Genomic DNA, 576,716 nt, shown 5'->3' on the forward strand with positions numbered 1-576,716 from the left:
ACAGCTGAATTTGGAGAGCACCTCTGAAGATCACCTAGTCCAACCCCGCTGCTCAGAGTGGTGTCACCTATAGCAGGTTGCTTAGAGCTGCATTGAGTCAAGTTTTGAATATCCGCAAGAACAGAAAGTCCACATCCCTCCCTGAGCAACCTGATCCAATGTTCAATCACCATCACAGAAGAAAAAACAAAACAAACACAACAAACCTTCATACATTGAAGTGGAATTTCAATTTGTGCTCACTGCTTCTTGTCCTTTCACTGGGCACCACTGAGAAGGGTGTGGCTTCATCATCTTTACTCCCTCTCATCATCAGGCATTGATAAGATTTCCCCTGAATTTTCTCTTCTCCAGGATAAGGGAGGTGATTCTACCCCTCTACTCTGCTCTGGTGAGACCATACCTGGAATAACGCATCCAACTCTGGAGCCCTCAGCACAGGAAAGACATGAATCTGTTGGAGCAAGTCCAGAAGAGGGCCACAAAAATGATCAAAGGCCAGGAACACCTCCCTTATGAAGAGAGGCTGAGAGAGTTGGGGTTGTTCAACTTGGAGAAGACTCCAAGATCTTACTGCAGCTTTTCAGTACTAAAAGGGGGCTTATAAGAAAGATGGGGGAAAACTTTTTAGCAGGGCCTGTAGCAATAGGAAAGGGGCAATGGTTTTAAACTAAAAGAGAAGTTCAGACTAGATATTAGGAAGATTTTTTTTTATGCTGAGGGTGGTGAAACACTAGAACAGGTTATCCAGAGAGGCAATGGATGCCCCATCCCTGGAAACATTCAAGGTCAGGTTGGATGGGGCTCTGAGCAACCTGATCTAGTTTAAGACATCCCTGCTCACTGCAGGGAGGTTGGACTAGATGACCTGTAATGGTCCCTTCCAACACAAACTGTTCTATGATCCTATGATAAACAATGTCAGCGCTCTCAATCTCTCCTGGTACCTCTGATGCTTCAAGCCCTCAGTCATCTTGGTGGCTCTTTGCTGGACTCTATACCAGTACGTCCATGTGTTTATTGTACTGGGGAGCCCAGCACTCCAGATGTTTCTCACCAGTGCTGAGTAGAGGGGAAGGATCACCTCGCTCAACCTGCTGGCAACACTCCTCTTAATGCAGCCCAGGTTGTCATCAGCCTTCTTTGCCACAAGGGCTTATTGCTGGCTCATGGTCATGCTGTTGTTTACCAGGACTCCCAGGATCTTTCTCTACAAAGCTGCTTTCTAGCCAGTTGGCTCACAGCATTTACTGGTGCCTGGAGTTATTCCACCCTAGGTGCAGGATTTTGCATTTCCTCTTATTGAAATCCATGACTTTCCTGTTGGCTCCTATCTTCAGTCTGTTAAGATCCCTTTGAATAGTGGCACAACCAACTGGTTTATCACCCACTTCTACCAATTTTGTATAATCTGTAAACTTGCTGAGCGTGCACTCTGCCTCATCATCTAGGTCATTAATGAAGATGTTAAACAGAATTGGTTCCAGTATCAGAGTGAGGCTGTATCTCATGTTCAAGCAAGGGCAAAGTATTAAATGAATAAATCAAAGTGGTATAAAGCTAGCCTTTGATCAGGTCCTCTACTATACGTCTTCTTTATACACATTAACCGATACAGCTGGTTGGTCAGGACAAACTTAAAATACAAGTTTCGATTTCTGTGGTCTGGTGTTCTGCGACTTTGACTTACTCCTACAAGCCTTCATACTCTTAGGTAGAATCCTAAACATGCATTGGACAGTCTCGAATTCTTTAGCATCCAAGAATAGAGGTATTCATCCCAGTATGACTAAATAATGCATCCAAGGATAGAAGACTGAAAAGGCAAAAAAGGCCACCCAACACTTATGTAGCCGACTACATATCCCCCAAAAGAACCCCAATTAATTATAAGCTAATTAACTAACAAAATATTTTTTCAACATAAAGAAATGTCTTATAGAAGCCATGGCACGTGCTTTTGGCACCACTGTAAGCTCCCTAAAGTAGCAGTTACATGTGTTGTGAAAAAGGAGTGAATCTAATATGAAAAAAGAAAATTTATACCACTTCCTGGAGTTTTTCTTGAGTGAGGGAAACTGGAGATTATATCAGAAGATATGTGATTTAGTTATACAGAGTTCTTAATCAACTTCATTCTTCTATTACCATTTTATGGAGAAAAATATTTATTAAGAACTGAAAATAAAGTATCTTGTTTCAACTCAGTTCTTTTCAGTTTTAGAAACCCCAAATCTACCTACTGTGTGTCATATTACTGAAACCAATGCCCATACTTGCTCCTGTAATGAGACTTTACTAATGTTACAAAAAACTTTGAAGATATGAGCCATCTACAATTCACAGAGGCCAATTAAGAAAAAGGAAAACAGTCTTTTCTGAACTAATAACATTCAACTTCTCAGTTTCCATTACACTAACAGGTCTTTGCTGATGCCACCTTTTCAACACCAAAGTATTCTGTCACTGATATGAACTGTACCTGACATGTAATTAAGTGCTTGACTTCTATTTAATCTAGAATGAAAACAACCACTAACAAAAATACCTTAAGTTTGTTTTATGTCACAATTTTCTTTTCTTCAGAAAGCTGTATATGATTCTTACAAAAAAGATTTCCAGGCCAGAGAAAAATCAAGTTTGACTCTTTTTTTTGGAAACAGACTATACACATCTTCAGAGCTCAGGAAATATTTTCTGCTAGAAAGTTTGTTTAAATGGTTGACTCTGCAAACTCAAATGCAGTTGCTAAAGTTGCATACATCATTTTTTTCCTGAGCTTGCACTACAGGATTCTGCTGAGGCAGCTACAACAGGGGTACATGGAGTCTCTAAGTTGCAGGATCCTTCCTGGACAAAAGAAATTGATCAACAAAACTCTACTGTTAGCAGAGATGTTTATTTCATTCATAGGATGAAGACTCCACAGACTGTATAGACTGAAACTGTATCTTTCCCGCTTAGATCATTTATATGGGAAACCACATTTACATTTCATTACAGACAGACAACATACACTCATATTTGTTAGGGAAAAAAAGTAGCATTAGTCATACATTTCCCAGTACCTCTTTCAGTTTCAAGAACTGATGGTGATCCAATAGGCTTACCATAGGAAAACCAAAAGTCTGTGTCCCTCCATCAGTACCAGTGTAATCTATAGGGCCTTCCTTCAGCACATATATACATAATAGGAACTAAAGAAGCAAAAGTTGCAAAGTAGGTCACACAGCACAAATTGCTTCCTGCACATCATGAGTTAATGCAGCTGTCTTTTCTCATTGAACTTGGGTATAGACTGATTATCTGCAAATATACCAATAGAGCTATTAAGATGTCTCTATTTCAGCATCAGGCCTCTGACAATGTATTTAAGGCTAAGTAAAATCAGTAAACCTGTTGGCAATGAAAAAATTGCCAGATTGACCTGGCACTATAATTAATTACAAGAGCTTGCAAATTATCTTTACAGATGTAAGACTAGCTTTAAATCAAGTAAATAACTCATTACCTGTTAAGAAAAAGAGATCTGAATGACCAATAGCACGTTTGAAACAAAATAAAGTAATTAAAGTAATTATTACTAACACAATAGAGAAAGAAATTAATGCAAGGATGACAGACATTGGGAACATGGAAAAAGAAATCTTAAATAATAAAATAGCAGACACATATGTTAGTATTTTAATTTTCAGATTATATTATTTTTTTTTTTTATTTCTCACAATAGAGCAAGCTGGCCACTGTGGGTTCTATGAAATGAAGAATTCCCACCTGGGGCCAGAGAGTGTAAAACATTGTTTTGCAATTTTGTATGCCCTATAATAAATACAGGTTCCACACAATCCAAGATGTAACTAACTGGGCAAACCCATCATTCTTGCAGAAGTAGTTCCCCCCTAAAATCATGGCTGTAGAAATTCATCTGTGTAAGGCTCTGCATCTTATATTTCTCAATGGCTGTAAATCACATTTGTTTAAAGCACAAGTTGGTTTTATTACTTCCAAAATCATGGGCAGAAGGCTTCCCTTGGGATAAGAAACTTTTGCTGTGTTCCTTTTGGCTTGCACATCATCCTCAGAAAGATGATCCATTTGAATCATTGTTTCATTGAGTATGATATGGGAGCCAAAAGGAAAGTAGCAGAAGTTTCTTGTAATACTGACTACTTGCAGAAATCTTTAGATATGGTGCAATGACTCAGAGCTGACTCTGAACAGTAGTGCCTTGAACTGTACAGCATGTACCTAAAAATTACTAAAGCCTCCTTTGATGTAGAGAATCTACTACCAAATTTCAGATATATAATAAACTTGCAATAGTATGAAGTATGCCACTGTTTCATGTTAATAACCAATGAATATTTAATCTCCTGATTCAATGAGATACTACCAAGAACAATCTGCAATTGCATTGGGCAGCGTTTCCTCTCTGGGGTTCTTTTTAGCTAGCTCGGATGTTAACTACCATATGCTTCTGACTGCAAGTTCTGAGGACTGGAAGGAAATGTTTTAAACAGCCACAAGTCCATCCTCTGAAATGAGAAAACAATATCAGTAACTAAAACTACTAGACTATGTACTGTTCAAATTTCAACCTGAAAGCACCTTTTATCCTCAAAAATGAATCAAAGTTGATAACCAGCTTTTCTGAAGCCTAATTGAAGTCACTACCTGAATAAAGAGCAATGGCTGTAACACGATTTAGGCACGTCTGGAAGAAGCACACAACCAGCTGAAGACTTGTCTCCTCAAATAGCTGTGTTGACAGGTATTAGCCCTCCTCCTTACCTTTAATTTTTCAGTACTATTGAGCCACAAAAAAACATTTCACACACACAAAATCAATTTGTATCTGAACAAAATAGTTAATGCCTTTCAACACAGAATGAATACATAGGGCCACATTCCTCTTGTGTGTAAACAGTGACAGTGCATACAAAATAAGTATACCCTAGTTTCTGTATTACAGATGAGGATGTTGGGCTACAATCCACACAGAAGCATAAGAAAAATGCTTATATCAGCTTTAATTTTGCCTGTTGCACTGCTGCCACAAATGAAGACTGAATTTTGGCTATATAAGCACAAGTTTGCTGACAGATCTTGTGCTAGTTTACAACAGGAGACAGAAGGGAGTGCAGCCCAGCCTGCTGGCACTGTAATGTTAAGTGCAAGAGATAGCAAAGATACTTGTCAGTAGAATGAATGGAAGACACCCACATGCATGCAGAAATAACACTGCCCGAGGAAAGAACCAGCAATTTTACTTAAGCATTTTCCAGCAAGAAGGACACTGTATTACCTAAGACATTTTATTGCCTTTTTCTTCTCCATTCCTTTGTGTCCTTCTCTTTATCCATTTCTTTTGTTTAGAGGAACAATTTCATGAGCTTCACTTCTCCTAAAGCTCCTTGTACAAAGACTGCTCTACAACTTCCATGTCAGAATAAGGCTCTGTATTAATGACAAAGAAGCAGTGGCTGCAACTTGTGACACAGGCCATTGGATCCAAACTTGTTCAGATGAAGTGGCTAGTGTTGGGCCAGCAGGAAGGGTGGGCACAGATAGTGATACTGCGATCATACAATAATTTATGTTGGAAGTGACCTCTGAGGCCCATGCATTAAAACACCTTGCTTAAAACAGGTCTGATTTATTCAGTTTGCTCAGGGCCATGCCCAGCTGAGTCTTAAACACCTTCAAGGATGGAGAGAATTAATCGGTGTATATCACTGGCAGGGACAGTAAGTTCTGTAGCTGGGCATTAGATTGAGGCAAAAAGGTGGTTGCCGGGGTGGAGGAAGCCAAGGAAACCCAGGAGGGAGTGAGGGGTGGGCAGCTCCTGACTCCCAGAAGTGGCAACTGCCCTGAGGCAGCTGACGAGGGGGTGATGGTCCTGGAAGCAGCCGGGAGAGATTTAAACGGACCCCAGGGAGCGCAGCAACTGGAGTACTGCAAACAGGAGCATGGTGCATCAGAAAAGCGGGGTACAGTAGTTCGAGCAGGGAGGACACAGGGAGGGCACTGGAGCTCATCCAGAAGGACCAGAGAACCATGGTGGCAACTCGGCAGAAAATTAAGGCTGCTCCAAGCTCTGTACCAGCTGTGACTGATGCAGCCTCCCAGACAGAGCCCCAGTGGGTGCATGCTGCCATGCAGATGCCGGGCAGCAGGGTGTGTCCCCCTCTTGCACTGGTATCAGACACCAGTGGGGAATTCACTTGTGGGAGCTGTGCTTGGATGGAGGAACTTCTCCACTTGGTGACAGAACTCAGGGAGGAGGTGAGCAGGCTGAGGACCATCAGAGAGTGTGAGAGGGAGACTGACCACTGGAATAACACTCTATGTATGCTCTCTGTCTCAGACCCAACAGGCAGGCATGCCTTGTATGACAGAGGCTCTCCATTCAGCTGAGGAGGGAAATTTAGGAGATGGAGGGGAATGGCAGCAGGTTCCTGCCTGGCACAGCAAGTGTGTCTCCCTTGTGCCAATCTCAGCCTCCCAGGTTCCCTTGCACAGCAGATATGAAGCTCTGCAAGTGGAACCAAACCTCAATGAGGATGATGGGTCTCACAGCCTAGAAATATTCCCTAGGCTAAGACACACTAAGACATCCATTAAAATGGTCTCTGTTAAGAAGAAGAGGTGGGTTATTGTCATAGGGGACTCCCTTCTGAAGGGAACTGAAGGCCTGATCTGCAGACCGGACCCATTACATTGGGAAGTCTGCTGCCTACCTGGGGTCTCGGTTAGAGATGTAGAAAGAAAACTTCCAACTCTGGTCAGGCCCACGGATTATTATTCACTATTGATTTTCCAGATAGGCAGTAATGAAATCCCAACAAGCAATCTAAGGGCAATTAAGAGGGACTTCAGGGCCTTGGGACATATGGTGAAGGGATCAGGGGCACAAGTAGTGTTCTCTGTCATTCTACTACAGGGAATGATGACAGAATGAATAGGAGGGGCCAAGAAATAAATACCTGGCTCCAGAACTGGTGGGAGGAGCAAAACTTTGGGTTCTTTGATCGTGGGTTGACCTGCACATCACCAGGCTTGCTGTCCAAGGATGGGGTACACTTGTCCCCAAGGAGCAAAAGGATACTTACCAAGAAGTTAGCAGGGCTCATTAATAGAGCTTTAAACTGGATGTGGAGGGGGACAAAACCAGGCTTGATGGAAAAAAGCCTGGGAATGACACTCCAGTGGTTTGCTGGCCAGGACCCTTGGTCTGCCACCTCAGAGGAAGTGGGGGATAGCAACGCAAATGGCAGCACAGATGTAAAGATTACTGATGGGTTAGAAAATTCAGTGAGTAATCACTTAGGAATTAAGACTATTCCCCTCAGGAGTGTAGCAGGATCAACAGGCACCTGAAGTGTATCTACACCAATGCATGCAGCATGGGCAGTAAACAAGAGGAACTTGAAGTAATTGTAACGCAAGAAGACTATGATATAATTGCCATCACGGAAATGTGGTGGGATGACTCACATAACTGGAGTGCTGCTATGGCTGACTACAAATGCTTCAGGTGGGATAGGTAAAGAAGGAGAGGTGGTGAGGTTGCCCTCTATGTGTTTTGATGGCCTTGAGCTTAATGATGATGATGATATGGCTGAGTGTCTATGGGTAAAAATCAGCAGAGCACCTTAAAAGGCAGATATCATGGTTGGAGTCTGCTATAGACCACCCAGCCAGGAAGAAGAGGATGATGAGTTATTCTATAAGCAACTGGGAGAAGTCTCATGATCGCTAGCCCTTGTCCTTATGGGAGACTTCAACTTACCAGATGTCTGCTGGAAGTATAAACAGCAGAAAGGAAACAGTCTAGGAGGTTCCGGGATTGTGTGGAAGACAACTTCCTGACACAACTGGTGAGTGAACTGTCTAGGAAAGGTGCCCCGCTGGACCTGTTGTTTGTGAACAGAGAAGGCCTTGTGGGAGATGTGACGGTTGGAGGATGCCTGAGGCACAGCAATCATGAGATGATAGAATTCTCAGTTCTAGCAGAAGTAAGGAGGGGGGTCATCAGAACGGCCACCTTGGACTTCTGGAGGGCAGACTTTGGACTGTTCAGAAGGCTGGTTGGTAAAGTTCCATGGGAGATAGTCCTTAAGGGCAAAGGAGCCCATGAGGACTGATTGCTCTTTAAGGAAATCCTGGTGGCACAAGAGCAGGCCGTCCCTGTGTGCTGGAAAATGAGTGAGTGGGGAAGAAAACCAGCTTGGCTGAGCAGAGAGATCTGAGTGGCTATCAGAAAAAAGAGGAAAGTATGTGAGCTTTGGAAGAAGGTGCAGCCATCTCGGGAGGACTACAGGGGATGAAGTGAGATCATGTAGAGAGAAGATCAGAAGGGCTAAAGCCCATCTAGAACTTAAATTGGCCAAATGTGTGAAAGATAATAAAAAAATGTTTCTACAAATATATCAACAACAAAAGGAGGGCCAAGGAGAATTTCCATCCTTTACTGGATGCATGGGGGACAATAGTGACAAAGAAAGAGGATAAGGCTGATGTACTTAATGCCTTCTTTGCCTCAGTCTTTAACAGTAAGGTAAGATGTTCTCTGGGTACTCAGCCTCCTGAGCCAGATGACAGGGAGGAAGAGCAGAACAAAGCTCCCATGATCCATGAGGAAATGGTTAGAGACCTGCTCAGCCAATTAGACATTCACAAGTCTATGGGGTTGGATGGGATCCAGCTGAGGCTGGCAGATGTTACATCCATTTACAAGAAGGGCTGGAGGGAGGATCTGGGAAACTACAGGCCTGTCAGTCTGACCTCGGTGCCAGAGAAGATCATGGAGCAGATCATCTTGAGTGCTATCACACAGCACACACAAGACAGCCAGGTGATCAGGCCCAGTCAGCATGGGTTTACGAAAGATCCTGCCAACTTAACCTGTTCGCCTTTTATGATAAGGTGACCCGCTTATTGGATGAGGAAAAGGCTCTGACTATAGTGTACTGCAGTAAAGCTTTTGACACAGTTTCTCACAGTATTCTACTTGAGAAACTAGCTGCCACTGGCCTGGACAGGCGCACCCTTTGCTGGGTTGAAAATTGGCTGGATGGCTGGGCCCAAAGAGTTGTGGTAAATGGAGTTTAAATATAGCTGGAGGCCAGTCACAAGTGGTGTCCCCAGGGCTCAGTGCTGGGTCCAGTTCTGTTCAATGTCTTTGTTTACGGCCTGGATGATGGATTGAGTGTACCCTTAGTAAGTTCGTGGATGACACTAAACTGGGAGGAAGTGTCGATCTGCTAGAGGGTAGGGAGGCCCTACAGAGGGATCTGAATAAGCTGGTTTGATGGGCTGAGGCCAACAGCATGAGATTTAACAAGGCCAAGTGCAGAGTCCTGCACTTGGGACACAATAACCCTGTGCAGTGCTACAGGCTTGGGGAAGAGTGTCTAGAAAGCTTCCTGACAGAAAAGGACCTGGGGGCATTGGTTGACAGCTGACTGAACATGAGCCAGCAGTGTGCGCAGGTGGCCAAGAAGGCAAACGGCATCTTGGCTTGTATTAGAAACAGTGTGACCAGCAGGATCAGAGAAGTGATTGTGCCCCTGTACTCAGCACTGGTGAGGCTGTACCTCAAATACTGTGTTGACTTTTGGGCCTCTCACTACAAGAAAGACATTGAGGTCCTGTAGCATGTCCAGAGAAGAGCAACAAAGCTGGTGAAGGGGGTGGAAAACAAGTCTTATGAGGACTGGCTTAGGGAACTAGGATTGTTTAGCTTAGAGAAAAGGAGGCTGAGGGGAGACCTTATCACTGCCTACAGCCACCTGAAAGGAGGTTGTAGAGCGGTGGGTGTTGGTCTCTTCTCCCAAGTGATAGGTGATAGGATGAGAGTGAATGGCTTCAAGCTGCACCAGGAGAAGTTCAGATTAGACATTAGGAAAAATTTCTTCACTGAAAGTGTTATCAAGCACTGAAACAGGCTGCCCAGGGAGGTGGTTGAGTCCCCATCCCTGGAGGTATTTAAAAGATGGGTAGATGAAGTGGTTAGGGATATGATTCAGTAGTGGACAAGTACGGTTGGACTTGATGATCTCAAAGGTCTTTTCCAAACTAGTGATTCTATGATTCTATCATCCTACAGCCTCACTGAGCTCCTGTTCCAGTGTTTGTCTATCCTATTAGTAAAAAAAGTTCCCTTTATGTCTAATTGAAATTTTGTATGTTCATCACTTCTTGATCTATTGCTGTGCAACAGCAAGAAGAGTCTGAGTTCACCTCATCTGTATCCTCTGATCAGGTATTCATAGACAGCCATAAGGTCTCCCCAAGCTGCCCCACCCCCAACTTAAAGCTAAACAAGTCTAGTTCTCTCAGCCTCTCCTTGTACCACACTTGCTCCAGCCCCCTGGATATCTTGCTGATCCTTTGCTGGAATCACTCCAGTTGGTCAATGTCTTCATTGTACTGGGGGGCCCAAAACTGGACACAATACTCCTGATTTAGTCTCACAAATTTTTAATTGAGGGGAAGGATCACTTCCCTCCACCCACTGGCTGCTGCTTTGCTAATACACCCGGCATGCTCTTTGCCACCTTTACTACTAGCGCACAGCCTTGGCTCATGTTCACCTTGTAGTTCACAGGACCTCCAGCCATCCCACAGCCTGTAATGTTGAATAGGGTTATTACATACCAGATTCAAGACTTTGCACTTTCTTTCATTGACCTTATAAGACCAATGTCAGCCCATTTCTCCAGCCTGTTAAGGGCTCATTGAAGACAATTGTTCTTCAGCGTATTGATCACTCCCACTCCCCCATCCTCCTCTGTCAATTGGGGCTGTTGGAAAACTTGCACACTGTCCCACCATTGTTAATGAAGATGTTAAATGGTATCGACCTGAGTAGTGATCCCAGAGGGTCACTGGTAGTTACTGATCACTAGCTGGACGTTTCACTAGTCCCACAACCCATGTAATGAGCATATGCACCATTTAAATAGCCTTAAGAGGCAGGTAATCACTGTAAATGGCCTGTGTTTGTCCTGGAAAGGAGAGTGAAAATCCAAGCTGAACTTGAGAAGACTACAAAAAAGGCTAGTGAATAAGCTACTAAATGAATAAATCTGTGCAGAACTGATGCACCAAAGTTAAGGGCTAGTACTGCAGTGAGACTGTGGGAGTAGAGCTGAAAAATTTTTATTCATAGTGCCTGGTAGAGAGTGAGATTTCTTTATTCCAGCCCTTAAAGAAAGCCCTCTGCTTAGTTCATTTGAGTCAGGAGGGTTTGTTGCATTTAAACACTATTCTTTAGTGTCAACAGGAAATATAAGAAACAAAGGTAATCATGAAAATTTACCTATACTGATAGAATTTTAATTTTAGTATGTGGTATAATCTTAGCACTTAGTATAAATGAGGGTTCTAGATACCACTTGCTGAATAAAAACTAAAACAAAATTTCTAAAATATTATATTTAATATTTCAATACCTTATAACACCTTAAGAATAGCAAATACTTATGAATAAAATATTTCCCTGCACTTGAATTTTGGAAGCAATAGTTTTGATTCCCAGCATTTTTCTGCAGGCTGAAAAACTGTCTTCTGACTGAGAATGGTATTGTGCCCACTTAGCAATGGCGGGACATCACAGATGATTGTAACAAAGTTAATATCCAATGTATATTTTATGCATTCAAGATGTAGAAGGCTGGGCTGCACTGCTGTCTGTATAAAAGCCCATGAAGGAGATTTAGATATATGTATATAACTGAATATGTTTCAGTTTTGTTAAATTCATTACCTTTTAGTTTAATTTTTTTCTCTGTACATTACTGGATAGCTTTCCATCATTTTGCTGTACAGACATAGCTTTAAAGTGCTAGTGCAAGCAAACATTTAAGAAATTTACATGATGTTTATTGGGATAAGATGTTCCATCACAAAATGCAATTTGTCTGAGTGCTCTTCTTTTGATTACTTTTGGACTTCTCTCTGCAACCTGATCACTGTTGATCTGCATAACCAATAGCGGGTAATAATCAGAGGGCTGTACCAGAGCAGGGAGTTTCCTAGTAGCATCTCTAACCCAGGCCCCAGGGAGGCAGCAGATCTCCCTGTGGGAAGGGTCTGGTCATCATATTGAGCCCTCATTTTCCCTCAGAAGGGAATCCCCGATGACAATTATCCTCCTTTTTCTCTTAACAGAGACAGTCATAAGTACCTGCTTCCCTTTTGTGCACAGGCATATTTGGACTGATTGTAGACTTGGCATTCAGCATTTTACCTTCTCTTTTGGTCTGTGGTTCTACTCGATCCAAATTTGCCACTGACCTTTCAGGAAGAATTAACTCAGTGTTGCAGATTGTCTTCAAAGCAGAATGTAGGATACTACAAATCTGACATGTAAAACTGGAGAATAGTAAGAAATTTAGTATCATTTGCAAGCAGGTGAAATAAGATCACATATCTGGAACAATTTCAAGTCAAGCTTTAAATTAGACTTGGTGGGGGACGGAGATAATATCAGCCTCACCTGTGACAAGCTGTGGGATAACGCACCAAGGTTAAAAGGGTGGAGTGTTAGCGAGGGCCCTCAGCCTGTTGCTCTGAGATGTGCTGGCTACACTGCAGCACACTTGAAGTCTTACAGACATGAGCCAGGGGCTCCTGAGGTGGTAGGAAGCAACAGGGAAGAACCAGTGAAATACCTCAAAGGAATTAAGGGGTTTTCCTCTAAGAAGGTGACATGGCTGACAGCCCAGCTGAAGTGTCTCTACATCAATGCACACAGCATGAGCAACAAACAGGAGGAGCTGGAAGCCACCGCGCTGCTAGAAAGCTAACAACCTGGTTCTGTGTTGCTAGAAAGCTACAACCTGGTTGCCATTACTGAAAATTGTTGGGACAAATCCCATGACTGGAGTGCAGCTATCAATGGCTACAGGTTGTTCAGAAGGGACGGGAAAGGAAGGAGGGGTTGCCCTCTACATCAAGAAATGGATAGAGTGTGAAGAGACACCTCTGAAAAATAACCATGAGCAAGTTGAAAGCATGTGGATAAGAATCAGAGACTGAGGTGACAAAGGAAATCTTGTGGTTGGTGCCTACTACAGGTGACCTGATCAAGGGGAGCCTATTGATGAAACCTTCTTCCTCCAGCTATAGGAGGCATCAGGCTCACAGCCTCTCATCCTGCTGGGGAATTTCAACCACCCTGACATCTGCTGGAAAAGTAGCACAGCGAGCTGTAGGCAATCCAGGAGACTCCTGGAATGCATTGAGGATAACTTCTTAGTCCAGGTAATAGGCAGCCCTACTAGAGGGGATGCAACACTGAACCTGATGGTCACCAACGCAAACAGTGACGTCAAGATTGGAGGCAGCCTGAGTTGCAGTGATCCCACACTAGTGGAATCTGCCATCCTGAGGGATATGGGTCAAGTGAAGAGTAAAGTCAGGATCTTGAATTTAAGGAAAGCAGACTTCCAGCTGTTCAAGGAGGTAGTCAGTAGGACCCCATGGGATATGGCCCTCAGGGACAAAGGAGCAGAATGGAGCTTGCAGATCTTTAAGGACGCTTTCCATAGAGTGCAAGAGCTCTTGATCTCCAGGTGTAAAAAATCAGGAAAGGGAGGCAAGAGACTGTCATAGCTGTTTTGAGACCTGCTGGTTAAACTAAAGGTCAAGAAGGAAAAGCACAGGCAGTGGAGGCAGGGTCAGGTATCCTGGGAAGAATATAGGAACATTGCCTGGTTATATAGGGATGGGCTTAGGAAGGCCAAAGCGTGGCTGGAGCTGAACTTGGCAAGGGATGCAAAGAATAATATGAAGGGCTTCTACAGATATGTCAACCAGAAAAGGGAGATCAATGAAAGTGTCCCCCCACTGATGAATATGATTGGCAAACTGATAACAACGGACGAGAAGGCTGAGGTATTCAACAACTTTTTTACCTCAGTCTTCACTGGCAACTTTTCCTCCCACACTGCTTGAGTTGATGGGCCTGAAGTGCCAGGGCCTGATCGACAGGCCTGAAATGATATGTATGTCCCATGGATGATTCGTATTCCATTGCTATGAGCATTGCTCAGTTTGTAACTTTCCACATCGCTATCATCAATAAAGTTTGACTGTGCTATTTCTAATACATGAGTGTGTGAAAGTGTTTCATTATCAGTAGAACTGTGCTGTGTGAAAGAGAGGAGCTGAGCAGGAATGTTGTGTTTCCACAGCCCCTTAGCTAAAGATAAGAAATATCTGTCTCCTCTCCTCTCCTCTCCTCTCCTCTCCTCTCCTCTCCTCTCCTCTCCTCTCCTCTCCTCTCCTCTCCTCTCCTCTCCTCTCCTCTCCTCTCCTCTCCTCTCCTCTCCTCGTTCTAGGAGGGGGGGGTGGGGGGTGGAGGTAAGCAGCTCAAGCCAGATTCTGCTTTTTGGGGTGATGTAATTTGTTTGTTCAATGGTATGAAGGCTAAACCCCTCAGCCAGGGTTGGGAGATGCACTGCATGGGCTTCCCAATTGCCTCTCTCAAAATCCTCGCTGCAAAAAAGAACCACCTCTGCCCCAGCGACTGTGGATCTGGATGATGATAAAGCAATTAGTAATGTGTTTTTCTTAATCACTGTACTAATTCTCTTATGGCAATGATTAGATACATTGCCTTTACAAGCTGTAACTGTTAACTTATGGTTGATTGCTACCAATCATTTGTTGTCTTGCTGTAATTACTTGAGTAAAACTTGATTTCACTGAATTTGGGCCTTTATGATGATTTTTTGCTAAAGGCCCTCTCTCTTTGTGGTAAAACAGGTCCACAAGGCAGGAACTGGGGGAGCAAAGTCCCTCCCACTGTAAGAGAAGATCAAGTTTGAGACCACCTGAGGAACCTGAACATATATGTCTGTGGGACCTGATGAGATGCGTCCCAGAGTCCTGAGATAATTGGCTGATGTAGTTGACGAGCCACTCTCTGTGACATTTTAAAAGTCATGGCAGTCAAGTGAAGTCCCCAGTCCCCAGGAGCGAACCTTCCAGAACTAATTATAATACGAAGCGGGAAAAAGTTACGAATGAATATGTAGTAGGCACTTATAACTATGCATGTCTTTACACTATAAGTAGCTGCTTGTTAAGTTATATGGTGTGCAAGCTAGGAGGAGAACCCCCTTGCACCCCAGCGCTGGAAATAAACATACCTGCTTTATAACTCATTTTGGGTTATAGGGTTTGATTCCGCAAAACAATTTGGCACCCCAGATAGGACACCCTCTCTGCCCAGCTGCAGGACTGGTGGGGAGTGGGACATTCTAAGGTGCACCTCGGACTGCTTCTCCAGAGAATCTCCCATCCCTACCCGATTGCTGCAGGGGGAGAGACAGCCCATCAGTGGGCGGACCAGGTATGTGATTTGGTAATACCTGCAGGGGAAAGAGGGGAACAGTCCATAAGCAGTGCATGGGATGCCTCACACAATGACGAGGGGTAGGATAGCTTACCAAGACCCTGTCAGTCGTAAGGGGGGATATAAATCCCCTTCTTGCTTGTGGTGAGGGAGTGATAGTTCCTGCCCCTGGGAAAGTAGTGAATTCGCGAGTATGGTATGGTATGGTTTGGTATGGTATGGTATGGAAACTTGGGCACTCCTCGCTGGGATAGCTGGAGCACTCTGTATGGTAGCTAGCACCATATATTTGCACTAGAAGATTTCTGTCCCGGTATCGTGCATATTCTGACATCACTAAGAGCTCGTTTTAAACTTCTCATATGTTGTGGAGTGCTTGTATGTGAGTGCGTGGTAGCGTGAGATGCGCAATTGAGCGCAAAGTGAGTGCGGAGTTCCGATTCACGGTTCTGCTCTCCTGCAAAGGAAGCAGACAGAGACCAATGAAGCGAGAGATCACTTTTATATGTTGTGTGTTTTATGTCATAAGTGTACTCTGTGAATTGTTTGATGTATAATAGAGTACCAGTGGAATTGAGAGGGATAGCTTACCGGGGGACGTTATTCCTCCATAGACAGGGGGGCCAGAGACAGACGAAGTGCTCAAAATTGTTGAAAGACTTGCAAATTGTTTAGATGCCCTGCTTGTCTTGATCCTAGGAATGCACCTATGAAGCCTTTCAGTTCCAAACATTCATTGAGCCGACAAATGGGTATATTTACCTTGGACCTTTGGAATGGAAGGCTGCAGAGGGTGAAGTTTTAAAATATCTAGAAGAAAGAAAAAAGGGAGAAGAATGGGAGAAGCGGCTGAGAGTGCCCCTCCTTCACCCCCTTCCTGGAATGTGAGTTAACCCTCTCCCGGAATATGAGTTAAGTGCTTTGTGTGAAAGGAAGAATAAACTGAAAGCGTAAAAGCAAAAAGGTTTGCATTGACAGGGGGGCAAGAATTCTGCAGGCTGCGGGAACAGATCAGGTTTCGGTGTTCAGACTGTCATAAAATTTATTGTGCTGTTCAGCCAGGTTGGGATCACTCTATTGTCCTGAGTGTTTATAATCTGTGGACGGGAATTGTTGTTGCTAGTCTTGTGGGAAGTCCCTGAGAACTTAGAGACAAGGCATCTCTAAGTGTTTAAACGGTTTGTGTGGAAGTTGGAGAAAGGTAGAGTCAGAAGGTAGTATAATGGGGCAAAATCAAGCAAGAATTTCCTTGGGCAAGCCCATTAGGATGCAAATTACAGCACTGGAAGGAACTGGCAGGAGGAACCGGGGGCTCAATGAGTAAGAAGAGGATTGTAGTACCCTTTTGGAACTGGTGTTGTTTTTTAAGGAGAGAATGAAAGTGGAATGAAGTGTTTTTCACCCTCCAAAACCATCCAGAGTGGCAAAGGGACTGTGGGATTGCGCTGCCACAGGACCCTATGGTACTCGCCCTTGAGCGGGAAAATAACAAAGAATTTAAAGGTAAACCGAGGCGGTGTTGCGTGATGTGCAGTATTGGGCAAAGGTGTACTAGAATAAATAAAATTCACCAGACACTAGAATAAGATTTACCTGATTTACTTAAGCCTCCTCCTCAATCACGAGAATGGGATACGGACTTGGACGGGACCCCTACCTGCCAGATAGCCCAGTATCTTCCTGCATAATGGAAAGGTCTGCTTTGACAGTTTTACAGGCACTTCTCCAAAAAGACTGAGAGGAAAGCAAACAAACAAAAAAAAAAACAAACCCCAAACCCCAAACTGATTTTAAAACTGTAGGGGATTTGGAAAGAGTATTTTCCCCTCCAAGACCCAATATGGGATCCAGTCAGATCTAAACATGTAGAAAAATTACAGGTATATCAGGAGTGAATCTCGAAGGGAATGAAAAGAGACATTCCCAAACAAGTAAACAAGGTCCCTCTAAATCACCATCTGAATTCCTAAATCGACTGAGGGATATAATGTGCCGCAACACACTGCTGGATCCTGGGTCAAGGGTAGGAATACAACAACTAGGTTTTTGTTTTGGGCTAGTCTAAAAGAGGAATAGTGGCTCATGTGAAGGAAGTCTTACGGGGAACTGAGGAATCCACCCTAGCGGATGCACTGGTTATAATGAAGCCAGGGAGAGAAGAGAAAAAGGTAGAATTTTAGTTGACACAGAGGCAACGTATTCAGTTTTGAACCAAGGTTTGATGTCCCTAGGAAATGAATACATCATGGTAAAAGAGGCAACTGGCCAAAGTGAAAAGGCGTATTTTTGTGAACTTGTAAGATATAAACTGGGAATATAATGGGGCATCCACAGATTCTTGTATATGCCCAACTCCCCAAGGCACTTCTGGGGAGAGATTTATTAGAACAATTGGGTGCAATAATCAAATTTGAAAAAGGGAGAGATTACTCTGGAGGTAAATGACCAGCAGTATATGCAAATAATGGGTTTATCCTTAGCCAGTGTTCCCACAGAAGGAAAAATCAGCAAAGAAATCATGAATCATGTATACCCCGAGGTATGGGCCAGCGATGGTCCCGGGACTTACGGGCTGTAAATAAAATAACCAAAAAACCTTTACCCGGTGGTGGCAAATCCATATACCCTGTTAACTGTATTAATACCTGAACTAACCTGGCTTACTGTTTTAGACCTGAAGGATGCTTACTTTTGCCTCCATCTCCATGAAACCAGCCATAAAATATTTGCAATTAAATGGGAAAACCCTGAAAGAGGCTGCAGTGCTCAACTCACCTGGATATTTGGTAATCAACTTGCAAAGGATCTTGAGGCCTGGAAGCCCCACCTGAGGAAGGCAGACTGTTGCAGTATGTAGATGATACCCTGATTGCCACCAAGACAACGCTTGCATAACCTGGATGGTAAGTCTGTTAAACTTTTTGGGGCTCCAGGGATACCAGGCATCTAAAAGAAGGCCCAAATAATGCAATGCGAGGTGTTCTATTTGGGCTATGAAATCAGCGCTGGACAAAGAACTTCGGGACAGGCCTGAAAAGAAGCAATATACCAAACCCCGAGACTGTAAACAGTGAAGGTTTTACAGACTTTCTTGGGAATGAATGACTGGGTGTTGTTGGATATGGATCTATAACTATGGACTGCTTGTTAAACCCCTGTATGCACTAACGACTGTGACGGGCGAGGGAAGCAAGCAGTCGACTCAATGTGAGTGATAAAGCAAGCTTCAACTTTATTGATTACAGTTGCAGTTTATATACCTTTTACTACATTTTGCTTAGTCATTCCCTAAACTTGATTGGTTTGGTTATACATTTGTCAAACAATCATTGGCTACTACTACATTCATTTAATCTTATTCTCTCTAACTTGCGGATACAGTGGGGGGCCCACGATACTCTCCTGCTTCCTTGAAGTTGTTTGTTCGGCATATCTTCTAGGTCCGCCTGACCTTTACTCACTTCCTTATCAGTATGTTTTAACATACCTCTGGTACATCTTCATTGCAGCTGATAAGTTTCCACTGAGATACTCATGCTAAACAAAAGCCTCATGATAACTGTGTCTCGCACAGTTTCTCCATAGATCCATGGCCTTGTTCAGTTAGCCATTCATGCATCCATTCTCCAACAGTTCCCCCTTTTTCTTTTTGAGCAAGCAAAGCATTTTGATTTTTCATTATATTGCGCATAATACAATTGTAACCTATCTTACATACAACTACGAGCAATAATATCAGCCCAAACCAGCGCAATGCTTCCTTAATTATCGATAGGAGCCAAGGGGATAGGGATCCAAAGATTGATTGTAACCAGCTATCGATTCCCCATCCTTCTTCTTGCGTAAGGCGGTGAAGGCCTTGTTGCAATTCTTTTATTTTAGCATGGATGGATGTAGAATGATCGGAAAAGTTCATGCAACACATACCTTCAAATTCCTCACACCCCTGTCCTTGCGCTAAGAGCAAAAAGTCTATAGCAGCTCTATTTTGAAGCACCGCGTGATTAACACTTTGCACATCTGTAGTAAGCATATCTAAAATATCTGATGTCTTATTTAATTCGTCCTTTGCCCAACACCCCAATTGTTTTGCTAAATTCATTGCCTTATTAGCTGCAGCTCCAGGGAGGACAGTCGCAATTGCTACCTGTTTGAATTTACTCCAAAATGTAGGGTCTCCTATCTGATCGCAGTCTAGCTCATGTACACTGCGTTTTACTCTGCTTGCATTTTCGTTTTGACTCCATTGCATCAGTAGGGATATATTGGGGTGAAATAATGATAACTTTCCCAAATAACAAGGTCCTCCCTGTGGTTTTGCCGGTATACCATTCCAAGCTCTATCCCCGCAAATCAAAAATATCTGGGCCGTAATGTTGGCACTGTTACATTTGGAGTAAAGCTGGTGATACACTGTCCCTGATTCCAGGGATGAGTCTAGGGTGGCCCAATATTTGCGATTCTTGTTAAAGTCATTTAGGTTCAGTGGCTAAAAACTGAGCCAACCCCCCTGTCTGGCATTGGATAAACTGGCATTTGCACTTCCAAAGAGATCTAATTCCTCTGGGGGAGAATTCAGGGTGGTATTCAAGGACAATATGATATTACATTGGTGGCAGCCATCATCCTGTGATGGTGTGCTTCCATACATTGACATGTTACAACTTATTGACTGTCCACATAGGGTACTATTACTTATAAGACTACAAAATTCCCCTGGAGACCAAACAGGCAAACCTACCAAACAAGTTCGAAAAGGATTAGTAACCCCTCCTAAACTTAGGCAAAGCGACGACTGATTAGTTTGGCTTGCTAATGTTACCCAGATGTTATCTCTTGGCTGATTAAAGCGTGTGATTCCTACTGTGCTGGCTATCACAGCACCAAGCAATATATTACAACTAAACCTCATTTTTCTTCTCCTCTCTTTCTTCTCTTATTTCTTTTAAATCTTACTGTTCCTAATCGTTGCAGTTTTAACTCCTACAATTTACTTAAATACTGATCCAATTCTTTGTCAGGATGTTAGTCCCTCAGAAGTCTGGCAGTGCTTTAACGTCCTGTCGATAGCTTTTGAGTATCCTTTCAATTGTGCCAGCAACGGTCGCAGAATCAGTGGCAGCTTTTCTTCTATTCTTCTCTTGTCTTCCTCTGTCAGGATGTTGTGCAACCGTTGCATAGATATTTATTCAAATTTCTGCTTACTCTCGAGCGGTTTCCTCCTGATCAACAGTATTATCAATGCCGGGGCCAGATGGGGTATCAGGAGTTATAGAAGCTTTAGTCCAACAACTGGGAATCCATTTTGGTCCTGTGGGGGTAAGCACACACATATAACCCCTTCCCATATATCTAACTTCTGCTGGCCCCATCCAGGTTCCCTTTGTTAGATCTCTGTACATAACAAACATTGGTGGATTCTTTTGCTCATCACTATCATGACTATGGATCCATGCTGCTGGTTCTTTCTGATCTCCAAATATACATAAATGGTTTAAAACAAAGAGAGTCTTTGCTAATTGTTCTTGAACATCAGATAGATCCATAAATTTTTGAAGATATTGCTTTAGGGTTTGATGAGCCCTTTCAATAATAGCTTGACCTGTGGGGGAGTGTGGAATACCAGTAGTATGCCGTACTCCCCATGTTTGTAAAAATCGTCGAACCCTCATGCTAGTATATGCTGGGCCATTATCCGTTTTTATCACCGGAGGCACTCCCATAATGGCAAAACATTGTGTTAAATGTCTTATAACATGGAGTGCCTTTTCACCTGTTCGCGCAGAGGCCCATATATATTTGCTATAAGTGTCTATGGTGACATGTACATATTTCCATCTGCCGAATGCAGCAAAATGGTCACGTCCATTTGCCATAATTCTTGAGATCTGAGACCTCTTGGATTTACACCTAACCCTAAACCAGGTCCATGATGAGTGCATGTGGGGCAAGTGCGGACAATTCCTTTTGCTTCCTCCATTGTAATGTTGAATTGTCGATGTAGTCCTCGTGCATTTTGGTGACAGGCATTATGCGCTTCTCGTGCTTTCACAAAATCGCTCAGTGGTGCGGCCAAAGATACAAGTTGATCTGCTCCATAATTTCCTTCTCCAAGTCCTTCTGCCCACATATGACTTCTAGTATGTACTATGCAAAAAGGGCACGTTCGTTGTCGAATAGCTGATTGTAGTTGTCGAATTGCTGATTGTAGTTGTCGAATTAAATCAAACAACCGTTGATTGTGTATTTCTTTTATCCGAGCATCTTCTACATGATTTGCTATATTGGCAACATACATGGAGTCCGTTACTACATTCAGATCATGATGCATCCACTGAGAAAAGGTCCAGACAACAGCTGTCAGTTCAAGGGTCTGTAAGGAATCCTCTGGAACTGCAGTCAATATTTTATGCTTCCATGTCTTTCCCTCATACCAAGTGGTTGCAGCTCATCGTGACTTCTTTCCTGCATCAGTATAAACAGTAATTGCATGTTCCAAGGGTCGTTCACTATGTTTCGGGTGTTCCACCCAATTATTATTGCTTATCCATTTCAATACAGGCGATTTTAATGATTCAGCTGTGATGGATTACAATAGGAGGACTAGTTCTATTTCCAGTTAAATGTAAAAAGTTCAAAAGTTCAACACATAAGTCGCCTTTGCAATTCTTTCACTAGGAGGTAACATTTCTCCCTTTTTTTTTTTTTTTTTTTCTTTTTTTATTCCCCAGTTTGAGGAGCTTTACTTTTAAAAGGTACTAATTGTGCTATTAGACCAAATGCTTGACACAGAATAACAAAAACATACATATTGGATGACCATCAAGTCGTCTGTGGGCTTTTCTCTGAGTAATGGCTTTTTCAATCTTGCCCAAAGTTTGTTGTGCATCACTCATAAAAGTAGGAGGTGCTGTTAAAGCCATGTCCTCCCTTAAGAAGATCAAATAATAGACTTAGTTCTGCATTAGTTATACCCAAATAAGGTTTAACTCGATTGATTGTTCCTAGGAGCTTTTGTAAATTGTTTTAACTACTATTTGCAATTTGGCTTGCTGGGGTTCAATTGTGGCATTCAAAATTTTCCACTCAAAATATTTCCAGGTTTGAATTTTTTCCAGGTGCGACTTGAAGGCCTATTTTCTCTAATACAATCTTTGAAATGGTATTAATTGAGCAACACAACTGCTTTGGGTGATATACACAGGTGGGAAAGGAATATAAACCATAGCTTGTATTTGTCCAGTAAAAGCAGAATTGATAACACCAGGTTACACAAAAAGACTTTGCAAAGTGACACTCGAATGACCTACTAACCAAAACACTTAAACCGTTACCAATAGGACCAAAAGCTTGGAGTGCACGCTGGGTTGCTGGTTTCCTTGGTTCTTTAATGTTAACGGTTTACCCTCTGGCTTCTTTTGTCTGTTTTTACCTGTATGGGAATTCTCAAGGGTGCAAACGCATTAACTTTTCTATTCCTTTGCAGTTTTTTACTCTCAGAGGATACTCCTTTTGGACTCTTAAATCATGTCTTCATTAGTATCTGGCTAAAATTCCCTTTACAGTTGTCTGCACTAGGACCCAGCAGCTGCTGATCTGATAAGGGACACTGGAATGCAGAGTGTTCTTCATCAATTGTTACTCCCCTAGAGAGAGATAAGGACTCCCAAGACACAGCCACAGGGCTGGGTGGTTTTTTTTTTTTGTTTTTTTTTTTTTTTTTTTTTTTTCCATTTTCTTCTTCTATTTTCTATGGGGGTTTTTTCTATTTTTTTTTTCTTTTTCCGTTTTCTTTTCTGTTTTTCTTTCTGTATTTCATATTTTCTTTCTTTTTTCTATTTTTTTTCTATGTATTTTAAAATCTTGTCATCTGCAGCCTTTCACTTCAAAGGTCCCAGGTAAATCTACCTGTTTGCCGGCTTAATGGACGTTTGAGATTGAAAGGTTTCAGAGTTGCATTTTAAAGATTAATCAAAACAGAGGCTCAATATAACCAAAACCCAATTTGCAAGTCTTACAAACGTTTAAAGCACTTTAAACACACACACGCATACACACACACAGAACCACTCTTTTGAGAGCTGGATTAATATACCTATACAATATTGTTTACGACCAGTCAATAAGAATAGCACGATGGTATGAATATTTAAACTATACACGGTACCGAACACATACAACACTTACAATATGCACATATATTATAAGATAAGGTTTGTATCAATTGTTTAACAGGTAACAGTCCTTGGTTGTTACAGCATTTTCGTGGCATCTTCTTCCTCCTCTGATTCCTCGCTATTATTTTCTGGTGTTGGATTTCAATATCTAACTGTTTTTCTACCTTGTAACGTTTTATACAATTTGTAATCTCTCTCCAAGCTTTCGTTAGTTTCTTTGCAGTTTTATCATCATCTGTAAGTGCCTCCCATGGGATGTTCCCAAATTTGCACCATTCACTTTCCTCAAATATCTCATCCGGATCCTTAAAACATCCCTTAGTTTTTCCTAAGGCAATGAGGCCCGCAAGTTGTTTGAGATATTGTGAGTCAAGTCCTTGCTTCTCTAAGAAGCTTTGTAATATTTCATAAGCCACTTCTTTATCCATTTCTGGTCAGAGAAAAAACCCCTTATAAATTTATAAAGTCTTACGTGCAGCCCTGTTCCGTCTTTTCTCTCCAAAGCCTTATGATGTCAGGTGGCGGATCCCTTTTGGATGATCCAGGCGTTCGGACTAGAGTGCAACGATCCCTAACGAAATCATAAGCTCTTAGTCTTCACCCTCTGGTCGCTGCATCCCGGCGCTTTTCCCGACTTTTACAAACAATATCCATAATTTCTCCACTCGTCTATTAAGTCCTTAATCGGACCTGCTCCCCGCTTTTCTAAAAAGCGTTGTAAAAATTTCAAATGCTACCTCTCTTTCCATTGTGCACTTCTCTGTGACCCTCTTTCGTTATCCGGTCATATAAGATGCAGCCTTTCACTCTGCGCGTCTGGGTAGTCTTCTTACTCGGCCGGCGAACCCCTTCTTTTCTTATCCGGGTTCAGGCGCAGATCGTAAGTACTGATTCAGTGTTGCCGATCTTCCGCCCTCTGGTCGCTGCTACCAGTGCTTTGCCGAGCTCGCCGTCCGGTGGAAACAGGGATTGGGTGTCCCTGTTCGGGCGCCACTTGCGACAGGCGAGGGAAGCAAGCAGTCGACTCAATGTGAGTGATAAAGCAAGCTTCAACTTTATTGATTACAGTTGCAGTTTATATACCTTTTACTACATTTTGCTTAGTCATTCCCTAAACTTGATTGGTTTGGTTATACATTTGTCAAACAATCATTGGCTACTACTACATTCATTTAATCTTATTCTCTCTAACTTGCGGATACAGTGGGGGGCCCACGATACTCTCCTGCTTCCTTGAAGTTGTTTGTTCGGCATATCTTCTAGGTCCGCCTGACCTTTACTCACTTCCTTATCAGTATGTTTTAACATACCTCTGGTACATCTTCATTGCAGCTGATAAGTTTCCACTGAGATACTCATGCTAAACAAAAGCCTCATGATAACTGTGTCTCGCACAGTTTCTCCATAGATCCATGGCCTTGTTCAGTTAGCCATTCATGCATCCATTCTCCAACAAACGACCACCAAACAGAAATACCTCCAACAGAGCAAAGAGGCTGTGCAAGCCTTTGAGCAGCTGAAGAAAGCCCTGATGTTGACCTCGGCCTTAGGACTTCCAGATATGAGTAAGCCATTTTTCCTTTTCTCTCATGAGAAGCAAGGGATTGCCCTAGGGCCTGGCTGTTTATGAGCGGTTGCAGCTGTCATGCCAAACATCCAGGAGGCACGAAGATTTACCCTGGGCCAGAAAATGACTGTGTTAGTGCCTGGAAGCAAAAGGTGGGCACTGGCTTTCTCCATAAAGGTTCTAAATTACCAAGCTATAATGTTGGAACATGATAATGTGGGAATTGTGTTTACTACCATCATCAACTCAGCTTCTTTTCTCAGTGTAAATACAGGAGAACCAGTGCACCAGGACTGCTTAGAGACCATCAAGGCCACCTACTTGAGCCGTTTGGACCTGAAAGACAGTCCCACAGAAGACGTGGAGAGCTGGTTCACGGATGGAAGCAGCTATGTCTTAAGGAATAAAAGACATGCCAGGGCAAAAACATCAAGCATGCACAGGGATCTTGACACTGCTGGAAGCAGTCCAGCTACCTGAGAAAGCAACAACCATGCACATCAAGGCGCACTAGAAAGTGAATTTGCAATTGGGGAGAGGAAATGAGCTCGCGGGCTGAAAGGCAAAATTGGCAGTCAAAGGCGAGGTAAAAACAGAAGGGGCTTTGATTCCTGACACAAATCTCCTAGAAGATAAGCCAGAATATACCAAGGAAGATCAGATAATCAGAAACTTATCATAGACTTGGAAGGGTCATATAATAAAGAGGGGTGGGTCCTCACCCCACAAGGGAAACTAATCACTCCCTTTTATTTAGCATGGTCTTTGATGAGAGAGGAACACAGGAAGAGACATGGAGGGGCAGAACCTTTATAGAAACACCTAATTAAAGGGATTGCAGGTAGAAATTTATACACCACTGTGAGACAAGTGACTCAGCAGTGTGACCTTTGCCTCCAGACTAATGGTCCAAATTGGAAGAGGCAACGGGCCTGGGCAACAATGACAGAATGATTTTTCGGAAATCCCAAGAAAAAGAGGGGTACTGATTCTTATTGGTATTAACTGGTACCTTTTCAGATTGGCCAGAGGCATTGCCTACTAGAACAGGCAAGGCTCAGGAGATAACCAGAACATCGATACAGGAGATAATACCATGCTTTAGGGTTCCAGCAACTATGTCTCCTGATAGGAGACCACATTTTATCTCCAAAGTAGTACAACAGATCAGTCACTATTTGCGTATGAAATCATGACCTCCTACATGGTGGCATCGGACAAACAACTCCAAAAAGATTGAAAAACATGAGACTGAGATGTGAAGTAGGGGTTTGGATGGACCTGTGCATAACATATGACCTGGAGATTATGTATATGTAAAGTCTCTTGCAGAGACAACTCTGGAACTGCAGTGAGAAGGACCATTCCAGATGCTCCTTACCTCCTTCACAGCAATCAAAATCAAGGAGCAGAGTGCATGGATCCATCGCACTCAAGTGAAAAAGGCACATAAACCTCCATGGAGGGTCACGCAAGTCCAACCAGGAAAATATTTTTTTAAGATTATAATTATAATCCAGGGAGGGAAAGGCACCTCTAGCCAGAAGAATACTGAGTTGCCTTGGTCTCAAGCTTTTATTTGGTATTCTGGAGCCCTGGGAAATATTCTGATCGAAAGGGTTTAAATCTAATTACTGTGGTTATGCATGGAAATCAAATATAAGTGAGGCAAGAATGGAATACGGATAGAGAACAGGGGATTCATCAACTTCAGGGGACTTCAGGAGGAGAAATCAAAGCAGGATGCCGAATGTTTAATAGGACTATCCATAGAAAGGCATCCCAAATTACTATCTCAACTACTCCTACATACAAGGACACAGAGATCTGTATTTCAAATGAATTAGACTGTTGGCATGATTTTACATTAGTACAGACCGTTAAGGTGGTTTGTCTCTAGTCCTATGATACCATTGGGCTCTCATTGAAACTTAAAATAAATACTACAGCTAAGCCTGTTAGAACCCAGAATTTATGAGATTGGTCCGTATATAATCAGGAATACAGGCCAACAGCAAATGCTGTTCAACCCAGAATGGTCTCTTAAATGTGTTGAACTGCAAATGCAAACTGATATTTCTGAAATTCAACCGGCATGCTCTCATTTCCTGAAGATACCCTTTGAGGGATGGACAACTTGGCTGTGAAAACAAGTGCTCTTCGAGGGCAGAACTCAAATGGGCCTAACCGGAGGGTTAGAAACAGGATTGGGGGTCCTAAATGGAATTGACTCAGAAATACTAATGAAGAAATTGGTCACCACAACTACTGATTTAACAAAATCAAAACAACCTTTACAGTCTTCTCTATTAGCTTTAGGAACTAATCAGTTATCAGAAGTGTTACCAAAGTGGGAAAAGGTGGAGGAACAGGACCATGAATTAATAGTAAATGGACTTGGTGTGATCCAAGATAAAGTTTCTTTGGCCCTTAGTTGTATACAGGAACAATTATGGATGAAATCAGTGGCTGCCTTAATTATAAGGGAAGGTGGTGAAAGTACTTTCCCCACCGAAATCCAGAAAGTGGTTTGGGACAGTGCCGCTGGCTTAGAGAGGAAGCTTCAATCCTAGTAGACTCTGGTAAATTTTACCTATGACCCCATCACTAATACAGCCATAGCCTTTGCGTTGACCATACGTAATGCTTCAATACATGTAGTCCACCCTATCATTGCATTAGGATTAAACCATGATAAAACTGTGCTCTGTCCTTCCATAGAACACGGGCACGAATGGTGAACGGGAAATGGCAAACTGTAAATTAAGAATCTTTCATTACACGAGAACAACAAGGATTCATTTGTGAAAGTAATACAATCGATGCTCAAGACATCTGCCTCGACACTGAGCCAAGCATCTGTCACTTTGAGATCCATCCAGACACTAATCAGAGGACCATACTTGTATGTGTGGGACAGGGTTGTGTGCGTTTGAGAACTGCTTGTACTTCTATAGTAATAGATGAGATAATTATGGGTAGTAAGAATCACTCTGATTTCTAATTTCTGTATTTGTAATCTTATTAAGATTGTTGGGTGTGACTTTTTCTTATTTAGCACCAGTCATATCCCATCAGCTGATAAAATCCAATTATACAGTATTTCACAAATTATCACCTATACCTATTGGAATGAATCTTACATTGGTGAAACAATTAATGAAACTGTTAATGAAACATCAGGACTTGATAAAAATTCTGGATGAGTTCCAAGAAAGTGGGAAAAAGACCCTGTTAACAGTCCACCACAACACAGAGGAAAAAACAGGGTCCTCAAAAGGGTAAAAGGGGATGTGAACCATCATTGGTCGGCCATGCTTTTTGGATGGTCCCCTACCCAATTGGCATTCTAAATAAATTGTGTCACCCCATTATTGTCCTTCTGATGCTAATTTTAGTTAGTTTTGTTTTCTCTTCTAAGGGGAAGGGTTAACTCACACACACAGCACCTAACTCACATAACTCACATAACTCGCATAACTTGCATACCAGGAAGGGGGGGAAAGGGAGGGGCACTCTCAGCAGCTTCTCAGCTTCTCCCGTTTTTTTTCTCCCTTTTTTTTTTTTTCCTTCTTCTATACTAGGTATTTTCTATACTAGGTATTTTAAAATTTCTTCTATACTAGGTATTTTAAAATTTCACCCTTTGCAGCCTTCCATTCCAAAGGTCCGAGGTAAATATACCCATTTGCCGGCTAAATGGGCTTTTGGAATTAAAAGGCTTCGTAGGTGCATTCCTAGGATCAAGACACACAGGGATTCTAAACAATTTGCAAGTCTTTCAACATTTTGAGCTCAGTCCACCTCTGGCCCCTGTCTATGGAGGAATAACGTCCCCTGGTAAGCCATCCCTCTCAATTCCATTGGTACTCTGTTATATGTCAAACAATTCACAGAGTATAATTATGACACAAAACACACAGCATATAACAGTGATGACTCGCTTTGTTTGTTTCCGGCTGGTTCCTTCACAGGAGAGGAGAACCCTGAATCAGAACTCCGCACTCACTTCACAATCAATTGCGTGTCTCATGCTACCATGCACCTGTTAGCGTAGAGACAAACACATAACCATTCCAGGAAGGTTATATGTGGTGCTTTATTTCAAGGCCCCGGGAACCAAGGGTATGCACACCCAAATCAGGTTCCAAGATGATCCCAGCGCGTCCGCAATTTAACCCTTAAGTGTTTCGCAATCTAATGTATATTCAACAGATTACATCATTTCTTCATGCATATGTATTTGAAGATTGTCTCATCATTTGTGTGGACACCAGCATTTCCTTATCTTCACTTGACTGCCCTTGGTATGCTTCTGGCCTTCACAAATGTAGACTGTGTTCAGATAAGGTTGTTAGTAAAAGCGTAGGCTCTGCTCGGATAAGGTTGTTAGTACATACTTTCTAAGCACTCCCTAATACCATACTTGTGAAGGTTATATGTGGTTTGTGAGAAAACTGTCACTGTCTACAGAGACAGACACAAAGTCTGCACATACTTAACTATAAAGATCAACAAAATTAAATGCTAAACACAATATATATCAAATGCTAAATACAATATACATAACCTATAATTTTCGTCTTATTTTAATTGAGCCCTGATTCTTCAGCTAAATTAACGTTTTCCAACACACCCACATACACACAATCCACAACATATAAGAAATTAAAAATGAGCTCTTAGTGATCTTAAAATATACACAGTACCAGTAGTGAAGATTTGCAACAGATGTAGAAGATAGCTATCACTCCGACTTTCTCAGCATTTTATCTTTTGTCCTGTGTAGATTTCGTATTGTAAACACAGCACTTCAGACAAGATTAGTACTGGACTTTACTACCAATATTATTTAAGCACGCATTACCTAGATTTGGAATACATTTCCAGAGAGTCTTGCAAGAAAAATTATATGAGTTTGAAAATACTTGAAAATGTAAATTAATGCAGTGAGTGTTCACAATAGGCAAAATACTAAACCAGCTCTATTAAATATTTGAAACCTGTACACATGTATTTAATTTCTTTACTCTTGCTATATTAATGAAAACAAGTTTTCTTCCAAACCAGAATAAAAAAATTTTTATGCATAGCTGCGTTTCAAACCCAGTGTCAATAATGATGATCAGAGTGCACTTGTCTTGACCAAAGACCATATATTTTGTCTAGTATGTCCTATTAGAGAGGTTCAGAATGTCTGGATACACAACAGCAAACTTCACACATCCTTTTTTGATAAACTGCAATATCATTCTGCCTTTCACTTAAATACTGCTGGCCTGCTTTTCTGACTGTAAGCAGATCTCTGTAACGTCAGTGTGCATCATCAGTGCTAGCAGTGCCCATATTGTGAGGAAAAAAAGAGCCCTACTGCAAAGGATTAATTCACTTCAAAAAGCATGGAGTTTGTGAGTGATGAGAGACTTCAGCTCTTCCCAGCATTATAGATGTCATCTGTAAACTATTTATGTAGGAAAATGTCATCCACTGTTCATGAAGGGCTTCTACAGGTACGTTAATCAGGAAAGGAAGGTTAAAGAGAACATACCCCCACTGATGGTTGAAAATGGTGACCTTGTATCAACAGATGAGGAGAAGGCTGAGGGACTCAACAACTTTTTTTGCCTCAGTCTTCACTGACAACCGCTCTCCTCGCTCCTCCTGGGTCATGGGACAGCAAGATGGTGACCAGAGGGGTAGACCCCCTCCCACAGTACAGAAGGATCAGGTTCGTGAGCACCTGAGGAACCTGAACATATTTAGGTCTATGGGACCTGATGAGATGCATCCCAGAGTCCTGAGGGAATTGACTGATGTACTTGCCAAGCCACTCTCTGTGACATTTTAAAAGTCATGGCAGTCAGGAGAAGTCCCTGGTGACTGGAAGAAGGGTAACACTGTGCTCATTTTTAAAATGTGTAGAAAAGACAACCCTTAGAACTACCAACCTGTCAGCCTCATGATCATGGAAGATCTCAGAAGATCATGGAACAGATCCTCCTAGAAGCAATGTTAAAGTACATGGAGGACATGGAGGTGATTAGTGGCAGCCAGCATGGCTTCACCAGAGGCATATCCTGTATGACCTACTTAGTGGCTTTCTATGATGGGGTAGCTACAGCAGTGGACACAGGAAAACTGATGGATGTGATCTATCTAGACTTCTGTAAAGCCTTTGATGTGGTCCCCCACAACATCCTTCTCTCTAAATTGGAGAGATATGGATTTGATGGGTGGAAGGTACAGTGGATAAGAAACTGTTTGGATAGTCGTATTCAGAGAGTAGTGGTCAATGGTCCAAAGTCCAGATGGAGATCCATGACAAGTGATGTCCCTCAGGGGTCCATACTGAGACCATTGCTGTTAATATCTTCATCAGTGATCTTGACAGCAAGATTGAGTGCACCCTCAGCAAGTTTGCAGATGACACCAAGCTGAGTGGTGTAGTTGCCACACCAGAAGGATGGGATGTCATCCAGAGGGACCTGGACAGGCTGGAGAAGTGTGGCTGTACAAACTTCATGAAGTTCAACAAGGCCAAGTGCAAGGTCCTACACCTTGGTCGGGGCAATCCTTGATTTCAGTACACGATGGGAGATGATGTGATTAAGAGCAGCCCTGAAGAGAAGGACTTGAGTGTGCTGGTCTATGAGAAGCTCGACATGAGCCAGCAATGTGTGCTCGCAGCCCAGAAGGCCAACCGTATCCTGGGCCGCATCAAAGGAAGCGTGGCCAGCAGGTCGAGGGAGGTGATTCTGCCCCTCTATTCCTCTCTTGTGAGACCTCATCTGGAATATTGTGTCCAGTTCTGGAATCCTCAGCATAAGAAGGATATGGAGCTGTTGGAATGGGTCTAGAGGAGGGCTACAAGGATGATCAGAGGGCTGGAGCACCTTCCCTATGAGGACAGACTGAGAGAGTTGGGGTTGTTCAGCCTGGAGAAGAGAAGGCTCAGAGGAAACCTTATAGCGACCTTCCAGTACCTGAAAGGGGCCTACAAGAAATCTGAGGAGGGACTGTTTACAAAGGCATGTAGTGATAGGACTAGGGGCTATGGTTATAAACTACAGCTGGGCAGATTTAGACTAGACATAAGGAGGAATTTCTTCACCATGAGAGTGGTGAGGTGGATGCCCCATCCCTGGAGGTGTTCAAGGCCAGGCTGAATGGGGCCTTGGGCAGACTGATCTAGTGGGAGGTGTCCCTGCCCATGGCCGGGGGGTTGGAACTAGATGATCTTTGAGGTCCCTTCCAACCCAAACTATTCTATGAATCTACGAAACTGCAATAAACCCTATGAGTGCTGAGGGCAGCAAAAGAAATAGATGTGATTCAGAATTAAATTATGATAAAAAGTATACAAAATAATCCTCAGAGGAGTATGAGAGCTTTCTAAAATGCAAAGGTTTTTATTATTTAAAAGTGAGCTTGCAAAATTTCTTGTTTGGACACGTCTTATTTTTACATCAACAGGACATTTACTGCACTGTATCAGAAATCAAGCTTTTAGGAAGGATTTAATCTGGACCTTTTATCCTTTAACTCAAGGAAAAGAAAAGGTACAAAGGTTTTAAGTATTCCAAATACGGAAAAAAAATTACCTGTCATGTCAAGTCTATCAGTTGCCACCATTTCAAAGGCCCTTCTCATCATGGAGTACCCTTCCAGAACCTCGTTGAAGTTGTCTACTGAGAGGGAATACAGGCTACAATATGTATCTGCTTGTACACTGGCAATTCGACATCCCTTGGTTAAAAGGCAAATCTCTAGGAAGAGAAAAATTGAACACACAGGAAACAAAGAAATTAATGAACAGTGTGAAACTTAAAAGCTGCAAATTGACTTAGTGCTAACAGTAGTCAGCAGCAATTTTTCTATTGCTGTTTACGCAAGGTTGCAGGGACAATTCTGAAGGCGTTTCATTCTATTTTTGCTACTCTGAAAAAAGCAACTACTCTGCTTTAAGAGCCCTTCTTATAGGTTTACTCAGTCTAGGCTCTGATTTTACCAGGTCTTTTTTTAAAAAAAGTCTTTATTTGTAAGAAAAGATCCATCAGCTGTCAAGCACAACTTGCTGACTCAATTAACTCAAGTTATTCTATTGATTTTTTTGGAAATATTCAACTGACATAATCATTTACCATGTTTACTAAACTACTTGAACACGATACAATGATATTTGAATATGAGAACTGCTTTAAGAAAAAAATGCTTCTAGCATGAAAACGCCCTCTGTTTCCTTGGATTTTATGTCCTAGGTATTTTGGGAGAGTAAACTTATGATTTTAGACTTTTTTCCTCCTTGGGCTAAACAACAGAACCCTTTTAACATCTGCTTACTCCATTTGATTAGTCTAGTAGACTTTCTCTGCAAGTGCCTCCAACAGGAATTCATCATTCTGGAACAGAGGAGACCAAAACCATGCAGAGAGTCCCAAGAAACAGCCCAAATCTTGCAACTGGTGACTTCTGAACCCACAGAAAGAGGGTTACTAGATAAAGGCCAAAGTCAACGCTCGAGGCTTATAACAGCAAAACATATGGGGTAGAATAATAGAGATGCATAAATCCATTTTAGGGAAATTTCCCATTAGAAATCTTCAATATTCAGACATGATATATAAGTCCTCATATGTTTGTAAAGTTGTCAAACTCAAAATATTGCTGATATTCCAATTTTAAATGCACATGACAATTCTTTTCTGCATCCTTGTCCCTCTTTTCAATGAAGATTTACATTAGAAAAGTGAAGCTCAGTATTACTTAAAATAAAAGAATATTTAACACAGTATTACATAAAGTAGAATAAGTTAGAATTATTTTTCATTATATATTCCAGTTAGTTAAAAGTGAAACTCTTTGCATGAGATATCAAAATTCAAAACAATTTGAAGCTTCTTTCAAATTGTCTATCCATTCTTACCTATCTGTCTGTATTCCCTAAAAGGCAAAAATAAAATATGCTTTCTTTCAGACCACAATTGGTATTTATTAAAACATTCAAGTAAATTTATATTAAAATACAAAAAAAAAAGTCAGTTGCAAAAAGAAGTGTTTGAGTTTATACCATTTTCAAGTTTGGGAATAAGAACACACATAGAAATAGAAACAATTTATGGGCTCAGGCAGGGTGGGAGATTATTTCCTTTTCCTACACAGTTCTAGCAGTTAAGAGCAGTGAGTTCATATTTATTCATATTTAAGTGCTAGCAGTGGTGTAGGAAACTGTCTCCTACCTTGCTTGTATGTTTATCACAAACTATCATTCTTAATGAATTGTGGAAATACAAATATTCTTCATTAAGAAAAATAAAAAATTCTGCAGGCTTTACTTCAGACGTATAATGTGCTTTCATAGTTCTTTCTTGGTTTGTATGTCTTTAACAAAATGCATTTTTTATTAATCTAGAATGTAAGGAACCTTGGTGGTTTTCAGTCTCATACTTCTTGTTGAGGAATTTCCACATGCCACCTAACTCTGAAGGCTTAGGGGTTAAGACGCTTAATAATAGTGGATAAATTGAAGTACATTAATGTGAAATCAGTGCAAGTATTGAATGTATTTAAACCTAAACAGCTTTGGGAGAATTTATAGAAACTAATGATTATTGCAAGAGTCTTGACCTCATGTCTCTTATAAAACCCAATGCCCATGAAATAATAAGTTTCCTGTAATAAAGAGACAGACAGGTCAAAGAGAAGTCAGTCCTTTCCTCTTCTATCCCCTAGCTCAGCCTGACCCTTCTTTGACATAACCCACTGTATTTTAGTCACAAGGGCATTTTTCCCAAATGGAGCAGTTAATGCAGCAACTGACTGCTTCATTTCCTGTTTTACAATACATGATTGAATTTATAGATAACAACTGGCTGGAAAATCTGTGAGACTAATGATCACCTCTTGATTTTCAGCTTTCTTAACTTAAATAGACAATACTGAAGACATAAGGAGGTGTCTTCTGCTGGACTCAAAAAAATGGATGGACTCAAGTCTGAAAACATCATATGCCCAAAACAAATATTCACTTATGGATTCCAAGCATTCCGAACAGTGCAAAAAACAGTGGAGAGAGTACTGTTTTCATCATTATTAATCTAGAATGCTGTATTTTAGATTATTTTAATTAGAAGGATAGGAAGAGACCATAAGAAATAAAGCTAGATTTCATCACAGGACAATGAGACCATGGAATTGATGGATGTTACTGCAATAAATATAACTACTTTTCCCCCTTCTTTCCTCTTCCATTGTTCTTGGCAAGTAAGGAGAGTGGAAAGAATAACTATGTAAACTATACATCATATTCTGCAAACCTTGTCAGTCCACAACTTAAGGTTGAAGTGTATCTTTTTGGAAGGCTCTTAATAATCATAACAGGCTTCTGATTAGATAAGACAGTAAAGAATGGGTCGGAAAAGATGTGAGAAATGTCCCAGGGCCTAGAAACTGATGAAGGAGTCCCACTGTGGAGCCTGACTGCTCAGGAAGTAGTAAAAGCAGTAAAAGCTTCATGTTCTCAGCTCTAGTTGAATAGTCTCATTCAAAAGATGAACTACATGCTTCTGACAGAAAAAATACCATAGATGAACTCTATGTTCTAGTACCTTAGAACTCGCTCTAACAGATCCATGTCCTTCCTGTGCTGAGGACTCCAGAACTGAACACAGTACTCCAGGTGAGGCCTCACAAGAGCAGAATACAGGGGCAGAATCACCTCCCTTGACCTGCTGGCCACGCTTCTTTTGATGCAGCCCAGGATACGGTTGGCTTTCTGGGCTGCAAGTGCATGTTGCTGGCTCGTGTCGAGCTCCTCATCCACCAGCATCTCCAAGTCCTTCTCTTCAGGGCTGCTCTCAATCCGTTCTCCTCCCAGCCTGTATTTGTGCTTGGGATTGCCCCAATCCAGGTGCAGGACCTTGCACGTGGCCTTGTTGAACTTCATGAGATTTGCACAGGCCCACTTCTCTAGCCTGTCAAGATCCCTCTGGATGGAATCCTTTCCCTCCAGTGTGTTGACCATGCCACACAGCTTGGCATCATTGGCAAACTTGCTGAGGGTGCCCTCAATCCCACTGTCCATGCCTGTGACAAATATGTTAAACAATATTGGACCCAATAACGACCCCTGCAGAATGCCACTCGTCACCGGTTTCCACTTGGACACTGAGACATTGACCACAACTCTTTGAGTGCGACCATCCAGGCAATTCCTTATCCACTAAGCGGACCACCCATCAAATCCACGTCTCCTCAGTTTATTGTGTGGGAGAGTGTCAAATGCTTTGCACAAATCCAGGTAGATGATGTCAGCTACTCTTCCCTTATCCCCCAGTGTGATAGCCCTACTGTACAAGGCCACCAAAATTGTCAGGCATGATTTGCCCTTAGTGAAGCCATGTTGACTGTCAATAATCACCTCCTTATTTTCCATGTGCTGTTCCAGGAAGATCTCCTCTGTGATCTTGCTGGGCACAGAGGTGAGACTGACCAGCCTGTAGTTCCCCAGGTCTTCCCGTTTTCCTTTTATAAAAATGGGAATTGTGTTTCCCCTTTTCCAGTCAGTAGGAACTTCACCAGGCTGCCACAGCTTCTCAGATATGATGGACAGATGGCCTGCAGATGCATCTCTTCAGGTCCCATGAACTTGTGTACTTTCAGTTTCCTTAGATGGTCTCAAAGCTAATCTTCTCCTATAGTGGGTGGTTTTTCAATCTCCCAGTTCCTGCCTTTGCCTTCTGTGACTTGGGCAGTCTGGCTTGAGCCCTTGTAGGTGAAGACTGAAGCAAAAAAGTTTCTGAATGCCTCAGTCTTCTCCATATCCTAGGCAACCAGGACTCCTGTTTCCTTCCGGAGAGGGCCCCCGCTCTCCCTGGTCTTCCTCTTAGCACAGACATACCTATAGAAGTTTTTCTTGTTGTCCTTGACATCCTTGGCCAGATTTAATTTTATCAGGGCTATAGCTTTCCTAACCTGATCCCTGGCTGCTCAGACAATTTTTCTGTATTCCTCCCAGGCTACCTGCCCTTGCTTCCACCCTCTGTAAGCTTCTTTTTTGTGTTTAAGTTTGTCCAGGAGCTCCTTGTTCATGCAGGCCTTCTGGCATTTTTGCCTGACTTCCTCTTTGTCAGGATGCATCACTCCTGACCTTGAAGGAGGTGATGCTCGAATATTAGCCAGCTTTTATTTTTGCGCACTTAACAAGGATTTTACATTTTCAGTATTGTAATCTGAAAATACTCAAAACCATGGACCAAATGACAAAAAAAAAAAAAAAAAATTAGCCATCACAACATCTTCAAAGTAAAATTTTCATCTGCCTCCCAGTTCTTCTCTGTCCCAGGAGTACTGAATTCAAGTGTGTTCATATCGAGCTTACAATCCAACTTAGCTGTAAACACACATACAGTTGTTTCCCTACTTGCTGTTCAAAAGGGATACATATAAGCGCCTTCTTGCTCCCTTTCCAGCTTCTGAAGGTTGCTCTAGGCTTGTATACACGTTCTCTTGTCCCTTGCATTTCCTTCCCTTTGCCATCAATCTCATGCCCATGATGTTTCCCTGCACTCACAGTTTTTCTGTCTCATATTTCTTTGCACCACTCACAACCTGACTCCTACCCACACAGTCCTCTCTCCATTGACCTCCATCTTGTTCTCCACACTCTTCTGATCTCCCCTATGGGTTTGTCCTATGTTAACATAGTTTACCTTCTCCTGACCATCCACTTCTGAAATTCTTCATTCACATTTTACTCTCCCTGCCCGTCCTACAGAAGCAGGTAGAAGAAGGATATAATTTTCACTGAAGGCAACCTTTTTTCCCCTTATATCAAAACTGTCAGTCACAGTGGGAGAAGTTCCATTTTCTTTTATTTGTAAAGAGGAAAGACATATTTATTGCTTTGCTGAAAGTCTTCAGACCTCCAGCTATTTCCTCTCTTTATTATGGCAACTTTTGGTTTTCCAGGCTCTCACTCACCAAACAGTCTCCATTCAAGCCTCTCCCAAATACTGATTACACTGCTTTGGCTCTTGTTAAATCATGGCTTTCACACCAACCTGCAGTTCAACAACTCCAGGGTGTCAGAAGTTTTCTATTAATACAATGTTGTCAATATTCAAACATTTTAAATATTGTAGGTTTGATAAATGTTTTCCAAATCCAAGGTGGGATGTCAGTGAAATCCTCCATGAGTTCTCGAGGCAAGCCTGCATCTCCAGGGACTCCTCCTGAATCTTCCCAGAGCCAGGGCCTCTATGACCCAAACTCTGGGGCATACTGGACATCCAGCAGTTAGTATCTCTGAGCTGAGACTGTGAACTTCAAATTCATAAGTTGTTTAAAAATTTAAAAAAGATCCATTTAGGTATGATACACCCCTCCCACCTATGTGTCCTTCCCTTGCTTGTGAGAGCACAAGTGTCGATATTGATTTATTGCGTCACAACTGGGAGCTATACAGTCGAAGTTGAAGTTATAAGCTGCAGCTTCTTAAATGGTATCTCAGCCTCACATTTTGCATGTATCCATTAGACAAAAAAGGGGTTATTAGTCTTAGGATTTGAACACAGGCTTATTCTTCCAGCTTATTATTATTCCACCGTGCAGTATGTCTTGTGTCTGCTTTGGTCAGGAAGCTTTACTCAGATTCTTTTAGTGAAAGAACGTCTCCAGAGAGAAGAGAATATTAGAAATTTCTATCCTGCTTTGACAAACCAAACCTTTTCAGTTCACAGTTATCTGACATGCACCTTTTTTCCTCTCTTTTCAGCTGCAGTCAAATAGCTATTTCTTCTCTAGGGTCTGAAATCCACTTCTGGGAATTCACAATGCTATATGGTATTCTGTTAAAATAGACCTGAATCACAACACTTTGAATCTCGAGGTACTTCCTTCTCGGGTTCTTCCTTCCTGTGTCCTATCCTGTCCTCTTCTTGTTACATCAAGCAGCAGCTATTAACTCCCATTTGCTCAAGCATCTGTTAGGGTTTGGATGCATTTGCCCCTATATTTGCACCTCTTGTCTCATCTCAGCTACAGTTTGGATAAACAAAACTGTTTTGGTATGTGGTGTGATAAGTTCTTTTGGTTCCTGGATATTGCAAAAAGCTTAATTTTTGTCTTCATTCCTGCTAAGAATGATAGTAGATGAACAAGATGAGCTAAGTAGCTGTTTGCACTGCAACAATAGGCTGAAATTTATGTAAAATACTTTCATGTGCAATCTCCTCTGATCCTCTGCTGATTCAGAGGAGTATTATGGTCAGATTCAGCACACAGGCTCTTGCAAGCTCATTTTCATAAACTAGAGCACTGCTAAACATAGAGAAGACCATGACCAAGGTTGCTCTGTTTCTTCATCTTCAGCATTTACCTTTTCTTTCTCCTTATTCTCTAGTCTTCAGCACCTTCAGTTTAAGCCCGTGGGATAAACACAAGACTTATTTACTGAAACACTTCTACAAATACTAGTACAAATACCTTTGCAGAAGCTACTGTAGAGTGACAAGGCCTGAATCTGTTCCAGGGGAGGTTCAGACTGGACATCAGAAAAAAATTTTTCACCAAAAGGCTCATTGGGCACTGGAACAGACTGCCCAGGGAGGTGGTTGAGTCACCATCCCTGGAGGTATTTAAAAGACAGGTAGATGAGGTGCTTGGGGACATGGTTTAGTGGCAGATAAGAATGGTTGGACTCGATGATCTAAGAGGTCTTTTCAACCTAGTGATTCTATGATTCATGGGATTCAACAGAAAATTAATACAATAAGCAACTAACCGTCATGGGCAGCAGTAGTACACACAAATATTCAGTCATCTTCTGGAAATCATCCTTGCCACTACTCACAGAAGGAGACACTTATTCTGTTGCACAAAGGCAATTAACAGTCACAAGGAACCACATTTTCATACCCATCAATTATTATATGTAAAAAAAAAAAAAGATTGTTTTAATCCAAATATAAAAATGCAGATGCCTAAATCTAAATAAAAACCTATTTTTCATTAGGATCACCATATAAACCTAATTTGGATTAAAATTCGTGGGTTTTTTTTATTAATATACACCTGTTAGAGAGCTAGCTAGTCAAATACGGAGCCCAGTTTCTCATAGCATGTACTGGAAGGATAAACATTGCAGTGTGCTAAAATTAATTTTAAAAGCACTAATAACAGCCTGAAATATTCATGAAGAATACCAAAATATCCCATAGAAATAATGGTCTTTTATCCACTGTCTAATTTTGCAATTCTTACAGGGATTTTTACCTTTTAGAAGTACTTTAGATTTATGACTCAGAATTTGTATCCCTTTTAAAAGAAGAGGAAGCCTGCTTATTTTACCTTTAAATAACTATGAAATTACTGTGCAGATTGCTATATTTTTATTGAAATACTGTCTGTTAAACAGCAGTGTTCAATTCAAACTAACTTCAAAATTCAGTAAGGTCATTCTGTATCTTCAATAGCTATCCTTGCAACAGTAAGCAGAATATGAATGTCTTATTGAGAAGTATTTTGTGCACTATTCGCTACAATTGGAATTGTCTAGGCAAAAGACACTCAGTAGACCTATTCTGATGTCTCCATATGTCTGATATCTGAACATGTTTTTTTTCTAGTGCATTCACTCCAATGTTATATTTTTTTCCTACTCACTCCCAAAGTAAGAGCCATCTGTCAGCTTCAGCTCCTTGTTGGATTTGGTGATGACACCAGCAACACCATGCTGAATGAAATACATCCTTTTTTCCCACAACCCCTTCTTGGATAATATAACTTTTGAGGTTGGAACGCCTCAAATCGTAGTTTGCTTAGCATGGCAGTCACAAAAAGAGGCATTGTAGATACCAATTTCCGACAACTGAAGTTGACAATCTTCTAAATAAGAAGGAAACATAATGATAATAATGATCAACAAATACATACATTATGATGAGCATTGAGAAAAGACTTTCTGTTTCTGCACAAAGAATTTCTTTATGCTCTCACTGGACTTTTCTGTGTTTCTTTCTGTGCCTAATTTTTTAATCTTTTCATTAAATTTTCGTTTCTTTCTACTGAAGTAATTGAAACAAGAGTGCAATACTGATTTGGATTACTGAGGTCAAAAGTTGTCTTCTTCAGGTGATTTTCACATTATTTTTTTCCTTTTCTTTTAAGGGAAAAAAGGTGAAAGATAAAAATTAAATAGGAATTACACTGGCTGACAATAAGATTAGCTGCTGCAATAACTGTATTAAGTGATAAAAGTTATGCAAGCAGAAAATTTAGCCCCATGTTTTCAAATATTACACTATTAACATCTTTTTGATTGGAATAGATGCAGTGGCAATATAAATGTACATTATAGTTAGCTGCAGGTCTGGCTGAAATCAGCAGGAAAATTTCCTTCCCAGAATTTAATTCATTTTATAGACACTAAGGCATACATTCCTGCCCTTCAAAAAAATGCATATACAGTAGACCCTTATATGCAGAAAGCACTACTATTTTCCTAAGAATGCTACAGTCCTTAAGGGCATTTCCCACCGAGAATATTTATATTTACAGAAACAACTATGAGCACATCTACATGAAAGAGTTAGTACCAAAAAAGCTATAAATGTCTTACTTTCTTAAAATAAAAAAATGAACAATTACTGAAAGAATTTCAAAAATTTCAAATTGTTTCAAGCTAATTCTTGCAGACCTTACTTTGTCTTAAGAAAATGAACATGGGCAGTTGTTATACAGATTTAATCATGTATTGAAGAACTCGGGCAGGCAACATCTACTGAGTTAGCAACCGAAACATGACAGGAAGAGCATATATGATCATCTGTGCACAGAATGTGCACAGAGAAGAAATAAAAGAAAAAATACAACCAGCAGTCACCTAACTGCTTTGGAAAGCTACATATTATTTTGGTGTCAGAGGAGTATCTCTAGCATTTTTGATACAAAGACAACCCTTTGTGACTGATGTAAAGGAGACATCCCACCTACCAGTGCTCTCACCTCCTTGACTGAGGACCCTTGCACTCCTGCTGGTTGTTGCTCTTTCAACCTTCCATGCATCTGCTGTCTCATACCTGTATATCTCATATACTCCATGCAGTCTGCTCTCTTTGCAGCAAGTTCAAATATGCTTGTTCAGACAATTTCCTTCCTTCACCCCCTGTCTGCACCATCTGATATCCTGCTTGCAGACATGATGGGAAAGTTCACCTAATTCCACAGTGTAAGCATCAAAACCATAATGGGTTCTTCATATCAGTCCCCTTGCATCAGGGAAGGAGGTGGGAATCTCCCTTTGAAGGGAAGCCATAGGCTACTGAGGCAATTAAGAGGCATGGGCATGAAGTGAAGAAACAATTCCCAGAGAGATTGCATCCTTTTAAAATAGTAGAACTTGGAAAAATAATGTGAAGCAAAATGTCTCACCAGGTGCCTGGGAAGCAGAAATCTGTTATCTCCAGTAATGTCTTATTTTCCATTAAAAAAAAAAAAAGAAAAAAAAAGGCAAAATTACTTTCTTGTGTTTCTCCTAGGATCACTTATGATATCTTCTGACAGTCCCACAGGAAAGTGTCATTATATAATGGCAAGGTGGAAACAGAAGTGTCTGTAAGCAGAACAGAACATTGACGCTTAACAAAGAGCAGTACAGTGATTCTCTTTAACCTTGGTCTCAATAGCATCATATCTCTATACTTAGATAAATATAATATGTTTTTTCCTCTGGAATAAACCAAGAAGATGCAAAAATTATATCATTTAAAGTAATTATAATTTTATACAGATTTAACTTCAGAATTATTTGGTTAAAGATAAAATGAATGAAGCGTATGATGGTACATCTTTGAATTCAATCACTAAACTCCAGTTTAATTCAGTGGGGATATGATGCCATCAAGAATATTTTATCTGAGAATTATTTATAAGCTATGGAGATAGAATAACATGCCCCTTTCATTGCTTTTCACTGTACTGCCTCACTCTCCCTCATCCTCCAATTGCCATACTTCCCCTTCTTATGAGTGTTTTAGCATGCCTAAAACTGCACCATGTACAGGCTCCATAGCTAACCATAAATGGGCTGGATTAAGACAGAAGGAGATCAATCTGAGATCAGGAACAGACTTCTTCATGGTTGCATAAAACTTGAAATGTACAGGAATACATCGGGAATGGAAACCAGAAAAGACGTGAGGAAAAGAGCACTGAGATTTGTAATGACTGGGAGACTCCTACTTATAGAAAGGAGGAGCTGTCTGGCTATGACTCCCACACAGAGCAGGCATGGGTGCTACTGGTGCAATACTATGGGACAATATTATCTTCTCACATGACATCAGAATCAAAGTTTAGATCCCCCCTTCTCCAACTAGTCTTGCTTGTAAAAACCTATGGAATATTTGATGCAAGACATGGTGCTGTTTGCCTGAATCCAAAAATTATCTCAAGCAACAGCACTTCAAGGTGTGAACTACCAGATAAAAGTCATTGACATTCAACATCAGGGAATCCTGCTGAGTCATTAAATCAAGAGAAGTAATTCCAGGCTACCCAGGTGTGGAAACATCCTTAGAAGCTGGAGGCCACGATGTTTTTAAAGGACCTTGAATGGCGAGATAAGAGAGAGTTGGAGGGAGGAATGAGAAGAATTGGCAGCACGCCCAGAGTAGAAGAAAGAAAACAAGGCTTAAGAAAATACAAGTTATGATGACAATGTAGTAGAGCATGTAAATATGCGCAGTCAGTTAACCAATTAAGTGTTTCAAATAGGTGCGTGAACAGTAGTAATTAACCAATAAGATTGTAAGCTTGAGCATGTGGACAGTCAAGAAAACATATATAAACTTAGCCTTCTGATTAATAAATGGTCTTCGATATCCCCTTGGAGTCCGTTATCTTCAATCTCCTCACCCAGGTACATTCTATATGAGACAATAAATATTACAAAAGAGATTCCAGCTGACTATCTTTTGAAAGAATGAGGAAAAGCCCATTTTCTTTCTTGTCTAAATTGATAACAAGGAACTTTATTTCTCAGTAAAGCTTCAACCACCACTTCCCTTCCAAGACAAAGTTATTCTCTGCTCCCACTACTTGCAGTACAGTGGCATCATGCAAGGACTCCCAGACTGCATTCTCAGCTCTGTATGAGACTCTGTTACTGCAGTCTCAGCTGATGCTGGAAAGTTGGCAACAGCCGTTATTTGTCATGCCTTGTTCAGGGACTTTTCAGTAGATACTGTTTGTTTTCTGTTTCCAAAAGTGAATAACTCTTGTTTTACATGTCCAGGAGGCAGAGAAAGGAAATTACAAAAGGATGCAAAAATTGACTGGAAATTATATAGACGCTGGTGGGGAAGCACAAAAAAAGGCTGGGGGAGTGAAAAGTTCAACTCCAGTCACAGTCAAGAAGAAAGAGAAAGATAGATCTAGGTGGGGTATTAAGAAAGAGAAAAATAAATAAAAAAAAAAGAAGAAACACAAAGGAACTAGAAAAAAAGAGGAAAAGAAGAGGCAGGAAGGCTGACTTCCAAAAACATCAAGAAACTGAAATTCCTGAAAAAGTGATAGCATGGGAGCACAGAACCTGGTGAAAAGGTGTCTGGAGTTAGAGTTAAGTGGGGCAGATGAAGTAAGCAAAAAGGGAATTGGAAAAAAAAGACAAGTGATCAGTAACATATCTTAATAGCTTCATAGGCAAGCATGATCTAGAAAGAGGGGAGGATTCAGATCAGCATGATTCCTCTGCACAGAGCCAATCCAGTCCAACTGGAAAGGAATTAATCTCATCTTGTAAAACTCAACAAATCACAACTTTGTCACAGGAATTTCACCCATGGAATCTCATGTCCTCTTATGGCTCCACCTTCTGCCCACCTTTCTCTCTTGATATAAAATCTGTATTTGGATATACTCATGTATACAGACACCTTAACTGCTCAGTCTGAGTTGTCTAATGAAGGTACCTACAAAACCATCCTGTTCTGGTGTGGTGGGTTTACTTTGGCTGGATGCCAAGTGCCCACCAAGCTGCTCTATATCACCCCCTCTGAACCTGGATGTGAGAGAGAAAATATAACAAAGGGCTCCTGTGTCAAGATAAGGAGAGAGACATCACTTTGAGGGGTTTGTCACCCCCATCCACAAGAAAGGCTCTAAGGAGGACCCGACCGATTATAGACCATCACTTCAATCCCTGGGAAGGTTATGGAGTGACTGTCAGAAATCAACTGAAGCATGTGATTGGGAAAATCCAACATGGATTCAAAGATGGTGCCTGACAAACCTGATCATATTCTACGACAAAATGACCCAATTGATTGATGCAGGATGAGCAGTGGACATCGTCTACCTGGACTTCTCCAAAGCTTTTGACAGAGTTCCTCAAAGCCTCCTGCTAGAGAAAATGACAAGCTATGACCTAGGTCTTGTAAGGTCTTGTATCTGGGAATCCTGGAGTGCAGCTCAGACTGGGTTCCACCTGGCTGGAAAGCAGCTCTGTGGAGAAGGATGTGGGGGTCTTGGTGGACAACAAGCTCAACATGAGTAAATAGTGTGCTGCAACAGCAAAGGTGGCCAACAGGATGCTGGGGTACATCAAGAAGGGCATCACCAGCAGAGATAAAGAAGTCATTATCCCACTCCACTCGGCACTTGTTAGGCCGCACCTGGAGTACTGCATCCAGTTTTGGTCCCTGCTATACAAAAAAGATGTGGACGGGCTGGAGAGGGTCCAGAGAGGGCCACTAAGATGATCAGAGGCCTAGGAAACCTACAATACAAAGTAAGGTTTTGAGAACTGGGTTTGTTCAGCTTTGAAAGGAGAAGGCATAGGGGAGACCTTACTACCATGTACCAGTACAGAGAGGGCATCTACCAAGAGGATGGAGACCCCTCATTTTTACAAGGAGTCACATGGAAAAGACAAGGGGTAATGGGTATAAGTTGCTCCTGGGGAGATTCTGAGTGGATTCCAGAAGAAAAATTTTCACCATGAGAACAGTTAAACATTGGAATAATCTCTCCAGGGAAGCGGTAGATTCCTCTACATTGGACACTTTTAAAGCTCAGCTTGACAGGGTGCTGGGCCATCTTATTTAAACTGTATATCACCTAAAAAGGTTGGACTAGACAATCCCTGAGGTCCCTTCCAACCTGACATTCTATGATTCTATGATTCACTCGCCAATTACCATCACAGGCAAAACAGACCCAGCTTGGGCAAATTAATTTAATATATTGCCAAATAACACCAGAGTAGGATAATGGGAAATAAGAATAAATCTTAAAACATCTTCGCTGCACCCCTCCCTTCTTCCTAGGCTCAACTTCACTCCCTATTTTCTCTACCTCCTCCACTTGAACAGCACAGGGTGACAGGGAATGGGGGTTGTGGTCAGTTCATCACATGCTGTCTTTGCCACTCCTTCCTCCTCACACTCTTCCCCTGCTCCAGTGTAGGATGCCACTCACAGGAGACAGTCCCTGACAAACTTCTCTGACCTAGATCCTTCCCACGGACTGTAGTTCTTCATGAATCACTCCAGCATGGGTCCTTTCCATGGGGTGCAATCCTTCAGGAATAGACTGCTCCAGCATGGGTCCCTTGTGGGTTCATAGGTCCCCTGTGGAGTGACAGGTCCTGCCAGGAGCCTGTTCCAGCATGGGCTCTCCATTAGGTAACAACCTCCTTTAGGCGCATCCACCTGCTCTGGCGTAGGGTCCTCCACAGGGAGGGGAATCTCTGCTCTGGTGCCTGGAGCACCTCCTCCCCCTCCTTCTTCACTGACCTTTGTCTCTGCATAGTTGTTTCTCTCACATATTCTCATTCCTCTTTTCTGGCTGCAGTTATGCATCATTTTTTCCTCCCCTTTTTGAATATGTTATGCTAGAGGTGCTACTGCCATCGCTGATTGTCTCAGTCTTGGTCAGTGGTGGGTCTGTCTTGGAGCGGCTGGCACTGGCTCTATAGGACATGTTTTGGCGACCCAGATGGGACCTCGTGGGCATTGTTGAGGCAGCTGGCACATCGATCTCGCTCCAGCCCGCACCGAGTGATTCTCGGGGAGCCATCGACTGCAACCAACCTCCGCTGCCCCTGACGGACCAGGGATATTGGTAAGACACGGTGCTTTATCAGGAATGGTACCATATTTTTTGGTCTTGTGCCTAATCGGGAATAGTACCAAATTTTTTTTTCTCGTCTTGTGCCTTACCGGGAATACTACCAAATTTTTCTGGTCTTGTGCCTAATCGGGAATGGTATTATATTTTCTGGTCTGGTAAAAGCCTGCCTGTTAGACACGGCGAAAGCTACACTTGGTTGGGCTATGGAGCTCCAGAGGGAAGCCTAGGCACTGTCCGTAAGACAGTAGCGAAAGCTCTGCAGGTTCGGCATCAGTGGTCTGGTTTTGTATTTTCGGTAATCTGTATTATTCGTTTTGCAGGTTCAGCAACTGTATTCTGGTCTTGTATTTTCGCTAATCTGTATTTTTCGTTACGTGAAATTTTGTTTAGTTTTTGTTGTTTGGTGTTGGTCTGGACTGTTAAAAAAAATGCCGCCGATACCCAGGTCATCACCGTTAGGGTGTATTTTTATGCATTGGAAAGAGGGGTGGTTTGGGCAAGACATGCAAAAAAAGAAATTGGTTGAGTATTGTAATGTATGGTGGACACAGTATAATGTAGAGGATCAGGTTCGTTGGCCAGAAAATGGAACTTTAGACTATAATACCATCCTACAATTGCTGTTATTTTGTAAGCGCAAGGGCAAATGGGATGAAGTACCATATATAGAATTGTTTTTTATTTTAAGAGGGAAAGAGGAATGGAAAAAGGCGTGTGGGATAATGGTTGTTAGCACAAAATCGGATCAGCAATGTGAGGGATGTGTGACTGAGAAGAAATGTATGAAATGTCTGGCAGTGGAAAATTCTTTGCAGCATAAGGAAGATGATGATTTTGATTTATTAGTGGCTCCGTTGGCCCCACCAGCCCCCAGAGATACTGGAGTAAGAGGTGATGGGGAGGATGAGGTAGAAATAGATAGAAAATATGAATGCAAAGAGGAACAGGAATATCCCACTACCCCAATATCCCACCAAACACGGCAACGGGATATTCAAGTTAGACAGCAGACACCCAGTGCAATATTAGCACTGCTTCAGCAAGGGGTTGGGGCAGAAGGACCCGTATATGTTAAAGTATCTTTCACTCCAGGAGATCTGATGCTCTGGAAACAATCTGCTGGAACTTATCGGGAGAACCCGAGTAAAGTGGCATGAGTTGTAAAGATGATTCCGAAAACTCAGAATCCTGATTGGGATGATATACAGGTGTTACTGGACACCCTAATGGACTCTACAGAGAAGGAAATGGTGTTGAGAACTGCGCGTGAGCGAGTTAGAGAAGACATTAGGCAGGGGATTGTCACAGGGACAGTTGATCAGAATTTTCTGACTGAAGATCCCATGTGGGATTATAATACTGCAAGAGGAATGGGAAATCTGAGGAGATACCAGGAGTGGATAGTTGTTGGAGTACAAAATGCTATGCCAAAAACAATCAATTGGTCAAAACTGTATAATGTCAGGCAAGAGAAAACAGAATCCCTGTCTGCATTTTTGGAGCGGCTTAAAGAGGTGGCTAGGAAATACACAGATTTAGACGTAGAAACAGAGCAAGCTAAGGTGCAGCTGGCCCTGATTTTCTTAGGGCAGTCGCAGGATGATATTAGAAAGAAACTGCAGAAACTGGAGGGCACAGAGCTGCGTAATCTGGATAGGCTATTAGAGACTGCTTGGAAAGTATAAAACAACCGTGAGAGGGAGAGTTCTCAAAGACAACAGCGACATCTGCTGGCGGTGATGCAGGACAGAGGCCAGAACAATCCTGGAGGTCGAGGTAGAGGAAGGGGCTTGATACGTGGACGAGGAAGGGGGTTTGGATTTAATTACTTGTCTAATGAGTTAGGATCAAGGTTGAATAAATTAGACATTAACCAATGTGCATATTGCAAGCAGGAAGGACATTGGAAGAATGCGTGCCCGCAGAGAATGAGGCAGAATTTGCAGTCAGGAATCCCATTCGGAAACACTGAGGTGGCCAAGGCAATGGTTTTGGGAGAGTATGGGAATCAGAGCTGACTAGAATCAGGAAAGGATGAACCCCTAGTGAAAGTAAGGCTAGGGGGGAAAGAAGTGCAATTTTTAATAGATACTGGTGCAACATACTCGGTTTTAAATGATTTATGTGGACAGATGGGGAAAAGGACAACCACAATAGTGGGAGCCACAGGGAAAGAGGAAACCTGGCCATTCATGCAACCCCTGGATCTATGATTTGGAGGAAAGGAAATATGGCATGAATTCTTGTATATGCCCGATTGTCCAATCTCCCTGTTGGGACGGGATTTATTATCTAAATTAAATGCAAGAATTGTCTTTGAGGATGGAGAATTAATTATGCAAGTTCCAGAATCAAAGTCAGGACAGATACTAGTGTTGAAGGAAAATCCAAAAGTTCAAGTACCCAGAGAGGTAGTGATCCCTACAGTATGGGAAACTGATATACCAGGGAAATTGAAAATGGCTCAACCGCTAGTAGTAGAATTGAAGGAAGGAACGAAACCGGTACAGATAAAACAATATCCCATAAAATTAGAGGCCCGATATGGAATAGAGAAAATTATTGAAAAGTTCTTAAAGTTTGGAATATTAGAAGAATGTGAATCAGAATATAATACCCCAATTTTTCCAGTAAAGAAACCAAATGGAGAATATAGATTGGTACAGGACTTAAGGGCTATTAATGAAATCACGAAAGATATACATCCGGTAGTAGCTAACCCATGAAGGAGAAATACAAATGGTTTACAGTAATTGATTTAAAAGATGCCTTCTTCTGTATTCCCCTCGACAAAGATAGTAGGAAATTCTTCGCTTTCGAATGGGAGAACCCGCACGATGGACGAAAAATGCAGTTGACATGGACCAGGCTTCCACAAGGATTCAAGAACAGTCCAACTATTTTTGGGAACCAGCTGGCAAAAGAATTGGAATCATGGACAATGCAGGAGAAAGTTCAGGTACCGCGATCACAATATCTTCTGCTACAATATGTGGATGATATTTTCATTGCAACAGAGCACAAATCAGTATGTATCCAAGTGACAACTGAAATTTTAAACCAATTAGGTCACTTTCCCTGGAGGTGTTTAAGGAACGGGTGGATGAAGTGCTTAGGGACATGGTTTAGGGAGTGTTAGGAATGGTTGGATTTGATGATCCAATGGGTCCTTTCCAACCTTGTGATTCTGTGATTCTGTGATTCAATGGGTACAAAATCTCAAAAGAGAAAGCTCAAATTGCCTGTACAATTGTATTATATTTAGGTTGCAAAATAACACAGGGACAACGACGACTAGGAATGGATCATGTTAGAGCAATCTGTGCGATTCCAGAGCCTCAAAACTTACATGAATTAAGGACATTTTTGGGTATGGCAGGCTGGTGTAGGTTGTGGATATTGGATTATGGACTCATAGCAAAACTTCTATATGAGGCACAGAAGTCACCGACTCTCATCTGGGAAGGACACCAGAGGGAGGCCTTTAAGAAATTAAAAGAAGCCCTGACTAAGGTGCCAGCCTTAGGCCTGCCGGATTTGACTAAGGACTTCCAGTTTTTATGTCCATGAAAGGCTGGCACTAGGGCTCTTAACGCAGAAGTTGGGAAGCTGGAAACGACCAGTAGGATACTTTTCTAAACAGTTAGACCCTGTGAGTGCTGGCTGGCCATCATGTTTGAGAGTGGTAGCAGCGACAGTGATTTTGATACAAGAAGCCAGAAAATCGACTTTGGGAAAGTGTATTGAGGTATATGTACCTCATATGGTGTTAACTGTCTTAGAACAAAAAGGGGGGCATTGGCTTTCCCCTAGCAGGATGATGAAATTCCAGGCGGTACTGACCGAACAAGATGATGTAAGCTTAAAAACAACTAATCTGTTAAATCCAGCAGCCTTCTTAGGAGCACCTGTGGAAGACGGCCCTTTGGAACATGATTGTGTGGAAGTTATTGAACACACTCATGCAACAAGGGCTGACCTGAAAGACACCCCACTTGAACAGCCTGATCAAGAACTTTTTACAGATGGAAGTAGTTATGTAGAAAACTGGACACGATATGCCGGGTATGCGGTAACCACACAAAATAGGGTAATAAAAGCAGAGGCTCTTCCTGTAGGAACTTCAGCACAACGAGCAGAAATAATAGCTCTCACGAGAGCCTTGGAATTGAGCAGGGATCAACGAGTAAATATATGGACGGACTCAAAATATGCATTTGTGGTTCATATACATGGAGCACTGTGGAAAGAATGAGGACTCCTATCTTCACAAGGTACGAATATGAAATACCAAAAAGAAATTCTGAATTTGATAACTGCTGTACAGTTACCCAAACAGGTGGCGATCATGCACTGTAAAGCACATCAAGGAGGAGATTCCAAAATAGCTGAAGGGAACACGTTGGCGGACCGGACAGCTCGACGGATTGCACGACAGGTATCAAATATGATGGCCTTAATACCCACGAAGGTAAGCCCTTTACAAAATTATTTAACGCAGAAGCCAAAGTACTTGAAGGAAGACGAGAAATTAGCTAGACTAATGAAGGCCCAGTTGGGTTCAGATGGGTGGTACCTAACTGCAACTGGACAAGTGATTGTACCACCTACCATCATGCGGACAGTTTTACAGACGGAACATCAGAAATGTCACTGGGGAGCAGAAGCTTTAGTGGCGTATTTAAAGCGCAGCATAATCTCGACACAGATGTTAACAATGGCAAAGTCAATAAATTTGAAATGTGAAATCTGTTTGAAGAACAATCCGGTGGTTAGAAAAAGAATAGAAATGGGACATATCAAAGTAGGTATGGAACCAGGTGATTATTGGCAGATTGATTTTGTAGAATTGCCTAAAAGTCAAGGATACAGGTATTTATTAGTCGGGGTTGACACTTTTTCTGGATGACCGGAAGCCTTTCCTTGTCGCACCAACCAAGCTAAGGAAACACTGAAATGGCTGCTGTGAGAGATTATTCCAAGATTTGGGGTACCTCTAGGCCTATAGTCAGATAAGGGACCACATTTCGTAGCAGCTATAGTTCAAGAGGTAAGCAAGATGTTAGGAATCTCTTGGAACCTCCACACACCGTGGAGACCATAGTCAAGTGGACAAATAGAAAAGATGAATCAGACAATTAAGTGGCAAATCAGTAAAATATGTCAGGAGGCTAAAATTCAATGGCCATAGGCATTACCAATAGCACTCCTAAGGATAAGAATTAAGCCAAGGAGTGAGATGACAGTAAGCCCTTATGAAATCCTTTTGGGAAACCATATGAGGCGCCGCAATCAAATCCAAATGTACATATCAAAGGGAATCAAGATGTATATAACTATGTACTGTCTCTCAGTAGAACTCTGACGCGGCTACGAAGTGCCCTGATCTGGAACCGTCCATTATCATTAGAAAATCCAGTACACGAAATTGAGCCAGGAGACCAAGTCTACGTTCAAGATTGGAATGAAGAACCACTGAAGGAACGGTGGAATGGACCGTACTTAGTGCTACTAACAACATTTACTGCAGTAAAAGTAGAAGGAATAGACTCTTGGATTCATTATACCTGAGTGAAAAAGGTTCCTAGAAATTGGGAAGTAGAAGCTCTTGGACCAACAAAACTGAGACTGAAAAGCAGATAAATGTTGAATTTTGTATATAATACCTTAATTGCAATCTGATCCTTGACACCCCTAACGGTTATCACTTTTGTAGAGGTTCCACAGAAAAAGGAAGTGATGAAATATGTTACTGGACAAAATGCCACTCCGTTTTGCAAGTTCAGAAACACTGTCCCGAGGAACTTGGAATCAAACAGGTATGGATGGGAATTGCAGGGAAAATGGAAATCTAGAGGCAAGGTGTTAAATAAATTCTGTTTACAAAACCCCCTTCAGGATCATGGGATAAAGGCAGGACAAGCATATTATCAGGTTCCTCTGGACAGTGATATACTTATCTACTGCCTATTAGACGATCCACGACCTAGGGAGTTTGGATGGACAAGGAATGGGAAGAAAATCCCAAATGATGGCAGGCATCTAACAGAATTAAGATTAGGAGGAATGTTAGTTCAGATTATTAGACGAATAGGTGAATTAGATATGGGAACATACAGATGCCAATACCAGAATGAAACTTCTTTCAGATACAGTGAAATAAACATTACTAGAATTAAAGTAAAACGAGCAATAGAATCAACCCAACTGTCCCAGGTAATAAATATACCTCAGGGTGATCCTGAAGAAAACCTGATAATTGGCCTAGTTAAAGATTTTGCAAAGGTGCAGAATACAAGTAAAATTACAGCATGCTTACCCGTACCGAAAACAGCTGGAGAGCCTATAAACTGGGGAATAATAACTTTCCCCTTTCCGAAGACAGAGGGTAATAAAACAGAATGTGGAACAAAACCACCGGAGTGGGAATCAATCTGGTCAACAAGTATTTTACAGAAATTTCATTATGGAGGTGAAACACCCTGGTGCTTTAAATGGACAGGAAAACAAAATGCAGCACAAGATATGAAAATATTAGCAGCTAACCGAGTTAGTAGAGATTCTGTTAAGAGTGTCCCTGGTGGAATTGTTCCAAAGCCCTAAATTGCGATCTGAATCCTGAGGAAATTACAATGCCCCCGGTCAGGGTAGCATCAGTAATGGGATGTGCTTGTCGAGGATTCAGAGTAGGAGGAAAGGTGATTCCAGCTAACAGTACAGATTGCAGATATTTGACAATACATAGTATGGGCAACTTTGTGTGGGCAGCTAATGATGGAACCTGGACTACTCACCTCCCAATGACAGGACCAGTGCAGGAAATAACTTTGGGCTTACCTACCCTATGCCCGATTTGGAAGCGATCCCCTTTCAAAGGTAAATTGGAAACCTTGCAGATTCAAACTAGGAGAGATATAAATGATGATATTAAAGATATAGATGACACTTGGCAAGAACCTTCAACTGGGGTTAAAATAGGCTGGGCACTGGAATCTCTTTTTGCTCAGGTAGCTGCATATCGTAATAGGGAAATGATTTACAATTTAACTGGAAAAACTGAAAGGTTAGCTAGAGTAACCAAGAAGGGATTCAGAGATCTAAATTTGCAATTGCAGGCAACAACAAAGATGACCTTGCAGAACAGAATGGCATTAGATATATTGCTATTAAAAGAACATGGGGTATGTGGGTACCTTAAAGGCCGTACTGATCATTGCTGTGTACATATACCAAATGTAACTGCAGACATAGAATATGATATGTCACAATTGGGGAAAATAGAAAGGGAGGCTGAAAGAGAAAAGGAGATAATTGGTCACAATTGGATTGGGGAACTGTTTAATGGATTAGGAATCCATCTTACTGGCTGGATTCAATCCCTGGTCAAAACACTATTCACCTTCTTGCTTATCTTTCTTGCAATTTGTCTGGTATACCTGTGTATCCAAAAGGAAATTGTTCGTAAAAACAATTGGACGCACAGAATCATTGGAGCCATCACACGAGAATACCCACAACACCCAACACCCCCACCGATTTACCAGGAAACAGTTATGTAAATGAAAATACTTGCAGAAAAATGAAGTATTTTCAAAGGGGAGAAATGTTGGAAAATGTTAATTAAACTGAAGAATTAGGGCTCAATTAAAAGAAGATTAAAATTATAGGTTATGTATATTGTATTTATCATTTGATATATATATTGTGTTTAGCATTTAATTTTGTTGATCTTTATAGTTAAGTATGTGCAGACTTTGTGTCTGTCTCTGTAGACAGTGACAGTTTTCTCACAAACCACATATAACCTTCACAAGTATGGTATTAGGGAGTGCTTAGAAAGAATGTACTAACAACCTTATCCCAGCAGAGCCTACGCTTTTACTAACAACCTTATCTGAACACAGTCTACATTTGTGAAGGCCAGAAGCATACCAAGGGTAGTCAGGTGAAGATAAGGAAATGCTGGTGTCCAGACAAATGATGAGACAATCCTCAAATACATATGCATGAAGAAATGATGTAATCTGTTGAATATACATTAGATTGTGAAACACTTAAGGGTTAAATTGCGGATGCGCCGGGATGGTCTTGGAACCTGATTTGGGTGTGCATACCCCTGGTTCCCGGGGCCTTGAAATAAAGCACCACATATAACCTTCCTGGAATGGTTATGTGTTTGTCTCTACGCTAACAGGTGCATGGTAGCATGAGACACGCAATTGATTGTGAAGTGAGTGCGGAGTTCTGATTCAGGGTTCTCCTCTCCTGTGAAGGAACCAGCCGGAAACAAACAAAGCGAGTCATCACTGTTATATGCTGTGTGTTTTGTGTCATAATTATACTCTGTGAATTGTTTGACATATAACAGAGTACCAATGGAATTGAGAGGGATGGCTTACCAGGGGACGTTATTCCTCCATAGACAGGGGCCAGAGGTGGACTGAGCTCAAAATGTTGAAAGACTTGCAAATTGTTTAGAATCCCTGTGTGTCTTGATCCTAGGAATGCACCTACGAAGCCTTTTAATTCCAAAAGTCCATTTAGCCGGCAAATGGGTATATTTACCTCGGACCTTTGGAATGGAAGGCTGCAAAGGGTGAAATTTTAAAATACCTAGTATAGAAGAAATTTTAAAATACCTAGTATAGAAAATACCTAGTATAGAAGAAGGAAAAAAAAAAAGGAGAAAAAAACCGGGAGAAGCTGAGAAGCTGCTGAGAGTGCCCCTCCCTTTCCCCCCCTTCCTGGTATGCAAGTTATGTGAGTTATGTGAGTTAGGTGCTGTGTGTGTGAGTTAACCCTTCCCCTTAGAAGAGAAAACAAAACTAACCCGGGGCCTCGAAATAAAAGCACCACATATAACCTTCCTGGAATGGTTATGTGTTTGTCTCTATGCTAACAGTTGAGCATCTTCTCAAATAAACCACCTCTGTAGCCCCACCACTACCCAAACCTTGTCACGCAACCCCAATACATATGGTAATTTCAGCCATTATATCCTAGTAATTTTTCTGTGAAAGTTTATACTAAAGTTTATACTAAGTATAAAGTATAAACTTTCCTCATTTTAGACATTAGAAGGTGAAAAATTACCAAGAGAGAAAATGTGCTTTATTTTTCTTTAAAGTGTTTTTTTATTTAAATATGAGATCATTCAGAGCAATAAAATCCCTTTCCCTCAGTCTTAATCACAGGCAGCACTGCAATTTCAGATTCTTGTGTATTACTTTAAAAATCATCTTAGGGAGAAAGAAACAGTAAAGGTTATGAAAGAGTTTCCTGTTGTTTTACGTAACTTGGAAAGTACTAGGAGAAATAGTTCGTATTTTAAAATAAAGGTAACAAAAGAACAAACTGACAAATCAAAAGCTGACGTTTGGCACAAAGAAAAATCTTTCACTCATATTTTCTTTGTGTTAATTCTTTGGAGCCAAACTGGAACCGGATTATGCTGTCTAATATGATATCTTAATTAGAAGAAACAGTAATGATTTTGTGTCACCTCTACACCAAGAAAATACCAAGTAAAGCCTTAGGAAAGGTTTAGGAGTGTATTAAATGGCTAAAGTGGTTAAAGGGCATGAATGATTCAGATCTACATGGAGCAAGTGTTGATGTAGTTCAAGTGTTGATCTCTGTTACACAAGAACTAAGTTGGAAGTGAAACAGTCTGCTTTATATAAAAGATTGATTAGGTAGTTACACTGGCTCCTGCTCCTTTATATTGTACCAAGTTTAGCACTCATCTTGGCCTTCCTGGCTATTTTTTCAAATTGATATTAAATCATCAGATATTATAATTTTGCATGGGTTCAGTATTTCTGGATGACTACTCTGATGCATCTCAAGATGTCATATTCACAGAAGCAGCTGCAAGGCTTTCCTAGCTGTGATTGGGGCATGATGGTGACCCAGAGTGTGCATCTTCTATGTTTTCTGCAGAAGATTTTTAGATAAAGGCGGTGCTTTTAGCTAGACTAGCTGGAAAAAGATGTTAGAAAAAAAGCAGGCAAAGTTCTTGAAAGATCTGTTTGCTTTTTCCCACTAATTTGATTATACTAATAAAAGGTACTATTTTAATCTACAAATTCTGTCCTTATGTGTAGGCCACTGAAATATGTTTATGGCTAAATCAAACAATTGCTTAGCTTCATTAGGTCACTTCTACATTCTGTTGTAAGAATCTAGTGCATAACTTTAACAATGCATTTTTTTCCTGCATGTCCCTCCTCTACGTGCTGCTTTCAAAGGATGAGAAACTAAGACAGCCTTAATTTCATGGTCATTGAATGGAAGAAATCACCTTGTTAAAAAAAGCTATTTTTTCTCTTAGAAATAACTCACAAAAGGAAAATTACTGAGCTGATGATTAAAACAGAACTACAGGAAAAAGTATGATATTTAGTAATTTGGGGTTATATGAGCAGGTTAAATATATTTAAGCTGGGTTTTAAGGAGTCATATTCTGTATGTGCTCATGACATCCTGTAATTTTTTAACCTATTGGTCCATTATAGTCAAGTTTGGCAGAAAGGACACATCTCACAGATGCTAAATTCTCACAGTTTTTAAAACAGCAGGCAATCTGGAGGATTAGGATTAGTATTCCACTGAGGGAATGACTACATCATTAGCTCGCAACTTGTTTAATGCCAGAAAATCTACATGTGGCAATGGGATGCAGTATTCTTTATTTCTGGTGCACCTGAAATATTGCAAATTGTTTTGACACATTGTGTTTAATCATCTGTACAGAAGATATCACTTAAAAATAAATTTTACTCAGAGGCTTTCATATGAGTAATAATGACTACATACATTTTCTCTTTGAATGGGATTTCCATGTTTTTTTCCATTTTTCAATTGCATTGAACGCTTATCACAGAGACTCTGCTTAAATTTTACTTACAACTCTTGGATACCATCATTTATGTCGAGAACTACATTGGGAAACACAACTCTCTTTTCATCAGAACTTTTATATTTTGCCATTCTGTTAACATAGCTGGATATTATGGGGATATAGTCTTTAGAAAACCTTGCTCTTTAGCCCTTTGGCTATATATTATAAAGCCCGAGAATGCTGAGATAACCTATGTGTTTGACTAACAGACAAAGCACAAAATCTGAAAAAACTCTGATCTCTAGGACAAAGAGAGTCCGCATGATCTTAGTTGCCTTGAAAACTAATGGACAGCCTGTGTATTTACACTTTCAATGTCCTCAGGTCCCCAGGTATGGGAGAAAGCATGTATGGGTTTGATCTTGATGAGACAAGACTGAGTCCCTGAATTAGTATGGGCAAAAAAGATTCCACTGCCGCACGTATGCCAACGCAAGTGGCTGATGCCTTGGCATGCCTGCAATATCTGCAGCAAGCACAGAGCAAGCAGCCATTGCCCTGAAGCTTGCTATTGAGTTTAAGACCTTGGAATCGCTAACAGGGCCCATGGGATACTAGAAAGGAATGTGTAAGTCGAAGGAGCAGAGAAGGGAAACATGAAGATAAGGACCACATCTGCAACACTAGTCATTGCTCTTTATCTTTGTAGTCCTGGAAACCGTAGCACTGGAATTTTACCGGGGTAGCTGTTAACAAGGCAGATAAGGGTATATAAGCTTTTACTTGCACACAATAAACCGATTACGTTTGCACCATGAATGGAGTCCGTGCCCTTAATTGCCACACCCAAGACCTCCAGTGTACCTGCATAGCAGTTGCCCAGATGCAGAAAATTTTCCAGCCAGCTGTGAGATGAGACAGGCAAAAGAAGGTAGGCAAAAGGAAGGAAGGAAGGGAAGAATAAATGTGCTTTCCAGCCTGGAAGCAGGTTCTTTTTTTTTATTTTTTTTTTTTTTCCTGTCTTGCTCTGTTCACCTCATTTCAAGATAAGTCAGTCTTAAAGAGTGCATATGCTAGCTAGTATCACTGCCTCCTAAAAGAAAGATAGATTTGACCAATTATGTTTTCTGGGCTTCATTGATTAAATGTTTGCCTTCTGCATACTTTTCTATCATTCCCTAGTTGGTATAGAATATTCTATTCAACTCCTTATATGCATTTTTTAGGCTTCAGAATTATTACTGCATTAAATTCAAATGCAGACAGGACAATCCTTTTAAGAATATACGGTTCAACCAAACCTCCAGTAAATTCAGTCTGATGAAGAATATCCATCTTTTCCCAGTTTGTTAATTGATTTAATGGAGCTTAAGGGAGACTGATGCAAGTAGTTACAATTGCAAAAGTGGAATGTTCTGGTTTGAGCTAAAGTATAATCAGTTTTTCTAACTTCAGCTAAGTCTTGTCTAAGTAACTTCATTTCCTGAAAATTGGCTGTGTGTATTCTAGACAGCATATTTTTCAGACTGTGTGTTTTTCAGCTAGTATTCTCTCTAGAAATGATAACACCTTGTGTGAGGTATAATATGTGCTGAGTAGATGCTGTATGTTGTGTTTTCTGTAATAATTTCTGTTTGTTTATAGTTTCTACTAAGGAATACATAGTTGAATAGAAAAAGGAAGTTTTGTATTTTAGAACTGATACAAATCAATAGAGATCTGGCTGTTGTGAAGCTCATAATAATATTAAAATTAGTTGTGGGAAGTAAAAGAATATGCATGCATTTTTCTGGGAAACATTATACATATGCACGTAGATGGTGTTTTGCGGAATCAAACCCTATAACCCAAATTGAGTTATAAAGCAGGTATGTTTATTTCCAGTGCTGGGGTGCAAGGGAGTTCTCCTCCATGCTTGCACACCATATAACTAAACAAGCAGCTACTTATAGTGTAAAGATATGCATAGTTATAAGTGCCTACTACATATTCATAATCTTTCCCCGCTTCGTATTATAATTAGTTCTGGAAGGTTCACTCCAGTCTTGCGCCTGCGTAGTGCCTCCTGGTGGTCATGGGCTGGGGTCTTAGGGATGAAGTAAGGAGTCTTCCTCAGGATGAAAAAAGATTTTCCCCTTGAACTGTGTATAGATGGTGTCTCCTCTGGTTTTCCAGCTTTCTGCATTCCAACGCCCACTTATCAGTAAAATTCTGCTACCTGGCTCCTTCATTATCAACTTACAAGGTGTTCAAGGCGAGCAGCAGTGAACATTTTCAACCCCCCATGTCTGCTTTCGCTCATCAATTCCCCACTGTATTTTAAAGTTAGCAAATTTATTTGCCAAACATATGACCTATTTCCCGAATGGGAATTAAATGATATTTTGTTAGAAAATTACCCTTTTAATGCATTCACATGAGTACTAGCCATGGAAATCAAAATTGTTAGTCGTTGTAGCAGTCTCCAATTCCAAATAAATAACATAGCAGAGAAAACAAAGCTAACTAAAACTAGCATCAGAAGGATAATAATGGGGTGACACAGCTTATTTAGAATGCCCGTCGCGGTAGGGGACCATCCAAACAACACGCCCCACCAATGATGGTTCACATTCCTTTTACCCTTTTTAGGACCCCCTTTCTTTCCTCTGTGTTGTGGTAGACTGCTATCAGGGCCTTGTTCCCGTTTTCCTGGACCTTGTCCAGGATTATAATCAAGTCCCAATGTTTCATTAACTGTTTCATTAATAATTTTACCAATGCAAGATTCATTCCAATAGGTATGATGATAATTTGTGAAACATTGTATAATTGTATTTTATCAGCTGATGGGATATGACTGGTGCTAAATAAGAAAAGTCACATCCAACAATCTTAACAAGATTACAAATACAGAAATTAGAAATTAAAGTGATTCTTACTATCCATAATTATCTCATCTATAACTACAGAGGTACAAGCAGTTCTCAAACACACACAACCCTGGCCCATATATACAAGTACAGTCCTGTGATTAGCATCTGGATGGATCTCAAAGTGACAGATGTTTTGCTCAGTGTTGAGGCAGAGGTCTTGAGCATTGATTGCATTATTTAGCAAATGAATCCTTGTTGTTCCCATGCAATGCAAGATTCTAAATTTACAGTTTGCCATTTCCAGTCACCATTTGGGCCGATGTTCTATGTTCAGAAGGATAGAGCACAGTTTTATCATGGCTTAATCCTAATGCAATGATGGGGAGGACTACATGTATCGAAGCGTTACGTATGGTCAACACAAAGGCTGTGGCTGTATTAGTGATGGGGTCATAGGTAAAAATTTACCTGAGTCTACCAGGATTGAAGCTTCCTCTCTAAGCCAGTGGCACTGTCCCAAACCACTTTCCAGATTTCGATGAGTAAGTACTGTCACCGCCTTCTCTTATAATAAAGGCGGCCACTGATTGCATCCATAATTGTTCCTGTATACAACTGAGGGCCAAAGAAACTTGTTCTTGGATCACACTGAGTGCATTTCCTATTAATTCATGGTTTTGTTCCTCCACTTTTTCCCACTTTGGTAACACTTCTGATAATGGATTAGTTCCTAAAGCTAATAGAGAAGACGGTAAAGGTTGTCTTAATTTTGTTAAATCAGTAGTTGTGGTGGCCAATTTATTCATTAGCATTTCTGAGTCAATTCCATTTAGGACCCCTTTGTTATCTGCGCCTGAAGGGCACTTGTTTTCACAGCCAGGTTGTCCAGCCCTCAAAGGATGTTTTTAGGAAATGAGAGCATGCTGGTTGAATTTCAGAAATATCAGTTTGCATTAGCAGTTCAACACGTTTAAGAGACCATTCTGGGTTGAACAGGCTTAGTGATAATATTTATTTTAAATTTGAATGAGAACCCAATGGTATCATAGGCCCAGAGACAAACCACCTTAACAGTCTTTACTAATGTAAAATAAAGCCAACAGTCTAATTCATTTGAAATACAGGTCTTTCTATTCTTATCTTGTGGAGAGTTTATGTAGAGACATGGCTTGAGGAGAAGGGACGTGAGAAAATGCAGCTGGTGAAATAATAGCAGCCTCGTACAAGGCCACAGTCTCCTTGAGCAAGAAGTTAGGCGATAACAGGAGATAAAAACAGGAGCTAGAAAAACCACAAACATCCTAGGAATGTAGCAATAGAGGCAGGGCTGACACTCTGTATCAGACCAATGATGAGCCTTACTTTTGCAATATGTATGAGCCTTATTACTGCTATTATAAAAGCATGCCTATCATATCAATAAATTGAGACTTGTTGATCATCATCGGATGTGTTTGTCTCCCGTAGACTCCGTCAAATGGTGACCCCGACCGACCGGACACCACGGACAACTTCGTCAAATGGTGATCCCCGATATGTCGGAGCAAAATGCAGGCATTGAACCACGGACGAGCGACGACAGGGTAACAGGTTCGGGTCCCGAAGTAGCTGGGACGGCAATAAGTGTGAATAAAAGTAAGGTGACAGTATAGACGAGCCTGAGGACGCGCCGTGCTCTGGGTGACCGTATAGACGGGCCCGGCCGATATGTGCTGCCAAGACCTTGAGGGGCTGCAACAGCGCTGATAAATTAGGTATGGAAAGGCAAGCAGCATATAATTTATTTACCGCTTTCCTGGAAAAGCAGCAGGTTAAGGGAATAGATTTGCAGAAGGAGTTAACGAGTCTTTTAATATATGGGCATGCTAAAGGCTTATTCATAAATCCGCATACCGTACATGAGCTGACAGAGTGGTGAAAGTTCGGAGATGTATTGTGGGAGGCTACATTACAGGATGATAAAACGGCAAAAAAGTTGGGAAAGCTATGGAGGGTGGTACATAACGAGCTTTTACAGCATCAGGCAGAAAAGAAAGCAGCTGAGCAAGCATCTGCTGCTCACACAAAAAATAGAAACTATGAAAGAGAATGGTCCCAAACTACTCCTTTGCCCCCTACGGTCACGCAGGTAGCTTTACCTCCCCCGCCGCCACCGCCTTCTGGCTCTGCCTCAGAGGCAGCTTCTGAGCCGTCCACACCCCCCGAAGAGCAGGGGCCGCAGCCGGCCGTTCTCCCTCTGGGCAATGAGCCAACTCCTGGGGCGGAAAGCGAGCTAGCGGAGGTCATTGCCAGGGAGCGGAGAGAAGCTTGGGCTGCGCTTGCAAAAGACGGCTTGGAAAGGGGAGATCACTGTGCGGTTAATGCAGCAGCACAGCTAGCATGCCCGGTGACCTTCCAGGCTCAGGCAGGTGGAGGACTGATGGCAACAATTACTGCCCTCGATTGGAAATTGCTGTCACAGTTGTGATCTACAGTCAGCCAGTTCGGGGTGACAAGTGAGCCAGTAAAGCAGATGTTAGACTACATATGGGGCACTCAAGTGCTTCTGCCCACTGATTGTAGAGGAATAGCAAAGTTAATATTTACACAGCATCAACAGCTTTTATTTAATGCACATTGGCAAGCGATTGTTAACGAATGCGTGGCAGTACAGAGGCAGCCAGCAGATCCTCTTCATGGAGTGACAGCTGATGAGCTTATGGGGCTGGGAGCGTTTCTCCGCACGGAAGCTCAGGCTATGGTGGGACCAGACAAGTGCCGAGAGGCTATGAGATTGGTCAGATTGGCTATAGATAAGGTAAAAGAACCTGGAGGAGTACCCGTATATATAGGAATCAAGCAGGGTTGGGAAGAACCGTTTGGTGCATTTATAGATAAGGCTGCTGCCGCAATAGAAAAAGCAGGGGTACCCGAATACATGCGAGGGGCACTGCTAAAACAGTGCGCTCTTCAAAATTGCAATCAGGCAACACGGAGTGTGATTAACACCTTGGGTGCAAATTGGACCATAGAGGAGGCATTAGAAAGGATGGCTCAAATGCCGTTAGGATCACAAGCATTTTTAGTAGATGCTATTAAGCAGCTGGGGCTGGGATTACAGGAACAGGCAAAGGCTTCACAAAATCAGGTGTTAGCTGCTCTCGCACCCCTTCAAGCATCAGCTGCAGCTGATTCGGCTCCATCGGGAACCCGTACGCGATGCTACAGATGCGGAGGCATGGGTCACATGCGCCGAGAATGCCAGGCTACAGGGATATGGTGCCGAAAGTGCCGTTCGGATACTCACACTACGGGCGCTTGTTGGCAGAGGTCGGGAAACTCCGGCAGGAGCGCGAATTGCAGTGGCCGCGCTCAGACACAAGTCGCCGCTGTAGCTCAACCGACCTTCCCTGCCTCCAGCCTGCCACCACAGGGAGCCTCGGGCTGGACTTGGCAGCAGCAGTAGAAATCACGCTAATGACATCGCACCCACAAAAGATCCCAACAGGAATTAAAGGACCTATTGTTATACAAGGTCTAGCGGTGGGTGCACTGCTATTAGGACGATCGTCTGCCTCTATGATTGGATTATTTGTGTTACCTGGTGTTATTGATGCGGACTTTACTGGGGAAATTATGATCATGGTGCATACTCCTTTTCCACCCGTTCAAATTAATAAGGGACAGAGAATTGCTCAATTGGTACCGTTGGAGCAAATGACAAAAGAGATAAAGCCTATAAGGGAACAAGAGAGGGGAGAAAAAGGTTTCAGATCCACTGGCGGCCTGACCTTGCTGACTTTAAATCTTAATGAAAGGCCCAAGAAAACCGTGGAGGTGGAATATCAAGGACAAAAGAGGTCATTTTCAGGCCTTTTGGACACTGGGGCTGATTCCAGCATTATTAGCCCTAATTGCTGGCCTCCACATTGGCCTTTACAACCGGCTGCCACCACAGTGACCGGGGTTGGGGGTTTAACCCTGGCCAGTCGTTCCCCTCCTATCAAGGTGAACATCGATGGAAAACAATTAACAGCTACTTTCTCGGTAGTCCAATTGCCACCTACTGTGCAGTGCCTTATAGGGCGGGACATTCTGGCCCAATTGGGAGTGATGCTAACCAGTGAGCACCCTTTGGGGTAGTGGCCGTTGCCTGGACTTTCCTGATACCCATTACCTGGAAAACCAGCTCTCCGGTGTGGGTTAAGCAATGGCCTTTAAAATGGGAGAGTCTCCAGCGTGCTCATGATCTAGTGAAGGAGCAATAGGAACAGGGGCATCTGCGACTATCCACAAGCCCCTGGAACACTCCAATTTTTGTGATCAAAAAGAAATCAGGAAAGTTTCGTTTGTTACATGATTTGCGTACTGTCAATGCCCAAATGGAACCCATGGGGGCTTTACAACCAGGATTACCTAATCCCACAATGATTCCTAAGGACTGGCCACTACTAGTTATTGATCTTAAAGACTGCTTTTTTACTATTGCCCTTCATCCACAAGACATGATGTGATTTGCATTTACATTGCCTGCACTTAACAGGGAGGGGCCGGACGAAAGATTTGAATGGACGGTACTCCCGCAGGGAATGCGCAATAGTCCTACTTTATGCCAAATTTATGTTGACTCTGCATTACAGCCCCTGAGAAAGAGATGGCCAAATGTAGTGATTTATCATTATATGGATGATATATTGTTTGCCCAACCAAAACCTTTTACTGAACAGCAAATTCAGGAGATACGGACTGCCTTGGCACAATTTTCCCTTGTTATAGCCCCTGAGAAAATTCAAACAACAGCTCCGTGGAAATATTTGGGATGGACAATGTCGGAACAAATAGTTAAACCCCAGAAGCTACAACTGCAAACAAAACTCACAACTCTGAATGAGGCTCAGAAGTTACTGGGCGATCTTCAATGGTTAAAACCGATTGTTAGAATACCGAACAAACTGCTGGACGAATTACGCCCACTTCTCAAAGGCACGGACCCAGCAAGTCCGATCCATGTTACTCCAGAACAACAGCACACTCTTCAGAAAATAATGGACTGCGTTACACAGGGGCAAGTCCATCGGCGAGATCCAGAATTATCCATAGACCTGACGATCTGGAACGGTCCCAAATACCTCCTTGGGGCACTGACTCAATTGCAAAAGAAAACGGGGGAGATAAGGGTATTGGAGTGGATTTCCCCCGCGTTACAACAAACCAAAACTCTGTTTCAAAAGGTCGAAATGCTAGCGGATATAATAAAGAAAGGCAAGGAGAGAATGCTACAAGTAGCTGGAACCGAGCCAGCAGTAATCAGGATGCCAATTAAAAAGGATACCTTGGACTGGTACTTGTGTAATAGCAAGGAGCTGCAGGAGGCACTTTTAGGTGCAAGCTGCCCCATTGAAACAGAAAAGCTCCGGCAGGTGCCATTTCAATGGATTGGGGAATGGAATTGGATCACTCGGCCAAAACGAGAAAATTCCCCTATCGCAGATGCTCTTACGGCATTCACGGATGCTGGCAGAAAATCCAGAACTGCTGCAATAACATGGCAAGAAAAGGGACTATGGAAACATCAGATTTTACAAGCAGAAGCCGCAGACAGTCTACAGACTATGGAACTTTTAGCGGTAGTATGGGCAATATCACAGCTAAGAGGACCACTGAACATCGTAACAGACTCTTTGTATGTTGCTGGGGTCGTAGCTAGAATCGAAGACGCCTCTATAAAAGAGGTGCAAAACCAGAGGCTGTATGAGTTGTTGGTTCAGTTAAAAAAGGCTACAAGGTTAAGGGAGCACGCTTATGCTGTGATTCATATTAGAAGCCATAAATGGGAAGTTGGCTTGGGTGAGGGTAATGCTAGAGCAGACAGACTAGTGTCTGTGGCTCAGGGCACTCCACTGCCAGGCCAGCTGCTAGCCAGAGAAGCTCACTCTATATTTCACCAAAATGCAAAGGGCTTGCACCGAGAGTTCAAAATCACATTGGCAGAGGCGAAGGCCATAGTTAGGGCCTGCCCGATTTGCAGCCATCACAATGGAGGTGGTGGTCTAGGCCTAGGGGTAAACCCACGGGGACTACAATCAAATGAGTTATGGCAAATGGATGTTACGCATGTCCCTAACTTTGGTAGATTGAAGTATGTGCATGTATCTATTGACACCTATAGTAAGTTCATTTGGGCAACAGCACAGGCAGGAGAAAAGGCTATCCACGTGGAAAGGCACCTATATAGCTGTTTTGCAGTAATGGGGACACCAAAAAGGATTAAACCGGATAATGGGCCTGCTTACATTAGCAAGAGAATAGAAGGGTTCTTAAAGAGTTGGGGAATTGAGCATATCACAGGCATTCTAAACTCCCCAACAGGACAAGCTATCATCGAAAGGGCTAATGGCACTCTGAAAAGGTACTTGGCAAAGCATGAAAAGATTGCTGACCCCCAGGCAAGGCTATTGAAGAGCTTATTTGTGATCAATCACTTATGCATATTTGGGGACGCAGAGTACCCTCCAGCAGAATTACATCATCGGCCAAATGAAAGCAGAAAAAGGACATGTGGGTGAAATACAGAGACCCTAAGACAGGGTTGTGGAAAGGCCCTGCTAAGGTTATGTTTTGGGGAAGGGGATATCTTTGTGTCTCTACCCCTACAGGACCGGTATGGGTGCCTGCAAGGTGGACTATACCTGTTCTTGATGCAACAACTGCCAAGCAATCTGACGGAGGAAGACAGGAGAATAGAGGAGAAGCTGCCACTGATCCTACGACTGCTGCTGTCACAGTTGAAAGGATACTCGAAAGCCATCGACAGGGTTTTGAAGCACTGCCAGACCTTTGAAGGACTAATTACAACTATTGGATGGTTATCGGAAGTATTGCATACGGGGCCAGCGGGTCAAAATTGTCTTGATTGTAATAATCCGTGTTGTGCTGCTTGGGTAGCTTTGTATTGCAGGGGTTGCGATAAGATCTTTTGGATAGAACAGTCCCTAGTATGTGACTTATGGTATAACAGGTGTGCATTTAACTGTAACTTTAACAGCTGGCAGAGAGAGCTGCAAGAGCAAGCAAGGCTAGCAACAACCACGGCCTTAGCATTTTTTGAAGCACCTGAACAGAAAATATTGGCTTACTACCGTTGGGAATTGGAGAATATTGTTAAAAGGGGTATAGTTCAAGGTAGATCTCATATTATCTCTGCAAGGTGTAGGAAATTGGTACCCATAACACAGCATTACATGGTAGGGCCCATAAGAGGAGATCCTGACAGGGAATTGGATCAGTGCTTGAGCAAGTTACAGGAGTTAAAACTGCAACGGCTAGGAACAGTAAGGGCTAAAAGAAATAAGGGGAGAAAGGATAGAAGAGAAAAATGAAGCCTGTTTCTGCTGTATTGCTTAGTGCTGTAATAGCCAGCGTAGCAGGAGTTACACGCTTTACACGCTTTAATCAGCCAAGAGATAACATCTGGTTAACATTGGCAAACCAAACTAGTCAATCCTCGCTTTGCCTTAGCTTAGGAGGGGTTACTAATCCTTTCCGAAATTGCCTGATAGGTTTGCCTGTTTGGTCCCCAGGGGAATTTTGTGGTTTTGTGAATGAAAGCAGCCTGTGCAAAAACTTATCGAGCGCTGAGGGCTGTAGCCAGCTGCACCAGTGGGGAGGTAACCCTCAGATTGAGGATGGCTGCCAACAATGTGAGATCATACTGTCCTTGAACATCACCCTGCACTCTCCCCCAGAGGAATTAGATCTCTTTGGAAGCGCAAATGCCAGTTTATCCAATGTCAAACAGGGGGGTTGGTTCGGTTTTGAGCCACTGAACCTAAATGACTTTAACAAGAATCGCAAAATTGTGCCAGCCTAGACTCATCCCTGGAATCAGGAATAGTGAATAGCCAGCTTTACTCCCGATGTAACGGTGCCAACATTACAGCCCCGAAGAAACTGCCCCCCGAGATATTTTTAATTTGTGGAGACACAGCTTGGAATGGTATACCGGCAAAGCCACAGGAAGGACCTTGCTATTTGAGGGAATTTATCGTTGTTCCATCCTAATGTATCCTTATTAGTGCAATGGAGTCAGAGAAAAGCGCAGTGTGCACGAGCTAGACTGTGGTCAGATAGGGGAACCCACATTTTGGAGTCAGACGAATCTTCTTTCTCAGAAAGAAAACGGGGGAAATGTGGAGAGTTTTTGTAGAGACATGGCTTGACGAGAAGGGACGTGAGAAAATACAGCTGGTGAAATAATAGCAGCCTCATACAAGGCCACAGTCTCCTTGAGCAAGAAGTTAGGCGATAACAGGAGATAAAAACAGGAGCTAGAAAAACCACAAACATCCTAGGAATGTAGCAATAGAGGCAGGGCTGACACTCTGTATCGGACCAATGATGAGCCTTACTTTTGCAATATGTATGAGCCTTATTACTGCTATTATAAAAGCATGCGTCTCGTATCAATAAATTGAGACTTGTTGATCATCATTGGATGTGCTTGTCTCCCGTCAACACCGTCATTATCTGTAGGCATATTTGAGATAGTAATTTGGGATGCCTTTCTATGGATAGTCCTATTAAACATTCGGCATCCTGCTTTGATTTCTCCTACTACACTCCCCTGAAGTTGCTGAATCCCCTGTTATCTATCCACATTTCATTCTTGCCTCACATATACTTGATTTTCATGCATAACCACAGTTGATGGATTTAAACCCTTTTGATCAGAATATTTCCCAGGGCTCCAGTATACCCAGTAAAAGCTTGAGATCAAGGCCACCCAGTATTCTTCTGGCTAGAGGTACCTTTCCCTCCGTGGATTATAATAATAATGATGAGAAAAATAATTTTCCTGGTTGGACTTGCGTGACCCTCCATGGAGATTTATGTGCCTTTTTCTCTCAAGTGTGATGGATCCATGCACTCTGCTCCTTGATTTTGATTGCTGTGAAGGAGGTAAGGAGCATCTGGAATGGTCCTTCTCACTGCAGTTCCAGAGTTGTCTCTGCAAGAGACTTTACATATACATAATCTCCAGGTCGTATGTTATGCACAGGTTCATCCAAACCCCTACTTCACATCTCAGCCTCATGTTTTTCAGTCTTTTGGAGCTGTTTGTCCAATGCCACCTTGTAGGAGGTCATGAATTCATACGCAAATAGTGACTGATCTGTTGTACTACTTCTGAGATAAAATGTGGTCCCCTATCAGGAGAAATAGTTGCTGGAATCTCAAAGCATAGTATTATCTCCTGTATTAGTGTTCTGGTTATCTCCTTGTTCTAGAAGGGAATGCCTCTGGCCAATCTGAAAATGTACCAGTGAATACCAATAAGTATCTACATCCCCCCCTTTTCTTGGGAGTTCCGAAAAATCATTCTGTCATTGTTGCCCAGGCCCGTTGCCTTTTCCAATTTAGCCCATTTCTGGTTTGGGGTAATTTTGAGATTAGTCTGGATGCAAAGGTCACACTGCGGAGTCACTTGTCTCACAGTGGTGTATAAATTTCTAGCTGCAATCCCTTTAATTAGGTGCTTATATAAAGCTTGTGCCCCTCCATGTCTCTTCCTGTGTTCCTCTCTCATCAAAGACCATGTTAAATAAAAGGGAATGATTAGTTTCCCTTGTGGAGTGAGGACCTACCCCTCTTTATTATATGACCCTTCCAGGTCTGTAACAAGTTTCTGATTATCTGATCTTCCTTGGTATATTCTGGCTTACCTTCTAGGAGATTCGCCTGTCAGAGATCAAAGGCCCTTCTGTTTTTACCTTGCCTTTGGCTGCCAGTTTTGCCTCTCTGTCTGCCAGCTCATTTCCTCTCCCCAATTGCGAATTCATTTTCTGGTGTGCCTTGATGTGCATGACTGTCGCTTTCTCAGGTAGCTGGACTGGTTCCAGCAGTCTCAGGATCCCTATGCATAATTGATGGTTTTCACAGAATCACAGAATCACCAGGTTGGAAAGGACCCACTGGATCATCGAGTCCAACCATTCCTAACACTCCCTAAACCATGTCCCTAAGCACTTCATCCACCCGTTCCTTAAACACCTCCAGGGAAGGCAACTCGACCACCTCCCTGGGCAGCCTGTTCCAGTGCCCAATGACTCTTTCTGTGAAGAATTTTTTTCTGATATCCAACCTGAACCTCCCCTGGCTGAGCTTCAGGCCATTCCCTCTTGTCCTGTCCCCTGTCACTTGGGAGAAGAGGCCAGCTCCCTCCTCTCCACAACTTCCTTTCAGGTAATTGTAGAGAGCAAGAAGGTCTCCCCTCAGCCTCCTCTTCTCCAGGCTAAACAACCCCAGCTCTCTCAGCTGCTCCTCATAAGACTTGTTCTCAAGCCCCTTCACCAGCTTTGTTGCTCTTCTCTGGACACACTCCAGAGCCTCAACATCCTTCTTGTGGTGAGGGGCCCAGAACTGAACACAGTATTCGAGGTGCGGTCTCACCAGTGCCGAGTACAGAGGAGAAAAACCTCCCTGGACCTTCTGGTCACACCGTTTCTGATACAAGCCAAGATGCCATTGGCCTTCTTGGCCACCTGGGCACACTGCTGGCTCATGTTCAGTCGGCTGTCAACCAACACCCCCAAGTCCTTCTCTTCCGTGCAGCTCTCCAGCCACTCTTCCCCCAGTCTGTAGCACTGCATAGGGTTGTTGTGCCCCAAGTGCAGGACCCGGCATTTGGCCTTGTTAAACCTCATGCCATTGGTCTCAGCCCAGCGGTCCAGCCTGTTCAGATCCCTTTGCAGAGCCTCCCTACCCTCCAGCAGATCCACACTTCCTCCCAGCTTAGTGTCCGCTGCAAACTTGCTGAGGGTGCACTCAATGCCTTCATCCAGGTCATTGATAAAGACATTGAACAGAGCTGGACCCAGTACTGAGCCCTGAGGAACTCCACTTGTGACTGGCCTCCAGCTGGAGTTAACTCCATTGACCACCACTCTCTGGGCCCGGCCATCCAACCAGTTTTCAACCCAGGAGAGTGTGCGTCTGTCCAGGCCAGAGGCTGACAGTTTCTGAAGCAGAATGCTGTGAGAAACTGTGTCAAAGGCTTTACTGAAGTCCAAGAAGACTACATCCACAGCCTTTCCCCCATCCAGTAATCGAGTGATTTTGTCATAGAAGGTGATCAGGTTAGTTTCGCAAGATCTGCCCTTTGTAAACCCATGTTGACTGGGCCTGATCACCCGGTTTTCTTGCATGTGCTTCATGATAGCACTCAAGATTACCTGTTCCATGACTTTCCCTGGCACTGAGGTGAGACTGACAGGACTTTTGCCCTCGCAAAAAGTCTTAGCTGTTTCTGTCCATGAACCAGTTCTCCGCGCCTTCCATGACAGTGTCTTTCAGGTCCGAATGGCTCAAGTATGTGGCCTCGATGGTCTCTAAGCAGTCCTGGTGCACTGGTTCTCCTGTATTTACACTGAGAAAAGAAGCTGGGTTGATGATGTTAGTAACCACAATTCCCATATCATCATGTTCCACCATTCCAGCCTGGTATTTTAGGAACCTTTGTGGCGAAAGCCAGTGCCCACCTTTTGCTTCCAGACACTAACACAGTCATTTTCTGGCCCAGGGTAAATCTTCGTGCCTCCTGGATGTTTAGCGCGACGGCCGCAACCGCTCGTAAACAGCCAGGCCCTAGGGCAATCCCTTGCTTCTCATGAGAGAAAAGGAAAAATGGCTTGCTCACATCTGGAAGTCCTAAGGCCGAAGTCAACATCAGGGCTTTCTTCAGCTGCTCAAAGGCTTGCACAGCCTCTTTGCTCTGTTGGAGGTATTTCTGTTTGGTGGTCGTTAGTGCATACAGGGGTTTAACAAGCAGTCCATAGTTATAGATCCATATCCAACAACACCCAGTCATTCATTCCCAAGAAAGTCTGTAAAACCTTCACTGTTTACAGTCTCGGGGTTTGGTATATTGCTTCTTTTCAGGCCTGTCCCGAAGTTCTTTGTCCAGCGCTGATTTCATAGCCCAAATAGAACACCTCGCATTGCATTATTTGGGCCTTCTTTTAGATGCCTGGTATCCCTGGAGCCCCAAAAAGTTTAACAGACTTACCATCCAGGTTATGCAAGCGTTGTCTTGGTGGCAATCAGGGTATCATCTACATACTGCAACAGTCTGCCTTCCTCAGGTGGGGCTTCCAGGCCTCAAGATCCTTTGCAAGTTGATTACCAAATATCCAGGTGAGTTGAGCTCTGCACCTGCTTTCAGGCTTTTCCCATTCAAATGCAAATATTTTCTGGCTTGCCGCGATGGAGAGACGGGACTCGGCTTGATGCAAGCAGGTGTTCCACTTTATTGTGCAGCTAACATATATTTAAACTACTTGTTACAGTTAATTAAGGTTCATACATATTGCAAAAAGTGAGCTCATTATTGGTTACATCGTTAAAGGACAACTCCTCCTTAAGATACATTCTTGTGATTCTTTGTACCTCTTTATCTAAATCCTACTGTTCTATAACAACTATGTTCAAGGGCGAAACTAATGAGAGACTAGAGACTGCCTACGCATCCAGGTTCTTATCTCACTCCTTCCCAGGGCCTGTGGCCGACAAGTTCCAGCACATCCCCCTTAAACAATCTTTCTGTACTTTTGGTTTTTTCACTGCCTGTCAGGCCCTGTGCTACACTGGCTGGCTTCATGGAGAGGGAGGCAAATGTAGACATCCTTCAGGTCTAAAACAGTAAGCCAGGTTAGTTCAGGTATTAATACAGTTAATAGGGTATATGGATTTGCCACCACCGGGTAAAGGTTTTTTGGTTATTTTTTTTACAGCCCGTAAGTCCTGGGCACATCAGTGGCCCATACCTCAGGGTATACTTGCTTTGTGATTTCTTCACTGATTTTTCCTTCTGTGGGAACAGTGACTAAGGATAAACCCATTATTTGCATATACTGCTGGTCATTTACCTCCAGAGTAATCTCTCCCTTTTCAAATTTGATTATTGCATCCAATTCTTCTAATAAATCTCTCCCAAAAAGTGCCTTGGGGAGTTGGGCATATACAAGAATCTGTAGATGCCCCATTGTTTTCCCAGTTTATATCTTACAAGTTCACAAAAATACGCCTTTTCACTTCGGCCAGTTGCCCCTTTTACCATGATGTATTCATTTCCTAGGGACATCAAAGCTTGATTCAAAACTGAATACGTTGCCTCTGTGTCAACTAAAATTCTACTTTCTTCTCCTCTTTCCCTGGCTTCATTATAACCAGTGCATCCGCTAGGGTGGATTCCTCAGTTCCCCATAAGACTTCCTTCACATGAGCCACTATTCCTCTTTTAGACTAGCCCAAACCCAAAACCCCTAGTTGTATTCCTACCCTTGACCCAGGATCCATCGGTGTGTTGCGGCACATTATATCCCTCAGTCGATTTAGGAATTCAGATGGTGATTTAGAGGGACCTTGTTTACTTGTTTGGGAATGTCTCTTTTCATTCCCTTTGAAATTCACTCCTGATATACCTGTAATTTTTCTACATATTTAGATCTGACTGGATCCCACATTGGGTCTTGGAGGGGAAAATACTCTTTCAAAATCCCCTGCAGTTTTAAAATCAGTTTTGGTTTTGGGTTTTTTTTGGTTTTTTTTTTTTTTTTTTTTTTCCGTCTTCCCTGGGATGTGCCTGTAAAACTGTCAAAGCAGACCTTTCCATTATGCAGGAAGATACTGGGCTATCTGGTGGGTAGGGGTCCCATCCAAGTCCATATCACATTCCTGTGATTGAGGGGGAGGCATAAGCAAATCAGGTAAATCTTATTCTGGTGTCTGGTGAATTTTATTTATTCTAGTGCACCTTTGCTCAATACTGCATGCCAAGCAACATGGCCTCAGTTTACCTTCAAATTCTTTGTTATTTTCCTGCTCAGGTGTGAGTACCATAGAATCCTGTTGCGGCAAAATCCCACAGTCCCTTTGTCTCTTCGAATGATTTTGGAGGGTGAAAAATACTTCATTCCACTTTCCCTCTCTCCTTAAAAACAACATCAGTTGCAAAACAGTACTGCAATCTTACCAAACTTACTCATTGAGCCCCTGGCTCCTCCCACCAATTCCTTCCAGTGCTGTAATATGCATACTAATGGGCTTGCCTGAGGAAATTCTTGTTCGATTTTTCCCCCATTATGCTACCTTCCGACTCTACCTTTCTCTAACTTCCGCAAACTATTTAAACACTTACAAATGACTCGTCCCTAAGTTCTCAGGGACTTCCCAACAATTCCGGTCTACAGATTATAGACACTCAGGACAATAGAGTGATCCCAACCTAGCTGAATAGCACAATAAAACCTTATGATAGTCTGAATACCAAATCTGATCCATTCCCACAGTCTGCAGAATTCTGCCTCCCCTGTCCACACAATCCCTTTTGCTTTTACACTTTCAAATTATATTTTTTTCTCCCACAGAGAACACTTAACTCACATTCCAGGATGGGGAGGGTTAACTCACACACACAGCACCTAACTCACATTCCAGGAAGGGGGAAAGGGAGGGGCACATTCAGCCGCTTCTCCCATTTTTCTCTTCCCCCCCCCTTCTTCTATGCTAGATATTTTTAAATTTCACCCTTTGCAGCCTTCCATTCCAAAGGTCCGAGGTAAATATACCCATTTGCCGGCTCAATGAACATTTGGAATTAAAAGGCTTCATAGTTGCATTCCTAGGATCAAGACAAACAGGGCTTCTAGACAATTCACAAGTCTTTCAACATTTTGAGCTCAGTCTGCCTCTGGCTCCTGTCTACGGAGGAAGAACATCCCCCCGGTAAGCTATCCCTCTCAATTCCGCTGGTACTCTGTTATACATCAAACAATTCACAGAGTATACTTATGACACAAAACACACAGCGTATAACAGTGATCACTCGCTTCGCTCATCTCCGGCTGCTTCCTTCACAGGAGAGCAGAACCGCGGATCGGAACTCCGCACTCGCTTTGCACTCACATACAAACACTCCACAACATATGAGAAATTTAAAATGAGCTCTTAGCGATGGTAAAATATACATGGTACTGATGCAAAAGATTTGCAACAGATGTAGAAGATGGTAACTATCCCATATACGACACTCCTGCTTCCTCAATAATATTATAATACTATAATAATATCTATAATACCATAATCCCTCACTCCGTGTCAAGCATCTCATGAGAAACTTGGAATTATATTTTACCTGGTGCTTTGCTATCAGAGCAGGGAGCACCCATCCCATCCCATACCATCGAATTCAATGTTTTCCCCAGGATACGGGCAGTATCACCTCCTCACCCAGCGCAAGAAGGGGATTTATATACCCTCCTATGGGCTTACAGGATCTTGGCAAAGTGATCCTCACCCTTTGTCACCACATGAGGCGTCCCATGCACTACTTACCGACTCTTTCCCTAATTCCCCTGCAGGTACATCCAAATTATCATACCATATCATACATAAATCACATACCTGGTCCGCCCGCTGATGGACTGTCTGTCCCCCGCAGCGATCAGGTAAAGATGGGAGATTCTCCGGGGAAACAGGCGCGTCTTAGAGTGTCCCTCTCCCCACCAATCCTGCAGCTGGGCAGAGAGAGTATCCCATCTGGGGTGCCAAATTGTTGTGCGGAATCAAACAGGTATGTTTATTGCCAGCGCTGGGGTGTAAGGGGGTTTTCCTCCTAGTTTGCACACTGTATAACTAAACAAGCAGGAACTTATAGTGTAAAGACATGCACAGTTATAAGCACCTACTACGTATTCATTTATAACTTTTCCCCACTTTGTATTATAATTAGTTCTGGAAGGTTCGCTCCAGTCTTGCACCTGCGTAGTGCCTCCTGGTGGTTGTGGGCCGGGATCTTAGAAATGAAGTAAGGAGTCTTCCTCAGGATGAAAAAAGTTTTTTTCCCTTGAACTTTGTATAGACGGTGTCTCTTCTGGTTGTTTTCCAGCTTTCTGCATTCCAATGCCCACTTATCAGTAAGCATCTGCTACCTGGCTCCTTTGTTATCAACTTCCAAGGTCTTCAAGATGAGCAGCAGTGAACATTTTCAACGCGCCCCTGTCTGCTTTCGCTCATCAATGGGAAATATATTCTGTAACCACTTTTCATCCCATTATGCACTCTAGGTGGAGTTATTCCCTGTGCGTTCAACGCTGTAATAAAGGATGCCTGTTTTCTAAAACTCCAAAATGTGTCTTAAAGAATCATAGAATCATAGAATCACTAGATTGGAAAGGACCTACTGGATCATCGACTCCAACCATTCAATCCCTAAACCATGCCCCTCAGCACCTCATCCACCCGTCCCTTAAACACCTCCAGGGAAGGTGACTCGACCACCTCCCTGGGCAGCCTGTTCCAGTGCCCAATGATCCTTTCCTTGAAATTTTTTTTCCTTATGTCCAGTCTGAACCTCCCCTGGTGGAGCTTCAGGCCATTCCCCTTTGTCCTGTCCTCTACCACTTGGGAGAAAAGGCCAGCTCCCTCCTCTCCACAACTTCCTTTCAGGTAATTGTAGAGAGCAAGAAGGTCTCCCCTCAGCCTCCTCTTCTCCAGGCTAAACAACCCCAGCCACTCCTCACAAGACTTGTTCTCCAGCCCCCTCATCAGCTTCGTTGCTCTTCTCTGGACACGCTCCAGAGCCTCAACATCCTTCTTGTGGTGAGGGGCCCAGAAATGAACACAGTACTCAAGGTGTGGTCTCACCAGTGCCGAGTACAGAGGGAGAATAACCTCCCTGGACCTGCTGGCCATGCTGTTTCTGATACAAGCCAAGATGCCGTTGGCCTTCTTGGCCACCTGGGCACATTGCTGGCTCATGTTCAGTTGGCTGTCAACCAACACCCCCAGGTCCTTCTCCTCCGTGCAGCTCTCCAGCCACTCTTCCCCTAGTCTGTAGCACTGCATAGGGTTGTTGTGCCCCAAGTGCAGGACGCAACATTTGGCCTTGTTAAACCTCATGCCATTGGTCTCAGTCCAGTGGTCCAGCCTGTTCAGGTCCCTTTGCAGAGCCTTCCTACCCTCCAGCAGATCCACACTTCCACCCAGCTTAGTGTCATCTGCAAACTTGCTGAGGGTGCACTCAATGCCTTCATCCAGGTCATTGATAAAGACACTGAACAGGGCTGACCCAGTACCGAGCCCTGGGGGACCCCACTTGTAACTGGCCTCCAGCTGGAGTTAACTCCATTTACCACCACTCTCTGGGCCTTGACATCTAACCAGTAAGAGTTTATTTGCCAGAATTTTGAGTATCAAGACTAGTTCTGTGCCTCTCATGCTTCTCTTCTTTGGATCTTCCATTATATTTAGAATATTAAACAAGAGCAAAAGAAAGAAGGAAAGAAAGAAATTAGGCACTATCTATTCACCCTTTCATCCACCCAGCTCTTCATCCATGCTTAAACTGGGCTATTTTTTAAGGGAATTTAGCTTTGATCTTCTTTAGCATCCTGAAATGTTCTACATCTCTTCAATTTTGGTTTCCATCTGGGAAAGACATGAGAGGCACCAAAATGAGAACAAAGATACAGGCAATATTTTAAGGATGTCTAAATGAGAGATAGCCAGTCTAATTTCAAAAGGCTAAGAAGTTCTGAAAACTCAGATAAGTACTTCTTAAAGGTTGTGCCAGCTGACCAACCTCTGTTTCTTGTAGGTTTTCCCATCTGAGCTGCACTGCTGAAGAAATTTCCTGAATGATCTTAGAAAGAGCCCACTCACAGTTTATCATAAAAGATAATATGGAACTAGTGCTGTACAATACAGCAATTGCTATAGAGACTGTTGCCTTTTATTAACTGAATAAATGAATTGCAATTTTCAAATGTATTTAACAATCAGTATTTCAGTTTTCTGTCCCCGAGTAACCAAATATCTTTTTTCCCGTTTGTATGTGTGTGTTATACTCATTAATACTAGCATATTATAGAGGGTAGATTTAGATTAGATATTAGGAAGAATTTATTTACTGTGAGGGTGGTGAGACACTGGAACAGGTTGTTCAGAGAAGCTGTGGATTCCTCCTCCCTGGAAGTGTTCAAGTCCAGGTTGGCTGGTGCTTTGAGCAACCTGATCTAGTGGGAGATGTTCCTGCCCATGGCAGAGGGGTTGGAACTAGATGATCTTTAAGGTTCCTTCCAACTCAAACCATTCTATGATTCCATGATTCTATTTACTAAATACTACGTTGGGCAGGTGACACTTAAAAGTGAAGTCTTGGTTTAGTAAGACATTTTAAATATTGAAATTGTCCCATTATGTCAATGACACTACAGATTTAAACATAGGTATTGTCAAATTGTAACAGGAAGGTGAATCCTAAGAGATGTGAAGTTTACAAAATCTTACTGGTATCTATATCAGAAACTTGTGGCATGAATTAGTCATCATGTTTGTTGTAAAAATGAATGAAACAAAATTCATGTTTTTCTAAAACAGCAATTAAGGAACAAGAGAAAGTTGGTTTTGCTAATAATTACAAAACTTTGTCCAGTCTGCTTCCTTACATATACTGTGGCATTGCTTTTTCAATGTCTTTGGGGCATCCAGTCACCTCCTCTATCTAGTAATCTGATGTAACTTGTGGATGAAGGCAAGGAGAAAAAGATCTGTGTTTGAAGCTAGCAGGGGACTGACTGAGGGCTAAAACAAAATACTGAAGCAAAGACCCAGGTGGTAGAAAAAAATTCAACATGCCTTAGGAGAAATAGAAAGCTATGGCTTGGATATAAAGATTTGTGTTAACTTATTTCTTATTTACATTTGCTTGACCAAGATCAGAACCTGAATCTAGGAATACTTCCACAGAGAGTTTATTATGAGCTCTGCAACAGGCAAGAAATTCCTTCAGTCATCTTATCCCTCCCTCTTTGTCCCCTCCTCCCTTCTCCAGTCCCCTGTGTACTGCAACCGAAATGGTCAAACCAAATGAGTCAGCAAGGAGATAGTTCTCAAGAGAATATGCTTTATCTACACCCTATGTATAAAGTTTAGCTGACACAGTAACAACTGCCAGGAAAATCAGTGGTGATTTGTTCACTGTGTTATTTTAAAGCTCCTCAAGAGCTCTGGATCAGAAATACTGTTATCTTGTTAATTGCTAGGTTAACACTTATGTAGGACAAGGTCTGACAGGCAGTGGAAAAACCCAAAGTACAGAACGATTGTTTAAGGGGGATGTGTTGGATAAGCTCAGCCACAGACTCTGGATAAGCTAAAAACAAGAACTCCCCTCAAGAAAAGAAGAACAAGGAGTAACAGCTATGTGGGCTACGTGCAAATGGCATAGCAACCACTTAGATAGGAGGAAACATTGTTACTGTCTAAAGAAGCTAATGACCTGCAAAAAGAGTAGATATCTGTAGCTATGCAGCAATGCCAAATATTAGCTCATACAGCAATGGACTATAACCAATCAGCATGAAACGCGTTGCTTGTAAGTCACTTATAACTAGTATAAATATATGTTAAGATTACAATAAAATCGACATCTTGCTTGCATCAGGCTGTGTCCCATCTCTCAATCACGGCAAATTGGTGACCCTGACGTGATCAATACGTGATCGATACCAGGGCCTATGATCCACCTATTTGAGTGGCATGCTGTGAGTCCCACAGAGCTTTGAATGAGCTGCTGCAAGGAAGCGGGAATTGACCGGTCTCTCTAATCCCTCCACGGAAGAGAGGTGAGCTGTGGGAAACATGGGAAACCAGGTGTCTTCCCCTGAAAGAGACGTATATGAACTCATGAAAGCCCTTCTTAAGAAACAAGGGAAAAATATTTCTGGGCATGATCTTAAAGTAATACTTAAATGGGTACAGGCAAAAATACCCACTGTAACTGAGTCTACTATTTTTACACAGGAACTTTGGGATGATGTGGGGGTTAAACTGTGGGATGCAGCAAGCACAGGGAATGCTGAAGCACAGCGTATGCTCCCGTGGTGGAAGAGTATTTTTTAGACTTTAAAAGTACAAGAAAAGAGCCCCAAAGACAAGGTGAAAGGGCAGGTGGACTCTCCAATTATCCCTCCGCTATCACCAGTAAAGGATGGACCCGCCACGGTACCAGAACTGTGCACCGTTGGCTATTCTCCTGAGGAGGATCCCTTTGATCCAGGACCGGTGAACCCTGAAAAGGAGCCAGACCTTTATCCACCTGATCCACATGATATATGGTGCCAAGCCTTACAAGAAGGAGAATTAGAAATCGCGAAAACCATAGTAGCCCCCGTTATTTACCAAGGGCGGGGGGCTCAGTGGGAGGCTCTTTCATTTTTGGTAGTTAAGGAGTTGCGCCGTACGTTAAAGGAACATGGTCTCTCTTCGCCGTATTTTACGAGTCTATTGTCCTCTGTTTTTGATATGTATGTCATGACCCCCCATGAAACAGCACCACCTCATGTCTTCGCCCAGCAACAACAGGTAGTGCCGGACTGGACCTGGCAACCTCACACACAGTAACATTATTAGATTCTACGGTTCACTTATTATCGACAGATGTCTCAGGACCTTTACCCCCCAGGGACTCAAGCATTATTGTTGGGAAGATCATCTACAACCTTAACGGGACTTTTTGTGTTACCAGGTGTCATTGACTCTGATAGCGTTGGTGAAATTAAGATCATGGCATGGACCCCATTTCCCCCTTGTACAGTGCCGAAAGGTAGCTGTATAGCACAATTGGTATTAATTCCCAGGGGGACGGACACCCCTGATTCTCACCAACCCTATCAAAGGAGGGGAGGGTTCGGATCTACAGGGGATCCACAAATCTTGTGGGTGCAGTCTATCTCCCAAAAGCGACCTCTATGTCAATGTACCCTCATTCGCAGGAAACAACAAATAGTGCTTAACAGGATTATTGACACTGGAGCTGATGTTACTGTAATATCTCAGGCCAAATGGCCACCACAATGGCCTTTAGCCAATGTTTCCCAAACATTAGCTGGAATCGGAGGGACTGGTAGCAGTCACCAAAATCTGCAATTAATCCAAATTCGAGGTCCAGAGGGACACATAGCCTCCATTAAGCCTTTTGTATTGCCCGTTCTGATGATCTTGTGGGGGCGAGATGTGTTGTCCCAGTGGGGGATGTCTATTCAGACCCATTTTTAGATGGGGCCATTGAAGTGCGCGACACCCTGAAAATAACCTGGAGGACTGAGACCCCCATTTGGGTTGATCAATGGCCCCTTCCACTGGAAAAACCCTCCAAGAATTAGTTGCCGAACAATTGCTGAAAGGACATATTGTGCCTTCTACCAGTCCTTGGAATTCACCTATTTTTGTTATCAAAAAACAGTCCATGACCTTAGAAAAATTAATGGTGGTATGGAAGATATGGGGGCCCTACAACCTGGCCTCCCATCCCCTACTATGATCCCTCGAGACTGACATTTGACTGTAATCGATCTCAAAGATTGTTTTTTCAATATCCCTTTGTATCCATATGATGCTCCTAAATTCGCTTTTTCTGTTCCAAGCATTAACATGCAAGCTGGTGAGGGGGCTGGAGAACAAGTCGTATGAGGAGCGGCTGAGAGAGCTGGGGTTGTTTAGCCTGGAGAAGAGGAGGCTGAGGGGAGACCTTATTACTCTCTACAACTACCTGAAAGGAGGTTGTGGAGAGGAGGGAGCTGGCCTCTTCTCCCAAGTGACAGGGGACAGGACAAGAGGGAATGGCCTGAAGCTCCGTCAGGGGAGGTTCAGGTTGGATATCAGAAAAAAATTCTTCACAGTAAGAGTCATTGGGTACTGGAACAGACTGCCCAGGGAGGTGGTCGAGTCGCCTTCCCTGGAGGTGTTTAAGGAACGGGTGGATGAAGTGCTGAGGGACATGGTTTAGGGAGTGTTAGGAACTTGATGATCCAATGGGTCCTTTCCAACCTTGTGATTCTGTGATTCTGTGACTTGTGTGACCCTTCATGGAGATCTATGTGCCTTTTTCACTCAGGTGCGATAGATCCATGCGCTCTGCTTGATTTTGATTGCTGTGAAGGAGGCAAGGAACATCTGGAATGGTCCTTCTCCCTGTGGTTCCGGTGTCCTCTCTGCAAGAGACTTTACATATACATAATCTCCAGGTCGTATGTTATACATAGGTTCATCCAAACCCCTACTTCACGTCTCATCCTCATGTTTTTCAGTCTTTTGGAGCTGTTTGTCCAATGCCACCATGTAGGAGGTCATGATTTCATACGCAAATAGTGACTGATCTGTTGTACTACTTCTGAGATAAAATGTGGTCCCCTATCAGGAGACATAGTTGCTGGAACCCCAAAGCGTGGTATTATTTCCTGTATTAATGTTCTGGTTATCTCCCTGTTCTAGTAGGAAATGCCTCTGGCCAATTTGAAAAGGTACCAGTTAATACCAATAAGTATCAACATCCCCCCTGTCTTGGGAGTTCCGAAAAATCAATCTGCCATTATTCTCCAGGTACGTTGTCTCTTCCAATCTGGCCCATTTCTGGTTTGGGGTAATTTTGGGATTAGTCTGGAGGCAAAGGTCACACTGCTGAGTCACTTGTCTCACAGTGGTGTATAAATTTCTAGCTGCAATCCCTTTAATTAGGTGCTTATATAAAGCTTCTGCCCTCCCATGTCTCTTCTGTGTTCTTCCCTCATCAAAAGCCATGTTAAATAAGGCGGAATGATTAATTTCCCTTATGGAGTGAGGACTCACCCCTCTTTACTATATGACACTCCCAGGTCTATAATAAGTTTCTGATTATCTGATCTTCCTTGGTATATTCTGGCTTACCTTCTACCGAGATTCACCTGTCAGGGATCAAAGCCCCTTTTGTTTTTACCTCGCCTTTGGCTGCCAGTTTTGCCTCTCTGTCTGCCAGCTCATTTCCTCTCCCCAATTCCAAATTCAATTTCTGGTGTGTATTGATGTGCATGATTGTCACTTTCTCAGGTAGCTGGATTGCTTCCAGCCGTGTCAGAATCCCGCTGCATGCTTGATGTTTTTGCCCTGGCATGTCTTTTATTGCTTAAGACATAGCTGTTTCCATCCATGAACCAGCCCTCAGTGTCTTCCATGGGACTGTCCTTCAGGTCCGAATGGCTCAAGTATGTGGCCTCGATGGTCTCTAAGCAGTCCTGGTGCACTGGTTCTCCTGTATTTCCACTGAGAAAAGAAGCTGGGTTGATGATGGTAGTAACCACAATTCCCATATTATGTTCCACCATTATAGCTTGGTATTTTAGAAACCTTTGTGGCGAAAGCCAGTGCCCACCTTTTGCTTCCAGACACTAACACAGTCATTTTCTGGCCCAGGGTAAATCTTCGTGCCTCCTGGATGTTTAGCACGACGGCCGCAACCGCTCGTAAGCAGCCAGGCCCTAGGGCAATCCCTTGGTTCTCATGAGAGAAGAAGAGAAATGGCTTATTCACATATTGAAGTCCTAAGGCCGGGGCAGACATCAGGGCTTTCTTCAGCTGTTCTAAGGCTCGCACAGCCTCTTTGCGGTGGTAATTAGTGCATACAGGGGTTTAACAAGCAGTCCATAGTTATAAATCCATAGCTGACACCACGCAGTCATCCCCAAGAAAGTTCATAACTCCTCCACTGTTTACAGTCTCAGGGATTAGTATATTGCCTCTTTTCAGGCCTGTCCCAAAGTTCTTTGTCCAGCAATGATTTCATAGCCCAAGTAGATTGCATTATTTGGGCCTTCTTTTAGATAGCCGGTATCCCTGGAGCCCCAAGAAGTTTAACAGACTCACCATCCAGGTCATGCAAGCGTTGTCTTGGTGGCAATCAGGGTATCATCTACATACTGCAACAATCTCCCTTGCTTAGGTGGGGCTTCCAGGCCTCAAGATCCTTTGCAAGTTGCTTATCCAGGTGAGTTGAGCTCTGCACCTGCTTTCAGGGTTTTCCATTCAAATGCAAGCATTTTCTGGCTGGCTTCATGTAGAGGGAGGCAAAAGTAGGCATCCTTCAGGTCTAAAACAGTAAGCCAGGTTAGTTCAGGTATTAATACAGTTAACAGGGTATATGGATTTGCCACCACCAGGTAAAGGTTTTTTGTTATTTTATTTACAGCCCGTAAGTCCTGGGCACATCGATGGCCCATACCTCGGGGTATACATGGTTCGTGATTTCTTCTCTGGGGCTGATTTCTTCTCTTCTTCCCTTCTGTGGGAACACTGGCTAAGGATAAACCCATTCTTTGCATATACTGCTGGTCATTTACCTCCAGAGTAATCTCTCCCTTTTCAAATTTGATTATTGCACCCAATTGTTCCAATAAATCTCTCCCAAAAAGTGCCTTGGGGAGTTGGGCATGTACAAGAATCTGTGGATGCCCCATTATATTCCCAGTTTATATCTTAGAAGTTCACAAAAATACGCCTTTTTACTTTGGCCAGTTGCCCCTTTTACCATGACGTCATTTCCTAGGGACATCAAAACTTAGTTCAAATCCAAATACGTTGCCTCTGTGTCAACTAAAATTCTACTTCCTTCTCCTCTTTCCCTGGCTTCATTATAACTAGTGGATTCGCTAGGGTGGATTCCCCAGGTCCCTTTCAGTCTTCCTTCACATGAGCCGCTATACCTCTTTTAGACTGGCCCAAAGCAAAAACCTAGTTATTGTATTCCTACCCTTGACCCAGGATCCAGCAGTGTTGCAGCACATTATATCCCTCAGTTGATTTAGGAATTCAGATGGTGATTTAGAGGGACCTTGTTTACTTGTTTGGGAATGGCTCTTTTCATTCCCTTTGAAATTCACTCCTGATATACCTGTAATTTTTCTACATGTTTAGATCTCTCTGGATCCCACATTGGGTCTTGGATGGGAAATACTCTTTCCAAATCCCGTACAGTTTTAAAAACAGTTTTGTTTCTTCTTGTTGGTTTTTTTTTTTTGTTGTTGTTTTTTGTTTGTTTTGGTTTTGGTTTTGTTTCTTTCTTTTTTTTTTTTTTCTTTTTCATCTCGTTCTTCCCAGATAGGTGCCTGTAAAACTCTCAAAGCAGACCTTTCCCTGATGCAGGAAGATACCGGGCTATTTGCGGGACCTGTCCAAGCCCATATCCCATTCCTGTGATCAAGAGGGAGGCTTATGCAAATCAGATAAATCTTGTTCTGTTCTGCTGTCCAGTGAATCTTATTTATACTAGTGCACCCTTGCTCAATACTGCACGTCACGTAACATTGCCTCAGTTTAACTTTAAATTGTTATTTTCCCGCCTAAGGGTGAGTACCATAGGGTCCTGCGGTGACAAAATCCCACTGTCCCTTTGCCACTCTAGATGGTTTTGGAGGGTGAAAAACACTTCATTCCACTTTCCCTCTCTTTACAAAAAAACATTAGTTGCAAACCAGTACTATAATCATTTTCTTACTCATTGAGCCTCCGTCTCCCCCCTGCCAATTCCTTCCAGTGTTGTAATATGCATCCTAATGGGCTTGCCCGAGGAAATTCTTGCTCAGTTTTGCCCCCATTATACTACCTTCCGACTCTACCTTTCTCCAACTACCACAAACCATTTAAATGCTTACCAGTGTCTCTAAGTTCTCAGGGACTTCCCACAAGACTAGTAACAACAATTCCCATCTACAGATTACAGACGCTCAGGACAATAGAGTGATCCCAACCTAGCTGAATAGCACAATAAAACTTTATGATAGTCCAAAGACCAAATCTGATCCATTCCTGCAGCCTGCAGAATTCTGGCCCCCTTGTCTACGCAAACCTTTTGCTTTTACACTTTCAAATGATTCTTTTCTGTCACACAGAACACTTAACTCACATTCCAGGAGGGGAAGGGTTAACTCACACACACAGCACCTAACTCATATAACTCGCATACAAGGAAGGGGGGAAAAGGGAGGGGCACTCTCAGCCACTTCTCGCTTCTCCTGTTTTTATTCTTTTTTTTTTCTTCTTTTTCTATGCTAGGTATTTTAAAATTTCATCCTTTGCAGCCTTCCATTCCAAAGGTCCGAGGTAAATATACCCATTTGCCAGCTCAATGAACGTTTGGAATTAAAAGGCTTCGTAGGTGCATTCCTAGGATCAAGACAAACAGGGCTTCTAAACAATTCACAAGTCTTTCAACATGTTGAGCTCAGTCCATGTCTGGCTCCCATGCAGATGCTGCCAGTGCAGACAGGATGACACCATTAATTAGGGGACTGCCTGATGCACTGAAAATATATGCAGTGTAGATCCAGGACTGATTGCGAGCTGCGGCAGCAGGAGGACCTCAGGCTGGCCCAGGTCTCACTTGGGGAGAGGAATCAAGGGATTTGTTGAATTACGGATGCTGTGTGGGGTTTTGGATAAAGGATAGAAAGAACCAGGCTGTAGTTAGACAAATGGAAGCACCAAGAATGGGTAACTCCCATTACTTTTGTGGTAGATACTGGGGCACAAATCTCAGCTTTGAATATGAATATGACCGCCCATAGTGGGATAGTGCCAGACAAAAAGAAAATCCTAATCACATATGCTTTTGGTTATTCCCAGCATCAGCCAGTGGCACGAGTAAAGTGTTGGCTCCCAGGAGACAATCACCCAACAGACACAGTCATGGTATGGGGCACCCTTCCAACCAACCTCTTGGGGCTGGACCTGTTGAAAGGAAAGTCATGGACCGACTCCAAGGGCAGAGAGTGGAAATTTGAGTCCCCTACTGTGACAGTGAGGCTCTTACAAGTTGCCCCATTCCTCCCTCCAAAGCTGTAAACATAAAACCATTAGGAGCCAAAGAGGGCATTACCCCAGTAATACAGGAGCTAAAGGAACAGGGGAATGATTATACAAACCCATCCCTCCTACAGTACTCCGGTATGGCCAGTTCATAAACCGAACAGCAAATGGAGGCTCACCATTGACTATTGAAAGCTGAATGCCAGCACTGGCCCACTAACAGCTGCTGTGCCCAGTACAGCTGAATTGATCTCCACTGTACAAAGAGCAGTCCCACAAAATTTTAGACACCATTGATGTGAAAGATATATTTTTTTATGGTTCCATTACAGAAGGCAGATCAGGACAAGTTTGCTTTCATATAGAAGGGAATCCAATATACGTTCACCCATTTACCACAAGGGTATTGGCACTCGCCTATGGTGGCACACATGCTCGGACGAAGGAGTCAAGTTGTATCAGTATATTGATGATGTACTGATAGGTGAACCAGCTGTCACTGCAGTGGGGCAAACTCAGACAAAGGTGATTGCTCACTTAGAACGTCTGAGGCTCCAAATTTCACCAGAAAAGATACAACTTCAATCTCCGGAAGTGAAGTTTCTGAGCATATGGTGGAAAGGGGGAGTGGCATGCATTACTCCTGAAACTTTAACAGCTTTGGAAGTGGTAAAAATACCTGAGAATAAGAAAGAGTTACAATTCATTCTAGGTCTGTTAACTTTCTGGAGGAGACACATACCAGACTTTTCCATTATAGCCCGTCCCCCATATGATCTCACTTGAAAAGGAGTCCTGTGGGATTGGACTCACTTTCATGAGGAAGTCTTCAAGTTACTAACTTTTAGGTGGAGATACATCAAGCTCTGGCTCCGATTCACCCAACTGATCCACTCCACATTGAATGGGGCTTTGTGGCACATGGTGCATCCATTCACGTGTGGCAACGTGGTCCAGAGGGTCTGATTCAGCCTGTGGATTTCCACTCTCATAGCTTTGAGGACACTGAGAAACAATACTCAGCATGGGAGAAAGGTCTTTTTGTGGTTGCTCTAGCCTTACAGGAGGCAGAAAAGACCATCAAGTGACAGAAAATCGTTCTGTGGGAATCTTTTAAGGTGTTGAGGCTGGTACTGGCTGGTACCCCTCTCCCTGCACGGGTGGCACAGCAAGATACCGCAAGAAAGTGGTACACACAGTTAGAACCCTTCTGCCGTATTTATAAAATAGAGAAAGGAACCCCCAAGTTATTGTCAATCCAAGATGAATCCTCTATCTCCCCAGAGAAAGGGACTCCTCCTAGTGAAATCAAGGAAGCCCCTTATTTTGACCTCCATATGAAGAATGTGGTTCACTGATGCTTCTTCCCAATGGGAAGGAAAGAAATGGAAATTTTGAGCAGTGAACGTGACAGCATTCATAGTCCTTGAAACAAAAATCTAGTGACTCATTGTATCACTCATTGCTAGACATTGTATTAACACTTGAGTATTTATATAAACACCAGTTTTCATAATCATCCATATTTCACCAAGAATTGCCTCACATCAGTAGGGGTTGTAAATAAAATAGTTCATGCTTTTTAGCATCTGGCACAAAATAGATTTGCCACAGAGCGGTAGAGAAATGCTGTCAATATTATGTGTGAATGGCTTAATATATAACAAACAAAAGTAATTAAGAGGCAATGACTTTCCGGCACACACATACAAACATGTGTCTTAAGATGTGTGTGTGAGAAAAAAATACTATATAATACTCTGTCAATACCTTTGCATGGTATTGTGTAAGTACATACACTGCATGATGTACTCTAATATGGTCTCTAAGTTTCTCACTGTTACAGTAAATCTCAACAAATATTTCCTATGCCACTAGTCTATGTTTATAATACATTACCTTACAATGAACTGTAATAACAAGGGCTTTAAGGGCTATCTTGTAATATAAAATCAATATAGATAAATTTATTGATAAATATAGATATTAATATAGTTTTAAGATAATTTCAAAATATTTCTGAATAAATTATAGGAACATATTTCTAATGGAAATAATCTTCAGCCTATATTTGATTCATAAAGTAATGTGCTTATACTTAAATGCTATTAATTCTTAAATAAATTTAAAACTTTGGGCAAGCAGATAAACTGAAATTGTTTTATATGCACCTGCATCCTGTGGCTGCCAAGTCTCATACACAGATGCTAATGGCAGTTCTGAGAGCCCTGCTGTCATCAGACCCCTTGCTTTTAGTACATGTAGCCCTGGAAAGAAAGCACAGGCACAAATATTTAAGGCTTTAGTGACTGTATGCAGAGAGCAAGCACAGCAAAATTATTAAATGTAGATGACAGAAAGCTGCAAGTATCTCCTCTGGCTTCTTGGATGTATTATGTACATGACCACTTCCTTTTCATGCTCCTTAGAACAAAAATTTTCAGAATCTACAAATGCTGAGGATGTCCCATGCATCCTTGATCTGTCAAGTCTTGACTATGATTTGGCTCCTAGTTGTAATGTGACTCTTTCTTTGTTACTCTGATATAATGTACTCTCTTTTATCTTGTTTATATTTGTCCTAGTTTGGGGTGAGATAGAGTTAATTGTCTTTCTAGTAGCTGGTATTGTGCTATGTTTTGGATTTAGTATGACAATAATGTTGATAACACACTGATGTTTTTAGTTATTGCTAAGTAGAGCTTGTACTAAGTCAAGGACTTTTCAGCTTCCCATGCTCTGCCAGCAAGTAGGTACACAAGAAGCTGGGAGAGAGCACAGCCAGGACAGCTGACCCAAACTGGCCAAAGGGATATTCCATACTGTATGTCATCATGCTCAGTATATAAACTGGGGAGATGGCTGGGGAAGGAGTGATTGCTGCTTGAGGATGGGCTGGGCATTGATAGTGAGCACTTGTATTGTGCATCACTTGTATTTTAATAATAATAATAACAATAATAATAACTGTAATCATAATTATCATTATTATCATCTCTCCCTTTTGCTGTCCTATTAAACTGCAAAGGACAAAGGGAGTGAGCAGCTATACACAAACGGTTCAAATGCTGGCCTAAAATTCCTTCAAGTTGTATTTCCTAAAGGCCTTATTTTTTTAACTTCTGATTTAGGGTATTATTTCACTATGGTACCTGTTCTACAGTTGATGATATCTCCAAATTAAATATCTTTTTTTCAGGGCAAATTGGCCATCCCAAGATCTGCCATTTGATGCGTGTCTGCCTACTGGATGTTTAAAGAGTCTGATGCATTACTTCAGCTGTCGTTACTAATCCACATAGGTTTAGTCTAATACTGCCAGTTTGTCTTCTCTTTCCTCCACGTGATCTGTTATAAAGGCTGTTCTTGTTGTCACCATGCCTACTTGCACTCCTCAGAATTTCTTACACTATTTACATGTCCTGTGCCATTTATGCATCTCTTTCCCCTGCAGCTATCAATATTAGTCAAAGTGGCATTCTTGAGTAAATTGTATCTTTGGGGCTGTCTGGCTGTCACTTCAGACACTTCGTCTTCATTTTTACCATCTGATGATCTCTCTTCTGGAGCCAGCTCTCCATGTCTCATCCTTTCATTTGTAAATGAGCAGCATCCTCATGCTTCACTGTAAAACTGGGCTCCAGAATCTGCACTTTCAGTATTTTTCTACATCTATATGCTTGTGCACCAGCACAGTGGCCTGAATGTGGGATATGAGTTCCTTATACTCCTGTTGCAAGTTGCTACACACAACATAACATCACTGAGCCCTTGTTCCTGATCCTACTCCAGCTCCCTTTTCAGTAGTTTCATTTAGAACACAAATTCAAATGGTCTCATAATTAGCTTGTCCCAGTCACATAGAAAAGCAGTCACAAAGACTGATTCAGAATTAGAAAGGGATTGTGCATCCTCCTTACCTTTCTTTTTATATCCTTCTGTTATATATAGACGTGTACATATGTAGCTAACATTGTAAATATTCTAATACAGACACAGAGAGGTGTTCAGGGTTCTGTCACACATTTGTCTAAGAAATCTAAATAAGCATTTTGATTGTTTATAAATGCTCTTTTCCCCTACTTTAAGATGCTGAATATACATAATGTAGCAATGTTTAGATTTTGTGTGTTAGATTAAGTTAGGAGTTTGCTGTTTATCCAATATCATAATATAGTATGGGCCTTCATTGAATAGTTACAAATCAAGTCAGATGCAAACAGAAAAATGTAATTAAAAATTCTAAATATAACTTCAGCGTGGATATTGCAAACTCCGATAACTGGGATTTATCCAGTATAATCAGTAAGATTTAATTTAAGTCACTTAATAATTTTATTAAATTTATCAGACTTTGAACCAATGGGCTTTTAATTCATACTAAGAAGTAAGTGTGCCGCGATTGAGAGATGGGACACAGCCTGATGCAAGCAAGATGTCGATTTTATTGTAATCTTAACATATATTTATACTAGTTATAAGTGACTTACAAGCGACGCGTTTCATGCTGATTGGTTATAGTCCATTGCTGTATGAGCTAATATTTGGCATTGCTGCATAGCTACAGATATCTACTCTTTTTGCAGGTCATTAGCTTCTTTAGACAGTAACAATGTTTCCTCCTATCTAGGTGGTTGCTATGCCATTTGCACATAGCCCATGTAGCTGTTACTCCTTGTTCTTCTTTTCTTGAGGGGAGTTCTTGTTTTTAGCTTATCCAAGGTCTGTGGCCGAGCTTATCCAACACATCCCCCTTAAACAATCGTTCTGTACTTTGGGTTTTTCCACTGCCTGTCAGACCTTGTCCTACATCTCCCCCTTCCTGTTGCACGACAAGGATCCTTTTTAAAGAACATGCCATTAATCCTTGCAGGCATTGCAATAAGCATGGTAAAAAAAGTAATAAAAGAATAAAGACAGCCAAAGCATACACAATCATTTTTACAAGACTCCTTAACCATCCTGACAGCCCCCATCTTTCAAAAAGTTTATCGAACCAATCCAAACTGTCACTTTGTTGAAGTTTGGGGACTCCCATCCTGAGCTGCTGAATGCTCGCATAAATAGATTCCGAGTGATCAGAAAGATTCATACAACACATACCTTCAAAATCCTCACAACCATGTCCCTGAGCCAAAAGCAAAAAATCTATTGCAGCTCTATTTTGAAGGGTAGCATGTCGCACACTGTCTACATCTAATAAAAGTCCAGAAAGTGCATTGCTAGTAGCGTTCATTTGTTTTGCAAGCCAACAGCCAAGTTTATCCAGAGTTGCTAATGCTTTTGCGGCCGCACCTCCAGGTAATAGGAGAGAGGCAGCGAAACGCTAGCCATAAGACCAAAATTTTACATTGTCATCGCACTCAGAGGTGTATGCATGAATTCCTCATCTTACTCTGTGGGAAAGGTGATGTTGTAAGATCATAGATGTATTGGGGGTTAGGACAGTTAGACGTCCAAGGCTACACGGTCCTCCTTTTACATGAGAAGGGATCATGGGCCAAGCTCTATCCCCACAAATAAAAATATTCTTGATGGCAACAAAAGGGGAACATTACTAGATTTGGATAACTTTATGGCTGTATAATGACACCAAACAGTAGCATTTCTAAAAACGGGATGAATGGGAGAAACATCCCATACTTTGGATTGATTTTTTCGCACATAATTAAACCTGACCCCCAGAGAGCCCTCAGAAATAAATATGAAAAGCTGCAGGTAGAACCTATTCCCCAGGAAGAAGCAGTGGAAGAAGGAGATGGTCCCCACAGCCTGGAAACATTCCCTAGGCTCCAGCATCCTCGGAGGGCCCTAAAAACATCCTCTGTCAAGAAAAAGAGGAGAGTGATCATCTTAGGGGATTCCCTTCTTAAAGGAATGGAGGGTCCCATCTGCAGACCGGACCCTCTCCACAGGGAGGTCTGCTGCTTGCCGGGGGCTTCAGTGAGGGATATCAATAGAAAACTCCCTTCCTTGGTGAAGGAAAAGGATTACTATCCCCTGTTAGTATTTCAAATAGGTAATGATGACTTACAGCGCAGAAAGCTGAAAGCCATCAAAAGAGACTTCAGGGCTTTAGGGAAGATGATTGAGGGCTCTGGAGCGCAAGTGGTGTTTAGCTCCATCCCAATACTAAGGAATATGGAACAGGAGGTCAGGAACGTACAGATGATTAATGCCTGGCTCCGAGCCTGGTGTGAGGAGAGAGGCTTTGGCTTCTTTGATCATGGGGTCACCCACCCACCCCCAGGTTTTCTTACTAGGGATGGGTCATACTTGTCTCCAAGGGGGACTAAAGTTATCTCTAAAAATCTAGTTAGGCTCTTAAATAGAGCTTTAAACTAGATGTGAAGGGGGAAGGGGAGGAGACCAGGCTAGTTGGGAATGAGCCTGGAAGTGGGAAACCGGCGGCTGAGAAATGGTATGCTGGAGAGGACCACCAGTACACCACCACAGGGCAAGTGAGGGCGAGTACAAGTGGGGACAAGTAAGGATGAAACTGGGTCTGTGGAATTAGTTATTCCAAGGACCAGTCAATCGAGAATAAACTCTCTTCCCTTTACGAGGGCTGAAGGTTCATCAGCCCAGCTGAAGTGCATTTACACCAATGCACGCAGCATGGGCAATAAGAAGGATGAGCTGGAAGCTGTTGTAGGGCAAGGTGACTATGATGTCATTGCCATCACAGAAACGTGGTGGGATGACTCACATAACTGGACTACAGCTATGTTGGGATATAAACTCTTCAGGCGGGACAGGAAGGGTAGGAAAGGAGGCGGGGTAGCCCTCTATGTCAAAGAGTGCTTTGATACTCTTGAACTAGATTACGGTGAGGACGGGATCGAGTGCCTATGGGTTAAAATCAGAGGAGCCCACAAGAAAGGGGACTTTGTGATAGGAGTCTGTTACAGACCACCCAGCCAAGAAGAAGTTGCTGATGAGCTCTTCTATAAACAGCTGGGGACAGTCTCTAAATCTCTGCCTCTTGTCCTTGTGGGAGACTTTAACTTTCCGGATGTCTGCTGGGAGTACAATACAGCAGAAAGGAAACAGTCTAGGAGGTTCCTGGAGTGCATCGAAGACAACTTCCTTGCACAACTGGTTAGTGAACCAACAAGGGAGGGTGCCTTCCTAGACCTGCTGTTTGTGAATAGAGAAGGTCTTGTTGGGGATTTGACGGTTGGAGGACGCCTGGGATTAAGTGATCATGAGATGATAGGGTTTTCAGTTCTAGGTGGGATTAAGAAAGGGGTTAGCAAAACAGTCACATTAAACTTCCAGAGGGCAGACTTTGGCCTGTTCAGAAGGTTGATTAGCAAAGTCCCGTGGGAAGCAGTCCTTCAGGGCAAGGGACCCCATGAGGGTTGGGCGCTCTTGAAAAATGAAATCCTAGCAGCTCAAGAGCAGGCCATCCCTGTGTTCCGGAAAAGGAGCCGGCGGGGGGAAAAGCCAGCTTGGTGGAGCAGGGAGATCTCAAGAGGTGTCAATAAGAAGAAGAAGCTCTATGTGCTCTGGAGGAAAGGACAGGCATCTTGGGTGGACTACAGGGACGAAGTGAGATCGTGCAGGGAAAAAATCAGGAGGGCCAAGGCCCAACTAGAATTAAAACTCGCTAAGTCTGTGAAAGACAACAAAAAGTCTTTCTACAAGTACATTAACAGGAAAAGGAGGACGAGGGAGAATATCCAGTCTCCCTCATCATAGTGGATGCAGAAGGAATAACAGTGACAGGGGATAAGGACAAGGCTGAGGTACTTAATGCCTTCTTCGCCTCAGTCTTTAATAGCAAAGAAAGTTGTTCCTTCTGTTTACAAATCCAAGAGTTAGAGGGGCAGATTGAGGCTCCCGTGATCCAAGAGGAGGCGGTTAGAGACTTGCTTGCCCAGCTAGACGCCCACAAGTCTATGGGGCTGGATGGGATCCACCCAAGAGTATTGAAGGAGCTGGCGGATGTCCTTTCCAAACCCCTATCCATCATCTTCCAGAGGTCCTGGCTGACTGGGGAAGTTCCACTAGACTGGAGGCTGGCTGATGTTGTGCCCATATACAAGAAGGGTTGCAGAGAGGATCCGGGGAACTACAGGCCTGTCAGTCTCACCTCAGTGCCAGGGAAAGTCATGGAACAGGTAATCTTGAGTGCTATCATGAAGCACATGCAAGAGAACCGGGTGATCAGGCCCAGTCAACATGGGTTTACAAAAGGCAGATCTTGCCAAACTAACCTGATCACCTTCTATGACAAAATCACTCGACTACTGGATGGGGGAAAGGCTGTGGATGTAGTCTTCTTGGACTTCAGTAAAGCCTTTGACACAGTTTCTCACAGCATTCTGCTGCAGAAACTGTCAGCCTCTGGCCTGGACAGGTGCACACTCTCCTGGGTTGAAAACTGGTTGGATGGCCGAGCCCAGAGAGTGGTGGTCAACGGAGTTAACTCCAGCTGGAGGCCAGTCACAAGTGGAGTTCCTCAGGGCTCAGTACTGGGTCCAGCTCTGTTCAATGTCTTTATCAATGACCTGGATGAAGGCATCGAGCGATGAAGGCATTGTTGTGCCCCAAGTGCAGGACCCGGCATTTGGCCTTGTTAAACCTCATCCCATTGGTCTCGGCCCAGCAGTCCAGCCTGTTCAGATCCCTTTGCAGAGCCTCCCTACCCTCCAGCAGATCGACACTTCCTCCCAGCTTAGTGTCATCTGCAAACTTGCTAAGGGTGCACTCGATGCCTTCATCCAGGTCATTGATAAAGACATTGAACAGAGCTGGACCCAGTACTGAGCCCTGAGGAACTCCACTTTTACTAGTGCAGGTATTGCCCGATCGCATAGCACAAGCTAAACTTAGCCATTCCTTTTTTCACCAGAATGCGTGAGGCCTTAAAAGACAGTTTGGCCTCACCTCTCAGCAAGCATCTAATATCATCGCTGTATGCCCAGATTGCCAAAGACATTCTTTCCCGTCGATAGCAGGAGGTGTTAATCCCAGAGGACTGCAAAGTTTACAATTATGGCAAACAGATGTAACTCACTATTCGGAGTTTGGTAAACTGAAGTATATTCACTCTTCTATAGATACCTTCTCCGGTGCCTTGTTCGCTTCTTGTCACACAGGAGAAAAGGCACGTGATGTCCGCAAACATTTGATGCATGCCTTCGCTACTTTGGGTATACCCTCTCAAATAAAAACAGATAATGGACCTGCATACATCTCAACCGCAACGAAGGCGTTCTTTGACTCTTGGGGCATAACCCATATTACCGGTATCCCTCATTCTCCCACAGGTCAATCTTTGATTGAACGCTCTCACTAATCACTGAAACGCCTGTTGCAACAACAAAAAGAGGGAATAGGAACCGTTACTCCTGAGGAGCGCTTACAGAAAGCTTTGTATGTTTTTAATTTTTTTAATTGTTCATTATAGATAACAACCCTCCAATTGTTCAACATTTTAATACAGCTGTGTCACTTGAGGCACGAGTCAAAGCCCCGGTATTGGTTCGCGACCCAGAAACAGGTAAGGTCATGGGACCATATCCTCTTGTTACATGAGGCAGAGGTTATGCTTGTATCTTCACAGAGAATGGCCCCCAATGGATCCCGGCAAAGAATGTGCGACCCTTCCATGAATCCTTACAACAATCATCTGGTGAAAACCTCAATCATCCTCGGGACCAGTTCCCCGAACAACAATTTGACGAATCCACGGAGGAAGATTGGGATGACAGGGGCTGAACATGGGAAGCGTGAAAAAACTGTATGAACCAGGGCAGAAAAACACCCGTCGCTGGAATCACTTGCGTCTTATGCATATCTTGTAAACCTTGGGTTTTGTGTATATGTTATACCTGTGAGAAGGAGTGGTGGCACTGAGCAACTCTCGCAAGGCGATGGTGTGAGGACTGTTTAGAAAAAGAGATTGATGTGGTAAGACTTTTGCTCCCCACAGGACATGAATTATCAGGGAATGATCGATATGTAGGAGAGTGTATAAATTGGGCTAATTTAGTAGAAAAAAGGGCACGAGAGGCTATTATTTGTAATATAGAGTGCAGTAGAATAAATTTAGTACCCGCTATATGGGCTGTCCTTAAACAGGACTGGACTCAAACAAAAGAACGATTCAAGAAATGGTTTGCATGGAAACTCGAAAAGGGACGAAAGGCATTTTTCAATTAGTAATTCTTATTATGATCATGTCAGGAAGCACGTGGAGCTACCCTTTTTTGACTGCTCTACCTAAAGTTAATATATGGGTGACACTAGCAAATCTCACAGGACAAGACACGTTGTGCCTTGCCACTGCTTCTCCCAGTAATCCATTTTCTACATGTCTGGTGGGATTACCACTGGATAAGTGGCCAACACCTGAAAGTCTCTTGAAAACCCTTTTTCAAAACGGCATATCTAAACAAGTTGCTGACCTTTGGGATGCATAGACCCCATATCTTCCTCCTAAAGCCCTAGAGCCACAGGAAATTGAACTCCTTGGATCAGTGAAAATGGATTTTTCACAGAATCACAGAATCACAAGGTTGGAAAGGACCCATTGGATCATCAAGTCCAACCATTCCTAACACTCCCTAAATCATGTCCCTAAGCACTTCATCCACCCGTTCCTTAAACACCTCCAGGGAAGGCGACTCGACCACCTCCCTGGGCAGTCTGTTCCAGTACCCAATGACTCTTACTGTGAAGAATTTTTTTCTAATATCCAACCTGAACCTCCCCTGACGGAGCTTCAGGCCATTCCCTCTTGTCCTGTCCCCTGTCACCTGGGAGAAGAGGCCAGCTCCCTCCTCTCCACAACCTCCTTTCAGGTAGTTGTAGAGAGTAATAAGGTCTCCCCTCAGCCTCCTCTTCTCCAGGCTAAACAACCCCAGCTCTCTCAGCCGCTCCTCATAAGACTTGTTCTCCAGCCCCCTCACCAGCTTTGTTGCTCTTCTCTGGACACGCTCCAGAGCCTCAACATCCTTCTTGTGGTGAGGGGTCCAGAACTGAACACAGTACTCAAGGTGCGGTCTCACCAGTGCCGAGTACAGAGGGAGAATCACCTCCCTGGACCTGCTGGTGACCCCATTTCTGATACAAGCCAAAATGCCGTTGGCCTTCTTGGCCACCTGGGCACATTGCTGGCTCATGTTCAGTCGGCTGTCAACCAGCACCCCCAGGTCCTTCTCTTCCGTGCAGCTCTCCAGCCATTCTTCCCCCAGTCTGTAGCGCTGCATAGGGTTGTTGTGCCCCAAGTGCAGGACCCGGCATTTGGCCTTGTTAAACCTCATCCCATTGGTCTCGGCCCAGCAGTCCAGCCTGTTCAGATCCCTTTGCAGAGCCTCCCTACCCTCCAGCAGATCGACACTTCCTCCCAGCTTAGTGTCATCTGCAAACTTGCTAAGGGTGCACTCGATGCCTTCATCCAGGTCATTGATAAAGACATTGAACAGAGCTGGACCCAGTACTGAGCCCTGAGGAACTCCACTTTTGACTGGCCTCCAGCTGGAGTTAACTCCGTTGACCACCACTCTCTGGGCTCGGCCATCCAACCAGTTTTCAACCCAGGAGAGTGTGCACCTGTCCAGGCCAGAGGCTGACAGTTTCTGCAGCAGAATGCTGTGAGAAACTGTGTCAAAGGCTTTACTGAAGTCCAAGAAGACTACATCCACAGCCTTTCCCCCATCCAGTAGTCGAGTGATTTTGTCATAGAAGGTGATCAGGTTAGTTTGGCAAGATCTGCCTTTTGTAAACCCATGTTGACTGGGCCTGATCACCCGGTTCTCTTGCATGTGCTTCATGATAGCACTCAAGATTACCTGTTCCATGACTTTCCCTGGCACTGAGGTGAGACTGACAGGCCTGTAGTTCCCCGGATCCTCTCTGCAACCCTTCTTGTATATGGGCACAACATCAGCCAGCCTCCAGTCTAGTGGAAAATTATAATCCAGGGAGGGAAAGGCACCTCTAGCCTAAAGAATACTGAGTGGCCTTGCTCTCAAACTTTTATTTGGTATACTGGAGCCCTGGTAAATATTCTGAATCGAAAGGGTTTAAATCTGTCAACTGTGCTTATGCATGAAAATCAGGTATATGTGAGGCAAGAATGGAATGTGGATAGAGAACAGGGGATTCAGCAACTTCAGGGGACTGTAGGAGGAGAAATCAAAGTAGGATGCAGAATGGTTAATAGGACTATCCATAAAAAGACATCTCAAATTACTATCTCAACTACACCTACAGGTAAGAATACAAAGACCTGTATTTCCAATGAATTAGACTGTTGGCATAATTTTACATTAGTACAGACCGTTAAGATGGTTTGTCTCTGGGCCTATGATACCATTGGGCTCTCATTCAAATTTAAAAAATATTATAGCTAAGCCTGTTACAACCCAGAATTTATGAGATTTGTCTATATAATCAGGAATACAGGCCAACAGCAAATCCTGTTCAACCCAGAATGGTCTCTTAAACGTGTTGAACTGCTAATGCAAACTGATATTTCTGAAATTCAACCAGCATACTTTCATTTCCTAAAAACATCCTTTGAGGGCTGGATAATCTGCCTGTAAAAGCAAGTGCCCTTCAGGGGCAGAACACAAAGGGGCCTAACCAGAGTTTTAGAGACAGGATTGGAGGTCCTAAATGGAATTCCTAAATGGAATTGACTATCAGAAACATTACCAAAGTGGGAAAAGATGAAGGAACAAGACCATGAATTAACAGGAAATGCACACGATGTGATCCAAGAAAATGTTTATTTGGCCATTTGTTGTATACAGGCACAATTATGGATGCAATCAGTGGCCGCCTTTATTATAAGAGAAGGCAGTGAGGGTACTTACTCATCGAAATCCGGAAAGTGGTTTGGGACAGTGCCACTGGCTTAGAGAGGAAGCTTCAGTCCTGGTAGACTCTGGTAAATTTCACCTATGACCCCATCACTGATACAGCCACAGCCTTTGTGTTTACCATAAGTAACTCGGCAATATGTGTAATCCACCCCATCATTGCATTAGGATTAAGCCATGATAAAACTGTGCTCTGTCCTTCTGAACATAGAACATGGACACAAATAGTGAACGGGAAATGGCAAACTGTAAATTTAGAATCTTGCATTACACGAGAAGAAGAATTCATTTGCTAAATAATGCAATCGATGCTCAAGACATCTGCCTCAACACTGAGCAAAGCATCTGTCACTTTGAGATCCATCTAGATGCTAATCAAAGGACTGTACTTGTATATGTGGGCCAGGGTTGTGTGTGTTTGAGAACTGCTTGTACCTCTGTAGTAATAGATGAGATAATTATGGATAGTAAGAATCACTTTAATTTCTAATTTCTGTATTTGTAAGCTTGTTAAGATTGTTGGGTGTGACTTTTCTTATTTAGCACCAGTCGTATCCCATCAGCTGATAAATCCAATTTTACAATATTTAACAAATTATCACTTGTACCTATTGGAATGAATCTTACATTGGTAAAATTATTAATGAAACAGTTAATGAAACATCAGGACTTGATTATAATTCTGGATGAGGTCCAGGAAAGCGGGACAAGACCCTGATAACAGTCCACCACAACTGGAAAGAAAGGGGGTCCTAAAAGGGTAAAAGAAAATTTAAACCATCATTGGAAGGACATGTTGTTCAGATGGTCCCCTTACTGCGACTGGCGTTCTAAATAAGTTGTGTCACCCCATTATTGCCCTTCTGATGCTAGTTTTAATTAGGTTTATTTTCTCTGCTATGTTATTTATTTGGATTTGGAGAATGCTATAACAACTAACAATTTTGACTTCTATGTCTAGTGCCCATGAGAATGCATTGAAAATATAATTTTCCAACAAAATATTATATAATTCCCCCTTGAGGGATAAATTACAGAGTTGGCAAATGAATTTGCCCATGTTAAAAAATACAGGGGGGAATTGATGTGCGAAAGCAGACAAGGGGGGCTGGGAGCATTCATTAGAGCTTGGCGTTGTTCGCCTTGAAGACCTTTGAAGTTGATAATGAAGGAGCCAGCTAGCAGAAGTTTACTGATAAGTAGGCATTGGAATGCAGAAAGCTGGCTGCATTTGGTTCAGGAGTTTGAAAATAGCCAGAGGAGACTGAGTCTGCGCAAAGTTCAAAAAGAAATATATTCATCCCAAGGAAGACTTCCTACTTCATCCCTAAGACACCAGACCACGACCATCAGGAGGCACTACGCAAGCGCAAGACTGGAGTGAACTTTCCAGATCTAATTATAATATGAAGCGGGGATAGGGTATGAATACGTAGTAGGCGCTTATAACTATGCATGTCTTTACACTGTAAGTAGCTGCTTATTAAGATATACGGTGTGCAAGCTAGGAGGAGAACTCCCTTGCACCCCAGCGCTGGAAATAAACATACCTGCTTTATAACTCATTTTGGGTTATAGGGTTTGATTCCGCAAAACAGTGTCTGTTAAGACTAATAGATATCTATAACCCCCTTTTCTTGGCAATTCCGAAAAATCAATTTGCCACTGTTGACCAAGGTAATTTCCATTTCCTGTTTTTCCTAATGGGGCCCTTGGAGTTGTTCTAGGATTGTTTCATAAGCATATTTCACATTGTCGAGTGTCGGAGTGGGAGGCGGACCCGGAGTAACGATGGAGTCTCAATATGAGTATGATTGTTCTCATTTATTCATACACCTTACACTTCTTATATACTTATCCTAATAATGCACGCGCTAACAAAACAAATCCTAATTGGTTATGTCCCACTGTTCACGCGCCTTGTGCTGTCACGCAACTGGCCAGACACTCTTGAGCATGCGAAAGGGGCAGATACAAAGTTCTCATCAGGACTCTTCGGGACTTTCCCGCGCTGGATTCCACATTCTTGTATTCTACTCCCTTTTATCTTATCTCAAGGTCAGGCCTAGCTACAGACAGCAAACCCTGGATTGTTCACTGCTATTAAATCATGAGCCATTCTTCCACAATTCCCCCTTTTTGTTTTGAACAGGCCAGGGTTCATTTGTTATTCGCGATAGCATTTTTCTTAGACATAACCTTACACAACTGAAAAGAACTATTTCTACAAGTATAACTATCAACAACATTAATCCCATTTTTAATGCGCTCCTAAGCCAAACAGTCAATCCTAACCAGTTGGATAATCCATCCAAACCAAAGAAAAGAAAAAAAAAGAAACCTAGGTCAAAATCGTCACAGCCATGACCATGTGCCAATAACAAAAAAAAAAGGAAGAAAAAATTTATTGCTGCTCTGTTCTGTGAAACAGTATGCTGCACTGTAGACATGTCATCAGCCAGTTCAGACAAAATTCGACTTGTCATGTTGGCTTGTTTCACTACCCAGCAAAATAATTGTTCTAAGTTTTTATGCACTTTTGCGGCTGCAACTCTTGACACCAAAAGAAATGCAAAAATCTTTCCCAAAAATTCCATAATTCAGGTCTCTTTTCCACCTTGTGGGATGAGTTTGATTTGGATGATGATATGGTACACCCAAACTGGGCTGACCAATGGTACATGGTCCACCCTTCGGGTTAGAGGGCATGCCTGTCCATGCTCGATTACCATAGATCAAAAATATCCTGGTGGTAATCGTCTTGGTAATGTGCCAGGAGCGGAGTGAGTTTTATTTCGTATTGTAATGTTGCACCATTTCCGCTCCCAATCTCTGCTGTTCCCCATGGGATTAATTATTGTTTGTGCTGCTTGGTCCACTAATCTCCTTTCCTTCCTTTTCTTTTCTTCAATACGTAGCATTCAATGAATCCGCAAGTTCAAGTTCTTGTGGTTCGGGTCCAATTGGAAGTTTGTCATCCCAATTATCATATTTGTCGAATGCTTCGCTCTTGTTTTCCCATCAAAAGGGTAGGTTACTAGTGATGTTAAACTGTGACTTCAACTCTTGCATTGTTTGATTAAAGTTCAAAAAAAAAATTTTTTTTTTTTTTTTTTTTTTTACGGGAAGTCCTATAAGACAAGTCAGAAATGGTAAGCTTGGGGTCACCAAACTGGCACAAAACTAGTAATGTTCAAGACTTGTGCAAGAGTAACCCATACATTTTGTCGCAGATCAAACAATGCGAGGTGGTAGACTGCAATGACTAGTTTTAAACATACTAAACACAGCCAAAACTGCCTCATTTTCGATACCGTTTCCATTTACAAGAATGCCTACAGTTTTCTTTTACTTTCTTCCAATCTTGATCCTTAATAGTCCATATTACAGGGCCACTGATTATTATCACAGTCACCACAGTTATGCAACACCCAGGGATCACAATTCCCACAATTACAGCTTTCTTCATTCATTCCTGTGCAGGATTTTCTTGTGTAGGCCGTTGATCACGTTCTGATGAAGTCTGTAGATAGGGTCGAATGCTTTTCGCTGGTATCCACCTAGGACCACCTTCCGTGGAAACACACATATATCCTCGACCATTAAATATTACAGCAACAGGTCCTTTCCATATTCCCGTTACTGGATCTCTATATAATACTCGAAAGCTGGGGATAATTGTCTTTTCATTCAACCTTATACTTTGATGATGTATTATCACCGGTGGCTCTTCTCTATCACTCATTAAAGACAAATAGTTTAATGTGAAGAAAACCTTGTTCAATCTCATTTGCACATCCATTTCAGTGTCTTTTTGTCTTTGTAAATAATCTTTCAACACTTGATGAGTTCGCTCCACCAAAGCCTGCCCAGTGGGAGAGTGCAGGATTCCTGTGATATGTTGTACTCCCCACTTGGACAAAAAGACCCTCGTCTTTTGACTAGTATAGGCAGGCCCATTATCCGTTTTTATGGTCTCAGGCACCCCCATTACAGCAAAGCAGGACAACAGGTGTTTACACACGTTGTGCTTTCTCACCAGGTAATGTGGTTGCCCATACAAATTTCAAAAAGGTATCGATTGTCACGTGAACATATTTTAGTCTTCCAAATTCCCCAATGTGGGTGACATCCATTTGCCAAAGCTCTGAGGATTTTAGTCCTTTAGGGTTAACTCCGATCCCTATTCCTGGACCATGATTTCCACATCTTGGACAGGCTTGTACAATACTACGGGCTTCATTCTCTGTTAAGCCATACTGTCGTTTTAATCCTTTGGCATTCTGGTGAAATTGGTCGTGACTCTGTCTTGCTACACAAAATTTATCCATAGGGGGCATATGCTGAGCTGGACTAATGAAGCTATCTGCTATCTGATTACCCCTTCCTAGTCCCACGTCAAGTTGATGACTTCGCACATGAATAACACAACAAGGCTCTGTGCGTTGTTGAAGCATGGAGCGTAACTGCACAAACAATGCTCCTAATCTTGGGTTAGTTGTCTGTCTTAAAAGAGCATCCTCTAATCTTGGGACTACTCCTGCTACATACAATGTGTCTGTTACAACATTAAGAGGGGTGGTTAGCCAATTCAACAGGGCCCAACCAACAGCAGTTAATTCTAAGGTCTGTAAAGAATCTTGGGGCTGTCCTTCCAAAATATGCTTGTGCCATTCAGCACGTTCGTGTCATACACAAACAGCACGATGCAGTCGTTTTCCGGCGTCAGTATATACAGTAAGGCCATCCACCAGTGGTTGCATACTGACTTTTGTTCTCTCCAGCTACTGATTTCGTGACAATATCTGCCACTTTTTCCCTTGCGGCTGCTGTGAATGTATTTGTCCTTCAAATCCTAATAGGGCTTCCTGAAGTGGTATTACATTTCGTAACCACCACTCTAGGTCTTGTGCAACAACACAGTCAAGGGAGCAATATCAGAGTTGGAAATACCCACACAACGGTGGACCCATTGAATATTCCCTAACAATGTTTGAACATCTTTAACAGTTCATAAACTGGTCGTCAGTTCAATTTTCTGTGGTGGGATTTGGGCATCAGAAATGCACCAGCCCAAATACTTCCACAGAGCTGACCTTTGTACTTTTTCAGGTGCAACCACAAGTCCTTTATCTCTCAGCATATCCTTCAATGTCTGCAGTGCCAGTTTATCAAATGGTTCTTATAAGGGACACTGGAATGCAGAGTGTTCTTCATAAATTGTTACTCCCCTAGAGAGAGATAAGGACTGCCAAGCTGAAACAAAACAAAAAACTTTCACATATCAGGAGTAAGGGCGGGGAGGAATGGGGGGGAAAAAAGCCCTCACACACAGCCACAGGGCTGGGGGGGGAAATAGGGTCGGGGGGGAAACTCGCACACAGCCATAGGGCTGGGGTTTTTTCCATTTTCTTTTTCTATTGTCTATGTTCTTTTTGTACTATTTTTTTTCAGTTTGAAATTGTGTCCTTTGCAGCCTTTCACTCCAAAGGTCCCAGGTAAATCTACCTGTTTGCCGGCTTAGTGGACGTTTGAGATTGAAAGGTCTCAGAGTTGCATTTTTAAGATTAATCGAAACAAACAGAGGCTCAAGTTCCTATAACCAAAACCCAATTTGCAAATCTTACAAACGTTTAAAGTGCTTTAAACACACACAAGCATACACACACAGAACCACTCTTTTGAGAGCTGGCTTAATATACCTATACAATATTGTTTATGACCAGTCAATAAGAAGAGCACGATGGTATGAATATTTAAACTATACACGGTACCGAACACATACAACACTTACAATATGCACATATATTATAAAATAAGGTTTGTATCAATTGTTTAACAGGTAACAGTCCTTGGTTGTTACAGCATTTTCATGGCATCTTCTTCCTCCTCTGATTCCTCGCTAGCCCGACAGCTTCGTCCGCCCCGCACTTCATCAGCGCAGCCGGCTACTGTGGGCACTTCCGGTTTCTGTGTCATTGCACTTCCGCCCTCTGATGGGTGAACATCGGGCGCCTCCGGTGCACTGGGGCCGTTTATGTCCTCAGACGCATTCCCCCTTTTTACAGCCGGATTTAAGAGCTCGCAGATGCTGGTACAAACTTTCCCAGTCATTCTTTTCATTGGGTAATTCTGGCTCACCCCAAAGAAAGCACTCATACGACTCGTCGTGGTGCGATGAGTTTCAGCCGGGGGATTGGGGGAGGCTATGGCGCGCACAGCAGCAGCGGCAACTTTTGACTCCGCCTTCAGCGCTTGTAAACTATTAACGACAGTTCGCCAAGTTTCCCCACAGCCCCCAAAAGGCTCTTTGCCCTTTTTCGTGATCGTGCAGTCCCCCCGAACAGCTTTAACTTCCTTTTCATCCTTGTCTGTTCCTGATATAGTCTTTTGCCACAACGTTTCTCCATAACCTCACCACTCCGTAACAAAAAACATCGTGTGCAGATTAGTAAAGTGTCCCCATTTTCTACCTAAATGTAGAAGTTTTATCAGCAGTTTTGTGGGCAGTTCATGCCCTCTCTTAGAGAGGATTCCCACAAGTAGCGTTGCCGTTCCCACAAGTAGCGTTGCCGCAGCTTCTGTTTCCAGCAGTTTTGCGGGGAGTTCATGCCCTCTCTTAGAGGGGATTCTCGCAAGTAGCTTTGCCACAACTTCTGTTTCCATAATTATCCCTAAGGGGGGAGGAGCGACCTCACACCAGCTGTCTACCTTGACTATGCACAGGCAGCGCTTCCCTTAGCCGCAGTTTCCTACTCCCCTCCTCTAGCTGCTTACCGCAGTCTCGGAGAAGTTAAAGGTGTCCTGTGACCATCCTCTGCTACCAGATGTCAGAGTGGGAGGCAGACCCGGAGTAACGATGGAGTCTCAATATGAGTATGATCGCTCTCATTTATTCATACACCTTACACTTCTTATATACTTATCCTAATAATGCATGCGCTAACAAAACAAATCTTAATTGGTTATGTCCCACTGTTCACGCGCCTTATGCTGTCACGCAACTGGCCAGATGCTCTTGAGCACGTGAAAGGGGCAGATACAAAGTTCTCATCACAACTCTTCAGGACTTTCCCGTGTTGGATTCCACATTCTTGTATTCTACACCCTTTTATCTTATCTCAAGGTCAGGCCTAGCTACAGACAGCAAACCCTGGATTGTTCACTGCTATTAAATCATGAGCCATTCTTCCACAGTCGAGTGACTTGTCTAACAGTGGAATTCAAATTGCCAGCTCTAATTCTCTGGCTTAGGTAGTTACATAAGGTTTCAGCTCCCCAATGAGTTTTCTTATGTTCTGCCATTATTACTGCCCATAATAGGACAAAGGGCACTATTATTTTCCCTTGTGGGGTCTTTACCCACTTACCCTTTTCTATTTTCCCTCCCAAGTCTTCAATCAGTTTTTGATCCTCTTTTGAATATCTAGGTTCCCAACCTTCCTGATCAATTTTTATTTTACCATGTGGGACCAATGACTGTACCGCTACTGGACCACTCTCTGCCACCCTTTTCGCCTCTTGATCTACCACTGAGTTTCTTGTCTCCGGGTCAGTAGTTCCTTTCTGGTGAGCCTTGCAGTACATGATGGCTACTTTATCTGGAAGTTGTACTGCCTCTAATCGCTTAAGAATTTCTTCAGTGTGTTTTATACTCCTTCCTTGAGTAGATAAGAGTCCTCTTTCCTTTCAGATTGCATCATGGACATGGACTACTCCAAAGGCATATTTAGAATCAGTCCATATATTGATCTTTTTCCCTTTCGCTAGTTCCAGCGCCCGTGTCAATTCAATAATTTCTACCTTTTGTTCTGAGGTGTTTGGAGGTAGAGCTTTAGATTCTATTACCTGATCTGTAGTGGTTACCGCATATCCCACTCTTTGTATACCTTGCTGAACAAAGCTACTTCCATCAGTATACCAGGAATCCTCAGCGTCCTTTAGTGGTGTTTCAGGTCTGGTCAACTGGAATACACTGTCTCAATTGTTTCCAGACAATCGTGGGATACCGACTCTTCTGAAGTCCCACTAAGAAAAGATGCTGGATTGTCAATATTGATAACTACTATTTCCACATCGTCTTGTTCTACTATGATAGCCTGATATCTCAAAAATCTCTGTGGTGACAGCCAATGGCCCCCTTTTACTTCCAACACCACAGACACAGCATGGGACACTAAAACGGTGATTTTCTGACCCAGTGTTAATTTACAGGCCTCCTGGATATTGATCACAACTGCTGCAATTGCTCTTAAGCAGCTTGGCCATCCTTTACTGACCTCATCCAGTTGTTTCGAGAATTATGCCACCATCCTCCGATAAGGCCCCAAAGTTTGGGCTAGGATTCCCAAGGCTATTCCTTGTCTCTCATGGGAGAATAACCAGAAGGGCTTAGTATTATCTGGCAACCCCAAAGCAGGTGTTCTCATTAGTTCTTGTTTCAGTTTGTGGAAGGCCTTGTTTGCTTCCCTATTCCACACAAGTTCCTTAGGGTTAGTTTTTAAAAGTTCATAGAGAGGTCTTACCAGGAGCCCATAGTTGTAGATCCACAGGCGGCACCACTCCATCATACCCAGAAATGTATGAAGTTCCTTAACGGTTTGAGGTCTAGGAGTCTGGTAGATAGCTTCTTTCCTTGCAGTACCTAAGGTTCATTGTCCAGTGGTAATTTCATATCCAAGGTAAGTTACTTGTTGCTGGGCTACTTGGGCCTTCTGTCGAGAGACTCGATAGCCATTTAGTCCAAGAAAATTCAATAAGCTGATAGTCCATATTATACAGGTCTCCTTTGTTTCTGTTGCTACCAATAGGTCATCTACATACTGTAATACTACTCCCTTTTCAGGAGGTCCTTCCCATTGTTCTAGATCCTTTGCCAACTGATTTCCAAACAAGGTAGGACTATTCTTAAATCCCAGCAGTAGCACTGTCCATGTTAGTTGTACCTTTCTGCCTGAATCTGTGTTTTCCCACTCAAAGGCAAATAATGACTGACTCTCCTGGCTTAAAGGTAAGCAGGAAAATGCATCTTTTAGGTCCAGGATGGTAAACCAAATCAATTCTGGTGACAATTTAATCAATATTGTGTATGGATTAGCCACTACAGGGTGCAGGTCCTCAATTATTTTATTAATAGCTCTAAGATCCTGTACTATCCTATAGCCCCCATCTGGTTTCCTTACCAGGTGTATTGTATTTTGACTCACACTCCATCAATAAGCCATACTTGATAAATCAATCAATTATCGGATGAAAGCCTTCCCTGTCTTCCATTCTCAATGGGTATTGTTAAATTCTGACTGGATTGGCCCCTTGTTTGATTCTTATTACAATAGGAGAGGAGGTTTTCACTCTTCCCGGCATTTCTGATACCTATACTCCCGGTATATATACCTGATTCTTAATTTCCTCGAATATTCCCGCCTTAATAGGGGTTTCAATAAGGGCCAAACTTAAAACTTTGATTAACTGTTGGTCCTTCACTTTAAACTCTACCTTCCTTTTTTCAAACTTTATTTCTGCTTCCAATTGTTCCAACAAATCCCTCCCCAATAAGGATTTTGGTGAATTTGGCATATATAAAATTTATGTACTCCTAATTGTTTGCCTAATTAAGAGGCAAAAAAATTAAGAGGCTTCAAAAAGTATGCCTTTTCTCTCTGGCCAGTGGCTCCCTTTACCATTACAAAGTCATTATCTACAGATGTCAAAGTTTGACTTAAAACCGAGTAGGTTGCTCTTGTATCTACCAAAAATTCCAGTTCTCGTTGTCCTTTCCCCAGCTTTATTATAACCAGTGGATCTACTAGGGTAGATTCCTCAGGTCCCCATCAGTTATCTTGGACAGAGGCTTGTACTCTATTTACCTTTCCCCTTCGCATTTCTGGGCATTCATTTTTCCAATGTCCCTGTCGTTTACACAATGCATATTGACTTCTTCCCAAAGGCCTTCTGGACCCTGGTCCCTGTCTAGGTCCTCTGACCTCACAAGCTTCTTGCAGTGCTGCTACCAGGAACCGTTTGTCCCTTCTTTTTATTTCTTCTTCCCAATTACTATACACCCTCCATGCCTCATCAAGCAATTTCTCTAGGTTCCTACTTTCGTCTGGTTTTAGTTTTTGTAACTTTCTCCGGATATCTGGGGCTGATTGTCCTAAAAATAAGGAGACTAGCCATTGTATCCCTACTTCTGACCCTGGATCAAGGGGGGTATGTTTCCACATGGTATTTCACAACTTGTCCAAAAACTCTAATGGAGTTTCCTTTAGGTCCTGTCTAACCGCATGCAAAGCTGACCAGTTGATTCTTTTGGGAATGGCCCTCTCCATCCCTTTTACAATCCAATCCCTGTATGCAGTCAGCAGGGCACTATGAGCTCTTCTATTAGGGTCCCAATGTGGGTCCTGTAATGGGAAATAATCTTTCATCTGCCCTTCATCTTTAATTTGGTCACTGGCTAAACTTTTAGCTGTTCTGAGGATAAGCTGCTTTTCTGTTTCTGTCATGTGTTCCAATAACAACTGTATATCATTCCAGTTCGGAATATGCTGTTAAATTAGGAACTGGAAATGTTTAGATACCCCTATTGGATCATCTCGGTAGGTCTTTACTACGCTCTTCCATGTTTCCAGATCAAAGGACAAGAATGGGACTTTTATTAAAATCGGACCTCCATCTGGTCCTACTGCTTCTCGCAATGGTGCTTGCAGCACTGCCTGTCCTTTTCCTTTTCGAGTGCAGGACGACACTGGGCTATCAGAAGAGATTTCAGGATCAGTGTCCCCACTTACCCTTTTTGTTGCCTCTACCAGTGCTAAATAATGCTCAAGTAATTCTTCCCCCCCCACCCCGGGATCTCTTATTTTCCCTGGTTTAGTACGTCACTGCCCAATGCTACATGCCAAACACCACTTCTTCATGTTCCCTTTTCTTTCTCTTCTGTTTTCTCTCTCTAATGCAAGCACCATCGAATCCTGCAGCACTGCAAGTCCCCAATCATTTTGATACTCAGGATGATTGCGGAGAGTAAAAAACATATTCACATATGAAGTTTCGTCTCATTTTCCTTCTCTCAGAAGGGACAACATTAATTGTAGTAAAGTATTATAGTTCAGGGTGCCATTAATCAGCCACTTTTCCTCATCATCCAGCTTATACAGGGGCCACCACTGATTACAATACTTGATTAAAGTGTTCTTATTCACACTCCCACCCTCCGGTCCTCCAATGTCCCTCCAGTGAGCTAAAATTCACGCAAGAGGGCTCTTCTTCAATACTCCACAATACTTTTTCGGTGACATCCAGCGGCATGACGGTGAGTACTGCAGTACTGCGGTGGGGTGGCCATCTGAGGCAGTGGGGCACTTCCCTGAGACGGGAAAAGCCTAGGAAAACCCAAGCAGGAGCGGGGCGGGTGGCGCTCGGCTCCTGACACGCGGCAGTGGATGGTCCCATGCGGTGCCTGACGGGAGGAGGCGGTCCCGGTGGCTATCGCGGGAGATTTAAAACAGTCCCTTGGGAGCACAGTGAAGAGGAGTGTGGCATGTTAGTATAAAGGGGCAGTTTGAGCAGCAGTTCGAGTGGGCGGGGTGAGCAGGAAGAGCTCAGGGAGAGGCTGGTGGCTGGTAAGACAGGGCCGTGGATCATGGTGGCTACCAGGCAGAAGATTAAAACTACTCCGGGTGCCGCAGCGAACAGGATGGATGTTGCCACCCAGACAGAGCCTCGGTGGGTACATGCAGCTACACAGACCCTGGGCTGTAGGCAGTGCCCCCCTGCCACACCAGCTCATGCCTCTGGTACCAGCTACACTTGTGGGAGTTGTGCTCTCATGGGGGAACTCCTTCACATGGTGGCAGAGCTGAGGGAGGAAGTAAATAGGTTAAGGACAATCAGGGAATGTGAGAGGGAAATAGATCGTTGGAGAAGTGCCCTCTCACAAACTCAGCAGGCTGCTGGAGCCAGTGTGGCTAAGCAGCTCCCACCTACAAACTGTAAGGCTGGGGGAACAAGAGATGGGGAATGGCAGCAAGTTCCTGCCCGGCACAGGAAACCTGCTCCCCTCACCCAGACAACAAACCCCCAAATCACCCTCAAAAATAAATAAGAAGCGCCGCAGGTGGAACCTATCCCCAAGGAAGAAGAAGATGGCTCCCACAGCCTAGAAACATTCCCTAAGCTCCAGCATCCTCAGAGGACATTAAAAACATCCTCTGTTAATAAAAAGAGGAGAGTGATTGTCCTAGGGGATTCCCTTCTAAAAGGAGTGGAGGGACCCATCTGCAGACTGGACCTGCTCCACAGGGAGGTCTGCTGCTTACCGGGGGCATCAGTGAAAGATGTCACTAGAAAACTTCCTTCCTTGGTGAAGGAAAAGGATTATTACCCCCTGCTAGTATTTCAAATAGGCCATGATGACTTGCAGCACAGAAAGCTGAAAGCCATCAAAAGAGACTTCAGGGCTCTAGGGAGAATGATGGAGGGCTCTGGGGCACAAGTGGTGTTTAGTTCCATTCCAACGCTAAGGAATATGGAACAGGAGGTCAAGGACAAACAGCTGATTAATGCCTGGCTCCGAGCCTGGTGTGAGGCTTTGGATTCTTTGATCATGGTATGACCCACGCACCCCCAGGCTTTCTTACTAGGGATGGGACACGCTTGTCTCCAAGGGGGACTAAAGTACTTTCTAAAAATCTAGTTAGGCTCTTAAATAGAGCTTTAAACTAGAAGGGGGGGGGAGACGAGGCTAGTTGGGAATGAGCCCAGAAGTGGGACTCCAGCGACTGAGATATGGTGTGCTGGAGTGGACCACCAGTACACCACCACAGAGCAAGTGGTGGGATGAGGGAAAGGCTGTGGATGTAGTCTTCTTGGACTTCAGTAAAGCCTTTGACACAGTTTCTCATAGCATTCTGCTTCAGAAACTGTCAGCCTCTGGCCTGGACGGGCGCACACTCTCCTGGGTTGAAAGCTGGTTGGATGGCCGGGCCCAGAGAGTGGTGGTAAATGGAGTTAACTCCAGCTGGAGGCCAGTTACAAGTGCGGTTCCTCAAGGCTCGGTACTGGGTCCAGCCCTGTTCAATGTCTTTATCAGTGACCTGGATGAAGGCATTGAGTGCACCCTCAGCAAGTTTGCAGATGACACTAAGCTGGGTGGAAGCGTGGATCTGCTGGAGGATAGGGAGGCTCTGCAAAGGGATCTGAACAGGCTGGACCGCTGGGCTGAGGCCAATGGCATGAGGCATAACAAGGCCAAATGCCGGGTCCTGCACTTGGGGCACAACAACCCTATGCAGTGCTACAGACTAGGGGAAGAGTGGCTGGAGAGCTGCACGGAGGAGAAGGACCTGGGGGTGTTGGTTGACAGCCGACTGAACATGAGCCAGCAGTGTGCCCAGGTGGCGAAGAAGGCCAACGGCATCTTGGCTTGTATCAGAAATGGGGTCACCAGCAGGTCCAGGGAGGTTATTCTCCCTCTGTACTCGGCACTGGTGAGACCACACCTTGAGTACTGTGTTCAGTTCTGGGCCCCTCACCACAAGAAGGATGTTGAGGCTTTGGAGTGTTTCCAGAGAAGAGCAACGAAGCTGGTGAGGGTGCTGGAGAACAAGTCTTACAAGTAGCGGCTGAGAGAGCTGGGGTTGTTTAGCCTGGAGAAGAGGAGGCTGAGGGGAGACCTTATTACTCACTACAACTACCTGAAAGGAGGTTGTGGAGAGGAGGGAGCTGGCCTCTTCTCCCAAGTGACTGAGGACAAGACAAGGGGGAATGGCCTGAAGTTCCGCCAGGGGAGGTTCAGGCTGGATATCAGAAAAAAATTCTTCACGGAAATAGTCATCGGGCACTGGAACAGTCCGCCCAGGGAGGTGGTTGAGTCGCCTTCCCTGGAGGCATTTAAGGAACAGGTGGATGAAGTGCTTAGGGACAAGGTTTAAGGGAGTGTTAGGAATGGTTGGACTTGATGATCCAGTGGGTCCTTTCCAACCTGGTGATTCTATGACTCTATGATTCCAGCACTCTGTTTGTTTCCCGTATTACAAGTGAATTTCTTTAGCCAAGAAATGTGGTCTGATTATACCTACAACAACAATATCTGACCCGTCATCTAAACGGGTGCTCTCCCCACAACAGAGGCACTTAGACAGAATCATAGAATAGTTAGGGTTGGAGGGGACCTTAATGATCATCTAGTTCCAACCCCCTGCCATGGGCAGGAACATCCCACTAGATCAGGCTGTCCAAGGCCCCATCCAACCTGGCCTTGAACACCTTCAGAGATGGAGCATCCACAACTTCCATTGACGACCTGTTCCAGTTTTATTACTCTTACGGTGAAGAAATTCTTCCTAATGTCTAGTCTAAATCTGCCCCTCTCCAGTTTATACACATTCCCCCTCGTCCTATCACCACAAGCCTTTGTGAATAGCCTCTCTCCAGCTTTCCTGTAGGTCCCGTTCAGGTACTGGAAAGTTGCGATAAGATCTCCTTGGAGCCTTCTCTTCTCCACGCTGAACTAGTCCAACTCTTTCAACCTGTCCTCATATGGGAGGTGCTCCAGACCTCTGATTGTTGGGAGAGGGGAGCCCCGGAGTCATAAATGAGTCCTCGCAGAGGTGTGAATCATTGCTCATTTATTGTAACATCTGAGGGTCTATTCATACAGATAATCAGAGTGCGTGTTTCCATGGAATCAGAATATTTACAATATATTCTAATTGTAAAGTCACACTGTTAAACTACGCACCCGGTTCCCATACCTGGTTCTGACTTTATCAAGCCAGCCTCCTCATTCTCATGAGATAGCAAAACTCTCAGAAAACATCACAACCTTGAAGCCTTATACTAAGGCTTTGTATCTAAGAACTGACTATAGGCCTTTGTGTCTAAACATTGATACTTTAGCACATTCCTTTCTACTGATCATCATAGGCAGGGTTGTGCAAGTAGGCTTCTAGGATTACAGCATGTCCAGTTTGTTCCAATATATTTCCTACATCTGATAATCTTTGTAGCCCTCCTCTGGACCCGTTCCAACAGTCCAATATCCTTCTTATGTTGAGGATTCCAGAACTGGACACAGTATTCCAGATGAGGTCTGACAAGAGCGGAATAGAGGGGCAGAATAACCTCCCTCGACCTGCTGGCCATGCTTCTTTTGATGCAGCCCAGGGTACGGTTGGCCTTCTGGGCTGCGAGCACACATTGCTGGCTCATGTTGAGCTTCTCATTGACCAGCATCCCCCAACTCCTTCTCTGCAGGGCAGCTCTCAATCACATCATCCCCCATCGTGTACTGAAAACAGGGATTGCCCCGACCGAGGTGTAGGACCTTGCACTTGGCCTTGTTGAACATCATGAGGTTCTCAGAGGCCCACTTCTCCAGTCTGTCCAGGTCCCTCTGGATGACATCCTGTCCTTCCCATGTGGCAACTACACCACTCAGCTTGGTGTCATCTGCAAACTTGCTGAGAGTGCACTCAATCTCCCTGTCAATATCATTGATGAAGATATTGAACAGCACCGGTCCCAGTACAGACCCCTGAGGGACACCACTTGTCACGGATCTCCATCTGGACGTTGAACCATTGACCACTGCTCTTTGCATATGACCATCCAACCAGTTTCTTATCCACCGTACCATCCATCCATCAAATCCATATCTCTCCAATTTAGAGAGAAGGATGTTTTAGGGGGCAGTGTCAAAAGCTTTACAGAAGTCTAGATAAATCACATCCATTGGTTTATCCATGTCTACTGCTGCAGTTACCCCATCATAGAAAGCCACTAAGTTGGTCATACAGGACTTGCTCCTGGTGAATCCATGCTGACTGCACTTAACCACCTCCCTGTTCTCCATGGACTATCTAAGTGTTCTTGTGTCCTCTCCTGGCAGCTAGGATTTAAACTTTTTTAAACTTACTTCCGAGAGAGTAACAGACTAATAAAATTTAACTATCACTCCCAGATCACAACAGTTATCATGTTGTTAGTGTAGAGACAAACACATAACCATTCCAGGAAGGTTATATGTGGTGCTTTATTTCGAGGCCCCGGGAACCAGGGATATTCAAACCCAAATCAGGTTCCAAGACGATCCGTGAGCGTCCGCAATTTAACCCTTAAGTGTTTCGCAATCTAATGTATATTCAACAGATTACATCATTTCTTCATGCATATGTATTTGAGGATTGTCTCATCATTTGTGTGGACACCAGCATTTCCTTATCTTCACTTGACTGCCCTTGGTATGCTTCTGGCCTTCACAAATGTAGACTGTGTTCAGATAAGGTTGTTAGTAAAAGCGTAGGCTCTGCTCGGATAAGGTTGTTAGTACATTCTTTCTTAGCACTCCCTAATACCATACTTGTGAAGGTTATATGTGGTTTGTGAGAAAACCATCACTGTCTACAGAGACAGACAAAGTCTGCACAAACTTAACTACAAAGATCAAAAAAATTAAATGCTAAATACAATATATATCAAATGCTAAACACAACATACATAACCTATAATTTTAATCTTATTCTAATTGAGTCCTAACTCTTCAGCTAAATTAACGTTTTTCCAACAATGTGAGCATAAGTATACTGAAGGATTGTTTCCTGAAATAACTTTCTCAATACTTCCAACTCCAGCACCTCCCCCTCAACTACTTTCAAATAAGAATACTGACCAACTAGTTCTGCTACAATAAAACCATACCCTGAGTGTGAGATGTAACAGCATACTTTTCTGCGGTTTTTCCACAATGAATACACCTGAAATCTAAACAATATCTCAGTTTAACTTCTTATTTCCCCTGGTGTGTGTGTGATAGGTTTATGACAATGCTGGGACTTAACATGTACAAACAAATTACAACGATGACAAATCACACACAAACACAGGTAAATACTTTCGCTTTGTTCATCTCCTGCCGTGCCCTTCGTGGGACTATGGAACCACGGATGGGAATTCCACATTCGCTTCACAACAATGTCGTGTCTCAAGCACACAAATCATTCACAACATTGGATCCAAAGTATCTGATGTTGCGCTGGTTCTTTAAAATATACATGGTATAGAACACTTACAACAAATGGCCGTAACCATGATGACACCACATACCACTCCCGCCACTCTGGCTAGGAGAACCCAGGTTACCATACCACTCCTACCACCCCAAGCTAGGTGGAGGAGAACTCAAATTACCGGTAATACCACCCTACAAGTGCACTTTTCCTTAAGGGGTGAGTGACTACGCTCTTCCCCAGGGGTGAGAGACCGCTCTCTTTTCCTTGGATGGAGTGTCCTCTGGCGACTTACAAGGTACTATCCCCTTTACCTTATATTAACATACCTGGTCCACTCAAAGACAGTCCTTGTCTGCCCCTGTGGTGATCTGAGTAAGTGAAGGGAGTCCTCCTGAGAAATCTAAGGAGCACCCAGAGGAGTCCCCATCCTCAGCAGGTCCCACAGCCGGACAGAGAGGGTCCCATCTGGGGTGCCAAAATTCATGCGTGGAATCTAGTTTCACATCTCAGGAGAGTTATAAAGCAGGTATGCTTTAGCAGTTTAGCTAACTCCATGGCTGAGTAGGGTATGTCCTTTACACAAACAGTTGGAGGTGGTCGGGCATTCTGGTCCCCATCACCTTCGCCTTCTGGCTCATGGGTTATCTCTTTTTTAACCAGGAGGCGCAGTTTGGGTGTGTCCATGACTGCAGGTACTGCCTCATATCCCCTTTGGGATTCCCATAGATCATCCCAGGTATAGAGAGAACTATCCTCCTTAACCATATGATCCTCCTCCTTTAATATCACCAAGTGCCCTGACTTGCTCTCATTATCCTGCCACAACTGTAATCTCAGCTGCCTTTCCCTATCAAAGGTGTCTTGCAAACTGCCTTGTAACTTTCCATTAATCTGCCTCTCATCTGCCAGTGCCTTCTCTGAATGCTGCCTCCTTGCTCGTTCAACTTCTATTTCCTCTCACAAGCATGCCTGCTCTCCTTCCAGCTCAGCTCGGGCAGAGCGCTCTGCCTCCAGCTCCACCCAGAGGGAGGACCACTCCACCTCCATCTCCGCCTCCCTTTGTGCCCGTTCGTGTCATTCCTTTTGAACAGCCATGAGGACGGATGCTACTAGCACTGCACAAACACACCCTTTTCCTTTGTCTGGCTTGCTCCGAATCTGCCTTGCAGAGTCTAATCTGTTCTGCCACCGCAACCGGTAACTTCCAGTGTTTCTCTGCCCAGCTGCACCCCACTGGGTCGGGATATGCTTTCAAAACAATTTCTAATGGGGAACAGTTAAATATAAACATCCAGATCACCATGCTCCACTATTGGGGCACAACCTGATCTGAGCAGGTGAGCAACATTCCCTTTTGCAGTTCCAAAACCTGCTTATCCCAGAATTACACAGCCCCCCTCGCCATTTCTCACCAGGACCCTGCCAATTTAAAAGATGTCACAACCCACTTTTATAAAGGTGAGCTCTTTATCCTTGCACGGTGCCAGAGTGATCCAAAATCACTCATAAGGAGGGTGTAAACGATACTTCTTACTAAACAAGGTGCATGCCCTTAAAACACTGGATTCAAATGATCAAACAACCCATACACGACAGAGCACCAACAGAAAAATCGCAGCAGCTGAAGTTACTGGAACAGCCCCTCACTCCGCGCGCAGCTGAAGTTACTGGAACAGCCCCTCACTCCGCAACGATTGGCAACATTTTAACAATCTGCTTAACTGAAACCACAAAAACAGCACGGAGAGTCCTAATGCTGCCAGGGTCAAAACTGAAATCAAACCAAAACCACCAGCTACAGCCCACTGCAGCCTCACGTGTTGCAAAGAGAAAAGGGAAAGAGAGAAAAGGGAGAAAAGAGAGGAAAGGAGAAAAGAGAGAAATATTTACAAGATAAATAGAAAGATGAGAAATAGTCACCACCTTAGGGACTCCGCATTTTGCAACATGTGCTTCTTGTCCAGCGGGTCCAGAAGATGGTGGGTGTCCACACACAACACAACACAACACAACAAGACACACCACACAACACATGAGGTTGCAGGCTTTCATGGGAATTTTTTAAGCTCTCTGTCCCTCCCTGGATCAGGTGGGAGGACAGGTAACATGCCCAAGCATGCCTCCATGAGACAGGTTCCAGATGTGCTCTCCAGCGTTTGCTCTTGCCACTGGGGGCTGGGAGGCATTGCCTGCTTTGAGCTATTAACCCACGCCATGTTGGGTCCATACAGATGCCTATACTAGCCACTGTGTTTCCCAAATAAACCGTTGTCCAATTCCCACAGCGTAATGCTCTCATCAGCTGTATTTTTCAAATGATTCTAAGTAGTTCTACTCTTTTCTTACTTTTTTAATATACACAAATGCATCTTTGCTTCCTGATTTTCAATTTAGTATAAGAAAAAATTCCTCACTGTGAAAGAAACTTATTTTTAATACATCTATTTTTAATCTACAAAATAGTTTAGTCTTCTAGCAAGGAACCATCCATTGCTTCAAATGTACTACAGTGATCAGAATGCACAAACGTGCAATGATCAGTTCATAAAACTTGCAACTGTATATGCTTCAAGCACCTTATTCGTATCCTCTCTGCCAACCAGAGTTTTCACTTTTCACCAAGGAGGGAAAAGAAAAATGGATTTATAAACAAGAAAATTAACATAGACTCCACAGAACAAGCTAGGAGATAAAAATCCTCTTAGAAAAACTCCTTGTCAGTCAGTGCTCTACTCCTACAGAGGCTGGCTAAGAATCCAGTGCCACCACTGAGCAGGACTGTTTGTGAAGGTATCACGAAAGAGATGGTGACAACAGATAAAAAACATTACTTTGAACTCAGCCTAGGAGCTAATGGGAAGTCTGTACCTGTACTCATTGTCATACTCCACATTTTGCACTACCTTTTAACTCCACTCATCTCTAAACAGTCTTGTATCACAGTAGTTTAGTTCCAAGATGGGGAAGACTCTTATTAATCACTAAAAAACATCAAACACTAAGTTCCTTCAGTGTTAGACACATCTTTAACTTAAATAAGTGTAATTCAACACTTTGTGCATCCATATCTAAGCTAAATTTCATTATCTCTCCATTTATAAGTAATTTCTAGCACTAATATTGGACACAGACAAGCCCACTGGAAAGCAAAGATGTACTTTTAGAACAGCTTATGAATAAACAAAACTACCTTTTTTGCAGTTCCCATTCCATTTAATCTCTTACATAAAGACTCTTCATCAAAAGAGGGTTTTATATGAACATTACATTTTTTAAAGTTTATTTTGCAACTGAGGAGGAGAATCCCAATTTGTCAGGCAGTTAGACATCAGAAAAAAAAATCAGTATTCCACCTTTGACTTGCCTGCAAGACAATTTTTTTAGATAAAATATTATAAGCATTTGCTTATTGCATTTGCTAGGTAACAGCAACAGTCCAAAACTAATTTAGACATATTTTTGTGCTGCTTTCAAAAATAGGTACTTTTTTTGTTGTTGTTCAAGTGGCACTAGGAAAAAAACAAAACAATGATTCATTGTTGCCATGATGTACAGAGTCTGAGTATCTCCCACAGCTTTAACAAGATTTACTTTCTTAATTCACCAATGTACTAACTGGAAATTAAGTCCCATATCTATGCATTCAGAACACATTTTATGCTGTTTGGTTTTCGTTCTCCTTTTCTTGCCTTTAGCATCGTATCCTTTTAAAAGGCAACTCCAAATTTATGCATGGGAAATGTTGTGTACCCTTCTGCATGTTGTTACTACTATTCCTAGTGTGCAAATGAGCACATAAAAATAGGCACATGCATTTGCTTCTGCATCAGACAGTTCATGAAATACTTATCTTCTCTTGCTAGTGGTGAGTCACAACACTAATCTTTATTTGTGATGACTTTATTTTGTGATGACACTGGCATGTTTAAGGGGTGACCACACAACACAGAAACTTTTGTATTAAATGACTCTCAAAGCACTTTGACTAATTTCAAACAAATATGCTTCAAAAGACTTTGGACTTCTGGATCCAGAATCTAAATTCCACAGTGAAAACTGAAGAAAAATAAGTTCCTTCTCACCTCCAAGGAGGAAATTTACAGAAAAGAGACATGGGCACATCCATACCATGCATCCCTGTCTTGTCTGCACCAGTGTTTCTACTGGGATCAGGGCTGCATCCTCCCCTCTGCTTCCTTTCTTCCCCTTCCTACACTCCTCTTATTCAAGTGCCATGATTTTTTACTGCAGAAGCCCATGAGTGGAAAATGGAGAATCCTGACAGATACCAGAGTGCTTCCCTGTAGCCAGATCCTGCATCTCCTAATCTTGAATTAAACCAGGCCACGTACTTTCCAACCCCACATCAAGAATTTTCATTTATTTATTTTTCATTTTTCTTCAATTATTCTCTAAAGGGTTCAGAGGAACACGTTAACTTTTGCTGTTTTAATGTAAGGGGATAAAGGCAAAGGATTTTACTTTTAGCTGAGAAAACCAAAACATTCCAAATCTTATTAGAGAGAACATCAGCAAAATCAAAGCAAATAGAGGCTTAAAAGAATGAGTTTACATAAGGAAAACTAACTCAGAAGTCATCTGAAGTAATGTAATTATTTTTAACCTCCTAAAAATCAGCAACTTCATTTATGATTGCAATAGTATATTCAGACCTAATAGGAATGAGTATGCTGTGGTAAGCATTGTCTAATCTGTATTAACTTTTCCTGGCTTTCAACAAAAGCTACATAAAAGAAAAAATAAAAATGCCTGACTCTTTCCATCTGCTGCTCCTAACACTACCTGGGTATCAGCTAGCTGATGAACAATCCTTCACTCCATTAAAAATTGAGACATGACAGACAGTTGGAAGCATGGTCTGAACAGCCTGAATGAGGCAGTGGTGTGAAATTCTCCTGTACTCCTGTTGCATTAGCTGCTATTCTCTCAATGCACCAGACCTGGTGCCCAAGAAAGCCTTTCAGATTCTGTTCTTCAGATGCTTGAATAACAGTTCAGACAGAAGCAGACACAGAATGGACTTATTCTTCTATAGTGGGCTTTGACATCTCTCATAGCATTTAGTTGGCATGTAAATAGTCTGGTATTTTTCTCAAAGAACTTACTGTTTTATGAAAGAAAACCTCTGCACTAAGATTTGAAGATTTTATTTGTATTAGTATACTTGAAGAGCTCGTGAAAGAACTATCATGTCTAAAATATTTATTGAACAATTATGATGAAGGAATCTCGTAGGTGCAAGACTGCTGGAAATCACAATTACTATGAATAGCTGGTGTATTATTATCTATATAACTGGAAGCAGTTAAATTTTTGATTTGCCAAAGTATGTCTCAGCTCAGGATGAATTTGCATGTCAAACAGAAGGGACCATGATAAAAGTTTCTGGAATATGTGCAAGTGATGAAAGTGGTCACCAATGTAAAAGCTGTATCTTAAAAATCGAAGAGCAAACACACTCCCTGTAGTTCAGGAAATTAAACTACATTGTCTTAGGGCCCTGGGAAACAGGTTTGAGTGTGCACAGTTTGTTTCTGTGTCACACAGTCAGTGGGGTTGAACATCTTAAAACACAACAATCCAATCATATGGTGACTCTGCCCATTTCCAAAATTAAAATGTCCCTTTTCTTGCTATTTTTTATTTTTAAAACTTAATTATAGTCCTTTCTAGGAGGTTTTCAGGTCTTTGCTTAGGATTGTATATTTAGACTACTATTTGGACATGCTTTACACAGATCTTTGAAAAACAACAATACTTTCTTTTTCAGCATTTCTCAAATAATAACATTGTGGTATAACAACATTTATTCCATTTATTCTGCAAGACTGATGTGTTGCATAATTCATTCATGACTTTAGTACTCCAGAATGCAAACTAAAGTTATGTTTTATCTGTGCCTGTGTGAAAGAATTTTTAATGAACTAGATAAAGGGGTATTCACTCTGACAAAATAGCTATACTGAGATACTTACAGGAGTACGTGTATGACCACATCTGTAATTTTGATGCATTTACCCTAGTTACACTTCATGCCAAAGTTAATTGCATATAAAAACGCACAGTGGATTATAATGAAACAATTACCGCGGCATCTTTTATGACCCTAAATTTCTGGACATAAGTTTTTATGGAGGTAAAATATTTGGAACCTCCAGTAGAATCATAGAATAGTTAGAATTGGAAGGGACCTTAAAGATCATTTAGTTCCAACCACCCTGACATTGGCAGGGACATGCCACTAAATCAGGCTGCCCAAGGCCCCATCCAACCTGGCCTTGAAAACCTCCAGGGATGGGGCATCCACAACCACCTTGGGTGATCTGTTCCAGTGTCTTACTATTCTTATGGTGAAGAAATTCTTCCTAATGTCTAGTCTAAATCTGCCCGTCTCCGGTTCGTACCCATTCCCCCTCGTCCTATCACCACAAAGCCTTTGTGAATAGCCTCTATCCAGCTTTCCTGTAGGCCCCCTTCAGGTACTGGAAGGTCACTATAAGATCTCCTCTTAGCCTTCTCTTCTCCAGGCTGAACAAACCCAACTCTATCAGCTCATGTTGAACTTCTCATCGACCAGCATCCCCAAGTCCTTCTCTGCAGGACTGCTCTCAGACACATCATCCCCATCGCGTACTGAAATTGGGGATTGCCCCAACCCAGGTGTAGGACCTTGCACTTGGCCTTGTTGAACATCATGAGATTCTCAGAGGCCCACTTCTCCAGCTTGTCCAGGTCCCTCTGGATGACATCCCGTCCTTCCGGTGTGGCAACTACACCACTCAGCTTGGTGTCATCTGCAAACTTGCTGAGAGTGCACTCAATCTCCCTGTCAATATCATTGATGAAGATATTGAACAGCACCGGTCCCAGTACGGACCCCTGAGGGACACCACTCATCATGGATCTCCATCTGGGACGTTGAGCCATTGATCACTACTCTTTGAATACAACCATCCAACCAGTTCCTTATCCACCATACTGTCCACCCATCGAATCCATATCTCTCCATTTTAGAGAGAAGGATGTTGTGGGGGACTGTGTCAAAAGCTTTACAGAAGTCCAGATAGATCACATTCGTTGGTTTACCCGAGTCCACTGCTGTGGTTACCCCATCATAGAAAGCCACTAAGTTGGTCATACAGGATTTGTCCCTGGTGAAGCCATGCTGGTTGCCATTGGGTTGTGCCACCTTAATTGTAGCTTCTCAAGTATACAAGATTAGAAAAGGAAAACCATCAACACTCTGGTTGACCAATTAGCACGAGCATGGATGCTGTGTGAAAAAGAGAGTAGCTGTGCAGGAATGTGGCATCTCTACAGCCCCTTCACTTAAAGATAAGAGATGTCTGGCTGCTTTCTCCTCTCCTCTCCTCTCCTCTCCTCTCCTCTCCTCTCCTCTCCTCTCCTCTCCTCTCCTCTCCTCTCCTCTCCTCTCCTCTCCTCTCCTCTCCTCTCCTCTCCTCTCCTCTCCTCTCCTCTCCTCTCCTCTGATCTTGGCTCCATTCTTGGAGGAGGGGTGGATTAGCTGGGGCCAGACTCTGCTTTTTGGAGTGATGCAAGCTGTTTATTCAGTGGTATAAAAGCTAGCCCTGTCATGGCAACCTTTGGGAGACCCCACCTGTGACTGGACACACTGTGTGAGAGACTGGAAAGCAGCCCTGCAGAAAGGGATCTGGGCGTTCTGATCAATGAACATAAACATGAAGTTGAACATGAACCAACAGTGTGCCCTGGCAGCCAAGATGGCCAATCATGTCCTGGGGTGCATCAAGCACTGCATTGCTAGCTGGTCAAGGGAGACAATTGTCCCACTCTGCTCCACACTGGTGTGGCCCCACCTCGAGCACTGTTTGCAGTTTGGGGCGTCATAGTATAAAAATGCTATAAAGCTACTGGAGAGTGTCCAGAGGAGGGCCACAAAGTTGGTGAAGAGTTTAGAGAGGAAGCTGTATGAGAAGTGGCTAAAGTCACTTGGTCTGTTCAGCCTGGAGAAGAGGAGACTGAGGGGAGAGCTCATCACAGTTTACTACTTCCTCACAAGGGAAGGAGAAGGAACAACCAACCAATGTCTGGACTGGAGGGAATGGCAGGAAGATGTGCCAGGGGAGTTTTAAGCTGGATATTAGGAAAAGGTTCTTCACTCAGAGGGTGGTGGAGCACTGGAACAGGCTCCCCAGGGAAGCAGCCATGGCGACAAGCCTGACAATATTCAAGAAGCATTTGGACAATGCCTTCAGACACATAGTGTGAATGTTGGAGTTGTCCTATGCAGGGACAGGAGTTGGACTCGATGATTCTTGTGGATCCATTCCAACTCAGAACTTCCTATGATTTTATGAACTGTTTTTATCTCAACCCATGAATTTTCTCAATTTTATCCTTCTGATTCTTTCCTCCGTCCTGCTGGGCAGAGGGGGAGTGAACGAGCAGCTGCGTGGTGCTTAGTTGCCAGCTGGGGTTAAAACATGACACAGAGGGACCCTGATTATTAACTCATATTTGATGCAGAACTTTTATAGAGCTACAGATAGGCTAGATGAATCCAATTCTGCATGGCCTGGCAGAAGTAATTTAAAATTTTCCATCTCTACAGAAAACGTAACTGCCAGGAGTCTCTTGACTATCTGATTCTCAAGAAGGCTGGACAGTTATTATCAGAGAAGTGTACCTGTGAAAAAGGGCATATGTTTTTCAGTAAAAGTGAAATTTCAGAATTTAATTAAAAAAACCATTTGATTCATAACTTTCATCAGAAAGGACATTTCCTTATGAGCAGGTAGAAGCATGCCACCTATGGTAACATGTTTAATTCAGTTTGAGCATATAGACTAATATACCCAATCTTACAACTAATTTAATCAGGGAGAAGATGAGAATTGTAAGTCCCATTTTCTATAAGTGTCTACCTTAGTTCCCAGCCATTGATGGGAATCTCTTTATTAATATAAGCTTATCCTTAAATGATACAAGTCAGCTACCACTTGGTTTACCAGTTGCTTTACTCAGCTATGAAGCACTTAAAAAGCTTTGTAAAATTTAGAAATGTTCAGCATCCGTTTTTCATTTTCAGTATGAAGTCCCAGTTAATTCCCCACAATAAACATGACTATTTTCTGCTACCCAATAGGTAGCCACTCACAAACATTCATCAACCCTTTTCTTCGCTTTTCATTATTCACCACATCCAATCTACTATGAATATCCCATATAAAATTTTTGGATGCTAAGTTAAATGAACATCCATCCTTTTTTAGCAAAAATTTCTTATATCTATGTAAAGCATTTACAGCTTTATTAGTATTTATCATTTAAGAATTAATTTTACACCAGATTTCTACTATTAATACTATGACTGTTTTGCAGAAACAAACCCTTTAACCCAAAATGAGTTATAAAGCAGGTATGTTTATTTCCAGTGCTGGGGTGCAAGGGGGTTCTCCTCCTAGCTTGCACACCATATAACTTAACAAGCAGTTACTTATGGTGTAAAGACATGCATAGTTATAGGTGCCTACTACATATTCATAGTTCTGGAAAGTTCACTCCAGTCTTGCACCTACATAGTGCCTCCTGGTGGTCGTGGGCGGGGGGGCTTAGGGATGAAGTAAGAAGTCCCTTTTAACATGGGCAAATTTATTTGCCAACTGTGTAATTTATCTCTCGAAAGGGAATTGGATGATATTTTGTTGGAAAATTATCCTTTTAATGCATTCTCATGGGCACTAGACATAGAAGTCAAAATTGTTAGTCATTGTAGCATTCTCCAATTCCAAATAAATAACGTAGCAGAGAAAACAAAGCTAACTAACACTAGCATCAAAAGGACAATAGTGGAGTGACACAACTTATTTAGAATGCCAGTCATGGTAGTGGACCATCCAAACAACACATGGTACCAATGATGATTCGCATCTCCTTTTACACTATTTAGGACCCCCTTTCTTTCCTCTGTGTCGTGGTGGACTGTTATCAGGGTCTTTTCCTGCTTTCCTGGACCTTGTCCAGAATTATAATCAAGTCCTGATGTTTCATTAACTGTTTCATTAATTATTTCACCAATGTAAGATTGATTCTAATACGTATAGGTGATAATTTGTGAAATATTCTATAACTGGATTTTATCAGCTGATGGGATATGACTGGTGCTAAATAAGAAAAGTCACACCCAACAATCGTAATAAGATTACAAATAAAGAAATTAGAATTATTCTTACTATCCATAATTATCTCGTCTATTACTACAGAGCAATTCTCAGACACAGCCCTGGCCCATATATACAAGTACAGTCCTCTGATTAGTGTCTGGATGGATCTCAAAGTGACAGATGCTTTGCTCAGTGTCGAGGCAGATGTCTCGAGCATCGATTGCATTATTTAGCAAATGAATCCTTGTTCTTCTAGTGTAATTCAAGATTCTTAATTTACAGTTTGCCATTTCCCATTCACTATTTGTGCCCATGTTCTATGTTTGGAAGGATAGAGCACAGTTTTATCATGGCTTATTCCTAATGCAATGATGGGGTAGATAACATATATTGAAGCGTTATGTATGGAAAACACAAAGGCTGTGGCTCTATTAGTGATCGGGTCATGGGTGAAATTTACCAGAGTCTACCAGGACTGAAGCTTCCTCTCTAAGTCAGTGACACTGTCCCAAACCACTTTCTGGATTTCGGTGGGAAAGTACCCTCACTGCCTTCTCTTATGATTAAAGCAGTCACTGATTGTATCCATAATTGTTCCTGTATACAACTGACGGCCAAAGAAACGTTATCTTGGATCACACCGAGTGCATTTCCCATTAATTCATGGTCTTGTTCCTTCATCTTTTCCCACTTTGGTAATGTTTCTGATAGTCAATTCCATTTAGGACTCCCAATCCTGTCTGTAACACTCCAGTTAGGCCCCTTTGTGTTCTGCCCCTGAAGGGCACTTGTTTTCACAGACAGGTTGTCCAGTCCTTGAAGGATGTTTTTAGGAAATGAGAGCATGCTGGTTGAATTTCAGAAATATCAGTTTGCATTAGCAGTTCAATACGTTTAAGAGACCATTCTGGGTTGAACAGGATTTGCTGTTGGCCTGTATTCCTGATTATATACGGACCAATCTCATAAATTCTGGGTTCTAACAGGCTTAGTGATAATATTTATTTTAAATTTGAATGAGAGCCCAATGGTATCATAGGCCCATAGACAAACTATCTGAACAGTCTGTACTATTGTGAAATTATGCCAACAGTCTAATTCATTGGAAATACAGGTCTTTGTATTCTTAACTGTAGACGTAGTTGAGGTAGTAATTTCGAATGCCCTTTTATGGATAGTCCTATTAACCATTCGGCATCCTACTTTGATTTCTCCTCCTACAGTCTCCTGCTGAATTCCCTGTTCTCTATGCACATTCCATTCGTGCCTCACATATAATTGATTTTCATGCCTAACCACAGCTGATAGATTTAAACCCTTTCAATCAGAATATTTCCCAGGGCTCCAGTATTGGATAATAAAAGCTTGAAACCAAGGCCACTCATTATTCTTTTGGCTAGAGGTGCCTTTTCCTCCCTGGATTATAATTATAATCATAAGAAAAATAATTTTCCTGTTTGGACTTGCATGACCCTCCATGGAGATATATGTACCTTTTTCACTCAGGTGCAATGGATCCAAACACTCTGCTCCTTGATTTTGATTGCTGTGTTTTTCAACCTTTTGGAGTTTTTTGTTCAGCGCCACATTGTAGGAGTTCATGATTTCCTGTGCAGTTAGTGACTGATCCGTTGTACTGCTTCTGAGATAAAATGTGGTCCCCTATCAGGAGGCATAGCTGCTGGAACCCCAAAGCGCAGTATTATCTCCTGTATTAATTTTATGGTTATGAACTTGTTCTAGTAGGGAATACCTCTGGCCAACCTGAAAAGGTACCAGTTAATACCAATAAGTATCAACATCCCCCCCTGTCTTGGGAGTTCTGAAAAATCAATCTGCCATAGTTGCCAAGGCCCGTTGCCTCTTCCAATTTGGTCCATTTCTGGTTTGGGGTAATTTTGGGATTAGTCTGGAGGCAAAGGTCACACTGCTGAGTCACTTCTCTCACAGTGGTGTATAAATTTCTAGCTGCAATCCCTTTAATTAGGTGTTTATACAAAGCTTTATTCCCCCATGTCTCTTCCTGTGTTCTTCACTCATCTAAGGCCATGTTAAATAAAAGGGAATGATTAGTTTCCCTTGTGGAGTGAGGACCTACCCCTCTTTATTATATGACCCTTCCAGGTCTGTAATAAGTTTCTGATTATCTGATCTTCCTTGGTATATTCTGGCTTACCTTCTACCGAGATTTGCCTGTCAGGGATCAAAGCCCCTTTTGGTTTTACCTCGCCTTTGGCTGCCAGTTTTGCCTCTCTGTCCGCCAGCTCATTTCCTCTCCCCAATCCCAAATTCACTTTCTGGTGCACCTTGATGCGCATGATTGTCACTCTCTCAGGTAGCTGGACTGCTTCCAGCAGTGTCAGGATCCCTCTGCATGCTTGATGTTTTTGCCCTGGCATGTCTTTTATTGCTTAAGACATAGCTGTTTCCATCCATGAACCAGCCCTCAGCGTCTTCCATGGGACTGTCTTTCAGGTCCGAACGGCTCAAGTATGTGGCCTTGATGGTCTCTAAGCAGTCCTGGTGCACTGGTTCTCCTGTATTTCCACTGAGAAAAGAAGCTGGGTTGATGATGTTAGTAACCACAATTTCCATATCATCATGTTCCACCATTCCAGCCTGGTATTTTAGGAACCTTTGTGGAGAAAGGTTCACTTTCACTTCCAGACACTAACAGAGTCATTTCCTGGCCCAAGGTAAATCTTCATGCCTCCTGGATGTTTCGCATGACGGTCGCAGCCATTCATAAACAGTTAGGCCCTAGGGTAATCCCTCGCTTCTCATGAGAGAAAAGGAAAAATGGCTTGCTCGCATCCTGAAGTCCTAAGACCAGGGCTGACAGCAGGGCTTCCTTTGGCTGTTCAAAGGCTTGCACAGCCTCTTTGCTCCATTGGAGGTATTTCTGTTTGGCAGTGGTTAGTGCATACAGGGGTTTAACAAGCAGTCCATAGTTATAGATCCATAGCCGACACCACCCAGTCATCCCCAAGAAAGTTCCTAACTCCTCCACTGTTTACAGTCTCAGGGTTTGGCATATTGCCTCTTCTCAGGTATATTGCCTCTTCTCTTCCCAAAGTTCTTTGTCCAGCACTGATTTCATAGCCCAAATAGATCACCTCGTGTTGCATTATTTGGGCCTTCTTTTAGATACCCGGTATCCCTGGAGCCCCCAAAAGTTTAACAGACTCACCATCCAGGTCATGCAAGCATTGTCTTGGTGGCAATCAGGGTATCATCTACATAGTGCAACAATCTCCCTTCCTCAGATGGGGCTTCCAGGCCTCAAGATCCTTTGCAAGTTGATTACCAAATATCCAGGTGAGTTGAGCTCTGCACCCACTTTCAGGCTTTTCCCATTCAAATGCAAATATTTTCTGGTTGGCTTCATGGAGAGGGAGGCAAAAGTAGGCATCCTTCAGGTCTAAAACAGTAAGCCAGTTTAGTTCAGCTATTAATAGAGTTAACAGGGTATATGGATTTGCCACCTCTGGGTAAATGGTTTTGGTTATTTTATTTACAGCCGATAAGTCCTGGGCACATCAGTGGCCCATACCTCAGGGTATACCTGGTTCATGATTTCTTCGCTGATTTTTCCTTTTGTGGAATTGCTAGCTAGGGATAAACTCATTTTTTGCATATACCGCTGGTCATTTACCTCCAGAGTAATCTCTCCCTTTACAAATTTAATTATTGCATCCAATTGTTCTAATAAATCTCTCCCCAAAAGTGTCTTGGGGAGTTGGACATGTACAAGAATCTGTGGATGCCCCATTATATTCCCAGTTTATATCTTAGAAGTTCACAAAAATACACCTTTTCACTTTGGCCAGTTGCCCCTTTTACCATGATGTCATTTCCTGGGGACATCAAAACTTGGTTCAAATCCAAATACGTTGCCTCTGTGTCAACTAAAATTCTACTTTCTTCTCCTCTTTCCCTGGCTTCATTATAACTAGTGGATCCACTATGGTGGATTCCCCAGGTCCCTGTCAGTCTTCCTTCACATGAGCCACTATTCCTCTTTTAGACTAGCACAAAATAAAAAACCTAGTTGTTGTATTCCTGTCCTTGACCCAGGATCCAGCAGTGTGTTGGTTTTTTGTTTTTCGTCTTGGTCTTGGTCTTCCCGGAGAGGTGCCTGATGCAGGAAGATACCGGGCTAGAGTGTGTGTGTGTGTGTGTGTGTGTGTGTGTGTGTGTGTGTTCCATCCGAGCCCATTTCCCATTCCTGTGATTGAGGGGGAGGCTTATCTTGTTCTGGTGTCCTGTGAATTTTATTTATTCTAGTTCACCCTTGCTCAATACTGCTCGTCACACAACACCACTTCAGTTTACCTTTAAATTCTTTGCTATTTTCTTACTCAAGGGTGAGTTTTTGCAGTGGCAAAATCCCACAACCCTTTTGCCACTCCAGATGGTTTTGGAGGGTGAAAAACACTTCATAACAGTTTCCCTCTCTCCTTAAAAACAACATCAGTTGCAAAACTATACTGCAATCCTCTTCTTACTCATTGAGCCCCCAGTTCCCTCCGCCAATTCCTTCCAGTGCTGTAATATGCATCCTAAGGGGCTTGCCCAAGGAAATTCTTGCTCCATTATACTACCTTCCGACTCTACCTTTCTCTAACTTACACACATACCGTTTAAATATTTACAAATGACTTGCCTCTAAGTTCTCAGGGATGTCCCACAAGACTAGCAACAACAATTCCCATCTACAGATTACAGACACTCAGAACAATAAAGTGATCCCAACCTAGCTGAATAGCATGATAAAACCTTATGATAGTCTGAACACCAAATCTGATCCATTCCTGCAGCCTGCAGAATTCTGGCCCCTCTGTCCATGCAAACCTTTTTGCTTTTACACTATAAAATTATTTTTTTCTCTCACAGAGAACACATTAGTCACATTCCCGGAGGGGAAGGGTTAACTCACACACACAGCCCATAACTTGCATAACTCGCATACCAGGAAGGGGGAAAGGGAGGGGCACATTCAGCCACTTTTCCCATTTTTTCTCCTTTTTTTTCCCTTCTTCTTCTATGCTAGGTATTTTAAAATTTCATCCTTTGCAGCCTTCCATTCCAAAAGTCCGAGGTAAATATTCCCATTTGCCGGTTCGATGGACGTTTGGAATTAAAAGGTTTTGTAGGTGCATTCCTAGAAACAAGACAAGCAGGGCTTCTAAACAATTTGCAAGTCTTTCAGTATTTTGAGCTCAGTCCGCCTCTGGCTCCTGTCTATGGAGGAAGAATGTCCCCTGGTAAGCTATCCCTCTCAATTCCATTAGTACTCTGTTATACATCAAGCAATTCACAGAGTATAATTATGACACAAAATACACAGCATATAACAGTGATCTCTTGCTTCGTTCATCTCCAGCTGCTTCCTTCACAGGAGAGCAGAACTACAGATTGGAACTCCGCACTCGCTTTGCGCTCAATTGCGCGTCTCACGCTACCACGCACTCACATACAAACACTCCACAACATATGAGAAATTTAAAATGAGCTCTTAACGATGTTAAAATATACACGGTACCGATACTGAAGATTTGCAACAGGCGTAGAAGATGATAGCTATCTCATATGCAGCACTCCTGCTTCCTCAGCAAGGTGTACCCAATTCACAATAATACTATAATAATATATTTTATCTATAATACCATAATCCCTCACGCTGCATCTACAGTCTTATAAGAATCTTGGGATTATATTTTACCTGGTGTTTTGCTATCACAGCAGGGAGCACCCATACCATACCACAACAGCAAATTTGCTATTTTACCCAGGTGTGGGCAGTGCCACCTCCTCACCCAGCGCAAGTAGGGGATTCATATCCCCCCTCACGGGTTTACAGGATCTCGGCAAAGCAACCCTAACCCTTTGTCATCGCATGAGGCGTCCCAAACACGATTTACAGACTCGTCCCCTAATTCCCCTGCAAGTAGATCCAAATTACCATACCATATCATACATAAATCACATACCTGGTCTGCCCACTGATGGGCCATCACTCCCGCTGCAGCAATCGGGTAGAGATGGGAGATTCTCCAGAGAAATGGCTTACTGGGACTCGGCTTAGAATGTCCCACTCCCCACCAATCCTGCAGCCAGGCAGAGAGGGTGTCCCATCTGGGGTGCCAAATTGTTTTGCGGAAACAAACCCTATGACCCAAAATGAGTTATAAAGCAAGTATGTTTATTTCCAGCACTGGGGTGCAAGAGGGTTCTCCTCCTAGCTTGCACACTGTATAACTTAACAAGCAGCTACTTATAGTGTAAAGACATGCATAGTTATAAGTGCCTACTACATATTCATACCCTATCCCTGCTTTGTATTATAATTAGATCTGGAAAGTTCACTCCAGTCTTGCACCTGCGTAGTGCCTCCTGATGGTCGTGGGCCGGGGCCTTAGATATAAAGTAAGAAGTTTTCCTCAGGATGAAAAAAGTATTTTTTTCCTTGAACTGTGCACAAGCACAGTCTCTTCTGGTTGTTTTCCAGCTTTCTGCATTCCAATGCCTACTTATCAGTAAACTTCTGCTAGCTGGCTCCTTCCTTATCCACTTCCAAGGTCTTCAAGGCGAACAACGCCAAGCTCTAACAAACACTCCCAACCCCCCTTGTCTGCTTTCGCTCATCATGACCTTTAGCTTCTTTTAACAGTTGAATGGTCATATTTATACTATGCATAATTAATTTTCTACTAAAAAATATGTAAACCAAATTTTTAAAACATGGACCAAAAAAAGGTCATCACTCATAAAGAGAGCCTAGCTGTGGAAAATTTCAGCCCATACAGTAAACTTGAATATCTGAGAACAAGGAGAACTGAAAACATTGCAACTTTTTCTATAGCATTTGATGATATTCATCCTATAATTATGCAGCAGTTTGTATAGCTTCTTTTGTTCTGCCTCCTGTAAGTGAGGAAATAATGGTTTCAGTTGAATGTCTTCATCAAAAGCTACTTTTATCAGGCTAAATACCCTGTGGAGACTCTGAACATTTAATTCATACCCTACACTAAACTCAGGCATAATAAAATGCAGGATTCATTTTAGAAAAATGCAGTAAGTATTTATTCTTGAATGAAGCAGCTAGGATATCTGTGTTATTACCTGGACGTTATAGCCTTGTGCAGTTACTGGCATGTAAAATGGTTATATCCTGTCCAATATAAGAACAATTGTGTTCTACCTTTAAAACAGTCTAATTTGCTATCCATTATTAACACCAAACAGTCACTATCTGTGCATACTGAATAAGTAAACATGCAAATAGTGTTTTCAGGGCACAGTGCATGAGCTGCAGCCAGAATTTGGACAGATTCATTGGGAAACCTGTTCTGGGGTTGCCACTGTCCAGTTCTTACTTTTTTTTTTTAAAAAAATCTTTTTCTGAAACGACTACTGTGTTGTCATCAGGGCAGTGTGCAAGCTGATTGTAGCTCCTGAGGAATGCACTCTACTGAGTAAATATTTTTTTATATATAATGCAGAGAACAAAGAAAACATGCTAAGTACAGCATGATCATAGCAAAACCAGAAGCCAGTGAAATTCTATTCTTATGTCATGTTTTCAGTGGCTCATTAATTTTTAAAGTTTTTCTTGATTGATCTCTCCCCAGCAGTGTTTTTTGGGTTTTATGCTAGACCAAATTTGCCTTGATGCTTTTAAGCAATGAGAAAAAATGAGGAGGAGGGGAGGGAAGAAGAAAAGAAGGAGAGAGGAGAGAGGAAAAGACAGATGATTTGGGTATTTTTCAGTATAAGGATATTAGGCTTCATTTATGAAGAAAAGCTTTCCTTAAAAGCAGAAATAAATGAAACTTTCTGATGTCCGATGGTTTATTTAGAAAAGAGATGTCATTCACAATGTTCTACATTCACAAAAGCACCTCAGATGCTTTTATTGCATCTGTGTGAAATAAATTTTGAGCCACAAGTTCCCTCTGACTTCAATTCTTTCTTTTCCTTTTGTTTTCTTATGTCACACAAGAAGCATCGGACTACGTTCAGACTATACATGACTGTTAAAACTCTCTTTTTTAAACTAAAATTTCCTTTCCATCTTTGCTCCTGCCCAGCACCAAGAAACGTGAGATTTTCCGGAGAAGACAATATAGTAAGGGACTCCACGTGTACATATTAAAAGGGATACCAGAGGCCTCAAAAGCCACAGTAGTGAGGTGTTGTGGTTTGAGTTAAAGTAGAATCATAGAATCATAGAATAGTATGAGTTGGAAGGGATCTTAAAGATCATCTAGTTCCAACTCCACTGCCATGGGTAGAGACACATCCCACTAGATCAGGCTGCCCAAGGCCCCATCCAACCTGGCCTTGAACACCTCTAGAGATGGGGCATCCACAATTTCCCTGGCAACCTGTTCCAGTGGCTCACCACCCACATTGTGGAGAAATTCCTCCTTATGTCTAGTTTAAATCTGCCCCTCTGCAATTTATAGCCATTCCCCCTAGTCCTATCACTACAAGCCTTTGTAAAAAGTCCCTCCACTGCTTCCTTGTACACCCCCTTCAAGTACTGGAAGGTTGCTATAAGGTCTCCTCAGAGCCTTCTCTTCTCCATGCTGAACAAGCCAAACTCTCTCAGCTTGTCCTTGTATGGGAGGTGCTACAGCCCTCTGATCATCCTTGTAGCCCTCCTCTGGATCCGTTACATGTCCTTCTTATGTTGAGGATTCCAGAACTGGACACAATACTGCAGATGAGGTCTCACAAGAGCAGAGTAGAGGTGCAGAATCACCTCCCTCAACCTGCTGGCCACACTTCTTTTGATGCAGCTCGTTGACCACTACTCTCTGAATAAGAACATCCAACCAAATCCATCAAATCCATATCTCTCCAATTTAGAGAGAAAGATGTTGTGGGGGACCGTGTCAAAGGCTTTACAGAAGTCTAGATAGATCATATCCATCGGTTTACCCAAGTCCGCTGCTGTGGTTACCCCATCATAGAAATCCAGTAAGTTGGTCATACAGGATTTGCCCCTGGTGAAGCCATGCTGGCTGCCACTAATTACCTCCATGTCCTCCATGTGCTTTAGAATAGTTTCTAGGAGGATCTGTTCCATGATCTTCCCAGGCACAGAGGTGAGGCTGACAGGACAGTAGTTCTCAGGGTCATCTTTTCTACCCCTTTTAAAAATGGCCATGTTACCCTTCTTCCAGTTTCCAGGGACTTCTCCTTACTGCCATGACTTTTCAAATAGTATGGAAAGTGGCTTGGCAACTACATCAGCCAATTCCCTCAGGACTCTGGGATGCATCTCATCAGGCCCAATAGACTTATATATGTTCAGGTTCCTCAGGTGATCATGAACCTCGTCTTCCTCTACAGTGGGACGAGGTTTACCCCTTGATCACCATCTTGTTGTCCCATGACCCAGGAGGGATGAAGAGAGTGGTTGTCAGTAAGGACCGAGGCAAAAAAAGTTGAGTACCTCAGCCTTCTCCTCGTCTGTTAGTACGAGGTCACCATTTTCATCCCTCAGTGGGGGTACGTTCTCTTTAACCTTCCTTTTCTGATTTATGTACCTGTAGAAGCCGTTCTTGTTAGTCTTCACTTCCCTTGCGAAGTTCAGCTCCAGCTGCACCTTGGCCTTCCTGACCCCATCCCTACACAACCGGGCAGCGTTCCTATACTCTTCTCAGGTTCCCTGTCCCTGCTTGCACTGCCTGTGCAGTTCCCTCTTGTTCTTGAGTTTGACCGGGGGGGGGTCTCGACTTAGCCACGCTGGTCTCTTCCCTTCCCTGTCTGATCAGTTTCTAACTTCAGCTAAGTCACATCTAAGTAACTTCATTTTCTGAAAGTTAACTGCATTTTTTTCAGACAGTGTTCCTTTCTAGAAGAGATAACACAGGGCATTGGTATGCAGGAAGGACATTGCTTATACTTATTCCTATAGAAAGCAAAGACAGGTGACCCAAAACTGACCAACAGACTATTGCACCCCACATACATCACATTCAGTATAAAACTGAGGGATCACAAGGATCAAGCTCTCTTCTTTGATGGCCAACGTCCAGTGAGGATGTCATCTGTCTGTTTGCCCCTGATCCTTGATCTGTGAGTTCCTGAATCCAGTTCCTGAGTCCAGCTCCCTCCTAGCCACAGATCAGGGCACAATCTCATATATTTGTATATATTTTATTACTTTCTATTATTTTCTTCATCATCACTGTTGTTGTTGCTGCTATTATTATTATTTCATTAAAACTGTCATTTTAGTTTCCAGCCCATAAGGTGTTTTCCCTCTCATTTTCCTTTCTCCTTTCCCTGGGGTAGGCGGGGAGGGATTTGGGAGTCCAACTGCTCTGTTTTAGCTGCTGAAATTGGCCAGGCCAGGGCTAAACCGTGACATGAGGAGACAAAGAAAAGGCATTCAGGCTCTTCAGTAGAGAGTAAAATTCTGTGTAAAGACCAGATTATCGCTTCAATTTAAATACACTATTTTGAATGAAAATATTATATATTTTAAAGCACCCACTGTTTTGCGGAATCAAACCCTATAACCCATAATGAGTTATAAAGCAGGTATGTTTATTACACTGGTGGGTGCAAGGGAGATAGCTCTGCCCAAATTCACACACCCTATGGCTTAACATATCTCTGTTTTCTTATCTGTAGGAATAGTTGAGATAGTAATTTAGGATGCATTCTTATGAATGGTGCCATTAATTATCTGGCATCCTACTTTGATTTCTTCCCCCATGCTCCCCTGAAGTTGATGAACCCTTTCTTTTTTATCCCAATTCCACTCTTTTCTTGTGGTGGTCCACAGCTGGCTGGGGAGCCCTGCTGACTGTACCCGGAAGGAGATCATGGGACAGGAAGTGGGCAGACAATATAGGACCGTGCACGAAAGTAGTCCCATCCATTCACAGATTGTTTATGTATAAGCTAATCAAATCTTGCGGAGATGCATGTGTAATAAAGGGTATAAGAAGCACGTGTAAGATCAAGTGCGCGCCGGCCAGTCATGTAACTTCAATAAAGAAACCTGCTTCCACATCACTGTGTCGTGTCTCAACAGCAACATTTTCTGAGTTACATCTGATTTCCATGTATAACCACAGTAGACAGACTTAGGCCCTCTTGAGCAGAATTTATACCCATGGATCTGGTGTACCTAACATAAGCTTGAGACCAAGGCAACTTAGTATTGTTTTGGCTAGAAGCACCCTCCCATTCCTGAATTATAATTAAGATCGTGAGAAAGTCAATTTTCCTGGTTGGACTTGCGTGACCTTCCATGAAGACTTAGGTGCCTTTTTCATTCTGGTGTGATGTATCCATGATGCCTGTTCCCGTATCTTAACTGCTGTATGCATCATCAGTAGAACCTGGAATGGTCCTTCCCATTTCGGTTTCAAAGGTGAGTCTGAAAGAGATCTGACATATACATAATCACCTGGTTCTATATTATGTATTGGCCCATCCAGGCCATGAGCACGAGTTCCTGAAAACAGCTTTTCTATTTTTCTGAGTTGTTTTTGTAAGCTGTTAGCACTTCAGTACCAACTTGTGTTGATGTTCCTGCTTGAACCAAATAGGGCCTTCCATATAACATTTCAAAGGGACTCAATCCTTCCTTGGCCCTTGGTTTAGTTCTTATTCTCAACAAGGCTAGGGGTAGTGACTGAGGCCAAGCTAGTCCAGCTTCTTGACCCAATTTTACAATCAGTAATTTAAGAAGGTGATTCATCTTCTCCACCTGGCCACTTGCTTGGGGCCTATATGGAGTATGTAATTACCAGTCTATCCCCAGAACCTGACTGACTTGTTGTGTCACTTTGGCCACAAAATGAGGGCCTCTGAAGATATTTTTGCTGGGACCCCAAACCTGGGTATTATTTCATGCAGCAAAGCCTTAGTTACCTCCCTAGCCTTGTTTGTTCTGCAAGGGAACACTTCTGGCCATCCTGAAAAGGTATCGGTTAATACAAGCAAATATCAAAATCCCCCTTTTCTCGGAAGTTCTGAAAAGTCAATTTGCCACCATTGTCCGGGGAGATTACCCTTCCCTGTTTGCCCTAGCTCCAACTTCCGGCTTACATGTGGGTTATTTTGCAAACAAATGTCACATTGTCATGTCACTTGTTTGATAGTTGTGTACAAGTTGCGAGCGACAATGCATTTGTTTAGATATTTATACAAGGCCTCAACTCCCCAATGAGTCTTTTTATGTTCATTCATGATTATAGCCCAGGGTAATGTGCTAGGCACCACTATTTTCCATTGTGGTGTTTTAACCCAATCATTTTCTTCTGTTTTTCCCCCTAAATCTCTACTGAGTTTTTGGTCCTCTTTCGAATAATTAGGAATTTGATCATTTTGGATTTTACCGTCTGGAATTAAGGGCTGTATTTCTGCCATACCCTCTTCAGCCGCTCTCTTTGCTTCCCGGTCCACTACAGAATTGCCTATCTCTTGTGCTGTTGTTCCCTTCTGGTGAGCTTTACAATGCATAATTGCTACTTTCTCTGGTAGTTGTACAGCCTCCAAAAGTTTAAGGATTTCTTTTGCATGTTTTATGTGCTTTCCTTGGGTGGACAGTAGTTCTCGTTCTTTCCAGACAGCTCCATGGGCGTGAAGTACTCCAAAAGCATATTTAGAGTCCGTCCAGATGTTGATTTTTCTGTCTTTAGTGAGTTCTAATGCTTGAGTTAAAGCTATTATTTCTGCCTTTTGCACAGAAGTGTCTGAGCCAAGGGCCCCCGACTCTATTACCTTGTTCGCAGTGGTCACTGCATATCCTGCTTTGCGTTGACCATTTTTGATGAAGCTGCTGCCGTCTGTATACCATGTGTCCTCAGCATCCTCCAGCAGTTGTTCCTTCAGGTTCAGTTGACTAGAGTAGACTGCTTCAATGGTTTCCAGGCAATCATGAGTCACTGGTTCCCTTGTCACCCACTAAGGAATGATACTAAGTTGACAATGTTAGCTACTGTTACTTGGATATCATCTTGCTCCACCATAATGTCCTGATATTTGAGGAATCTTTGTGGGGATAGCCAGTGCCCCCCTTTCGCTTCCAGTATGGTGGACACTGTATGAGACACTAGCACAGTTATCTTTTGGCTCATTGTGAATTTTCGAGCTTCCTGGATGTTAAGCACTATTGCTGCCACCGCTCTCAGGCAGCTGGGCCATCCTTTATTTACTTCATCCAATTGTTTGGAGAAGTATGCCACTGCCCTTCAGTCCGGGCCAAGGTTTTGAGCCAATATTCCTAGCGCAACTCCTTGCTTCTCATGGGAGAATAACCAAAAGGGTTTTGTGGGGTCTGGTAAACCTAAAGCCGGTGCCTGCATTAACTCTTGCTTCAATTTGTGGAAAGCCTGAACAGCTTCTCCAGTCCAAGCGAGATTCTTTGAGTCACTCTTTAAAAGTTCATAAAGTGGTTTCACTTTTCACTGTTGTAATTATAAATCCATAACCAGCACCAACCTGTCATTCCCAGGAAAGTACAAAGTTCCTTAACTGTTTGTGGTTTTGGAGTCTGACAGATGGCCTCTTTTCGTGCTGCTCCCAAGGTCCGCTCACCAGCTGTGACCTCATATCCCAGATATGTCACCTTTTGTCAGGCTCTTTGAGCCTTCTGTGGAGAAACTCCATAACCATTTAGTCCAAGAAAATTCAACAAGCTTACAGTTCATATTATATTTTGCTCCTCCATTTCAGTGGCCACCAAGAGGTCATCCACATACTGCAGCACTGTTCCAGCTCCAGATGGCCGCTCCCATTGCTCTAAATCTTTAGCCAGCTGGTTGCCAAAGAGGGTAGGGCTATTGTTAAAGCCTTGTGGGAGTACGGTCCATGTAAGTTGTGTTCTTCTCCCTGTCTCTGGATTTTCCCACTCAAAGGGAACAGCAACTGACTTTCAGGGCTCAAAGGTAGGCAGAAGAAAGCATCTTTTAAATCCAGTATGGTAAACCAAGCCAATTCAGATTTCAGTTTTGTCAACAAAATATATGGATTGACCACTACAGGGTATAAATCCTCAGTTATCTTGTTTATGGCCCTGAGGTCCTGAACTATTCTATATTTTCCATCTGGTTTTCTTATCGGTAATATGGGAGTATTGTATTCAGATTCACATTCTACTAGCAATTCATATTTTAAAAATCGCTCTATGATTGGAAAAATTCCTCTTCTATCTTCTAATCTCAAAGGATATTGTTTTATTCTTACCGTTTTGGCTCCTGGTTTAATTTTAACTGTTATGGGTAAGGCTGTTTTTGCCCTGCCAGGCATCTCAGTGGCCCACACCCCAGGGAACACCTGATCCTCCACCTCCTTTGGTACTTTCATCTCTTTGGAGGGACTTATCAGGGCCAAACTTAAAAGTTCAATTAATTGATCACCTCCCACCTTAAATTCTACTCCGTCTTTTCCAAATTTTACTTCCAGTTTTTCTAATAAGTCTCGTCCTAATAGTGGCTTGGGTGAGTTTGGCATGTAAAGAAACTTGTGAATCCCCAACTGTTTTCACAATTTAAACCTTAAAGCTTGGAGGAAACATGCCTTTTCACTTTGGCCAGTAGCTCCCTTTACCATTACAAAATCATCATCTACAGGTGTCAAAGCTTGATTCAATACTGAAAACGTTGCACCAGTATCTACTAAAAATTCAACCCCTTGTTGTTGTTCCCCTAGCTTCATTATAACCAGCGGATCTGCTAGGGTGGAACCCCTAGGTCCCTGTCAGTCGTCCTGTTCTATCAGGGCTTGGGTTATGGGGACACTTACACTCCTTCTAATTCCCGGTCTCCCTCGGGGACAGTCTTTCTTCCAGTGTCCCATACGCCTGCACCATGCACACCGATTGTCTAAGAGAGGGGGCCCTGAGAAATCTCTGTTTCCAGAGGTCCCAGCTTCTCTTTTCATTAGGACCCCGCCCTGCTGTAAAGCTGCTAACAGAGCCCTACTATCTGAAAACTTGAATGAAAAACTTGTGGGTCAAGATAAAGGCAGTCTAATAAAGTAAAAACAAAAGCCATGTGCAGAAACAAGGAGAAAAAAATAATTCTCTATGTCCCATCAACAGGTGATGTCCAGAAGTTTCCTGGGAAGTAGGGCTTCAGTAAGCACAATGGTTGCTCTGGAAGACCTGGTCTTTAATTACAAATTGTCCTTAATAACGAATGCTCCCCTCCCCTCCTCCTTTCTCTTGGCTTTTATTGCTGGGCACAAGGGTCATATGGTATGGAATATCCCTTTGGTCAGTTTGGGTCAGCTGTCCTGGCTATATCTTGATATTGTGCTGCTCAGCAGTAGCCAAAACACTGGTGTGTTATCAACACCTTTCTAGCTACAAATACAAAACACAGCACTATGAGGGCTGCTATGGGGAAAGTTAACTCCATCCCAGCCAGACCCAATACATATGCTCAGTTTGAGGGTAGGACTTTAAGGAATAAAAATGTTCAGAATGTTCTCCCTAGAGTGCTCTTCTCTTTTGTCCTGGTACTTCATTATTGTATTTCAGCTTCTCATTACAATCAATCTTGCTGGGGTAATTTGGCTCGGTATTTTTGCCTTGCATCTCTAAATAGGCAATTGGTTTATCCCAGTAGCAGGTACTGTGCAAGCCAAGTGCTATCCACCCGGCTGCATCATACCTTTGCCAAACTATATAAAACAAAATATTAAAAAAAATGTAGAACACGTTGCTAAACACTAAATATTTACTAAAAGCATAATGAAAGCAGATATTTTCATTAAAATGCACAATGCTATGAGTTAGCATGGCACTGTTTGGGGTTAGGAAAATGTCAGTTTCACATAAGTATCTACACAATTGCCTTCTAGAAAAAAATATTTGTTCATCAGCTGCTTTTTTATTATGGGGAGCTCTGGATGCCTATATATATTCAGGCAGAGCTGACTGAACATATTTCTTTAGTGGAGAATTTGATGTAAATGTAAAAATAACAAGTTTTGAAGAAAACATTGACCAATTCATAAATGAAAAGTGAAGGCAAGTCTTTGGGTGTTTCTTATTATACATTTGATAGAAGCTGGTAACATAAGTTAAATGGAGTTAATTCCCCTAACTAAGATACCTCCCTATCCTTTTTCAACTTTACATTTTCTGGCACAGGTCTCCTGACTTTGTAGAGAATTTAAGCAAGTAAGAGGAGAAGGAGATCACCTGGCAGAAGGGTCTAGCTCTCCTTGTTGCTGCTTCACTCCTGCACAGCATCAGGAGTTTTTCAGTCCTCATTTGGGCAGTGTCAGGGCAGCATCAGAAAATGGACATGGGCCTCGCCTCAGCCAGGAGTACCACTGACACCAGAGGCAGCCCAAAAGGCTAGTGTGAAAGAAAATTGAGGCAGAGAGCCCAAAGAGATGATCAATCACTATAACAGAGGAAGGCACCTGTGACTTTTTCCTATGGTATACCTGCAAGAAAGAGAGCAACTGGAAGTAACAGGAGCCAAAGGATATGTGAGGTGGGAGACAGGGAGGGATGAAGACGGGAAAGAACTGGGACTGCACTGGGGGAAAAGGCTGTCGGCTTCTTTTAAACAGAAGAAGAGTGACAGACATAGGAGCTTATAATGGAGGATTTGTTGATGGCCTTTGAATTCATCTGCTGAGAAGAGTCTCTGGTTGGGCAGTACATGACCTCATCTGGAAGAAATTCAGAAATGATTTGTTGTGTCTAGAGCACGTGTCTCTTCAAGACTGAAAAATGGCCTAGTGATCTATTATTTATCTATTGCATCCTTAAATCAAGCCCCCTTCAAAACAATAAGAAACAAGTTCTTTTAAACAAAACCAACCACTGCATTGCCCACCTGGAAGGACCCTCCTCAGTGCGGCTTTGCAGGTGGCAGGTTGGTTTCACATGGGTTTCCACACTGGAGCCTTTCAATACAATGCTATTATCGTTGCTGGCAATGGTGTTTAGAGTACTAGTTCAAAATAAAAATGGGCTTAGATTATCAATTTCACATGTGAAACAATAGCCATTGGAGGCTATAATACTTACAGCCAGTGGTACTATAGTGCAAATTGCTTCTCTTGCCATGGAAACAAAGGCTTCTTGGAAGAAGGGGAAAAAAGTATTTCATGTGGGCAGGATGCTATCTCCCAAGCAACAAGTGATAGGACAAGAGGAAGTGGCTTCAAGTTGTGCCAGGGGAGGTTAAGATTGGATATTAGGAAAAATTTCTTTACAGAAGGAGTGATAAGAGCATTGGAACAGGCTTCCCAGGGAAGTAGTGTGGTCTCCTCCCAGGAGGTGCTAAAAAAATGTGTACACATGGCACTTTGGGACATGGTTTAATAGGCATAGTGGTGTTGAGCTGACAATTGGACTTCATGATCTTAGAGGTCTTTTCCAACCTCAATGATTCTGTGATTCTAACAATTAAACATGCCCATTGTAACACATGCTGAATTTAGCATTATGCATTGTTTCTGTATTGCGGAATCAATGAGGTGTAGCCAATGTCATAAGAAACCACTGCTCCCGATAGGCAGATCCAACATGCATTTCTGAAAATAAATAAATAAATAAATTCAAATGAAAGTAGGAAATTACATTTGTCACCCTGTGTTCAGAGTCAGCATCAAATGTAGCTTGGAAGGTAGTATAATGGGGGCAAAAGTGAGCAAAGAATTTCCTCAAGCAAGCCCCTTGGGGTGTATATTGAGACATTGGAAGGAATTGGCTGGGAGCCCAGGAGGTTCAATGAGTAAGAAGAAGTTAATGTTTTGCAGTCAGTGGTGGCCCCTCTACATATTGGACGATCAGGAAAAGTGGCCAGTAAATGGCACCCTGGAATATAACACCCTGTTACAATTAGCATTATTTTTAAGAAGAGAAAGGAAGTGGGAAGAATATTCATATGCTGATCTGTTCTTTACCCTCCAAAATCATCCGGAATATCAAAGGGATTGTGGTCTTAACCCACTGCAAGACCCTATGGTGATGGCCTTGGAAAGAGAAAATTTAAAAGAGAGAAAAGGCAAGTTGAAGAGGTGTTGTTCTGCATGTAGTATAGGGCAGAGGTGTGTGAATCCTGAAAAGGTGTGGAAAGCACAAAATAAAGGGTTACCGGAGCATGAAAGACCACTGCCAGCAAGGGCACAGGAAAATTCTGAAGAATCTGAACTTGGTAGTGCCACGGGTGCTAGTAGTGCCCCGGAAACCCCTGTTGCATGCCGCACAAGGGCAAAGGAGGGGCTGAAAATGGAACTTATTAAGGCACCGTTACGGGAGGCAGTAGGATCAGATGGAAATGCAGTATTGATTAGGGTGCCATACACATCATTGAGCTTAGAATCATGGGAAAGAAAGGCAAGAAGCTATAGATTAGATCCTGTAGGTGTGGCAAAACTTTTTCAGTATTTAGTAAGGCAGCATAACCCTGATTGGAGGGATGTCCAGCTAATGCTAGACAGTGTGAACGAAACCGAAAATTTTTCATGCAGTCCAGGATATTGTGGGCTTTCTGTGTTGCAAGTGCACATTTTTGGCTCATGTCCAGCTTTTCACCCAACAATACCCCTAAGTCCTTCTCAGCAGGGCCCCCATCCTGTATTGATAACGGGGGTTGCCCAAACCCAAGTGCAGGACCTTGCATTTGACTTTCCTGAATCTCATGAGATTCACATGGGCCAACTTCTCAAGCTTGTCCAGATAAGCTTGACCCCTCCTCACTTTTGTACAGTGAAGGGCAGTGCATTGGAATCAGGCTGTGAAAATTTCAACCTCTCATGTTGAAACAAAGTTAGTGTTGCTCCTGCCAAATACTTAGGTTATACAACACAAGTAGAAAAATAATTAAATAATAATAATAATAATTTCATACAGTTACATTGGTAGTAGCGTACATGATTTATAGAGTTTGACATAAGAATAAATGTTCTTTTAAGGTGGTTTCTATATTTGGTATAAACCTGTGAAAAACACGTGTAACTGTACTGAAATTTGTACCCTCCACAATGGTATTTGTTAAGCATCATCTTCAAATAAATCCCCATAGAAACTAAACAGACCAACAAAATCTTTAAACAAATCCAAGTTGAATTTAAATGTTTTGTCAGGCTATTTCACCAGATCATTTTTCTTTTTGTTAAACTCTTTCTACCCAGCTCCTCAGGACCATCCATTCACAAATGTCTGAAATGCGTCTATATTATAACAAGGTCTATGATAAGCTAATTAGTAATATCTGATGCTGCTTATATAACAAAATGGCCATTTGAGATGGCCTTGATGTCCAGTCTGGAGTCAGATGTAATCAGAACTCAGATGTTGGATCCTACTTTGGTGTGGATATATAGTTATACTCAGCTTGGTGTCAGCTGCAAACTTGCTGAGGGTGCATTCAATCTCATGCTCTCTCACTCTCCTTTGTGCCCAGGTGGCCAAGAAGGCCAATAGCATCCTGGCTTTTATCAGAAATAGTGTTGCCAGCTGGACTAGGGAACTGATCATCCCCCTTTACTCAGCACTGGGAAGCCACACCTCTAATTCAGTGTTCAGTTTTGTGCCCCTCAGTACAACACACACTGAGGTGCTGGAGCATGTGCAAAGAAGAGCAATAAAGCTGCCGAAGGGTCTGGAGAAGTCTTCCAAGGAGCAGCTGAAGGAACTGAGATTGTTTAGTCCTGAAAAGGAGGCTGAGGGAAGACCTTATTGCTCTCTATAATTACTTGAAAGGAGGTTGTAGTGAGGCAGGTCTCAGTCTCTTCTCCCAAGTGAGAGGTGATAGGATGAGAGGAAATGGCCTCAAGTTGTGCCAGTGGAGTGGTTAAGTCACCATCCCTGGAGGTATTTAAAAGATGTGTAGATGTGGCACTTAGGGACATGGTTTAGTGGTGGACTTGGCAATGTTATGTTTATGGTTGGACTCAATGATCTTAAGGATCTTTTCCAACCTAAATGATTCTATGATTCTACGCCTGAATGTAATTATTTTGATTTAAGTAAAAATCAGAGGAGAGAAATACATAATTGCAAAGAAACACCATTAAACAAATACTTCCCAATAGCTAAAGGAGTCGTCTCATCCTTTCCTGTCCTACACTGTATACAGTAAGTGGTTGCCTTTGTACAATGCTTGCATATTCGTGCTGGTTTTTTTCAAGAGAACTGTTAGGCACTGCCATAAAAGGAATCAAAAGTCATGATAAAAAGTCTACTTTGGTTTTGAGCTTAGATCTTCTCCCTGATCTGCTTTACAGTGACCTGACAAACACCCACACTGGCACAATCAAAGGGGTGATTTCAGGTAAAAGAGATCAAGACAGGCACTTCAAACTAATTTTTCTTAATGAAGTATATTCTCTGAGCTACACCATCAGGTACAGCTTTTGAGAACGAGTCCTTCCATAATCCAGGTGTATAGGCTGTGCTCTTTGTCTCCATGCCTGTTACATTCCTTACTGATGGATTAAAATTAATTTTATAGCACTGATCAGTTTTCTTTCAAGATCAAGTTTTATGAGCAAAAGTTTTATATCTTCATTCAAATTACTGACAAATACATGAAGGAGCAATGGGTAAAGAACAGATTCTCTAATACCCTGATAGCTTCCTGAGTTACATCAGTATTTTTCTTAATTTTCAGTGTGTATTTAATATGTTTATCTCCATTACCCCTGGTTTCTTTAGCCCTTATCAGTTCCCAGCTATTTCACTTGACAATTTCATTCAATGCCTTCCTTTTCTCCTTTCATTTTTCATACTTATTGCACCACTGATTTCATATCTCCTTTTGATCTGGATATTTTTTGACCAGTTCAGGTCTGAATAAAATGTGTATCCATAGCTTTCTGGGCATTCAGGAAGATGTCCTTGAACAGGTTTTTTTTTGTTAAGACTTAGTCTAACTTAAGGGCATAGTCCCGCTCAGTATATTGACAGAAGCATTTTGGAAGATTAGTTGCATTGTCGAGTCCGGTTTTAAATATCTCTAAAAATTAAGAGGCCTCTCTGGGCAACCTAACCTATTGAGTATAGGTTAACACCATTGATTAATATATTCTATTTACTCTAGAGTAGCCTACTGAAGCAGGGATTAATAGATTACTGCATTATGAATCTCTGTAGCACCCACTTGTACATAGAGCCTTCCATTTTTATTGCTGAGAATGAGATAGAATACATTTATTTTCTCATAGACTTCAATTTGTTATTTTGATGAGGAAAGTATAAAGCAGCTCTTCAGGAACAAAAACCCAACAAAAAAATCTCTAGTATTTTAGAGGTTTCTAAACCCTAAGAGAATGTGGAATTTGAGTCCAGCCACCATCAACCTATGTGAGGTGGATCAGATGAATCAGAGTAAAACTTTGGCTGGGAATGCAAAGACAAGCTTTTGCTCCTCTGAACTTATGAATTGCCATCACAACCACAGTTCTGAAAAATAACTCAAACCTACCTACTCAGTTCAGCAGGTGATAAGCTTTGGTAGGTGAACTGGAATTGCAATTGACTTTGTAAGAATAAAGATCTAGATGGACTTCAGTGTTGAACATGTTTAGTTAGGGTGTTCAAGCTTAATGCTCTGTACCCTCAACCATCCAGAACAGGTAATAATGAAATATGGGGTTTTTTTCTCTACAAGGCTTAAAAAAAAAATAAATAAATCACTGTTTATTTTCCATTAGAACAAGCAACTGAAATCGCCTTACTTAAAAGCGTAACTAGGCTTGCTAACTGTTCTTTGTTAAAAGAATATTAATATTTATTTGTTCTCTCAGTAATGAGGAAAGATTAAGACTGATTGCTAAAGGACACTCCTTTTGCTCAGATAGAATGATTCTCTGCTGCAACATACATTATTGACAATTATATTTTCTTTTGGTACCATTGAGTAAATAAAAAACTATTGAGAAAGTTGGCTGCTACAGATTTAAGCTGTAACAAAAGTCTCTTCAGGCTTACTCTGAAAAGATTGCTAACAGCTGTTTGTTTTTTAGATTTCAAATGGAAAAACCGTAAAGCAGACAAAATTTAATGTAGAGACTTCCTAAATTTGTGGTTTCCCCATGTTTTTTCCCCAAGTTCACTATATAAAGTCACTATTCAAGGGATGGCATATAAAACTATGAAGCAGGTGATGTTGCTAGAAGAGAGACTGCAAGGAAGAAAAAGCAATTACCAAATCAAGAACGATGACATTGTTATGAGTTTAATTCCCCTTTGGCATTTCTTCTCACATTTAATTAGTCTCTCCCAAGGTTCTCAGTATAGTGTTCTTTCTATGCAAAGAAAACTTGCTTGCCAAGGAAAATATGTCCAAAACTCTCCCAACTCTGCATCAGTGAAACTGAATTCTATAAACAAAGCCCGTGAAATCCATCACATTTTCAGCCTGCAAAGTCAAATTATTAAACCTTACATCTCTATTATATCCAGTTATGGCACAATTCCTCTTTTCTATCAGTGATCTGCTACTTTACCTTGCAGAAAACAGAAATGCAACAGCTGTGGATGGCTAGCATTTCCTACTAGAGACAAAGGAATTCTATGAACTTTGATTTAACAGATCTAACACATTGTGTAAAAGTATCCTGGACTTTACTAACTCTAGATTTTCAGCACAACAGGCTTTGTTTTAACAAGAGGATAGATGTTTTTCTAAAAAAACTCAGAGTTTAAATTTGATTATATTATTAATAATGCTAGATTCTACTGTATCAGTTTATGGTCACAAAGTCATGAGTCTAATGATTCCTGCCCTTTTAAGCCTCATATCCGAATGGCATACCCTGGAAGTGTCTAATCTTTAGAGTCTCATTTTCTACAGGGGTTAGGAAAACCTTGAAAAATACTACTCTCAGAGGCTCCAAATTTAAACGCAACCATTTTTTCTTAAAGGCAATACCACAATCTTTGAGGGACACAACTCCTGAATTTTGAAATCCTGGCAATACTTCTGGTATGTTGGGTCACAGTTTCCATTAGATACTTTCATTCAGATTTATAAACTCAGTCGACGATGACAAACCTCTAAGACAGAAAGAGTGAAATATAGACCAGTTATTACTGACCCTAATGTTCTCAGTTTTAGGCATGGTAGCCAGCTATAAAGCTTTGTTGCTGCTTCTAAAATCAGGATGCTGCTTTGATCATATTACCATATCCAGCTGTCTTGTCTCCTTTAAGACCTGTTTATTTGCAATAATTTTTCAATGCATTTTCACTTCTGTTCACCAGTCTATAAATAGAGCTATGTTACCAAACCTTTTTGTCCTGCATTCTTCTGTGCTTTACACTTTCCAATATGGTGTTTACTTTCTTTCTCACTTTCCCTCCATGAAGAATGTATAACAGTGCTCAGCAGAAGCAACAATGAAAAAATGAGCTCTCAAATGGATTTTTTTTCTCTTTAAGTCTACCTTAAAGAAACGGAAGAGCAATAATCAGTTTTTCTATTTCACTTCTGCAAAAGAACAGACTATAATATCTGACACCAAACCAGAAATGGAAGAGTCTGCATCATTTAATGATCTCATATAGCTATGTCCTGAGCATCAGAAGGCTTCCAAGTATTTTGTACTAAGCACTCCAATGAACACTGTTCAATGTTCAGTTCCTCAGTATTTCTATATATTGACAAATACAAGCATTTCAAAAATATATTCAGTCAAATTGTTACCAACATGTAGAGAAAAAATATTTGTTTTAAATACATAAGCCCACATTGAAGGAACAATGACCTGCTTTCTGAAATGACCTTGGCTTACTGTCCTAGCATTGTACACACTGAAGTAACTGTTTGTCCTGTTCTATAGCATAGAAAGAAATTTCAGACTTAAGTAGCCAGATTCTCTTATAGAGAATAGGAACTTTTGACTGAAATTAAAGTTTAAAACTTTCATCTTTAATCTTCCCTGGTTTTACCCTCCATGTTGCTCACTTTCTCCAGGAGACTTTGACCTAGAATCCCAAGTCTATAAAAGCTATACTACAATGTACAGATCAGCACAAAGCTTAGCCAGACATAAAAACGACTGTTTTGGCCCCTGTGTCAGAAAAAAGGTTGGGGGTTTTGTTTTGTTTGTTTATTTTTTCAAATCAACTGCACCTCTTCTATCTCTGCTGATTGACAAGAAGCTCAATATGAGCCGGCAATGTGCGCTCGCAGCCCAGAAGGCCAACCGTATCCTGGGCTGCATCAAAAGAAGCGTGACCAGCAGGTCAAGGAAGGTGATTCTGCCCCTCTATTCCTCTCTTGTGAGACCTCATCTGGAGTATTGTGCCCAGTTCTGGAATCCTCAACATAAGAAGGATATGGAACTGTTGGAAGGGGTCCGGCGGAGGGCTACAAAGATGATTAGAGGGCTGGAGCACATTCCCTATGAGGACAGGCTGAGAACATTGGGCTTGTTCAGCCTGGAGAAGAGAAGGCTCTAAGGAGATGTTATAGTGACCTTCCAGTACCTGAAGGGGATGTACAAGAAAGCTGGGGAGGGACTTTTTGCAAAGGCAAAGACTCATAAGAGTTTCTGTTGCCCTTGCCACCCCCTCTTGTTTTTTAATAACCATTTTATACTTTCAACTTTGACATAGATTTCTTTCATCCTCACTTTTCAAATTCTGTCAGTGACAGTCCCATTTGGCTAACTTCTCTTTCCTATACTAGTACTAGGTTTATTTCAAAATTAACCACTCCACAAGTTAATTTGAATAAGAGTCCTTTGAATCTTTCAAATTTCTGCTTTAAATGGCTACACTGCCAACTCCTTTCATTATGTTTTTGGAGATGAAAATAGTGTAGTTCACTGAGAAGGAATGACTGATCAGTAAATTCCTGGTCTTTAAATATTTGTATTCAAAATACACAAAAGTTTAGAACTCTGAGAAATTTGCTTGCTTGAAGCAGGATGAAGACAGTATACAAGACATAAAAATTTAATAGCAAAAGATCTATATGCTAAGCAATATGCAAGTTAAAAATGAACATTAGAAAACCCACAAACAAAAAAAAACCCCACACCAACACATACAAGGCATACCCCCAATACAACAAAAGAAACACACAAAAACCTCCTAATCCTCAGTGGAAATATATCCATCATAATATCACACAAGCACAGCTACAGCATTTTCTAAAGGATTTTGAATCTGTATTGGAATGCATTCCAACAATAGCTAAAGTTTCACATAATTCTGTTGTAGAACAGTTTTTATCATTAAAATATCAAGTCATTTGATTCTCACCAAAATTCTCAACTAACAAAAATATTATACTAGTAATTCTTGACTTCTACAAATAGTCTTTAAAGATTATTAATTTCAAATCAGTTAAGTTTTTTAAAATGCTTTTCAATTTCCTTCCTGTAAATAACCAAACCAATATCCTGTCACCACATATGTACTGTGCTCAGAACAAACTCTAGGTAATGTGAACTGACAGGGCGTGATCAACAGGCCTGAAATGGTCTAGGTGACCCATGGATGATTTGTATTTGGACCAATTAGATGATTTTTATATCACACACAGATTGTGAATGAATGAATTATTCAGGACATGAATCCTCCATGGGTCAGAGGACCGAATGAAGTAACAGGGCCTGATTGATAGGCCTAAAACAATATAGGTGACCCATGGATGATTCGTATTGCATTGCTATGTGCACTGTTCAATTTGTAACTTCTCACATTGCTGTTATCAGTAGAGTTGTTCTGTGCTATTCTTAATACATAAGAGTGTGAGAAAGTGTTTTATTATCAATGTGATTGTGCTGCGCTATTTTTGGTGCAAGGAAGCATGAGAAAGAGAGGCAGCAAGCAGCTGGGGCCAGAGACTCTGCGTTTTTGGGGTGATGTAAGTTGTTCAATGGTATAAAAGCTAAGCCACTCACAGCAATGGTCGAAGACCACACCTACGACTGGATACACTGCATAGTCCCTCCTAATTGTCCAGAGACAGGCGTTCCAAATCCTCACTGTGAAAAAGGGGCTCCCCGGCAACTGTGGATCTGGATGATGGTGATGATGGTGATGATGATGATGATAAAGGGACAATTGGTGATGTATCTTTCTTAATTACTATACTTATTCCCTTGTAGCAATGATTAGACACATTGCCTTTTAAAGCTGTTATTGTTAACTTGTTGTTGATAACTACTAATAATTTGTTATCTTCCTTGCTGTACTAACTTGAGTAAAACTTGATTTCACAGAGTGAGAGTTTGGGCTTTTATGATGATTGTGCTTTATGCTAAAAGTCCTCTGTTAAAACAGTATGACAACTGTAAAGCTTGAGAGACAAATGCTGACTTAAACTTGATTTAAATTGGTCAGCAGGGTCAAAAAAAAATCCATCCTAACTCCCATTGTTCCAAACTTTATATTTTTTAGAGTCTAAAATAAGGATTTGAACATAACTGACAGGAATCATTCAGTTTTTCTTTCCTCAGGGCATACATAATTTCTAATTCCTGCATAATTTATTGTTGGGTAAACAACAGATAAACAAATAGTTGACATTAGGAAGAAGGAATGTGAATATTATTTTTGTAAAAACTTATTAGAATTGCTAGACTACAGTGTTTGACAACAAACCAGCATTTTATCCAAGCGCCAACTGTTCAAAATGCTTCAATAAATACTGCTTAAAATGAATCCATACCAGTGCCAGAGGTTGCAAGTACTACAGCTAAGCAGACAGTTACTACAAAAACTCCTGCTCAATCTGTACTGGTGCCAGTTGTCCCTGCGAGGATGAGGAAATGCAACAAACCTCAGGAGAGGGGAAGAAACACACCAAAATGTCAACTTGCAAAGAGAAAGATGAGAGTGAAGAAGAAATAGCTCCTCTTCCAGTGCAGGAGGAAGACAAAGGAGAGGGCAGTTCACAGCAATCAAAGAGTTCTTCACAATCGCCAAGTCCTTTACAATCAGAAAGTTCTTCAGAACCACAGATATCCTCACCGCAACACTGTCCTTTGAAACCAGTGCCGTTGCAGGATCAGGAGGAGGATGATTCAGGACAATCAGAACCAGAGGTAGTTATCAAATCCTTATCCATGAAGGAGTTGTGACATTTAAGAAAAGACTTTAGCTTTCAAGAGGATGAGTCAATTATTTCCTGGTTGCTCCAGTGCTGGAACAATGGATCCAAGACCATAGATTTAGATGGTAAAGAAGCCAAGTAGATGGGATCCCTGGCCAGAAACAGAAGCATTGACAAGGCACTTGGGAAACAGACAAAGATTCTTAGCCCCTGGAGGTGACTCTTGGCAGTTGTAAGGGGCAGGTATCCCTATAAAGATGACATCGAATGCCACCCAAGCAAATGGAATGCCATGGAGAAAGATATTAAGTACCTGAGAGAACTGTCTGTGCGAGAGTTGGTCTATACAAAATGGCAGGCAATTATAGACCCTGATGAATTACCATGCTATCAAGCTATGTTGCAGAAGTTTGTGCAGAGTGCCCCACTGATGTATTCCCACACATTGTCAACAATGGTTTGGGGAGAAACAGCTGGTACTTCAACAGTGGGTGAAGCGGTTGACAAATTCCGACAGCATGAAGACAGTCTCTCTCAGCCTTTACAGGCCTGCATCTCGGCTCAAAAAATTGTCTGAAAAACTGTTTGATAAACTGTCCTATATGGAGGATAGATCCTACCTCTCACAGGTCCACATCTCAGCCATTAAGAAAAGACCTTCTCCTATGGAACCAACTTGAGACAGTCAGCAAACACCACGACACATCCTGAAACTTTTCCTGCATGATCACAGAGAGGACATGAGGAGACGGGATGGAAAACCTACTGCTGCCCTAGAGTCATGAGTTCATGAGTTAGAAGGGAAGTCAAATAAGGTTTCTTAAAAGAGAAGTGTTGCTCCAGTCTCCAGTGGATGGGAATCCAATTTGTACTTACAAGGCATGGGTAAGCAGGAAAAGTTTCAACCCTCTGTGATCCAAACAAACCCATTCCTTGATAGGTACTACGTTCCAAATTAGAGGGGCCCTGCCTCCAGCTAAGTGGAGGAGAGGGACAACCGAGTTTATTGGGCTGTGTGGATTTGATGGCCTGGCACAAGAGAACCACAAAAGTATAAAGCCCTTGTAGATACTGGTGCCCAGTGCGCCCTATTGCCATGGAAACAGAAAGGGACAGAATCTGTTGCTATTTATGGAGTGATGGGGCATCTCAAGAACTGATTGTAGTGGAGGCCGAAGAGAGCATAAGCAGAAATAAATGGGAAAGGCACTCACATGTAACTGGTCATAATGTACTGTAGATCCTTGGCCTCTTAAAAGAGAATACTTTAAAGACCCAAAAGGGTATAAGTGGGCCTCTGGTACAGCAGCTGTAGAGACTGAGTATATTAAACTTGCCTGGTACTACAGAGGACCCTTCTGCTGTGGGATTGCTGCAGGATGAGGACCAACAGGTACTAATTACTAACACCATGGTGCATCGACGACAATATCGTACCAACCGAGACTCTATGATTCCCATACACAAGCTGGTTCGACAACTGGAAAATCAAGGAGTCATCAGCAAAACTCATTCACCCTTTAACAATCCTATATGGCCTGTGTGAATGACTAGTAACGAATGGAGATTAACAGTAAACTATTGTGGCCTAAATGAGGTTACACCACCACTCAGTGCTGCTGTACCAGACATGTTAGAACTACAATATGAACTGGAATCACAGGCAGCCAAGTGGTCTGCCACAACTGATATTGCTAATGCATTTTTCTCTATTCCTTTGGCAACAGAGTGCAGGCCACAGTTTGCTTTTTCTTGGAGGGTTATCCAATACACCTGGAATGGACGGCCCCAGGGGTGGAAACATAGCCCTGACATTTGCCCTGGACTGATCCAGACTGCACTGGAGAAGGGCGGAGCTCCAGAACACCTGCAATAAATTGATGACATCATCATGTGCGGTAACATAGCAGAGGAAGTTGTTGAGAAAGGGGAGAAGATAATCCAAATTCTTTTGATGGTCAGTTTTGCTATAAAGAGAAGCAAGGTCAAGGGACCTGCATGAGAGATCCAGTTTTTAGGAATTAAATGGCGAGATGGGTGTTGCCAAATCCCATTAGATGTGATCAACAAAATAACAGCTATGTCCCCACCAACTAACAAAAAGGAAACACAAAAACCTTCTTAGGAGTTGTGGGTTTCTGGAGAATGCATATTCCTGGTTACGGTCAGCTTGTGAGACCTCTCTATGAAGTGACCTGAAAGAAAAACAGTTTTAACTGGGGTCCTGAACAGCAACAAGCCTTTGAAGAAATTAGACAAGACATTGTGCATGCAGTAGTCCTGGGACCGAGAATACAAAGGCTCTGAAGCCAACTATACTCCAACTGAAAAAGAACACTTAGCAGCATATGGAGGAGCTAGAACTGCTTCAAAAGTGACTAAGACCAAAGGACAGCTCCTCCTAGTGCTCTGATTACCAGTACTGGGCTGGATGTTCAAGGGTAAAGTCTCTTCTACTCATCGTGCCACCGATGCTATATGGAGTAAGTGGATCACATTAATCACACAGCAAGCCCGCATAGGAAGCCCTAATCATCCAGGAATATTACAAGTGATTATGGACTGACCAGAAAGCAAAGGCTTTGTAATGCCATGAGAGGAGGTGGTGACACATGCTGAAGAAGCCCCATCATATAATCAGCTATCAGAAAATGAAAACCAGTATGGTCTGTTCACTGATGGATCCTGTTGTCTTGTCTGAAAACACCAAGGATGGGAAGCTGCTGTACAGAGTCCTATATGATGAATTACAGAAGAAAGAAAAGGTGAACGGAGCCAATTTGCAGAAATGAAAGCTATACAGATGGCTTTAGACATTGCAGAACAAGAAAAGTGGCCAGTACTTTATCTCTATACTGACTCATGGATGGTGACAAATGTCTTATGGGGGTGGTTAAAGCAATGAAAATGGAACAACTGGCAGTGTAGAGGTAAACCCACTTGGGCTGCCACATTTTGATGAGATATTGCTGCCCAGCTGGAAAAAATAGTCATAAAGGTACATCATGTAGATGCCCGCGTACCAAGGAGCGGAGCCACTGAGGAACATCAAAACAACCAGCAAGTGGACAAGGCTGCTGAAGTGTTCCAAACAGATTTGGACTGGCAACATAAAGGTGAATTTTTTCTAGCTCAGCGGGACCATGACACTTCAAGTCATCAAGGAAGGGATGCAACATAACAGATGGGTGCATGACCAGGTGGATTCAACCATGGATGCTATTGTGCAGGTTATCCACGATTGTGAAACATGCACCACAATGAAGTAAGCTAAATGGTTAAAACCTTTGTGGCATTGGGGGACAACAGTTGAAATATAAATATGAGGAGGCCTGGCAAACTGACTACATAACACTCCCAAGAACCATCCAGGATAAACGTTATATACTCACAATGGTGGAAAGAGACACCAGATGGCTGGAAACACATCCTGCACCCCATACTACTGCCCATAACACTGTCCTGGGCCTTGAAAAGCAAGTTTTGTGGAGGCATGGCACTCCAGAAAGAACTGAGTTGGACAATAGTACTCATTTCAAAACCCAGACACCTGGACCAAAGAACATGGTATCAAATGGATAGATCATATTCCCTATCATGCAACAGCCTCAGGAAAAACTGAACAATATAACGAACTATTGAAAACTACCATGAGAGCAATGGGGCGCAGCACATTTAACAACTGAGACAAGCATTTCACAGAAGCCACCTTGTTAGTTGACACCAGGGGATCTACCAACTGAGCTGGTCCTGCTCAATTACACCTTCTACATATGGTGGAAGGAGATAAAGTTCCTGTGGTGGATGGAAGGAATTTATTGGGAAAAATTGTCTGGTTTTCTCCTGCTTCCGGCAAAGGCAAACCCATTTGCTTTTTTGCTCAAGGGCCTGGACATACTTGGTGGGTAAAGCTGAAGGATGGTGCAGTTCAATGTGTACCTCAAGGCAATCTGACATTGGGTGAGAATGTTCAATCTTAAGCTGCATTGCTAACAGTGTTTACCAAGTGTTCTTCAGGATAATGAGCTAGCTTCATCATGTGGTGTCCAGTAACCTCCCTGAGGTTGACATCTCTAACCTGCAGCCTGTGGGCATGATCCACAATGAATCCTCACACTATTCCTCTTGCCCTGAGACACTGCTATAATGGATGGACATCCACAATAATGAACTTAATGAACTTTTGTGTAGATATAGATTATTAATCCATTATTTGTGTGTGTGTGTATTTATATTTGAAGATACAAGTAGCAGTGACCTGAGCATGACGTAAATGATATGGAATAAGGGGTGGAATATTCTGGTTTGAGCTAAAGTAGAATCTGTTTTCTAGCTTCAGCTAAGCCTCGTCTGAATAACTTCATTTTCTGAAATTTAACTGCATGTTTTTCAGACAGTATTTCTGTCTAGAAGTGATAATACGGGTTATTACACTGTTATGCAGAAAGGCCATTGTTTATATTTATTCCTATAGTAACCAAGACCATCCTTGAGCTGGTGAAGACCTCATCTGTCTTTTTGTCTCCTGATCCCAGATCCATAAGTCCCTGAATCTAGTTCCTGAGTCCAGCTCCCTCCTGCCACTGGGTCCAGACTGGGATCTTTTCCCCATGCCTCCTCTGCAGCATTTGTGCATTATCTTTTCCTGGAGAATCAAAACTAAAAGAATAACTGTTCAGTAATTAATCTTTTACTTCATGAGCACTGATACCATAATCATTCTCCATTTCTAAGCACAGTGCAATATATTTATGTGGGTTTTTTTAAATAAACAGAGCTTTTCAGATGAAGTAAAAGCTTCATATTAGGTAAGAAAATACTGAACTGATTTCAGTGATTATAGTATATGCATGCATCTATTACAGGTATGAAAAGCTGATTCTCTAATTGCAGTCCCATCTCAAAACTGCAGTGCTTTGATGTTTAGATATTTCCTTCAACTGTCAACTTGAAGTGCTATTTCGGATTTCAAAAAATATTCAATTTAAAATGGTCAAAGTAGCCTCAGGATGCTTCAAGACTGTTATACTATAATTGAAAAAAAAAAAACAACAGAATTTATTTTAGAAAAGCATGCAATGTATAAGCTAAAAATCTGCAATACTGAAGTGCAATAAAAAAATATGAAAGAATAAAAATTAACAGAGAGAAAGCAGTAGAAATAATGTCTCTAAAACAACTAACATTTATTTTTTCCTCTCAAATATTATTGGATGAAGAATGACAATGGAATAACACTTGAAAACAGTTTCTAAAAATGTATTATACATATTATTCAATTTTTTAAAAAATAATTTTAAAAATATTTTTTAAATTAAATATTTTAAAATATTTTTTTATTTTAAATTATTTTAAAAATAATTTAAAAATAAAAATAATATTCCCTTGATTTCAGATCATTTTCATATTCTCCATTTTTCTATATCTGGATCAGTATCTCATAGTTGCTATCATAATTAAGCTTAAATTCTATTATGATTAGCATTGAGTTAGTGTGGTTGAAAATTATCTTAAAGAATGAACCCTGTATAGAATTTCATAACACAACTTTAGCAGATCTGCAGTTTGCTGCAGAAAACCTAAATTCCAAGGATCTTTACTTCCATAAAACATTGTGTCATCATAGTTAAGAAATGCTGAGCCACAAGCTGATCAAATGAGGCATTGATGGAAGAAGGGTACCTTTCTCTGATATACAATATCTTGCTATAAAAAGGACATCGATGCTTATGCTAAGGATGCTTAGACGCACTCAGTGAATGCAAGGTAATTCATAATTGCTATGACTTGTGTAAGATGGAAAAATACAAGATGGGGAAATAAGAGAGAGGGCAGAGAAGCTGCCAACAGAGGGTTACAATTGCATATCTGTTTGAACAGCTGAAACTAACAACAAAGACACAATATTAAAATATTTTAGAAAAGCATGAGTTCAAAATATACTGAACGAGCACAAATTAAAGAGCAAAGATATGAATGGGTTGGTTTCTCTTTTTCTGCACCCAACCTTTATAAAGAATATTAACAACTTCAAACAGAAGCTTGAAATCTGGAGAAAGAAAATGCACTCAGGTGGTAAAAACCTTTTCTTCACTAATGAACGTTTATTTAATTGACGCATTTTGAGGGGTTTTTTTTTGTAGCCTGTCAAAATGACATTAACAGTGCCACAACAGTCATTTCTCTCAAGTGACACTACTCCATAACGTAACAGAACATAATTTTATAAGCTATTGCATACTAGTAAGCCCAACCTTTCTACACAAAAGAAGTGGGAAGTGTGAGAGCAATGCCAAGTATATGAAATATTAATTGGAACTAAGATAAAGCACAAGAGTGTAGAATGGACAAAACCAAAACCATCCTGTTTGTCTGAAGGTCAGAAAACCAAGGAATTGTATAAAGATCTGCCTGAATAGGAGAAGCCAGGGGAGAAGCAGTAGTAGTACTTTCTTAATGTGATTTCCGTATGCTGTGCTGATTAAAAGACTATGCTTAAAGAAATCTGTGAGGTCTGCGGCTCCTTCATCGCTGCAGAATGGTGCCCCATGTGAACCTCTTCTGGGTGAATGCACGATCCAACGTGCGAGTTTGTTCATTTTTTTCAGGATTTTTGTGGCCACAGCCCTTAAGAAAGTGTACAGTAGCGCCCGTTGAACAGGAAAGCTATGGGATTGTATAGCAATGGGACAAACACTTTCGCAAGAGCACAGGTTTTTTACTGCAACAAGTATTGCATGCCATCAGCTGTAGAGAAACTGAAAAACATTTAAAAGAATTATTACTACTGGTAAAAGAGCATTGTGAATGGTTTCCAACAGACGGTTCTTTTGATAGTACTATTTGGGAGCAAGTCAGGGAATGCTTACAGGCATGTAAACCATCAGGTGCTCAAATCCCTGATTCTGGTTTTGTGACATGGCAATTCTTATATTCTGTATTAGCACAGCTCAAACCATCAGAGGCTGTTGTTAAAAATGTTAGAGATGAAAGCCAAAATATACATGATCGGTTTAAAAAAGCTCCAAATGGCTCTGAGGCTGAGGACCCTTTTATTCCTGGGACAGTTAACTCAGAGAATGACTCAGACTTATACCCTTCTGCTTTGTTGAAAACCTCAGCTCCACTGCCATTAACTCCTACCCTGCCCACAGTTCCTACTAATCCCTTTACAGAGGAGTCGACAGAAGTAAAATCAGTAATGCAAAAGTGTAAAGAAGAAGCTATGAAACAGGGTGATTTTAGTTCTGCCTTCCCTGTTATACATGATCCAAACCAGCCTCCAGTTTATGAAACTTTGCCCTACCAAGTTTTCAAAGAGCTTAAAACAAATCTATTACGGACAATGGAGTACAAAATGCATTCACTGCAGGAATAATAGGGGGAGTAGCTACAGCATATATAATGATTCCATGGGACTGGAAAATATTAACGAAAACAGTATTATCCTCAGTGCAATATGCCATTTGGCAATTAGAATATAATGATTTAGTAACAGAGCAAGTGACGGACAATTTGACTGTGGGAATACCAATCCATCAGGATATGCTAACAGGTACAGGATAATATATACCTATACAAACACAAATTGCCCTTGATAGGTGAGTTTTTGAACAAGTCTCACATATTGCTGTAGCCGCATGGAAACGAGTACCTGACTCTCAACAACCTACAGGGTCTTTTGTGACAATAAGAGCCCTTACTTCTCAGGAGCCCTATACGACCTTTATAGATAGATTGCAAGGAGCAATTACAAGGCAAGTAGGTAACCCTGAAGCTGCTAAAACCTTGTTATTTCAATTAGCTTTTGAAAATGCAAACACTGACTGTCAAACAGCACTATTACCACTGAAAGGAAAAGTGACTGACCTCAGAGAATATATTAAAGGATGTCAACGTGTTGGAACCTAAACTCTCAGAGCGTCAGTTCTCGCTGCTGCATTAGGTCAATTGCAAATTAATCAGGACACTCTTAAATGTTTTAATTGTGGAACACAAGGACACCTCAATGGTTTCTGGCACAATATATTAAGCCCTACCATGAGCTGCAAAAACGTGACCCAGTATCAGATGCCTCAGATGGAGAAGTTGAACCTGAATGAAGATAAAAGACCATGAAAATGAAAGAAAATAACATAAGATGATCCTATCACCTGGAAAAACTGAAACAGCTATAATAAAGTGCAAGTACCATGATAGTAGCTGAGGGTGTACCACCTACCCCAGCAAACATCTTTCTGTCATGCTCAGCTATCGTCATCAAAACCAGCACAATAAGAATGTTAAAATGCTAAGGCAGAAGCTAAAAAGATCTTAATAACTGTACATTATGATGGAAAATTTATAAAGCAGGTAATGGAATGAATTAAGAGAGTGGGAGAACACCATCGGTGGGAAACTTTCTTTAGTTAGTCCCCCACAGTCACTGGCATCTTCAGTGCAGTTCTGCACCCTGTGGTAGTTCTGCTAATGCTCATCTGCTTGTGCTTTTCCATGATAGTGATTTGTCACAGGATGAGGCAGGTGAAATGCTGCATTGAAAAAGGTGAAAAGACTGGGGCTGGCTAAGCACCTCCTACCATAGTCAAGGGCAAGACTGGGTTGGCCTCTGTGTTTGCCACCAAGAAGAACTTTTAGCTCTGCTGCTGGCTGCAGCCCAGTAGGCACTGAGCGGTGGAGACACATGCCATACCAGACCTTGATGTGAGGGATGGCCTTCTCTGTTGTAAGAGAGTCATCCAGGAGCGGAAGGCAGGCCAAGCAGCCTGTGGTTCACACACTGGTGTGGCCCCACCTCAAGTACTGTGTGCAGTTTTGGGTGCCGCAGTATAAAAAGGATATCAAGCTACTGGACAGTAGCTTTCTGTGTCCAGAAGAGGGCCACAAAGCTGGAGAAGGGTTTAGAGGGGAAGTTGTATGAGTAGTGGCTAAACTCACTTGGTCTGTTCAGCCTGGAGAAGAGGAGACTGGGGGAGATCTCATTGCAGTTTACTACTTCCTCACAAGGGAAGGAGGAGGAGCAGGCGCTGATCTCTTCTATCTGGGGACCAATGATAAGACCTGAGGGAATGGCAGGAAGATGTGCCAGGGAAGGTTTAAGTTGGATATTAAGAAAAGGTTCTTCACCCAGAGGGTGGTGGAGCACTGGAGAAGGCTCCCCAGGGAAGTAGTCATGGCGCCAAGCCTGACAATATTCAAGAAGCATTTGGACAATACCTTCAGACAAATGGTGTGAATGTTGAAGTTGTCCTATGCAGGGATAGGAGTTGGACTCAATGATCCTTGTGGGTTGCTTCCAACTCAGGACATTCTATGATTCTATGGATCTATGAATACGAAGTTTAGCAGAGTAGATGGAGAATCAGGTTTCTGCTTGCATAAACAACTTAGAAAGAAAAGTAAAACTGTCAGGGAAATGGAGTCAAAACGGTGTAAAAGATGGGAATAATCCTGTTCCTGAAAACCTGGGTGCCCTCAGGTAGTGCCAATAGTTTTCACTGCACAGACTGCCTGTTTTCCCTCAACTGTCTCGTGACATTCTTGCAATAACTTCCTCGGCACCACAGCCTGCGTGCCTTCAGGGTGCAATGCTGCAGCAAGAGAAGCACGGATTATGATAGCATCCCTCTAAGAACGGTCCTCAAATAGAGCCTTGGAAAGGAGGTGTCAGCATGGGGATACTGGAAGCAGTTTTTATTCTGTTCACGTTTTCAAAACCTAAAGTGGTTCTGAAAAGATTAGTGAATTGACTACAATAATGTAGTGTCACAGGGATTAAAAAGACAAGTACAAATGAATGGCTGTAGGAAGAATATTGAGTCTATAAGCAGGTGAATATTGACAAATAATTTCAGGGAATATTAACATTGCTTTTCCATCAAATCCATTGCACTTCTATTCACAGCTATCTCTCTGCATTGCAGGAATAATTTGCCAAAGCAAGACATTTTAAATTCATACTAGAGAGCATTAGAAAACAGAATTGTTATTTATAGCTGGGAATACTCATACTAGAAAAGAGACTGATTTTTTTTTTTTTTTTTTGGCCAGGGAACACAAGAACATGTGACCTGCTTATTCAGTCAAAATCAGCTGAAATTTGAAGACCAGTTTCACTTTCCATTCTAGCAGATGAATAAATGCTTTCAGAAATAATCCAGTGAACAGTTTCTACTCAATAAATTTGGGAAAAAAGCTATGTAAGTAGTGAATAGGAAAACTGAGTTTTGACGGCTAAATTTTAATTTAAAGGAAAAATCAACTAAGCTCTATGCCATAATCATTAAAAAAGCAGGAATGCTTACAATGTAACAAGATTGTTCTTCCAATAGCAGCAGTTCTCATGTCATCTATTAGTTATATATCTCAGTAACTCCAATTTTGCACTGTAGTGGTGTAACTAAGCACAGTCAGGCATTAAATAAGGAAAGTAGCATTTCTGGAATTATTTATAAATGTGGAAATTAGCATTCCTTGAATCAGTTAAATTTACTAGAGGAAGCAATAAAGAACCCATGAATTATTCCACATTGAAAGAGAGTTTATAATAAAATGTATCTGAGGTAGTAACAGAATAAAATATAACAACACAACAGTAGGGGTGAAAAGTAATTTATATTTCTGCAAATTGGAAATTTATGCCGCTGTTACTAAGGCGCAGTGAATGCAGTAAGTATGGATGAAGAAGAGGAGCTTTGACTTGATTCAGGCAAAGAAAATCAGATAGTCACCCCAGTAGGCTCTTTCTAAATCTTGCACAGCTTTTCCCCATGATACATATAAGCATATTCCTTGTCTTTTTTAATGATAAACCCAGCATTATTTAGAAAATTACCTATGGCTACTTTCAAAATAATAAAGACATTTCTCGGAATAGCATAGTGCACATTTTAGTTATATATTGGTTGTTCAAAAACTTTGCAAGTAGTAAGCTCAAAATAAACACCAATAGTGTAAGTTCAGATGTGATTTGAAATATATTAATTAATAAAAGTAAACTCAGAGCATACACTGCAAAACAAGTGAGAATCTTCAGTAACTTCTGAGATAAAATTTATGCATTTATGTATTATAAATGAAGTATATACTATTTGAATAGTTACAAAAAATAACAGCAGCTTAATTTGATACATTCTAATGTGTCATAGATTAGACATATGTTGGATAGACTAACAAAACTATTTTGCCTAAAGAATGATACTTACTTTTCCCTTTTCCTCTCTTTTTCTCAGAAAACCACAGTAGTTCCTGGACTGAAAATAAGTGGACAGTCACAGTCATATTCCTTATGTTTCTTTTGTTGCTTGTCTATAAAAATAGAAGTCTAATTTCTTTCTGACGTGTTAGTGGAGCATTAAATAGAATATTGGTGGAAAAAATAACTCACACAGAGTAAATTTCTGGCCCTGCTTCTTCAAAGCTGTTGCCAGAACCTGATCTTGCATCTCGTATTCCCTATTAAAAATGTGCATACAATTGATATATAATTTCTCTTTTTTCACTGAAAGGTGGTAAGCCTTATATGTGCCATTCCATTGACTTTACAAGTAAAATTATCAGGAAGCATGCATTTCAGCTGCTGGTAGACTGGGATATGTTTTCTGTTAATTGTACTGCTTTATAATTATGCTTGGTTTTTTTAGTTTTGCCTCTATTTAACAATTTTTAATAGACCTGATACGTTCAGTCTAGCTTGTAATATTGTATATAAATAGAAATATAAATATATTAGGAGAAAATTTGTATGCATTAAAAAAATCCTTTACGGTTAACTAAATAGGCCAATAGATTACCCTCCATTTGCTTCTCTAGCAGCTAACAACCTTGGGCAGACTCCTGCGGCATCTGAAACCATGTGACTTCCAACATCAATGAAAGTATTTCAGGTAGCATTATAGTGCAATTAATTAACAAATATAGAACTCCATCTGTTGTAATATTTCTTAAGAACTTGTGAATGGAGTGTATAAAATGTAAATGTCTTTGTCCTACTTAACTGAGACAAGGGCATAGATTGCATTATCCATTATAAAAATAAACTGAAGTAAGTCTTTGTTGCCTGGTCTTGCAATTTAACTGCTGCTGTATAGTGTTAGCCTTTTCATATTGCATTCTTGCGATATTGTATTTAAATATATTATTAGACTAGAATATCATCATTTGTGGTCTTAGATTTTATTTAATTGTTTGAATCAGGCAATACTAAAACCAGATAATATGATTCTCTCCAATGTCTCTTAATGAGCTGGTGTAACTTTTTAGCTACTTCTATGAAAATGCTGATAAGTGTGTTCAGTTTATTCATAGCCATTTCACTTGATTCTTGAAAAGATCAAAACACATATTTTATTTCAGTTATTGGATAACTGATGAATGATGAAGTTCATGATGCAAGTAATGGATGTGACAAAATTTGGCCTTATATGTTAAATGTCTAATGATACCAAATTGCTTACTGTAGAGAAAACAAGACAACCTATTTTCCCCAAAGCTTTCATGCTGCTATCTTAATGAACAGCTTCCATTTTATTAATTAGAAAATATCAGTCTTTAGTTGCTACATTTCAGGATTAGTTTAGTAGCTTAATAGAGAAAAAAGTGAATGGAGCTCAATGTTAAATGAATATTGAACTACTATATAAAAAGATCTTACAGTCAGTAACTAGCCTATTTTGCAAAAACTCTTTACAGACAGTCAAGTAGGCTTACCCTCTCTCACTGACTCTTTTCAGTTGTAAGTCAAAGATCATATGCTTTCACCCTGTCCCACAGCCTCATTCCAATGTAATGTCTACCCTGGTGAAAGTGAAAGAAGGAGCAAAGAAGAGAAAATAAAGGAAAACAGGGACAAAAACCCAAACAGCATAGCATAAAAAGATTAAAATTCCTATTCCTTGCATAATAATGAAACAAAGATATTTAAGACTGTAAAAGCATGAATATTCAAAACCAACCTCAGATTAACAGCAAAGAGAGAGAAAGAGAGAAATTCAAAGCTCAGATTGAGGACACAATTCTCATTAAATCCCTGGAAGCATGGACTAGAAGCACTCCAAGAGATCAGACTGTCTGAAGGTAGGTTTACCTACACCTACAGCATTTATCTGACCTGGACAAACACAGGACAGGATCCTGTGGAATACCTCTGGTTATGTTTGTACATCTTCGAAGGACTCTTTATTTACTAAAGTATTTTGGTTTTATATACAATCATACATTGCTCACACAATAGTGTGACCTCCTGTTCCATACGGATAAAGTGTACTCAAATGAAATTTAAAGGCTGATGTGAAAATAGTACCTAGATGATGGGATATCTAGTGTCAAGCAGGAAACATGGGAAAATAAAAATTGACTGAATTTAAAGCAAAGTGGGTTAATAAATACATCATTTAACATTAGCTAAACACATACCTTAATTTACAAAGTTTAAATCATATTCAGCTTTATTTGCTGTCAAGTCAAAACTAACAGCAGAGCAAAGAGTGCACCCCAGCACACTCCAGAAATACCACACAGTGATGGCATGGCAGAATTGTTGTCACTTTAAAAGAAATAAAATTCATTGTGGTTGTGATCACAATATAAAACCTAAACTGGCATAAAACTTTATGATGGACAAGTTCCCACTAAAGCTGCTGGCTGTTTACTTAAGTTCTTTGAAGATGATGATAAAACATGAAGATATGTAAGATTCTGTGACAGCCCATATAACTTAATGCTGACTTTCAACTTGAAGTATGTTGAGTATTTTAAATAAATGCTATCAATTTCTTCTCTTCATTTTCTGAAGGCCAGTTTGGTAGGTCTTCTCAAAGCAGCCTAATACAAGCCATTGGGAGTTGGCTCCTCATAGAATTAATAAGGGACTATTAATGGCACTAGTTTTAATAACAATATACCTAGCTTTTATATAATAGCTTAGTGGATTGATTACTTCATGATGACGGAGGTGGGCCCCTTTTTCAGGCTGAAAGTCCTGCCTTCTTTTCACAGGACATATACTTGAACCATCACAGTACAAACTATATTGAAGGGCAGAATCCTACACTTCTCTGGCCTCTGTGCTTTATATTATTTACCCAACTGCATCTCAGTCAAAGTAAATGTATGCATTTGGGGGTGTAGCTTTTAGGATTGCTTTGAATCCTGTTCTGAAGGCTGCATCTGTGGAGTACTTTCCTCATATACTGTACAGGGAACTTAGGCCTTGAGCAAGATATTCTGGATTCCAGAAGACAAATACCAATGAATAGCATTTGATAATGCTAACCCTTAGGTATCAAAATCCATTATTTTATTTCCTTGTTAATAACAGTAATGGCCCAGAGAATTCATTTTCTGAGACACTGCAGTAGTAATTGAGTAATTGGAAAAAGGAAAAAAACCTCCAAAACTTCGGGAAGGAAGAATCTGTTATGAAAAACTGAATGAAGAAGTGAAACACCAATACTTTCTTAATCAAATTCATTCACATATCCAGACTTCAAATAACAAAATCCTACATCAGGTTACAATAATACATGTTCAGATATCTATGAGCAACAAATTCCTTGGGACAAGTAATTGCATAATTATTGGGCATCATGAGTCCTCCCTAAATATAATTTCCATAGTAAATTTTGTGCTTTCTGTATTATTAACTTTTTACTGTTGCAAAGAGCAAAGAAGGTATATAGACCATAAGATGAAAAAAGTATTAAATGATGCTTTCTGTACTTGAAAAGTAAAAGCCAGACAGCATCAAAACTATTCTAGGCAGTATAATGGTAATGCTGCATCACTTAGACATATACAGGTCTATGTGACCAGTTGGGATCCACCTAAGGGCAGTGAGAGAGCTGTTCACCAAGCCATTTTCAATTGTTTATCAGCAGTCCTGGCTAACCAGGGAGGTCCCAGTTGACTGGAGGTTAGCAAATGTGAGATTCATCTACAAGAAGGGCCAGACAGAGGATCTGGGGAACTACAGGCCTGTCAGCCTGACCTCGGTGACAGGGAAGGTTATAGAGCAGATCATCTTGAGTGCCATCACATGGCACTTACAGGACAACCAGGGGATCAGGCCCAGTCAGCATGGTTTCAGGAAAGACAGGTCCTGCTTGATTAACCTTATCTATTTCCATGACAAGGTGACCCGCTTAGTGGATGAGGGAAAAGTCTGGGGATGTTGTTTACCTAGACTTTACTAAACAGTTTGACAACATTTCCCACAGCATTCTCCTGGAGAAACTGAACGGGAGTACTTTTTGCTGGGTTTTTTTAACTGGCTGGGTGGCCAGGCCCAAAGAGTTGTGATGAATGGAATTAAATCCAGTTGGCAACCAGTCACAAATGATGTTCCCCAGGGCTCAGTGTTGGGGAGACATGGGAGGTTTAGACTGGATATTAGGAAAAATTTCTTCACTGAAAAGTTGATCAAGCACTGGAACAGGCTGCCCCGGGAAGTGGTTGAGTCACCATCCCTGGAGGTATTTAAAAGATGTGTAGATGTGACGCTTAGGGACATGGTTTAGTGGTGGACTTGGCAGTATTAGGTTTACAGTTGGACTCAATGATCTTAGGGGTCTTTTCCAACCTAAATGATTCTATGATTCTATCATCTAAGGTAACTGAATGCAGGCAGTATCGCTGCAAAGCTGTGGCGTGGTCTCAGAAATGAAACAAACTATGCCAGTTACCTGCTTTACACTTAAACAGAAGAGCAACTTAAAAAGAAAAGTTCAGAAAGGTTACATTTGTTCTTCTATTCCACATTTAAAAGCACTTTTCTGCAGACATCTATTTTCACTCTTGCAAATGAATGAAAAGGGTAGGCCAGGTAAATCTTGAGGAGACTTCAGAGTTTCCATTGGTAACATGGTAATTTCACTGATGTGGCCCCACTGAATACAGTTGAGATGAACAAACTAGATCACTGAATTAAAAATGTTATAAGGCAAAGCTAAATGAGCTTCATCTTTTCATACACCTTATTTCTTCTGTATACAAATAAATTCTCAATGCTATCACTGATTAGGAGATTGAGAGTAGCTCTAGTAGCCAAGTCTAAGGCCCCTAGGTAGCATATTTTGAAGTGTTTGCTCTCCAGTTCTTAATGGCTGTCTGGGCTCCCTGCACAATTTTTGGAGAGAGATGGACACTTCAGATGGTGCTGCTTAGAGTCATAACAGGAAGCTCAGATTTGCTCACAGATGGGAAACATCAGGGCTGAACCATTGCCCTATCTCTGTGTGTGTCATGAAATGGTAATTCACAAAAACCACATATACTCATGCTGCCTCTCCTTTGGTACAAGTACTCCTGCCATTAGGGCAGAGTCATGCTCACCATTAGGGTGCTTGGACCAGCAAAAGTGTTTTGCGGAATCAAACCCTATAACCCAAAATGAGTTATAAAGCAGGTATGTTTATATCCAGTGCTGGGGTGCAAGGGGGTTCTCCTACTAGCTTGCACACTGTATAGCTTAACAAGCAGTTACTTATAGTGTAAAGACATGCATAGGTATAAGCGCCTACTACATATTCATACCCTATCCCCACTTCGTATTATAATTAAATCTGGAAAGTTCACTCCAATCTTGTGCCTGCGTAGTGTCTCCTGATGGTCGTGGGCCAGGGTCTTAGGGATGAAGTAGGAAGTCTTCCTCGGGATGAATATATTTCTTTTTGAACTTTGTGCAGACTCAGTCTCCTCTGGCTGTTTTCAAACTCCTGAACCAAATGCAGCCAGCTTTCTGCATTCCAATGCCTACTTATCAGTAAATTGCTGCTACCTGGCTCCTTCGTTATCAACTTCCAAGGTCTTCAAGGCAAGCAGAGTGAAGTTCTGGTGAATATTCCTAACCCGCCTTCCCCTGCTATCACACATCAATTCCCCCCATTCCTTTTAACATGGGCAAATTCATTTGCCAACTGTGTAATTTATCTCTCAAAGGGGAACTGTATGATGTTTTGTTGGAAAATTACCCTTTTAATGCATTCTCATGGGCACTAGACATAGTAGTCAAAATTGTTAGTTGCTGTAGCATTCCCAATTCCAAATACTTAACATAGCAGAGAAAACAAAGCTAACTAAAACTAGCATCAGAAGGACAATAACGGGGTGACACAACTTACTTAGAATGACAGTTGTGGTAGGGGACCATCCAAACAACACGTCCCTCCAATGATGGTTTAAATTTTCTTTTACCCTTTTAGGACCCCCTTTCTTTCCTCTATGTGGTGGAGGAATGCCTTTGTATGGATAGTCCGATTAGCCATTCAGCATCCTACTTTGATTTCTCCTCCTACAGTCCCCTGTTCTCTATCCACATTCCATTCTTGCCTCACATATACTTGATTTTCACGAATAACCACATTTGATAGGTTTAAACCCTTTCGATCAGAATATTTCCCAGGGCTCCAGTATATCCAATAAAAGCTTGAGATGAAGGCCACTCAGTATTCTTTTGACTAGAGGTGCCTTTCCCTCCCTGGATTATAATTATGATCATGACAAAAATAATTTTCCTGGTTGGACTTGCATGACCCTCCATGGAGATTTATGTGTCTTTTTCTCTGGGGTGCGATGGATCCATGCACTCTGCTCCTTGATTTTGATTGCTGTGAAGGAGGTACGGAGCACCTGAAATGGTCCTTCTCACTGCACTTCCAGAGTCCTCTCTGCAAGAGACTTTACATATACATAATCTCCAGGTCGTATGTTATGTACAGGTCGATCCAACCCCCTACTTCGCATCTCAACCTCATGTTTTCAATCTTTTGGAGTTGTTTGTCCAATGCCACCATGTAGGAGGTCATGATTTCATACACAAATAGTGACTGATCTGTTGCACTACTTCTGAGATAAAATGTGGTCTCCTATCAGGAGACATAATTGCTGGAACCCCAAAGCGTGATATTATCTCCTGTATTAATGTTCTGGTTATCTCCTGAGCCTTGGCTGTTCTAGTAGAGAATGCTTCTGGCCAACGTGAAAATGTACCAGTTAATATCAATCAGTATCAGCATCCCCCCTTTTTCTTGGGAGTTCCAAAAAATCAATCTGCCATTGCTGCCCAGGCCCATTGCCTCTTCCAATTTGGCCCATTTCTGGTTTGGGGTAATTTTGGGATTAGTCTGAAGGCAAAGGTCACACTGCTGAGTCACTTCTCTCACAGTGGTGTATAAATTTCTAGCTGCAATCCCTTTAATTAGGTGTTTATATAAAGCTTCTGCCCCTCCTCTCCCCCGCCATGTCTCTTCCTGTATTCTTCCCTCATCAAAGTCCATGTTAAATAAGGGGGAATGATTAGCTTCCCTTTTGGAGTGAGGGCCCACCCTTCTTTATTGTATGACCCTTCCAGGTCTATAATAAGTTTCTGATTATCTGATCTTCCTTGGTATATTCTGGCTTACCTTTTACAGAGATTCGCCTGTCAGGGATCAATGCCCCTTTTGGTTTTACCTCACCTTTGGCTGCCAGTTTTGCCTCTCTGTCTGCCAGCTCATTTCCTCTCCCCAATTCCGAATTCACTTTCTGGTATGCCTTGATGTGCATGATTGTCGCTTTCTCAGGTAGCTGGACTGCTTCCAACAGTCTCAGGATCCCTCTGCATGATTGATGCTTTTGTTCTGGTATGTCCTTTATTGATTAAGACATAGCTGTTTCCATCCATGAACCAGCCCTCAGCGTCTTCCATGGGACTGTCTTTCAGGTCCAAATGGCTCAAGTATATGGCCTCGATGGTCTCTAAGCACTCCTGGTATACTGGTTCTCCTGTATTTCCACTGAGAAAAGAAGCTGGGTTGATGATATTAGTAACCACAGTTCCCACATCATCATGTTCCACCATTCTACCTTGGTATTTTAGGAACCTTTGTGGAGAAAGCCAGTTCCCACCTTTTGCTTCCAGACACTAACACAGTCATTTTCTGGCCCAGGGTAAATCTTTTTGCCTCCTGGATGTTTAGCACGACGGCCGCAACTGCTCGCAAACAGCCAGGCCCTAGGGCAATCCCTTGCTTCTCATGAGAGAAAAGGAAAAATGGCTTACTCACATATTGAAGTCCTAAGGCTGGGGCCAACATCAGGGCTTTCTTCAGCTCTTCAAAGGCTTGCACAGCCTCTTTGCTCCATTGGAGGTATTTCTGTTTGGCAGTGGTTAGTGCATACAGGGGTTTAACAAGCAGTCCATAGTTATAGATCCATAGCCGACACCACCCAGTCATCCCCAAGAAAGTTCCTAACTCCTCCACTGTTTACAGTCTCAGGGTTTGGCATATTGCCTCTTCTCAGGTATATTGCCTCTTCTCTTCCCAAAGTTCTTTGTCCAGCACTGATTTCATAGCCCAAATAGATCACTTCATGTTGCATTATTTGGGCCTTCTTTTAGATACCCAGTATCCCTGGAGCCCCAAGAAGTTTAACAGACTCACCATCCAGGTCATGCAAGCGTTGTCTTGGTGGCAATCAGGGTATCATCTACATACTGCAACAGTCTCCCTTCCTCAGGTGGGGCTTCCAGGCCTCAAGATCCTTTGCAAGTTGATTACTAAATATCCAGGTGAGTTGAGTTCTGCACCTGCTTTCAGGGTTTTCCATTCAAATGCAAATATTTTCTGGCTGACTTCATGGAGAGGGAGGCAAATTAAGCATCCTTCAGGTCTAAAACAGTTCAGGTACTAATGTAGTTAACGGTATATGGAGTTGCCACCACTGGCTAAAGGTTTTTTGGTTATTTTATTTACAGCCCGTAATTCCCAGGCACATCGGTGGCCCATACCTCAGGGTATACCTTGTTTGTGATTTCTTTGCTGATTTTTCCTTCTGTGGGAACACTGACTAAGGTTAAACCCATTATTTGTGTTTGTTGCTGGTCATTTATTTCCAGAGTAATCTCTCCCTTTTCAAATGTGATTATTGCACCCAATTGTTCGAATAAATCTCTCCCCAAAAGTGCCTTCGGGGAGCTGCACATATACAAGAATCTGTGGATGCCCCATTATATTCCCAGTTTATATCTTACAAGTTCACAAAAATACTCCTTCTCACTTTGGCTATTTGCCCTTTTTACCACGATGTCGTCATTTCCTAGGGACATAAAAGCTTGGTTCAAAACCGAACACGTTGCCTCTGTGTCAACTAAAATTCTACTTTCTTCTCCTCTTTCCCTGGCTTCATTATAACTAGTGGATCCACTAGGGTGGATTCCCCAGGTCCCTGTCAGTCTTCCTTCACATGAGCCACTATTCCTCTTTTAGACTGGCCCAAAACAAAATCCTAGTTGTTGTATTCCTACCCTTGACCCAGGATCCAGCGGTGTGTTGCGGCACATTATAGCACTCAGTCGGTTTAGGAATTCAGATGATGATTTAGAGGAACCTTGCTTAGTTGTTTGGGAATGTCTCTTTTCATTCCCTTTGAGATTCACTCCTGATACACCTGTAATTTTTCTACATGTTTAGATCTGTCTGGATCCCACATTGGGTCTTGGAGGGGGAAATACTGTTTCCAAATCACCTGCAGTTTTAAAATCAGTTTTGGTTTTGGTTTTGTTGGGGTTTTTTCCTTCTTTTTTCATCTCGATCTTCCCTGGGAGGTGCCTGTAAACCTGTCAAAACAGACCTTTCCCTGATGCAGGAAGATACTGGGCTATCTGGGGGATGAAGGGGGGGGGAGGCGGTAGGTGTCCCATCCGAGTCCATATCCCATTTCTGTGATCGAGGGGGAGGCTTAAGCAAATCAGGTAAATCTTGTTCTGGTGTCTGGTGAATTTTATTTATTCTAGTGCACCTATGCTCAGTACTGCATGCCAAGCAACATCGCCTCAGTTTACCTTTAAATTCTTTGTTATTTTCAAGGGCGAGTACCATAGTGTCCAGCGGTGGCAAAATCCCACAGTCCTTTTGTCACTCCGGATGGTTTCAGAGTGTGAAAACCACTTCATTCCACTTTCCTTCTCTCCTTAAAAACAACATCAGTTGCAAAACGGTGCTGCAATCCTCTTCTTACTCATTGAGGCCCCGGTTCCCCTCGCCAATTCTTTCCAGTGCTGTAATATGCATCCTAACTGGCAAGAGGAAATTTTTGCTCAGTTTTGCCCCCACTACACTACCTTCTGACTCTACCTTTCTCTAAGTTCTCAGGGACTTCCCACAAGACTAGCAACAACAACAATTCTTGTCCACATGTTATAGACACTCAGGACAATAGAGTGATCCCAACCTAGCTGAATAGCACAATAAAACATTATGATAGTCTGAACACCAAATCTGATCCATTCCCGCAGCCTGCACAATTCTGGCCCCTCTGTCCTTGCAAACCTTTTTACTTTTACACTATCAAATTATTTTTTTCCTCTCACACAAAACACTCAACTCACATCCTGGGAGGGGAAGGGTTAACTCACACACACAGCACCTAACTCACATAACTCACATACCAGGAAGGGGGGAAAGGGAGGGGCACTCTCAGCCACTTCTCCATTTTTCTCCCCCTTTTTTTTTTCTTCTTTTTCTGTGCTAGGTATTTTAAAATTTCATCTTTTGCAGACTTCCATTCCAAAGGTCCAAGGTAAATATACCCATTTGCCAGTTCAATGGACGTTTGGAATTAAAAGGCTTCGTAGGTGCATTCCTAGAAACAAGACAAGCAGGGCTTCTAAACAATTTGCAAGTCTTTCAAGATTTTGAGCTCAGTCTGCCTCTGGCTTCTGTCTATGGAGGAAGAACGTTCCCCGGTAAGCTATCCCTCTCAATTCCTCTGGTACTCTGTTATACGTCAAACAATTCACAGAGTATACTTATGACATAAAACACACAGCATATAACAGTGATCACTCGCTTCGTTCATCTCCGGCTGCTTCCTTCGCAGGAGAGCAGAACTGTGGATCGGAACTCCGCACTTGCTTCGTGCTCAATTGCATGCCTCACGCTACCACGCACTCACATACACTCTATAATATTATCTATAATACTATATATATCACCATAATCCCTCACTCTGCGTCTACCGCCTTACGAGAATCTTGGGATTATACCATAATCCCTCACTCCGCATCTCCGCCTTACGAGAATCTTGGAATTATACTGAAGATTTGCAACAGATGTAGAAGATGATAGCTATCCCATATACGTCACTCCTGCTTCCTCAGCAAGGAGCACCCAATCCACAATAATATTATAATACTATAATAATATCTATAATACCATAATTCCTCACCCCACGTCAAGCGTCTTGCGAGAATGTTGGAATTATATTTTACCCGGTGCTTTGCTATCACAGCAGGGAGCACCCATACCATACCAGCGAATTCTCCATTTTTTTCCAGGGGCAGGCAGTATCACCTCCTCCCCCAGTGCAAGAAGGGGATTTATATCCCCTCTTACGGTCTTACAGGATCTTGGCAAAGTGATCCTCACCCTTCATCATTGCGTGAGGCATCCCATGCACCACTTACTGACTTTTCCCCTACTTCCCCTGCAGGTACATCCAAATTATCATACCATATCATACATAAATCACATATCTGGTCTGCCCGCTGATGGGCCGTCTCTCCCCCCGCCGTGATCGGGTAGAGATTGGAGATTCTCCAGAGAAGCAGTCCGGGGCACGCCTTAAAATGTCCCACTCCCCACCGATCCTGCAGCCGGGCAGAGAGGATGTCCCATCTGGGGTGCCAAATTGTTTTGTGGAATCAAACCTTATAACCCAAAATGAATTATAAAGCAGGTATGTTTATTTCCAGCGCTGGGGTGCAAGGGGCTTCTCCTCCTAGCTTGCACACTGTATAACTTAACAAGCGCTACTTATAGTGTAACAATATACATAGTTACAAGCACCTACTACATATTCATAACCTTTTCCGCTTCATATTATAAATAGATCTGTAAGGTTCGCTCCAGTCTTGCGTCTGCGTAGTGCCTTTTGGTGGTCGTGGGCCGGGGTCTTTGGGATGAAGTAGGAAGTCTTCCTCAGGATGAATATATTTCTTTTTGAACTTTGCGCAGATGCAGTCTCCTCTGGCTGTTTTCCAACTCCTGAACCAAATGCAGCCAGCTTTCTGCATTCTAAGGCCCACTTATCAGTAAATTTCTGCTAGCTGTCTCCTTCGTTATCAACTTCGAAGGTCTTCAAGGTGAACAGCGGCGAGCTCTGATGAACACTCCCCAACCCCCACTCCCCGTCTGCTTTCGCTCATGAGTTCCATATAAATAAAAAACTTTGCATGAAATGAGATCCATTATATTTTCCCATTTAAAACACCATCAGTTTTGTAAAGATTGTATTAGGTGTTCTGTTTAGCAAAACACAGAGAATAGGTTTGTAAATCACATGACAAATTAAAACAAATATTTAACAGCACTGAGACTTGCATATCTATGAGACTGATTTTTGCTCTTATGAAAATGTTTTGATTCACATGTTCTTTCATATTTTATAATGCTTTATATTGGAATTTATGCATTATTTGTGTGTCTTCTAACATTTCAGTTCTACACATATAGGCAAATTATATTTAGTAAACTAGAACTACACTATCAAAACATAATATCAACAGCCTCAACAATATCACAGAAACTGTCTTTATACTCTAAATTTTAAAGTGGAAATGAAAAAGAACTTGTAGTCAGGCTTCTGGCTCTATAGGATCAGAGTTTGCAGATAAAATACCTTGCTCTAAACTGCTGTCATAGAGACAGACTATCCATTGGCTAACATCCCAATTGAATCAGGGAGGAATACCAGCACTGCAAATCCTACCCAGTAACAAACTGACAGACAGCACAATTCACAGGCACAAAAGACACACATTCCCTCTGGGAAATTAGGCTGAGCAACCCTCTGCTGCATGCAGTTTTACATTGCTAAATGATCAGATTGTATGGCTTGAAGTAGGAACACTGTAATAGCCCAGTCCTGATGGAGAACCACACGCTAGTTCACATCCACACAGATAAGACTGAAATGTACAAATTAAATGCAGGGTGAAACATGACTTTTAAGCATGCATAAAACAGCTACATCCAACATAAGATAATTCTCCCAACACAAAGAAATTAAAACCGTTTATCAGTTATTTTGAGTGTTTTCTTTCTACTTATGATATATTGTACTGATTTTGTAAGATATCAACAAATTATTCCTATGGCTTAGAAAGAAACAAAGAATCAAACAGATTAAAATACTTGCTACTGTCACGCTGTAGGAAAAGTCCAAACATACTTCAGAACAGTACAGCCTTGGGTTGAAAACCAGCCTCTCAAATGTCTTCCTTCTTAAAATTTGGGACCTTTATATCAGACCACATAACCCCAAATGGATAAATGCAGCAGCCATGTGATAGGGATGGGCCTCCTGCTATGATGAAGCTAGAAAGCTCATCTTCTACCATAGCTATGTTGAGGAAGGAGTACTCTTAGATTTTGTAGTTGAAATTGCAAGCAAACAGCATGGATTTTTTTCCCCTCTAGATTACACAAGAGGTGGAGCTGGTCAATACGTGTCAAGTACACGTGACAACACCCTCATCTGACAGGGAAGACCACAGAACAAGGAGGAAGCCCCAAGCAAACCTCACAGCACAAAATGGAAGTCAACTGTGTAAGACATACATATGCAGGCCAGTACCTGCACACTAAAAAAACATGAATAACTGCAGGGCTCAGCAATAGTAGGACAAAGCTGTTTGACACATCACTAACTTAAGGGAAAGAACATGTCCTTGGGCTGACCTTCTAGGGAGGAAAACGATATGATAAGCAGGTGTAACACAGGCAAGTTGAAGCTAAGCCAGCAAGAAGAAGAAAACAAGAATTTAGAAAAACAGGGCATGTGGTCACGTAGTGCAAAATTAGCATTAGCCAATAATATCATAACACAAAATGTAAACAATAGTTTTATACCAGTAGAGTTTTGATGTTCTTAGCATAATAGCTCTAGCAAGACTATAAAATAACGTGTAGCCTGTTAAGGTCTCCATTTTGCCACCTTATTGGAGTCCATCTCATCTTTCATTCCTGCAAATAACTCATCACAGTTTGCATATTTACTTAGTCCTGCTAGGGAAAACTTCTTGGGGGAAAAAAAGTGCCTAATAGCTGGGGTTTTGATATTCCTCATCGATATATCCAACCTACCTCAAGCCACAGACTTTATGTGGGAGGACACAAATCCACTAATTTATACATGAGGCTTTTTCAAAACTTGACTTTCCAAAAGAACATAAAAATTTTCTGTTTCCTTCCTGTAGAAATTGGCAGAAAATAGGAATGTTCTCCTACTTCAGTCTTCTCAATGGCTGGAAGGCAGAAATTATCAGTACATCGACTTTGTTGCAGAATTCATAGACTTTGTGCCAGTAAGAGAAGGTGGACTCTCCTGCATCTTCTTTCCCCCAGAATTATTTAATCAAATTTCCTCCCCTCACTCCCTATGAACTAGACAACTCACACTGATGCATCTCTAATAGACAATAAAAAAGTGTGTCCTACTTTAAGCTAATTTATTTTATAAATGCACTCAATCTTTACTGACATCTCTATTTGCAGTACTCCACTAACTGACAGAACTTTATAGAGCCTATAAAATATATTTTAAACTATCTTCTTGGAGGACAGGAATGAAAAGAAGATATTATGTCACCTCCCATTTCCACGGCACCATTAATTAAAAAGTAAGCAAAACTATCTAACAACATCATGGATTGGGAAAAAAAGCATGTCTTGTTGAGATATAGTCCTGTTAAAATAAAATAAAATTAGTCATTAAACAAGTAGCAATATGCATTTTTATCCAGCACTATCAAGTACCCACCTAACTCATAATCTCTCCCTTCCCACACAGTAATTAAAAGAAGAGACACAAAACCTCGATTTCTCACCAAGCTATAAGGGAAAGAAAGAGTAGTTTGATTTTGTATAGGGGACAAAAGTCATCTGTATAACTAACATAGAAGCATCAGGCTACTGAAGTAAGAGTCATCTTCTGTTGTCCAGATAACTCAAGTGTTCTTTTATAAAATTTTATTCAAGCAAAAATAACAACTAAACGTCATGTACACATAATATGTATTTTTGTACTGTTAGCGACAAGCAGAACAACAGGGAGAGGATACCTAGTGGTGATCTGTGATAAGTAGGGTTGGTAACATAAAAGCAACAGAAGGAATTGTTAATGCAGGATGTGATTTGGCAAAGCTCTTGCACACTTACTTAATTTTAAGCACTTTAGTGAGGCTTAGCATTCAAGCAAGCTTGTATTCATGAGATTTTTCTGGATCAGTATTACTCTGATTATTAGAAATAAAACAGTAATAACAGAGGGAAGATATTGGCCTTTTTAGGAGTCTGGTTGACAGAGTCCTTTGGGAACCAGTCCTGAAGGGCAAAGGAATCCAGAAAGGCTGGACATTCGTCAAGAAGGAAATCTTAAAGGTGCAGGAGTAGTCCATCCCCATGTGCCAAAAGATGAGCCAGCGAGGAAACTGACCAACCTGGTTGAACAGAGAGCTTTGTGTGAAGATCAGGGAAAAAAAGTGAGTTTATGACCCTTGGAAGACAGAGCAGGCAACTGAGGAGGACTACAAAGATGTTGTGAGATTATACAAGGGGAAAATTAGAAGTGCCAAAGCCCAACTAGAACTTAATCTGGCTACTGCAGTAAAAGACAATAAAATTTTTTTCTATAAATATCTTAACAACAAAAGGAGGACTAAGGAGAATCTCCATTTTTACTGGATGCAGGGGGAAGCGTAGTGACAAAGGCTGAGGTGCTTAATATCTTCTTTGCCTCAGTTTTTAATGGAAAGAGCAATTATTCTTGGGGTACCCATCCCTCTGAGCTGGAAGACAAGGACAGGGAGAAGAATAGAGCCTCCATAATGCAGAGGGAAATGGTTAGCGACCTGCTACACCACTTAGACATACACAAGTCTATGGGGCCAGATGGAATGCACCCAAAGAGAGCACGAGAGCTGGCAAAAGTGCTCACCAAGCTACTTTCAATCATTTTCAGCAGTCCTGGCTAACCAGAGAGGTCTCTGAAAACATCCATAGACAGGCTGGACGGGGCCCTCAGCAATGTGATCTAGTTGAAAATATCTCTGCTCATTTCAGGGGGGAATGGGACTAGATGACCTTTAAAGGTCCTTTCTAATCCAAAAGATTTTATGATCCTATGACTGGAGACTAGAAATGTGATGCCCATCAACAAGAAGGGCTGGAAGGAGGATCTGGGGAACTACAGGCCTGTCAGCCTGACCTCAGTGCCAGGGAAGGTTATGGAGCAGGTCACCTTGAGTGCTATCATAGAGCACACACAAGACAGCCAGGTGATCAGGCCCAGTCAACATGGGTTTATGAAAGGCAGATCCTGCTACACTAACCTGATCTCCTTCTATGACAAGGTGACCCGCTTAGTGGATGAGGGAAAGCCTGTGGATGTTGTTTACTTGGACTTTACTTAACAGTTTGACACCATTTCCCACAGTGTAGCACAGGGCCTGACAGGCAGTGGAAAAACCCAAAGTACAGAAGGATTGTTTAAGGGGGATGTGGAACTTGTCGGCCACAGGCCCTGGGAAGGAGTGAGATAAGAACTTTGACGCGTAAGCAGCCTCTAGTTTCTCACTAGTTTCTTTGTAGAATCCTTATAAGCAAGGCCATAGTACCCTTGAGCATAGCTGTTGTAGAACAACAGGATATAGATAAAGAAGTACAAGAAATCACAAAAATGTATCTTAAGGAGAAGTTGGCCTTTAACGATGTAGCCAATAATGAGCTTGCTTTTTGCAATATGTATGAGCCTTAATTATCTGTAACTAGTAGTATAAATATATGTTAGCTGCGCAATAAAGACGACATTTGCTTGCATCAAGCTGCGTCCCGTCTCTCAATCACGGCACCACAGCATTCTCCTGGAGAAACTGGCTGCTCAGGATTTTGATGGGTGTACTCCCCAGTGGGAAAAATAAATTGGTTGGATTGCCAGGGCCAAAGAGTTGTGGTGAATGGAGTTAAATCCACTCACGAGTGGTGTTCCCCAAGGCTCAGTGTTGGGGCCAGTCCTGTTCAATACCTTTATCGATGAGCTGGATGAAGGGGTTGAGTGCACCCTCAGTAAGTTTGCAGATGGCACCAAGTTGGGTGGGAGTGTTGATCTGCTTGAGGATAGGAAGGCTCTACAGAGGGATCTGGACAGGCTGGATTGTTGGGTCGACACCAACTGTGCGAGGTTCAACAAGGCCAAGTGCCAGGTCCTGCACTTAGGTCATAACAACCCAATGCAGCACTGCAGGCTTGGGAAAGAGTGGCTAGAAAGCTGCCTGGCAGAAAAGAGTCTGGGGATGTTTGTTGATAGCTGAATATGAGCCAGCAGTGTGCCCAGGTGGCCAAGGCAGCCAACAGCATCCTGGCCTATATCAGAAATGGTGTGGCCAGTAGGACCAGGGAAGTGATTGCCCCCCTATACTTGACAGCAGTGAGGCCGCACCTCGAATACTGTGTTCAGTTTTGGGCTGCTCACTCCAAGGAAGGCACTGAGGTGCAAAGAAAAGCCATGAAGCTGGTGAAGGGTGTGGAACACAAGTCTTCAAACAAGTGGCTGAGGGAACTGGGGTTGTTTAGTTTGTAGAAAAGGAGGCTCAGGGGAGACCTTATTGCTCTCTACAACTACCTGAAAGGAGGTTGTAGTGAAGTGGGTGTTGGTCTCTTTTTCCCAAGTAACAAGTGAGTCGCCCAACCTTTTGCTCCCTCTTGGGCTTCGCTCGCTCCACAGAGTACGTTTTGGCCTCTATCTAGCACCCGGCTGTGGAACTTACCATCCCTGTCACCAATTCTCACTGACTGAGAATCAAAGTTGAAATTGTAGTCAAGCAGCGTGGAGACATCAGCAGCCATTAGCTATAGATTACAAGAGCCAAACACCAACTACTGCTGATTTGGACCACACCTTCTTGTAACTTCTAGCTCCACTTAGTGCTTGATTCAACTACTTTTAATTAAGAATACCTGATTTATTCTTGACAACAGACAGGAGAGTGGGAAAAAAAGGATTAATTTCCCTGCTTAGCAGAGCTTTATAGTGGCAAGCTATTAACTCAAGCTGCCAGAAAATAATGTTATTGTATGTATTTCAGAAGACTGAATCTATAAAAGAGCACAGATAAAAATGCATAGCTGAGCCCATTCCCACACAACTGGGCAGTGACCCTATACTCTTCCTGGGATACCTGACCCTGCTTGCACTGCCCATGCATTTCCTTCTTGCCCTTTAGTTTGACCAGCATGTCTCAACTCAGCCATGCCAGTCTCTTGCCTCCCTTTCCTGATATCTTATACCTGAAGACTGAGAGCTCTTGTGCTCTATAGAAAGCATCCTTAAAGATTAGCCAGTTCTGTTCTGCTCCCTTGTCTCTGAGGACCGTATCCCAGGGTGTCCTACTGACTAACTCCTTGAACGGCTGGAAGTTTGCTTTCCTAAACTTCAGGGTCCTGACTTTACTCTTTGCCTGACCCATATCCCTCAGGATTGCAGATTCCACCAGTGTGTGATCTCTGCAGCCCAGGCTGCCTCCAATCTTGATGTCACTGATTAGCTCACTTGTGTTGGTGACCACCAGGTTCAACGTTGCATCCGCTCTGGTAGGGATGTCTATTAACTGGGTTAAGAAATTATCTTCAATGCTTTCCAGGAGTCTCCTGGATTGCCTACAGCTTGCCATGCTACCCTTCCAGCAGATGTCAGGGTGGTTGAAGTCCCCCAGTAGGATGAGAGCCTGTGAGTGTGATGCCTCCTGCAGCTGGAGTAAGAAGGCTTTGTCAGTAGTCTCCCTTTCATCGAGTGGCCTGTAGTAGACACCAACCACAAGGTTTCCTTTGTTGCCTCAGTCTTGAATTCTTGCCCATAAGGTTTCAACCTGCTCGTGGTTATTCTTCAAAGGCATCTTTTCACACTCTATCCATTTCTTGATGTAGAGGGCAACCCCTCCACGTCTCCTTCCTTGCCTGTCCCTTCTGAACAGCCTGTAGCCATTGATAGCCACACTCCAGTCATGGGATTCATCCCACCAAGTTTCTGTAATGGCAACCAGGTCATAGCTTTCCAGCAGCATGGTGGTTTCCAGCTCCTCCTGTTTGTTGCCCATGCTGTGTGCATTGATGTAGAGACACTTTAGCTCGACTGTCAACCATGTCACCTTCTTAGAGGAACACCCCTTAATTCCTTTGAGGTATTTCACTGGTGCTTCCCTGTTGATTCCTACTACCTCAGCAGCCCTGGCTCATCTCTGTAAGACTTCAAGTGTGCTGCAGTGTAGCCAGCACATCTCTGAGCAACAGGCTGAGGGCCCTTGCTAGCACCCCATCCCTCTAGCCTTGGTGTGTTATCCCACAGCTTGTCACAGGTGAGCCTGATATTATCCCCCTTCAATCTAGTTTAAAGCTCTGTCAATCAGCCCAACTAGCTCCGGAGCAAAGGACCCTCTTCTCTCTTTGAAAAAGGTGAATCCCATCTGGTGCCAGCAAGCCTGATGCTCTGTAGGGCATCTCCTTATCAAAAAAAACAGAACTGTAGTAGTGACACCAGCCACGGAGACATGTATTAATAAACTGGGTCCATCTGTGTCTTCCAATGTTGCTGCCCAATACTGGAAGGAGGGAGGAAAAAATAACCTGTACTACAGATTCTCTCAACAACCATCCCAAGGCCCTGAAGTCTCTTTTGATTGGTCTTGGACCACACGTTGCAATTTCATCTCCCACATGGAAGAGCAATAATGGGTAACAATTTGAGTACTGTACCAGGCTAGGAAGCTTCCTAGTGTTTTCCCTAACATGGGCCCCAGGGAGGCAGCAGACTTCCCTAAGGGGAGGGTCTGTCCAGTAAATTGGACCCTCTCTTCCCCTCAGAAGGTAGTTATCTACAAGTATAACCTGTCTTTATCCCAGAAATCTGATTTATCCTGCACCATGAAAGACGACAGAAAAGCAAATACCAGAAGAGCAAGCATAAGATAAAATAATAATCAGTCTGGACAATCCCACTGGTTGCCACCTGTGCACATCCCACGAGATCCCCATGGAACCACAGACACTATGATTAGCTCTGTCACTGTGTATGTTTTGTGTACTTGGCTCTTGTGTACACTACAAAACATGGCAATGCATATTCTTATCTTTTATGATAGAATTCCAGTGACTTGCAGCCCTGTTTCCTCATATAATGCAATATCAGATGTGCCTTAGAAGTCCCTTACAGATTTTCAGGGTTCCTCATGGAGCTGGTCCACATAAGCAAAGCAAGCCATTACCACAATGATGGCATCCATTAGCAGCATGATTTGCTTCAGAAATTTCTCAGCCTAAAGGACTGTTTATGACAGCAATAGATAGTTTATGCCAAAAAAACCAAATCAAAGTAAGAACAAAATATGGTAATAAAAAATAATGACCTATTTCAGGAGTGTTCTGAGAAACAACTGTAAATTTATTAGACTTCGATACTTAGTATCATCCAGCATCATGCCATTTTTAAATACAATCTGACATTATTTGTGAGAATGTTTGCATTTAGGTTTTGATTAAACTGGAAAGTGAACAGAACCAGCAGAAAAAGTACCAGAAATGGTACCAAATAATCCTTCAATATTAATTTAATTAAATAAATCTTTATTAAAATAGGTAAAAGTCTATTCTGTAAATCTATTCTGCAAATCTATTCTGTTTCTGTGAAAATGCTTTACAAAGTTATTATCATTATACTTGCTGCAAGAAAGGTTTAGAAAACACCAGTTATTTTTCCTATGTTTTTAGCATTTCCTTTTAAAACATATTATGATATTTAGAACTACAGAAATGGGGGCAGCCAAGAAATGAAAGTACTGAATCATGGTGCTATGTGCCGAAGCATTAAACACTTCCAAGCCATAATTTCCTGGAAACACCACCATGCCAAACTGGCAGGCAGCATAAGGTCACATCTGGAAAAAGTGGAGTTGACAGTTTAGAAGGATATGACTCAGAATTTGAACTGCTCATTTTTTTTTTAATTAATAATGTCAACATTTTATATATTCAGCCAACATACATCTTTCAAACAATGAGTATTCTAGGAAAACTACTCAGTTATAAATGGTTTCAATATCTCCTGAAAGAGAAAAATATGAATATGTGTTTTAAGTTCTCTGTGATCACAAGGGCGTTAACTTCATAAGTCTAAGTGCCAGCCACCAAACTCAAACGCCGATTTAGGTGGTTGCTAAAATGTCTAATATTCTCAAAAGGAGTCCATCTATGCTCGTTATGCTGATGGTCACAAACATATTTTTGGTCTCTGTGGCAGACAGAAGATGGTTACTCCTTTGTGCTTTTTTCCAACAAAACTTTTCTACTAGCATCCGTATGTAATTACACTAACTGGAGAGTAAAAACTCTTTATTGAGTTCTGGTATTTGTGTAGCTCTTCAGAGACCTGAATAGGATTTTTTGTAGGAATAAGACCTTAGCGAATGATGTTATAGCCATATATATCTTGCCTCTTCCCACTGGTGTATGTATCTAATCAGTCTTGAAAGGTATAATAACGTAGCAGGCTGAGGACTTTTTTAAATCTCACAATACAAAGGGCTCTTGCTGTCTTGTAAACCTCCAAACCCACTCATTTTTCTACAATGAGAAAGATATAATCCACTGGTATTGATAAGATAAAGTCAACCACAAAACAGCTTTTTAAGTAATTATTCCTAATAATTTTAGGGTCAAGTGTTATTTCAGAGCTGTCTTCATTTACAATCCCAGTTTGAAAATTCATGATCAAATCCAATAGAAAAACAGTGTCTGATGCCACATTGAAAATAATCCATGGTGGTGGTGGTTGTTCTGTGAAAAATGTGATTCCAACTGGTATAATGACAACCATCATTATGAGCAAGAAACCTGGGATAAGATTGGAGTTCGATTATGGAATCAAGCAACTCGGTTGGACAAAACGGCTAGTAAGTTGCTTGGTCCCTGGCAGACTGTTTTTGAAGCGCTAAAAGCACATGTCGGCTCCAAAGAGCACAGGGATGATTCGGAAGTGAATGCAGGACCATCAACGACTGCACCAACTCCTCAACCCCCTAAATTGGCTGCGCTTGCCCCTGCACTCCCAGATGGAGATGACGGCAACCCCTTTGATCCGAGTCTGATAGACTCCAAGAAGGAACCTGATTTGTTTCCATCCTGTCCCTCAGACAGATGGGCACAAGTCAGGGAGGAAGCGCAGCGGCAGGAAAGCCTTGAATTGTTACAAGCTTTTCCTGTGATTTATCCATGGGGCGCCGGTCCTTGCTGGGAACCAATTAGTTATGAAGTGATAAAGGAGACTCGAAAAGCTGTAAAAGAGAAGGTACCAACTGCTCCGCCGCCAAGCCGCCCGCGCTCGCCCCGGGCCGCCTGGCCGAAGGGGGGCCTCCACCGCCCGCCCGGGAGAGGCCCTGCCCCCACCGCTGCCGCAGCTCCCGCGGCAGCTGCCTACCCCACCCAGAGAGTGCAGCCCTGGATAATGTGCAACGCCCACAGGACAGTCCTTTGCGACGGAAGGGCTGCAACAACTAAAGGCTATTGTATTGAAGGCATTTAGAAATGTCCCTGATGCTGGGACTCGTACAGTCTTCGGTTAATATTCAACAGGGAGCTACAGAACCATACATGAGTTTTTAGACAAACTACAAGAAGCTCGAAAAAAGCAGGTAGACAATACCGCCGCTAGAGAAATTTTGCTTAAACAATTAGCCTTAGAGAACGCAAATGCAGACTGTCAGAAAGTTTTACTGCCTTTAAAGAATAGAAACCTGTCACACTGCAGTTCAGCTAATCCCTATGACAGTTAAGGGCCCTCTAGGAAATGGACTTAGTGCTCTGTTAATTGGACGATCATCTGTCACAAAGCAAGGATTGTTTGTTTTACCGGGATTGATTGATGCTGACTTTACGGGAACAATACGAGTAATGGCTGGGACGTCTATGACCCCTTGCTTTATAACAAAGAGCACTAGAATTGCTCAGTTGATTTGCTTTCAAGCAATTGTACCCCATGCAGCAAATCGCATATGGGGAGGAGGCTTTGGTTCCACTGACCAATCCGTGATTCTATGGAGAAAGAAACTGCAAACATCACGACAAATGTTAACCTGCAAAGTACGACACTCATAGAGCAACAAAGAACAATGTTTTACTGCTATTATAGACAGTGGCACCGATGTAACAGTTTTTTCTTTAACAGAATGGCCAACAGATTGGCCATTGACCGAACCACTTACTGATCTGACGGGGTTAGGGGGAGTGACTAGCCCATGACAAAGTTTACACTCCGCAATCATATATGGACCCAAAGGTCATGTGGCAATTGTCAAAACATATGTTCTGTCACTTCCCACTGCCTTTTGGGGTAGAGACTGCGCAGCACAATGGGGTCTGACTTTGAGCACCAACTGGAAGAGACCCGCATGGCTGAGTACACGATGGGGGATGACGTGCTTGAGAGCATCCCTGCAGAGTACCTCAGCCTTTTCCTAATCTGTTGATACATGATCCCCAATTCCAGTCATCAGAGGGGGTATGTCTTCTTTGATCTTCCTCTTTTGACTGATGTACCTGTAAAAGCCCTTTCTTGTTGGTCTTTACTTCCCTTGCCAAGTTCAGCTCCAGCTGTGCCTTGGCTTTCCTGACTTCATCCCTACACAACCAGGCAGCATCTCTATACGTGTCCCAGGTTACCTGTCCCTGCTTGCACTGCCTGTGCAGTTCCTTCTTCTTTTTTAGTTTAACCAGCAGGTCTCAACTCAGCCATGCCGGTCTCTTCCCTTTCCTGCCTGTTTTTCTACATGTGGGGACTGAGCGCTCTTGCACCCTGCGAAAAGCTTCCTTAAATGTTTTCCAGCTCTGTTCCGCTCCCTTGTCTCGGAGAACAAGTGGTGCTACAAATTAATTCCTTGAAGAGCTGGAAGACTGCTTTCTTGAAATTTAGTGTCCTGACTATAGTCCTGATCTGTCCCATATCCCTCTGGACCTTGAACTCCAACAGTACATGAGTTTTAAAATCAGTTAGTTGTTTTGGGTTTTTTTGTTTTTTCTTTTCTTCTCAGTCTTCCCGGAGAGGTGCCTGCAAAACTGTCAAAGCAGACCTTTCCCTGATGCAGGAAGATACCGGGCTATCTGGGGGGTGGGGCGTCCTTTCTGAGTCTGCATCCCATTCCTGTGATCGAGGGGGAGGCTTAAGCACATCAGGTAAATCTTGTTCTGGTGTCTGGTGAATTTTATTTATTCTAGTGCACCTTTGCCCAATACTGCACGCCGAGCAACACCGCCTCAGTTTATCTTTAGATTCTTTGATATTTTCTTGCTCAAGGGTGAGTACCATAGGGTCCTGTGATGGCACAATCCCACAGTCCCTTTGCCACTCCGGATTGTTTCAGAGAGTGAAAAACGCTTCATCCCACTTTCCTTCTGTCCTTAAAAACAACATCAGTTGCAAAATGGTATTGTAATCCTCTTACTCATTGAGCCCCCATCCCCCCTGCCAATTCCTTCCACTGCTGTAATATGCATCCTAGGGGCTTGCAGGAGGAAATTCTTTACTTGGCTTTGTCCCCATTGCAAAAACTACTTTCTAGCTCTTCCATTGTGTAACTTCCACACAAACCGTTTCAGACAACCTGACTCCACTGACTCTCAAGGATCACTCACAAAACCGACAACAATTCAAAACTTGACTTGTCTCTGACCCCCTGTCCAGGCAAACCTTTTTGCTTTTATACTTTTAATTTATTCTTTCTCACACACAAAACACTTAACTCACATTCTGGGAGAGTGTTAACTCACATTCCGGGAGAGGGTTAACTCACTTTCCGGGAGGGGGAGGGTTAACTCACACTCAACAATGAAACTGCTTGAACAGATAAGCCCAACTCCCATTCCAGAAAGGGGGGAAAGGGAGGGGCACTCTCAGCCGCTTTTCCTGGTTTTCTCTTTTTTTTCCCCTTCTTCTATGCTAGGTATTTTAAAATTTCACCCTCTGCAGCCTTCCATTCCAAAGGTCCAAGTTAAATCTACCTATTTGCCAGCTCAATGGACATTTGGGAGTGGAAGGTCTCGTGGGTGTATTTCTAGGCTGTTTCTTTGGCAGTTTCCCCCACAGGAGAACAGAACCATGGGTCAGAACTCCACACTCGCGTGTCTCAAAAGCAATACCACACACACGCTCTTGAACTTAAAATATGCTCTAAATGATGTTAGAATACAGTTACCAGTACCAAACATTTGCAACAGATGTAGAAGATAATAGCTATCCCACACAGCGCTCCTGTTACCCCAGTTCACCATAATAGTATATTTTCTCACCCCACGCAAAGTGCCTTATAGGATCTTGGCACTATATTCTTCCCACTGCTTTGCTATCCCAGCAGAGAGCACCCCTTTGGGTCCAAAGCACCAATTCCCAGACGTGAGCAGTATAGTTATCTCACCTCGTGCAGAACACCTTACAGAAAGAGTCATTGGGCACTGGAACAGGCTGCCCAGGGAGGTGGTTGAGTCACCTTCCCTGGAGATGTTTAAGGGACAGGTGAACGAGGTGCTGAGGGGCATGGTTTAGGTAGTGCTAGGAATGGTTGGATTCTATGACCCAGTGGGTCCCTTCCAATCTAGTGATTCTGCGAGTCTATAATCTCCAGGTCGTATGTTATGCACAGGTTCATCCAAACCCCTACTTCACATCTCAGCCTCATGTTTTTTCAGTCTTTTGGAGTTGTTTGTCCAGTGCCATCATGTAGGAGGTCATGATTTCATACACAAATAGTGAATGATTTGTTGTACTACTTTTGAGATAAAATGTCGTTTCCTATCAGGAGACATGGTTGCTGGAACCCCAAAGCACAGTATTACCTCTTGTATTAATGTTCTGGTTATCTCCCTGTTCTAGTAGGGAATGCCTCTGGCCAACCTGAAAAGGTACCAGTTAATACCAATAAGTATTGACATCTCCCCTTTCTCTTGGGAGTTCCGAAAAATCAATCTGCCATTGTTGCCCAGGTCCATTGCCTCTTCCAATTTGGCCCACTTCTGGTTTGGGGTAATTTTGGGATTAGTCTGGAGGCAAAGGTCACACTGCTGAGTAAATTGTGTCACACTGGTGTATAAATTTCTAGCTACAATCCCTTTACTTAGGTGTTTATATAAAGCTCCTTTCTCCCCATGTCTCTTCCTGTGTTCTTCCCTCATCAAAGGCCATGTTAAATAAGGAGGAATGATTAGTTTCCCTTGTGGAGTGAGGACCCACCCCTCTTTACCAGATGACTATTCCAGGTCTATAATAAGTTTTTGATTATCTGATCTTCCTTGGTATATTCTGGCTTACCTTCTAAGGAGATTCGCCTGTCAGGGATCAAAGCCCCTTCTGTTTTTACCTTGCCTTTGGCCGCCAGTTTTGCCTCTCTGTCCGCCAGCTCATTTCCTCTCCCCAATTCCGAATTCACTTTCTGGTGCGCCTTGATGCGCATGATTTTCGCTTTCTCAGGTAGCTGGACTGCTACAAAGTGGTACCTCTCTAAATTATACTGATTGATGCAGATTATCAAGGAGAAATTAAATTAATCTTGTTAAACAACAGTGAACAAGATTTGATTATTTAACCCCATGACAGAATAGTACAATTTGTGATATTTAAAAAGACTGAGAGAGAGAGAGAGAGAGAATGAAGGGGTGGGACTCCACCTCAGGTCACTACCATTTGTGGAGATAAAGGGTTTGGATCCACCAATCTTAATGATGGGGGCAAAGTATGGAGTCAAAAGCCAAATGGCCCTCCTGAACTGGCTGAAGTTATAGCCACAGGGAAAGACAACACAGATTTAACCAAGACACCTGATGTCCCAGGAGATATCACTGTCACAGGGAATTTGGGCATTAATAACTATTTAATATCTTTAGGAAAGACTCTCCAGGATGCAGAAATTCGTGGAGGTTAACAAATGCCTAGAGCTTGATACAACACCACATCCGTTCCAGCCTGGAGATTGAGTGTATATCAAGTCCTGGGACTCAGAACCATTAACTCCTAGGTGGAAAAGACCATGTCAGGTACTTTTAACTACATACACAGCTGTGAAGCTAGCTGGAAAAGGACCCGGGATTCATCATTCATGGATTGAGAAAGTTCCTGCTCCATGGACTGTGGAACAACGATCCTTAACTGCTCACCATACGAGAACCGAGCGGATGCCAAAGCCCGAGTAGAAAATCCAACGGGACTCGGGGAACCCACTAAAGATAAGGATTCAAAGAACTAGATCACGGTGAATTTTGGGGTTATGTTTCAAATGACTATCATTACAATGATAGCTGTAGGAAAAGAAAAATCTTACCTGACAAGTGGAAACACCAGCCAATTCTGCTGCCAAAGGATTCAAATTGATTGGTCATCAGGTACAGCCAATGCTAAGGCAGTGTTACAACACCACCTGGTTTTAGAATTATTGCTGCCCAAAGAGCATGGAGTCTGCGGGGATCTGAAATTGGATACAGATCATTGTTGCATCCATATCCCAAATGTAATGGAAGATCTTAATAAGCAGATAGAACAAATTCAGGCTGTTGTCTGGAAAGCTCAGGATCTTAGAGAGGATGCAGAAAACAATTGGCTGAATAAAGTTTTAAGCCATATAGGTGGAATATCGCTGACCAGGTGGCTGGCTTCCTTGTTGCAGACTTTAGTGTTAATCACTGTCATAACAGGGATCGTCTTTTTAGTATTAAGTTGTGTCAAATGCATAGTTTTGAAAAGGATCATGTTTCTAGATCAGATGTAGATAAAGTGTTGGCGTTATTCTGCCTTGCTTGTTATCCTGTGGGAAGAAGGGTGGTGTGGACCTTTAGACGAGGATCGAAAGGTCCAAAAATAAAGGAGTGATTTGGCATAAGAAGTAGTTACTATTAGAGAAGTGGAATGTTTGATTTAAGCTAAAGTAGAGTTAAGTTCCATCTACAGTAAATGGGGGATCTTTAGGATTGTTTTGTTGTTTTTTTTTTTTTTTAAAGTTAGACAGAATGTCCCTGCAACTAAGTGCTATATGAGAAAATAACTAGACGGTATAGAATTTTATTTTACAGATTCTGTGCGACTGGATCTACCTGCTTACCACCATGGCTACTGGCATCTTCAATGCGTTTCTGTATCCTGTTGTAAGTGTTCTGCTAATGCACATCTGCTTGTGCCTTGTCATGGTAGCGACTTGCTACAGGATGACACAGGTGAAATGCTGTATTGACAAGCAGGTGAAAGGACTGGGGCTGCCCAAGCACCTCCTACCGTAGTCAAGGGAAAGACTGGGTTGGTCTCTGTGTTTGCCACCAAGAAGAACTTTTAGCTCCACTGCAGCCCAATGGGCACTGAGCGGTGGGGACACATGCCATACCAGACCTTGATGTGAGGGATGGCCTCCTCTGTTTTAAGAGGGCTATCTGGGAGGGGAGGGCAGGCCAAGCAGTCTGCGGTTAGCATGGATTACAGAATGGTTGAGGTTTGAAGGGACCTCTTGAAATGAACTAGCCCAAGCCCCTCCCCTGCTCAGGCAGGGTCCTCTAGAGCAGATTGCCCAGGATTCTGTTCAGCTGAGTTTTGAATATCTTTACAGATGGAGATTCCATAACCTCTCTGGACAAACCTGTTCCAATGTTTGATCACCTTCACAATAAGAAAGCAAGAGTTAGCATATGTAACTGGTCTTTGGACCTCCCATCCCCAAATGCTGCGTGAAGAAGCTGCTTTTGTGTGATCTAAGACTCCTTAAGCAGAAGAGAAGGGGACAAAGACACGCAAAGACAGTGTCTTTGTAAGAATCATAGAATCACCAGATGGCAAAGACCTCTTGGATCATCGAGTCCAACCATTCCTATCTGCCACTACACCATGTCCCTGAGCACCTCGTCTACCCGTCTTTTAAATACCTCCAGAGATGGTGACTCAACCACCTCCCTAGGCAGCCTGTTCCAATGCCCGATGACGCTTTCTGTAAAATTTTTTTTTCTGATATCTAGTCTGAACCTCCCCTGGTGGAGCTTGAGGCCATTCCCCCTTGTCCTGTCCCCTGTCACTTGGGAGAAGAGGCCAGCACCCTCCTCTCTACAACCTCCTTTCAGGTAGTTGTAGAGAGCAATAAGGTCTCCCCTCAGCCTCCTCTTCTCAAGGCTAAACAACCTCAGCTCTCTCAGCCGCTCCTCGTAAGACACGTTCTCCAGCCCCTTCTCCAGCTTTGTTGCTCTTCTCTGGCTTTTCATCTACATGGTCGAATGCAAACAGTGTTCAGCTAGTTCCACCCACTTGGCAAGCTGGTAGGAAGCATTGCCGCCTCCACAGACAGCCATTTGAATTCATTTCTGCCCTGGTATTTGCTAAGTCAAAGACTCTGTGGTATCTTTCAAGAAAGTTATTTTCAGTCCTTTCACAAAATAGTGTACATAGAAGCAATTCTTCCTTTTCTTCCTTTCCCCAATCCAGTGAAACACAAAGAGTGACTTTGCGATTAATTTCATGAAGACGTTGGTAAGAGAAGCTGGTTTCTGAAAATGGAAGCAGATGAGAGATTTGATATTTCCTAGTGATCTCAGGAGGGCTCTGCCATCAGCAGTGAGCAGTATGGAACAAAAATGATTGGAAGAAGAGGGGTGTGCCCGTTAATGAGACTGAACTCATTACAACAGTAGAGAAAAGAAAGAACATGACATGAGGCTCTTAGCAACCAAGGAAAAAGAAAGCATGGAAGCTAGAACACCGGTAAATGACTGACCATATTAAGAGATGGAGTCAATGAAGAGGCACTCTGTCTAGGGAAGGAAGAAAAAAAAAAAGCCGTGCTTCCCTTAGCTTCAGTGTGTGCTACCTGCCCAAGTGAACCACAAGCACTAACAGCCAGGAAAGGATGTTAAAGGAAAGGTGGGATCAACTGGTATGCAAAGTTATCTAGTGTAAGAACTACAGTAAGATCATCTGTCATCTTGGGCAACAAATACACTCTAGGTAAGTGAACTTACAGTACAAGAAATATCCACACAAACTGAATGGACAAAAAGCATTTTTAAATTGCTGTGCTACCAAAAGAAAATGTGCATTGATTTTCAATGATAATTACCACTGTGATTGTTTAGACTGCAGCTTAACTTGAAGCTATGGCTATGAAGACAGCTTAAGAATTCTTTTCAAGCTTCAGCATTCAAATACTTAAGTCCCCGTAACAAAATAAAAATATGTACGTGGCCTCATTCCACAGCTGGCAGTCACCGGCAGATTGACCAGTCAGGCCACATCTTTTCTTTGTTCTCATCTATAAGGGGATAGTAACTAAGATAAAACTGCCTGGAAAATAGCTCTCTTTAAAATGAGGTATTGGATTTGTGGGTGTTGGTTTAAAACCTCATCCCACATGGGAAATCTAAAGGAAGACAACTGTACCTGGTTAGGAAAAACCTTGAAAACAGAGAAGAGACAATATATTTATTAGGCAGACAATCAGCAGTAACCCATCAGAAATGCAGATCAAAATCAGGTGTCATGAGATACGTAAACCAAGGTTAAGGTGTCAGGAAATACACCTCAAATTAGGGGGCACAGCTCAACCCACAGTCTGTCCAAAATCAGGGAGTTGCAAGAAGTTCCTGTGACAAAGAAGTTGAGAAAAGGACATCTGTGATATGAAACAGATTAAAATAGTAGGAGGCTTGTTAAAAATTAATTTGAAGCTGTCTACAGCTTGTAAAAACACCAAGAGACAACAGAAAGGGTTTTGAGGTGTTGGCAAGGCACCTACTCATTCTGAGCCACTTGCCAGCTCCTCATGCTTATCAGGTCATTAGCTGGTCTCCAAAACTGGTTTAGAGTCACTGCAAGTTTAATCAGTAGGCAGTTGTCACCGGGGATCATGCTGTAGGTCACGAGCTCATCTCCATGTTCCTGGGGATCCCCATGCTAACATAGGTGTGACAGCCCTGCCACATACCTTGCCGTCATGGTGATATAAGAAATCAGTTAAGTCCAGAGGATGATATCTTACAGTGTAATTCAAAGGATTTCTTTTTGAGAATTTGATATTTCTGTCATTTAATTGGGGACACCAAATAAATATCAGAAAATGTATATTATTTGAAGCAAGACACTTCCTGTAAGAAGTCAAGAATTTGAAAGATACGAGTGAACCTGACTCTATAAGGCTCAGTACTTTAAAGGTCAATCTGCCACAGCCAACACTGCATTTATAAGCAGTTTAAAACTGTATACACATTAGTACTAACGAGTTAAAACTACCCTTTATGAACTATGCCCTTTATGAACTGTATTTATAGGTAACTTTTAAAGTTTTTATTCTTTACTTAATGTGCATGCAGGTTAACAGATCCTCTAATTTATACTATCTTATATATATGTGACAGTAAATGTCAACTATATGTACAACATCTGGAATTCAAGCAGGAAACTCATCTGTACTGATTAGAATGAAATATTTTACAACTCCATTTGCCTTATGTGTACTTTATCTGAATCTGTCCTTTCTTTTCAGATTACATGCTAGTCTTTCATAGCAAACTGCAGAACGAGAAATGAGCAGTTTAAGAATCTAGTTCAGCAATCTGTTCAAAGATTTGTATTCTTCCAGAGGAAGAGCCATACTATAATTTAGATGATCCCTTTGTTATAAATACTCAATCAATTGTAATTTCTGCAAAAGATTGCTTTATTATGTTTATATGGGAAAGCATAGAAGCAAACAGCGCTGGGTGCGCTGGGGAGTCTCCGCTCCACCAACAACGCACACCTAAGTCCAAGCTCTTAGTTCCTTTTATATTATTCTGCAGGTCGATTTTGTCCATGTGGAGATTTCTCAAGAGCAGGTTTAAGCTGTTTTTAGGTTTGTTAGTTCCTTTTAAGGCGATTTCCTTTTGTTCTTCCTTATCTTCACTTCTGTACTTTGAGATCGGTTTCTTGCACAACGTATCTTTCAGGTCGTTATCAAGTTAGTCCACAGTCTCCTGCTATTGTTCCATGCCTCCCTAGTGTTAGCGTAGAGACAAACACATAACCATTCCAGGAAGGTTATATGTGGTGCTTTATTTCGAAGCCCCGGGAACCAGGGGTATGCATACCCAAATCAGGTTCCAAGACGATCCCGGCGCGTCCGCAATTTAACCCTTAAGTGTTTCACAATCTAATGTATATTCAACAGATTACATCATTTCTTCATGCATATGTATTTGAGGATTGTCTCATCATTTGTGTGGACACCAGCATTTCCTTATCTTCACTTGACTACCCTTGGTATGCTTCTGGCCTTCACAAATGTAGGCTGTGTTCAGATAAGGTTGTTAGTAAAAGCGTAGGCTCTGCTCGGATAAGGTTGTTAGTACATACTTTCTAAGCACTCCCTAATACCATACTTGTGAAGGTTATATGTGGTTTGTGAGAAAACCGTCACTGTCTGCAGAGACAGACACAAAGTCTGCACATACTTAACTATAAAGATCAACAAAATTAAATGCTAAATACAATATATATCAAATGCTAAATACAATATACATAACCTATAATTTTAATCTTATTTTAATTGAGCCCTGATTCTTCAGCTAAATTAACGTTTTCCAACACTAGGAGTTCCTGACCTTCACTCAGGCTCTGAATCATCCCAGCAGGCCTTTTTCCCTATCGTCTGTAATGCTAATTTGCAGGTCGTGCACCAACAGGCATTACACTGCGTTTTCTGGCACGAATTACATCTACACTCTTCACACCTTTAACATGGCACTAGTATTGAGCTCAACATTGCATGCCTTTGTATTCAGTTTAATGAAGAAAAGATATTGCTTCCACAACTATTCCTTTCAGTCATAATTTTCCATGTTTGAAAACTGAGATTTAACTAGAATATCTGATCTGACTGCATATCCTATAAAGATCTTTAGAATATTAATTATATTCTGTCCATTTTATAATGAGTTCAGTGTTTTATGGCTGATAATCACATCTGGTGTTCCTTTTTCCATTCACTTACATATTTTGTACAGCAATGTAAGGTCATGCCAAAGGTCCATCTAGCTTAATATTTCATGTCTGTCAGAAGCAAACGTTTATGAAAAGAGTAAGAAGGAGGACAAGCGCAGAGTTATACCGTCTCGCAATATGTTCCATGTAGGATTCAATCTTTTGGTCGGGGACTATCTTCAGGAAAGAAGATCAAGTCTTATTTAGATATAAAGCCAAGTTTTAAAAAGCTCATTTACACACTGATATTTTAAAAGCTGAAAACCAAAAAGGTGGGAATAATTTTCTGTGGAAGAAAGCTGAGGAATAGTGCAGGGATGCAGCTGTACCAGTTACAAGTGTGTCTAGTTTAGCCTAGGGCTGGCAGAGAAGTCTTCAGGGCAGCAGCCATAGAAAACATGGTCCATTGGGGCTGCTGCCAACACCAACAAATTGTGGGCTGTCCTAACAAAGTGATTATCCAAAACCATATGTCTACTTCTCTCTGAAGCCAGCACGTGTCTGGAGCCAGAGTAAGGTGCCTGTCTGTGCTGCAGTGGGCAGCAAACCAGTAACAGCTCTAGTGACTAAGTGAGAAAACTGGCAACCAAATTTGCTGCAAACTGCTCCTGCTTTGATGAGGAGACAAGTAACTTGTCTCACCAACAGTCACTGCTCCTAGAAAAACAACCCTCTGAGCCAAGCATCCTGGTTTCCTCCTCCCTTCTGCCCCAATTCTACCCCTTAGGAAGGTAAGAGCAGGGAAGAGGGATTCATTCTTAACTCTGCTACTAAGAAGCCTAGAAAACATTTTGCACATATAGCGTTGAGTATTTACAGTAAAGGAAGAGGAGGAGGGGAATATTCCTATCTTCCTCCAATTAGTAGTTACAGGACAGAATGAGGAGCAGTTTGTCAGCAAGGTACATAGGTTGTCTGACAAGTTTTACACAAATAGCAACAAGCATCGGTAGAACCAGGCTTCCTAGAGAGGTGGATGATGCCTGGCACCTGTCAGCGTTTAAGAAGCATTTGGACAATGCCTTTAATAACATGCTTTAACTTTTGGTCTGAAGTGGTCAAGCAGTTGGACTCAATGATCGTTGTAGGTCTCTCCCAACTGAACTAGTCTAGTCTAGTCTAGTCTATCCTAAAAAAAGACAAGAAAGAGAATATATGATGTTCAAAGATGCTCTACTTATTGGCTTACGTAACCATGATCATCGTAGTTTTACCTCTGCTCCTCATCTTTTCATGCTATTTACCCTCTAACACTTCAGCAAGCTCCACACAAGCAGGCCTGAGCAAAACCTCGTGTACTGCCACTGCAAGCAGCTCAGTGAAGGGTAGAGGTTTGGAATACAGACCACGTTTCTGGCGATGTAAAATCTGTCTCTGACGTTAATGAACATAGGTCAGTGTAATGCAATGCAGTTGCTGAATGGCCCTTTTGCAATTTAATTCAATATAAGGAAACAAAGAAGTTTTTTTTCAGTGAAATGGCTTTGGTTAATCTTAAAAAAGCAATCAATCAAATGCCTTCCAAAAAAACCCTCAACAACAAAACAACCTATGTATACTTATTTATTAGATGGTTTTTGACCTGCAAAACAGGAGATAACCTGCAATATCAAGCAGTCCAGAGATATTGCCTTTACGTGCAATGAGGCCTTTTCTCTTTCCAGTACACTTTTGCCAGCTGATTGTAATTAAGGTTCCATTACCGGTTGTCATAAGTATATGCAACATTGAAATAGATGGTCAAGATCCATTTCTAAAATCAATACGCATTAAATTTACAAACCTGTGTGTTGAAAGTATTTATTGAATTATGGCAGATTATAGGCTTGAAATATGTTTGTTGATTATTTTGTTTTAACTTAGTCATATGAAATGGTTGTTGAGCCACTGGAAGTTATTTGTTACAATATATAAATGAATTTGAAATTTAAGTTTCTATTCTATCTTCATTGAGACGGAACCATCTAAAGTAAAGTTATTAAACAAAATATGTATATTAGATAAATGTTTTTCCCTCCACAGTTTCCTTTATTTTTTAAAAATAAAAGAAAGAAAGGAAGTCTCTTCAAGCTGCAGAAAAACATGTCAGTTTTCAACCTGGAAAATAAAAGTCTGATAAAGATACCAAGATCTGAAAATTTATTCAAACTTAACCACAGGCTTTGTTATATGCTTCACCTATAAATATTTATCAGAAAAACCAGTATAAAACGGAATTATTTAATAATCTACTTCTCTACTTTCTGTTTTGGTAGAGTGGTTTTTTTTTCACAATTGACTTTGAAGTCTCTTCTCTTTCTCCAGTCTTTGAGCATTCTAACAAAGTAGTCCATATTCCTTAACAATGCCACAGCCCCTGTGCTGGCTCTCGAGATAAGCCACACAGTACAGCTTAAGGGTAAGAAGAGAAACTGTTTGCCTGTGAGTAAAGTTGCCTATAATCATAGCCAATGATGTGGCTCTAAAATAAGCACTCAAAGAAACTTTGGTCAGGGACCCATGACCTGAACTATAACCAACAGCAAAAGTATTGAGGAAGTTATTTACTCCCATATAGACAGATGATTGTTGCTTTGATACAGCGAAACAGAAAGAGTTTCCCTTTACCATGGTGAATAAAGCACCAGATGTCCATCTTTATCTTTAATCCATATTTGCTGAATATGAAGTTGTCTAAATATAATGAATAGGGTTTTGGCTTTCAGCAAATGAAAACATTTTTCTTTGGAGATCTCTGAAGAGGTTTTAGCCACAAGCCAATATTCCTCAGAAAGACAAAATTTAATTTAGCCAAATATTTATATCTCGTGTTTGGAGGACAGCGAGTTATGAACTATTCAAACATGTTTAAGTTAATGATGTGTGATAATTAGAACAGCTAAATAGGTGTTAATAATGAATGGGTGGAGAACAGCAAGAAATTGAGGGTGAAAAATGATTAAGAGAATTTCTCATCACAGTCTTAGAAAAGATATTGATCTGTAAACTGCACAATCAAAATATATAATATGACGGAACATGAAGCATATTCAAATTATTCTGATATACTAATTCAGAAAACGCACAGCACCCATGGGTGACATTTTTAAAAATTCAGTTTTACCATTTATGGCTCCTAATAGCTAGAATTCTTAAAAAAATATTCAGCCACAGAGTCCAGATGGTTACAAGTATCTAGGTCCCTAACTCATTCTGAAATCCAAAGATAGATAGGTTCCCGACTCCCATCTCAGATCTTCATCTAACATCCTATAGATTTGGACACTGTGCAGAACACTGGGTAAAATTTACATTTTCAGAGCTGTTCCAGACATGGCAAACTTTTTGTTTTCACTACCTCAATAAATACACAATAAGTACACATACAAATCCTACTCAACTTTTCAACAGCCAGCAGTGTAGCACTGCAAGCAATATTCTGTTTCAAATTTCAATAAACACCTATAAGCTAGTAAAAACATGCATTTCAGATATTTACTGACAAGATGTATGCAATTAAAAGTCAGGTTTGGTCATGTGGGCACCTAAATTAGGTTATTTCTCTCTCACTTGTCCCATATATGCAATGTCTGTTGCTTAATAAGCCACTGGATTTCAGACTTTTTCAATTTTGACTCATTTTAAATGCTCTGTTAGATTGTCCACCATCTGGCAGTGCTTGCTCTTGATACCACTCTCCCTTTGCATTATAGAAGTGTGTTTCTTTAATTGCATCTTAGATGTATGCAACACTAGAATTCCCAAGCTGGCAATAAATGGGATGAGGGGACAATTTGGGCAAAGTATCTTGCTATTGCTACTTTGTTACTAGGTCTATGGTGACAGCATGTTCAATAGCATCAGGTGCGTTCTCAACAGAAAGCTGTCAGCCTGTCCAAGTAATGGGAAACAGAAAATGTGCATGCAATTACATTTTTTAATCATTACAAGGTATTTATTTACAAACTCCAAGACATTATGAAGAATACCTAGGCTTAACTTCTCCCTGCTAGTCTGAACTAACAGCTCAGTGCCTCCTAGCTAACAGACTCAGTAAGAATGAAAAACTGCAGAGCAGAGCTTACAATTTTTTTTAAAAATTCAATGCATCATTTCCATTTATATAAAGAAATTCGTTATATCTTCAGGATGTAGGAGATGGAAGGAAAAACAGAATGAGGGAAAAGAGAAGTTGTTTTCAAAAAAAAAAACCCACCAAACCAAACCCAGCTATGCAACTGGTCTGTCAGGGACTACATCACCATGCTCTTGCTAACTTTCAAATGAGAATTACAAATTGTCTATAACAGGATTTCACTACCTGAAGATTAGACCATAAGAAATGCTATAAATAAAAGACATCAAAAGCAGGGTTCAGTATTTAGGGATTCACCCTAGATTTAGGGATTCAGTTTCCATAAACAATGGGGACACCGCTCTGAAAAACAGAAAATCTCTGAAGTATACTTGGTGAGGGGGGCAACAAGAAAGGTACCCAATTATTAATTGAAGCTTGAGGCATATGCTCATTTATTTTACTACTTATGTTTTGTTTCCAAGTTTTTGTCTGAAAGACTAATCCCTAGTTGGAGCAAGGAAATCTTTGCTTTACTACTGAGCTTGTCTTGCAGTGAATACAAGGTGAACCAGGGTGACAGACAAGCTTGGCTGTGTTATCTTCACGAAGTAATCAAGTGCAAAGGACAACATATGCAGCCATCCCAAGGAACCTGTAGCCCTGGATGTGTTTGGGAAACCCAGAAGCTTGCAAGTGTGTACTGTCAGGCAGTAACAGGATGTTTTACGGGGTAGTGTTGCCCTGGAAAGGGACAGCTCTTGGCAGCCAACTCTCCACGGTGGACAACTCTCCGCAGTGGACAGCTCTACACAGGGAGGGTTAGGGTTACAGTAGACATTAGGGTTAGGGTTTGGGGCTCCCCGCATAGAGCTGTCCCCACTGAGAGTTGGCTGTAGAAAGTTGTCCTAGATCCAGTATTGCCTACTACTGGTTTCATAGTAATTTCTCTACCAGGCAGAAATCATAAGTCCTCCTGGAATAAACACATAGACAGAAGTCACTCAAAAGCCTGAGAAAAAAAAAATCTCTCAGTAGTCATGTGAAAGCTTGATTGGATCTCCATGTTTTTCCACCTATACTCTTATTCCATCTCTTGGCTAGAGTTGGACAGATCTTCCATTTATATAAAGAATTTTGTTATATCTTCAGGATGTAGGAGGGGGAAGGAAAAACAGAATGAGGGAACACTCAAGTCTGAGAAATCTAATATAAAGAATAATCTTTTACTAACAAGATTATAAACATTGCTTATTCTGCTGAGCTAATAAATTGCCAGTACACATTCAAAAATGTGTAGTCTTGTTAAAATAACCAATGAGAACAACAGAGTCACTATTTTTCCCCTCCTGAGCCCAAGCATGATGCTGATTTTATGAAATCTAAATTTTGATCCTTGTATATATAGAAATAATATCAGTCTATCTCTATTGTCTCTCTCTATCTCTCTATATATAGAGATAATATCAATCCAGCACTTTTTTTCTCACTACAGTCAAATCAAAAAATCAGAAATCAGAACAAGGAAGGTTCATGATATTGGACATTCCAGGTCAAAGTTTAAAGGCTCTCATATAACACCCCCAAAACATCAACTTTTAGCTTATACATAGAAATTCTGACATGTTTTGATTTGGTTTGTTCTTTTGGGTTTTTTTTTTAAACATATATCAAAATCATGGTGAATACATTTGCCTTTATTTAGATTGTGAGGAAGCTGAATATTCTAAAATAAAGCATACTGCAGAATAACTGTACCCGTGTACTTCTTCATAGGTGCTGCAGGTCATCTTCAAAACATCCCAAGTTAAACTAAAAAGTACCTCAAAGAACAGAGGAATTATTTTAGTTACACTTACTGAGCTCTTTCTCTGTTGAAAACATTACTCTGTGTTCAAGTATATAATATGCCCAAAGTCTGAAAGAAAATGCAGTGAATGGACTCTTGTTTCAGGACTAGAATGGACATAATAAAAATTGGGAAATCTTCAACATAGTGTTGCTGCTGCACCCACCTCAGGTGGACTTGGCTGGCTTTCTTTTGTAGTTCTTGAGGAAAATTTCAAAGAGGACGAGAACACATGATCCTCATGAGCCCAAAAGCACAACATACACTTCTACATATCCGTTTTCACTAATACATGCTTATAACTGGTGCAAAAAGAATCATCAGTAGTTGGCTTTAGTCAACTATTAGGATAGATTTCATAACAAATGAATCAGTGGCAGCCAATGACGAGACATTATTCAATATTAAAAATAATAGGAACTGAACACAATAAAGAACCTAATGCATTTCTGGCCCATATTCCACATCAAAGCATTTCCAATAGACTGTTTTGTTGCTTAGTTTTGGTCCTGCTTCCTAAATGTCTAATTTTGATACTTCTTGCTGCAATTTCACCCCATTACTTCCATGTAAATTATTTTCTCTTTGTAACATCCATTTATGCATTTGAGTCCCATTATCATATTTCTTTTCACCCCACCCTTATGGGAGTTGCATTTTACCCAAGAAACTTTTGTAAAGCTTAATATATAATGCATTGTCAGAAAGAATTTTGGACATTATAAATGCATTGTTCAGATTGATGCCACAATTGTGTCATTTTATCCTTTGGGGCATTTACAGAAGCAAAGTGCAAAAATTGATGGAATGCAGCAAATAAAAAAATCAAGCACTACTAGTAATCTTTTTAATACTAAATGGTTCTCCATGTTTAGTCACATACAAAGAGTGAATGCTCATGTAATGGGAACAGTTTAACTGTCCAAAAATTTTCTTTAATAAAAATAAAAATTATAATCACAACAGTATTTTAAAATGATACCCCTAGCTAAAACTGTGCTTCAGTCATAAAAATGTAAATAAATAATAATAAAAAAAAATTGTGCAAGGAATGTATACAGTATAAGTATAAATCCCGATTATCAGTTTATTAGCAAATAATTCAAGTCTCAATACTGTAAGAGAATCTCATGACAAATCCTGAGCAACAAGACTGACATAACTACTTTGAGAATCCAAAACTACAGATAGTTCATACTCCTACACTACTAGTGACATAATGTATACTTTAAAACCCACAGTAATTTGTAACTGATCTATTTAATATAAGCCAACATGATTTACATACTTAATTTTACATACATATATCTATATCAATTGCACTTGTATTGTATGATACAACACATTTTGTCTTCATCACATACAACATTACTTTCAAACTCTACTGCTCTGTATAAACCTAAGTAACAGCTCACAAAAAGATAAATCTCATTAACTTCAACTGAGACATTACAGATGTGTGACGAGAGAGGGACAAAGTGCTTACCCTAAGCTTCTTAAAATATAAATGGTAGCTATAACATGTAGAGTGAAGACTGATCCCAAGGAAGAACAGGTTTAAATCAATACATGCACAAATTTTTGAAATATGTATGTAAGTTGCACATAGAACATACACAGTCTACCATGTTAAGGTGACTGCTTGTGGTCAAAGGCAGGTCCAAAGATATGTACAAATTACAAAGAAAGTTGATGCATAAGGCAAATGTAAGTTCAAAATTGAGAGAAGTATAATAAAAACATGAGGCACACTAATACGTTGCAAATATGACTTACTTAACTGGCACATACTTGACTGAAAACTTAAGCTGCACATGCACATAACATGAATGGGTTGCATAAAACTGCACAAAATAAGAGAATATTTTTAATAGCAACAGACATAAAAATATTCTTCCATAAGTACCTAGATGTACATATGCAAATATTGTCTTTCACCTTGATTAAAACCCATTAAAATCTGACGATAAATTTACTTACAAGGTGGCATCAGTAAAGCTTTATATGATGTATAAAGGTTTAGATGATAAATCTCATAGGTTTACATGATAACCCTCAAATGTGTATATAAAAAGGTTTTGAAACCAAAATGTTAAAAAATCTGGGATATCTTTACTATTCACCTTGCTCTGAAATTTTCTGTTCAAGTTTTAGAATTAACTCTGCTTTTACTTTTCTGTTATCATTAAAATAAGGTTTCATGCTCCTTGAACAGATGAGAAGTTACCCAGAGAGATTGTCCCAATATAAGATGGCAATAGCTTATTACTATTGTTACAAATCAGTCCATACTTTATATTCATCTATATAGGAAAGACTTTCAGCATTGCCTGCATTGCACCTCCTTATCCACTTCTCTGAGAATTAACTCCACATCACAGTCTCACTTCGCTTCATCTTGAAGCCAATTAATATTTCTGTCCCCACTTTCAGTTAATAGCTGTTCCTGTTGGAAAACGTTAATTTAGCTGAAGAATCAGGGCTCAATTAAAATAAGACGAAAATTATAGGTTATGTATATTGTATTTAGCATTTGATATATATTGTGTTTTATTTAGCATTTGATATATATTGTGTTTAGCATTTAATTTTGTTGATCTTTATAGTTAAGTATGTGCAGACTTTGTGTCTGTCTCTGCAGACAGTGACGGTTTTCTCACAAACCACATATAACCTTCACAAGTATGGTATTAGGGAGTGCTTAGAAAGTATGTACTAACAACCTTATCCGAGCAGAGCCTACGCTTTTACTAACAACCTTATCTGAACACAGCCTACATTTGTGAAGGCCAGAAGCATACCAAGGGTAGTCAAGTGAAGATAAGGAAATGCTGGTGTCCACACAAATGATGAGACAATCCCCAAATACATATGCATGAAGAAATGATGTAATCTGTTGAATATACATTAGATTGTGAAACACTTAAGGGTTAAATTGCGGACGCGCCGGGATCGTCTTGGAACCTGATTTGGGTGTGCATACCCCTGGTTCCCGGGGCTTCGAAATAAAGCACCACATATAACCTTCCTGGAATGGTTGTGTTTGTCTCTATGCTAACATTCCTAAACGTCAAAATTAAGAACTGGAATCTGTGGTGATTGAAGCCACAGACTCCATTAGGATGCAATAACAAAACCCCTTTATTATGCACAAGCAAAGCTTTATATACCCTTATCACCTCGTTAGCAACTACCCCAGTAATTTTCCACTTGTAAAGATCCTACAGCTGCAGCAATTAAACATAACTCTACTTGCTACAAATTATCTTTTATCTAGCAACCAGAACTCCCCAAAATTCTTCTCACATAGCTCAGCTCAGTGCTTTATCCTCCCACCTAACGATCCCATGGTTTTCTGCTAATGAGCACAAGGGCATTGGCTGTATTGTCCTATACTTGCTAGCGCCAGTTATGCGCAAGGATATCAGCCGTATTGTCTTGCAGTGGAATCTTCTGCACCTGCAGGAATCATCAGAGTGTGAAGGCTACATTTACTCACACACCTATTATTCCCACTCGGTCTTTCTCATATATTGCTCTTTCTTGTAAAAAGATGTCTCTTCCTTGTGACCTGGAGGTAGCAACTGATTTCTTTTTAGAATGCTTACTACAAATGCCCTAGCCGATGTAGTAATAAAAACAAGATTTCCATGACAGAGCAAGTTTAGAATCATAGAATCATAGAATGGTTTGAGTTGGAAGGGACCTTAAAGATCATCTAGTTCCAACACCCCTGTTATGGGCAGGGACACCTTCCACTAGATCAGGCTGCTCAAAGCCTCATCCAACCTGGCCTTGAATACCTCCAGGGACAGGGCACCCACAACTCCTCTGGGCAATCTGTTGCAGTGCCTCACCACTCTCACAGTAAAGTATTTCTTCCCAATATCTAATCTAAATCTCCCCTATTTCAGCTTAAAATTGTTACCCCTCATCCTATCACTACACTTCCTGATAAAGAGCCCCTCCCCAGCTTTCCTGTAAGCCCCCTTTAAGTACTAGAAAGCTGTTATAAAGTCTCCTGGGAGCCTTCTCTTCTCTAGGCTGAACAACCCTGACTCCCTCAACCTGTCCTCATATGGGACACTGACATAGTCACTTCATCATAGAAGGCCACTAGGATGGTGAGGTAAGACTTGCCCTTAGTGAAGCCATGCTGGCTGTCTTGAATGACTTCCATGTGCTTTAGCATAGCTTCTAGGAGGATCTGTTCCAGGTTCTTCCCAGGCACAGAGGTGAGGCTGACAGGTTGGTAGTTCCCAGGGTCATCTTCTCTACCCTTTCTAAAATTGGGAACAATGTTGCTCTTCTTCCTGTCACCAGGGACTTCCCCTGACTGCCATGACTTTACAAATATCATGGAGATTGGCTTGGCAACTACATCAGCCAATTCCCTCAGGACTGAACATGAGCCAGAAGTGTGCCCAGGTGGCCAAGAAAGCCACTGGCATCTTGGCTTGTATCAGAAACAGCGTGGCCAGCAGATCCAGGGAGGTTATTCTGTCCCTGTACTCAGCATTGGTGAGACTGCACCTCGAATACTGTGTTCAGTTCTGGGCCCCTCGCTACAGGAAAGATGTTGAGACTCTGGAGCGCTTCCAGAGAAGAGCAACAAAGCTGGTGAAGGGGCTGGAGAACAGGTCTTATGAGGAGCAGCTGAGGGGACTGGGGTTGTTTAGCCTTGAGAAGAGGAGGTTGAGAGGAGACTTTATTGCTCTCTACAACTATCTGAAAGGAGGTTGTAGAGAGGAGGGTGCTGGACTCTTCTCCCAAGTGACAGGTGATGCACAGAATCAAACTTCACAACTCAGGAGAGTTATAAAGTGGGTATGTTTTATTGCCAGCACTGGGGTGCAAGGGGGGGTTGTCCTAGTTTGCACACCATACTGTCTAACAAGCAGCTACTTATAGTGTAAAGGCATACATATTCATTTACGTGGGCTAGGCAATTACAAATAGTTCACTGAAAGGGTGTTACTATTACAATTATTTCCATTATTCTGTTATCATAAATCCACTCTTCACCTTAGCTGAGCTGGCTGTGTTTCAAACCACAGAAACAGTTAGCCTTGGACAATCTCCTTTGTCACTGAAGGACAGCTACACAGCTTCTGCCTGGGCCCTCAGTATTCCTGATAACCTGTCCTTGTTTTGAAAAATGCCTTCAATTCTTGTTACTGAATACCTCTGTTGGTTAACCCTTTCATTCCTTGTTTCACAGGGGACAGGACAAGGGAGAATGGCCTGAAGCTCCGCCAGGGGAGGTTCAGGCTGGATATCAGAAAAAAATTCTTCACAGAAAGGGTTATTGGGCACTGGAACAGGCTGCCCAGGGAGGTGGTTGAGTCACCATACCTGGAGGTTTTTAAAAGATGGGTAGATGAGGTGCTTAGGGGCATGGTTTAGTGGTTGATTGGAATGGTTGGACTTGATGATTCAAGAGGTCTTTTCCAACCTAGTGATTCTACGCTTCTATGATTCTATGACTCTGGGATGCACCTTATCAGGTCCCATAGCCTTATTATATTCAACTTCCTCAGATGGTCTCATACCCGATCTTCTCTTTGGAGGGACTTTGCTTCCCTAGTCCCTGCCTTGCAGCCCATCCACTCATGAGATGTGGGAAGAGAGGTTGGCAGAAAAGACTGAAGCAAAAAAAGTTATTGAGTACCTCAGCCTTCTCCTCATCTGTTTTTACCATTTCACCAGTTGTGTTCATCAGTTGGGTACACGTTCGTTGACCTTCCTTTTCTGACTTACATACCTATAGAAGCCCTTCTTATTGTTCTTTGCATTCCTTGCCAAGTTCAGCTCCAGCTGTGCCTTGGCCTTACTGAGCCTATTCCTATACAACTGGGTGGCATCCCTATACTCTTCCCAGAATACTTGTCTTGCTACTGCTGCCTGTGCTTTTCCTTCTTATCCCTCTAACCTTGGTGTGTTCTCCTGCAGTATGTCACAGATGAGCTTGATATTACCCTCCTCCCGCTTCAGGTCTGGTTTAAAGCTCTGTCTATGAGCACTGCTATCTCATGAGCAAAGGACCCTCTTCCTCCTTTGAGAAAGGTGAATCCCATCTGATGCCAGCAAGCCTGGTGCCATGTAGGCCATCCCATTATCAAAAAAATTACAATTGTAGCAGTGATGCAGCTGGGGAGTTGGCTGTTGGGGAGTGTTTGTTGCTTGGAGATGGGCTGGGCATTGATCATTCGGTGGTGATCAATTGTGTTGTACGTCACTTGTTTTTTATATTCCATTATTTGTATAGTTATTGTTATTCTGTTTCCTTTTTGCTGTTCTAATAAACTGTCTTTATCTCAACCCACAAATTTTACTTCTTTTCATTCTCCTCCCCATCACGCTGGGGGGTGGGGGAAGGTGAGTGAGCAGCTGTGTGGTGCTTACCTGCTAGCTGAAGTTAAGCTGCAACACCTGTAGATGGCCGAAGACCTGCCTGCTGACTGGAAGTAGTGAATGAATTTCTTGTTTTGCTTTGTTTGCATGCGTGGCTTTTACTTTACCTATTTAACTGTCTTTATCTCAACCCACTAGTTTCCTCACTTTTACTCTTCTGATTCTCTCCCTCATCCCACTATGAGGGAGTGAGTGAGTGGCTGTGTGGTGCTTAGTTGCCGACTGGGATTAAACCACAACATAATGATATTGCTTGAACTACTGACAGTATGAGTGGTAACTCAAAGTGTAATATCAAATACTCTAAAGTCTTAGTGGAAGGACAACAGAGCTTCAGAGCATTTTTTCCAAGCAAAACCCATTTTTATTCAAGTTCAGCTTGAAATGAGAGAATATATAGAAAATCCAGCAGAAAATGTCCCTCTAAAATTTTGCTGTGAACTTTCACTTTACTCAGCTGTTGTTCAGCCTTGTTTTGTTTAGAGATCAATATATATTATGGAAAAGTTAGGGATAGTACCATATACCATGAGATTAACTTTAGATTTATTTAATAAATATATTTAGTAGGGTAAAATAATTACAGATTTTCTTAGGAGAAAGAAGAAATTGTAAAGACAGGCTATGTTATTTTCAGTTGATAAGAATTAACATGTTGAAAGAGAATTGTACGTCTTTATTTGTAACTCCCTCTAATTCCCATACATTAGTATGTAATTCAAGTCTTGGGCATTACCAGCTCAGGATGTAACCCTAAATCACAGTCTGGTAGTAGTATCTCTTGTTCATTTTGCAGTCCTTACTGAACAGAATAAATTAAGTCAGTGGAGGTACTCAAATGATCAAGTGACAACAAAATCTAGCTACATTGTTAGTATGACACATTTTTTCCATTCTTATCCATCATTCATTTGTGCAAGTGGGCTTTTTTTACATTTTAATAAACAATATGATAGAGCTATTCTCATGATATTTGCAGAATAACAAAGTGTTGGAATGCTTACAGTAGCACTTTGTTGTGATAGACTAATTTCTCTGATTAAGGTGTTTAGTCACCCAATAAACACTGACTGTCTAATTTTACAGCAGTATTGTTCTTTATTCTCTAGAAAATATAAATACAAAGAAAAATATTTTATCAGGACTGTTTGATTTGGTGATTTTTTTTAAATTGTTTGTGTACATTTCTCCAAGTAAAATGCAAGAGCTATAGTGTCCAGAAATTTTCTTCATCTGAAAAGTGATTTTCATGCAAGACAAGAGCAAGAAGATAGAACAGCTATACTATTAGAGAGGTAATCCTATGTGGAATTCAAATTACTGAATAATTTTTCCAAAAGATGTTGCAAACAAATTTCAAAAAGCAACTTGCTTGCTAACATTTTCAGTAGCAGTGGCTCAAAGCCTTCTTGTTGATATTTTGACCACCATATCTTAATTTTTATATATAATATTTGAGGTTGTTTTTAAATTGTACTGCACCTTATGTACTGTTTTCAACAAAACTATGGAAATATAAAGAGAACAGAAACGTCCTTAGGCAGCATGGATCAACAGGGTTATATATCAGGTGAGGTACCAAGTACAGTTCTAGAGATCTATAAATAATGAATGCATAATAAATCTGCTACCTCTCAGTGGTTAGGGATGGTAATTGTCCCAGTTATGTGCATTGACATGAAGCTATACTTCAAAACCAAACAATTTGAACTTGGTAAAATTAAAAACTCACTATTTTTGTTTACTGTAATTTATTGGGCTTGAAGATATGTGAATGGGAATTCTTCTTCATTCCAAGATACATTATTGACCAGAAAGGCAAATAGCTAAAGGCAACTTGTCTACTCCCATCTGGTTAATGAAGATCTCCTGTGCAATTTTAACACTAATATTTTGCACTCTAGCCTAGATCCTTGAGTGCACTTCAACCTCTATGAAATCATTGGGAGATCAATGCCTGAATGAGCCTGGGATCATCAAATCAGTCAGATGTGTTAAAATTAATGAGTCTTGTAATTGCTGGAAGCTGTTTGAACATCTACCTCTCCTTTGGATTTCTCATAAATTATAGGTAGGTATTCAGAGTCATGAGTAGGATTGAGATGTTTACCAAGGTGTTCTTGCCATTTACTTTGCCATACTGGGAACTGAGTATCCAGATATAGAAGGGAAAAGTCGTAATGATTTATAAATAAACAGAAATGCCCATGTTCAATATGAACTTATTTTCTGATCATAAAGTTCCAAAACCAGTCATTGGGCATTCACATAACTGATTATTTTAGTACAGGAATAATGCATCAGTTGTCACTGTGGATAAACAATATTTCACTTCGCTGTCAACTTCCTGAATACTAAACATACAGGATTTATCTTGGCTGAAATGATTCTATGAGATACAGTGATAAATTACTTCTACTGTGCAATACTTCAAATGTCATGCTTCTTTCTTAATGTTGCTTTAATTTCCACCTTTGGCTTGACAAAGTTATTGTCTGATAATTTCAGTGTGATTTTAGGTTAAAGTTTGAGGATATTTAGGTATATTTAGATAAACTCTTTTTGTCCAGAAAATTACAAACCCATTACAGATTATGAGATATAATTTAGAACTGTCACAGACAGCTTCAATTCAGTACCTTTATTACATGTAAGTTAACAGAGCTCAGTTTTTCAGACTAAATTAACTGAAGGACTACTTAGTTATTTCTGATTATGCTGACCTTTGCATTCACAGTGCTTGCACTAATTATTTCCTTGGTGGGTCTCTGTCTGTCATTCAAAAGGCTAGACATAAAAAGTACAACATTAAATAAATGAGATAAGAAATAGTGTTTTCTGATTATTTCATACCCATGCTGCAGTCCTGAAAAGACTAGAGGGTGAATCTGTAGGTATTCTCACCTTCTGCCTCTTTTCTCTGTACTAGAAATTGGACATGAGATATGTAAATGCCAGCCTCTTTCAATTGAACGGTTATTCATCAAATGCAACAGAATATTATGTACTGTGTTTGTGTATTTCTGTTGCAATACCTCCTTCCCTATCTACCACCCAGACTTTTATAATTTGTACACTGGCTTATGAAAATTTCCAGAGGCAAAACCTTGTCTGTTTTCTGTACTTGGAAAGTATTGTGCATGACAGTAATATTCTTCACAGATCATTAAGAAACAGTATAGAAATCTTGAAACACTTGCTGGAATAGCACCTGACAAGTCCGCACTTTATATTGACTCTATCTGCATTTCACAAGTTGAGGATAAAAACATATCCAAATCACAAAAACTAATATATAATTCAAGATGGTAGACTCCAATAATGAGCAAATCAAGATCTAGAGCACTGAACCTTAGAAATGAGGGAAATGGTTGTTTGTGTAACAGTTGACCAGAACTTCATTGAGTCAAGCAAATGCTAGTAGTGAAATAACACACAAAAACCCCCAAATTAACTTACAAAGAAAAAAAACGAATAGTCAAACTTTTTTACTGCATTAGCATAGAATGGTAATTTCAAAGTAATGAATACTCTTTATAAGAAGGTGTTGATGGGATGGTAACATCTCTACCAATTATTTGCTTTGATATCCTACTCTGCTAATACAGGCTTCATGCACTCTCGCTATTTTTATCATTTGAGCCTGAGTGCATTCAAGTAATGCATCAAACAAATTGATTACTGTCTCTTATGTGCTTATTCTTTCATTTCTTCCCCTGAGAAGGAAGTGTATGCAGCTAGAAAGTGTCTATTTATACGTACTATTGGTGTGCACAAATAGATATAACAATCTGACCAATCTATATGTCAGTACATCTGATATAAAAACAGGTTGCGGGAACACATTTTGCAGTTGGAACAGGAAATAGTGAGGTTTGTGACAGTTCATAGTTCCTATGGTAGTCTCCTCCATAGTCATGGGCTAGTCTGTGGGGGTACATTATCTTCTGAAAAGGCAAACTCTGCCTTTAGTCCTAGCATACCACTGTGCTAGCAGAATGAAGTTGTTGAACATGATCCTGATGAGGACCCAAAAATAAGTGTAATTCAGTGAAATACTACAAAATTCAAAGTTGCAAATATGACTTAGAGGTCAGTATTTAAACAGGAATATTTAACAGAACTGTAGACTTATTTTTTGATTCTATGTTCCGAGTACTTAATTTAAATACTCAGTACATATATGTCTATATGTGATTTTTTAAATGCGCATTTCTAAATCAGAGTATAGACATGCAGCTGGCATTCATGCAGTTAAATGCTGGATTAATTAATTTACTCTTAGTACTGTATTTTGTCATTTAATAGGATTCTTAATCATGTAAAATCATTGTAAGGTTTAAGTTCTTATACTTTCTAGAAGAAATAATAATTTTATTTCTCATGGAGACCTATTTTGTTTAGTCATACCCAAACACAACAAACAGGGCAGGTCTAGTAGCAGCTGAATTCAGCTGAGAGTCCAGATTATTGAGCAAATTTGTTGCCAGAATAAGACTTCTTAGCACTTAGTGATAAAGAGCGAGCATGTCTTTATTATGGATCCAGGCACATGGGGGATATCTCTGCCAAATCATGTGCACCGTTATCACAACTTTGTTTCCTTAAATCAGGTAACTGATACATATTCATTAACATTTCTTGGAAAACTACTACATATTGTAATTATTTTGGGGAAATTATTTACATGGATCCCTCCCAGTGCCACATCATCATTGCCTGTCTGAACATGTCCAAAGTTCTCTTGTTATCGAGTTTTTTGGTGATCTCTAGTGGAGTAATGAAGGCTGTCCATCTTATCCTTCTGATCTTTTAGTCCTTTCTCCTTATATGGTTTTATCTTGTCCTACAGCACGAGCCATCAGGGCCTGTTTATACGCAATCTATGTTGGTCTAATGTTCCAGTTAATGCTTAGTGTATTTACATAAGGTCTACATGATAACAATGGCACCCACGGATACTATTCCATACACCAGATGCCATTAATCACAAGGTCAAGTCATCTTAATACAAAGCCTGCACAAGAAGGAAAAGAAAAAAACATATGAAGTCCACAATGGTAACAAGTCCATAGTGATGGAGCAGGTCTAAGGTCAGGTCACCAACACACATGTACATATCAGGTTCTGCTCAGACCAATACACACTGCAGGACAGCTCAAGCAAAGACCAAGGGCACGTGTCTTAGCTTAAATACAGCTTTGGGGGAAGAGTGGCTGGAGAGCTGCACGGAAGAGAAGGACCTGGGGGTGCTGGTTGACAGCCGACTGAACGTGAGCCAGCAGTGTGCCCAGGTGGCAAAGAAGGCCAACGGCATCTTGGCTTGTATCAGAAATGGGGTCACCAAGAGGTCCAGGGAGGTTATTCTCCCTCTGTACTCAGCACTGGTGAGACCGCACCTCGAATACTGTGTTCAGTTCTGGACCCCTCACCACAAGAAGGATGTTGAGGCTCTGGAGCGTGTCCAGAGAAGAGCAACAAAGCTGGTGAAGGGGCTGGAGAACAAGTCTTACGAGGAGCGGCTGAGAGAGCTGGGGTTGTTTAGCCTGGAGAAGAGGAGGCTGAGGGGAGACATTATTACTCACTACAACTACCTAAAAGGAGGTTGTGGAGAGGAGGGAGCTGGCCTCTTCTCCCAAGTGACAGGGGACAGGACAAGAGGGAATGGCCTGAAGCCCTGCCAGGGGAGGTTCAGGTTGGATATCAGAAAAAAATTCTTCACAGAAAGAGTCATTGGGCACTGGAACAGGCTGCCCAGGGAGGTGGTCGAGTCGCCTTCCCTGGAGGTGTTTAAGGAAGGGGTGGATGAAGTGCTTGGGGACATGGTTTAGGGAGTGTTAGGAATGGTTGGACTCGATGATCCAGTGGGTCCTTTCCAACCTGGTGATTCTGTGTGATTCTGTGTGATTCCTAAGCAAAAGAGTGTGTGGAGTGGGTAGACTCACAATTCTCACAGCTATTTCTCACAGCAATGTTATCCATAGAATCATAGACTAGTTTGCGCTGGAAGGGACCTTAAAGATCATCTAGTTCCAACCACTATGCCATGGGCAGGGACACATCCCACCAGATCAGGCTGCCCAAGGCCCCATCCAACCTGGCCTTGAACACCTCCAGGGATGGGGCATCCACAATGCTAGTATCATAGTATCATATCATATCCACATTACTAGTATCATAGTATCATAGTATCGTAAGGGTTGGAAGGGACCTTAAAGATCATCTAGTTCCAACCCCTCTGACATGGGCAGGGACATCCCACTAAAGCAGGCTGCCCAAGGCCCCACCCAACTTGGCCTTGAACACCTCCAGGGATGGGGCATCCACAACCTCCCTGGGCAACCTGTTCCAGTGTCTTACCACTCTCATGGTGAAGAAATTCTTCCTAATGTCTAGTCTAAATCTGCCCCTCTCCAGTTTATACCCATTCCCCCTGGTCCTATCCCCACAAGACTTTATGAATAGCCCCTCTCCAGCTTTCCTGTTGGCCCCCTTCAGGTACTGGAAGGTCACTATAAGATCTCCTCTGAGCCTTCTCTTCTCCAGGCTGAACAGGCCCAACTCTCTCCTAGGGAAGATGCTCCAGCCCTCCGATCACCTTTGTAGCCCTCCTCTGGACTCGATCCAACAGCTCCATGTCCTTCTTATGCTGAGGATTCCAGAACTGGACACAGTATTCCAGATGAGGTCTCACAAGAGAGGAATAGAGGGGCAGAATCACATCCCTTGACCTGCTGGCCATGCTTCTTTTGATGCAGCCCAGAATATGGTTGGCCTTCTGGGCTGCGAGTGCACACTGTCAGCTCATGTTGAGCTTCTCATGGACCAGCACCCCCAAGTCCTTCTCCACAGGGCTGCTCTCAATCATGTCATCCCCCACTGTGTACTGAAAATGGGGATTGCCCCGACCCAGGTGCAGGACCTTACACTTGGCCTTTTTGAACTTCAAGAGGTTCTTGGAGGCCCACTTCTCCAGCCTGTCCAGGTCCCTCTGGCTGACATCCTGTCCTTCCAGTGTGGCAACTACACCACTCAGCTTTGTGTCATCTGCAAATTTGCTGAGAGTGCACTCGATCTCGCTGTCAGTATCATTGATAAAGATATTAAGCAGCATCAGTCCCAGTACGGACCCCTGAGGGACACCACTTGTCACGGATCTCCATCTGGACTTTGAGCCATTGACCACTACTCTCTGAATACGAGCATCCAACCAGTTTCTTATCCACCATGCCATCCACCCATCAAATCCATATCTCTCCAATTTAGTGAGAAGGATGTTGTGGGGGACTGTGTCAAAGGCTTTACAGAAGTCTAGATAGATCACATCCATCGGTTTACCCATGTCCATTGCTGCAGTTACCCCATCATAGAAAGCCACCAAGTTGGTCAGACAGGACTTGCCCCTGGTGAAGCCATGCTGGCTGCCATTAATCACCTCCCTCTCCTCCATGTGCTTTAGCTTAGCTTCTAGGAAGATCTGTTCCATGATCTTCCCAGGCACAGAGGTGAGGCTGACAGGACAGTAGTTCTCAAGGTCGTCTTTTCTACCCATTTTAAAAATGTGCACAACGTTACCCTTCTTCCAGTCATCAGGGACTTCTCCTGATTGCCATGACTTTTCAAAGATCATGGGGAGTGGCTTGGCAACCACATCTGCCAATTCCCTCAGGACTCTGGGATGCATCTCATCAGGTCCCATGGACTTATATATGTTCAGGTTCCTCAGGTGTTGGCGAACCTGATCCTCCTCTACTGTGGGAGCCGGTCTACCCCTCTGGTCACCATCTTGCTGTCTCATGACCCAGGAGGGGCGATGAGAGCAGTTATCGGTGAAGAATGAGGCAAAAAAAAGTTGTTGAGTACCTCAGCCTTTTCCTAATCTGTTGATACATGATCCCCAATTCCAGTCATCAGCAGGGGTATGTCTTCTTTGATCTTCCTCTTTTGACTGATGTACCTGTAAAAGCCCTTTCTTGTTGGTCTTTACTTCCCTTGCCAAGTTCAGCTCCAGCTGTGCCTTGGCCTTCCTGACTTCATCCCTACACAATCAGGCAGAGTCTCTATACACGTCCCAGGTTACCTGTCCCTGCTTGCACTGACTGTGCAGTTCCTTCTTCTTTTTTAGTTTAACCAGCAGGTCTCGACTCAGCCATGCCGGTCTCTTCCCTTTCCTGCCTGATTTTCTGCATACAGGGACTGAGCGAATCTTGCACCCTGTGGAAAGCTTCCTTAAATATTTTCCAGCTCTGTTCCGCTCCCTTGTCTCAGAGGACCACGTCCCTACCAAGTAATTCCTTGAAGAGCTGGAAGTCTGCTTTCCTGAAATTTAGTGTCCTGACTATAGTCCTGATCTGTCCTATATCCCTCTGGACCTTGAACTCCACCAGTGCATGATCACTGCAGACCAGGCTGCCACCGATCCTAACGTCACTGATGAGTTCGCTCATATTGGTGACCATAAGGTCCAGTATTGCTTCTCCTTGGGTGCACCATTCTTGCACCATATGGGCTTTCTGTTGAGAGAATCAATAACCATTTAATCCAAGAAAATTAAATAAACTTACAGTCCACTGAATGCATTCAGCTCTTGCTTCAGTTGCTATTAACAAATCATCCATATACTGTAGAAGGTTTTTATCTCTAGAGGGGGAATCCCATGCTTCAATTTCTTGCGCTAATTAATTTGCAAGATTTGTTGGGCTATTCTTAAAACCTTGGGGTAACAAGGATGCAAATCTTTGACAATCTCACTATTGTACTGCCAGAGCCCAACAGTTCCTGCTCCGATAAGGGACACTGGAATGCAGAGTGCTACTAAATCAATTTGCTGTGAAAAGAGGAAAAAAAAAGCCAAAAAAACCTTTTCTTGTAAGATCACACATGTATTTTAAAACAGCTTTCTCGAAAATATTCAAGTTTTTTTCTCCAGGTTAGGGTTGACCAAACAGTCCACCTCCTCCCACACAGAAACTGTTGAACAATGAACAATCTTCCATAAATTTCTTGAAATATAAACCAGGTGTTAATCTTAGAGTTCTCCTATCAGTGCTTGGATGGTTCAAGCTAGAAAATAAATAATCAAAGCAATTAAATTACCAGAGGAACGGCTAACAAATTTATTGCAGCTGGATACTATACTGTTGCATCTCAGCAACGTTCTAAGATGATGACCAGAGTTTTAGAAGTTTACCAATCAGAGGCACATGCCTTTGTTGCTTAAATCTTTTAGCCATGTCCAGTGACCACTGCTACTTACACACTTGATACAAACATATTAAATTTAAATTATTTTTCTTTCTCCTTCTCTTCATGTACATTCCTCACCACTGATAACTTTAAATCTTTCTATTAAATGACATGAAGTTTTCTCTCTGCCAATTAGACAGATGTTCAACATTTCTTCCATTATTGATACACATAACACACATACACAAAACACCTGTGTGTATTGTTCCCCAATTACATGACAATAAAAGTGCCTGCAGAAATAACCACACAATAAATTTTGAATGAATTGATAGTTGACGCTCTATTAAAATTTTAAGGGTCATCCCCCTCATATTTCAATAAAGCCTTATTGAGAATTCCCCAATAATCATTGAGGTGCTCATTATTTTTATCTAAGTAAAACTGCTCATAACTTGGCATGCCTCTACAGAGGTAACAGGGTTAATTCCTGGACCCAGAGGAAAAAAACCCAAAACTTCACAATCAGTAGAGGAGAAGGGAGGGAGCATTCAAACCCAATGCAAATTGGTTTGGTTTTTGTTTTTTTTTTCCCTTCTTGCTCGAGATAAAAACTATTTGTAGTGTCTGCAGACTTTTGTCAAAAGTAGCCAGACTTCTTGACATAATTTACCAGTTTCTGTTCTTCACACGCTGTCCATGAAACAGCTATTAGGTTAACGATGAAGTCTTAAAAATTCTAAGACAAAACTTACACTCCATTCATATCCAGCCACACCCCTAACAGGACCATGGATCAAAACTCTACACTCACTCCATAGCGCACGCACGCACACACATGTAGGACAAGGTCTGACAGGCAGTGGAAAAACCCAAAGTACAGAAAGATTGTTTAAGGGGGATGTGTTGGAACTTGTCGGCCACAGACCTTGGATAAGCTAAAAAGAAGAACTCCCCTCAAGAAAAGAAGAGCAAGGAGTAACAGCTATGTGGGCTACGTGCAAATGGCATAGCAATCATCTAGATAGGAGGAAACCTTGTTACTGTCTAAAGAAGCTAATGACCTGCAAAAAGAGTAGATATCTGTAGCTATGCAGCAATGCCAAATATTAGCTCATACAGCAATGGACTATATCCAATCAGCATGAAACGCGTCGCTTGTAGCTAGTATAAATATATGTTAAGAATACAATAAATTCGACATCTTGCTTGCATCAGGCTGTGTCCTGTCTCTCAATCACGGCACACACACACACTAAAACTGTCTGTATCATTCCTCAGTTACACACACACAACAATAATAGTGCCTGCAGAAATAACCATGCAACAAATCTGGAATAAATTTATATTTGGAGCTCTATTAAAATTTTTAAGGATCATTCCCCCCATATTTTAATAAAACATGTTTGAGAATTCACCAATGATCATTGAGGTGCTCATTATTTTTATCTAAATAAAACTGCTCATAACTTGGCATGCCCTTACAGAGAAAACAGGGTTAATTACTTCGAAACCAGAGGAGAAAAAAACAAAACACTTCACATTCAGGGAGGAGAAGGGAGGGGGCATTCAAACCTACAGCCACAGGGTAGGTTTATTCTCAAAGAGTCCATACGGCACTGCAAATTCAAAATTTCCAAAGTTTTGCAAATTCAAAATTTCCTCTCCTCTCCCACTCTCCCATCCTGCAGGGAGGATTACTTTTCCTGGACAAGCCCCCAGATTGTGAGAAACACTCATTCACTGGTAAAATATTGAAAAGGACAAAGTCCTTGAAGCAAAGGCAATAACATTTTTATTTTACAATTCAGCACTGAATTGGATGGCCTTCTAAAAAAGGCATTACATCTTACAAAAGCAGTGGGTATATGTGGAAGAATGGCTTGGTGAACGAGGGCATGATTTAATAGCAGTGAACAATCCAGAGTTTGCTGTCTGTGGCTAGGCCTGACCTTGAGATAAGATACAAGGGAGTAGAATACAAGAATGTAGAATTCAGCGCTGGAAAGTCCCGAAGAGTCGTGAAGACGACGAAAACTTTGTATCTGCCCCTTTCGCGTGCTTGAGAGCATCTAACCAATTATGTAACAGCACAAGGCGCATGAACAGTATGACATAACCAATTATGATTTGTTTTGTTAGCGTGTGCATTATTAGGATAAGTATATTAGGAGTGTTAAGTGTGTGAATAAAGGAGAATGATCATACTCATACTGAGACTCCATTGTTACTCCGGGTCCGCCTCCCACTCTGACAGGTATATATACTAGTTTTAGACAAAGAACTGTGTAAGTCCCCAAAGAATGTTCATTCTTTTTTAAATAATTCAACCATGACTCTCTTCAGGTTATCTCCTGACCTAAACCAGCTACATCTTACAAGACAGATTTATATGACAAGATAATTAAACATACAAACCAGCTGCAGCAAAACTTATCAATTAATTCTCACAGGGCAAAGAGGCTGGAAGAGAATTAGAGGTATTTATTGCTTTATTTCATTCTAATGAAGCATAGACACTATTATAAGTATGCCCATATATTAGGTACAACTATTGGCTTTTACTTCTCAAAGATTTACTATTATGTTGGACTAAGAAGAGAATAATTTGCTGTTCTCCAAACTTTAAGTGAGAGATCTAGTCACTGAAAATTTAACAGGAATTTGAACGCTGTTTTTTAATTTGAATTTAGTCCTCAAAAACAATAACTAAAATGTAACATTAACTGATGTTCCTGCGTTCTGTTAGTTCTCTCTTCTCATATTGCCCTCTCTTGAACCAACCCTTCTGCTCTAGGTTTCTTAATTTTTTTTCAGTGCTCTGCAACTTTGCTGTAGTTGGGGATGTAAGTCAGTAAGAGTGTGGTTCAAATGCACTTAATTTGACTTCTACTTGGCTCAGTGTATCTTTTAATTTATGCCTTCTTGAGGTATTTTTATTCTAGTTTGACACTGTGTTAATTTTCTGAAGGAAGGAATAAATCATTAAGAATAATAAGAATCAAATCTTGGCCAGCTTGCAGTAAGAAGGAATGTGATTGTAACGGGATTTTAGCTTGTTTACTAGTTGAAACAAGGACAGTACCCCAGCAGGAACAAAGGACAGGACTGAGCTCACCAAGAGGACACAATAAGGAAGGAGATAAAATAAAGAGCATCAGAGGATTTTGAAGACACAAAGGTGATGAGCGAAAGCAGACAGGGAGGTTGGGAATGCTCATTGGAACTTGAGCTGCCTGTCAGAAACGGCCTTGAAGACCTTGGAAGTTGATAACAAGAGAGAGCCAGCTAGCAGAAGTTTACTGATAAGTGGGCATTGCAATGCAGAAAGCTGGCTGCACTTAGTTCAGTAGTTTGAAAACAACCAGAAGGGACTGCGCCTGCGCACGGTTCAAGGAGAAAAAAATTCATCCTGAGGAAGACTTCTTACTTCATCCCTGAGACCTTGGCCCACAACCACCAGGAGGCACTACACAGGCACAAGACTGGAGTGAACCTTCCAGAACTAATTGTAATACAAAGCGGGGAAAAGTTATGATTATGTTGTAGGCGCTTGTCTTTACACTATAAGTAGCTATAGCTTTACACTATAAGTTAAGTCATGTGATGTGCAAGCTGGGAGGAGAACCCCCTTGCACCCTTACAGATCTATTTATAATATGAACCGGGAAAGGTTATGAATATGTAGTAGGTGCTTATAACTATGCATATTGTTACACTATAAGCAGCGCTTGTTAAGTTATACGGTGTGCAAGCTAGGAGGAGAACCCCCTTGCACCCCAGCGCTGGAAATAAACATACCTGCTTTATAACTAATTTTCAGTTATAGGGTTTGATTCCACAAAACAATTTGGCACCCCAGATGGGACACCCTCTCTGCCTAGCTGCAGGACCGGTTGGGAGTGGAACATTCTAAGGCACGCCCCGGACTGCTTCTCCGGAGAATCTCCCATCCCTACCCGATTACTGCCAGGGGAGAGACAGCCCGTCAGCGGGCGGACTAGGTATGTGATTTGGGGAATACCTGCAGGAGAAACAGGGGAAGAATCTATAAGCCGTGTATGGGATGCCTCATGCAATGATGAGGGGTAGGACAGCTTACCAAGACCCTGTGAGTCATAAGGGGGGATATAAATCCCCTCCCTTGCGCGTGTTGAGGGAGCAATATTGCCTGCCCCTGGGAACTGGAAATTGGTAGTTTGGGCCCAAAGGGGTGCTCCCTGCTGAGATAGCAAAGCACTGAGAGGAATATAGTTCCAAGATTCCCGTAAGACGCGCTTGGTGCAGGGTGAGCAGCTATAGTACTATGGTGGATTGGGTACTCCTTGCTGAGGTAGCAGGAGCGCCGTGTGGGATAGCTATCATCTTCTATATCTGTTGCAAATCTTCAGTATCAGCACCTCTATATTTTAACATCATTTAGAGCCTATTTTAAGTTCAAGTGCTTGTGTGGGAGTGTATGGTAGCCTGAGAGGGATGCACAATTAAGCACAGAGCGAGTGCGGAGTTCCGATCTGTGGTTCTGTTCTTCCACAAGGGAAAACAGACGGAGATGAATGAAGCGAGAAATCACTGTTATATGTTGTGTGTTTTGTGTCATAAGTGTACTCTGTGAATGGTTTGATATATAATAGAGTACTAACGGAATTGAGAGGGATAGCTTACCGGGGGATGTTATTCCTCCATAGAAAGGGGGGCCAGAGACAGACTAAGTGCTCAAAACTGTTGAAAGACTTGCAAATTGTTTAGAAGCCCTGCTTGTCTTCATTAATTCTAGGAATGCACCTATGAAACCTTTCAATTCCAAATGTCCATAGAGCTGGCAGATAGGTGTATTTACCTTGGACATTTGAAATGGAAGGCTGCAAAGGGTGAAATTTTAAAATACCTAGCACAGAAGAAGGAAAAAAGGAGAGAAGTGGTTGAGAGTGTCCCTCCCTTACCCCTTCCTTGAATGTGAGTTAGGCTTATCTGTTGAAGCAGTTTCACTGCTGTGTGTGAGATAACCCTCCCCCTCCTGGAATACGAGTTAAGTGTTTTGTGTGAGAGAAATAAATAAATAAATAAATAGATAAATAAATAAATAGAGTCCTGAACAGGCTGGACCACTGGGCTGAGACCAATGGCATGAGATTTAACAAGTCCAAATGCTGGGTCCTGCACTTGGGGTACAACAACCCCATGCAGTGATACAGACTAGGAGAAGTCTGGCTAGAAAACTGCCGAGAGGAGAAGGACCTGGGAGTGTTGGTTGACAGCCAACTTAACATAAGCCAGCAATGTGCCCAGGTGGCCAAGGAGGCCAGTGGCATCTTGGCTTGTATCAGAAACGGCGAGGCCAGCAGGTCCAGGGAGACTATTCTCCCTCTGTACTTGGCACTGGTGAGACTGTTGGAAAACGTTAATTTAGCTGAAGAATCAGGGCTCAATTAAAATAAGATTAAAATTATAGCTTATGTTTATTGTGTTTAGCATTTAATTTTGTTGATCTTTATAGTTAAGTATGTGCAGACTTTGTGTCTGTCTCTGTAGACAGTGACGGTTTTCTTACAAACCACATATAACCTTCACAAGTATGGTATTAGGGAGTGCTTAGAAAGTATGTACTAACAACCTTATCCGAGCAGAGCCTACGCTTTTACTAACAACCTTATCTGAACACAGCCTACATTTGTGAAGGCCAGAAGCATACCAAGGGTAGTCAAGTGAAGATAAGGAAATGCTGGTGTCCACACAAATGATGAGACAATCCTCAAATACATATGCATGAAGAAATGATGTAATCTGTTGAATATACATTAGATTGCGAAACACTTAAGGGTTAAATTGCGGACGCGCTGGGATCGTCTTGGAACCTGATTTTGGTGTGCGTACCCCTGGTTCCCGGGGCCTTGAAATAAAGCACCACATATAACCTTCCTGGAATGGTTATGTGTTTGTCTCTACGCTAACAGTTTTGGCGACCCAGGTGGGACCTCACGGGCATTGCTGAGGCGGCTCGCGCATTGATCTCGCTCCAGCCAGCACCGAGTGATTCTCGGGGACCCATCGACCGCGATCGACCTCCGCTGCCCCCAACGGACCAGGGATATTGGTAAAACACGGTGCTTTATTGGGAATGGTACCAACTTTTTCAGGTCTTGTGCCTAATTGGGAATAGTACCAAAATTTTTTTCTGGTCTTGTGCCTAATTAGGAATTGTACTAAATTTTTCGGGTCTTGTGCCTAATCGGGAATGGTACCATATTTTCTGGTCTGGTAAAAGCCTGCCTGTTAGACGCGGCGACAGCTACGCTTGGTTGGGCTATGGAGTTCCAGAGGGAAGCCTAGGCGCCGTCCGTAAGACAGTAGCGAAAGCTCTGCAGGTTCAGCATCAGTTTCGGTAATCTGTGTTATTCGTGATCTGTATGATTCATTTTGCAGATTCGGCAACTATGTTCTGGTCTCGTATTTTCAGTAATCTGTACTATTCGTTACATGGAATTTTGTTTAGTTTTGTTTCTTAGTGTTGGTCTGGACTGTTATAAAATGCCGCTGATACCCAGGTTATCACCGTTAGGGTGTATTTTGATGCATTGGAAAGAGGGGCGGTTTGGGCAAGACATGCAAAAAAAAGAAATTGGTTGAGTATTGTAATGTATGGTGGACACAGTATAATGTAGAGGATCAGGTTCGTTGGCCAGAAAATGGAACTTTAGACTATAATACCATCCTACAATTGATGTTATTTTGTAAGCGCGAGGGCAAATGGGATGAAGTACCATATGTAGAATTGTTTTTCATTTTAAGAAGGAAAGAGGAATGGAAGAAGGCGTGTGGGATAATGGTTGTTAGCACAAAATCGGATGAGCAATGTGAGGGATGTGTGACTGAGAAGAAATGTATGAAATGTCTGGCAGTGGAAAATGCTTTGCAGCATAAGGAAGATGATGCTTTGATTTATTAGTGGCTCCGTTGGCCCCACCAGCCCCCAGAGATACTGGAGTAAGAGGTGATGGGGAGGATGCGGTAGAAATAGATAGAAAATATGAGTGCGAAGAGGAACAGGAATATCCCACTACCCCAATATCCCACTGAACACGGCAGCGGGATATTCAAGATAGACAGCAGACATCCAATGCAATATTAGCACCGCTTCAGGAAGGGGTTGGGGCAGAAGGACCCGTATATGTTAAAGTACCTTTCACTCCAGGAGATGTGATACTCTGGAAACAATCTGCTGGAACAGAGAAAGCTAAGGTGCAGCTGGCCCTGATTTTCTTAGGGCAGACGCAGGATGATATTAGAAAGAAACTGCAGAAACTGGAGGGCACAGAGCTGCGTAATCTGGATAGGCTATTAGAGACTGCTTGGAAAGTATACAATAACCGCGAGAGGGAGAGTTCTCAAAGACAACAGCGACATCTGCTGGCGGTGATGCAGGGCAGAGGCCAGAACAATCCTGGAGGTCGAGGTAGAGGAAGAGGCTTGATACGTGGACGAGGAAGGGGGTTTGGATTTAATTACTTGTCTAATGAGTTAGGATCAAGGTTTAATAAATTAGGTATTAACCAATGTGCATATTGCAAGCAGGAAGGACATTGGAAGAATGCATGCCCGCAGAGAATGAAGCAGAATTTGAAGCCAGGAATCCCATTCGGAAACACCGAAGTGGCCAAGGCAATGTTTTTGGGAGAGTATGGGAATCAGAGCTGACTAGAATCAGGAAAGGATGAAGCCCTAGTGAAAGTAAAGCTAGGGGGGAAAGAAGTGCAATTTTTAATAGATACTGGTGCAACATACTCAGTTTTAAATGATTTATGTGGACAGATAGGGAAAAGGACAACTACAATAGTGGGAGCCACAGGGAAAGAGGAAACCCGGCCATTCATGCGACCCCTGGAACTATGATTTGGAGGAAAGGAAATATGGCATGAATTCTTGTATTGCCACGATGGAGAGACGGGACGCATCCATCGTCAGATGGTCAGACCACAGGTCAGACCCTGTGCTACATTGTATATGCCTGATTGTTCAATCTCCCTTCTGGGACAGGATTTATTATCTAAATTAAATGCAATAATTGTCTTTGAGGATGGAGAATTAATTATGCAAGTTCCAGAATCAAAGTCAGGACAGATACTAGTGTTGAAGGAAAGTCCAAAAGTTCAAGTACCCAGAGAAGTAGAAGAGGCAGTAATCCCTACAGTATGGGAAACTGATATGTGAATCAGAATATAATACCCCAATTTTTTCCAGTAAAGAAACCAAATGGAGAATATAGATTGGTACAAGATTTAAGGGCTATTAATGAAATCACAAAAGATATACATCCAGTAGTAGCTAAGCCATACACGTTGTTAACATCTGTGAAGGGGAAATACAAATGGTTTACAGTAACTGATTTAAAAGATGCCTTCTTCTTTATTCCCCTTGACAAAGATAGTAGGAAATTCTTCGCTTTTGAATGAACCTGCACAATGGACGAAAATGCACTTGACATGGACAAGGCTTCCACAAGGATTCAGGAACAGTCCAACGCTTTTTGGGAACCAGCTGGCAAAAGAATTGGAATCATGGACAATTCAGGAGAAAGTTCAGGAACTTCAGTACAGTGAGCAGAAATAATAGCTCTCACGGAAGCCTTGGAATTGAGCAGGGATCAACGAGTAAATATATGAACAGACTCAAAATATGCATTTGGAGTGGTTCATATACATGGAGCACTATGAAAAGAACGAGGACTCTTATCTTCGCAAGGTACGAATATAAAATACCAAAAAGAAACTCTGAATTTGATAACTGCAGTACAGTTACCCAAACAGGTGGCGATCATGCACTGTAAAGCACATCAAGGAGGAGATTCCAAAATAGCTGAAGGGAACACGTTGGCGGACCGGACAGCTCGACGGATTGCACGACAGGTATCAAATATGATGGCCTTAATACCCACGAAGGTAAGCCCTTTACAAAATTATTTAACGCAGAAGCCGAAGACGAGAAATTAGCTAGACTAATGAAGGCCCAGTTGGGTTCAGATGGATGGTACCTAACTGCAACTGGACAAGTGATTGTACCACATACCATCATGCGGACAATTTTACAGACAGAACATCAGAAATGTCACTGGGGAGCAGAAGCTTTAGTGGCATATTTAAAGTGCAGCATAATCTTGACAAAGATGTTAACAATGGCAAAGTCAATAAATTCGAAATGTGAAATCTGTTTGAAGAACAATCCGGTGGTTAGAAAAGGAATAGAAATGGGACATATCAGAGTAGATATGGAACTGGGTGATTATTGGAAGATTGATTTTGTAGAATTGCCTAAAAGTCAAGGATACAGGTATTTGTTAGTCGGGGTTGACACTTTTTCTGGATGGCCGGAAGCCTTTCCTTGTCGCACCAACCAAGCTAAGGAGACAGTGAAATGGCTGCTGCGAGAGATTATTCCAAGATTTCGGGTACCCCTAGTCTATAGTTCAAGAGGTAAGCAAGATGTTAGGAATTTCTTGGAACTTCCACACACCGTGGAGACCACAGTCAAGCGGACAAGTAGAAAAGATGAATCAGACAATTAAGCAGTAAATCAGACAAAAAAGCGGTTATTTGTTTGTCTCTACACTAACAAGACCGTACATTGAGTACTGTGTTCAGTTCTGGGCCCATCACCACAGGAAGGATGTTGAGGCTCTGGAGCGTGTCCAGAGAAGAGCAACGAAGCTGGTGGGGGGGCTGGAGAACAAGTCTTATGAGGAGCAGCTGAGAGAGCTGGGGTTGTTTAGCCTGGAGAGGAGGAGGCTGAGGGGAGACCTTATTACTCTCTACAACTAACTGAAAGGAGGTTGTGGAGAGGAGGGAGCTGGCCTCTTCTCCCAAGAGACAGGGGACAGGACAAGGGGGAATGACCTCAAGCTCTGCCAGGGGAGGTTCAGGCTAGACATCAGGAAAGAAATTTTCACGGAGAGGGTCATTGGGCATTGGAACAGGCTGCCCAGGGAGTCACCTTCCCTGGAATTGTTTAAGGGACGGGTGGATGAGGTGCTGAGGGTCATGATTTAAGGAGTATTAGGAATGGTTGGACTTGATGACCCAGTGGGTCCCTTCCAAGCTAATGATTCTATGATTCTATGAAATAAATAAATAAATAAATAAATTGAAAGTGTAAACCGAAAAGGTTTGCGTGGATGCACGGGGACAGAATTCTGCAGGCTGCAGGACCATATCAGGTTTCATTGTTCAGACTATCATAAGGTTTTACAGTGCTATTCAGCTAAGTTGGGAATACTCTATTGACCTGAGTGTTCATAATCTGTGGACAGGAATTGTTGGTTGAGGGAGTCGACGGGAGACAAGCACATCCGATGATGATCAACAAGTCTCAATTTATTGATATGATAGGCATGCTTTTATAATAGCAGTAATAAGGCTCATACATATTGCAAAAGTAAGGCTCATCATTGGTCCAATACAGAGTGTCAGCCCTGCCTCTATTGCTACATTCCTAGGATGTTTGTGTTTTTTCTAGGTCCTGTTTTTATCTCCTGTTATCGTCTAACTTCTTGCTCAAGGAGACTGTGGCCTTTACGAGGCTGCTATTATTTCACCAGCTGTATTTTCTCACGTCCCTTCTCCTCAAGCCATGTCTCTACAAAAACTCTCCACATTTCCCCCGTTTTCTTTCTGAGCAAGAAGGTTCGTCTGACTCCAAAATGTGGGTTCCCCTATCTGACTGCAGTCTAGCTCATGCACACTGTGTTTTTCTCTGACTCCATTGCACTAATAAGGATACATTAGGATGGAACAACGATAAATTCCCTCAAATAGCAAGGTCCTCCCTGTGGCTTTGCTGGTATACCATTCCAAGCTCTGTCTGCACAAATTAAAAATATCCTGGGGGGCAATTTCTTCAGGGCCGTAATGTTGGCACCGTTACATCGGTAGTAAAGCTGGCTATTCACTGTTCCTGATTCCAGGGATGAGTCTAGGCTGGCCCAATTTTGCGATTCTTGTTAAAGTCTTTTAGGTTCAGTGGCTCAAAACCGAACCAATCCCCCTGTTTGACATTGGATAAACTGGCATTTGCACTTCCAAAGAGATTTAATTCTTCTGGGGGAGAGTGCAGGGTGATGTTCAAGGACAGTATGATCTTACATTGTTGGCAGCCATCCTCAATCTGAGGGTTACCTCCCCACTCGGGAGACACCTGGCTACAGCCCTCAGCACTCGATAAGTTTTTGCACAGGCTGCTTTCGTTCACAAAACCACAAAATTCCCCTGGGGATCAAACAGGCAAACCTATCAGGCAAGTTCGAAAAGGATTAGTAACCCCTCCTAAGCTAAGGCAAAGCGACGACTGATTAGTTTGGTTTGCCAATGTTACCCAGATGTTATCTCTTGGCTGATTAAAGCCTGTAAAGCGTGTAACTCCTGCTACGCTGGCTATTACAGCACTAAGCAATACAGCAGAAACAGGCTTCATTTTTCTCTTCTATCCTTTCTCCCCTTATTTCTTTTAGCCCTTACTGTTCCTAGCTGTTGCAGTTTTAACTCCTGTAACTTGCTCAAGCACTGATCCAATTCCCTGTCAGGGTCTCCTCTTATGGGCCCTACCATGGAATGCTGTGTTATGGGTACCAATTTCCTACACCTTGCAGAGATAATATGAGATCTACCTTGAACTGTAACCCTTTTAACAATATTCTCCAATTCCCAATGGTAGTAAGCCAATATTTTCTGTTCAGGTGCTTCAAAAAATGCTAAGGCCGTGGTTGTTGCTAGCCTTGTTTGCTCTTGCAGCTCTCTCTGCCAGCTGTTAAAGTTATGGTTAAATGCACACCTGTTACACCATAAGTCACGTACTAGGGACTGTTCTATCCAAAAGATCTTATCGCAACCCCTGCAATACAAAGCTACCCAAGCAGCACAACACGGATTACTACAATCAAGACAATTTTGACCCGCTGGCCCCGTATGCAATACTTCCAATAACCGTCCAATAGTTGTAATTAGTCCTTCAAAGGTCTGGCAGTGCTTCAAAACCCTGTCGATGGCTTTCGAGTATCCTTTCAACTGTGACAGCAGCGGTCATAGGATCAGTGGCAGCTTCTCCTCTATTCTCCTCTTGTCTTCCTCCATCAGATTGCTTGGCAGTTGTTGCATCAAGAACAGGTTTAGTCCACCTTGCAGACACCCATACCGGTCCTGTAGGGGTAGAGACACAAAGATATCCCCTTCCCCAAAACATAACCTTAGCAGGGCCTTTCCACAACCCTGTCTTAGGGTCTCTGTATTTCACCCACATGTCCTTTTTCTGCTTTCATTTGGCCGATGATGTAATTCTGCTGGAGGGTACTCTGCTTCCCCAAATATGCACAAGTGATTGATCACAAATAAGCTCTTCAATAGCCTTGCCTGGGGGTCAGCAATCTTTTCATGCTTTGCCAAGTACCTTTTCAGAGTGCCATTAGCCCTTTCGATGATAGCTTGCCCTGTTGGGGAGTTTAGAATGCCTGTGATATGCTCAATTCCCCAACTCTTTAAGAACCCTTCTATTCTCTTGCTAATGTAAGCAGGCCCATTATCCGGTTTAATCCTTTTTGGTGTCCCCATTACTGCAAAACAGCTATATAGGTGCCTTTCCGCGTGGATAGCCTTTTCTCCTGCCTGTGCTGTTGCCCAAATGAACTTACTATAGGTGTCAATAGATACATGCACATACTTCAATCTACCAAAGTTAGGGACATGCGTAACATCCATTTGCCATAAACTCATTTGATTGTAGTCCCCGTGGGTTTACCCCTAGGCCTAGACCACCACCTCCATTGTGATGGCTGCAAATCGGGCAGGCCCTAACTATGGCCTTCGCCTCTGCCATTGTGATTTTGAACTCTCAGTGCAAACCCTTTGCATTTTGGTGAAATATAGAGTGAGCTTCTCTGGCCAGCAGCTGGCCTGGCAGTGGAGTGCCCTGAGCCACAGACACTAGTCTGTCTGCTCTAGCATTACCCTCACCCAAGCCAACTTCCCATTTATGGCTTCTAATATGAATCACAGCATAAGCGTGCTCCCTTAACCTTGTAGCCTTTTTTAACTGAACCAACAACTCATACAGCCTCTGGTTTTGCACCTCTTTTATAGAGGCGTCTTCGATTCTAGCTACCACCCCAGCAACATACAAAGAGTCTGTTACGATGTTCAGTGGTCCTCTTAGCTGTGATATTGCCCATACTACTGCTAAAAGTTCCATAGTCTGTAGACTGTCTGCGGCTTCTGCTTGTAAAATCTGATGTTTCCATAGTCCCTTTTCTTGCCATGTTATTGCAGCAGTTCTGGATTTTCTGCCAGCATCCGTGAATGCCGTAAGAGCATCTGCGATAGGGGAATTTTCTCGTTTTGGCCGAGTGATCCAATTCCATTCCCCAATCCATTGAAATGGCGCCTGCCGGAGCTTTTCTGTTTCAATGGGGCAGCTTGCACCTAAAAGTGCCTCCTGCAGCTCCTCGCTATTACACAAGTACCAGTCCAAGGTATCCTTTTTAATTGGCATCCTGATTACTGCTGGCTCGGTTCCAGCTACTTGTAGCATTCTCTCTTTGCCTTTCTTTATTAAATCCGCTAGCATTTCGACCTTTTGAAACAGAGCTTTGGTTTGTTGTAATGCGGGGGAAATCCACTCCAATACCCTTATCTCCCCCGTTTTCTTTTGCAATTGAGTCAGTGCCCCAAGGAGGTATTTGGGACCATTCCAGATCGTCAGGTCTATGGATAATTCTGGATCTCGCTGATGGACTTGCCCCTGTGTAACGCAGTCCATTATTTTCTGAAGAGTGTGCTGTTGTTCTGGAGTAACATGGATCGGTCTTGCTGGGTCCGTGCCTTTGAGAAGTGGGCGTAATTCGTCCAGCAGATCGTTCGGTATTCCAACAATCGGTTTTAACCATTGAAGATCACCCAGTAACTTCTGAGCCTCATTCAGAGTTGTGAGTTTTGTTTGCAGTTGTAGCTTCTGGGGTTTAACTATTTGTTCCGACATTGTCCATCCCAAATATTTCCACGGAGCTGTTGTTTGAATTTTCTCAGGGGCTATAACAAGGGAAAATTGTGCCAAGGCAGTCCGTATCTCCTGAATTTGCTGTTCAGTAAAAGGTTCCGGTTGGGCAAACAATATATCATCCATATAGTGATAAATCACTACATTTGGCCATCTCTTTCTCAGGGGCTGTAATGCAGAGTCAACATAAATTTGGCATAAAGTAGGACTATTGCGCATTCCCTGCGGGAGTACCGTCCATTCAAATCTTTGGTCCAGCCCCTCCCTGTTAAGTGCAGGCAATGTAAATGCAAATCGCATCATGTCTTGTGGATGAAGGGCAATAGTAAAAAAGCAGTCTTTAAGATCAATAATTAGTAGTGGCCAGTCCTTAGGAATCATTGTGGGATTAGGTAATCCTGGTTGTAAAGCCCCCATGGGTTCCATTTGGGCATTGACAGTACGCAAATCATGTAACAAATGAAACTTTCCTGATTTCTTTTTGATCACAAAAATTGGAGTGTTCCAGGGGCTTGTGGATAGTCGCAGATGCCCCTGTTCGTATTGCTCCTATTGTTCCTAGGACAGGATTGGAGGTCCTAAATGGAATTGACTCAGAAATGCTAATGAATAAATTGACCACCACAAATAGTGATTTGACAAATTTAAGACAACCTTTACAGTCTTCTCTATTAGCTTTAGGAACTAATCAGTTATCAGAAGTGTTACCAAAGTGGGAAAACGTGGAGGAACAGGACCATGAATTAATAGGAAACGTACTTGGTGTGATCCAAGATAATGTTTCTTTGGCCCTCAGCTGTATACAGGAACAATTATGAACGCAATCAGTGGCCGCCTTAATTATAAGAGAAGGTGTTGAAGGTACTGTCCCCACTGAAATCCAGGAAGTGGTTTGGGACAGTTCCACTGGCTTAGAGAGGAAGCTTCAGTCCTGGTAGACTGTTAAATTTCACCTATGATCCCAACACTAATGCAGCCACAGCCTTTGTGTTGACCATATGTAACGCTTCAATATATGTAATCCACCCCATCATTGCATTAGGATTAAGCCATGATAAAACTGTGCTCTATCCTTCTGAACATAGAACATGGGCACAAATAGTGAACGGGAAATGGCAAACTGTAAATTTAGAATCTTGCATTGCACGAGAACAACAAGGATTCATTTGTGAAAGTAGTACAATTGATGCTCAAGACATCTGCCTCGACACTGAGCAAAGCATCTGTCACTTTGAGATCCATCCAGATGCTAATCAGAGGACCATACTTGTATATATGGTCCAGGGTCGTGTGTGTTTGAGAACTGCTTGTACCTCTATAGTAATAGATGAGATAATTATGGATAGTAAGAATCACTCTAATTTCTAATTTCTGTATTTGTAATTTTGTTAAGATTGTTGGGTGTGACTTTTCTTATTTAGCACCAGTTGTATCCCATCAGCTGATAAAATTCAGTTATACAAATTATCACCTGTACCTATTGGAATGAATCTTGCATTGGTGGAACAATTAATGAAACATCAGGATTTGATCAAAAGTTTGGACGAGGTCCAGAAAAGCGGGAAAAAGACCCTGTTAACAGTCCACCACAACATAGCGGAAAGAAATGGAGTCCTAAGAAAGAGTAAAAGGAGATGCCATCTATCATTGGAGGGACGTGTTGTTTTGATGGTCCCCTACTGCGACTGGCATTCTAAATAAGTTGTGTCACTCCATTATTGCCCTTCTGATGCTAGTTTTAGTTAGCTTTGTTTTCTCTGCTATGTTATTTATTTGGAATTGGAGAATGCTACAACAACTAACAATTTTGACTTCTATGTCTAGTGCCCATGAGAATGCGTCAAAAGTAATTTTCAAGCAAAATATCATCCAATTGCCCTTCGAGAGATAGATTATACATTTGGGAAATGAATTTGTCCATGTTCAAAGGACAGGGGGGAACTGATGAGTGAAAGCAGACAGGGGGCTTGGGAATGCTCATTGGATCTTGCAGAAAGCTGGCTGCACTTAGTTCAGTAGTTTGAAAACAACCAGAAGGGACTGTACCTGCGCGTAGTTCAAGGTGAAAAAAATTCATCCTGAGGAAGATGTCTTGCTTCATCCCTGAGACCTTGGCCCACAACCACCAGGAGGCACTACGCAGGCACAAGACTGGAGCGAACCTTCTGGAACTAGTTGTAATACAAAGCAGGGAAAAGTTATGATTATGTTGTAGGTGCTTATAACTATGCATCTCTTTACACTATAAGTAGCTGTTTGTTAAGTCATGCGATGTGCAGGCTAGGAGGAGAACCCCCGTGCATCCCAGCACTGGAAATAAACATACCTGCTTTATAACTCATTTTGGGTTATAGGGTTTGATTCCGCAAAACAAAGGAACTGTGATGTACATATGAGAGTAAGTGGTAAGATATGATAACGAGTTCTATGTATGTTTAACCAGTATTTCCCGGAATATGTAACCAGTGTTTCTCAGAATCTATATCAATTTGTATGTTTAATCAGTATAAAAGTCCTGTAACCAGCCTCAATGGACACACACATTAGGTGAAATGATTCCCTGTGTGTCTGATGTCGTATTATGTATTAAAGGAATACCTGCTTAATAGTCAAATTGGCATTGTTGTTTGAGTTTGGCCTTTTTCACGGCATCAATTTTGGTGACTCAGATGGGACAACCTCTGCTTGGCTGCATGACCCAGCGAATACAAGGACCCCCGCTGGGTACCCCCGGGATCTTTTGTCAGAGGAGCTCCTTCCCCTGACTGGATAGGTGTTGGAGCAGACAAAGACCATCTCCTGAAAAGGTATTCTTTAAATTCTCGGACCAGTAATGGGGAAGACTTCATAAGTTGTGAGGAGAAGTCCTACGCAGAGCATTGTACGACTGGTTGCAGTCCCTCTTGTGTATTCTTGTGGTAGAGTTATGTATAATTGTACCTGGATTCTTGTGGAAGCCTAGGTTTTGGTGACAGTGATTAAAGTTCCCACTGTCTTGGATTTGGTATGGGGGGTCTGAGTCCCCATGGATAATTGGTATAGGAATTGTGCGCTGTTTTGGTCTTGAATTCGGGAAGTATAATAAGGAATTGAATATTGATACCTGATTTTAACTTTGGTATACTTCATAAATGTGTGTGTCTTGAACTCGGAAAGTATAATAAGGACCTGGATATTGATAATAACTCATTTTAACTTTGGTATACTTCATAACTCTGTGTGTGTGTGTGCATGAGACATAACTATGGAGCGAGTGTAGAGTTTTGATCCATGGTCCTGTTAGGGGTGCGGCCAGAGATGAATGAAGTGAGTGTAAGTTTTGTCTTAGAATTTTTATGACTTTGTCGTTAACCTAATAGCTGTTTCATGGATAGCGTGTGAAGAACAGAAACTGGTAAATTATGTCAAGAAGTCTGGCTACTTTTGACAAAAGTCTGCAGACACCACAAATAGTTTTAATCTCGAGCAAGAAGGGAAAAAAAAAAAAAAACAAAAAAAAACCCCAAAAAACCCAAAAACCTGCACTGGGTTTGAATGTCCCCTCTCTTCTCCTCCCTCGAATGTGAAGTTTTGGAGTTTTTTTTCCTCTGGGTCCAGGAATTAACCCTGTTACCTCTGTAGGGGCATGCCAAGTTATGAGCAGTTTTACTTAGATAAAAATAATGAGCACCTCAATGATTATTGGGGAATTCTCAAACAGGCTTTATTAAAATATGAGGGGGATGACCCTTAAAATTTTAATAGAGCGTCAACTATCAATTCATTCAAAATTTATTGTGTGGTTATTTCTGCAGGCACTTTTATTGTCATGTAATTGGGGAACAATACACACAGGTGTTTTGTGTATGTGTGTTATGTGTATCAATAATGCAAGAAATGTTGAACATCTGTCTAATTGGCAGAGACAAAACAATGTAATTTAATAGGAAGGGTGATCAGTGGTAGAGAACGTATGTGAAGAGGAGAGAAAAGAAATATTTAAAATGTATGTAAAGAGAAGGAGAAAGAAAAAAAAAGATTTACAGTTATCAGTGGTGGAGAATGTACATGAAGAGAAGGAGAGAAAAGAAAGATGTAAAATGTATGTGAAGAGAAGGAGAAAAGAAAAAGATTTAAAGTTAATATGTTTGTACCAGTTATGTAAGTAGCAGGGGTCATTGGATGTGTGTAAAAGGTTTAAGCAACAAAGACACGTGCCTCTGATTGGTAAACTTTTTAAAACTCCAATCATCTTTTTAGAACATTGCTGAAATGCAACAGACTAGTATCCAGCTGCAATAAATTTGCTAGCCGTTCCTCTGGTAATTTAATTGCTTTGATTATTTGTTTTCTAGATTGAACCATCCAAGCACTGATAGGAGAACTATAAGATTAACACCTGGTTTATTTTTCAAAAATTAATGGAAGATTGTTCATTGTTCAACAATTTCTGTGTGGGAGGAGGTGGACTCTTTGGTCAACCCTAACCTGGAGAAAAAACCCTGAATATTTTCGAGAAAGTTGTTTTAAAATACATGTGTGATCTTACCAGAAAAGGGTTTTGTTTTTTTTTTCCTCTTTTCACAGCAAATTGATTTAGTAGCACTCTGCATTCCAGTGTCCCTTATCAGATCAGGAACTGCTGGGCTCTGGCACAGACAATAGTGAATGGGCCAGAGACAATTATTATTATTATTATTATTATACCTAATCTAAAGTTTTATTGTGTTTCCTGTGACCATACCTATGCTCTACTCTTGACTAAAAGTATTAACTTATGTTTTCTAGAGACTCTCACTAACAAAGACTCTTGTAACCTAACTTAGGAGTTTGAATTTTTAAATTGTTCAGCTCTTCTTCACAATAGTGTGCTCCTTAATGTTTTTCATCATCTTGCCATTTCCTGCTTCATTTATATACCTACAAAAATGTTACCTCGTGTTTTAGCTTAGCAAACTTTAAGGCCCTGATTCAAAACATACACTTTCTAGCAGCTGCCAGTGAAATTATTTTACTTCAGTATAGGCAAGTGCTTTGTTGTTTGTTTTTCAAAACACCTTCTGTAGTCTTTTCCCTACAACTGTGCCTGAAAAATATCATTACACATAGACTTTATGAAGGAAATTAATCTGTTGAAATAGTGCTCCTATAATCTAAATGTCATGTGCAACTCAAAACTGCATTGAAAGGGAGGTCTGAACTTCACACTTGTCAATATACCAAGATTAACTTACGTATGCTTTTATATACATGACATTGGCTTGCAACAGCTGTACTTAGTTGCACAGTTCATCTAAATCATATTTTAAATTTGGAAAACTCAGATCTAGGTCAGTAACTGTTTGAAGCCATTTTTTTACATCCAGTATTTTTTCCCCATATTCACCTTGTTGGCCTTTCTCATTCTTGCATTGATTGCTGTAGTTACAGAAAGCATTTATAACAACAAAAATAGCAGAATTAACTTAATTGAACTTTGCCCCAGTTTTACATAGTCAAATTAGATATCATAATGGCTTTTTACGCTTCCTTCTCAGCTGTTCCTTGTCACACTTGATTTTGAAGTGGGTTCAGAGAAGACTTCACTGCAGTTTACTGGAGGTGTCCTACAAACTTGATCTGAGGCCATATTCTGTCACTTGTCAGAGTAAATCTAAGTAACGCTTGTTTCATATTTGCATGTGCTGAATGTTGTGAAATTCCATTAAAGATTTTTTGCCTTTATGAATAGATGTTAGCAAATATGGGCTCAAGTTTAAGACCTCTGAAAGTCAGGTTTTGTCTGTTCAATTCCTTTAACAGTGATAAGCGGCAAATTTTTAAGCTTGTGTATTAGTCAACAGTAATTGTCTAAGTTAGTATGTCTTATAGTGGTATGTGTCTTGAGAAATGTTTTTTTTTGTAAAGGGGGATGATGAATGGCAAATGTCTGAATTTGTGTCTTAATCTATAGCAATTGTCTAAGCTTGTATATCCCATAGTGGTATGTGCCTTGAGGGATGTTTATCTAAAGGGGGACCAGCTGTGCAAGGAACAGGCACCCCAGGCATCTCGCAAGATGAGATAAGGAAGCCTGAAATCCACACTGCAACACCAGCAGAAAAGGACTGTTTTTTCTCAAAATTTGGGCTGCACCCTCCTTACTTCTAGCCTTCATCTTTGGACCCCAGGAGGGGGTCCTCAGACCACCCAAAGGACTGTCTGCGCATATGAACACGATGTGAAGATATGTTAATGACTCTTCCAAAAGGGAATGAATATGTAATACCTTTTCTGGTGATGAAATGAATATGCATAGATCTGTAATATAAAAGATGCACAATTTTCTTGCTTCATGCATGTTTTTGGAGGATCAATCCCCCACGCATCCAGTGCTGCTAATAATAAGGGGATACCTGCTTAATAATGACTACACAGTTGTTATTGAGTTATTATCTCGGAATCCTTGCCCAGCCTCACCTATCCTCCCACTTCGGTGAGGAGTGTTAGAAAGCAAGGGGGCTTAGAAACTCCATTCTTTGAATCAATAGTGAGTCTAGGCCACAGGAAAGACCTGAGGAGAATACTTGGTGAAATCACTTTTTCTTTGCACTATCATCAGCATTTAATGTTTCTTATACCTCTTGCTTCTCTCTTTTACTTCATCTACTCTATGAAAATACTTATATATATAAGAACTAATACCACTGTAAGGATTTTATAATACATACAGAAAACAGTACTTGGATGAAAAGTAGTTGACATGGACAAAACTAAAGTGATAACCAAGCTACTAATAAAAGAAAAAAAAGTTCTTACATCCATGAGACTTCTGGTTTACTGATGTATTGTGCTTTGAGGCTATCAAAAAATGTCTTAGACCCCCCAAGGAAACAGATTAAATGAATAATAGACTAAGATAGCCTTCTCCAAGTCTATAAACACTGAATGTCATGTTTCTCCCTATACTTTTGTAATATTGAGGCTGCAAACATTGCAAGTACCATTGACAGCCTGTATGGACACGGCACGGCATGGGTTAAATGGCTCAAAGCAGGTGATTGCCCCCAGCCCTAATGGCAACACCAGAAGTGCTGGAGGGCATGTCTGGACTTGTCTAGGGAGGAGGGGAAGTGCCTGAGCTTGTTATCCGTCCTCCCCACCTGATCCGGTGAGGGGCAGGGACAGAGAGTTTAAAAATCCCCTCGAAACCCTGCAAACTGGTTCTGTTGGTCTTTGTCTTTTGTTTTGTGTTTGTGTGGATACCCACCATCTTCTGGACCTGAGGGACAAAGAAACGTGTGCTCTCACATGCAGAGTTCTGAAGGTGGTGACTATCTCTCATCTTTTCTGTTTCTTTTGTAACTATTTCTCTCTTTTATCCTTTTCTATCTCTTTTCCTTTTCTTCTTTTCTCCTTTTCTCTTTGCAACACGTGCAGCTGCAGCGGGCTGTAGCTGGCGATTTTGGTTTGATTTCGGGTTTGACTCGAGGTGTTGGAAAACTCTAGTTTGTCTTACTAAAATGTAGTCGAATAACTAATAGTTCTAACAATTCTATTAAATATAGTTAAAAACTAACTACTCTGTTGAAATTTCGCTTGCTCCAGGGTATAGTCTCAGGTATCCTTATTTGGGAAGGAATGCTGAAAACTCTTACTGAGCCAGAAGAAATCTTATCTATGTTAACAGGACATAGAGTTGGTATCTTTTCTAATGCAAGCAGTAAACTTGCAAAGAGATAACAGTTTGCATAAAAATGTAAAGAATGCTGAAAATGTTGCAAGACCTGATGTGACAATCACCGAAATGAATATGTAGGTTGCATCCCTTTTGAATATGTAACAGATTGAGCAACACTTTAAGGATAAATGGCGAACGCGATGTGACGGTCTTTGAACCAGATTTGGGTGCGTACCCCTGGTTCCCGGGGCCTCGAAATAAAGCACCACATATAACCTTCTTCGTATGGTTATGTGTTTGTCTCTACGCTAACAGTTTTGGCGACCCAGGTGGGACCTCGCGGGCATTGCTGAGGCGGCTCGCATCGATCCCGCTCCGGCCGGCACCGAGTGATTCTCGGGGAGCCATCGACTGCAACCGACCTCTGCTGCCCCCGACGGACCGAGGATTATATTGGTAAGACACGGTGCTTTATCAGGAATGGTACCATAGTTGTGGTTTGGTAAAAACCTGCCTGTTAGACGCGGCGAAAGCTACGCTTGGTTGGGTTAAGGAGCTCCAGTGGGAAGCCTAGGCGCCGTCCGTAAGACAGTAGCGAAAGCTCTGCAGGTTCGGCAACAGTGGTCTGGTTTTGTATTTTCGGTACCGCAGGTTCGGCAGCCGTGGTCTGGTTTTGTATTTTCGGTAATCCGTATTATTCGCTATGTGGAACTTTGTTTGGTTTTTGTTGTTTGGTGCTGGTCTGGACTGTTATAAAATGTCACCGATACCTAAGTCATCACCGTTAGGGTGTATTCTGATGCATTGGAAAGAGGGGCAGTTTGGGCAAGAAATGCAAAAAAGGAAATTGGTTGAGTATTGTAATGTATGGTGGACACAGTGTGATTTGGAGGATCAGGTTCTTTGGCCAGAAAATGGAACTTTAGACTATAATATCATCCTACAGTCGATGCAATTTTGTAGGCGCGAGGGTAAATGGGATGAGATACCGTATGTAGAACTGTTCTTTATTTTAAGAATTGTTCTTTATATTTAAAGAGGAATGGAAGAAGGCGTGTGGAATAATGGTCGTTAATACAAAATCGGATGAGCAGTGTAAGGGATGTGTGACTGAGAAGAAATGTATGAAATGTCTGGCAGTGGAAAATGCTTTGCAGCATAAGGAGGATGATGATTTTGATTTATTAGTGGCTCCGTCAGCCCCACCAGCCCCAGAGATACTGGAGTAGAAGGTGATGGGGAGGATGAGGTAGAAATAGAGGATCGGGAAAAGATGAACCCTTAGTGAAAGTGAGGTTAGGGGGAAAAGAAGTGCAATTTTTAGTAGATACTGGTGCAACACACTCAGTTTTAAATGATTTATGTGGACAGATAGGGAAAGACTGCTACAATAGTGGGAGCCACAGGGAAAGAGGAAACCCGGCCATTCATGCAACCCCTGGAATTACGATTTGGAGGAAAGGAAATATGGCATGAATTCTTGTATATGCCTGATTGTCCAATCTCCCTGCTGGGATGGGATTTTTTTTTTTTTTCTTTTTTTTTATCTAAATTAAATGCAAGAATTGTCTTTGAGGATGGAGAATTAATTATGCAAGTTCCAGAATCAAAGTCAGGACAGATACTAGTGTTGAAGGAAAATCCAAAAGTTCAAGTACCCAGAGAGGTAGAAGAGGCAGTGATCCCTACAGTATGGGAAACTGATATACCAGGGAAATCAAAAATGGCCCAACCAGTAGTAGTAGAATCGAAGGAAGGAACGAAACCAGTACGAATAAAAACAATATCCCATAAAATTAGAGGCCCGATATGGAATAGTGAAAATTATTGAAAAGTTCTTAAAGTCTGGAATATTAGAAGAATGCGAATCAGAATATAATACCCCAATTTTTCCAGTAAAGAAACCAAATGGAGAATATACATTGGTACAGGACTTCAGGGCTATTAATGAAATCACGAAAGATATACATCTGGTAGTAGCTAATCCATACACATGGTTAACATCTGTGAAGGAGAAATACAAATGGTTTACAGTAATTGATTTAAAAGATGCCTTTTTCTGTATTACCCTCGACAAAGATAGTAGGAAATTCTTCGCTTTTGAATGGGAGAACACGCACAATGGACGAAAAATGCAGTTGACATGGACAAGGCTTCCACAAGGATTCAAGAACAGTCCAACACTTTTTGGGAACCAGCTGGCAAAAGGATTGGAATCATGGACAATGTAGGAGAAAGTTCAGCAGCCTTCTTAGGAGCACCTGTGGAAGATGGCCCTTTGGAACATGATTGTGTGGAAGTTATCGAACACACTCATGCAACAAGGGCTGACCTGAAGGACACCCCACTTGAACAGCCTGATCAAGAACTTTTTACAGATGGAAGTAGTTATGTAGAAAATGGGACACGATATGCCGGGTATGCGGTAACCACACAAAAAGGGGTAATAAAAGCAGAGGCTCTTCCTGTAGGAACTTCAGCACAGCGAGCAGAAATAGTAGCTCTCACGAGAGCCTTGGAATTGAGCAGGGATCAGCGAGTAAATATATGGACAGACTCAAAATATGCATTTGGAGTGGTTCATATACATGGAGCACTATGGAAAGAACAAGGACTCCTATCTTCGCAAGGTATGAACATAAAATACCAAAAAGAAATTCTGAATTTGATAACTGCTGTACAGTTACCCAAACAGGTGGCGATCATGCACTGTAAAGCACATCAAGGAGGAGATTCCAAAATAGCTGAAGGAAATGCGTTAGCGGACCGGACAGCTCAACGGATTGCACGACAGGTATCAAATATGATGGCCTTAATACCCACGAAGGTAAGCCCTTTACAAAATTATTTAACGCAGAAGCCGAAGTACTTGGAGGAGGACGAGAAATTAGCTAGACTAATAAAGGCCCAATTGGGTTCAGATGGATGGTACCTAACTGCAACTGGACAAGTGATTGTACCACCTACCATTATGCGGACATTTTTACAGACGGAACATCAGAAATGTCACTGGGGAGCAGAAGCTTTAGTGGCGTATTTAAAGCGCAGCATAATCTCGACACAGATGTTAACAATGGCAAGGTCAATAAATTCGAAATGTGAAATCTGTTTGAAGAACAGTCCGGTAGTTAGAAAAGGAATAGAAATGGGACATATCAGAGTGGGTATGGAACCGGGTGATTATTGGCAAATTGATTTTGTAGAATTACCTAAAAGTCAAGGATACAGGTATTTGTTAGTTGGGGTTGACACCTTTTCTGGATGGCCGGAAGCCTTTCCTTGTCGCACCAACCAAGCTAAGGAGACAGTGAAATGGCTGCTGCGAGAGATTATTCCAAGATTTGGGGTACCCCTAGGCCTATCTTCAGATAGGGGATCACACTTCATAGCAGCTATAGTTCAAGAGGTAAGCAAGATGTTAGGAATCTCTTGGAGTCTCCACACACCGTGGAGACCACAGTCAAGTGGACAAGTAGAAAAGATGAATCAGACAATTAAGCGGCAGATCAGTAAAATATGTCAGGAGGCTAAAATTCAATGGCCACAGGCGTTACCAATAGCACTCCTAAGGATAAGAATTAAGCCAAGGAGTGGGATGATAGTAAGCCCTTATGAAATTCTTTTCGGAAAACCCTACGAGGCGCCACAACCTAACCTCAATATGCATATAAAAGGTGGGCAAGATGTATATAACTATGTGTTATCCCTTGCTAGAACTTTGACGCAGCTGCGGAGTACTCTGGTTTGGAATCGACCCTTGTCATTGGAACACCCAGTGCACAATATCAATCCAGGAGACCAGGTTTACGTCCGTGATTGGGTTGAGGAACCACTGAGAGAACAGTGGAACGGACCGTACCTGGTGCTGCTGACTACCTTTACCGCGGTTAAAGTGAAGGGAATTGATTCCTGGATTCACTACACACGGGTAAAGAAGGTTCCCGGAGAGTGGCAAGCAGAAGTAACTGGACCTACAAAGCTGAAACTTACATACCAGAAGGATGTCTAATTACGTCTATGGGACAATCATAATAATATGGTTTCTGATGAATATGACTTTTTCCACAGGCACCCACCGGAAGAATAGAAATGTGAGATATCATCCAGAACAAAATGCCATTCTGTCTTGCACGGTTTGAAATCAGAAAGTGGAAGTAACATCGGGAAAAGGAATCCAATTCGACATTAACAAAGGATTGGAAAAGATAATAGTATCCCATAGAAAAAGGCGAGATATAGAGCCCACTCCAACACCACAGGTAATACACCTCCCCTCAAGGGACCCCGAGGAAAACCTAATAATAGGCTTAATTAAGGATTTTGCAGGAATACAGAATACCAGTAAAATCACTGCTTGCCTTCCAGTTCCTAAGGCAGCGGGGGAACCTATAAACTGGGGAATAATAACTTTCCCTCTGCCGACATCACAGGGAAATAAGACTGAGTGCAAACAAATAACCATAGAAAAGGAACGGCAGGTCAGGGTGAAAGGGGAATGGCTGCCAGAACAGATTTGTAACCAGCTCGCAAACTCCACCTTCATTACTAAGAATTCAGGAGGAGAATTTGGGGTATGTATGTATGATAGAATTATTACAAAAACAGAGACACAATGGGAATGCCAAGAAAGACAAAAACAATTAGAATGGGAAACCATTTGGTCAACTAATATCTTGCAAAAATTCCACTATGGTGGTAACACTTCGTGGTGTATCAAATGGGAGGGAAAGCAGGACGCAACAATTCCAACCGAAACCCTTTTGGCCAATAATGGAGTTAGTCGAGAAGTGATACAAAACGTACCTTGGTGGAATTGTTCTGAAATATGGGACTGTGATTCAAACCCAGATGAAATAACAATACCCTCCGTAAGAGTGGCTTTAAAGGCTGGATGCGCCTGCCGGGGATACAAAAGTGGAGGACAGATGATCCCCTATCATAAACCAGATTGTAAGTATGCAACTATTAAGAGTATGGGAAATTTTGTATGGGCCAATAGTGATGGAACGTGGACTACCCATTTACCAGTTACGGGGAAGGTTAAAGAAATCACATTAGGCTTACCCACCTTATGCCCAATTTGGAAACGTTCCCCCTTTAAAGGGAAACTGGAAACTCTACAAATCAACAGAATCAAAAGAGATATAAAGGAAGATGATACATGGCAGGAGCCCTCTACAGGAGTGAAGGTAGGATGGGCCCTTGAATCTCTCTTTGCTGCTCCAATAGCTACTTACCGAAATAGAGACATGATTTACAAATTGATAGGGCAGACTGAAAGGTTAGCTAGAGTTACTAAAAAGGGGTTCAGAGATTTGAATATGCAGCTCCAAGCAACGACAAAAATGACTTTGCAGAACAGAATGGCATTAGATATCTTATTATTGAAGGAACATGGCGTTTGTGGATATTTAAAGGATCGAGTTGATCACTGCTGTGTGCATATACCGAATGTAACCATGGATATAGAATATGACATATCTCAACTCAAGAGAATTGAACAAGAAGCTGAAGAAGAAAGAAAAGAGATCGGCCATAATTGGATAGGAGAATTATTTAATGGATTGGGGATTCATTTAGGCGGGTGGCTACAATCGCTTTTAGAAACTATTTGCACACTCTTGTTAGTATTCCTGGTCATCTACCTAGTATACTTGTGTATCCGTCAAGAAATCACCCGTAACACTAGCTGGACGCATAAGATTATAGGAGCAGTAACCCGGGAATACCCACGACGCCTGACCCCGCCACCGAAGTACTACGAGACTACGAGAATGGAGAACTAAGGTGAAAAACTGAAAAATGGAAATACCTTCTTAATGAAAGAAAGTATTTCCAAAGGGGGGAAATGTTGGAAAACTCTAGTTTGTCTTACTAAAATGTAGTCGAATAACTAATAGTTCTAACAATTCTATTAAATATAGTTAAAAACTAACTACTCTGTTGAAATTTCGCTTGCTCCAGGGTATAGTCTCAGGTATCCTTATTTGGGAAGGAATGCTGAAAACTCTTACTGAGCCAGAAGAAATCTTATCTATGTTAACAGGACATAGAGTTGGTATCTTTTCTAATGCAAGCAGTAAACTTGCAAAGAGATAACAGTTTGCATAAAAATGTAAAGAATGCTGAAAATGTTGCAAGACCTGATGTGACAATCACCGAAATGAATATGTAGGTTGCATCCCTTTTGAATATGTAACAGATTGAGCAACACTTTAAGGATAAATGGCGAACGCGATGTGACGGTCTTTGAACCAGATTTGGGTGCGTACCCCTGGTTCCCGGGGCCTCGAAATAAAGCACCACATATAACCTTCTTCGTATGGTTATGTGTTTGTCTCTACGCTAACAGAGGCAGCATTAGGACTCTCCGTGCTGGTTTCGCAGTTCGCTTAAGCAGATCGTTACAATGTTGCTAAGCGTTGCTGACTGACGGGCCGTTCCAGTAACTTTCACGGCTGTGTTTTTTTCCCGTCTGTGCTCTGTCCCATAGGCTTGTTTAATCGTTTAAATCCAGTGTTTTAAGGGCATGCATCTTGTTTAGTACAAAGTTACACTTCCCCCCCGAGTGATTTTGGATTGCTCGGGCGCTGTGCCGGGATAAAGAGCTCACTTTCTTTTAAAGTGGGTCGCGACACAGCCCCATCCCAAATCAATTCAGACTACTTCTTCAACTTTGAATTGGCGTTCTTTACATTAAATGTATTTTTCTAATATCTGTTTAGCTGCTTGGTAAAAAGTGTATATAATCACTTTTGAGGATAACAGAATATAAAAGCAAAGATCTCCCTGCTTTAAAATGTCACAAAGACACAATTTTCTGATGGAAAAATTCCATGGAATTTGTGTGACTGACTTTATTATCAGGGCAAATTTGGGGAATTTTAGGATGTTCAGAATAAGAAATTAAGCCAGTGAAGAACTACCCAATGTAGGAGAAGATCTGTTGCAAAGCCATCTGAGGAACCTGAAGGTGCTTGTAAGGGTCCAAGTACTAAGAGACGAGACAGAGTCGTGTTGGTTGATAGAATGGAAAATTTTATTTATTAATGCGCATGGAAAGCTGTCCAGCCAGGGTCGCCCCGTACAAAAGGAGGACAACCCGAACTAGCTCTGCGGGGTTGTATTTATACTCGGGCAGTTACATGTTAGTCTATACAGAGTTACACAAGCAAGATCGTAATCAGTTGGTTTGCATAATTTATGTCTGTTTGTAACAATTCAGCAGTTTACTCAGGCAAGTTTCAGGATGTGGTCTGTTTCCATTCAAACAGTTTCTAGTCCCCCTTCCTTATCTTATCTATAGGTACACATAGTTTCTGTAGTTCTTGGCGCCCACAGTTCTGCCCAGTGTTCTGCCTTAGTTATATTTTAAGCTTTATTCTTTGCCTGATGATTTATGCTTCACTTTGTTTTAACTTTAGCTGTTTAGGCCCTAACGCTCCTCCCTTTTTCTTGAACATGAATCAAATCTTTGATTCTAATTCATTTGAGTCTAGGGGTTCGTAATGAGTGTGCAGGACAAGCATTTTTACTGCATTGATTTGATTCTGTACAAATCTGAGAAAAGCATTTATAAGACAAGGTCCTATAAGTAAAGCAAGCAGAAGCAATATTACTGGCTCTGCTAGGGCCGTTATAAGTGAGGTTAGCCAAGGAGACAAATTAAACATCCGCTCATACCAAGTTTCTGATTCACATCTTTCCCTTTCTCGCTTTAACAGGCCTTCTTTAATTTTAGATGAGGTTTCTTTAATGACTCCCGAGTGGTTCTCCTAACACTGCGCCCAGTCCTCCTTCTTTTAAAAAAAATTAAGTTTAGCCCTCGTCGGTTTTGCAGTGCCACTTCTGCTAAAGATCCAACCTGTTCCTGGAGTTTCTCAATGGAGAAATGTAGCTGTTGGATATCTAAGTCTATCTGTTCCAAAAATTTTTTAAGTTGGCTATCATTGTTGACTAGGGATGCTATACCTAATCCTGCCGATCCTGTGATCCCTGTGGCTACCAAAGCTGGTATCAGTATAGGTGTGGCTCGTTTTTGTCGTGGCTGGTTCTGGATAAAATGTTCCCACCCTGCTGGTCCGCTGAAATAATACCTGCAGGGCTTCCCCGCACCCGGCAAGTTGAGCCCCTGGAGCGAAATGGTAATTTCACGGATCATTGATGGTATGGATTCCCTGTTCTGTGCCTAAACCTGTATTAATATTACTTATCAGTTCACACAGATCTAGGCTGAAAACAGGCTGCCCTGTTGTATTAGTTTCAGCTAAGGTTCGGCCGGACTGAGTATCAGTTAGGGTCCATTTTTTGTTTATAGATTGGTAGGGGTTCCCTTTTATATCTGAAATTGTTATAAATATTACAACAATCAATAATATTAGGTTTAGGTTTTTACCCTTCTGAGTTTTAACTTCAGTCCATAATTGTCAGATGAGTCTTGCACTGGTTCCCACGTTGATGTCTGCGCGTCTTCTGTTGTTGCTTTCTTGACGTGGGATGCACGGATCCAGCGTTTCAAGCCATCCACCTTTATTGCTGTAGGTGTTGCTAAGATGACTGTGTATGGTCCTTTCCATCGGGGTTCCAGGTTCCCTACTTGGTGTCGGCGGACCCATATTAGATCACCAGGTCAGTACGAGTGTGGCTCGGTTGATGTTGTGGTGAATGTAGCCCACGCTTTTTCATGTATCGCTTTCAGGGTCCCCTGCAAGGCCTGTAAGGACTGGAACACAGCTTGGTCAGATATTTTGGCTAGTGCTACTTCCTGCAGTCGTGGACATAAGGGCAGTGGTCACCCAAGCAGGATTTCAAAGGGAGTTACATGGTTAATATAGGGGGTACATTGTACTTGCAATAAGGCGAAGGGCAGGAGGTCTACCCATCCACCGCCAGTTTTTAAAATTAGTTTGGTCAATGTTTCTTTCAATGTCCGATTCATTCTTTCCACTTGGCCTGAGCTTTGTGGCCTATAAGCACAGTGCAGGTTCCAATCAGCATTTATTGCTTTAGCCAAGGCTTGGGAGACTACGCTTACAAATGCAGACCCGTTATCAGTCCTGATTGCTATGGGTAGTCCGAATCAGGGTACAATTTCTTCTAATAATTTCTTTGCCACTATATTTGCTGTTTCATGTCTTGTGGGAAATGCTACCCAGCCTGAAAAGGTATCTATAAATACTAGTAAATACCTATACCCAAATTTCCCTGGTTTCATTTCTGTAAAATCTGCTTCCCAATATATTCCTGGTTCTTTACCTTGTTGTCTTTTCCCTGGTTTCATTGGCTTTGGGTTAACATTTACTACCTGGCATTGTGGACACCTATTTACGATATCAGCTATGAGTTGTTTTAGTTTCAAAACCTGGTATCGGCTACCAATTAAATCCTTAAGTTTACGATTTCCTAAATGTGTGCCCTGGTGTATTTGGTTTATTAATTTTTTCCCTAATCTGTGTAGGAGGATAATTTTTCCTGTGTCTGTCCTTGCCCAAGCCTCTATGCAATTTTTATCTTTCCATTTATTTACATAAACTAGGTCTTCTGCGGTATATTCAGGTTTTTCAGGTAACTCCGGCTCAGGTACCGTAATTAGCATCTGTACGGTAATTAGCATCTGTACGGTGTCAGTTTCTCGCGCAGCTTGCTTGGCAGTTTTATCTGCAAGTCGATTCCCTATGGCAACTTCGTCAGTGCCTTTCTGGTGCCCCGGGGCAGTGTATTACTGCCACTTGTTTGGGTTCCCAAATGGCTTGCAGGAGGGACAGTATTTTGTCTTTGTTTTTGATTCCTTTTCCCTCCTCTGTCAACAGTCCTCGTTCTTTATAGATAGCGCCATTTACATGTATATGTACAGTGGCAAAAGCATATCTACTGTCTGTGTATATGTTTGCTGTTTTCCCTTTTGCTATGTGTAAAGCCTTGGTAAGAGCAAGGAGTTCAGCCTTTTGTGCTGATGTGCCTTGTGGTAAGGCTGCTTTCCAGATTATTTGTGTTAGTTACTACTGCTGCTCCTGCATATCTTTTCCCATTATCAATGTAACTGCTGCCATCTGTAAACAAGATCATTTCAGCATGCGGGAGTAAGGTACCCTTGAGATCTGGTCGTACCCCAGTGATCTGAGTGAGGATTTCCTTACAGTCATGAGGCTGTTCATCCAGTTCCTCAGGCAGGAGGGTAGCTGGATTCTGGATGGCCGGTGGTTTAAATGTGACCTTTGGCTCATTTAGGAGAAGTGCCTGGTAGCCGGTGAGTCTCGCATTGGTGATCCACTTGTCTGGTGCAGTGCAGAGTAGACTTTCTATGGCATGGGTTGTTGTGAGGACAAGATCTTGACTCAGTGTCAACTTGCTTGCATCTTTGACCAGATGGGCTGTGGCTGCAATTATTTGGAGGCAAGGAGGAAATCCTGCCACCACGGCATCTAATTTTTTGCTGAAATAGGCTACCGTCCTCTGCCATGGTCCTAGTTTTTGGGTTAGAACCCCTTTGGCTACTCCTGCTTTTTTGTCTACATAGAGATGGAAGGGTTTAGTGATGTCAGGGGTAGCTAGAGCAGGGATGCTGAGTAGTGCAGACTGCAGTTCTCAGAAAGATTTCTCCACCTCCGGGGTCCAGTTGATAGATGCAGGGTTGCCTTTAATCAGATCATATAGAGGCTGAGCTATCTCTGCAAATCAGGGTATCCAAAGCCTACAGTATCCTACAGTTCCGAGAAATTCTCTTATGTGTTTTACAGTGGTTGGCTGAGGATATCAGGTTATTACCTTTTTCTGTGACTCCGATAGGGTACGGATCCCTTCATGCAGATCAAATCCCAGATAGGTAGCGTGGTTCTGGCATATCTGGGCTGGGCCTTTTTTGCTGAGGCTCTGTAGCCTTTATCTTGTAGCGTCCCTAACAGATATTTAGTACCACGCAGGCAGGATTTGAAAGTTTTGGCAGCAACAAGAAGGTCATCTACATATTGTAGTAGAGTGGTCTCAGGGTTCTGTGTCCTATGGTCCCGCAAGTCTTTGTGCAGCACCTAGTCGAAGATGGTGGGTGAATTTTTGAACCCCTGGGGGGAGTCTGGTCCATGTAAGTTGTCCCTGGAATCCTTCTTGGGGATCTACCCATTCAAAAGCAAATAACGGCTGTGACTGTTTTGCGAGTGGGATACAAAAGAAGGCATCCTTCAAGTCCAGAACAGTGTATACGACCTGTTTCAGTCCCAATAGTGAAAGAAGTATGTACGGATTTGGGACTGTCGGGTGGATATCCTCAACTCGTTTATTCTCGCAAGTCCTGGACCGGTCAATAGTCACCCATCTCTGATTTCTTAACTGGTAACAGGGGGGGTATTCAGGGTGATTGGCATAGTGTTAGGATGCCGTATTGCCTGAGGCAGTTGATATGTTTCCTAATTCCTTCTTTTGCTGTCCAGGGAATAGGGTACTGTCGGACCCGTGCTGGAGTCGTGTTAGTTTTCAGGTGGACTATTACTGGTGGCCGATTTATGGCTAGGCCGGGTGGCTTCCCTTCTGCCCATACGTCTGGGAACTCTGTGAGGAGGTCTTTTAACAGACCATCGGGCAGTCGGTACTCAGGCTCATAGATCATGTATTCATCCACAGCCGAGACTAACATTTGTACTACGGGTTGTCCCACAGTGACAGTCAGGTCACTTTCTGAAAACTGGATTCCTGCTTCTAGTTTATGAAGGAAATCTCTCCCCAGGAGGTTATATGGGGCATTTGGTAACACCAGGAATCGATGTTTTACTGTCCCGGAGGCCAAATTTAATGTCCTTTCTGTGGTCCATGAATGTTCTTCTGTTCCATTAGCACCTTGTACCCATATCTTCTTATTGGATAATTTCCCTAGGGGCCTTATTAGCGACGAAAATTGAGCCCCCATATCTGTGATTAAGTCTATAGGTTTCCCCTCCACCTCGATAGTCACCCGAGGCTCAGGGAGGGGCTATGAGCCATGGCCCCATCAGATGAGCTGGATGACTGGGACAATCCCATGGCGGGGGGGGGGAAAGCACTGAGGCGGCTGCTTCAAAAACCAGAAAAATCGAGGCTAATGCCAAGCCAACCTTTGGGGGTTCCTCCGGTAAACCTCAAACCCCTCGGGCGTGGGATTCACCCTCGGCACAGGTTACTGTGAGACCGTATGATCCCTGTGTATTTTGGTAAAAGGTAAAACAACAGGCTATGCTAGAAGGACATTGGACATTGTCCGAGGCAATAGCTACACCCTTAAAGGAACGTGACCAGAGTCCTGTGACAGCTATGGCATTCCTGGTGGTCCGGGGGGTTCCAGGACAGGGAATTATGGATGAGCACAGACCATACACCTGGAAAGTAATACAGGAACTTCAGAAAACTGTTACACAGTATGGTCCCAGCTCCCCTGCAACAATGCAATTGCTTTGATTATTAACTATGGAAGAAATGACACCATATGACTTTGCCCAAGTTGCACAAATTATGTTTCAGCCTGTTCAGTGCACAGTATTTCAAAATATTTGGACTCAAAGGGCAGAAGCACAGGCAATATGGAACCTGCAGCTCCCCGAGTCAGACCTCCGATATGGGAATGGTGTAGATGTTTTAACAGGAACTGGGCAGTTTAGTAATCTGCAGCATCAAGCTCAGTGGCACCCTTCAGTGCTTGAACAGGTAAAAACAGTAGGGGTTGAAGCACTGATGAGAACAGCTGAGATGGCTGAACTGAAGGATAAATATACAACAATTGCACAGGGAGTTCGAGAGCCGTTTTTACAATTTGTAGAGAGGCTGTGGGCTGCTGTAGAATGCCAAGTTTTTGATGACTATGTCAAAACACTGTTGATCACACAGCTGGCGTGAGATAATGCGAATGCAGATTGTCAAAAAATAATACATGCCTTGCCAGGTGAACTGACTCTTGAAACTATGATCATGGCTTGTGCCCAGATGGGGTTGGCTGACCAAAAAATGGCTGCTGTCACTGCTGCTATGGTAGCCATGGGAACACCTGACAAAGGATGTTGTAAATGTAACCAGACTGGACATCTCAAAACTGCCTGTTCAAATAGACAGAAAAAAAGAATAATGGCACTGCTAGATCAGCGATCACATCAGCTGTTAGCAGCTCTCTCAGGTGTGGGAAAGCTGGACACTTTGCTAAGCAATGCCAGTCCAAATATCACATAAATGGAGAGTTGCTACAGCCGGGAAACGGGAGACAGAGCGGGGGGGGGCACACCCAGACACAAATACCCATGCCCATGAAGAACACTTAGTCTCCTGCAATGCGGCCCCAGGCCTTTGTGACCTCTTATCAGGAAAAACCAGAAGAGCAGCAGGGATGGATGTATCCACCGCCCACACAGTAACTATTAATACACAGAGAGTACACAAGGTCCCTCTGAAAGTGTGGGGGCCCATCGGTCATGGACTCAGTGGCTTACTTATCGGATGTTCCAGTGCTATGTTACAAAACATTCTAGTTCATGTGGGAGTAATTGACAAGGATTTTACAGGACAGATTTTTGCAATGGTTTCTACTACCACACACCCCCCGTGTTACAATGCAAGAGGGGACTCGCATTGCGCAATTGGTGCCTTTTAAAAGCAGTGCTCTTAAAACAGAACAAGTCATCTGTGGAGATGGGGGATTTGGATCCACTGGACCGCCTCAAATTTGTTGGTCACAACACAAGGCCACAAATGAAATGTATCCTTGTTATGAACACTGCTTTTCCACATTCCATTCAAATATCTGGACTGCTTGACACAGGGGCTGACGTTACTATCATTGCTTGAAGGGACTGGCCTGATTCCTGGCCTGTGGTACCTGCAACTTCAGGAGTAATGGGACTAGGAAGTACGGCTACTAGCCTCATTGCAGCAAAACCTGTAATTATTATGAACCCTGAAGGGCAAAATGCCACTGTCTTACCTTATATTACTCCAGCCCCCTTAAACCTCTGGGGAAGAGACTGTTTGGGACAATGGGGAGTCTGTATCACAACGGATTTTCCATAGGGGTCACTATCCTGCAGGGCACTAAAAAACCCACTTTAAGGTTGCAATGGCTCACAGACAAGCCAGTGTAGGTGGATCAGTGGCCCCTCAACAAAGAGAAACTCACGGCCCTGCACACATTAGTGGCAGAACAGTTAGCTGCAGGCCATATTGAAGAGTCACACAGTCCTTGGAACACACTGTTTTTTGTGATCAAAAAGAAATCAGGAAAATGGCGATTATTACATGACCTGCGAAAAATCAATGAAATGCTTGCAACCATGGGGGCACTACAGCCGGGACTACCTTCCCCAACAACGATTCCAATGCAATGGGACATATTAGTCATGGACTTAAAAAATTGTTTCTTTACAATTCCTTTAGATGAAAATGATGTTGAAAAATTTGCTTTTACAGTTCCTTCGACTAATCATGCAGAACCCACAAAAAGATATCATTGGAAGGTTTTACCCCAAGGGATGAAAAACTCACCTACCATCTGTCAATGGTTTGTAGCCCAGGCACTGAGTGTTGTACGGCAAAAATATCCTGAATGCTATTGCTATCATTATATGGATGACATCTTATTGGCTGCTGCAATGTCAGAACAATTAGGAGAATTGGAAAGGGACATTAGACAAATGTTGGAATGTTATGGCCTGGTCATTGCCCCTGACAAGGTACAACGTGTTCAACTGTGGTTGTATTTGGGCATGAAAGTGCTGGCCAAAACAGTCCAACCTCAGGCAATTGAGATAGTAACTGAAATCAAAAGTTTAAATGATGTTCAAAAAATAGTTGGAATTATAAATTGGCTGAGACCCTATTTGGGCTTTGCATCATCACAAATACAACCCCTAGTTGATCTGTTAAAAGGGGACACAGATATTGCAGCACCCAGGATTCTAAATAAGGAAGCCAGAAATGTTCTGACACTTGTAGAGCAAGCCATTCAAGAAAAGCATGTCTGGCGCGTTGACCTGACTGGAATTGTGCAGGCATTGGTCTTTGTGGAAGGCTCAATACCCTATGCTGTGCTTGTGCAGTGGGATCAGGGGTGGGAAGACCCTCTCCATATATTGGAGTGGATCTTCTTACCATTTCAAACAAAAAAGGCTGCTCCAGGATTATATGAGCTGTTAGCTCAACTCATTATAAAAATTTGAACACGATGTGTGGAACTATTGGCACGAGATCCGGAATGTATTGTTATTCCTCTACAAGTTCAATATTTTGAATGGTGTCTTGCCAATAGTTCTGCACTTCAAGCTGCGCTACTTAATTTTACAGGCCAGATATCCTATCATTTTCCTTCCCATCCACTTTGTAAACTGGGAACTCAAATCTCTATCGCACAGAAATTGTTAAGCCAAACAGCACCTGTTGACAGACCCACAGTTTTCACAGAGGGGTCTGGGAAAACAGGAAAAGCTGCTGTTAAATGGTTTGATGGACAAAATTGGCAACATTTAATTGAACATCAACAAGGCTCCCCACAAGTGGTGGAATTACGAGCAGTCACATTGGCATTTCAGCAGTTCCCACAAGCCATAAATGTGGTAACTGACTCTGCTTATGTTGCAGGCCTAGTGCAGAGATTGGATAAAACAGTTCTTGGACAAGTGACAAACCACCTGTTGTTTGGAGTTATGAAGCTCCTGTGGGAAACCGTACAAAAACACAGCCTACCCTATTATATTCTAAACATAAAAAGCCATACTGCCTTACCTGGTTTTATAGCAGAAGGAAATGCCTGGGCTGACCAATTAGTATCTGCGGTAGCATTAGGACCAGTACCAAACATTATGCAACAAGCAATTGCTTCTCATCAATTTTTTCACCAGGGTCACAGAGCACTCAAGAGACAGCTTCAACTTTCTACTACTGAGGCTCGATCTATTGTTGCCTCATGTCCCGATTGTCAAGGCCAACATTTTCCAACAGTTTATGGAGTAAATCCTAGAGGCTTATAGGCCCTACAAATTTGGCAAACTGATATATTACGGAATTTGTCTGACAAAAGTATGTACATGTATCAATTGATACCTTTTCTTCTGTCATTATTGCTACTGCACATACTGGAGAAACAGCAAAAGATGCTATTAGGCATTGGCAAAAAGCCTTCGCCACCTGTGGTGTTCCTCGACAAATTAAAACTGACAATGGTCCCGCTTATGTTTCTGGGCGAGTGAAAGCATTTTTACAGTCTTGGGGTGTCAGTGTCACTTAAGTGCCTTTTACAAAAACAAAAGCGGGAATGTCTGGGAAATCACCTGAAGCAAGGCTGAACAAGGTGATGTATGTATTAAATTTCTTAACTATCAGTGAGGAACATCAGAATCCCCCAATGATTCGACATTTTGAATCCTTGAAGTCTACCACAGCTATCTCTGATGGAGTGAAGGTTCAAGTGAAGGACCTTCAAAGTGGTCAGTGGTCAGGCCCATGCAAGCTATTAACTTGGGGTCGAGGGTATGCTTGTGTTTCCACAGATGAAGGACCTCGGTGGTACCCTGCTCGCTGTGTTCGCCCTGCTGTGGATAAGCCATGGAGGCCACGTGTAGATAATCAAACAGCCGGAGATGAGTGTGATGGATAGCCCTTGCTAACATCAAAGAACTGCCATAACAACTGGAGAATAAATCATATAACGAAACCACAAGTTAGAGCTGTTAGGATCAGTAGAAATAGAGTATAAGTCATGTACCAGAACCACGAGTTAGAGCTGTTAGGATCAATAGGAATGGAGTATAAGTCAATGCTTGTATACTTCTCAGATGCACCTACAATATTACTCAGTGTGGTCAAGTGTTGATGCTGCTTTACTTGCCTGTTTCAAGAGTGGGTATGTTTGTAGTTGTGCTGTCGATGTTGCCCTGCATTGTGTGTCTGCTGCGAAGGGCCCCGCAGCAGCCGACACAGGCAATCTTTAACGGGCAATTTTCTTTAGCACAAATACAAAAACGGGGAATTGTGGGGGTCCGCAGCGGGCTGAGGACCCCTGCTTAATGCACCCGGAAGGAGATTATGGGACAGGAGGTAGGCAGACAATATAGGACCGTGCATGAAAGTACTACCATCCATTCACAGATTGTTTATGTATAAGCTAATCCAATCATGCGGAGACGCGTGTGTTAATCAAGGGTATAAGAGGCATGCGTAAGATCAAGCCGGGGCCGGCCAGCCATGTAACTTCAATAAAGAAACTTGCTTCCACATCACCATGTTGTTCCTCAACAGCGACAGGTATTCTCTAAAATTTTTCCACTTTTGCTTTTTGTTTTATTTGGTGAGAGGGAGAGTTGGGAAGGATTAGAATTGAAAAGCTATGACAAATACTTATTCTTATTTAGGTATTTTCTTATTCAGTGAGGGTATTTTTTGGGGGGTGGGTGGGTGTATTTGCATAGTAATTCCAAAAAATCTTTTTTAAGTGGCAGCATAATTTGTGCCCCATTCAAACTTTATGTATGCATTTTAGTAGAAAAATGTTTTCCGTGGAAGTAATTTGAACCTGGAAAGGCTTGGTTAATATACATGGGTATAATGCTGTGACTTAACTTTATTCACAGACTTCAAGTATAAGCTATACAGATGGGCATAATTTGGACACCAACTCTGTCATTACCAATGTAATCTAGTTTGTCGCATGCATATCGTGCATCCTGAGACATTTTTGTAGGTTTTATTTTTGAGGAAAGTATTGTTAGCTTATTCTGCTGACTCTGGTCTTTACAGAAGATGCATATACTACAAACAATTAAATGTTTCTATCGTCTTTCTTTTCTGTGCAATTACTTTCTTTACCAAATGCATCTGTTATAAAATAAGATGTTCATCCAATTGAAGACATCTTTTTATTATCTCAGCTGGAGCACTTTATTTTCCAAAATATTTATTTTCTGAATTTGTTTCATTTGCTGTGTTCTTATTTTGTTCTGATTATAGGTGGTAGCCATTTACTTATTTTGAGTATATCATACAGGAGAGAGTTTAACTGTGATGCTTCTTAGAAACTCAGTACGTTAAACAGAACATATCTTAGCACGTCCAGGGCAAATAAAGTCTCTTGCAGAAGAGTAATGTGGAATACTTTGTACTTTTATTATTGTGTTTGTCAATTTATACAGAACGCCTATCATGACAAATTCCTAGATCAGGAATTGAATGCATTAAAGCCTTTTAGAAGAAAGTCTTATCTTTCTGAACTGTAGCTGCTGAAGATGGCAGCACTGTCTGAGACAATGGTAAGTGATCTAGGATGCTTGTATATCCATACATGCTAAATGATTATAGTTTTATTTGGAAAAATGTGTTTTATTATGCTCAGACTAAGGTATTAGACCATGATAGAGGTCTTGCATGGACTGGGGAGGTTTCTGAAGTATTGCATAATTATTTTAAATGGTATGCTGTTGTTCCCAGGGAACTACAGGCCCATCAGTCTGACCTTGGTGCCAGAGAAGGTCATGGAGCAGGTCATCTTGAGTGCTATCACACAGAACACACAAGACAACCAGGGAATAGGCCCAGTCAACATGGGTTTATGAAAGGCAGGTCCTGCCAAACTGACCTGATCTCCTTCTAGGACAAGGTTACCTGCTTAATGGATGAGGGAAAGGCTGTGGATGTAGTGTACTTGGACTTCAGTATAGCCTTTGACACCATTTCTAAAAGTATTCTGCTTGAGAAACTGGCTACCACTGGCCTGGACAGGTGCACCCTCTGCTTGGTAAAAAAAAATGGCTGGATGGCTGGGTTCAAAGAATGATGGTTAATGGAGTTAAATCCATCTGGAAGCTGGTCACAAATGGTGTTCCCCAGGCTCAGTGCTTGGTTCAATTCTGTTCAATATCTTTATCAATGACCTGGATGAGGGGATTGAATGTACCCTTAGTAAGTTCGTGGATGACACTAAGCTTGGAGAAAGTGTTGATCTGCTTGAAGGTAGGGAGGCTCTCCAAAGGAATCTGAACAGGCTGGATTGACGGACTGAGACTAATAGGATGAAGTTTACCAAGGCCAAGTGCTGAGTCCTGCACCTGGGACACAACAGCCCTATGCAGCTAGCTCTACAGGCTTGGGGAAGAGTGGCTGACAGAGAAGGACCAATGGGTCTTGGTTGACAGCCAGCTGAATATGAGCCAACAGTGTGACCAGGTGGACAAGAAGGCCAATAGCATCCTGGGTTGTATCAGAAACAGCATGACCAGCAGGACCAAGGAAGTGATTGCGCCCCTGTACTCAGCATAGGTGAGACCACATCTCGAATTCTGTGTTCGGTTTTGGACCCACTCACTATAAGAAGGATGTTGAGGTGCTGGAATGTGTCCAAGGAAGGGCAATGAAGCTAGTGAAGGGGTTGGAGAACAAGTCTTATGAGAAGCGGCTGAGGGAACTGGGGATGTTTAGCCTGGAGAAAAGGAGGCTGAGGGGAGACCTTATCACTGTCTACAACTACCTGAAAGGAGATTGAGTGTTGGTCTTGTCTCCCAAGTGACAGGACTATAGAAATAGCCTCAAGCTGCACCAGGGGAGGTTCAGATTAGACATCAGGAAAAATTTCTTCACTGAATGGTTTATTGGGCACAGGAACAGGCTGCCCAGGGAGGTGGTTGAGTCACCATCCCTGGAGACATTTAAAAGATGGGTAGATGAGGTTCTCGGGAATATGGTTTAATAGTGGACAGATATGATTAAACTTGATCTCAGAGGTCTTTTTCAACCAAATGATTCTATGGCGTGAGTGAAATAGAGCAGATAATCCTGGCAGGGCCTCTCCAACAGGATATTGGTTGATAGGGCATTATTCTAGGTGATAGGTAAGATGTAGTAGGCTACTACATTATGCCTGTGACTGATACCTTGATAGCAATAACCCTTTCGGAAAGGCTTAAAAGACTAAAGTCAGTAATTTGACTGTAATTGGCTTTAAGTTTGAGTGAAAACTTTAAGAACTTAGGTCCATATAAGTTTAAGTATTGCAAAAAGCATTACATATGTGTATAATACCTTCATCCCTCTGCCCACTACTTGTAATCGTTTTCATGGGTAGTATATGCATGGTCAGACAGTTAATGTTGTAAAGCTATTCTGGTTTGAACTAAAGCAGAATTAATTTTCTAACTTTTCAGGTAAGCTTCATCTAAATTTATTTCCTGAAAGTTAACTGCATGGTTTTCAGACAATGTTTCTCTCTAGAAGTGATAACATGGGACATTGGTATGCAGAAAGGCCATTACTTACATCTATCCCTATGGAGATGAAGACCTTCCTCAAGTTCATGGAATGCCATAAGTGAAAGGGGTGAAAAAGGGTCACAACTGCAGGGAGGGGCAGACAGGACAGGCAACCTAAAACTGACCAACAGAGTATTCCATCCCATTTTGGTATAAAGCTGAGGGATCACAAGGGTCAAGTTCTTCTTTGATACCTGGCATCTAATACAGACCTTGTCTCTCCTTTTACCCCTGATCCCACATCCGTACATTCCTGAATTCAATTCCTGAGTCCAGCTCCCTCCTGCTGCTGAGTCCAGCCTGGGACCTTTTCCCCATGCCTGCTCTGCAGCATCTGTGGTGACATAGTCATCTAGAGGGGTTCAATTTCATATATTTCTATGTATTTTATTATTTTCTTATTAATAGCATTTTCCTTATTATTATTGTTTTATTAAAGCAGTTTTTAGTTTCCAACTCACAAGTCTGTCTCAGTCATTTCCCTTTCCCTGTGTGGGGTGATTGGGTCACAACTACTTGTGTTTAGCTGTCAATCAGGCTGGGCCAGTGATACATTGTGACAAAAGCTCATCTTGGTTTTTTTCCCTTTCCGTTCTCTGAGATGCACAGTACTTTTAATTTTTTTTAAATGATGTTTTTAGATGTTGAGTCATAGGATAAATTGGAGTCTTCCTAAAGAGTGCAAAGGAGAGACTGTTCCTGTCTGGTGAGCAGCTGACCTTGTGTAATAAGGCAGCTTGGCAGGTAATTATTGTACAGAGGTGGGAGACTGCAGAGAGCAAACAGCCAGGTTTCAGAGGCAATGAGGAGAACCCTCTAGGATCGAAAGGGACAGAGCAGGATTTGTTACTACTTGGTTACTGATTTAATGCTGAAAAAGTCTGAATGTGAGGCTCTGCCTGCAAGGGCATTAGAGGTGAGAAGCTGACTTGGTATCCTGCAAAATGTGGATTTTAGCCCTATGCAGGCAGGGTACCTGCAGGGATTGATTCATGGACTCTGGTGCGAGGTAGACCAAAAGACCTTTATTGTTACAAGTTGGCACATTATATACCCTTGCTGCTGTCCACATACTTGTCCACATACTATCAGCTACTCGCTGATAGGTTAAAGCCTTAGTTTCACACACCCCGAGCTCGCCGCCAATTGGTGCCCTCTCTCTCCCCCTCCCAGTCTGCCACACTCTGCCTCCTCACTCCTCAAGGACATGTCAAACAATTCAAGGTCATCACCCACAATTCCCCCTTTTTGTTTTTCTACTAACATTATGGTATTAACTGACTTTTCAACCGTTCATTGAATGCATTGTAACAAACAGGGTAATACCATGAGTAAAGTCAAAATTATACGCAACATGACTATTCCTACTTTAATTATTGACAAAAACCATCCTGTTATACCCCATCCACTAAACAAACCTAATCCTAATGCAAACAACCCATAATGATCAAACAAGTGTGAAAAGGCTGGTCAGACTGCACCACTGAAGCACAAAATGTCTGGTTCAGTGTCTTCATTAATGTGACCCACACGTTCTAGCTGTGCCATGGGGTGAGGCACACAGAAGTCAGTAGATGTTCCTCTTCCTGTCTTCCGATTGTCACTGTTGACAGGACACATACAATGAGCAGGAAGCCACCTTGGTCTGTTAACTGTGGAAATATAAGCATGCCCTCGACCCCAGGTGAGTAATTTGAATGGACCTTCCCATCTGCCTGTCAATAGTGGTTTTGCTAATACTTTAATTCTGAGTTGCCAGAATTGCCACTGTCAACATTTCCCAATGACTGATAATATTTTAAAATTGCAGGTATATTGCTGTTCTTGCTCAGTGTTAAATGGTTGAATACATAAATGACTTTTGCCAAATGGTTTGCTGGAGGTTCCCCTAGGGTTCCCCCTGTTTTAGCCATGTTCTCTCAATACATTGTAATACCCCTACAACATATTGCAAATCTGTAATAATATTAATAGGTCCGTCCCAAACTTTAAACACTTGAACCACTGCAAACAATTCTACTACTTAAGGAGATCCTTCTACTTGAAAGACCTGATTATGCGATTGGTCCTCAGAATACCACATTATGGCTGCTTTGCCTGTTTTCCCAGAGCCATCAGTGAAAATCATTTGACCTTCTACTGGCCATTTGGAATAAAGTGGTTTGGCCTCTACCAAAACATCTTGTAAAAATGTAAATAACTTGTGAGCAGGTAAATGCACGCTGGACTGTTCCATAAATCCTTCTAAAGAAATCTGTAATAACACGCTGTTGTTCCTTTGACACCAGATAAGGTACTCTTGTGTTAAGGGAATGTAGATAACATCTGGCTCTGCTCCAGATAACTCAACAATTCCTGATCTTCCCTTTTGTATTAAGATGGAAAATATTTCTGTTCCTGAGATAATTGTTTTCTTTGGTTGGTGTGACAAAAACACCCATTCCAGGATTACAAGAGGATCCGAACCTTTTGTATCCCAGTGCCCTATTATAGCCAGCGGCTGTCTTTCCTTTCCTGGTTACATATATACAGATTGATTCCAAAATCTTCCCTTATCTTGTGGCTTTGTCTCACAGTTAACAGCTGATTTACTATTTCTATGGCCTTTTTGGCTTCGTCAGTCAAAGTTCTAGGAGATAATCAATTTATGTCTCCCCTTAACAAATTAAACAGACGCAACAAGATCTGGTTATCAATTCCTATTAAAGTCTGTATCCAATTGACAGTCCCCAGCAGTTTTTGTAGGTCATTCAATGTCTTTACTGTTTGACATATCTGTACCATCTGTGGTTGAATGGTTCTTTCGGTTATTTTCCAGCCTAGGTATTTCCAGTGTGGTGATTGTTGTATTCTCTCAGGTGCTATTTGTAGTCCATATTGCTGTAATTGCTCTTTTACCCTGCCATAGTCCTTGTTAAATCAACTGTCAGTCTTCTGGCTAATAAAATGTCATCCATGTAGTGATAACACAAAATGTCTGGGTGCTTTTTCCTTATAGGGGACAATGCTGCTGCTACATATCACTGACAAATTGGTGGGGAATTCTTCATTCCCTGCGATAAGACTGTCCAGTGATAACATTGCATTGGCTCTTGTTGTTTTAAAGATGGTACAGAAAATGCAAACTTTTCTGCTTCTTCTGGTGCCAATGGTATGGTGAAAAAACAGTCTTTGAGGTCCAAAATGACGATGTTCCATTTTTCTGGTATCATAGAGGGCGATGGCATTCCTGGTTGTGAAGAGCCCATATCTTCTATTACAGCATTAATTTGGCACAGATCATGCAAAAGATGCCACTTGCCACTCTTTTTCTTAATAACAAAAACTGGCATATTCCAAGGACTTGTAGTTGGTACAATATGTCCTTGCTGTAACTGTTCTTGCATTAGTTCACCCAATGCCGCGGCCTTTTCTTGTGTAAGAGTCCATTGGTCCACCCAAACTGGCTGAGTTGTTTGCCATTTTAGTCGGGTGATTGACCGCCTGCCAATGGCCTGTATTAAAAAGGCGTTCGTGTTGTAACAACTGTCTGTAGGGCTGCCAGCACGTCTCTGCTTAACCCGGGCAACATGAGGCATAATGTTTACGCATTGACTCTCTTCTGTCCTTACTTGAATAAAAGGAGCGCTTTGTCGAGATGCAGAAAATCCTCCCATGCCTGCGAGGCCAGTATGTATAGCAATGGTTGCCCAAGTGGGTGGCCAAGAGTGCTGGGAAATTACTGTTGCATCAGCCTCTGTGTCTATTAACCCCCTAATTTTGACCCGTTCTGGTCGCTCACCCATGCTAAACAATTGTATATTCATCATAGGGTGACTCTGAGTGATTTGTAATGCCCAATATAATTCAGGTGGCCCTGTGGATCCAAACCCTCTATCGGCTTGGACATTTGGTAACACATTCCTCACTTGTGCCTTAAAGGGGACTAATTGTGCTATTCTACTGCGTCTGGGTATAAAAACAGAAGTGTGGTGTGACAGAAGATGGTGTGGACACCATCGCCTGAATCTGTCCTTGATGATCCGCGTCAATGAGACCTGGCAACATGAACAGTCCCTGTAAGGTTAAACTGGATCGGCCTAATAGTAAAGTACTGAGTCCATCTCCTAAGGGTCCTTTCACATCAAGGGGGACTCTATGAACCTGTTGATTATCTATGGTGATGTCGGATGTTGTGGAGACATCCACTCCGGCACTCCCTGCTGTGCTGGCGCAGAGGCCATATGTTTGAGCTGGGTTGTTGCCGTCACGGAAGTACTTGTGTTGATGCGCATCTCTGCAATGCGCTGACTCCTGAGTTTCCCTGCATTGATGGTAGCAGATGACCGTCATGGTCACATCTTGATCAACATTGGTTAGCATAATATTTTCCCTTGTGACATCGGGGGCATACATGTGGCATTCTAAGTTTTCCTTGATCTGGCGCTTTTTGTGTAGGGCAGCTTTGCCAAAAGTGTCCGGGCTGCCCACACTGAAAGCATTTCTGTGCTGTGCCCTTTAACGCAGCAGCAAATGCTCCCACTAAGGCTTGGGTCTGATGTTCAATTGACCCCACTCTATTACGTGCTTCTATCATCTGCACCAATGTGGCTTGTGGTGGTAATAACCACAAAGCTTTCATACAGTCCTCATTCGCATTCTCCATGGCTAGTTTTAAGCACCTCCTTGGCCTCATTATTTTCTACTTGCTTATTAATTGCATCTTGCAACGGATCACTGAAGCCATATATGACTCCGTAGCACCCTGTTTTATACTAGTAAATGATTTTACTGTCTTTCCAGTCTATGGTACCTTTATCATAGCCTGATACGCCAAAGTAGCAGACTGTCTTAATATTTCCGAGTCAATATTTCCGAGTCAAGTTTGCTTGCAGTCAAGGGTCATTAACAGGGTGTACTCCCATTAACTGTGGGATATTTGCTCCCAATAATGGGTCCTCTGCTGCTCTGTCCAAATTTGTGAGAGCCGCATAGTCACAGAGATCTTTCCAATGCGATTCTCACAATAATTATTGTGTTGGTATCAAGACAAATTCTGCTATTGTTCGACAATCATAAGGGGTCAATATTTGTCCCAGCATAACATTTTGCAACAGGCTTTGTGCAAAGGGTGCGGTTAAGCCGTGTTGCATTACTGTTTTCCTCAACTCTTTTATCATTTCCCAGTTCAGGGGTTGCCACTCATTTGGAGCTCTGTCCCAGACTATAACTGGGAAAGTGCCTATCATCAATTCGAGCTCCCCATCTGCCACTGCCTGTTCCCGTATGTGACACCAGCAATCTGCCCGATTAAAGTCTTTTTGGCTGCTACTCTGCTCCGCATTCGGAGCAGATGGTGTTATTACAGGTGTTTGTGAAAAGGTCGGTAAGGCTACCGGTGCCCTTGCTGGGCCAGGCATATCTGGCCTGCCTTCTTCTTTGGGCTCCTTTGGTTCAGTAACATTTATTAAAGGCTTTTATTGTTTCCTTTTGTCAGCAGCAGCCGCAGCTGCAGCTTCCTTATCGGCCTTGATCTGCTTTAAGGAGTCTGTTACGTGGCACCAAGTAGTCATTATCTGTGCCGCTGTGTAATCACCACGAGAAGCGGCATCCCAAACCAACTGTCCGGCCACTTCCCATGCCTCTACCTCAAAAGCAGTCTCAAAATCTGCCAGGACCCCGTGTGATTTAAGCCACGTCAGCAACAGTTTCATAGTATACTCTTCATATTCAATGTCCCGCTTTTCTAGCATCTTCGTTAATAGTCTTAAAACAGACTTCTCTTCTATGGACATTTGTGCCCCCATTTTAACACATATCTAGCTGACATATCCCTCCCCCCCTTGAAGCTGCTGAAGAGGGCTGCTGCCTTTTCTGAGTCACAGGGTGGAGAGGGGCCAGACGGAGGTCTGGTGGCCACTCCACATCAGCGTCCATGCCAAAGCCCACCTGTGCAGCAAGGATGAGTTGGGGAGAATGAGCCATTATGTCTCTGCCACTCGTTTGCCTATCAGGATGACTAAACTGGCACCTGGTCATCCCCTCCCTTATCAGATTTATACCATAGATTTCAGAACAAAGACTCAGAGGTGATCCTCAAAACAGAAGTATTAATAAGATTTGTGAAAAGAAATCTACATATGTTGCACTTGGGTGATTTAGACTATGAGTTTTTGTGATGGAAACATCCTGATCTACGACCTTGGATTTTCTGGATTCCTAAATCCTGGTTGGCAGGGATTAAGCAATCCACTGTGTCCCATACCATCAGGCGCCACTGACCAAAGTAAAGGAGATGGGCCGACTGGTACCCAAGATGTTATCACTCCAGAATGGACTATAAGAGAATATGAGGAGCAACCCTTAATCAGAGCTCCCTCTCAGCTGGTCTGAGATCCCCCACCAACGTCAACAATCTATGAACACCGAACACCAGAGCGTTTGCAGAACATCTAAAGACTTTATCACCAAACTCCGTACAGGTCGTATAGTCCCTCGCAAATCCTTATAGGATGCTAATATTAGTTAGACTTAAGCTTAATATTCTTGACTTAGAATTCTAACATTATAGGTAATAAACTAAATGTTTAAATACAGTTCTGGGTCCTACTCTGTCTCCCTTGGGGTGTGACACCACCTGCGTACCTTTCTGGTGATTGGGACCTGGGTCTGTCAGCTCCTCCAGTGATTTCTTCATTCAACTGGACTCCCTCTGGCTGCTTGTTTTGCAGTTATTTTTGCCCCATGTTGGGTGCCATTTGCAGGGATTGATTCATAGACTCTGGTGCGAGGTAGACCAAAAGACCTTTATTGTTACAAGTTAGCACATTATATACCCTTGCTGTTGTCCATGCATTTGTCCATGCACTATCAGCTACTCACTGATAGATTAAAGCCTTAGTTTCACATGCCCCGAGCTCATGTCCAATTGGTGCCCTCTCTCTCCCCCTTCCGGTCTGCCACACCCTGCCAAGGACATGTCGAAAAATTCGAGGTCATCGCCCACAGGTACCTTCTGTAAGTCAAGCCTCTGGTCCTCCCAGTGGAGTGACCACAGCTACCACATTCAGTGTGGTGACAAATACTTCTCCCAGCATGCAGTTTCATCATCCTGTTTGCTGGAGTCTGTTCCTCCCTTTCCAGCTCCTAGGGCCACGTGACATTTTTTGAGCTCAGCAAATGGAACTGGAAGCAGACTGCTGTTTCCTATAAAATGGCCTCAAAGAAAACAACTTCTCTTTTCCCTCATTCTGTTTTTCCTTCCATCTCCTACATCCTGAAGATATAACGAATTTCTTTATATAAATGGAAATGATGCATTGAATTTTTAAAAAAAATTGTAAGCTCTGCTCTGCAGTTTTTCATTCTTACTGAGTCTGTTAGCTAGGAGGCACTGAGCTGTTAGTTCAGACTAGCAGGGAGAAGTTAAGCCTAGGTATTCTTCATAATGTCTTGGAGTTTGTAAATAAATACCTTGTAATGATTAAAAAATGTAATTGCATGCACATTTTCTGTTTCCCATTACTTGGACAGGCTGACAGCTTTCTGTTGAGAACGCACCTGATGCTATTGAACATGCTGTCACCATAGACCTAGTAACAAAGTAGCAATAGCAAGATACTTTGCCCAAATTGTCCCCTCATCCCATTTATTGCCAGCTTGGGAATTCTAGTGTTGCATACATCTAAGATGCAATTAAAGAAACACACTTCTATAATGCAAAGGGAGAGTGGTATCAAGAGCAAGCACTGCCAGATGGTGGACAATCTAACAGAGCATTTAAAATGAGTCAAAATTGAAAAAGTCTGAAATCCAGTGGCTTATTAAGCAACAGACATTGCATATATGGGACAAGTGAGAGAGAAATAACCTAATTTAGGTGCCCACATGACCAAACCTGACTTTTAATTGCATACATCTTGTCAGTAAATATCTGAAATGCATGTTTTTACTAGCTTATAGGTGTTTATTGAAATTTGAAACAGAATATTGCTTGCAGTGCTACACTGCTGGCTGTTGAAAAGTTGAGTAGGATTTGTATGTGTACTTATTGTGTATTTATTGAGGTAGTGAAAACAAAAAGTTTGCCATGTCTGGAACAGCTCTGAAAATGTAAATTTTACCCAGTGTTCTGCACAGTGTCCAAATCTATAGGATGTTAGATGAAGATCTGAGATGGGAGTCGGGAACCTATCTATCTTTGGATTTCAGAATGAGTTAGGGACCTAGATACTTGTAACCATCTGGACTCTGTGGCTGAATATTTTTTTAAGAATTCTAGCTATTAGGAGCCATAAATGGTAAAACTGAATTTTTAAAAATGTCACCCATGGGTGCTGTGCGTTTTCTGAATTAGTATATCAGAATAATTTGAATATGCTTCATGTTCCGTCATATTATATATTTTGATTGTGCAGTTTACAGATCAATATCTTTTCTAAGACTGTGATGAGAAATTCTCTTAATCATTTTTCACCCTCAATTTCTTGCTGTTCTCCACCCATTCATTATTAACACCTATTTAGCTGTTCTAATTATCACACATCATTAACTTAAACATGTTTGAATAGTTCATAACTCGCTGTCCTCCAAACACGAGATATAAATATTTGGCTAAATTAAATTTTGTCTTTCTGAGGAATATTGGCTTGTGGCTAAAACCTCTTCAGAGATCTCCAAAGAAAAATGTTTTCATTTGCTGAAAGCCAAAACCCTATTCATTATATTTAGACAACTTCATATTCAGCAAATATGGATTAAAGATAAAGATGGACATCTGGTGCTTTATTCACCATGGTAAAGGGAAACTCTTTCTGTTTCGCTGTATCAAAGCAACAATCATCTGTCTATATGGGAGTAAATAACTTCCTCAATACTTTTGCTGTTGGTTATAGTTCAGGTCATGGGTCCCTGACCAAAGTTTCTTTGAGTGCTTATTTTAGAGCCACATCATTGGCTATGATTATAGGCAACTTTACTCACAGGCAAACAGTTTCTCTTCTTACCCTTAAGCTGTACTGTGTGGCTTATCTCGAGAGCCAGCACAGGGGCTGTGGCATTGTTAAGGAATATGGACTACTTTGTTAGAATGCTCAAAGACTGGAGAAAGAGAAGAGACTTCAAAGTCAATTGTGAAAAAAAACCACTCTACCAAAACAGAAAGTAGAGAAGTAGATTATTAAATAATTCCGTTTTATACTGGTTTTTCTGATAAATATTTATAGGTGAAGCATATAACAAAGCCTGTGGTTAAGTTTGAATAAATTTTCAGATCTTGGTATCTTTATCAGACTTTTATTTTCCAGGTTGAAAACTGACATGTTTTTCTGCAGCTTGAAGAGACTTCCTTTCTTTCTTTTATTTTTAAAAAATAAAGGAAACTGTGGAGGGAAAAACATTTATCTAATATACATATTTTGTTTAATAACTTTACTTTAGATGGTTCCGTCTCAATGAAGATAGAATAGAAACTTAAATTTCAAATTCATTTATATATTGTAACAAATAACTTCCAGTGGCTCAACAACCATTTCATATGACTAAGTTAAAACAAAATAATCAACAAACATATTTCAAGCCTATAATCTGCCATAATTCAATAAATACTTTCAACACACAGGTTTGTAAATTTAATGCGTATTGATTTTAGAAATGGATCTTGACCATCTATTTCAATGTTGCATATACTTATGACAACCGGTAATGGAACCTTAATTACAATCAGCTGGCAAAAGTGTACTGGAAAGAGAAAAGGCCTCATTGCACGTAAAGGCAATATCTCTGGACTGCTTGATATTGCAGGTTATCTCCTGTTTTGCAGGTCAAAAACCATCTAATAAATAAGTATACATAGGTTGTTTTGTTGTTGAGGGTTTTTTTGGAAGGCATTTGATTGATTGCTTTTTTAAGATTAACCAAAGCCATTTCACTGAAAAAAAACTTCTTTGTTTCCTTATATTGAATTAAATTGCAAAAGGGCCATTCAGCAACTGCATTGCATTACACTGACCTATGTTCATTAACGTCAGAGACAGATTTTACATCGCCAGAAACGTGGTCTGTATTCCAAACCTCTACCCTTCACTGAGCTGCTTGCAGTGGCAGTACACGAGGTTTTGCTCAGGCCTGCTTGTGTGGAGCTTGCTGAAGTGTTAGAGGGTAAATAGCATGAAAAGATGAGGAGCAGAGGTAAAACTACGATGATCATGGTTACGTAAGCCAATAAGTAGAGCATCTTTGAACATCATATATTCTCTTTCTTGTCTTTTTTTAGGATAGACTAGACTAGACTAGACTAGTTCAGTTGGGAGAGACCTACAACGATCATTGAGTCCAACTGCTTGACCACTTCAGACCAAAAGTTAAAGCATGTTATTAAAGGCATTGTCCAAATGCTTCTTAAACGCTGACAGGTGCCAGGCATCATCCACCTCTCTAGGAAGCCTGGTTCTACCGATGCTTGTTGCTATTTGTGTAAAACTTGTCAGACAACCTATGTACCTTGCTGACAAACTGCTCCTCATTCTGTCCTGTAACTACTAATTGGAGGAAGATAGGAATATTCCCCTCCTCCTCTTCCTTTACTGTAAATACTCAACGCTATATGTGCAAAATGTTTTCTAGGCTTCTTAGTAGCAGAGTTAAGAATGAATCCCTCTTCCCTGCTCTTACCTTCCTAAGGGGTAGAATTGGGGCAGAAGGGAGGAGGAAACCAGGATGCTTGGCTCAGAGGGTTGTTTTTCTAGGAGCAGTGACTGTTGGTGAGACAAGTTACTTGTCTCCTCATCAAAGCAGGAGCAGTTTGCAGCAAATTTGGTTGCCAGTTTTCTCACTTAGTCACTAGAGCTGTTACTGGTTTGCTGCCCACTGCAGCACAGACAGGCACCTTACTCTGGCTCCAGACACGTGCTGGCTTCAGAGAGAAGTAGACATATGGTTTTGGATAATCACTTTGTTAGGACAGCCCACAATTTGTTGGTGTTGGCAGCAGCCCCAATGGACCATGTTTTCTATGGCTGCTGCCCTGAAGACTTCTCTGCCAGCCCTAGGCTAAACTAGACACACTTGTAACTGGTACAGCTGCATCCCTGCACTATTCCTCAGCTTTCTTCCACAGAAAATTATTCCCACCTTTTTGGTTTTCAGCTTTTAAAATATCAGTGTGTAAATGAGCTTTTTAAAACTTGGCTTTATATCTAAATAAGACTTGATCTTCTTTCCTGAAGATAGTCCCCGACCAAAAGATTGAATCCTACATGGAACATATTGCGAGACGGTATAACTCTGCGCTTGTCCTCCTTCTTACTCTTTTCATAAACGTTTGCTTCTGACAGACATGAAATATTAAGCTAGATGGACCTTTGGCATGACCTTACATTGCTGTACAAAATATGTAAGTGAATGGAAAAAGGAACACCAGATGTGATTATCAGCCATAAAACACTGAACTCATTATAAAATGGACAGAATATAATTAATATTCTAAAGATCTTTATAGGATATGCAGTCAGATCAGATATTCTAGTTAAATCTCAGTTTTCAAACATGGAAAATTATGACTGAAAGGAATAGTTGTGGAAGCAATATCTTTTCTTCATTAAACTGAATACAAAGGCATGCAATGTTGAGCTCAATACTAGTGCCATGTTAAAGGTGTGAAGAGTGTAGATGTAATTCGTGCCAGAAAACGCAGTGTAATGCCTGTTGGTGCACGACCTGCAAATTAGCATTACAGACGATAGGGAAAAAGGCCTGCTGGGATGATTCAGAGCCTGAGTGAAGGTCAGGAACTCCTAGTGTTGGAAAACGTTAATTTAGCTGAAGAATCAGGGCTCAATTAAAATAAGATTAAAATTATAGGTTATGTATATTGTATTTAGCATTTGATATATATTGTATTTAGCATTTAATTTTGTTGATCTTTATAGTTAAGTATGTGCAGACTTTGTGTCTGTCTCTGCAGACAGTGACGGTTTTCTCACAAACCACATATAACCTTCACAAGTATGGTATTAGGGAGTGCTTAGAAAGTATGTACTAACAACCTTATCCGAGCAGAGCCTACGCTTTTACTAACAACCTTATCTGAACACAGCCTACATTTGTGAAGGCCAGAAGCATACCAAGGGTAGTCAAGTGAAGATAAGGAAATGCTGGTGTCCACACAAATGATGAGACAATCCTCAAATACATATGCATGAAGAAATGATGTAATCTGTTGAATATACATTAGATTGTGAAACACTTAAGGGTTAAATTGCGGACGCGCCGGGATCGTCTTGGAACCTGATTTGGGTATGCATACCCCTGGTTCCCGGGGCTTCGAAATAAAGCACCACATATAACCTTCCTGGAATGGTTATGTGTTTGTCTCTACGCTAACACTAGGGAGGCATGGAACAATAGCAGGAGACTGTGGACTAACTTGATAACGACCTGAAAGATACGTTGTGCAAGAAACCGATCTCAAAGTACAGAAGTGAAGATAAGGAAGAACAAAAGGAAATCGCCTTAAAAGGAACTAACAAACCTAAAAACAGCTTAAACCTGCTCTTGAGAAATCTCTACATGGACAAAATCGACCTGCAGAATAATATAAAAGGAACTAAGAGCTTGGACTTAGGTGTGCGTTGTTGGTGGAGCGGAGACTCCCCAGCGCACCCAGCGCTGTTTGCTTCTATGCTTTCCCATATAAACATAATAAAGCAATCTTTTGCAGAAATTACAATTGATTGAGTATTTATAACAAAGGGATCATCTAAATTATAGTATGGCTCTTCCTCTGGAAGAATACAAATCTTTGAACAGATTGCTGAACTAGATTCTTAAACTGCTCATTTCTCGTTCTGCAGTTTGCTATGAAAGACTAGCATGTAATCTGAAAAGAAAGGACAGATTCAGATAAAGTACACATAAGGCAAATGGAGTTGTAAAATATTTCATTCTAATCAGTACAGATGAGTTTCCTGCTTGAATTCCAGATGTTGTACATATAGTTGACATTTACTGTCACATATATATAAGATAGTATAAATTAGAGGATCTGTTAACCTGCATGCACATTAAGTAAAGAATAAAAACTTTAAAAGTTACCTATAAATACAGTTCATAAAGGGCATAGTTCATAAAGGGTAGTTTTAACTCGTTAGTACTAATGTGTATACAGTTTTAAACTGCTTATAAATGCAGTGTTGGCTGTGGCAGATTGACCTTTAAAGTACTGAGCCTTATAGAGTCAGGTTCACTCGTATCTTTCAAATTCTTGACTTCTTACAGGAAGTGTCTTGCTTCAAATAATATACATTTTCTGATATTTATTTGGTGTCCCCAATTAAATGACAGAAATATCAAATTCTCAAAAAGAAATCCTTTGAATTACACTGTAAGATATCATCCTCTGGACTTAACTGATTTCTTATATCACCATGACGGCAAGGTATGTGGCAGGGCTGTCACACCTATGTTAGCATGGGGATCCCCAGGAACATGGAGATGAGCTCGTGACCTACAGCATGATCCCCGGTGACAACTGCCTACTGATTAAACTTGCAGTGACTCTAAACCAGTTTTGGAGACCAGCTAATGACCTGATAAGCATGAGGAGCTGGCAAGTGGCTCAGAATGAGTAGGTGCCTTGCCAACACCTCAAAACCCTTTCTGTTGTCTCTTGGTGTTTTTACAAGCTGTAGACAGCTTCAAATTAATTTTTAACAAGCCTCCTACTATTTTAATCTGTTTCATATCACAGATGTCCTTTTCTCAACTTCTTTGTCACAGGAACTTCTTGCAACTCCCTGATTTTGGACAGACTGTGGGTTGAGCTGTGCCCCCTAATTTGAGGTGTATTTCCTGACACCTTAACCTTGGTTTACGTATCTCATGACACCTGATTTTGATCTGCATTTCTGATGGGTTACTGCTGATTGTCTGCCTAATAAATATATTGTCTCTTCTCTGTTTTCAAGGTTTTTCCTAACCAGGTACAGTTGTCTTCCTTTAGATTTCCCATGTGGGATGAGGTTTTAAACCAACACCCACAAATCCAATACCTCATTTTAAAGAGAGCTATTTTCCAGGCAGTTTTATCTTAGTTACTATCCCCTTATAGATGAGAACAAAGAAAAGATGTGGCCTGACTGGTCAATCTGCCGGTGACTGCCAGCTGTGGAATGAGGCCACGTACATATTTTTATTTTGTTACGGGGACTTAAGTATTTGAATGCTGAAGCTTGAAAAGAATTCTTAAGCTGTCTTCATAGCCATAGCTTCAAGTTAAGCTGCAGTCTAAACAATCACAGTGGTAATTATCATTGAAAATCAATGCACATTTTCTTTTGGTAGCACAGCAATTTAAAAATGCTTTTTGTCCATTCAGTTTGTGTGGATATTTCTTGTACTGTAAGTTCACTTACCTAGAGTGTATTTGTTGCCCAAGATGACAGATGATCTTACTGTAGTTCTTACACTAGATAACTTTGCATACCAGTTGATCCCACCTTTCCTTTAACATCCTTTCCTGGCTGTTAGTGCTTGTGGTTCACTTGGGCAGGTAGCACACACTGAAGCTAAGGGAAGCACGGCTTTTTTTTTTTCTTCCTTCCCTAGACAGAGTGCCTCTTCATTGACTCCATCTCTTAATATGGTCAGTCATTTACCGGTGTTCTAGCTTCCATGCTTTCTTTTTCCTTGGTTGCTAAGAGCCTCATGTCATGTTCTTTCTTTTCTCTACTGTTGTAATGAGTTCAGTCTCATTAACGGGCACACCCCTCTTCTTCCAATCATTTTTGTTCCATACTGCTCACTGCTGATGGCAGAGCCCTCCTGAGATCACTAGGAAATATCAAATCTCTCATCTGCTTCCATTTTCAGAAACCAGCTTCTCTTACCAACGTCTTCATGAAATTAATCGCAAAGTCACTCTTTGTGTTTCACTGGATTGGGGAAAGGAAGAAAAGGAAGAATTGCTTCTATGTACACTATTTTGTGAAAGGACTGAAAATAACTTTCTTGAAAGATACCACAGAGTCTTTGACTTAGCAAATACCAGGGCAGAAATGAATTCAAATGGCTGTCTGTGGAGGCGGCAATGCTTCCTACCAGCTTGCCAAGTGGGTGGAACTAGCTGAACACTGTTTGCATTCGACCATGTAGATGAAAAGCCAGAGAAGAGCAACAAAGCTGGAGAAGGGGCTGGAGAACGTGTTTTACGAGGAGCGGCTGAGAGAGCTGAGGTTGTTTAGCCTTGAGAAGAGGAGGCTGAGGGGAGACCTTATTGCTCTCTACAACTACCTGAAAGGAGGTTGTAGAGAGGAGGGTGCTGGCCTCTTCTCCCAAGTGACAGGGGACAGGACAAGGGGGAACGGCCTGAAGCTCCACCAGGGGAGGTTCAGACTAGATATCAGAAAAAAAATTTTTACAGAAAGCGTCATCGGGCATTGGAACAGGCTGCCTAGGGAGGTGGTTGAGTCACCATCTCTGGAGGTATTTAAAAGACGGGTAGACGAGGTGCTCAGGGACATGGTGTAGTGGCAGATAGGAATGGTTGGACTCGATGATCCAAGAGGTCTTTGCCATCTGGTGATTCTATGATTCTTACAAAGACACTGTCTTTGCGTGTCTTTGTCCCCTTCTCTTCTGCTTAAGGAGTCTTAGATCACACAAAAGCAGCTTCTTCACGCAGCATTTGGGGATGGGAGGTCCAAAGACCAGTTACATATGCTAACTCTTGCTTTCTTATTGTGAAGGTGATCAAACATTGGAACAGGTTTGTCCAGAGAGGTTATGGAATCTCCATCTGTAAAGATATTCAAAACTCAGCTGAACAGAATCCTGGGCAATCTGCTCTAGAGGACCCTGCCTGAGCAGGGGAGGGGCTTGGGCTAGTTCATTTCAAGAGGTCCCTTCAAACCTCAACCATTCTGTAATCCATGCTAACCGCAGACTGCTTGGCCTGCCCTCCCCTCCCAGATAGCCCTCTTAAAACAGAGGAGGCCATCCCTCACATCAAGGTCTGGTATGGCATGTGTCCCCACCGCTCAGTGCCCATTGGGCTGCAGTGGAGCTAAAAGTTCTTCTTGGTGGCAAACACAGAGACCAACCCAGTCTTTCCCTTGACTACGGTGGGAGGTGCTTGGGCAGCCCCAGTCCTTTCACCTGCTTGTCAATACAGCATTTCACCTGTGTCATCCTGTAGCAAGTCGCTACCATGACAAGGCACAAGCAGATGTGCATTAGCAGAACACTTACAACAGGATACAGAAACGCATTGAAGATGCCAGTAGCCATGGTGGTAAGCAGGTAGATCCAGTCGCACAGAATCTGTAAAATAAAATTCTATACCGTCTAGTTATTTTCTCATATAGCACTTAGTTGCAGGGACATTCTGTCTAACTTTAAAAAAAAAAAAAAACAACAAAACAATCCTAAAGATCCCCCATTTACTGTAGATGGAACTTAACTCTACTTTAGCTTAAATCAAACATTCCACTTCTCTAATAGTAACTACTTCTTATGCCAAATCACTCCTTTATTTTTGGACCTTTCGATCCTCGTCTAAAGGTCCACACCACCCTTCTTCCCACAGGATAACAAGCAAGGCAGAATAACGCCAACACTTTATCTACATCTGATCTAGAAACATGATCCTTTTCAAAACTATGCATTTGACACAACTTAATACTAAAAAGACGATCCCTGTTATGACAGTGATTAACACTAAAGTCTGCAACAAGGAAGCCAGCCACCTGGTCAGCGATATTCCACCTATATGGCTTAAAACTTTATTCAGCCAATTGTTTTCTGCATCCTCTCTAAGATCCTGAGCTTTCCAGACAACAGCCTGAATTTGTTCTATCTGCTTATTAAGATCTTCCATTACATTTGGGATATGGATGCAACAATGATCTGTATCCAATTTCAGATCCCCGCAGACTCCATGCTCTTTGGGCAGCAATAATTCTAAAACCAGGTGGTGTTGTAACACTGCCTTAGCATTGGCTGTACCTGATGACCAATCAATTTGAATCCTTTGGCAGCAGAATTGGCTGGTGTTTCCACTTGTCAGGTAAGATTTTTCTTTTCCTACAGCTATCATTGTAATGATAGTCATTTGAAACATAACCCCAAAATTCACCGTGATCTAGTTCTTTGAATCCTTATCTTTAGTGGGTTCCCCGAGTCCCGTTGGATTTTCTACTCGGGCTTTGGCATCCGCTCGGTTCTCGTATGGTGAGCAGTTAAGGATCGTTGTTCCACAGTCCATGGAGCAGGAACTTTCTCAATCCATGAATGATGAATCCCGGGTCCTTTTCCAGCTAGCTTCACAGCTGTGTATGTAGTTAAAAGTACCTGACATGGTCTTTTCCACCTAGGAGTTAATGGTTCTGAGTCCCAGGACTTGATATACACTCAATCTCCAGGCTGGAACGGATGTGGTGTTGTATCAAGCTCTAGGCATTTGTTAACCTCCACGAATTTCTGCATCCTGGAGAGTCTTTCCTAAAGATATTAAATAGTTATTAATGCCCAAATTCCCTGTGACAGTGATATCTCCTGGGACATCAGGTGTCTTGGTTAAATCTGTGTTGTCTTTCCCTGTGGCTATAACTTCAGCCAGTTCAGGAGGGCCATTTGGCTTTTGACTCCATACTTTGCCCCTATCATTAAGATTGGTGGATCCAAACCCTTTATCTCCACAAATGGTAGTGACCTGAGGTGGAGTCCCACCCCCTCATTCTCTCTCTCAGTCTTTTTAAATATCACAAATTGTACTATTCTGTCATGGGGTTAAATAATCAAATCTTGTTCACTGTTGTTTAACAAGATTAATTTAATTTCTCCTTGATAATCTGCATCAATCAGTATAATTTAGAGAGGTACCACTTTGCAGCAGTCCAGCTACCTGAGAAAGCGAAAATCATGCGCATCAAGGCGCACCAGAAAGTGAATTCGGAATTGGGGAGAGGAAATGAGCTGGCGGACAGAGAGGCAAAACTGGTGGCCAAAGGCAAGGTAAAAACAGAAGGGGCTTTGATCCCTGACAGGCGAATCTCCTTAGAAGGTAAGCCAGAATATACCAAGGAAGATCAGATAATCAAAAACTTATTATAGACCTGGAATAGTCATCTGGTAAAGAGGGGTGGGTCCTCACTCCACAAGGGAAACTAATCATTCCTCCTTATTTAACATGGCCTTTGATGAGGGAAGAACACAGGAAGAGACATGGGGAGAAAGGAGCTTTATATAAACACCTAAGTAAAGGGATTGTAGCTAGAAATTTATACACCAGTGTGACACAATTTACTCAGCAGTGTGACCTTTGCCTCCAGACTAATCCCAAAATTACCCCAAACCAGAAGTGGGCCAAATTGGAAGAGGCAATGGACCTGGGCAACAATGGCAGATTGATTTTTCGGAACTCCCAAGAGAAAGGAGAGATGTCAATACTTATTGGTATTAACTGGTACCTTTTCAGGTTGGCCAGAGGCATTCCCTACTAGAGCAGGGAGATAACCAGAACATTAATACAAGAGGTAATACTGTGCTTTGGGGTTCCAGCAACCATGTCTCCTGATAGGAAACGACATTTTATCTCAAAAGTAGTACAACAAATCATTCACTATTTGTGTATGAAATCATGACCTCCTACATGATGGCACTGGACAAACAACTCCAAAAGACTGAAAAAACATGAGGCTGAGATGTGAAGTAGGGGTTTGGATGAACCTGTGCATAACATACGACCTGGAGATTATAGACTCGCAGAATCACTAGATCGGAAGGGACCCACTGGGTCATAGAATCCAACCATTCCTAGCACTACCTAAACCATGCCCCTCAGCACCTCGTTCACCTGTCCCTTAAACACCTCCAGGGAAGGTGACTCAACCACCTCCCTGGGCAGCCTGTTCCAGTGCCCAATGACTCTTTCTGTGAAAATTTTTTTCCTAATGTCCAGCCTGAACCTCCCCTGGTGGAGCTTCAGGCCATTCCCCCTTGTCCTGTCCCCTGTCACTTGGGAGAAGAGGCCAGCTCCCTCCTCTCCACAACCTCCTTTCAGGTAGTTGTAGAGAGCAATAAGGTCTCCCCTCAGCCTCCTCTTCTCCAGGCTAAACAACCCCAGCTCTCTCAGCCGCTCTTTGTAAGACTTGTTCTGCAGCCCCCTCACCAGCTTCGTTGCTCTTCTCTGGACATGCTCCAGAGCCTCAACATCCTTCTTATGGTGAGGGGCCCAGAACTGAACACAGTACTCAAGGTGCAGTCTCACCAGTGCCGAGTACAGAGGGAGAATAACCTCCCTGGACCTACTGGTCATGCCGTTTCTGATACAAGCCAAGATGCCGTTGGCCTTCTTGGCCACCTGGGTACATTGTCAGCTCATGTTAAATTGGCTGTCAACCAACACTCCCAGGTCCTTCTCCTCTAGGCAGCTTTCTAGCCAGATTTCTCCTAGTCTGTAGCACCGCATAGGGTTATTGTGGCCCAAGTGCAGGACCTGGCATTTGGCCTGGTTAAACCTCATACCGCTGGTCTCAGCCCAGTGATCCAGCCTGTTCAGGTCCTTTTGCAGAGCCTCCCTACCCTCCAGCAGATCCACGCTTCCACCCAGCTTAGTGTCGTCTGCAAACTTGCTAAGGGTGCACTCAATGCCTTCATCCAGGTCATTGATAAAGACATTGAACAGGGCTGGACCAAGCCCTGAGGAACTCCACTTGTGACTGGCCTCCAGCTGGAGTTAACTCCATTTACCACCACTCTCTGGGCCCAGCCATCCAACCAGTTTTCAACCCAGGAGAGTGTGCACCTGTCCGGGCCAGAGGCTGACAGTTTCTGAAGCAGAATGCTGTGAGAAACTGTGTCAAAGGCTTTACTGAAGTCCAAGAAGACTACATCCACAGCCTTTCCCTCATCCAGTAGTCGAGTGATTTTGTCATAGAAGGCGATCAGGTTAGTTTGGCAAGATCTGCCTTTTGTAAACCCATGTTGACTGGGCCTGATCACCCAGTTCTCTTGCATGTGCTCCATGATAGCACTCAAGATTACATTTTCCATGACTTTCCCCAGCACTGAGGTCAGACTGACAGACCTGTAGTTCCTCAGATCCTCCCTTCAACCCTTCTTGTAGATGGGCACAACATCAGCCAGCCTCCAGTCTAGTGGAACTTCCCCAGTCAGCCAGGACTGCTGGAGGATGATGGAAAGGTGTTTGGAAAGGTCATCTGCCTGCAGGAATGAATGACAAGACAGACTCCAGTGAGGTGGTGGAGCTCTTAGCGAGCTCCTTATATACACAATCTTATGTTGCATCTAAATCTTGGCATCATTTGATTGGTTACAAGCAACTGTTCAAGCTTATAAGTTTATACTACTATTGGTTAGGTTCTACTGTCCACGTGCCTAGATCAGATGCTTACTTGGTGAATTAGCTTTGTATATGTTACATGCTTTTCCCCTAAGTTATCATGATTTCTACTTTTCTAACTTACACCTCCCTCTCAGCTTCTGGGCATACAGCCATAGCTTACTGTTGCTATCCGTTGGTTGCTCTTACCACTCTGTTCATGGTATTTCAAGAGCATCGTGGCCTTCATTAATATAAAATGTTTCTACAATTCCCCCCCACCTTTTTTTTTTTTTTTTTCTTCGACAACTAGAGCATGTAGTTGTTGATTATTGGTTTTTTATCATTCCCTGTACACAATGTGGTATGCAAGGAATTATCCTTAAAATCACAATGATCACCAGTAAAATGATTCCAATTTTCATGACTAGTTCTTAGAGTCAACCTCTGACGCCCCATCCAGACAACAACTGCCTTAACCAATCTGGATCATTGTTATGTTGTAATTGTTTCGTCAAATCCTTCAACTATTTCAGTTGTTATAAATCATAGTGAGATTGGGAGTTAGTAGCGTAAGCCATCCAAGGCTACATGGCCCACCATTACATTTTGACAGAATTCCTCCTCACGCTATCTCCACAAATCAGAAAAAATTCTACAGGCAAAGCAACTGGAAAAGAAAAAGAACACAATAACAAAACCAAATAAACATATTGGATGACCATCAAGTCGTCTATGGGCTTTTCTATGAGTAATGGCTTTTTCAATTTTGCCCAAAGTTTGTTGTCCATCACTCGTAAGAATACGAGAAGCTGTTAAAGCCATGTCTCCCTTAAGAAGATCAAATAATGGACTTAGTTCTGCATTAGTAATACCCAAATAAGGTTTAAGTCAATTGATTGTTCCTAGGAGCTTTTGTAAATCCTTTTAACTACTATTTGCAATTTGACTTGCTGAGGTTCAATTGTGGCATTCAAAATTTTCCACTCGAGATATTTCCAGGTTTGAATTTTTTCAGGTGTGACTTGAAGGCCTATTTTCTCTAATACAATCTTTGAAATGGTATTAATTGAGTAATACAACTGTTTTGGGTCATATACACAGGTGGGAAAGGAATATAAACCATAGCTTGCATTTGTCCAGTAAAATCAGAATTAATAACACCAGGTTGCACAAAAAGACTTTGCAAAGTAACACTCGAATGATCCACTAAGCAAGCACTTAAACCATTACCGGTAGGGCCAAAAGCTTGGAGCGATACCTTGTGAGTGTATTAATCCCTTATTGTGATTGAGGAGGTTGTGGAGAAGATCCAAGACGGAGCATTTACTTTTGTCCTGCATCTCCACCGAGCGCTGGGTTGCTGGTTTCCTTGGTTCTTTAATGTTAGTGGTTTACCCCCAATATCGTATTTGGAAATGCGTTGCTTTGTAAAGTGACAACATTTTCGACATTTATGGTAACGGTCCAGGTGTTGTCAAATTCCTGGCTCCTTTTGTCTGTTTTTACCTGCATGGGAATTTTCAAGGCTGCAAATTCATTAACTTTTCTATTCCTCTGCAGTTTTTTAATCTAAGAGGATACTCCTTTTGGACTCTTAAATCATGCTCTCATTAGTGTCTGGCTAGAATCCCCTTTACAGTTGTCTGCACTAGGACCCAGCCGTTGCTGATCTAAGAAGGGACACTGGAATGCAGAGTGTTCTTCATAAATTGTTACTCCCCTAGAGAGATAAGGACTCCCAAGCTGAAAGAAAAAAAGCTTCACGTTCAAAAAAAAAAATCAATAGAAAAGGAGCAGGGAGGAAAAGGTGGGGGGAGCTCACACAGCCACAGGGCTGGGCTTTTTTCCATTTTATTTTTCTATTTTCTATGTTCTTTTTTCCATTTTTCTATTTTCTATTTTTTCTTTTTCCATTTACTTTTCTGTTTTTCTTTCCCTATTGTCTATTTTCTTTCTTTTTTTTCTATTTTTTTGCTTCCATTTTCTTTTCTCTCTCTCGCTCCTTTCTTTTTTTCTAGGTATTTTAAAATTTTGTCCTCTGCAGCCTTTCACTTCAAAGGTCCCAGGTAAATCTGTTTGCCAGCTTAGTGGACGTTTGAGATTGAAAGGTTTCAGAGTTGCATTTTTAAGATTAAGCAAAACAAAGAGAGGCTCAAACTCCTATAACCAATTTGCAAGTCTTACAAATGTTTAAAGCGCTTTAAACACGCGCACATAGAACTACTCTTTTGAAAGCTAGCTTAATATACCCATACAATGTTGTTTATGACCAGTCAATAAGAAAAGCACAATGGTATGAATATTTAAACTATGCACGATACCAAACACATACAACGCTTAAAATATGCACATGTATTATAAAATAAGGTTTGTATCAATTGTTTAACAGGTAATAGTCTTTGGTTGCTACAGCATTATCCTGGCAAAGAACTATCCTGTGGTAGCTGTGAATTATTCATGCATGCGATGGAGCCGGTGGCTGCTTCAAGCACTGGGGCAGTGGGCAGCTTGGCGGTGAAACAGTCAGTACTTTCTCTTTTTACAGCTTTTCGAATTTCTTTGATCGCTTCATAACTAACTGATTCCCAGCAAAGATCTGCATCTCGTAATAAATCATGGGAAAAATTTGCAACAGTTCAACCTCTTCCCGCAGCTGCGCTTCCCTCCTCAAGGAGGAGGACTTGTGCCTATCTGAATTACTTTCATCCTGAGAAGTTTCACCTGGTAGTGGAGGACAGAGGAGTGGATTAGTGGTATTCAGTGGAGATCTTACATCGGAAAGAGGTGGGGCAGAGGACTGTATGACAGTTAATTGTTCACCTTTACATTGTGGCTCGGATTCGCTCACAAGTTCAGTGGGTATCTTATAAGTCCTGTCTTTAGTTGGATATGATCGTTTCTTAACAGCTTCCTCATCCTCAGAATCACTCCACAGTGGTGATCGCTTTTATATTTTCCTTGAAGTCCTTTTAGAAGTCGCCTTTACGTCCTTCAGTTCTGGACCAGGAGGGTCAGGATTACTTAAGGCACTAGCCTCTGCTAGATCTTGTTGTGCTTTAAAATGTTTTGGTGTTTCATATAGCAATCGCCATGTTATTAACACACGGGTAGCATTTAAATCTCCCTTTGTGGCATGTTCAAACAGTAATTCACCAGCCTCCTTCCAAGTCCCAATGTCAAAAACATGCAGTGATTCCGCAGGCACATTCTTACTCCTTAACCATACTAATAACAATTCCAGTTTATGTTCTTCATAATGAACTCATTTCCTTTTCAAAATATGCTCAAACATCTTTACTATTAACTTTTCTTCCGTCAATATCCTTTCAAAATATTCTTAAACATCCAATATCTTGGATTGCTGCATCTGTCGGGTCACCATTATTACCGAGCCATTTTAATAGGATGCGCACTTTAGTCTCATCATGTTTGACTCCTCTCTTTAAGGAGGATCTGGAGCAAGAGTTTCGCGATTGCCTCTTGTTCTGATGATGCCCCCTGCCCCATGTCTGTCCGAATCCTCACCTTGTTTGATAGGTGATGTCCCAGGGATTGTGAAGAACCGCAGTCCAGCTGGTGATTCTGGGTTGAGTTGGGGTTCCTGCCGGCTACTCGGAGCAGTTGTAGACCTCAATAGCCACACGATGCTGCTATCACGTCGGGGTCACCATTTGCAGGAATGAATGACGAGACGGACTCCAGTGAGGTGATAAATGCAGACCTTTATTGCTCTTAGCGAGCTCCTTATATACACAATTTTATCTTGCATCTAAAACTTGGCATCATTTGATTGGTTGCAAACAACTGTTCACGCGTATAAGTTTATACTACTATTGGTTAGGTTCTACTGTCCACGTGCCTAGATCAGATGCTTACTTGGTTAATTAGCTTTGTATATGTTACATGCTTTTCCCCTAAGTTATCATGATTTCTACTTTTCTAGCTTACACCTCCCTCAGCTTCTGGGCATACAGCCATAGCTTACTGTTGAGATCCGTTGTTTTCTCTTACTGCACTCTTCATGGTCCTTCAAGGGCATCATGGCCTTCGTTAATATAAAACATTTCTACATCTGCCAGCTCTTTTAATACTCTTGGGTGGATCCCATCCAGCCCAATAGACTTGTGGGTGTCTAGCTGGGCAAGCAAGTCTCTAACCACCTCCTCTTGGATCATGGGAGCCTCATTCTGCTCCTCTAACTCCTGGGTTTGTACACAGAGGGAACAACTTCCCTTACTATTCATGACTGAGGCAAAGAAGGCATTAAGTACCTCAGTCTTGTCCTTATCCCCTGTCACTGTTGTTCCTTCTGCATCCAATAGGGACTGAATATTCTCCCTAGTCCTCCTCTTCTTGTTAATGTATTTGTAGAAAGATTTTTTTCTTATCTTTCACAGACTTAGCCAATTTGATTTCTAGTTGGGCCTTAGCCCTCCTGATTTTTTTCCCTGCACGATCTCACTTCCTCCCTGTAGTCTACCCAAGATGCCTGTCCCTTCTTCCAAAGCTCATAGACATTCCTCGTCTTTTTGATGCCTCTCAAGATCTCCCTACTCAACCAAGCTGTTTTTTTCTCTCAACGGCTCCTCTTCTGGAACATGGGGATGGCTTGCTCCTGAGCTGCTAGAATTTCATTTTTGAAGAGCGCACAGCCCTCATGGGCTCCCTTGCCTAAAGGACTGTCTCCCATGGGACTTTTGCTAACCAGCCTTCTGAACAGTCCAAAGTCTGCCTTCTGGAAGTTTAATGCGACTGTTTTGCTAATCCCCTTCTTCATCTCACCTAGAACCGAAAACCCTATCATCTCCTGATTGCTTAGTCCCAGGCGTCCTCCAACCATCACATCTCCCACAAGACCTTCTCTGTTCACAAAGAGCAGGTCAACGGGGGCACCCTCCCTTGTCGGCTCACTCACCAGCTGTGTGAGGAAGTTGTCTTCCACACACTCCAGGAACCTCCTAGACTGCTTCCTTTCTGCTGTACTGTACTTCCAGCAGATATCTGGAAGATTGAAAGTCTCCCACGAGGACAAGAGGTAGCTATCTAGAGACTATCCCCAGCTGTTTATAGAAGAGTTCATCAGCTGCTTTTCTTGGGTGGGTGGTCTGTAGCAGACTCCCATCACAATATCTGCCTTCTTGTGAGCTACTCTGATTTTAACCCACAGGCACTCAGTCCCTTCCGCACTGTAATTGAGCTCAAGGGTATCAAAGCACTATCTAACATAGAGGGCTACAACACTTCCTCTCCTACCCTTCCTGTCCCGCCTGAAAAGTTTATACCCCACCGTGGCTGCACTCCAGTTATACGAGTCATCAATGACATCGCAGTCACCTTGTCCTACGACAGCTTCACAGAATCACAGAATCACAGAATCACAGAATCACCAGGTTGGAAAGGACCCATTGGATCATCGAGTCCAACCATTCCTAACACTCCCTAAACCATGTCCCTAAGCACTTCATCCACCCGTTCCTTAAACACCTCCAGGGAAGGCGACTCGACCACCTCCCTGGGCAGCCTGTTCCAGTACCCAATGACTCTTACTGTGAAGAATTTTTTTCTGATATCCAACCTGAACCTCCCCTGACGGAGCTTCAGGCCATTCCCTCTAGTCCTGTCCCCTGTCACTTGGGAGAAGAGGCCAGCTCCCTCCTCTACAGCTTCCAACCCAAGCTTTTGTTGGATATACTGGAGCCCTGGGAAATATTCTGAATCAAAAGGGTTTAAATCTATCAACTGTGGTTATGCATGAAAATTAAGTACATGTGAGGCAAGAATGGAATGTGGGTAGAGAACAGGGGAGTCAGCAACTTCAGGGGACTGTAGGAGGAGAAATCAAAGTAGGATGCCAAATGGTTAATAGGACTATCCATAAAAAGACATCCCAAATTACTATCTCAACTACTCCTACAGATAAGAATACAAAGACCTGTACATCCAATGAATTAGACTGTTGGCATAATTTTACATTAGTACAGCCCATTCAGGTGGTTTGTCTCTGGGCCTATGATACCATTGGGCTCTCATTTGAATTTAAAGTAAATATTATAGCTAAGCCTGTTCAACCCAGAATGGTCTCTTAAACATGTTCAGTTGCTAATACAAACTGATATTTCTGAAATTCAACCAGCATGCTCTCATTTCCGAAAAAACATCCTTCAAGGGCTAGACAATCTGTCTGTGAAAACAAGTGCCCTTCAGGGGCAGAACACAAAGGGGCCTAACAGGAGTGTTAGAGACAGGATTGGAGGTCCTAAATGGAATTGACTCAGAAATACCAATGTATAAATTGGCCAACACAACTAGTGATTTAACAAAATTAAGACAGCCTTTACAGTCTTCTCTATTAGCTTTTGGAACTAATCAGTTATCAGAAATGTTACCAAAGTGGGAAAAGGTGGAGGAACAAGACCATGAATTAATAGGAAATGTACTCGGTGTGATCCAAGATAATGTTTCTTTGACCCTCAGCTGTATACAGGAACAATTATGAACGTAATCAGTATCTGCCTTAATTATAAGAGAAGGTGGTTTGGGTAATATCCCCACGGAAATCTGGAAAGTGGTTTGGTATAGTGTTACTGGCTTAGAGAGGAAGCTTCAGTCCTGGTAGACTCTGGTAAATTTCACCTATGACCCCAACACTAATAGAGCCACAGCCTTTGTGTTGACCATACGTAACGCTTCAATGCATGTAGTCCTCCCCATCATTGCATTAGGATTAAGCCATGATAAAACTGTGCTCTATCCTTCTGAACATAGAACATGGGCATGAATAGTGAACGGGAAATGGCAAACTGTAAATTTAGAATCTTTCATTACACGAGAACAACAAGGATTCATTTGTGAAATAATGCAAGAACTGAACTCACTACTCAAGGTGCGGTCACACCAGTGCCAAGTACAGAGGGAGAATAACCTCCCTGGACCTGCTGGTCACGTCATTTCTGATACAAGCCAAGATGCCATTGGCCTTCTTGGCCACCTCGGCACACTGCTGGCTCATGTTCAGTCAGCTGTCAACTATTACCCCCAGATCCTTCTCCTCTGTACAGCTCTCCAGCCACTCTTCCCTCAGTCTGTAGCACTGCATAGGGTTGTTGTGCCCCAAGTGCAGGACCCGGCATTTGGCCTTGTTGAACCTCATATGGGCCAGGGTTGTGTGTGTTTGAGAACTGCTTGTATTTCTATAGCAATAGATGAGATAATTATGGATAGGAAGAATCACTCTAATTTCTAATTTCTGTATTTGTTATCTTGTTAAGATTGTTGGGTGTGACTTTTCTTATTTAGTACGAGTCATATCCCATCAGCTGATAAAATCCAGTTCTACAATATTCCACAAATTATCACCTATACCTATTAGAATGAATCTTACATTGGTAAAATAATTACTGAAACACTTAATGAAACATCAGGACTTGATCAAAATTCTGGATGAGGTCCAGGAAAGCAGGAAAAAATGCTGATAACAGTCCACCATTACACAGAGGAAAGAAAGGGGGTCCTAAAAAGGGTAAAAGAAAAGATGAACCATCATTGGAGGGACGTGTTGTTTGGATGGTCCCCTACCGCGATTGGCATTCTGAATAACTTGTGTCACCCCAGTATTGTCCTTCTGATGCTAGTTTTAGTTAGCTTTGTTTTCTCTGCTATGTTATTTATTTGGAATTGGAGAATGCTACAATGACTAACAATTTTGACTACTATGTCTAGTGCCCATGAGAATGCATTAAAAGGGTAATTTTCCAACAAAATATCATGCAATTCCCCTTTGAGAGATAAATTACATAGTTGGCAAATGAATTTGCCCATGTTATAAAGACAGGGGGGAATTGATGAGCGAAAGCAGACAGGGTGGGGTTGGGAGTGTTCTTTAGAGATGGCACTGCTCATCTTGAAGACCTTGGAATTTGATAACTAGGGAGCCAGCTAGCAGAAGTTTACTGATAAGTGGGCATTGGAATGCAGAAAGCTGGAAAACAACCAGAAGAGACTGTGCTTGTGCACAGTTCAAGGGGAAAACCTTTTTTTCATCAAGGGGAAAACCTTTTTTTCATTAGGAGGAAGACTTCTTACTTCATCCCTAAGACCCTGGCCCATGATCACCAGGAGGCACTATGCAGGAGCAACACTGGAGCGAACCTTCCAGAACTAATTATAATACAAAGCGGGGAAAGGGTATGAATATGTAGTAGGCACTTATACCTATGCATATCATTACCCTATAAGAAGCTGCTTGTTAAGTTATACGGTGTGCAAACTAGGAGGAGAACCCCCTTGCAGCTCAGCACTGGAAATTAACATACCTGCTTTATAACTCATTTTGGGTTATAAGGTTTATTCCGCAAAACAACCTCCATGGCCCTACTTCCACAGGCCACTGCTAATCACATGTTCCATCTCCATGGTGCTTGGCTCTGCCAGACAATGATTTGAGTTTGGGTCAGTATAAGTGTGTGAACACAGCCCTGACAAGGGTAACCATTGCTACATTGGTTTTTTTAATCTGAAGATTATCCATCCGAGCACCCACTGGACATGGCAGATACAGGGACTTCAGATAGATAGATACAAAATATAATCAAATCATAGAATGATTTCAATTGGAAGGAACCATAAAGAACATCTAGTTCCAATACTTCCAGGCTTCCCAAGGAGCATTGAGAAAACAGTGGGAGCAGTAGAGAGCTCTGCTGCTGACACAATTCTCTTTGGAGGAAATGCAGCTATTTTTCTTGTTTTGAGGCAAAAATGTCACTTGCAGTTCATATTCAAACGATAGCCACAGAGAAATATGTAACCTCTCAATCCTACTAAGAAATGTATACCGTCTTCCAGAGGATGGCATTGCCTCCTCATGCACTATCTATTTTCTGCTAGTGAGACTATCACAATGAGCAAGAGGACTAATCAGTTCAGCTGTTCAGCCAGATCACATAGTCTTGGTAAAGACTTTCAACAAAGTTGCTGAAAGTAGCTGTGTCGTCATACTTGCTATGTTTCATCTTTTCTGAATGTGAACCTCTGTCCACTAAAAACCTGACTGAGACATCTAAAAACTGTACATCTGTCAGATGGCAATGACTTTACATGCTGGATGTACAACAGAGAGAGTTTCTGCTGTTCAGATACCACAGTGAAGGACGGGTTTTCAGAACCACAATCATATTTCCTTTAAAATGGAGAAGAATGAGATTTAAGAAAAGAACACACTTTTCCTTTCCTCACATGTATGTTTTACATATATTTATAGATGCATTAAAAGGTCATTGATTCATATACTGTAGATATTGAATAGTTTTAAGTATCCATGCAGAACAATAGATAGCTGTAAAAATAAAAACTTTTAATTTTGAGTTAAATTCAAACCTAGTAGTATCATTTGGGTCAAAAAAAATTATCCTTCTGACAATTCTAGCCTTGGAACAAAGTTGTCCCTGTAATGTGCTCAGAAAACATTCATATGGATGGACCATATGGAGCAGAGAACAAATGTCTAAAGTCTAACAGACAGTGTTTGACCAGTAGCATGTACCTCTGTAGAGAGCTGAGGCTCTCACAAGAGTGGCCCTGTGGATTCTCATCCATATAACACAAAGCCTTGTGTAAAGCTCTCTTTGAAAACTCAGAGAACCAATAAATTAGGTTTGCGGAATGATATTTTACCTAACAAGGTTCACTTTCCATCTGATTTTATGTTATTCCATAACTAATAGCTGTTAGATTTAGATTAGAGTTCAAGAAAGAATTCATCTACCCTTCTGCATTCCTACTGTGCTTTGCTGTTACAGGACTTAGCTCCTGAACACTACAGAAAGAAGACTTTCTGTCTAGTGTGTGCCAGGCCTTTTCTAATTAAGTGACACTACCGCTGAACAAACTTTCCAAGTTCTTGTTTCCCCAGCCTTCCATCCAAGAACAACAGCATCATTCTTCATGCTCAAAGAAACCCAGGACTTTCAGACATCTCTTCACACTTTTGATCCTGTCTTTTACTGTTACCAGCACTAACTGTTTCAATCTGTCAGCGAGTTCCACTTTACAAGCAAAAAGGGTTTTGACTCCACTAAGCCTGATCCAGATTGGTGTCTGCATTTCTGCTATTTAAAGGAGCTAGATCCTCACAGCCTCACCTTGCTCCTGAGACAGTTGTTGTACCAGTCAATAAGCCCCTCCTTCAGTTGCCATTGATAGAGTTATGGTGGAGAAGATGGCCATTCTTGATGACCACGCAACTCAGAGTGCTTTGGGGAACAGGCAGATATGAACATTAGTATTATTAAATGTATTCTTGATAATATTAAATGATTTGTTCTAATCCATTAAAATGATGTGTAATTGTACCTTTTTGTGGTCAGTATCCTCAGGTTTCATCACATCAGCTAAATATGAGAGTACCGAGCTTCTTGCAACATTTAATTTCCTTTGAAATGACAACAAGGTTGTGGACTTCCCTTTTATTATAGAATCATCCTCTGCAATAACCCCCTTTGGAGGAGTCCCTGAACTCATTTGTCCCTATATAACTTGAACTCAATAAAGTTGCACTAAGGAAGAATTTGTCCCAAACCAAAGAATTTGTTCCCAAAACAAAGAAGGGGGAGGAATAATAATAAGAGGAAACATGAAGTGTCAACACAGCCTGTTCAGAAGGGGGAAAAAAGCTAAAGCAAAACAAAAATACTGAGTCAGGTTGTCAGCTAAAGAAAATCAGTGTAACTCCAGTTTAATCAATTAAATTATATAGGATTACACCAGATGAAGATCTGGTATGTAATTTTCAGGTTTTTCCAGTTCCTCCTCCCCCTTCCCTGTCATAAAATTTGTTTTAAAAAAACCCAGTCTGCCAGATTTTGCAAATTCAGTAATCTGTTAATTGAGTAAGTGAAGATATAATGAAAACAATAAGTGCTGAAATATCACACATGCAGTACATATATCCAGCCAGTCCAATTTTATGCCAAAGGAGACTGGCAGAGTTCCTGCTGTGATTCAAATATTATGTCAAATTTATAAATTTGTTTTCTCCATTCTCCTCCCATATCCCTGTGCCTCATCAGTCAGAGCTTATACCTGCACAAAAGACTGATCCATCATTAAGGAGGCAGGTTGCAGTCAATGTAAATTTGCAGTTTAAAATAAAAAGGAAAAATGCTGCAGAGTGTGGTCACCCTCTGACCCTAGACAATCTACCTCTCAGTCTTCAAACCATAGGTTAAAATAATGTGTCCCCTGAACAAGCAGTAAACTTTTCTGCTTCTGCCTTTTTGAATATTCTTGGAGTTGCTATATCTGCTGGCTGACACTCTGTCTGTCTTTTAAAATAAGAACATCTCCTCCATATGCATTGAGCTCAGTTTTCTACTTAGTATTTCAAGAGCCCTAAGGATCTTCAGGAGAAAAAACCCCCATATTCTGAATTTTCAGTTTTGATGACATTTTACTTTCCCTACAGGATGTGCAAAAACACCTTAAAATATTTGACAGCTGCACTAAAGGAAATGTTCTTTGCCATAAGAATGAGGGCACATCACTTTTAACTAACCTAGGGAAAACAAGACTCATATTTTCACCTGTATCCCATGTTTCCCCAAAGTAACTGCATATCTCTTTCAGGTTATTCCAAATACTAAGCAATAATAACAGCAACTTAAAAAAACCCCAAACCATGAGTTTTGACCATGCATCTCCCAAGTGACAGGGGATAGGACAAGAGGGAATGGCCTCAAGCTCTGCCAGGGGAGGTTCAGGCTGGACATCAGGAAAAAATTTTTCACGGAAAGGGTCATTGGGCACTGGAACAGGCTGCCCAAGGAGGTAGTTGAGTCACCTTCCCTGGAGGTGTTTAAGGGACGGGTGGACGAGGTGCCGTATGGTTTACAGATTGTTAGGAAAGGTTGGACTTGATGATCCAGTGGGTCCTTTCCAACCTAGTGATTCTATGATTCTATGATCTAAAGACAAAATTTAGCCCATCCGTCCATCCGTCCTTCCATCCATCCATCCATCCATTCATCTATCCATCCATTTACAGAGGAGTCCATTTTCAGAGTATTCAAATGCAAATAAGGCTTCAGGCCATAAGCAAAAGACTGTTAATTTATTTCACAAAATCACTTAGGTTGGAAAAGACCTTTAGGATCATTGAGTCCAACTGTAAACCTAACACTGCCAAGTTCACCACTAGGAAATATAATTTTACCTTGCCTAGGCTAGCCTCACCTTGCTTCAGAGTCAAGGGAAGGAGAAAGCAACATTTAAGAGAAATATAATAACACTTGCCTTCAATAATTGTGTGAGGCTGGGATGTATCACTGTTTGAAAAATGTTTTTTCTCAAAAAATTGGAAAAGGAACTTAGATAAACTACTAGTATTAAACAGTGCTTTTATAAGCTACTACTAAATGAGGTAAATCCCACACGTAAGCTGAAATTTATGTATTTTCTCTGTAACCAGCAGATCACTAAAGGGCACACTGAAAATGTTCCCTAACACCAGATACAACCAAATTATTCAGTGTGTGCTGGGTTTTGTTGCTTCCAAGCCACACATGGGAAATGCTGAGGTACAGGGAATATAAAGTTTGATATTTTTTTTCCAACTGAAATTAATGACAAAACGATATTGTGGGGTCCACAGCGGGCTGAGGACCCCTGCTTAATGCACCCAGAAGGAGATCATGGGACGGGAAGTGGGCAGACAATATAGGACCATGCATGAAAGTAGTACTATCCATTCACAGATTGTTTATGTATAAGCTAATCCAATCATGCGGAGACACGCGTGTGTTAATCAAGGGTATAAGAGGCGCGTGTAAGATCAAGCGCAGGCCCGCCAGCCATGTACCTTCAATAAAGAAACTTGCTTCCACATCACTGTGTCATGTCTCAACAGCGACATCTGGTGACCCCGACGTGATATAGCTAGCGATTTTCTGAGAGTTTTAATTTTGGGGTTCCCTGAGGTGGCACAGCCACTATAAAAGAGTTTTCGGCAAGAATAGCCAAAGAGGAGCGGCGAGAAAAGCTGCTAAAAAGAGTTTTCGGCAAGAATAGCCAAGAGGAGCGGCGAGAGAAGCTGCTTAATTCTGGATCCGGGACTTTTAAGAAGCCACCGAGTGCAGGTGAGCTGCTGGGGAAAAAGATGGGAGCCTCACTAACAAAAGAGGAGGAAATGATTATAATATACAAATACTAGAAAAGAAGGGGGTAAAGCTAGAGGAATTAATGTTGCAAAAGATGCTTTTATGGAGTAAGAGACAGGGTTATACTCCAGATATCATTTACTGTTTCGAGTTGGAAAGAAATAGGGAACAGGCTGTTTGATAGCACTTCACAAGGAGACAAAGAGTCAGTATCTTTGTTAACCACATGGTGCCTTTTGTTTGATACTTTGAAAGACTATAAAAAACAGAGGGATCTGGCAGAGCAAGGTCTTTCACCCCTTGCCTCCCGATACGAGCCTCCATCTGCTGAGGATCTGTTAACGGAGCAAGAGGAATTTTCTATATTAACTGCTGACCCAGACTCTGCATCTCTATCTGAGTTTCAACACTTAAATTCAAGAAATCCGGTAACGCACCCAAAAAATAAACCATCTCGGGTAGCGCGAAAACGTTTTCTTGTTGATGAGTAGGACGATGAAACAGACTCGGCTTGTCCGATATATAAACAAAGCCGACGGCCGGTTAACCCCGTAACGCCGTCCACCCCTCCACTGCCCCCTGAAGAGCGAGGGGCACCCGAAGTGTACAATCCCTTGGTACTCCCACCTTTGCCAGATGAGCCGGATGATTGGGACAATCCCGGGGAGGGGGGGGGGGGGGGCACTGAGGTGGCTGCTTTAAAAAACAGAAAGATCGAGGCTAACGCCAAGCCAACCTTTAGGGGTTCCTCCGGTAAACCTAAAACCCCTTGGGTGTGGGATTCACCCTCAGCACAGGTTACTGTGAGACCATATGATCCATGTCTATTTTGGCAAAAGGTAAAACAACAGGCTATACTAGAAGGACAGTGGACATTGTCTGAGGCAATAACTACACCCTTAAAGGAACGTGACCAGAGTCCTGTGACAGCTATGGCATTCCCGCTGTTCCGGGGGGTTCCAGGACAGGGAATTATGGATGAGCACAGACCATACACCTGGAAAGTAGTACAGGAACTTCAAAAAACTGTTACACAGTATGGTCCCAGCTCCCCTGCAACAATGCAATTGCTTTGATTATTAACTATGGAAGAAATGACACCATATGACTTTGCTCAAATTGCACAAATTATGTTTCAGCCTGTTCAGTGCACAGTTTTTCGAAATATTTGGACTCAAAGGGCAGAAGCACAGGCAATACAGAACCTGCAGCCCCTTAATTCAGACCCCCTATATGGGAACGGTGCAGACGTTTTAACAGGAACTGGGCAGTTTAGTAATCCACAGCATCAAGCTCAGTGGCACCCTTTAGTGCTTGAGCAGGTAAAAACAGTAGGGCTTGAAGCACTGATGAGAACAGCTGAGATCGCTGAACAGAAGGATAAATATACAACAATTGCATAGGGAGTTCGAGAGCCATTTTTACTTATCGGACGTTCCAGTGCTATCTTACAAAACATTCTAGTTCATGTGGGAGTAATTGATGAGGATTTTACAGGACAGATTTTTGCAATGGTTTCTACTATCACCCCCCCTGTTAAAATACAAGAGGGAAATCGCATTGTGCAATTGGTGCCTTTTAAAAGCAGTGTTCTTAAAACAGAACAAGTCATCCGTGGAGATGGATGGACCCCTGAGGACCCCTGCTTAATGCACCCGGAAGGAGATCATGGGACGGGAAGTGGGCAGACAATATAGGACCATGCATGAAAGTAGTACTATCCATTCACAGATTGTTTATGTATAAGCTAATCCAATCATGCGGAGACACGCGTGTGTGTTAATCAAGGGTATAAGAGACGCGTGTAAGATCAAGAGCCAGCTGGCCAGCCATGTAACTTTAATAAAGAAACTTGCTTCCACATCACTGTGTCGTGTCTCAACAGCGACATCATATCTGACCATAAAGGGCTGAGGAGCCAGTTTTACAGTGGGACTGCTTAGGAAAGCCAAGGTTCAAGAATTCTGGATGAAATCACTGGATTTAAGCATTCTGTATGCTCAGTACTCAGCCTTCATTAGCTCCTGATAGATGAAGGGACGGGTGGATGAGGTGCTGAGGGGCATGGTTTAGGGAGTGTTAGGAATGCTTGGACTCGATGATCCAGTGGGTCCCTTCCAACCTAGCGATTCTATGATTCTCTTTTCCTCTCTGTCTCCCTCTCGTTCCCTTATGGTGTGCATGTCGGATCGGATCCAAGTGATCTGGGTTGCGTTCGGGGATCATATTATGATCCAAACAGGTTGGGATTCATTTTTGTAACTTTGGGAAGTTGCACCCCCATGTCTCAGCTGTGCACCTCAGTATTTTGATCTGTTTATGTTTGTAGGAGCCAGAATAAATATCCCTTTTGATTTTTCACCCTGGGAGTGTCCTTGTTGGCCTCCAGATTGCCACACGGATAAATGAACACCCCCCCCACTCCCCCAGTCAGGCCTGGATGCAAGCATGTGGCTCGTGGGTTAGGGTGTGACACTCATATATTAAATTTTCTACTTTCCATAAAAATTGTGTGCCTTTTCAAGGGTTTTTGCCATAATTACCTCAGGGTGGTAGGAGCAGAAGATGGAGGGGGAGGGATGCCAGGTTTATGGACACCTGGTGCTTGTAGTGTTGCTGATAGCATCATTTGGTTCATGAAAGTCAGAGGACAATCAAGACAGACATTTGCTATTACGTTAACAACAAGGTGAAGCAGATTTGTGGGGAAAAATCTGCCTTGTGAGAGGCCAGAGCCATACATCGCTGAGTTCCTGAGCAATTTGTCCTGTATAGCCAGGTCTCATCTGTTGTGCCCCAGCTGCCACGTACTGTAACAGTCTGTGCATGACTGGAAGAGGCAGAGGTAACACTGTCCTTTCTCACAGTCTCACCTGTAAAACCCTTTCTGCATACTGCATTAATAACCATTATCCATCCCCATTCTCCAAAGTGCTGTAAACAGCATGGATGAGCAGATGATCTGGGAATTATGATGAGATTTCAGAGTACAAGGTTTCATTCCTTGCTCTGTTATATATTTCTTTTGTGATCATGTGCAAGTTGCCTCCCAAGAGAAATATGCTGGGTTGTAAAATGATCTTGAATCTTGAATATCAAGACTTAACAAAAATCAGTGGCCATAAGCCAGGCAAATTCAAATGGCTAAATGGCACACCTTAATAGTGAAAAATGGAATTAATTCTCAGAACAAAATACAGAGATGAAGAGAATCCTCTTACTTTTGATGTCTTTGGTTCAAGATTGAAAAATAAATGTAGCCAAACACAGACTATGTTTAAACAAAACCAATTGACTTGGTTTAGTACAGTTATAATTGTGTGGCACTAAATAGCTGATGATATCCAAGTGGTTAGACTAGGTGAGTTAATATTCTTTTTCCAGGCCTTACATTCCCTAAGCCTATGAAGTGGAAGAATTTTTGAAGGACTGTGGCCAGTTCCCAACTCCACAGGTAAATTAAGTAAATGTGCCTCCATAGGAAATATCTGGTATGGAATTTATCTCACCTCACTTCAGTTGAATAAAAGCAAAGCAACTAGTAATTAGTTAACAAGGATTTTGCTAAAGTTTATGGCAATCACTGGCATGTGCCATGGTTGTTTCAGCCTGCCAGTAGTGGACACCAGGTAGATAGACCCTCTGGTCATGCTGTCTCTCTCCATAAACTAGAAAGGAGCCTAGATGAGTAACTTGGACCTGATGATGATCTTTTAAGTGGATGACTCATAACGCCTCTCATTTGTCACTGTTGAGACCTCTTGTCTAATAATACCTCTCATATTTATCATTGTTGCAATACAGTCCTACATTTCATATCCACTCCAAAATGACTTTCACTTTACCAAAAGCAAGACTGACTCTGGATTAATTGCACTCTGAAGATGTTTACCACTTTCTATTATCTGTGATGTAGCCTAGGTGTCTAGCTCAGACTTAAATACCTGAACTGTACAGTGTTGTTAGCAATTCATAAAAACCTGCTGTGTTTCATTCTAGCTGTGCTTGAACTTTAAGAGTTGATTTTGCAAGGAAATCTGGGATTCACCAAAATGAGTGAAAACATGCAGGTGTCAAAAAGTTATAACATTAACATCTGAGGCTGGTCATGTTAGGCCGACACCTCTGGAATTGATGCCACCAGTCTCAGATGCCTGTCCCAAGATGAAGTCAGCCAAATCAGGCTAAATTCACTGACTTCAAACACCTTTCTACTGATCTGCACTAGATAAGGCGAGGCATTGTTTTCTTTGGCTGATCAAGGAATTTGGAACTGGGGACCAAATTAAACTTCTGGCTTTTTAGCCAGCATGCTAAATAAGAAGTAATCCTTGATTGGCTGGTTAGGCAGGGGATCAAATAGGCACCTCCAGAGTGTAATTCAACCCAAAAAAGTATCAGTCATCTTCTGAGAGAATATCTTTCTCTCTTTCTCTCTCAACTACAGAGAAATTAAGTATTAGCTATTAACTAAATACATAAAATTAGAGATGATGAATCTGTGCCAACAGATCTTAAAAACCAATTGAAATTTTGTTCTGCATGCTAATTATAATTTTGTTGACATTGTTGGAACCAAGATGTATTTTAATGCTTATTCAAATCACTCTATGGAAAAATATATATTCATCTGCAGATATTTATATATTTATTTATATGAATATTTATAGACTTATATAGATAGTCATATAGATCTCTCCACCAAGCAATTCTCTAATTAGGTGCTGTCAAAAAAAGAGCAGCATTTAAAAAAATAATAATATGGCATTTGCCGAAATTTTTCATGAGGTAGCAGTTTAGGCCCCAATCCTGCCAACACTGTATTTATAGTATTACAGTGTGATTCGTGTTAGCAATTATGTAATTAATTTCATCTATATAACACTAGACCCCATCATGCTAGCCAAGGTACATATATATTTTATTCAGCTATAAGTCGACTATAAGTCAACAAAAATCATAAAGGTATACCACCAGATGGACTACTGTCCTGGTGTGAAAATTTCCAGTAGTATTTTGTTGTAGTTGGGCATGGTAGTTTTGTCGTATTTGTTGGATGGTCATCCTTTTTCCATCTGAGGTAGCAAATGATAATCCAGTGTATCTGCTGACAGAGACATTTAAATGTTGTCTGTTTATGATCCTCCATGACGTTTCCCATTTCAGAATTTTAATTGATGTTCTCTCCTGTCAGGAGAGATAGTGAGCAAGAAATAGCAATAAGTGCCTCTGGAGCAGGAGTGCAGAGCATTTGATATCAAGTGAGCTGCTGGCTTGAGAATAATCAGCATTGGTGGCAAAAACAAGAAGGCATGAAAACCATAACAGTGGTCATGAGGAGCTTGGAAGGAGAAGAACGTACTGTGGAAATTTTTATGAAAGACTTCTGGGACTGGTGTTGATGTTTTTTGTAAGGTATAAATACAAGCTTGTAACAATAAACTTGGTCTTAGCTTGAAACAAAAGCTGAGTCCGTGCATGTTAATATGCTGCAAATGGTGCCTGATTTAGGGTCTGGATGGAGGCTCACATGAGGAGCATGGTCTAGTGGCGTACATTGGCAGAACGTTTGGAGGGGCTGAAAGGAAGCCCAGGGTGCACCCATAGACACTTGCCCGCTGGATGGAAGGTGAGCTGCCGATAAGGTGATGGGGAACACGATAACCCAGGAACAGAAAGATGTAATAGATTTATTTAAACATATTTTAAAGAAACAAAACCGAATTCTAGAAACTAATGATCTTAAAGCACTTTTGGCGTGGGCTCGGGATCAGGAGCCTTCTTTTGATGTCTGCTCAGCATTCGACCAAGAAACCTGGGATAAGATCGATTATGGGATGAAGTGACTCGGTCGGATAAAACTACTGCTAAGTTGCTCGGTCCCTGGCGGACTGTTGTTGAAGCGCTAAAGGTGCATGCCAGCTCCAAAGAGCACAGCAAGGATTTGGAACTGAGTGCAGGACCATCAACAGCTGCACTAACCCCTCACACCCCTAAACTGGCTGTGCTTGCCTCTGCACCCCTCAAAGGGGATGCCAACAACCCCTTTAATCTGTGTCCGACAGACCTCGAGAAGGAGCCTGATCTATTTCCAACCTGTCCCTCAGACAGATGGGCCCAAGTTAGAAAGGAGGCGCAGCTGTGGGGGGAGGTTGAAGTGTTGCAATCTTTTCCTGTGATTTATTCACGAGACACCGGTCCTCACTGGGAACCAATTAGTTATGAAGTGATAAAGGAGATTCTAAAAGCTGTAAAAGAGAATGGACTAACTGCTCCGTTTACGTTAAGTTTGGTAGAAGGTATTGGTGACACATACCATCTTACACCGCAGGACTGGAAATCAATTGCCTGATTAGGTATGACTCCTATGCAGTATATTATCTTTACATCAAACTGGAAGGAGTCAGCGACTATAGTAGCCCTGGATAATTTGCAACACCCACAGGATAGTCCCTTATGGTGTGTGGGGCTCGATGCTTTAATGGGCGAGGGCAATTATATTGATAATGTAGCCCAAGCTAGAATACCAATGGAAGGGCTGCAACAACTAAAGGCTGTTGTCTTGAAGGCATTTAGAAATGTCCTTGATGCTGGGACTCACGTACAGTCTTTTGTTAATATTCAACAAGGAGCTACAGAACCGTACATGACTTTTTTAGACAAACTACAAGAAGCCTTAAATAAGCAGGTAGAAAATGTCGCTGCTAGACAAGCTTTGCTTAAACAATTGGCCATAGAGAATGCAAATGCAGACTGTCAGAAAATTTGATGGCCTTTAAAAAATAAAAACCCATCACTTACTGAGCTGATGGCAGCATGCCAAAATGTCAGATCTTGATCTCACAACCTAACTTTAATAGCTGATGCTTTTGCGGCCATGCATACACCAAAGCAGAGGGGAACTTGTTTCAGTTGTGGAAATCCAGGACATCCACAACGACAGTGTCCTTCTAGAAATAGGGGCCATCTAGCTCAAAAAATCGAAGGATTAGATCAAGGTCCCGGACTCTGTCCATGATGTCAAAAAGGTCAGCATTATGCAAACACCTGCAGATCTAGATTTCACAAAGATGGTTGGCCACTAGCTCCTTGGGGGACACATGGAAACATGCAGCTGAGTGTGATAGTGAGAGGGTGCGCCCCGATACAAGTACCCTCTCAGAACCCTTCTGTAATGCAAGCCAGCTCTGTGCCAGCACAGCAGGAAGTACAGGGCTGGACCTGGCCATCACAAGCGATAAAGTGCTAACAACGACTGCAGTTCAGCTCATCCCTACAGCTGTTAAGGGTCCCTTAGGAAATGGAGCAGTTAGTCCATTCTCTTTTACAGCTAAACGGACTTAGTGCACTGTTAATTGGATGATCATCTGTAACAAAGCAAGGATTGTTTATTTTATGGGGATTGATTCCATCCCAACACTAAGGAATAAGGAACAGGAGATCAAAGAGAAATGGCTGATTAATGCCTGGCTCAGAACCTGGTGTGAGGAGAGAGGCTTTGGATTCTTTGATCATGGAGTGGCCCACGCACCCCCAGGCTTTCTTACTAGGGATGGGACACGCTTGTCTCCAAGGGGGACTAAAGTACTTTCAAAAAATCTAGTTAGGCTTTAAATAAAGCTTTAAACTAGATGGGGGGGGGGGAGACCAGGCTAGTTGGGAATGAGCCTGGAAGTGGAACTCCAGCAACTGAGATATGGTGTGCCGGAGTGGACCACCAGTACACCAACACAGAGCAAGAGGGGGCGAGTACAGCTGGGGACAGCAAGAATGAAACTGGCACTGTGGAGTTAGTTATTCCAAGGACCAGTCAATCGGGAATGAATTCTATTCCCTTTATGAGGGCTGAAGGCTCGTCAGCCCAGCTGAAGTGCATTTACACCAATGCACACAGCATGGGCAATAAGAAGGAGGAGCTGGAGGCTGTTGTAGGGCAAGGTGACTATGATGTCGTTGCCATCATGAAACGTGGTGGGATGACTCATATAACTGGAGTACAGCTATGGGGCAGGGTATAAACTCTTCAGGCGGGACAGGAAGGGTAGAAAAGGAGGCAGGGTAGCCCTCTATGTTAAAGAGTGCTTCGATACCCTTGAGCTGGATTATGGTAAGGAAGGGACTGAGTGCCTATGGGTTAAAATCAGAGGAGCCCACAAGAAGGCAGACATTGTGATGGGAGTCTGCTACAGACCACCCAGCCAAGAGGAAGCAGCTGACGAGCTCTTCTATAAACAGCTGGGGATGGTCTCTAGATCTCTACCTCTTGTCCTCATGGGAGACTTCAACCTTCCAGATATCTGCTGGGAGTACAATACAGCAGAAAGGAAGCAGTCTAGGAGGTTCCTGGAGTGTGTGGAAGACAACTTCCTCACACAACTGGTGAGTGAACCAACAAGGGAGGGTGCCCTCCTTGACCTGCTCTTTGTGAATAGAGAAGGTCTTGTGGGAGATGTGACGGTTGGGGGACGCCTGGGACTAAGCGATCATGAGATGATAGGGTTTTCAGTTCTAGGTGGGATAAAGAAGAGGATTAGCAAAACAGTCACATTAAACTTCCAGAGGGCAGACTTTGGACTGTTCAGAAGGTTGGTTGGCAAAGTCCCATGGGAGACAGTCCTTCAGGGCAAGGGAGCCCACGAGGGCTGGGCACTTTTAAAAAATGAAATTCTAGCAGCTCAGGAGCAAGCCATCCCTATGTTCCAGAAAAGGAGCCGGCGGGGGAAAAAGCCAGCTTGGTTGAGCAGGGAGATCTTGAGATGCATCAAAAAGAAGAAGAAGGCCTGTGAGCTTTGGAGGAAGGTGCAGGCATCTTGGGTAGACTACAGGAAGGAAGTGAGATCGTGCAGGGAAAAAATCAGGAGGGCTAAGGCCCAACTAGAAATCAAATTGGCTAAGGCTGTGAAAGATAATAAAAAATCATTCTACAAATACATCAACAAGAAAAGGAGGACTAGGGAGAATATTCAGTCCCTATTGGATGCAGAAGGAACAACAGTGACAGGGGATAAGGACAAGGCTGAGGTACTTAATGCCTTCTTTGCCTCAGTCTTTAATAGCAAGGAAAGTTGCTCCCTCTGTGTACAAACCCAGGAGTTAGAGGAGCAGAATGAGGCTCCCATGATCCAAGAGGAGGCGGTTAGAGACTTGCTTGCCCAGCTAGACACCCACAAGTCAATGGGGCTGGATGGGATCCACCCAAGATTATTGAAGGAGCTGGTGGATGTCCTTTCCAAACCCGTTTCCATTATCTTCCAGCAGTCCTGGCTGACTGGGGAAGTTCCACTGTACTGGAGGCTGGCTAATGTTGTGCCCATCTACAAGAAGGGTTGCAGGGAGGATCGGGGGAACTACAGGCCTGTCAGTCTGACCTCAGTGCTGGGGAAAGTCATGGAACAAGTAATCTTGAGTGCTATCATGAAGCACATGCAAGAGAACCAGATGATCAGGCCCAGTCAACATGGGTTTACAAAAGGCAGATCTTGCCAAACTAACCTGATCGCCTTTTATGACAAAATGACTCGACTACTGGATGGGGAAAGGCTGTGAATGTAGTCTTCTTGGACTTCAGTAAAGCCTTTGACACAGTTTCTCACAGCATTCTGCTTCAGAAACTGTCAGCCTCTGGCCTGGACAGGCGCACACTCTCCTGGGTTGAAAACTGGTTGGATGGCTGGGCCCAGAGAGTGGTGGTAAATGGAGTTAACTCCAGCTGGAGGCCAGTTACAAGTGGGGTTCCTCAGGGCTCGGTACTGGGTCCAGCTCTGTTCAATGTCTTAATCAATGACCTGGATGAAGGCATTGAGTGCACACTCAGCAAGTTTGCGGATGACACTAAGCTGTGTGGAAGTGTGGATCTGCTGGAGGGTAGGGAGGCTCTGCAAAGGGATCTTAACAGGCTGGATCACTGGGCTGAGAGCAATGGCATGAGGTTCAACAAGGCCAAATGCCGGGTCCTGCACTTGGGGCACAACCCTATGTGGTGCTACAGACTAGGGGAAGAGTGACTGGAGAGCTGTACAGAGGAAAAGACCTGGGGGTAATTGTTGACAGTCAACTGAACATGAGCCAGCAGTGTGCCCAGGTGGCCAAGAAGGCCAACGGCATCTTGGCTTGTATCAGAAATGACGTGACCAGCAGGTCCAGGAAGGTTATTCTCCCATGTACTCGGTACTGGTGAGACTGCACCTCGAATTCTGTGTTCAATTCTGGGCCCCTCACCACAAGAAGGATGTTGAGGCTCTGGAGCGTGTCCAGAGAAGAGCAACAAAGCTGGTGAAGGGTCTGGAGAACAAGTCTTACAAGGAGCCGCTGAGAGAGCTGGGGTTGTTTAGCCTGGAGAAGAGGAGGCTGAGGGGAGACCTTATTGCTCTCTACAGCTACCTGAAAGGAGGTTGTGGAGAGGAGGGTGCTGGCCTCTTCTCCCAAGTGACAGAGGACAGGGCAAGGGGGAATGGCCTGAAGCTCCACCAGGGGAGGTTCAGGCTGGATATCAGAAAAAAATTCTTCACAGAGTCATTGGGCACTGGAACAGGCTGCCCAGGGAGGTGGTCGAGTCACCTTCCCTGGAGGTGTTTAAGGAATGGGTTGATGAAGTGCTTAGGGACATGGTTTAGGGAGTGTTAGGAATGGTTGGACTCGATGATCCAGTGGGTCCTTTCCAACCTGGTGATTCTATGATTCTATGATTGATGCCGATTTTATGGGAACAATACAAGTAATGGCTTGGAAGCCTATGCCTCCTTGCTTTATACCAAAGGACACTAGAATTGCTCAGATTTGATTTGCTTTCAAGCAATTGTACCCCATGCAGCAAATCTCATACAGGGAAAGGAGGCTTTGGCTCGACTGACCAGCTCGTGATTCTATGGACACAGAAACTACAAAAATCACGACCGACGTTAACCTGCAAAGTACGACACTCATAGAGCAATAGAGAACAATATTTTACAGGTATTATAGACAGTGGTGCCAATGTAACTGTTTTTTCTTTAACAGAATGGCTATTGACCGAACCACTTACTGCTCTGACGGGGGTAGGGGGAGTGACTAGCCCATGACAAAGTTTTAGACTCCGTAATCATATATGGACCTGAAGGTCATGTGGCAACTGTTAAACCATACATTCTGTCATTTCCCACTATCTTATTGGGTAGAGACTGCGCAGCACAATGCGGGCTGACTTTGAGCACCCACTTTTAATGGGGGCCACTGCAGTGCATACAACCCTTCCTCTTACCTGGGCTACAGATGAGCTGATTTGAGTGGAACACTGGCCCCTTAGCAAAGAGAAAATGCACGACCTTAAAGCTTTAGTGCAAGAATAATTACAAGCTGGACACATTGTACCAACTACCAGCCCATGGAACACACCTGTGTTTGTAATACAGAAGAAAAGCGGAAAATGGCGTTTATTACAGTGATGAGTGAAAGCGGACGGGGGGGGGGGGGGTTGGGAATGTTCACTGCTGCTTGTCCTGTAGACCTTGGAAGTTGATAACGAGGGAGCCAGCTAGCAGAATTTTACTGATAGGTGGGCATTGGAATGCAGAAAGCTGGAAAACAACCAGAAGAGACTGTGCTTGCGCACAGTTCAAGGGGAAAACCTTTTCTTCATCTTGAGGAAGACTTCTTGCTTCATCCCTAAGACCTTGGCCTATGACCATCAGGAGGCACTACGCATATGCAAGACTGAAGTGAACCTTCCAGAACTAATTATAATATGAAGTGGGGAAAGGTTATGAATATGTAGTAGGTGCTTTTAACTATGCATGTCTTTACACTATAAGTAGCTACTTGTTAAGTTATATGGTGTGCAAGCTAGGAGGAGAACCCCCTTGCACCCCAGCACTGGAGATAAACATATCTTCTTTATAACTCATTTTGGGTTAGAGGGTTTGATTCCGCAAAACAATTTGGCACCCCAGATGGGACACCCTCTCTGCCCGGCTGCAGGATTGGTGGGAAGTTGAGGAGAACCATTATACATTCTGAGGGCCTGAAAGGGTCAAAAGCAGAATGATGAAGCCAGAGGCCTTGAGAGCAGTGTTCTGTAGGGCCTGGAAGGGTCAATAACAGAACACTGTGCTGAGATCAAAAGCCGCTCCTCCTGGAAGGGAGGATGTGGACACAGAGGTTCTTGGCAATATAATGGGTTTCTCCCCATTCCAGGGCCCAAGTTAAATGTATACACTCCAGGAACACCTGCAGATTTAGTTAAGGATGTTATGTGAACTCTGGCCAGACACGTAGACCCTTGTTTGTAGAACTTATAGAGCCTGCTTTCTCACGACAAGAATAGTAATAAAGTATGTAAATAGTGCATGCAAGCACGATGTTATCTTAACTAGAAACACTTAATCATTGTCCAAAGAGGAACCAGAAGAGTATAAAAACTCCGTTTGGAGAATAAAATATCGCTACTTGCCACCAGAACGGTAGTCCGTCTGTCACTTTAAGGCGTCCCTGTGAGCTGGTCTCCGTCAGGGAGTGGGACATTCTAAGGTGCACCCTGGACTGCTTCTCCAGAGAATCTCCCATCTCTACCCGATTGCTGCAGGGGGAGAGACGGCCCATCAGTGGGCAGACCAGATATGTGATTTATGTATGATACGGTATGATAATTTGGATGTATCTGCAGGGGAAGTTGGGTAAGAGTCGGTAAGTCATGCATGTGACGCCTCACGTGATGACGAAGGGTGAGGATCACTTTGTCAATATCCCATAAGACTGTAAGAGGGGATATAAATCCTCTTCTTGTGCTGGGTGAGGAGGTGATACTGCCCAATATAATTGCAAGATTCTTGATGCTGGGTGAGGAATTATGATTATAATTCTAGGATTCTCATAAGATGCTTGACGCTGGGTGAGGAATTATGGTTATAATTCCAAGATTCTCATGAGACGCTTGATGCTGTGTGAGGAATTATGGTATCATAGATATTATTATAGTATTATAATATTATTGTTCATCCTACTGAGGAAGCAGGAGTGTTGTATATGGGATAGTTATCATCTTCCACATCTGTTGCAAATCTTCAGTACCGGTACCATGTGTATTTTAACATCTCTAAGAGCTCATTTTAAATTTCTCATATGTTGTGGAGTGTTTTTATGAGTGCGTGGTAGCATGAGACGTGCAATTGGGCACAAAGAGAGTGCAGAGTTCCGATCAGTGGTACTGCTCCCCTGTGAAGGAAGCAGCCGGAGACAAATGAAGCGAGTGATCACTGTTATATTTTGTGTGTTTTGTGTCATAAATATACTCTGTGAATTGTTTGATGTATAACAGAGTGCCAGTGGAATTGAGAGGGATAGCTTACCGGGGAATATTCTTCCTCCATAGACAGGAGCCAGAGGCGGACTGAGCTCACAATGTTGAATGGCTTGCAAATTGTTTAGGAGCCCTGTTTGTCTTGATCCTAGGAATGCACCTATGAAGTCTTTTAATTCCAAACGTCCACTGAGCCGGCAAATGGGTATATTTACCTCGGACCTTTGGAATGGAAGGCTGCAAAGGGTGAAGTTCTAAAATATCTAGCATAGAAGAAAGAAAAAAAAAAGGAGAAAAACAGGAGAAGCAGCTGAGAGTGCCCCTCCCTTTCCCCCCTTCCAGGTATGCGAGTTATGCGAATTAGGTGCTGTGTGTGTGAGTTAACCTTCCCCCTTTCAGAATGTGAGTTAAGTGTTCTGTGTGAGAGAAAAAAAGAATAATTTGAAAGTGTAAAAGCAAAAAGGTTTGCATGGACAGGGGGGCCAGAATTCTGCAGGCTGCGGGAATGAATCAGATTCAGTGTTCAAACTGTCATTAGGTTTTATTGCGCTATTCAACTAGGTTGTGATCACTCTATTGTCCTGTCTATAATCTGTAGACAGGAATTATTGTTGTTGCTAGTCTTGAGGGAAGTCCCTGAGAACTTAGAGACAGGCCATTTGTAAGTGTTTAAACGGTTTGTGGAAGTTAGAGAAAGGTAGAGTCAGAAGGTAGTATAATGGGGGTGGGGACTCAGTGAGTAATAAGAGGATTGCAGTACTGTTTTGCAACTGCTGTTGTTTTTAAGGAGTAAGGGAAAGGGGAATAAAGTGCTTTTCACCCTCCGAAACCATCTGGAGTGGCAAAGGGACTGTGGGATTTTGCCACCACATGACCCTATGGTAGTCGCCCTTGAGCGGGAAGGTAACAAAGACTTTAAAGGTAAACTGAGGTGATCATAGAATCACGAAATCACTAGGTTGGAAGGGACACACTGGGTCATCAAGTCCAACTTTCTTAACACTCCCTATACCATGCCCTTCAGCACCTCGTCCACCTGTCCTTTAAACACCTCCTAGGAAGGTGACTCGAACACCTCACTAGGCAGCCTGTTCCGGTGCCCAATGACCCTTTCCATGAAAAATATTTTCCTAATGTCCAGCCTGAACCTCCCCTGGCGGAGCTTGAGACCATTCCCCCTTGTCCTGTCCCCTGTCACTTGGGAGAAGAGGCCAGCACCCTCCTCTCCACAACCTCCTTTCAGGTAGCTGTAGAGAGCAATAAGGTCTCCCCTCAGCCTCCTCTTCTCCAAGCTGAACAACCCCAGCTCTCTCAGCCTCTCCTTGTATAACTTGTTCTCCAGCCCCCTTACCAGCTTCGTTGCTCTTCTCTGGACATGCTCCAGAGCCTCAACATCCTTCTTGTGGTGATGGGCCCAGAACTGAACACGGTACTCAAGGTGCGGTCTCACCAGTGCCGAGTACAGAGGGAGAATAGCCTCCCTGGACCTGCTGGCCACGCCGTTTCTGATACAAGCCAAGATGCCACTGGCCTTATTGGCCACCTGGGCACATTGCTGGCTCATGTTCAGTTGGCTGTCAACCAACACTCCCAGGTCCTTCTCCTCTAGGCAGCTTTCTAGCCAGATTTCTCCCAGTCTGTAGCACTGCATAGGGTTGTTGTGCCCCAAGTGCAGGATCTGGTATTTGGCCTTGTTAAACCTCATGCCATTGGTCACAGCCCAGTGGTCCAGCCTGTTCAGGTCACTCTGCAGAGCCTCCCTACCCTCCAGCAGATCCACGCTTCCACCCAGCTTAGTGTAATCCGCAAACTTGCTAAGGGTGCACTCAATGCCTTCATCCACGTCATTGATAAAGACATTGAACAGAGCTGATTTTCAGTGTTGCTTGGCATGCAATATTGACCAAACGTGCACTAGAATAAAGAAAATTCACCAGACACCAGAACAATATTTACCTGATTTGCTTAAGCCTCCTCCTTGATCACAGGATTGGGATACGGACTTGGATGGGACACCACCACCCACCCCCCACACCCCCACCCCCGATAGCCTGGTATCTTCCCACATCAGGGAAAGGTCTGCTTTGACAGTTTTACAGGCACCTCTCTGGGAAAACTGAGATGAAAAAAAGAGGAAAAAAAAGCCCCCAAAAACTCCAAACCAAAACTGATTTTAAAACTGCAGGGGATTTGGAAAGAGTATTTCCAGCTCCAAGACCCAATGTGGGATCCAGCCAGATCTAAACTTGTAGAAAAATTACAGGTATATCAGGAGTAAATCTCGAAGGGAATGAAAAGGGTTATTCCCAAACAAGTAAACAAGGTCCCTCTAAATCACCATCTGAATTCCTAAATCAACTGAGGGAAATAATGTGCTGCAACACACTGCTGGATCCTGGGTCAAGGGTAGAAATACTACAACTAGGTTTTTGTTTTTCGGCTAGTCTAAAAGAGGAATAGTGGCTCATGTGAAGGAAGACTGACAGGGACCTGGGGAATCCACCCTAGCGGATCCACTAGTTATAATGAAGCCAGGGATAGAGGAGAAGAAAGTAGAATTTTAGTTAACACAGAGGCAACGTATTCGGTTTTGAACCAAGCTTTGATGTCCCTAGGAAATGACTGCATTGTGGTAAAAGGGGCAACTGGCCAAAGTCAAAAGGTGTATTTTTGTGAACTTCTACGATATAAACTGGGAATACAATGGGGCATCCACAGATTCTTGTATATGCCCAACTCCCAGAAGGCATTTTTGTGTAGAGATTTATTAGAATAATTGTGTGCAATAATCAAATTTGAAAAGGGAGAGATTACTCTGGAAATAAATGACCAGCAATATATACAAATAATGGCTTTATTCTTAGTGTCCCCACAGAAGGAAAAATCAGCAAAGAAATCACGAACCAGGTATACCCCGAGGTATGGGCCACCAATGTGCCCGGGACTTACAGGCTGTAAATAAATTAACCAAAGCCTTTACCCGGTGGTGGCAAATCCATATACTCTGTTAACTGTATTAATATTTGAAGTAATCTGGCTTACTGTTTTAGACCTGAAGGATGCCTACTTTTGCCTCCTTCTCCATGAAGCCAGCCAGAAAATATTTGCGTTTGAATGGGAAAACCCTGAAATAGGGTGCAGAACTCAACTCACCTGGATATTTGGTAATCAACTTGCAAAGGATCTTGAGGCCTGGAAGCCCCACCTGAGGAAGGGAGACTTCTGCAATATGTAGATGATACCCTGATTGCCACCAAGACAACGCTTGCATGACCTGGATGGTGAGTCTGTTAAACTTTTTGGGGCTCTAGGGATAGCGAGTGTCTAAAAGAAGGCCCAAATACTGCAGCGCAAGGTGTTCTATTTGGGCTATGAAATCAGTGCTGGACAAAGAACTTTGGGAAAGGCCTTTGGGAAAGGCAATATACCAAACTCTGAGACCATAAACAGTGGAAGAGTTACAAACTTTCTTGGGGATGACTGGATGGTGTTGGCTATGGATCTATAACTATGGACTGCTTGTTAAACCCCTGTATGCAATACCCACCGCCAAACAGAAATACCTCCAACGGAGCAGAGAGGCTGTGCAAGCCTTTGAACAGCTGAAGAAAGCCCTCATATCGGCCCCAGCCTTAGGACTTCCAGATGCAAGTAAGCCATTTTTCCTTTTCTCTCATGCGAAGCAAGGGATTGCACAAGGCCCAGGCTGTTTATGAGCAGTTGCGGCCATTGTTCTAAGCATCCAGGAGGCTCGAAGTTTTACCCTGGGCCAGAAAATGACTGTGTTAGTGTCTGGAAGCAAAAGGTGGGAACTGGCTTTCTCCACAAAAGTTCCTAAAATACCAAGCTATAACGTTGGAACATGATGATATGGGAATTGTGGTTACTAACATCATCAACCCAGCTTCTTTTCTCAGTGGAAATACAGGAGAACCAGTGCACCAGGACTGCTTAGAGACAATCCAGGCCACATACATGAGCTGTTCAGACCTGAAAGACAGTGCCATGGAAGACGCTGAGGGCTGGTTCATGGATGAAAACAGCTATGTCTTAAGCAATAAAAGACATGCCAGGTCAAAACCATCAAGTATGCAGAGGGATCCTGAGACTGCTGGAAGCAGTCCAGCTACCTGAGAAAGTGACAATCATGTGCATCAAGGTGCACCAGAAAATGAATTCGGAATTGGGGAAAGGAAATGAGCTGGTGAACAGAGAGGCAAAACTGGAAGCCAAAGGCAAGGTAAAAACAGAAGGGGCTTTGATCCCTGACAGGCAAATCTCCCTAGAAGGTAAGCCAGAATATACCAAGGAAGATCAGATAATCAAAAACTTATTATAGACCTGGAATAGTCATCTAGTAAAGAGGGGTGGGTCCTCACTCCACAGGGGAAACTAATCATTCCCCCTTATTTAATATGGCCTTTGATGAGGGAAGAATACAGGAAGAGACATGGGGAGAAAGGAGCTTTATATAAAAACCTAAGTAAAGGGATTGCAGCTAGAAATTTATACACCACTGTGACACAATTTACTCAGCAATGTGATCTTTGCCTCCAGACTAATCCCAAAATTACCCCAAACCAGAAATGGGCCAAATTGGAAGAGACAATGGGCCTGAACAACAATGACAGATTGAATTTTCGGAACTCCCAAGAAAAAGGGTAGATGTCAATACTTATTGGTATTAACTGGTACCTTTTCAGGTTGGCCAGAGGCATTCCCTACTAGAACAGGGAGATTATCAGAACATTAATACAGGAGATAATACTGTGCTTTGGGGTTCCAGCAACTATGTCTCCTGATAGGGGACCACATTTTATCTCGAAAGTAGTACAACAGATCAGTCACTATTTGCGTATGAAATCATGACCTCCTACATGGTGGCATTGGACAAACAGCTCCAAAAGACTGAAAAACATGAGACTGAGATGAGAAGTAGGTGATTGGATGGACCTGTGCATAACATACCACCTGGAGATTATGTGTATGTAAAGTCTCGTGCAGAGAGGACTCTGGAATTTCAGTGAGAAGGGCTATTCCAGATGCTCCTTGCCTCCTTCACAGCAATCAAAATCAAGGAGCAGAGTGCATGGATTCATTGCACCCTAGAGAAAAAGGCACATAAATCTCCACGGAGGGTCACGCGATGCCAACCAGGAAAATTATTTTCTCATTATTATAATTATACCAGGGAGGGAAAAGTACCTCTAGCCAAAAGAATACTGAGTGGCATTGGTCTCAGGCTTTTATTTGGTATACTGGAGCCCTGGGAAATTTTCTGATCGATAGGGTTTAAATCTGTGGTTATGCATGAAAATCAAGTACATGTGAGGCAAGAATGGAATGTGGATAGAGAACAGGGGATTCAACAACTTCAGGGGACTGTAGGAGGAGAAATCAAAGTAGGATGCTGAATGGTTAATAGGACTATCCATAAAAAGACATCCCAAATTACTATCTCAACTACTCCTACAGGTAAGAATACAAAGACCTGTACATCCAATGAATTAGACTGTTTGCATAATTTTACATTAGTACAGCCCATTCAGGTGGTTTGTCTCTGGGCCTATGATACCATTGGGCTCTCATTCAAATTTAAAATAGATATCATTGCTAAGCCTGTTGCAAACCAGAATTGATGAGATTGGTCCGTATATAATGAGGAATACAGGTGAACAGCAAATGCTGTTCAACCCAGAATGGTCTCTTAAACGTGTTGAACTGCTAATGCAAACTAATATTTCAGAAATTCAACCAGCATGCTCTCATTTCCTAAAAATATCCTTCGAGGGCTGGACAATCTGTCTGTGAAAACAAGTGCCCTTCAGGGGCAGAACACAAAAGGGCCTAACAGGAGTGTTAGAGACAGGATTGGGGGTCCTAAATGGAATCGACTCAGAAATACCAATGTATAAATTGGCCAACACAAAAAGCGATTTAACAAAATTAAGACAACCTTTATAGTCTTCTATATTAGCTTTAGGAACTAATCAGTTATCAGAAGTGTTACCAAAGTGGGAAAAGGTGGAGGAACAAGACCATGAATTAACAGGAAATGCACTCGGTGTGATCCAAGATAACATTTCTTTGGCCCTTAGTTGTATACAGGCACAATTATGGATGCAATCAGTGGCCACCTTAATTATAAGAGAAGGTGGTGAGGGTACTTTCCCCACCGAAATCTGGAAAGTGGTTTGGGACAGTGTCACTGGCTTAGAGAGGAAGCTTCAATCCTGGTATACTCTGGTGAATTTCACCTATGACCCCAACACTAATAGAGCCACAGCCTTTGTGTTGACCATACGTAACGCTTCAATGCATGTAGTCCTCCCCATCACTGCATTAGGATTAAGCCATGATAAAACTGTGCTCTGTCCTTTCGAACACAGTATATGGGCACAAATATTGAACGGGAAATGGCAAACTGTAAATTTATAATTTTGCATTAAACGAGAACAACAAGGATTCATTTGCTAAATAATGCAATCAGTGCTCAAGACATCTGCCTCGACACTGAGCAAAGCATCTGTCACTTTGAGATCCATCTAGACGCTAATCCGAGGACTGTACTTGTATATATGGGCCAGGGTTGTGTGTGTTTGAGAACTGCTTGTATTTCTATAGCAATAGATGAGATAATTATGGATAGGAAGAATCACTCTAATTTCTAATTTCTGTATTTGTTATCTTGTTAAGATTGTTGGGTATGACTTTTCTTATTTAGTACGAGTCATATCCCATCAGCTGATAAAATCCAATTCTACAATATTCCACAAATTATCACCTATACCTATTAGAATGAATCTTACATTGGTAAAATAATTACTGAAACACTTAATGAAACATCAGGACTTGATCAAAATTCTGGATGAGGTCCAGGAAAGCAGGAAAAAATGCTGATAACAGTCCACCATTACACAGAGGAAAGAAAGGGGGTCCTAAAAAGGGTAAAAGAAAAGATGAACCATCATTGGAGGGACGTGTTGTTTGGATGGTCCCCTACCGCGATTGGCATTCTGAATAACTTGTGTCACCCCAGTATTGTCCTTCTGATGCTAGTTTTAGTTAGCTTTGTTTTCTCTGCTATGTTATTTATTTGGAATTGGAGAATGCTACAATGACTAACAATTTTGACTACTATGTCTAGTATGTCTAGTCATGAGAATGCATTAAAAGGGTAATTTTCCAACAAAATATCATGCAATTCCCCTTTGAGAGATAAATTACACAGTTGGCAAATGAATTTGCCCATGTTACAAAGACAGGGGGGAATTGATGAGCGAAAGCAGATGGGGGAGGGGTTTGAAATGTTCACTTCTGCTCGTTACTCACCTTGAAGACCTTGGAATTTGATAACGAAGGAGCCAGCTAGCAGAAATTTACTGATAAGTGGGCATTGGAATGCAGAAAGCTGGAAAACAACTAGAAGAGACTGTGCACAGTTCCATGGGAGAAACTTTTTTTCATGCTGAGGAAGACTTTTTACTTTATCCCTAAGACCCTGTCCCACAACCACCAAGGGGCCCTATGCAGGCGCAAGACTGGAGCGAACCTTCCAGAACTAATTATAATACAAATTGGGGAAATTTTATGTATATGTAGTAGGCGCTTATACCTATGCATATCGTTACACTATAAGTAGTTGCTTGTTAAGCTATACGGTGTGCAAACTAGGAGAAGAACCCCCTTGCACCGCAGCACTGGAAATAAACATACCTGCTTTATAACTCATTTTGGGTTATAGGGTTTTATTCCGCAAAACAATGGGAGTTATGAAAAATAAATGCGATTATTGAGCCTATGGGAGCACTGCAACCAGGAATGCCCTCACCAACAATGTTACCTTGAAACTGGTACTTAACCATTACAGATTTGAAAGATTGGGTTTTTTTACCATTCCACTACATCCAAAGAATGCAATCCGTTTTGCTTTTTCTATTCCTTCTATTAATAGGGCAGAACCAAGCCAACGGTGACACTGGACTGTATTGCCACAAGGCATTTCTAACAGTCCAACAATTTGTCAGTGGTTTGTAGCTAAAGTTTTATCACCAGTTTGTGAGTTATATCCTCAAGCCCTGATTTATCATTATATGAATGATATTTTAGTTGCAGCCTCAACACGAGAACAGATGGCTAAAGCTGTAGCAGCTGTAACAGTAGCTGTTACCCAAATAGGCCTTTGTGTCGCACCAGAAAAAAAATCAAAAAAATCCCTCCATGAAAATATTTGGGGTGTAAAATTCAAGAACAAGCCATTCAACCACAGCAAGTTAAACTTTTATGTTCTGTAAAGTCATTGAATGATGAGAAAAAATTGTTAGGAGCCTAACAATTGGGTATGCCCCTTGTTAGGCATCACTACAGAAGAATTACATCCTTTGTGTTGTTAAAAGGAGATTCAGATTTAACCTCTCCCAGGGAATTAGACAAAGATTCTTTGGTTGCCTTGGACAATGTCACTAAAAAACTTAGTCAGAAACAAATATTTTGCAAATGTTTAAACACCCCAATTGAAGTATATATTATTTCAGCCAGATTCCAACCATTTGGAGTTTTAGCCCAATGGGTAGAAGGTGTGTCTGACAAATTTAGACCTTTGGAATGGATATGTTTACCACATCAGTTTTCTAAAACAATAACAACTCAGCATGAAATGTTAACTATGTTAATTCAAAAGGGTGGCAATCATTTATTAGAATTGGATGGGATGGATCCCTCTACCATCTATGTTCCAATGACTCAACAACAAGTAGACTGGCTTTTGCAACATTCCTTATCTATACAAATTGCATTAGCAGACTTTAAAGGACAAATCAGCATTCATTATCCTCTGAGTCCCCTTTTGAGTCTGTTTGAGTGTATGAGCCTAATTCCTACCACAAAATTAAGTCGTATCCCTCTTAAGGAGGCGTTGACACTTTTTACAGATGAATCAGAGAAAACTGGGAAGTCAGTGATTGTTTGGAGGCCCAAACAAGTCATATGGAAATCGGACATTTGTAAAGTGTCAAGATCACCTCAAATTGTGGAACTGGCTGCAGTTGTTAGATGTCTTGAGCTGTTTTCACAACCCATAAACATTGTTACCAATTCGCTCTATGTTGTTTGCATTGTTTCATGCTTGGAGAATGCCTATTTCAAGTATGTAGTTATACAGTTATATGCTTTTTTAAAGGAATTGAAATACCTGTTAGACAATTGACATGAACCTTACTTTATAATGCATGTACGTTCTCATACAAATTTACCAGGATATTTGGTTGAAGGCAATCACCAAGCTGATGCTCTGGCAGCCCCTGTCAACATTCCAGATACATTACAACAAGCACGTATGTCACATGCTTTCTATCACCAAGGTAGTACAGCCCTTAGGAAAATGTTTCAGTTAATGCATGAGCAAGCTCCAGAAATTGTACATATGTGCCCTGATTGTCAACTAATCCCAAATAATATTTTTGACAGCATAAATCCTCATGGACTGGGTCCACTTGAAATATGGCAAACTGATGAAACATACGTCCCCGAGTTTGGAGATCTAAAATATATACGTGTGTCCATTGACACCTTTTCTACCTGCATTGTTGTTTCCGCACACACGGGAGAATGAGCAAAAGATGTAAAAAAAACATTTATTACATGCAATTGCTATTTTGAGGGTGCCAAAAGCAGTAAAAACAGACAATGGCCTGGGATATGTTTCTATTATAACAAAATCCTTTTTTCAGTAATGGGGAATCACACATGTCACGGGCATCCTTTACTCACCGACAGGGCAAGCCATAGTCGAACAAGCTCATGGTACGTTATAAAATGTGTTGGAAAAACAAAAAAGGGGGAGCATGGGATATGCCCCTCAAGAGAGACTATTAAAAGCTATGTATGCTCTAAAGTTTTTAAATCGTTGCCAAGACAATATTCCCCTGATATTCCATTTTATCGCAAAATCAAATGATAGCATGAGTAAAGCTAAAGCGATGATACGTAACTTAGAAACAAAACAATGGGAAAGTCCATGGCCGTTAATAACGTGGGGGTGAGGGCAGATCAGGTTTGTGACTACCTGAGGAACCTGAACATATATAAGAATATGGGACCCGATGAGATGCATCCCAGAGTCCTGGGGGAATTGGCTGATGTACTTGCCAAACCACTCTCCATGATATTTGAAAAGTCATGGCAATCAGAAGTCCCTGGTGACTTGAAGAAGCCTAACATTGTGGCCATTTTTAAAAAGGGTATAAAAGATGACTCTGGGAACTACCAACCTGTCAGCCTCACCTCTGTGCCTGGGAAGATCATGGAACAGATCCTCCTAGAAGCTATGCTAAAGTACATGGAGGATGAGGAGGTGATTGATGGCAGCCAGCATGGCTTCACCAGCTAAGTCCTGTATGATCAACTTAGTGACTTTCTATGACAGGGTAACCACAGCAGTGGACACGAGCAATGCAATGGATGTCGTCTATCTGGACTTCTGTAAAGCTTTTGACTTCTTCCCCCACAACATCCTTCTCTCTAAGTTGGAGAGATATGGATTTGATGGGTGGACTGTTCGGTGGATAAGAAACTGGTTGGATGACCATATTCAGAGAGTAGTGGTCAATGGCTCGAAATCCAAATGGAGATCTGAGACGAGTGGCATCCCTCAGGGGTCCGTACTGAGACCAGTGTTGTTTAATATCTTCATCAATGATCTTGACAGCAAGATCGAGTGCACCCTCAACACGTTTGCAGATGACACGAAGTTGAGTGGTGCAGTTGCCACAGTGGAAGGACGGGATGTGATCCAGAGGAACTTGGACAAGTTGGAGAAGTGGGCCTGTGAGAACCTCACGAGGTTCAACAGGGCCAAGTGCAAGGTCCTGCACCTGCATCGGGGCAATCCTCAATTTCAGTACAGGATGGGGGATGATGCGATTGAGAGCAGCCCTGCAGAGAAGACTTGGGGGTGCTGATTGATGAGAAACTTGACATGAGCCGGAAATGTGCACTTGCAGCCCAGAAGGCCAACCGTATCCTGGGCTGCATCAAAAGAAGCGTGGCCAGCAGGTCGAGGGAAGTGATCCCGCCCCTCTATTCCTCTCTTGTGAGTCCTCACCTGGAGTATTGTGTCCAGTTCTGGGATCCTCAACATAAGAAGGATATGAAACTTTTGGAATGGGTCCAGAAGAGGGCTACAAAGATGGTCAGAGGGCCTTCCCTATGAGGACAGGCTGAGAGAGTTGGGGCTGTTCGGCCTGGAGAAGGGAAGGCTCTGAGGAGACCTTATAGTGACCTTCCAATACCTGAAGGGAGACTACAAGAAAGGTGGGGAAGGACTGTTTACAAAGGCTTGTATTGATAGGATAAGGGGCAAGGGGTATAAACTGGAGAGGGGCAGATTTAGGCTAGACATAAGAAGGAATTTCTTCATGATGAAGTTGGTCAGGCACTGGCACAGGTTGCCCAGGGAAGTTGTGGATGCCCCATCCCCGGAAGTGTTCAAGGCCAGGTTGGATGGGGCCTTGAGCAGCCTGATCTAGTGGGATGTGTCCCTGCCCATGGCAGGTGAGTTGGAACTAGATGATCTTTAAGGCCCCTTCCAATCCTAACTATTCTATGTTTCTATGATTCTTTAAGTAAGATTTTTACTACTTCTCTTGCTTTATTGGTTGAAGCAGGGAAAGCATCTGGCCAGTTTGAGAAAGTATCTACCAAAACTAGAATATATCTCTATCCTTCTTTTCTGGTAACTCAGTAGTCTATTTGCCAGTAATCTGCAGGGGAATTTCCTTACTTAACATTCCCAAGTATTACTCGATTATTGGTATTGGGATAGTTTCTTTGGCATATCCCACACTTTTCCATGACTGAATGAATAATTTCTGTCATGGCCCTTCCTATAAATATTTTCTTCAAATGTTTTAAAAGATTCTCTGTTCCTCAATATACTTTATCATGTTCCCTATTGACTAATTCCCTTAAAAGAAAAGGAGGTATTATCACCTGCCCGGTGGGTGTGACGAACCAACAACTCATTTGCTCTTTCACCTGCAATGTCTTAATGAATCTAAGGTCTTTATTATCCTACCTAGGAGCTGTTTCTGGCAGTTTCATCTCTTTCTCTGGCACAAAAGCCACGATGCCTGTTTCTGCAGCCTCTTTAGCACCTTTATCAGCCAACTGATTTCCCAATCCAATATTAGATGTCTCCAATTGATGTGCCTTAAAATGTGTAACAGCCACTTCTGTAAGTTTCTGAACAGTGGCTAGTCATTTCGAATTTGTTCTGCATGCTTGATTCCAGTCCCTTGTGCTGTTAAAAGCTCCCTCTCTTTCCATATGGCTCCATGGGCATGCACAACTCCAAAGGCATATTTAGAATCTGTCCATATATTGACTCTCTCGTCTCGACTCAAATCCAAGGCCCTGGTTAGGGCCACTAATTTGGCTTTCTGAGCAGAGGTTGTTGATGGCAAAGCACAAGCTTTTGCTACAGAGCTTATTGTGGTAATTGCATACCCTGACAACCTTTTTCCTCCTCACACAAAACTGCTCCCATCCGTAAGTAATTACCAGTCTGGATTTTCAAGTGGTTGATCTTTAAGGTCAGGGTGGCTGGAATATACTTCTTCAATTGTCTGCAAACAGTCATGCTCAGGAGTCCCTTCCACATGGTCAGTAGAAAGAAACACTGCTGGGTTAACAACTGAGGTGGTCCTAAGGAGGACATCATCTTGCTCCAATAATACCACCTGGTACTTTAACATTTGACTAGGAGAGAGAGTATCCTCCTTTTTGTTCCAGGACAGTGATGACCATATGTGGTACATATACTGTCATCTTCTGGCCCATTGTAAATTTGTGAGCTTCCTGGATCAGTATTCCTGTGGCAGCAACTGCTTTCAGGCAGCCTGGACATCCTTGGCTGTCCAGTTGTTTTGGGAAATAGGCCATTGCACATCTCTACTCTCCCAGAAACTGCAATAGTACTCATCAAAAGATTTTGATAAGTCTGGAAGCCTGAGTGCTGGTGCTTTCATTAAAGACAATGTCAAAGATTTGTAGGCTGCCCTGCTGTTATCAGTCCAATCCAAATGCTCAGGGGTAGATGTCTTCAATACCTCATATAAAGGTTTTACTAACAGTTCATAATTTGAAATCCAGAGCTGACACCATCCCACCATCCCAAGAGAAGTTCTTAACTCATGGACTAGCCAGGGTTCTGGTAACTGGCAAATAGCTTCTTTCCATTCCCGGTTGTCGCTGTCTTTGCTGTATCTCAAATCCAAGATAAGTCACGGTCTTTCATACCACCTGAGCCTTCTTTCTGGTAACTCTATATCCACTTAGTCCCAAAACATTTAAAAGACATAGTTAATCACAAACAATCTCCTCTAGCAATTGTAGCAATGAGGATATCATCCACATATTGTAATATTGTAATGTAATATTGTAATGTAATATTGTAATGTAATATTGTAATATTGTTCTAGTTCCAACCACCCGTGGCAGAGGGGTTGGAACCAGATGATATTTAAGGTCCCTTCCAACCCAAACTATTCTATAATTCTATGATTCTGTGATTTTATGAAAATTACTCAGAGGTAGAGGTGTACTATATCTTTTACTAAACAAGATGCATGCCCTTAAAACACTGGATTCAAACGATCAAACAACCCGAACAGGACAGAGTACAGACAGGAAAAGCCACAGCCGTGAAAGTTACCGGAACAGCCCATCAGTCGGCAACACTTTGCAATATTGTAACAATCTGTTTAACTGAGCCGCAAAACAGCATGGAGAGCCCTAATGCTGCCTGGAGTCAAATGCAAAATCAAACCAAAATGACCCACTATAGCCTGCTGCAGCTGCACATGTGGCAAAGATAAAAGGAGAAAAGGAGAAAAGATAGGAAAGGAGAAAAGAAACAAGTAGATACAAGAGAAATAGGAAAGATGAAAGATAGTCACCACCTTAGGAACTCCACATGTCTCAGCACATGTTTCTTTGTCCAGCGAGTCCAGAAGATGGTGGGTGTCCACACACAGCACACAAACACAAGACAAGAAAAACAGAGGGGGGACAGACAAACAGAGAGAGATAAGACAAACAGACAAACAGAGAAAACAGAGACAATACACAGAGTTGCAGGCTTTCACGGGGATTTTTAAACTCTCTTTCCCCACTCCTCACCTGATCATGTGAGGAGGACAGGTAACAGGCTCAAGTATGTCTCTCCTCCCTAGACAAGTCCAGACATGCTCTCCAGCACTTCGGATCTTGCCACTGGGGCTGGGGCAATCACTTGCTTCTAGCCATTCAATTCATGCCAGGCCGAGTCCATATGCAGGGCCAGTCCTGGGTGAGTGGCAGTTAAGTAAGGCAGCAGATCATGGGGATCCAGAAAAATGGCCACAGAGGAGGATGACTCCCACAGCCTAGAAACATTCCCTAGGTTGAGCCATCCTCAATTGACCATCAAAACAACCTCTGAGAAGAAGAAGAGAAGAGGCATTGTATTGGGGGATTCCCTTCTGAAGGGAACAGAAGGCCTGATCTGTAGACCAGACCCACTACACAGGGAGGTCTGCTGCCTGCCTGGGGCCTCTGTGAAAGACATCATAAGAAAGCTTCCAACCTTGGTAAAGTCTATGGATTATTACCCTCTTAATATTCCAAAGTAGGCAATAATGACATCCAGAAGAAGAAACTGAGGGCAATTAAGAGGGACTTCAGGGCTCTGGGAAGACTGGTGAAGGGCTCTGTGGCACAAGTAGTGTTTCACTCTACCATTTCAATTACAAGGAATGAAGAAGGAGAGAACAAGAAAAATCAGATAATTAATACTGGCTCCAAACCTGGTGTGAGGAGCAAAACTTTGGGTTCTTTGATCATAGACTGGCCTACACACCTCCAGGCTTCCTTCCCCTAGGGGTGTAAGAATTCTGTCCAAAAATCTAGCAGGGCTCATTAACAGAGGTTTAAACTAGATGTGAAGGGAGAAGGGGATGAAGCTAGGCTAGACAGGAGTGAGCCGGGAAATGACACTCCAGTGCCTGAGAGATGGTATACTGGTGAGAACCTCCAGTATTGTCACCTCAGAGCGAGCGGGGGTGAGTACATCTCATGACAGAAAAGATGTAAATGGCACTGGTGGGTTAGATAATCTAAGGACCAGTCACTTGGGAATGAAGACTAATCCCATTATGAGTGCTGTGGGATTAACAGTCTAACTGAAGTACATCTATATGAACGCACGCAGCATGGGCAATAAACAGGAGGAATTAGAAGCTGTTGTAGGGCAAGGAGACTATGATGTAGTTGCCATCATGGAAACATGGTGGGATGACTCGTATAACTGGAGTGTTGCTATGGTGGGATATAAACTCTTCAGGTGGGATAGGAAAGGTAGGTAAGGTGGTGGGGTAGTCCTTTATGTTAGAAAGTGCTTTGATACCCTCGAGCTCAATAATGGTGATGATAGGATTGAGTGTCTGTGGGTAAAAATCAGAGGAGCCCACAAAAAGGCAGATATTGTGATGGGAGTCTGTTATAGATCACCTAGCCAGGAAGAAGAGGCTGACAAGCTTTTTTACAAACAACTGGGAGATCACTAGCTCTTGTCCTTGTGGGAGACTTTAACCTACCAGATGTCTGCTGGAAGTACAATACAGCAGAGAGGAAGCAGTCTAGGAGGTTCCTGGAGTGTGTGGAAGACAATTTCCTCACATAACTGGTGAGTGAGCTGACAAGGGAAGGCGCCCTCCTGAACTTGCTGTTTGAGAACAGAGAAGGCCTTGTGGGAGATGTGATGGTTGGAGGACGCCTGGAGCAAAGCACTTATGAGATGGTAGAATTCTCAGTTCTAGGTGAGGTGAGGATGGGGGTTAGCAGAACGGCCACCTTAAACTTCCAGAGGGCAGACTTTGGACTGTTCAGAAGGCTGGTTGATTAAGTCCCATGGGAGACAGTCCTTAAAGGCAAGGGAGCCCAAGAGGACTGGGTGCTCTTCAAGAAGAATATCCTGGCAGTGCAAGAGCAAGCTGTCCCCACGTGCTGGAAAATGATCCATCAGGGAAAAAAAACAGCTTGGTTGAGCAGAGAGATCTGGGTGGACATCAAAAAGAAGAGGAATGTCTATGAGCTTTGGAAGAAGGGGCAGGCATCTCGGGAGGACTACAAGGATGAAGTGAGATCATACAGAGGAAAAATCAGGAGGGCTAAAGCCCAACTAGAACTCAGACTGGCCAATTCGGTGAAAGATAATAAAAAAAATCTTTCTATAAATACATCAGTAGTAAAAGAAGGACCAGGGAGAATATGCAGTCTTTACTGGATGCAAAGGGAACAACTGTGACAAAGGATGAGGACAAGGCTGAGGTACGTAATGTCTTCTTTGCTTCAGTCTTTGACAGTAAGTTAAGTTGTTCCCTATGTGTACATCCCCATGAGCTAGAGGAGCAGAATAAAGCACTCACGATAAAAGAGGAGGTAGTTAGAGACTTGCTTGGCCAATTGGACACTCACAAGTCTATGGGGCTGGATGAGTTCCACCCAAGGATATTGAGGGAGCTGGCGGATGTGCTTGCCAAACCCCTTTCTATTATCTATCAGCAGACCTGCCTGACCGGGGAAGTTCCACTTGACCGGAGGCTGCCTGATGTTATACCCATTTACAAGAAGGGTCAGAGGGAGGATCCAGGAAACTACAGGCCTGTCAGTCTGACCTCAGTGCCGGGGAAGGTAATGGAACAGGTAATCTTGAGTGCTATCATACAGCACATGCAAGAGAACCAGGTGATAAGGCCCAGTCAACATGGGTTCATAAAAGGCAGGTCCTGCCAAAGTAACCTGATTGCCTTCTATGACCCGCTTACTGGATAAGGGAAAGGTTGTAGATATAGTCTTCTTGGACTTCAGTAAAGCCTTTGACACAGTTTCTCATAGCATTCTGCTCAGGAAACTGTCTGCCTCTGGCCTGGACAGGAGCACCCTCTCCTGAGTGGAAAACTGGTTGGATGACCGGGCCCAGAGAGTGGTGGTCAATGGAGTTAACTCCAGCTGGAGGCCAGTTACAAGTGGAGTTCCTCAGGGCTCAGTACTGGGTCCAGCTCTGTTCAATGTCTTTATCAATGACCTGGATGAAGCCATTGAATGTACTTTGAAGAAAACCAGTTGGGTAAAAGTGATTTTGTGGAACTTGAGGCTGTTATCTCTCCAGTTTATTTAGAGAAGCTTGAAAGTTTAATATTGATATAACAATTCTGCTGCAAAATCATGATGGGGAAGAACAGAACTAAGGGAAGGGGGAAGTTCACAGCATTGAAAAAAAACATCCAAAGTTCTCGTGTGTAAGAAATTTGTCTGATGAAAATCCCCAACTTAGAGAGCAAGGATTATAGAAACTTTTTTTTAATTACTGTGTAGTTTTATATCTCTTGTTGAAGGCTATCAGTAGTAGTGTGAAATGAGAGATCTCCTGAGGAAATCCTAAAATATTAACAGATTGTTAACTAAAGCACAACATGAACTTCCACCTTGTTGCACAGTGTGATTATTTTTTTCTAGATAGGACAGATTTAAGTACAAACATTTGATTGTTTTCAACTGTTTTGTGATTACAAGACAAATGAGACAACTTGGGGAAAAAATCACTGTAAGATGTAGATATATATCTTAATAGACTTAATGAACACTGCAGATGGATGGGTGAATTGTACAACACTTCCAAGGGCTGACTGATCTCTTCCATAAGATTTAAACAGGTGCTTAGAAAAATTGACATAGATTTGGGAGTCATCATCGTCATCTGGGGGACAAGTGGTGTTCCCCAGGGCTCAGTGCTGGGTCCAGTCCTGTTCAACATCTTTATCAATTACCTGGATGAAGGCATTGAGTGCACCCTTAGCAAGTTTGCAGATGACACCAAGCTGGGAGGAAGTGTGGATCTGCTGGAGGGTAGGGAGGCTCTCCAAAAGGATCTGAACAGACGGGACCACTGGGCTGAGACCAGTGGCATGGGGTTTAACAAGGCCAAATGCTAGGTCCTGCACTTGGGGCACAACAACCTTATGTAGTGCTACAGACTAGGGGAAGAGTGGCTAGAAAGCTGCCTGGAGGAGAAGGCCCTGGGGGTGTTGATTGACAGCCGACTGAACATGAGCCAGCAGTGTGCCCAGGTGGCCAAGAAGGCCAACGGCATCTTGGCTTGTATCAGAAACGGCATGGCCAACAGGTCCAGGGAGGTTATTCTGCCCCTGAAAGGTTATTTCTACCTGAAAGGAAGTTGTAGAGAGGAAGGTGCTGGCCTCTTCTCCCAAGTGACAGGGGGAAATGGCCTCAAGCTGCGCCAGGGGACGTTCAGGCTGGACATCAGGAAAAAATGTTCACAGAAAGGGTCATCAGGCACCAGAACAGGCTGGCCAGGGAGGTGGTTGAGTCACCATCCGTGGAGGTATTTAAACAATGGGTAGATGAGGTGCTCAGAGACATGGTTTAGTGGCAGATAGGAATGGTTGGACTCAATGATCCAAGAGGTCTTTTCCAACCTGGTGATTCTATGATTTGTATGGCTAAAAGCATACTCCTCAGAAAAGCTGACACTTGTTAATCTTGGGCTTGGTGGCCAGCAAATCTCCTGTTATAAACATAAAAATTCTCTTTCATAAAAAAGCTTAACAGATTCCTGAAAACCAAGTATTTTTGTCAAAAGGGGATTGCAGAATCTTCTGTCCTTCCCGGTTCTATTTCTGATTTTCCTTCTGTTTTCAAACAAAAAAACAGCCCAGAATATCTTTGCTTGGATGCTGCAGGAAAATATGCATTCTTTAAAATTTCCTGGAAAATATGCCCAGCACTCAGACCTCAGACTTGGTTTCATTTTTTAAACTTCTTAATTAAATGGGCTGAGTTAAAAGCTGGTCTGAAGCATAGCCTCCTAGTGAGTCTAGATAAACTGGAGGTTTAAACTAGGCTGAGGTTTATAAACCAGATTGGTTAATTTACAAGCTAGGACAATTAACCAACCAGATTGGTTAATTTACAATTTGACTAGGATCAGCTTTCTGTCATTCTCAGCAAATTCAAATACTAGTTTAACTGCAGTTAGTTAAATGACAGTTAATTACATTCTTGCAGCTCAATTTAATTACTGTAGCATATGAGTACCTTACACATTGTACAGGATGTTTCTGAAATGTCCCTGGAAAAGCCGAGTCAGAGCTGCAAGTTTTCTCTTCAGTGTGAAACCACCTTTCTGTCCTACACAGGGCAAAACTGAGCACCCATAAGCTCTCCAGCACAATCCTCAGAAACAGGAAGTGGCTCGGCTGTGCTGGTCATTGCCTTCCCAGGGGAATGATCAAGAGCTGCTTCATAACATATAGGAGTAGAGCCCAAAAAGCTGCTAAAGTAGCATTATCACATTAAACAAGTGGGTTTTGTTACTACTATTATCAACAGTCTTATGATTGTGCCAGTTCTTCCCACAAGTAACAGACAAGAATAAAATCCAGATTGTCCTAGGCCCTGTGTAAATGTAAAACAAAACTTCAACCCACATCCTACAAAACTTAAACTTAAGAAACTTTACAGTTGAATTACATCAAATGATTGCTATTTAATTTAAAATGAGTGTAATGACTTTAGAGTAATTGCACTGGAAAACTGAGGAAATTAATGACACCAACTCCGATATCTTGGATCGAAGACCTTTATTGCTCTTCATGAGCTCCTTATATACACAATGTTATGTTGCATCTAAAACTTGGCATCATTTGATTACAAACAACTCTTCACATGTAGAAATTTATACTACTATTGGTTAGTTGCTACTGTCCACACGCCTAGATCAAATGCTTACTTGGTTAATTAGCTTTGCATATTTTACATGCTTTTCCCCTAAGTTACCATGATTTCTACTTTTCTAACTTACACCTCCCTCTCAGCTTCTGGGCATACAGCCGTAGCTTACTGTTGCTATCCGTTGTTCCCTCTTACTGCACTATTCATGTCCTTCAAGGGCATCGTGGCCTTCGTTAATATAAAATGTTTCTACAATTCCCCCTTTCTTTTCTTCAACAACTAGACAATGTAGTTGTTGATATTGGTTTTTTATCATTCCTTGGACACATGGTAGTATGCAGGGAATTATCCTTAAAATCACAATGATCACCAGTGAAATGATTCCAATTTTTATAACTAGTTCTTGGAGCCAACCTCTGATGCCCCATCCAGACAACAACTGCCTTAACCAATCTGGATCATTGTTATGTTGTAATTGTTTCGTCAAATCCTTCAAATGTTTTGATTGATGGTGTATTGATTCAGAATGATCCAATAAATTCATACGACACATTCCTTCAAATCCTTCACACCCATGTCCTTGTGCTAATACTAAAAATCTATTGCAGCTCTATTTTGTTATGTAACATGCCTAACACTATTAACATCAGTTAACAAGCCACTCAAAGATATTGAAGTAGCATTAGTCTGCTTACTCAATCAACATCCCAAATTTGCCAGCTTTGTCAAGGCTGCTGCAGTTGCTATCCCAGGAGCCAACGCTGAGGCAACTACAATTTCTCAAGGTTCCCAGAGAGGTGACTGTACTCTCACAGTCAGCCCCAAATTGATGGATAGATCGTTTTTTTCGTTTACTTCATTTCTTGTTATAAGTCATAATGAAATTGGGAGTTAGTAGTGTAAGCCATCCAAGGCTACATGGCCCACTATTAAATTTCGACAGAATTCCTTCTCACACTCTATCTCCACAAATCAGAAAAAATTTCTATAGGCAAAGCAACTGGAAAAGAAAAAGAACGTGATACTTTAGGAGAGATATAACTATACAAGGTTGTAGCGTTTCTATACACAGGTAAAGTAGCATTTACATTCTTACCTTTTCGAGTGATGTTATAGGTATAATTACACATTACACAAGCATCCATTATTACTGACCTATTTTGCTGAAACCTATCTTGGACCGCTGTCTGTAATGACACAAACATATCCTCGTTCCCAGGTTACCAATGGAAATGGACCTTCCCAGTTTCCTTCCCAAGTTCTTACCATGACTTTGACTTGATTTTTATGTTCAATCATTCCTGTTGACATGTTTTGTGCATGTTTCACTATTAGAGGTATTATCTTCCAGCAATCATAAAAAATTCATAATATAGTGTACCTTAGCTAACCTATTTGCTGGTGTTTCTCCCTGTTCCCCCTGTTTTTGTTTTTGCAAAAGAATTTTGATGGTGCAATGCATTCGTTCTACAATTGCCTGTCCAGTTGGGGAATGTGGAATGCCAATAAGGTGTTGCACTGCCATCTGTAAAAACTGTCAGCCCATTTACCAGTGTGGTACTGCATTTAGATTTTTCCTCTAGATATTCTTGTTGCAAAAAGATTATCAACTGATGGCGTGAATGATGAATTTTAATTTGCCCACTAAATTTCACCAAGGCCACTTGTAATTCTAAACTGTTCTGCATACTCCATTGTAAATATTGTTCTGTCATTGGAATGACTATTTTTTCAGGCTCTTTCCCATTCAATTCCTCTATCCGATCTTGGCTTTTCATGATTAACTGTGCAAACATTTCTTCTCTTGTTACAGTTGTCTTTGATGGCTGATTGGATAATAATTGCCATTTTATAATTTTTAATTTGTCCAAATCAGTTTCAACCTATTGCATTATTAACTCAACAGGCTGATAAGCGTTATTGATGACCGAAAAATTGACAGGCCATCTATATACTACGCGATATGCTTGTCTGTTTCTTACTCCATTTTCTATTTTTTTCAACGTTTGTTCTGCTTCCTTTGTTAGTTTCCTCGGTGCTAATATACACGTATCTCCTTTTAACAACTCAAACAAAGGTAACAACGTTTGATTATCTACCCCTATCAAATTCCTGATCCAATTGATATTACCCAGCAAGACCTGCACATCGTTAAGCATTTGGATGTTAATTCTAACTGACACACTTTGTGATTTGATGTTTTTATCCAAATTTTTTCACCACAAATACATATATGGTGCAATACTCTGCACCTGTTCTGGTGCGATTTGCAACTGATGTTTTTGCAACTTGTCACATAATTCCTGTTTATACATTTCCAAATTATCTTTCTCTGCCACTAGTATATTATCTATAAAATCATACACTAATAGCTGTGGATATTTTTTACGAAAAACTTGTAGGGCTTGGTCAACATAAAGTTGACACATTGTTGGCGCATTTTTCATCCCTTGTGGTAACACCACCCATTGATATCTCTACACGGGTCCCTGTTTGTTGTCAGAACCAAAAAGGCAGATTTTTCACTATTGCTGGGGTCAATGTGTATGGTAAAAAAACCCATCCTTTAAGTCATTAACTAAAATGTTGCAGTCTCTATAAAACCTTGACAACTGACCAACGGCCACCCTTCAGGCCAGTCTTTTTCTGCCATGATGGTGACATTCCCAACTGTATCCACCAACACAGTTATTTGAATTGTTTGTTTTTCTAATATCGAAGTTACCTTTAACTGTGGTTTTGATTTTTGAATTTCTAATGCCCATGTTATCTGTTTATCTTGTCCAGTAGATCCAAGGCCTCCACTTGCCCTGTCTTTGTTTTCAGTTTGGGGAGCTTTACTTTTAAAAGGTACTAATTGTGCTATTAGACCGAATGCCTGACATAGAGTAACAAAACCAAACAAACATATTGGATGACCATCAAGTTGTCTGTGGGCTTTTCTATGAGTAATGCCTTTTTCAATTTTGCCCAAAGTTTGTTGTGCATCACTCGTAAGAATACGAGAAGCTGTTAAAGCCATGTCTCCCTTAAGAAGATCAAATAATGGACTTAGTTCTGCATTAGTAATACCCAAATAAGGTTTAACTCAATTGATTGTTCCTAGGAGATTTTGTAAATCCTTTTAACTACTATTTGCAATTTGACTTGCTGAGGTTCAATTGTGGCATTCAAAATTTTCCACTCGAGATATTTCCAGGTTTGAATTTTTTCAGGTGTGACTTGAAGGCCTATTTTCTCTAATACAATCTTTGAAATGGTATTAATTGAGCAATACAACTGTTTTGGGTAATATACACAGGTGGGAAAGGAATATAAACCATAGCTTGCATTTGTCCAGTAAAATCAGAATTAATAACACCAGGTTGCACAAAAAGACTTTGCAAAGTAACACTCGAATGATCCACTAAGCAAGCACTTAAACCATTACCGGTAGGGCCAAAAGCTTGGAGCGATACCTTGTGAGTGTATTAATCCCTTATTGTGATTGAGGAGGTTGTGGAGAAGATCCAAGACGGAGCATTTACTTTTGTCCTGCATCTCCACCGAGCACTGGGTTGCTGGTTTCCTTGGTTCTTTAATGTTAGCGGTTTACCCCCAATATCGTATTTGGAAATGTGTTGCTTTGTAAAGTGACAACCTTTTCGACATTTATGGTAACGGTCCAGGTGTTGTCAAATTCCTGGCTCCTTTTGTCTGTTTTTACCTGTATGGGAATTTTCAAGGCTGCAAATTCATTAACTTTTCTATTCCTCTGCAGTTTTTTAATCTAAGAGGATACTCCTTTTGGACTCTTAAATCATGCTCTCATTAGTGTCTGGCTAGAATCCCCTTTACAGTTGTCTGCACTAGGACCCAGCCGTTGCTGATCTAAGAAGGGACACTGGAATGCAGAGTGTTCTTCATAAATTGTTACTCCCCTAGAGAGATAAGGACTCCCAAGCTGAAAGAAAAAAAGCTTCACATTCAAAAAAAAAAAATCAATAGAAAAGGAGCAGGGAGGAAAAGGTGGGGGGAGCTCACACAGCCACAGGGCTGGGCTTTTTTCCATTTTCTATGTTCTTTTTTCTATTTTTCTATTTTTTATTTTTTCTGTTTCCATTTTCTTTTCTGTTTTTTGGGGGGGGGTCTTTTTGTTGTTTTTTTTTTTCTTAGGTATTTTAAAATTTTGTCCTCTGCAGCCTTTCACTTCAAAGGTCCCAGGTAAATCTACCTGTTTGCCGGCTTAGTGGATTCTCCTCCTAGCTCGCACACTGTACTGTCTAACAAGCAGCTACTTATAGTGTAAAGGCATGCATATTCATTAACGTGTGCTAGGCTATTACAATTAGTTCGCTAAAAGGGCATTACTATTACAATTATTTCCATTATTCCGTTATCATAAGTCCACTCTTCACCTTAGCTGAGTTGGCTGTGTTTCAAACCACAGAACCAGTTATTGCTTGTCTCTCTGAAGCACAGCTGCACAGCTTCTGCCTGGGCACCAATAACGTGTCCTTGTTTTGAAGACTGTCTTGTTTGAAGAATGCCTTCAATTCTTGTTACTGAATGCGTCTGTTGGTTAACCCTTTTATTCCCTGTTTCAGATGAGATCAATTGAAATAGATCTTATTGCTCCCAAACACCCTTCTAGAAATAATGGCATCTTGACATTTTATCAGTCACTCATGCAGTCATTCTCAGAGGTATCAGCCAGAGCTTGAAGGATAGAGCAGTAAGGAAAGGGTTGTCAGCCATAAACATTTCTCAAAACCGTGAAAGCCACAAATGAAAGCTTAAGTAATGGAGGACAGAATACCCTTGATATTTCAACAATTACCTGCAACAACAGGCTTTTTTCAGAGCCCTGGCCATTTTTTCAAAAGTCTTTAGTTGTCATGGCCAGAATAGCATCTGGAAAAGAAAAAGAAAAAGGAAAAATAAAAAATAAAAAAGAGAGAAAAAGAGGAGGATTAAAATCTGATGTGAAAAGATAAACTTGAGTGGCTGCATATATGAGGAAGTTTATGGATTTTTTTCTTTTTTGTTTAAATCAAAATTTATTGTCAGATATTAGAATTATTAGGCTTGTAGCAAGATATTTTTTTTCCCTTTTTGTCCAAGACTTCGTTAGAAAGATGTTCATGCTACTGAGCTGTTACATCTGTGGCCATTTTTGATGTCAAATTATGGAGGGAAAAATGACACTTGCAAGCACATGGCAATTGAAGGAGCTTCAGTAACGGACAGAAGTGAGCAAGTGGGAAAGCAAAAGTGAATTAAACTTCCTTACATTTTGGAAAATTATCATATTTATATGGAGGACAAAAACAAATAAGAAAAATTAGTTTTAAATAGTCTTTGTGCCATTAATTTAGAGCTCATAGAAACTAACTAAAACGTAGTGCTCAATGTTCAATTTGACCCAAACTCTGGATGCAGTAAACACAAAAGGTTAAATGCTCTAGAAATTTCATTTGTAGAGTTTCTCAATTTAGGAGATTAATAGTTACTCAAAGCAATGGATAAATATTAGCAAAGGACCATTAGCAGAGAAAAGCACATCAGTGAATCAGAGCTCCCCAGCTTATCAGATTGACTTAAAATAGCTTTATCTTAGACTTTTCTAGCCCCTTAATGAGGAATAAATTATTTTTTTACATCTTTTTGTTTCCCGAGTTTTTCTTGACTTCTTTATGTTACCTACATACAACCATTATTATAAATGGGTCAGTGGCATAAGGGTGTTATTTCCCTCTCCCCTGCAGGTTCCTGAATACAACCATTTTATAAAAGTTCCCTTCTATTACTCTGCCCATGGTCACCTGAAGTTTAAGAACAAATTAGTTATTGTTTAGTGATTCTTACTAAGGGAGAAGAGACCAAGGAATGAATGGAAACAAGACCCAGAAACAGGAAGCTAGCTTTTCTTTTAGACAACAATATGAAGACCTAAGTTAGAGCTTTTACAGTGATGTGAGAATCCTATGTTTACAAGCAAATATTGAACCCAACCAATTGAATAGAAAAGCTCCTTTTTACCTTTTAAATCTCCAAGAGAAAAAAAAAAAAGGAAAGAAAAAAAGAAAAGCGAGATAGAGTGATATTTGAAATACAGTCCTTGTTAATACAACAAAACACACTGGTTGCACTTTATTAATAGCAGAGAAGGGAGCAGAGCAAGGACTCTTTCTTAACTAAACATGTTTGAACACGTGTAGAAATCAACGTGTTCTATCAACGTTTGCATGTCTCTATGATGAGGTACATCATGCAATTTCCTTCCACTCTTGGACCTCCCCGACTAGGGACATCTGCTCATTCTCCTCCCTTGATTGATTCACCAGCTGCATGGCAACCTGGTACATTCCTGCAAAAGACTTACTTTAGATGAAGCAGAACTTTTTACCAAAAAATTCCTAACAAGTTTTGACATCAGCAGTTGTTTTTACACATGATTTGGATGTGCAAGGTCTAACATGATAATGTAGGAAATCCTTATATTACAAGTTGCAGTTGACAAACTGATGCAGCTGTCCTTATATTTGTTTTATAATGGGAATTGTCTGAGTTCTGCAAATAATGATCCTGACAAGTTTAGAAAACTTCTTTTGGATTCATATATTCATCCCATTTTCATGATAAAACAAGTGGGTTTTGTGTCAATACTTCATGCATTTATAGAGAGAAGAACAGAGTTACCATGAGTTTAAATGTTGCAGTGTAGGTCTGAGCAAGTTGAAATACAGAATAATATTGCTATTTCCACCAATGAAATATGTATTTTATCATCTATGAAGACTTGTTTCTTGCTAGTCTCTGTCAGCAGGAGCCATCAACATAACAGTGTTTTGCTGACCTGTGAAAGAGCTTCTGCTAACCATTACTCGAGCTCCTTTAAGATGATTCCATAACAATGTGAAACTTTGGTAGAATGAGGTTAGAAGGTTGATACATTTTATGTAACCAAATGCAACTATTTGTAGCCTGAACTTGTGAGCTACTGAATAGTCTCTATTTCCATTAATGTTATAGACATGCTCGACATTTTGAGAACAATATCAATGAAATCTAAAATCTTAAGATAACCTTATAGTTACTGTAATAACAATGAAACTGTACAGAAATTTGAAGACATTTCCAAAACCGAAGAAACAAAACCCATGGCATGTTTACTTGTTACTGATGACAGTTTCTAGTTAAATCCTTGCCTTGTCTTCTCTCCTCTTTAGTCTGGAATGCCTTAGAGAACCTAGTAAAGTTAATCTGATTCATGACTTAATACATTTTTGACACTGTTCTTTAAGAATCTTCAAACATATTATGTGCTAGCAATTACTTGGGCAGTTCTAGTTTTTATTAAGTACAACATAACACAGACAGTCACAGAATCACAGAATCACAAGGTTGGAAAGGACCCATTGGATCATCGAGTCCAACCATTCCTAACACTCCCTAAACCATGTCCCTAAGCACTTCATCCACCCGTTCCTTAAACACCTCCAGGGAAGGCGACTCGACCACCTCTCTGGGCAGCCTGTTCCAGTGCCCAATGACTCTTTCCGTGAAGAATTTTTTTCTGATATCCAACCTGAACCTCCCCTGACGGAGCTTCAGGCCATTCCCCCTTGCCCCGTCCCCTATCACTTGGAAGAAGAGGCCAGCTCCCTCCTCTCCACAACCTCCTTTTAGGTAGTTGTAGAGAGTAATAAGGTCTCCCCTCAGCCTCCTCTTCTCCAGGCTAAACAACCCCAGCTCTCTCAGCCGCTCCTCATAAGACTTGTTCTCCAGCCCCCTCACCAGCCTTGTTGCTCTTCTCTGGACACACTCCAGAGCCTCAACATCCTTCTTGTGGTGAGGAGTCCAGAACTGAACACAGTATTCAAGGTGCGGTCTCACCAGTGCTGAGTACAGAGGGAGAATAACCTCCCTGGACCTGCTGGTGACCCCATTTCTGATACAAGCCAAGATGCCATTGGCCTTCTTGGCCACCTGGGCACACTGCTGGCTCATGTTCAGACGGCTGTCAACCAACACCCCCAGGTCCTTTTCTTCCGTGCAGCTCTCCAGCCACTCTTCCCCCAGTCTGTAGCACTGCATAGGGTTGTTGTGCCCCAAGTGCAGGACCCGGCATTTGGTCTTGTTAAACCTCATGCCATTGGTCTCGGCCCAGCGGTCAAGCCAGTTCAGATCCCTTTGCAGAGCCTCCCTACCCTCCAGCAGATCCACACTTCCACCCAGCTTAGTGTCATCTGCAAACTTGCTGAGGGTGCACTCAATGCCTTCATCCAGGTCATTGATAAAGACATTGAACAGAGCTGGACCCAGTACTGAGCCCTGAGGAACTCCACTTGTAACTGTCCTCCAGCTGGAGTTAACTCCATTTACCACCACTCTCTGGGCCCGGCCATCCAACCAGTTTTCAACCCAGGAGAGTGTGCGCCTGTCCAGGCCAGAGGCTGACAGTTTCTGAAGCAGAATGCTGTGAGAAACTGTGTCAAAGGCTTTACTGAAGTCCAAGAAGACTACATCCACAGCCTTTCCCCCATCCAGTAGTCGAGTGATTTTGTCATAGAAGGTGATCAGGTTAGTTTGGCAAGATCTGCCTTTTGTAAACCCATGTTGACTGGGCCGGATCACCCAGTTCTCTTGCATGTGCTTCATGATAGCACTCAAGATTACCTGTTCCATGACTTTGCCCGGCACTGAGGTGAGGCTGCAGGCCTGTAGTTCCCCGGATCCTCTCTGCAACCCTTCTTGTAGATGGGCACAACATTCGCCAGCCTCCAGTACAGTGGAACTTCCCCAGTCAGCCAGGACCGCTGGAAGATGATGGATAGGGGTTTGGAAAGGACATCCGCTAGCTCCTTCAATACTCTTGGGTGGATCCCATCCGGCCCCATAGACTTGTGGGAGTCTAGCTTGGCAAGCAAGTCTCTAACCATCTCCTCTTGGATCATGGGAGCCTCATTCTGCTCCTCTAACTCTTGGGTTTGTAAACAGAAGGAACAACTTTCTTTGCTATTAAAGACTGAGGCGAAGAAGGCATTAAGTAAACAGCCTGGCCCTAGGGCAATCCCTTGCTTCTCACGAGAGAAAAGGAAAAATGGCTTACTCACATACTGAAGTCCTAAGTCTGGGGCCAACATCAGGGCTTTCTTCAGCTGTTCAGAGGCTTCATAGCCTCTTTGCTCCATTGGAGGTATTTCTGTTTGGCAGTGGTTAGTGCATACAGGGGTTTAACAAGCAATACAAGTTATAGATCCATAGCCGACACCACCCAGTCATCCCCAAGAAAGTTCATAACTCTTTCACTGTTTACAGTCTCGGGGTTTGGTATATTGCCTCTTCTCAGGCCTGTCCCAAGGTTCTCTGTCCAGCACTGATTTCATAGCCCAAAGAGATCACCTCGTGTTGCATTATTTGGGCCTTCTTTTAGATACCCGGTGTCCCTGGAGCCCCCAAAAGTTTAAGGGACTCATCATCCAGGTCATGTGAGCATTGTCTTGGTGGCAATCAGGGTATCATCTACATACTGCAACAGTCTCCCTTCCTCAGGTGGGGCTTCCAGGCCTCAAGATCCTTTGCAATTTGATTATCAAATATCCAGGTGAGTTGAGTTCTGCACCCACTTTCAGGCTTTTCCCATTCAAATGCAAGTATTTTCTGTCTGGCTTCATGGAGAGGGAGGCAAAAGTAGGCATCCTTCAGGTCTAAAACAGTAAGCTGGGTTAGTTCAGGTATTAATATGGTTAACAGGGTATATGGAGTTGCCACCACCGGGTAAAGGATTTTTTGTTATTTTATTAACAGCCCGTAATTTCTGGGCACAGGTGGCTCATACCTCGTGGTATACCTGGTTCATGATTTCTTCACTGATTTTTCCTTCTGTAGGAACACTGACTAAGGATAAACTCATTGTTTGTATATACTGCTGGTCATTTACCTCCAGTGTAATCTTTCTCATTTCAAATTTAATTATTGCACCCAATTGTTCTAATAAATCTCTCCCCAGAAGTGCCTTTGAGGAGTTGGGCATATACAAGAATCTGTATTCCCAGTTCATATCTTAGAAGTTGACAAAAATATGCCTTTTCACTTCGGCCAGTTATCCCTTTTACCACGATATAGTCATTTCCTAGGGACATCAAAGCTTGGTTCAAAACCGAATACGTTGCCTCTGTGTCAACTAAAAATCTACTTTCTTCTCCTGTTTTCCTGGCTTCATTATAACTAGTGGATCCACTAGGGTGGATTCCCCAGGTCCCCATCAGTCTTCCTTCACATGAGCCACTATTCCTTTTTGACTGGCCCAAAACCAAAACCACCTAGTTCTTGTATTCCTACTCCTGACCCAGGATCCAGCAGTGTGTTGCGGCTGTCTGGATCCCACATTGGGTCTGGCAGGGGAAAGTACTCTTTCCAAATCCCCTACAGTTTTCAAATCAGTTTGGGGTTTGGATTTTTTTGGGTTTTGTTTTTTTTTCCTCTTTTCATCTCGATCTTCCCGGAGAGGTGCCTGCAATACTGTCAAAGTAGACCTTTCCCTTATGCAGAAAGATACTGGGCTATCCGGGGGGGGCAGGAATCCCGTCCGAGTCCGTATCCCATTCCTGTGATTGAGGGGGAGGTTTAAGCAAACCAGGTAAATCTTGTTCTGGTGTCCAGTGAATTTTATTTATTCTAGTGCACCTTTGCCGAATACTGCACGTCAAGCAACACCGCCTCAGTTTACCTTTAAATTCTTTGTTATTTTCCTGCTCAAGGGCGAGTACCATAGGGTCCTGCCGTGACACAATCCCACAGTCCCTTTGCCACTCCAGATGTTTTCGGAGTGCGAAAAACACTTCATTCCACTTTCCCTCTCTCCTTAAAAACAAAGTTAGTTGCAAAACGGTACTGCAATCTTCTTCTTACTCATTGAGCCTCCAGCTCCCCCCATCAATTCCTTCCAGTGCTGTAATATGCAACCTAATAGGCTTGCCTGAGGAAATTCTTGCTCGATTTTGCCCCCATTATACTACCTTCCACAAACCGTTTAAACACTTATGATGTGCGAAAGCACACAAGGGGTCTGGGAGCATTCGTTTGTTAGAGCTTGGTGTTGTTCGCCTTGAAGACCTTGGAAGTTGATAATGAAGGAGCCAGCTAGCAGCAGTTTACTGATAAGTGGGCACTGGAATGCAGAAAGCTGGCTGCATTTGGTTCAGGAGTTTGAAAACAGCCAGAGGAGACCGAGTCTGTGCAAAGTTCAAAAAGAAATATATTCATCCCGAGGAAGACCTCCTACTTCATCCCTAAGACCCCGGCCAACGACCATCAGGAGGCACTACGCAGGCGCAAGATTGGAGCGAACTTTCCAGATCTAATTATAATAATAAGCGGGGAAAGGTTATGAATATGTAGTAGGCACTTATACCTATGCAGGTCTTTACACTATAAGTAGCTGCTTGTTAAGCTATATGGTGTGCAAGCTAGGAGGAGAACCCCCTTGCACCCCAGCACTGGAAATAAACATACCTGCTTTATAACTCATTTTGGGTTATAGAGTTTGATTCCGCAAAACAATTTGGCACCCCAGATGGGACACTCTCTCTGCCCGGCTGCAGGATTGGTGGGGAGTGGGACATTCTAAGGCATGCCCCGGTAAGCTATTTCTCCAGAGAATCTCCCATCTCTATCCGATCGCTGTGGGGGGAGAGACGGCCCATCAGCGGGCAGACCAGGTATGTGATTTATGTATGATCATTTGGATGTACCTGCAGGATAAGGGGGGGACGAGTCTGTAAATCGTAGATGGGACACCTCACATGGTGATGAAGGGTTGGGGTCACTCCAAGATCTCGTAAGATCGTGAGTGGGATAAAAATCCCCTTTTGCGCCAGGTGAGGAGGTGGCACCGCCCGCCCCCAGATAAGGTAGCGAATTCGTGGTTGTGGGTGCTCCCTGCTGTGATAGCAAAGCACCAGGTGAAATATAATCCCAAGATTCTTGTTAGACAGACACGCGGAGTGAGGGATTATGGCGTATATATTGTATTATAGATAAGATAATATTATAGTATATACTATTATTAATTAGGTACTCCTTGCTGAGGAAACGGGAGTGCTGCATATGAGATAGCTATCATCTTCTACACTTGTTGCACATCTTCAGTATCGGTACCGTGTATATTATAACATCGTTAAGAGCTCATTTTAAACTTCTCATATGTTGTGGAGTGTTTGTATGTGAGTGTGTGGATGCCTGAGACGCAATTGAGCATTCCGATCCGCGGTTCTGCTCTCCTGGGAAGGAAGCAGCCAGAGACGAATGAAGTGAGTGATCACTGCTATACGTTGTGTGTTTTATGTCATAAGTATACTCTGTGAATTGTTTGACGTATAACAGAGTACCAGTGGAATTGAAAGGGATAGCTTACCGGGGGACGTTCTTCCTCCATAGACAGGAGCCAGAGGTGGACTGAGCTCAAAATGTTGAAAGACTTGCAAGTTGTTTACAAGCCTTGTTTGTCTTGATCCTAGGAATGCACCTATGAAGATTTTTAATTCCAAACGTCCATTGAGCCGGCAAATGGGTATATTTACCTCAGACCTTTGGAATGGAAGGCTGCAAAGGATGAAATTTTAAAATACCTAGTATAGAAGAAGGAAAAAAAAAAAGGAGAAAAACCAGGAGAAGCAGAGAAGAGGCTAAGAGTGCCCCTCCCTTTTCCCCCCCTTCCTGGTATGCCAGTTAGGTGAGTTAGGTTCTGTGTGTGAGTTAACCCTTCCCCCCCCGGAATGTGAGTAAAGTGTTCTGTGTGACAGAAAAGAATAATTTGGAAGTGTAAAAGCAAAAGGTTTGCATAGACAGAGGAGCCAGAATTCTGCAGGCTGCGGGAATGGATCAGATTTGGTGTTTGGACTATCATAAAGTTTTATTGTGCTGTTCAGCTAGGTTGGGATCACTCTATTGTCCTGAGTGTCTGTAATATGAAGATGACAATTGTTGTTGTTACTAGTCTTGTGGGAAGTCCCTGAGAACTTAGAGACAGGACATTTGTGAGTGTTTAAATGGTTTGTGGAAGTTGGAGAAAGAGTCGGAAGGTAGTAGAATGGGGGCAAAAACAAGCAAGAACTTCCTTGGGCAAGCCCATTAGGATGCATATTACTGGAAGGAATTGGCAAGGGGAGACGGAGGCTCCATGAGTAAGAAAAGGATTTCAGTACCATTTTGCAACTAATGTTGTTTTTAAAGAGAGGGAAAGTGGAATGAAGTGTTTTTCACCCTCTGAAACCATCCGGAGTGGCAAAGGGACTGTGGGATTTTGTCTCTGCAGGACCCTATGGTATTCGCTCTTAGGCTGGAAAATAACAATTTAAAGGTAAACTGAGGCAATGTTGAGTGATGTGCAGTATTGAGCAAGGGTACACTAGAATAAATAAAATTCACTGGACACCAGAACAGAACAAGATTTATCTTATTTGCTTAAGGCTCCCCATCGATCACAGAAATGGGATGCGGGCTCAGACGGGTCACCCCCGAATAGCCCGGTATCTTCCTGCATCAGGGAAAGGTCTGCTTTGACAGTTTTACAGGCACCTCTCTGGGAAGAATGAGACGATAAAGAAAAAGGAGAAAGAAAGAAAGAAAGAAAGAAAGAAAGAAAGAAAGAAAGAAAGAAAGAAAGAAAGAAAGAAAGAAAGAAAGAAAGAAAGAAAAGAAAAGAAAAGAAAAGAAAAGAAAAGAAAAGAAAAGAAAAGAAAAGAAAAGAAATTGTAAAACTGTATGGGATTTGGAAAGAGTATTTCCCATCCAAGACCCAATGGGGGATCCAGACAGATGTAAACATGTAGAAAATTGTGGGAAATAATGTGCCGCAACACACTGCTGGATCTTGGGTCAAGGGTAGGACTACAACAACTAAGTTTTTGTTTTGGGCCAGTCTGAAAGAGGAATAGTGGCTCATGTGAAGGAAGATTGACGGGGACCTGGGGAATCCACCCTAGCAGATCCACTAGTTATAATGAAGCCAGAGAAAGAGGAGAAGAAAATAGAATTTTAGTTGACATAGATGCAACGTGTTCAGTTTTGAACCAAGCTTTAATGTCCCTAGGAAATGACTACATTGTGGTAAATGGGGCAACTGGCCAAAGTGAAAAGGTGTATTTTTGTCAACTTCTAAGATGTGAACTGGGAATACAACGGGGCATCCGCAGATTCTTGTATATGCCCAACTCCCTGAAGGCACTTTTGGGGAGAGATTTATTAGAACAATTGGGTGCAATAATCAAATTTGAAAAGGGAGACATTACTCTGGAGGTAAATGACCAGCAGTATATGCAAATGATGGGTTTATCCTTAGTCAGTGTTCCCACAGAAAGGAAGAAGAGAAGAAATCAGCACCAGAAAAGAAATCACAAACCAGGTATACCCCGAGGTATGGGCCACTGATGTGCCAGGACTTATGGGCTGTTAATAAAATAACAAAAAACCTTTACCCGGTGGTGGCAACTCCTTCCTCCTTGGGGCTTCCAGGCCTCAAGATCCTTTGCAAGTTGATTACCAAATATCCAGGTGTTAACTGTTAACTGTTAACTGTATTAATACCTGAACTAACCTGGCTTACTGTTTTAGACCTGAAGGATGCCTACTTTTGCCTCCCTCTCCATGAAGCCAGACAGAAAATACTTGCATTTGAATGGGAAACCCTGAAAGCAGGTGCAGAGCTCAACTCACCTGGATATTTGGTAATCAACTTGCAAAGGATCTTGAGGCCTGGAAGCCCCAAGGAGGAAGGAGGAAGGGAGATTGTTGCACTATGTAGATGATACCCTGATTGCCACCAAGACAACGCTTGCATGACCTGGATGGTGAGTCTGTTAATTCTTTTGGGGGCTCCAGGGATACTCTGTATTTAAAAGAAGGCCCAAACAATGCAATCTACTTGGGCTATGAAATCAGCACTGGACAAAGAACTTTGGGACAGGCCTGAGAAGAGGCAATATACCAAACCCTAACAGTGTAAATAGTGAAAGAGATATGAACTTTCTTGGGGATGACTGGGTGGTGTCAGCTATGGATCTATAACTACGGACTGCTTGTTCAACCCCTGTATGAACTAACCACCACTGAACAGAAATACCTCCAACGGAGCAAAGAGGCTGTGCGAGCCTTTGAACAGCTGAAGAAAGCCCTGATGTTGGCCCTGGCCTTAGGACTTCAGTATGTGAGTAAGCCATTTTTCCTTTTCTCTCATGAGAAGCAAGGGATTACCTGAGGGTCTGGACGTTTACGAGCGGTTTCAGCCGTCTTGCTAAACATCCAGGAGGCACGAAGATTTACCCTGGGCCAGAAAATGACTCTGTTAGTGTCTGGAAGCGAAAGGTGGGCACTGGCTTTCTCCACAAAGGTTCCTAAAATATGAATTGTGGTTACTAACATCTTTAACCCAGCTTCTTTTCTCAGTGAAAATACAGGAGAACCAGTGCACCAGGACTGCTTAGAGACCATCGAGGCCACATACTTGAGCCATTCGGATCTGAAAGACAGTACCATGGAAGTCGCTGAGGGCTGGTTCATGGATGGAAACAGCTATGTCTTAAGCAATAAGAGACATACCAGGCCAAAAACATCAATCATGCAGAGGGATTCAGAGACTGCTGGAAGCAGTCCAGCTACCTGAGAAAGTGACAATCATGCACATCAAGGTGCACCAGAAAGTGAATTTGGAACTGGGGAGAGGAAATGAGTTGGTGAACAGAGAGGCAAAACTGGCAGCCAAAGGTGAGGTAAAAACAAAAGGGGCTTTGATCCCTGACAGGTGGATCTCTGTAGAAGGTAAGCCAGAATATACCAAGGAAGATCAGATAATCAGAAATTTATTATACCCCTGGAAGGGTCATACAGTAAGAGGGGTGAGTCCTCACTCCACAACGGAAACTAATCATTCCCCCTTATTTAACATGGCTTTTGATGAGGGAAAAACACAGGAAGAGACATAAGGGGAGCAGAAGCTTCATATAAACACCTAATTAAAGGGATTGCAGCTAGAAATTTATACACCACTGTGAGACAAGTGGCTCAGCAGTGTGACCTTTGCCTCCAGACTAATCCCAAAATTACCCCAAACCAGAAACAGACCAAATTGGAAGAAGCAACGGGCCTGGGCAATAATGGCAGATTGATTTTTCGGAACTCCCAAGACAGGGGGAGATGTTGATACTTATTGGTATTAACTGTTACCTTTTCAGATTGGCCAGAAGCATTCCCTACTAGAACAAGGAGATAACCAGAACATTAATACAGGAAATAATACTATGCTTTTGGGTTCCAGCAACTATGTCTCCTGATAGGGGACCACATTTTATCTCAGAAGTAGTACAACAGATCAGTCACTATTTGCATATGAAATCATGACCTCCTGCGTGGTGGCACTGGACAAACAGCTCCAAAAGACTGAAAAACATGAGGCTGAGACGTGAAGTAGGGGTATGGATGAACCTGTGCATAACATACAACCTGGAGATTATGTATATGTAAAGTCTCTTGCAGAGAGGACTCTGGAACCACAGTGAGAAGGACCATTCCAGATTTTCTTTGCCTCCTTCACAGCAATCGAAATCAAGGAGCAGAGTGCATGGATCCATCGCACCCGAGTGAAAAAGGCACGTAGATCTCCATGAAGGGTCATGCAAGTCCAACCAGGAAAATTATTTTTGTCATGATCATAATTATAATTCAAGGAGGTAAAGGCACCTCTAGCCAAAAGAATACTGAGTGGCCTTGATCTAAAACTTTTATTTGGTATACTGGAGCCCTGGGAAATATTCTGAATTGGAAGGGTTTAAATCTGTCAACTGTTGTTATGCATGAAAATAGAGTATATGTGAGGCAAGAATGGAATGTGGATAGAGAACAGGGGATTCAACAACTTCAGGGAACTGTAGGAAGAGAAATCAAAGTAGGATGCTGAATGGTTAATAGGACAATCCATAAAATGGCATCCCAAATTACTATCTCAACTACACCTGCAGATAAGAATACAAAGATCTGTATTTCCAATGAATTAGACTGTTGGCATGATTTTACATTAGTACAGACCATTAAGGTGGTTTGTCTCTGGGCCTATGATACCATTGGGCTCTCATTCAAATTTAAAATAGATATTATAGCTAAGCCTGTTCAACCCAGAATTTATGAGATTTGTCCATATAATCAAGAATACAGGCCAACAGCAAATGCTGTTCAACTCAGAATGGTCTCTTAAATGTGTTGAACTACTAATGCAAACTGATATTTCTGAAATTCAACCAGCATGCTTTCATTTCCTTAAAACATCCTTTGAGGGCTGGACAACCTGGCTGTGGAAGCAAGTGCCCTTCAGGGGCAGAACACAAAGGGGCCTAACCAGTGTTACAGACAGGGTTGGGAGTCCTAAATGGAATTGACTATCAGCAATGTTACCAAAGTGGGAAAAGGTGGAGGAACAAGACCATGAATTAGTAGGAAATGTACTTGGTGTGATCCAAGAAAACATTTCTTTGACCCTCAGTTGTATACACGCACAATTATGGATGCAATCAGTGGCCGCCTTAACTGTAAGAGAAGGTGGTGAGGGTACTTTCCCACTGAAATCCGGAAAGTGGTTTGGGACAGTGCCAGTGGCTTAGAGAGGAAGCATCAATCATGATAGACTCTGGTAAATTTCACCTATGACCCCATCACTAATACAGCCACAGCCTTTGTGTTTACCATACGTAACTCTGCAATATGTGTAATCCACTCCATCATTGCATTAGGAATAAGCCATGATAAAACTGTGCTCTATCCTTCTGAACATAGAACATGGGCACAAATAGTGAATGGGAAACGACAAACTGTAAATTTAAAATCTTGCATTACATGAGAACAAGGATTCATTTGCTAAATAATGCAATCAATGCTCAAGACATCTGCCTCGACACTGAGCAAAGCATCTGTCACTTTGAGATCCATCTAGATGCTAATCCGAGGACTGTACTTGTATATGTGGGCCAGGGTTGTGTGTGTTTGAGAACTGTTTGTACCTTTGTAGTAATAGATGAGATAATTATGGATAGTGAGAATGACTCTAATTTCTGTATTTGTTATCTTATTAAGATTGTTGGATGTGACTTTTCTTATTTAGTCGTACCCCATCAGCTGATAAATCCGATTATAGAATATTTCACAAATTATCACCTGTACCTATTGGAATGAATCTTACATTGGTAAAATGATTAATGAAACAGTTAATGAAACATCAGGACTTGATTATAATTCTGGACGAGGTCCAGGAAAGCGGGACAAGACCCTGATAACAGTCCACCACGACTGGAAAGGAAGGGGGTCCTAAAAGGGTAAAAGAAAATTTAAACCATCATTGGAGGGACGTGTTGTTCAGATGGTCCCCTACTGCGACTGGCATTCTAAATAAGTTGTGTCACCCCATTATTGCCCTTCTGATGCTAGTTTTAGTTAGCTTTGTTTTCTCTGCTATGTTATTTATTTGGATTTGGAGAATGCTACAACAACTAATAATTTTGACTTCTATGTCTAGTGCCCATGAGAATGCATTAAAAGGTAATTTTCCAACAAAATATCATGCAATTCCCCTTTGAGACATAAATTACAGAGCTGGCAAAAGAATTTGCCCATGTTAAAATAGACAGGGGGGAATTGATGTGCGAAAGCAGACAAGGGGGGCTGGGAGCGTTCGTTAGAGCTTGGCGTTGTTCACCTTGAAGACCTTGGAAGTTGATAAGTGAAACACCTGCTCATGACATCCATCGTGTCTATTGTCCCCCAACATGTGACAGTGCTTGTTTTATTTAGTAATATAGCTTACGTTGCAGATGAAAAAATACTGAATATCAAATCCCAAAATATCACATAAAATGAGCGATCAGCCTTCAAAAACTCCTTTCTGTTGAATTCCAGAAAGGTCATGGTTCATATCTACCATTATTAAATAGTTTTAACAAGACCTGGGGAAAAAAATAAACAAAATCATTACTGAGAGTATTTTCAGATGACATAAATTTGGGTACAGCAGTAAATAATGAGCAGAATAGATGACTTGAATCTTTCTACATTGCATTGTAAGCTGAGTGTAAGCAAAACAATTGGGACCAAATGTGCCGTTACAAATCCAGGGAAGAAAAGAATTAAAGCTGACTATACAAACAGAAGGATAATACAATGAGGTAGTGACCCAGTTTTTAAACATGGCTATAACTGCTGCTCTCCCAGATTCCTTCTGTAAAATCTTTTTCACATCAGGGTTCAGATATCATTTTTTTCTTACATGTCCCCATATGAATTCAGTATTTCATTTTATTTGACTTGACAGAGGTAAAACGTGGAGATTTGAGTAGTCCGTAAGTATCTATGTAAAGAACATTGTGGACAAAGTAGTAGCAATATTCAAAGGCTGGTTGTTAAAGATACAGAAATTCAAATTGATAATAAAGCATAACTTTAAACAGTAAGATTTTTAGCGATGGAACTATTTACCAAAGATGATGATAAATTTTCCATCTCTTGGTGTTCTTAAAATGGATTTGCTATTCTTTCCCTACTTCAAACATAGATTTTGGACTCAATGTAGGAATTGATGTAAGGAACTCTCAGGGCTTTCTCTTTAACCCAGAGAGCTAAAGAAATTATGCTGTCAACAATGCCTTGTTTGGGCCAAGATTTAACCAACTAGAAAAGTGATTGTGAGGCGTTTACCCATGTGTTTTACATCAAGCCCAATTCAGCTACTTCTGTGGACATGGCCCAGAGGACCAAGGGTGCGATATTAATTGTCTGTCTGCTTTTAAGGTAGCACTCAAACTTTTCAACTCAGTCCTGAATTTGGCACTACTTCAAGCTATTTATTATAATTCAGAAATAAAACCTCAAGTCTCATAACACAGCTGCTCTTGTCACAATAATCACCTGTGCATAACACATTATTGTGAAGCTCGATAAGTTTATCAAGCTTCACAAGCTTGCAACAGTGTTTGAAAAGTGTAATGGAGGCTGGGGTGCTGGTATGACAGTGCAACCAGGTTCTGTTATCAGCAATGGGCATTATGTGCATGGATCTGAGAACATAACTGCATTGTTCCTCTCAAGAAAGATGGATAGTTGTTGCTACTTCAGCAACCAGGCTGCTAAAATGCACTTTAGCTGAACTTTGCTCATTATAATGTCATGATAATACCAAAAAACACCTCCATGCGAAAGGCTACCCACCTCCTCCCTGCCTCCAAGGCAAATCATTCCCATAACCACTCCCACTGGGCATGCACAGTTTTTGGCACATGAAGGGAGAACTTTTTCTATACCAATTAGGTGAGAAAGACTTAATGACTAGAGTCAGTCAAGCTCCACCCAAAACTCCACCCTAACAGTGCAAGTTAGTAAAAAAATGGAAAATCAAGGGGAAAGTTTGGGGAGAAAACTTCATTGAAACCTTTTGGGATCAGTTGACAAGTTGAACCCCATCTCCCTACCCCCAACTGGGATGCCATTGGACAAGATCTTTGTGATATGCACACTATAATTTAACATCAAGCTAATTATTAGTATCTCTATATTTGGATTTTAACTGCATATTCTTTATCTGCACATTGTTTTTTTCTGTGCTTGGTGTGTTTACACATTTTTTTAAAACATATTTTTGCTGACAGTATCTCATCACCAGCCACCACTGAACCCTTATCCTGTCACGAATCGTTATAATAAAATTGGCTTGTGTCCGCATATAGAAGTGTGGAAGAGTTTTTAGCCCAGGGAGGCCATGATCTGTTCGCTACAGCAGTGAACAACCCAGGCCATGAGACAGAAGCCTATGCAACTGAAGGCATGTAAAAAATCCTTGAACTGTCCTTGACTCAGTCATATGAAGAACTAGGAGCGATGTTGTATAGAAGTCTCTGGAAACTTTAGTAATTGTTATAAAGGAGAAAAGGGATTTATTTAATGACACTGCCTACACAGACCTGACAAGCTGGATGGTTTATAGAATTTTTATCCTTGCATGACTATCAATATGGTCCAGGTAGATTGGTCAGTTTTACTGCTGCGAACCTAGCAGGCTGGGCAAGTTGACTTATCCTTGTGAGACTGCTGATACAGTCCAGGAAGATTGGCCTGCGAACCTGACAGGCTAGACAAATCATAGAGTTTTTGTACTTGTATGACTGTCAAGGTGGTCCAGACAGACTGGTAAGATATTCCCCCTTGTACTCTTCAATATTCTAACTTAAATTGTGACAAACCTCTCAGGTATAGTGGCACCCAGTTAGACATGCTGAGAACATTACCAGAGTATTAGTCAAGATATTCATCAACAGCTTTTTCTCCTCAACTTTCTTTTCTATAAGAATAGAGAATTTTTTTTTTTTTTCCTGTAGATTCAGCTCTGAATCATTAGGACTGGAATAGGGACCCTAGTGGGTGGCATATCTTGTCCTTGTGCTTCACAGGAAGACTGAATTAATTTTCCTTAAGCTATTACTGTTAGACTGTTTATAAATCCACCCTTGAAAGCTCCTAAGTGAAAGTGATTCTGTGACCTCCCTTGGCAGTTTGTTTCATGGCTCTAGCTTTCCTAATAGTTATAAAGTTTGTCTTAATCATTAATTTAAACTTCCCCTTTGTTGCAGCTACATTCCATTACTTCTTGTTCTGACCTTGGTGACTAATTAGAATAATTGGCCCCTGAACTCCTTCTATTGTTCTTTATGTATTTGGAAGAGAGATGGGCATAGACCAGAAAATGTGGAACCGTATCCTAGTGCCCTGACAACCTCAGGAAAAGATATGGCCTTGGAAATTCTGCTTGACCTACAGTAAGGTTAAAAGCCATGCATAAAAGTTAGAACAGCATTCCATTGTTAAAGACGCTCTCCCTTGTACTAGAGTTGTTGTGTAGGTTGACAATTTGATCAATTTAGTCCATATTTGCAAGCCAAAAATGATTTGTTGAACTGAACTGAACTTACCTGGCCACAACTACTTAGTTACTCAAGTCAAATCACCCCTTACTCAACCACAAAAGTAATAGTGAGACATTAGTAGCTCAGAGCAGTACAGGGATTTCCATCAGATGAACTTGCCTGGAATTCATTGCTATAGTACCTGAAAGTTGCCAAGTCTTAGTAGATTCACTGAAGAAGGCTGGGATTTGTCAACGTCCCTGCTTTATGTCAGAAGGACGCAGAAGATCAGATTAGATGCTCAAAGATGTTTGAGGAGATATTTGAGGAGATATTCTTACTAGTTTTGGAAGAAAAACTGAATCCATGACTCTCTAAGATACAAATTTTTATGTTAATCACACCCTTCTCCTCCCTCTGAAACTTATCTACTGAGTTTAGGAATCAGGATCTTCTCAACAGCCACTTTAGGTTGTTTTATTAGACTCTTTAATTTCTAAGTTTAAGGTTTGTTCAGATTAAAAATATTGGTCTTTTCTATGTAAGTCATTGATCTGGGAAGTGACAATCAACAATTTAAAAGCATCATTTTTTCATGAAATAATTTTACACTTACTATATATATATTGTTGTACTAGGGTGGATCTTGGATGGATTGTCAGAAGAGCCCATTTCTTTCCCACAGTGTTGATGATTTCTGTTCCATAGAGACTGGCATGTATTTAATGCTATTTTCCAATGTCATGAGCTGAAATGAGGAACTTCTATCCAAAAGACACTCATGATCCTGAGATAATAGAAACTTTGGTAATCTCTTAATGCAGAGCATTAGTATGCCATATACCCTCTGTTCTCCCATCCAGCAAATATGATGATCTTAGAGGAAAAGGAACTTCTCTTTTCCTCTTATTGGATTAGAATCCAATGGTTAGATCAGCCATGGGCATTGTCTGAAGTTTTCTTGAAATGCTGTAGAAATTAGGTCTTGTTAATGGGACATAATAATACTCATCAACAATTTAACATTATCAACAAATGTATTTTTTAGAAATGAATAAAAATATTTTGTAGCTAATCTATACTTTTGATTTCTGTTACACTGTGTAGCAAAGAGTTACACAAGACTGGTATATTACTCATGGAAAAACAAATATATTTACCCCAGTGCCTAAAAATATCATTGTTCGCTCCACGGTTCTTGTACTGAAGGGAATAATAATAATTTTCTTTATACCCTTCTATAGCAGTTCTATTTTAAAGACTTCTGCTTCTTCCTTCTCTTTATCTTCTTCCTCCTTGTCTGAGATCTAATTTTGTTGCCCTTGACTGTAGTTCTCCGCCACAGTGACAGTTTTGGTGTCAGTGAAATCTGTAACTCATTTATTTCAAGAGAAGTACATGGGAGCAGACCTTTCTTGCTCTGATAAATTGATTTTCCCTCTAAATAGTGAAGGAAAAGAATTTGGTGCATACCAAATTTGGTGCAACAGCACACTCAAATTCAGTGGCTAAACTCACAAGTGACATGTCAAGAAACTAAACAAGATTTCCTTAACTTCTACTCCATTAACATGATACTTCCCTGGGATAGTACAGCAACATCATATTGAAGTCTTGGTCCTAAATTAGGTAGGTAGATAAGTAAATTTTACCGGTGAGATCAGATTTCATGTCCTGCTTGATGGTTGTGACAGAAAATTACTTCTGAGTTACAGCATCTTATCATTCATGGCATGTCAAAAATATTAACACCCTTGAGTATGATTAAGTGACACATCATAACAACTTATCATATATCTTGAAGTAAGTCAGAAGTCAGTGTTGACCTCATTTGATGATCTCAGCTCCTACCAAACATGAAAAAGAATTATACAATGTTTGCAAGCTAAGACCCAACATCTCACTAAGATATCCAGTGAAAGGCTTCTCCAGTAACAACTAAAATGAAATTTAAACAGCCTTGTCCAAGGCAAGGAAGAACTATGTACCCATTGTTATGCCCCAGATCCACGAGCTATACACTCATGTCTGGGCCTTCTTTCAACCTGCACAGTTGAAGAAGGTGGTTTGTTTATCTGTGCAGCGATCCAGAGGATGACAAGGTCACTCCCAGGGTGAAATCAAAAAGCAAAATTTATTCTGATTTCAACCAAAATAAATAGACCAAACACCTTGGGTGCACAACTGAGATATAAGGGAAGAAACTGCCTGAAATTGGAGAAAATAGATTTCAATCTCATCAGATTACCATCTGAACACAGCCAAGGTCACTTGGATTTGATCTGACACACACCGGTATCAGTCAAGAAAACATAATAAGACATATATATAGAGAGAGATGGAGGGAAAGGAGAGAGAGAAGGGAAAAGGAAGGGGTCAGCACTTCAATGGGCAACAGCAGTTCCTCGGGAACATGTGGTCTCTCCAGCAGCAGCTTCAGCAGCAGCTTCTTCTAGGCCGCGTGGTCCAGGGATCTTATTGGAGTGATGGGTATGTACACCACGTGGCTCCTTGCAAATTCTTTTATAAGGTCAGTCCATGCCCCATCAGCACATGGAGGATGGTGAGGAGATTAATGACACAGACTCCGATATCTTGGATCAAAGACCTTTATTGCTCTTAGTGAGCTCCTTATATACCCAATGTTATGTTACATCTAAAACTTGGCATCATTTGATTGGTTACAGACAGCTGTTCACGCGTATAAGTGTATACTACTATTGGTTAGTTGCTACAGTCCATATGCCTAGATCAAGTGCTTACTTGGTTAATTAGCTTTGCATATTTTACATGCTTTTCCCCTAAGTTATCATGATTTCTACTTTTCTAACTTACACCTCCCTCTCAGCTTCTGGGCATACAGCCATAGCCTACTGTTGCTATCAGTTGTTTCCTCTTCACTGCACCATTTGTAGTCCTTCAAGGGCATCGTGGCCTTCATTAAAATAAAATGCTTCTACAATTCCCCCTTTCTTTTCTTTGACAAGCAGAGCAACTAGTTGTTGACATTGCCTTTTTTGTCATTTCTTGGATACATTATATTATGGAAGGAATTATCATTAAAGTCATAGGGGTCACCAATAGAATGATTTCAGTTCTCAGAACTAGTTCTTGAAGTCAAGCTCCGATGCCTCATCCAGGCAATAATTGCCTTAATTAATATGGATCATTGTTATGTTGTAATTGTTTTGTCAAATCTTTCTACTGTTTCAATTGATGGTGTATTGATTCAGAACAATCTGATAAATTGACACAACACATTCCTTTAAACCTTCATACCCATGTTCTGGTGCTAATAATAAGAAGTCAGTGGTTGCACGACTCTGAAGTATAGCGTGTCTTACTGAGTTAATATCTATTACAAGCTCAGAAATTAAATGTGAAGTTAAATTTGCTTGTTTAGCTATCCAACAACCTAGCTTATCTATTTCTCCTAATGCTTTTCCTACAGCTATATTAGGCACAAACAAAGTCACTAATACCTTTCGCCAATCACTCCGCATGTTAAAGTTTGATTTACCATTCTCATTATAATTCTCTCTTCCTTCCCTGCTTTGTTTCATCTTGGAAAATACTTGATGCCGATTGAAACCATACATATACTCTTTCAACATTTGGGACAAATCTAATATAGCTATGATTTCCTCCTGATGCTAATATTTAGTTAGTTGATCCCGGATTAACTATTGTCCCATTCAAAGATGTTATAATCCTTAGGATGTCATTGCTGTTTCTTACATTCTGTGTCACTGCTGTGTCATCTAACGATCCTCTGAAGCTGTTAAAATTAGTTATTGATAACCCACCTAACATGTTCTAAAAGGATTACTTGGTGTAGCCAAAGACAAACATAATGATTGCCGTCCAGTCATATTTGCAAAAAAAATACAACAGTTATTTTTGGGTTTTATGGTCCACTGTCTTGCGGTGATAATCAAGATCGTTGCTGGCCAGATCCGCTCTCGCGATGCTCCTCTCGGGGTGTTCCATCATGTGCTTTGTCTACCACTGGCTTCACCCATTTTGCTGGGATACAGTTTGGCCCGCTACCTGTAGTGACACAAGCATATCCTCTTCCCCAGGTTATTAACTGGAAAGGCCCTTCCCAAGACCCTTCTCTGTTTTTTACTAACACTTTGGGATGTTCTTGGAATGTAGACATTCCTGTTGACAAAGTCTGTATGTGCTTAACAATGGAAGGGACTTCATTCCCTGCTAAATGCAAAAAATTCATTACATATTGTACTTTTATAATTCTGTTAGTGGGTGTTTCTCCCAATTCCCCCCTTTTTTGTCTTGATAAATACTGTTTAACTCTCTGATGTGTACTTTCAATAATTGCTTGTCCTATGGGTGAATGTGGCATTCCTGTAATATGTTCTATACCCCAGTTTTGGAAAAGTTGTGCTGTTGTTTGTGATATATATGCTGGTCCATTGTCTGTTTTGACCCTTTTGGGGATTCCTAGTGTGGCAAAGGCATGTCGAAAATGTGATTTAACATGCCTAGTTATTTATTCGCTTAGTGCCGTTAGGCACACTGCCATAGAATAGGTGTCTATAGATATGTGTACATATTTTAACTTTCCAAACTCAGGAACATGTGTAACATCTGATTGTCATAGCTGTAAAGCACTTATCCCTCTAGGGTTTACCGCAACACAAGGACCTTTTGTCACTCTTTGACAGTCAGGGCATGTTTGGATTATTGCCTTTTCCTCTGAAATGGGGATAGGAAATTGTCTCTTCAGTACTCTAGCAGACTGGTGAAAAAATTCATGTGATAATCATGCCTGTTGCCATAAGTTAGGTACAGATGACATGAAAACGGGTTGTGTTAATATGTCTGCTCTCCTATTTCCCTCTGCACAAAACCCAGGTAGTGATGTGTGGCTGCGGTGATGACAAACATAATACTCATGTTCTCTGTTTTGAATTTCCCACCATAATATTTTTAGCTGGTTGAACAACACCTCATTGTCCATTTTTTTTTAAAAAGTTCTTTCTATTCGCTGCACTATCCCAGCTACATATGCTGAATCTGTGACTACATTTATTGGGGATTTTCTCCATTTGCTAAAAGCCTCTACTACGGCTCTCAGCTCCACAATCTGAGGTGAGGCCTGTAGTGTTATCACATGTGATTTCCACCTGCCATCCTCTAACCATGTGAGGGCAGCCTTACCTGTTTTTCTGCTGCCATCTGTAAATACAGTGAGTCCTTTAACTGGAACGTCTCGGCATTTTGACTTTGGTTCTATTACCTGTTGCTCTAAAAATGTTATTAATTTGTGGCTGGGATGATGGATTTTTATCTGTCCAGTAAAACCAGTCAAAGATATTTGTAGAACTTGGCTGTTCTGCAAACACCATTGTAAATATTCTTCTGTCATAGGAATAACAATTACATGTGGCTCTTTTCCAATTAATTCTAATATACTATTTCTACCTTTCATAATTAATTTGGCAAACATTTCTGGCTGAGTAAGGATAGACTGGTGTGGCTGGTGTGGCAAAAATTGCCATTCTAATAATTTTAATCTTTCCCTGTCTGTTTCTTCCTTTAGCCATTGCATTATTATTCCTATGGATTGTACTTCATTGTTTATAATCAACAAATTAATTGGTTGTCCATATACTATGTGATGTGCTTGTCTCTCATTAATCAACTTTTCAATTTCTTGCAATGCCTTTTCTGCTTCCTTTGTCCAGTGTCTGGGGTCCGTTAATTTTGAATCTTTTCTCAATAATTCAAACAAGGGTTGTAAAGTTTGATTGTCAATTCCTAGTAGATTCCGTATCCAATTAATATTTCCAACAAGTTTTTGCACATCGTTAAGTGTTTGGACTTCGACTCGAATTGTTACCTTTTGATGTATAATGCTCTGGTCTAAAATTTTCCACCCCAAATATTGCCATGGTGCTTTCTCTTGCACCTTTTCTGGTGCCACCTGGAGTTTACTTTCACCTAATGTTTGACATAGTTCTATTTTTATTCCTTCTAAATCTTGGCCGGCTATCAATATATTGTCCATATAATGATATACCAACAGTTCCTTGTGTTTTTCCCTGAAAGGTTTCAAGGCCTTATCCACAAATAGCTGACACATCGTTGGTGAGTTTTTCATCCCTTGAGGCAATACTGCCCATTGATAACATCTCATCGGTCCCTCTTTACTTACAATAGGATCTGAAAATGCAAATTTTTCACTATCCTCAGGATGTATCGGGATCGTGAAAAAACAGTCCTTCAAATCTATTATTAAAATTTTCCACCCTTTTGGAATCATGATTGGGGATGGTAATCCTGTTTGTACTGGACCCATGTCTTCTAAAATCTCATTGATTCAACGCAAGTCATGTAACAATCTCCATTTCCCTGATTTCTTGGGTATAACAAATACTGGTGTGTTCCAAGGACTGATACATTCCTTAATGTGTCCTGCATTCAGCTGTTCCTGTACCAACTGTTGTAGTATGGCAACCTTTTCTTTCACCAATGGCCACTGATCTATCCAAATTGGTTTCTCTGTTTTCCACCTTAACTTGAGCAGTGGTCGCTCATCAGCTGCCAAGATTAAAAATGCTATTCTGAATTTGTTGACAATACACACTTCAACTGTCCCAATAAGTCTCTGCCCATTAGGTTCATGGGTATGTTTACAATGTAGGGTTTAGTCCAGCATAACAAACCATCTGGCATCTTTATTGCAATTATGTTTTTGCTCATTTTAGATGTGGTGTTGCCCCCTACGCCAACTAGGACACCATGTGGTATAACTACTGGCCATTCTTCAGGCCATTCCTTTTCCGCAATGACCGTTACATAGGCTCCTGTGTCAACTAACATTTCTTGATACACCTCACAATTATTCAAAATTATTGTCACTTGCATTTTTGGTTTTGCATTTTGTATTTCCAATGCCCACATTATCTGTTTTTCCTGTCCTGTTGAGTCAAATCCTCCGCTACCTCTTTCACAGAATCACAGAATCACAGAATCACAAGGTTGGAAAGGACCCATTGGATCATCGAGTCCAACCATTCCTAACACTCCCTAAACCATGTCCCTCAGCACTTCATCCACCCGTTCCTTAAACACCTCCAGGGAAGGCGACTCGACCACCTCCCTGGGCAGCCTGTTCCAGTACCCAATGACTCTTACTGTGAAGAATTTTTTTCTGATATCCAACCTGAACCTCCCCTGACGGAGCTTCAGGCCATTCCCTCTTGTCCTGTCCCCTGTCACTTGGGAGAAGAGGCCAGCTCCTTCCTCTCCACAACCTCCTTTCAGGTAGTTGTAGAGAGTAATAAGGTCTCCCCTCAGCCTCCTCTTCTCCAGGCTAAACAACCCCAGCTCTCTCAGCCGCTTCTCGTAAGACTTGTTCTTTTCTCTCATGTCGGGGAGCTTTGTTTGCAAAGGGTATCAATTGTGCCAAATGTTTTCCTGATTCTATGGATACCGGTGGACTTGGACTCCAGACCATGGCTTGAATTATGCCAACATAATCACTGTCAATTACTCCAGGTAGAACAAAAACACCCTGCATAGTGGTACTAGAACATCCTAATAATAAAGCACTCAAACCATGTCCAAGGGGGCTGTGGATGTTAAGTGGTATTTTGTGTACCTTTGATGTTGTAAGTGTTACCGATTCAGTTGTTACGACATCCACTCCGGCACTTCCTCGAGTCTTTGCGACGAGTTGATCCAAACATCCTGATTGTTGTCTTGGCTGTCTGACACTGGCAGTTGATTTGACACCTTCACAGGTATTTGTGTCTGGGCGCGCCCCTGATGCTCGCTGTTCCTCCAGTTTCCCTGCTGATCGATGGGGTGACCAGCCCTGTCAAATCTCGATTGACAGTGGTTAGCAAAATGTGGTCCCTTATGACATTTTGAACAGAGTCCTGGAGCCTGTTTGCGCCTTAAGCCTGTGCACTCTTTGACATTTTGATTTCTGCATTGGGAGCTTAGATGGCCTGGTTGGCCACATGTATAACACCTTTTAGGTTGCCATGGTTTTAAAGTGGCAGTAAATGCTCCAGCCAATACATTGGCCTGTTGTTCCATGGTCCCTACTCTGTTGGCTGCATCCACCATCTCTAAAAGCGTTGAATTTCTTGGTAGTGCAATCTAAACCTTTTTACAATCAGCATTCGCATTTTCTATGGCTAATTTTAACATTAACGACTATCTTGCTTCTGAGTGTTTGATTTCTTTATCTATGGCCTCTCTCAGCCTGTCTATGAATGTCATATATGGTTCTCTGGGCTTTTGCTTGATATTAGTAAAACATACTGGTGGCTTTCCGGCCTTGGGTAATGTTGCAAATGCCTTGAGTGCTAACTGTGCTGAATCTCTCAATATTTCAGACAGCATCCTAGCTTGTGTCTGAGGGTCAGTAAATGGACCAGTTCCCATATAATGTTCCATGCCTACCCTGAATAACGGGTCACCTGGTTGCCTCCCGAGGTTTTCTATTGCCTTGACTTCACAAAATTCCAGCCACCGGTCCCACCACAACAGTTTTTGTGTAGGTGTTAAAATCATTGAAGCTAATTGTGCAGCATCAAAGGGAGTGATTAATTGACCTGTCATTATGTTTTCTAATAACGTTTGTGTGAATGGGGCCTGGAGTCCATTTTGCTTTGCTGCCCTACGGAGTTCCTTAATGAGCTGCCACTCAAATGCACGATATAGATTTGGTTGCCCTGGGGTAATGATCACTGGGAACACGTTATGCATTTCCCCCTCCTTTAATGCTTCTAATTTTATTTTTTTCCAGTGTTCTCTAATGGACTCTCCCTTTGCATTTTCCTCGGGGGCCGCCGGTGGCGGCCTCGCTTTTGGGGATACCTGATTAGATATTTGAGCTTGTCTCCTTTTATTTCCTTGCTCTTTACAGTCCGATAATGATATTTCGTCCTTATAACCATCCTCATCACCGGGTTCGATCTCGCTTTGCAAAGACACGTCTGTATAGGTTGGTTCCTTAATCTGGTCACTAGAGGGCGGTACCGCTCCACCACCCGAATCTGTGGCGCACTTTGTCTCTACGGTTTCCTGTTCGTTGTTATTTTCAAACAGAGTAGTTCGCGCGGCGATGGCCGTTTGTTTTTCGGCCCGCAAGTCTGTTAATGTGTTTAATACTAAGCGCCACGTTGTTAAAACTCGACTTGTGTTCAAATCTCCCTTGGAGGCACCCTCAAACAATTTTTCGCCTGCCTCCTTCCAAGTACCAATATCAAAAAACACGTGGGGATTCCACGGGCATATTATTGCTTCTTAGCTAACAATAATTCTAGTTTATGTTCTTCATACTAAGCTCCTTTCCTTTTCAAAATATGTTTAAGCATCTTTACTATTGCTTTCTCTTCTGTCAACATATTGGCCCCCATCTTACACTACTTAGTTTCTCATCTGCTCACCTGAATCTCGTGGAACAGGTGTTTGTGGGCTCCGGGGCTTTTCTTCTTCCTTGTCCCTTCGGTCCAGCCGGCAAGACGATCGTTCAGCTGAGACATCTCCTTGTGCACTATCCTTTCCAGTGTCTCTTAGATCCCCAAATCAACGACTCTCTTGCTGCGCCACGTGAATGTCGGGGTCACCATTTGAGGAGATTAATGACACAGACTCCGATATCTTGGATCGAAGAACTTTATTGCTCTTAGAGAGCTCCTTATATACCCAATGTTATGTTACATCTAAAACTTGGCATCATTTGATTGGTTACAGACAGCTGTTCACACGTATAAGTGTATACTACTATTGGTTAGTTGCTACAGTCCATATGCCTAGATCAAGTGCTTACTTGGTTAATTAGCTTTGCATATTTTGCATGTTTTTCCCCATGATTTCTACTTTTCTAACTTACACCTCCCTCTCAGCTTCTGGGCATACAGCCATAGCTTACTGTTGCTATCAGTTGTTTCCTCTTACTGCACTATTCATGGTCCTTCAAGGGCATCATGGCCTTCATTAAAAAAAGTGCTTCTACAGGATGGTCTTGCCACACATGTGCAGAAGCTCTTTCAGGAGGGTCTGGCCATTCCAGGACAGTCAGGTGAGTGTGGGGAGGGGCATAGGGGTGCAACACCTGCTGCTCTACCTCCTCCCTCCCATAGCAGCCAGCTCAGGACTGTGAGCTCGGTGTATGGACCCTGCATGGAGTGGGTTAAACAATGTCTCAAAGTAGGTGACCAACTTCCTCACAGTGGCAAGAGTGGATGTTCTGGAGAGCATGTCTGGACCTGCCTAGTAGAGGAGCATGTCTAGGCTTTCTACCTGCCCTACCACCCGATACAGGTGATGGGCGGGGACAGAACTTAAAAATCCCTGCGAAAGTCTGCAACCATGTTTACACCTGCCATCTCCTGAACTGGGCTCAACAAAGGAATGCATGCTGCAAACAAAGAAGTAAAGTTGGACTTTTACACTATGTCTCTCCAATGTAGAGACCAGAATATGACATGGGACAGAGTCAAATGCTTTGCACACATCCAGGTAGATGATGTCAGTTACGTGTCTGTTATCCACCAATGCTATAGCCCCATTGTAGAAGCCCACCAAATATGTCAGGCACGATTTACCCTTTGTGAAGTCATATTGTCTGTCACCAATCTCCTCTTTATTTTTCATGTGCCTCAGCAGAGTTTCCAGGAGGATCTGCTCCGTGATCTTGCCAGGCACAGAGGTGAGACTGCCTGGCCTGTACTTCCCCGAGTCTTCCTTCTTCCCTTTTTTAAAAACGGGAGTTATGTTTCCCCTTTTCCAGTCAGTGGGACTTCACTGGACTGCCACGACTTCTCAAATATGATGAATAGTGGCTTAGCAATTTCATTTGCTAGTTCCCTCAGGACCCGTGAATGTATCTCATCAGGTCCACTTCTGCACCTTCATGTTCCTTAGATGTTCTCAAACCCAATTCTCTCCTGTAGTGGGTGATTCTTCAAATTCTGTTTTTCCCTTTGCCTTCTGTTACACGGGCAATGTGGCTTGAGCCCTTGCCAGTGAAGACTGAGGCAAGAAAGTCACTGAGTACCTCAGCCTTCTCCATATCCTGGGCAATCAGGTCTCCCATTTCCTTCTGCAGAGGACCCACGTTTTCCCTAGCCATACTTTTGTCACTGACAAACCTATAGAGGCTTTTCTTGTTGCCTTTGACTGTCTTGGCCAGAAAATTAATTCTAGCAGGGCTTTAGCTTTCCTAACCTGGTCCCTGGATGCTCAGACTATTTCTCTGTATTCCTCCCAGGCTACCTGCCCTTGCTTCCACCCTCTGTAGGCTTCTTTTTTGTGGTTAAGCTTGTGCAGAAGTTCCTTGTTCATCCATGCAGGCCTCCTGGCATTTTTGCCTGACTTCCTCTTTGTTGGGATGCATCACTCCTGAGCTTGGAGGAGGTGATCCTTGAATAATAACCAGCTTTCTTGCACTCCCCTGCCCTCCAGGGTTTTATCCCATGGTACCCTACTGAGCAGATCCCTGAAGAGTCCAAAGTCTGCTCTCGTCAAGTCCAGGGTAGTGAGCTTGCTGTGTGTCCTCCTCGCTGCCCTAAGGATCTTGAACTCCACCATTTCGTGGTCACTGCAGCCATGGCTTTCCTTGAGCTTCACTTTCCCCACCAGTTCTTCCTTGTTGGTGAGAACAAGGTCCAGCATAGCACCCCTCCTTGTTGACTCTTCTATCACTTGGAGAAGGAAGCTGTCATCAACGCATTCCAGAAACCTCCTGGATTTCTTGGACCCTGCTGTGTTGTCCTCCAAACAGATATTTGGGTGGTTGAAGTCCCCCATGTGGGCCAGGCCTTGTGAATGCGAGTCTGTGCCCATATGTCTATAGAGGGTCTCATCTGCTGGCTCTACCTAGTCTGGTAGCAGACCCCCACTGTAATGTCACCCGTCCCTTCCCTCCCTTTAATCCTGACCCACAGGCTCTTGGTTCACTGCTCATTCATCCCCATGTGGAGCTCCAGCTGGTCATTGACAGAGGGCGACATCCCCTCCTTGTGTCCCTTGCCTGTCCTTCCTGAAGAGCCTGTATCCCTCCATCTCAACACTCCAGTCATAGGATCCATCCCACCATGTCTCTGTGATGCCAATGAAATCATAGCCTTGCAGGTGTACACGTGTCTAACTCCTCTTGTTTATTCCCCATGCTACATGCATTTGCATGGAGGCACTTAAGTTGGGCCCTGATGAAGCTGTCTGATTAACAGAAGATCCTTTGTGTTTCTTTTCAGTAATGGCAATCAGGTCATAGCTTTCTAGCACCACGATAGCTTCCAAGTCCTCCTGTTTGTTGCCCAGGCTGCATGCATTCATGTAGAGGCACTTTAGCTGGGCTGTTGGCCACATCACCTTCTTAGTGGAACACCTCCTATTTCCCTTAAGGTATTCCATAGAAGTTTCCTTGTTGGTTCCTACTACCTCAGGAGTCCCCAGCTCATCTCCACAAGACTGACTAGTGTTACAGTGTCCCCAGCATGCCACGGGGCAACAAGTTGAGGACCCATACCAGCACCCCATCCCTCTAACCATAGTGTGTCCTCCTGAAGCTTGTCCTAGGCAAGCCTGATATTATCCCCCTTCCCTTTCACATCTAGTTTAAAGCTCTGTCAATGAGGGCTTTAATCTCTCCTGCAGCCATCCATTGCTGCAGACAAAATGCTGTAGTAAACATTCAAGAGACAGGGAAGGGAGAGTGGAGGAGGAAAAGAAAGAGGGAGATATTCGATTTGATCACATTAGGATTGATTTAAAGATTGTTTAGAAGCTATTTTCATTTTCATTTTAATATTATTAGGAGATAGCAGCATGTAACAGGCTTTGACACTGAATGCTATGCTTTGTATCAGTTGCAGAAGTTGCCTGAGGAAACAGGGGAGAGTGGAGAAGAATTGATCAGATGCTTTCTTTTTCCATATGGGAGGGAAAAAGACATTTACAAAGTCATCTGTCACCTGAACAATAGACTGGAAGACCAGTTCCTACATTTCATGCTTTATATCTTTATTTAACCTATACATATCCATTTTTGTTGTCCTGAAGTTAAAGGGAACACTATTTACTACCAGTGATGAAAATTTGTTCCTTCTACTTATCCATCCAGTGTTTGTCTCTCCCTCCCTCCCTTCCTTCCTTCCTTCCTTCCTTCCTTCCTTCCTTCCTTCCTTCCTTCCTTCCTTCCTTCCTTCCTTCCCTCCTCTTGCCACTTCAAACCCATTGTCTGTAGGTTTTCAGATGAAAACATGGAGTTTGTACCTGGACTGTTACTAACCTATCAGCCTCTAATAAAACCTTTTCAACAGATGTTAAAGCATTTTGCAAATAATTTCAATAATGGGATTTGAGAGTCATAACTTTTCTTATTTTGGGATTTTGATTTTCCTTTTGATGAGGAACATGACAGAGAGAGACATGGAGTTTATTGACTGGTGTTAAATGGTGAAATGACAGTCAAACAGGAACACTGTATCCTAATTCTGTGCTTTGCATGAGAGATTATGAACATACTTGTAAAAGATATCTAACAGTACTATGGCTTGACTGTAAACTTTTAAGGATGGCTTCCTTTAAAATCTTTTTTTTTTTCAGTTGATATTTTTTTTCATTCATTTCACCCCAAATCGCAGGACAGACTGTTCAGTGATTCAGCGGTAAAGTCTGTTATAGCCAATCAACTGATAGGGTGTAGTTCTTCATGTAGGTAGGATTTGCTTTGAAAGTATGATTTGCAGAGGAAAGTATGATTGGAGACATGCAGGCATAACCACTGCAATAGAAGGGAGCACAGCCTACCCTGGTTGACTTCTGAGTAAATAGGTTTTCCCCATTCTGACTTTGAAACAAAAGAATTGGTACCTTACCTGCCTGCCTATAACAAAGACTAAGACATTTAAGTACTGGTTGGGTGGACCCCTGTCCTTAGCAGATTTTCAGGTAGCTAATTATTCTAGGTACTGGAGGTACTTAGTTTTCCTCGCCAGATGTAATACCTGGGATCGTAGCTCTGGGTTGTGCTTCCACTGCAAAGGGCAGGCATCTAATTCTAATTCCATTGTTCCACTGTTCCAGTCAAGATAAACCATGTTGCTCTGCTCGCTACTGCAGTACTGCACTAGATTGAAATCACTGACCTAGGTACCTTGAGTAATTTGTTTTTAATTATAGTATCTTTAGAGCAGCTCTGTGATCAGTATTAAACTGAGCAAGTGGTTAGAATCATGTACTGGGCTTGATTGAGATCTAGCATCTGGTGGGTCAACAATGAGCTCCAATTCAAGCTTCACCAGTGCAGAAATAGTTACATGAAGTTTATGTTCTTGTAACCCAAACTGCAGTCTAACTATCTGATTTTATTGTTATAAAAGTCAGTCTTCTTTATGTTTACAGTTAAGATGACATCTTTCCCATCTGATACTTTGTTTCTGCACTGAATTATTGCTTTTAAAATAGAGCAAAATTAGCTAAGACTCTCCATCAAAGCTCATTACAATTGTGTTACAAACCTTATCTGCAGACACATTCAAGCAAATTCAGTAATTTATACTTCTAACACTGAATTTAAAACCAATATAAATAATTTTCATTGTGCTAGATAACTAGAGCAAAGGCTGTTCAAGCTAAGCTTTTACTTACTTTTAGGTCAAACCTGTTGTAGGTGTAAATCGTGTAAGAATTACACTAGCTAAATAGTGGAGCCAAACATGCCAGTGATCCTGGTTTCCTAAGAGCAACCACAAAAGCCTCAAGCCAGCTGTTCTGTCTGGTTTCACTGCGTTTGATGAGAAAAGAGAGGCTGAGATGTTCTGAAGTTTATTAACTGCAGGTGTAACATTGAAGTGTGCTCTCCCTAGAGGAACTTCACAGCCTGTGGTGGCATCACATGTACAGCAGCAGTACATGTGGCCCACCACCCTCTAAAGCCATTATGTAAATACCAAATTTCATTTCCAGTAATAATGTTGCAGGTATATTGCTAAAATATACATATAAAATATGTAATATTATGTAATATACATAAAATATATACAGCAGTGTGCCCAGGTGGCCAAGAAGGCCAACGGCATCTTGGCTTGTATCAGAAACGGCATGGCCAGCAGGTCCAGGGAGGTTATTCTGCCCCTGTACTTGGCACAGGTGAGACTGCACCTCAAATATTGTGTTCAGTTCTGGGTCCCTCACTACAAGAAGGATGTTGAGGCTCTGGAGTGTATCCAGAGAAGAGCAACAAAGCTGGTGAAGGGGCTGGAGAACAAGTCTTATAGGAGTGGCTGAGGGAACTGGAGTTGTTTAGTCTTGAGAAGTGGAGGCTGAGGGGAGATCTTATTGCTCTCTACAATTACCTGAAAGGAGGTTGTAGAGAGGAGGGTGCTGGCCTTTTCTCCCAAGTGACAGGTGATAGGACAAGGGGGAATGGCCTCAAGCTGTGCCAGGGAGGTTCAGACTGGATATCAGAAAAAAAAATTCACAGAAATGGTCATTGGGCACTGGAACAGGCTGCCCAGGGAGGTGGTCGCGTCACTATCTCTGGAGGTATTTAAAAGACAGGTAGATGAAGTGCTCCAGGACATGGTTTAGTGGCAGATAGGAATGGTTGGACTCTATGAACAAAGAGATCTTTTCTAACCTAGTGATTCTATGATTCTAATGGGTTATCCACATGGGAGGACCAGGAGATGTTTATAGCATCACATCTCTTTCTTGCCCATGTTTTTCATGCTCTTTTATCATGGCTACTTTTCCCTGTATGTTGTGGTTTGAGCTAAATTAGAGTCAGTTTTGTGACTAACTCAGTTGTTCTAAGTAACTTCATTCTCTGAAAGCTGTGTGTTTTTGAGACAGTATTCTTCCCTAAAGTGATAACGCAGGGCATTGGTATGCAAAAAGGTCAATGCCTATACTTATCCCTATAGTAACCAAGGCCATACTCAGCTGGCAGAAAACTGCTGCACCTGCGAGGAGGAGCAAATAGGGAAGGTAACACTAAACTGACCAACAGAGTGTTCCATCCCATATACATCATACTTGGTATAAAAATTGAGTGACTACGAGGGTCAACCCTCTTCGGCAATGGCTGACGTCCAGTGAGGATGTTGTATGTCTGATCACTCCTGATCCCCAATCTGTGTGTTCCTGAATTCATTTTCTGAGCTCAGCTCCCTCTTAGCCATGGACCCATTCCCTTGTGTCTGCTGTGCAGTATTTGAGGTGATGTACAGTCATTGAGGGGTGGGGTGTGATCTTATATATCTGTATATATTTTATTAATAATTATTTTCGTTATTATTATTACTACTAGTATAATTTCATTAATGCTGCAGTTTTTGTTTCAACACGTCTTTTTCCTCTCATTTTCCTTTCCCCTTTCCCTGGCAGGGGAGGGGGAAGGGAGTTGAGAGCCCAACTGCTCGGTTTTAGCTGCTGAAATTTAGCTGGGCAGCAGCTAAACTGTGACAGTTATTTGGCACACAATGTGGGGTGGGTAAATTAGGCTAAACCGAACTGCATTGGTCCCATCTGAACTGCTCCAGAATGTTTGCTGACCTAACTCACCAGTCTAACAGGACTGCAGAAAAAAAAATCTGTGTCTTTAAATGCAGGCAGTGGCTTGGCCAGGCAGCTGGCCCACTCTGCTGCTAAGGTTCACTGGGCAGAGTGCCAGCGCTGCAAACCTGAAGCTGCTAGTTCAAAGCTTATCAGAGCAGCTTTGAAAAGTACAATGAGAAAGTGTTACAGTTTCTCTTTTTTTCCTTGAGAGCTGAAGGGTTGGAAATTAAGGTGGACAGCTAGTTTATGCTGCTTTTGAGAAAATTATTACATTTTGTTCTGGTAAAATTTTTCTGACTGTTGATTAAAATAATAATATATTCAGTAATGATGTTTTGCAGAATCAAACCCTATAACCCAAAATGAGTTATAAAGCAGGTATGTTTATTTCCAGCGCTGGGGTGCAAGGGGGTTCTCCTCCTAGCTTGCACACTGTATAGCTTAACAATAAGCTACATATAGTGTAACGACATGCATAGTTATAAGCGTCTACTACATATTCATAACCTTTCCCGCTTCATATTATAATTAGTTCTGGAAAGTTTGCTCCAGTCTTGCGCCTGCATATGCCTCCTGGTGGTCATGGGCCGGGGTATTAGGGATGAAGTAAGAAGTCTTCCTAAGGATGAAAAAAATTTTTTTCCTTGAACTGTGCACAAGCACAGTCCCTTCTGGTTGTTTTCCGGCTTTCTGCATTCTAATGCCCACTTATCAGTAAACTTCTGCTAGCTGGCTCCTTCGTTATCAAATTCCAAGGTCTTCAAGGTGAGTAACGCCAAGCTCTAATGAACACTCCCAACCGCCGTTGTCTGCTTTCGCTCATCAGTTCCCCTCTATCCTTTTAACATGGGCAAATTCATTTGCCAACTGTGTAATTTATCTCTCGAAGGGGAATCGAATGATATTTTGCTTGAAAATTACCCTTTAAATGCATGCTCATGGGCAGTAGACATAGAAGTCAAAACTGTTAGTCGTTGTAGCATTCTCCAATTCCAAATAAATAACATAGCAGACAAAACAAAGCTAACTAAAACTAACATCAGAAGGACAATAAAGGGGTGACACAACTTATTTAGAATGCCAGTCGCGGTAGGGGACCACCTTTTTTTTTTTTTTTACCCTTTTTAGGATCCCCTTTCTTTCCTCTGTGTTATGGTAGACTAATATCAGGGTCTTTTCCCGCTTTCCTAGACCTTGTCCAGAATTATAATCAAGTCCTAATGTTTCATTAACTGTTTCATTAATTATTTTACCAATGTAAGATTCATTCCAATAGGTATAGGTGATAATTTGTGAAATATTGTACAATTGGATTTTATCAGCTGATGGGATATGACTCGTACTAAATAAGAAAAGTCACACCCAACAATCTTAACAAGATTACAAATACAGAAATGAGAAATTAGAATGATTCTTACTATCCATAATTATCTCGTCTATTGCTATAGAGGTACAAGCAGTTCTCAAACACACACAACTCTGGCCCATATATACAAGTACAGTCCTCGGATTAGCATCTAGATGGATCTCAAAGTGACAGATGCTTTGCTCAGTGTCGAGGCAGATGTCTTGAGCATCGATTGCATTAGTTCACAAATGAATCCTTGTTGTTCTCGTGTAATGCAAGATTCTAAATTTACAGTTTTCCACTTCCCATTCACTATTTGTGTCCATGTTCTATGTTCAGAAGGATAGAGCACAGTTTTATCATGACTTAATCCTAATGCAATGATGGGGTGGATTACATATAGTGAAGCATTACGTATGGTAAACACAAAGGCTGTGGCTTTATTAGTGATAGGGTCATAGGTGAAATTTACTAGAGTTTACCAGGATTGAACTTCCTCTCTAGTCTAGTGGCACTGTCCCAAACAACTTTCTGGATTTTGGTGGGAAAGTACCCTCACCACTTTTTCTTATAATTAAGGCAGCCAATGATTGCATCCATAATTGTGCCTGTATACAACTAAGGGCCAAAGAAATGTTATCTTGGATCAAATCAAGTGCATTTCCTATTAATTCATGGTCTTGTTCCTCCACCTTTCCCACTTTGGTAACATTTCTGATAACTAATTCGTTCCTAAAGCTAATAGAGAAGACTGTAAAGGTTGTCTTAATTTTGTCAAATCAGTAGTTGTGGTGGCCAATTTATTCATTAGTATTTCTGAGTCAATTCCATTTAGGACCCCCAATCCTATCTCTAATGCTCTGGTTAGGCCCCTTTGTGTTCTGCCCCTGAAGGGCACTTGTGTTCACAGCCAGGTTGTCCAGCCCTCGAAGGAGGTTTTTAGGAAATGAGAGCAAATTGGTTGAATTTCAGAAATATCAGTTTGCATTAGCAGTTCAACACATTTAAGAGACCATTCTAGGTTGAATAGCATTTGCTGTTGGCCTGTATTCCTGATTATATATTGACCAATCTTATAAATTCTGGATTGTAACAGGCTTAGCTGCAATATTTATTTTAAATTTGAATGAGAGCTCAATGGTATCATAGGCCCAGAGACAAACCACCTTAACAGTCTGTACTAATGTAAAATTATGCCAACAGTATAATTCATTGGAAATACAGGTCTTTGTATTCTTATCTGTAGGTGTAGTTGAAATACTAATTTGGGATTCTTTTTTATGGATAGTCCTATTAACCATTCAGCATCCTACTTTGATTTTTCCTCCTACCCTGAAGTTGCTGAATCCTCTGTTCTCTATTCAAATTCTGTTCTTGCCTCACATATACATGATTTTCATGCATAACCAGACTTGATAGTTTTAAAACCTTTCGATCAGAATATTTCTCAGAGCTCCAGTATACCAAATAAAAGTTTTAGATCAAGGCCACTCAGTATTCTTTTGGCTAGAGGTGCCTTTCCCTCCCTGGATTGTAATTATAATCATGAGAAAAATTATTTTCCTGGTTGGACTTGCGTGAACCTTCATGGAGATCTATGTGCCTTTTTCACTTGGGTGCGATGGATCCATGCACTCTGCTCCTTGATTTCGATTTCTGTGAAGGAGGCAAGGAACATCTGGAATGGTCCTTCTCACTGCAGTTCCAGAGTCCTCCCTGCAAGAGACTTCACATATACATAATCTCCACGTCATATGTTATGCACAGGATCATTCAAACCCCTACTTGGTGTCTCAACCACATGTTTTTCAGTCGTTTGGAGTTGTTTATCCAATGCCACTATGTAGGAGGTCATGATTTCATACGCAAATAGTGAATGATCTGTTGTACTACTTCTGAGGTAAAATGTGGTCTCCTATCAGGAGACATAGTTGCTGGAACCCCAAAGCGTGATATTATCTCCTGTATTAATGTTCTGATTATCTCCTTGTTCTAGTAGGGAATGCCTCTGGCCAATCTGAAAAGGTACCAGTTAATAGCAATAAGTATTGACATCTACCCTTTTTCTTGGGAGTTCCGAAAAATCAATCTGCCATTGTTGCCAAGGCCCCTTGCCTCTTCCAATTTGGTCCATTTCTGCTTTGGGGTAATTTTGGGATTAGTCTGGAGGCAAAGGTCACACTGCTGAGTCACTTGTCTCACAATGGTGTATAAATTTCTAGCTGCAATCCCTTTAATTAGGTGTTTATATAGAGCTTCTGCTCCCCCTATGTCTTATCCTGTGTTCTTCCCTCATCAAAGGCCATGTTAAATAAGGGGGAATGATTAGTTTGTGGAGTGAGGACTCACCCCTCTTTATTATATGACCCTTCCAGGTCTATAATAAGTTTTTGATTATCTAATCTTCCTTGGTATATTCTGGCTTACCTTCTAGGGAGATTCGCCTGTCAGAGCTCAAAGCCCCTTTTGTTTTTACCTCGCCTTTGGCTGCCAGTTTTGCCTCTCTGTCCGCCAGCTCATTTCCTCTCCCCAATTCCAAATTCACTTTCTGGTGCATCTTGATGCGCATGATTGTCGCTCTCTCGGGTAGGTGGGCTGCTTCCAGCAGTCTCAGCATCCCTCTGCATGCTTAATGTTTTTGCCCTGGCATGTCTTTTATTGCTTAAGACATAGCTGTTTCCATCCATGAACCAGCCCTCAGCGTCTTCCATGGGACTATCTTTCAGGTCTGAACGGCTCAAGTATGTGGCCTCGATGGTCTCTGAGCAGTCCTGGTGATGTCCTTCAAGATGAACAGCGCCAAGCTCAAATGAACACTCCCACCCCCCCCCCACCCCCATCTGCTTTTGCTCATCAGAAGTATCCTCCTTTACTCCCACTACCTCACAAGCCTCCCACACATTTCCACGGGACTTCAGCCACATCACAGCATCCCCAGCATGCCCTGAGACAGCAGGTGGAGGGCCCATACCAGCGCCCCATCCCTCCAACCACTGTCTGTCCTCCCACCGCTTGTCACAGGCTAGCCTGATATTATCCCCCTTCATATCTATTTTAAAGTCCTATCTATGAGCCGTGCAAGCTCCTGTGCAAAGACTCTCCTCTCCGAGAAAGGTGGCTCCCATCTGTTACTTGTAGTCCTGCTGCTGTGTAGGCCATCCCACTGTCGAAAAAAAACAAAGTTATTGTGGTGACACCAGCCACGGAGCCATGTATTAATTGACTAGACCCATCTGAGCTGTGCTATATCACCACCTGTAACTGGAAGGAGGGAAAAAAAAATCACCTGGCCCCTAACAGTCTTTAGGCCTCACCAGGTTGGAAAGTTTCCTGGTCACATCCCTTACCCGGACTCCTGGGAGGCAGTAGACCTCCCTGTGAGTGGGGTCTGTTCTACATATTGGACCCTCTGTCCCCCTCAGTAGAGAATCTCCTACAACTATGACTCTCTTATCTGTCCTCGTGGCAGTTGTAATACGGTGTGTGTGCTGTTTTGATCTCAGCCCTTGCTCTGATGTAGGTGCATCATCCTCTACTTTTTCCTCCAGTCCGTCCTCCACATCAAGAGCCACACATCTCTTGTGGAGAGACACCTGAGGAGGTGTGGGCAAGGAGGGGGTTGGTTTTCTGCCCCGTTGGTGGACTCACTTCCACTCACTACTTCCTTTTGAGGCCTTGCCTACAACCTGTTGGAGGGAAGGTACCGGATCCCTTTGATCCTGGGCTTATTCCCGTGGCTGATTATGTACCTATATTCTGGAGCTCAGGGTGTGGTTCCACCAGTCTATCTCTAGCTCACTCTCCCTGATGCTCCTCAGCCTCTCTACTTCCTCTTTCAGCTCTGTTACCAGGCTGAAGAGGTAGTCCACCTGCTCACACCTCACACAGCTGTACTCCTGCTGGCCTCTGTTTCCAGCGCAAGCTGGTGGCACTCCCTGCAGCCAGAGACCTGAACAGCTGCGTGCTTTCCTGGGAGCTCAGTCTGGACTGATGCATCCCTTCTGGCAGGTGCAGAGAATGCAGCCACTCACCGGGTGGACACGGTGGCTGGGCTCCCTTTCACCGACCGAGCTTATTTCTTGAGCATGGAGGCTGCACCCTCCCTGCGTGCCCTGCCTTCGCGAACTGTTTGAGCCCACCCCTTTGATGAGGCCCACCCCTGTTTGCATGCTCCTGGTTATGGTGCTCCAGGTCATGGTGCTCCCTGGAGACCGTTTAAATCTCCCATGGCTGGTTCTGGGACCACCCTCCCCCCACATCAGCCACCACATCGGAGCCTGTCCACTGGGCTCCCTCCAGTGTTCCTGGGCTTCCCTCACTCTGGCAAGCACCCATTCGCCTCAATCTAGTGTCCGGCTGCAACATATGAGACATAAGAGCAGAAGCTAAACATCACTCTCAATTTGTTCATCAGGGTATTCATCTTTATTTTCAGACTCTCTTCTTTCTCCATGCTGAAAAACTGCTGAGTGAAATAGATACAGAATGCAACAGCCAGGAGCAAACTAGAGGCCCCAAACTATGAAATGCAAAGTTAGCAGTGAGGGTTTCCTCAGTCTGTCTAGTGCTTTTTCTGCAACAATTCTTTCTTGTGTTCCAGATTAAACTTTCTGAAGAAAAATATGTATGCACAGACACCACTAGCAGCATTAGAGCTTCTATAATGGATGTAACAGGCTTTACTTTCTGATAGCATGTCATGCATAACAGTACCACTTATTTTACAACTGAAGCTTCAAAAAAACCTTGCATGAGCTAACTGAAATATTCTGCTATCCTATAAGAAGCAAAAGTGTCTTTCATAAGCAGACAGGACAGAGCTCCATTTTACTTAGCACATTATGGTCCCAGACTTCTACTTAAGTTGCTAAAACACCTTTTTCCAGAATGAGCACTGTAGGGTCAGTCATTAAGTCTGAGGAAGAAACATTGTGTCTTTATTTTCCAAATTCCTTTTCTCTGACCTTTTTACAGGCTTCTAAAAATCCATGCTGTGACAGAACTCAGTTAAGTGGACATTCACAGAGCTTTTATGCTAGGTTTAGACCATTCTTGTCTCATCTAAGGCTATTTGTAGGAACAATGCTGCTGATGTGAGTAAACATATAATGGGAGTTTACATTTGCAGGACTACTTCTAGAGATATTCCTTCATTATAGTTTGGAAATTATACTTGAGCCAGAGGGCACAAGCCATCTCTAAACTAGGAGAAAGGAAACCATCTTAGCAACTATGCTCGTATAAAGGCCTAATAAACTTGAGCTCGGAAGTATGCATACTTATACAGCTTCTTGCCATCTCACCTTGCTTGTCTGTAACTTCCAGCAGACAACCGTGTGGATAAACCCATGATACATTTATGTCCCAATCCAACTGGACAAGGTGCTTCACTATATACAGCATTAAGCATGAAAGCAGACTTTGCATGTATGTTTTTTCCTTCAACATCGCAAAATCCTGGTTTCAGCAAAAGAAAACTCATAGACTAAGTTGTACACATGAGCCGAAGTATCTATCTGAATGAGATCTTCCTTTACATGTCCTGGATGATGTGATGGTTCTGATAGTCACAGACAGCAAATAAACTTGTGTTTTAATGAAAATAGCCTGGTTTCCTAAGAGTGAAAACCAATACCCACAATGAATTTACTGGTTCCTTCTTGGCCTTTTTTTTAGCAGATAAATTAATCTATCCAACAAAAGTACCAAAGAAATCTGTTGACAGAGGTATTCTAGTGTGGTTTATGCAAGAGTAAGCTTCTCACATTTGCCAGCTCTGGAGGGAAACATAGTAGGAAGTGTGAGCTGCAGTTATGATACACATTATTTCCTTAAAAAACTCCAGATGATGTGTGTGTAATAATTATTTTCAAGTGCTAGCCTGATAACCATGTCCTTTTATCTGCCATTTAAATCACTTAATGTGAAAGATGCTGGAAAAAAAGACTCCTTGCCTCAAAGAATAGACTATTGGACCTCTAGGGCACCTCAGCTGTTCCGTATGATGAAATAAAAGTAAAAAGCACCTCAAAGAATGTTTTCACAAAGAAAAATCAAGGGATGAGAAAAGAGAAATAAAACTCACACCGAATACTGAGGTTTGTCAGAGAATCTTGACTATACGTCAAGCTCAGACTCCTGATCAAGACTGCAGGTAGCTGCCTTCAATCATCTGGCATCTGGTAGCCAGGATCTCTCGTCAGGGGCAGTCTCATACATCTCTTCTTTGAAGTTAATGCATATGGCTCACTTAAGGGAGGTGAGAGATGTTTTACCACACACATATATCTTCTGATCTCTCACTGGTTATGACATTCTCCAGGAGCCTAAAACCTTCATTCCTGTACCCTGGCAGAATGCATCTCCCTGCCCCTTGGGCTGTGCTAGGTGGACTGTAAGGGTCCGCAGGTAGGAGGCATGTACATGGGGAGGACAGGATGCTTCCAAGGCGAGAGCTCTGGTGCTTAAGGCTGTACACACATTTTGCAATTTGAGTCGGGAACTGAGTCAGTTCTGGTTTAGAGACTACAGCTAGAAACCACCACATAGATTTCTGCAAGGTGAGTACTCCTGGAGGGGTGACAGCAGTACAGCTGTGTCCTTTGCAGGAGACTGGGTTGTATGTGTTTGTGTGGTGTCAGATATTTCCAGCATTGCTTCAGGAGGATGAACGATCTGTCTGCCTAATGTCCTGGTCATGTCTGTTGTGGCAGAGGAGAGCAAAACTATGAGTGAATCTTCTGGTCAGTGAGGAAGGTTCAGTGATTTTAAGTGTTTGAAGACAGTTTTCCACCACTGGATAACAACACCAATGCTTCTCCCATCCCATCTGCACAAATTACTCTATTTTAGTGAAGCTATTGGCTTTAATGTATGAGCAGAAACTGCTGGTCCAGAGGCTGCAGCTAATGTCAGAGCTTTCAATGATTTCAGGGATGTCTAGGGTAGAAACCAAGGCTTAGATTCCCTCCTCTTTACATTAGTCTGTAAGTGATATACTCTATAGCTTCACATCAGGGAAGGAATAGATCATGGTCTGAGCAGAGGACTGAAGAAGAAATTCTGCCCTTTGATTACACCTCTCATTTGTGTTGTGTTGGATATCCTTACCTAAAAGTGATCTTGGTCCATTGATTCCAGCCTTTGTTTTAACACTGGTTTTTGTTTGGGTTTTTGTTGGGGTTTTGTTTTGTTGATTGGGGGGTGGGGTGTGTGGGGTTTTTTTTTTTCTTTCTAAACTTGTGAAAAAATAGAAAAGAAAAAGAGCTAAAGACCTTCTAGCAAGGTCACCTCATAAGAAGTAGGCCTTATACCTGCATTCCAAGTTTTTTAGAGGTGCCAGGTGAGGGCTAGTTCAGTTTTTCTTTCCTATGATATGAAATATTTGTACAGCACATATGCAGCTGGAGCCCAGTTTACACGAAGGAATTGCACTGGCATTGCAGTGGTGTTGCAGCCCAATCTGGGATGTGAGGGGTGGACCTTGAGTCTCCCCATGAAATTTAGGGACTCCCCATGGATGATTAAGGTAAAAATGCCACCAACAATTGATCTAAAAGTTATTTATTCTCACAATCTTGGGAATAGGAAAAGTGTTGGCTTATCAAACCCTCAGTAGGAACAATGAGGTGAAGGAACAAAAAAAAAAATTGAAGGAGGAAAATAAAGAGGAAATAAAGGAAAAATAGCAAGGATTCACCACCCCAAGGCTCCAGCAGTGAGAGAATCCTTCCAGGATGGTGGGCACACAAATGACCCCTCTTGCATAGTATTATTTATAGGTTTTGGTGGGCCTGCACAGTGCTGCTTCTAGGAAAGTTCTAGAACTGAGTTTGAGGGGCTGCTCCTTCCAGGTAGCTTTCTGGGCAGCAAGTGCAGCTGGGCTGCTTCTGAGAGTGAGATAAGGTGTTAAAGGACACTGTCTCTGCTGTAGTCTCAACACTGGTTTCAGGCAGCCAAAAAAGTCATTTAAGGCAGACAAAAAGAATCATTCTCTTACACTTCCTCCTGTGATTTAAACAGTTGTTTTCAGCCTTGATGACTTCTCAAACTCTTCCTCTTCTTCTTTGATTCTTCTTTTCCCAGGGTGGTGATAGTAAAAGGTAGAAAGAGTAAAGAAAGGGTTTGTAATACAAATCTAATTAATAACATCAATTAATTTTCTTTCATATGCCTGTAAGACTCACTTTGTGGCTCCAGTCACTCAAGCACCACAGTATCTAAATAGATCTGGAGAACTTCTGTAGTGAGTGGGACATCCAACAGGTGCTTGCTGGACAGGGATAACAGATTAATTTCTTCATCATGCTCCAGATTTTTATATATAATGCTACTAATAGAACAATATGTATTAAGATTAACATAAGAACAACAACAGGATGAAGTACTCTGTTGAAGATGCCTGCTACAGTGGGTGACCATCCAAAAGGTGTGTCCCCCCAATCGACGTTCTGCATCTTTTTTCACTCGTTCCAGGATATGATGTATTTCTTCTGTGTCATGGTGGACAATGATCAAGGATTTTTGTCCATACTCCTGGGCCTTCTTTAGTACTTGCTCCAAGTCCTAGTGTTGTAATAATTTCTTTGTCAGGATGAGATTCATTCCAATAGGTGTAGGTGATAATTCCTGAATTAGTGTATAGTTAGATTGCAACAATTGATATGATATGATGGATGTCGAGCAGTTAAAGTCACATCCTACAATTCTAATAAAGCTGCAAACACAAATATTCAAGTGATTATTAATGACTACAGTACTATTGTCTATGAGTATGGAATCACAAAGAGTTCTCATGCAAACATTTTAAAATGTTGTGGCCTAATCTGGGACGCGTGGGATGGGCCCTGTCAAAATGGCTTTAAGGACCTTAAAGGGCCCTCTCAGCTCAATAGATGGTCGTTGAATGATTTTTTTCTTCTTCCTGCAAGCCAAGATTTACCACAAATAGATCCTTTACCCAGCTGGAGTACCTCTTTTCATTGTCCTTAGAGCTTCAGGAATGAAAAGCAATAGGCCATATGTTGGACCCTCGGGTCTACGCTGCCACATATGAATGGATAATCTATGAATTGAAAATCCCCATTTGATTTGCAGAGGATCAGTCAGGTTTATAGGCCCTAAAGCTTGGTACAACGCAACTTCAAAAATTAACAACTTCAGGGCTTCCTCATGTACATCTGTCCAGTCACAAGAGACCCCTTTTTGTGTCAAATCATATAATGGGTGGGCTATTATGGAGAAAACAGGGATGTGCTTTCCCCAAAATGTCAGCAGCTCTAAAGTATGTTGTAGTTCCTTTTTATTTTCTGGGATGTCAATTTGCTCTAGAGATGTAAGAGTTTTTGGGGGAATGCACACTGTCCTTCCTTTCCACCAGATACCCAGAAATTTTACCTCATGGGAGGGAGATTGTACTTTTTCTGTGAGGATCTGAAGTCCCAAGTGCTCTACATGGGCAATTATTTCTGACTGTGTTTGTCCTACAACAGAGATGTCTGGGCCACCAATTAGAACATCATCAATATATTGGTACACTCTGACTCTCTCAGAGTCAGGAACCTTTTCCAGTTCCTGTGCCAGCACATGGTGAGCTATGGTTGGATAATGACAATATCAATGGGGGAGACAGGTAAAGGTTCTCTATCTGCCTCTTGCAGGGAAACGATAAAAAAATATAGCTTTTACATCGATGGTAGCTAAATCTGGGCGAGCTTGCTCCTCAATGGCTGTAATTAGCTTGGCTATGTTTGACACAGCAGCAGTTAAAGGACCCATGTTAGCATTTAATTGTCGATAATCTACAGTTAATCTCCACTTCCCATTCAGTTTTCAAACTGGCCATACTGGGGAGTTGCAGGGAGAATGGGTGGGAATAATTATTCCCTGTTCTTTCAGTTTGGCAACCACTGATGTAGTCCCTTCTTTAGGTCTCAGTAGAAGGGGATAAAGCTTAACATTTACTGTCTTGGCAGGGAGAGAACTGGAGCAGTTTGCAAAAGATTTATAACAGTTACAGGAGACCCAAACTTCCATTTCCATTCCTTTGAATCCACCCACAATCTCCCCTTCAATAAATCAATTCCTAAGATATTTGAAGGTAAGGGGCTGTTATGCCCCAGTCCACGAGCTACACACTTGTGTTTGGGACTTATTTTGACCTGCACAATCAAAGAAGGTGGTTTGTTTATCTGTGAGATTATCTGGAGGCCAACAATGTCATTTGCAGGGTGAAATAAAAAAAATAGTAAAAATTATTTTTATTGGGGTGCATAGCCAAGATATGAGGGGACAACTGCCCGAAGTTCTAGAAAAAATTCTAGAAAAGTTCTGGAACTGAATCTGGGGGGTTGGTCCTTCCAGAGGTCTCTCTGGACAGCAAGTGCAGCTGGACTGCTTGTGAGAGTGAGATAAGGTGTTGAAGGACATTGTCTCTGCTGCAGTCCCAACAGTGATTTAAGGCAGTAAATCAAGCCAAAAAGGAATCAGCCTCTTACAAGTGGGATGCAAACAGAAGCAAGGACAGCTCAGCGTTTAATGTGACTAGGCAGAGGGGCTAGCCTGGAAGTTTTGACAGAAAAGAGTTTTAACATTTATGCTCTGCTCCTCCCCTTTTATTTAAGAAAATATTTGTAAGTAAATGAGCACTGACCTGAGATTCCTGTTATTGTTTCCACATCTTGTCTGATGTTCCTCTATGCTTCAATATCTTTTTTTTTTTTTTGACATGACAAGCCCAAAGCCAAGCTAAGCATTTCTGGAGCTCTGCATTTTATATATATATATAATATAGTTGCGATCACGAAAACGTGATGGGATGACTCTCATAACTGGAGTGCTGCTATGGCTGGCTATAAACTCTTCCAGTGGGATAGGCGAGGAAAGAGAGGCTGTGGAGTAGCCCTCTATTGACGGAGTCGACGGGAGACAAGCACATCCGATGATGATGAACAAGTCTCAATTTATTGATACGAGAGGCATGCTTTTATAATAGCAGTAATAAGGCTCATACATATTGCAAAAGTAAGGCTCATCATTGGTCCGATACAGAATGTCAGCCCTGCCTCTATTGCTACATTCCTAGGATGTTTATGGTTTTTCTAGGTCCTGTTTTTATATCCTGTTAACTTCTTGCTCAAGAAGACTGTGGCCTTGTACAAGGCTGCTATTGCTTCACCAGCTGTATTTTCTCATGTCCCTTCTCCTCAAGCCACGTCTCTACAAAACTCTCCACACTCTATATTAGAGAGTGTTTCGATACCCTAGAGCTAAATGATGGCAATGATAGGGTTGAGTGCTTATGGGCAAAAAACAGCGGAGCACCCAATAAGGCAGATATTGTGACAGGAGTCTGCTACAGACCACCCAGCCAGGAAGAAGAGGCTGATGAGTTATTCTACAAGCAGCTGGGAGAAGTCTCGCAATCGCTAGCCTTTGTCCTTGTGGGAGACTTCAACCTACCAGATGTCTGCTGGAAGCATCATACAGCAGAGAGGAAACAGTCTAGGAAATCCCTGGAATGTGTGGAAGACAACTTCCTGACACAACTGGTGAGTGAGCCAACTAAGGAAGGTGCCCTGCCGGACCTGTTGTTTGTGAACAGAGAAGGCCTTGTGGGAGATGTGATAGTTGGAGGACGCCTGGGGCATAACAATCGCAAGATGATAGAATTCTCTCAGTTCTAGGAAAAGCAAGGGGGAAGGGGAATCAGTAGAACAGCCACCTTGGACTTCCAGAGGGCAGACTTTGGACTATTCAGAAGGCTGGTTGATAAAGTTCCATGGTTGATAAAGTTCCATTCCATCAGGGAATGTGAGAGGGAGATAGATCACTGGAGCAGCGCCCTCTCACAAAATCAGCAGGCTGCTGGAGTTAGTGCGGCTGAGCAACTCCCACCTGCAAACTGTAAGGTTGGGGGAACAAGAGATGGGGAATGGCAGCAAGTTCCTGCCCGGCACAGGAAACCTGCTCCCCCCACCCAGACAACAAACCCCCAGATCCCCTTGAGGAATAAATATGAAGCACTGCAGGTGGAACCCATCCCTAAGGATGAAGAAGATGGCTCCCACAGCCTAGAAACATTCCCTAGGCTGCGCCATCCTCCAAAGACCATAAAAACATCCTCAGTAAATAAGAAGACAAGAGTGATCGTCTTAGGGGATTCCCTTCTAAAAGGAAGGGAGGGACCCATCTGCAGACCAGACCTGCTCCACAGGGAGGTCTGCTGCTTCCCGGGGGCGTCAGTGAAGGATGTTACTAGAAAACTACCTTCCTTGGTGAAAGAGACAGATTACTACCCTCTAGTAGTATTCCAAATAGGCAATGATGACATAGCGCAGAAAGCTGAAAGCCATCAAGAGAGACTTCAGGACTCTAGGGAGAACGTTGGAGGGCTCTGGGGTACAAGTAGTGTTTAGCTCCATTACAATGCTAAGGAATGAGAAGCACGAAGTCAAAGAGAAATGGCTGATTAATGCCTGGCACTGAGCCTAGTGTGAGGAGAAAGGCTTTGGTTTCTTTGATCATGGAGTGACCCACCCACCCCCAGGCTTTCTTACTAGGGATGGGACACGCTTGTCTCCTAGGGGGACTAAAGTCATTACTAAAAATCTAGCTAGGCTCTTAAATAGAGCTTTAAACTAGATGTGAAGGGGGAGGGGGACGAGACCAGGCTAGTTGGGAGTGAGCCTGGAAGTGGGGCCCCAGTAACTGAGAGATGGTGTGCTGGAAAGGACTGCTAGTACATCATCTCAGAGCAAGTGGGGGTGATTATACCTGGGGACAGTAAGGATGAAACTGGCACTGTGGAGTTAGTTATTCCAAGGACCAGTCAATCGGGAATGAGCTCTATTCCCTTTATGAGGGCTGAAGGTTTGCCAGCCCAGCTGAAGTGCATTTACACCAATGCACGCAGCATGGGCAATAAGAAGGAGGAGTTGGAAGCTGTTGTAGGGCAAGGTGACTACGATGTTGTTGCCATCACAGAAACATGGTGGGATGACTCTTATAACTGGAGTGCAGCCATGGGGGGGTATAAACCCCTTAGGCGGGACAGGAAGAGGAAGTGGTGTAGCCCTCTATGTTAGAGAGTGCTTTGTTACCCTTGAGCTCAATTACGGTGCGGAAGGGACTGAGTGCCTGTGGGTTAAAATCAGAGGTGCCCACAAGAAGGCAGGTATTGTGATGGGAGTCTGTTACAGACCACCCAGCCAAGAAGCAGCAGCTGATGAGCTCTTCTATAAACAGCTGGGGATGGTCTCTAGATCTCTACCTCTTGTCCTCGTGGGAGACTTCATTCTTCCAGATATCTGCTGGAAGTACAATACAGCAGAAAGGAAGCAGTCTAGGAGGTTCCTGGAGTGTGTGGAAGACAACTTCCTCACCCAACTGGTGAGAGAGTCAACAAGGGAGGGTCCCCCCCTCGACCTGCTGTTTGTGAACAGAGAAGGCCTTGTGGGGGATGTGACGGTTGGAGGACACCTGGGACTAAGCAATCATGAGATGATAGGGTTCTCAGTTCTAGGTGAGATGAATAAGGGGATTAGCAAAACAGTCACATTAAACTTCCAGAAGGCAGACTTTGGACTGTTCAGCAGCCTGGTTAGCAAAATCCCATAGGAGACAGTCCTTAAGGGCAAGGGAGCCCACAAGTACTGGACGCTCTTCAAAAATGAAATTCTAGCAGCTCAGGAGCAAGCCATCCCCATGTTCCGGAAAAGGAGCCGGTGGGGGAAAAAACTAGCTTGGTTGAGTAGGGAGATCTTGAGAGATATCAAAAAGAAGAGGAATGTCTATGAGCTTTGGAAGAAGGGACAGGTGTCTCGGGTGGACTACAGGGAGGAAGTGAGATCGTGCAGGGAAAAAATCAGGAGGGCTAAGGCCCAACTAGAAATCAAACTGGCTAAGTCTGTGAAAGATAATAAAAAATCTTTCTACAAATACATTAACAAGAAGAGGAGGACTAGGGAGAATATTCAGTCCCGATTGGATGCAGAAGGAACAACAGTGACAAGGGATGAGGACAAGGCTGAGGCACTTAATGCCTTCTTTGCCTCAGTCTTTAATAGCAAGGAAAGTTGTTCCCCCTGTGTACAAACCCAGGAGTCAGAGGAGCAGAATGAGGCTCCCATGATCCAAGAGGAGGCGGTTAGAGACTTGCTTGCCCAGCTAGACACCCACAAGTCTATATGGGGCCAGATGGGATCCACCCAAGAGTATTAAAGGAGCTGGTGGATGTCCTTTCCAAACCCCTCTCCATCATCTTCCAGTGGTCCTGGCTGACTGGGGAAGTTCCACTAGACTGGAGGCTGGCTAATATTATGCCCATCTACAGGAAGGGTTGCAGGGAGGATCCAGGGAACTACAGGCCTGCAGCCTCACCTCAGTGCCGGGCAAAGTCATGGAACAGGTAATCTTGAGTGCTATCATGAAGCACATGCAAGAGAACCAGATGATCAGGCCCACTCAACAGGGCTTCACGAAAGGCAGGTCTTGCCAAACTAACCTGATCGCCTTCTATGACAAAGTGACTCGACTTGATGAGGGAAAGGCTGTGGATGTAGTCTTCTTGGACTTCAGTAAAGCCTTTGACACAGTTTCTCACAGCATTCTGCTTCAGAAACTGTCAGCCTCTGGCCTGGACAGGCGCACACTCTCTTGGGTTGAAAACTGGTTGGATGGCCAGGCCCAGAGAGTGGTGGTAAATGGAGTTAACTCCAGCTGGAGGCCAGTTGCAAGTGGGGTTCCACAGGGCTTGGTACTGGGTCCAGCCCTGTTCAATATCTTTATCACTGATCTGGATAAAGGGATTGAATGTACCCTTAGTGAGTTCAGGGATGACACGAAACTGAGTGGAAGTGTCGATCTGCTGGAGGGTAGGGAGGCTCTGCAGAGGGATCTGGACAGACTGGATCAATGGGCTGAGACCAACGGTATGAGGTTCAACAAGGCCAAATGCCGGGTCCTGCACTTGGGGCACAACAACCCTGTGCAGTGCTACAGACTAGGAGAAGAGTGGCTAGAAAGCTGCCTAGAGGAGAAGGACCTGGGGATGTTGGTTGACAGTCGACTGAATATGAGCCATCAGTGTGCTCAGGTGGCCAAGAAAGCCAGTGGCATCTTGGCTTGTATCAGAAATGGTGTGACCAGCAGGTCCAGGGAGGTTATTCTCCCTCTGTACTCGGCACTGGTGAGACTGCACCTTGAGTACTGTGTTCAGTTCTGGGCCCATCACCACAAGAAGGATGTTGAGGCTCTGGAGCGTGTCCAGAGAAGAGCAACGAAACTGGTGAGGAGGCTGGAGAACAAGTCTTACGAGGAGCGTCTGGGAGAGCTGGGGTTGTTTAGCCTGGAGAAGAGGAGGCTGAGGGGAGACCTTATTGCTCTCTACAGCTACCTGAAAGGAGGTTGTGGAGAGGAGGGAGCTGGCCTTTTTTCCCAAGTGACGGGGGACAGGACAAGGGGGAATGGCCTCAAGCTCCACCAGGGTACGTTCAGACTGGACATTAGGAAAAAATTTTTCACAGAAAGAATCATTGGGCACTGGAACAGGCTGCCCAGGAAGGTGGTCGAGTCACCTTCCCTGGAGGTATTTAAGAGACAGGTGCACGAGGTGCTGAGGGGCATGGTTTAAGGGAGTGTTAAGAATGGTTGGACTCGATGACCCAGTGGGTCCCTTCCAATCTAGTGATTCTATGGGAGACAGTTCTAAAGGGCAAAGAGTTCAAGAGAGGTGGATGCTCTTTAAGAAGGAAATCTTAAGGATTTGCAAGATCAGGCCATCACCGTGTGCCAGAAAATGAGAAGCTGGGGAGAAAACCAGCTTGGCTGAGCAGAAAGATCTGGGTGGATATCAGAATACAGAGGAAAGTATGTGAGCTTTTGAAGAAGGGGCAGGCATCTCGGGAGGACTACAGGGATGAAGTGAGATCATGTAGAGAGAAAATCAGAACGGCTAAAGCCCAGCTAGAACTTAAATTGGCCAAATCTGTGAAAGCTAATAAAAAAGTCTTTCTACAAATATGTCAACAACAACAGGAGGGCTAAGGAGAATCTCCATCCTTTACTGGACACAGAGGGAACAATAGTGACAAAGAAAGAGGATAAGGCTGAGGTACTTAATGCCTTCTTTTCCTCAGTCTTTAATAGTAAGGTAAGATGCTCCCTGGGTACTCAGCCTCATGAACCAGAAGACAGGGAGGAAGAGCAGAACAAAGCTCCCATGATCCATGAGGAAACGGTTAGAGACCTGCTCTGCCAATTAGACATTCACAAGTCTATGGGGCCAGATGAGATCCACCCGAGGGTATTGAGGGAGCTGGCAGAGATGCTTGCCAAACCCCTTTCCATCATCTACCAGCAGTCCTGGTTGACTGAGGAACTTCCACTTGACTGGTGACTTGCAGATGTTACACCCATTTACAAGAAGGGTCGGAGAGAGGATCCGGGAAACTACAGGCCTGTCAGTCTTGCCTCGGTGCTGGGGAATATCATGGAACAGGTCATCTTGAGTACTATCATGCAGCACACTCAAGGCAACTGGGTGATCAGGCCCAGTCAATATAGCTTTATGAAAGACAGGTCCTGCTAAACTAACCTGATTGGCTTCTATGACAAGGTGTCTCACTTGATGGATGAGGAAAAGGCTGTGGATGCAGTGTACTTGGACTTTAGCAAAGCCTTTGACACAGTATCTCACAGTATTCTACTTGAGAAACTGGCCTCCACTGGCCTGGAAGGGATTCTGCCCCTGTACTCAGCACTGGTGAGGCCGCACCTCGAATACTATGTTCAGTTTTGAGCTCCTCAGTATAAGAAAGACATTGAGATCCTTGAGTGTATCCAGAGAAGAGCAACAAAGCTGGTGAAGGGGCTGGAGAACAGGTCTTATGAGGCCTGGATGAGGGAACTGGGGTTGTTTAGCCTAGAGGATGCTGGGGGGAGTCCTTATCACTGTCTACAACCACCTGAAAAGAGGTTGTAGAGCAGTGGGTGTTGGTCTCTTCTCCCAAGTGATAAGTGATATGATAAGAGGGAATGGCCTCAAGCTCCACCAGGAGAGGTTCAGATTGGACATTAGGAAAAACTTCTTTACAAAAGGGATTATCAAGCACTGGAACAGGCTGCCTGAGGAGGTGGTTGAGTCACCATCCCTGGAGGTATTTAAAAGACGGGTAGATGAAGTGCTTAGGGATATGATTTAGTAGTGGACAGGTACGGTTGTACTTGATGATCTCAAAGTTTTTTTCCAATCTGGGGTTTCTATGATTCTATGATTACCTCAGTTAAACTCATTGCACAAAAAACTTCAGGGTCAAGCAGTGGAGTCTGGCTTCACAGTCCAATCTCATGCCAGGAGTCGCATTAAAATAAAATAAAATAAAATTACAATGAATTAAATTAATTTTAAAATTAAATCCTGCTTAAAGATTCCTCTTTCACTGTCTTTATTCTGGACTGGCAGAGGGAGTAGGAAGGTGTATGACTTCCGAACTGTGTAACCCTTTGACCCCAGACTGCTGTAAAACCTCTACTGTTCCTCTCCAAGACATCCAGAGGCAGCAGTCAAACTGAAGGAACAGAGAGAAATAGGAGTAATTAATCCACACTGCCAGTTTTGGGCTGAATTATATGTGTGGTAGGCTTCATTCACTGTTCCAGATAGGAAGTTTCTCTTCTTCCATTTGCTCCTCCACTTGGCAGATCAAGCAAGAAGCACTGGAGAGACAGTGCTTCAGGGAAATGTCTCTCAGTGTTGGTGTCTCCTGGGTCAGGAAAGTTTGTGCACATAGAATTTTCCAGGGCAGTGCCCTGAAATGTTACCTAGTCAGCATTTAAATTCCCTCCCATATAGTTCTCCAAGACTGCAGTCTGCTCCCTAACTGGTTATTTGGGGGAAATGGAGGCTTTCATTAAGGAAAAAGGGGATAATGAGGATGAATGAATAAAGCCAAAGGAACATAACTGAAGAGTAAAATAAAGAGCAATATTTATGGAACATACAGTGACGTCAGAAGTGACCATCTCTATTTTTGTTTTAAACCAGCATTGGGTGCCTGTAGTATATCACAGAGCACTAAAGGCAATTGAGTCCTTCCCCACTTCACCACTCACGTGCTCTCCCTGTCCTTTGTGCACATCAACTAGCTCCTCTGTTCAATTTTCATACACATAACATCCCTGTGTGATGCTGCACACAGAACAAATAGCAGCAGTACACTAAGCCAAACATATCTTGTCAAATGAGTGACATTACAATATAAGGATTGATTTCCTGGCAGAGGTCTTGCATATAAGCAGATATAGAAGCAGGCAGAAGCAGTAGATAGGGTTAACAAGTTTTCATGTGGAGAATTTATTAAGAGCGCAATAACAAAAGGACAATCTTGTTGTTGCCTTTTAGATCAGCTACTGCAAATTTGGATTGGTCTCAAAACTTCCTGGACTGAGACAAGGAGAGGTTTATATTTACACAGGCATTGCCCTCAGTTCCTGCACTTCTTCAAGGCAAGTGCTTCCAGCAAGTAGCTGTCCCTTTGGATGCTAACGATCACATGCCCTCATTTTTTTTGTCAGCTGGGGCCTCTAGCAACCCACCTGATGACAACCTTGTTAGGTCTCCCTGCATTAGATGGGAGGGTCATTTTTTGAATAAGAGCTACAATGGCATCCCCCAACTTTGTGGGAAATGCTGCTGGTGAGATACAAGTGACATCTACTTTTCCCCTGCCAAATATGTCGGGCACCAGTTCCAGAATCTTGAGCACTGAAGAAACACCACCTTCTAGATAAGACATTGTATAATCACTTGTTTTAGCAACAAGTTTTCTGACTCTGGCAAAAGCTTTCTTGTAGGCCCCCTTCAGGTACTGGAAGGTCACTATAACATCTCCTCTGAGCCTTCTCTTCTCCAGGCTGAACAAGCCCAACTCTCTCAGCCTGTCCTTGTATGGAAGATGCTCCAGCCCTCTGATCATCTTTGTAGCCCTCCTCTGGACCCATTCCAACAGCTCCATATCCTTTTTATGTTGAAGATTCCAGAACTGGACACAGTATTCCAGGTGAGGTCTCACAAGAGAGGAATAGAGGTGCAGAATCACTTCCCTCGACCTGCTGGCCACACTTCTTTTGATGCAGCCCAGGATATGGTTAGCCTTCTGGGCTGTGAGCGCACATTGCTGGCTCATGTCAAGCTTCTCATCGACCAGCATCCCCAAGTCCTTCTCTGCAGGGCTGCTCTCAATTGCATCATCTCCCATCGTGTACTGAAAATGGGGATTGCCCCGACGCAGGTGCAGGACCTTACACTTGGCCTTGTTGAACCTCATGAAGTTCTCAGAGGCCCACTTCTCCAGTCTGTTCAGGTCCCTCTGGATGACATCCCATCCTTCCAGTGTGGCAACTACATCACTCAGCTTGGTGTCATCTGCAAACTTGCTGAGGGTGCACTCAATCTCACTGTCAAGATCATTGATAAAGATATTAAAGAGCATCAGTGCCAGTATGGACCCCTGAGGGACACCACTCGTCACGGATCTCCATCTGGACTTTGAGTCATTGACCACTACTCCTTGAATATGACCATCCAGCCAGTTTCTTATCCACTGATAAGATTCTTATTCACTGTGATCTTATTCTGAAAAATACTCAGGGTAGATTAAACATCTTTCCTTATTCAATGAAGTGTTTAAACCTGGCTTACAGTTTTAGAAGTGCTCAAGACTCTTGAAACTAATGGCACTCCAGCATTTTTTTGAGCATAAGTATAAGCTCAAGCACTTCATTGAATAGGCAGTGCAGAAGAATTGCCATCACAGTGTAAGGCTTTGTGAAAACATTAAACAATTGACAGTTAATACTAAGTAGAGATTGTATAGTCTTCCAGGGCTGGGGAAAATATTCATTTTCAAAATATTAAGAGTAAAATTGCATTAAACCATTTTAATGCAAGGGAAAAATAATAATTTTTGAGAGGAAGTAATGCTGAGTGTTGAAAATTATAACAACGTTCATTATACTGTTGAGTTTCAGAATGAGTAGCCCTTTTGCCCGTGTTTGCCATTAAGAATAATATAAGCATGTTATTTGTTTCCAGAATTACAGTTTATTTAAATGGGCATTAAAAGGTAATAATAACCAAAGGCAGTATTAATTCTACTTCCCATACTCCATGACTTGCAATGTGTTATGCGACATTAGTATTTCAGCATGACTACAATTTATTTCCATAGTCTAGGTTTAATGCAGTATTCATGTAGTTATTAATATCTATTTGTCAGTAAAGATACAAAGAAAAGCCAGTCCCACATAATAACATCTGAAAAAGTCAAAACAACCAAAATAAAATTAAAAAAAAACACAAGGAAAAAAACCCTGCACCACCTCACATCTTAATCCACAGGGGGAGAAGGAAGTACAAGTGAAAAAAAATGATTTAATTTCGTTAAAGGTGTACTTAACCTGAATTAGAGAAAATAAAGGGGAAGAGATGATGCACACAGCAAGGATCTATTACCGTGTTTCTAGAACGTCAGCAAGTATTTCCTGATGCTGCTAAACACTTGTGGTTGATGTTACATCATCAATCATTTTACTGGTGTGAATCCAGTAAAATTTAGTGTACTTCTCAAGATTTACTTCATAGAATCATAAAATCATGAAATCATAGAATAGTTTGGGTTGGAAAGGACCTTAAAGATCATATAGTTCCTGCAGGAATGAAGGATGAGATGGACACCGTAGGGATGGAAATCGGAGACCTTTATTGCTCTTAGCGAGCTCCTTATATACACAATGTTATGATGCATCTAAAACTTGGCATCATTTGATTGGTTACAAACAACTCTTCACGCGTAGAAGTTTATACTACTATTGGTTAGTTGCTACTGTCCACACGCCTAGATCAAATGCTTACTTGGTTAATTAGCTTTGCATATTTTACATGCTTTTCCCCTAAGTTATCATGATTTCTACTTTTCTAACTTACACCTCCCTCTCAGCTTCTGGGCATACAGCCGTTGCTTACTGTTGCTATCTGTTGTTCCCTCTTACCGCACTGTTCATGGTCCTTCAAGGGCATCATGGCTTTCGTTAATATAAAATGTTTCTACAATTCCCCCACACACACCTTTTTTTTTCTCGACAACTAGAACATATAGTTGTTGATATTGTTTTTTATCATTCCTTGGACACATTGTAGTATGCAAGGGATTATCCTTAAAATTACAATGATCACCAGTAAAATGATTCCAATTTTCATATCTAGTTCTTGGAGACAACCTCCGATGCCCCATCCAGACAACAATAACCAATCTGGATCATTGTTATGTTCTGATTGTTTGGTCAAATCCTTCAGCTCTTTCAATTGATGGTGCATTGATTCAGAATGATCCAATAAATTCATACAACACATTCCTTCAAATTCTTCACACCCGTGTCCTTGTGCTAATACTAAAAATCTATTGCAGCTCTATTTTGTAATGTAACATGCCTAACACTATTAACATCAGCTAACAAGCCACTCAAAGATATTGAAGTAACATTAGTCTGCTTACCCAACCAACATCCCAAATTTGCCAGCTTTGTCAAGGCTGCTGCAGTTGCTACCCCAGGAGCCAATGCTGAGGCAGCTACAATTTCTCAAGGTTCCCAGAGAGGTGACTGTACTCTCACAGTCAGCCCAAAATTGATGGATAGATCATTTATTTCATTTACTTTGTTTCTTTTTATAAATCATAGTGAGATTGGGAGTTAGTAGCGTAAGCCATCCAAGGCTACATGGCCCACCATTAAATCTCCTTTTTTTTTCTAGGTATTTTAAAATTTTGTCCTCTGCAGCCTTTCACTTCAAAGGTCCCAGATAAATCTTCCTGTTTGCCAGCTTAGTGGACGTTTGAGATTGAAAGGTCCCAGAGTTGCATTTTTAATACTAATCAAAACAAACAGAGGCTCAAACTCCTATAACCAAAACCCAATTTGCAAATCTTAGAAATGCTTAAAACACTTTAAACACACATACACACAGAGAACCACTCTTTTGAAAGCTACCTTAATATACCCATACAATGTTGTTTACGACCAGTCAATAAGAATAGTACCATGGTATGAATATTTACACTATACACGGTACCGAGCACATACAACACTTAAAATATGCACATGTATTATAAAATAAGGTTTGTATCGATTGTTTAACAGGTAATAGTCTTTGGTTGCTACAGCATTTTCGTGGCAAAGGACTATCTTCTGGTGCCTGTGAATTATGCATGCATGCGTTGCAGCCAGCCTGCTTCAAGCACTGGGGCAGTGGGCGGGATGGGGGCAACTTGGCGGTGAAACATTCAGTTCTATCTCTTTTTACAGCTTTTCGAATTTCTTTTATCGCTTCATAACTAACTGATTCTCAGCAAAGATCTCCATCTCGTAATAAATCATGGGAAAAATTTGCAACAGTTCAACCTGTCTCCACAGCTGCGCCTCCCTCCTCGAGGAGGAGGACTTGTGCCTATCTGAATTACTTTCATCCTCGGAAGTTTCACTTAGTAGTGGAGGACAGAGGAGTGGATTAGTGGTATTCAGTGGAGATCTTACATCGGAAAGAGGTGGGGCAGAGGACTGTATGACAGTTAATTGTTCACCTTTACATTGTGGCTCGGATTTGCTCACAAGTTCAGTGGGTATCTTATAAGTCCTATCTTTAGTTGGATATGATTGTTTCTTAATAGCTTCCTCATCCTCAGAGTCACTCCACAATGATGATTGCTTTTTTATTTCCCTTGAAGTCCTTTTAGAAGTCGCCTTTACGTCCTTCACTACCGGACCAGGAGGGTCAGGATTATTTAAGGCACTAGCCACTGATAGATCTTGTTGTGCTTTAAAATGTTTTGGTGTTTCATATAGCAATCGCCATGTTATTAACACACGGGTAGCATTTAAATCTCCCTTTGTGGCATGTTCAAACAGTAATTCACCAGCCTCCTTCCAAGTCCCAATGTCAAAAACGTGCAGTGATTCCGCGGGCACATTCTTACTCCTTAACCATGCTAATAACAATTCCAGTTTATGTTCTTCATAATGAACTCCTTTCCTTTTCAAAATATGCTTAAACATCTTTACTATTGCCTTTTCTTCTGTCAATATCCTTTTCAAAATATGCTTAAACATCTGATATCTTGGATCGAAGACAAGTGCTGCATCTGTCGGGGCGCCATTATTACGGAGCCATTTTAATAGGATGCGCACTTTAGTCTCATCATATTTGACTCCTCTCTTTAGGAGGAGTTGGAGCAGGAGTTTTGCATGTTCCGAGGATGCTCCCTGCCCCGTGACTGCCCGACTCCTCACCTTTTGTGATAGGTGATGTCCCGGGGTTTGCGAAGAACCGCAGCCCAGCTGGCAATTCTGAATTGAGTCGGGGTTCTTGCCAGCTGCTTGGAGCAGTTGTAGATCTCAATAGCCATGCGATGGTGCTATCACGTCGGGTCACCATTTGCAGGAATGAAGGACGAGACGGACTCCGTAGGGATGGAAATCGGAGACCTTTATTGCTCTTAGCGAGCTCCTTATATACACAATGTTATCTTGCATATAAAACTTGGCATCATTTGATTGGTTACAAACAACTGTTCACGCGTAGAAGTTTATACTACTATTGGTTAATTGCTACTGTCCACGCGCCTAGATCAGATACTTACTTGGTTAATAAGCTTTGCATATTTTACATGCTTTTCCCCTAAGTTATCATGATTTCTACTTTTCTAACTTACACCTCCCTCTCAGCTTCTGGGCATACAGCCATAGCTTACTGTTGCTATCTGTTGTTTCCTCTTACCGCACTGTTCGTGGTCCTTCAAGGGCATCGCGGCCTTCATTTATATAAAATGTTTCTACAAGTTCCAACACCCCTGCCATGGGCAGGGATACGTCCCACTAGATGAGACTGCCCAAGGCCCCATCCAACCTGGCTTTGAACACTTCCAGGGATGGGGCATCCACAACTTCCCTGGGAAACTTGTGCCAGTGCCTCACCACTCTCATCGCGAAGAAATTCCTCCTTATGTCTAGTCTAAATCTGCTCCTCTCCAATTTATAGCCATTGCCCCTAGTCCTATCACTGCATGCCCTTGTACAAAGTCCCTCCGCAGCTCTCTTGTATGCCACCTTCAGGTACTGGAAGGCCGCTATAAGGTTTCCTCGGAGCCCTCTCTACTCCACGCTGAACAACCCCAACTCTCTCAGCCTATCCTCATAGCAGAGGGGCTCCAGCCCTCTGATCATCTTTGTAGCCTTCATCTGGACACGTTTCAACAACTCCATATCCTTATGTTGAGGATGCCAGAACTGAACACAATACTCCATGTGGAATCTCACGGGAGCAGAATAGAGGGTTAGAATCACCTTCCTTGACCTGCTGGCCATGCTTTTTTTGATGCAGCTCAGGATACTATTGGCCTTCTGGGCTATGAGCGCACACTGCCAGCTCATGTCAAGCTTCTCATCAACCAGCACCCCAAGTGGCTTGGCCACCACATCAGCCAATTCCCTCAGGACTCTGGGATGCATCTCATCCCGTCCCATAGACTTATATATGTTCAGGTTCCTCAGGTGGTCACGAACCTGATCCTCCTCTGCAGTGGGAGAGAGTTTACCCCCCTACTCACCTTCTTGTTGCCCCATGACCCAGGAGGGATAAGGAGAGCGGTTGTCAGTGAAGAATGAGGGAAAAATATTGTTGAGTACCTAGCCTTTTCCATTTTCATCATCATTTCCATTTTCATCCATCAGTGGGGGTACATTCTCTTTCATCTTCCTTTTCTGACTGATGTACCTGTAGAAGCCCTTCTTGTTAGTTTTCACTTCCCTTGTGAAAGTTCAGCTCCAGCTGTGCCTTGGCCTTCCTGACCTCATCCCTACACAACCAGGCAGCATCCCTATACTCTTCTCATGTTCCCTGTCCCTGCTTGCAGTACCTGTGCAGTTCCCTCTTCTTCTTGAGTTTGACCAGCAAGTCTCGACTCATCCACACTGGTCTCTTCCCTTTCCTACCTGATTTCCTACATCTGGGGACTGAGCGCTCTTGCACTTTATGGACATCATCCTTAAATATTTGCCAGCTCTGTTCTGCTTCCTTGTCCCCGAGGACCATGTCCCAGGGAGTCCTATCGAGTAACTCTTTGAAGAGCTGGAAGTCTGCTTTCCTGAAATTTAGGGTCCTGACCATACTCCACGCCTGTCCCATATCTCCACCAATGCATGATCACTTCAGCCCAAGTTGCCTCCAGTCTTGACATCACTGATGAGCTCACTTTTATTGGTGACCATCAGGTCCAGTATTGCAGCCCTTCAGGTGGGGATCTCTATTAGCCGGACTAAGAAATTATTTTCAATGCACTCCAGGAGTCTCCTGGATTGCCTACAGCTTGCCATGCTACTTTTCCAGCATATGTCAGGGTGGTTGAAGTCCCCCAGTAGGATGAGAGCTTGTGAGTGTGAAGCCTCCTGTAGCTGGAGGAAGAAGACTTCATCAGTTGGCTCTCCTTGATCAGGTGGCCTGTAGTATACACCAACCACAAGGTTCCTGTTTGGTTCTTTGGTCTTTTATTCTGACCTACAAGCTTCCTACCTCTTCATGGCTATGAACATATATGCATCATCTACTAAAGATCTAAATTTCATGCAGAGGTGTCTGAGATTATATGGTCATTTATTCTACTGATTATCTGGAAAATCATAGCAGTTCTGTATACTTTGTGTTTGTCCTGGGCTTTCCTGGCCCTTGGTCTAAGTAGTTTTATTACATGTTATGTCTACAGCACACACATCTATGCATTTACATACAGCAGGCACCATAGTCTCTGGAAAATTATGTTTTTGGTTGCTAGACCTCAGCTGAGCACTGTAGCTAGATATATAAGCTCACCTCTCCTGTCTCACTCTAATTTGGAGACAAGTTAATTCTAAGCACAGATGGTTTGACATAATCTGCTTGACTGTGCTCTGGATCAGAAGATAAATGAATACACATCCGTTTACCTGTGCTGAAAAAGTAGTCATTGCACTGATTGTCAGCTCTTCCCCAAATTTTTGCCTATTCCATCAACATTTAATTGATCTGTGAGCAAAAGCTTCTCTGGAAGATCTGAGTTTCCTGCAGTTTCCTTATCCCTGAGATTTCCCAGGAGCAATAACAGACATTGCCTAAGCAAGGGTGTGGAGCTTTAATTATCCTCCAAAGTCAAGTCTAGTACAATTAACACATCCCTGTGGTATAATAGACTTGCTAGGCCCTGTGGATGGCAAAAAGCTTGCTTGTTCAAAAGAGAGCAGTTGGCAAGAGGGAGCCACAATGGGCAACTGTATCTGGTAAAACAGACAGATTGGATGATGGTCTCACATTCATATCAACTAAGTGATGTCTGAGGCGAGATAGAGGCCTTACAGTCTGGTGTTGCTTCAGTTAAGAGTAGAAGAAACCTCGAAAGCATGCACTAAGCTCCCTGCCTCAAAGGCATGGCAAAATGCCAAGTCTCTGCTTCTGAGGACACAAGTGGCCTTGCTAAGGGCCAATCAATGCATACTAATTGACTTAGTCCTACCTCACCAAGAAGAGCCAAAAAGTTTGCAAAAAGTATAAAATTGGCAGCCGAAAACCCTTTATTTGGGGGAGAAGAATGACCACCTTACCTGATGAACAGGTTGATGGGCCTGGGTCTCTCTTCCTCCACCAAGAAGAAATATCTTTTTGGTAAGAATTGCATGCCTCTGACTCTGTAAGATGTTTTTCCTGGGAAAATAGCCAGTAACTCAAGGTTTTATTGTTACATGTTTTATATATATATATACACACACACCAATTATCATTATTTAAGTGGTTATATTATTTAATTATAATTATTGTGTGAGGAATGATTTGTGCTAAACAGATGTCTCTTCTTCTGTAATCACCTCTGTTTGGAATCCTAACTAATCTGAAAGGCAAGGTCAAGCAGAGAGCTGGAGCCAGCTTCAAATTAGCAAGAGCTTTGACTGTTGCAAAGTTTCATAACGTTAAAATTAGACCTTGGAAAGTAATAGAATATGCATAAGATTTCTGGGAAAATTTATACTTATAGATGTAAGTGGGAAATGCATTGTGTAACTAGCCTTTGTCTTGTTGCACATGATTGATGGAGATCACTCCCTCATGTTGCCCAGGCCTGATAAAGGATGCTTGCTCTATAAAACTCCAGAACAAGTCTTAGAGAGTTTTATTTGCTGACTTTTTTAATATCATTTTGGCACCCCAGATGGGACTTGCTTTTAGATTTCAGATCTGTGGGGGTTGAGGATGCTACAGCTGGCAAGCAAGAACTTCTCGGAGGGAACTTCCACCTCCTCAGACCGCATCTTGGAATCAAGGATTCCACTGTTAAGAATTAAAGAATTAAAGCATCCTTTTTGGATTTTGGTTTCGTTGTATTTTGCGGAATCAAACCCTATAATCCAAAATGAGTTATAAAGCTGGCTCCTTCATTATCAGCTTCCAAGGTCTTCAAGGTGAACAGTGCCAAGCTCTAACGAACACTCCCAACTCCCCCTGTCTGCTTTCGCTCATCAATTGCCTGCTCATAATTCAGTGGTGAAAGCTCTGTAGGGTTGGGCTTGAAAGATACCTAATTTGTGTTTGGAGTTAAAGTCCCCGACTTGGTATTTTGGTATATTTGGTAATCCGGATTTTGGTATTTAGTATTTTTGTTTGGGCCCCAATTTGGTACATAATCGCGATTTTGATTTCAGTTTGTTTCTCATTTGTCTTTGTCTGTGTAATTGTCTGTGTGACTGTCTGTATAAGGGACTCTCTGCTTGTAACTGTCTGTGTGAATGGTGATTGTGATTGTGTGAAGGGTTAGAGTCCTAACTGGTTTAAGTTTGGAAAAATGACTTTGGAGCGGCTTGCTCACCTGTTTTGTGTATACTGACTTTGACACAATTTGCTGATTTGTTCTGTTTAAGATCTTGAGACTGTGATCTGTTTCGGTTTGCTTGTGATCTGCCAGCAATCACCTGTTTTAATATGCGTGCAAGATTATTGCAAGGAGGTGTTGGTGTTGTTTAGAAATCCCCTCTGTGGTGCATTTTAATGCATTGTAAACAACTAGGTGGGCCTCCAGGAGGAACAGCAACAAAAGAAAATTTAATTAAATACTTTAATCAGTGGTGGCTGTAGTATAAATCAGATAAAGGAGAATGATGGCCTGCTAATGGGTCACTGAATTATAATGTTTTGTTGCAATTAAAGCTTTCTCTAAGAAGAGAACAAAAATGGGACAAAACCATGCATTTGAATATGTTTTAAACTTTGTAGAATTACTCAGAGCAGCAAAAAGAATGTGGTATAAATGTAGCACCTAGTAATCTCCTGGTTTTAGCCTTGGAAAAAAATAAGGGAAAAGCTCGGAAAAAATGTTGTTCTGCTTGTAGTATTGGGCAAAGATGTTTGCAAGTTTATGAACAATAAAAAGACAGTGACTCTAAGGACAAAACTGGTTTATTAATGGAAGCAGAAACTTTCAGTCCGATAGTGGGGTGAACGAGAGGTAAACAGGGAGAAGTTATACCAACTCCCTTATGTTAGCCTGTGGGAAATGCAAAACTGGTGATTTATTATAAAGTCTCTGTTTCCCATTTCTATTACTGATTTGAACAATTGGAAATTAGCAGCTGGAAATCATAGAGACAATTCAAATTGGACAGCTAGCACTTTTGAGAGAATGATTAAAACGCAAGGCTCTGACTGGAAAAATATTAGGGCAATTCTGCAAGTGTTGTTTGATGACTCATAAAGCAGAGATCAGGAGTTTTAGAGAGAACAGTGAATATTTTTTTCCAAGGAGCTGAGGCATGAGACTCAGGAAAGTTATTGTGTGTGTTACTTGAATGGCATACAGAAATAAGGAGAGAAAAAGGGATTAATAGCGGTGCTAGAAGGGAACACTTGTGGAAAAGAGGATACAGGGAGGATACAGGGGAAGGGGCCAAGACTGGAGCCCCTTACCACAGAATGTCTGGGTACAGCCAGGAGAAAATCAGTGTGCTTAATGTAAATAGGAGGGTCACTGGAAGTGAGAATGCCCTCTTCTGAATTAAGGTACCCTTTGGAATCCCCTGTTCTCTGTAGAAAATTATTAAGGAAGAACAGAGGAATTTTCCGCAGAACCTCTGGTTAAAATCAAGCTGGGGGAAGAGGAAACTGAATTTCTGGTGGATACCAGGGCTGTGCATTCTGTATTGAATACTTTGACAAAATAATAATAATACAAATATATAAAATATAAGCGCTATTGGGAGCTAGGGAAAGCTGACCATTTTTTAAATCTTTGAAATTTAAATTAGGAAAACAGTGGGTAAGTCATCAGTTTTTGTATTTGCCAGGCTGCCCAAAGCCATTTTTAGGAAAGGATTTGCTTGAAAAATTAGAAGCTCAAATAAGATTTGGAGAAGGGGAAGTTGACATTTATAGACCAGAATCTAAATATATCGAAGCGACAGATTTATTATTACAGGATGTCAACATTCAAAAAAATAATCCCTTGAGAGTTTGGAGATGCTGTGGTCCCGACGGTGTGGGCTGGAGAGATACGTGGGAGGTCCAAGTGAGCAGAACATGTAAGTGGTGATTTGAAACCAGGATTGGTTCTGGTAAGAATTAAACAATTCCCCTTAAAATTAGAAGCTAAGATTGGGTTAGTATCAGTAATTCAGAAATTCTTGAAATATAAGTTGTTAGTGGAATATGAGTCAAAATATAATATCCCGATTTACTGGTTAAAAGGAAAATTGTAAGGGCTACCATTTAGTACAGAATCTTAGAGAAAGTAATCAAATTGTTCAGGATGTTCATCTAGTGGTTGCAAATCCCTATACTCTTTTAACAGCTTTAACTGAAATAACAGAGTTGGTTTACAGTGCTGGACATATAGGATGCCTTTTTCTGCATTCCCCTTGAAAAGGGAAACCAAAAGCTTTTTGCTTTTGAATGGGAAAATCCCGAAACTAGCAGAAAAACTCAGTATATACGGACTGTTCTACCCCAAGGATTGAAAAACGGTCCAACAATTTTGGGGAATCAATTAGCCAAAGAACTAGAAATATGGGAAAAAGAAAATGATAGGAGAACAATGTTCCAGTATGGGAAAAAGAAAATGATAGGAGAACAATGTTCCAGTATGTGAATGATATCCTCATTGCTACAACTGCTAGAGAAGATTGTTTGTGACTGACTGTGAATCTTTTAAACTTTTTGGATTGAGTGGATACAGGGTTTCCAGAGAGAAGGCTTGAAGAACTGTGACTTGGATTTGAGATACAACAAGGACAGTGACAACTGGGAATGGAAAGAAAAGAAACTGTTTGCCAACTACCCTAGACAATTTTTGACTTAAGAACTTTTCTTGGGATGGCAGGATGGTGTTGGCTCTGGATTTCAAATTATGGACTGTTAGTAAAACCTTTGTATGAGGTATTGAAGACATCTACCCCTGAGCACCTAGACTGAACTAATAACAGCAGGGCAGCCTAGAAATCTTTGTCTTTAATAAAAACATCAGCACTTGGGCTTCCAGACTTATCAAAATATTTTGATGAGAGGCGTGGAACAGCCCTGGAAGTGCTATTGCAATTTCTGGGAGAGCAGAGACGTGCAGTGGCCTATCTCTCAAAACAACTGGATAATGTCAGCCAAGGATGTCCAGGCTGCCCAAAAGCAGTTGCTGCCACAGTAATATTGATCCGGGAACCTTGCAGATTTACAATGGGTTGAAGATGACAGTATATGTACCACATATGGTCATCACTGTCTTGGAACAAAAAGAAGACATTTGCTCTCTCTTAGTCGAATGTTAAAGTACCAGATGGTATTATTAGAGCGAGATGATGTCCTCCTTAAGACCACCTCAGTTTTTAACCCAGCAGTATTTCTTTCTGCTCACCATGTGGAAGGGACTCCCAAGTATGATTGTTTGCAGACGACTGAAGAACTATATTCCAGCCACCTGGACCTTAAAGATCAATCATATGAGAATCCAGTTTGGTAATTATTTACGGACAGGAGTAGTTTTGTGTGAGGAGGAAAAAGGTTGTCAGGGTACGCAATTACCACAATAGGCTCCTTAGTGGAAACTCATGCTTTGCCATCAGCAACTTCTGCTCAGAAAGCCGAATTAGTGGCCCTAACCAGGGCCTTGAATTTGAGTCGAGACAAGAGAGTCAATATATGGACAGATTCTAAATATGCCTTTGGAGTTGTGCATGCCCATGGAGCCATATGAAAAGAGAGGGAGCTTTTAACAGCACAAGGGACTGGAATCAAGCATGCAGAACAAATTCAAAATTACTAGCCAGTATTCAGAAACCTACACAAATGGCTATTATACATTGCAAGGCACATCAATTGGAGGCATCTAATATTGGACTGGGAAATCAATTGGATGATAAAGCTGTTAAAGAGACTGCAGAAACAGGCATCATGGCTTTTGTGCCAGAGAAAGAGATGAAATTGCCAGAAACATCTCCTAGACAGGATAATAAGGACCTTAGATTAATTAAGACATTGCAGAAGAAACAACAAAATTGTGGGTGGTTTGTCACACCCACCGGGCAGGTGATAATACTTCATTTTCTTTTAAGGGAACTGGCCAAAAGGGAACACGGTAAAGTACATTGGGAAACGGAGAACCTTTTAAAACATTTGAAGAAAATGTGTGGTATGCCAAAGAAACTATCCCAGTACCAATAACTGAGTAATATTTGGAAATGTTAGGGAAGGAAAGTCCCTTGGAGATTACTGGCAAATAGACATTACTGAGTTACCCTGAAAAGAAGGATACAAATGTATTCTAGTTTTAATAGATACTTTCTCAAACTGGCCAGAGGCTTTCCCCCCCTGCAGCAATAAGGCAAGAGAAGTAGTAAAATTTTACTTAAAGAATTTATTCCAAGGTTTGGAGTGCCTTTAGTAATGTCTTAGGACAGACATCCTCATTTTGTGGCAGAAGTAATCAAACAATTAAGCAGGGTTCTGGGAATATCCTGGGATTTGCATACACCTTATAGGCCTCAGTCTAGTGTGAAATTGGAGAGAATGAATTATACTTTGAAATTACAGTCGAGTAAAATATGTCAGGAAACCTCTATGACCTGGGTAAAAGCACTACCTTTAGCGTTATTAAAAATTTGAATTCCACCTTGACGAGGAGGCCCTAGCCCATATGAGATATTGTATGGGAGGTCTTATCATATGCCACATGTGCCAGGAGATATCACTGTTAAAGGGAATTTGGACATTAATAACTCTTTGACATGAATAACTCTTTCTTTAGGAAAGACTCTCCAGGAACTGCAGAAATTTGTGACTGTTAACAAATCTTTAGAGCTTGATATGCCAGCACATCTATTTCAGCCTGGAGACTGGGTGTATATCAAGTCCTGGGACTCGGAACCATTAACTCCTAGGTGGAAAGGACCATATCAAGTACTTTTAACTACATACATAGCCGTGAAGCTAGCTGGAAAAGGACCCTGTATTCATCATTCACAGATTAATAAGGTTCCTGCTTCATGGACCCCAGAACAACAATCTCCAGCTGCTTGACAGCTGAATGGGTATTGAAGCCTGAGTGGAAAATAACAGGACTTGGGAAACCCACTAAAGAAGAGGAATTAAAATAATTAGATCACGATAAATTTTGGGACTGTGTTTCAAATGACTGTTATTACAACCATAACTGTGGGTAAAAAGGGTGAATTGGAACAACAGCATACTGGAATTGCTAAAAGATTTTGGTAAAATGGATAGACTCTCTAGCATGACAGCCTGCCTCCCCATGCCACATTCCACCTCAGACCCCATACCTTGGAGAACGATTCCATTAAATTTTACAGATCTTCAAAAATTGGATAATGTCACCAAAGCACTAAAACAGGTTAATGGGAGCTATTATTTAGATAGTGAAAATCAGTGCAGACAAAGAGGGAGTGGCGTACTGCAGGATACAACCCTTTGGAGGCCGGGAAATAACAGGACTGTCTTTGGGCACCATGCTAACACTCCTTGCCCAAAGTGCTCCACCCCATTAGACCACCATTTCTTAGACTGGGTTGCGGGGTACAGTAAGACAAAAGTTGCTGCTGGATTAATGACCCTGTGTGTTACCAACTGCAGCAGTGATATGACTGACATACAAGAATGTTATATCTTGAGAAAAGGCACTGGGACTTGGAATAAAAGTTACAAGGAGATTGAAGATATATTTTAAATTTATGCCTTAGATAAGGAAAGAAAGGTAAATTTGATTACCTCAAGTTGTCCTGGAACTGCACACAGAAAATCACATGTAACTTTAGCAGGGGCAGATATAATAACAACAGCCTTATGGAGAAGCCTGGATCAACACTTGCAGCTGTTCACAGGCTGAAGTGCCAGCCCATGAGTACAGTGTATGGGCATTAGGAAGTGGGCCTTGGACTACCAGATTATCTTTTACTGAAGAAAATACACCTGTAACCCTAGGCCTCCTGACACTGTGCCCTATCTGGAAGCAAAGCCCTGTAAACCCTCACTGTTGGGGAAATATCAAAAGAGCCAGTGATGAGGATAACTGGTAAGGGCCGAGCACATCCACTGATGTAAGATGTGGATTACAGAGTTTTACTCCTGGGATGGACTGCACTGGAAAATCAGATTCTAATTGAAAATCTTACCTGGCAAGTGGAAACACCAGCCAATACTGTTACCAAAGGATTCAAATTGATTAGTCAGCAGGTACAGGCCAATACTAAGGCAATATTACACCACCACCTGGTTTTAAATTTATTGTTGGCCAAAGAGCATGGAGCTTGTGGATATCTGAAATTGGACACAGATCATTGTTGCATCCATATCCCAAATGTAACGGGAGATTTTAACAAGCAGATAGAACAAATACAGGCTCTTGCCTGACAAGTTTGGGATTTTAGAAAGGATGCAGAAAAGAATTGGCTGAATAAATTTTTAAACCATGTAGATGGAATGTCACTGACTGGGTGGCTGGCTTCATTGTCACAAACTTTTTTGTTAATCACTGTCATAATAGAGATGATCTTCTCAGTATTAAGTTGTGTAAAATGCATAGTTTTGGAAAGGATGATATTTCTAACATAGATGTTGATAATCTATGTTGGTGTTATTCTGCCTTGCTTGCTATCCCATGGGAAGAAGGGTGGTGTCGACCTTTGAATGAGAATCAAAGGTCCAAAAAGAAAAGGAGGGATTTGATACAATATGTGGAATATTTCAAAGTGGAATATTTTGATTTAAGCTAAAGTACACTTAGGTTTTGTCTAAGCAGTTGTGGTTTTTGAAAGTCAGAATGTTCCTCTGATAGCAGGTTTCTTTACAACTATGTTTTCTAGACATTGTTTGTTCCTTGAAATTGAGAATGTATTGTGTGACGAACGATTTGTGCTAAACAGATGTCTTCTGTAATCACCTCTGTTTGGAATCCTAACTAATCTGAAAGCCAAGGTCAAGCAGAGCCAGCTTCAAATTAGCAAGAGTTTTGACTGTTGCAACGTTTCATAGCATTAAAATTAGACCTTGGAAAGTAATAGAATATGCATAAGATTTCTGGGAAAATTTATACATATGCATGTAAGTGGGAAAAACATTCTGTAACTAGCCTTTGTCTCGTTGCATGTGATTGATGGAGATCATTCCTGCATGTTGCCCAGGCCTGATAAAGGATGCTTGCTTTGTAAATGTCCAAAACAAGCCTTAGCTTAATTTGCTGACATTTTCGGTATCAGTATAAGACCAAACACATTTCCATCGCCTGCTGTCAGACATCTAATATTTCAGATTATGGATTTCCTTATATTTAAGGTACGTACAATGCCAAATATACTAGGGGGCTAGCCTTTGGTTGCAATATGTACTATAGAATCCCTAATGCTCATTTCTCCTGATCTCATCCTGATCAACAGGAAGATCTCTATCTGTCCTTAACAGGGCTGGACTTGGTTCAGTAAGTTATATTATGCTGTGTGTATAGTGGATGTCATTACAAAGACTGTATGCTTGATCATACAGAAAAGGACATGGTGAACAGAGCTAGACTGAAAACCTGGACTTATCATTTCAAAGGAAAGAAGAAGAAAAGAAAAATTAAGTTACTTTCAGAGCATCTTTTGTACCTGTACACATTGAGGTTAATCAAATCTTATGTGTCACGTTATATAGTTGATTAGCTTGTGTGTCCAGAAGCACTTCCACTTATTTGCCTTTCTACTCTTAGCTGCAGAAAGGAAAGAGTTCATGTTGGTTCTAGGATATTTTTATTATTTTTTTCCATTATTCACTTGCCACAGAAACTTTGAAAACTAGTAGTAGTACTGAGAAGTGCTCTATGTAGAACAGCTCAAGTTCAACAGAGAGATTGGGAAACCTGCAAGTTTTGATATATGTTAGAAAATAAAATATTTTCCCCTTATTACTGTGAAGTGCCTGCCTTCTTATCAAGCTTTATAACTGAGAATGGATTATTCTTCTATGAACCCCTGAGGTAGAGAAATTCTCTCCCTCCTTCAACTTATGGAATGTGAATATTAAGGTATCTTTGAATTGTGATTTAAAAATGAGAAAGTAAACTGAGGCAAGTGTTGTGTGTTTTATTTTGTTTTGGTTTTTTTTAGCCCTTCTAGTTAAGTAAGAACAGCCAGAAGGAAGTCTGCTTTCTCAGGATTCCCAGTCCTGGACTTTCTTCACTCCCTCCTTCCCTCTCTCTGTCTTGTTTCCATGAGACCCTCTTCTTTCTGTTAATCTTCAAAGTCCTTTGTTAACCTATCTATTCTTTTTGGCATTTCTTTTCTTTTCTTTTCTTTTCTTTTCTTTTCTTTTCTTTTCTTTTCTTTTCTTTTCTTTTCTTTTCTTTTCTTTTCTTTTCACTTGCAGGTTCTGAGATACACTAACTCTGTCCATTCAGTATAGCTCTATCAACTTCCTTAGCATTCTGGCAATTTGCTCTTAGTGAAGACTTGGCCATGGGGCCTGTAAGAATTTATGATGACAAAGTCATGGAATTACAGACATTTAAAATTTTATTAAGAGTTTAAGGCACAAGTAATTAAGGCAATGTAATTATTAGAGATATAAGCACCTATGTACATGCCTGGCCTTATTGACTGTCACAGGGTTGAAGCACATAACCAAGCTGCCTATCACATCAAACAGCATATCATACAGCATCATCGATGAGGCACGATTTGTTGAGAGCACTTCTTTACTCACCTTTTTATGTTGTGACCTGGGTCTGGCTTATTTCAGGTGATTTGGATTTTGAAGAAATTTGTAAAGTGGATTTTTCACTAAAAAAATAATATCAAACAGGAGACTGGGTTGTAACAACCTTAAAAATGAAATGGGCAAAACTCTGACCTTGAATTGAGGGCATGGGGAAAGTGAGGTTCCTGGGTAACTGAGAATATTAGGCTGTGTGTATTTTGTAGATGTAGATATCACGAAATCTTGAACTGTATTGTGGGTTAAGTATTCTGCCCTGTTAGTCTCGGGAAGGGAAATATATTCTGACTTTCTGAAGACCACTGTGGAAAATAAATGGTGAAGCTTTAGGCAAGATATTTTTTTCCTCACTCAGATAAACTTCTTTATTAAGCATCTTGAAGAAAGCAAGTTTTAGGTAATGCCTGATCCTTGTCATTTGCTTCCTATCTGCTTAATAAAAAGCAGCAATCAAATGTTGCTTTCCAAAGGCCAAATCCTACTGAATTTACATGGAACCTGGCAAAGGATTACTGGATTTGTATCCTAAACTACTAATTTCAAAGGATCTAAAAGACTTATAGCCTGCAGTGACTGCATAAAAATTATACAGGTCTGATACCTGCTGGATGTGTTACCACCACACACAGACAAAACTTACATTCATTAGCTGTATATTTCTTGATGAAGCACATAGCAAAAAAAAAAAAATGTTCCCAAAGTTGTTAGGAAAAGTAGCCAATGAAAAGTAACTACTCAGACTCCAATACATCTGATCTTCTCAAGCTGACCTTACTGCTTTGATAAAAAAATATATGGATCAAAGGGCTTTTCTGGTCATAGACTGTCATGATTTTATAGGTTTAATCTTATACCTTGTGGAAGAGAAAACAACTACTTTGTCTAACTTGTACAAAACAGCAGAGAGAATCTTTTTAGTTCTTTTTCCTTAGAAAAATGTCAATCTCTCCATTATGAAGTATAGGTTTATTTAGAGTAAAAAATTGTTCTTAAATTACATTTCCAGGTTTTAATATATTTATATTTTTTATTGCAGTGGAGAGAGCAGCAGTTCCCTCTGAACTTGTGTCTGCTTGCAACACTTTCTCAACTACCAGAAAGAAGATGAAAATTAGTTGAGCATTATTTTATGTCACACTGGATTTTTAGAATAGCTTTTTGTATTTATTTATAATGTTTATTAGAACTCTAATGCTAATTTAATTGCTTTGAAAAAAATGTGTCATCAGGCTTGTAATGAATGATGCATTAGGAAATTGATGATGTTTTGCCATTTCGATATGGTCTGAAATTCTAGATATTTATACACTTAGGAATTATTTATATCCTCTTCTATCATATTTTGAATAATACTTCACTGATTGAGGCATAAAGAATAATGTTAATACAAAAGTTTCTATTTAAAATTTGCTAATTGCACATGAAGGAGTTGCATCTGCTGCATTCAGTTTTTTTAAATTTACTTTTATTGTATTAGAAAATCTGAGGTTTAATCTGCAGAAATTATTGCATTTAAATGTTGTATAATAATAATCTTGCTGCTGTTATGAATACTGAAATATGTGTTCCATCTCAAATAAGCCTTGTTAAATTTACAGTTCTGGAACTACCAGTATTTAATTCTAAATTTGAGCACAATCCAGCTCAGCTTTACTCATGTTAGTAGCTCCATCTCCTCTGAAGAAATCTGTGCCTGAGCAGGAGTTATTACATATCTCTCTGCACAGTCATTGATCTGGGGAAAGGCTGGGAATGGGAAAGAGAAAGGGGTTAATGTAAAATCTCTACCTGGTTAGGCATTGGCCCCCAAAAGTATTATGTCTCCAAAATGCCCCTTTTAGAGGTGATCTTGATCAGGGATGGAATAACAAACTGAAGTCTCATTCAGTGCATTGAAGGAGGCTGAAGGTATATTTTGTCCCTTCTCTTCACCCCTGGAACAAGCGAACAGTGTCAGGGACTTGCAAGAGGAGCAAGGACAAGGCAGGTCCATACAGATGAGAAGAGACTCCTCTGCCCTCTGGTCACTCTCAACTCCTGTTCTGTACTGCTAAGGGCCAAATGTAGGAAAGTACATTGTCAGTAATGGTTTGCTTGATTAGATCCCTTAGGGGAAGTCACCAGAAGCAGTTTGGTCTCCTGGGAAAGAAAAATATTATAACAAATGTGAGCCTATTGACTACTGAAGTCATGTGGAAAACACTCATTGACTTCAACCTCAGCAGGAAATGGCCCAATATTACTGTAAAACTTAAGGACTTAAGTGAGTGACACTTTGCTTGTTGTAATGCCAAACAACAAATCAAATTATCTTGCTTTTTGATCTAAGTAGAGTTACTGAGTCTGATTTTCTTCTCACTTTCATACTGTGACATAAATCTGGAGGAAAGCTCTTGATGATAGCAGGATTACATCATCAGTGAACTGATGACAGAGCAGAATCATTCCCAGTTTTATTTGACTAATATTTTAAAAATGCAGAGGCTGAAATGTTTCAGATTCACAGTGGACAGGTCTGCCTTCTATCAAGGTGTGCTTTTAATCTTTAGCCCTAGATAAATTGAACAAGATTAATACTTCATTTTAGATAAGCATCAAAAGTTAAGATTCTTACCTTAATTTGAAGCTTCTGAGTTTGACATATCTGTCTGGGAATCTTCCCAGGAAAACCTATCACATTAGCTCAGTTTTGTGTCCTAATTAGTGCCATGAAATGAAACAATAATCAATTCAATTTTTGTGTACTTATGTGGCCCAAAGAGCCGATTAAAGGAACATCAGCATTTTGGCCAAAATATGGGTCTGACAAAGATCGGATATGTCAGGCTTTAAATCTATATGTAAACAGTAAAATTCCTCCTTTAGAGAAAGGATCAGCTTATGCAGCTTGCTGGATATATGAGGTTAAACAGCTCTTTGTAACTCACCAGAATGCTGCAGATATAAAGGAGCAGAAAAATTCTAAATGAGATCCCTTAGATAATTTACCTACGTATACACTCAATCCTCCTCAGCTATCTTCCCCTCTTATAATCCTTCAATTTTACTAACACCACCTGTAGTAACTTCGACACTAACAGCAGTCTTGGCACCTAAGGCAGTCTCGATACTCATCCCTGAAGAAGAGCCAGAGGTTGTCAAGGGGATGGGGTAGGCAAGTTCTGGGTCCCCCTTTACTAGTTGAAATGAACAGAGACATGGTGCTGCTGCTAGACTTAGAAGAGAACTGGAGCAGTGCCAGAGAGATATTGTAAATCATGCCTTCCCTGAAACTAACCGTGGAAATGCTAACCCTGCTAACACTTCTAAACCTGTTAACACCTCTATGTACCCCCTTAGAGAAGTCCCAACAGCAATAGGAGACATTGGGTATGTAAATGCTCCCCTAACTAGCAGGGAGGTAAGAAGCTTTAAAAAGGAAACAAAATCCCTGATGGAAGATCCCATTGGGTTAGCTGAACAATGTGCTAAATTCCAGGGACACGGTTTTTACTCCTGGGCAGAAATGATGTCTATTCTGAGCATGTTGTTTAGTGAAGTGGAATAAGGCGAGCTGCGATGCGGGAGTGGGAGAGACTGCATCCATTGGGACCAGGGGTTATTCCAGCAGACAACAAGTACCCCATCACAGACCCACACTGGGACAATAACAATCCAGCACACAGAGAACATATGAAGGGTTTACGAGAGATAATTATTGCAGGAATCAAGGAGGCAGTACCTCAGTCCCAGAACGTTACTAAAGCCTTTGAACTTCAGCAAGACAAGTGCGAAACTCCCACTGAATTCTTAGAGAGGCTTAAGGCGAAAATATTCAGGGCTTAAGGATAGAATGCGAAAATATTCAGGACTGGACCCTAACAACCCAGTAGCTCTGGGGCAGTTGAAAGTTAACTTGGTGACAAAATCCTGGTCATATATACAGAAAAAGTTTCAGAAAATAGAAGTGTGGAATGAGCAATCATTGGAAATTCTTTTGTGGGAAGTGTAAAAAGTGTATGTTAGGAGGAAGGAGGAGGAAAAACAGAAGCAGAAGGCAAAAATCATGATTTCTACCATAAATCACATAGTGAAACAGGGAATAGAATCCCAGCAGAAAAAGGGACTCCAAGGGAAGCAAGATGAGGGGTGGAACCAAGGGAGAATGAATAGAAATGATGAGAATGTAAGGAATGAGAAAAGGTGGTCCTTTCCTGGACCACCACAAAACCAGATACAGAAAAAATGTTATCGATGCAGGAAAGCAGGCCACCTTAAAAGAGAATGCCCCAAGTTAAAAAGGGAAGACTGACGGCTCATGATTATAGACTCCAGGTTTAGATTAACAGGCTGCCATTTATAGATTAACAGGCTGCCCAGGGAGGTGGTTGAGTCACTTTCCCTGGAGGTGTTTAAGGGACGGGTGGATGAGGTGCTGAGGGGCATGGTTAAGGGATTGTTAGGAATGGTTGGACTCGATGATCCAGTGGGTCCTTTCCAACCTAGTGATTCTATGATTCTATGATTCTATGATTGCTAATAGGGGGGTCAGGGCTTCTCTGAGAAATGGTCTCACCAGGAACCCTTGGTAAATTTGAAGGTTGGGGCCTTATGGGGAAGATATTGTGTTTTCAGTGGACACAGGAGCAGCTAGATCATCCTTAGTTTATAAAATACCGGGACTTAATTTGACTAGCGATACTCTAAAAATAACAGGAGTAGAAGGATTGGGAATGGTAGTATCACTTTTTGAAACTACTGAATTAAAGTGGGAAACTAAAACTGTTGCTGGACAGTTGTTATACGTACCTGAGGCGGGGACCAATTTGTTAGGGGGAGATTTGACATTCAAATTAGAATTACAGTTGAAAACTTTTGAAAAGGGAATAAAAGTGCCAATGAACTTATTAACAGAGGGCAATGAAAAATAAATAAATCCAAAGATGTGGGCAAGGGGAGGAAATAGAGGAGTTCTCAATGTTACTCCCTTAAAAATAACTTTTCAAGAGGGGAGTGGAATAGTGAGAAAGTGACGATATCCCATCCCTTTAGAAGGAAAAATGGGTTTAAAGCCTGTGATGCAAAGACTGATTAAGGACAGTCTTTTAGAACCTTGTATGTTACCATACAATACCCCAATTTTACCAGTATGGAAATCAGAAGGTTAATACAGATTAGTGCAAGATCTAAGAAAGATTAATGAAATTGTGTTAAAGCGTCACCCTGTAGATCCTAACCCTTATACACTTATGAGTAAAATCCCACATGAACATAAATGGTTCAGTGTAATAGATTTAAAAGATGCCTTTTGGACTTGCCCCTGGATCCAAATAGCAGGGATCTTTTTGCATTTGAATGGGAAGACCCAGAAACAGGACATAAACAGTAATATAGATGGATTGTTTACAGAATCACCTAACTTATTTGGATAAGTGCTGGAAAAACTTTTGGAAACATTTCAGACTCAAGAAGGGGAAATGTTATTACAATATGTAGATGATCTGTTAATTTCTGGAATAGAAAAATCAAAAGTAAAAGAAACTACAAACCTACTGCTGAATTTCCTGGGAGAATATGGGTTAAGAGTTTCTAAGAACAAATTACAGAATGTAGAAAAAGAAGTCAGATATCCGGGACACCTAATCTCTGAGGGTAAATGGAGAATTAACTCTGAAAGAGTTCAGAGAATTTTGCAACTCCCTCTTCCTAGAAGTTCAAGGAGTTAAGAAAATCTTTATCTTTGATTGGATACTGTAGATTATGGATAGAAGCATATGAACAGAAAACAAAGAAATAATATCTCAAATTAGCAGAGGAAGAACCTAATATATTAAATTGGGTTGAAGAAGAAAGAGAAATTATAGAAGAACTGAAGCAAGATCTACTTACAGTGCCAACTCTGGTTCTGCCTGCTTTGGAGAAACTTTTTTATCTTTTCATCACTGTTAGTGAGGGTGCTGCCTTAGGAGTTTTAACTCAAGAATGGGGGGACAAAAGAAACCCTGTAGCATACTTATCTAAGTTGTTAGATCCTGTATCTCAGGGGTGGCAGGCCATGGCAGCAACAACTTTACTAGTAGAAGAAAGCAGGAAACTAACTTTTTTGGGGAAACTAACTTTTTTGGGGAAACTAATTGTTGTTACTCCTCACCAAGTAAAAATAATCCTCACTCAGCTGGAAGTTGGCTATCAGATTCTAGAATACTTAAATATGAGGCAATATTGATTGAAAAAGATGATTTAACTATAATAATTGACTCTATCTTGAATCCTGCTTACTTTTTAACAAGGGAGACTGAAAATACAGTCGATGTGGAGCATAACTGTTTAGATCTAATAAATTACCAAACAAAATACAGTTAGATCTGTAAGCTGTGCCTTAAGATGAAGGGGAAATATTGTTTATAGATGAGTCATCCAGAGTCATAAGCGGAAAAAGTCGTAATGGTTATCCAGCTGTCAATGGGACAGACAGGAAAGTGGAGGAAATGGGAAGTTTACCCAGTAACTGGTCAGCTCAAACTTGTGAACTGTATGATTGAATCAAGCATTGAAATTATTACAAGGAAAACAGGGGACTGTGTATACAGATTGATGATATGCATATAGGGTGGTACACACATTTGGAAAAAATTGAGAGGAAAGAGGTTTAATAAATAGCAGAGGAAAGGGATTGGTGCATGAGGAATTAATCAGGTTTAAGAAAACTTATTACTACCTGAAGAAATTGCTGTGATACATATAAGAGGATAAGGAAATAGAATTGCTGATGAGAAAGCAAAGGAGGCTGCTTTAAACTCTGAAATGATAATGAAGTTGTCTCTAGTGCCAAAGTCCCCACCTGAAAAGTAAATATTCAGTGAAAGGAGATAGCAGCTTTCAAGGACTTAGGGGCAGAGGAGTCGGAAGGACAGTGAATTCTCCCTGATGGAAAAGAACTGGTAAACAAACCAGTGATGAGAAAAATTTTAACTATTCTGCATCAAGGAAGTCACTGGGGAGTTCAGTCAATGTGCGATGCTGTATTAAGAAAATATGCCTGTATAGGATTGTATACAATAGCTAAACAAATATGCAACAGTTGCATAACATGTCACCAAGTAAATAAGAAAGCTATGAGAAAACAGCCTCTGGATGGATGAGAACCAGGACTCAGACCTTTTCAGAGCATTCAAATACATTTTACTGAATTGCCTAAAGTAGGAAGATTTAAATATCTGTTAGTATTAGTAGATCACTTGTCAGGAGGGGTAGAAGCTTCAGTATCAGCAACAGCTAGTGTAGTGACAAAAACTATTCTAGAACAAATAATCCCTAGATATGGGATTGTGGAAAATATAAATTCAGATGGGGAAGTCACTTTACTTCACATATTCTACAGGAATTAATGAGAACTTCAGGGACAAAATGGGAGTTTCATACTCTATGGCACCCTCCCTCCTCTGGAAAAGTAGAATGGATGAATTGAACATTAAAAAAAAACACCTGTCAAAATTTGCTTTAGAAACCAAATTACTGTGGACAAAATGTTTGCCTTTAGCTCTCTTCAGGATTTGTACTGCTCCTAGAAAGGGCCTAAGAGTATCACCATATCAAATGCTGTTTGGATTACCATACCTAGGGGGGACTGGTGAGGTACCTATTCTCGAAACCAAAGATAAGTTTCTTAAGAACTATATACTCAGATTGTCTTCTTCCTTATCATCTCCTAAGGTTCTTGGACTGTTGGCCCAAACCCCACCTTTGGGATTTCTAGTAGAATCATTCTGGGCAGGAGACTGGGTCCTAATACACATCTGGAAGGAGTCAAAGCTTCAACCCAAGTGGGAAGGACCATATCAGGTACTGTTAACCACTAAAACAGCCATGAGAACTGCAGAAAAGGGGTGGACTCATTATACACAAGTAAAAGCCTTGACAGATCCCAATACTTGGGGAACAGAGGATCCACAGAAATAAAAATTAATAGTCTTCACACTGGAGAACCGGGAAGAATAAATGTAACCTGTGACTGGAAAGAAGGACTAGCATATATACATTTGGAGAGTCCCCCCTGGGCATCATTGGTGTTCTTAATTGTGCATTTGTTTGTACTTGGAATAATAATCTGCAAACCTAAATTCCCCTGTTTCAGGTGAAGCTGGGAATTCAAAGGCTTCTCCAGTAGTATACTGCCCCCTAGGGATAGTTTTAAGACACCATAGGGAAATTTGGAATATTCGATAGATCCACCTATCGTTAAGAGAAAGGTGAATCAATATATTCAATTTTGGGAAACTGGGAACTGGCCAAGGGGACCAGTAAAGGGATACAAATGCTTTTATGAGGAAATACTGGTTAAAAGCTTTTGTTGGATTGTGACTTTTGCTTTTTTTAAATATGGAATGCTGAGTTGAAATTGTAAACCAATCTGTTGTTTGTGGACTGAATCAGGCATTTTGCAAAAGAGTCCAAATTATTATTGTCCACATTGAAGGACAAAGTGTTGGTTGGATTCAGCACTAAGAAATATATTTTAATTGGATAAACAAAATTTATAATGAAGGAGATAATATTTCTGTTGATGGCAATAGGGAAGCCTGTAGTCAGGAAGACCTAAGGTGGCCATGGCTGCATGCATAATCTCAATATACTATAATTACAGGGATCCGTCCAGCTGATACTAGATATCGAGACTTAAATTTGACTACTGTGGTTATGCATGGAGATGAGGCATATTCTAAACAAGAGTGGGTCTTGTATGGTCTTAATAGAGTATCCTTCTTAGTGGGGAAAATTGAAGAGGAAATACAAATAAGTTGCAGAATGAAAAATGGAACAACCTACAAAAAGGCATCCCAGATTTCTGTTACACCTGTACAGGAGCTTATGAATAGACGCAAGGTGTTTTGCACCAATAAAGAACTGGATTGTTGACATAATTTTACTCTAACAAGTCTTGTTCTTGTAATTTGTCATTGGTTCCACCAAAATTTTGGGATTTCATTTATGTTTAGAATATACACGATTACAATCACATCCGTCCCCAGCACAGTGCCTTCGCTTTCTGAACTGATCTCTGTTCCTGAGAACACTCTCCCTCTTCAACTTTCAGGAAACAGAACACATGTAATGGAAGAGATCTTTCAATGACAATGGTCTCAAGCTCATATTAATCATACTGGGGGGTTGGGAATACGTCCCAGTGACAAGGATCTGAATTCGGCTACCATAGTTATACATGGGACTGAAATGTATATAGAACAAGAGTGGGGATGAGACAACTCTTATCAAACGGTTGAACTCCACACTGTGCCAGGAGAGAAAATACAAGCTGGATGCTGAGTAGTTAATGGGTTCACTTATCATAGACCCACAGAAATTAAAACCATATATATTACAGGTCTTTACATAGTCAAGAATACAGGGCAACAACAGATGTTGTTTAATCCCATATGGTCTCTTCAGCAAATAGAATTACTAACAAAAGGCAGTATTTCTGCAATTCAGCCTGCTTGTACCTCATTCCTGAAAACTTCCTATATAGGATGGATGGCCTGGTTACACAAGCAAACTCTTTCTCTAAGGAGTCGAAGAAAGAGAGATGTTACTGGTATTTTAGGAACAGGACTGGGTGTCCTAAACAGCACTGACTCTGAACTACTGATGAATAAGATGTCTACAAGAACTACAGATTTGAACAAGTTAGAATATCCCTTCTCTTTTAGCGCTGGGGAATAACTAATGGCTATTATCTGATATATTACCTCAATAGGAAGAATTTCATGAAAAGGATCATCAGTTGCTGGCAAATGCACTCAACACTCTCCAGACTAAAGTTTCTATGGCTCTAAGTTGTGTACAGGCTCAATTATGGATGCAGACTATGAAATTGGCAAAAAAAAGGGAAGAGGACGAAGGCACCCTACCCCAGGAAATTTGAAAAATCATCTGGGATAATGCAAATTATTCTTGAAAGAAAATTCCAGTCTGTTTAGAAATTCATTACTTTCACCCATGATCCAGTTAATGATGTAACCACTGCCTTTGTGATGACCGTAGCCTAAGCCTTGGTGTATACAATATATCTGATAATTGCTTTAGTCCTAAACCATAATGGATCTGTTCTGTATCCAATTGAACATCAGGTATGGGCCTATAGCGAGGCAGGGAAATGGCAGACAATCGACATACAGCAAGAGAAGAGTAAGGATTCTTTTGTGAAAGTAACACCATCAAAGCTCAAGACATCTGTCTTCACACTGAACAAAAGTTGTGTCACTTTGAAATACACCCTAACAAACATCCTGAAACTGTGCTGGTTTATACAGGCAAGGGTTGTGCTTGTATAAGAAAACTTTGTGATTTCATTATTGCAGACATCGTTGTGAATCTCTGCATTTGCAGTTTCACTAACATAGTAGGATGTGACTTTATTTATGCATCTCCTGTCACATTGTATCAGCTACTATGACCTAACTATGCACTAATTCAAAATTTATTACCTCTGCATGTTGGAATGAATCTTACACTGGTGAAGAAATTATTACAACATAAGGATCTGGAGCAGTTGCTGAAAAAGGCCAGAGAAAATGAACAAAGAACCCTGATTACAGTACATCATGATGCAGAAGAAATACATCGTTTTTTGGAGCAAGCAAAGAAAAATGGAGAACACCAGTGGTGGGATACTCTTTCTGGATGATCACCCACTGCTACACGACTCTTTAATAAGATGCTCCATCCTATTGTAATCATCATGTTTTTTAATATAATCTGCTTGCTTTTGATAACAATCCTATAAATTTGAGTTTGGAAAATTACAAAAGAAATAATATTCACATCTTAGTTCTAATAGATAGTCATGTTAATTCATGAGTAAAACCAAAAAAAAGTAAAAAGAAAAAGGGGGGGAATTGTGAGAGTTAGGCTACTTGTGTTTTTACAAAATGGAAGTTTTATCATTAAGATTGAATAATGCAAAATATGATTGCATAATCTGTTTTTCACTAAGAAATGGCTGAACTAGTTTGGATAAGAGAAATGTTATCTCCCGGTACCTTTCTGCTACAGTACAAGATATGCTCAGGAATGTAAGAACTTATAAACAACAGATTGGGTAAAGAAATCTAATATGTAAAAAGTAGCCTAGTAACTGTCTCGTAATAGCTTTGTGATGGGTTGTAAGTTTGGGGAGAGGGTGGTCTTGCCTTGAAAAGGAACAGTAAATAAGCATCTTCGTTTTTTGACAAGGGTTGAGCACTTTCCTTCTTGCCAGGAGTCACTCCTCACTCCTGCGATTGCAATCATGAATAAATAAATAAATAATGCTGTTTCACAAGATGCGTGCCTCAGTTTACCTATTTGACTCATGAGCATTTCTCACACTCTCTCCCGGGATGGCAAGTGCGTTGCTGCAAATGACCCCTTTTCCAGAGAATTATTTATAGTTTTTTCAGTGGGCCTGCACAGTGCTTCTCCTAGGAAAGTTCTAGAACTGAATTTGAAGGGGCTTAGGGGAGCTCTTCAGGCAGCAAGTGCAGCTAAGACTGCTTGCGAGAGTGAGATAAGGTGTTGAAGGACACTGCCTCTGCTACAGTCTCAACCATGATTTAAGGCAACCTAAAGAGATCTGCATTGCATTGGGCAAACACAGAAGCACCTTGCATGGTCTCTGAGATACTCATGATTTATGAGATACTCTAACTGTACTACAACTTATGTGTCCCATTGCACCTGTGTTCAAGTCTGAGCTGTGAGAAATCTTATCTCCATTCCTCCTGTGTAAATTAATAGTAGAAACCTGGATTACATCACCAGAGCAGGCAGCCTATCTGTTTTTTGACCCCCCGGTGGATCCAGTGTCTGGCACGTGAATACCATCCACTGAGGGCAGACAAGTTATATCCATAAATCTTTTGGGACAGTGTCTGCATCTATACTGACAGCTGAGTTAGATAAAAAGAGTGGAATTTCCCCATCAGTTATGGAAAGAACAAGAAGAGATCCCCACTGAGACAGACTGGATAGACCGTGGCAGTATCTAAACCATGATTCACCCAATCATCTTTCTCAAGACTGTGTACCAGTAGGTATCTCAGGATGGATGCTAAGACTCAGGATCTCAGCTAAAGCTGCTGGCAACATTTTGGGTTAAACTTCTCTTAATATAGGCCGAAACCGCTGCCCTGTGTTGAGCACCAAGAAATTGTTTAGCCCCAGCCTGTCAGTTAAAACTGAGCAGTTGGCCTCCCAATCACACACGCACATACCCCCTCCAGGGAAAGGGGAAAGGGAAGTAAGAGGAAGAAGACTTGTGGGTTGGAAAACTAAAACTATAGTTTTAATGAAATTATGATGTTGATGATTATGATGATGATAATGATAATAAGGAAAAAAAAGAGAAAATAAAATCTATACAAATATACATCTCAGCCCTTGATGACTATACATCACCACAAATGCTGCAGAGCAGACACGAGGGAAAGGGTGCAAGGCTAGGAGGGAACTGGATTCAGGAACGTACGGATCGGGGATCAGGAGTGATCCAACAGACAAGGTCCTCGCTGGACGTCAGCCATCACAGAAGAGGGCCAACCCTCATGGTCTTTCAGTTTTTATACTGAGTATGATATATATGGGATGGAATAATCTTGGTCAGTTTGGGGTCACCTGTCCTGTCTGCCCCTCCCTGCAAGTGCAATCCTTCTTCATCTTTGACTTACAGCACTCCACTAGCTCAAGGATGGCCTTGGTTTCTATAGGAATAAGTATAAGCAGTGGCCTTTCTGCACACCCTTGCCCTGTGTTATCACTTCCAGAAACAAACACTGTCTGAAAAACATACAATTAGCTTTCAGAAAATGAAGTTACTTAGACAAGACTGAGCTGAAGTTAGAAAATTGATTCTATTTTAGGTCTAACCACAACCATGATCAATGTCTAGAACTACCTGATTTCTCATGCAAATCATTTTTTTCTTCTTTTTCTTGGTGTTTTTTTTTTTTTTAGATAACATTGTTTTTTACAGTTAGGTCTTTAAATAGCATATAATGTCCCACAAATACAAATAAATGGCAAATATCATGCAGATATCCCAATGTGACAGAAGATCTGCTTACAAGTCCAAGAACAAATACATGCCTACTTCTCTGAAGCATCAAAGCTCACATGGACAAACTATGAAAAAGAACATACAGCTAAAATTAACTCCATATAAAGGTAGAGAGTAGATCAGGACCTATTCACAAAAAAAAATTCGCAACTTATCACCAAAAACTACTCAGATATTGAAATTAAATATTTTAACATAAAAAGTCTGCTTTTATTCATTTTTATTAAAAAATGTACCTAAATGTAGTATATCTACATCAAATTTAACTTTCATATATACAGTAGAATTAAAAATAAAAAGTAAATAGTTTTTTGAACTGGGAAAAATGTATTGGATCTTAAAATATATGCTCACAACTTTGTAATAGTTAAAATGGCAGTAAAATTAAAGTGACTTTTCTCTTTCATCCAGCCACGAAATGTAGGATCTCACAAGCTCTTACAGCAGGAGAATGTTTCTTACCCAATGCTAGAACTGCAGTACAGAGAAATCTGGAAACTTTTCCAAGGTCATTCATGAAATGCAAACACTTTGTTTTCCCATTATCTATTATGAATTTTGAATTGCTGTGAAAGCATAAAGAAGGAGATAGCCCAAGACAAATTATTTTTCTTATTTGCAAAAGGTGTCCATATGTTTGTACTTTTATTATCACATAAACCAGTGTAATAAATAAGCTTAAGTATATATTAGAGCCTGAGACTTCTGCTTACTGAAAATTTCAGTATTCTGTATTTTATTATCATAACCAATGGCCTGAAATCATAATAGCTCTGCACTACTATTCTGTCTTTTTATTAGTTAAACTATTCTGCTGTATTAAGTATATTACAATATTTGACTAAAAAGGAATGATGGGGGTGGGGATGTGAGAAAAGGAAAAGGTAAAGATTTTTTCTTTTTTTTAAAAACCTCCTTGGCAAGGTTTTCACTGGTACCATGCTTTACATTTTTAACAGTATTACACTTCTAATTGATGTGAGGACTGCTAAGTATTTCTGATCAAACCTCATTCTTTGATGCTGTTCCTTTTGTATTTGCATAGAAACCTTGCTTCTTAGATACACCAGACTTGCAGGCACAACTGCTTCAAGTATGGAAAAGCATGTAAATAATTGACTGATATAGGCTTACAATGTCTTTATACATGATCTTTTACCCACATCACAAGTAGGTTGTGGACCTAGCCTGTTTGAAATAGAGATTGATTGTAGTGGTGCAGGTCTAAACAAGGAGCAAGTCCCAATGCTGCTGTTTTTCTTTTGCTACTCTAGGAAGCTGCCTGAAAGGCTAATAAATCTCTCAGCTATCAAAATCTAAAAAGACAGGGAGTTCAAGCAGAGGTAAAGACATATTATTAGAATTAATTTTGGCAGTTAAAGAAGATAAGGTTAGACAGCAATGTGATAGATAAGTCATCCAAGTCCCTTTTGAAATTAGCATTTGAACTCCCAGTAGTATTTTCAGATACTACCTTACAGGTAACTTTATTCCAGGAGTTTTGCAGACTTGAAAGGGATATAAGCTGCAGTGTTTCTGTTAATATGATTTAGTGTCAGTCTAAATATTGGCTGACCAAACTGTTTCATCAGCTCCCCACATTCCAATTAGGGTGTTTGGGGATCTTCAGAAATTTCCCCTACTTTGAGAAGCCATGACAGGGCCCCTAGAATAAGGACCCAGAAAAAAAGGTTTTGACTGGACATGAGAAATCACATGGCTGTTGTTAATATCATTCTGCAAATACACACATAGACCTCCTTTTTTTTTAAGTTACAAACACACAGAAGAAGACTTGATCCTTTCATTCAAGTACCTTTCCCTATAATTTGAGGAATTCAGGACTGGTGTGAAGGAAGAGATTATTTGTTATAAGTTACTAACCTACTATGTGATTGAATATTATGCATAGTTTTTGTGATTTTAGAACTAAAATATAGGATTAGCTTGAATAATAACTTTGAGCTAGCCTGCGCCTGGATACTTACGCTTACATAGGGAATTTTAACAAGGCTGCAGTTAGAAAGAATGGGAAAGAATGTGACTGTATCTAATTAAGCCAGATAACAAGGACTAGTGCAATGATAAGAGAAAGAAGAATCAGCTAGGACCAGATGAAACCTTGAAGAGGTGCCCAAGCTGTCTAAGAGCATGCGCAAGAAGGAGAGTTGAAAAGTTCACTGTGGAGAAGACTGCGAGCCTTCCTCCAGAAGCCCCCAGCCCAAGACCTCCAGAGGGCAAGAGCGTGTGTGCCAAGGGGAGGAAACTTATGTAAATAAATTCTGGGAACTGATTATAATAGACACACCTGTTCCAGGAAAAATGATGAATATGTATACTTTGACTGTATATAGCCTTTTTGAATTGTGTACATAGCATTATGCTTCTTTCTTTGCCTTAAACATTTTGCCTGAAGAGTGTCCATTTCTGTGTTTGTTTAGTGGCGCCAGCAACGAATAGTGGAGGTGGTACAGCAGGACACCTCCCCAAGGGTGGAGCTTGGGTTATTGCCTGAGGGCTTTGTCTGTGGTGCCGGGTTCAATGAAGGGGAGGTGCAGGAGTAAGCACCGCTCTCCCTTGCCTGGCTGTTCTCAGATCTGTCCAGATCTGGCTGCAACAGGGGGAGGTGATGATCCCCCCCAAGACTACCACGGTCAGACCCTCCCGAAAGCCTTTTTGTCCTCAACACCAACCCTAGTTCCCATAGGTAACAAGAAATCAGGCCAATATCCTGATAAATATCATTCTGGACAACCAGTCTTGGTAAAGCTGCCTCATATTGACAATGTCCCAATGATACTGACCAAACCCAAAAACATTAAAATAACTCTCAGTTCTGAACGAAGATATGATTTGGATCATAATATGGAGTGGGTTCATTTTTTTCCAGAAACAGATTAGAGAAATTCTTTATATTATCTACCACAGTTATGCCTTGCACTGTTTGAAATCTCAGTATTCCTTTTTGTTTCTTACTCACAAGAAATTGAACTTGTTCTTTCTGACATCTGTTAATTATAAAGGATCTCCTCAAGACCAGATCTTGTTTTAAAGTGCTCGGACAAAATCAATGAGCCAATTAAGTAAAATAATATATAAATTTATTACAAAGATTTAGCAAGCGATAGCAAGCAAAACAGTGCTGGGCAGCCTGGGAGTCTCCTGCTCCACCAACCGTGGAGCAGGAGACTGTCCTGTACCCCTTGTGTAATGCATGTGTGTTTCACTTGCAAAAGCACAAGCATTGTTTACATTACCGGATGTCTGTGGTTAATGCAAGGAAGTGTCTGTCGGTTAATGCAAGGCCCACTCTTCCTTGGTTCAAGGCCAACATCTGTTTTTTCTACTAGCATAAGCAAGATTTGATTAACAAACATTATCTCTTCTATTACAATCTGATCTCTGTAGTACACCATGCTTCATGCTGCTCCAAAACTTGATCAGCAGCTGTCGTAGCCCCAAACACAATGGAGTACAGTCATTTCCATTTTAAAAAGTATGCATATATAAACGGTAGTGGAAAGCTCAGATATGTTTTGTTGTAACTTCTAAATACTATTACATTGTAACTTCTAAAAGTTGCTCTAACAAGCAAGGGTAGGCTTCATCTATAGTTTATTTCTGGTGACTTGGAAAAAGCTGTCCTTCAGTTTCAAATGTCTCTCATCCCTTTTCTTTTGTCTTCCTCCTAATAGGTAGTTAACAAACTGAGAAAGGAAGGAAGGAAAGAGAGAGAGGGGAGAAAATTAGATTTTATTTCTTTAACCAACACTCTCCCACTTTTCAGAAACTGCTGTAGTATCTCTAATGGACAGTAGGCAAATGTCCAGAATTCTGCTCATTTATTGTGTATTGCTGTTTATCCTTTGTCTAATAATAGTGAAAATAGAAAGGATGCTTATCATTACTGTGGAGAAAAAAAAGAAAGAGGAAGGTAATTAATTTCAAGGGGTTAAATATGGTCTTATTTCTCTAAGCATTATGTCTATGAGCCATTGCAAACATATATTAATTCAAAGTACACTTGCAATATTATTCTTTCTCCAATCACAATAGAAGCCATACAGGAATGAGCAGAATCAGACAGACATACTCAGTTTGTTCAGCTGAAAAATAAAAACATAGTTCTCAGCTCTAACACAATAGGGAAAAAAAAAAACACAGAAGAAAAGGGAAAAGTGGCACAAGTGTTAGATTGAAGGGCTGATTATTAAATATTTTTGTCTTTTGTTCAGTTAGAAATTTTAGGGCTTTTGGAAATCCAGTTTATTTTTCCTCTAATGCCTCCAAACTGTAGTCTACAACCTTTGATGGCTCAAGAGCTAAGCTATAGTCAGGAATCTCTGGTCACTACACAGCACAAGAGTGTCCTTAAGAGCATTCCAAATTGAATGCTCACTTGAATGAAGATAAGCATCCATTCTGATGTATAATAAAAGTTACAAACAGTGTACAGAGTCCTTGGTAACAAATGTTGAAGGTATACAGTGAAGGCACAAATGTTCTGCTACTTTGTTGTGGTTTAGCCTCAGCCATCAACTGAGTACCACGCTGCCACTTGCTCACTCCTTCTCCCTGCTGGGATGGGAAGGAGAATCGGAAAGAGAAAGGAAAAGCTCAGAGGTTGGGATAAAGACAGTTTAATAAAACAGCAAAGATAAAAAATAATAACAATAATGTTAATAAAAGAATATACAAAGTGAGTAATGCACAGTGCAATTGCTCATCATCTGGAAAACGATGCCCAGCCTGTTCCTGAGCAATGATCACCCCCCACCCCTGGCAAACTCCCCCAGTTATATACTGAGCATGACATCACGTGGCAGTGAAAATCCCCTTGGCCAGCCTGAGTCAATTGTCCCAGCTGTGTCCCCTCCCAGCTTCCCATGCACTCCCCACCTTCTCCTTGGCAGGCCAGTATGAGAAACTGAAGAAAATTAATTCTATCCCAACTAAATCCAGGACATACTTCAAGGAGGAGTTGAAAATGTAAGTGCATATTTTTGCATTTGCTTTCAAGGACAGATCAGTCTTAAGGGCCTTATGCAGTCCTGGTTCCTGGATTTAATTCTGATCAAGTCCTATTTCTATTAAAGAAAGTTATATCTTTTGTCTTTGGAAGGAAACTTGGGTGACAGTATAAGAAAAAGTTCAGTCCAGCAGTTCCTCTGGCCAGGAGCTTTCACAGACCAGGATTTAAGTTCGCCCCATGGAAAGAATCTGTCTCAAGGACAGACAAAGCCAGTAGTATTACACTTATGTTGATCTAATTTTCAGAGAAGCTTGGCTTTCATATACATTGCCCCAAACAAGATAAAATGTTGGTACATTTCATCTTTACTATATAATTAAAGATGCACGCAGGGCACAAAAATCCAAAGCCTTCCCTTAACACTACATTCTTTTGAGTGTCATTCAAACTCATCCTTGAAGTATGTTTCTACAGTGGTTTTGTTCTGTGTAAGCATATTGTATGTCAATTTTATTTCATTATCTCACTATGACCTGTACTGACTGTAAAGTCATGGATGCTTGTCTAATAACATCTAAACTTTTTATGGTTCAGATTATGAGTACTTTGCTAGCTTTTTAAATTTTTCCCCACTATCTAAGCCTCCTTTTATATATGAACTCTGCCATTTTATTGCATATTACAGATATCTTTCTCTAACTCAGTGTCTTTTTTTTTTTTTTTTTTTTCATTTAACTGTTGTGGCTAATTATACAGCAGATTCAAATCTGCATGGATTTTGCAGAGTATTTGCCTCTCCAGTTCCTTAATTTTCCATTATCAGGCAAATTACTCTAGTGTTGATTGCTAGTCCCTTTCCCCCCTGCCTTGACCTCATATGCAGATTACGATCAGACAAGGTCCATTCACTGGGTCATTCTATAAATCCTTTCTCAAAATACATTTCTTTATGCTTGATGGCTTTCCATTTAACTCTTCCTTCAATGTCCACTGTACCTCATGCTACATAAATCATTAAGAACAGTTCAACTTCTTGCACTAGCTATCGTGCAAGTCTCTACATATTCTGCAGCTTTAGAGTTACTCAGTAGCCTAAACTGGAGAGACTGGATCTGCTCAATACAATTTCAGTATTGCCAGGCATCTGAATCACTCAACATCTGAATCATAGCCATATGATCTTCTATCTTTATAGTTCTACATATTTATATAGGGAGAGATAGATTTGTTAGGTGGAGTGCAAATTTGCTGATCCACAAGACAAAAGGAAAATACTTTTGTCTTTTGGAGAAGTGATTCAGCCTCTATAAATTCAGGAAAATATTACCACAAGTTATAACTGTTTTACATTTCTAAGATTTTTTTAGAAATAAAAATCATGACAATTCTGCAGTATTAGTATGCCTCAAAAGCCACATGACTACACTCTCCTACATGAACATCCTACATGCTCCCTCTGTCATTACCACTTGGATCATAACTTTGAGTTCTTAAAAGAAATATATAGCAGGAAAGAAGCAACAGTGACATGAACAGTCTGAGCATCACATAAATATGAGCTCTGACATATGACCCACCTAGTGGATGAGGGAAAGTCTGTGGAAGTTATCTGCCTGGACTTCAGTAAAGACTTTGATCCTGTCTCCCACAGCATACTCTTAGAGAAGCTGGTGGTGCATGGCTTAGTCAGAAGTACTCTTAGGTAAAAAAATGGTTAGATGGCCAAACCCAGAGAGCTGTGGTGAACAGAGTTAAATCCAGTTGGTGGCCAGTCACATGCAGTGTTCCCCAAAGGCTCAGTGCTGGGGACAGTGCTGTTTAATATCTTCACCAATGATCTGAATTGTGTGCTCCCTCAATAAGTTTGCAAATGACAACAAATTGGGTGGGAGTGTCAATCTGCTCAAGGGCAGGAAGGCTCTGCAGAGGGACCTGGACAGGGTGGATTGATGGGCTGAGGCCAATTGTATGAGATTCAACAAGGCCAAGGGCCGGGTCCCACACCTGAGTCACAACCACCCCATGCAACACTACAGCCTTGGGGAAGAGTGGCTGGAAAGCTGCCTGGCAGAAAAGGACTTGGGGGTGCTGGTTGGCAGCCAGCAGTGTTGCTCAGGTGGCCAAGAAGGCCAACAGCATCCTGGCTTGTATTAGAAATGGTGCAGTGATGAAGGAGACATAGACCTCGCAAATTTCTTAAGCATATTCTTTTTAATTGGCACAGCATACAGGAGTCAAATTAAGAAAGTACTACTACTGCTTCTCTTAGCACTGGCTTCTCTCATTCAGACATATCTTTATACAGTTCCTCGGTTTTCTGACCTTCAGACAAACAGGATGTTTTTGGTTTTGTCTATTCCACATTCTCTTGACTGTTTTCAGCCATATCTCCAATTCACTTATTCCCAGGCAGTTTTTCCCAGCCTGGCCTTATCACACATTCAAGATGCATCATCCTGTGTGTGTGGAGCTTGGAACACCTGGTGTTTTTAATAATGTTTATTGTAATATGCTTGGTGCCAGCTTCATGCTAAAATTACTGTAAATGATAGGGGAAAAAATATTATGCTGGCATTTTACAGGTAATATAAAGTTTACAAAGGTTGAAATAAACCCAGTGTACAAAGTTAAAATGAGTCATGCAGTGGTTCATTTTTCTTCCACCCCAAAAGATATTGCTATCAGGGAAGCCAAATGTGTTTTGATGTGCACATGTTATACAAAGCCCTACAGGATATAACTACATCACACTGAGAAAAATGAGAAGCATGTTATTTCCCCCATGAAGTCCTCACTGAAAGAAAATTTTCCACAGTGCATATAATCAATGTGAAGACATAGTTTACATTAGCTGTTAAACATGTCAAACTCTATTAAAACTGATGCTTGTTTCCCAAAGGTATTGGAAGAGCAACTCACAGAGCCATTCTTGAAAGAAGGAAAATTAAATAAGCAAAGGAAAACATGTATTTAGGCAGGCTCTTTCCAGATCAATCTTGTCTCAGGGTAGTTTTACACTTGTGGGACACCGTGGACAGTGCTCTCCAGAATGAGGGAGTACAGTGAAGGCGCTTTGCCAAGCTAGGCTGTGTTCCAACAGTGTACCTGCTTAGTTAAACTTTACTATGTTTGCTTAATTAAACTGTGTTTCAGCTTTGTCATCACTGAAAGAAAGACAAAACCACCCAGTGTTAAGCAAATCTTGTTTGCTGCTAAGCTCATCACTCAAGAAGCCTTTGTATTCAGTGGAGGGAAATAGGCACTTCCAGGAGATTATTTGCTAATATTGCATTAGATGTCAAATTGTTCAAATGAGTCATGCCATAAAAATGCTATTTATTTCCACTACTGTCCTTGGATATGAACTGTGATGTCCATGAACAGGCTGGTGCCTGCGTTATGCTTTTTGAGTGTAGCATCTGTCCTGGGCTAAAACAGTTTGAAGAGCATCACTGTGCCAAATCTTCTTCTGGGGAAAGCAGGATTGTTTACAAACTTCAGTGAATGTAACTGCTTTTTAGAAGAGGAGAAACTGTGGTTACATGCATAGGGATTCACAATCATAGACAGCATGGAGGAAGGGAAAGAAGAAAGAATTCAGGTTCAGGATTTGTTGCCAGTTGCAGGTATTTGATGCAAAAATAATACCTGAACACTGTTTTAATATGGCATTTTCACTATCAGTATCACTAGTGGATCTTCAAGGCCACTGAATTAGATTTACTTTTCTACACAATCTGGAGGAAAATGGTCCTTTCTGACACTGAGGGTTCAAGAATCATAACTCTGGATAACATGAACCTGTAAAGATTCATTGAAATCAAAGAGGATTATCTGTCTACCTCTGAGTAATATTTCTTACAGCAGTGTTAAAAATTGGATGAATATAGATGTTTATTTCAAACAGCAAATTTCAAATAATTCTACGGGAAAATATTTCACCAGAGTGGGATGGAATTAGACATATGAAGGGGATTTTAGTGTGTTCAGAGTACCAGGAAACTAAAACTACTGGACCCTCAGAGGCCCATTCAACATCATGTTTTTGCAGAAGTGAAACATAAGACTCTATATAATGCAATTCATGCAAAGTACCTACCTATCCAGGATTAAGGTAGGGAACCTGATAATAAGGAACCTGATGCATCTCTCCACTAGCATTACCATCATGGCCTTAATCCTCTTGCACTTCAGATCTTTTCTATAAAGCATGGACAGAGCTCCATGATATGAATGAGAAGAGGGCTTGAAATAGCCTTGTAATTCTTCCATCATATGAGTAAGGGACCATAGGAGCATGTGCTATGAGGAGGATGTTAACAAAGGGAAAGCAGAGAAAGGTTTTCTCCTACTCCTCACTGCTCAAATTGCTCCATAATGGTAATACTTATTTCAGACCTCGATATTTTGTAAGGCCATGTCTAAAGGTGTACAAAATAAGCTTCCGTCTACTTCAGGGAAAAGTTAAAGGTGAAAAAAAAAGTAATTTTAATAATCATGAATTATTCATTGTCATGAATGACCACTGTCGAATGGTTATTTTTTACTGAAAACACTATCAACTTATCAAGGCTTCAGATTGTCATTTTCTTGGCATTTTAGGTTGGAATGACAATGTTAACAGAGGAGATGACAAAATATACCCCTATGTGCTTCTAGCAATTAGACTCAAGACTAATGGGTTGATATAATCTGATGGTAAATTCTTATATCATAATCGTTTGAGGACTCTAATTTGAACTCTGGCAGGATTTGTTAATGATAGTCATTAACATAACCTGTCATGATAGTACGGGTGAATATTTGGAATGTAAACATAAAATTGAGCATTACAAGGATTCTGTATGCTTGCATAGTACCTTCTGTTGATATTCTCAAATCCTTTTACAAAAATAAACCTCACAATCTCCACTGACTCCTAATGCTTTAATCATTGCTTTTGCTGCACTTATTAATTTGATTACTTTTGGTTTCAGAATAAACAGCAACAGAACTGGCAAGAGGTTAGGATAGGAAATACACTCCTTGGAAGACATTAGCAACCTGTGAAAATCAACTTTTTGGCCTGGAGTAAGAGTTTACATTTCTAATTCTCATTTTATATCACAGAGGGAGGTAAAGCAGCATTTTCCCCAGAACAAACATAATTTATCAGCTGGATTCATACTGACACTTCAAATATCCTATTGTGATCTTAAAGTTTATTAAACTTTTTGACTGTTAGTTAATTTCAGCAGTGGGGAAGCTATTAGCTGACCTGCTAGATACCCATCCCAGCATCTGCTAACTGAAGACCTGTGATTTGGGCATGAAAACTGAAATTACATGTGGACAATAAATATAGTTTCGCTTCTAATACAATGAAAGGTCCCATCCTGCCTTGATTTCTTGATATTTTTAAAGGTATGCCAGAAGACATTTTTCTGTATCCTAATTGAATAACCTAATTTTTATCCACCCATGAAATATCTTTTTACACAGGCAATTGATGCCAGGAGTTTGTAGCGATCTTTGGGACAGAAAGGAGGGAGATAGGAAGAAATAAATAGCAGCAAATCAAAAGAATAAAAATTATAATTGCTATCTCATTACCAAAAGGACAAGAAAACTTAGCTTTGGAAACAATGTGTGTTTATCAACAACCATCTTAATGATTATGCTTTGAATGTGCACTTGTGTATATAAAAAATATGGGTGTAACTTGCTCATCAGAAGGGACTCAAACCTTCTGTTCAGTTCTGAAATAATAGTCCCTTAGCAGTGGAACTAGAAATTATCATACAATCAGAGAATCATAGAATGGTTTGGGTTGGAAGGGGCCTTAAAGATCATCCAGTTCCAACTCCCCTGCCATGGGCAGGGGCACCTTCCACTAGATCAGGGTGCTCAAAGCCTCATCCAACCTGGACTTGAACACCTCCAGGGATGGAACATTTACAACTTCTCTGGATAACCTGTTCCAGTGTCTCACCACCCTCACAGGAAAAATCTTCCTAATACCTAATCTAAATCTATCCTCTTTCATCTTAAAACTGTTATCCCTTGTCCTATCACTACACTCCCTGATAAAGAGCCTTCCTCAGCTTTCCTGTAGGCCCCCTTTAAGTACTGAAATGCTGCTAGAAGGTCTCCCCAGAGCCTTCTCTTCTCTAGGCTGAACAAGCCCAACCATCTCAGCCTGTCCTCATATGGGAGGTGCTCCAGCCCTCTGATCATCTTTGTGGCCCTCCTCTGGACTCGCTCTAATAGATCTATGTCCTTCCTGTGCTGAGGACTCCAGAACTGAAAACAGTGCTCCAGGTGAGGTATCATGAGAGCAGAGTAGAGGGGTAGAATCACCTTCTTCAACCTGCTGCTCACAGTTCTTTTGATGCAGCCCAGGATATGGTTGGCTTTCTGGGTTGCAAGCGCACATTGCCAGGTCATTTTGACTTTCTCATCCACCAGCAAATCAAAGTCCTTCTCTTCAGGGCTACTCTCAATCCATTCTCCACCCAGCCTGTAATTGTTCTTGGGATTACCCTGACCCAGCTGCAGGACCTTGCACTTTGCCTTGTTGAACCTCATGAGGTTTGCACTGGCCCATCTCTCAAGCCTGTCAAAGTCCCCCTGGATGGTATTCCTTCTCTTCATCGTGTCAACTGCACCACACGGTTTAGTGTCATCAGCAAACTTATTGAGGGTGCCCTCAATTCCACTGTCCATGTCAATGTCAAAGATGTTAAACAACGTTGGGCCCAATACTGACCCCTGACAAACCCCACTCGTCACTGGTCTCCACTTGGACATTGAGCTGTTGACAACAACTCTTTGAGCGCAATTATTCCAGTAAACTTTAAAATGCTAATAAGCTGTGATATATCTTCTAGTAATGCTGGTGGCTATCAAAAAGGAGACTAGGGCATGAGATACAGCTGCTTCCTAGATCTGGTGCAGGAGCATTCTTGTAGGAAGAATGCTTCAAGTGGTTGCTCAGATTGTTTTGATTTTAAGATGTAAATGCTTATTCAGCAGTCTGACATGTTCATAGATCTGTAGTGAGAGCTCAGAAATTAAAAGAAATCTACAGAAGTGCAGTGATCCAAATCCTTTTGAAATCCATTGTGATTTAGCAGCCCATTTTCTTTAAGCCTCTTCACACACACTTAACTGCTATAAAATGTGTCCACAATTATCTCTAAGTACTCAAAACTGAGAAGCAACATTTTTTAGTACTGTCTGGATAACCAAAACATTATGAGGAAGCTTTTTATATATATAATTTTTTAGGAAAGTGTTTTTTTCAATTAAGTTCACTACGTAACTCTACTGCTGTTTCTATGCTTGACTTTATTATATGTTTATGTTATCATCTTCCTCATCACAAAGACTCCTCTGAATGACTGAATGTAAATTATATGCCATCCAAAATTTGTGTGACTTTAGGAAAAGAAAAAAGAAAAGTGATTTACGGTTGCCATGCTACCTTTAATAATCAGTACTTAAAACTTTGCAGTCTAGTTCCTCTTGTCTAATCTGTTTGTCAAAGTTCTCCTGGAATTAGAGAGCAAAGATGGAGATAGCCTTCAGTCTAATGCATTTGTGGTTAAACTTAGAGGTAATGCATGGGCACAGGCACTGTAGTTGAAAGTTTTGATAACCCCTTGCTCTTAAGATCTTAAGGAGAGAAGGAAAAACAACAACAAAACAAGAAACAAAGAAAGAAAAGAGAAAAGAAAGATTGTTCAATGCTTTTTCTATGCACTTTATGATTCAGATATGCCAGCACTGTCGTTTAAAGTCAAGACCTCAGTAGCGGGCTCTGAAGATAAATAAATCTTCACTGAGTTTCGGCATTTCAGAGAAATACGTGGGACCTTGCTATATAGTTCTTTGTTTGTGCAGTGTGCATAGTTATACATCTTCCACTGAGACCTTCTTTTGGTATGTTTTAACTGTGGTTATTCAGCTAGTTTCATTAGAATTGGCTCCTTTGTGTGATAGCAGGAAGAAGCTGTAACCTAAATTCAGCCATGTAAGTTTAAAGACAAGGTCTAAGGCAAAAGCCAAATCAAGAGAAATTCTTTCAGTCCATGCAGGAGGAAGGTTGGGAGCTCAACTGGTTCAGCCAACCTAAGATGTCTGTGATGCAGCAAGAGTGCAGATTTTTCTCTCTATAAAGAGAGACAAGATTGCTGGCACTTTTGAAGTGTTTCAGGTAGGTAGTTGGATGTCTCAAGTTAGGGAATATGATTTTGGGCCCCAATATGAAACAAAGCCAAACCAAAGAAAGCCTTCAAAACCATTAGTTGGATTTTATCTTTTTTTATTTCCCATGGAGAACTTTTCCCTTTCCCCATTCTTTCTCTGATTTTTACTTCGCAGTCTTTCTAACTAAGTTCAAGGTTGATGATGCAATTTTAACTGAAGGAAATGCAGGATTTAGCTCCTATTCAGAGGCTTTTTTGGTAACACACCACATTATATTTCTTGCTTGTCATTACAATCTGCCAGATTTCTGGCACCATTTTTTTTCTTCAAATTTACTATTATGATTCTTCATTGGGAAAAAACGGGGGGGGGGGGGGGGGGGGAATAAAGAAAGGGAAGAATAACTTGCATTTCCTGATTGGAAGGCAGGGATTATTTAACATTGCCCTGTACGTCTCTCATAAAAATGATAAATGAATGTATATTAACTGAACCCTAAACCAAAATAACGTGTTTTTCTAAAAGTTTCGCAGAGATGCATTTCCATTGTGATTAGTTTATTTTTTTTAAGCAAGTGCTGTTAAACCACCATAAAAATGAAAGCTGAATTCTGAAATGCTTAAAGGAGGTGGAAGAAAGCACTAGTCAGAAGGGTTTTTCTTCTCTTCTTAGTACTACACAAAATAAATAAATTTAGCCTATATCTTTAAAAAGAAAGAAAGAAACCAAACCCCAAACACATAAAAATCCAGAAAAAAATCCCCCACAAACACAACACAGATAAACCAAAACAAACCAAAGACAACAACAACAACAACAACAAAAATCTTATTCAAGGAAATAAAAGGCTTTGCTGATTAAGAGTTATGATAAAATTGCTTACTCTGGAACAAGTGGATGGCCACAGTGGCTAGGAACTTGCTGCACAGATTTCCCTCACAGGGGACTTAATAATTTATACTCCTCAAAACAGAAATGAGGAAGAGATTGGTCTTTTCATCATTTTTGCCACCTTGATTTACTGAGCTTGGTCAAGGTTTAAACAAGACACTTGGCTCCCAACACAGTCAGGAACCCACAATGTTGCTGTTGGTCCCAGTCATCCCCTCTCCTCAACTGTGCCTGTCCTGCAATGTTGTATAGCTGATTTTTGCTCTATCCCATGTAATATATGAACTTACAGTGAAGTCCCTTTGTGGTGGTGAAATTGTAATAAGGAGACAGTTAAACCAAGTGAGACCCCAGGGACAAAATTAATCATGATTTTTTTTTTTGTGCACAAATGTTTTGAAGAAACATAGCTGGTTTATATTTTAAAAAATGTCTTTCCCATATAAATGTAATGTTCCCTAAATGCTCTCATTTTCAGCAAACCACTATTAAAGAGATCAAAGAAACTAATCAAAACAGGGACACTGAAATTTCTTCAGTTTATATTTTCTGGAATTACTCTCTCATTTATCTGTCTTTACATTCCCTTTTTTTTTCTGAATTTTTCCTCTTTATCCCTTCCTTTTTCTGTAAGGAAAGGAAAATATATAGTTTTTAAATATATTTAAAAAAATATTTTTAGAATTAAAAAAGGACCAGAATTTTCATTAATATTATTTATCAGTCGGGACAGAGTCCGAACTACTTCTTCCCAGCTATGATGTCAAATTACTGTAATTTATTTTACTTACCGTGATGCAGTAATTACATCCTTGAAAGGAAGAACTATTGAGAACTTTCCATATCATTGACAGAATTTTACTGGTTTTGTTCAGAAGGAAAAATCTAAGTTGCTATAAATGGTTCCCTGGAGAAGCTCAGCTGAGTGCTCTCACAAAGGAGGACATTTTCAGACTATTATTTCCATTAAACACCAAAGTAATCGTCTGTAAACTTGTTCAGTTATTTGTTTTTACTGGACTGTAAAAGAGTAAAATATAAACAAACAAATAAATAAATATTTATAGCACATGGATAACAGTGTGAACACATGCCATAAGCCATGCCAGGCATAAAATATAAATAAGTAAGTAAGCAAGTAAATAAATAAATATATATATATAGTGCATGGATAACAGTGCAAACACATGCCATAAACCATGCCAGGGAAAAGGAAATAAATCAAGCTTCATGGCTGAGAGATGTCACTTGACTTGATTTGTAATAAACACCTACACTTATCATTATGTAGCATATTTCTATATATTATTTTGTGTTACAGCTTTACTCAGTCCTTTTCATTGTGGTAGCTACTCTTCAAGACGCAATCTTAATCTTCCTAATTTAGGCACTCAATTGAAACTCCTAAACTAGGCTTTCTCTGTGATCACTGCAAGTCATTTAAAAAAGCTAAAGGCAACTATGGTCCCAGACCTCAGCCAAATTTGAACCTCAGTCAAATCTGGAGTTAAAGTCTTACTGTTTCAACAGACAAGATGGAAAAGTAAGTGTCACGTTAAATAGGAATGGCACTGACAGGTGGCTGAGGGATGCTCTCCTGTCGGGTTGTGAAGTTCAAGTTCAACCACCTTGCATTTTAAGCTTCTCCTCAGAGAGGAGTTTAGGTGCTGCTAGATCCATCTCTAGTCCCAGACCAGATAGATGGTTTATGACTAAAGGATTATGTGATATGTGCATATGTGTGTTTTAGCCATCAGTCAGAATTCAGTTACCTGTGAGAGTCTTCTCATCAGAGACTGGCACCCACAGGGCTAATATTTGCAGCCTGTGAGCTCAAGCTGGTGGCGGCCGCAGTTTAGAAAGTTTTGCAATGCCTGCTAGAGACAAATTGACAGTGCTGGAGGTGGTAAGTAATTTAATTCAAGTGACAAATTAAAACAAGCTCGGGATTGTCATTGATAAATCCACTTGCTGCATTAGCACTAGATGATTATAACTGTTAAACAAAAAGCATATAAATATGTAACAAGTAATAAAAACTTGAGTTAGTAGTTATTTTCCCAGGGATCATCCAACAGAGTTGAATTCTTACCAAAACGGCATCCCTTCTTAGTTAGGGGAAGAGAGGTCCAGGCCCATCAACCTGTCTGTCAGGTAAGGTGGTCATTTTTTCTCCCCCAAAGAAAGGATTTTCAGCTGCCAGTTTTATATTTAAAAATCTTTGGCGACTGTTGGCTAGGTGTGACTAAGTCAATTAGTATGTGTTGATTGGCTCTTGGCAAGGCTGCTTGCATCATCAGAAGTGGAGACTTGTCGATTCACCACAACTTTGAGCTGGAGAGCTCAGTACATACTTTTGGGGGTGTTTCTGCTCGTAACTAAAGCAACATCAGTCTATGAAGCCTCTGTCTTGCCCCAGGTTTCACTTGGATAATTTGAGCGTTAGACCACCACCCAGTCTGTCTTGCAAGATAAGGTTGTTCATTGTTCAAGTAGAAACACTCCCTTTTGCAAAGTTCAGTGTTTGCCATCCACAAAGCCTAGCAAGTCCATTATACCACAGCAAGCACAGACTTGGTCAGCATGAGAAAAGACAGGAACCATCCTCTTGTCATAATAATGCCAGAACTAATTCCCTCTTCAATTATTCAGAAATTCAACTACTCTGGATAGATTATACAGACCAGAAGACCAATGCACAATTTTGTTTCTCAAGATGTGAATGAGTTTATTCTCTTATCTTGTGTGTGACAATTAGACTACATGTTGCCATGACCAATGCAACTTTAACAAAATTAATCTTTTTAAGAATGCAAATGGAATCTTCTATTTCTAACCCCTAACTCGAATCTATCTGGATCCTCCTGAAGGAAAGACTTCAAGATTGCTTGAATTTTTCATTTCTCCAGCTACTCAGTTTAAGATTTTTTCCTCTTTTGTAGACTAACCTGATTGCCTTCTACAACAAGGTGACCCACTTGGATGAGGGAAAGGCTGTGGATACAGTGTACTTGGACTTGTGTAAAGCCTTTGACACCATTTCTCACAGTATTCTGCTTGGGAAACTGGCTACCACTGGCCTGGATAGGCATACCCTCTGCATCCAGCTAAATTTCAACAGCTACAACTGTGCAGTTGAACTCCCAAATCCATTACCCCCCATAAGGGAAGAGGGAAATGAGAAGAAAAAGATTTGCAGGCTGGAAACTAAAACTACAATGTTAATGAAATTATAACAATAATAATGAAAATAATTAGAAAAGTAATAAAATATATACCCACCCCTTGATGACTACACATCACCACAAATGCTGCAGAGCAGACAGGAGGGTTCACAGCTAGGAGGGAGCTGGACTCAAGAACTGAATTCAGGAATGCACGGATCTGGGATCAGGAACAACCAGACAGATAAGGTCCTCACTGGACGTCGGCCATCGCAGAAGAGAGCGAGACCCTTGTGATCTCTCAATTTTATACCAAGTGTGACATATATGGGATGGAATACTCTCTTGGTCAGTTTAGGGTCACCTGCCCTATTTGCCCCACCTCACAGGTGTGACTCCTTTTCCGCTAGCTTGAGAATGGCCTTGGTTAAGTATAAGCATTGGCCTTTACCAGTGCCCTGTGTTATCACTTTAGAGAAGAACACTGTCTCAGAAACATGCAGTTAGCTTTCAGACAATGAAGCTACTTAGAGCAACTGAGTTAGTCACAAAACTGACTCTAATTTAGCTCAAACCACAACACCCCAGCAATATCTTCCTTGGGTATGAATTGAAAAGGCTTTGTCCATTACAAAATCTTTAAGGAACTTGCATACAGCTACTCATTGTTTGGAGATATATTCCCTGCCCCTCATGCAGTAAAGGAATTAAACCTTCTTACATTTTTTGCAACTCTGGAAGCATTTTGCGGGGAATCTGAGCCCTTCTCCTCTAATCAAAGGATTTTTTTCTCATTTTTTATACCCCTGAAAACAGGAAAATTGTGTAGCTCATGCTGAATTTGGAATTCATTCATATATCAACTTGTTCCCCTCTGTACCCTCTTTGCTAATCAAATATACTATATGACTCCTTTTCAACTGAAGAATCCATCAGATTGTATATATATTCAAGCCTAAATGAATGAAAAGAGACTTATGCATCTTATTGATATATTAGGTAAATAAGAACAAATGCTGGTTTTTTAGCTTTGTTGTTTTCCTTCTTTTTCTCTTTCTCTTTTACTGACAAAGCCCCAGTAGAGTATGAATGTAGAATATCAGCCCATCTTCTAATATAATACACAATCGTCTTCTTAAAATGAGTTTTCAATTCAAGGAACAGAAGGGCTTATAGATAAACAGCATGGCTTTTTTTTTATTTGGCATCTCATTATACCTAGTACCATTTTTTTCTTAGAACAACTGAGTATCATTAGTGAAGGAAAATTCTTCTATATTTGAATAGTTTTTCATTTTGTTGCATTTTCTTTTTGGAGCATGGGGAAGAAAGTGAAAGGCAGAGTAAGGCATTTGTTCATTCACAAGGAAAGGGAAGATGGTTTTATATTTCACATTCATTCCTCCCAACATAATGTTTGCCCATTACTGGGCATCTCACCTCAAATAATTCTATTTAAACATTAACAAATGGACATCTCCATTAATTCAGGGTCTGGAAATAGGGAGGTAAAAATATTTTGCAGTAATTTATTTTTTTAAACGAAATGGCCTGAAATGTACAGACATATGAAGAACTGAGGAAATCTTCAGTATGTTTGAATACAGTTTTACTTCATCGTGGCTTCTTGGATAAACTCAAACACAGCATCAGTTCAAAATCCAACATTTCACGGGAAACCTCAGCTGGGTTCTTTACTGATTAAACCCAATGAAGCTGGACCAGCAGATAATTTGCCCAAATATCTATTTTCATAGATAGTTTGTACTACATCAGTGCCTAGTGGAAATTCAGTGATTTAACATGTTTTTTACATGTTTAATTATTCCTTTAAATAGGTTGTTTGGGGAAGGTAGGAAGTGTACTCATGTCCAGCATGATATTGTTTAATTGCAACCACTATAAATGTAAGGATGTTGATACTGGTGGAGCAATAATAAATTTTTTTGTCCTATCCAATGTACATTGTCACAATCCATACCATGAGTTCTCCATGCTGTAGGGACCCAGTATGCCATGGGTTAATGGCTCAAAGCAGGTGATGGCCCCCAGTGGCAAGACTGGAAATGCTGGAGAGCATGTCTGGACATGCCTAGTGGGGGGCATGCCCTAGCCTGTTGCCAGTCCTTCCTACCTGATCCAGTGAGGGACAGGGACAGAGAGCTTAAAAATCCCCATAAAAGCCTGCAACCTGTGTCTTGTCATGTTGTGTTGTGCGTGGACATCCACCATCTTCTGGACCCACTGGACAAAGAAACACGTGTTGCTATATGTGGAGTTCCTAAGGTGGTGACTGTCTCTCATCTTTCCTATTTCTCTTGTAACCGTTTCTTTCTTTTCTCCTTTCCTCTCTTTTCTCCCTTTTCTCTTTGTAACATGTGCAGCTACAGCGGGCTGTAGCTGGCAGTTTTGTTTTGATTTCGGGTTTGACTCCAGACAGCATTAGGGCTCTCCATGCTGTTTTTTGCAGTTCGGTTAAGTAGATTGTTACAATGTTGCCAATCGTTGCTGAGTGATGGGTCTGGTAACTTTCGGTGGCTGCAGCTTTTCGGTCAGTGCTCTGTTGCATAGGGGTTGTTCGTTCACTCGAATCCAGTATTTTAAGGGCATGCACCTTGTTTAGTAAAAAGTATCATTTATACCCTCCTCCTGGGTGATTTTGGATCACTCTGGCTCCCTGCCAGGATAAAGAGCTCACCTTTTTTTAAAGTGGACTGTAACACATGCAATTGTCTGTGAATTAACTTGTGTCACACCTAAAAGAGATAGGAGGAATAAGGAATAGCAGATGAAAGGAGAATGCTTAGGAAAAAACTAATTCTCACATCCAAGGTTATAACTTTGGGCTACAATCTGTCACTATAAGAATAGCCACACAGGTTGTCTCATTATCTGTCTCATATCTGTCTCTGATAAAGATGGCGTTAAGACACAACGCTGAAAGTCTTTAGCACCAACATCTCAAAAATAAGATGACACTGGAAAGAGTGGAAGCACTGGCACACTTGTAGAGAGCAGCACAGAATGATCTCCTTAGGAACAGAGATTTAGCTGCTGGAACAGTGTAGTTTTCTGCTTAATCCCTTCAAACCAATGCATAGCCTTCCTGTACTTTGGAGTTCTGCAACCTGTGTGAGACCTACTGCTATAAAGCATCACCAGATGCTAGGTTATGCTAGGTTCCAGTTCAGCTTGATTTGATTCAAATGGGCAGCTAGCCAAAAATGGCCTCAGCTTCATTTCAGAGCTTGCAGTACTGCTGTACTCATTGGTCTTGGCACAAACTTTACAGTTAGTTAGTACATGCTCAGATGTTAATGGAAACCCTTTCTGAACTAACCAGTTTCTGTTTAGTTGGTTTTTTTTTTTTCCAGCCACAGCCACCTGTGTTCATCCTTCCAAAATGTAGATACCTAACAAGTTTGCTAAGCTAAAATTCATTTATCTAGGCAGCTTCCTAGAGAACATCATCTCCAGGGAATGATTCTTTAGTCTTATTTTGATTCACCATTGAAAGATGTGTAAATTCCCCAGTGATTATAAAGATGGCATGCTTCTTTTATAGGGATGAGATTCAATTCACAGCTTAAAATAAATTGCGACATTGCCTAAGTGCCTACATGTGAGCTATAGTTTTCAGTGGTGCTCTTAATATCATATTCAGTGGAGCTTGTTTCAGCTTTTAAAGCACAGGGCATAGAAACATCCATGATGCCCTATGACACTTATCTGATCTCCAACTAATAGTCTGAAAAGCCAAGGGTATCCCATAGTCTCACATCATATCTACCAGTCCCATGTGGATAGCTCTGATACCCTAACACATGTCATATGCTATTGGATACACGTGTAGTTAAATGGAATTGATGGCTGTATTGACTATATCTTCCAGAGATTGTAACAAAAGTGTATAACAAAATCTTTCTACCAAAATGTCATCAGTAAAGGAGGACCAGGGAGAATATTCAGTCTTTAATGGATGCAAAGGGAACAACTGTGACAAAGGATGAGGACAAGGCTGAGGTACTTAAAGCCCTCTTTGCTTCAGTCTTTAATAGTAAGGAAACTTGTTCCCTGTGTGTACATACCCATGAGTTAGAGGAGCAGAACAAAGCTCCCATGACCGAAGAGGAGACGGTTAGAGACTTACTTGGCCAATTAGACACTCACAGGTCTATGGGGCTGGACGGGATCCATCCGAGGGTATTGAGGGAGCTGGCGGACGTGCTTGCCAAACCCCTTTCCATCATCTACCAGCAGTCCTGGATGACTGGGGAAGTTCCACTTGACTGGATGCTGGCTGATGTTATACCCATTTACAAGAAGGGCCAGAGGGAGAATCCAGGAAACTATAGGCCTGTCAGTCTTACCTTGGTGCCAGGGAAGATCATGGAACAGGTCATCTTGAGTACTATCATGCAACACACTCAAGACAAACAGGTGATCAGGCCCAGTCAACATGGATTTATGAAAGACAGGTCCTGCTAAACTAACCTGATTGCCTTCTATGACAAGGTGACCTGCTTGATGGATGAGGGAAAGGCTGTGGATGCAGTCTTCTTGGACTTCAGTAAAGCCTTTGACACAGTTTCTCACAGCATTCTGCTTAGGAAACTGGCTGCCTCTGGCCTGGAGAGGCGCACGCTCTCCTAGGTGGAAGACTGGTTGGTTGGCTGGGCCCAAAGAGTTGAGGTAAATGGAATTACCTCCAGCTGGAGGCTGGTCACAAGTGGTGTCCCCCAGAGCTCAGTGCTGGCTCCAGCCCTGTTCAATGTCTTTATCAATGACCTGGATGAAGGCATTGAGTGCACCCTGTGTTCAGTTTTGGGCCCCTCACTACAAGAAGGATGTTGAGGCTCTGGAGTGTGTCCAGAGAAGAGCAACAAAGCTGGTGAAGGGACTGGAGAACAAGTCTTATGAGGAGCGGCTGAGCGGCTGAGAGGCTGGTTGTTTAGCCTTGAGAAGAGGAGGCTGAGGGGAGACCTTATTGCTCTCTACAACTACCTGAAAGGAAGTTGTAGTGAGGTGGGTGCTGGCCTCTTCTCTCAAGTGACAGGACAAGGGGGAATGGCCTCAAGCTGCGCCAGGGGAGGTTCAGACTGGATATCAGGAAAAAAAATTTCACAGAAAGCATCATTTGGCACTGGCAGAGGCTGTCCAGGGAGGTGGTTGAGTCACCATCCCTGGGGGTATTTAAAAGACTGGTAGACGAGTTGCTCAGGGACATGGTTTAGTGGCAGATAGGAATGGTTGGACTCAATGATCCAAGAAGTCTTTTCCAACCTCGTGATTCTATGATTCTATGACTTCTACCTTTCATATGGACAAGTGAGCTTTAATGTCTTAGTCTGGAAGCCCAGTCTCGCTCTCAAGAACAACTGTGGGTTTTTTCCCCAATGGAAGATAAATCTTATCTGAGAAAGAAATTTTAATTTTCCCTTCCAGTTCTTGCACTATTTGCAAGGTCATATCAACAATGCACAAGTTTCTTGTTTCTTCATTTCATGTGCTAAATAAAGACCACCAGAAACAACTTGCAGTGTGGCAGTCAGAGATTATTGTATCTGATTTTCTCCAGTGCACTTTGGGAACCCATTTCCATCACATGCCATTCTTCTCAAGCTTAGCTTCTTAGAGAAGACTGCAGTCGTTGACTTCTGCAGTAATTGGTAAAGAAGATAATGTTTTAAAAATATCCCTCAATATCCAGGAACTCTCTGCATTTTCTTCTCTCTGAGGAAAGTACACTCAGGAGCTGACAGTTGAATCACAGTAAAATCTCCATTAATGATGCCCTGTCCATAAAGGCTTTACCAGCCTTTGCTGTAATTGAATGTTCTGACCTTCTAAAGCCCCATTCCATAAAATAAAGAAAAAACAAAATCAATAAATAATCCTTCCATTTTGACTTTAAGATCATCCTGTCAATTATATCAGTTAAAATAAAAAGGCATCATTTAAAGAATACAGTAATTGGAGACTGTTTCTCTCTTGCCAGTCAAAATAAGCTGCATGAAAATAAGAGATGGAAATGAACAAAAGAAAAAAAAAAAAGACAATATGAAACTATCTCTTTTTACTTTACTTCTCCCCCCTTTGGTGAAATTCTAGGGAGGCAGAAGGAGGACTAGAAGGAAAAACAAAGAGTGAGGAGCTCAGTGATTTGTGTATGTAGCTTGTATAAAATCTTATTTCAGTATTTGTTTTATACAATAAAGAAACACAGCTTGAAAATGATGGTCTTGAATAACAACAACGAAAAGGAGGCATGCATCTGGAAGACAAGATTGAAGTAAGTTCGGAAAATCTTTTTGGCAAGAAATACTATCATTTTCACATATTTCTACTTGTTCCAGATTAGAAAAAAAAGTTTTACTTGAAACATTTTTCATGCAATTAGTTTCAAAAGTATTTAGTCTCCAGCCAAACTGGATGTTCTGTTTTGATTAAGGTGCAGTGGTTCCTTTTGTATTTTACCTTCTCTCTTTCAGTAACTAACACAAAAAATCAAGAGAAGCGTGGCCAGCAGGTCGAGGGAAGTGATTCTGTCCCTCTACTCTGCTCTTGAGAGACCTCACCTGGAGTATTGTGTCCAGTTCTGGAATCCTCAACATAGGAAGGATATGGAATTTTTGGTACAGGTCCAGAGGAGGGCCACAAAGATGATCAGAGGGCAGTAATACCTCCCATACGAGGAAAAGCTGAGAGAATTGGAGTTGTTCAGCCTGGTGAAGAGAAGGCTCTGGAGAGATCTTATAGTGGCCTTCCAGTACTTAAAGGGGGCGTGTTGGGGTCCACAGTGGGCTGGGGACTCCTGCTGACTGTACCAGGAAGGAGATCATGGGACGGGAAGTGGGCAGACAATATAGGACCGTGCATGAAAGTAGTACCATCCATTCACAGATTGTTTATGTATAAGCTAATCCAATCATGCAGAGACGCGTGTGTTAATAAAGGGTATAAGAGGCGTGTGTAAGATCAAGCGCATGCCGGCCAGCCATGTAACTTCAATAAAGAAACTTGCTTTCACATCACCGTGTCGTGTCTCAACAGCGACATCTGGTAACCCCGACGTGATATAGCTAGCGATTTTCTGAGAGTTTTAATTTTGGGGTTCCCCGACGTGGCACAGTCACTATAAAAGAGTTTTTGGCAAAAATAGCCAAGAGGAGCAGCGAGAGAAGCTGCTTAATTCTGGATCTGGGACTTCTAAGAAGCCACCGAGTGCAGATGAGCTGCTCGGAAAAAAGATGGGAGCCTCACTAACAAAAGAGGAGGACATGATTATAAGCATGTGGAAGCAAATACTAGAAAAGAAGGGGGTAAAGCTAGAGGAATCAATGTTGCAAAAGATGCTTTTATGGAGTAAGAGACAGGGTTATACTCCAGATATAATGACATCATTTACTGTTTCGCACTGGAAAGAAATAGGGAACAGGCTGTTTGATAGCGCTTCACACGGAGACAAAGAGTCAGTATCTTTGTTAACCACATGGTGCCTTTTGTTTGATACTTTGAAAGACTATAAAAAACAGAGGGATCCGGCAGAGCAAGATCTTTCACCCCTTGCCTCCCCATACGAGCTTCCATCTGCTGAGGATCTGTTAACGGAGCAAGAGGAATTTTCTATATTAACTGCCAACCCAGACTCTGCATCTCTATCTGAGTTTCAACACCTAAATTCAAGAAATCCGGTAACGCACCCAAAGAATAAACCATCTCGGTTAGCGCGAAAACGTTTTCTTGTTGATGAGTCAGACGACGAAACAGACTCGGCCTGTCCAATATATAAACAAAGCTGACAGCGGGTTAACCCCGTAACGCCGTCCGCCCCTCCACTGCCCCCTGAAGAGCGAGGGGCACCCGAGGTGTACAATCCCTTGGTACTCCCACCTTTTCCAGATGAGCCGGATGATTGGGACAATCCCGTGGTGGGGGGGGGGGTGTGTGGGGGGGGGGCACTGAGGCAGCTGCTTTAAAAAACAGAAAGATCGAGGCTAATGCCGAGCCAACCTCTGGGGGTTCCTTCAGTAAACCTCAAACCTCTCAGGTGTGGGATTCACCCTCGGCACAGGTTACTGTGAGACTGTATGATCCATGTGTATTTTGGCAAAAGGTAAAAGAACAGGCTATGCTAGAAGGACAGTGGACATCTGAGGCAATAACTACACCCTTAAAGGAATGTGACCTGAGTCCTGTGACAGCTATGGCATTCCCGGTGGTCCGGGGGGATCCAGGACAGGGAATTATGGATGAGCACAGACCATACACCTGGAAAGTAGTACAGGAACTTCAAAAAACTGTTACACAGTATAGTCCCAGCTCTCCTGCAACAATGCAATTGCTTCGATTATTAACTATGGAAGAAATGACACCATATGACTTTGCCCAAATTGCACAAATTATGTTTCAGCCTGTTCAGTGCAGTTTTTCAAAATATTTGGACTCAAAGGGCAGAAGCACAGGCAATACGGAACCTGCAGCTCCCTGAGTCAGATCCCTGATATGGGAACGGTGCAGATGTTTTAACAGGAACTGGGCAGTTTAGTAATCCACAGCATCAAGCTCAGTGGCACCCTTTAGTGCTTGAACAGGTAAAAACAGTAGGGGCTGAAGCACTGATGAGAACAGCAGAGATCGCTGAACCGAAGGATAAATATACAACAATTAGACAGGGAGTTCGAGAGCCATTTTTACTTATCGGACGTTCCAGTGTTATCTTACAAAACATTCTAGTTCATGTGGGAGTAATTGATGAGGATTTTACAGGACAGATTTTTGCAATGGTTTCTACTATCACCCCCACCCCCCACCCCCCCCGTTACAATACAAGAGGGAACTCGCATTGCGCAATTGGTGCCTTTTAAAAGCAGTGTTCTTAAAATAGAACAAGTCATCCGTGGAGATGGGGGATTTGGATCCACTGGACCACCTCAAATTTGTTGGTCACAACCTCTCTCAGACACAAGGCCACAAATGAAATGTATCCTTGTTATGAACACTGCTTTTCCACATTCCATTCAAATATCTGGACTGCTTGACACAGGGGCTGACGTTACTATTATTGCTCGAAGGGACTGGCCTGATTCCTAGCCTGTGATACCTGTAACTTCAGGAGTAATTGGACTAGGAGTTCCTTCCACTAATCATGCAGAAGCCACAAAAAGATATCATTGGAAGGTTTTCGAAAAAAAAAAAAAAAGGTTTGTAGCCCAGGCACTGAGTGTTGTACGGTAGAAATATCCTGAATGCTATTGCTATCATTATATGGATGACATCTTATTGACTGCTGCAATGTCAGAACAATTAGGAGAATTGGAAAGGGACACTAGACAAATGTTGGAATGTTATGGCCTGGTCATACGTTGAAAAGGTACAACGTGTTCAGCCGTAGTTGTATTTGGGCATGAAAGTGTTGGCCAAAACAGTCCAACCTCAGGCAATTCAGATAGTAACTGAAATTAAAAGTTTAAATGATGTTCAAAGAATAGTTGGAATTATAAATTGGCTGAGACCCTATTTGGGCCTTACATGATCACAAATACAACCTCTAGTTGATCTGTTAAAAGGGGACACAGATATTGCAGCACCCAGGGTTCTAAAGAAGGAAGCCAGAAATGTTCTGACACTTGTAGAGCAAGCCATTCAGGAAAAGCATGTCTGGCGCATTGACCTGACTGTAATTGTGCAGGCATTGGTCTTTGTGGAAGGCTCAATGCCCTATGCTGTGCTCATGCAGTGGGATCAGGGGTGGGAAGACCCCCTCCATATGTTGGAGTGGATCTTCTTATCATTTCGAACAAAAAAGGCTGCTCCAGGATTATATGAGCTGTTAGCTCAACTCATTATAAAAATTTGAACACGATGTGTGGAACTATTGGCACGAGATCCAGAATGTATTGTTATTCCTCTACATGTTCAATATTTTGAATGGTGTCTTGCCAATAGTTCTGCACTTCAAGCTGCACTACTTAATTTTACAGGCCAGATATTGTATCATTTTCCTTCCCATCCACTTTGTAAACTGGGAACTCAAATCTCTATCACACAGAAATTGTTAAGCCAAACAGCACCTGTTGATGGACCCACAGTTTTCACAGATGGGTCTGGGAAAACAGGAAAAGCTGCTGTTACATGGTTTGATGGGCAAAATTGGCAACATTTAATTGAGCATCAACAAGGCTCCCCACAAGTGGTGGAATTACGAGCAGCCACATTGGCATTTCAACAGTTCCCACAAGCCATAAATGTGGTAACTGACTCTGCTTATGTTGCAGGCCTAGTGCAGAGATTGGATAAAACAGTTCTTGGACAAGTGACAAGCCACCTGTTGTTTGGAGTTATGAAGCTCCTGTGGGAAACCGTACAAAAACACAGCCTACCCTATTATATTCTACACATAAAAAGCCATACTGCCTTACCTGGTTTTATAGCAGAAGGAAATGCCCGGGCTGACCAATTAGTATCTGCGGTAGCATTAGGACCAGTACCAAACATTATGCAACAAGCAATTGCTTCTCATCAATTTTTTCACCAGGTTCACAGAGCACTCAAGAGACAGTTTCAGCTTTCTACTACTGAGGCTCGATCTATTGTTGCTTCATGTCCCGATTGTCAAGGCCAACATTTTCCAACAGTTTATGGATTAAATCCTAGGGGCTTATAGGCCCTATAAATTTGGCAAACTGATATAACTCATATTACAGAATTTGGACGACAAAAGTATGTACATGTATCAATTGATACCTTTTCTTCTGTCATTATTGCTACTGCACATACTGGAGAAACAGCAAAAGATGCTATTAGGCATTGGCAAAAAGCCTTCGCCACCTGTGGTGTTCCTCGACAAATTAAAACTGACAATGGTCCCGCTTATGTTTCTGGGCAGGTGAAAGCATTTTTACAGTCTTGGGGTGTCAGCCATGCTACATGTATTCCTCACTCCCCCACTAGTCAGGCACTCGTAGAACGTGCCCATGGTACACTTAGGTGCCTTTTACAAAAACAAAGGTGGGAATGTCTGGGGAATCACCTGAAGCAAGGCTGAACAAGGTGATGTATGTATTAAATTTCTTAACTATCAATGAGGAACATCAGAATCCCCCAATGATTCGACATTTTGAATCCTTGAAGTCTACCATGGCTATATCTAATGGAGTGAAGGTTTAAGTGAAGGACCTTCAAAGCGATCAATGATCAGGCCTGTGCAAGCTATTAACTTGGGGTTGAGGGTATGCTTGTGTTTCCACAGATGAAGGACCTCGGTGGTACCCTGCTCGTTGTGTTCGCCCTGCTGTGGATAAGCCACGGAGGCCACGTGTGGAGAATCAAACAGCTGGAGATGAGTGTGATGGATAGCCCTTGCTAACATCAAAGAACTGCCATAACAGCTGGAGTATAAATCGTATACCGGAACCACAAGTTAGAGTTTTTAGGATCAGTAGAAATAGAGTATAAGTCATGTACTGGAACCACAAGTTAGAGCTGTTAGGATCAGTAGAATCAGAGTATAAGTCATGTACTGGAACCACAAGTTAGAGCTGTTAGTATGAGTAGAAATGGAGTATAAGTCAATGCTTGTATACTTTTCAGATGCACCTATGATATTACTCAGCGCGGTCAAATGATGCTGCTGCTTTACTTCCCTGTTTCAAGAGTGGGTATGTTTGTAGTTGTGCTGTCAATGTTGCCCTGCATTGTGTGTCTGCTGTGAAGGGCCCCGCAGCAGCCGACACAGGCAATCTTTAACGGGCAATTTTCTTTAGCACAAATACAAAAAGGGGGAATTGTTGGGGTCCGCAGCGGGCTGGGGACCCCTGCTGACTGTACCTGGAAGGAGATCATGGGACGGGAAGTGGGCAGACAGTATAGGACCGTGCACGAAAGTAGTACCATCCATTCACAGATTGTTTATGTATAAGCTAATCCAATCATGCAGAGACGCGTGTGTTAATAAAGGGTATAAGAGGCGCGTTGCGTGTAAGATCAAGTGCGTGCCGGCCAGCCATGTAACTTCAATAAAGAAACTTGCTTCCACATCACCGTGTCGGGCGTAAAAAAAGCTGGTGAGGGGCTCTTTACAAGGGCATGTAGTGATAAGATGAGGGGGGATGGCTATAAATTGGAGGGAGGAAGATTTAGGCTAGACTTTAAGAAGAAATTCTTCACCAAGAGAGTGGTGAGACACTGGAACAGGTTGCCCAGGGAAGTTGTTGCTGCCCCATCCCTGGAGGTGTTCAAAGCCAGGTTGGATGGGGCCTCGGGCAGCCTTGTCTAGTTGGAGGTGTCCCTACCCATGGCAGGGAGGTTAGAACTAGATGATCTTTAAGGTCCTTTCCAACTCAAACTATTCTATGATTCTATGATTTTCTGTACTATATGATGCATAATATCTCCAGTTACATGTTTTGCATATAAGACTGTGTCTTAAAGTTAATCCTATTTTAGAAACACTGCTATTGGAAGATGAGCAAATTGGTTTGGCTAATAACAAAAATAATTATTACTGCCTCTGTTCAGACAAGTGCATTCAATAACATTGGTTTTCTTTTTGATTTATTTTCAAAGTCTGTTTATTTTGTCAGGGAACTCTTATATGAAACTAATCTTAAAAAAAGTTAATTACAAATTGTAAAATAACAAAGAACCCTTATGTTTAAAGAAAAAAAAGTAACAGAAAGATGCTATCCATCTTTCTAAAAAAAACCAGTCCAAGCTGTAGCTAGAATGAAGGGGGTTTTAAAAAAAAATACCATTTTTTTTGTCATTCAGACTTCGATAGGTACATACATTTCACCCTGGAGAAGAGAAGGCTTAGAGGAGATCTTACAGTGACCTTCCAGTACCTGAAGGGGGCCTACAGGGCAGCTGAAGAGGGGCTGTTCATAAAGGCCTGTGGGGATGGGACCAGGGGGAATGGGTACAAACTGGAGAGGGGCAGATTTAGACTGGACATTTGGGGAGATTGATGACATGGACTCCGATATCTTGGATCGAAGACCTTTATTGCTTTTAGCGAGCTCCTTATATACACAATGTTATGATGCATCTAAAACTTGGCATCCTTTGATTGGTTACAAGCAACTGTTCACGTGTATAAGTTTATTCACTATTGCTTAGTTGCTACTGTCCACGCACCTAGATCAAATGCTTACTTGGTTAATTAGCTTCGCATATTTTACATGCTTTTCCCCTAAGTTATCATGATTTCTACTTTTCTAACTTACACCTCCCTCTCAGCTTCTGGGCATACAGCCATAGCTTACTGTTGCTATCTGTTGTTTCCTCTTACTACACCGTTCATGGTCCTTCAAGGGCATCGTGGCCTTCATTAATATAAAATGTTTCTACAATTCCCCCTTTCTTTTCTTCGACAACTAGAGCATGTAGTTGTTGATATTGTTTTTTTATCATTCCTTGGACACATTGTAGTATGCAAGGAATTATCCTTAAAATCACAATGATCACCAGTGAAATGATTCCAATTTTCATAACTAGTTCTTGGAGCCAATCTCCAATGCCCCATCCAGACAATAACTGCCTTAACCAATCTGGATCATTGTTATGTTGTAATTGTTTGGTCAAATCCTTCAGCTCTTTCAATTGATGGTGTACTGATTCAGAATGATCCGATAAATTCATACAACACATGCCTTCAAATCTTCACACCCATGTCCTTGTGCTAATACTAAAAATCTATTGCAGCTCTATTTTGTAATGTAACATGCCTAACACTATCAACATCAGTTAACAAGCCACTCAAAGATATTGAAGTAGCATTAGTCTGCTTACTCAACCAAAATCCCAAATTTGCCAGCTTTGTCAAGGCTGCTGCAGTTGCTACCCCAGGAGCCAATGCTGAGGCAGCTACAATTTCTCCAGGCTCCCAGAAAGGTGACTGTACTCTCACAGTCAGCCCAAAATTGATGGATAGATAGTTTATTTCATTTACTTTGTTTCTTGTTATAAATCATAGTGAGACTGGGAGTTAGTAGCATAAGCCATCCAAGGCTACATGGCCCACTATTAAATTTTGACAGAATTCCTCCTCACACTCTATCTCCACAAATCAGAAAAATTTCTACAGGCAAAGCAACTGGAAAATAAAAAGAACGTGATACTTTAGGAGAGGTATGACTGTACCAGGCTGTAGCGTTTCTGTACACAGGTAAAGTAGCATTTACATTCTGACCTTTTCGAGTGATGTTATAGTTATAATTATACATTACACAAGCATATCCTCATCCCCTGGTTAACAGTGGAAATGTACCTTCCCAATTTCCTTCCCAAGTTCTTACCATGATTTTCATTTGATTTTTATGTTCAGTCATTCTTGTTGACATGGTTTGCATATGTTTCACTATTGGGGGGATTAAAGTATCTCCCGGCAATCGTAAAAAATTCATAACATATTGTACCTTAGCTAACTTATTTGCTGGTGTTTCTCCCTGTTCCCCCTGTTTTTGTTTTGGCAAAAGAGTTTTGATGGTGCAATGCATTCGTTCTACAATTGCCTGTCCAAGTTGGGGAATGTGGAATGCCAATAAGGTGTTGCACTCTCATCTGTAAAAACTGTCAGCCCATTTACCGGTGTGGTACTACATTTAGATTTTTCCTCTAGACATTCTTGTTGCAAAAAGGTTATCAACCAATGGCCTGGATGATGAATTTTAATTTGTCCACTAAAGTTTGCCAAGGCCACTTGTAATTCTAAACTGTTCTGCATACTCCATCATAAATATTGTTCTGTCATTGGAATGACTATTGTTTCAGGCTCTTTCCCATTCAATTCCTCTATCCGATCTCGACCTTTCATGATTAACTGTGCAAACATTTCTACTCTTGTTACAATTGTCTTTGATGGCTGATGAGATAAGAACTGCCATTCTATAATTTTTAATTTCTCCAAATTGGTTTCAACCCATAGCATTATTAAACCAACAGGCTGATAAGTGTTATTGATGATCAAAAAATCGACAGGCCACCCATATATTACACGAAGTGCTTGTCTGTTGCTTACTGCATTTTCTATTTTTTCCAACATTTGTTCTGCTTCCTTTGTTAGTTTCCTTGGTGCTAATATATCTGTATCTCCTTTAACAACTTAAAGAAAGGTAACAACATTTGATATTCTACCCCTATCAAATTCCTGATCCAATTGATATTATCCAGCAAGATCTGCACATCATTAAGTGTTTGGATGTTAATTCTAAATTATACCCTTTGTGGTTTGATGGTTTTATCCAATATTTTCCATCCCAAATAAATCCATGGTGCAACACTCTGCACCTTTTCTGATGCGATTTGCAATTCCTGTTTATACCTTTCCAAATTATCTTTCCCCATCACTAGTATATTATCCATATAATGATACACTGATAGCTGTGGATATTTTTTCTGAAAACCTTGTTAGGCTTGGTCAACATAAAGTTGACACATTGTTGGCGCATTTTTCATCCATTGTGGTAACACCACCCATCTCTACACTGATCCCTGTCTGTTTGTTGTCGGAACCAAAAAGGCAAATTTTTCACTATCGCTGGGGTCAATAGGCATGGTAAAAAACCAATCCTTTAAGTCAATAACTAAAACATTCCAATCTCTATAAATCATTGTAGGTGATGGTAATCCTGGTTGTAAAGGTCCCATGTCTTCCATAACTTCATTAATCAGATGCAAATCATTTAACAGTCTTTACCTTTTAGCTCAGATTTGCTTGAAAGTTCGGTGGGTGTCCTTTAAGTCCTATCTTTAGTTGGATATGATTGCTTCTCAACAGCTTCCCCATCCTCAGAATCAGCTCACAATGGTGACAGCTTTTTTTATTTTTCTTGAAGTCCTTTTAGAAGTCGCCTTTAGGTCCTTCACTACCGGACCAGGAGGATCAGGATTATTTAAGGCACTAGCCTCTGCTAGATCTTATTGTGCTTTAAAATCTTTCAGTGTTTCATATAGCAGTCACCATGTTATTAACACACGGGAAGCATTTAAATCTCCCTTTGCGGCATGTTCAAACAGTAATTCACCAGCCTCCTTCCAAGTCCCAATGTCAAAAACACGTCGTGATTCCACAGGCACATTCTTACTCCTTAACCATGCTAATAACAATTCCAGTTTATGTTCTTCATAATGAGCTCCTTTCCTTTTCAAAATATGCTTAAACATCTTTACTATTGCCTTTTCTTCTGTTGACATATTTGTCCCCATCTTACACTACTTAGTTTCTCAGCTGCTCACCTGAATCTTGTGGAACAGGTGATTGTGTGCCCTGGGGCTTTCTTTTTTTTTGCCTGCTGGGATTGTTCAGCTGAGACGTCTCCCCCATGCACTATCCTTTCCAGCATCTCTCAGATCCCCAGATCAGAGCCTCTGTTGCTGCGTCACGTGAATGTCGGGGTCACCATTTGGGGAGATTGATGACATGGACTCCGATATCTTGGATCAAAGACCTTTATTGCTCTTGGCGAGCTCCTTATATACTCAATGTTATGTTGCATCTAACACTTGGCATCCTTTGATTGGTTGCAAACAACTGTTCACGTGTATAAGTTTATTCTACTATTGGTTATTTGCTACTGTCCACGCACCTAGATCAAATGCTTACTTGGTTAATTAGCTTTGCATATTTTACATGCTTTTCGCCTAAGTTACCATGATTTCTACTTTTCTAACTTACATCTCCCTCTCAGCCTCTGGGCATACAGCCATAGCTTACTGTTGCTATCTGTTGTTTCCTCTTACTACACCGTTCATGGTCCTTCAAGGGCATCGTGGCCTTCCTTAATATAAAATGTTTCTACAGACATTAGGAATAATTTCTTCACCATGAGAGTGGAGAGACACTGGATCAGGTTGCCCAGGAAGGTTGTGGATGCCCCATCCCTGGAGGTGTTCAAGGCCAGGTTGGATGGGGCCTTGGGCAGCCTGGTCTAGTGGGAGGTGTCCTTGCCCATGGCAGGGGGATTGGAACTAGATGATCTTTAAGGTCCCTTCTAACTAACTATACTATGATACTATGATAAATAATATTGATACTAAAATTAAGAGCCTCTTTGCTACTAATTCAACCCTAACAATTTACTTTTTCCGGTTCATATATTAGGCGAATAATTAACTTTTTTATAATAATTATACTTATTTCCCAAAGTTCTCACTTTACAATGAATTTAAAGGATTTTTTCCACAATGTTTGAAGATCATGTAGGCATATAGGAACCACTTCATCATAATGTGTACACCATGTATACAAACCTGTTCAATTTTCAAGGGAAATTTTAAAAGAAATATTTTTTTCTGTTCCAAACTATTGCTTTCCAAAATCAGAAAGAACATCAAAATGTGCAGTCCCTACATACAAGTTTGAATACAATGAAAACACATTTTTTGAAGGCAAAAAAGTGCAAGCAAACATTTTAAATCAGAACACTTTATATCTAGCCTGATTCCTTATATATTCATTTTGGATGTGCCTGAACTAGAGTCTCTGGAGTAGAGATAAATTGTTACTGGAGTTCATGTGATAATAACACTCTGTTTCATAAACAACTGCATGTTAAGGAGATTGTTCTTAGAATGTCACAAACAGGTCAGACACCCTAATAGCAGGAGGAAAAAAAATAAAAAAGAAAAGAAAAAAATTAAAAAAAAAGAAAAGAAAGGAAAATTGTACAATAAGCAATTAAAGAAAAATGCTAGAAATTGTTCATGTGTTGAAAAAAAGACTTCTGATAAAAATTTGCAGGTATACAAAAGAAGAGTTATTAGACTCATTATAAAGCGCTCAAATAGAGGAAGGAATATTTGGGCTGCATTTCAGTTATCATTATTTAATTTGAATAGTTTGGGAAATTCCAGAAACATTGCTTATTAAACAAAAACTTGGATGACATTTGTAAACTGACTCTTCTTATTTTGATGAGAATGTTTGTCCATAACACACAAGGCTCTTCTTCTAATGTGCAGTGTTCTGTTTATATATTATCCAGTTATGTCTAAGATTATTAGACACAAATAAAGAGAGCATTTATTCAGTTAAGGGGAACATAATTTCAGAATTGTCTCTTCACATCAACTTAAATTTGTGTTGCTTTCAAATAAAATTATGAGGGGAAATGCAGGGTAAATGACTTGCCCATTACTAGCTCTATTAGAAAAATGAGTCAGGTATGTCATAGTGGAGATAAATGCCTAAATGGAGGTATAAGACAACTTTACCTCTTTCATTGATAGCAAAGCAGTTAATGACTATAATATGTACATTTTCTCAGGCACTCAATAGAAGCAGTACTAGAAGTAAAAGAAGGTTCCTTGATCTCTAGGGATCCACCTGGAAATCAGAAATGAACTTGTAGCTTTAAATGTTGTTTTGAAGTTGTTTTTCCTTTTTCCTAGGGCCAATTCTGGACGTGGTTATCAATGTGTAAATCAATAATTTGTTTCCTTTTTTTTTCTCCACATTCTTTTTTCCTTTTGTTTTTGTTTTAATTAGAATATAAGGTTTACCTCTCCAAGCATGTCCATATTGGATTCTAATGGGGCAACACACTGATGCAGATATACATGAGATAAGTTTAAACTATGTAATTCAGACAGTAATCATAACACAGTCACAAAGCCATAGAGATGCTTGGCCTAAACTCATTGATCTTCACTTGAGTTCGTGGCTGCATTTTTACAGTCTACACTGAAACCTTGGCTCCTATGGGTTACTTTTTCAAAGTAATTAATTGAGAAGTACTCTGACTATGTTTATGCAATCTTCCACTGCAACTTAGCTGGGCAGTTGTTGAAGATGAGTGTTTTCAGTGCACTGAATCTGGTCTTTATTTGTTTGCAAGAACCCTCTGTTCTCAAATGTGAGAGGAGTAGAGAAGAAATACTACACCATGAAAGAGAGGAATCCACTAATCACTACATGCCCTTGTAAAGAGTCCCTTATCAGCTTTTTTTATGCCCCTTTTAAGTAATGGAAGGCTGCTATAAGATCTCCATGGAGCCTTCTCTTCTCCAGGCTGAACAACCCCAACTCTCTCAGCCTGTGCTCTAGCCCTCTGATCATCTTTTTAGCCCTCCTCTGTACCCATTCCAACAGTTCCATATCCTTGATATGTTGAAGATTCCAGAAGTAAACATCATACTCCAGATGAGGTCTCACAAGAGTGGAGCAGAGGGGCAGAATCATCTCCCTCAACCTGCTGGCCACACTTCTTTTGATGCAGCCCAGGTCACGTTTGGCCTTCTGGGCTGCAAGCATGCATTGTTGGCTCATGTCAAGCTTGTCATAAATCAGCACCCCCAAGTCCTTCTCCGCAGGTCTATTCTCAATCAAATCATCCTCCATTCTGTACTGAAACTACGGATTGCCCCGACTCAGGTGTAGGACCTTGTACTTGGCCCTGTTGATCCTCATGAGATTCACAGAGGGCACTTCTCCAGCTTGTCCAGGTCCCTCTGGATGACATCTCATCCTTCCAGTGTGACAACTGTACTACTCAGCTTGGTGTAATCTGCAGACTTGCTGAGGGTACACTTGATCTTGCTGTCAATATCATTGATGAAGACATTAAACAGCACTGGTACCAGTACAGACCCCTGAGGGACACCACTTGTCACGGATCTCCATCTGGACATCGAGCCGTTGACCACTACTCTCTGAATACGACCATCCAACCAATTTCTTATCCACCAAACAGTCCACCCATCTAATACATCCCTCTCCAATTTAGAGAAAAGGATGTTGTGGGGAACTGTGTCAAAGGCTTTATGGAAGTCCAGATAGATCGCATGTGTTGGTTTACCCGTTTCCACTGCTGTGGTTACACCATTATAGAAAGCCACTAGGTTGGTCATACAGGACTTGGCCTTGGTGAAGCCATGCTGGCTGCCACTAATCACCTCCCTGTCCTCCATGTGCTTTAGCATAGGTTCTAGGAGGATCTATCCAATAATCTTCCCAGGCACAGAGGTGAGGCTGACAGGTCGGTAGTTCCCAGGGTCACCTGTTCTACCCTTTTTCAAAATGGGGACAATGTTGCCCTTCTTCCAGTCACCAGGGACTTCTCCTGACTGCCATGACTTTTCAAATATCATAGAGAGTGGCTTGACCACCACATCTGCCAATTCCCTCAGGACTCTAGGATGCATCTCATCAGGTCCCAGAGACTTATTCAGGTTCCTCGGGTGGTCATGAACCTGATCTTCCCCTACAGTGAGAGGGGCTTTACCCACCTGGTCACCTTCTTGTTGTCCCTTGACCCAGGAGGGGTGAGGAGAGTGGTTGTCAGTGAAGACTGAGGCAAAACCGTTGTTGAGTACCTCAGCTTTCTCGTCTGTTGATATGAGGTCACCATTTTCATTCATCGGTCAGGGAACACTTTCTTTAACCTTCCTTTTCTGATTGACGTACCTGTAGAAGCCCTTCTTGTTCATCTTCACTTCCCTTGACAAGTTCAGCTACAGCTGCACTTTGGCCTTCCTGACCCCATTCCTACAGAACCGGGCAGCATCCCTACATTCTTCCCAGGTTCCCTGTCCCTGCTTGCACTGCCCGTGCAGTTTTCTCTTGCCCTTCAGTTTGACCAGTAGGTCCTGATTCAGCCGTGCTGGCCTCTTCCCTTCCCTGCCTGATTTCCTACATTTGGGGACTGAGTGCTCTTGTGCTTCATGGAAAGCATTCTTAAATATTTGTCAGCTACGTTCTGCTCATTTGTCCCTGAGGACCATGTCCCAGGGGGTCCTACTGACTGACTCCTTGAAGAGCTGGAAGTTTGGTTTCCTAAAATTTAGCATCCTGACTATACTCCTCGCCTGTCCCATATCCCTCAGGGCCTCGAACTCCACCAGTGCATGATCGCTGCAGCCCAGGCTGCCTCTAGTCTTGGTGTCACCGATGAACTCACTTGCACTGGTGACCATCAGGTCCAATATTGCATCCCCTCGGGTAGGAGTGTATGCTACCTGGGTTAAGAAATTATCTTCAATGCACTCTAGGAGTCTCCTGGATTGCCTACGGCTTGCTGTGCTACTTTTCCAGCATATGTCAGGGTAGTTGAAGTCCCCCAGTAGGATGAGAGCTTGTAAGTGTGAAGACTCCTGTAGCTGGAGGAAGAAGGCATCATTGGTTGGCTCTCCTTGATCAGGTGGTCTGTAGTAAACACCAACCACAAGGTTCCTGTTGGTTCCTCTGTCTTTTATTCTTACCCATAAGCTTTCAACCTGTTCATGGCTACTTTTCAATGACAGCTCTTCACATTTTATCACTTTCCTGGGATAGAAGGCAACTTCTCCACCCCTCTTCCCTGGTCTGTCTCTTCTGAACAGCCTGTAACCTACATCGATAGCCACGCTCCAGTCATGGGATTTGTCCCACCACGGTTCACTAATGGCAATGAAATCATAGCTTTCTAGCAGCATGGTAGCTTCCAACTCCTCCTGTTTGTTGCCCAAGCTGTGCCCATTTGTGCAGAGGCACTTCATCTGGGCTGTTGGCTGCATTGCCTTCTTAGTGGAACATCCCTTATTTCCCTTATGGTGTTCTATGGAATTTTCCTTGCTGGCTCCTACTGCCTCAGGAGCCCCCTACTCATCTCCTCAAGACTTCCACTGTACTGCCGCATCCCCAGCATGCCCAGGGACAACAGATGGAGGGCCCATACTAGCTCCTCATCCCTCTAGCAATTTTGCATCCTCCCGCAGCTTGTCACAGGCAAGCCTGATATTGTCCACATCTAGTTTAAAGCCCTGTCAATGAGCCCTGCAAGCTCCTGAGCAAAGACCTTCCTCCCCCTTTGAGAAAGGTGGCTCCCATCTGATACCTGAAGAGAAGGACTTGGGGATGCTGGTGGATGAGAAGCTCAACATGAGCCGGCAGTGTGTACTTGCAACCCAGAAAGCCAACCGTATCCTGGACTGCATCGATAGAAGTGTGGCCAGTATGTTAGTGTGGGAAATGAAGAACCGGTGATTGTAAAAGTCCCTGTTTCTGTTGCTGATTTGAACAACTGGAAGTCAGCAGCTGGAAATTACAGACACGATTCAGATCAGACGGCTAGCGCTTTTGAGATAATGATTAAAATGCCAGTCTCTGACTGGAAGGACTTTAGGACATTATGCAAGTGTTGTTTGATGATACAGAGAGGGAGATAATTAATAAAGCAGGTACTGGGAGTTTTGCAGTGAACAGTGGCTCTGTTGTTTTACAAGGAGCTGAGACACAAGACTTGGGAAAGTTGTATGTTGCTTGAGTGGCGTATGGAAACAGGGAGAGAAAAAGATATTAATAGCAGTGCTAGAAGGGAACATTTGTGGAAAAAGACTATAGGGGGGATACAGGGGAAGGGGCCAAGGCAGGAGCCCCTTACCACAGAAAGTCCAGGTACAGTCAGGAGAAAATCAATGTGCTTAATGTAAAAAGGAGGGGCACTGGAAGCGGGAATGGCCTCTTTTGAATTAAGGTACCCTTCTGAATCCCCTGTTCTCTGTAGAACTGGATTAAAGGAGAAAGGAGGAATTTTCTGCAGAACCTCTGGTTAAAATCAAGCTGGGGGAAGAGGAAACTGAATTTCTGGTGGACACCAGGGCTGCATATTCTGTATTGAATACTTTGAAAGGATTATAATAATATATAAAATATGTGATAAAATAAAAATATAATAAAATATAGGCATTACTGGTGTGATGGAAGTTAGGGAAAGACGACTGTTTTTTTTTTAAATCTTTGAAATTTGAATTCGGAAAAGAGTGGCTAACTCATCAGGTTTTTTATTTGCCACGCTCCCCAAAACCGTTGTTAGGAAAGGATTTATTTGGTAAAATATGAAGCACAAATAAGATTTGGAGAACGGGAAGTTGAAGTATATATACCAGAACCTAAATATATCAAAGCAACAGATTTATTATTACAGGATGTCAACATTCAAGGAAAATAATCTCTCGAGAGGCTGAAAATGCTGTGGTCCCTACAGTGTGGGCTGGAGAGACACCTGGGAGGTCCAAGTGAGCAGAACCTGTAAGAAGTGATTCGAAACCAGGATTGGTCCCAGTAAGAATTAAACAATACCCTTTAAGATTGGAAGGTAAGCTTGGGTTAATATTGGTAATTCAGAAAATCTTGAAATATAAGTTGTCAGTGGAATATGAGTCAAAATATAATACTCCGATTTTACTGATCACGTAGAAGGGACTCCTGAGCGTGATTGTTTGCAGATGATTGAAGAAGTACATTCCAGCTGCCCAGACCTTAAAGATCAACCACTTGAGAGTCCAGATTGGGAATTATTTATGGACATGAACAGTTTTGTGTGAGGAGGAAAGAAGTTGTCAGGGTATGCAGTTACCACAATAAGCTCCATAGTGGAAGCTCGTGCTTTGTCATCATCAGCCTCTGCTCAGAAAGCCGAATTAGTGGCCCTAACCAGGGCCTTGGATTTGAGTCAAGACAAGAGAGTCAATATATGGACATATTCTGAATATGCATTTGGAGTTGTACATGCCCATGGAGCCATATGGAAATAAAAGGGTCTTTTAACAGCACAAAGACTGGAATCAAGCATACAGAAACAAATAAAAAATTGCTAGCCACTATTCAGAAACCTACAGAAGTGGCTGTTATGCATTGTAAGGCACATCAATTGGAGACATCTAATATTGGATTGGGAAATCAATTAGCTGATAAAGCTGCTAAAGAGACTGCAGAAACAGGCATCATGGCTTTAGTGTCAGAGAAAGAAATAAAATTGCGAGAAACAGCTCTTAGATATGATAATAAGGACCTTAGACTGATTAAGATATTGCAGGCAAAAGAGCAAAATTGTGGGTGGTTTGTCACACCCATCTGGAAGGTGATAATACCTCCTTTTCTTTTAAGGGAATTGGCCCAAAGGGAACATGATAAAGTACATTGCAGGACAGAGAATCTTTTAAAACACTTAAAGAAAGTAGTTATAGGAAGGGCCATGACAGAAATTGTTCGTTCAGTTACAGAAAATGTGTGGTATGCCAAAGAAATAATCCCAATACCAATAATCAAGTAAAACTTGGGAATGTTAAGGAAAGAAATTCCCCTGGAGATTACTGGCAAATAGATTTAACTGAGTTACTCCGAAAAGAAGGATACAGATATATTCTAGTTTTAGTAGATATCTTTTTGAACTGGCCAGAGGCTTTCCTTGCTCGCACCAATAAGGCAAGAGTAGTAGTAAAGAATTTACTTAAAGAAATTATTCCACAGTTTGGGGTGCCTTTAGGAATTTCTTGGGACAGACATCCTCATTTTGTGGCAGAAGTAATCAAACAATTAAGCAGTTTTCTGGGAATATCCTGGGATTTGCATATGCCTTATAGGCCTCAGTCTAGTGGGAAAGTGGAGAGAATGAATTATACTTTTAAAATTACAGTTGAGTAAAATATGTCAGGAAACCTCTATGACCTGGGTAAAAGCACTACCTTTAGCATTATTAAAAATTTGAATTCCACCTTGACAAGGAGGCTCTAGCCCATATGAGATATTGTGTGGGAGGTCTTATCATATGCCACATGTGCCAGGAGATATCACTGTTAAAGGGAATTTGGACATTAATAACTCTTTGACATCTTTAGGAAAGACTCTCCAGGAACTGCAGAAATTTGTGACTGTTAACAAATCCCCAGACCTCGATATGCAAGCACATCCGTTCCAGCCTGGAGACTGGGTGTATATCAAGTCCTGGGACTTGGAACCATTAACTCCTAGGTGGAAAGGACCATATCAGGTACTTTTAACTACATACATAGCCATAAAGCTAGCTGGAAAAGGACCCTGGATTCATTATTCATTGTTTAAGTAGGTTCCTGTTTCGTGGACCGCAGAGCAACAATCCCCAACTGCTCACCACATGGGAATCAAGGGGGTACCGAAGCCTGAGTGGAAAATCTAATGGGACTCGGGGATGCAACACTTTGGAGGCTGGGAAGTAACAGGACTGTCTTTGGGCATTGTGTTAACAATTCTTGCCCAAAGGGGTCCACCCCAGTAGACTACCATTTCTTAGATCGTGTTGCAGGGTACAGTGAGACACAAGTCTCTGCTGGATTAATGACCCTATGTGTTACCAACCGCAGCAGTGATGTGACTGAATTATCAGAATGTAATATCTTGAGAAAAGGCTCTGGGACTTGGGACAAAAGTTACAAGGAGATTGGAGATATATTTCTCCCCTGAATCGGTGCCTTAGATGGGGAAGAAAGATAAATTTGATTACCCAAAGTTGTCCTGGAACCGTACACAGAAAATCGCATGTAAATTTGCCAGGGACTGGTGCCATAATGACAGCCTTCCCTTTATTATAAAGAGAGCATCAGAATTATGGGGAGCCTGTATCAACACTTCCAACTGTTCATGGGCTGAAGTACCATCCCCTGGGTACAGCATATGTGTGTTGGGAAGTGAACCTTGAACTGCCAGATTATCTTTTACTGAAGAAAATGCACCCATAACCTTAAGCCTCCTGACAATGTGCCCTATCTGGAAGCAAAGCCCTGTAAACCCTCTCTGTTGGGGAAATACCAAAAGAGCCAGTGATGAGGGTAATTGGCAAGGGCCGAGCACATCCACTGAGATAGGATGAGGATTACAGGGTTTTTTCACTCCTGGGATTGACTGCACTGGACAATTGGATTCTAATTGAAAATCTTACCTGGCAAGTGGAAACACTGGCCAATTCTGTTGCCAAAGGATTCAAATTCATTAGTCAGCAGATACAGGCCAATACTAAGGCAGTATTACAACAATGCCTGGGTTTACATTTATTGCTGGCCAAAGAGCATGGAGTCTGTGGGTATCTGAAACTGGGCACAGATCATTGTTACATCCATATCCCAAATGTAATGGAAGATCTTAATAAGCAGATAGAACAAATTCAGGCTGTTGCCTGACAGGCTCGGGATCTTGGAGAGCATACAGAAAACAATTGGCTGAATAAATTCTAACCCGTATAGGTGGAATATTGCTGACTGGGTGGCTGGCTTCCTTGTTGCAAACTTTAGCCTTAATCACTGTCATAATAGAGATGATCTTCTCAGTATTAAGTCGTGTAAAACGCATCATTTTGAAAAGGATGATATTTCTAGAACAGATGTAGATAAAAAATGTTGGTGTTATTTTGCCTTGCTTATTATCCTGTGGGAAGAAGGGTGACGTGAACCTTTAGATGAGGATCAAAGGTCCAAAAAGAAAAGGAGGGATTTGATGCAAGAAGTAGTTACTATTACAAAAAGTGGAATATTTTGATTTAAGCTAGAGTTAAATTTCATCTAAGCAACTGTACTTTTTGAAAGTTAGACAGAATGTCCCTCTGAGATCCTGTTTTATTTCAAACAGTGTTTTTTCCAGACACTGTTCATTCTTTGGAGATGATAATGTCCTGTGTTAAGTATGATATGTGATGAACAGTTGTATCTTTCTCTGTAATCATTTCTGTTTGCAATCTTTCCCTATCTCAAATGCAAGGTCAGGCAGAGAGCTGTCTCCAAATTAGCAAGAGTTTTGACTGCTGCCAAGTTCATAATAACATTAAACTTAGCCCTTGGAAAGCAACAGAATATGCATAAGATTTCCACGAAAATATTTACATATGCATGTAAGTGGGAAATGTATTCTGTAACCAGCTTTTGTCTTGTTGAACATGATTGTTGGAGATCACTCCTGCATGTCGCCCAGGCCCGATAAAGGATGCTTGCTTTCTAAAACTCCAGAAGGAGTCTTAGAGAGTTTATTTGCCGGCATTTTCAGTATCAAAGGTTCATAAAAATGATCAGAGGGCTGGAGCAGCTTTCCTACGAGGACAGACTGAGAAAGCTGAGGTTGTTCAGCCTGGAGAAGAGAAGGCTCCAGGGAGTCCTTATAGAAGCCTTCCAGTACTTAAAGGGGGCCTACGGGAAAGCTAGTGAGGGACTCTTTATCAGGGAGTGTAGTGACAGGACAAGGGGTAACGGTTTTAAGCTGAAAGAGAGTAGATTTAGATGAGATATTAGGAAGAAATGTTTTCCTGTGAGGATGGTGAGGCACTGGAAGAGGTTGTCCAGAAAAGTCATGGATTCCCCATCTCTGGAGGTGTTCAAGTCCAGGTTGGATGAGGCTTTGAGCAACCTGATCTAGTGGAAGGTGTCCCTGTCCATGTCTCCAATAAAGATGTTAAACACCACCGGTCCCAATGCTGACCCCTGTGGAATGCCACTCGTCACCTGTCTCCACTTGGACATTGAGCCATTGACCACAACCCTCTGAGTGCAACCATTCAGCCAGTTTCTTATCCACTGAGTGGTCCATCAGTCAAACCCATGTCTCTCCAAATTAGAGACCAGCATGTCATGTGGGACAACACTGAATGCTTTGTACGAGTCCAGGTAGATGATGTCAGTTACTCTTCCCTTATCCACCAGTGCTGTGGCCCCATCATAGAAGGTCACCAAATTCAGCAGGCATGAGTTGCCCTTTGTGAAGCCATGTTGGCTGTCACCTATCTCCTCCTATTTTCCACGTGCCTCAGCAGTTTCCAGGAGGATCTGCTCCCTGATCTTGCCGGGCACAGAGGTGAGACCGACCTGCCTGTAGTTCCCTGGAGCTTCCTTTTTTTCCTTTTTAAAAATGGGAATTATGTTCCCCCTTTTCTAGTCAGTGGGAACTTCATTGGACTGCCATAACTTCTTAAATATGATGGATAGTGGCTTAGCAACTTAATTCGCCAGTTCCCTCAGGACCTGCAGATGCATCTCATGAGGTCCCAGGATAAAGGATAAGAAGCTCAAGGCTGGTGGAAAATGCAGGGTTTTCCTTCCTTAGCCTAATACTCTGAGTTCTGTGAATTCAAATTCCTGCCTCACTCCAGCTTCTGTTTATATTTTGTTACATTTTCTTTCAGTAGCTTTTAAGTTACACATTTTGACTTGCTTCTCTTTTTTTGAGAGCTGTTTCTGGAGGCATCTATATTCTTTGTGTATCCTCAATCTCCCTTTGTTCCTCTGGAGGAGCAAATGAATGGATGGCACAGAGTAACCCCATTTTCCCTTTCCTCTGTTTTACATCTGTCCCATATAAAGTTAGATCTCTCTACTGATGTTGAAAAGACTGCTGGATCCCCTAGAAATGAAAGGGACTGTAGAATTGTTAAAGTTATTAAGATGGTTTCCATTTGATCCCCAAGCATCCTGAAATTACAGTATGAAACGTAGAAGGGATAGAAACCTCAGTGAGCACATCATCCAGACCAAACTGATACCAGCTACATGCCTCCAATTATCAGTACTTGATGGGTAAAGTTATTTTTCCCCAGAGTCTTCCTGGGCTGCATTGATTGTATCACTTTTAATCTCTCTTCTTTGGTTACAGGTGACTCAAGAGATTTCTTTCTCTAAGTTGTCTATCTTTGTCAATCTGAATTTATCTAGATATTCTTTTACCTTTTTCCTCGAGAACAAAGGCTTGTAATCAATAGCAAGCCTCATAAAAGCCTGTCACGTTTTGAGAGGCCAATGTACATCACGAGTGGGTAAATTTGAAAATTATATACAAGAGACTTCAAGAGGAGAGTTTACCAATCTGTTTAACTCTTTTGCCTAACAGTATTGCAAGATTGAAAAAGTATATATAAAAATCACACAGCCTGCTAGCCAGAGTCCTTCAATCTGACAGTGATGCAAGGGCAAAATGCCCAGCAGGTCAGAATGATTACTATAGCAATTTTGCAAGGATAAATAATATCCCACAATGGCCAGACTAAGACAGAGACCAACAGGCAAGTTTTGGGTATAAAACCCAACATACACGCAAGGGTGTATTCCTGCCATAGCAGAGATTTATAAATCAGGACTGAAGTGTATTCTCTCTCCAACATGATTTTCAGAATGGGAAGAATGTTTTACAGCTTGATCAGAAACAAAAGTCTGTCTTAATTACAAACAAACAAATAAATAAAAGAATTCTCTCTTCTTTTTACTGTAGTGCAGAGCTGTGATCAATCCTACAGGGAATGTTTTTGAAAATCAGGGGATTAGCTATGCTATTGTGTACCTTGAAACCTGAATTTCTTTAAAGGATTTTCCATACTAGCTTCCTTTGAAGAATCTTTTAATTTACGGAGAAACCAAGGAAGAAAACCAAAACAAATTAAAGAAAACTTAGTTGCAAACTAAGTTCATTTTGCTGCAATAGCTGGATGGAGTTGGGATAACTTATGATCTTTAAAGCAAGAGATCAGTGTTTGGGCAACTGAATCACAGTCCTAAATGACTTTGAAGTGACTTAGGCATCAAATATCTGTTGAAATCAAAGGGAACAAAGCACTTCAAGGGTTTAAAAGATTAGGTGAAGAAGCCTACATTTAATAGTTTCACACTGATATTTAACCCATTTGTAAGTTATGTAAACACAGTGACAATTTGATAGCTGGTTTGATAGTTTTGGTTTATTTGTTCTCAGGACAGTTTTTGTCGCATTAAGGACTAAACAACCCCCTCCTAAACCAACAAAACTGGAATAAACAAATACATTATATACACTTTTTCTTCTTCTTTTTTCTTTTTTTTTTCTTTTTTTTTTTTATCCAGGACATCTCTATTTTGTACACCACAGAAATAGTGTGTAGGTTAATTTTTTTTATCTACTTAAACATTTTGAGTCAGGACCTGGGGATGTTGGTTGACAGCTGACTGAATATGAGCCAGCAGTGTGCTCAGGTGGCCAAGAAGGCCAATAGCATCTCGGCTTGTAACAGAAACAACATGGCCAGCAGGACCACCAGGGAAGTGATTATTGTGCCCCTGTACTCAGCACTGGTGAGGCCGCACCTTGAATCCTGTGTTCAGTTTGGGGCCCCTCACTACAAGAAAGGCATTGAGGTGCTGGAGCGTGTCCAGAGAAGAGCAAGGAAGTGAAGATGGAACATAAGATAAACTTTAACAACTCTGAGTTGCAAGAAGATAAGATAGACTTTAACAGTGGAATGCCTCACCTCCTGAAAATGCAATTAAGCTCCAGGAATAGGCATGCTTATGTTAATCATTTTGTGGAAAAACTATGAATATGTAAAACAATAAATTGACAACACAGAAGATGTGCCGAGTACAGAGGGAGAATAACCTCCCTGGACCTGCTGGCCACGCCGTTTCTGAAACAAGCCAAGATGTCACTGGCCTTCTTGGCCACCTGGGCACATTGCTGGCTCATGTTCAGTCGGCTATCAACCAACACCCCCAGGTCCTTCTCCTCTAGGCAGCTTTCTAGCCAGCCTTCTCCTAGTCTGTAGCACTGCATAGGGTTGTTGTGCCCCAAGTGCAGGACCCGGCATTTGGCCTTGTTAAACCTCATGCCATTGGTCTCAGCCCAGTGGTCCAGCCTGTTCAGGTCCCTCTGCAGAGCCTCCCTACCCTCCATCAGATCCACGCTTCCACCCAGGAAGTATTGTTGCCAGTAAATTTCTGGCAGCAACACAAGATAAAAGTATCTTGTCTAATACATTTCCAGTCCTCAGTGGGACATATTTCTTCTGAAATGCCGGGCTGAATTATGGATGTCATTTTGAAATCTAAAAAATTGCCAAAAACTCTAATAGAAGAGGCTTTTTCATATTGAAAACCAGGTTGCACTTTTCTGCATCCCACCTGAATTTTTTCACCAATGATTCCGGGTAGGGTTCTAAAAACCTCATTCCTATCCCAGACCCACTCAGACTAATGGTAAACTTTGTCATCATGCATTACAACTACAGCCAAATTTGGACTATCTTTGGGATAGTTTCCAAGAAAGCTAGAATATCCTATGAAGGCTTGAGACCAAGGCCATTTCATATTATTTTGGTTACAGGTAGGAGGTGTAATGCAGAAAAGTATGAACAATCCAATCAAAATTTTATAGGCCATTTTCAGATTTAAGTCTTCAAGTTTTATTCATGTTTCTTCTATAAAAATTCTTATAGTCCCACGGGGTTCTTCTGTAAAAACAGAAAATAAAAAACTTGCCCTTTTCAGGCAAAAAAGAATTAAAATGATGGACTAATCCAGCGGGCAGAGTTTAAAAACAGAAGTTGGCATTGCTTGCACCAGCATAGATAGAGTTAACCCCTTCCAATAACTTTCTTCCCTCCCCAAAACACAGATATTTCACTGTACCACATCTGACATTTGGGAATGGTATGGAAACCAGGCAAAAAAAGATAAGTAGTCACAAGTCAGATACCACTTGCCCGGACTTCTCCATAGGAATGAGTGATCTGACAGTTGTAGACTTCAGGTGTTGTGAGGAATTATCTTTCCAAACTGCTGCCAGGGGGAAAAGACTAGTTCTGAACTGATATATAGACAGTCTAAGACTTATTTTTGTCCTTGAAACCTAATAGTGGGTTATTGGTAATTACAGGGAAAAAAAAAAATAGAAAAAGGATGGGATATATTTTTTATTTCTTCCCCATCTATTCAGTTCTATGGAAATGCCGTGGGGTTCCTGTTCCCTGAAGCGCCACTTTAAGGAGACTTTATCCCTATTATTATTTCAAATTAAAAGATGCCTATTCTGGGATACACTCTTTTTATTTTTTGATCTTAACGTTTATATTATTGCCATAAATTCTCTTTAAACTGCTGCAGAAAGCAGCTACAAAACTGCCCAGAGAAATAAACCCCAGTTTACACAGCACTGCATTGCTCTTGAAGAGGATGGGGAGATGTCCCTGTTGCTAGAGAAGGGGGAACGCAAAAATGAAAGCCAAGAGCAGATGGGAGAGGAAAAAGGGGAACTGAGAGGAAGGAAAGGGGGGGGAAAAGGAGATGTGGAGCGACGAGGAAGATAAATGGGAAGAAACAGTATAGAAACGGGAGTGGGAGAACAGGATCACAAATGTCCTTCATGATCTTGGGATGCCTCAGAGAATCCTTTCTCTATAATATCTCAAAATTCTATTTAATTTCATTTAGGGGCTGAGTACAGCCCAGGAGAAGGCTATTTAAGTGCTCTAACGACTCCCACTGGTTATTCAAACTAACTGGAACAGAGAGAAGTCATCTGGGGCCCTTGCTGGACAGCAAGGGTGAGGAGGAGACTGCCAAATGACAAAATGACAAACAACAACAACAAAAAAAGCACAATTTCCATCTCTTTATTAGGCTTTCAGGATAGCTCACTTAAAGTCACAGGTATCATAAATCTATTAGCACCTCTGGAAATGTTAGGGGAGAGGCAGAGGAGGATAGGTACAGGTCTAAGAGAACAGGCGTAGGCCTCCAAGGCAAAGCTTCCTGTTGGAGAGTCTGCACTCATCTCCTTGGTTTCAATGGGAAAATAAGCCCATTTATCATTGCATCAGGCCCTTTATACTGAACATTTCAAAGGAAGAGTGGGAAGGGAGAAAGGGAGTAAGAGGATAAAGAAGAATGTTGGAGGAAGTCTGAAGAGGATGAGTAGGAAGCTATGGAATTTTGAGGCAGTGGAGAGCCTGGATTTGAAGCAGGCAGCAGAAGGCTCCAGCAAGGAAATCTGATCGCCAGTCCGACTCATTTGCAGAGATGCTGCAGTTATTTGAAGTTATTTTTCATGCTGGAAAGGTAACCAAAAATGGAGTGCTTGCCTGTTCCAGTGCTATTGATTTATTTGGGGACATGAGTCATTGACCCACACTCATGTTTAGGACTGAGTAAACATTTCTCTCAGTTTGTAACTTATGATGTTTCCTAGCAATGAAGAAGGAACTACAGATAACTGGGACCAAGCTGGGAAGAAACGGTGAATAGCTATGACTCTTCAGAAATCTCTTCTTCCACCTTGCAGTGGATATTCAAGAGTCCCTGATGTGATGGAAGTATGACAACAGGTGATGAGAGGCATTCTGGAATTTATAGAGGTGTTTAAGGGAGGGGCTGATGTTGAAACACATGAAAAGCTGCTGAGAGCAGACCTTCTCTAATCCAGCTAACTTGTCTTGTTTCTTCTGTAAAAAGGGATAGGAAAGAGATTTGTTCATCTGCTCATCAACCGTTTTGTCATCTAATTCTGAAATGTAAAAGGTCAACAAATCTGTTACCACTAGCAAAAAAACCAGAACTTGTTATTGAGCTTTGGCAGAACATTACAGTTTAAAGAATGCACATGGTCTGAACAAATTTTTCTCTCCCATAAAGGGGAGAACAAGAGTTTGGTTGTTTTTTGTTTGGTTTGTTTTAGTTTGTTTTGTGTTTTTTTAATACAAGGACAATCTTCTTTAATAGATTTTAAGGAAATAATGAAATCCCGAGTTTTGAGGCAATTCACAGAGCTTTGATCTCGCTTAATATGTCTACGTATGTACAGAAATTTGAGTTAGATCTAAACAGAACTACACAGGAAATAAAGCCCATGTATATGGATGGTGATGGCACCCAAAATGACTCATTTAGAATTAATGAGTCTCTATGGTAGATACAAAACACAGTAATCAAAAAAAAAAAAAAATTTTATTTTTTTTTATCTCAGAAAGGAAACTATGAAGGACACATTCAACCCTGCTCTTCCGGTCCTAAATGTATGGACATCCAAGTTGGAAGAGCTTGCATACGCCAAGTCAGTGAATTAATTGAACCTTAGTTACAGACTTAGATTGAGATTTGTAATTTGATTGGAAATGAATTAGTCTGCATAGGCTTATGTTGCTCTGTTAATACCATGCTTAAATGGATCATCATCAGAGTCTTGTTCTATTGAAAACTGATCTGTTTTCTGCAAGAAACCTACCACAGTGCAAGGTACCAGTCTTTTAATGCTGTATTTCTGGCCATGCATCGTATTTTTCAGGTAAAATTTGTTAAGTGCTGGACAATGGCATTTGGAATGGAAAATGTGTCGACAAAATTTGCCATATTGAATGGGAAGAATGTTTTCTGAAAATACTGAAAACTTACAGGATAATTTCTAAAAAATGTGAGGAGATATATCCAAAGTAAATTGTTAAAGCTATAGCTTTAATGGAAAAAAGAGTAGAAATTCTTTTAAAGTTTCATCTCCATCTTTTTATAAAGGGACAAACTTACAACTGGGAATGCAATTCTCCCCTCTAGTATGGTGTCAAATAATTACATGGTTCACTGTATAATTACATATATTCAAGATTCGCCTAAAAAATCTTGATTTATTCAGAGTTGCAAAGCCTACACTTTTGATTCTAAAAGGTCTTTGTTTCAATCCCCACTTATGTAAAAACTGCCATCTTGGTTGACATTTAAGACTTGAACTAGATATAGTCAAGCTGAAAGTGTAAACTGTTACAGTTTGAGTGCTATTTCCAGGGTTCTTTTGTTAAGGCTGGAATAGGCTCAGAGCATCTGTGGCTTGAGCACACAAGGAGGTCTGGAGCACACAATCTCCATCGTACTATGAGTCCTCTGAATGTAAATTTTGCTGGAGCATAGTTTTATACACTATAGGCATTCACAGCTCCTATTAGTTTACACAGATAAAGATAAAAATTGTTTCAGAAAATCAGAAGTAATATTATCAACATCTTTTCTTTTAATATACATTAATAGGTTGTACGGCAAATACATCTCCCTGATAATATTCCCAGAACTTAAACATCTGCAAAATATTAAACTAAAAGTCAAAGGTGTATGGAGGTGTGAAATTTGTCCATGATTGTGATGCAAGTGATGGATAAGTAATGAATGTACTACTTTTGCAAAAATATAAATAATCTTTGCAATGTTTTATGATCAACTCTTTAAAGCAACAATGATCACTTATGTGCTTGTGTGCTCTGATGAGACTCAAAGGCTTGAATACTCAGTAATTCTGTGGAGTTTGCTGGGAACTCATGACCTGTATACTGAAAACGTAACAGCAGCCAGTCTGTACATTAATAAAATTTCCAAATTTACATCTTGTGCAATTGCTAAAATTTCTGCATACCAAAAAAGAGTACTTATATAGATTTGCACAAACCCTTTTCAAACTAAGACATCAAGGACAACATTTCTTTGTCAGCAAGGGTTCTAGGTTAAGCTCCTGATTAAAGCATCATCATATAGAAAGGTCAAAAAGCTATAGAGAAAGTGAAGACGGGTACAAAATTGATCAATATAAACCGAAACTAAATATAATGAAACATATCAATGAGGTTTATCTGCATCACAATATTTTTTCTATGATATATTTTCACAGAAGAGATAGTAGAATATTATTTTAATTAATACCTCCAAATGCAAATGGGCAAAGAACTTGAAAAAATAAATTGTTTCAAATAATATCCAGATCTGACTTCTGAACATACTCTTAATCAAAACTTTTATTCTTACTTTTCTCTATGTGGAAAAAAAATATAAACGCTTTTTGCCATAGTGCATTGTCCTCATTATCCATTTTGACCTCCTACAGAACTTGGAGTACTGAAGTGACCTGTAAAAGCTGACTCAAGCACTTTTTCTCTACTGGGATTCATTGTGGTCACTGTTTGAGATGTGGCTACTCGGATGACTGAGTGCTAGAACACATTTAGGCATCACAAGAAAATACTTTGAAGAGAGTAGCAGCACAGGAAAGTCCTCTTTGGCAAACAGGCACGTAAGGTAAGTCAATAGTTCAGTATTTCCGCTGAATCCTTCAGATATGCAAAAGTCTGTTTTCTTTCCAACATTTGTTGATAACTTTTCCTAGTCTGCTTGTTTTAAATACTCCATTCTTTTCTAGGTGTTAAAAATCTTCTCTTTCTTAAACATATTATAAATAACAATATTATGTACCTGGGAATGACACCATCAATGCTTGGGAGACTCTGTATTGTGCATTTTGGAAACTTCCCAGTCCGGTAAGGCCATCAGGCTACTACCCATTACTGCTGTTCCACGTGGGAGGTGACGAAGCTGCAGTACGTAGCCCAAGGGTGATTTAAAAGAGATTTTAGGACCTTGGGACGGCTGGTAAGGGAATCTGGGGCCCAGGTGACTTTTTCCTCTCTCCTTCCAGTTATAGGCAGTGACACTGTAAGGAACAGATGGGTCCAGTCTATTAATACATGGCTCCGTGGCTGGTGTCTCCATAATAACTTTGGGCTTTTTGACAATGGGGTGGCCTACACAGCACCAGGTTTACAGGTGTCAGATGGGAGCCACCTTTCTCAAAGGGGGAGGAGGGCCTTTGCTCAGGAGCTTGCAGGGCTCATTGATAGGGCTTTAAACTAGATGTGAAGGGGGAGGGAGATAATATCAGGCTTGCCTATGACAAGCTGCAGGAGGACACACAGTGGTTGGAGGGATGAAGTGCTTGTATGGGCCCTCCACCTGCTGCCCCAGGGCATGCTGGGGATGCTGTGGCACAGTTGAAGTCCTGTGGAGATGAGCAGGAGGCTCCTGAGGTAGTAGGTGCCAGGAAGGAAACTTCCCCAAAACACCTTAAAGGAAATAAAGGGTCTTCCACTAAAAAGGCGATGCGGTCAACAGCCCAGCTGAAATGCCTCTATACAAACGCGTGAAGTTTGAGCAACAAGCAGGAGAAGCTGGAAGCTATTGTGCTACTAGATAGCTATGATCTGGTTGCCATCACTGAAATGTGGTGGGACGAATCCCATGACTGGAGTGTGGCTATCGATGGCTACAGGCTGTTCAGAAGGGACACACCGGGAAGGAGGGGTGGAGGCGTTGCATTCTATATAAGGAAATGGATAAAATGTGAAGAGCTGTCTTTGAAGAGTAGCCATGAACAGGTTGAAAGCTTGTGGGTCAAACTGAAGAGCAAGAGGGAACTGCACAGGCAGTACAAGCAGGGACAGGTAACCTGGGAAGAGTATAGGGACACTGCTTGGTTGTGTAGGAATGGGGTCAGGAAGGCCAAGGTGCAACTGGAGCTGAACTTGTCAAGGGAAGTGAAGACTAACAAGAAGGGCTTCTATAGGCATGTCAATCAGAAAAGAAAGGTTAAAGAAAGCATACGCTCCCAATGGATAAAAATGGTGACCTCGTACCAACAGACGAGGAGAAGGCTCAGTTACTCAACATCTTTTTTGCCTGTCTTCACTGACAACTGCTCTCTTCACCCCTCCTTGGTCAATGGACAACAAGATGGGGACTGGGGGGGTAAAGCCCCTCCCACTGTAGGGGAAGATCAGGTTCATGACCACCTGAGGAACCCGAACATATATAAGTCTCTGGGACCTGACGAGATGCATCCCAGAGAACTGAGGGAATTGGCCGATGTGGTTGCCAAGCCACTCTCCATGACATCTGAAAGGTCATGGCAGTCAGGAGAAGACCCTGGGGACTGGAAGAAGGGCAGCATTGTCCCCATTTTTAAAAAGGGTACAAAAGATGACCCTGGGAACTACCGACCTGTCAGCCTCACCTCTGTGCCTGGGAAGATCATGGAACAGATCCTCCAAGAAGCTATGCTAAAGCACATGGAGGACAGGAAGGTGATTAGTGGAAGCCAGCATGGCTTCACCAAGGGCAAGTCCTGCCTGACCAACCTAGTGCCTTTCTATGATGGTGTAACCACAGTAGTGGACACGGGAAAACCAACGGATGTGATCTATCTGAACTTCTGTAAAGCTTTTGACATGGTCCCCCACAACATCCTTCTCTCTAAACTGCAGAGGGACAGATTTGGTGGGTGGACTGTTTGGTGGATAAGAAATCGGTTGGATGGTCGTATTCAGAGAGTAGTGGTCAACGGCTTGATGTCCAGATGGAGATCCGTGACAAGTGGTGTCCCTCGGGGGTACGTACTGGGAGAAATGCTGTTTAATATCTTCATCAGTGATGTAGACAGCGAGATCGAGTGCACTCTCAGCAAGTCTGCAGATGACACCAGGCTGTGTGGTGCAATTTTCACACTGGAAAGACAGGATGTTGTCCAGAGGGACCTGAACAGTCTGGAGAAGTGGGCCTGTGCGAATCTCATGAGGTTCAACAAGGCCAAGTGCAAGGTCCTACACCTGGATCAGAGCAATCTGTGGTTTCAGTACAGGATGGGGGATGATGTGATTGAGAGCAGCCCTGCAGAGAAGGACTTGGGGGTGCTGAATGATGAGAAGCTCAACGTGAGACAGCAATGCTATCATGAAGCACATGCAAGAGAACCGGGTGATCAGGCCCAGTCAACACGGGTTCACGAAAGGTAGATCTTGCCAAACTAACCTGATCGCCTTCTGTGACAAAGTGACTTGACTACCAGATGAGAGAAAGGCTGTGGATGAAATCTTCTTGGACTTCAGTAAAGCCTTTGACACAGTTTCTCACAGCATTCTGCTTCAGAAACTGTCAGCCTCTGGCCTGGATGGGCGCACACTCTCCTGGGTTGAAAACTGGTTGAATGGCCAGGCCCAGAGAGTGGTGGTAAATGGAGTTAACTCCAGCTGGAGACCAGTTACAAGTGGGGTTCCCCGGGGCTCGGTACTGGGTCCAGTCCTGTTCAATGTCTTCATCAATGACCTGGATGAAGGCATTGAGTGCACCCTTAGCAAGTTTGCAGATGACACTAAGCTGGGTGGAAGCGTGGATGTGATGGAGGGTAGGGAGGCTCTGCAAAGGAACCTGAACAGGCTGGACCACTGGGCTGAGACCAATGGCATGATGTTTAGCAAGAACAAATGCCGTGTCCTGCACTTGGGGCACAACAACCCTATGCAGTGCTACAGACTAGGAGAAGTCTGGCTAGAAAGCTGCCTAGAGGAGAAGGACCTGGGGGTGTTGGTTGATAGCCGACTGAACATGAGCCAGCAATGTGCCCAGGTGGCCAAGAAGGCCAATGACATCTTGGCTTGTATCAGAAACGGCGTGACTAGCAGGTCCAGGGAGGTTATTCTCCCTCTGTACTCGGCACTGGTGAGACCGCACCTTGAGTACTGTGTTCAGTTCTGGGCCCCTCACCACAAGAAGGATGTTGAGGCTCTGGAGCGTGTCTGGAGAAGAGCAACAAAGCTGGTGAAGGGGCTGGAGAACAAGTCTTACGAGGAGTGGCTGAGAGAGCTGGGGTTGTTTAGCCTGGAGAAGAGGAGGCTGAGGGGAGACCTTATTGCTCTCTACAACTACCTGAAAGGAGGTTGTGGAGAGGAGGGAGCTGGCCTCTTCTCCCAAGTGACAGGGGACAGGACAAGGGGGAATGGCCTCAAGCTCCACCAGGGGAGGTTCAGGCTGGACATCAGAAAAAAATTTTTTATGGAAAGCTGTTATTTTTCTGTAAGCTGGTATTCCGAAGACACCCTTTCTTGATACATGCCTAAAACTATAGGACCTCAGCATGACAAAACAGTTTTCTTGAATAAAAATTTCTAGTGCAGAGGATATTGTGATACTGAAAGCAGTAATCATGCTGTTCAAATTTGTTACATAGTACTCCAAAATAATCAGATTTTCCCTTTGTCACATTCTTGCATACTCAAGTATTGATTACAGCTCTACAACCAAATGCTATATATCATCACCTCTTTTTATGACTACTTTACATGAAAGAAATTTGGATTTCAGAAAAAATAGCCTTTCTCCTACTTCTCTTGCTGGCTCCCTCCCATTGTGCCTCTTCTAATTTTACTGATGAATAGTAACCTCATGAGGTTGGAAGGCTGACAGAACTGCATTGTTCCAGCTTTAAGAGAAGTCTAATGGGAGAACAGTAAACAACACCTAGTGAGAGGCTGTAGGAAAAATGGAGCCAGACTCTTCTTGGAGGTGCACAGTAGAAGGATGAGAGGCAATGGACACAAGTTGAAGCACAGGAAATTCTGACTAGATGTAAAGATATTCCCCCCCCCATCAGTGTTGCCCACTGGGATCCATCCTTGGAGATACTCAAAACTTAGACAAATGATGCCTTGAATGCTCTACTTTAATTGGACTTGTTTTGAGCTGACCTGTTCAGGTCATTTCCAACATCTATGATTATGTCATTTTATGATTTTGCGTATCTCCCTGATGCAACTTCTGCCCACAGCCGAGACGTAAATGAGTTCCACATATTCATATGTAACAGCAGGTGATGATAGTTTCTTACACTTGAGAAATGATAATTTATATAATGCACAACAGATTATTTCCTGCAAAAAAAGTAAAAGGAATCAAGATGACCTCTTCTCAATACACCTGGGAAAAAAAGCATAAACATGAGTAATTTAACACATTTTTTTTAAAAAAGTCCAACAAGTAATGAAGGGATAGAGGGTAGAGCGGCTCGTTTTATTCAGACAAGCAAGTTAAGACACAGAGAGGGATATGCCCGAGTAGTCTTGACATGAATAGTCAATAAGAAATCTTTAATCTAAGTAGCTGAATTTATAGCATCAGGTTATGTCTTTCTGCTTTCAATGAATCCCTGAATAGCTAACACCTACAACAGAGTGTAGAAAAAAAGCAGAAAAGGGAGCACAATATGGGATTGCAAAGAGAATGGTTACTATCACAGAAAAAAATAACACCTTCGGAGGAATGAAAGATGAATGAAACAGAAAGTGAGAGAATATATTTGTAGTTAATATCTTAAATGAAAAGGAAAAAAAAGAAAAAAGAGAATAACTCCTTTCTGACTACTGTAAAATACTTTTTCACTCAATCGTTTTGGAGATCACATGGTGGATTGTGGAGTTGGAGCTAGTATATGACCCGGGAACTAGTCTGAAATATCAAGTGTTGCTGCATATAGGCACCCATTTCAGTTTATAGTGATATATGTGGCCATATCATTAATAATTTACCTTCTTAGGATAAAGTCATCTGACAAATTGTGCTCTTTGCTTCTTGTCTTCAGGTGTCTTGTGTTCCAGTCAGCTATATGTATGTTCAGTTCAAAACAGCAACTTATAAAGATGGTGTTACTTCCTGGTTGTCAACATTTTTGGAGCAATCTAGTGAGGAAAGAAAGGAGTAATAAGATCAGGATTTTTTCAGTTGAAATTCTGCTCCTTCCCCAGACATCTGAAGGATGAGGGACTTGAAAAATAAGACACATGTATGACCCTATTAAAAGCTGGACACATGTTCCAAACCTTTTCTGGATTCTAGAATCATAGAATCACTAGGTTGAAAATGACCTTTGAGATCATCAAGCCCAACCGTACCCATCCACTACTAAATCACATCCCTAAGCACTTCATCTACCTGTCTATTAAATACCTCTAGGGATGGTGACTCCACCACCTCCCTGGGCAGCCTATTCCAGTGCTTGCTAACACTTTCAGTGAAGAAATTTTTCCTGATATCTAATCTGAACCTCCCCTGGCGCAACTTAAGACCATTCCCTCTCGTCCTATCACCTATCACTTGGGAGAAGAGACCAATACCCATCTCTCTACAACCTCCTTTCAGGTAGTTCTAGACAGTGATAAAGTCTCCCCTCAGCCTCCTCAACTCTAGGCTAAACAACCGCAGTTCCCTCAGTCATTCCTCATAAAATTTGTTTTCCAGCCCCTTCACCAGCTTTGTTGCTCTTCTCTGGACATGCTCCAGCACCTCAATGTCTTCCTTGTAGTGAGGGGCCCAGAACTGAACACTATATACAAGGTGCAGCCTCACCAATGCTGAGTACAGGGGCATAATCACTTCCCTATTTCTGACACAGGTCAAGATGCTATTGGCACCTGGGCACACTGCTGGTTCATATTCAGCCAGCTGTCAACCAACAGCCCCAGTTCTGTCTCTGCCAGGCAGCTTTCCAGCCATTCTTCCCCAAGCCTGTAGCGCTGCACAGGGTTGTTGTGTCCCAAGTGCAGGACTCTGCACTTGGCTTTGTTGAACCTCATCCCATTGGTCTCAGCCCATAGATCGAGTCTGTCCAGATCCCTCTGTAGAGCCTCCCTACCCTCAAGCGGATCGACACTTCCTCCCAGCTTAGTGTCAGCTGCGAACTTACTGAGGGTACACTGAATCCCTTCATCCAGGTCATTGATAAAGATATTGAACAGGGCTGGACCCAGCACTGAGCCCTGAGGAACACTACTTGTGACCAGCCTCCAGCTGGATTTAACTCCATTTTGTTCCTCTCTATACCAGAATGGTATGTATACAACACTCGTGTATATATTGTTATTACCTTAGTAATGTTTTGGATCTCAGAAACTTTTAATAATGTCATGCAAGGCTCACAGTTTAAAAACAATAACTGACAACTACCTACTTAGAGGATTAGAAAACTTCCTTCAAAATGTAAAGCACATTTCCAGCAACTGCAATTTAGTTGATATGACTGTCATGGAATAGGCCACAGTAAATTCACTTGAGAAAAGAAGATCAAAGCCAGGATGTATACCACTGCAATGGCTCTGAGGGTCCTAAATTTATATTTTCCTGTAGTGCTAAGGAGGGTTTTCAACTGATTTTCCTTTCCAAAGCCTAAATTCTCCAGACCGAATAAACCATCGCTTGTAAATTCACTATCACAAACAAGGTGGTGGGTGTATGTACACGAAACAGAGATTGAATAAAAATTCCTCATATGCAGGGAAACTGCATCAAAAGAAGCGTGGCCAGCAGGACGAGGGAGGTGGTTCGGCCCCTCTATTCCGCTCTTGTGTGACCTCACCTGGAGTATTGTGTCCAGTTCTGGAATCCTCAACATCAGAAGGATATGGAAATGTTGGAACGGGTCCAGAGGAGGGCTACAAAGATCATCAGACGGCTGGAGCGCCTCGCATATGAGGACAGCCTGAGAGAGTTGGACTTGTTCAGCCTGGAAAAGAGAAGACTCTAATGACATCTTATAGCGACCTTCCAGTACCTGAAGGGGGCTTACAAGAAAGGTGGGGAGGGACTTTTTATAAAGGCATGTAGTGACAGGACCAGGTGGAATGGCTATAAATTGGAGAGGGTGTCACGGTCCACTCATAAGCAGACGCGTGATGGTTCTTTGATTAATTGTGCCTGTAAAGTGGCTTGTGATAGAAAGAAAGAGAGAATAAGGAAAAGAATGGGGAGAAAAGGAAGGAAAAAGGGGTTTATAGCTACCACCATGGGTCCATAGACGTCCGTCATCTCTGGGGGTCCTAGTCCAGAAGGCGTTCCTCTGCCTACGTCTTCGATCAATGTGATCTCACGGTGGGGAAGATCTTCAAAGTTCAGCTGCTCCAGAGATGTCTTTTATGCTAGTCAATACACCTGGTTCCTCCTTGCGACCCACCTTTGCTCCACCTCAACCCTGTGGAGATATGCCAAACTCCACCTGGCAGGCCACACATGCCAAGAGAGGAGTGTCTGAGGCGTGGTCGGTTTTTAAAGGCAGGTTTTCTTCCCTTGCGCATGCGCTCCTTCTGGCAGTGGTGGAGAAGGGAGGGAAACAAGGGAGGAAAGATTTACATTACTTTTTGCCATGCGGCCCGCTCAATATTGATAGATTTTGGGATGTCAGTGCTGGATATGATGCTCAAGGGCTTGCGTGTATTGAATGCGGATGACAAAAGTCTCATTCCCTTTATCATTCGTCAGTTAAAAATGTATAATATTACAGACAAAGTGATACTGATTAGGGAAAGAATTAGGAGAACGACAGTAGGGTGACACAGCTTGTTCTGGATGCCTGTAGCAGTAGGCGACCACCTGAAAAGTATATCCCACCAATTATGTTCTCCATCCCTTTTCACTTTTTTCATGATTTGTTGTAATTTGTCCACACTATAGTGAATTGTTATCAGAGTTTTTTGTCTGTTTTTCTTGATCTCCTCTAAATTTGAATTTAATTTAATTCCTAGTTGTTCCTGCACAATGCAGTATTCCATGTCTACCGTTTGCCCTTTATCATTCACCTTTTGGGCCCGTGCTCTGTGCTCGAAAGGATAGAGTATAGTCCCATTGTGTTTCAAGCCTAATGCAAAAACAGGATAAATCAAAGATACTGAAGCACTGCAAATGGTTAACACATAAGCCATGACAGTGTTATTTACAGGATCATAAAAAAAATCATCATTTACAAGTCTGTCCAGATCCCTCTGTAGAGCCTCCCTACCCTCTAGCGGATCCACACTTCCTCCCAGCTTAGTGTCATCCGCAAACTTGCTGAGGGTGCACTCAATGCCTTCATCCAGGTCATTGATAAAGACATTGAACGGGGCTGGACCCAGTACCCTGGGAACCCCACTTGTGACCCCACTTTCCATCATCTGTCAGCAGTCCTGGCTGACTAGCGAAGTTCCATTGGACTGGAGGCTGGCAGATGTTACACCCATTTACAACAAGGACCAGAGAGAGGATCCAGGAAACTACAGGCTTGTCAGTCTGACCTCAGTGCCAGAGAAGATCATGGAACAGGTCATCTTGGGTGCCATCTCACAGCACATACAGGACAAACGGGTGATCAGGCCCACTCAGCATGTGTTTATGAAAGACAGGTCCTGTCAACCTGATCTGATCTCCTTCTATGACAAGGTGACCATCTTAATGGATGAGAGAAAGGCTGTGGATGTAGTGTACCTGGACTTTAGTAAAGCCTTTGACAGTATCTCACAGTATCCTACTTGAGAAATTGGCTACCACTGGCTTGGACAGGCACATCCTCTGCTGGGTAAAAAAACTGGCTGGATGGCCGAGCCCAAAGAGTGGTGATAAATGGAGTTAAATCCAGCTAGAGGCCCACAACAAGTGGTTTTCTGTGGGCACAGAAGATTCCACTGCTGCGTACATGCAGGACAGTATGGCCGATGTCCTTGCACTCTTTGGCAGGAAACCGTGGGACCGTTAAGCAAGAAACTGTGAGGCAGTTAAGTGGGAGGAGAAAAATGTTGTGTCAAAATCTCTGATGTTGTGTTCATCTGTTTGGCCAACCATCATGACATCTTATTCAGCTCGACTAGTGTCTTTGCTCCTGCTGCTCCTGGCACCAGCCAGCTTGCAGTGAATGTTTCTCCACGGTACCAAAGCTGTACGTTGTCATTGCATTCACTGGTAAATGCATGTAAAGATCACCTTTTCCTCTGATGGCTCAAAACAGTGTGATTAAATATCATTGATGTATTAGGTGTAAGCATGGCTAATCGCGCTAAGGCACATGGACCTCCCATAATGCTTGATGGTAAACCTGTCCAAGCCTGAACACCACATACAAAAAACACCCCATGTGGAAGTTGCCTAGGCTTCATATCCCCGGGGAATGTTGACAAAGTCTTATCACACCATAAGCTTTCATTTTTGTAAACACCATTTTCTGAATCAACATCATTAAATGATTGACAATTATATTCACTCCAGTCACCTGTCTATGAACTACAATTAAAATTCATACAATAATCCATTTTTAACAATCCTAAAATCTCCAATTCCTGTGGCTCCATCTTCAATTCCGGTAGCCGATATGTGTTGTTCCCTATGATTTGCAAACATCTTTCTGTCGTGTTGTCTCTAGTATGAAATGGCTGTTATGGTTGAGTCATTGACACACAAAAACTTGTCTGATTCAAAGTTTTCGCTAAAGACACACAAATATTGTTACTGTTGATGGGGTGAACCAAACCTTTACCTATCCCCAGCATTACTGCTGTCCGTATTAACATCACTGATGTCATCGCCGTCATCTTCATCATGATTACTGTCTCTGTTCAAATGTGATCGAATGCACCGTGCTGGCACCCATTTGGGTCCTTGACCCTCTTTCAGGCGTTGTGGTCTGGACTACTTCAGTGCCTCTCACTGGCTTTATTGCGTTCAACTGAGTGTCGCCACCGGTCGCTCTTTTCCACGATTCTCCTTGTATCTGTGGCCATGTAGGCCAAGGACTACTGTTTGTTCTTCTGCAGATTACTCAGGATGCTAAGGCATGACTATTAACAGTAGTGCATACTGGCAGGAGATGCAGCACAAAACGAATATTATACTAACAATCACTCACAGAGTTGGATATGTGTATGCCTTATTCTCTCTCAGTCTTGTGGTCATGAAATTGAGGGAATTTTTGGTTATATTGTCCTTAGATGATGGTGAAAAACATTCAAATATGTTTTATGTTGTGTGAATTATGTGTTAAAGTAAATACAGGAAAAAAAAGGACAAAAATGCAGGGCTCACCTTAAGAAGAACAAGCATGTTGTCATTGGAAAACCATGGCTTCTTTTACTCATTTACCTCATACATGCGACTAACAGATTGATGTGTGTCGGAGTGGGAGGCGGACCCGGAGTAACGATGGAGTCTCAATATGAGTATGATCGTTCTCATTTATTCATACACCTTACATTTCTTATATACTTATCCCAATAGTGCACGCGCTAACAAACAAATCCTAATTGGTTATGTCCCGCTGTTCACGCGCCTTATGCTGTCACGCAACTGGCCAGATGCACTCGAGCACGCGAAAGGGGCAGATACAAGGTTCTCATCACAACTCTTTGGGACTTTCCCGCGCTGGATTCCACATTCTTGTATTCTACTCCCTTTTATCTTATCTCAAGGTCAGGCCTAGCTACAGACAGCAAACCCTGGATTGTTCACTGCTATTAAATCATGAGCCATCCTTCTGCAGATGTGTATTTTCCATACCCATCCTAAGCCTCATGCATGTTTAAATCCCTTACATCTGGTGAGCCTAAAATATGAAAAAAACTGGGGAGTCATGATTATGTCCCTGCCCATGGCAGGGGGGTTGGAACTAGATGATCTTTAAGGTCCCTTCCAACTCTAACTATTCTATGATTCTATGATTTGATTCTTGATAAACACCACAACCAAATATGGCCTTATTTCTCATAGTAGCCAACATCAAGATAAGTACTACCTGACTTTGAATGCTACTGGTTTCCTATCTAAAATGTGGGTTTTTAAAAAGGAAAATTAACCTTGTCAAGCATCATTACATGAGAGTTACCAAGAAGCCCTCCAGAGTCCAACATCCAAGATTTATGAATCTAGCCAATTTCAGACACCTGGAAAATAAAAAGCATTGTGATTAGGTCTTGTATAGTTTGTTAGTGCATTAGTTATAATATTGTTTTCATTAAGATCCACACATGTACTTATGCTGTGGAAATGAAACCAAATTTCTACCAGCCAAATTAATTCAAATTCTACGTATCAATATAATCTCATTAATTATATAGTAGCCAAAGGTAGGAAAAAATTCTAGTGTAACTCTTTGGCTAGGAAAGATTACCTATAAATACATGACATTTAATTTGACAGCAAACCAGAAGTCTAACAAATCCAGAATACTAGCTCTTTTCTATTCACGTTGATTTCTCATGTCATTGTTAGCACAGCTGTATCTAAGAACCATCCAGTAAAACATTAAGTAAATTTTTTCACCTCCTTTTTCTCATTTTATATGCGTTCAATGTTTATGGTAAAATATACGGCAGATCTTGATCTGAGAAGTGGTAGACAACCTAAGATAAAACCCTGTCAAGGAAAAGGATCACAAATAAACAGGCTGGACAAGTGTGTGTTAGTGCTCGGTATACTTCAGTGCTACTTTTGCTGATACATGCGAAGATAGATACTGTAATATAATCAGGCAGTGCTTCACTATTCATTTATAACCCCCTTTTAAAAATAACATGCTCACTGTTCAGTACTTCATTCATTTGACACAGTAAAGTTAACTTTTAAGAGGATGATGCCCTAGATAAGTTCCTTGAGCATGCTTTTCCAGATGTAATTCTTTAATTTATAGAAATGGAGTAGCATGTTTAGGACTGCCAGAGAAATCCATGCAAATAGCTGCAGCAGAACTCAGTACTCTTTACTCTGGAGCACAAGTACTTCAGTACTCAGCTGAGACCCTGACTCATAAAGGCACTTAGGCACCTATATCGTATGTTAGACAACGAGTTCCAACAGAGCAATATGCAAGCCATCTAGCCCTAGAAAAGTGGTATGCACATTGTCCTTCAGTCTGTTCCTCCCATTCCTGACCTACTTAGGTATGATTGATCAATTCTGAAATTTAATCAGAAAATTGATGAATATTGAGGTTACATATCAGCTATGCCACTGCCTTCACTCAATTAGGTGTCTCTCTGAAGGACAGCCATAGTCCCAAATCCTCATGCTACCGGTGAGTTTCATCCAATGACAATACAGCAGAAGGATAAAAATCTGTGGGTTGTGTTTCACTTCAAAAAATGTGAAGCAAGTCAAAGTTTTCTTACATTGTTACTGAGTAACACTAATAGAAACCTAAATGGAGGGTCCACTGATGGTATATGAAGGCTCCCAGCAAAGAAAAACATACAGATTATTTTATTCAATGAATAAATACACTTTTGAATTCAACAAATCCCATTTTTCCACAGAACCTAACCTGACAGTAAAGATTCCCCTTGCTCATACTTTTGTCATATCATCATCAATACTTTGAAGAATGCTTGAGTTAATCATCTATATTATTGCTCTTTAAATTATATGGGAAGGAAGGAAGGAAGGAAGGAAGGAAGGAAGGAAGGAAGGAAGGAAGGAAGGAAGGAAGGAAGGAAGGAAGGAAGGAAGGAGAGAGAGAGACAGAGTCCTGGTTTATCCAAAAGAAAAATGAGCCAGCTTTATAATGAATTGTATTTTTCATTACTTAGTGAACAAGCTGAAACATTTTTCCATTCCCTAGGCAACGTGATTCAGTGCCTCACCACCCCCACTGTTAAGAAATTCCTCGTTATGTCTAGTCTAAATCTGCCTCTCTGTAAGGGTCAGTCAAAGGATCAATTTCTGTCTCAACATTTCCCATCAGCTGCTAAGCCTCAGGTAGGCCTTACTATAACAGCCAAAGCTATTATGCTTTGTACCTGCCAAAGCTGGTACACAATGAATGCTCTGTACCTGCCATGTTTGCGGAATCAAACCCTATAACCCAAAATGAGTTATAAAGCAGGTATATTTATTTCCAGCATTGGGATGCAAGGGGGTTCTCCTAGCTTGCACACTGTATAACTTAACAAACAGCTACTTATAGTGTGAAGACATGCATAGGTATAAGTGCCTACTACATATTCATACCCTTTCCCCGCTTTGTATTATAATTAGTTCTGGAAGGTTCACTCCAGTCTTCTGCCTGCATAGTGCCTCCTGGTAGTCGTGGGACGGGGTCTTAGGGATGAAGCAAGAAGTCTTCCTCGAGATGAAAAAAGATTTTCTCCTTGAACTGCATACAGGCACAGTCTCTTCTGGTTGTTTTCCAGCTTTCTGTATTCCAATGCCCACTTATCAGTAAACTTCTGCTAGCTGTCTCTCTCTTGTTATTAACTTCTAAGGTCTTCAAGGCGAGCAGCGCCAAGTTCTAGTGAACATTCCCAACCCCCTGTCTGCTTTCACTCATCAGTTCCCCCCTGTCTTTTAACATGGGCAAATTCATTTGCCAAATGTGTAATTTATCTCTCGAAGGGGAATTGGATGATATATTGCTTGAAAATTGCTTTTTAATGCATTCTCATGGGCACTAGCCATGGAAGTAAAAATTGTTAGTCGTTGTAGCATTCTCCAATTCCAAATAAATAACTTAGCAGAGAAAAGAATACTAACTAAAACAAGCATCAGAAGGACAATAATGGGGTGACACAACTTATTTAGAATGCCAGTTGCATTAGGGGACCAATCCAAACAACACATCCCACCAATGTTGGTTCACATTTTCTTTTACCCTTTTTAGGACCCTCTTTCTTTCCTCTGTGTCGTGGTGGACTGTTATCAGGGTCTTTTTCATGCTTTCCTGGTCCTCGTTCAGAATTATAATCAAGTCCTGATGTTTCATTAAGTGTTTCATTAATTATTTTACCAATGTAAGATTCATTCCAATAGGTACAGGTGATAATTTGTGAAACATTGTATAATTGGATTTTATCAGCTGATGGGATATTTAGCACCAGCTGACTGGTGCTAAATAAAAGTCACACCCAACAATCTTAACAAAATTACAAATACAGAAATTAGAAATTAGCGTGATTCTTACTATCCATAATTATCTCACCTGTTGGTATAGAGGTACAAGCAGTTCTTAAACACAAACAAACCTGGCCCATATATACAAGTATAGTCCTATGATTAACGTCTGGATGGATCCCAAAGTGACAGATGCTCTGCTCAATGTCGAGGCAGATGCCTTGAGCATCGATTGCATTATTTTCGCAAATGAATCCTTGTTGTTCTCGTGTAATGCAAGATTCTTAATTTACAGCTTGCCATTTCCCATTCATCATTTGCGCCCATGTTCGGAGTCTACCAGGACTGGAGCTTCCTCTCTACACCAGCGGCACTGTCCCAAACCACTTTCCGGATTTCAGTGGGGAAAATAACCGCACCAACTTCTCTTATAATTAAGGCAGCCACTGATTGCATTCATAATTGTGCCTGTATAGAACTGAGGGCCAAAGAAACGTTATCTTGGATCACACCGAGTGCATTTACTTTTAATTCATGGTGTTCTGACCCTGAAGGGCACTTGTGTTCACAGCCAGGTTGTCCAGCCCTCGAAGGATGTTTTTAGGAAATGAGAGCATGCTGGTTGAATTTCAGAACTATCAGTTTGCATTAGCAGTTCAACACGTTTAAGAAACCATTCTGGGTTGAACAGGATTTGCTGTTGGCCTGTATTCCTGATTATATGGACAAATCTCATAAATTCTGGGTTGTAACAGGCTTAGCTATAATATTTTTAAATTTGAATGAGAGCCCAATGGTATCATAGGCCCAGAGACAAACCACCTTAACGGTCTGTACTAATGTAAAATTATGCCAACAGTCTAATTCATTGGAAATACAGGTCTTTGTATTCTTATCTGTAGGTGTAGTTGAGATAGTAATTTGGGATGTCTTTTTATGGATAGTCCCATTAACCATTCGGCATCCTACTTTGATTTCTTCTCCTACAGTCCCCTGAAGTTGCTGAATCCCCTGTTCTCTATCTGCATTCCATTCTTGCCTCACATATACTTGATCTTCATGCATAAGCACAGTTGATAGATTTAAACCCTTTCGATCAGAATATTTCTCAGGGCTCCAGTATACCAAGTAAAAGCTTGAGACCAAGGCCACTCAATATTCTTTTGTCTAGAGGTGCCTTTTCCTCCCTGTACTATAATAATCATCATGAGAAAAATAATTTTCCTGGTTGGACTTGCATGACCCTCCATGGAGATTTATGTACCTTTTTTACTCAGGTGCGATGGATCCATGCGCTCTGCTCCTTGATTTTGATTGCTGTGAAGGAGGTAAGGAGCACCTGGAATGGTCCTTCTTACTGCAGTTCCAGAGTCGTCTCTGCAAGAGAATTTACATATACATAATGTCCAGGTCGTATGTTATGTACAGGTCCATCCAAACCCCTACTTCGCATCTCAGCCTCATGTTTTCAGTCTTTTTGTATTTGTTTGTCCAGTGCCACCATGTAGGAGGTCATGATTTCATATGCAAATAGTGACTGATCTGTTGTACTACTTTCGAGATAAAATGTGGTCTCCTATCAGGAGACATAGTTGCTGCAACCTCAAAGCATGATATTATCTCTTGAGCCTTGGCTGTTTGTAAGGGCTGGTCAAAGGATCGATTTCTGTCTCAATGTTTCCCATCAGGTGCTAAACCACAGGTGCAGGCCTTGAAGTAACGGCCAAAGCTGGTATGCCTTGTACCTATCAAAGTTGGTACAGGACGAATGCTTTGCACCTGTCTCTATCTCTAAACCTCTACTATTGTGAAAGATCCATGAAGCAAGGCAAGACTACAGACCCAAAGGGTCCCTGATATCCACTATTGTGAAAGATCCACAAAGTGAAACACGAAAATTAATGATGGGACTTACCACAGACCCATACCCCAACACAGCATGGGCAAGGACAAGTTCATCCAATGTGCAAGGTGATGATGACTACTAGCCTTCATTGAGGACCCCAAAATCGACCACTGCTGCCAGGTGAAGCGCATGCACAAGGGGAGAATACCTGCCTCCAAAACCGACCACGCCTCAGACACTCCTCTCTTGGCATGTGTGACCTGCCAGGTGGAGTTTGGCATGCCTCCACAGGACTAAGGTGGGACAAAGGTGGGTCACAAGGAGGACCCAGGTGTATGGACTAACATAAAAGACAGCTCTGGAGCAGGTGAATTTTGAAGATCTTCCCCACCATGAAATCACATTGATTGAAGACAGAAGCAGATGAACCCCTTCTGGACCGGGACACCAGAGACTTCTGTGGACCCATGGTGGTAGCTATAACTCCCCTTTTCCTTCCCTTTTCTCCCCGTCCTTCTTCTTACTCTCTCTCTCTTTTTCTATTGCAAGCAGCTTTACAGGCACAATTAATAAAGTTCCAAAAGTTACTGTGATTTAACTCCCTTGACTCGTTGAATTATTGCTTCGCTTTCTTTTTGCACTCTGAGATCATGGCTGAAAAGAACCATCACACGTCCACTTACGAGTGGACCGTGACACTGTTCTAGTAGGGAGTGCCTCCGGCCAAGCTGAAAAGCTACCAGTTAATACCAATAAGTATCAACATTCCCCCCTGTCTTGGGAGTTCTGAAAAATCAACCTGCCATTGTGGCACAGCCTATTGCCTCTTCCAATTTGTCCCATTTCTGGTTTGGGGTAATTTTGGGATTAGTCTAGAGGTAAAGGTCACACTGCTCAGACACTTGTCTCACATTGGTGTATAAATTTCTAGCTGCAATCCCTTTAATTAGGTGTTTCTATAGAGCTTCTACCCCGCCCCATGTCTCTTCCTGTGTTATTCCCTCATTAAAGACCATGTTAAATAAGGGGGAATGATTAGTTTCCCTTGTGGAATGAGGACCTACCCCTCTTTATTATATGACCCCTCCAAGTCTATAATAAATTTCTGATTATCTGATCTTCCTTGGTATATTCTGGCTTACCTTCTACTGAGATTTGCCTGTCAGGGATCAAAGCCCCTTCTGTTTTTACCTTGCCTTTGGCTGCCAGCTTTGCCTCTCTGTCTGCCAGCTCATTTCCTCTCCCCAATTCCAAATTCACTTTCTGGTGCACCTTGATGTGCATGATTGTCACTCTCTCAGGTAGCTGAACTGCTTCCAGCAGTCTCAGGATCCCTCTGCATGCTTGATGTTTTTGCCCTGGCATGTCTTTTATTGCTTAAGAAATAGCTGTTTCCATCCGTGAACCAGCTCCCTGCATCTTCCATGAGACTGTCTTTCAGGTCCAAACGGCTCAAATATGTGGCCTTGATGGTCTCTAAGCAGTCCTGGTGCACTGGTTCTTCTGTATTTCCACTGAGAAAAGAAGCTGGGTTGATGATATTAGTAACCACAATCCCCATATCATCATGTTCCAACGTTATAGCTTGGTATTTTAGGAACCTTTGTGGAGAAAGCCAGTGCCCACCTTTTGCTTCCAGACACTAACACAGTCATTTCCTGGCCCAGGGTAAATCTTCGTGCCTTCTGCATGTTTAGCACGATGGCCGCTGGCCGCAACCACTGGTAAACAGCCTGGCCCTAGGGCAATCCCTTGCTTCTCATGAGAGAAAAGGAAAAATGGCTTGCTCACATCTGAAAGTCCTAAGGCTTTTGCAAGTTGATTATCAAATATCCAGGTGAGTTGAGTTCTGCACCCACTTTCAGGCTTTTCCCATTCAAATACAAATATTTTCTGGCTGGCTTCATGGAGAGGGAGGCAAAAGTAGGCATCCTTCAGGTCTAAAACAGTAAGCTGGGTTAGTTCAGGTATTAATATGGTTAACAGGGTATATGGAGTTGCCACCACCGGGTAAAGGATTTTTTGTTATTTTATTAACAGCCCGTAATTTCTGGGCACAGGTGGCCCATACCTCGTGGTATACCTGGTTCATGATTTCTTCACTGATTTTTCCTTCTGTAGGAACATTGACTAAGGATAAACTCATTGTTTGTATATACTGCTGGTCATTTACCTCCAGTGTAATCTTTCTCTTTTCAAATTTAATTATTGCACCCAATTGTTCTAATAAATCTCTCCCCAAAAGTGCCTTTGGGGAGTTGGGCATATACAAGAATCTGTGGATGCCCTGTTGTATTCCCAGTTCATATCTTAGAAGTTGACAAAAATATGCCTTTTCACTTTGGCCAGTTATCCCTTTTACCACGATGTAGTCATTTCCTAGGGACATCAAAGCTTGGTTCAAAACCGAATAAGTTGCCTCTGTGTCAACTAAAATTCTACTTTCTTCTCCTGTTTCCCTGGCTTCATTATAACTAGTGGATCCACTAGGGTGGATTCCCCAGGTCCCCATCAGTCTTCCTTCACATGAGCCACTATTCCTTTTTGACTGGCCCAAAACCAAAACCACCTAGTTCTTGTATTCCTACTCCTGACCCAGGATCCAGCGGTGTGTTGTGGCTGTCTGGATCCCACATTGGATCTGGCAGGGGAAAGTACTCTTTCCAAATCCCCTACAGTTTTCAAATCAGTTTGGGGTTTGGATTTTTTTGGGTTTTGTTTTTTTTTCCTCTTTTTGTCTCGATCTTCCCGGAGAGGTGCCTGCAATACTGTCAAAGCAGACCTTTCCCTTATGCAGAAAGATACTGGGCTATCCAGGGGGGCAGGAATCCTGTCCGAGTCCTGTGATTGAGGGGGAGTCCTGTGATTGTCCCATTCCTGTGATTGAGGGGGAGGTTTAAGCAAACCAGGTAAATCTTGTTCTGGTGTCCAGTGAATTTTATTTATTCTAGTGCACCTTTGCCGAATACTGCACGTCAAGCAACACTGCCTCAGTTTACCTTTAAATTCTTTGTTATTTTCCTGCTCAAGGGCGAGTACCATAGGGTCCTGCGGTGACACAATCCCACAGTCCCTTTGCCACTTCAGATGTTTTCAGAGTGCGAAAAACACTTCATTCCACTTTCCCTCTCTCCTTAAAAACAAAGTTAGTTGCAAAACGGTACTGCAATCCTCTTCTTACTCATTGAGCCTCCAGCTCCCCCCATCAATTCCTTCCAGTGCTGTAATATGCAACCTAATAGGCTTGCCTGAGGAAATTCTTGCTCGATTTTGCCCCCATTATACTACCTTCCACAAACCGTTTAAACACTTATGATGTGCGAAAGCACACAAGGGGTCTGGGAGCGTTCGTTCGTTAGAGCTTGGTGTTGTTCGCCTTGAAGACCTTGGAAGTTGATAATGAAGGAGCCAGCTAGCAGCAGTTTACTGATAAGTGGGCACTGGAATGCAGAAAGCTGGCTGCATTTGGTTCAGGAGTTTGAAAACAGCCAGAGGAGACTGAGTCTGCGCAAAGTTCAAAAAGAAATATATTCATCCCAAGGAAGACCTCCTACTTCATCCCTAAGACCCCGGCCAATGACCATCAGGAGGCACTACGCAGGCACAAGATTGGAGCGAACTTTCCAGATCTAATTATAACAATAAGCGGGGAAAGGTTATGAATATGTAGTAGGTGCTTATACCTATGCATGTCTTTACACTATAAGTAGCTGCTTGTTAAGCTATACGGTGTGCAAGCTAGGAGGAGAACCCCCTTGCACCCCAGCGCTGGAAATAAACATACCTGCTTTATAACTCATTTTGGGTTATAGAGTTTGATTCCGCAAAACACTTACAAATGGCTTGTCCCTAAGTTCTCAGGGACTTCCCACAGGAGTAGCAACAAAAACAATTCCCGTCTACAGATTATAGACACTCAAGTGACTCCAACCTAGCTGAATAGCACAATAAAACCTTATGACAGTCTGAACACCAAAAACTGATCCATTCCCACATCCTGCAGAATTCTGGCCTCCCTGTCCATGCAAACCTTTTTTGCTTTTACACTTTCATTTTTCTTTTTTTTTCCTCTCACACAGAACACTTAACTCACATTCTGGGAGGGGGAGAGTTAACCTACACACAGAGCACTTAACTCGCATTCTGGAAAGGGGGGAAAGGGAGGGGCACTCTCAGCCCCTTCCACGTTTTTCTCCTTTTTTTTTCTCTCCATTAATTAAGGGTTGCTCTTGAAGTAAATCATATTATCAGTACCACTAGTTCACAGGATATAGTATCATCAGGACCTGAGGAAAAGGTATCCACAAAAGGAATTGAAAGAGATGAGAAAACTTGATAAAAATCCCCCTCACTTAAGACCCTTAATCAAAACTGAATATTCTTATCTTAATGATGAAGATACCGACCCCCATATAATCACCAAGGAAATGCCCTGTTCTGCCACTGAACTGGCAAAGCTGAAAAAGGAATATGAGCGTCTTATCAATGAACCTGAAACAGAATATGTGTGGCGTGTGTCTTTAACTGGGAGTGACCAATTGAACGAAAAGGAGGCCGAGGGTTACTGGGGCCACAGAGTTTTCTTAACAACAGGCGACCGCTGGGCCCTATGGTCCTTAACTCAGTGTGCTGCTTACTGGGCTGGATGGTTAAAACCTCTGGATAGGGGAGACCCCTTGGCAATAACAGGCACAGCTGACCAATTAATAGAAAGCGTACACAAAGCTGCTTGCCTACAAATGATACATGAGAGAAAATTAATTCCCAGATGTGAATCACCAATGATGTTGCCTGTTAACCCTGAAATTATGACTCCCTTGATAAGGGGACTCCCCGAGTTACTTAAATCTACAGGGATAAGTCTCCAGAGAATCATAGCATCAATGGGTCCTGTGGAGAGTTTGGAGGGGTTTATGCGCAGAGGTGATGATAGCAGAAATGCAGGCAGTACCATTACGGACTCTTACGCAAATTCCTCCAACTTTACAACACCAGCCCCGCTAGGTAACAGATCTCACCCTAGACCTAAAGTCTGGAGATGGGGGGGAGGTAACACAAGAATTAATTGATTACAGTAGGAAATACTGTCTTGTGAAGCCTTTGGAAGAAAGATCAAGGGGCATCCAACATGTAGTAGTTAAAAATGCACTCCCCCATCCCAGCAAAAGTGCAGATGTTGCCAAAGAACAGTCACAACCTGAATTCATTTCAGCCTGACTTGATTGGTGGCGTTTAGGGCTTAAAAAGGGAATTCCGAAGGATTTAATGGATGGTTTACCTTTAGATAAATTGAGCAAACTGGTAACCCAGTGGCGTGTGCTAAAACCACATTCCTTTTCTTCTCTGAAAGAAAGTGCACCTGTCACGGCTTCAGCCCCCTTTCGTTGACAGTGCAGACAAGACATCAAAGCAAACTTTTTCCCCAGAGCAGGGAAACTAGAATTTCCATTTCCTAGTGGTGGGTGGGGAAATGGAGAATGGATTTATATTAGGCAGCTTACTAAAACAGAAAAAGGAGATATGTTAATCACAGCTATTGTGGGACCTCAGCGTGCACCAGTGACCTTTTTAATTGATACAGGTGCACAGATTTCTGCCCTGACTGAGGAGGATGCTAAGAGGTGTGGAGTTTCTCCCTTAAGGCAAAATCTATCTGTGCTAAATGCTTTGGGATCAACAGAGACCATGAATGTTGCTCCTGTAAAATTAACCCTGCTGGGGGAAGAGAGAGCTTGATTACTGTTGTAATGGTGATTGGAAATATTCCTTTTAACTTGTTAGGGACAGATGTCCTGAAGGGAAAACAGTGGGAGGATACTGAAGGACTACTCTGGTTTTCCGGGATACCCCAACTGCACATCAGATTGTTGCAAGAAGCTCCACCACTACCATTTAGCAAGATCACTAATGTCAAGCAGTACCCCCTTCCCTTGGGAGCTAAGGAGGGTATCAAACCCGTTATGCAGGAGATGAAAGAACAGGGAGTTGTGATAAATACTGATTCTCCTTTCAACTCCCCTGTATGGCCAGTAAAAAAGCTTAACGGAAAGTGGCAGCTTACAGTTGATTTTCGAAGACTAAATGCCAATACTGACCCTCTGACTACCGCAGTCCCAAATTTAGCAGAACTGATAACATCTATTCAAGAAAAGTCTCATCTGATTATGGCAACAATAGATGCCAAAGACATGGGGTTTATGGTATCATTGCGACCAGAAGACAGGGATCATTTTGCTTTCACTTGGGAAGGGCAGCAATATACTTTCACCCGAGTCCCCCAGGGGTATAAACATTCCCCTACATTGGCTCATCACGCTTTAGCCTTGGAGCTAGAGCAAATACCAAAACCTGAGGACATCGCTGTCTATTAGTACATTGACGATATATTAGTAGGGGGAGATCAAATAGAAAGGGTGGGGGAAATTCAGCATAATATAATTTCCCATTTAGAAAATCTGGGTTTGCAAATTCTGTACGAAAATGGTATGCACAGGTTGAGCATTATTGCAATGCTTTTTCTGTAACAGGAGCCTCAAAGAACCTTTCTATCCAAGAAACGGAGAGTCTGGATATCAGCCAAGATAAACCTGCCTCAGTCGTCTGGGTGGCCCCTCCTTTTTCCTAAGACCAAAGAGTAAATGCTTGGTTTACTGAAACAGTAAATGCTTGGTTTACTGATGCTTTTACTGCCAAAAGAGAGGGGAAGATGTGGAAATATAGAGCAGTTGCTCTTCACACTTCCTCTGATGAACAGATTATCACTGAAGGACTGGGTAGTGCTCAAGTAGATGAACTAATTGCAGTGTGGAGTGTTTCCCAATGAGAAGCCCAAACTACTTCTCCCATTCATATCTATACAGACTCATATGCTGTGTTTAAAGGATGTACAGAATGGCTCCCTTTCTGGGAGCAAAATGAATGGGAGATAGAGAGAGCACCAGTGTGGCAAAAGGAAAACTGGCAAGAGATTTTGAGAATTGCTAGCCATGGCAACTTTGCTGTAGGCTGGGTTGCTTCACATCAGATAGATGGGGGCACAGCAGGAGAGGGGAATAACAGAGCTGATGAACTGACTAGACTTGCTCCTATGCAAAAGGATCAAACCCCCGAGAATTGGGAGCACTTGCTTGAGTGGTTGCATGTTAAGCATAAGTACACCAGTGCTAAAGACCTGTATTGAGAAGCACTGACTGGCCAATTACCAGAGAAATGTGTAAAACCTGTATATCAGCCTGTGAGCTATGTCGTACATGACTCGAAAGACACCCTCTAGAAGATGATCCTTTGCATTTGAGAGAGGATAAAGGCTTATGGGATGCCTGGCAGGTGGACTATATAGGTCCCTTTAAGAGATCAGAGGGAAAACATTTTGTGCTGGTTGGTGTTGAAATTACATCAGGTTTAGTCCAGGCTGAGGCTTTTAAGAGGGCTATAGGAGACAACACCATGAAAGCGCTGAAGGAATGGTTTGGGACTTTTCTGAAACCTCAGGAAATACAGTCTGATAATGGCTCTCACTTCTCTACTAAGGTTGTGCAAGAGCAGGCAAAGGCTGAAGGGATTAAGTGGGTTTTCCATACCTTCTACTACCCTCAAGCTAATGGAATAGTAGAAAGGACCAACGGTCTTCTAAAACAACTCCTAAAACCTCATGAGGGGAATTGGGATGTTCAGACCATGTGCATTCTTTAAACTGTAATGTTCTGCCAAAGCTCAATAACAAGTTCTGGTTTTTTTGCTAGTGGTAACAGATTTGTTGACCTTTTACATTTCAGAATTAGATGACAAAACGGTTGATGAGCAGATGAACAAATCTCTTTCCTATCCCTTTTTACAGAAGAAACAAGACAAGTTAGCTGGATTAGAGAAGGTCTGCTCTCAGCAGCTTTTCATGTGTTTCAACATCAGCCCCTCCCTTAAACACCTCTATAAATTCCAGAATGCCTCTCATCACCTGTTGTCATACTTCCATCACATCAGGGACTCTTGAATATCCACTGCAAGGTGGAAGAAGAGATTTCTGAAGAGTCATAGCTATTCACCGTTTCTTCCCAGCTTGGTCCCAGTTATCTGTAGTTCCTTCTTCATTGCTAGGAAACATCATAAGTTACAAACTGAGAGAAATGTTTACTCAGTCCTAAACATGAGTGTGGGTCAATGACTCATGTCCCCAAATAAATCAATAGCACTGGAACAGGCAAGCACTCCATTTTTGGTTACCTTTCCAGCATGAAAAATAACTTCAAATAACTGCAGCATCTCTGCAAATGAGTCGGACTGGCGATCAGATTTCCTTGCTGGAGCCTTCTGCTGCCTGCTTCAAATCCAGGCTCTCCACTGTCTCAAAATTCCATAGCTTCCTACTCATCCTCTTCAGACTTCCTCCAACATTCTTCTTTATCCTCTTACTCCCTTTCTCCCTTCCCACTCTTCCTTTGAAATGTTCAGTATAAAGGGCCTGATGCAATGATAAATGGGCTTATTTTCCCATTGAAACCAAGGAGATGAGTGCAGACTCTCCAACAGGAAGCTTTGCCTTGGAGGCCTACGCCTGTTCTCTTAGACCTGTACCTATCCTCCTCTGCCTCTCCCCTAACATTTCCAGAGGTGCTAATAGATTTATGATACCTGTGACTTTAAGTGAGCTATCCTGAAAGCCTAATAAAGAGATGGAAATTGTGCTTTTTTTGTTGTTGTTGTTTGTCATTTTGTCATTTGGCAGTCTCCTCCTCACCCTTGCTGTCCAGCAAGGGCCCCAGATGACTTCTCTCTGTTCCAGTTAGTTTGAATAACCAGTGGGAGTCGTTAGAGCACTTAAATAGCCTTCTCCTGGGCTGTACTCAGCCCCTAAATGAAATTAAATAGAATTTTGAGATATTATAGAGAAAGGATTCTCTGAGGCATCCCAAGATCATGAAGGACATTTGTGATCCTGTTCTCCCACTCCCGTTTCTATACTGTTTCTTCCCATTTATCTTCCTCGTCGCTCCACATCTCCTTTTCCCCCCCCTTTCCTTCCTCTCAGTTCCCCTTTTTCCTCTCCCATCTGCTCTTGGCTTTCATTTTTGCGTTCCCCCTTCTCTAGCAACAGGGACATCTCCCCATCCTCTTCAAGAGCAATGCAGTGCTGTGTAAACTGGGGTTTATTTCTCTGGGCAGTTTTGTAGCTGCTTTCTGCAGCAGTTTAAAGAGAATTTATGGCAATAATATAAACGTTAAGATCAAAAAATAAAAAGAGTGTATCCCAGAATAGGCATCTTTTAATTTGAAATAATAATAGGGATAAAGTCTCCTTAAAGTGGCGCTTCAGGGAACAGGAACCCCACGGCATTTCCATAGAACTGAATAGATGGGGAAGAAATAAAAAATATATCCCATCCTTTTTCTATTTTTTTTTTCCCTGTAATTACCAATAACCCACTATTAGGTTTCAAGGACAAAAATAAGTCTTAGACTGTCTATATATCAGTTCAGAACTAGTCTTTTCCCCCTGGCAGCAGTTTGGAAAGATAATTCCTCACAACACCTGAAGTCTACAACTGTCAGATCACTCATTCCTATGGAGAAGTCCGGGCAAGTGGTATCTGACTTGTGACTACTTATCTTTTTTTGCCTGGTTTCCATACCATTCCCAAATGTCAGATGTGGTACAGTGAAATATCTGTGTTTTGGGGAGGGAAGAAAGTTATTGGAAGGGGTTAACTCTATCTATGCTGGTGCAAGCAATGCCAACTTCTGTTTTTAAACTCTGCCCGCTGGATTAGTCCATCATTTTAATTCTTTTTTGCCTGAAAAGGGCAAGTTTTTTATTTTCTGTTTTTACAGAAGAACCCCGTGGGACTATAAGAATTTTTATAGAAGAAACATGAATAAAACTTGAAGACTTAAATCTGAAAATGGCCTATAAAATTTTGATTGGATTGTTCATACTTTTCTGCATTACACCTCCTACCTGTAACCAAAATAATATGAAATGGCCTTGGTCTCAAGCCTTCATAGGATATTCTAGCTTTCTTGGAAACTATCCCAAAGATAGTCCAAATTTGGCTGTAGTTGTAATGCATGATGACAAAGTTTACCATTAGTCTGAGTGGGTCTGGGATAGGAATGAGGTTTTTAGAACCCTACCCGGAATCATTGGTGAAAAAATTCAGGTGGGATGCAGAAAAGTGCAACCTGGTTTTCAATATGAAAAAGCCTCTTCTATTAGAGTTTTTGGCAATTTTTTAGATTTCAAAATGACATCCATAATTCAGCCCGGCATTTCAGAAGAAATATGTCCCACTGAGGACTGGAAATGTATTAGACAAGATACTTTTATCTTGTGTTGCTGCCAGAAATTTACTGGCAACAATACTTCCTGGGTGGAAGCGTGGATCTGATGGAGGGTAGGGAGGCTCTGCAGAGGGACCTGAACAGGCTGGACCACTGGGCTGAGACCAATGGCATGAGGTTTAACAAGGCCAAATGCCGGGTCCTGCACTTGGGGCACAACAACCCTATGCAGTGCTACAGACTAGGAGAAGGCTGGCTAGAAAGCTGCCTAGAGGAGAAGGACCTGGGGGTGTTGGTTGATAGCCGACTGAACATGAGCCAGCAATGTGCCCAGGTGGCCAAGAAGGCCAGTGACATCTTGGCTTGTTTCAGAAACGGCGTGGCCAGCAGGTCCAGGGAGGTTATTCTCCCTCTGTACTCGGCACATCTTCTGTGTTGTCAATTTATTGTTTTACATATTCATAGTTTTTCCACAAAATGATTAACATAAGCATGCCTATTCCTGGAGCTTAATTGCATTTTCAGGAGGTGAGGCATTCCACTGTTAAAGTCTATCTTATCTTCTTGCAACTCAGAGTTGTTAAAGTTTATCTTATGTTCCATCTTCACTTCCTTGCTCTTCTCTGGACACGCTCCAGCACCTCAATGCCTTTCTTGTAGTGAGGGGCCCCAAACTGAACACAGGATTCAAGGTGCGGCCTCACCAGTGCTGAGTACAGGGGCACAATAATCACTTCCCTGGTGGTCCTGCTGGCCATGTTGTTTCTGTTACAAGCCGAGATGCTATTGGCCTTCTTGGCCACCTGAGCACACTGCTGGCTCATATTCAGTCAGCTGTCAACCAACATCCCCAGGTCCTGACTCAAAATGTTTAAGTAGATAAAAAAAATTAACCTACACACTATTTCTGTGGTGTACAAAATAGAGATGTCCTGGATAAAAAAAAAAAAGAAAAAAAAAAGAAAAAAGAAGAAGAAAAAGTGTATATAATGTATTTGTTTATTCCAGTTTTGTTGGTTTAGGAGGGGGTTGTTTAGTCCTTAATGCGACAAAAACTGTCCTGAGAACAAATAAACCAAAACTATCAAACCAGCTATCAAATTGTCACTGTGTTTACATAACTTACAAATGGGTTAAATATCAGTGTGAAACTATTAAATGTAGGCTTCTTCACCTAATCTTTTAAACCCTTGAAGTGCTTTGTTCCCTTTGATTTCAACAGATATTTGATGCCTAAGTCACTTCAAAGTCATTTAGGACTGTGATTCAGTTGCCCAAACACTGATCTCTTGCTTTAAAGATCATAAGTTATCCCAACTCCATCCAGCTATTGCAGCAAAATGAACTTAGTTTGCAACTAAGTTTTCTTTAATTTGTTTTGGTTTTCTTCCTTGGTTTCTCCGTAAATTAAAAGATTCTTCAAAGGAAGCTAGTATGGAAAATCCTTTAAAGAAATTCAGGTTTCAAGGTACACAATAGCATAGCTAATCCCCTGATTTTCAAAAACATTCCCTGTAGGATTGATCACAGCTCTGCACTACAGTAAAAAGAAGAGAGAATTCTTTTATTTATTTGTTTGTTTGTAATTAAGACAGACTTTTGTTTCTGATCAAGCTGTAAAACATTCTTCCCATTCTGAAAATCATGTTGGAGAGAGAATACACTTCAGTCCTGATTTATAAATCTCTGCTATGGCAGGAATACACCCTTGCGTGTATGTTGGGTTTTATACCCAAAACTTGCCTGTTGGTCTCTGTCTTAGTCTGGCCATTGTGGGATATTATTTATCCTTGCAAAATTGCTATAGTAATCATTCTGACCTGCTGGGCATTTTGCCCTTGCATCACTGTCAGATTGAAGGACTCTGGCTAGCAGGCTGTGTGATTTTTATATATACTTTTTCAATCTTGCAATACTGTTAGGCAAAAGAGTTAAACAGATTGGTAAACTCTCCTCTTGAAGTCTCTTGTATATAATTTTCAAATTTACCCACTCGTGATGTACATTGGCCTCTCAAAACGTGACAGGCTTTTATGAGGCTTGCTATTGATTACAAGCCTTTGTTCTCGAGGAAAAAGGTAAAAGAATATCTAGATAAATTCAGATTGACAAAGATAGACAACTTAGAGAAAGAAATCTCTTGAGTCACCTGTAACCAAAGAAGAGAGATTAAAAGTGATACAATCAATGCAGCCCAGGAAGACTCTGGGGAAAAATAACTTTACCCATCAAGTACTGATAATTGGAGGCATGTAGCTGGTATCAGTTTGGTCTGGATGATGTGCTCACTGAGGTTTCTATCCCTTCTACGTTTCATACTGTAATTTCAGGATGCTTGGGGATCAAATGGAAACCATCTTAATAACTTTAACAATTCTACAGTCCCTTTCATTTCTAGGGGATCCAGCAGTCTTTTCAACATCAGTAGAGAGATCTAACTTTATATGGGACAGATGTAAAACAGAGGAAAGGGAAAATGGGGTTACTCTGTGCCATCCATTCATTTGCTCCTCCAGAGGAACAAAGGGAGATTGAGGATACACAAAGAATATAGATGCCTCCAGAAACAGCTCTCAAAAAAAGAGAAGCAAGTCAAAATGTGTAACTTAAAAGCTACTGAAAGAAAATGTAACAAAATATAAACAGAAGCTGGAGTGAGGCAGGAATTTGAATTCACAGAACTCAGAGTATTAGGCTAAGGAAGGAAAACCCTGCATTTTCCACCAGCCTTGAGCTTCTTATCCTTTATCCTGGGACCTCATGAGATGCATCTGCAGGTCCTGAGGGAACTGGCGAATTAAGTTGCTAAGCCACTATCCATCATATTTAAGAAGTTATGGCAGTCCAATGAAGTTCCCACTGACTAGAAAAGGGGGAACATAATTCCCATTTTTAAAAAGGAAAAAAAGGAAGCTCCAGGGAACTACAGGCAGGTCGGTCTCACCTCTGTGCCCGGCAAGATCAGGGAGCAGATCCTCCTGGAAACTGCTGAGGCACGTGGAAAATAGGAGGAGATAGGTGACAGCCAACATGGCTTCACAAAGGGCAACTCATGCCTGCTGAATTTGGTGACCTTCTATGATGGGGCCACAGCACTGGTGGATAAGGGAAGAGTAACTGACATCATCTACCTGGACTCGTACAAAGCATTCAGTGTTGTCCCACATGACATGCTGGTCTCTAATTTGGAGAGACATGGGTTTGACTGATGGACCACTCAGTGGATAAGAAACTGGCTGAATGGTTGCACTCAGAGGGTTGTGGTCAATGGCTCAATGTCCAAGTGGAGACAGGTGACGAGTGGCATTCCACAGGGGTCAGCATTGGGACCGGTGGTGTTTAACATCTTTATTGGAGACATGGACAGGGACACCTTCCACTAGATCAGGTTGCTCAAAGCCTCATCCAACCTGGACTTGAACACCTCCAGAGATGGGGAATCCATGACTTTTCTGGACAACCTCTTCCAGTGCCTCACCATCCTCACAGGAAAACATTTCTTCCTAATATCTCATCTAAATCTACTCTCTTTCAGCTTAAAACCGTTACCCCTTGTCCTGTCACTACACTCCCTGATAAAGAGTCCCTCACTAGCTTTCCCGTAGGCCCCCTTTAAGTACTGGAAGGCTTCTATAAGGACTCCCTGGAGCCTTCTCTTCTCCAGGCTGAACAACCTCAGCTTTCTCAGTCTGTCCTCGTAGGAAAGCTGCTCCAGCCCTCTGATCATTTTTATGAACCTTTGATACTGAAAATGCCGGCAAATAAACTCTCTAAGACTCCTTCTGGAGTTTTAGAAAGCAAGCATCCTTTATCGGGCCTGGGCGACATGCAGGAGTGATCTCCAACAATCATGTTCAACAAGACAAAAGCTGGTTACAGAATACATTTCCCACTTACATGCATATGTAAATATTTTCGTGGAAATCTTATGCATATTCTGTTGCTTTCCAAGGGCTAAGTTTAATGTTATTATGAACTTGGCAGCAGTCAAAACTCTTGCTAATTTGGAGACAGCTCTCTGCCTGACCTTGCATTTGAGATAGGGAAAGATTGCAAACAGAAATGATTACAGAGAAAGATACAACTGTTCATCACATATCATACTTAACACAGGACATTATCATCTCCAAAGAATGAACAGTGTCTGGAAAAAACACTGTTTGAAATAAAACAGGATCTCAGAGGGACATTCTGTCTAACTTTCAAAAAGTACAGTTGCTTAGATGAAATTTAACTCTAGCTTAAATCAAAATATTCCACTTTTTGTAATAGTAACTACTTCTTGCATCAAATCCCTCCTTTTCTTTTTGGACCTTTGATCCTCATCTAAAGGTTCACGTCACCCTTCTTCCCACAGGATAATAAGCAAGGCAAAATAACACCAACATTTTTTATCTACATCTGTTCTAGAAATATCATCCTTTTCAAAATGATGCGTTTTACACGACTTAATACTGAGAAGATCATCTCTATTATGACAGTGATTAAGGCTAAAGTTTGCAACAAGGAAGCCAGCCACCCAGTCAGCAATATTCCACCTATACGGGTTAGAATTTATTCAGCCAATTGTTTTCTGTATGCTCTCCAAGATCCCGAGCCTGTCAGGCAACAGCCTGAATTTGTTCTATCTGCTTATTAAGATCTTCCATTACATTTGGGATATGGATGTAACAATGATCTGTGCCCAGTTTCAGATACCCACAGACTCCATGCTCTTTGGCCAGCAATAAATGTAAACCCAGGCATTGTTGTAATACTGCCTTAGTATTGGCCTGTATCTGCTGACTAATGAATTTGAATCCTTTGGCAACAGAATTGGCCAGTGTTTCCACTTGCCAGGTAAGATTTTCAATTAGAATCCAATTGTCCAGTGCAGTCAATCCCAGGAGTGAAAAAACCCTGTAATCCTCATCCTATCTCAGTGGATGTGCTCGGCCCTTGCCAATTACCCTCATCACTGGCTCTTTTGGTATTTCCCCAACAGAGAGGGTTTACAGGGCTTTGCTTCCAGATAGGGCACATTGTCAGGAGGCTTAAGGTTATGGGTGCATTTTCTTCAGTAAAAGATAATCTGGCAGTTCAAGGTTCACTTCCCAACACACATATGCTGTACCCAGGGGATGGTACTTCAGCCCATGAACAGTTGGAAGTGTTGATACAGGCTCCCCATAATTCTGATGCTCTCTTTATAATAAAGGGAAGGCTGTCATTATGGCACCAGTCCCTGGCAAATTTACATGCGATTTTCTGTGTACGGTTCCAGGACAACTTTGGGTAATCAAATTTATCTTTCTTCCCCATCTAAGGCACCGATTCAGGGGAGAAATATATCTCCAATCTCCTTGTAACTTTTGTCCCAAGTCCCAGAGCCTTTTCTCAAGATATTACATTCTGATAATTCAGTCACATCACTGCTGCGGTTGGTAACACATAGGGTCATTAATCCAGCAGAGACTTGTGTCTCACTGTACCCTGCAACACGATCTAAGAAATGGTAGTCTACTGGGGTGGACCCCTTTGGGCAAGAATTGTTAACACAATGCCCAAAGACAGTCCTGTTACTTCCCAGCCTCCAAAGTGTTGCATCCCCGAGTCCCATTAGATTTTCCACTCAGGCTTCGGTACCCCCTTGATTCCCATGTGGTGAGCAGTTGGGGATTGTTGCTCTGCGGTCCACGAAACAGGAACCTACTTAAACAATGAATAATGAATCCAGGGTCCTTTTCCAGCTAGCTTTATGGCTATGTATGTAGTTAAAAGTACCTGATATGGTCCTTTCCACCTAGGAGTTAATGGTTCCAAGTCCCAGGACTTGATATACACCCAGTCTCCAGGCTGGAACGGATGTGCTTGCATATCGAGGTCTGGGGATTTGTTAACAGTCACAAATTTCTGCAGTTCCTGGAGAGTCTTTCCTAAAGATGTCAAAGAGTTATTAATGTCCAAATTCCCTTTAACAGTGATATCTCCTGGCACATGTGGCATATGATAAGACCTCCCACACAATATCTCATATGGGCTAGAGCCTCCTTGTCAAGGTGGAATTCAAATTTTTAATAATGCTAAAGGTAGTGCTTTTACCCAGGTCATAGAGGTTTCCTGACATATTTTACTCAACTGTAATTTTAAAAGTATAATTCATTCTCTCCACTTTCCCACTAGACTGAGGCCTATAAGGCATATGCAAATCCCAGGATATTCCCAGAAAACTGCTTAATTGTTTGATTACTTCTGCCACAAAATGAGGATGTCTGTCCCAAGAAATTCCTAAAGGCACCCCAAACTGTGGAATAATTTCTTTAAGTAAATTCTTTACTACTACTCTTGCCTTATTGGTGCGAGCAAGGAAAGCCTCTGGCCAGTTCAAAAAGATATCTACTAAAACTAGAATATATCTGTATCCTTCTTTTCGGAGTAACTCAGTTAAATCTATTTGCCAGTAATCTCCAGGGGAATTTCTTTCCTTAACATTCCCAAGTTTTACTTGATTATTGGTATTGGGATTATTTCTTTGGCATACCACACATTTTCTGTAACTGAACGAACAATTTCTGTCATGGCCCTTCCTATAACTACTTTCTTTAAGTGTTTTAAAAGATTCTCTGTCCTGCAATGTACTTTATCATGTTCCCTTTGGGCCAATTCCCTTAAAAGAAAAGGAGGTATTATCACCTTCCAGATGGGTGTGACAAACCACCCACAATTTTGCTCTTTTGCCTGCAATATCTTAATCAGTCTAAGGTCCTTATTATCATATCTAAGAGCTGTTTCTCGCAATTTTATTTCTTTCTCTGACACTAAAGCCATGATGCCTGTTTCTGCAGTCTCTTTAGCAGCTTTATCAGCTAATTGATTTCCCAATCCAATATTAGATGTCTCCAATTGATGTGCCTTACAATGCATAACAGCCACTTCTGTAGGTTTCTGAATAGTGGCTAGCAATTTTTTATTTGTTTCTGTATGCTTGATTCCAGTCTTTGTGCTCTTAAAAGACCCTTTTATTTCCATATGGCTCCATGGGCATGTGCAACTCCAAATGCATATTCAGAATATGTCCATATATTGACTCTCTTGTCTTGACTCAAATCCAAGGCCCTGGTTAGGGCCACTAATTCGGCTTTCTGAGCAGAGGCTGATGATGACAAAGCACGAGCTTCCACTATGGAGCTTATTGTGGTAACTGCATACCCTGACAACTTCTTTCCTCCTCACACAAAACTGTTCATGTCCATAAATAATTCCCAATCTGGACTCTCAAGTGGTTGATCTTTAAGGTCTGGGCAGCTGGAATGTACTTCTTCAATCATCTGCAAACAATCACGCTCAGGAGTCCCTTCTACGTGATCAGTAAAATCGGAGTATTATATTTTGACTCATATTCCACTGACAACTTATATTTCAAGATTTTCTGAATTACCAATATTAACCCAAGCTTACCTTCCAATCTTAAAGGGTATTGTTTAATTCTTACTGGGACCAATCCTGGTTTCGAATCACTTCTTACAGGTTCTGCTCACTTGGACCTCCCAGGTGTCTCTCCAGCCCACACTGTAGGGACCACAGCATTTTCAGCCTCTCGAGAGATTATTTTCCTTGAATGTTGACATCCTGTAATAATAAATCTGTTGCTTTGATATATTTAGGTTCTGGTATATATACTTCAACTTCCCGTTCTCCAAATCTTATTTGTGCTTCATATTTTACCAAATAAATCCTTTCCTAACAACGGTTTTGGGGAGCGTGGCAAATAAAAAACCTGATGAGTTAGCCACTCTTTTCCGAATTCAAATTTCAAAGATTTAAAAAAAAAACAGTCGTCTTTCCCTAACTTCCATCACACCAGTAATGCCTATATTTTATTATATTTTTATTTTATCACATATTTTATATATTATTATAATCCTTTCAAAGTATTCAATACAGAATATGCAGCCCTGGTGTCCACCAGAAATTCAGTTTCCTCTTCCCCCAGCTTGATTTTAACCAGAGGTTCTGCAGAAAATTCCTCCTTTCTCCTTTAATCCAGTTCTACAGAGAACAGGGGATTCAGAAGGGTACCTTAATTCAAAAGAGGCCATTCCCGCTTCCAGTGCCCCTCCTTTTTACATTAAGCACATTGATTTTCTCCTGACTGTACCTGGACTTTCTGTGGTAAGGGGCTCCTGCCTTGGCCCCTTCCCCTGTATCCCCCCTATAGTCTTTTTCCACAAATGTTCCCTTCTAGCACTGCTATTAATATCTTTTTCTCTCCCTGTTTCCATACGCCACTCAAGCAACATACAACTTTCCCAAGTCTTGTGTCTCAGCTCCTTGTAAAACAACAGAGCCACTGTTCACTGCAAAACTCCCAGTACCTGCTTTATTAATTATCTCCCTCTCTGTATCATCAAACAACACTTGCATAATGTCCTAAAGTCCTTCCAGTCAGAGACTGGCATTTTAATCATTATCTCAAAAGCGCTAGCCGTCTGATCTGAATCGTGTCTGTAATTTCCAGCTGCTGACTTCCAGTTGTTCAAATCAGCAACAGAAACAGGGACTTTTACAATCACCGGTTCTTCATTTCCCACACTAACATACTGGCCACACTTCTATCGATGCAGTCCAGGATACGGTTGGCTTTCTGGGTTGCAAGTACACACTGCCGGCTCATGTTGAGCTTCTCATCCACCAGCATCCCCAAGTCCTTCTCTTCAGGTATCAGATGGGAGCCACCTTTCTCAAAGGGGGAGGAAGGTCTTTGCTCAGGAGCTTGCAGGGCTCATTGACAGGGCTTTAAACTAGATGTGGACAATATCAGGCTTGCCTGTGACAAGCTGCGGGAGGATGCAAAATTGCTAGAGGGATGAGGAGCTAGTATGGGCCCTCCATCTGTTGTCCCTGGGCATGCTGGGGATGCGGCAGTACAGTGGAAGTCTTGAGGAGATGAGTAGGGGGCTCCTGAGGCAGTAGGAGCCAGCAAGGAAAATTCCATAGAACACCATAAGGGAAATAAGGGATGTTCCACTAAGAAGGCAATGCAGCCAACAGCCCAGATGAAGTGCCTCTGCACAAATGGGCACAGCTTGGGCAACAAACAGGAGGAGTTGGAAGCTACCATGCTGCTAGAAAGCTATGATTTCATTGCCATTAGTGAACCGTGGTGGGACAAATCCCATGACTGGAGCGTGGCTATCGATGTAGGTTACAGGCTGTTCAGAAGAGACAGACCAGGGAAGAGGGGTTGCAGAATATATTTCCCACTTAAATGCATATGTAAATATTTTCCTGGAAATCTTATGCATATTCTATTTCATGTTGTAAATGTGAAGATCACAAGCACAGTTCAGACAGGGAAGAACTAGGAAAAATTTTGGAATAGTACTAGCATATTCAGAAGTGGAGCAGAATTTCCAAGATTGTCATGGATGACTCCTGAAGACAAACTTTTGATGTTCAGGAGGTATGATTTTAGAACCACATTAAGGTTAACTTTAGTTCCTGTTGTAAAATTAAGCAAAGGACTTTATCAAGTTCATATAGCAGGTTCTTGAATTTAAATCCTTCCTTAGATTCTGATCTAGCAGAAAAATGGCATAGAACAGAATGACACTGACCTTAGTCAGCTACATTTCTGCTCCAAGATCAGAAAATCAAAGTTACATTAAATTGATGGAAAATTCTGTCTTGAGAAGCTGTGGTCTTGTAAAAGACTTGAAGGAGAAAATGACAATCAGTGGTAGCTCATCAGCAGAATATGGGACACAATGAGATGCTATGTTGCAGAAGACCAATATGATCCTTAAACACATAAACGAAAACTATAGGAGAAAAGATATTGAAAATGATTGAAAGGGTTCAGAAAAGTTCCATAGGAATTACTGCAAGTTTGAAAACTGTGCAATGAAGTACTCCATGTTTTATTTAATTTTTCAAAAGGAAGATAAAGACATAACTAGACATGGTCTATAAATATCCACCAAAGGAATAAAAATCTGATAACCTAAGTTTCTTCAGTCTTAGAAGGGAAAACTTGAAAAGATTTAGTAGTCAGGAATTGAAACTTTGGAAATTGATTCTGCAAGGAATACCCATTTTTAGGAAATATGGTAGAAAACAGTAGAATGATCGGTCAAGAACTACAGTAAGTTTTTCATCATCTGATACCTTCAAATAAAGAAATAAAGGGTCTGATTTTTTTTGTTTATAGAATGTACTGTAAAAGCACAGATCCTTGTTTTACTACAAGGTGCTTAGCACAAAGCATGATCAGCATAAAAGCCCAGACTCTCAAATAATCTGTGAAATCAAGTTTTACTCAAGTTATTACAGCAAGAAAGGTAACAAATGATTAGTAGTGATCAACAACAAGTTAACAGTAACAGCTTTTAAAGGCAATGCATCTAATCATTGCTATAAGGGACTAAGTACAGTAATTAAGAAAGATACATCACCAATTGCTTCATCATCATCATCCAGATCTGCAGTCACTGGGGAGCCCCTATCTGGAGAGGCTGTCCCAGCAACTGGGGTTCCCACGCACTGCATCTGTGGGGGTCCACAGTGGGCTGGGGACCCCTGCTTACTGCACCCGGAAGGAGATCATAGGACGGGAAGTGGGCAGACAATATAGGACCGTGCATGAAAGTAGTGCCATCCATTCACAGATTGTTTATGTATAAGCTAATCCAATCATGCGGAGACGCATGTGTTAATAAAGGATATAAGAGGCGCGTGTAAGATCAAGCGTGCGCCGGCCAGCCATGTAACTTCAATAAAGAAACTTGCTTCCACATCACCGTGTCATGTCTCAACAGCGACATATGGTGACCCTGACGTGATATAGCTAGCGATTTTCTGAGAGTTTTAATTTTGGGGTTCCCCAAGGTGGCACAGCCACTAAAAAAGAGTTTTCGGCAAGAATAGCCAAGAGGAGCGTCAAGAGAAGCTGCTTAATTCCGGATCCGGGACTTTTAAGAAGACACCGAGTGCAGGTGAGCTGTTGGGAAAAAAAAGATGGGAGCCTCACTAACAAAAGAGGAGGAAATGATTATAAGCATGTGGAAGCAAATACTAGAAAAGAAGGGGGTAAAGCTAGAGGAATCAATGTTGCAAAAGATGCTTTTATGGAGCATGGGACAGGGTTATACTCCAGATATAATAACATCATTTACTGTTTCAAATTGGAAAGAAATAGGCAACAGGCTGTTTGATAGCACTTCACACGGAGACAAAGAGTCAGTATCCTTGTTAACCACATGGGGCCTTTTGTTTGATACTTTGAAAGATTTTAAAAAACAGAGGGATCCGGCAGAGCAAGATTTTTCACCCCTTACCTCCCGAGACGAGCCTCCATCTGCTGAGGATCTGTTAATGGAGCAGGAGGAATTTTCTATATTAACTGCTGACCCAGACTCTGCATCTCTATCTGAGTTTCAACACCTAAATTCAAGAAATCCGGTAATGCGTCCAAAGAATAAACCATCTCGGTTAGCGCGAAAAAGTTTTCTTGTTGATGAGTCAGACGATGAAACAGACTTGGCTTGTCCGATATATAAACAAAGCCGATGGCGGGTTAACCCCGTAACGCCGTCCGCCCCTCCACTGCCCCCTGAAGAGCAAGGGGCATCCGAGGTGTACAATCCCTTGGTACGACCCCCTTTGCCAGATGAGCTGGGTGATTGGGACAATCCCCTGATGGGGGGGGGGGGGGGGGGGCACTGAGGCAGCTGCTTCAAAAACCAGAAAGATCGAGGCTAACGCCAAGCCAACCTTTAGGGGTTCCTCCAGTAAACCTCAAACCCCTCAGGTGTGGGATTCACCCTCGGCACAGGTTACTGTGACACTGTATGATCCATGTCTATTTTGGCAAAAGGTAAAACAACAGGCTATGCTAGAAGGACTTTGGACATTGTCTGAGGCAATAACTACACCCTTAAAGGAACGTGACCTGAGTCCTGTGACAGCTATGGCATTCCCGGTGGTCCAAGGAGATCCAGGACAGGGAATTATGGATGAGCACAGACCATACACCTGGAAAGTAGTACAGGAACTTCAGAAAACTGTTACACAGTATGGTCCCAGCTCCCCTGCAACAATGCAATTGCTTTGATTATTAACTATGGAAGAAATGACACCATATGACTTTGCCCAAATTGCACAAATTATGTTTCAGCCTGTTCAGTGCAGTTTTTCAAAATATTTGGACTCAAAGGGCAGAAGCACAGACAACACGGAACCTGCAGCTCCCTGAGTCAGATCCCTGATATGGGAACGGTGCAGATGTTTTAACAGGAACTGGGAAGTTTGGTAATCCGCAGCATCAAGCTCAGTGGCACCCTTTAGTGCTTGAGCAGGTAAAAGCAGTAGGGCTTGAAGCACTGATGAGAACAGCTGAGATCGCTGAACCGAAGGATAAATACACAACAATTACACAGGGAGATCGAGAGCCATTTTTACAATTTGTAGAGAGGCTGTGGGATGCTGTAGAACGCCAAGTTTTTGATGACTATGTCAAAACACTGTTGATCACACAGCTGGCGCTAGATAATGCGAATGCAGATTGTCAAAAAATAATATGTGCCTTGCCAGGTGAACCGACTCTTGAAGCTATGATCATGGCTTGTGTCCAGATGGGGTCGGCTGACCAAAAAATGGCTGCTGTCACTGCTGCTATGGCAGCCATGGGAACACCTGACAAAGGATGTTGTAAATGTAACCAGACTGGACATCTCAAAACTGCCTGTTCAAATAGGCAGAAAAAGAATAGTGGCACTGTAGATCAGCAATTAAATCAGCTGTTAGCAGCTGTCTCAGGTGTGGGAAAGCTGGACACTTTGCTAAGCAATGCCAGTCCAAATATCACATAAATGGAGAGTTGCTACAGCCAGGAAACGGGAGACAGAGTGCAGGGGGGGCACACCCAGACACAAATACCTGTGCCCATGAAGAACACTTGGTCTCCTGCAATGCGGCCCCAGGCCTTTGTGACCTCTTATTGGGAAAAACCAGAAGAGCAGCAGGAATGGATGTATCCACCGCCCACACAGTAACTATTAATACACAGAGAGTACACAAGGTCCCTCTGAAAGCATGGGGGGCCCATCGGTCATGGACTCAGTGCCTTACTTATCGGACGTTCCAGTGCTATCTTACAAAACATTCTAGTTCATGTGGGAGTAATTGATGAGGATTTTACAGGACAGATTTGTGCAATGGTTTCTACTATCACCCCCACCCCCCACCCCCCCCGTTACAATACAAGAGGGAACTCGCATTGCGCAATTGGTGCCTTTTAAAAGCAGTGTTCTTAAAACAGAACAACTCATCCGTGGAGATGGGGGATTTGGATCCACTGGACCACCTCAAATTTGTTGGTCACAACCTTTCTCAGACACAAGACCACAAATGATATGTATCCTTGTTATGAACACCGCTTTTCCACACTTCCACATTATTACATGACCTGCGAAAAATCAGTGAAGTGCTTGCAACCATGGGGGCATTACAGCCGGGACTACCTTTCCCCAACAATGATTCCAGTGCAATGGGACATATTGGTCATGGACTTAAAAGATTGTTTCTTTACAATTCCTTTAGATGAAAATGATGTTGAAAAATTTGCTTTTACAGTTCCTTCGACTAATCATGCAGAACCCACAAAAAGATATCATTGGAAGGTTTTACCCCAAGGGATGAAAAACTCACCTGCCATGTGTCAATAGTTTGTAGCTCAGGCACTGAGGGTTGTGTGGCAGAAATATCCTGAATGCTATTGCTATTAATATATGGATGACATCTTATTGGCTGCTGCAATGTCAGAACAATTAGGAGAATTGGAAAGACACACTAGACACACTAGGAATGTTATGGCCTGGTCATTGCCCCTGAAAAGGTACAATGTGTTCAACCGTAGTTGTATTTGGGCATGAAAGTGCTGGCCAAAACAGTCCAACCTCAGGCAATTGAGATAGTAACTGAAATCAAGACTTTAAATGATGTTCAAAAAATAGTTGGAATTATAAATTGGCTGAGACCCTATTTGGGCCTTATGTCATCGCAAATACAACCTCTAGTTGATCTGTTAAAAGGGCAAAACAGATATTGCAGCACCCAGGATACTAAAGAAGGAAGCCAGAAATGTTCTGAAACTAGTAGAGCAAGCCATTCAGGAAAAGCATGTCTGGCGCATTGACCTGACTGGAATTGTGCAGGCATTGGTCTTTGTGGAAGGCAGAATGCCCTACGCTGCACTCGTGCAGTGGGGTCAGGGGTGGGAAGACTCCCTCTATATATTGGAGTGGATCTTCTTACCATTTCGAACAAAAAAGGCTGCTCCAGGATTATATGAGTTGTTAGGTCAACTCATTATAAAAATTCGAACACAATGTGTGGAACTATTGGCACGAGATCCAGAATGTATTGTTATTCCTCTACAAGTTCAATATTTTGAATGGTGTCTTGCCAATAGTTCTGCACTTCAAGCTGCTCTCCTGAATTTTACAGGCCAGATATCGTATCATTTTCCTTCCCATCTACTTTGTAAATTGGGAACTCAAATCTCTATCGCACAGAAATTATTAAGCCAAACAGCACCTGTTGACGGACCCAGAGTTTTCACAGATGGGTCTGGGAAAACAGGGAAAGCTGCTGTTACATGGTTTGATGGACAAAATTGGCAACATTTAATTGAGCATCAACAAGGCTCCCCACAAGTGGTGGAATTACGAGCAGCCACATTGGCATTTCAACAGTTCCCACAAGCCATAAATGTGGTAACTGACTCTGCTTATGTTGCAGGCCTAGTGCAGAGATTGGATAAAACAGTTCTTGGACAAGTGACAAACCACCTGTTGTTTGGAGTTATGAAGTTCCTGTGGGAAACCGTACAAAAACACAGCCTACCCTATTATATTCTACACATAAAAAGCCATACTGACTTACCTGGTTTTATAGCAGAAGGAAATGCCCGGGCTGACCAATTAGTATCTGCGGTAGCATTAGGGCCAGTACCAAACATTATGCAACAAGCAATTGCTTCTCATCAATTGTTTCACCAGAGTCACAGAGTACTGAAGAGACAGCTTCAACTTTCTACTACTGAAGCTCGATCTATTGTTGCCTTATGTCCCGATTGTCAGGGCCAACATTTTCCAACAGTTTATGGATTAAATCCTAGGGGCTTATAGGCCCTATAAATTTGGCAAACTTATATAACTCATATTACAGAATTTGGACGACAAAAGTATGTACATGTATCAATTGATACCTTTTCTTCTGTCATTATTGCTACTGCACATACTGGAGAAACAGCAAAAGATGCTATTAGGCATTGGCAAAAAGCCTTCGCCACCTGTGGTGTTCCTCGACAAATTAAAACTGACAATGGTCCCGCTTATGTTTCTGGGCAGGTGAAAGCATTTTTACAGTCTTGGGGTGTCAGCCATGCTACAGGTATTCCTCACTCCCCCACTAGTTAGGCACTCGTAGAACGTGCCCATGGTACACTTAGGTGCCTTTTACAAAAACAAAGGTGGGAATGTCTGGGGAATCACCTGAAGCAAGGCTGAACAAGGTGATGTACGTATTAAATTTCTTAACTATCAATGAGGAACATCAGAATCCCCCAATGATTCGACATTTTGAATCCTTGAAGTCTACCATGGCTATATCTAATGGAGTGAAGGTTTAAGTGAAGGACCTTCAAAGCGATCAATGATCAGGCCTGTGCAAGCTATTAACTTGAGGTCAAGGGTATGCTTGTGTTTCCACAGATGAAGGACCTCGGTGGTACCCTGCTCGTTGTGTTCGCCCTGCTGTGGATAAGCCACGGAGGCCACGTGTGGAGAATCAAACAGCTGGAGATGAGTGTGATGGATAGCCATTGCTAACATCAAAGAACTGCCATAACAACTGGAGTATAAATCATATACTGGAAACACAAGTTAGAGTTTTTAGGATCAGTAGAAAGAGAGTATAAGTCATGTACCGGAACCACGAGTTAGAGCTGTTAGGATCAGTAGAAACGGAGTATAAGTCAATGTTTGTATACTTCTCAGATGCACCTACGATATTACTCAGCGTGGTCAAATGTTAATGCAGTGACAGGCATCCTGTCGTTTGCTCAACAGCGACAGGCATCCACTTGTAGGTGAGGTCTCCAAATAATTGCTGTGAGGGGCTTAGCTTTTATACCACTGAGCAAACAACTTGCATCACTCCAAAAAGCAGAGTCTGGCCCCAGTTGCTTACTGCCGCCCCCCCTTCCTGGAGAGGAGAGGAGAGGAGAGGAGAGGAGAGGAGAGGAGAGGAGAGGAGAGGAGAGGAGAGGAGAGGAGAGGAGAGGAGAGGAGAGGAGAGGAGAGGAGAGGAGAGGAGAGGAGAGGAGAGGAGAGGAGAGGAGAGGAGGAAGCAGCTGGATATTTCTTATCTTTAAGCTAAGGGGCTTTACAAACAGAACAGTCCTGTCCAGCTCCTCTCTCACACCACACAATTCTACTGATAATAGAACATTTTCTCACATTCTTATGTATTAGAAATAGCACAGCACCACTCTATTGATGACAGCAATGTGGAAATTTACAGACTGAGCAATGCACATAGCAATGCAATACAAATCATCCATGGGTTGTCCATATCATTTCAGACCTGTAAATCAGGCCCTATCACTTCATTGCCTCATATGCATCCCAAAATATGCTGACCACATATTGTCTAACACTTACCATTTATTTTCCTGTCTCCTCCATCAGATACATTTTCCAGGGAACACCACTACAGCACCGCCCTCATGCCTCAAGGGCAGAAGTTACAGGATCATTTTTATATGGTCAAATAGGATGAGGGACCTGGACGAACTGGAAAAGTGTGCCTGTGTGAACCTCATGAGGTCCTACACCTGGGCTGGGGCAATCTGCAATTTCAATGCAGGATAGGAAACAATGTGATTGAGAGCAGACCTACGGAGAAGGACTTGGGAGTGCTGGTTGATGAGAAGCTCATGATCTGGCATTGTGTGTTTGCAGCCCAGAAGGCCTGCCATATCCTGGGCTGCATCAAAAGAAGCATGGACAGCAGGTTGAGGGAGGTGATTCTGCCTCTCTGCTCTGGCGAGACCCCCATCTGCAGTATTGTGTCCATTTCTGGAATCCCCAACATAAGAAGGATATGGAACTGTTGGAACGTGTCCAGGAGAGGGCCATGAAGATAGTCAGAGGGCTGGAGCACCTGTGCTTTGAGGACAGAATGAGAGAGTTGGGGTTGTTCCGCCAGGAGAAGAGAAGGATCCAGGGAAACCTTCCAGTACCTGAAGGGAGCCCACAAGAAAGATGGGGAGGGACTTTTTACAAAGGCATGTAGTTATAGGACGAGGGGGAATGTCTTTAAGGTGGATGAGGGAAGTTTTAGATTAGATATTAGGAAGAAATTCTTCATAATGAAGGTGGTGAGTCACTGGAACAGGTTGCCCAGGGAAGTTGTGGATGCCCCATCCCTGGAGGTGTTCAAGAACAGACTGGATGAGGCTTTGAGCATCCTGATCTAGGTGGAGGTGTCCCTGCCCATGGCAGGGGCTTGGTCTTCAAGGACCCTTCCAACCCAAGCCATTCTATGATTCTGTGATTCTATGAAATAGAAAACAGTGTGAGCTTATTGTGAAATCTGAGGCCTGAACAGCACACTTTGTAATTAAAGTGACCCAGACAATGATGTCAGTACTAAAACGATGCCCTTATATTGGACTCTTCCAGCTTGCGTACCTTTCCAAGCTCTTGGATGGTAAACAGGTGTTGTTACATCCATCTGGCAAGTTTGCAGATGACACTAAGCTGGGTGGAAGTGTGGATCTGCTGGAGGATAGGGAGGCTTTGCAAAGGGATCTTAACAGGCTGGACCGAGGCCAATGGCATGAGGTTCAACAAGGCCAAATGACGGGTCCTGCACTTGGGGCACAACAACCCTATGCAGTGCTACAGACTGTGGGAAGAGTGGCTGGAGAGCTGTACAGAGGTGAAGGACCTGGGGGTAATGGTTGACGGTTGACAGTTGACTGAACATGAGCCAGCAATGTGCCCAGGTGGCCAAGAAGGCCAATGGCATCTTGGCTTGTATCAGAAATGGGGTCACCAGCAGGTCCAGGGAGGTTATTCTCCCTCTGTACTCGGCACTGGTGAGACCGCACCTTGAGTACTGTGTTCAATTCTGGGCCCCTCACCACAAGAAGGATGTTGAGGCTCTGGAGCGTTTCCAGAGAAGAGCAACAAAGCTGGTGAGGGGGCTGGAGAACAAGTCTTATGAGGAGGGGCTGAGAGAGCTGGGGTTGTTTAGCCTGGAGAAGAGGAGGCTGAGGGGAGACCTTATTACTCTCTACAACTATCTGAAAGGAGGTTGTGGAGAGGAGGGAGCTGGCCTCTTCTCCAAGTGACAGGGGACAGGACAAGAGGGAATGGCCTGAAGCTCCACCAGGGGAGGTTCGGGCTGGATATCAGAAAAAAATTTTTCACGGAGTCATCGGGCACTGGAATAGGCTGCCCAGGGAGGTGGTCGAGTCACCTTCCCTGGAGGTGTTTAAGGGATGGGTGGATGAGGTGCTGAGGGGCATGGTTTAGGGAGTGTTAGGAATGGTTGGACTCGATGATCCAGTGGGTCCTTTCCAACCTGGTGATTCTATGGTTCTATGATTTCACAGGACTTTGTCTGTGAAACTTTGGTGTAGGAAGGTTGAATTATTTTTTCCAGATTTATAAAAGATGTTTATGGCAGAACAGAGACATTAATTCAGGTCCTTTTTGCATCTTGATCACTGGTCTTTATTTCCTCTCTCTCTCCATGATTTTGAGTCTAAATTTTCATTAATTCCCAGGGGGTAAGATTTTTCTGTGAGAAAAAAAGCTCATTTTTTTACTAGCTGCATGAAAAACACTGCTTAATCAGATGATTCTAAAACCAAATCCCAAGTACCTTCCAGTGACTTATAACCTTCCCTGTGGTCCTACTGCTCTTCTGATTTTTTTGCCTCAGAAAAATGCAGTTATTTGCTATTCTCTGGAGTATCAGTAAACCTTGCCCCACAATGCCCCTTCTGCTTGAACCATATCCCTGAAACCTTTCTATTTTCCCTTAACTATCTAGCCACATACACAGTGAACTCACTTCTGCATTACCCCAAGGAATAAAATTTCCTTTTTTTATAAGCACAGCAAGAAATAAAACCGAAATCTGAATAAAAAGAATGATCCTTTTCTATTGTGATGTGCAAAATACTTCCCCTAGGCTAGTATCAAGTCCCTCCATTTAAGTGAAGCTCATTTTCAGGCACTCATTTATTCATAGTGGATAGGCAGTGAGCAGAACCAGGGCCACCTGTCACCAAGATGAACAGACAGGTGAAAGGAACAAGAATGGTCATATTTGGTTGGAACCAGGGGTGCTACTTTTAAGGTCAGGTCTTCTGCACACTGCAAAAATGGCCTCCTCCCTCTTCTTCCCCATTTGCAGCCTTGAGCAGACTGATGCTAGACCACTAACACATTGTTCAAGTGGTAAAGTTGATGCAGATTCACAAAACACAGACATGATGTGTCAATTTACCTTGAATTGAGACTCTGAGTATAAAAAATTCTAAACATCTCCAGCAAGTGCAAAGACTGGAACATAATTCATCAGCCACCTTAGAACAGGGCATTGATGTCCAATGCATTTTCCTTATTAACTGGAGACTAAAAATTTACTTGAATCAGTTAAGACATATTCATTTACAAGTTGGAGATATGCTTTAAATAGGAAATTAAATGTAGATAGCTGTACAATCTTATAAGAATAAATGAGGAGGAAGGCTAATAAAAAATAGAGAAAAAAAAACATTTTCCTTGTAGCTGTGTTTCACATATGACCTCTTCAGAATGTGATTAAGAAATAAAAACAAAAAAACCTTTCCTTCTGGTATATGTCATGTACTTCACCTCAAAAATAAAGAGTAATTTGGATGCTATGTTAGCCCATTGCAAAATGCAGTACTGTGTGCATGTTTGTTTGGTTTTAAATATCAGAAGTCAAGTTTGGCAATGTGATGTCAGGAAAAGGGTTCCTTTCCAGAATGGGAACTAAATCAAGTTGTAGTTCTGATGTCATTGCGATGCTATCACAGCATAGAATTTGGGAGTGGAAAGAACCAAAACGTTTTATAACCTCTTATACTTTGTAACACAGGGTAAAGAAGGTAAAATAGAACACATTGCCTCTACCCGGTTTGTGCATATCCATATCAATGACTTGTTTGACTGGACAGGTATCTACAGTCTCTCTGTCTTTCTGTCATGACCAAAAGAAGAACCAGGAACATCAGTCTGCTGGATAATACTTAACCTCTTGCCATCCCAGGGCTCATTTCTAGAGTTCATGGGAAGTGGAATGAAATTAGGAACACAAAAAAAACCCCGAGACTAACCCTATAGCTTGGGAGCCAAGAGTAGGAAGGGAGAGACAAAGAAATGGTTACAGAACATGTTCTAACCTGTCACAGTGAGACAAGGCTCAACGCAATCACTTCACTCAGTACGAGTGGATGTATGTTCAAATACAGATATTTCCTTATCCTCGGACAGAAAATGTTAGTGTGCAAGAGTGAACAGTGAGTTAACAGTGCTTTGTCTGTGAAGCAGTTTTTAGCCAATAACATTACTGTGCTGGTGTACCCACCCTATTCGCCAGACCTGGCTCCCTGTGATTTCTACCTCTTCCCACAGATCAAGTCAGTTCTCAAAGGAACCCATTTTTTGTCAGTAGAAGATGTGAAAGCAAAACCAACGGAGAGCCTCAACAACCTTTCAGAAAATGATCTGCAGAATTGCTTTGAATGTTAGCAGCATCGTATGCAGCTGTATGTCAACTAATAGGGAACTATTTTGCAGGTGAATGTAGTTGATTTTCTTAATTTGTTAAATAAAAAATTACAGGCACAGTCTCAGGATTTTTTGTGTCAGACCTCATATATTTGAACACACATCCACTTGTACTGAGTGAACCGATTAAGTTGAGCCTTGTCTCACTGTGATAAGTTTGAAGATTTTCTATAACCATCTCTTTGTCTCTCCTCTCCCACTCTTGGTTCCAAAGCTATAGGGTTAATCTTGGGGTTTTTTTGTGTCAGACCTTGTACTGATGGAAACCTAGAGTGAAAGGGAGCAGGGGCACCTGCTCCGTGTCTAAACATTTGCTTCCAAAATCGTGTGATGATGTGTTTCCTTCCCTTCACCCTTTCTCTCTAGTGAATGGCTTCTCTCAGTGGTTTCCACTATAGTTCTTCCTGTGTTTTTAGGCTGTGCAGGGCCTCACAACAGCTTCTCCATGCAGGATGAGACCCTCTTGCTGCATGTTGCCATGACAACAGGACAAACAACTCAAGGAGGCCATTGCTTCAGTTCTGGATGTTAAGGAAAGGATGGGATTACCAGCGAAGTCAGCCTCACCTGATGCTTGGTGGCACCCATCCCCATGTGCATCTTGGCTACCACCTCCTGGTGGGAAAACACTTTTATATGGAGAATAAACCACTTCCTGGGAAGTGCATTATTGTCTCAGTGGACAGAGTCCAGTACTGGAGGAGGCTGCAGTTTATCAGCTCTGTCCTCACCACTCCATTCAAAGTGTCTGTGCTGTCAGGGGGACTGATGTAGTTGGGAAAGCCCTCAAAACCATATAATTTGACACTGAAGAGGGACTGTGAAGTTCTCACAGCCAAGAGCACCTTTCAGGGAGACATGCAGAGGAAACTGCTCTGTCTCTTTGGTGGTTGACTTTTATCATGAAGCTGAACAAAGTAATTGTTGAAGAAAGGCACAAACTTGCTGGAACTTGGAGAGAGGAGGAAAGAACTGACAGCAGTAAAAATAAGACACATGCTTCTCTCTTCAGAGGCTTTTGGAGAATCTCCTGAGGACTGGAGGCAGCTGCAGAGGTGTTGTGAGGAGGGGATGGTACACAGGACCCACCTGTAAATTGAGCCAGAGCGAGCACTGCAATGGACAGTACTTTGGGGGTAGGACCACGCATCCCACAGTGATAAATTCACCTGGATATCTCTTCCAAGAGTCCCTGTATTACAGAGCATTTTGTTTCGTGATGCTTACAGTAGAGAGCAGGGAGTGAGAACAGCTGGGATCTCATGGCAGCTCAGCTAATGAGCTGCAGCATGGACTCCTGTCTGGCCTCTGAAACTATAAGCTAAACAGAGCACGAACCAGCTCTCACTGCAGAGATGACTGGAATAGTGTGGACAGGGCTGTACTGGCAATCTAGGTTGTTGCTCAGTAAACCTGGTATTGCTGTGGCTGGCTTGCTAACCATGTAAGAACTTACAGCCTGCTCAGATGTATCTACATGGGCCTGCTGCAACTACAGTAAGTGGATCTTGTAGCTTTGTACAGCACCCTGCACCATGAGCAGTCTCACATGGAAACACTCGCTGTCAATAACATTGTGGTAAAGTGCTGTAGGTGAGCAAGGGGGACTGAAGGATTTCTTTTTTTTTTTTTTACACACTACATAAATAATATCAAGGAAAATAAATATAATGTAACCTAACATAACATAAATAAAAACAAATGGCTCAGTCAACTCATCTTTAATGTTTTGCAGCGTGACATCTATTCTGTCTAATGGAATATAAATTTCATACATACATCAAGTGGAAATTTAACCTTGGCCAAAAGTTATGATGTACATTACAATACACTTTTGTTATGTTACACTATATTGTTGTTCTTTTAATCTATTGCTAAGCCCCTAACAGTATCTCTATGTCAACGAAACCCAACTGTCAAAAAGCACAATAGGGACATTATTATGTAAATGTAGGTGGGTCTTCCTGGAACTAGGAGTGGGAATTCAATATACTGTCTTAATATTCCAACCAGAGGGAAAAAAGTTTATGAAAAAATCTTTTTTTATTTTAAGTAAGAAAAAATAGTCTAGCTGAATTTTGCTTTTAAAAGTCAGATCTTTCTCCTTGCCCTTCCCCATAAGATATTTCAGAGTTAATGATACAGTTTCTAATAAAAAAAAAGAAAATAAAATGCATGAGAGATTTTTGTAAAGTGCACCGGGAGACAGAAAGGTCATTAATATCAGCACTGCTATCTTTTCTATATCACAACCATATTTCAATAACCTACATTTGGGGGTTATTCTTTTTTTTAACAGGTGCCATTTTGGATTATTTCTTTATTAGGGTTTGTAGATTTCTGGAGAGATGTGCGTGAGGAGGAGATTATTTCTTACAGTTCTCAAACATCAGTCAAAATTCTATCCATCTAAATTTTATTAATTTAGACACATTCTGCTATTATTTGTAAAATTAAGCCATTTGTCCCTGTGTAGGAAAGGGGCTAAAACTGAAATATCCACTGTGTAATTAAGTATCTACATAGCCCTCCCCTAGGCAAGCTCCCAACCTGAGGAATAGGCACCAGGAGGTTCATCCCAATGTGATGCATGAAATGAAGTGTGCATAGCTCTCTAAATCCAGATCACCAGCTGATTTCCTCCCCTAAACTCCAAGGCACCATCTGTTGAAATCACACAGGCCTACACTATCAGACTTCAGGCTTTCTGAGATGTGGAAGTGTTGTCATCTCTGTCTCTGCAGACGGGGGTGCTGAGGAGCAGAACAGCTGAGGGTGTGTTTGTACAACAAAAATTAAGGTATATTCACAGCATAAGGAAAGACACACTTGCTGGCTACAATTGCTTAGCACAGGTAACGGCAACAAGGAACATATGACAGTGGAAGGCTTAGCGTGGACAAGTATTTATAGCGCCCTCACAGTCTGGATCATCCTTTGGATCCTGAGTCTTTCCTCATGTTTCAGTGAGGTCTGGTGAAAGTTCCTCCTGTCTGGGAATTCTTTCTAATTTCTTTGCAAAGGAAATCATGTAGATGGCATGGTTTAGTTGAGAGACCTTACCAAAGCACATAAATATCATTGTGGGCCAACACCTTTCTAAGGAAGCAACAGCCAGCACCAAGAACAGGTCTGGGCATGTCCCATAGGACTCACAAGGAATTTAGGTGCCTAATTCCAAAACTGAAACCACAAAAGCATGATTCCATGGCATCTTCCTTGTGCAAACTGTTTCCCTGTTTGATGAGAAAGTTTTGAAAGTATTTAAAGAAAAACCTTCTGCTTGGTGCATTCACAAGGGCAGTGGGAAACACCATGTTTTCTCCATCCAAAGTGGACTCAAGCCCTCAGCTATCACCCAAGACAAAAGCACCTTTACCCCCAGGCCAGCTCAGTGGGGCAAACATCCATCTCTGATCTCAGATGGGTCACTGCACAAGAAATAATATAACAAAATCAGATGATGTTAGTGTGCACTGACATTTTTGGCAGAAAAGGGAAAACATTTAAGTTTGGAAACTCTTCTCTCAGTCCTGGATATCTTGGAGGTCTTGGAATGATCCAGGTTGCTAATATAGAGGGACACTGGATACCTATATGTGTTCCTAGACTTGCCCCAAAATATCTAGACCCTGGGGATACTAAACAGCTGTGTCTGTTTCACATCCAAGTCATGCTCAATACACATCCTCAAAGCATGTGACAAATTCTTATGCTAGAGAAAGGCATCTTTTATCCGGAAGTTCAGAAAAGAAAGTGTTCACACAGGAATACAGTGACTAACTTTTCAGTCCTCAGTCATTTTTAAATTATTTGAAGCAATTTCTTTTCCTTCCTTCAAGTCCACACTAGCATAGAGTAATTGGAGATAGATGAGATGCCTGGTGTCCATGGTGGAAACATTCTGTACCCTAGGGACTGAGAAAATCATTGATAAAAATTTAAAACCTACTTTGTAGCCCCTGTCTCTATTTATTACATTATTGTGTAAGCAGGGATTTTATCTCATTATTTTTAGCCTTGAGAAGAGGAAGCTGAGGGGAGACCTCATTGCTCTCAACAACTACCTGAAAGGAGGTTGTAGAGAGGAGGAAGCTGGCTTCTTCTCCCAAGTGGAAGGGGACAGGACAAGGGGGAATGGCCTCAAGCTCCGCCAGGGGAGGTTCAGGCTAGACATCAGAAAAAAATTTTTCACAGAAAAGGTCATTGGGCACTGGAACAGGCTGCTCAAGGAGGTGGTAGAGTCACCATCCCTGGAGGTATTTAAAAGACGGGTGGATGAGATGCTCAAGGGCATGGTTTAGTGGTTAATAGGAATGTTTGGACTCAATGATCCTGGAGGTCTTTTCCAACCTAGTGATTCTGTGATTCTGTGATTTGCATATTATGGTATACAGAAATGGCAAAATCGTTATGTCTGGTTGGCTATACCCAGGTCTCAGGTCTTAAGTGTAAGTTCAGCCTTTCTCTCATTTGAAATGTGTTACGGCGAAACAGCCTTCAGCTGAGTGACAATTTCCACCCCATTTTCCCCATGTTGACAGTGCTTGCTAGCCTGACTGTATCTGTTAGCGAACGTCAAGGTTCTGGTTTGCACTGATGAGATCATAGAATCATAGAATGGTTTGTGTTGGAAGGGAACTTTAAAGGTCATATAGTCAAACAAGATACCAGCAAGGTGTTAATACATATATATTTTTTATTATTGTTATTATTATTATTTAGTATTTTTTTCCACTGCTAAACAGTACCTTTAATGCAAATCCTGCACTTCAGATGGGAAATAAATCTTGCTTGTGGAAGCCATTAGATATTCATGGGTTAATGTCCTGCTTTAAAAAGTGAGCTCTTTATACTGGCACGGCACCAGAGTGACACAAATCACTCAGGAGGAGGGTGTAGATAATATTTTTATTAAACAAGGTACACACCCTTAAAACACTGGATCCAAATGATCAAACAACCCGTATGCAACAGAGCACTGACAAGGAACCACAGTGGCCAAAGTTACCGGAACAACCCATAACTTGGCAATGATTGGCAACACTGTAACAATCTCCTTAACTGAATTGAGAAAAACAACAGAGAGCTGTAATGCTGCCAAAGTCAGAACCGAAACCAAAAAAACCCAAAACCGCCAGCTACAGCCCACTGCGGCTGCATGTGTTGCAAGGAGAAAAGGGAAAAAAGAGAATAAGAGAAAATGAGAAAAGAGAGTAATAGTTGCAAGAGAAATAGAAAAAATGAAAGATAGTAACCATCTCCAAGGCTCTGGGTGAAGCAGCACGTGTATTCTTTGTTGAGCCGAGTTCAGGATATGGCAGGTCAATACGCAGTTACAGGCTTTCACAGGGATTTTTAAGCTCTCTGTCCCTGCCCCCTCACCTGTATCAGGTGGTAGGGCAGGTAAAAAGTGTGGACGTGCCCCCCTACTAGGCAGGTTTGGACATGCTCTCCAGCACGTCTGTTCTTGCCACTGGGGTGAGTCACCTGCTTTGAGACATTAACCCACACCATGACAGTTCCATACACCTTGTGCCCATCTGAACTTTTCAGTGTGTTATTTCTCCACCTAAGTGCCTTTTGCACACTCCAGGAAGTGTCTCCCATCCACAGGTCATAGCATGGTGCCATACTGTGATGTTTAGTGATGTCTCCATGGTGGTGATGGGCAAGGAGGGATGGTGGAGATGTTTCAACTGTGTGTTGCCCAAGTGTGTGAAGTTTCTGGGCTGCTAAGTGTGCCTCGAGCACTTTCATGTTTATGTGAGAGAGAAAAGACTGTGCTGTCTCAGTCTGGGGAGAGGGGACAGATGCTCTAGGCTGACAGCGGAGAGGTGGCAGATCGAGAGGCAGGTCAGTCCATGGGGGAAGAAGTGCCTCTCCAGTGGTCTTGCCTTTCAGGTCTTTGAAGATTTTTCCATACTCAAGTGCTGCTGCTGAGTGCCGCTGCAGCCTCCTGTCAGAGTAGATTCTCATGACAGCATCTGCACATCATTTTAAGGACTTTTGAGGCACGTAGGCCATAAGGAGCTAGTACAAGGACAGTACTAGAAGTAGAGAACAGCTTTCATGAAGTCAGTGATGACATGACATGGTAGGAATAATGCTGAATTATTGAATTCTGCTGTTTTATGTTGAGTTGTATTTTTGTTTGTTCTCAGTTCTTCTTAGGCCTCTGATTGTTGCAAACTCCCAGGAGTGAACTGGAAGAGCTGTTGGCTGTACTATAAAGCTGAGCAGAAGAAGAACTGCCCCTTTATTTCAGAGGCTTTTATAGCCTTCTCCCTTACTTTAGGCAAGGAAAACTATGCATCTCCTTCAGGCTTGGCTAGATTCAAAATGAAGTCATCTGTGCTCCATGATTGGCAGGGCAGCAGTTTCTGATCAGGCAAGGAGGTAACAATACAACCACCAATCTGAACTCTTAATTACTAATATTAAATGTCAGAAACTTCCAGAGTTTAAGTCATACGACTGCAATCACTTATTCCAGAAACTCTGTGGTGGCAAGCTTTTATCAGTCTTCATATGATGTGGGTCTGCTCTCAGCTTAGCTGCTGTACACCAGGAGTAATGTGGCTGGCTTTGGTCTATCTGATCTGGATTTGCTTGGGGGGAGGGAGACTGCAATCTGGCTTGTTACATCTTTCTCCTGCATGTCACTCAAAACTAAAGAAAAATAAAAAAGAATAGCCTTCTTCTCCCATTAGCAGAAGCTGGATTTCTCTGTCCAGTGAAATCCCTGCTTTAAGCACTACAGAAGATTGCTGAAGTTAGAAACTGAATCTTTCCTTGATAGCTCCAATATAAATATATCCACGTATAAACAGAGACACCTGGTATATGTGTGTATTCCAATAGATAGATATTATTCTAGATGTATTATGAACATTTATGCAGAAAAGGAAAATATGTCACCATCATATTTTATGTGGACAGACAGGTACATAAGTTAAATGCACGAGTGCTCCACAGACACTGCTGTAGTCTCAAGTAGCTACTCAACTAAGTTATGTTACTGATGCTTAGTAAAGTAAAAGGAATCTCTTTCCTGATCATGTAATTTCTTGCCCACTAGGTCCAATACTCTGAGAAACACTGAAAATTCATGTCCATTTTCCATTCTCCATGTAATTCATGGTTTTACACATCTATACCATGACTGCTTTATCAGAAGGCAGAAAAACTAGATTTTTTTCTTAGCTGTTACTATTTCTAGTTGCCCCTCTCTTTCCCTTTTTTATTTGCTACATACTTCCTTAGCCTGGAGTGGAGAGGAGGCAGAAATGTATGCAGGACTCAGAACATAGGTGCACTTTATGCTGACAATGGCATAATAATGTTTTCTCTTTTACTTACATTTTTTATCTCTGCTGAGCAATATACTGGTGGCACTTTTTTGCTGTGCTTCCCAGATCACTTTTCTGAGAGATGACAGCCTAGCATGGTGTCTGCAGAGTTAAGGGTTTTCTCCCTGGTTGTCATTACTTTGCTTTTATCAGCATTGAATTTCACCAGCCATTTTGTTGTCCCATCATTCAGTCATGAGATCTGTGCTCCTGCTTGTCAGATTTATTTTCATTCCCCTGACTACCTCAATGCCATCAACAGATTTTGTGTCTACTGCAGCAGAAAGGATCCCTGTGGGACTCCCTTGGTCACCTCCCTCCAATAAGAAAACTGACCATTTATTCCTACACTTCCCATCAACTTTTTTAAGTAGTTTAACTCAAGAAAAGTCTTTCCTATTTCTTCCTTACAAGCCTGTGTGTAAAGCCCAGCTTTGCTTCTTTCTCTGCCTTAAACATTTTGTCTGAAGGTTGGCCATTTGTGCCCTTGTTTTGTGGCTCCAGATCCTCCCAAAGGAGCTTCTTCACTCACCCGGCGAGCCTGAGGGCCTGGTCTGTGGTGCAGGTTTCAATGGAGGGGAAGTGCAAACTGCTATGAGGGGAGAAGAGGCAGCAGCAGGTGCTGCCTCCACCCTCCACCTGCAGGACTGCCCAGGCCGAACACTCCTGAAGGACACGCAGCAAGACCACCCCTACACATGCTCATGGGGCAGGGACTGGCCTTCTAAAAGAACTCACAAGGAGCCACACCCTACATGTGCTGATAGGGGAGGGAGAATGGACTGGCCTTATAAAAGAACTTGCAAGGAGCCACACAGGCACTTTGATGGGACCAGGCCTGGGCCACGCGGTCTGGAAGAAGCTGTTGCAGCAGCGACCATGTGTTCCCAAGGAACTGCTGCCACTCATTGATGTGGTGATTTCTTTCTTTTTTTCCCCTTCTCTCTCTCTCTCTCTCCCCCCCCTATTACCTTACTGGTTTCCCGATCTGGTGTCATTGTGTGTGTCAGATCAGATCTGAGTGACCTTGGCTGTGTTCAGGGATCAGATTGTGATCTGAACAGATTGAAATCTGTTTCCTGTAACTTTGGGAAGTTGCACCCCCATATCTCAGCTGTGCACCTGAAGGAAGAGATTGTTATCAGTTACTAACCTATTATATATTTGAATATTATGTATAGTTTTTGTCATTTTAGAACTAAAATATAGGATTGGCTTGAATAATAACTTTTAGCTAGCCTATGCCTGGATACTTATGCTTACATAGGGAATTTTAACAAGGCTGCAGTTAGAAAGAAAAGGAAAGAACGTGACTGTATACAATTAAGCTAGATAACAAGGACTAGCACAATGATAAGAGAAAGAAGAACCAGCTAGGATCAGATGCAACCTTGAAGAGGTGCCTAGGGTTGCATGCGCAAGAAGGAGAGTTGAAAAGTTCAGCTGTGAGGAAGATCTACAGCCTTCATCCAGAGACCCCTAAAGAAGACCCCCAGAGGGCAGAGCACGTGTGCCAAGGCGAGGAAACTTACGTAAATAAATTCCAGGAACTGATTATAATAGACACACCTGTTCCAGGAAAAGTGATGAATATGTATGCTTTGACTGTATATAGTCTTTGTGAACTGTAGTGGAAGTTGCGCTCACATTAGATGGAGCAATCCCCTGCATGCCCAATGTTGCATTAAAGGATACCTTACTTAATAATCAAATTGGTATTGATTATTGAGTCTGGCTTTTCACGGCATCACACCCGAATCTTTTGGTCTATTTTTTTTTTTCTTGGAGCCAGAATAAATATTGCTTTTGATTTTTGCCCTGAGAGTGACCTTGTTGGCCTCTGAATCACTACACAGATAAACAACTTCCCCATTTTGACTGTGCAGGTTGCAAGAGGCCCGGACATGAATGTGGGACTCATGGATCCGGGGGCCCCCCCCCACACACACATACCTTCCCCCATTGGGCCTGGGCATTAGTTGATAGCTCGTGGATCTGGCACATGACGCTGTGGGAAGGTACTTTTCAAAAATCCAAGTACACTTTTATTCTTATGCTTGTTGACTCTAAAATCACTCTAATACATTTTGTAAATGGTAGCTACCTCCTATAAAAATTGTGTTGCCTCTTTCACATTACATTAAATCCATCTACTTGTTTGCCAGCTCTGTTCTTGATTACAGTTCCTTCTAATTTGCTTGATATTGTCACACATGATGGTTTGCATTTCCCCATTCCTCAAACTGAAAAGAAAACTGTGACAAAAAGGAGACCTGTTTAGCAAGGACTAATAATCAAATTTAAGATCACCATGAAGTACTCTTGATTGCTAACAATACCGTGAGGCTAGAAGAAGCTAATTCAAGTTACTAAGTGACATTTTATTTTATTTAAAAAACTTGGAGGCTATTTATAATCTGAAGAAATTATAAAAGGCAGAAGCTAAATCTTAATATCTGGAACTCTGGATGGTGAATCAGGATTAATTCCCTTAATTTAGTCTCTTAAAATAGGTTCTTTGTCATGTCATAATTAAAGGGAAAAAAAGACGAAATGGATACTTCCTTGCTATGTTCATTTTATTCTTAGGAAAAGGGACCTAAATTAAAAGCAAAACAGTACAGAAATAGTGATTACTTCAATGTCCTGCATATTTCTCTATAAAGGGCTTTTGAAAGTTATTACATCTTGGAGAGTCAGTTGACTCTTGAGGGAACCAAATACTCTATTATCAAAATTAGTAGTAGACAAGTAATGCTGCATCACAGGTAATTAAAATAGTTTATAGATGGACAAAATAATTAAAGGGTTGGTGAATCCTCTTTGGTATATCATGGATAAATAAATCCTATGAAATCAAAGAAAGCCTTTAAGTCAGTTAATCAAAAGAAGCCAGTCAAGCAGCTGTCTTGAGGCAGGCAAATCAATGAATATCAAGAACCTCACGTGTATTAATCATAGAATCATAGGACCATGAAAGTTGGAAAAGACCTAAGATCCCATTACTTATCTTTCTTTATCAAATTTTAGCCTCAGTGTCCTCTCCAGGAATACATATTCTAAAAAGCTTGTGTTCAAGAGTAGAAGCCCTGAGCCATTTACATGCCAATAGCATTTCAGCATGCTGGTAAAATTGTTCAAAGACAATTAAAATTAAGTCCTGTGGCAAAGCTTCCTATCTGCACATCACCTCTTCTGATGTCATCTCAGTGATGACATGACATGGTAGGAATAATGCTGAATTATTGAATTCTGCTGTTTTATGTTGAGTTGTATTTTCGTTTGTTCTCAGTTCTTCTTAGGCCTCTGGTTGTTGCAAACTCCCAGGAGTGAACTGGAAGAGCTGTTGGCTGTACTATAAAGCTGAGCAGAAGAAGAACTGCCCCTTTATTTCAGAGGCTTTTATAGCCTTCTCCCTTACTTCAGGCAAGGAAAACTGTGCATCTCCTTCAGGCTTGGCTAGATTCAAAATTAGCTCTTCTCATCTACCCCTCAACATCTCCATGGCCTTGGTAAGGTAGCTCAGGACTGCAGACAATTTAATGTATATGTAGTACACTTGTAACTGGCTTTTGTGTGCATCTGTATCTGGTAAGAATGACTCAGAGTTCTTTTTGAGATAAGATTTAACTTTGTGCATTTATTCAGACCATTTAATTTCATAAGATTTAAAAGAAGCTGGAATTCTTGTTCAAGTAAATAGCAGTGAACTTCCCTTTTATAAAAGAGTAAGGGAACAGTCTTCCACTTCTCAGAAGAGCTTTCTAAGAGTTCATCTCTAAGAGGGCTTTCCAAATTGAATGACCAAGAAAAAAAACATTGCTGTTTTCCTTAGTAGCCCGTATATACAATCTAGCACTTTTTTTTCCCCATAATTGGTAAGAAAGGGTATAGCTATAACTTAAGTTGCAAGCAAGAATGGTTCAACTTTTCTGCTAAGTTGATCAGAACATGTAAGAATTTGGCTAAAAACAACTAAGCCTAAATGAACAAGCAGTACTATGAAGGAATGTTAAATTTTGTTCTAATATTTCAAAATTTTCCTGTTAATAACCAGTCAAACTCCACAATAACAGTCCATTTTTGTTCATGAGGCCAGATAAGGCTTCTATAAGCTACATAAGTAAAGGTGATGCAACTTTACATGTCCCTAAATTTCTATGTCTCCTGAAGCAACACACCAAACAAAGTCTCTTATTTCTCTTTTTAAGGGCGAGAAATAAGCGTTTGAAGGCTTTCAAAGACAGATAATCTCTATGTAAGTTTAGAAGTTTAAGTTAGCTGAGCACAATCTCCCCTCAGAGAGAACCCTACAAAGATATCAACCTTTTCCTATTGACTCGCTGGAAGGTTCACCTCATGTGCCTTCTCATTTGAACTGATCAGCTAAGATGTCCCCTTAGTCAGATAGCTAGTTGCAGAAGATTGTGCTTTGGTTGCCTTCATTTTATATGCTACACATCGTAAATGACAAACATCATAAGGGATGAGGAGATCAGTATTCCTGTACTCACTACAGGTGGAGTCTATGAGGCTAGTTTGGATTAGACATCTTTCTGTTAGGCAGTAAAAGATTAGGCTCATGTCATGTGGAAATTAAAATCTAATCTAGAATCATAGAATCATAGAATATTTTAGGTTGGAAGGGGCCTTAAAGATCATCTAGTTCCAACTCCCCTGCCATGGGCAGGGACATCCCACTAGATCAGGCTGCCCAAGGCCCCATCCAACCTGGCCTTGAACACCTCCAGTGATGGAGCATCCAGAACTTCCCTGGGCAACCCATTCCAGTGCCTCACCACTCTCATGGTGAAGAAATTCTTCCTTACGTCTAGCCTAAATCTGCCCCTCTCCAGTTTATACCCATTGCTCCTCATCCTATCACTGCAAGCCTTTATGAAAAGTCCCTCTCCATCTTTCTCGTGGGCTCCCTTCAGGTACAGGAAGGTTTCCCTGGATCATTCTCTTCTCCAGGCTGAACAACCCCAACTCTCTCAGCCTATCCTCATAGCAGAGGTGCTCCAGTCCTCTGATCATCTTTGTAGCCCTCCTCTGGACCCATTCCAACAGTTCCATATCCTTCTTATGTTGGGGATTCCAGAAATAGAAACAATATTCCAGGTAGGGTCTCACCAGAGCAGAGTAGAGGGGAAGAATCACCTTCCTCAACCTGCTGACCATGCTTCTTTTGATGTAGCCCAGGATATGGTCCAAGTCTTTCTCTGCAGGGCAGCTCTCAATCACATCATCCCCTGTCCTGTACTGAAATCGAGGATTGCCCCGACCCAGGTATAGGACCTTGCACTTGGCCTTGTTGAACCTCATGAGGTTCTCACAGGCCCAGTTCTTCAGCTTGTACAGCTCCCTCTGGATGACATCCTGTCATTCTGATGTGGCAAGTGCACCACTCAGCTTGGTGTCATCTGCAAACTTGCTGAGGGTGCATTCGATCTCACCGTCAATATCATTGATGAATATATTAAACAGCACTCGTCCCAGTATAGACTCCTGAGGGACACCACTTGTCACGGATCTCCATCTGGACTTTGAGCCATTGACCATTACTCTCTGAATACGACTATCCAAACAATTCCTTATCCACCAAACAGTCCACCCATCAAATCCATATCTCTCCAATTTAGAGAGAAGGATGTTGTGGGGGACTGTGTCAAAGGCTTTACAGAAGTCCAGATAGATCAAATCCATTGTTTTACCCATGTCCACTGCTGTGGTTACCCCATCATAGAAAGCCACTAGGTTGGTCATACAGGATTTGCCCCTGGTGAAGCCATGCTGGCTGCCATTAATCACCTCCCCGTCCTCCATTTGCTTTAGCATAGCTTGTAGGACGATCTGTTCCATGATCTTCCCAAGCACAGAGGTGAGGCTAACAGGTTAGTAGTTCCCAGGGTCATCTTTTCTACCCTTTTTAAAAATGGTCACAACTTTATCCTTCTTCCAGTCACCAGGGACTTCTCCTGATTGCCATGACTTTTCAAATATCATGGAGAGTGGCTTGGCAACCACATTGGCCAATTCCCTCAGGACTCTGGGATGCATCTCGTCAGGTCCCATAGTCTTATATATGTTCAAGTACCTCAGGTATTCACAAAGCTGATCCTCCTCTACAGTGGGAGGGGGTTTACCCCCTTCATCCCTATCTTGTTGTCCCATGACCCAGGAAGGATGAGGAGAGTGGTTATCAGTGAAGACTGAGGCAAAAAGTTGTTGAGTACCTCAGTCTTCTCCTCATCTGTTGATACGAGGTCACCATTTTCATCCATCAGTGTGGGTATGTTCTCTTTACCCTTCGTCTTCTGACTGACATACTTGTAGAAGCCCTTCTTGTTCTTCACTTCCCTTGCCAAGTTCAGCTCCAGCTGAGCTTGACCCCATCCCTACACAACTGGGCAGCATCCCTAGACTTTTCCCAGGTTACCTGTCCCTGCTTGCAGGTCTCGTCTCAGCCCCACTGGTCTCTTCCCTTCCCTGCCTGATTTCCTACATATGAGGACTGAGTGCTCTTGTGCTTCATGGAAAGCACTCTTAAATATTTGCCAGCTCTGTTCTGCTCCCTTGTCCCCAAGACCGTGTCCCAGTGGGTCCTACTGAGGGGATTCTCACTTGCCCCATATCCCTCAGGACCTTGAACTCCACCAGTGCATGATCAATGCAGCCCAGGCTGCCTCCAATCCTAATGTCACTGATGAGCTCACTTGTATTAGTGACCATCAGGTTCAGTATTGCATCCCTTCGGGTGGGGGTTTCTATTAGCTGGATTAAGAAATTAACTTCAATGCACTCCAGGAGTCTCCTGGATTGCCTACAGCTTGTCATGCTGCTTTTCCAGCATATGTCAAGTTGGTTGAAGTCCCTTAGTAGGATGAGAGCTTGCAAGCGTGAAGCCTCCTGTAGCTGGAGGATGAAGCCTTCATCGGTTGGCTTTCCTTGATCAGGTGGCCTGTAGTATACACCAACCACAAGGTTCCTGTTGGTTCCTCGGTCTTTTATTATGACCCAGAAGCTTTCAACCTGTATGTGGCTACGCTTCACATTCAATCCGTTTCCTGAGATAGAGGGCAACGCCTTCACCTCTTCTTCCTGGTCTGTCCCTTCTGAACAGCCTGTAGCCAGACTTCTTATTTCATCCCTAAGACCCTGGCCCACGACCACCAGGAGGCACTATGCAGGCCCAAGACTGGAGCAAATCTTCCAGAACTAACTATAATATGAAGCGGGGAAAGGTTATGAATATATAGTAAGCGCTTATAACTATGCATGTCTTTACACTACAGGTAGCTGTTTGTTAAGTCATGCAGTGTGCAAGCTAGGAGGAGAACCCCCTTGCACCCTAGGACCGGAAACAAACATAACTGCTTTATAACTCATTTTTGGGTTATAGGGTTTGATTCTGCAAAACAATACCAGCACCCCATCCCTCCAGCCATTGTCTGTCCTCCCACTGTTTATCATAGGCTAGCCTGCTATTATCCCCCTCTCCCTTCACATCTAGTTTAAAGCCCTATCTACGAGCCCTGCAAGCTCCTGAGCAAAGACCCTCCTCCCGCTCTGAGAAATACTTGTAATACCTGTCCAATACTTGTAACCCTGGTGGCGTGTAGGCAATCCCATTGTCAAAACCCCCAAAGTTGTTGCAGTGACACCAGACATGGAGCCATGTATTAATCGACTGGACCCGTCTGAGCCTTACAGTGTCACCACCTGTAACTCAAAGGAGGGAGGAAGAAATCACTTGAGCCCCAGATTCCCTCACTAGGTGTTCCAAGGCCCTAAAATGTCGTTTAATCACCCTTGGGCTACCTACTGCAGCTTCATCCCCTCCCACATGGAACGGCAGTAATGTGTAGTAGTCTGAGGGCCTTATCAGATTGGGAAGTTTCCTAGCAGTATCCTTTACATCGGCACCTGGGAGGCAGCAGACTTCTCTGTGATTAATGTCTGCTCGACATATTGGACCCTCTGTCCCACTCAGCAGAGAGTCTCCTACAACTATGACCCTCCTTTCCATCTTCATGGCAGTTATGGTAGTATGGCGTGTGTACCATTGCAGTCTCGGCCCTTGTTCTAATGTGGGCGAGTCACCCCCCCACGTTTTCCTCCGGTCTGTCCTTCACATCAAGAGCCTCAAATCTGTTGTGGAGAGACACCTGGGGAGGTGTGGGCAAGGAAGGGGTTGGTTTTCTGCCCCGTTGGTGGACTTGCTTCCACTCACTACTTCCTTTTGAGCCCCTGCCTACATCCTGGTCGGAGGAAGATATCAGATCCCTTTGATCATGGGCTTTTTTCTGTGGCTGAGTCTGCTCCTGTTGTGAGGGAGGTTCAGAGGCCCTTGTTTATTGTCGAGGAAGGAAGACGTGCACAACTCAATATGAGTTATAAGCAGGCTCCATTTATCGCCTTCAGATAGCTGAGTTCTATACAGCATGAGTTAATTATGCCTACTAGTCCTACTCTAATTGGCGAAGCCTAAGGGTTAGGTTTTTGCATGAGTCCTCCTACTTGCGGTTTCAGCTTAAGCTAGTTTCTCATACTTTCTACAGCTAGTTCCCTAAGGTTATTTATGGAACTAGTCAAGGCCGCAGTGTCCTTGCCGGTTCGCGCTATCAACATGATTGTGCAGCTTCTCGGTACTCCTTCATTTGGTCTATTGTGCAGGCCTATGCCTTGCTTGAATGTAGCATTTTTAAAGAGCCATGTCCTTGTTCTTCAAGCCATTCTCCAACAGTTCCCTCTTTTTTTTTTTTTTTTTTGTACAAGAATGTTTAATCTGCTGCTTTAATGAGTAGCCGCTTGCAAATACCCATAATACATGTCAAAACAATAGTGCTATCACTATAATAAGCAACATAATTAAAAATTTTAACAGTCCCGAAAGCCACTCGGAGAGATTAAACCAGCTAAAAAACTTGTCCAAACCAAAAAACTCCGTGTCTTCTTATATTCTTTGAGTGCGTCCAATTAAGGCTTTTATTTGTTTATGTATGGATTCTGAATGATCTGCCAGATCCATACAACACATGCCTTCAAAATCTTCACATCCATGGCCGTGCTAATACTAAAGATCTATTGCAGCTCTATTTTGTAATGTAACATGCCTAACACTATTAACATCAGCTAACAAGCCACTCAAAGCCATTGAAGTAGCATTGGTCTGCTTACTCAACCAACATCCCAAATTTGTCAGCTTTGTCAAGGCTGTTGCAGTTGCTGCCCCAGGAGCTAATGCTGAGGCAGCTACAATTTCTCCAGGTTCCCAGAAAGGTGACTATACTCTCACAGTCAGCCCCAAATTGATGGATAGATTGTTTATTTTGTTTACTTCGTTTCTTGTTATAAATCATAGTGAGATTGGGAGTTAGTAACATAAGCCATCCAAGGCTACATAGCCTGCAATTAAATTTTGACAATATTCCTCCGCACACTTTACCTCCATTAACGAGACAAAAATTTTCTACAGGCAAAGCAACTGGAAAAGAAAAAGAGCGTGATACTTTAGGAGAGATATGACTATACAAGGCTGTAGCGTTTCTATACACAGGTAAAGTAGCATTTACATTCTGACCTTTTTGAGTGATGTTATAGGTACAATTATACATTACACAAGCATCCATTATTACTGACCTATTTCACTGGAACCTATCTTGGACTGCTGTCTGTAATGACAGAAACATAACCTCTTCCTGTCATTTTTAGCTCAACAGGTCCTTCCCATTCGCCTGAGTCCCAGTCTTTGTATAGTACTTTGATGCCTTGCTGGTCCTGGTTATTCAGTCCTGACTCTAGCGATCGGTGATGGATTACAATAGGAGGACTAGTTCTATTTCCAGTTAAACATAAAAAGTTCAACACACAAGTCGCCTCTGCAAATCTTTCGCTAGGAGGTAACATTTCTCCTCCTTTTTTTTTTTTTTTGTAAAAGCTGTCAGCCCATTTACCAGTGTGGTATTACACTTAGATTTTTCCTCTAGACATTGTTGTTGCAAAAAGGTTATCAACCGATGGCCTGGACAATGAATTTTAATTTGTCCACTAAAGTTTGCCAAGGCCACTTGTAATTCTAAACTGTTCTGCATACTCCATTGTAAATATTGTTCTGTCATCGGAATGACTATTGTTTCAGGCTCTTTCCCATTTAATTCCTCTATCCGATCTTGACCTTTCATGATTAACTGTGCAAACATTTCTACTCTTGTTACAATCAAATTGTCAGGCCACCTATATGCTACCGATGTGCTTGTCTGTTGCTTACTGGATTTTTTTTTTTCTTTCAGTTTGGGGAGCTTTACTTTTAAAGGGTACTAATTGTGCTATTAGACCAAATGCCTGACACAGAATAACAAAAACATACATATTGGATGACCATCAAGTCGTCTATGGGCTTTTCTCTGTGTAATGGCTTTTTCAATTTTGCCCAAAGTTTGTTGTGCATCACTCATAAAAGTACGAGGTGCTGTTAAAGCCATGTCCTCTCTTAAGAAGATCAAATAATGGACTTAGTTCTGCATTAGTTATACCCAAATAAGGTTTAACTCGACTGATTGTTCCTAGGAGCTTTTGTAAATTGTTTTAACAGCTATTTGCAATTTGGCTTGCTGGGGTTCAATTGTGGCATTCAAAATTTTCCACTCAAAATATTTCCAGGTTTGAATTTTTATTTTTTTTTTCAGATGCGACTTGAAGGCCTATTTTCTCTAATACAATCTTTGAACTGGTATTAATTGAGCAACACAACTGCTTTGGGTGATATACACAGGTGGGAAAGGAATATAAACCATAGCTTGCATTTGTCCAATAAAATCAGAATTAATAACACCAGGTTACACAAAAAGACTTTGCAAAGTGACACTTGAATGACCTACTAACCAAAGCACTTAAACCGTTACCAATAGGACCAAAAGCTTGGAGTGAAACCTTCAATCCCTTATTGTGATTGAGGAGGTTGTGGAGAAGATCCAAGCAGGAGCATTTACTCTTGTCATACGTCTCCGCTGCATGCTGGGTTGCTGGTTTCCTTGGTTCTTTAATGTTAACGGTTTACCCCCTGGCTTCTTTTGTCTGTTTTTACCTGTATGGGAATTCTCAAGGCTGCAAATGCATTAACTTTTATATTCCTTTGCAGTTTTTTACTCTCAGAGAATACTCCTTTTAGACTCTTAAATCATGTCTTCATTAGTGTCTGGCTAAGATCCCCTTTACGGTTGTCTGCACTAGGACCCAGCAGTTGCTGATCTGATAAGGGACACTGGAATGCAGAGTGTTCTTCATAAATTGTTACTCCCCCAGAGAGAGATAAGGACTCCCAAGCTGAAACAAAACAAAAAACCTTCACTTTCAAACAAAATCAGGAGTAAGGGGGGGGGGTGGGGGAGATGGGGGGGGGAACTCACACACAGCCACAGGGCTGGGTGTTTTGGTTTTGTGGTTTTTTTGTTTTCTACGTTCTTTTTTCTATTTTTCTATTTTTTCTTTTTCCGTTTTCTTCTTTTGTTTTTCTTTCTGTATTTCCTATTTTCTTTCTTTTTTCTATTTCTTTTTTCCTAGGTATTTTAAAATCTTGTAATCTGCAGCCTTTCACTTCAAAGGTCCCAGGTAAATTTACCTGTTTGCCGGCTTAATGGACATTTGAGATTGAAAGGTCTCAGAGTTGCATTTTTAAGATTAATCAAAACAGAGGCTCAATATAACCAAAACCCAATTTGCAAGTCTTACAAACATTTAAAGCACTTTAAACACACACACGCATACACACACACAGAACCACTCTTTTGAGAGCTGGCTTAATATACCTATACAACATTGTTTACGACCGGTCAATAAGAATAGCACAATGGTATGAATATTTAAACTATACACAGTACCGAACACATACAACACTTAAAATATGCACATATATTATAAAATAAGGTTTGTATCAATTGTTTAACAGGTAATAGTCTTTGGTTGTTACAGCATTTAACTGGCAGAGGACTATCCTATGACGGTCGTGAATTATTCATGCATATGATGGAGCCGGTGGCTGTTTCAAGCACTGGGGTGGTGGGCAGCTTGGCGACGAAACAGTCAGTACTTTCTCTTTTTACAGCTTTTCAAATTTCTTTTATCGCTTCATAACTAACTGATTTCCAGCGAAGATCTGGTGTTTCCTCTGCCACGCCATCTTCTTCCTCCTCTGATTCCTTGCTACTATTTTCTGGTGTTGAATTTCAACATCAACATTCAGATCATCCTCAGGGGAGTTGTCATGCCCCATTTGTATTGTAGGGCCACAGACCTTCACAGGATATCCTGATTTTTCCTGGCATGTTATCTGGATCCTCTAGTTTTTGCGTAGCTACTGCTGCTAACTGTTTTTCTACCTTGTAACGTTTTATACAATTTGTAATCTCTCTCCAAGCTTTCATTAGTTCCTTTGCAGTTTTATCATCATCTATAACTGCTGCCCACAGGATGTTCCCAAATTTGCGCCATCCACTTTCCTCAAATACCTCATCCGGATCCTTAAAACATCCCTTAGTTTTTCTAAGGCAATGAGGCCCACAAGTTGTTTGAGATATTGTGAGTCAAGTCCTCACTTCGCTAAGAAGCTTTGTAATATTTCATAAGCCACTTCTTTATCCATTTCTGGCCAGAAAAAATAATTTATGAAGTCTTACGTGCAGCCCTGTTCCGTCTTATCTCTCCAAAGGCTTATGATGTTGGGCGGTGGATCCCTTTTGGACAATCCAGGCGTTTGGACTAGAGTGCGAGGATCCCTAATGAAATCATAAGCTCTTAGTCTTCGCCCTCCGGTCGCTGCATCCCGGCACTTTTCCCGACTTCCTCGACCAACAAGGATCCCTCTGTTCAGGCGCCAATTGTTGTGAGGGAGGTTCAGAGGCCCTTGTTTTTTGTCGAGGAAGGAAGACGTGCACAACTCAATATGAGTTATAAGCAGGCTCCATTTATTGCCTTCAGATAGCTCAGTTCTATACAGCATGAGTTAATTATGCCTACTAGTCCTACTCTAATTGGCGAAGCCTAAGGGTTAGGTTTTTGCATGAGTCCTCCTACTTGCGGTTTCAGCTTAAGCTAGTTTCTCATACTTTCTACAGCTAGTTCCCTAAGGTTATTTATGGAACTAGTCAAGGCCGCAGTGTCCTTGCCGGTTCGCGCTATCAACATGATTGTGCAGCTTCTCGGTACTCCTTCATTTGGTCTGTTGTGCAGGCCTATGCCTTGCTTGAATGTAGCATTTTTAAAGAGCCATGTCCTTGTTCTTCGAGCCATTCTCCAACATGCTCCTGTATCCTGGAGCTCAGGGTGTGGTTCCACCAGTCTATCTCTAGCTCAGACTCCCTGATCGTCCTTAGACTCTCTCCTTCCTCTTTCAGCTCTGCTACCAGGCTGTGGAGGTGGTCCACCTGCTCACACCTTATGCAGCTTTTGCCCTTGCTGCCCTCTGTTTCCAGTGCAAGCTGGTGGCACTCCATGCAGCCTGAGATCCGGACAGCTGCATGTTTTCCTGGGAGCTCAGTCTGTACTGACGCATCCCTTCTGACAGGTGCAGAGGATGCAGCCACTCTCCAGGTGGACACCCCCCCACCCCCCCGCCCATCAGCCACGATGTAGGAGCTTCCGCTTCCAGGAGTCCAGACCCGCCTGCTGGGCTCCGTCTGGGGTTCCTGGGCTTCCCTCACTCTGGCAAGCACCCCTTCACCTAGATCTAGTGCCCGGCTGCAGCACTTACCGTGTCTGCCACCGAACCGCGACAATTAACCGTTGCTGCTGGCTTTGCTGCATTTAAATCTCCCACGACTGCGAGATAAGATTCTCTGTGTTTGAGAAAGCATCCTTTTTTTCCAGCTAGCTGAAGCAAGGAATACAGTAGAATAACCAGAGACTACAATGTCATCACTTCTTTGAAAAGTACCTGTTTCGCTGCATGAGAAGAGTGTTTATAGTCATTCATTCTTTACACTCATGAAAATTAATAAGTATTTCTGGAAAATTCTGCAGTCCAGTCTTTTCTGAATTTGTAGAAAACCACACAACATAAAGATTTACTATCTGGATTTATATTTTTTTTCTCTGCCAGGGAGTACTTCTGCACATAACCACTTCTGGGTTAAGTGCATGGATATTTGTGGTGCAACAATACAATTGCAATTGCAGTGCAATGACTTAGGCAGCAAGTCAATTCAAATCCTTTGAAAATCAGTCCTCAGTTGCAGTAAGAGCAGTGAAGATATAAGAAATAGACTATTTGCAAAAAACAAAGTATTGATAAAGTGATCATGATAATGTAAAGTCTAGATGATGAAACTACCATTTCTATTCTCTGTCTTTTTGTTTTGTTGGGGGATTTGTTTAATTATTTCTTTATTTTTACTTTTGAAATACTCTAAAAAAGAAAATAGAGTCATGTGGAAACTTGAGTGAATATTTGGTTTCTATGTATCAGTTCGAATTGTTCAAGTTAATGTTGTGTTGTGTGTGTTATTTTTGTGCAACTGAGTATTTGTATAAAATTGTATTTGTTTTGTTGTAGAAATAATTGTGAGTTTTGTCGAGGTTGTATATGGATGACTGGTGTCTATTACATCCTGATAATCAGTGTACATCTATATTTGTGTTATAATGTATGTGGTGTAACAAGAAATTGTGGGTAACATATGGCTGGGATTTCAGTTGTCCTAAATGTAAGGATTGGGACAACAAGGAAAGATCCACCTATACAGTGCAAATGATTTGTGGTTGGGGAGACAGAATGCAGAACCCATAAGATGGGAGGCTGGCAGAGTGGCGGCAATTTAAAGAAAAGCCAGCTGGATGTATTTTAGATCATTGGAAGAGATTGGTGGTCCACTAGGTGGTGCGACAAACAGAAAAACCCTGATAAAAAAAAATTTTGTAATCAGTGATGGCTGGTATATAAGCTTGATTATGGGGAAAAGTGGCCATTTAATGGCACAATAATGCCTTATTGCAGTTAATGTTGTTCTTGAGGTGTGAGGAGAAGTGGGATGAAGTAATGTATGCAGATATGTTTTTCAGTTTGAAAAATCACCTGGAGTGGCCAAAGAATGTGGCCTGGGATTAAGAAACAGTTGATGTGCATACTGTAGAGAAATCAGGACTTGGTTTACCAGAATCAGGTGTTGTAGCTGAGCTTGAATAATGGAAACCTGGGAAATTTACCCTAGAGGATCCACTGATTAAAATAAAGCTAGGGAATAGGGGTAAAGAGGTTGTATTTTTGATAGATATGAGAGCCTCTGTGTAAACCAGCAACTGATTCCTGTAGATAAAATTTTGTGATTGTAATAGGAGCTACTGGCCAAACTGAAAAAGATTTCTTTATGCAGTCTGCTAAATATGAATTGGGAAAACAAGTGGGTGCACATGAATTTTATGTTTGCTAGGAGCCCCGTGACCATTATTGGGAGGAGATTTATTAAAGCAGTCAGAGGCAGAAATAATATTTGGATGAGGAGGTATAAAATTTAAAGTGAGAGACCATCAACTAATCAAAGTATTGAGTTTGTCTTTAATACAGGTGGAAAAGAAACACCGGTAACAGCAGAGATTTTTGAATGGGTTTATCCAGGTGTGTGGGCTTCTGAAATACATTGCAAAGCCAAAAATGTGGAGCCTGTGAAGGTAAAATTGAAGCCAGGGGCCACGCCTGTGAGGGTCAGGTAATACCATCTGCGATTAGAGGATCGCAAGGGGATAAAAGAGATTATTGACAAATTTTTGCAATACGGGTTATTAAAAGAATGTGAATCAGAATATAATACTCCAATATTGCCTATAAAGAAACCAGATGGAAAAAGCTATAGATGAGTGCAAGATTTAAGGGCCATAAATAAAACTGTAGAACTACATCCAGTAGTGGCAAAAACCTTGCTGACCAAATTAAAAAAGATCAAATGTGGTTTACCATACTGGATTTAGAGGATTCCTTCTACTGCTTGATATTGGCTGAAGAAAGCAAAAAAAGTGATTTGCCTTTGAATGGGAAAACCCTGAAACTGGTAGAAAAACACAACTAACCTGGACAGTATTGCCTCAAGGTATTAAGAACAGCCCAACTATTTCTGGGAACCAGCTGGCTTGAGACCTGGAAACCTGGGACTGGAACCCTGCTGCAGTATGTGGATGACCTTCTGACAGTTACACAAACTAAGGAGGACTGTGTACAGTGGACCATAAGTCTATTGAACCTTTTGGGACTGAGTGTGTATCAGGTCTCTCAGCAGAAGGCCTAGCCTATACAACAACAAGCTACTTACCTTGGATTCGAGATCTCCAGAGGACAGAGAGAGCTTGGGACAGACTGGAAGGAAGCTATTTGCTGCACACTCATGCTGGGAACGGTAAAGGAATTCAGAACCTTTCTGGGAATGACAGGCTGGTGTCATTTATGAATATATAACTATGGACTCGTAGTGAAACCATTGTATGAACTATTGAAAGAATATCCATTGGGATCATGAAAACTGGCATGGACTGGGGAGGCAAGAAGGGCGTGTGAATAATTAAAGAAGGAATTGATGGAGGTCCCAGCTTTATGTCTCCCCAATGTTTCAAAGCCATTCTGGTTATTTTCACCACTAACATTGTGAATCCAGCATCTTTCCTTAGTGGAGTCACTTTGGAACCAGTAATACATGACTGCCTGAAGATGATGGAGACAGTATATTCCAGCTGTCCAGATCTAAAAGAAGGACTGCTTATGGATGCAGAAGATTCCTGGTACGCCAATGGAAGCAGCTTTGTGAAGCAACTACATCATAAGACTGGGTATGCTGTGACCACCACCAGAGAAGTGATTGAGGCCAAACCATTCTCCGCCAGGAACACCAACCCAGAAAGCTGAAATAATCACCCTAACTCGAGCATTGGAATGGACTCCTTACCACCCAAGGAAGACACATTAAACATGCAGCAGAAATCTTAAGGCTGCTGAAGCTGTAAATCTTCCAGAATAAGTGGCTATCATGCACTACAAAGGTTACCAGAGAGGTAATACTGACCAGAAAACTGGTAGCAAATTGGCAGGAAATTTTGAGGCCAGGAAGACTGCAAAAAAAGGCAGAAGTAATATCTGCTTTGATTCCAGATGGTAGGCGTCAAATCCCTGATTCTGATTTAAAATTGGAAAAACATACAAAGGAAGATAGAAACCTGATTAGCAATATGGCAGGAAGGGAAGTAGATGATGGATGGTTTTGTGTTCCAGACAGACAAATAATAGTGCCATCAGGAGTGCTATGGAAATCGGTCTTAGAGGAGTATAAAAAAAAAAAAAACAAACCACAAAAACCTGCAAAAAACTAATTGGGGCACAGATGTTGTGTATAAACGATTGAGTAAGAAATTGGTGAATAGGAATGCAAATAGATTTCTCTGAACTCCTGAGAAAAGGAGGGTACTGATATGTATTAGTATTAGCAGATACTTTCTCAGGTTGGCCAGAAGCTTTTCCTTGCAGGACAAATAAAGCAAGAGAAGTCACAAGAGTATTCTTGAACGAAAATATACCTCGTTTTGGAGTGCCTGCAGTAATATAGTCAGATAGAGGTACACATTTGTGCTAAAGTGGTAAAAAGGTTAGTGAAATTTTAGGAATTGATTGGCAATTACATACTCCATACTGACCACAGGCTAGTGGCCAGTTGAGAAAATGAATCATCAGTTTGTTGCTGATAAAACAGTAATTAGCTAAAATTTGTCAAGAAGACAATTTCTATTGGTATCAAGCACTTCCTTTGGCCTTGCTTAAGATTCAAACGAAGCCAAAGTACAAGGAAGGCATTAGCCCTGTATATCAATTGCAGTATACAAGAGATCTTACACAGTTAGGTGAGAAGTATTTACAACGATGTTTAATCAGCTTGCAAAAACAGCTGAACTTGCTCAAGAAACAAAAAAAAGAACCAACCTAAAAAAACCAAACTATATTAGCTGCACAGGCTAGACGTTTAGATCAACCTGTACATCCTTTTACACCTGGGGATTGGATTTATGTTATAGATTTTGCAGGAAAACCATTGGGAGAAAAGTGGAATAGACTGTACCAAGTGTTGTTAACAGCCTTCATAGAATCATAGAATCACCAGGTTGGAAAGGACCCACTAGATCATCGAGTCCAATCATTCCTAACACTCCCTTAAACCATGTCCCTAAGCACTTCATCAACCCGTTCCTTAAACACCTCCAGGGAAGGCGACTCAACCACCTCCCTGGGCAGCCTGTTCCAGTGCCCGATGACTCTTTCTGTGAAGAATTTTTTTCTGATATCCAGCCTGAACCTCCCCTGGCGGAGCTTCAGGCCATTCCCTCTTGTCCTGTCCCCTGTCACTTGGGAGAAGAGGCCCCGATCGCTGTGGGGGTAGAGATGGCCCATCAGTGGGCGGACCAGGTATGTGATTCATGTATGATATGTTATGATAATTTGGATGTACCTGCAGGGGAAGTAGGGGAAGAGTCTATTAGTTGTGCATGGGACCCCTCACACAATGACGAGGGGTAAGGATTACTTTGACAAGACCCTGTAAGACCGTAAGTGGGGACATAAATCCCCTTCTTGCGCTTGGTGAGGAGGTGATACTGCCCGCCCCAGGGAAAAATAGCGAATTCGCTGGTATGGTATGGGTGCTCCCTGCTGTGAAAGCAAAGCGCCGGGAAAAATATAATTCCAAGATTCTAGTAAGAAGCTTGACGTGGGGTGATGAATTATGGTATTATAGATATAATTCCAAGATTCTCATAATATGCTTGACGCAGGGTGAGGAATTCTGGTATTATAGATAGTACTATAATATTATTGTGGATTGGGTGCTCCTTGCTGAGGAAGCAGGAGTGCTGCATATGAGATAGCTATCATCTTCTACATCTGTTGCAAATCTTCAGTATCAGTACCATGTATATTTTAACATCGCTAAGAGCTCATTTTAAATTTTTCATATGTTGTGGAGTGTTTGTATGTGAGCGCGTGGCAGCATGAGACGCGCAATTGTGCGCTGAGTGCAGAGTTCTGATCTGCGGTTCTGCTCTCCTGCAAAGGAAGCAGCCGGAGATGAAAGAAGCGAGTGATCACTGCTATACATTGTGTGTTTTATGTCATAAGTATACTCTGTGAATTTTTTGAAGTATAACAGAGTACCAACGGAACTGAGAAAGACAGCTTACCGGGGGACGTTCTTCCTCCATAGACAGGAACCAGAGGTGGACTGAGCTCAAAATGTTGAAAGACTTGCAAATTGTTTAGAAGCCCTGTTTGTCTTGATCCTAGGAATGCACCTACAAAGCCTTTTAATTCCAAACGTCCACTGAACCAGCAAATGGGTATATTAACCTCAGACCTTTGGAATGGAAGGCTGCAAAGGGTGACATTTTAAAACACCTAATATAGAAGAAAGACAAAAAAAGAGAGAAAAACGTGAGAAGATGCCAAGAGTGCCCCTCCCTCTTCCCCCTTCTGGAATGTGAGTTAGATGCTGTGTGTGTGAGTTAAGTGTTCTGTGTGAGAGAAAAAAAAAAAAGAATAAATTGAAAGTGTAAAAGCAAAAGGTTTGCCTGGAGACGGCTGCCACAATTCTGCAGGCTGCGGGAATGGATCAGATTTTGGTGTTCAGACTAGCATAAGGTTTTATTGTGCTATTCAGCTAGGTTGGGATCACTCTATTGTCCTTAGTGTCTGTAATCTGTAGACGGGAATTGTTGTTATTGCTAGTCTTGTGAGAAGTCCCTGAGAACTTAGGGACAAGACATTTGTAAGTGCTTAAACGATTTGTGGAAGTTAGAGAAAGATAGAGTCGGAAGGTAGTATAATGGGGGCAAAATCGAGCAAGAATTTCCTCGGGCAAGCCTCTTAGAATGCATATTACATCACTGGAAGGAATTGGCAGGGGGAGCCGGGGGCTCAATGAGTAAGAAGAGGATTGCAGAACCACTTTGCAACTAATGTTGTTTTTAAGGAGAGAGGGAAAGTGGAATGAAGTGTTTTTCACCCTCCAAAACCATCCACAGTGGCAAAGGGACTGTGGGATTTTCCCAACGCAGGAAACTTGAGTGGGAAAATAACAAAGAATTTTAAGGTAAACTGAGGCAGTGTTGCATGAAGTGCAATATTGAGCAAGGGTACACTAGAATAAATAAAATTCACCAGACAACAGAATAAGATTTACATGATTTGCTTAAGCCTCCCTGTTGATCACAGGAATGGGATACAGACATGGACAGGACCCCTAACCCTCTGGATAGTCTGGTATCATCCCGCATCAGGGAAAGGTCTGTTTTGACAGTTTTATAGGCACCTCTCCAGGAAGATTGAGAAGAAAAAAGAGAAGAAAGGAAAACAAACAAACAAAAAAAAAGACAAATTGTTTAAAACTGCAGGGGATTTCGAAAGAGTATTTCCCATCCAAGACCCAATGTGGGATCCAGACAGATCTAAACATGTAGGAAAATTACAGGTATATCAGGAGTGAATCACGAAGAGAATGAAAAGGGACATTCCCAAACAAGTAAACAAGTTCCCTCTAAATCACCATCTGAATTCCTAAATCGATTGAGGGATGCAATGTGCTGCAACACACTGCTGGATCCTGGGTCAAGGGTAAGAATACAACAACTAGGTTTTTGTTTTGGGGCTAGTCTAAAGGAGGAATAGTGGCTCATGTGAAGGAAGACTGACGGGGACCTGGGGAATCCACCCTAGTGGATCCACTGGTTATAATGAAGCCAGGGATAGAGGAGAAGAAAGTAGAATTTTAGTTGACGCAGAGGCAGCGTATTCGGTTTTGAACCAAGCTTTGATGTCCCTAGGAAATGACTACATCATAGTAAAAGGGGCAACTGGCCAAGGTGAAAAGGTGTATTTTCGTGGACTTCTAAGATATAAACTGGGAGTACAATGGGGCATCCACAGATTCTTGTATATGCCCAACTCCATGAAAGCACTTTGGGGGAGAGATTTATTAGATCAATTGGGTGCAATAATTAAATTTGAAAAGGGAGAGATTACTCTGGAGGTAAATGACCAGCACTATATACAAATAATGGGTTTATCCTTAGTCGGTGTTCCCACAGAGGGAAAAATCAGCAAGAAAGCAGGAAGCAGGTATACCCTGAGGTATGGGCCACCGATGTGCCCAGGACTTAGGGGCTGTAAATAAAAAAAACAAAAAACCTTTACCCGGTGGTGGCAAATCCATATATCCTGTTAACTGTATTAATACCTGAACTAACCTGGCTTACTGTTTTAGACCTGGAGGATGCCTACTTTTGCCACCCTCTCCATGAAGCCAGCCAGAAAATATTTGCATTTGAATGGAAAACCCTGAAAGCAGGTGCAGAACTCAACTCACCTGGATATTTGGTAATCAACTTGCAAAGGATCTTGAGGCCTGGAAGCCCCACCTGAGGAAGGGAGACTGTTGCAGTATGTAGATGATACCCTGATTGCCACCAAGACAATGCTTGCATGACCTGGATGGTGAGTCTGTTAAACTTTTTGGGGCTCCAGGGATACCGGGTATCTAAAAGAAGGCCCAAATAATGCAATCTACTTGGGCTATGAAATCAGTGCTGGACAAAGAACTTTGGGACAGGCCTGAAAAGAGGCAATATACCAAACCTTGAGACTGTAAACAGTGAAAGAGTTATGAACTTGAGGATGACTGGGTGGTGTCAGCTATGGATCTATAACTATGGACTGCTTGTTAAACCCCTGTATGCACTAACCACCACCAAACAGAAATACCTCCAACAGAGCAAAGAGGCTGTTCAAGCCTTTGAACAGCTGAAGATAGCCCTGATATCAGCCCTGGCCTTAGGACTTCCAGATGTGAGTAAGCCATTTTTCCTTTTCTCTCATGAGAAGCAAGGGATTTCCCTAGGGCCTGGCTGTTCACAAGCTCTTGTGGTCGTTGTGCTAAACATCCAGGAGGCACGAAGATTTACCCTGAGCCAGAAAATGACCGTGTTAGCATCTGGAAGCGAAAGGTGGGCACTGGCTTTCTCCACAAAGGTTCCTAAGATACCAAGATATCATTTTGGAAGATGATGATGTGGGAATTGTGGTTACTAACATTATCAACCCAGCTTCCTTTCTCAGTGGAAATACAGGAGAACCAGTGCACCAGGACTACTTAGAGACCATCAAGGCCACATACTCGAGCCGTTCGGACCTGAAAGAAAGTCCCAGGAAAGATGCGAAGAGCTGGTTCACGGATGGAAACAGCTGTGTCTTAAGTGTTAAAGGACATGCCAGGGCAAAAACATCAAGCATGCAGAGGGATCCTGAGACTGCTGGAAGGAGTCCAGCTACCTGAGAAAGTGACAATCATGCACATCAAGGTGCACCAGAAAGTGAATTTGGAATTGGAGAGAGGAAATGAGCTGGCGGACAGAGAGGCAAAACTGGCAGCCAAAGGTGAGGTAAAAACAAAAGGGGCTTTCATCCCTGACAGGCAAATCTGCCTAGAAGGTAAGCCAGAATATACCAAGGAAGATCAGATAATCAGAAACTTGCTATAGACCTGGAAGGGTCATATAATAAAGAAGTGTGGGCCCTCACTCCACAAGGGAAACTAATCATTCCCCCTTATTTAACAGGGCCTTTGATGAGGGAAGAACACAGGAAGATACATGGGGGGCAGAAGCTCTATTTAAACACCTAATTAAAGCGATTGCAACTAGAAATTTATACACCATTGTGAGACAAGTGACTCAGCAGTGTGACCTTTGCCTCCAGACTAATCCCAAAATTACCCCAAACCAGAAATGGGCCGAATTGGAAGAGGCAATAGGCCTGGGCAACAGTGACAGATAGATTTTTCGGAACTCTCAAGAAAAAAGGGGATGTTGATACTTATTGGTATTAACTGGTACCTTTTCAGGATGGCCGGAGGCATTCCCTACTAGAACAGGGAGATAACCAGAACATTAATACAGGAGATAATACCGCACTTTGGGGTTCCAGCAACTATGTCTCCTGATAGGAGACCACATTTCATCTCAAAAGTCGTACAACAGATCAGTCACTATTTGCATACGAAATCATGACCCCCTACATGGTGGCATTGGACAAACAACTTCAAAAGATTTAAAAACATGAGGCTGAGACACGAAGTAGGGATTTGCATAACATACGACCTGGAGATTATGTATATGTAATTTCTCTTGCAGAGAGGACTCTGCAACTGCAGTGGGGAGGACAATTCCAGGTGCTCCTTACCTCCTTCACAGCAATCAAAATCAAGGAGCAGAGTGCATGGATCCATTACACCGGAGTGAAAAAAGCACATAGATCTCCATGGAGGGTCACGCAAGTCCAACCAGGAAAATTATTTTTCTCATGATCATAATTATAATCCAGGGAGGGAAAGGCACCTCTAGCCAGAAGAATACTGAGTGGCCTTGGTCTCAAGCTTTTATTTGGTCTACTGGAGACCTGAGAAATATTCTGATCGAAAGGGTTTAAATCTATCAACTGTGGTTATGCATGAAAATCAAGTATATGTGAGGCAAGAATGGAATGAGGGTAGAGAACAGGGAATTCAGCAACTTCACGGGACCGTAGGAGGAGAAATCAAAGTAGGATGCTGAATGGTTAATAGGACTATCCATAAAAAGGCATCCCAATTTACTATCTCAACTATGCCTACAGATAAGAATACAAAGACCTGTGTTTCCAATGAATTAGACTGTTGGCATAATTTTACATTAGTACAACCCATTAAGGGCCTATGATACCATTGGGCTCTCATTCAAATTTAAAATAAATATTATAGCTAAGCCTGTTACAACCCAGAATTTATGAGATTTGTCCGTATATAATCAGGAATACAGGCCAACAGTAAATACTGTTCAACCCAGAATGGTCTCTTAAACGTGTTGAACTGCTAATGCAAACTGATATTTCTGAAATTCAACCAGCATGCTCTCATTTCCTTAAAACATCCTTCGAGGTCTGGACAATCTGGCTGTGAAAACCAGCGCCCTTCAGGGGCAGAACACAAAGGGGCCTAACCAGAGTGTTAGAGACAGGATTAGGGGCCTAAATGGAATTGACTCAGAAATACTAATGAATAAATTGTCCACCACAACTAGTGATTTAACAAAATTAAGACAACTTTTACAGTCTTCTCTATTACCTTAAGGAACTAATCACTTATCAGATGTGTTACCAAAGTGGGAAAAGTTGGAGGAACAAGACCATCAATTAATAGGAAATGCACTCAGTGTGATCCAAGATTCTTCGGTCCTCATTTGTATACAGGCACAATTATGGATGCAATCAGTGTCTGCCTTAATTATAAGAGAAGGTGGTGAAGGTACTTTTTCGCCACTGAAATCCGGAAAGTGGTTTGGGACAGTGCCACTGGCTTAGAGAGGAAGCTTCAATCCTGGTGGACTCTGGTAAATTTCACCTATGACCCCATCACTAATATGGCCACAGGCTTCGTGTTCACCATACGTAACGCTTCCATATATGTAATTCACTCCACCATTGCATTAGTATTAAACCATGATAAAACTGCTCTGTCCTTCTGAACACAGAACATGGGCACGAATGGTGAACGGGAGATGGCAAACTAAATTCAGAGTCTTGCATTAGACGAGAACAACAAGGATTCATTTGCAAAAGTAATACAATCGATGCTCAAGATATCTGCCTCGACGCTGAGCAAAGCATCTGTCACGTTGAGATCCATCCAAACGCTAATCAGAGGACCATACTTGTATGTATGGGCCAGGGTGGTGTGTGTTTGAGAACTACTTGTACCTCTATAGTAATAGATGAGATAATTATGGATAGTAAGAATCACTCTAATTTATAATTTCTGTATTTGTAATTTTGTTAAGATTGTTGGGTGTGACTTTTCTTATTTAGCACCAGTTGTATCCCATCAGCTGATAAAATCCACTTATACAATATTCCACAAATTATCACCTATACCTATTGGAATGAATCTTACATTGGTAAAATAATTAATGAAACAGTTAATGAAACATCAGAACTTGATTATAATTCTGGATGAGGTCCAGGAAAGCAGGAAAAGATCCTGATAACAGTCTACCATGACACAGAGGAAAGAAAAGGGGTCCTAAAAAGGGTAAAAGAAAATGTGAACCATCATTGGAGGGATGTGTTGTTCAGACAGTCCCCTACCGCGACTGGCATTCTAAATAAGTTGTGTCACCCCATTATTGCCCTTCTGATGCTAGTTTTAGTTAGCTTTGTTTTCTCTGCTGTGTTATTTATTTGGAATTGGAGAATGCCAAAACGACTAACAATTTTGACTTCTATGTCTAGTGCCCATGAGAATGCATTAAAAGGGTAATTGTCCAACAAAATATCATCCAATTCCCCTTTGAGAGATAAATTACACAGTTGGCAAATGAATTTGCCCATGTTAAAAAGAGAGGGGGGAATTGATGAACGAAAGCAGACAAGGGGAGGTGGGAGTGTTTGTTAGAGCTTGGCGTTGTTTGTCTTGAAGACCTTGGAAGTTGATAACGAAGGAGCCAGCTAGCAGAAGTTTACTGATAAGTGGGCATTGGAATGCAGAAAGCTGGAAAACAACCAGAAAGGGTGTGCTTGCCCAGAGTTCAAGGGGAAAAACTTTTTTCATCCTGAGGAAGACTTCTTACTTCATCCCTAAGACCCCGGCCCACAACCACCAGTGGGCACTACACAGGTGCAAGACTGGAGCGAACTTTCCAGAACTAATTATAATGCGAAGCGGGAAAGGGTATGAATATGTAGTAGGCTCTTATAACTATGCATGTCTTTACACTGTAAGGGGCTGTTTGTTAAGTTATACGGTGTGCAAGCTAGGAGAAGAACCCCCTTGCACCCCAGCTCTGGAAATAAACATACCTGCTTTGTAACTCGTTTTGGGTTACAGGGCTTGATTCCGCAAAACAAAGAAATCACTTACTAGCCAGTGGACAACAGAATGCTTAACATCTTTTAAAATTAAGGCTAACTAATGTGAAATAAGTATTAAATATGGGAATTTGTTAATATTGTTGTTCATGTATCCATTAGGAGAAGCTTTTTTTTCTCATAAGTGGGATGCCTCTATAAACATTTTGGAAGAACTGGCTTGTACTGTATACAATATATGGCCTTTTGTTTAAATGCTTGTTCTTCAGTACAAAATGTATTTACTTCATGTGCTTTGGGAATTCCCGCAAGCATTCAAACCTTGTGAAATTATGCGTGGTTGTCAAAACTTTGTCATATAAAGCTGAAATTACACTGGTTTCCTTTCAACACCAGGAGTAGCCGTGCCCATGAATTATAATATTTTGAAGAGATTTATTTGTAGTTATGCAAGGAGCCTCAGTTATACCTCTTGAGCCTTGGAGGCCTTAAATATTGAACCTAGACAACTTCATCATCAGTTTTAGAAAATAAAGCTGTAATTGATGATCTGTTAAAACACCATAATGGATATTCTGATTTTGAGGACATGGCTTGTTTCAATGGGGCATGGTTTAGGGAGTGTTAGGAATGGTTGGACTCGATGACCCAGTGGGTCCCTTCCAACCTAGTGATTCTATAATTCTATGAATTTGACCGATTGTGAGAGCAACATCAAGTATATGGTAGATTAATTGGGACTAAGATAAAGCGTGAAGCTGGTACCAAGCATGTTACAATAAACATTATTAAAAACACCAAGTGTTCTGAGGTCGACACACAGGATGATGCATCTTTAATGTGTGAGAAGGCCAGGCTGGGAAAAACCACCTGGGAATAAGTGAATTTGAGATATGGCTGAAAACAGTTAGAAAAGTGTGGAATAGACAAAACCAAAAACATCCTGTTTGTCTGAAGGTTGGAAAACCAGGAAACTGCATAAAGATCTGCCTGAATGAGAGAAGCCAGAGAAACAGTAGTAGTACTTTCTTAGTGTGACTTCTGTATGCCATGCTGATTAAAAAGAATATGCTTAAAGAATACTGCAAGGTCTGCATCTCCATCATCACCACAACCGATTAATCTCATACTGTAAAACCTCTTTAAAAATTTGTATGTCTTTCTTAGCTCCACACAAGAGAGGGAAGGTATAGATTTTTCTTGGTTAACTTCTTTGCTCCCAAACTTATCCTGGTTAAAAAAAATTTTTTTTTCTTGCATTGTAGCATTGGGGACTATTGGTTTTGCTAACCCTTATAGTGTTTCAATGTGCATTTTGGTGTTGTCAGTGAACAGTAGGAGATTATGAGACATAGAAAAGAAATCAGATCAGACATGCAGCAGAATCAGGAAAATGTTTTAGAAGAAACTTATCTTTTTTTTTTTGCAAAAGAATTAGCAAAGGCCTTGAAAAAGGGGGGATTGAAATGGTGATGTTTAAATGGTGAGATGGAATGTCAACTGCAATGTTTTAAAACAAGATTAACAGCTAAAATAACGATAACGATCCTTATCTTCTTGTCACCAAGAGTCGTTGAAATTAACCACTCAGATATGGCTACACCCTAACGACTCTGGGTGGGATTGACTCCATCTCCCTCCTTCCCCCTGGATATGCAATGAGGTTCCAGGAATAAGGTGTGCTTGTCACTTCATGGAAAAAATATTAATATGAAAACACCTCTGTGTATATAAAGTTCTCTGAAATCACTGTTGGGTAGAAGTACCCTGAGGATGAATCTCAGGTCTTCTCCAGTGCTGTATGAAGTGTACCTGCCTTAAACATTAAATTAAGCTTTTAAGTGTAAGTTTCTTTGTTTCATATTTTGGAATAATTGCATAGAGGTATGTATTTGTTGCTGACCTCAGTTAACAGATGGATACAAAGAATCAGGTTTTCCCACAGCACTGAAAAAGTAGTGCTGGGACCAGTTTTCGTTCCATCTTTTATTGCCTTGTTGAAGTGGCACTTCCTCCTTCTGTGAATTACAAAATTAATCGTAGTAGTGATATGAAGGCAGGGATGTACAAAATCTTTGAGCCAAGACAGATGCTTGACATAACAAGTCATATAGTTACACCATGAAACCTGTCAACTGTGAGCATCACCTGGGCACTGAGAGCAGCCTGAGAGTTTGGGATATTTTCTTTAAACGCACACATCTTTATTTTTCTATGGGTTTTGCAAACCTGTACGGTGGAAGGCTTTTCACACTTTAAACCTGCAAACTTTTGAATATGCAAGCAGAGTTTATAAATAGGCCTCCTTTTTTTTTCTTTTAATGCCATTTAGATCTCATTTTAGCAGTTAAAACAAGGTACATTTGGGGTTTTTTTATTGACTCAGGAGGACAGTTGTCTAGCAAGTGATCCTGTTTACACAATTTTCTGTTAAGCCATGCTTAGAGGCCTTCTGTGGGTTATCAGTAGCTGTTATATAAATAATAGCACATTGGATGAAATCTGATATTATTTCATGTGCGTTTTCTTCTTCTGCACTGAAGTTCTCTTGTAAGCAATGGTCCAGAACAAGATCCATCCACCTCTAAAATGTCTCCCAAGTCCTTTTTGAAGTCCCTATGTTATATGCTGGCAGACAGTGCCCCAAGGGTTGCACATATCATATACTGGCAATGTGCAGAGGACTGCATTTTAGCCATAATGAATTAAGTGATTTCTTTCTTCAAAAAGCAGGAGATGTTTGACAAAAAAAAATAAGAAACAATGCCAAAGAGGGAGGTCTGTGCTGTCAAGAGGTGTCAAACTGACAGAGTTGGAGACCTAGACCTTCTGTTCCCCAACAGGGAAAACCAGATTTCAAACCATGTCACACACTAGAAGCACTGGCAGTGGAAGCATTCATCTATGTTAACCATGATACAGAGGCACCAGAGGTAGAGACATGAGGAGATTTTAGTTGCCATCCCAGTTCCAGCTTCAACTTTAGAGGTCTGGAATTTAGTTCTCCAGAACTTTGTCTCAGATCGCACTGTTTATTTCCATAACACTCTCCAACACTCATCCCCAGTTCTCATTAAAATAAAAGATTTTGTCTCCAAAGCAGTTGAAGAATCACCTTTCTATTGCCCAAACATCCCTCAATTATAGAAACGAAGGAAAGCTTTCAGCATATGTTTAACTCCATTTTATAGAAGTAGCAAGTGCTCATATTCTTATGGGCACAGTCCAAGTTAAGGATACATTTAACCTATATCCTGATTCAGTTGCTGCCTGGGAGGGGGGGCTCAATTGAAAAAAAAACCCCAAATTGATTATAATCCTGACTTTGGGAAGGGATTTTATTGCAATATTTATAAATAAAGACATGACAGCATTTCATTATTTAAGAAACAAACTGGTTGTGGAGATTTCACAAAGCTGTAAGGTCCTTAGACTTGTACAAGAGATACACTTGGCCCACTTTCCTGTGACTAATATATATAGCACAGAAAGAGAGAAGGGTGAAGGAAAAAACATTTTAGAATCATAGAATAGTTAGGGTTAGAAGGGACCTTAAAGATCATTTAGTTCCAACCCCCCTGCCACGGGCAGGGACATCCCACTAAATCAGGCTGCCTAAGGCCCCATCCAACCTGGCCTTGAACACCTCCAGGGATGGGGCAGACACAACCTCCCTTGACAGCCTGTTTCAGTGTCTCATCACTCTCATGGTGAAGAAATTCTTCCTTATGTCTAGTCTAAATCTTGCCCCTCTCCAGTTTATATCCGTTCCCCCTCATCTGGTCACCACAAACCTTTATGAATAGTCCCTCTCCAGCTTTCTTGTAGGCCCCTTTCAGGTACTGGAAGGTTGCTATAAGATCTCCTCTGAGCCTTCTCTTCTCCAGGCTGAACAAGCCAAACTCTCTCAGCCTATCCTGTATGGGAGGTGCTCCAGCCCTCCGATCATCTTTGTAGCCCTCCTCTGGACCCATTCCAACAGTCCCATATCCTTCTTACATTGAGGATTCCAGAACTGGACACCATACTCCAGGTGAGGTCTCACCAGAGAGGAATAGAGGTACAGAATCACTTCTCTCGACCTGCTGGCCACATTTCTTTTGATGCAGCCCAGGATACGGCTGGCCTTCTGGGCTGCGAACACACATTGCCAGCTCATGTCAAGCTTCTCATCGACCAGCACCCCCAAGTCCTTCTCTGCAGGGTTGCTCTCAATCACATCATCTCCCATTGTGCAATACCAAGTGTGCTAGCTTTTGCATACAACAGGGAAGAAGGAATTGCCCCTAAGACCCAAAGAGCTTACAACCTAAAGCTTCTTTAAAAAGCCTAAAAGCTAAAACTTAATGCTACAGTATTACATGTTGATTCACAATAATATGAGCATTTGCGCATTGTATTATGACTTCGGGATGTTTTATTGATTTTCTTTCCTAACCATCCAGTGATCAACATTTCTACCAAGGCTTCTCCATTTTCCATGTGTTGCACGTCATTGTGCCTCTACAGAAATCATCCTTTCTTATTTCTTTTTTAGGTTATTGCAGGCCCCAGACAGTGCCAGGTGCTTCCCAAAGAACAAAGCTTAGGAAATAGCTCTGAGAACTATATAAAAGCGCATTATCATTATATTTCTTTCATTCTTCTTTACATTGAACTGCATCATTCAACTAGTGTAAATCAGCAGACTTAGCAACTTAAGCCAAAGACTGGTCCTTTGCTAAACATAGAATGGAATAGAATCATTAAGGATGGAAAAGACTTCTAAGATGATCAAGTCTACCTGTCAGACCACCACCACCATGCCTATTAAACCATAGAATCATAGAATCATAGAATCACAAGTTTGGGAAAGACCTCTTGGGTCATCGAGTCCAACCATTCCTATCTGCCACTAAACCATGTTCCTGACCACCTCGTCTACTCATCTTTTAAATACCTCCCTGGGCAGCCTGTTCCAGTGTCTGATGACCCTTTTTTCTCATCCTTGGTGACAATGTTCCCCTCCATATCCAATAAATGATGGAGATTCTCCTTGATTTTTTTTTTTTGTTGTTGTTGATGTATTTGTAAAACTATTTTATGTTGTCTCTTGCAACAGTGGCCAGATAGAGTTAAAACTGTGCTTTTGCCTTTCTAATTTTCTCCCTGCTTGACCTAACGAGATCCCTGTACTCTTTTTTAGTTGCCTGGTCCTTCTTCCAAAAGTGGTAAACTGTTTTCTTCCTGAGTTCCAGCAAAAGCTCCCTGTTGTGCCGGGACGGTTGTCTTCCCCACCGGTTCATCTTGCAGTGCATAGGGACAGTCTGCTCCTGCGCCTTTAAGACTTCCTTCCTGAAGAATGTGCAGCCTTCCTAGACCCTTTGCCCTTCAGGACTGTCTCCCAAGAGACTCTCTCAAGCAGTGACCTGAACAGGCCAAAGTCTGCCTTCCGAAAGTCCATGGTAGTGGTTTTGCTGACCCCTCTCCTTACTTCATTGAGAACTGAAAACTCTATCATTTCATGGTCACTAAGTCCAAGACAACCACTGACCACAACATCTCCCACTAGTCCTTCTCTGTCTGTAAACAGCAGGTCAAGGAAGGCATCTCCCCTGGTAGGTTCACTCACCAGCTGTGTCAGGAATTATCTTCCACACACTACAGGAACCTCCTAGACTGTTTCCTCTCTGCTGTGTTGTATTTCCAGCAGACATCCAGTAAGTTGTAGTCCCCCACAAGACCAAGGACTAGTGATTGAGAGACTTTCGCCAGTTGCTTGAAGAATGCTTCATCTACCCCTTCACCCTTTTTGGGTGGTCTATAACTATTGTGGTTTGAGCTAAAGTAGAAATCAATTTTCCAATTTTGGCTAAGTCTCGTCTAAGAAACTTCATTTTCTGAAAGTTAACTGCATGTTTTTCAGACAGTATTCCTCTCTAGAAGTGATAACATGGGACACTGGTATGCAGAAAGGTCATTGCTTATACTTATTCCTATAATAAACAGGGCCATCACTGAGCTGGCCTTGAAAAAGGTCCACCTGCAGGGAGGGGCAGACAGGACAGGTGACCCCAAACTGACCAACAGAGTATTCTATCCCATACACGTCACACATGGTATAAGACTGAGAGATCACAAGGGTCTCACTCTCTTCTTCAATGACCGACGTCCAGTGAGGCACTCGTCTGTCTGTTTGCCCATGTCACGTACTGAGGGACAACAGACATGATGTCACAAGCGGGAAAATTTGAAAATACACAAGAAACTTTAAAAAGGAGAGTTTACCAATCTGTTTAATCCTTTAACCAACAACATCACAAGGATGAAAATATACATATCGTCCATCCTGTCAGCCAGAGTAATTAATGTAGCTATAACACAAGGGTAATAAATATCCAGCTTGCTATATACTGTTTCACTTCAAATTCAATGTCACAAAGACAATAAATTTAGTCTAGCTTGTTGAATCAGAAAATCCCTTTAAATCTCTCAATAAAGTTTCCGAGACTTATATATATCCAAACAAGTCAATTTTATTAAAAATAGCAGCTCATGATTTAATAAGTTTTGGTACTAGTTGCGGAGAATATACTGTTTGCAAAAATACTTTGAACAACACTGTATATGACCCAACACCTAAACATGCACAAGAATGCAATGGGCAATGATATACATGCAGCAATAACAATCAGACAGAAGTAAAGATAACACATAGATAGAAGATATATAGTTATGGTTAAAGTACAGAGAGATACTAATAATTAGCTTGATGTTAAGTTGTATATTTAGCACACATAACACAAAGTGCTTACCCCAATGGTATCTGGCGGGAGGAGGGGCATGGGATCCAGCCTGTCGGCTAATCCCAAAAGTTTCAATCACATTTTTCCCCTCCCCATGGAGGCTGGGGCGAGGGGAGGATGGGGTTCATGGCCTGTCATCTGATCCCTAGAGGTTTGGTGATATTTTTCCCTCCCCCCTCCTTTCTCTTTGTTCTAAACTATTTATAGTAACTTGCACTTTTGGGGTGGAGTTTGGGTGAAGTTTGATTGACTGAAGTCACTATATTAAGCTCTGCTGATTGGTGGAGAAAGAATTCTTGCTTCACGTGTCAAAACTTAACTGTGCAAGCCCAGTAGGTGTGGTCATGGGAGTGGTTTGCCTCAGAGGCGGGGACAAGGCTGGTAGCATCAAGTGTGGAGGTGTGTTTTAGTATTATAACGATATTACAACGATGAGCACAGGTCATCTGTAGGCCGAGTTGTCCTTGCAAGGGCCTTGCTGATAGCAAGAGGTGATAACACCTGCTTCTAGACATCTCTTCCCCCACTTCAGATGTCCTTGATGCATTCCTTTCTGTTGAAAGTCTTGGGGGGGAGGGGGAATGGAAGCACCCAGTCCCATTTCTCCCCACATTCAGGACAAGACATCAAGAATGTGCTCTATACCACAGCTAGAGGCAATGGTCCTACCTGGAGCCTCTGACAGAAAGCACTAGGGGAGACATGAGGTTAACCCTAGGATTCTGGAATCGAGGATACAAATGCTCTGAGGCCAACTATGCTCAAACTGAAAGAGAGATCTTAGCAGCATACAGAGGATTTAGAGCTGCTTCGGAAGTGATTGGTACTGAAGCACAGCTCCTCTTAGCACCCTGATTACCAGTACTGGGTTGGATGTTCAAGGGCAAAGTCTCTTCTACTCATCATGCCACTCATGCTACATGGAGTAAATGGATTGCATTAATCACACAGCGAGCCAGTATAGGAAGCCCTAATAGTCCAGGAATCTTAGAAGTGATTCTAGACTGGCTGGAAGGCAAAGACTTTGGAATGCCACCAGAGGAGATGGTAACATGATGAAGAACCCCCAACATATAATCAGCTATCAGAAAATGAGAAACAGTATGCTCTGTTCACTGATGGATCCTGTCATCTTGTAGGAAATCACTGAAGATGGAAAGCTGCTGTGTGGAGTCCTACACGACGAGTCACAGAAGCGACTGAAGGAAAATATGAATTGAGCCAATTTGTGGAATTAAAAGCTAAACAGATGGCTTTAGACATTGCAGAACAAGAAAAATGGCCAGAACTTTAACTCTATACTGACTCATGGGTAGTAGCAAATGCTTTGTGGGGATGGTTAAAGGAATGGAAATGGAACAACTGGCAGCATAGAGGTAAACCCATTTGGGCTGCTACAATATGACAAGATATTGCATCCCAACTAGAAAAACTAGTCACATAGATGATGATAATCATGTACGTCATGTAGATGCCCACATACCCAAGAGTCGAGCCACTGAGGACCATCGAAACAACCAGCTGCTTAATTGTTCCAAACAGATTTGACTAGTAACATAAAGGTGAACTACTTCTAGCTTGGTGGGCCCAGGACACTTCAGGTCATCAAGGAAGGGATGCAACATAGAAATGGGCCCATGACCAAGGGGTGGATTTAACCATGGATGCTATTGTGCAGGTTATCTACGATTGTGAAACATGCCACAATAAAGCAAGCCAAACAGTTAAAACCTTTGTGGCATGGGGGACGATGGCTGAAAAAAAAATATGGGGAGGCCTGGCAACTTGATTACATCACACTCCCCCAAATCTGCCAGGGTAAGCATTACATGCTTACAATGGTGGAAACGACCACTGAATGGCTGGAAACATATCCTGTGCCCCATGCCACTGTCTGTAACACTATCCTAGGCCTTGAAAATCAAGTTTCATGGAGTCACGGCACTCAGAAATAATTCAGTCAGACAATGGTACTCATTTCAGAAAGAACCTTGTAGATACCTGGGCCAAAGAACATGGTATCGAATAGATATATCATATTCCCTATCATGCTGTATCAGAGAAAACAAATAATGGTCTGTTTTGGGACATGATATATGTACACAAATGGTATATATATAGTTGAAGCATTGTGCACTTGAATTTTATGCTAGATAAGTTTAGAGTAAAGCAGTGAATTAGCTTAAGCAATACTCTTAGCCAGCTTGCAGTGAGAAAGTATGTGACTGTACTTAACTAAGTAGATAACAGGCAGGGAATCAGATAAAAAAGTAGAAAAGCGGTTGGAACTGCCTGGCATTTACAAGACCTTGAAGGAGAGCCTAAGGAGCATGCATAGCCAGGAAAGGTGGAACAGTTATAAATACTTTTGTAGTTGTTATGGAGACAGGGCATGGTGTTGTAATCACTGTTAGCATGGGACAAGCAAGTTTGCACTCAGCTGCTCACACGCTGGCCATGCAAGGGACAGGTGATCCTGCTAATCCTTTTCCAGTCCCCGAGAGGAAGATAAAAGGAGCTGGGCTGGATGGGTAGGAGTTGAGAAGGACTACATGCATACCTTTTACCAAGGGACACCCTGAAGGTGCAGTACCTATTGACTCTGACTGTCTGAGCACTATGCTCCATCTCCTTCTCCTGCTCGGCGAGATGGCACTAATCCACAGGTAGGTAAGCTTATAAGTTTTTTTATGTAGCCAGGTGTAATAGGTTATTTGAACAATAAAACATATTTTATTTAACCTTGATTTAGTGGTCTTGTCTTTGCACACTGGGATCTATAGACAAACCTAATACACATGCACCAGTCTCAGGGAAAACTGAGTGATATAATGGACTATTAAAAGCTACCCTGAAAGCAATATGGGGTGGTACATTTAAAATTGGGATAAGCATTTGGCAGAAGCCACCTGGTTAGTCAACAGCAGAGGATCTACCAATTGAGCTGGTCCTGCTCAGTCAGACCTTCTACATACAGTAGAAGGGGATAAAGTCCCTGTGATGCATGAAAGGAATTTGTTGGGGAAAACTGTTTGGGTTTCTCCTGCTTCAGGCAAAGGCAAACCTATTAAATGAGTTGCTTTCACTCAAGGGCCTGGATATACCTGGTGGGTAATTGTAAAAGATGGTGAAGTTCAGTGTGCACCTCAAGGAAACTTGACTCTGGGTGAGAACGCTCAATCTTAAACTGTATTGCTACCAGTGTTTGCTAATTATTTTTCAGGATAATGAGCTAGCTTCACCATGTGGCGTCCAGTGACCTTCTCGAGGTTGACAACTCTAACCTGCAGCCTGTGGGCACAAACCACAATGAATTCTCACACTATTCTACTTGTGCTGAGAGACTGCTGTAATGGATGGACACCCACAATCATGAACTTAAACTTTTGTGTGGATAAATCATGAATTAAAAATCTAAATGTATGTGTGTATCTATCTATTTATCTCTATATATATTATTTGAAGATAAGAGTAGTAATTACCTAAACATGACGTAAATTATATGGAATAAGGGGTGGAATGTTGTGATTTGAGCTAAAGTAGAAATCAGATTTTTTATTTTGTCTCAGTCTCCTCTAAGTAACTTCATTTTCTGAAAGTTAACTGCATGTTTTTCAGACAGTATTCCTCTCTAGAAGTGATAACAAAGGGCATTGGTATGCAGGAAGGTAATTGCTTATACTTATTCCTATAGTAAACAAGGCCATTGCTGTGCTGGCCTTGAAAAAGGTCCACCTGCAGGGAGGGGCGGACAGGACAGGTGATCTCAAACTAACCAACAGAGTATTCTATCCCATACACATCACACACGGTATAAAACAGAGATCACAGGGGTCTTGCTCTCTTCTTCAGTGACCAATGTCCAGTGAAGACCTCGTCTGTCTGTTTGCCCCTGATCCTGGATCCATGTGTTCCTGAATCCAGTTCTTGAGCCAAGCTCTCTCCTAGCCTTGGATCCTTTCCCTCGTGTCTGCTCTGCAGCATTTGTGGTGACATATAGTCATCGAGGGACGGGGGCACGATTTCACATATTTGTACATGTTTTACTATTGCCTTATTATTTTCTTCATCATTATATTATCATTATCATTATTATTAATATTTCAGCTGTAGTTTTAGTTTCCAGCCTGCTAGGCTTTTTTTCCTTCTCATTCCCCTTTCCCCGGGGGTGGGGAGTACTGAATTGGGAGTTCAACTCCTCAGTTTTAGCTGCTGAAGTTAGCTGGGCTGGGGCTAAACTGTGACAATAACAGACTCTCAGCAGGATATCTGCCTTGTTGGCCTCCCCCATCATCCTTATGCATAAGCACTCAACCTTATCATCACAATCACTGAGTTCTGAAACCCTCTCTAACATACAGAGACATACACTGCCTCTCCTTCCTTGCCTATTCCTTCTGAAGAGCTTATAGCCATCCATTGCAGCACTCCAGTCATGAGAGTCATCCCACCATGTTTCTATGATGGCAACTGAGTCACAGCTATCCTGCTGCACAATGACTTCCAGCTCCTTCCACTTGTTGCCCATGCTGCATGCATTGGTTTAGAGGCACTTGAACTGGGCTATCAATTTCACCCCCAACATTGGCACGTCACCCCTAGGTGACTCTCTAGTGAGTCTAGTTCTACCCCCTTCCCCCTTCGAATCTGGTTTAAAGCCCTTTTGATGAGCTCTGCCAACTCACTAGCGAGAAGCTTCAAGCTTTCTTTCTCCCCGTTTTGAGCGGAGAGGAATAGGTGTTCATTGGCTGGTTGGTTAATGACATTCTCTTCATTCTTTTTCTTTTCTTTTTTACCTCAGGAAGAAACAGAGTCTTTGTAGGTAAAAATATAGTATAACATCTTTGGTCAAAGTCTTCTGAAACATGGTTTTTCCATTTATTTTTCTCTACAATCACAAAGATTCAAATACTTTACAGGAATCACAGCTGACTTACACATGGAAAAGGGGAATGAGATTTAGCTGGATGTCTTTGTAGGTCTTTCTGTTTCTAAGTGTTTTGACTTTGAAATTCAGAAACCTAAAACTAAAATGTCCCTTACTCTCTATGAACTCCTTCCTTTGGGCCGTTTTTTGCCAGAGCTTTTAGCTAAATGGCTGCACTCCAAATTAATTTCTTGGTGATGGTAAAGCAGCATTGAAAGTCTGAGAAACATTCTTACCATCTATCTCCTGGTTGTTTTCAGGACTTCAGGAATTTTTAGGACTTTTTTCATACTAGGTACCAAATACATTTTTCCTTAGCATCTGAACAATGACACATCTCAGAAATTGTGACACACATTTCTGTTTTGAAAAATGCATGTTCAACTGCTTTATCAAAATGCACAGCAGAGGAATTATGATATAGGTTCCTCCCACAGCTTCAGGGCACCTCCTGTGGATGGCTCTATAGGCAATTCAGCAAAAAATCTTGACTTACTAGTGGTATAAATCTATTTTTCTCTATCTTCGCATGGATATTTAAAGCTATACTAGGTGCAATGCAGTGAGGATTCAAGCTATGAGTCTCTCCAGTATTTTCCTTTGATAAACCCAAGGTGCTTACTGTGGTCATAAAATTATCAAGAAGTTCCCTAAATGTTATTTTGTAGTGATTGTTCCATTATTTCAGTGCAGTTTTCAGCTGGGCCTAGGAATTTATAACTACCATGACTGTTCCTTTTCTTTTTCCTTTTCAGAAGTCGATATTATACTAATTTTCCTCCCTTTCTGTTACTTCTCCAGATTTTCGATTACTTTTCCAAAGTATTTTTCTTGGATAAAATTAAACCAATTACTGCTGATCTTGACAAGTAATGACATGTGCCCTATGAACTAGTAGTTCTTTTTGTGCTCTGAAAGCAGTCGTTCATGGAGCAACTGTGTTTATTTGTTCTTTTAATGTTTCTTTCTGTAGGAAATAGTAAAGTTAAATAACATGCCTTTTGATATACTGAAACCTCCTATTCTGCTGAGTAGAACGGTATGACTTTCTGACGGATTGTGCTCATGACTATTAGATTATACTACTAGATTTATTTTATTCCACAAAATTAATTTTCCTAAAACTCTACACAGCAAAGATCTTAGGTGCTTCCTTAACTTAAGTTGAATAAATACTGGTACTGGTAATACTATCTCACAGGCTTTGTATTATACACATATGCAGATGCTTTCTGAAAGTGAATTTTTTTATCGCTGCCATGTTGCAATCAGTTAACCCAATATATACTATCATAAAATCACATAACATCTCTTTTTCTGTTTTTCACCATGATCTGTCTGGTCCATGGTGACAAGAATGGGCTAAGCTTATGGATGAGTGGAAGGATTAGGCTCAGAGAGATTAGCCAGTGTCAGACACATCCCCAAGATTACCAGAGAGGACCCTGGGGATAAGATGGGATGTCAACTCATGGACTGAGATGTTGCAATACAAGAACTATTTGCACACAGAATCATAATGAATGAGAAGAATTTCATACCTCCAGAATGGGCAAAGTCTCAATTTATTTTTTTTAAAAAGTTCCTTCAGTAATTCCAAACAAGTTAAGAGATATGAAAACAAAACAGACTGGTCTTTTGTTTCTCTCCAAGTTTTGGGGATATTTTTTTTCAAAAGAAAAATCTTTTTGGGTCTTCCAGCCAAGTGAATAATCGATTAGTTACACAGGGCTATCTATTTGTTAGGATTAGCTATCAAACAATGCATGTGTTTTGGTAGTTATTTTTCCCCCATACTAAGACATACCATGGACTACAATGCTATTGGATTTTTGTTTACACCTCTCCACTCAAGGTAGCATTTTTAGCACAATTCTTCATGATGCAGACAAAAAAAAAAGGAATAAAAGACAAGAAAAAGGAGAAGCAAGTCCATCTACATTTAAAGAATATACATAAAGCTTTGGGAAAAAAAAATTATTTGACGATAATCCCACAAAATCCAGGACTCGGAATTATTTTTACATGAAACCTCAAAGTGAAACTACGTTTGACGTCCTCATTTAGTGGAATTCTGTTTAGTCACCATCAAATTCAACAGCTCACACCTAAGTTGGACGGGATATTTTTTCCCTGAGAAGAAGCTAATTAGAGGGTAAAAAATATCATATTGTCTCTAGACAGGGCTTGACTAAGCATTATGTATCATTTTTCTCTCTCCTTTTTTCTAATAGCTACACATTCCTTTTCAAACCCCTTTTTTTTTTTTTTTTTTTTTTTTAATTCATCATTCCACGTAAGCAGACCTGACGAGACACACCAACTGGATGTCTGGAGTGGGCAGTCTCAGAGATTCAAGATGCTGTACCACCATTCATAATGCTACTACCTCAATAAAAGAAGCTCAAGCCAAGATGAAAGCAGTAGTGGACCAGACTGCTGAACTGTTCCAGTCAATGCAACCAAAGGACTGGTTCAACATTAATTACTGAAATTATATTTTTTATTATTGGCTTAGCGATTGTCCGCTGCATGATTAGCCATGCACTCTCTTCTTTCTCTTCCCTCTTTTCTCCTGCTGTGCATTATATGCAACTCACCATCGAAGAGGATAACTACGTGCAGATCACCCATGAGGGGAAATTGACACACCTGTTTGAGCCACGAGGTGGTGTAGATTTGCCATGCCCCAGATCCATGATCCCCACTTTCCCGTCCAGGCCTCTTTCGACCTGCACAGTCAAAAGATGGGGGAGTGGAGAGGATGTTGGTTTATCTGTGCAGCAACCCAGAGGCCAACAAGGTCACTCTCAGGATGAAAATCATAAGCAATATTTACAGACCAAAATACTCAGGTGCACAGCCAAGATATGGGGGTGCAACTTCCCAAAGTTGCAGGAAACAGGTTTCAGTCTGTTCAGATCACAATCTGATCCCTGAACACAGCCAAGGTCACTCGAATCTGATCCGACACACACTGATATCAGATTAAGAAAACAGTAAGGTAGATGAGGGAGAGAAAAGAGAGAGAGAGAGAGAGAGAATGGAAAAAGAAAGAAATCACCACATTGATAGACAGTAGCAGTTCCTTGGGAACACATGGTGATGCCGTGAAAAAGGCCAAACTCAATAATCAATGCCAATTTGGTTATTAAGCAGGTATTGCTTTAATAAATAATGCGTCACAGGACACATAGAGAATCATTTCACCTAATGTGTGTCCATTGAGGCTGGTTACAGGACTTTTATAGTGGTTAAATATACATACTAATATAGATTCTGAGAAACACTGGTTACTTATTCTGGAAATATTGGTTAAACATACATTGGTTAAACATAAACCCATTATCATATCTTATCACCCACTCTGGAGTGTACATCACAGTTCCTTTGTGTCTTCAGAATCCTCTGATTCTCTTTATCTTATCTCCTTCCTCATTGTGTCCTCTTGGTGAGCTCAGGTCTGTCCTTTGTTCCTGCTGGGGGACTGTCTTTGTTTCAACTAGTAAACAAGCTAAATTCCTGTTATAATCATATTCTTTCTTACTGCAAGCTGGCCAAGATTTGATTCTTATTATTCTTAATGATTTATTCCTTCCTTCAATACCCCCTTTTCAATTCCATTGTAAATTCTTTTGCAATTTTAGAAGACACCATCCTTTTTGATGGACTTAGCAAAATACTTTCCTGTTTCTATTTCGTGTCTTTGTTTCACTCCCAGCCACTATAACTTTTTGCTGAATTTTAACAACACTATAAGATGAATTTTATGTTCAATCATTCCTGTTGACATGGTTTGCATGTTTCACTATCGGAGGGATTAAAGTATCTCCCATCAATCGTAAAAATTCAAACATTTCTAATCTTGTTACAATTGTCTTTGATGGCTGATTAGATAAGAACTGCCATTCTATAATTTTTAATTTGTCCAGATCGGTTTCAACCCATTGCATTATCAATCCAAAAGGCTGATAAGCATTATTGATGATCAAAAAATAGACAGGCCACCCATACACTACATGATGTGCTTGTCTGTTGCTTACTGCATTTTCTATTTTTTTCAACGTTTGTTCTGCTTCCCTTGTTAGTTTCCTTGGTGCTAATATATACGTATCTCCTTTTAACAACTCAAGCAAAGGTAACAATGTATATTCTTTACAAAGTAAGAAATGTGTACTGTATAAATTCATTGTAATATTAATATGTATGTGAATTGTCATTTAAGGTAAACTGTCATGTATTCTTTATATATATAACAATTTGTTCCTGGAGAAAATGCATTTGTTTATGAGTTAAATAACAAAAGGGATAGTCATTGTAATGCATTTCTTTGTAATCTTCCGTGACAGCATGGACAATAATTGTTCTCTGCTCCATAAGTCCTAGAAATAAAGTCATTGCCTGCTGGCAGGGCTCAATGGTTTTCAGGGATGCAGTGATGTCCTCGCTTACTAGGTGACATAGCTTGGAGTCTTATATTGCAGTTCTGTTACAGAAAAGCTACAGTCTCCGTGCTGAAACCTACAGTTATTGCACACAGACTAATAACTACAGTTATTACAGCATAGCTCCAAAAGTCTTCACATCTTCTAGAACTGGAGTTACAGAAAGCTGTTGCTACAGATGTCTTATGCTGTAGCATCTTCTCTAAATGACAGACAGATGGCAAAGAGTAACATACAGAGTTTAGGCAATGAAGGTCAAATATAAAATGATCCCTGTTTACACTGATATGTTAAATAGGAATTAAAAAATATGATAGCAATGAGAAAAGAACAGAATGGAATATTAAAAACAGGGCTATGGACATAAATATGTTGCTACACAGTTAAGCTATACTTGTCCTGGTTTTCTCCAAAAGAAAGATTGAAGAAACTGGTCTAGTTTGTCTAGAAAAGAAAACACTAGTGGGAGTATAGGCGACCAGGAAAGGACAGGGATCCTGACAGTCCTATCAGCCTTTAATCCCCTGAGACAAAGGATTGATTAAAAGGGATCTCTGCCCTGTGGAGACACTCTGAATCTAGTGTTTAGCCCAGATGGGACCCTAGAAACGCATCTCTCAAACCTTTCAGCTCAAATGTCCACTAAGCCGGCAAACAGGTGAATTCATCTGGGATCTTTGGACTGGAAGGCTGAAGAGGGCAAAATGTTAAAATAACCAGAATGAAAAAGCAGACACCCTTAGTTAGGATACTGGAAAAGTTAAAAAGCACACAGTTGAATTATGTCAAGAAATTTGACTAATTCTGACAAAAAAGACAGTGGCCACCACAAGTAGTTTTAATCATGAGAACTGTCGCTGTTGAGACACAACACGGTGATGAGGAAGCAAGTTTCTTTATTGAAGTTACATGGCTGGCCGGCGCGCACTTGATCTTACACGCGCCTCTTATACCCTTTATTAACACACGTGTCTCCGCATGATTGGATTAGCTTATACATAAACAATCTGTGAATGGATGGTACTACTTTCTCGCACGGTCCTATATTGTCTGCCCACTTCCCGTCCCATGATCTCCTTCTGGGTATGGTCAGCAGGGGTCCCCAGCCTGCTGTGGACCCCCACAATTCCCCCTTTTTGAATTTGTGCTAAAGAAAATTGCCAGTTAAAGATTGCCTGTGTCAGCTGCTGCAGGGCCTTTCGCAGCAGACACACAATGCAGGGCAACATCGATAGCACAAATACAAACATACCCACTCTTGAAACAGGCAAGTAAAGCAGCATCAACATTTGACCGCACTGAGTAATATTGTAGGTGCATCTGAGAAGTATACAACAATTGACTTATATTCCACTTCTACTGATCCTAACAGCTCTAACTCGTGGTTCCAGTACATGACTTATACTCTGTTTCTACTGATCCTAAAAACTCTAACTTGTGGTTCCGGTATATGATTTATACTCCAGTTGTCATTACAGTTCTTTGATGTTAGCAAGGGCTATCCATCACACTCATCTCCGGCTGTTTGATTCTCCACACGTGGCCTCTGTGGCTTCTCCAAAACAGGGCAAACACAATGAGCAGGGTACCACTGAGGTCCTTCATCTGTGGAAACACAAGCATACCCTCGACCCCAAGTTAATAGCTTGCACGAGCCTGACCATTGACCACTTTAAAGGTCCTTCACCTGAACCTTCAGTCCATCAGAGATAGTTGTGGTAGACTTCAAGGATTCAAAATGTTGAATCATTGGGGGATTCTGATGTTCCTCATTGATAGTTAAGAAATTTAATACATACATCACCTTGTTCAGCCTTGCTTCAGGTGATTCCCCAGACATTCCCACCTTTGTTTTTGTAAAAGGCACTTAAGTGTACCATGGGCACGTTCTACAAGTGCCTGACTAGTGGGGGAGTGAGGAATACCTGTAGCATGGCTGACACCCCAAGACTGTAAAAATGCTTTCACTTGCCCAGAAACATAAGCGGGACCATTGTCAGTTTTAATTTGTCAAGGAACACCACAGGTGGCGAAGGCTTTTTGACAATGCCTAATAGCATCTTTTGCTGTTTCTCCAGTATGTGCAGTAGCAATAATGACAGAAGAAAAGGTATCAATTGATACATGTACATACTTTTGTCAGACAAATTCCGTAATATGAGTTATATCAGTTTGCCAAATTTGTAGGACCTATAAGCCCCTAGGATTTACTCCATAAACTGTTGGAAAATGTTGGCCTTGACAATCGGGACATGAGGCAATGATAGATCGAGCTTCAGTAGTAGAAAGCTGAAACTGTCTCTTGAGTGCTCTGTGACCCTGGTGAAAAAATTGATGAGAAGCAATTGCTTGTTGCATAATGTTTGGTACTGGCCCTAATGCTACCGCAGATACTAATTGGTCAGCCCGGGCATTTCCTTCTGCTATAAAACCAGGTAAGGCAGTATGGCTTTTTATGTGTAGAATATAATAGGGTAGGCTGCGTTTTTGTACGGTTTCCAACAGGAGCTTCATAACTCCAAACAGGTGGTTTGTCACTTGTCCAAGAACTGTTTTATCCAATCTCTGCACTAGGCCTGCAACATAAGCAGAGTCAGTTACCATATTTATGGCTTGTGGGAACTGTTGAAATGCCAATGTGACTGCTCGTAATTCCACCACTTGTGGGGAGCCTTGTTGATGCTCAATTAATGTTGCCAATTTTGTCCATCAAACCATGTAACAGCAGCTTTTCCTGTTTTCCCAGACCTCTCTGTGAAATCTGTGGGTCCATCAACAGGTGCTGTTTGGCTTAACAATTTCTGTGCGATAGAGATTTGAGTTCCCAGTTTACAAAGTAGATGGGAAGGAAAATGATATGATATCTGGCCTGTAAAATTGAGTAGCGCTGCTTGAAGTACTGAACTATTGGCAAGACACCATTCAAAATATTGAACTTGTAGAGGAATAACAATACATTCCGGATCTCGTGCCAATAGTTCCACACATCATGTTCAAATTTTTATAATGAGTTGAGCTAACAGTTCATATAATCCTGGAGCAGCCTTTTTTGTTCGAAATGGTAAGAAGATCCATTCCAATATATGGAGGGAGTCATCTCACCCCTGATCCCAATGCACAAGCACAGCATAGGGCATTGTGCCTTCCACAAAGACCAATGCCTGCACAATTACAGTCAGGTCAATGCGCCAGACATGCTTTTCCTGAATGGCTTGCTCTACTAGTTTCAGAACATTTCTGGCTTCCTTATTTAGAATCCTGGGTGCTGCAATATCTGTGTCCCCTTTTAACAGATCAACTAGAGGTTGTATTTGCGATGACATAAGGCCCAAATAGGGTCTCAGTCAATTTATAATTCCAACTATTTTTTGAACATCATTTAAAGTCTTGATTTCAGTTACTATCTGAATTGCCTGAGGTTGGACTGTTTTGGCCAGCACTTTCATGCCCAAATACAACCATAGCTGAACACGTTATACCTTTTCAGGGGCAATGACCAGGCCATAACATTCCAACATTTGTCTAGTGTCCCTTTCCAATTCTCCTAATTGTTCTGACATCGCAGCAGCCAATAAGATGTCATCCATATAATGATAGCAATAGCATCGCACAATACTCAGTGCCTGGGCTACAAACCATTGACATATAGTAGGTGAGTTTTTCATCCCTTGGGGTAAAACCTTCCAATGATATCTTTTTGTGGGTTCTGCATGATTAGTCGAAGGAACTGTAAAAGCAAATTTTTCAACATCATTTTCATCTAAAGGAATTGTAAAGAAACAATCTTTTAAGTCCATGACCAATATGTCCCATTGCATTGGAATCATTGTTGGGGAAGGTAGTCCCGGCTGTAGTGCCCCCATGGTTGCAAGCACTTCATTGATTTTTCGCAGGTCATGTAATAATCGCCATTTTCCTGATTTCTTTTTGATCACGGGGCTGTGAGTTTCTATTTGTTAAGGGGCCACTGATCCACCCACACTGGCTTATCTGTAAGCCATCGCAACCTTAAAGTGGGTTTTTTAGTGCCCTGCAGGGTAGTGACCCCTATGGAAAATCAGTTGTGATACAGACTCCCCATTGTCCCAAACAGTCTCTTCCCCAGAGGTTTAAGGGGGCTGGAGTAATATAAGGTCGTACAGTGGCATTTTGCCCTTCAGGGTTCATAATAATTACAGGTTTTGCTGCAATGAGACTAGTAGCCATATCTCCTAGTCCCATTACTCCTGAAGTTGCAGGTACCATGGGCCAGGAATCAGGCCAGTCCCTTCGAGCAACGATAGTGTCATTAGCCCCTGTGTCAAGCAGTCCAGATATTTGAATGGAATGTGGACAAGCAGTGTTCATAACAAGGATACATTTCATTTGTGGCCTTGTGTCTGAGAGAGGTTGTGACCAACAAATTTGAGGTGGTCCAGTGGATCCAAATCCCCCATCTCCACGGATGACTTGCTCTGTTTTAAGAACACTGATTTTAAAAGGCACCAATTGCGCAATGCGAGTTCCCTCTTGTATTGTAACGGGGGGGGGGGGGGGGGGGGGGGGGGGAGGGAGGATGATAGTAGAAACCATTGCACAAATCTGTCCTGCAAAATCCTCGTCAATTACTCCCACATTAAATTGAATGTTTAACAAGATAGCACTGGAACGTCCAATAAGTAAGGCTCTGAGTCCATAACCGATGGGCCCCCACGCTTTCAGAGGGACCTTGTGTACTCTCTGTGTATTAATAGTTACTGTGTGGGCGGTGGATACATCCATTCCTGCTGCTCTTCTGGTTTTTCCTGATAAGAGGTCACAAAGGCCTGAGGCCATGTTGCAGGAGACCAAGTGTTCTTCATGGGCATGGGTATTTGTGTCTGGGTGTGCCCCCCCTGCACTCTGTCTCCATTTTCCTGGCTGTAGCAACTCTCCATTTATGTGATATTTGGACTGGCATTGCTTAGCAAAGTGTCCAGCTTTCCCACACCTGAGACAACTGCTAACAGCTGATGTAATCACTGATCTACAGTGCCACTATTCTTTTTCTGCCTATTTGAACAGGCAGTTTTGAGATGTCCAGTCTGGTTACATTTACAACATCCTTTGTCAGGTGTTCCCATGGCTGCCAGAGCAGCAGTGACAGCAGCCATTTTTTGGTCAGCCGACCCCATCTGGGCACAAGCCATGATCATAGTTTCAAGAGTCGGTTCACCTGGCAAGGCACGTATCATTTTTTGACAATCTGCATTCGCATTATCTCGCGCCAGCTGTGTGATCAACAGTGTTTTGACATAGTCATCAAAAACTTGGCGTTCTACAGCATCCTACAGCCTCTCTACAAATTGTAAAAATGGCTCTCGATCTCCCTGTGTAATTGTTGTGCATTTATCCTTCGGTTCAGCGATCTCGGCTGTTCTCATCAGTGCTTCAAGCCCTACTGCTTTTACCTGTTCAAGCACTAAAGGGTGCCACTGAGCTTGATGCTGCGGATTACCAAACTGCCCAGTTCCTGTTAAAACATCTGCACCGTTCCCATATCGGGGATCTGACTCAGGGAGCTGCAGGTTCCGTGTTGTCTGTGCTTCTGCCCTTTGAGTCCAAATATTTTGAAAAACTGCACTGAACAGGCTGAAACATAATTTGTGCAATTTGGGCAAAGTCATATGGTGTCATTTCTTCCATAGTTAATAATCAAAGCAATTGCATTGTTGCAGGGGAGCTGGGACCATACTGTGTAACAGTTTTTTGAAGTTCCTGTACTACTTTCCAGGTGTATGGTCTGTGCTCATCCATAATTCCCTGTCCTGGATCCCCCCGGAACACCGGGAATGCCATAGCTGTCACAGGACTCAGGTCACGTTCCTTTAAGGGTGTAGTTATTGCCTCAGACAATGTCCACTGTCCTTCTAGCATAGCCTGTTCTTTTACCTTTTGCCAAAATAGACATGGATCATACAGTCTCACAGTAACCTGTGCTGAGGGTGAATCCCACGCCTGAGGGGTTTGAGGTTTACTGGAGGAACCCCTAAAGGTTGGCTTGGAGTTAGCCTCGATCTTTCTGTTTTTTAAAGCAGCTGCCTCAGTGCCCCCCCCCCCACACACACACCCCACCACGGGATTGTCCCAATCATCCGGCTCATCTGGCAAAGGCGGGCGTACCAAGGGATTGTACGCTTCAGGTGCCCCTTGCTCTTCAGAGGGCAGTGGAGGGGCAGACGGCGTTACAGGGTTAACCCGCTGTTGGCTTTGTTTATATATCGGAGAATCCAAGTCTGTTTCATGGTCTGACTCATCTACAAGAAAACTTTTTCGCGCTAACCGAGATGGTTTATTCTTTGGACGCATTACCGGATTTCTTGAATTTAGGTGTTGAAACTCAGATAGAGATGCAGAGTCTGGGTTGGCAGTTAATATGGAAAATTCATCTTGCTCCGTTAACAGATCCTCAGCAGATGGAGGCTCGTCTCGGGAGGTAAGGGGTGAAAAATCTTGCTCTGCCGGATCCCTCTGTTTTTTAAAATCTTTCAAAGTATCAAACAAAAGGCCCCATGTGTTTAACAAGGATACTGACTCTTTGTCTCCGTGTGAAGCGCTATCAAACAGCCTGTTCCCTATTTCTTTCCAATTCAAAACTGTAAATGATGTTATTATATCTGGAATATAACCCTATCTCTTGCTCCATAAAAGCATCTTTTGCAACATTAATTCCTCTAGCTTTACCCCCTTCTTTTCTAGTATTTGCTTCCACATGCTTATAATCATTTCCTCCTCTTTTGTTAGTGAGGCTCCCATCTTTTTCCCCATCAGCTCACCTGCACTCGGTGGCTTCTTAAAAGTCCTGGATCCAGAATTAAGCAGCTTCTCTCACTGCTCCTCTTGGCTTCTTAAAAGTCCCGGATCCAGAATTAAGCAGCTTCTCTCACTGCTCCTCTTGGCTATTCTCGCCGAAAACTCTTTTAGCAGCTTCTCTCGCCACTCCTCTTGGCTATTCTTGCTGAAAACTCTTTTTTTAGTGGCTGTGCCACCTCGGGAAACCCCAAAATTAAAACTCTCAGAAAATCGCTAGCTATATCACGTCGGGGGTCACCAGACACGACACGGTGATGTGGAAGCAAGTTTCTTTATTGAAGTTACATGGCTGGCCGGCGTGCGCTTGATCTTACATGCGCCTCTTATACCCTTTATTAACACATGCATCTCTGCATGATTGCATTAGCTTATACATAAAAAATCTGTGAATGGATGGTACTACTTTCTCGCACGGTCCTATATTGTCTGCCCACTTCCCGTCCCATGATCTCCTTCCAGTTGCAGTAAGCAGGGGTCCCCAGCCGGCTGTGGACCCCCACAGAGAACATTTGGCAAATACAAAAGCCTCAAGAAAAAAAACAAAACAAAACCCACCACAGTTGTGTGTGTGAATGGCCCCCCTTTCCTCCCTGTCCTTGAAGGTTTTTTCTCTTCAGCTTCTTCGCTGCATCTGCAGGAATTAACCCTGTTATTTCCATAGGGGGATACCAAGTTATGAGCAATTTTATTTGGGTAAAAATAATGAGCATCCCAGTGATTATTGGGAACGACTCAAACAGGCTTTATTTAAATACGGAGGGAGGATCCTTCGAAATTTTAATAGAGCACCAGCTATCAATTTATCACAAATTGTGTGGCTATTTCTGCAGACGTTTTTATTATTATGTGTGTATGATTGGGGGACAATATGTACAGGTTTAGTGTGTGTGTGTCTGTATTATGTTTATCAATACTGTAAGAAAGATTAAACACCTGCCTAACTGGCAGAGAGAAAACTTAGAGTAATTTAATAGAAAGTGTGATCAGTGGTGGAAAATGTATGTGAAGAGAGAGAGAAGAAAGATTTGAAGTTAATGTGTTTACACCAAATGTGTAAGTAGCAGTGGTTTGGCACGAAAGTGATGAACAGCACAACTCTGTGTTACAAATTGAAGGATCAACTCAGTTAGTGGAATTAGGCAGAGTGTTACATGCTTTAGACATCTTCTCAGAAGAACCCCTCAATATTGTCACTGATTCAGAATATGTAGTAAATGCTGTAAGATGAATACTTTTTTCCTTCCTTGAAAAGCTAGATCATAAACACCTTTTTCTAATGTTCATTAATCTCAAAACTGAATTAGAAAAGAGATAATTTCCTTTGTTTATTACTTACATATGCTCTCATACTCATCTGCCTGGCCCGCTTGCTGAAGGCAATGCAGTTGAAAATTTCCTTCACGGTAGCTGTTTTAACCCTTGATTATGCAAGAGTTTCACATTCTTTTTTTCACCAAAATGCTGCGGGTCTAAACAATTTAAAATTACTCTTTCCCAAGCAAAAGATGTAATTTGGGCATGTCCCCAGTGCCAGCATGTGACTCTGTTGCCTAAACATGAAAGAATTAATCCCTGTGGACTTCATTCAAATGAAATTTGGCAAACATATGTAAACACATCATGTGCCTTTTGGCTCCTTATGTTATGGTCACATATCCATAGACACCTTTTCGGGTGCTATATGTGCCTCTGCTCATGCTAGTGAAAGGGGGCGGGATGTCCGTTGACACTGGACTTGCTGCTTCGCTAGGCTTGGAATTCCTAAACTAATAAAACCAGATAATGTCCTCACATATATTTCTCCATCAACTTCTCTTTTTTTGCAACAATGGGGCATTGAACGTGTTACAGGTACATCCCACAACCCTACTGGTAAAGCCAAAAAAAGGGGGAATATGCCTCCCCAGGAACAATTAGACAATGCTATCTATATCCTCAATTTTTTAAATGCTAATTTGGTTTCTGGTAGAAATATGACCTCTGTAGAAAGGCATTTTTGAGTTTTTGCGAAATTATCACATTATCCAAAGGTTATGTACAGGAACCCTATGGCAAACAATCATTGGAATGGACCTGCTGAACTAATAATGCAGAGGAGAGGGTATGCCTGTGTTGTTCTTCCCTCAGGACCTCGATGTTTTCCAGCACAATACATCAAGCCTTATGAGCTGGAAAAACATGACCCAGAATGTGATGCCTCAGATGGAGAAGTTGAACCTGACTGAAAATAACAGACCATGGGAGCGAAAGAGAACAATGCAAAATGATCCTATCACCTGGGAAAACTGAAACAACTAGAACAAAGTGCAAGTACCATGATGGCATCTGTGGGTGCACCACCTACCCCAACAAACACCTTTTTAGCACACTTAGCTATAGTCGCCGGTAACAGTACTGTAAGACTGACTGGTTTTTGTCATCCTATTCATGCTCAACATTTGTATTGGGCACATGTGTTGTTTAATCCAAATACCTGGTGGGGTGCAGAAATTCCCATTTCAAATAATGGTTCAGAATGTATGGGAGGAACCTGGATTCCCCCATCAGGACCTTTAATTGAAGGCAAAGACTGGGTGCAAATTAATGACACCCATCAGTACCATACTAAGTTGCCACTCATTTGCACGTCAAACAAGTCAGTGACAAATTGCCTTAATATGGGAGAAAAATTTCATCTGTTCTATCAACAATGGGAGAGTAGACAAGGAGT

General features: G+C 41.8%; 1 protein-coding gene across 3 annotated transcripts; it reads left to right on the forward strand.

Annotated features, from left to right (window-relative positions):
- The first annotated feature begins 241,661 nt into the window (after positions 1–241,661).
- Positions 241,662–248,139, forward strand: LOC128850305 (uncharacterized). 3 transcript variants are annotated; one of them, XM_054053344.1, is made up of 2 exons: positions 241,662–242,298; positions 245,557–248,139. In XM_054053344.1, the coding sequence occupies exon 2, from the start codon at positions 246,420–246,422 to the stop codon at positions 247,626–247,628; it is 1,209 nt and encodes a 402-aa protein (XP_053909319.1). In that variant the 5' UTR covers positions 241,662–242,298; positions 245,557–246,419; the 3' UTR covers positions 247,629–248,139. The 3 variants fall into 3 exon arrangements, with proteins under 3 accessions (XP_053909319.1, XP_053909321.1, XP_053909320.1); XM_054053346.1 differs by lacking the exon at positions 241,662–242,298 and adding an exon at positions 242,579–244,669; XM_054053345.1 differs by lacking the exon at positions 241,662–242,298 and adding an exon at positions 242,585–244,669.
- The last annotated feature ends 328,577 nt before the right edge of the window (positions 248,140–576,716 follow it).

Source organism: Cuculus canorus, chromosome W (assembly GCF_017976375.1).
Source record: "Cuculus canorus isolate bCucCan1 chromosome W, bCucCan1.pri, whole genome shotgun sequence".
In the NCBI taxonomy this organism is placed as follows: domain Eukaryota; kingdom Metazoa; phylum Chordata; class Aves; order Cuculiformes; family Cuculidae; genus Cuculus; species Cuculus canorus.

What these genes read in the sequence shown, in the direction of transcription:
- LOC128850305 (XM_054053344.1), top strand. Translation starts at nt 246,420, where the DNA reads ATGTATGATAGAATTATTACAAAAACAGAGACACAATGGGAATGCCAA.